This window comes from Bubalus kerabau, chromosome 21, assembly GCF_029407905.1.
Source record: "Bubalus kerabau isolate K-KA32 ecotype Philippines breed swamp buffalo chromosome 21, PCC_UOA_SB_1v2, whole genome shotgun sequence".
Classification (NCBI taxonomy): Eukaryota; Metazoa; Chordata; class Mammalia; order Artiodactyla; family Bovidae; genus Bubalus; species Bubalus kerabau.
In genome coordinates, this window is record NC_073644.1 from 60,216,179 (window position 1) to 60,746,207 (window position 530,029).

At 46.3% G+C, this 530,029-nt stretch overlaps 1 protein-coding gene, 5 long non-coding RNA genes, 1 other non-coding gene and 1 pseudogene across 19 annotated transcripts; 5 read left to right on the forward strand and 3 right to left on the reverse strand.

Annotated features, from left to right (window-relative positions):
• The first annotated feature begins 12,048 nt into the window (after positions 1-12,048).
• Positions 12,049-37,709, forward strand: LOC129635858 (uncharacterized). Its single transcript, XR_008706499.1, has 3 exons — positions 12,049-12,197; positions 19,532-19,742; positions 37,123-37,709. It is a non-coding gene; the product is annotated as an uncharacterized LOC129635858 (long non-coding RNA).
• LOC129635859 (uncharacterized) lies at positions 13,688-29,562 on the reverse strand. Its single transcript, XR_008706500.1, has 3 exons — positions 29,440-29,562; positions 14,295-14,457; positions 13,688-13,935 (listed from the first exon to the last, which is right to left on the reverse strand). It is a non-coding gene; the product is annotated as an uncharacterized LOC129635859 (long non-coding RNA).
• A 46,424-nt stretch (positions 37,710-84,133) lies between the features above and the next one.
• NEDD4L (NEDD4 like E3 ubiquitin protein ligase) lies at positions 84,134-463,870 on the forward strand. Of its 12 annotated transcripts, XM_055559372.1 has the most exons (32): positions 84,134-84,421; positions 209,963-210,036; positions 302,046-302,127; positions 304,844-304,882; positions 307,356-307,409; positions 377,414-377,464; positions 388,141-388,202; positions 388,364-388,466; positions 390,146-390,312; positions 395,694-395,826; positions 396,993-397,169; positions 399,349-399,423; positions 401,008-401,067; positions 406,217-406,348; positions 406,864-406,983; positions 408,035-408,232; positions 414,107-414,184; positions 415,606-415,660; positions 415,750-415,803; positions 422,719-422,777; positions 432,099-432,164; positions 434,067-434,296; positions 436,295-436,416; positions 438,403-438,473; positions 439,993-440,088; positions 450,151-450,224; positions 452,338-452,398; positions 454,281-454,340; positions 456,071-456,178; positions 457,490-457,586; positions 458,494-458,566; positions 463,339-463,870. In XM_055559372.1, exons 1-32 carry the CDS (start codon positions 84,374-84,376, stop codon positions 463,439-463,441), a joined length of 2,982 nt encoding a protein of 993 aa, XP_055415347.1. In that variant the 5' UTR covers positions 84,134-84,373; the 3' UTR covers positions 463,442-463,870. The 12 variants fall into 12 exon arrangements, with proteins under 12 accessions (XP_055415347.1, XP_055415348.1, XP_055415349.1 ...); XM_055559373.1 differs by lacking the exon at positions 415,750-415,803; XM_055559375.1 differs by lacking the exons at positions 84,134-84,421; positions 209,963-210,036 and adding an exon at positions 270,645-270,661.
• Positions 84,961-117,728, forward strand: LOC129636103 (uncharacterized). Of its 2 annotated transcripts, XR_008706645.1 has the most exons (5): positions 84,961-85,428; positions 86,325-86,368; positions 100,772-100,882; positions 109,126-109,196; positions 117,577-117,728. It is a non-coding gene; the product is annotated as an uncharacterized LOC129636103 (long non-coding RNA). The 2 variants fall into 2 exon arrangements; XR_008706644.1 differs by lacking the exon at positions 84,961-85,428 and having other exon boundaries at positions 86,154-86,368.
• On the reverse strand, positions 100,800-100,872 carry TRNAE-CUC (transfer RNA glutamic acid (anticodon CUC)). The gene has a single exon. It is a non-coding gene; the product is annotated as a tRNA-Glu (tRNA).
• On the reverse strand, positions 357,801-367,103 carry LOC129636106 (uncharacterized). The gene is made up of 3 exons (XR_008706651.1): positions 366,971-367,103; positions 358,696-358,900; positions 357,801-357,925 (listed from the first exon to the last, which is right to left on the reverse strand). It is a non-coding gene; the product is annotated as an uncharacterized LOC129636106 (long non-coding RNA).
• Positions 463,871-499,243: 35,373 nt separating the features above from the next.
• Positions 499,244-505,702, forward strand: LOC129636105 (uncharacterized). The gene is made up of 3 exons (XR_008706650.1): positions 499,244-499,986; positions 503,461-503,662; positions 505,154-505,702. It is a non-coding gene; the product is annotated as an uncharacterized LOC129636105 (long non-coding RNA).
• A 2,719-nt stretch (positions 505,703-508,421) lies between these two features.
• LOC129636043 (tripartite motif-containing protein 64-like) lies at positions 508,422-511,608 on the forward strand (annotated as a pseudogene).
• The last annotated feature ends 18,421 nt before the right edge of the window (positions 511,609-530,029 follow it).

Genomic DNA, 530,029 nt, shown 5'->3' on the forward strand with positions numbered 1-530,029 from the left:
AATTTATTAACAATATTGTGATGAGGGTCCTTGCATTCCCAGTACAATATAAGACAGTCCCACACCTAATTATCTTTTTCTTTTTCATTTTTTGTGGAAGAAGGCTATCTTTAGATAAATTTTTTTAATCTTTGTCATCAATCTATAAAAAGGTCGTGTCAGTTCAGTTCAGTTCAGTTGCTCAGTCGTGTCTGACTCTTTGCGACCCCATGAATCGCAGCACACCAGGCCTCCCTGTCCATCACCAACTCCCAGAGTTCACCCAGACTCACGTCCATCGAGTCAGTGATGCCATCCAGCCATCTCATCCTCTGTTGTCCCCTTCTCCTCCTGCCCCCAATCCCTCCCAGCATCAGAGTCGTTTCCAATGAGTCAACTCTTCCCATGAGGTGGCCAAAGTACTGGAGTTTCAGCTTTAGCATCATTCCTTCCAAAGAAATCCCAGGGTTGATCTCCTTCAGAATGGACTGGTTGGATCTCCTTGCAGTCCAAAGGACTCTCAAGAGTCTTCTCCAACACCACACTTCAAAAGCATCAATTCTTTGGCGCTCAGCCTTCTTCACAGTCCAACTCTCACATCCATACATGACCAGTGGAAAAACCATAGCCTTGACTAGACGGACCTTTGTTGGCAAAGTAATGTCTCTGCTTTTGAATATGCTATCTAGGTTAGTCATAACTTTCCTTCCAAGGAGTAAACGTCTTTTAATTTCATGGCTGCAGTCACCATCTGCAGTGATTTTGGAGCCCCCAAAAAGAAAGTCTGACACTGTTTCCACTGCTTCCCCATCTATTTCCCATGAAGTGATGGGACTGGATGCCATGATCTTCATTTTCTGAATGTTGAGCTTTAAGCCAACTTTTTCACTCTCCACTTTCACTTTCATCAAGAGGCTTTTTAGTTCCTCTTCACTTTCTGCCATAAGGGTGGTGTCATCTGCATATCTGAGGTGATTGATATTTCTCCCGGCAATCTTGATTCCAGCTTGTGCCTCTTCCAGCCCAGCGTTTCTCTTGATGTACTCTGCACATCAAGATTGTGTAACTGTATGTGTGTGTGTATATATATATATATGTATATATATATATATATATTTAAAGAATGGTAATGAATGTCTACAGTCTTACCTCTCAGATTAAATCGTAGAGTCATAATGCTTGTATCATTTAAACCCCCCCCTTTTGTGCCTCTCTGATGACATCCCCCCATTAGAGAAAAATATTTTTGTGAATCTTCCTTTAGTTTTCTTCATAATTTGACCAGTTATGTACATCTGACTAAACTATATATTGTCTAAATGTACATGAATTTGTCTTCTTCATGACTGGAGTTGTAACTTCTGTTTTTATTTTGTTTTATAGCTTGATTCTTTTTGTCAACATAAAATTTTTTTCTTTCCATACCACATGGCATATGGAACTTCACCGACCAGGGATCAAACACATGCCCTTTAGAGCGGAAGTGCTGAGTCTTAACCACTGCACCACCAGGAAAGTCCAACATTGTATTTTTGAGGTCCAATTATGCAACACTTGCAGCTATATGGTGTGATTCATTGCTGTTTCATGCAAGTCAGCAACCTACCTTGTCTTTTTAAAACTGGTATTCAACATTTAAAAAACAAATTGGAGTCAATTTTATCGTGACTGCTGGACCACATGTCTATGAGAAGAGTGTTGAGCAAATGCCCAACTTGTTGGAACAAGCGTGCAATCCACAAGGTGGCCGCTGGAAAGGGAGTTACAGACATTTAGATGTAAACAATTTGACGTGTGTGTTTAAAAAAAATCCATCTTATTATCTCCTGCTACATCTGTAGTTAATACTGCGAGATGATTGATAAAAGGACAAAGCATCATGTTGACAGTGATCATCCTCAGCTTTTAAGGAGACCTGCAGGACATGTGGGAGAAGGCAATGGCACCCCAATCCAGTACTCTTGCCTGGAAAATCCCATGGACAGAGGAGCCTGGTAGGCTGCAGTCCATAAGGTCACTAAGAGTCAGACACGACTGAGCGACTTCACTTTGACTTTTCACTTTCATGCATTGGAGAAGGAAATGGAGACCCACTCTGGTGTTCTTGCCTGGAGAATCCCAGGCACAGGGGAGCGTGGTGGGCTGCCGTCTGTGGGGCTGCACAGAGTCGGACACCACTGAAGCGACTTAGCAGCAGCAGCAGCAGCAGGACATGTGACTCGGTTGAATCGTTTCAGAATACGATTTGCTCAGTGCAGTTGAAAAATGCCTTATACCAAGCATAATGTCAGTGTCTGGGGACTGTTCTGCCTTAAGCTTGCTACTACACCAAGGATAACAGATTTGTTTTCTTTGGAGAAGACCTTTTTGTTTTGTCTTCATTTGTTTTTTATGTTGCCTCTGAATACCCTTCCTGGTTGGCAGTAATGTTACATGCATGCATGCTAAGTTGCTTCAGTTGTGTCTGACTCTTTGAGATGCCAGGGACTATAGCCCACCAGGCTCCTCTGTCCATGGGATTCTTCAGGCAAGAAGACTGGAGTGGGCTGCCATGCCCTCCTCCAGGGGAATCTTCCCGACCCAGGGATTGAACCCACATCCCTTATGTCTCCTGCATTGGCAGGCGGGTTCTTTACCACTGGCGCCACCTGGGAAGCCCAGGAAAGGAGTTACTGACTCCCCACCATGGGAGACGGAGAGTGACAGCCGGTCCCTCCTGTTGCTGCTGGTGACAAGGGTGTGGGCGTGGAGCCCAGGCTTAGCCAGTTGTGTTCTGGGGCCTGGGATGCTCACCCTCAAGGAGTAAAGCAGACATGCAGTGGAAGATGACTGCCAGGTGAGGCTGCAGGGCGGCCAGCAGCCCGTGGTGAATGTCCTGCATGCGGGGCCATATGGCAGTGGCATGTTCCCGGCTGGCCATCCCTCGCAGCAGAGTCTGGCAGTGTTCCCAGCTGCCAGTGCTCTTTTTTGTTCCAACCCATTTCCCAAGCCTTGCTTCTCAACATTCCCGTCAATTCTCTGGGTTACTCGTTATCCTTTCAATGCACTGTTTTTCCTTCTTAAGTTTGCCAGAGGTGATTTATTCTTGTTGTCACCACGAAATTCAGACTGTCCCACTTGTCAATTATGGTCTGGTGGGCTGCTGTCTCTGGGGTCGCACAGAGTTGGACACGACTGAAGCGACTTAGCAGCAGCAGCAGCAGTATAATTTAGTTTTTTTGTTGCACATCAGGCATTGATCAGGACCCTCATTTCTTGTTAAAACACTGTGTAATGGGGAAATGAGATCCACAGCATTTTTTGAACGACGATGTTAAAGCTGAAACTCCAGTACTTTGGCCATGTCATGCGCAGACTTGACTCATTGGAAAAGACTCTGATGATGGGAGGTATTGGGGGCAGGAGGAGAAGGGGCCGACAGAGGATGAGATGGCTGGATGGCATCACTGACTCGATGGACGTGAGTCTGAGTGAACTCCGGGAGTTGGTGATGAACAGGGAGGCCTGGTGTGCTGCGATTCATGGGGTCGCAAAGAGTCGGACACGACTGAGCGACTGAACTGAACTGAAGCCATCATTAACACAGCCTATTCATGAACTGGAAGTTCTCCGCTTCAATGCCCTTTATAAGTACAAAGTTCCATTCTGTTACTGTTGCCTTAGTGTCTTTTACACCGAGCTCATTTTGAGATTTATTCTTCATACACAAAAAAATCTACCTTCCTATCTTAGGCTTTGTGACCCCTCTGTGCCCACTTCCTTAGCTGAGAGCCCTGGCGTGTGTTTCCTAATTCTGCTGCCTGGACCCCGGGATGCTGACCATAGAATTTCTGTTTTTTTCCAGCTGTTGGTGATTTCTCTGTACCAATTTCCTCCTACTAACTGTCCCCCACCTCCAAGCCAGGTCCCAGGTCTGACCTACCTGGAGTGGACCAGAGTCCCCTGTGGCCAAGTGCTTATGAGTTTATTACCAGCCAAATATAGACATGTTATGAGTGCTCTTTCAGAAAAGGAGTGCATATCCAAACAATGAGTCATTGTTTTAATTATCAGATTGGCAAAGATAAAAAGGATTGATAACTAACAATGTTGGTGAAAGTGTGGGAAATAGACCTTCATTCACTTTTGGAGAGTGTTAGTAAAGTTATCCTGGGGAGGAATTTGGTGATAACTATCAGAAGATTAAGAGTCCATTGCTGGTAGAGTGAAAAAATGGTACAACCATTATGGAAACTAGCTACGCTCTTATAAAATTAAACATCTATCTACCCTATGACCCAACTATTCCACTCCTAGGTACCCAAGAGACATGAAAACCCAGGCTCACACAATGCCATGTACCAGACAATTCACAGCAATTACATTTGTTATAGCTCAAAATTGGAAACAACCCAAGGGTCTGTCAACAGGAAAACAGGCGCTACTAATGTGTGCAGCAACACGGGTGAATCATTCACTGCGCTGTCCTCCTTCACATTCCTTTTAGGGGCTAAGAGGGGGTTTTTTGAATGGGAAAAAATAAAGCCTAAGAGTCAGTTACCTGAGATGTGGCTTGTGAGTTGTAAACAGTCTGAATTTGATGAGAAAAGGATATGGGTTATAGCAGAAGGGTCTGGTACTTTTGGCAGATCCTCTGAGCCCAGAATATTACCTATGCCGCCTAAGGCCAGAGAGGAATTTATAATCCTAAATCAGTCTGCAAAAGCAGAGTCAAATCAGTTCAAGTCCAAAAATATTTCCACTGTGAATTCTTTGCTCAACTCTGGTTCATGTGCCCAGGCGCGGGGGTAGATGGAGGTGGGTGAGGAGCAAGTGTTATAAGTAAACAGTGATACAGCATTTTTTGAGGTGCTGAAATATAAATTATGGTAAAAAAAATTTTTTTTTCTAGAGAATACTTGAAGACAGGTCATAATCAAGCTTGAAATAGGGTGGGGAAAAAAATCTGAGCCCCAAAGGCAGTTGGAAAAGAATGAACTGGGATGAAATCAGGATTTGAGAGAGTGAAGGCAGAGCAACAAAACCAGCCAAATGAGAAGAAAGTAACGAATTATGAAAGCCACGTGACAGGCTTGGTTTGTTTTCCTAAATATCTTTCTTTGAATATTCTCGCAGTCCTTAGCAGTATGTCACTTATTTTTAGACGACTCAATCAATATTGATTGTAATGGCAGGAAATGTAATAAAGAACAGATGCCATTACGTTTAAGATACTGAACCTCACTTCCTAGCATCACCTGGAAAATTGCTGTGACAGAGTGAATTCCTCAACACCATCTAGACAGCTGGTACTTTGAAAGGTGCTGTTACCCAGCAGGTTCGCTTGCCCCGCTTGCCCTGCACGTGTGTTCCTGCATGCTCGGTTGTGTGTGACTCTTTGCAATCCCATGTACCATAGCCCGCCAGGCTCCTCTGTCTATGGGACTTTCTCAACAAGGATCCTGGAGTGGGTTCCCATTTCCTCTTCCAGGGGATCTTCCCGACTCAGGGATCAAATATGTCTCCTGCTTCTCCTTCATTGCAGGCAGATTCTTTACTACTGAGCCACTGGGGAAGCCCACAGCAAGCCAAACACTGAGATAAGGAGGTTTGCAGCAGAGAAAAGTTTTATGAGTCAGTCAAGCAAGGAGACAGGAGAAGAAATCTCAGAAATACTTCCCAGAAGGGAAGGGGCTCAGAGGTTTTGTGGGACAAGGAAGCAGGGTGGTCTGAGGCATGGGGAGCATGGGGAAAGGTGATTGGAAATAAAAAGGTGAGGTAATCATTCTGTGCAGGTTTGGCTAAACTACAGTCTTCTTCGAAGGACGCAGGTTCAGAAAATGGTGGCACTGGGATGGTCTGAGTGAGGAGGTTTTGGTCCTGTGTCATCAAGAGGTCACCAAGGGTACACTTGTGCATGACCAGTTGGAGAGTCAGTGGTCCTAACCTGTCTTAAGTGCCTGTTGGGCAAACGTCTTGTTTAGGCTCTGTGCTGCTTGGAAGGCAGGCAAGTTTTTGTCACAACAGTTAAAGAAAATGAGCTTGGTCTGTGAAAGCAGGTTATGGGAGGAATGGATCTAACAGATGATTATCCTCAGTTTCGAAGGCACCACCAAAAGGAGTAAACTTTCCTCCACGGTGCATCAGCTTCTTTTACATTTTAAAAGGCTCCTGTAGAAAATTTTCATGGGCTTCCAGTTATAAACTTGTAATTTTAACCATTTCCCATTAGTCTCTCTTTTTATTGTATCTAATGCAAAGTTCTGTGCATAACTATTTTTGTTCACATTAAAAATTTGACTGTAAAGTCAATTTTGATAAACTGAATCTTTCTTTTATTACTTTTTATAAAATTGGAGGAGCATTCCCTTGAAGAAATGCTTTCAATACTTAAATTAGCAAACTTTCTGTTCAGAATAATAAGCCAAAATGAGCATTTGAAATATAACATTGTATATCAACTATATATCAATAAAAATATTTTAAAAAGAAGTTAAGAAAATTGGCATTTAAATTTTTTATGATTTTTAAAATTATCCATGTAATTGTAGAAGGGTTGAAAAACATAGGAAATTATTTAAAAGAATAGTAAATAGTTGCAAAAATTATGAAAAGGAAAGTATACACCATGAAGGACATCCTCAGTGGTCCATGGTTAAGACTTCACCTTCCCATGCAGGGGGTATGGCTTCCCTGATTGGGAAGCTGAGATCCTACTTGCCTCATGGCCAAAAAATCAAAACATAAAACAGAAGCAATATTGTAACATTCAATAAAAGACTGTTTAAATGGTCTGCATTAAAAAAAAAAAAGTATACACTGTGAAATTACCCCAATCAAACTACAGTTGACCCTTGAAAAACATAGGAGTTAGTGGTGCCCACTCCTGTGCAGTGGATAACCCACATGTAACTTTTGATTCCCTCAAAATTAACTGCTAATAGCCTACTGTTTATCAGAAGCCTCCCCAGGAACAGAAATAGTTGATTCAGCAGGGAAGTCACTCATGTCATGATAAAGGAATGAAATTTGAGTATCTGTGTGGATTGTTTCACTTTCATCTTATGTCAAAGCACATGAAAATATTAACCAACATTCATGTTAGAATTACACTCATCCATCAATGATGTGAGCAACTCGTTCGCTGAATTGAGTGATAATCAAGCATTGAGCCATAGTCTGACTTCATGACATGGTTGTTGATGATAGAATTACTAAAACTGATGTGGACTTTGAAGAAACAGCAAGTCATGCTGATGCAGAGGTATCAACCGAAAAATAAGGTGAGTGTTTTAGTTTAAAATTAATTTCATTTCTAAAATTATATAAAGAAATTACTTACAAAGATTTTTCTATTAACCTCTATCATGACTTTTACTAGTATAACATTATTTTTCAGATTCCGATTCCTCGAATGCCAAATTGGCAAAGTAATCTTGTGGTGAAGCTGAGACTTCTGTTTAACGCGTGTAACTTATACCAGAGCAAGTTTGACGGTACACCCCCATGTCAGAATTAAGGATGATAAATTTATCGAAAAAATAGTGGATTGGAATGTAGCTCCACTTATCAAAAAATGGTTGGCTTACAACTGCAGGTAACTGTGAGTATAAGGATTTGGCAAAAAACAACAAAGACCTTTGTGAGACTCAGATGGCTATATGAAGTATATAATAAAGTATTGTATATGTTAGTATTATTTGTAAACTGGGTGCTACACATCCATTTTATCAGTAAAATTGACGAAACACAGAGACATGTATTTTTCTAGAGAGCGGTTGTTAAACGTGTACACCTGCTGCTCCTCACTCCCCAGCCCTGTGTTGGCTGCTCCTCCACCCAAAAGGTTAACTTTTCTGCGTGGAGCCCCTCTCCCCAGTTCTGATCATACGTAACAGGGCAGGCCCCTGCCTTCAGACAGTGCTCCAGGGTCAAGGCTGTCGTATTTGGCAGAGGCCATGTGCCTGCAATACAAGAGACCAGGATTCGATCCCTGGGTCAGGAAGATCCCCTGAAGAAGGAAATGGCAACCCACTCCAGTACTCTTGCCTGGAAAGTCCCACAGACACAGGAGCCTGGTAGCCTCCATGGGGTCCCAAAGAGTCGGACACGACTGAGCGACTTCACTTTGACTTTCATGCGCCTCTCTTGGTTCTGCACAGCATTCTTCCTGGGGTTGGACTGGACCCCAGTGTCCTCAGATCTCCAGTTCAATTCCTATCAGTGCAGAGAACTCTTCCAAGATTCAGTCAGTTCCCCCAAAATTTGGGATCTGAAATCCTTGATTAAATTTTAAAATAGTTACACGAATGTTATATCACATTTTTCCCAGAAAGCATTGCCAACTGCAGGTTCTCTAGCCTAAAAAATCCTTATGTTTGATGTTTTAACTTCTTCTTTTCACAGTGTTGCATTCTAAACAGTTTAGATGAAGTCGCTTTACTTGAGTGTTTGCGAAATGAAGCAGGGTCTACTGAGTCCACCTGTGCGTATATGTGCTGGTGTAAAATGATAAATCATAAGAACATTGCTTTTGCTGAGCCAAACAGGTTTGTTAACTTACTTTATCAGTGAAGACTCACAGGGTTTGGTAAGAGAGAACTTCTCAGGTGACCACAGTTGAGAAACTCTCAATAAATAAGGAAGGCCAGAATAATTACAGTCTTTATTTCACTAGCCTTTTCTTTGGTATTAAATTTAGCTAAGATCATTGCCTTGGGTGGCTCAGATGGTAAAGAATCTGCCTGCAATGCAGGCAAGCTGGGTTTAATCCCCGGGTTGGGAAGATCCCCTGGAGGAGGAAATGGCAACCTTCTCCAGTATTCTTGCCTGGAGAATTCCATGAACAGGGGAGCCTGGTGGGCTACATACAGCCCATAGGGTTGCAAAGAGTCGGACATGACTGAGCTTTCACTTTCTTCACACTTTCAAGATCATTGCCTTAGACAACTGTAAGTTCTTTATTTTATTCTTTTTATTCAGATTTATTTCCAGAATGGCGCATCCCCAGGGAAGCCCCAGAGAGCTGGTTATGTTAGTGTTTGCAGAGTGAATTTACGGGCCTCCAAGGGCACTCCTTTGCCCAGGTAACACAGAAACAGGCTGAGATTTTGTACCAGATGCTGTCTGGAACATAAAACAAAATGCTTGTGCTGCAAAACCAAACAAGATCTGAACAAAGAGACAACAAAGTGCTGCAAAATAAACAAGGTCTGAACCAAGAGAACAAACCCGTCATTTCACCATAAACACAGCATGTGGAGGAAGGAGCAGGCACTGGAGCAGAGTTCATCTAGTTTCTGGGCCATAAGCATTTGACATTTGTTTGAAATGGTTATATTATCTCAGAATCACTTAAGTTTTAAAAACAGCATGCATGAACCATCTTAGGCCTCAACTTGGAAGCATGTTGAAGTATTCTGAGTAAAAAAGTACACCTCTTAGAGATAGCTGTCAATAAAAATTCAGTACCTCTTGCTGCTCAATCTAAAATCTCATAGAGAATTTGAAAGACCGGGAGTATAAAGTGTTGCTGATTTTTTTCTGGTCTCAGTCATGGACTTAGGGTGAACAAAAGCTTGAAATAGATGACAAGCTCTGTAAAGATAAACCACCAGAAGAGTTTCAAAAAGGAAATTCTTGCAGCAGCTCCATTAAGAAAATTAGCCTGGTTGTAAATATTACCTATTGAATCTTTCCATCTGTAACTCTTTGTTAGTTCACACAAAGAGCTGCACATTCATATTCCGAAACTGAAAAGAGAAAACAACATATGGTTGACAGAAGACATGTACCCAGAGCAAGATTTTTTTCAGAGCATGTTCCCAGCAAACACAATGTCCTGATAGCAGTTCCAAAAGCCTTAAAATAACAGGTGCTACCAGGGCAGGGCCAAGCTGCAGAGGCAGGGCCTCCACTGCCCAGATTCTGGGGGGTGGCAAGAAGAGGGGGTTCTTCTTTCCCACCAGCTCTGAAGTTTCCCCTTTCCCCTCAAGACTCAGTTCTATTCAGGCCCACCTGACTCTAGTCAAATAAGTCTCTGCCTATTGATAAGCAATTGTGAGGGAGAACCTTATATTTATTGTTGGTAGGGGAAGTTAGTAAACCAGCAGGTGATAAACCTACTGATTGCGTACTAAAAATGAAGATTTATTATCTTCCCATTTCTTCTCAGGGCTTTCCAGGTGGCTCAGTGATAAAGAATATACCTGCCAGTGCAGGAGACACAAGAGACGCAAGTTTGATCCCTGGGTCAGGAAGATCCCCTGGAGGAGGAAATGACAACCCCCTCCAGTATCCTTGCCTGGAGAATCCCATGGATAGAGCCTGGCGGGCTACAGTCCACGGGGTCACAAAGAGTCAGACACAACCCAGCATGCACGCATGCACCATTTCTCATCATGTACTGACACTATGTAAGGGTATGTGAGAGCTTGGACACACAAACATAAAAACAGACACACTTGTGCATGTCTGGTGTCAGCAGATTGGGCTCTTTGCCACTTCTCTGCCTGTTACAAACTATAATCTAGAATACCTCCATCCATTTCAGACCTACGTGTCCTCTTTTGTAAAATGAGGGGGTGGGATTAGATGACGGCTGGGGACCCACTGGACTCTAACAACTCAATGACCAGAAGTGCACATCATACCTTTTAGAGAATTCATTGCAGGTGGGGGGGAGAGGAGCGGTAAAAACAATCCAAACATACAGCAGGTCTCTACAATGGGGACAATGAAAGACCTTGTTCCAGAACCCTAACCACCCACTGATCCAGCCTCACCATTCTGAGGCCAGCACACTGCCAGTGCTGGGAACTTTCTCCAGGCATTTTCATGTGTCACCTTCCTTTCCAGAGCACCTTTCTGCCCTCATTTAAATCTTTTGATTACTATCTAATTTCAATTCAAATAAAGCCACTAGCAGATAGTCACTGTAGAAGAAAGGCATGGAGATTTTCCGGGGAGAAATTTTAAGGGATGATTTAAGAGGCTGAAGCTTATGAAAATTAGAATTCTTACAAGAGGTACCAGAGGTACCTGAGGTACATGATTCCTATAGATGCCAGAAAGAAACTCACCAAGAAAAGAAGCCCAGCAACTTTTCTACCCAAATAAAGAACAACTCTTGCAAAAATAGATACATCCTCCTGTTCAGTTATCTATTGCTGCATAAAAAGCTAACCCAAATGTACTAGCTTGAAACAACATAATATTTCCCGAATATGTGTCAGGAATTCGAGCAGGGTGTGGCGGGGTGATTCTTCCATTTTCTGTGTTATCTGTAGAGGTCATTTAGTAATCACTGAAGAGGTATCTATCGGAGAAGGCAATTGCACCCCACTCCAGTACTCTTGCCTGGAAAATCCCGTGGACGGAGAGCCTGGTAGGCTGCAGTCCATGGGGTCGCTAAGAGTGGGACACGACTGAGCGACTTCACTTTCACTTTTCATTTTCATGCATTGGAAAAGGAAATGGCAACCCACTCCAATGTTCTTGCCTGGAGAATCCCAGGGACGGGGGAGCCTGGTGGGCTGCCGTCTATGGGGTCGTACAGAGTCGGACACAACTGAAGTGACTTAGCAGCAGCAGCAGCAGAAGAGGTATGGTGGGAATGGGGTTGAAGGGGTCCAAGATGGCTTTTCTTGCACATCTGTTGCCTTAGCAGAGATGGTTGAAAGGCTGGGTTCAGCTGGCACTGTTGAGGGGAGACCCACAGGAGACTTCTCCCATCATAGGAGTGACAGTGTTACTTGGGCCCGAGCTCGTTCTGCTTGCCGCAGGACAGGCCGGGACGTAGGGTGATGAGTTGCAAGAACAAGGAATAATGACTTTAATTGGAAGTCATTTTAGCTTTAGCTAAATTTAGCTTTAGTCATTTAGCTTTAATTGAAAGCTAGCTGACTGAGAAGACGGCAGACTAGCATCTCAGAAAATCACCTTCGTTCCGGCCAATTGGGCTCCTTTTATATACGAGGGAGGGGGCGGGGCCACTGTGGCACCGACCAATGGTGGAGCAGGACCACTAACGGTCGCTGGTTGACAGTTACTCACTAACGGTCACTTGCTTGGGGGAGGGGCGCACTGTGGCACCAACCAGTGATGGAGCAGGGCCACTACAGCTCCTGTTCACCTCCCTGCCACTGCACCTGGAGCAGAAAGGTGCGACTCCAGAAAGAGGCGGGTCTGAAGAAGTACCCAGCCGCCCCGGCATCCTTGTCCTTCCTCACAGGAGCGAGGTATGCAGGCAGTGGAGATCATGGTAGCCACATAGAGACCGTTGAAAGGTATCCCTGTCAGACGTCACAGGCGCCCTGGGCTCAGCCTGCCACTGGCCTTCCAAGCCAGCCCGTGACTGACGAGGTGGCCCCAGATCTGGCGCCCCAAGAGAGGCGTTCCCGCCTGCCTGCTTGGACAGCGGGTGGGTGGCAGGGGTGGGCCAGCCTGGTGGACTAGGCACGGCCCTGGGCAGAGAGGTGGGGGGAGCAGCCACTGGCTTAATGCAGGGTGGCACCACGGAGGGAAGGGCCCATCATGCCTCGGGTTGGGGCTGAGGAGGCCCCTGCTACAGCAGGATAGTTGGACTTCTCTCTCAGCTCCTCAGGGCTCCCTCAGAATTCTAAGAGACCTGGTGGAAACTAACTGCTGCTCATGATTTACACTCTGGAGGTTCCAGAACGTCACTTCCACTGCACTCTACTGAGGAAAGGGAAAGTGAAGTCACTCAGTCGTGTCCGACTCTTTGCCACCCCATGGACTGTAGCCTACCAGGCTCCTCTGTCCATGGGATTTTCCAGGCAATAGTACTGGAGTGGATTGCCATTTCCTTCTCCAGGGGATCTTCCCAACCCAGGGATTGAACCTGGGTCTCCTGCATTGTAGACAGACACTTTTCCGTCTGAGCCACCAGGGAGGTCCCTACTGAGGAAGGAAGACACAAAAAGCCAACCCAGGTTTAAGGGGTGATGAATTAAATTCCACTCCCTCAGCTGGAGGAGAAGCAAAGTATGTGCAACCATCTTGAATCTATCACAGCTACCCTGCCCCTAAGAATAACATTGCTCCTAGCAGGTCCAGTGGGTTTTCAGCTCATAAGATTTTCAGCCTCATAAATTTAGGTGCTTACTCGAAGTTTAGGTGCTTAATCAAGGACACAGGACTTTCTCCTTCATGCCCATAGCACCTGACTGAAATGCTAGTGACTTAACTCTAATGGCTAAATCCTGGGGTCTATTTTCTTCTTATCCCTTGACTGTCTATTCCTCACTCTTCTACTTTTTGTGCACGTGTGTGTGTGTGTTGTGTTCAGTCATGTCCAACTCTTTGCAACCAACTGGACTGTAGCCCACCAGGCTTCTCTATCTGTGGGATTTTCCAAGCAAGGATACTGCAGTGGGTTTCCATTTCCTTCTCCGGGGGATCTTCCCAACCCAGGGATCAAAGCCACTTCTCTTGCATCTCCTGCATTGGCAGGCAGATTCTTTACCACTGCACCATCTGGGAAGCCTCTACTTTTTGTATTGCTAAAAAAAACATGGTGTTTGTCTTAGTCCATTTGGGCTGCTCTGACAAATATAGCAGAGACTGAGTAGCCTAAACAACAAACATTTATTTCTCACAGCATAGAGGTTGGGAAGTCCAAGATCAAGACACTGGTGGATCTGGTTTCTAGTGAGGCTACACTTTCTGGTTTTCAGGAACCTGTCTTCTTTCTATGTCCTCAGGTGATGGAGAGAATTAGATCATTATCCCTCTGGTGTCTCTTCTTATAAGGGCATTCCTTGTATTTATAAGGGCTCCAGCCTCATGGCCTAATGATCTGCTAACAGCTCCACCTCCAAAAACCATCACATTGGGGGTTAGACTTCAGCATATGAATTTGGGGGGTGGGGCACAACCATTAGGTCTATAGTAGAATTCTTTTTCATCATGGAGTAACATATGCTCATTGTAGAAAATGTGGTACCATGCCAGAACCTGGAGAAAATCACAAGTAACATATCTTTCTTCTGTGCATGCATATTTATATTTGCAGTTTACATTACTGGGATCACATTATATAGAGTTCATATCTTGTCTTTTAAATAAACAATTCATGACCATTTTCTTAAGTGATCAAACACTTCTTGCATTATTTTTAATGCTCACATGCAGTTCTATCACATGGAGTGTCGTATTTTAACTATTTCCTATTTATAGTTCATTTAGGTTGTTTTTCCAATTTTGACTTTAATAAGTAGTACTCTGAACAGCCTCACATATCAAAATATTGTCCATGTTTTTAGTTATTTTAAGGGAGATTCTGAGAGGTGGAATTTTGGGGTCAAATCTCCTACCTTGAAATTATCCTTCCGTTGACTTCTGGGTCATTTTTCTCTTCAGGATCCCATTATGTTAAATAATTGGTCCTTAACAATCAGCCTTCATCTTTTCCTCTGCATATGGCTGGTTGTTAAAACCATGAGACCTGGTAAGAAAGGCCTAGGAGAGCTTAAAATCCTAGGAAAAGAAATAAAAAGATTATTTCAACTGGCAAAAATGCATTCCTAATATACCCAAAGAAGTCAACACAAACATTAGTAAGGACTACTTAAAAGTTCATTAATATGTCTGATTATGAGAGCCATCTCCAAACTTCAATATCAGATGTAAAAAGAAAATACAATTAAAATAGTCTAGTGCTCCTAAAATTAGGCAAAAATATAACCGAATCATCTAAGCAGTTGGGGCAAAACACCATGTTCTTTCAAGGAGGAGGAAATGCTGTAAAGATACTAATTCTCTCCAATTGTAAATCAGAGTTTTAACTCTATTTCAATTAAAATTCGAATTGCATATTTTTCAGAACCTCATATAATAAGTGTAAAATTCATCTGGGAAAATAAAGAGAATGCTTATAAAAGGAACAGTGAAAGAGAACAAATTTTACCTGAACATTGATTTTATTGTAACATGGAAAGAGTCAAAATAGAATCTTGGGGATTTATTCTGAAACGTAAGCCTAGACCAACAGAACAAAATAGAAATGGAATAGGTTCTGAAAGAAACATAAAATCTGGACTATGAAGAAATCAAACAAAACAATGAAGAGATATTCTTAAAATAATGATATCTGTGGGGCTAGAGATCAATAAGTAAAAAAACTAATTGAGCTCACACTTCAAATCAGGGATATTAAAGAAGCAAAAATTTAAAATTGTGAAGATTAACAAAAATAGAATACAGAAAGAGATGATTAAAGAAGTGGATGAACAAACATTTTTCAGGCTATAGAAGTATTTGCCCTCCTCAATAAAAGACAATTTAAACAAATTCTAGAAAATCCGAGGAGAAACCTAGGGAAGGCTATTCTATATGTCACTTTTATTTTTTTTTAATGTCACTTTTAAATGAGAGAATTTATTTCATGACCTGAAAAGTTCTAGAAATTATCATACCGCTGGGCCCTTATTTTCAGGAGAATGATATGTATGTGGAAGGGTTAAAACCTGCCTGCAGACCTTCCCCCTGGTAACAGAGAACCTGTCCAACTTCAGATGAAAGTGAAGTTGCTTAGTCGTGTCCGACTCTTTGTGACCCCGTGGACTGTAGCCCACCAGGCTCCTCCGTCCATGGGGTTCTCCAGGCAAGAGTACTGGAGCGGGTTGCCATTTCCTTCTCCAGCAGATCTTCCCAACCCAGGGATTGAACCCAGGTCTCCTGCATTGCAGGCAGACACTTTAACCTCTGAGCCACCAGGGAAGCCCCTAATTTCAGGTACTGACACAATTCTTGATGGTCAAGTTCATGTTCAGGGCTTTCATTTCCAAGATAAAGTGGCTACTACCCCCAGCAAAGTGCAGAGACCAGCACAGAGGTCTGTGGGGCCACATTTCTGAGGCAGTCAGGGAGCTAGAGGGCTTCCCAGGAGGCACTAGCAGTAAAGAATGAAGTTAAAGTTGCTTAGTCGTGTCCAACTCTTTGTGACCTCAGAGACTATACAGTCCATGGAGTTCTCCAGGCCAGAATACTGGAGTGAGTAGCCCTTCTCCAGGGGATCTTCCCAACCCAAGGATTGAACCTAGGTTTCCCGCATCACAGGTGGATTCTTTACCAGCTGAGCCACAAGGGAAGTGCATGCCTGCCAGTGCAGGAGATGAAAGAGATGGGAGTTCAATCCCTCGGAGGGGAAGATGTCCTGGAGGAGGGCATGGCAACCCACTCCATTGTTCTTGCCTGGAGAATCCCCTGGACAGGAGCCTGGCGGCCTACAGAGTATAGGGTGGCAAAGAATAGAACACAACTGAAGCGACAAAGCATGCATGCATGCAGGGAGTTAGAGAGCAATGGAGGACCCTGTCTGTGGATAACAGGGAGGGCCTTGGAGGAAAAGTATGCAACTGGGATTCAGGTTCAGATTGCTTCTATATCACGCTTCTGAGATTCCAGGGGTGACCATGAACTTCAGGGACAGCCTGGTAGAGAAGCTTTGTTGCGGAGAGGATCTGACCATCATTAACCAAGACTAGGAAGCCCTGTGCTGACTAGGTGTGCATCCTGGAGAGTTCAGGGTGGAGCTGTCAGCAGTTTGGGGAGCAGGGTGGATCACACTCAGGTTGATCCCAGCAGTAATTCTGTGCCTACCAGAAAGCAGGACATTAACCCTTTATCCATTTCTATTATACTTTGAAAAGGGGAGAGAGAAGTGGAAAAGATACCCTGTATCATTTCCCGTCTCCATGGGCCTCTTTAAAGATGCAACAGCTTTACCTCTAAGAAAAGCAAATATTTTAGGAAACCTGTTTATGTATCAGATATATCAGATACATTCTTAACACTGTGTGTTCTAAATTGGGATTCTATTTTAAATACACACAGTGGAGCCAATACTGCTACCCCATGGATTGTAACCCACCAGGCTCCTCTGTCCATGGGATTTTCCAATACTGAAGCGAGTTGCCATTTCCTCCTCCAGGGGATCTTCCTGACCCAGGGATTGAACCCTTGTTTTCTGTGTCTCCTGCGTTGCAGGAGGGTTCTTTACCCACTGAGCTATCAGGGAAGCCCAATATTATGAGACCCCTTTGGTAAAACTGTCTGTAAGCAAATAATCACTAAATAAATCTGCCTCTAGATCTGGATTTTCATATTCTAGATGGGAGTTGTCTGAAAGAAACGCTCTCTACAGATTTATCTTCTGTTCAAATTTGAATTCATCTGTATCCATGCAACCTTTAGAATATTACTTCTGTAACAAGTCCCCGGAGAAGGTGATGGCACCCCACTCCAGTACTCTTGCCTGGAAAACCCCATGGACGGAGAGCCTGGTAGGCTGCAGTCCATGGGGTCGCTAAGAGTCGGACACGACTGAGCGACTTCACTTTCACTTTTCACTTTCATGCATTGGAGAAGGAAATGGCAACCCACTCCAGTGTTCTTGCCTGGAGAATCCCAGGGACGAGGGAGCCTGGTGGGCTGCCGTCTATGGGGTCGCACAGAGTCGGACACGACTGAAGTGACTTAGCAGCAGCAGCAGCAGCAGCAAGTCCTCAAATGCGTATGCTATACCAGTCCAACTCCAACAACAACTTTAGCTCATTTTTTTGTCTTTCATCTATACTTGAGAAACTGTAGCTATCTTACTTTACAGAGGCATGTTCTGTTTCTTGGACAAGGCTTAGGGCTTTACACAAAGGATACACATGGTATTTCTCACATAAAAAGAAGCTCAGTCTCACTAGTAATCAGAGAAATGCAAATTAGTGTCCCCTGGACACCTGTCTCTTCCCTGTTTACATTCTGGGCTAGGCAGCTGACAGGTTTGTGAAGAGAGACCTCAGGGCACCTCTCTTTAAGCAGAGCTATGCTTATGCACCTTAATGGCAGACTGGGCCAACATTCAAAACCTGTTGAAACAAATGCTCAGTAGTTTTAATTTGTGGAAAGGAAATGTTATTTGGAAAAAATAAAGTTTTTAATGCTCTGAAATCTTTTTACACTGTGGCAGGGCTAGAGTGCTGGAGAAAGCACTTTGAGATCAGAAATCCAGCCACGTTATTAGTAATTCATTTGCTTTAGCACATATGGGAGATAATGCGTTCCTTGGCCTGTGGTCCAGGTGGTCAGCTCTGCCAGCAACAATTTGGAAGCACTTTTGAGCCAAGGGCCACGTGGCTGCCCTTCTGCTGCAGCTGCTAGAGCAGCTGGGTTGGAGGCTTCTGCTTTTGTCCTGGTTAAAGCAAATTTCCAAGTTTAGCTGACAATAGTGTACTCTGCAGCCAGACCCATTGCATGCATATGGGAATGCTCTTGGCCAGCCCTTCTTGGAGCAATGGCCCATTTTCATTTTCTACAGCCCACCCGACTGAACTCAGGTCTCACATTCTCTAAACATCACATGGCATCAGGGCCATAGGGTAGGGTAGGGCACAAGTTCAGTTCAGTTCAGTTGCTCAGTCATGTCTGACTCTTTGCAACCCCATGGACTGCAGCACGCCAGGCTTCCCTGTCCATCACCAACTCCTGGAGCTTGCTTAAACTCATGTTCATCTAGTCAGTGATACCATCCAAGCATCTCATCCTCTGTCGTCCCCTTCTCCTCCTGCCTTCTATCCTTCCCAGCATCAGGGCACAAGAACCACATATTAAAAACTAGAGTGGATTCCTTGCCTTTTCAGCATATTCTGTGCCAGGTTATAAACATGAGTCCACTAAAATAGGAGACAATAATGCTTAGTCAATTTACATGAAGCATAAATTTTACTTATTCATCTCAATTAGGCTAATCATGTAATCAATCTGCCAGACATTGATATTTACTCAGTGTATCTTCAGTTGTCAGTGGTAATGGAGGAGAGCAAGAATACCCAACACAGAGATAGCCAACAGATACTTGTCATTGATTAGTATACAAATTAGTGGTTGATCAAAGAAAATATTGGACCCATAGATTTTCAATAAGTACTTTTCACTGATTGAGTGTTATACATATTAGTGGCTGATTTAAAAAAAAGAGGAGAAGAAGAAAAACACCCACTAGTTCATCTGCAGACTTATTATCTCACGGTTGATGTGCCCTTCTTTTGTTTTGCTCAGGCTGGTATTGAAATAAGTTTGCGTTTTTTAGTATACACCAATTAATGCTACAGAGAAGCGGCCAGGAAGTGTGCTGTGTAAGAAGAAGAATTGAATTTGGAATTAGCATTGCCAGATGATTCAGTGGTAGAGAATCCTCCCACCAGTGCAGGAGACACAAGAGATGTGGGTTCAGTCCCTGGGTGGGAAAGATCCCCTGGAGTAGGAAATGGCAACCCATTCCAGTATTCTTGCCTGGAGAATCTCATGGACCAAGGAGGCTGGTGGGCTACAGTCCATGGAATGACAGAGAGTTGGACATGACAGACAGACTGAGCACACACACACACACACACACAGTGTTTTGCTGGAGAAGGGCAAAGGCAGCCGGTTTTTTCACCAATGCATAAACCTGCTTTGCTCATATGATCCTAGCATTCTGATGCCAATATGCAAAAAAAAAAAAAAAAAAGCCCTTCATAAAAGGGATAAAAGTCCCTTTTATCACTTCCCCTAACAGGGTAGTGAAAGCTATGATGTCACCATCAAGATGCCCTTGACGTGGTCATCGATGACTCAATCTATCAGGAACCAGTGCCATTCAAGTGCCCATCAAGTCATCCCTGTTGAAGGGCAGGATTGAAATCATTCTCGTCCAGAGTCTAGCTGGAGGAGAGGAGGGAAGAATCCAGACTCTAGACATGTCAACTCAAAAGTTCACCAGGATGGTGGTAAGTGCCTGCCCTTCCATGAAGCTTTGCTCAGCCATCTTGCCTCCCCAAAGTCCCTCTTCTGTGATCTCTCTCCACACCCATTACTTTGCACCCCCTCTTGACGTTTACTGCTGTGGAACATTATTCTGTACTGGTTTCATGAGTATTTATCTGTACTTATTCATTCAGTACTGGGAGAGATTGGATGGTCAGGCCTCTGAAGACATGATGCATACATATGTGCTAAGTCACTTCAGTTGTGTCTGACTCTGTGTGACCCTGCAGCCCGCCAGGCTCCTCTGTCCATGGGATTCTCCAGGCAAGAATATTGGAGTGGGTTGCCATGCCCTCCTCCGGGGGATCTTCCTGACCCAGGGATCGAACCCCGTCTCTTAAGTCTACCTGCATTGGCAGGCAGGCTAACTACCAGCACTACCTGCAAGGCCTGAAAACATGATTCTGGGCTCACATTTCAATGATGAATGCTGCCAGTTGGGTTGCAGACTGAGATTAGCAGACACAGTGTTGATGAGAGTGTGCTCTTGGGATGGACACCCATGGAATGGAATGGAAGGAAGCAGCACTGGGCGGCAGGGGGGTGGGGGGGGTGGGGGGGTGGGGGGCTGAGCCAGATGCAGTCCCACTGAAGGCCCCAGCCAACCCCACGGGGGACCCTGGGGCTGAGATGGCCTTTCAGAGCTGCCTTGAGTTGGGGTCAGGGAGGCAAGCCTTTGTGCCTCTGCATCCCATCAGTCATTAAATGCGGGCTGTTCCATAAAGGAAACATGACCCTGGGAGAGGCAGCTCCCTTTGGCCGAGGCAACTCCCAAAGGGGCTGACAGCTGAGGGCCATCTGCCGGAAACACTTTCGGCAGCTGGGGAAAAAGTCCTTCACTTCTGAAGAGGGATCTCAGCGGTATGAGACAGCATGCACAAGGATGAAATATAATACACGCAGGGAGCACTCCAGATGTAGGAAACAGCAAATACAACAGCCCAAGATGAGAGTTCTCTGGGTGCAGGCGTGCAGTGGGAAGGAGGCATACCAAGGCTTGAGAGAGAATGTGCTGGAAGACAAGGAGAGGCAGCCTCTGGCCTCTGAGTTTCACATTTGTTCCAGTAGCAATGGGAGCTATTTGAGGGCTGTAAGCAGGAGAGTAACAGGATTTATTTACTCTTTCAAAGATCACTCTGGCTGCAGCATGTTAGGTGGGGAAACAGTAGGCGCAATTGTAGCAGGAAGGGGTGGGACCCCAAAACCTGGATTAGGTATATGGCAGTGACGCTGGGAAGAAGCAGTCAAGTTTGGGGTTTAATCTTGGAGGCAGAGCCAGTGGGTCTTGTCGATCAGTTGGATATAGATCTGAGGTTAACAGCAGAACTCAGGATGGCTTCTAGGTTTGTAGGCTGTCCAGTGAGGGTGATGGTTGGAGCTTCAGGTGGGGAAAGACTAAGAAATATTCTGGGTGTGAGAATGTGTGAGTTGAGGACAGAGGGACAAAGGAGAGTTAAGAATCATTCTGATAGAGCCATTTGCAGCAACGTGGATGGACCGGGAGATCACCACACTGAGTGAAGCCAGACAGAGAAAGACAAATACCATATGAAATCACTTGTATGTGGAATCTAAAAGATGATACAAACGAACTCGTTTACAAAACAGAAATAAACTCACAGACACAGAAACTTATGGTTACCTAAGGGGAAAGGAGAGGGATCAATTAGGAGTTTGGAATTAGCAGACACTATTATATATCTAATAAACAAGGACCTACCTTATGGCACAGGAAACGGTATGCAAAGTACTGTAATTACCTGTCATGGGAAAGAATTGGAAAAACAATATGTATAAGAAGCAACCACTGCTGTGCACTCAAACTAGCACAGCATTGTAAATCAGCTCTACTTTGAATAAAAAAGAAAAGAAAGGAATTGTTTTGGACATGGTCAATTTGAGATTCTTGTCTTAGTCTTGCTTCCCCAGAAACAAGCATTGAGATAGGAGTCTGAATGCAGTAGTTTATTTGGGAATGAATCCAAGGAAACACAAGTAGGGAGATGGGCAAGTGAGATAAGGAAGAGAAGGGTGTCCTTTATCAAGCAAGTTACTAATGTATAGACAACCGGAGCTTAACATCCCCAGGGGCTCTGGAAGACAGTATGCGTCTCAGACGGGGCCTACCCAAAAGTAAGGTTGCTAGAACGTTTGTCAGCCACTCCTATGAGTGCTCCTGGAACCATTACCTCCTTGGCACTTCCAGCCTGCTGCAAGCTTGAGCAGAGCAGGCCCTGTTAGCTGGAGAGGGTCCTGCTACACAGAGGCAGCGGCTGGCAACCAGAAGTCAGGCTGGTAGGCATTGAAATGGTGTGAGCTGAGGGGATGCTGGTGGGAAGAAAGAAATTCAGAGTCAAGACCTAGTTAAGACCCCAGATAACATAAGGAGGCCTGGGGGTATTCAAAAGAGCCAAGTGCAAGGGCCGAACTCTTAGTTCAGTCTAGAGTCACAAAGAAAAGACCAGCAACTGCATGAGGCTGTGACTGGATCAGAGTGAAGCCCATGGGCAGAGCTGATTGCCACTGGCACATCTTTTGAAGGCACCAAGTCAATATGAATACTAACTCCCTATGGTTCCAGAATCTCAGTGGATTGATTGGAACTGAATGGATCATCAAAGGATGTCAGAGTTGCTTCTCTGGGGATCTTGCTGAAAGACTGAGTAGGTGACTTTCTCAAGGTCATCCATAGACCTGAGATTCTTTAAGTATCCCTCTTTTACAAATGCAGAAACTGCGATGTGGGAAAAATATTTTTCTTAGACTCTATACATTATAAAGTTTGCTGGCTCCTCTGCTAGAGAGCATGACACACACGAAAGCTCATCCAGTAATTTTTCCATGAAGGGGGCTTGAGTGTTTTATCAATATTCATAAAATATTAAGATAATAAGCTTGTCAAAACATCTCAAACACAAAAGCCACATTCTTCAGAATTCTTTTCTTCTGCTATCATGCTTTAATTCTGTGTCATGACAATCCAGATCCAGTTCCCCAGGCAATGGAATTACCATTACTCCGTTACTTAATTGAGGTCCTAATTGATTAGGATCTACTGTCAAATGCAATCATCTATTTATTTTCAATGGCCCTCTTTACTGAAGCCACAAGTACTGAATGGAAATGTTGGGATTTTCCTACAGGAATAGTTGAATTTAACCTCTCACTGTTCTCCTCTCCTAGCCTCAGGATCATTCTGTGTTTTAGAACCAGTAACTGTTTTCAAGGCGTGGGTCTTTCTTAAACCAAAAAAAGCAAAAGCATTGCAATTTAAATATAAACAGTGTCCAATTGAAGAGATACTCCTCAAGCATCTCCATGACACCCTGGGAGAGTTGCTATTTTCCTCTCAGCTTCAACTCCTGATTTTAGCAATTTCTACTTGGATCCTTTGTGTTTGGCTTAACTTTGCTCTTGAAAAGTGTTTATAATCCTGATCAAATAAACCCCACCCTTTAGGTTCTCATTAACACCCAGTCAGAGATTCTTAACCTGAAGGTCAAGCATAGCCCTTAGAATGTATTGGCTAAGAATTTATAGGTTGGTTTCAAGGATTCCATGGACAATTTGAAATTACAAAATCTGGTGCGGCTGTACATGTAGGCTTTTCCAGGATAGAGGTCTTTCCATAACCTAAAACAAAGCTAAATACCATTTTGTTTTTCTTGTGTTTGTGTGTTCAGTTGCATCAGTCGTGTCCCTACTCTTTGTGACCCCCCGGACTGTAGCCCACCAGGCTCCTCTGTCCATGGGATTTCCCAGACAAGAATATTGGAGTGGGTTGCCTTTTCATTCTCCAGGGGATCTTCCCAACCCAAGGATCAAACCCACGTCTCTTGTGTCTCCTGCACTGGCAGGCAGATTCTTTACCCCTATGCCACCGGGAAGCCCTTTGTTTTTCTTATCCCCATTTAAAAAGAGGTTTCGAAATCAACTCTCTCTAAAAGCAAGTTCCCTTACCAAGTGCTTGATTGACCTCTCTATCCAAAACTCCATTCCCTTTCTTTTCCCTCAGACCGCAATCCAGTTTAAAATAAACACTGATCAACCGGAGTCAGATAACTAAAGCTGCTGTAGTCGATAACATCATTAATGTAGTAGAATTGCTCTTATCTTAATAGATGTCATCATTAATGTGCAAACTCAGGTTGTTTCTCCAGGGCAAGATGAGATCCTGGATCCCCGGAGCCGTGGGCCATCTGGTCAGAGTCGTAAACCAGAGACACCCTCACTCCCAAAACTATGATTAAGAACCATGACAAAAACGGCACGAGATGACAATTGGCCCCAACCTCTTTGTTCTTTCTCTTTGAAAAACCCTTGGTTCAAAGACCAAGTTGGAATGAATCTGAAGCTTGTCTCCTACTCCCTTGCTCGGCGACCTGAAGTAAATCCCTACTTTGCAGCTAACTCCCGCTGTCAGAGCCAGGCTTTCTGCGCTGCAGGCACCCAAGTCCTTTGCTCGTTACAGTTTTATACAAATAATTTTCCTTTGTTCAGTATTTTCTCTTTAAAGCAGCTCTTCAGGGAATCAGTGGGCTGCTCTCCTTCATTGAACCATCCCAGACTAGCATCTATAAATCCTCCTTTTGCTTTCATACTGGGTAACTCACATTTAATCCTCCAAACCCATACTGTGAGGTGGAAAATCATTTCTCACCCTCTGACTCTTAAACATGTTTAATTTTTTTTTTTTTCCTGGAATGGATATCATTAAGGGTTTGTCTTTGTCCTCATTTCCTCAGACAGCATTTCCTTCTGTTATTAATGTAAGCAACAAAATGTAGGAGTCTCACCACCTTGTCACCAAGAAAAGTAAGATATTTTCAAATCATGTAACAATTGTTTCGGACATTTTGAAATTAGCTTGTGCACTCGTTACTACTTTTAAAATTAACAGTAATTACTAACTTACAGCTAGATTTTTTTTCTTTTTTTTAAGCACACATATAGCTGTCATTCAAGAACAAAATTCAGCTGAGTAAAATCTGAAGAGCTGATTGGCTTTGTTGAACCAGTCGTGAGTCGGCAGCATCCTGACTAGCAAATACAGGGAGGCTCCAAGGGGCGACAGAGACGGAACGTTTTTAGAGACAGTACAGGAAGCTTTAAATAGGAAAAAAAAAAAAAAAAAGGTTTTATTAGATCATCTCCCTTTTGGGAAAAAAGGGATCTTATAAGGTGGGATACCTCATCTTTCTTTGGGGGATGAAGAACGTCCATATGACCTCACTGGTGCTGACCAGAAAATTGCTAACTGATCAGCTAAGACTACATTTCTGGGGGAGACTGACACGTCAATTAGGTATTAAGTCTTGGTTTGGTGGCACGGCCTAGCATAACTGACTCCATTTCAGGCCTGTGGTTTTGTTTTTGTTTTTTTTTAATAATATATGACAAATATATTCCTTGATGTTTTGTTAATTGTATTTCAGCATAAATGTTTTCCTTTGTAATCCTATGTGTTTTATGTGTTTAAAAATTTTATTGAGAAAAGGGGTTCATGATACCAAAAAAGATAAGAACCTTTAATTGGAAAAATAGAAGTCCCAGAAAGAAACAAGATAGAAGAGAAATTTAAAGAAATGAAAGAATAAAAAAATTTTTCCAGAACTGAAGGACATTAAGTTTCAGATTGCAAGGGACCTCCATGTATTGAGACCAATAAATGAGGAATTCCACATCAAGATCTAGAATCACAAAGTTGCAAGAACCTATGTGATAAAAATCCCCAAATTCTTTCTTTTTTTTTTTTTTTTTTTTTTTTTTTTTTATTTTTTTTTTTTTAATTTTATTTTATTTTTAAACTTTACATAACTGTATTAGATTTGCCAAATATCAAAATGAATCCGCCACAGGTATACATGTGTTCCCCATCCTGAACCCTCCTCCCTCCTCCCTCCCCATTCCATCCCTCTGGGTCGTCCCAGTGCACCAGCCCCAAGCATCCAGTATCGTGCATCGAACCTGGACTGGCAACTCATTTCATACATGATATTTACATGTTTCAATGCCATTCTCCCAAATCTTCCCACCCTCTCCCTCTCCCACAGAGTCCATAAGACTGTTCTATACATCAGTGTCTCTTTTGCTGTCTCGTACACAGGGTTATTGTTACCATCTTTCTAAATTCCATATATATGCGTTAGTATACTGTATTGGTGTTTTTCTTTCTGGCTTACTTCACTCTGTATAATAGGCTCCAGTTTCATCCACCTCATTAGAACTGATTCAAATGTATTCTTTTTAATGGCTGAATAATACTCCATTGTGTATATGTACCACAGCTTTCTTATCCATTCATCTGCTGATGGACATCTAGGTTGCTTCCATGTCCTGGCTATTATAAACAGTGCTGCGATGAACATTGGGGTACTCGTGTCTCTTTCCCTTCTGGTTTTCTCAGTGTGTATGCCCAGCAGTGGGATTGCTGGATCATAAGGCATGTCTATTTCCAGTTTTTTAAGGAATCTCCACACTGTTCTCCATAGTGGCTGTACTAGTTTGCATTCCCACCAACAGTGTAAGAGGGTTCCCTTTTCTCCACACCCTCTCCAGCATTCATTACTTGCAGACCTTTGGATTGCAGCCATTCTGACTGGTGTGAAATGGTACCTCATAGTGGTTTTGATTTGCATTTCTCTGATAATGAGTGATGTTGAGCATCTTTTCATGTGTTTGTTAGCCATCTTTATGTCTTCTTTGGAGAAATGTCTATTTAGTTCTTTGGCCCATTTTTTGATTGGGTCATTTATTTTTCTGGAGTTGAGCTGTAGGAGTTGCTTGTATATTCTCGAGATTAGTTGTTTGTCAGTTGCTTCATTTGCTATTATCTTCTCCCATTCTGAAGGCTGTCTTTTCACCTTGCTAATAGTTTCCTTTGATGTGCAGAAGCTTTTAAGGTTAATTAGGTCCCATTTGTTTATTTTTGCTTTTATTTCCAATATTCTGGGAGGTGGGTCATAGAGGATCCTGCTGTGATGTATGTCAGAGAGTGTTTTGCCTATGTTCTCCTCTAGGAGTTTTATAGTTTCTGGTCTTACGTTTAGATCTTTAATCCATTTTGAGTTTATTTTTGTGTATGGTGTTAGAAAGTGTTCTAGTTTCATTCTTTTACAAGTGGTTGACCAGAGTTCCACAAAGAAGAAACAAAATAATATACAAAGAATTGGGAATAAGAATTCATCAGGTTTCTCATCTGCAGCACTGGAAGCCAGAAGACAATGGTGCAAAGCCTTCGATATTCTGAAGGAAAATCATTCCCAGTCCAGAACTTTACATACAACCAAATCATCCGTCTTAAATGATAGTGAGTGTAGACTGTGAAAGTTTTCAGACAATCCAGGAGTCAAGAAATTTGTCTCTTCCAAAAACACTGATGCTTCTGCTCCAGCAAAATGAAGGGAAAAATCACAAAAGCACAAGACATGGGACCCAGGAGGTTGGTGATGCAGCCCGGGGAGAAATGAAGCAAATTCCCCAGATCATAGTGAGATCATGCTTGCTCTGTAACCAGATCGTTAAACTGCACAGTCTGAGACCACAGCCCCCACAAGCCTCCCCTCCCTTCTGACACCAACTACAAGTTTGGGAGGTGCTCACAAAATCACCCTCAGATTTGATCATTCAATAGAGGGGCTCACAGAATTCACAGAAGACTGCTAGATTCATGGTTACAGTTTATTACAAGGAAATGATCCAAATTAAAGTCAGTGAAGGGAAGAGGCACGAAGGATAGGGCCCAGGAGGGGTCCAAATGCAAAGCTCTGGTCTCCCTGTGGAGTCACGGGCAGCATGGCCTCCTCCCAGCCACAATGTGTGGCAATTTACAGGGAGACTGCTGACCAAGGATGCCTGAGCTTTTGGTGTCCAGCATTCTACGGGGGCTCAAGCATCTCCTGCCCACATGACTGACCTTTAGTCTCCAGCCTTTGTGGAAGTTGGAGTAATGCCTTTAGCCTCTAGTTCCTCTCGGATCGGAGCACATGGCCCAAAGCCTCCATTAAGGATCACACCGTTAGACTGTCAGTGGCCAGTGAAGACATCCCATTGGGCAGGATGTACCAGAGGCTGGGAGATCACCTTCCAGGAAGCCAGGGTAAAGGCCAGTCCTCTCTTTTGGTGAAGTGAATTCTTCATTACACACTCCGCAATGCCAATGAGCTTCTCTGTCATTTCCTACCCTCCAGGTGAGCCTTAAGCCATGCTTAGGGATACACATTTCTCGCACAAACGGCACTGCTCTTCTCACCCCACCCATAAGCCCCTCGAGTGTCTTCTCTGTGTTGGTGGTGCGTGGGAGGCAGGGTCCGGTCATTGAAAGAGTAAATTCCAGGAACACAGTGATTAAGGCCTTGGGAGCTCTAGAGATGCCACGGTTGGAGGACATTTTTCTACATTTAGGCTATAAAATTCGGAATGGGAAATTTGACATGTCCAGAAAACAGATCGTTTATGTTTCCCTGCATACTTGAGGCTTCGTGAAGATGACCCACAAAGGACAGTAACAACCTTTGGTTGGGTCTGCATTCACAGGCTGCTTAATGGATGATGCAGCATCATGAGTAAATAGTATTAGAGACGTGCAGAGGCAGGAATATCTGTATTATTTCAGTAACAACAGGCTCTGAAGAGCCATAGCATTGTGAGTAATAGTCTTGTTACGTTTTCTTTCGTGATAAGAGAGATAAATTTAGCCAAGGATAGTGCTTTTGACAATAAAGAACAGGAAGGGACACCCAGGAATAAATCCCATGTGTAGTGTTTGAAGAGTCAGCATATAGTTAAATAACTTCTCTATCAGTTCATCTGAGCATTTAGTGATATATCCTATGTGTGATCATATAATGATAAATTCTATCTGTGCTTATGAATTTTGTGATTCATTTTCTAATCAAAAATTTTATATGGACAGAGAACGTGCAGGAATTGTTTTCCTGGCGTCCCACATACACAGGGGCAACCCTCCTCTTGACCTGTCTTATATCTAACCTGCTGCTGTCCCTGAAAAATCAGTCTTTTCTCCATGAAGCCTGTCTCATGGTACCTGAGACCAAGATCTAGGTATTAGTTGAGTCTGATGAAATTACAGCCTTGAACTTGGGAGTTATGGTTAACAGTGTCAGTCTTTTATCAGCCTTACCATCTGTAGTGGATAACTGTCCAACCCTCTATACTTTCTATTACTACCTCACCTCTCCTGAGGTGTCTCTATTGTGTATAAATATATATAGCTGTGGGAGTTGGTGATTATCGCTATGGAAATCAAAGGAGCCGTATGCCCCTTGTTACCTGAACAGAAGCACAGGACTTAGCCACAGCGTGCTTTCCCCTGGGAATGTGAATCTGGAGCAAGTACCACAGGCCGTTGATAGTTGGAGGTGACCCCAGAGACAGTTGTGTGCCGTGGAATTTCGCTTGGGTTCCTATTGTCTCACCCTCCTGAATTTCTTTTGCTTTTGACTGTCCCCAAGGTAATTTTCATCATCTCCCTGTTATTTTGTGAGCCTCCAGCATTCATGCGGTAAATATCTCTTTACAAATTTCATGTAAGATTGCCAGGATTGATTTTGCTTCTTAAGAAAAACAATAATACTGACTGAATCAGAATACTATTTATTTCTTTTTTCCCTTTTAAAAAAATATTTATTTTTTACTGACTTATTTGGCTGTGTTGGGTCTTCGTTGCGTCGTGTGGACCCTCGTGGTGCATCGGCTCTCTAGTTGCAGCCTGGAGGCTCAGCAGATGTGGCACTCGGGCTTAGTTGCTCCTCCGTGTGTAGATCTTACTTCCCCCACCAGGGAGCAAACTTGCTTCCCTGCACTGTAAGACAGATCTTAGCACTGGGCCACCAGGGAAATATGGACTCTATTTATTTCTGAGTTTGTTGTTGTTGTTGTTTTGGTATCAAGAAAAGTTTGTTAAGTTTTTACAAATGATAAAAATTTCACAACTTGTTTGCAATCTCAGGCTACACTTATGTAAAGTCTACCAGATGCCTGAGAGTAGAGGCGTAGGAAATTGCCACCTCAAACTCAAAGCTTGTAAAATATATAAGAACAAGTCATAATCCTTTTGGTGACTGTTTAATTTTGAATGTGTTAATAAACAGCTTTCTCAACCACTTATAATTTTTGCTGTTGGTAGAAAATACTTTCCAAATATAATATTGTGAAACATTCAGTGATATAAATAAGAAGAAACTCAAAAATCTCAGTGCTCATTCCTGACACTTATTTACTCAAAGTTTTAAAACAACTGATGATATTTTAAATTGCATATTAGGGATAAACGTCATTTCATTTTTATTCTTGGTACATTATTACATATTATTTACATAAGTATATTAATAAAGACACTGAGATCAGCATAAAACAGATTCCTCTTTTGGCACAGTTAACACATTGGCAGTCTCCATTATGTTTAAATTTGTTACTATCACATCAGAGTATATGTGAGTGTGTATTTTTACAGTTCTAAAACAATCGAGTTTTTTTCTTCCAGTTTTATTGAAATAAATTGACATATAGCACTGTGTAAATTTAAGGTACACAGCGTGATGGTTTGACTTACATCATGAAATAATGATTGCAAAAAGTTTAGTGAACATCCAGCATCTTGTAAAGATATAAAATTAAAGAAATAGAAAAAAGCATTTTTTCCCTGTGATGAGAACTCTTCAGATTTACTCTTAACAACTTTCAAATATAACACACAGCAGTGTTAATTATGCTTTATCATGTTGTTTATTATATCCCCAGTACTTATCTTATAACTGGAAGTTGCACCTTTTGACTTTTTTCATTTAATTTCCCCCTCTCACTTCCGTTGCTTCTGGAAATCACAAATCTGATCTGTTTCTCTGTGACTTTTTGGTGTATGAAGTATAACTGATCTATAAGAGTATGTTAGCTCCTATTATACAACGTAGTGCTTTGCTATTTCTGTACATTTCAAAATGATCACCATGATGAATCTAGTTATATGTCACCATACAAAGACATTACATAATTATTGACTATCTTCCCCACACTGTACCTTTCATACTCATGACTCATTTGTTTTGCAACCGGAAGTTTGTATCTCTTAATCTCGCTCACCTGTTTCCCTCAACTCCCAATCTCCTTCTTCTAACAACCTCCTGTTCTCCGTATCCATGACTCTGCTGCTGCTGCTGCTAAGTCACTTCAGTCGTGTCCGACTCTGTGCAACCCCATAGACAGCAGGGATTCTCCAGGCAAGAACACTGGAGTGGGTTGCCATTTCCTTCTCCAATGCATGAAAGTGAAAAGTGAAAGTGAAGTCACTCAGTCGTGTCCAACCCTCAGCGACCCCGTGGACTGCAGCCTACCAGGCTCCTCCATCCATGGGATTTTCCAGGCAAGAGTACTGGAGTGGGGTGCCATTGCCTTCTCCGATATCCATGACTCTGTTTCTGTTCTATTCTGTTTGTTCATTTGTTCTAGGTTTTAGATTCCACATATAAATGAAATCATTCAGTATTTGTCTTTATCTGACCTATTTCATTTAGCATAATGCCCTTTAGGTCCATTCCTATTGTTGCAAATGGCAACAGTTCATTCTTTTTATTAGCTGACTTATATTCCATTGCATGTGTGTGTGTGTGTGTGTGTATATATATATATTATATATACACACCAGTTCTTTATCCATTAGTCTATTGACAGGCACTTAGGTTGCTTTCATATCTTGGCTATTGTATAATTACAATTCTGCAATGAACACTGGGACACGTATTTTTCTGTACTCGTGTTTTCGCTTTCTTTGGCTGGATACCCAGGAGTAGAATTTCTTCACCGTACCCTAGTTCCATTTTCAGTTTTTTGAGGAACTTCCACAGTTTTTCATATTCGTTGCTCTAATTTACATCCCCACTAACAGTGCAGGAAGGTTCCCTTTTCTTCACATCCTCTTGTCAACTCTCGCTTGTTGTTTTTTTATACTGGCCATACTAAAGATGTGAGGGGATATCTCATTGTGATTTTGGTTTGCATTTCCCTGATGATTAGTGATGTTGAGCGTCTTTTCATGTCTTATGTCTTCTTTGGAAAACTGTCTTTTCAGATCTGCTGCCCATTTGTTAATCAAGTTGCTTGTTTTTTGATGTTGAATTATAGTTTTTTTTTAATATATATTTTGGATATTAGCATCTTGTAGGATGGATCTTTTGCAAATATCTTCTCCCATTCAACAGGCTGCCTTTTCAGTTTGTTGATAGTTTTCTTTGCTGTGCAAACACTTTTTAGTTCAACATAGTCTCATTTGTTTATTTCTGCTTTTGCTTCTCTTGCCTGAGGAGACATATCAAAAAAAAGAAAAATTACCAAGACTGATATCAAAGAATGCACTGCCTATGTTTTCTTCTAGAAGTTATGGTTTCAGGTCTTTAATCGATTTTGAATTTATTTTTCTATGTGATGTGAAAAAGTAGTATAATTTGATTTTTTTGCAGTTAGTTGTCTGGTTTTCCCAATACCATTTGTTTGTTTGTTAAAACTTCCTCCAAAATGTTTAAAATAAAATTTATTTTATTTATTTATTCATTGACTGCACTGCATGGCACATAGGATCTTAGTTCCCCAACCAGGGATTGAACACATGCCCCCTGCTTTGGAAGGGCAGAGTTTTAACCACTGGACCACTAGGGAAGTACACCCACAAACCCCAAAACAAATGCTGACACTCTTTTTTTATATTCTTTTCCATTATGATTCATCACGGGATATTGAATATAGTTCCCTGTGCTATACAGTAGGATATTGTTGTTTATCCTGATACTATTTGTTGAAGAGGTTGTCTTTTCCTTCATTGTATATTCTGGCCTCTTTTGTCATAGATTAATTGCCCATATACATGCTGGTTCACTTCTGGCCTCTCTTTTCTGTCCCCTTGGTCTATCTGTCTGTTTTTGTTCCAGTACCATACTGTTTTGATGACTATAGCTTTGTGGAATAGTTTGAAATCAGGGATCGTGATACCTCTAGTTTTGTTTTTTCTCAAGACCGTTTTACCTATTTGGGGTCGTCTGTGTTCCCATACAAATTCTAGAATTATTTGTTATAGTTCTATGAAAAATGCCATTGGTATTTTGATAGAAATTGCATTGAGTCTATAGACTGCTTTGGGTATTATGGTCATTTTAACAACATTAATTATTCTAAATCACGAGCATTAGCTATCTTTCCCTTTGCTTGTGTCATTTTCAATTTCTCTCATCAGTGTCCTATGTAGTTTTCCAAGTATACATCTTTTATCGTCCTAGTTAGATATCTTCTTCTGTATAAAATTTTAAATTGTACTTTTCTAGGCTCAGAGAAGGCAAGGGCACCCCACTCCAGTACTCTTGCCTGGAAAATCCCATGGACAGAGGAGCCTGGTGGGTTGCAGTCCATGGGGTTGCTAAGAGTTGGACACGACTGAGCGACTTCACTTTCACTTTTCACTTTCATGCATTGGAGAAGGAAATGGCAACCCACTCCGGTGTTCTTGCCTGGAGAATCCCAGGGACGGGGGAGCCTGGTGGGCTGCCATCTATGGGGTCCCACAGAGTTGGACACAACTGAAGTGACTTAGCAGCAGCAGCAGGCTTAGATAAAGTCCTGCTTCCTGATGACACTTTCCCTGTGTTCAGCACAAGGGGAGTCTCTCTTCCATGTACTTAAAGCAACTATGTCCCTTCCATGATAGAACAAGAGGCAAGATGGGGCTTTCCCTGACTGTTCACCATTTGGACTTGGGTGTTTTTATTTTATTTTATCTATTACGTATGTTCTGCTCCCACATGTGTTTTAAGCTCCTTATGGGTCTGAGCTAGTTCTTGCACAGAAGCTCTGTTTGTCACTCGATCAGTGTCAGACTCCACTTTTGCCTTCAGACCCATTTTTGTCCACTTACTGCAGTGTTCCCAATTCTGTCACCCACCACCTCTCCCACTTTGCCTCAACTTCATGCCACATGTGCTATTTTTATCAGAGATTTTTCTGCAAAGTCAATTTTTTTAATCTTAATTCATTTATTTTAAGAGCATTGGGAAGGAAATGCTTTTCTTTCTCACTGTGGGAGTCAGTGGGATTTAAGTTATCCACATCAACCAAGACCAGCTGGTGTCATGGGAGGCTGACACTCCCTGAGTTGAGAAACAGTAATATAAAGTGAGCGGTGTGTTCTTGCTTCCCCAACTCACTTGTGTAAACTTTTCTCCACTCTCTCTTTCATTTTACTGTAGACCTACTTCTCATCATTCTCTGGGCCTTACTTTCCTTATTTATAAAATAAGAGAAGTCTTGCTTGGAAAATCCCATGGATGGAGGAGCCTGGTAGGCTGCAGTCCATGGGTTCCACAGAGTCGGACACGACTGAAGCGACTTAGCAGCAGTAGCAACATTCCTTCTGGTTGCTTCCAGCTCTGACTTTAACCAAAGTCTATGATCACAGGAGTTCATGGCACCCCAGGCATGCGCTCCTTTTTACAATCACCACTCAGTGATGAACTGCTATTTGTCAATTGCCCAGCACAGGCTCACTCATCTTCACCACGGAGGAGGATGACGTCCACTATCCTCCCCCTTCTCGAAAGGCCCAAGTGAGGTAGACAGAGATCCTTTCACTTGCCCAAAGCGTTCAGGGAATATAAGAGGTATGAGCTTGGCTCTACCCGCTAGTTTCCATTGTTTCAATGATTACTGACTTTCTCACATTTTATTTCCATAAAGGGAAGAGAATCCTAGACATGCTAAATATATTTTAGCGTGTAATCCTAGTTTAAGTTAGCTAAAGGGCAACTGAGCTATAAAATCATGCTGAAACCACCCAGAAATCATATTTGTTTCAAAAACAGAATATGGGGGCCTAGTAGGGTTGATGGCAATCAGGATATGTGATTGAAAAACTGGTCCTCCTTTTTCCTGGCATCGTGAACTTCTGGAAGCCCCAGCTTTCCCATCCATTAGATGAGAGATTTACTATGTGAAGCTGCTCAGTCACATCTGACTCTTTGCGACCCCATAGACCATAGGCTACCAGGCTCCTCCATCCATGGGATTTTCCAGGCAAGAGTACTGGAGTGGGGTGCCATTTCCTTCTCCAGGAGATCTTCCCAACTCAGAGATTGAACCCAGGTCTCCCACATTGTAAGCAGATGCTTTACTGAGAGATTTGGGTTACACTAAATCATCTTCATTTTCTCTCCTACCAATCATCTTAAATATTTACCAAACCTCTTAGTTCTGAAAAAAAAAAGTTCAGGAATCAAATTTTTAATTGGTTCTAAAGCTACAAAACTTGAATCAGATTTAAGATTTGGAAATTGCCCTCATATAGTAGTTTAAAAAAAAAAAATCTTAGGTGAAAAAAATAAATGGAAATTCCTTATAAAGTGAGAGGAAATATACTTCTCCAACATGGTTCATATTAATATATAAAGTCATCCTTTCATCTAATGCTATTTCTGCAAAAGTACCTCATATTTCATTCTGAGCATTATTAATGATGAAAATATGTGCCTGCAAATATATTTGGGAAAACTATCGGCTATCTGCCCTATTGGCAACCCTCAACACTTAAACCTACAAGGCTGTTTGAGAATATGTCATATTTCAACACTAAATACTTGGGCCAACTCACCTGTCTAGTCATTTGCTGACAGCAAAGATACAGGGACAACTTGCTATCAGGTTAGCCAGGGTTACACTTAGAATTTAGAGAGCAAACTACTATAGGGGAAGAAAAAAACCTTTTCCTTCTACCCTTCTAGGTTATCAGCTGGGGCTCTGTAACAAAAGATGGATTAACAAGAGAAAAGCACACACAATTATTTAATATAGTTTTCTGTGACATTGAGCCTTCATAAGGAAATGAAGACTAAAAGAAATGGCTAAACCTGAGTGTCCATATACCAGGTTCTGTGAAAAAGCTGTGGGGAAATGTGATAGACAAATGGGTATGAGTGAAACAAAACGAGGGAAACTTAGCAAGGCCTATTCATTTGGATTTTCTTGGAGTCCCTCTTTATTGGAGATAAAGATGTTCGTTCCCTCTGAGGATAGGGAAGGCAGCTCTACACCGGGGTCTTCACCCTGCTTTAGGGAAAGGTCAGCGAGTCCCTGCCGCACGTACTGTTTCACGATTTCCTTCAGCTTGAAATACTCAACATGGTACCATATTTGCTCTGAACTCCGTCACTGCAAAGCTAATATGCTCATCATCCTAGGAACACTGGAATGGTTCTGCGAAAAGCAAGCCTCTGGGATTCTTTGGCATAAGTAAGTGATGAAGCTTGAGCCACTTCTACATTATGGAAAATGAGAGCCCAGGGTTTTATTACTCTCATGTTACAATCACTGCTGGGGAAGGAATGGATAATGAGCAGAGAGTATAATTTTCTCTAAGATCTGTCCCTGTGCAGGAGCAAGTTCAAAAACCATCTGCAGCATGAAATGGTCATTCTCTGATTTGTCTTGCACACCTAGCCTTCCCAATTAACTAGAGTTGAAAAACTGGTTTGAGTTATACATGCTTCTTCTCCACTTTAAGAAAAAACTTACCAAAATATATATAACCTCATTCACTCTGACTAGAGCTGGGTAGACATCTCTTTGACTTATCTATGCAAACAGGTTTTGCTAAGCAACCTAATTAGGTAAAAAGCACAGGGAAAGTTGTGCAGAGGAGGAGGGTGGGACTTTTCCTACTAGAGAGAAGTAACTTTTAATCCTGGTTGTTTTTTTTTTTTTTTGCCAGACCACACAGCTTGTGGGACCTTAATTCCCCCACCAGGGATCAAACCCAGGTCCCCCTGCAGAGGAAACTCAGAGTCCTAACTACTGGATCGCCAGGGATGTCCCGTAAAGCCCTTTTAAAAAGCATTGATTTCTTTTACAGCCCTTGGTGCACTGATTTGTTATTGTTGTCGTCGTTGTTCATTAAAGCAGATAAATTTGGGGATTACTATTCTAACTACCAAAGATTCATGCTGAATTCCTAGAAACATGACATGCAAGCGGAATTAATGTCTGAGCTGCTTACAAATGTATGAATCTAGTCTGGGTACTGAATGAAGGGCTTGTGCCTTTTAAGTGAGATGGCAAATTGTCCTAGGGGATTATGAAAAAGCTTCCAGAAATGATAAGATGCCTGGGATTTCCTTCAAAGTAACCTGGGAGAAGGGAGAAGAATGGGAAAATGGATGAAACAAGATTGGCCAAGTGTTGATCATTGTTGAACCTGGTGATGGCTACCTGAGTCTTCACTATGCTCGACTCCATACTTGTTTGAATGTGTCCAGGATAAAATATTTAAAAGTCTTTTTCTTTTTTTCTTTAAAGCTCACAGAGGAAACATGCTCAGGGAATTGAGGAGGATCAGCAAAGACACAGGCGACAAGGTGGCTGATGGGAAAGTAGGGCTGGAGGGAGAAAGCAGGCCAGCCGGGCAGGTGTGGGCAGAGACCTGCCTGCTGCTGCCACTTGCTTTTTGCCCCTGCTGGACGGTCAGGAGGGATCCCGAGAGGTGGGCCAGTGCCTGCTCCTGGGTCAGGCTGGGATGACAGCTGGAAACGCCTTCAGTGCCGCTTGAGACGCTCAGCCATGGACTCCCAGCCATTGTTCTGCAGGCCCACCTCCTTAACAAGTCCCACTCAGCGAATGTTCTAGCTCAGAATATTAACGTTTTAAAAAAACCGGAGCGGTGCTTTCCTTATTTGCATGTTTGTTCATGGCCTTCTCCCCGTGGGCCTGTCTGAACGTGCATGTGGAGGGGAGGCGGAGGGGGAATTCTAAGCAGTGAAGGGGGTGTTAGAACAGGGTGAAAAGAGAGAGTTTGTATTCAGCTTCTGGCATCTAAACATTTTTACCCACTTTGTTGAGAAATAAGATTTACATTTTCTTTTTATCTCTTCTGAGAAAAGAGATATCAAAAGCCTGGTCCCTGGCCCAAAGAGTTTTGGATTAGAGAGGTCCCAGTGGTACATACAGGGGAGAGGAGTAAAAACAGGCTTCCCACTCCAGCCCAGAGCAGGGAGAAGGAGATGGGGACAGAGGGGAAGGCAGAGGCTAAGATCCTCACTTCCTCTCCCTGCCCCCTCAAGGATTAGGTTGGGGGGCTTCCCAGGAGGTGCTAGTGGTAAAGAATTCACCTGCCAATACAGGAGATGCCAGAGACAGGGGTCTGATTCCCTGGGTTCGGAAGATCCCCTGGAGGAGGACATAGCAACCCATTCCAGTATTCTTGCCTGGAGAAGCCTAAGGACAGAGGAGCCTGGTGGGCTACAGTCCCTGGGGATGCAAAGAGGCAGACATGACTGAGCACACACGACAGCTTTAGGAATATTTAGAAAGGTCTTGAAATCTAGATGGCAGCGGGGCGTGGCTCCTGCTCCCTATTCTTGGCTCTAGGCTCCTGCTTGCACCAGTTTGCAGGCACTTCCTCCAAAGTGAACGCAGTCACGCAGTAGGGTTAAGCAGAGGGAGGATGGAGCTCCAGGTGGCACTCATGGAACCTGGAGGGTCCCACCAGTACGTGAGGCTGAGGGGGCATGCAGGAGACCGCTGAATGAGAGTTCAAGAGCCCCACAAACTCCCCACGCCTACCTCCAAGCCAAGGCCAGATGGAGAACAGAGCAGAGCTCCGCCAGATCCATGGTGAAAGGAAAAGCAGAAGTTAGGCTGGGCTGGAGTGTAGGGAGCAAGCCGCCAACCTGGACCAAGCTAGACCAGCAGCAACCGGGTACCCGAGGAGCATCACCACAGCAACCTGACCGTCCTTCCCCAGAATCTCGGGGGCTTATAGTCCAAACGTCAAGGTGCCATCTCAGAAGCAGATGGAGGATTTCTGAAGTGCTCACTGTTTTTATGTGAAGAAAGCTATTACCCTTATCACGTCATACTTAGATTACCTGATGACAGGGAAAGGTCATTCATTTCTTTGTTACCCAGTGAGCGGGAGCTCTTGAAGGCCTTACATTTTATCTGAACGCTCAGTGTAGCATCAGAGACATTGGGATCTTGCATTTTTTTCTGTGTATATTTTCTGTGAATTTTGTTTCAGTTGCTGCCCTTGTAGAAGTTGCGGTTGTTGTTCAGTCAACAACAGTTGTTCAGTCCCAGAGCTTGCTCAAACTCATGTCCATTGAGTCAATGATGCCATCCCACCATCTCATCCTCTGCTGTCCCTTGTAGGAGTACCAAGTTTATGACTGAGGAAGGAGAGGCTGTGGGCACAGGGGCCTAGGCACCTGTTCCTGCCAATCGCCTCTCCTGGTATGCTGAGTCCTGTGTCGCATACCTAGGGCCTTCCATGAATAGACTGTCCACCTCAAATGCCACTGATGTGACTTCAGTCCCCACCTTTGTCCAGACCATCCACTTGAACCTTCATCCTCAGTGGGTCTGAATGCTGACCCTTACAATGACAATAAGGACTATATTGTACTGACACAAAGTGCCAGGCCCTGGACCGAATGCTTTGCATCATCATCACTTTTAATCCTCAATGGTCACCTTATGAGATGGGTTCCAGTAATATCAACATTTTCCAAATGGGAACACAGAAGTTTAAGGAGTATAAATATCTCGATCCCAAACAGTAAGTGGCAGAGCTGGGTTTTGAGCCTTTAGCTCTGAACCACCACATGGCTTCCACTTAACCTAGAGAACACAAGTGATGAGCTTGCTGCATTGAGTGCAATGTCTTCCTAAGCTTGGACCTGGGTTTGGTCAGCATCCAGCCAGGTGTGCCCCGTTGCACCTCCCAGCTCCTCCCTCCTCCTATCGCCCTGGTTGTTGAGGTCCCTACATGTCTTGCAACCTTTGTGATGCTCCTCCACCTTCACCTCACACTCACCACTCAGACGCTAGAGTCACCTCCTGGTTTCTAGAGCCTTTTATGACTCCCTGTGGCAATGAGTTGTTCCCTCTTGTGTGTGTCCATAGCATCTGGCATCTGGACAGGATATCTCACACAGAAACATACTTACATAGCTATTAGACAATCACCCGAGGTGGACTGGAGGGTCCTCGGTGACCAATCAATACCGTATTCATTTCTGAGGCTCTAGCCCAGAGAGGGCATGGCATAGACTGTGGGCTGCCTTGCTTAAGCCTCTTCCAGTCCTCCACCAGAGAGCTGTGCTGTCTTCCAGCACAGCAGAGGCCAGAAAGCAGAAAAACGACGTTCAAAGCTAGGTTCCCATGATTAATTTAGGTCTTGCCAATCAAATGCTTTCATGCGGGACTGATTCAAGACTTCGCTATGTTTGGCAATAGGCAAGGGGCAGGGCACTCATTTTGCTGGAGAGGATTTTGGTTTTTAAATTGTGACAGCAGTTCCTCAAGTCTGACGGAGCCATGCAGTATGTCGTCCACGTATATCTGTCATGGGGGAAGAAAGAGTAAATTTAACAAAACTGCCCTCTTAAAGGTTGCCAACAACCTCAAAGAATCCATATCAGCCCCTTTTCACCAAATCTGTTAACCACGATTTTCTCACTTGCCTTTTCAAAGAAAGAGGGCTTTGTGTTATGTTTGATTCAGATCTATTAGAAATTCTGTTAAATTTGCATAGATTTGGGGCTTCCCTGGTAGTCCAGAGGTTAAGAGTGTGCCTGGCAATGCAGGGGACACGGGTTCTATCCCTGGTCCCGGAAGGCCCCACATGCCTTGGGGCAACAAAGTCCGTGTGCCACAACTGCTGAGCCCACGCTCCAGAGTCCCGTGCTCTGCAGCGAGACACACCACTGCAATGGGAGGCCTGAGCACCGCAGTGGAGAGCGGCCCCACTTGCTGCAGCTAGAGAAAGCCCTCGCACAGCAGCAAAGACCCAGCACAGCCAAAACTAAAAAAATGAAGTTTAAAAATTTTGCATAGATTCTAGGTGATGAGAAGAGAGTTGAAATAGTAACCCAGAAAGACAGGATAATCAAAAGGAAGGGTTACTGCTGGGCAGCAAAGTGGAGACGGGCTGGGACCTGAGACCCTTACTGGCAGTGCTTGCACCTGGACAAAAGTCTCTTTGAGCAAAAGAAGACAAAGAAACAATAAGGGACTAAAAATAACTGCACACATGTGCAGTTGGGGCAAAGTATGAACAATAAGACACAAAACGGCCAAAGCCCAACTGCCACTTCTGAGATGCCAGGAGAAAAAGCAGGGCACCATGCCTGATCCCTGCTCACAGCACCACTGAGCGGCTGGGCAGACCACCTACGCCACCCTTCCAGCCTGGCCCAGCAATCTGCTCCTACCCTGACCCCATTTAAGGCACCAGCTCACTGGCCCTTGCGACCAGGGAGTGAGCAAGGGAACGTGTTGCTTACTTTCTCTCCCTCGTGAGTCCCAACAAAGCCTCACCTGAATGCTCGGCTAGCTTCTTGCGCATGCTCAGTCGCTCAGCCATGTCTGACTCTTTGTGACCCCATGGACTGTGGCCCTCCAGGCTCCTCTGTCCAGAGAATTTCCCAGGCAAGAACACTAGGGTGTATTGCCATTTCCTTCTCCCAGGGGATTTTCCCAACCCAGGGATCGAACCCACGTCTCCTGCATCACCTGCATTGCAGGCAGATTCTTTACAGCTGAGCCACCATCTGGCCTCTTAAGCAATTTCTATTTAAGAGTCCAAGAATCCAGATCTGTAACAAAGTCAACAGATTCTGTTGAATCCCCCAAATCACTCCAAAGAGGCAGGAATCTCAGTTTCCATGCAGTGCTCAGTCTTAACTTTTCTTTGTGTAAGGTAGATTGTGTTTCCCTCCACCTCTAGGGTTCTGTGCTTCTATGACATCTGTGATGTACAGTAAACTATAAAGTGCACCAGAGAAAGCTCCTGGGGCGAGTGAGGACAGAGTGGAAAGTCCTGGCAGAGTTTTACCAGCCAGGCAAAGGAGAAGGAAGCTCAGGCGTTCACTGAAGATCCCAATGGGTTGGTAACCAAACCAGCTCTCTTTCTACCACACACCTTATAAAGCAGCCATATTTTCAATAAACTTCTTGGTAGGAGTTGAGAATGACCACAGCAGGCACCCCTAGAATTAAGAAGCCAAGCATCCTGAAATGCTTCCCGCCTCTGGTGCAGCCAGATGGGAAACAGACACCAGAGCATCAGCAGAGCCCCAGGGATTAGAGGCAGCGAGTCGTTCAACAACAAGGCCTTTGGCACATCCCCGTGGACAATGGCACCGGGGATGGGTGAATATTTGTAGGAATCTTCATTTAAGAACCATGCGGGCCAGAGCAGTTAGTCCTTTGCAGCTCTATAGTAGTAGTAGTTTAGTTGCTAAGTTGTGTCCAACTCTTGAGACCCCATGAGACCCCACCAGGGTCCTCTGGTGCTTGGAATTCTCCAGGCAAGAATATTGCAGTGGGTTGCCATTCCTTTCTCCAGGGTATCTTCCCAACCTAGGGATCAAACTGGGTCTCCTGCATTGCAGGCAGTCTCCCACGTTGCAGACAGCTTCTTTATCAACTGAGTCACCAGGCAAGCCTCAGGACTCTATACCCAATGATAAAAATAAAGTCTAGCTTTGAGGTGCTGCTGACAGTTTTCTGCATTGGTGTGCAGGGGCCTTCCTGCAGTGTGAATACTTACATCGTGTTTTCAGTACCACTGGCAGTTGGGGCCATAGCAAGCATCCATTTAGTGAGTGCCATTTAGTGAGTGTTTAAAGATAACAATGTACCCACGCTCGGTCCTTCCTTTAGTGCTAATGGATGGGAGCAAGCTGTATGGTTTCTTAAATAATACAGCAGCCTCCTGTGACCTCCCCCTTCTCAGGCAGCTCCTGCCACCAACTCAATTATTAACTTAGAGCTGCAAGGAACATTTCAGATGTTACTCAAGTATTCATCATCCACCCTACCCCCACAATGATATAAAAGGAAAACAATCAAAGACACTTAATAATCACAATTTTTTTAAAAAATATACATTAGAACAGGTTATTTTATTTTAAACTCTAGGTGGAAGTGGATTACTGTTTTCCTTAGAAAGCATTTGAGAATTTCAAATCAATTCAGTAGCTTGCCCCCCTGGTACTGAATCCTTGCCCCCCTGGTACTGCATCCTGATTTTTTAAACTTGGTCTCCACAGATTCATGCCTTCTCCAACTGCAGTCACTACCACAGGTCTGATCCTGGGTGACTGCTGCTGGACTAGGTAACCAGGATAGTCCTACCTCAATGTGCTGTTAACATCTGAGATCAAACCACTCTGTGATCCAGCTTCAGCGTGGGCTAATTTCTCTGGCCTAGAGATGTTTATTTTTTCATCCACCAAATTTCTAGTGAGCCCGTCTCTGAGGCAAGCACTGTATACTTCATGATTGAGATTCAGTCTCCGACCTGGGGTGGGATGGGGTGGGGTGGGGTTCATGGTCGCAGACCCAAACGTGCATGTTCACAAAAAGAAATAGTAGTTATTGAATTCCTAAAGTTCAAATGCAAATGAAACATGAATGCAAGATTCCATTGGCCACCCAGAGCATAGAATAGCTGGTTCTGCTGGATGGAGCCCCAGAAGGGTTTACATAGGAGGTGACAATTGAGAGAGGCTTTGACAAATGAGTTGATTTTTACCAAAATGAGCTGAAGAAGCTCATCCAGAGCCCGGAAGTGTCCGTGGGGCTTAAAGGCAGATCAGAGAGGGGTTGTGTTAGAGAAAGGACCGGCCACAGGACGCAGGGCCAGAAAAGGGAAAGAGTCTCTAGGGTCAGGAACTTCAGGCATTATTAATGTGACCGAGGGAAGCTGAGGCCCAAGGGGATTACAAAGGAGGCAAGCTGCTTACCTGCTCTGTGCAAAGACACATTTTGCCCCAACCCTGCTCAGTCCTCTCAAAGAACATTCTTTTCTTGTCAGGAGGAACAGGGAGAGAGTAAATAGCCCACACAAGTCTATGGCTCCTGTGGGAAAAATAACTAGATGATCTCCTACTGGTGTGGGTCACCAATGTCCTCTTCAGACGTCCACGACAAAGCACTGGTATTATCGTTTTTACCCCGCAGACTTGAAACCTGAAAGGCCAGAGGTTAACCCCGGCCATTATCCTGCTTGACCAGAGGATGATCTTGGCGCCAGCCTGGTAATACCTTTTAATACCTCCTCAAGGTTTACGTTCTTCTCTTCCTCCTTTTCAAAATCTGCTGGGGATTTTTTAAGACAAGCTTTTGTCCCTAGAGCCTGCCTTCCAACCACTATTTGGGGCCAAAATAGTCACAGTAAATGAGCTCTCTTCTGGTAAATTTTCACTGGCTCTCAACTGTTTTAACACTGAATCAATTATGTGTGTTATGGGAACCTTTGAGACCATTTCTTCTTGGAATGGAGATTGAGTCTATATTTCACGAATGACAGACCCATGGAACTCTCCCAGGGTCCTCATCATAGATTCCTGCCAATAGGATTGTGTTTGATGAATAAGAGCCCCAGTACTGGAAATCAATGCCTCCACTCCCCAGTCTTTCAGGATTCAACAGAAGGTGAAAGTGGGACTTGAACAAGATAAGATATGTGAGGAGATGAACTGGGCAATGCCAGAGACATCTGTCCTCCAACACCAGCATGTCTCCTACCTTTTGATCCTTTAAAGACGTTGAGCAGAAGTAAAGTTAAGAATTTTTGTGATTTAAGAGAGCTTTTCAAGTGTCAGGAGTTATGATACATATGGCCAATTGACTGAGATATAGCCAGTCCAATCTCTGACAAGCACAATCCCTACTTATTCAGCCAGTCACCTTTGCACCTAGATAAAATCGTCCTCTTCTGAGGACCCCCATGTTTAAAAAACAATAGGAAAAAAATAATGAGAAGGAGGTTTGCTTATCCCTAATAAATCAGTCACCTGGGTCAGCAGTCATACTGGGACACTGGGAATGTAGTGCTTGCTGACTCAGCATCAGAAGGGCTTTGTATTTAGCTGAGTTTTCAGCAAAGATCAGTCCCCAGTGATCCATCAGTCCATCCATATCCCTGTCCTAGGCTCCCATTTCTAGGTGAGCTCAGGACCCAGGACAAACTACATGGAGAGAGCCTATATGCACTTTTATGCTGATGAAATCAAGTTGATATAAAGGCTGAGAGATGCAGAAAGGAGAGGAATGGTCCCATATACATTTCTTTGGTGGTGGAGAAATTTCAAAACAAATGTGTGTGTATATATATAGGTAATCCTCAGGTGTTTTTTCAAAAGGTGACCCAAGAGATAACAATGAGCTTTTCTATTTTGAACTACTTTAACAGCTTTGGGATACTTTAGAGAATTAATTGTTAAACACCTGTACACCTTTAACCCAGCTGTCAGACCTTAACATTTTGCCATATGTAATTCGGATTCCCCTTCTTTTTAATAAGTAAAGTATAGCAGAAGATTTTTAGAGTAGTGAAACTACTCTGTTGATATTGTAGTGGTAGATATATGCCATTACACATTTGTGTAAGCCCATAGAATGTGTGGGCGGCTCATATGAATGAGTGACTGAACTGAACTGAATAGAATGTGCAGGCTTCCCTGATAGCTCAGATGGTAAAAAAAAATCCACTTGCAATGAAGGAGACCTGGGTTTGATCCCTGGGTTGGGAAAATCCCCTGGAGAAAGGAATGGCTACCTACTCCAGTATTCTTGCCTGGAGAACTCCATGGACAGAGGAGCTTGGTGGGCCACAGTTAATGGGGCACAAAGAGTCAAACACGACTGAAGTGACTAAGTACGAACACATAGAATGTGCAACACCGAAAGTTAACCCAAAGATAAACTATGCACTTTGGGTGATTATGAGGTGTCAGTATAGGTTTATTGATTATAACAAATGCAGCACTCTGGTAGGGATGTTGATCATGGAAGTGGTAATGGGGGTGTCTGGGTATACATGAGGGTAGAAGGTAAATGGGAAATCTCTATTCCTTCCTCTGTTTTACTATGAACCTAAAACTGCCTAAAGGAAATCAGTTCTGAATATTCATTGGAAGGACTGATGAGGAAGCTGAAACTTCAATACTTTGGCCACCTGATTCAAAGAACTGACTCACTGGAAAAGACCCTGATGCTGAGAAAGACTGAAGGCAGGAGGAGAAGGGGACGACAGAGGAGGAGACGGTTGGATGGCATCACCAACTCAATGGGCATGAGTTTGAGCAAGTTCTGGGAGTTGGTGATGGACAGGGAAGCCGGATGTGCTGTAGTCCATGGGGTCGCAAAGAGTTGGATACAACTGAGTGACTCAACTGAACCGAACTGAAAACCGCTACACCAACGTTTATATATATATGTATGGCTCGCCAGGTGGTGCTCCGGTACTGAATTAGACGCCGCTTCGATCCATGGGCTGGGAAGACTCCCCTGGAGGGGGAGTGGCAGCAGCGTCAGCGCTGTTAGTGCCCTTAGTGCACGACAGAGCCGTGCTGTGCGTTTATTCTCAGCGTTGTCCCGGGTACTTGATGGGCCTTTCAATCTGGAAATTCATATCCTTCACTTATGAGAAATTTTCTTTAGTTATTTCATAGATGATATCTTCTCTTTGTTTTTTCTGTTCTCTTTTCCTATGGACATTCTATACTAATTCTCCAATTTTATTATATTTCCTCCTCTTTTCATTTATTTTTGCTCTGCCACCTGAAAAATATTTCCAGCTACATTAATTTTCTAACCCTTTTATTGTTTTTAAATTGTCTTCATATTTTAAATTTTTAACAAAATATTTGTTCTCCAAATGTTCTCTTTTGATAGCATCATGTCGTTCAGTTTAGTTCAGTTGCTCAGTTGTGTCTGACTCTTTGTGACCCCATGAACCACAACACGCCAGGCCTTCCTGTCCATCACCAACTCCCAGAGTCCACTGAAACCCATGTCCATTGAGTTGGTGATGCCATCCAACCATCTCATCCTCTGTCATCCCCTTCTCCTCCTGCCCTCAATCTTTCCCAGCATCAGGGTCTTTTCCAATGAGTCAGTTCTTCACATCAGGTGGCCAAAGTATTGGAGTTTCAGCTTCAGCATCAGTCCTTCTAATGAACACCCAGGACTGATCTCCTTTAGGATGGACTGGTTGGATCTCCTTGCAGTCCAAGGGACTCTCAAGAGTCTTCTCCAACACCACAGTTCTAAAGCATCATTTCTTCGGCGCTCAGCTTTCTTTATAGTCCAACTCTCACATCCATACATGACCACTGAAAAACCATAGCCCTGACTAGACCGACCTTTGTTGGCAAAGTAATGTCTCTGCTTTTTAATATCTTGTCTAGATTGGTCATAATTTTTCTTCCAAGGAGTAAGCATCTTTTAATTTCATGGCTGCAGTCACCATCTGCAGTGATTTTGGAGCCCAAAAAAATAAAGTCTGACACTGTTTCCACTGTTTCCCCATCTATTTCCCATGAAGTGATGGGACCGGATGCCCTGATCTTCGTTTCATGTTTCGTGGTTGCAAGCTTTTCCTTATCTCTTAAGAATATCAATAAACCTTCCCTGGTGGCTCAGAGGGTAAAGTGTCTGCCCGCAACGCGGGAGACCTGGGTTCGATCCCTGGGTCAGGAAGATCACCTGAAGAAGGAAATGGCAACCCACTCCAATACTCTTGCCTGGAGAATCCCATGGATGGAGGAGCCTGGAGGGCTACAGTTCACAGGGTCGCAAAGAATCAGACACGACTGAGCCACTTCACAAAGCAAGTTTTCTTCTACCTGCAGTTTGTTTCCTCCAGGTTGCATTTTTCTATTTATTCACTTTGGCCTATCTTGTTTGAGACTTTACTTGGCAGGCAGTAGCCTTTGGTTGTTGATTCATACATAAGAACTGGAGACTAAAATATGCTTAGAAAGCTCTGGGAATGTGTTTAGCGTTTATTAACCTAATGAGCTGGCTGGACCATTATACTGGGAAGCCTAGTATTATCTGTGCCTTTAGGTGTTTCTTCTTCATCTGCAGATTCTTTACAGCAGACTCTTGTCTCCGGGGCAGGCTCTTCCAGTCTCCTGTCTGGAAGGTGCTGGTCTGGAGCCTGACTTTCTGGTATCGCAGAGGAGGTAAGCAAGGGGTGCCGAAGGCTTGCATTTACCTAACGCCCCACCCTTTACAAGACTCATGTTCTTCATCCAGAGATCACCTTCAGAGAAAACCTCTGAGTCTTCTGCCAAGGGGAGGGAATAATGAGGGAAGATCTGTGGATCTGACTGCTTTTTCGATAGACTCGGACAGGCCTCCTTAGCAATCGTTTTTTTCCCCTCAATTTCAAAAGTGCCTGCTGCTGCCAGTTTCCGGAGCTCTGAGGCATTCATTCTGCGTTATTAATCAGATTGGGTCTCTATTTTCCCCGCTGCCAGTTTCAAATTCAGCTTTCTTGGCTCTGCCAAGCAAGACCCTTCACCAGCCATTTCTCCAACTTCTGAAATCTGGTCGCTGCTGTCTCCTCTCCCAGGCTCCCCATTCTTCTGGGTTGTGTCTTTTCAAAAACCCCTCCACCGTCATTTTAGTGAGGTTTCAAGAGACACCAAAAGTAAAATGCATATAAGTCCCCCCTCCTTGTAGATGCCAGATGGAAACCAAGCTTCCCCTCTCCTCGTCCTCCCCTCAAAGCCAGCTAGCTCTGAAGTTCAGTGCCTTTAATTGCACAAACATTTATTGGGCAGATACTATGGGTCAGCCCTGGACTTGTCTCAGACTCGCACCATCCAAATGGATGGACTCTGAGCAAAGGCTCGCTGAGTTGCACTGCAGTGCTGTGTGCGTCACGTGTGACATGGACTTGGGCTGGCTGCCCGGGGCCCTCTGGCCTCTGAGTCTGTCCTGACTCTTGCCCACTCTCAGTGGGCTTACAGTAAGTTCCCTGCATACAAACCTTCAAGAGGCAAACTTTCAAAGGTGCAAACATGCATCTGGTTCCAGCAAGGAGCCGGAACCTGTGCCATCGATGTCCGGCCTGAGTTCAGCTGCAGCTCGCCCTGCGCCTGCTGTTGCTGAGGGCCCTTCAGCTCTGTCATCTCCGACCTTCTCTCCCTTCTCCAGTCAGCAACTCTTCCTGCCTACTCACGTGATGCCAGCCCCTGTATGCCAACTGTCATAGTGAACTACTGTACTTGTAAAAGTACTGTAAGGTTAAAAATGTTTTCTTTGTTTTTCATGTATTATTTGTGTGAAAAGTATTAAAAACTTTGTGCAATACAGTACCATATAGCCAACTGTGTTAGTTGAGTATGTAGGCTAACTTTGTTGGACTTAAAAGAGTTACTATGCTTTACTTTTCATGAGCAGCAACCTTTCTAAGTTTCCGGGCTCCTCAGGTTCAAACTGATTGGTCTTAAACCTTATTACCACTCTGCTCTGACTCAGCATTCAAATGAAAAAGAATAGGCTTTGAATTCTTGCTCCCTAAAAACACTTTGCACAAACAGCCCATGAAGGAAAAAGCAGAAGCAGCACAGGCTTCAGTTCAGTTCAGTCGCTCAGTCGTGTCTGACTCTTTGCGACCCCATGAACCACAGCACGCCAGGCCTCCCTGTCCATCACCAACTCCCGGAGTTCATTCAGACTTAACGTCCATCGCATCAGTGATGCCATCCAGCCATCTCATCCTCTGTCCTCCCCTTCTCCTCCTGCCCCCAGTCCCTCCCAGAGTCTTTTCCAATGAGTCAACTCTTCCCATGAGGTGGCCAAAGTACTGGAGTTTCAGCTTTAGCATCATTCTTTCCAAAGAAATCCCAGGGCTGATCTCCTTCAGAATGGACTGGTTGGACCTCCTTGCAGTCCAAGAGACTCTCAAGAGTCTTCTCCAATACCACACTTCAAAAGCATCAATTCTTTGGCGCTCAGCTTTCTTCACAGTCCAACTCTCACATCCATACATGACCACAGGAAAAACCATAGCCTTGACTAGATGGACCTTTGTTGGCAAAGTAATGTCTCTGCTTTTGAATATGCTATCTAGGTTGGTCATAACTTTCCTTTCAAGGAGTAAGCGTCTTTTAATTTCATGGCAGCAATCACCATCTGCAGTGATTTTGGAGCCCAAAAAAAGAAAGTCTGACACTGTTTCCCCATCTATTTCCCATGAAGTGATGGGACCAGATGCCATGATCTTCGTTTTCTGAATGTGGAGCTTTAAGCCAACTTTTCCACTCTCCTCTTTCACCTTCATCAAGAGGCTTTTTAGTTCCTCTTCACTTTCTGCCATAAGGGTGGTGTCATCTGCATATATGAGGTTATTGATGTTTCTCTCTGCAATCTTGATTCCAGCTTGTGCTTCTTCCAGCCCAGCGTTTCTCATGATGTACTCTGCATAGAAGTTAAATAAGCAGGGTGATAATATACAGTCTTGACATACTCCTTTTCATACCAGTCTATTGTGCCACTCTCATTAGTTACTCCAATTCCTTCTCATTTCTAACCTTACAGGATTGAAGTGCTTTGTTCTTTGCCAAGGTCACTCTGCTGCTGCTGCTGCTAAGTCACTTCAGTCGTGTCCGACTCTGTGCGACCCCATAGACGGCAGCCTACCAGGCTCCCTCGTCCCTGGGATTCTTCAGGCAAGAACACTGGAGTGGGTTGCCATTTCCTTCTCCAATGCATGAAAGTGAAAAGTGAAAGTGAAGTTGCTCAGTCGTGTCCGACTCTTCACGACCCCATGGACTGCAGCCTACCAAGCTCCTCCGTCCATGGGATTTTCCAGGCAAGAGTACTGGAGTGGGGTGCCATTGCCTTCTCCGGCCAAGGTCACTCACACAGTACTAAAGATTTATTGTATGTAATTAATATAAGCCCTGATGACTCATTGTTTAAATGACATAATCATTGTGACCTAAAACCTTAATAAGCCTAAACCCAGAGATATTGCTGCATATCTCAGGCCACTCTAAAAAGAGATGCTTTTTTTTTAATCTGAGGTGTATTTTTATATATTTCCCCATATGCCAGGTACTGTTCTAAGCACTTTACAAATATTGTATTACCTTATTCAATCCTTATAACAACGATATTACAGAGGTACCCTCAGTACCCTCTTTTTACAGCTGAGGAAACAAGCCCAGAAAGGTTAAGTAACTTGCTCAAGGTCACACAGCTAGTAAGAGAAAGAGAGGAGATTCAAAGCTTCGCAGTCAAATCACAGAGTCCATAAGGGTACAGACTGTGACGCAGTGCTCTAAGCCAGTGCAAATGGAATGTGCTGAGATCTTTAGTCGTCACCATTCCAGACGGCTGCTGCTAGCAGGAAGGGGTCAGAGGCCCGGGATGCTGTTAGATATCCCGTATTGCACAGGACAGCCTGCAACAAAGACACATCCAGGCCAAATGTCAGCAGTACTGGGGATGGGAAGCCTGCTGGTGTGCTATTCATGGATGCTCTTCACCCAGTTTTGTAACTTCTTTCCCCAGGCATATGATAGAATCTGCATTTCTTTATTGTTTTCTAATTGTATTGAAGTATAGTTGATTTACAGTGTTGTGTTAATTTCTGCTGTGCAGCCAAGTCACTCAGTTATGTGTATATACATATTCGTTTTCATATCCTTTTCCATTATGCTTATCTTTTCCATTGTTTTTTAAAGGCTGTTGACTACATTTGCCTGTGCTATACAGTAGGATCTTGCTATTTATAGAATTTGCATTTCTTTTTTAAAACATAAAGTAGCTATTTTTTTTTTATTTTTAGCTTTTCTTCATTTAGTTTTCACTGCTAATTTCTTGTCAGGACTTTATACCAGTAGTGTCTTTTTTTCTTTTTTTAAATTTAATTTTGTTTTTATTTGGAGGATAATTATTTTACAATATTTTGATGGTTTCTGCCATATATCAACATGAATCAGCCATGAGTACATGCTAAGTTGCTTCAGTCATGCCAACTTTGCGACCCCATGAACTGTAGCCCACCAGGCTCCTCTGTCCATGGGATTCTCCAGGCAAGAATACTGAAGTGGGTTGCTATGTCCTCCTCCAAGGGATCTTCCCAACCCAAGGATCGAACCCAGGTCTCCTGTGGCTCCTGCATTGCAGGTGGATTCTTTATTGCTGAGTCACTGGGGAAGCCTGGAATCATCCATAGCTATACCTATGTCCCCCCCTTCTTAAACTTTCCCCCAGTTCCCTCCTCATCCCACCCCTCTAGGTTGTCACAGAGCACCTGCTTCGGGTTCCCTGCATCATAGAAAATTCCCACTGGCTATGCATTTTACATATGGTCATGTGTATGTTTCAATACTACTCTCTCAAGTCATCCCACCTTCTCTCTCCCCAACTGTGACCCTGAGTCTGTTCTTTACATCTGCATCTCCTTTAGAATTTGCATTTCTTTAGGTTAAGTGGCCACATAACTGGCTCTGGCCAATGTAATGCCTCTGGAAGGAATACGGGTCGCTTCAAGGCAAAACGTACAAAGCCGGTGCATAAGGCCGTGTTTTCTTTTTACTACACTGGCCATCTGGGAAATCTTGGAAACACAAAGATGGAGCTGGCCTTGGCCTGTGTGCTCTTTCTTTTAGCATAAGGATAAAGCAGAATAGAGCACTTCAGGACAGATAAACGGTCTGAGTCACCAATAATACGTGGAATTTTAAGTTCCTGCGATTTGGTGTTTACACAGCGTAACTAGGTTACCCCGACTGATGTGTTGCCAACCTAGTGTAGATACAGTTCTTTCTTAGTATCCGCAGGAGTTTGGCTCCGGGACCTCTGGAGACACCAAAGTCCAAGGAGGCTCAACTTCCTTACATAAAATAACCTGTACAGTTGGCCCTCCTTACCCATGGGTTTGAATCCAAGGATGTGGTCTGTGGATACAAAGAGGCAGGACTGGCTGTCCATATCTCCCAGAAAGGAATGGCAACCCACTCCAGTATTCTTGCCTGGAGAATCCCTTGGACGGAGGATCCTTTCCATAGGGTCACACAGAGCTGGACACGACTGAGACTGAGCGTGCAGGCATGCATGTGTCGTGTAACCTGACTCAACTCCTTCTACTCAGTTTCCATGTTTCTCCCCAGATGAGTTGTCTCCTAATCTTGTGTCATGAGGCTCGGTCACTCTTCCTATATTAAGAATTTTGCTTTGTGACTGGGCTGAACGTATTTAGATTCCATGACGATGGTCCTGTTTCCCTTTTTATGTCATTGCAAACCTCTGACATAAGTTGTATAATATTTGTTGCCATAAAAACCATGCAACTCAGATGTTTCCAGTTAACAAACACATTTGCTATTCTCATTATACCTCAACCAGCCCTGGTGAGGTCAGAGTTATTAACATTATAGCACCCAGGATTACGTGAACTTTGTGTGGGCAGCCTCTAGTCGTGGTATTCAGCTTTATTCATGAGTCTCAGTGCTTAAGAAATCTGTGTGTTCTGGTTTTGCAACTGTAGACCTTAATTCATAATCAGGTTAATCTACACAGAGATGAACTGGAGTTTCATTGAGTTTGGGTTGGTATGGAATAATTTGGTGGCAGCCTCACAACAGGTTAATAAATAGCCCACACAATAATTAACAAGCATTGTTCCTGCAAATGAAAACTCTGGGTATTCAGTGGACAATATATCTAGATTATAGAGCTGGAACAAAGCACCTAAGTATGTGCTGTGAAATCCGGTAGTGAAGAAGCCATAGAAATTACCACCACTTCTCCCCAGAAGAGAGCTGACTGGAGCATTTCTTTAAGGTCCTTAAAAATGCCAGTCTTGGGGCTTCTCAGTGGTCCAGTGGTTAAGACTCTGTGCTTCCATCACAAGGGGAACAGGTTCCATCCCCGGTCGGGGAACTCAGATTCCATATGGTGCTCCTGCACAGCAAAAAAAAAAACAACAACCAAAACCCATACCACCATTCAGCTCCTTTTCTCTTCCCCATACCTCCATAATTTTGTCATGCTGGTGTCCAATTTGAAATGTCTTTCTGTCTCCTTTGCTCTCACCCAAATTCAACGGATTTCTTCCCAATGTTAAATTCAAGTTTCTCTTCTTCTCTGAAGTCTTCCAAGCCAATACTACTGTCTCTCCTCTCCTAGCATTTATAATTGGAGCCACACCTTTAGTACTGGTTTGTAAGTCCCTCAAGGGCAAAGATGCCGAACAGATCTTTACTTTCCATGCAGCAAAATAACTTATATCCATTTATTTACTCACTCACTCCACAGATTGAGCATCTTATATCCTGAGTTAGATCCAGAATTACAAATCCACTGACCTGGAGGAGCTTAGGCTTGGATCGAGGTTAATGGATATGGACATAGGTAAGTACATTACGTGAAATACATAGAGGCTGAGTTCTGTGGTCTATCTGAAACTTGTCTGTGCTCCAAGAATGATTCAGTTGGATCAAAGTAGAAATAATGTACAAAGTATGGGACATACACAAAAGTCTGCTGGAGTGATATCAATGTTCCACAGTCAGAAAGCAAGATCTGATGGATGTTCAATACCAAAAGGCTAGAGGCCATCATCAAAGTGATAGAAATGAAGAAACACACCAGGAAAGGCAGGTCAGGGTAAATGAGGAGCTGATCTGGGAAACTGTCTAAACCTGTCTTATTGCTTTGACTACATAACAAATTATTCCAAAATTTAGTGGCTTTAAACAAAAACAATTTAAATCTTGTTCATGAATCTACAGTTGGATGTGGCTCAGTGGGAAGAGCTTATCTCTGCTCTTCTTGGCCTCATCTGATGGGGCTCAAAGTCTAGGAACTGGAATCATCTGAAGGCCATTCACATGTCTACTGGTTGATGCTGCTGCTGCTGCTAAGTTGCTTCAGTCGTGTCCAACTCTGTGCGACCCCATAGACGGCAGCCCAGCAGGCTCCCCCGTCCCATAGATTCTCCAGGCAAGAACACTGGAGCGGGTTGCCATTTCCTTCTCCAATGCATGAAAGAGAAAAGTGAAAGTGAAGTCACTCAGTCGTGTCCGACTCTTAGTGACCCCCATGGACTGCAGCCTACCAGGCTCCTCCGTCCATAGGATTTTCCAGGCAACAGTACTGGAGTGGAGTGCCATTGCCTTCTCTGCTGGTTGATGCTGGGAGGACTCAAACAACTGAAGGCTGAAACAGCTGGGCTCCCTGGGATGCCTCTTCATCTCCATGTGATCTTTCCACGTGGCCTCCCCAGCAGGATGACCCATAGGTACCCAGCAAATTCCCACACACTTGGTGACTTAAACAGCATGTTTTTCTCACACTTTCTATGAGTCTGCATGGCTTAACTTGGTTCTCTGCTCAGGGTCTCCCAAGGCTGCAGTTAAAATGTTGGCTGGGCTGCACTCCCATCTGGAGACTCAACTGGGGGAAAACATGCTTATAAGCTCATTCGGGAAATTTCCCTGGTGGTCCATAGCTAAGACTCCACACTCCTAATGCAGGGGGCCAGAGTTTGATCCCTGGTTAGGGAACTAAATCCCACCAGCCACAACCAAGTGTTCACCTGCCACAGTGAAAGATCCCACAGACTACAGCAAAGATTGAAGGCTCCCAGTGGCGCAACTAAGACCCAGTGCAGCCAAATAAATAATAAATATATATATTAAAGAAAAGCTCGTTCAGATATTTGGCGGAATTCATTTCCTTGAGCTATAAGACTTAGAAGCCTGGCTTCTGCTGGTTGTCAGCTGGAGGGAATCCCGAGTTTCTGTCTAGATTCAGGGGGAAAGAACATAGACCTCACATTTGAATAGAAGGAATATGTGTTACATTTTGAAAAAAGCACATGGGAATGGGTATCTATTGGCGTGAACATCTTTAGAACTTAGAATCTGCCACTGTTTGCTCTCTGGCCACAATTCACAGACCTTCCATTTACAAAATATATTTATTTCTTCTCTCCTGGTCTTTGACATTCTTACCAAGCTATGGCACAAGCAAGCCCTGTCACATGTTAAGAGTCAAGTAGAAAAAATTTATAAGCATTGTCTGGGAGAAAACCTTTCAAATCAGATTAGATCAGTTGCTTAGTCGTGTCCGACTCTTTGCGACCCCATGAATCGCAGCATGCCAGGCCTCCCTGTCCATCACCAACTCCCGGAGTTCACCCAGACTCACGTTCATCGAGTCAGTGATGCCATCCAGCCATCTCATCCTCTGTCGTTCCCTTCTCCTCCCGCCCCCAATCCCTCCCAGCAACAGAGTCTTTTCCAATGAGTCAACTCTTCCCATGAGGTGGCCAAAGTACTGGAGTTTCAGTTTCAGCATCATTCCTTCCAAAGAAATCCCAGGGCTGATCTCCTTCAGAATGGACTGATTGGATCTCCTTGCAGTCCAAGAGACTCTCAAGAGTCTTCTCCAACGCCACACTTCAAAAGCATCAATTCTTTGGCGCTCAGCCTTCTTCACAGTCCAACTCTCACATCCATACATGACCAGTGGAAAAACCATAGCCTTGACTAGACGGACCTTTGTTGGCAAAGTAATGTCTCTGCTTTTGAATATGCTATCTAGGTTGGTCATAACTTTTCTTCCAAGGAGTAAGCGTCTTTTAATTTCATGGCTGCAGTCACCATCTGTAGTGATTTTGGAGCCCCCAAAAATAAAGTCTGACACTGTTTCCACTGTTTCCCCATCTATTTCCCATGAAGTGATGGGACCGGATGCCATGATCTTCGTTTTCTGAATGTTGAGCTTTAAGCCAACTTTTTCACTCTCCACTTTCACTTTCATCAAGAGGATTTTGAGTTCCTCTTCACTTTCTGCCATAAGGCTGGTGTCATCTGCATATCTGAGGTGATTGATATTTCTCCCGGCAATCTTGATTCCAGCTTGTGTTTCTTCCAGTCCAGCATTTCTCATGATGTACTCTGCATATAAGTTGAATAAGCAGGGTGACAATATACAGCCTTGACGAACTCCTTTTCCTATTTGGAACCAGTCTGTTGTTCCATGTCCAGTTCTAACTGTTGCTTCCTGACCTGCATACAGATTTCTCAAGAGGCAGGTCAGGTGGTCTGGTATTCCCATCTCTTGAAGAATTTTCCATAGTTTATTGTGATCCACACAGTCAAAGGTTTTGGCATAGTCAATAAAGCAGAAATATATGTTTTTCTGGAACTCTCTTGCTTTTTCCATGATCCAGAGGATGTTGGCAATTTGATCTCTGGTTCCTCTGCCTTTTCTACAACCAGCTTGAACATCAGGAAGTTCACGGTTCACATATTGCTGAAGCCTGGCTTGGAGAATTTTGAGCATTACTTTACTAGCATGTGAGATGAGTGCAATTGTGCGGTAGTTTGAGCATTCTTTGGCATTGCCTTTCTTTGGGATTGGAATGAAAACTGACCTTTTCCAGTCCTGTGGCCACTGCTGAGTTTTCCAAATTTGCTGGCATATGGAGTGCAGCACTTTCACAGCATCATCTTTCAGGATTTGGAATAGCTCAATTGGAATTCCATCACCTCCACTAGCTTTGTTTGTAGTGATGCTTTCTAAGGCCCACTTGACTTCACATTCCAGGATGTCTGGCCCTAGGTCAGTGATCACACCATTGTGATTATCTGGGTCGTGAAGATCTTTTTTGTACAGTTCTTCTGTGTATTCTTGCCATCTCTTCTTAATATCTTCTGCTTCTGTTAGGTCCATACCATTTCTGTCCTTTATTGAGCTCATCTTTGCATGAAATGTTCCTTTGGTATCTCTGATTTTCTTGAAGTGATCCCTAGTATTTCCCATTCTGTTACCTGAGCTGAATTTTGAAATGGAAATGGGTTAGTGTTATGTAGGAGCTTGTAAATGAATGATCAGAGATAGGAATACCAGACCACCCTAGCTGTCTCCTGGGAAACCTCTATGCAGGTCAAGGAGCAACAGTTAGAACCAGACATGGAACAATGGACTGGTTCAAAATCGGGAAAGGAGGATATAATACAAGACTGTATATTGTCACCCTGCTTATTTAACTTATATGCAGAGTATGTCATGTGAAATGCTAGGCTGGATGAATCACAAGCTGGAGTCAAGATTGCTGGGAGAAATATCAACAGCCTCAGATGTGCAGATGATACCACTCAAATGGCAGAAAGTGAAGAGGAACTAAAGAGCCTCTTGGAGAGGGTAAAAGAGGAGAGTGAAAAAGCTGGCTTAAAACTTGGCATTCAAAAAGTCAGATCATGGCGTCCGGTCCCATCACTTCATGGTAAATAGAATGGGGAAACAATGGAAACAGTGACAGACTTTATTTTCTTGGGCTCCAAAATTACTGAGCATGGTGACTGCAGCCATGGAATGAAAAGAGGCTTGTTTCTTGGAAGGAGAGCTATGACAAACCTAGGCCACATATTAAAAAGCAGAGACATCACTGCAAACAAAGGTCCATCTAGTCAAAGCTATGGTTTCCCAGTAGTCATGTGCAGATGTGAGAGTTGGACCATAAAGAAGGCTGAGCGCCAAAGAATTGATGCTTTTAAATTGTGGTGCTGTAGAAGACTCTTGAGAGTCCCTTGGACAGCAAGGAGATCAAACCAGTCAATCCTAAAGGAAATCAACCCTGAATATTCAGTGCAAGTGCTGATGCTGAAGCTGCAATACTTTGACCACCTGATAAAAAGAGCTGACTTATTAGAAAAGACCCTGATACTGGGAAAGATGAAGGCAAAAGGAGAAAGGGGTGGCAGAGGATGAGGTGGTTAGATAGCATCACCGACTCAATGGACATGAGTTTGAGCAAACTCTGGGAGATAGTGAAAGACAGGGACGCCTGGCATGCTGCAGTCCATGGGGTCGCAAAATATCTGACACAACTCAAAGACTGAACACCAGCAACAGTCTGGAGCGCGACCCTACTTTCTGCTTTAACTGTGTCTGTTTCATCTGCCCGACAAAACTATAAAGAGCATGGAGACATTGTCTTCTGTGTCTTCCGTGTCTATATTCCCTCAATAATTCGGGTCTCAATGGAGGGACTGGGCTCGTTCCTACTAAATACACAGATTCCTCAATTCTCCTGGGGCCCTCATGTGTAAATTATTGCCAAATCTTGGAAAAGTCTAATCTGAAAAGATGTTTACCTATCAGCCTCTCAGAAAGAACTGTGGATTAGGAGATAACAGACAAGCTATGTGGCATTGGGCAAGTGACTTCATCTAAATCTTGGTTTCATCATCTGCAGAATGATGGAATTGATGTTCTAAGTCCATACTTGAGGCTAATAATCCATATAATAAGTGGAAACAGTTATAAAGTTCTTGAACCTAGTTTTCCCTTCTCATCGGTCTTCCATCTTTATCTGCAATGAAGGAAGTGGGTCCCTGACCACAGCCTCTATCTTTAGGAATGGAGCAAGTATAAACTCCTGAAAAACAAAGAAAACAGCCTCTTACATCAAGAAACATTGTGTGATTTTGAGGAGGTGGCTGAAGGTCCAATGAAATGTCTTCCTTTTAGGAATCTATCTCGACAAAGAGTAGCAGGAGAAAAGGAAAGAGAAACACCCTAAGCCTTTGGCTGCGCTCACCTACACATAGACCTCCCTGTGGAAGGTTTAATCTCGAAAATTGTATCAAGGCTCTCCCCCTCTCTCCTCACCCACACGGGAAGTAGTTTGTGGTTGGATGAGTTGAGCTGGTGAGCTGGCTTCAAGAGCAGGTCCATTTCCTCATTCTATAGAATCATCTTTAAAGGGATGTTTTGATGCTGAGATACTGAAAAAAGATTTTTTAAAAATCAAAGCTAACCCTGAGCAGAACTTTGAGAAAAGTTTTTTTTTCTTTCCCCCAATGCATTTGACCTTTCCATTTGGGTTATTTTTTCCAAACTTACCTTGCCCCAGAAACATTACAAAATAGCATCCTAAATTTAACCACAGTTCTCTTCCCTTTTCTTCTTAAATAAATACAAAATGTAGTAAGGACAGAAATTGAAGTCTATTTACAGAAATGTGTGAATGACTGATAATTGCTCAAAGCTAGACTCTCAAACTTGACAGTGTCTGGGAATCACCGAGGAAGGTTGGTAAAACCCTGAGTCCCCACAATGAAAATAAATGCATAAAGAGTGCTGTCAGCAGCCTCCCAGTGGGCTTTTTCTTATCTCCACGTCTCAAGTTTGCCTGTGAGAACAGCACACAAAGAGTAGGACTAATTGATGAGGATCTTTCCTGCTTTAACATCTATGATTCTTTTAATTATCTCTGCCCACAATTCCCAAACGTTCATAGCCTCCCTGCAAGATTGGCTTTTTCTCTTGAAACCTACCCAGGCAAGCCACATATGTGTTCTAATTTCATAAGCTCTGTTCCCTTTGGAAATGCTTTTGATTAAACCCAATTCCCAGCTCAAATTAAAATTTAACCTTGGGGGTTAAAATACAAACTAAGGAGGATCCCTAATTTGCTACTTTTCCTTCCCTCTTGGAGTCCTTAGCAGCATTGTAGCTTTGCTAACAGCACCCTTACCTGACTCATTTTGCATCCGGGATCGAGTAGCTGAAAATGCCTTCCATCACCCCTCTGGCCAACAGCTTCTGTGCCTTTCTCTGTAGACCTGTGCTACTGTTCATTGGCAGTTTGGAACTTAGTGTTTCTGATGCTTTCTCATAGCCCTGTGGTGACTCACTCACTCACTCATTCATTCACTGCACCAAAAGTTCAAAGAAGGACGGAGGGAAGGATAGAACAAAAGGTACTTCCTTGTTCTTCAGGAGTTTGTACTTTCTCCATCCCTAAGGATGGAGGCTGTGATCAGGACCCTCTCTCTTCATCATGGGTAAAACCGGGGGACCCAAGAGAAGGCAAGACTAGGTCCAAGGATTTTATAACTGCTTCCATTTATTTTATTGGTCATTAGCACCAAAATGGACTTAGAGCATCAGCCCCCTCACTCTGCAGATGATGAAACTGAGACTCAGAGAGATGATGTCACTTGCCCAGGATCACATAACATGTTATTTTGTCTTCAAATGCACAAATTTTTCCGCTTCAGCAACAAGCAAACTGAGAGAAGCCAATACTTAGCTTATATTTTCCAGTCTTTGTCATTAAAATCTTCCTGGTTACTAAAATGGAAAAATAGTTCTCTTTATTAAAAATTTCTAGCACCTTTTTTTTTTTGAGTAGGCAAGCAAGGAAAAAAAGTGCTAATCATCACCACGGCTTCCCAGGTGGCTCAGTGGTAAAGAATCCGCCTGCCAATGCAGGAGATGCAGGAGAGGCAGATTTTATCCCTGAACTGGGAAGATCCCCTGGAGGAGGAAATGCAACCCACTTCAGTATTCTTGTCTGGAAAATCCCATGGACCAAGGAGCCTGGCGGGTTACAGTCCATAGGATCACAAAGAGTTGGACACGACTGAGCGACTGAGCACAAGGAATGACATTAAAGTGGAAATGGCTTAAGCATACTTTAAAAAAATCTCCCCAAGAAGATGGTCAATAAATGAATCCCTTAAACATTATCTCAAAACACAAGAGCCGGCAGCAGATTCAATACCTGATATAAGGTCCCAACTAGTTCAAAATCCATACATGATGAGATAGAAAAAGGCACCACGGATGCTGACAGTAAGGAGCCTGGGAGAGCAACGTAGAGCACATAGCCATCTACAACCTTGTTACTCAGTATGATCATGGACCAACAGCATGGCACCGCCAGGAGCAAGTTCATTACAAATGCAAATCTCAGGTCCTTGCTAGACTGACTGCTTCAAATCTTCAGTTTCGAAAGATCCCAAGGGAATTGCCACAGGTAAAATTTGAGAAGCACTGTTCTTCAGTGCTGTTTGTCCATTAACGAACAGAGCGGCGCGTGGCAGTAAGAGTTGTACAGCAGATGGGAAGCCTGGCAACCCAGAGCTCTACTGTTCCTTGCAGGACTCTTGCAAGGGTAACAAAACTTTTTTGAGGTTCAGCTTCCTCAAGTATAAACTGAGGTTTTGCTTGAAAAGGCTGTTGTAGTGAGCTTCTGGCAGAAAGCTTTTTTCAGTCCAGATTGTGTAGGATGGTTTGTGTGATGAGAGTTGAGTGACATGCGTATCCCACGTTTGGTGTGCATGATGAATGCTATTAATAAAGATGTGAATCACAAATTCTACTCCCATTTACTTCCCATCGCAGGGAAGAAACAGTCGGCATTGCACAATTCACTGAATTGGGCAGCTGAAGTCTGATTTTCCTTCTGGAAAAAAACCCAAGAGTCAGGCCAGTGTTGGCATCAGCAGGAATCCTGATTAAGATTTCCAAAGCAAAAGTGTTGCTGCTAAAAGTCCACATGTGATTTTTTTTTCTGTTTCCTCATTACATTGCTTTAGTTCCTCCCTGTCTGAAGCTTCTTTAATCTGCAGGCTTTCAGCTCCACCCTTAAAGTTTTGACTTGCATTATTGATCCCAAAGTAAACATTGACTAACGTGGTGGCAAAGTCAACATATTCTTTGAAAGGCAATTAATCTGGGTGTCGAATGAAGTCAGATGTCAGCAACCTAGATGTTAGGATTACAAATTCTATTATACAGTAGGGCTTTGAAGAATATCTTTCTCCAGGTAGTAACTACATCAGACCAGTTACTCTGGGTGAGGAATGGAATCTATGTTTGGCAAGGACTGAGGAATAATTCGACTTCATGAATCAATAACTATTCTCAAAGCCTCTATTGACCTCTGATCAGCAAGGAGAGGTTGTGGTAACTATGCCGCTGGTAAAAAGCAAGCCTGTTGGTTAAACATTTGCTGGAAGCCCTGGCCTCTGATAAAAGCACCCTCATTTGGCCACGTGTCCTTGCTGTTGTTCTGGGACTTCGGGAGATTTCGTTGTGTGATTCAACACATCCTGGCTGCCAGGGGAAGAGGGTGATCTGAGCCGGAAGTGTTGGGCAGAGAGAATTCTGTCTTCAGTTTCTCTTTTCCAGCACTGGGCCCCAGGTAATGGGATCTGTGTTGGGAGATTTTTAAATAATGACAGTCACATTCCTTGACCTTCCCCAAGAGCCTCAGAAAAATATTCTACTCAAGCTTGCTCCCACCTCCACACAAAGGATGCCAGACGTATTCCTTATGTGTGCTTGCTAAGTCAGTCAGTAGTGTCTGACTCTTTGTGACCCCATGGATTGTAGCCTGCCAGATCCTCAGTCCATGGGATTTTCCCAGCAAAAATACTGGAGTGGGTTGCTATTCTCTCTTCCAGGGGATCTTTCCGACTCATGGATTGAACTTGAATCTCTTATATTTCCTGTATTAGCAGACAGGTTCTTTACCACTGTGCCATCTGGTAGCTACTTAATAAATATTTTTAAAATTTTGATTAAATTTTTATTTTTAAAAACTTTTATTTTTTAAGCAGTTGTATGTTCACAGAAAAACTGAGAGGAAGGTACAATATCTGCCTCCCCCCTACCCCGACACACACACACATGGAAAGCCTCCCCCATTACAGTCCCCCCAGCAGAGTGGTATATTTGTTACACTCTCTGAACTTACATTGACACATCATTGGCATTTAAGTCCACAGTTTATATTAGATTCATTCTTAATGTTCTAGACTCTATGCATTTGAACAAATGTGCTTCCCCAGTGGCTCAGAGGTAAAGAATCTTCCTGCAATGCAGGAGACAGAAGAGACACAGAGTCAATCCTCAGGTCAGGAAGATCTCCTGGAGGAGGGCATGGCAAACCATTCCAGTATTCTTGTCTGGAGAATCCCATGGACAGAAGCCTGGCAGACTACAGTCCATGGGGTCGCAAAGAGTCAGACATGGCTGAATCAACTTTGCGAGCACACATGCATGCATAATGTAATCAGAAGATTATCAGACAGGGCATTTTCACTGCTTTAAAAATATTCTGCTCTGACAATACATCCCTTCCCACCCTCCAACACCCCCTGTTTTTTCCTGTTTCCATGGTTTTGCCTTTCCCAGAATATCATATAGTTTGAATCATACTGCATGTATACTTTTCAGATTGGCTTCTTTCACTTAGTAATATGCTTTTAAGTTTCTTACATGTTTTTTTCATGGCTTGATAGCTCCTTTAATTTTAGTGCTGAATAATATTCCATTGTCTGGGTGTAGCACAGTTTATCCATTTACCCACTGAAAGACATCTTGGTTGTTTCCAAGTTTGGGTAAAAGTAAATAAAGCTGCTGTAAATATCAATGTGCAAATAAATACTTTAAATAGAATACTTAAAAAAAATAAATTACTCTGTTGTGCTTCAACTATATATAATCATCTATTTGAGCACTTACCGTATTGAATTGCATTATTTATTTATATGTCTATTTCCCTTTCAGAGCTGCATCTTAAAAATAAAGTCTCTGTTTTATTCGTCAGTGTTTCTCCATCACTTGGTACCAAATCTATGGTCATAGGTTTCGCTCGTAGGTCACAGGTTTCTAGTTTCTGGGTAAGTAGGGTGGTGGCTGGAAGTAGGATAAACCCTCTTACGGATACCTTAGTGATGTTAACAAGCTCTTCTTTTAAAATGTAAATACAATAAGATCTCAACTAAAAGAGTAAGTTTAAGGCTGCTGCTGCTGCTGCTAAGTCGCTTCAGTCGTGTCCGACTCTGTGCGACCCCATAGACGGCAGCCCAACAGGCTCCCCTGTTCCTGGGATTCTCCAGGCAAGAATACTGGAGTGTGTTGCCATTTCCTTCTCCAATGTGTGAAAGTAAAGTCGCTCAGTCGTGTCGGACTCTTAGCGACCCCATGGACTGCAGCCTACCAGGCTCCTCCATCCATGGGATTTTCCAGGCAAGAGTACTGGAGTGGGGTGCCAAGTTTAAGGATTCCCCATAAAAAGAAAATTAGGAGATTAAGTACTCTGAGCTATCTGGTAAAAGAAGAATTGGATTCCAAAGTTTAAAGCAATTCTATGAAAGCCTTTATTAATATTTTCTGTGTTCACGGAAAGAAAATGAGCAGCCAAGAGCAACCTAAATAGGAAAATACTAGTGATGCATTCATTACACATCTTTAATTAGTACTAATGGGTGCTATGTAATTAATTCAATTCACCCTTCCTTCTTCAGTAGAAACATCTCTCTTCCCTGCGGGTTTCCAGGAGATGCTGTAAATTTGTCCTGATTCGTTGTAAATAAGATGCTTTCACTTCCTGATGCTGGTTCTCTGACATGCAAATGTTTGTTTTCTTTCTGATTTTATAGATAGGGGCTGACCTCTTGGCTCTTTTACCCGAGAATAGCCCAGATGATTAGAATATTTGACCTAGCTCAGAAGACCTTTCTCAAACCCCTTCCCTAAGATCCAGGACTGTGCAGACCTACTGTTATTCTTGCTAATTTCAACTTCCGAGGGACCCACTCCTTACCCAGATCTCAGCCTCTCCCTCCTGACACCAGAGTGGACTCCAGCCCCTGCTGTACTTTCCTTCAGTGTATTCAGCACCACAGCAACATGTCTGTTTATTTCCTACCTTTAATTCCCGTTCTGAGGGTTGTCAGCTATCTCAACCCTAATAATCTCTCTTTCATAACATTTCAAGTTGAGCCATTCACCATCATCCCTCATTCACTGAAACACATGTAATATAATGTGTCAGCTGATGAAATATCAAACTGCTCTTTTGATTATTGACTTCAGATAATGTACAAGGTCATGAACAGTGTTTATCTTTAGGATATGGAAGGTAAAGAAAATAGCTTACATGTTTCAGAATGCGGTGGTGGCCACTCTGCAAGTACCTATTCCACCAAGATGGAAAAGAAGATGAAATTCCCTTTCTACTCCAAGATGTATTCAGGAGGGCTGAGAAGAGAAAATAAACAGCTATGGAGGAAGACAATAGCAGAAGTCTGCATAAGGCAAAGTGCAGATCAAGGACAAAGTGGCTTTAATCAACCTCACATGAAACAAATAAATACAGCTATGTGTGTTTCTTAACAGCGTGACCTTTTCATTGCATATGGAGAAGGAAAGTCTGGAAATCTAACCTAAACAGAAATAATGAAAAAACTGATCTGATAACACTTTTTTCCTGGGAAAAGTCATTTTCGACATTACATGCAAAGAGGAAAACTTAAACCCATTATGCCAGGGCCAGGACTGTTCTTAGCCGTATAGTGCGTCTGTGGAAGGGCTTCCCAGGTGGCCCTAGTGTAAAGAACCCGGCTGCCAAGGCAGGAGAGTCAAGAGATTCAACCCGGGTTCAGTCCCTGGGTTGGGGAGATCCCCTGGAGGAAGGCATGGCGGCTCACTCTTTAGGATCCCAACGTTAGTTTTATTTAATTAACTCACTTATTAAACTAACAGTTTGTTTACAATATTGTGTAGTTTCAGGTGTACAGCTTCAGATTATTTTCCACTATAGGTTATTACAAGTTATTGAATATAGCTCCCTATGCTATACAGTAAATTCTTGTCATTTATCTATTTTATATATACTGGTATCCATTAACTCCATACTCCTAATGTACCCTTCCCACCCCCTTCTCCGTTTTAGTAATGGTAAGTTTGTTTCTACACCTGTCAGTTTGTTTCTATCTTTTACATAAGTTGATTTGTATTATTTTTTAGATACATATGAATGATATTGCATGATATTTGTCTTTGTCTGACTTACTTCACCTCGTATGATAATCTCTAGGACCGTCCATGTTGCTGCTAATCGCGTTATTTCATTCTTTTTTATGGCTGAGTAATAGGATCCCAACTTCACATGTGAAAAATCTCCTATTAGACTCCTGGGCTTTGACTTTTGTGGATCTTTATCCAAGAGGCCTTGACAGTGGAGTTTCAAGTTTGGAAAACACCCTCAATGAAAAAGCATCCTCAGAGGTCTACTTATTTATCTGGGTTTCTGCTTTTATTTGGATTTTAGCCTAATATTAATAGTTCTTTAATATTATGTGTGCGTGCTAAGTCACCTCAGTCATGTCTGACCCTTTGCAACCCCATGGACCAGAGCCTGCCAGGTTCCTCTGTCCATGGGATTTTCCAGGCAAGAATACTGGAGTGGGTTGCCATTTTCCTCCTTCAGGGGATCTTCCTGACCCAGGGATCAAACCTGTGTCTCCTGTGTCTCTTATATTGCCAGCGAATTCTTTACCTGCTGCGCCATCAGGGAAGCCCAACTCTGGTTAAGCACATTCTAGAATCCAGTCAGGGCTGAAGATTCTAACCTTCATATCTCAGTCTCCTTTTCTGTCAAAGAGAGATAATAACAGCACCTCCTTTGTGGCTTAAATAAAGCACTTAGTCCGGAGTCTAGCACTCTGGTATGAGCTCAGTAAAATGCTAGTTGCAAAAATTTCCACTATCTTTTCTTTCTTGCTTTATCTCTCTCTACTTTTTGTTACTCTCATGAAAAGAGTCCACTTCAAAAAAGCATAGGCTGAGAAAAAACAGGGTCCAGGGAGCATCTGGAGAGGTGGAGTCTGTCGATGTGATGCTTTTCTGCTTTCTGAAAACACGCGTGACACGGTGTTTGGATGAAAAGCAGGAAAGAGCTTTTCACCGTGCCTGTACTGTTATCCTTTTCATTCTCCAGGGTGTTACTATAGCACTTAGCTAGAGAAAATGTACACACATTTATAGAAAGAGCGCAGGGCTCCTCGCACTCCCATTGGGCTTCACCATTTGATTTACATTTAGTGAAATAAATTATAAACTTTTATGAAAGTCATCAGAGCAAAGTAATGGAGAGTTTTGAGGAACAGAAGAAAAGGAATCGATTTCTTAGGTGGGAAATACTTGCCTCCTGGGCCTGTGAGGAGTAAGACACAAGGCACTCCCGGTGCAGCTGGAAATGCTGTGGATGTTTTGGGTACCAGCCTTCAGACAGGTCTTGTAAACGTCCAAATCTAGGTTACAGTTGATTTCCATTTGTGAGGACCTCATTCATCATCATTTCAAGTGTTGCCATTACTATGTATTACCAGCTCCCATGAGGCTTATACATCCTATTTCCCAGCTCATGGAAGTTGCAAAAATGAGTTTGGTCCTCAGGTATATGTTGTAGGCCAGCTTTCTTATCTCATGTTCTAAAGCAAAAAGGAGAAATAATGTTACAAAATGAGTAACACATTATATTGAAGCTAGAGTGTGGTGGTTCTTTGAGCTGAAATAAGTGGCAACAAAGCCAGAAAAAAAATTAATGAAAACACGTTTTGTTCCTACTGGAATAATGGCCCTCTAAGCCCTGTCAGCCCGCAGTGGTAACTGCCAACTTGCTGTCAATCACAGCTGAAAGGAGGGGTAGCACCCTGGTGGTTATTTGCATAAGCTTTTAAAAAATGCTCATTTAAATGGAGGTATCATCGTATTCAAACTGAGTGAGAATGAAGCGTCCTTAAAAGTAACTGACAGCAGTGCTTTGAGCCGCACAATCGGCTAACCTGGGAGATCTTAAAACGTCCAGCTGCCTGGGCCCTACCCTTGACCAAAACAAACCAGTATTTTGGAGACAGGGCCCTGGTGGTGGTATTTTTCAAGGCTCCGTGGGTTATTGTAACGGGCTGCTGAGGCCGAGAACAGCTGACCGGGCCTCTTGTTATTAAGGAGATTATAGTCCTGGATCACCATCACCAGACCATCAAGGAACCGAAAAAAAGTGAGACTCATATCCTGAGTGCTCAGTCACTCAATCATGTCTGACTCTTTGCGACCCCTTGGACCATATAGCGCACCAGTCTTCTCTGTCCATGGGATTCTCCAGACAAGAATATTGGCATGGGTTGCCATTTTATCCTGAGTACACAAACCCAATCTTGAAGAGCTGGTAACCTCTCGACATTAAGATGCCAGTTGTGGGACTATACGCATCGTGTTACCCAGCCTCCTGCATGGACTTTTGGAGGGCGGGTGCCACCCTGGTGCTGCGGTATAAGCTCTGTGAGTTGTGGAGAAGGTGTGTGTCACTGAATGTAGTCACTCCTCTGTGTGGACATGGAGACAGAGACTTTCATGGCATAAACTGCACAGAAGTGGTGTTTAGTTGGACATACCTAGGCTCTAATCCTGGCTGTGTGAACTTGAGCTAGCTCTTAATTTCTCAGAGCCTCCACATCTTTATCTGTAAAATACTACATACCATATAGGATGGTTGCTGCTTCAGGGATTTTTTTTGAGATATACTATTTGATATTATAATATAATAATGTTACATTAGTTCCAAGTATATAACATAATGATTTGATACTGTATATATTGTGAAACAGAACCAAGTAAGTCTAGTTAACATCCATCACCACAGGTAGTTACAATGTTTTTCCTGTGATGAGAACTTTCAAGATCTTTAAACTTTAAAAAAAATATTTACTTGTTTATTTGGCCGTGTCAAATAATATGTAGTTGTTTACTTGGCTGTGTTGAGTCAGACTCTCTAGTTGGGGCACTTGGGCTTTGGGTTGGTCCGTGGCGTGTGGGATCTCAGTTCCCCAACCAGGGATTGAATGTGCGTCCCCTGCACTGCAAAGTGGATTCCTAACCACTAGAACACCTTGGAAGCCCTGCTTATTGGTTAATTTAATTAACCAGAGTGACAAAGAGTCAGACAGGACTGAGCACCCATGCACGCAAATTTTGAAACTGTTGAAGAATTCTTGATTGCAGATGTGGTCTCATGTCCTAAATTGGTGAAAAATGGGAGAGAAAGCAAGAAATATAATCAGAGCAAGGAGTCTGGTCATCTCCTTCAAGGGTCAGGAAACATGTATTGTGTCTTTGTGGCTGTCAGTTTGCGTGTGTGTGTGTGCATGCGTGCATGTGCAAGCGTGTGCTTCTTAAACTAGGATCCTTGAGATATTGATAAAATCCCTTCAAAATGAACTTCTAGCAGCCAAAATAAAAAAATTTTCAAGTCAAAAGCTGAAGGCCATAATTTCCAGGCATAACAGAGTACATTTTGGTTTTATTTTATTTTATAAAAATGATGACATCATAAATTTTACAATATTTTTCATTTTACTACCTCAAAACACACTTTATAATCATAAGCTAATTAATCTTAAAACTACCTCTATATGGCATTCTTATTATAATCTGTATTCTGTGCAGAAGAATGGAATGTAGAGTGATTACATGATCCATATATTTAAGTAGGAGCCAGGAGTCTTGGCTCTTAGTCTCCAATTTTTACCTAATCATTGGAACATTATTTGAGCTTAAAAAAAAGGCAAAAAAGCCTCTCAAATAACCTTTTTGGACCAATTATTTATTTCAGAACAGTTTGGTCTTAAAAAGAAATCTAGCATTTCCTTCTCTTTATTAAAAACTGTTGTCATGGAAATATTTCAGTTCCCTATGTCCTCTAATAGCCCACATCTGAACAGGTCATAAACAAGAAGATTGACTGAGGTCCAACAAAACCTTTTATGATGGAAGTGAGGTTTGTCACAGGCTGCATTACAGAACTTTTCTAAAGTCCATTTCCCAGGATAAGGTGATAATAAAAGAAATATTTAAGGTGTGATTATTCTGTATAACCATGGCTTCTTATCCTAGCCGTTTCAGCTCCTCCCTCCTTCTACACCAAATACACTAAATCCATTACTCTTTCCCATGCAGAAGTCTTGTATTTTGTTTTATTTTGATCAGCTAATAAAAATGAAGTTCTGTTTACTAAAAGTCCCATGGTGCCTCTTGGAGACAGTTTACCCTCAGCATTGGGAACTGATGATATTTTCCAGGGCGTTTGGGTTTGTTTTTTTCTTTTTAATCAAATGATTTCATTAACTGGTACAGTCATTCATTTCATTCTGGCTGGTGAATCTGATCAGTATATGATTTTATATTAACAACAAAAACACTGCCTCAGTATAGGAGCTAAACATCAGATTCTGTGAATTTGTTTAAACACAGTGGATGCAAGAGTGATCAGGGAATTCAGCTGGGAGCAGGAAGGTTCTACATCCCGAATGGATGAGATGAGAGAGATTGAAGGTGCCATCTTAATTCATGCCTGGATCCATGACACCTGCACCTTGCTTTATTTCTTTCTAATAACAAGTTCCTCCTGGATCCTGGGCTAATTTGGCACGTATCTTTTTGCAAAACTGGAGAAAATAAGAAAGGAATTTTGTTTTGAGATGTCCACACGCATCCTGGAACCGGATGACACGGGGCTGGGAGTGGGGTGGGATAAGCGTGGAAAGGACGAAATTGGCTTCTGAGACCATGAAGGTAGGAAATGCATCAGGGTGCTACCTATAGCCCCATGCTTATTTATGTGGGAAGAAATGATACTCCTACCTGCAGGCACACAGGTGTGTGTGCACAGAGCCGGTTCAGAGGCCCTGGAGCAAAATACGAAAAGGATTGTGTTTACGTTTTAAGAGAGAGAGACCGAGATGGTTTGTCTAGACTTGCAGCATTCATAATAACATGATAAATCATTCATAAAATGTCCTTTATAACGCTGGAGCTGAAGGGCAAGAACAAATAGCTTATCACGCTGCGTCAGATTGCTGCCAACCAAGCCCATATCCTGACAGTGCCTTGAGGGGGCTGTGTCATAGGACGCTGAAATTGACCTCCTGGTGTAAAATTCCAAAGGCTGATGGGCCTTGGTGAAGACAGCCCTCTTCCCAGAGGTTTGCTTTGCTGTGAAGATGGACTGTACGAGCCCTCCTTGAACCTGTCATCCACTGACTTAACCTTGTCTTGAATTCACTGTCCTTCTCAGGCTGTATCACTTCAGGGGCCAAACTTCCCAAGCTTGCTGCTCATGGTGTCAGGTCTAAAACCACCTCTGTTAAATTTCAGAGGGTGTTTTCTTGTCTGGGTGTTCCAGAATGTAATGGACAGGCTGGGCCTGCTGGAAAGGATCCAGTGGGTGAAAGAAGGGAGGGCGTGAGGTCCAGGCCCCGTGCGTGTGACTGATCCATACAATCAGAGCAGTGGCAGCAGGATGCAGCTGGGTTGGGGTGATGTCTCTAGGTGTGGTCGTGGGCCACATTTTGGATGGCTTCTGTTTTCTCCTAGAACCCGGAATCAAAGTCATCCACCGAAAGTGAGGGAGTGGAAGAGGCGTCAGGAATACGAAGGCACAGCTGAGCTGGAGACGATGAATTTACTCACAGTGGGCAGAAACTTGTGGGCTTCATTACTTTCGCCAGTGCTTTTCAGCTACCCAGGCGCTGGCTGGGATAAAACAGAAACCACAGAAGATGGGAAAACACAACTGGGGAGTAACTGCAAGAGCAGGACTGAAATGAGAGACTGGAATTTTTAAAAAATTTTATTTATTTTAATTGGAGGATAATTACAGTTCTGTGGTGTTTTTGCCATACATCGTCATGTATGCACAGGTGCACATGTCCCCCCCATCCTGAACCCCTCTCCCACCTCCTTCCACACCCCATCCCCCTGGGTTGTCCCAGAGCACTGGCTTTGAGTGCCCTGTTCATGCATCGAACTGGTCATCTATTTTACATATGGTAATATACATGTTTCAATGCTATTCTCTCAAATCATTCCACCCTCACCTTCTCCCACAGAGTCCAAAAGTCTGTTCTTTACATCTGTGGAAAGACTGGAATTTAAGTTAGACCAGGAGGGTGGTGCAATGACTCTCAAGAGGTCTCAGAAGACGGCAGAAAGGATAATGGTCTTGATTATGATGACAAAGGACATGGGAGACTTCCCATGGGGACATGGGGTGTGAGTCTGTGATCAGAGTTGGCCTTTAAACCACCCATTTTTGAGGTTGGAGCAGTTTGGATGTTGACAAGGTCTAGGAGAGAAGAGGAGAAGGCCGTTAGAAATGAGGAGGTCAAGTGCCTGAGAAGCCAGGCAGTTGGAGGGACATCACTGCATCTGTTTAGTGTATCCCAGGCATCGAGGTGGATGGAATAGTGGTGAAGCAGGCACCCAAGTCTTCACTCAGCGCAGGCATGTGGAGGGAGGGGTCAGACCCGAGGAAGCAGCAACAGGAAGGAAGGCGGCATGATGCCACAAGCCTCAGAGAAGTGCTGTACAGTATTAAATGGAAACTTTAATGGTAAGCTAAAGAATATAATGTATTCTTAATGTGTTGCTGTTTTAACATAGGGTAGACAATGCTATAAAATAGTAGAAGATTTCTGATTATTTTATAAAGAACTTGAGTTTACATGATTAGGAGAAAGTTCTGTTCTTGTAAGAGCATAGGAGTTTTGTTTGCTTTATATTAAGTGGAGTTGAGGCTTCACGGAGCAGATCCTGGGGATCAGGTGGAGTGAGTGGCCATTAGCTAGCAGCGCTTACTGGAACTATCTATCAGAAGGTAGCAAGGCCATTTCCCCAGGCTCTGTTTCAGCCACGAAAAGCAGAACATTCCTTCCCTGTGATCTAAAATATTTGGTTCTAGGAGAAAGGAAAAGGGAAGAAGAGAAATTATTTCTGTGACCTTTCATGAGTAGTTAGCAAGAATGATCTCAGAAGTCTTCCTGCTGAGACAGTTGGGGAGGGGTGGTTCAGATAATCTGAGTTTCTTCACCATCACCACCTTCGGATGCCCAGAAAGGTTGCTTTCACTTGGATGCCTCGCTCGTCTCGGTAAATGCTAAGACCGGGCAGGCAGCCAGCGTGTATGAGGCTTGCTGCTTGTCCCCAAGTGCTTCTGAGGTCATTAGCCTCCGTTCAATAAGTAACACCCGCCCTTCCCTCCCAGATTTCCATTACGGCTGGCCCAGGAGAATTCCACAGAGGCATCCACACTCTCTGGGGGCCAAGGGAGAGCTCTCTGGGTGTGAAACATAACACCCAAAGCTGTTTTGTCCTAGCACAGGCGTGAGTCCTGGTGATTTTATTCCACCTTTACAGTTCAGAATTCACCTTCCAAACTCCTGCTTTGTTGCCAGGTGACAGGCTTCAAACTCCCTGAAAAATCTAGCAGGTGAAGTGGAGAAACCAGAAGCAGACTATGGTGCAATCCAAACATGAATTCAATACATTGCCCTGAGTTCTTGGATGTGAAGTTTTAAGAAATGCTTTTACAGCTGATACCCCAGAGAAGAAGGCTTCCAATACCTACTGTCTTCCGCAGTTTGCAGAATTTTGAAATCTGGACATACTTTGAGACTGTCTCTTCCTGTTCTTAAAGATGTGTGGCCCTCTCTGTCATTGCACGTTCAATGACCGCATTTCATCTGGGCTCCTTCCCTGCTCTCATGCCATATGAGACGATGCTGTCGACTACTCCACTCCGTCCCCCACCTTGCACTGGGCTGGGACAGTGACTCAGGCTGGACCTACCCTGGTTTCACAGAACAGCTTGGGCTGCAGGCAGTCTTCACATTTATTATACAGAAAGAGCCAGGCTGCAGAATGAAGCCAAGTACAGACAAGCAGAATCAAGTGCCAGAACCCTTATGATATTCTCTGTACTTCTAGAGTCAAACATATTTTCCTATTTGCATCTAAATGGCATCCTAGGATAAACATGGTTCTGCACTTTGCTTTTTCTTTTAATTAAACAATATAACCTCAAGCTACTTCATATCTGTATACAGAGAGCATCCTCATTTATTTTTACAACTACATCATCCTTCATTGTGTGGATCAGTAATTGATTCCACCACTTCTCTATTGATGGACATCTGGGGTTATTTCCAACCTTCTGATATTTCAAATGCATTTCACTTCATATTTTGCCAATGCTGTCCGTCTTAGAAGTAGGCTGGATTAATGTTACCAGTGTAATTTTTGTCAGATACGAACACATTCTTCTCCACAGAGATTGTTTGGCATTCTCACCAGCAACATGGGAAAATTTTGCTTCTCCACAATCCTGCTCACAGAGTGTGTGGTCAAACCTTTGGTCTTTTTCTTTTCAGTATTTCAATCCTGTTCTCTCAAGTTTTGCCGTCCATGGCAAGCAAAGCAGCTGCTTACCAACATCCATTATATCGACTTGATAAAACTGGGAAACAGTCACTGGGATATATCCTAGAGATGCTGGTGAGTAGAATCCAGAGTAAGTGGAAGAGTCATCTGTTGGGGATTAAATGATGATATAACCAGTGACACCGAAAGAACAGGCCACAACACTGGAAGGAGGAGGGGTAGAGGTGGGAGAAGGGACGACAGCGAGCAGTCTGGGGGCTGCATTTGGAGGTGAGAAGTGGGAAAACTGAGAAAGCCTAGGATGATTACCCCCTGCTGTTAGCTGTGTGGGTTGGTTTGGTTTATCTCCATTGCTAACAAGTAAAGCGAAGCCACTAGTAATTCAAGAGGACTTCCAGTATGCGAAACCATCTTTCTCTTTTCCAATCTTTGAGGAATCATCCCAAGGCCCCCTCCCTGCCACTCCATCCCTTCCCTAGCACGCAGGTGAAAGTTCTCTCAACATTGCTAGGGAGGGGCTTCCCTGGTGGTCCAGTGTTTAAGAAACTGCCTGCCAATGCCAGGAATGCAGGTTTGATCCTCGGTCCAGGAAGACTCCACATGCCAGGGAGTAACTAAGCCTGTACACCACAACTGCGGAAGCCCTCGTGGCCTAGAGCCCGCGGCCGAGAGAAGCTCCCCCTTCCTGCAACCAGAGAAAGCCCGGGGGCAGCAAGAAGACCCAATTCAGCCAAAAATAAAGAAAGAGAGAAAAGAAACAAACCCTAGTGAGGCAAAGCTTTACAACTTAGTTGTTTACTGACTTTCCCATTTTTAATACAAATAATGAAAACAGAGAAAGTCATTTTAGAAGCATATTTTTAAAATTTATCAGTGGGGTAAAGGAGTTCCAAAAGGAAAAGACATATTTCACCCTTTAAGTAGAGAGTTTTCAGGTCACTTGGATTATTATTTATTAAAAAATCAATAAATGTGTCAAAATTGTTAATTAGAGCAGCTGTTTCAGAACTTTTAACACAGAGTAAAAAAGACATAATTTATTGCTTCTGGCAAATGAAAATGCAGTGTGATGAGGGGTAAAAAAAAAAATCACCCCCTTTCTACCAAAAAAAATGGACACAAATAATTGAGCATTTGTGGCGTCCAGAAAAAATGCAGACTGAAATTTACTACCACACTTCTTGTGGTTGGCTGAAAAATGGGTTTCAAAAATATCTAGGTCCTAATCCTTGGAACCTGTGATGTTACCTTACCCAGCAACAGAGTGTATACACATAATTAAATTAAAGATTTTAAGATGGGGCTTTCCTGGTGGCTCAGGTAGTAAAGAATCGGCCTTCAATATGGGAGACCCGGGTTCCATCCTTGGGTTGGGAAGAGCCTCTGGAGAAAGGAATGGCTACCCACTCCGTTACTCTTGCCTGGAGAATTTCATAGACAGAGGTGTCTGCCGGGATACAGTCCATGGGGTCCTGAAGAGTAGGGCACGACTGAGTAACGCTTTTTAATAATTATCCTGGACTATCCGGGTGGGACCTAAATGAGGTCACTACTGTCCTCATAAGAAGGGGGCATGGAGCGACTGGATAACAGGAAGAAGGAGGAGGTGGGGGAAGGGGAGGGAAAGTGAGGGGAGAAGAAGGTGATGTAATGACCACAAACAAGAGACACAGATCTGAAGACAGAGGGAAGGGCTGTGAGCAGAGAAATGTAAGGAATGTGGCTCTAGACGCCAACCCATTCCCCACCCTACTGGCCCCCACCTCTGGAGAGGGTGCCAACACGTTGATTTCAGCCCAGTGATGCTGATTCCAGACGTCTGGCCTCCAGAACTGTAAGAGAACACATTTCTATTGTTTTATGCCATCGAAATCTATTGTAGTGGCCATAGGAAAGTAATTAACACACTTCGAAACTTCTAGGAAAGAAGAATTTGGTGTTTGATTTTAAAGCTTACTAAGTCAATGGGAAGGGAATCAGAATGTAAAGGCATTATTTAAAAGAACAAATAGGACTCTGCCTCTTTTACGTAGAAAAACATAACAGCATTAACTTTCAAGTGCCTGTCTACTAAATAAGGTCATTAGAGCTTCCACAGCTAGCTTACAGGGTCTAATTACCCTGAAGGGTCTTCCTGCTGTAAATTATCTTGGCTTCTAAAATGTATTGTTAGACTTACAGTAAGTAACAAATTAAAGCCTGGAGGTTCCATATACCAGTCAGCCTTGGCTTTGATAATGATGTGTAGCAAAAATCTCAAAACTTCAGTGGCTAAAACAATAAATCTATCTCTAGTTCACGACACTGCATGTTGGCAGGTGTAAGTTGAGTGACCCCACTCCAGGCTGGAGGTCAAGTTCAGGTCTGTTTCTTGTGTGTCCTTATGGGACCCAGGCTAGAGGACCGACTGTTCCCATGGTGTAGCTCGGGAGCACATAAGGAGTGGCAGAATTTGCAAAACCTCTATGGTCTCTGTTTTGAACTGGTCACAGAACTACTTTGCTCATATTCTGTTGGAATAAGTAAGTAAGTTACATGGTCAAGTGCATTATCATTGGGGCAGGGGCATTTACTCCTTGTGAAGGTGAGGAAGTGAATATTCCCTGATCGGTAATTCAGTATTCCATGTCCCTCCATCCTGAAAAAGCTAGCTGAAACCAAAGAATAATGCAGTAGTTCAGTTCAGTTCAGTCGCTCAGTCGTGTCTGATTCTTTGCGACCCCATGAATCACAGCATGCCAGGCCTCCCTATCCATCACCAACTCCCGGAGTTCACTCAGACTCACGTCCATAGAGTCAGTGATGCCATCCAGCCATCTCATGCTCTGTCGTCCCCTTCTCCTCCTGCGACCAATCCCTCCCAGCATCAGAGTCTTTTCCAATGAGTCAACTCTTTGCATGAGGTGGCCAAAGTACTGGAGTTTCAGCTTTAGCATCATTCCTTCCAAAGAAATCCCAGGGCTGATCTCCTTCAGAATGGACTGGTTGGATCTTCTTGCAGTCCAAGAGACTCTCAAGAGTCTTCTCCAACACCACAGTTCAAAAGCATCAATTCTTCGGCACTCAGCCTTCTTCACAGTCCAACTCTCACATCCATACATGACTACAGGAAAAACCATAGCCTTGACTAGATGAACCTTGTTGGCAAAGTAATGTCTCTGCTTTTGAATATGCTATCTAGGTTGGTCATAACTTTCCTTCCAAGGAGTAAGCGTCTTTTAATTTCATGGCTGCAGTCACCATCCGCAGTGATTTTGGAGCCCAAAAAAAGAAAGTCTGACACTGTTTCCACTGTTTCCCCATCTATTTCCCATGAAGTGATGGGACCGGATGCCATGATCTTCATTTTTTGAATGTTGAGCTTTAAGCCAACTTTTTCACTCTCCACTTTCACTTTCATCAAGAGGCTTTTTAGTTCCTCCTCACTTTCTGCCATAAGGATGGTGTCATCTGCATATCTGAGGTTATTGATATTTCTCCCAGCAGTCTTGATTCCAGCTTGTGTTTCTTCCAGTCCAGCGTTTCTCATGATGTACTCTGCATAGAAGTTAAATAAGCAGGGTGACAATATACAGCCTTGACGGACTCCTTTTCCTAAAGTAGCAAGTAAATGCTGTTCAACGCTGCAATTGAGAGGAGACTAATTTAAGGGCCAGTGGGCGAATCTCAGACTTCTATATGAAACGAAAGCTCTCAAAAGGGTCTAGAGTGGTCCCAGGGTGGTAGCGTGCCCTTAGCAGAAACAAACACAAAACTACTTTGCATTTTCATAGAAAAAGATTAACCAAATAAAATCACAACCAAATGAATTCACCTTAAACACACATAGAATGAAGTCACAGTGAGCAAGAGTCAGGAGAAACCATGGAAGACATATTCCAAACTTTTAGATATTCCTTAGACAAATATAAAATAATTAGTTATGAGATATTCAGTTTAATGGAATAAAACTTGGAAACTCAAAATAAGAAACTATCAAGAATGAGGAGGCTGATTTAAAAAAAAACCTAAATAGAACTTCTGGACAGGAAAATTTTGATTGCTGAATAAAAAACTCAACTAATGGGTTCAACAGAAGATTAGACTCAATGAAACAGTTACTTAGCAAAGTGTAAGAGAGAGGGGAAGAAATCGGTCAGAGTGCAACACAAACAGACAAGGACATGGAGTATGTGATAGAGGTTAAGAGACATCCACGACAGAACGAGAAGGTCTACGTCGGATTACCTGGAGTCCCGGAAGGACAGACACAGAGGATGCAGAAAGGGCAGTGCTTGAAGAGATGATAAGGGAGCATTTTCCAGAAAGGACAGAAGATTTAAACCCACTGTGCAAAGTATAATTAGGCAGGATAAATAAAAAGAATGTCACATAGAGACAAATAATAGAAAATTTAGAATACCAAGAATAAAGAGCAGCTACTGGGTCAAGAAGAGCCCCTAGAGAAGGAAAGGGCAACCCCCTCCAGTATTCTTGCCTGGGAAATCCCAAGGACAGAGGAGCCTGGCAGACTACAGTCCATGGGGTCGCAAAGAGTCAGACATGATTGAGTGACTAAACAACAAAAGATGAGGCAGATGAGCTGCAAAGGAGCAATAATTACACTAACAGTTGCCCAATCATCGTTAACAAAGGAAGCCAGAAATCAGAAGAATAGTATCTTCAAAGTGCTGAGAATGAGACTACCATTTTTTTTTCTTGGATAAGCCTATTGAGTGGTTTTTCTTAAGGGTGGTTCCATCTGCTCAATAACCCCCAAATAAATTCATTTACAAACCGACACTTCAGAGTGGTAGGGATGGTAAACTCAGTTACATTAAGAATATTTACCTCCTTCTACATTTCACAGTGGTTTAGAGTCTGCTTCTAATTTATGTTTCACTATTTTGCATGAACAAGGGTAGACATTTTCAGATAAACAGAAACTAAGTTTATCACCGATGAGACTTTTACTAAAGGAATTTAAAAGGATATCCTTAAAGAAGAAAATAATCTCAGAGGAATGTCTAAGAAGCGAAAAAACCACAAAATATATTGGTAAAACTAAAAAAAAAATGTGTACAAAAATATCTAATGTGGTTAAAAAAATGAACAGAACAAAATTGGATAGTAATACCATGGAAAGAGTTGATGATCAAAAGCAGTGCCTTAAACTTTTTGTATTGTTCAGATAGGGGATTAAGATATTAGCTTTTGACTTGTCAAGCAAGGTATGTATGTAAGGTGTCCAAGGTAAACAGGAAAAGAACAGAATGGTAGTGATTAACATCCCAACTAGGAGAGGGAAACAATACCATAAAAAAACAAATAACAATAATAGCATAATTCAATAAAAAAGATGCATTAAAATGTAAAAAATAAACACAGTAAAATGTGGAAACAAATCAAATATTTTAGAAATATTAATAAATGGAAAAAGCCAGATAAAAAGCAGGTATATTGTCAGATTGGAGAAAATTGGAATCATGCTCTTCTACCTCAGAAATTTTATTATCTTTAGGGTGCTAGAATGAATAACATATAGGTATTCAAAATGTGTTTCTTAAAAAGCCTAGCTATTTGTAGAAAGTTTGAAGCATGTTTTATTATATAATCCTAAAAGCCTTAAATCTGTGAGATTCCTCTATATGTCAGTGAACATTGTTATGTCCCAAGATGACATCGGGTTTTACAGGTACAGGGCCATCTTCAAAATGTCTGCTTCATGACTTTTCTTTTTAAAGAAGACAAAATACCAAAAATTGAAGAGAAAAGAAATCCAGTGTTATTTACCTGAAACATGCAGATAAGTGACACTATCCAGCTTGGGGAACTTCCCAGACTTGATGGAGATACACATAGCTTGCTAAGCCAACTCAGTGATTTGTAAAGAGGCTTTGCATTAAAATGTTCCCTATTTGTGACTACCCATTGTACCTTGTACTTTAAATTGTTCTTGCTAATTTTTCATTTCTGATGATCCAAGTAAAGAGCATTCACCAAACACCCACAATATCACATCTAAGATGTTAAAGGCAGCCTCCGAAGGGAACAAAATAGAACAAATTCCAGAGAAGGATCTCCAAGTTTGCTTCTATATAATTGTTGGAAAGCGGAAAATAAAGTCGCTCAGTTGTTTCTGACTCTTTTTGACCCCATGAACCATATAACCCACCACGGTCCTCTGTCCATGGGATTTCTCAGGCAAGAGTACTGGAGTGGGTTGCCATTTCCTTCTCCAGGGGATCTTCCCGACCCAGCGATCGAACCCCGATCTCCCGCATTACAGGCAGAGGCTTTGCCGTCTGAGCCACCAGGGAAGCCATATAATTGTTGGGTAGACGTGAAATCGATTGAAGAATGCACGGCAGTTTCACTTCGGGAAAGACTGTGGACAAATTTCTCTTAAGGTTTGTGTGCTCTGAACTACCCTCCTGCAAGAAGCCGGATGCTAATCTGAGACTTCAGAGAGGTAGGGGGTGGGTAAAACTGCTCCATGATACTAGTCACACAAAGTACATTTGTTTACATCCACAAAAGATTTAAGTATGTTTTTAAAAAATGTAATTTTCTCTAAACTGAAAAAGAAAAGATCAGGATCATGGAAAACAGGTAAAGAGTATCAGTCTAAGCCAGAGATCTCTAGATGGTGCTGTGCTTTAATTAGAATCACCTGGGAGCTTCTAAAACTCCTGATGCACACTTAGTACCCCCGCATAACTAAACCAGAGTTTATGGGCGTGGAAGGTACACAGCAGTGGTTTTAGACATGTGCAGACAAGTTTGGGAACCACTGGCCCGGGCTGCCATTCTCAACCTTCAGTTCAGTCGCTCAGTCACGTCTGACTCTTTGCGACCCCATGGACTTCATCACTAACTCCTGGAGTTTACTCAAACTCATGTCCATTGAGTCGGTGATGCCATCCAACCATCTCATTCTCAACCTTACGGGGACATTAGCATCACCTGGAAAGCTCCTGAAACTACCACTGCTTGTACACCTACCCTGAACCAGGGAAACTGTGGTCTCTCAGGCCTGCCACTGGGTTCTTGATCATTTTAAAGCTCCTCAGATGATAACAATGTGTATCCGGGGTAGTGAACCACTATATTGGGGGAAAGCTGGTACATAATTACACAAGGGATCGATTTTGGTTTTTTATGGGTTCTTTTATGGCTCAGGGCTTCCCTGATACCTCAGTAAAGAATCCCCCTGCAATGCAGGAGACCCCAGTTTGGTTCCTGGGTTGGGAAGATCCGCTGGAGAAGGGAAAGGCTACTCACTCCAGTATTCTGGCCTGGAGAATTCCATGGACTGTATGGTCCATGAGGTCGCAAAGAGTTGGACATGACTGAATGACTTTCACTTTATGACTCAGGGCCATAAAATGAGTCCTGAGTTTCCTGGTAGCCAAAGTAACTAGAAAAACTACACTAGTTGAAATAATTCTTGTCTCCATCCATCCTGCAAAAGCTTACCAGTTCCCTGGAAGAAACCAGGCTTTTCCTCCTAGGTCTTAAATAAATAAATTGTTTGAGTCTTCTTACAGGAAACACTAAATGGTAAAGATCACAATTTTATCAACACCTCTACAGTACATGAGGTGAGGCAAGCTTCATGTTGTAGTTTCTCATAGTATGCCTTAGGGAAAGCCCAGGGCGTGACCCCAGAGTGCAGGCAGGTGCAGACTGTTGTGGTGGGGCATGGGCACAGAACCCTGGAGACAGGGCAGGGGGAGGAAGCAGGATACACCCCTGGAGTTCCCAGATGATAGAGCCTCACCTCGAGATAAAGTCCAGAACTGTATACTGCCTGCCAGTAAAGAGCCTGCCTGCAATGCGGGAGACCTGGGTTCCATACCTGCGTCAGGAAGATCCCCTGGAGAAGGGGATGGCAACCCACTCCAGTATTCTTGCCTGGGAAATCCCACGGACAGAGGAGCCTGGTGGGCTGCAGTCCACGGGGTTGCAAAGCATCGGAGGCGACTACCACTACAATACAAGGTGTGGGAAGGGTGTCCTGTGTAATTAGAAATTACAAGTTTCTATTTAAAATTTGAAAAAAGATTACCTTTCTCCTCATAGAAAAAACTGTACAAAACTTGACAAAGACCTGGCTAGCGAGGATAAAGGAACATTAACTCCTGTAGAAATCACAGGCTTGTTGAAGAGCACATGGGAATTGTGTGAACCTTTGTGTGTGTGTGTTTGCAAATCTTTATGAAAAGAAAAATAATGTAGATCTGAAAAGGTCAAAAAACTTTGGCCTGGACAGAAGGTACAGAGAATGGTCTTTTTAACTGTTCCTCCATAAATTGATTTTTTTTTTTTCTCGGTTGGGCTTCTGTGGCATCTCAGGCCTGTGATTTACTGGCTCACATGTGGGGAGAAGGCTTCTGAGCACGGTGTTGACGCCAAGGGGCTTTGTCTGGAAAGAAAATCCAGCGTTCGCACAACTTTAAGCCACAGCCATGTTGTCGGGAGGCAAAGGAAAGCTTCCATTAGGACGGGTGTTTCCCTTGGTTTGAAAACGAGCTAGATACTTAGAACAGGAGCAGCGGTCGGGCTCGGTTGCAGGGAGGCTTTGGGACCACGTGATTGCTTTCTGAAACAACTGACTTGAATGAAAATCCTAAAGGCACCCTGTGAATACCAAAGAGGGCACTTTGATGTTTTCTTTTCAAAGGCAAATAGCATGTTCTACTTTTGTTTCCTTTCTGAACCCACAACTGTACTTAACCACGAAATGTAAGGACAGGCTTCCCGAAAAAGTCGACTGACTAATTTCTCTCTTTAGTCTCTGGCGTTCCTATACATCTGATGGATTAAATGAACTGCTTGCTGGAGAAACAGTAGCCGGGACGTGGGGAGAACCCTACCGTGGCTAATACGACGTCTTAATAGCTTGCCTCTGCAGAGGATAACCTTAAACTTGAGTCCGCGATTTCACGTTGCGGATCACGAAAGAGTGGCCTTTGGCTCAAAGAGCCACGCTGTCGGTTTTCTAGGGGGTGGGCGTGTACTCAGAGCGGGCGCCGGGTCGGTTTTGTTCCAGGCAAGGTTGACGCAGGCAGTGGCGACTCGCGGCCACGCCGGGGCAGCCTCTCCCCGGCCGCGCGGCCCGGCTCCGGGGCGCCCACAAAGCCGCCAAGTTGGGCTTGCCGGGGTTTGCCAAGAATTTAAAGGTGTCCAGAAACATCCATCTTCTCGCCCCCAACCCCCTTTAACAATCACGGCGGGCCCAGGGTTCTTCGTAGAAAGACCTCGGGGAAGAGAAATGGGACTTTCTTGTAGAAAACGTCTCCAGCGCCCCCAAATGCCCAGCTCGCCCGCTCCCCCAAGCGGAGAGGAGGGTGGGTCTGGTCCCAGGGCCGAGCGCCCGCGCTCCTCGGAGACCCGCCCCGCGGCCGGGGGCGCCAGTGGGGAGCCGGGGTGGGCGTGGGGCGCCAACCCCGCCAGCCCCGCGGCCCGCCCCCCAGCCCGGCCTGTGATTGGCTTGGGGGGCGCGTGTGCCCGCCCCGGGGAGGCGGGGAGGGTCCCCTCCGGGCGCCGGGGCGGGAGGGGGCGGAGGAGGGGGCGGGGAGAGCGGGGGCCGGGAGGGAGCGGGTGCGGGGGCGGGCGCGCCGGCTTCCCAAGCCCGGAGAGCGGGCTGGGCGAGGGGCGGAGAGCGGCGGGCGCGCGGGAGGAGGGAAGCCCAGGGGCGCCGCGCCGCCGCCGCCGCCCGCTGCACGGCGCGCTCTCGGGAGCGCACGGTCCGCAGCCTTCCGGGAGGAAGCGGTGCAGGCAGCGGCCGAGGCGCGAGCGCTCGGGCCCCCTCACCTGCGGCGCCGGGCTGGCAGTCCCCAGAGGCGGCGGCGGAGGAGGGGAGACCCGGCCGCCCAGACGCGCCACAGCCCAGCCGCCCGGGAGCGCCTCCGATCCCGCGCGGGGCGCCGGCTCCATGGCGACCGGGCTCGGGGAGCCGGTCTACGGACTTTCGGAAGAAGAGGTGAGCGGCGCTCCCTTCCCCGCGGGACTCCCCGGGGAGTTCCCGCCCGGCGGCGGCCGGCGGTGGGCACTGGGACGACCCCCTTGGACGGTCGTCTCCCCCCCCCCCACACCCGCGCGCCTGCAGGGGCACCCCAAAGGCGGGCGCGTCCGGGGGCAGGGATCCCGGCAGGGTGCTTACAATCTTCCGCCCGGCGTCCCCTCCCCCCGGCGCAGCGCACTGTTGGTAAATAAAGCGGCGCGAGCTGGGGTTCCCTCGGCGCTCCCCGCCTTTGGGTGCGAGGGGGGCGCGTGCGGCTCTGCGCCCGCCGGTCCCTGTCCTCCGTGCCGCGTCTCCCGGGGCCGTGGGGCAACTTTCCGCCTCTCGCCCCTGCAGCCCTGGAGTCCATGATGGGTGTCGCGTTTGGAGAGACCCGCGCCGCGCGGGGGAGCCCGGGGCCGCGGCGGAAACCTGGATTGTCTCCCCCCCTGGAACTTTCTCATGATGGTGTCAGCAAGTGCTCTGCTGCGTGTGTGTGTGCTTGTTACGGTGGGAGCGGGTGAAACCTTGTGAGCCGTGCGTGTCCGACCCTCCGTCTTGCACAGTCTGAAGCCAGAGAGTGCATTTCGGAGTCTTTGGGGTGGGAGGGGGAGATCCCGCATGGTGGCAGGTGCTGCTGGAAACTTGGAGGACGCTTGCAGCCCTGCCATTTTTTCCCCCCTTCCTTAGGATCCAGCACCTCTGGGGTGGGTGGAAGGAGGAAGCTCCATTGATCTTTTTTATTGATGAAGCCAATTAAGTAAGCCACGCCCCCGAGGCTGTCGGCTTGCCTAGAAAGGGCTTTGTTTTTTTACCCTCACTCTCTCCTCGCGGGTTCCCACTCCCCCCTTTTGAGGCGATCCTGCTAACTCACTGCCCAGCCCTCTCGCGACCAGCCAGGCTCGGCCCTTATTGGTGTGTTGCGCTGCCAAAAAGAGGGGTGGGAGGCTGTCGCCGGCGCGGCGTGACGGGCAGGCTGGATGGAGCAGGTAGGAGGGGTTGGCCATCTGGCCGATGCGCTCTCAGGTCTGGCTCCCCTTTCGAGAGGTGAATTTACAACCCATGAGGCATTACTCAGCGGGGAGGTATTTCCTATCCTGGTTGTGCATTTCATGAAAAGTTAATGCCTGGAAATTCAAGGATTTCTGGGTTTCTCTTTTTTCCCTCTCCTTTCTTTTCGGAGATCCCCTTTTTCTCTGGTGATAGGGGTGGGGTTAATAGAGAGGCTCTTATCTGAGACTCGACAATGTTATGGCTTCTCTCCCGTCATCTTTCCTATCCTGGTTGTGTGTGTGTACGTGTGCGCGCGCGCGCGTTCCGTGTGTAATGGAATAGGTGTCTTAGGGTGGGGAAAGTGTCGGGGGTACGTTTCAACCCCTCCCTCCTTTAACGGTGCTTGGTAAAGCTTGCTGTGGTATTGATTTTATCAAAGAGTGATCGCAAAGCAAGTGATTGGCATTTCCGATCATTTTGCCATGCTGGACTTTTGTAAAATACCCCCCTTTCCGTGCAGTTAACCGAGGGCATGGATGAAAAGTAGCTTTGTTTCATTTACCCAGGGGGATCTCCTCTCCTCTGGTTTTGTCTTTGAGGAGCTTTCTCTTTCATTCTCTACTTCTCCGTTTAATTAGTAGCAGTAGAGGGCCGGCAGTGAGCTTTTAGAAAGGCAGTGAGATACACATTCCCAAACAAAGGGGCAGGAAGTATTGTGGGGGATAAAGACGGCTGCCTCTCATCTTAGGTCTTTTTTTTTTTTTTTTAATTACATGATGACTCTTACAATCCTGGAAAAAAAATGTTTTCTAAATGAGCATTTTGGGAAGTGCAAGTGGGTAAATGAATCACATGCATGTCAGTGTAGTTTGTGCTTTGTCTGCATTTACAGCTCGTGTCAGAATCGACCCAGAGCACCTTACCACTTTTGTCTAGGTGAGTTAATTCTGGTGATCTTGACTGGTGTCTAGGGTGAAACTGAAGGATGGAATGTAAACAGAATCGAGGTGTGTGTGTATGGGTGTGTATGTATGTGTATAGTATGATTGAATTCACTCCTTTATGTTGCTGGAGGGGGATTTGGGGCTGTATGGGGAATAGCAGGAGGTGATAGAGACATTATATTGATTGATTGAGCGATGGCCAAGTTGCTGGTACTGTTTTGTTCTACACACACTATATTCCAAAAGACAGGTCACAGCCATTTCAGCTTCTCCTACTAGGGGTGGGGAAGAAGTGCAAGGTGGTTCTGATGACTTCACGTGTGTGCTGTATTTGCTTTTTATGGGTGGTTTCATGCTGTCATGTCACCCTTCGGAAGATCAGGGATTGCCTTCATAGAATATTAACAAGAAATGGTTGAATTTGCACAGCTTGCTTTGTCTTCCTGAATTAGCCTGTGTTAGAAAACAAGGGAAAGATTTGAGCATCTAAGAGCACTTAAGAGCCCAGTGGAACAAACGTCTTCCAAAGGCATGCATTTCAGCTCATACGGCGTTCAGTGGCCATCATCGCCCAGGAAGATACTTTGATTGCCAGGTGGAAGAGTCACCTGATAAACCTCTTAGCAAAGTAGGCATTCGTCCCTAGCAAATTTCATGGACGTACGTTTGTGTGTTCATTGGAGGTTGATGAAAAGCGTTATTGTGTGCGTGGCGGGCACTGAGTTGTGCCCTGTCATGGACAGGCTTTAGCTGTAGGTAGCGCTGGTGATGAAGCACTGCATTAACCCAGAAAGCCGCGGGATGCCAAGACAGAGGGCATTGTTCCTAGGTCTGTCCAGCTTGTCGAATGAAAGGGATTAAGTGCGGGCTTTGCTTGTGTGAGCGCATGTGCTGTTTATTTTTTGTTGTGCCTTCCTGGCCAGGGTTCCTCTGGTAAATTATGGTTCATATTCACCAGATCCAAATTAGGTCCATTTAGGTAATCAAATTTGAAATTGCTATCAGATGAAGGACTTTGGTGTTGGAGGGGTTAGCAAATTCACCAAATTTCTGACTCAGGGCCCAGCATCAGATTTGGTTGGAGTCAGAACAGTTTGGACTAGTTTCTGCATTTGGCTTAGTTCCTTGGTAGTTTTTTGTTTTTGCTTTTTGTTTTTGTTTATTTTTTGGCAAGCTGCAGCACATTTTGGCACAGTCTACTCGTGAATATTGCTGTTAACCTTCTGGAATATTTTATTACAACATAAAAATGTATTCTTTATTTATGGGATTTTCTGCTGAGTGAAAGTTTGATAGCTTTTTCCTTAGGTATGGCATTAAATTTTTTTTTGATGGTTAGAATGAGGCAGACGGCATAGAGATGAAGGCCAGCCTGACATGGGATGGTACGTTGCCTTCCCTCTTTATTTCATACAAACAAGGATATTCTCTGTGGCACTGTGTTTTAGGCCTTTATATGCTTACTGTCTCATTTAGTCCTCATAAAAACCCAGTGAGGTCTGCTGTGATTTACAGTTGAGGAGTGGAGGCTCAGAGAGGTGAAGTGACCTGCATAAGGACTCACAGAGAATAAGTTGTAGAGCCAGGATTTGAACCTAGTTTGAGTCTACAACCCTCATTTTTTAACATGCTCCCTCTCTTCCAAGTATCCTGAAAAGTCTTCAGAGCTAAATTATTTAGGATAAAGTAAGATAGACATACGGAGAAGGCAATGACACCCCACTCCAGTACTCTTGCCTGGAAAATCCCATGGACGGAGGAGCCTGGAGGGCTGCAGTCCATGGGGGTCGCTGAGGGTCGGACACGACTGAACGACTTCACTTTCACGAGCTGGAGAAGGAAATGGCAACCCACTCCAGTGTTCTTGCCTGGAGAATCCCAGGGACGGGGGAGCCTGGTGGGCTGCGTCTATAGGGTTGCACAGAGTTGGACATGACTGAAGTGACTTAGCAGCAAGATAGACATAAATGTCAGGGGTTGTAAACTGATGGCTTCCAGGTCAAAATTGTCCAGGGACCCTGCTTAGTGTTGTCCGTGTCGTGTTTTAAAGCCCAGGAATTTTCATGGAAAATGGTAAAACTCGGACTCACTGGAGCCGCATTCTCACCCGGCGGCAGTTAGTGGACCTGAGTTGTGGCTCTTAGGATCATGGCAGCTGTGGTGTGCTTGCCACAGTCTCCTCTGCTCCCTGTTGGCTTAGTCATCTTGCTCATTTGTGTATTACCCGCTTCACAACGTATAAGCTTGACCTTTGACATGGATATTGTCTTTTCTTTACTCCAAGGTGCTATCAGTTTTAAGACGTACGGCTATTTCATGCACCACTACAAAAAGAAAATTGCTTTCAAGCTGTGATATACTGTTGATTTCATGAAGCAACATTATTTTAGAGGTGTAAAATATGAAAACAAGGGTGTTTTAGAGTTCCTGAATTACTCTAGTTGGAAGCCTGGGATAACCCTGGATCATCAATTTCAACATTCACCGCCCCTGCCCTGCCCTCCCCCGTCCCCCTTCAATCTGTGAACAGTTTTAAGTCAACTGCTAGTTAAATTTTTGCTCTTCTTTGAGAAAAGGGCTGGACTCAGAGGAAGGCTCTTAAGTGGGCATTAGCAGAGGAGAAACGGGAAGCCTGGGCCACCTGACTTAGCCAAGTGTGAGTAATTAAGAACTGTTAATCGATAGAAGGTGGTCCATGTGTGTTTTCAAGAGGTTGCTGAAAGACCGCACAGGCCATCTTTGCAGCTGTGCGGAAACGGGCACAAGATTGCTTTCAGAAATCAGTTTGGGTATACTGTCTGGATCTGAAGGATGTTGTGAGAGGCTGGGTCCCCAGGAATGTAAGCCTTGCCCTTCATCCCAACTCCAAGTGCCTGAGTCAGGCCTAGCCCTGCTGGTCGACGAGCTCTCTGCCCAGGACATGGGCTATCCTGTTTACACCTGTGTCCTTACTGCTGGCATTTGAGAAAGAAACCTGAAAAAAGAATGGGTTTTGTGGTGACATTTGAAAGCAATTTGAAAACATATATGTATATATAAAATTAAATATAATATTAAATATATATTCTTTAATATATTAAATAAATATTATATATATGAAATATAATATATTTTTGTTCAATATAACGCATTGTTTTAAATTCTCTCTGTAGGTTTTTCCTTGCTTCCAGGAGTCTGTAGAATTTGCAAGCAATTGACATTTTAATGTATATTCTGTTTTAGTTTTCTTGAATGTTTATTATGTCATCACTGAAAAGTAGTGTCCTTAAGGAATAACTTTTTTTGGTCAAAAGCATAAAGAGAAGGGTAAATGAGAGTCCTCAGATGATTGCAATTTCTTTTCCATGCAGAATGCAAATTTAATTTTATTTTAAAATTTTATTATGTATTTTTGGCCTTGCTACATGGCTTGCCGAATCTTAGTTCCCCGACCGTGGGTCGAACCTGTGTCCCCTGCAGTGGAAGCTTGGATCCTAGTTACTGGACCACCAGGAAATTCCCAGGATGCAACTTAAAGGAAGTGGTTGAACGGGGCCTGGCATCTTTGTTTTCAGTGCAGTGAGTGCCCACATCCCCAGGAACCTTCCTTGGAAAGCTGTTTGGGGATTCTGGGAGCATCAATATGTTTGATACACCTCAGGAAAAACATGAAATATCTCAAGGAAGAAATCCTTGATGTTAAGAATGGTTTTAGAACTGTATCACAGCGGTACTTTTGAGTTCCTGCTAAACTGCTTCTGCATGCCCCCGAAGGGAAGAACCTTCTTGTTCATTGCTAATTAATAACCTTTCTGTGTTATGCAGTTATTTATATCATGGTAAAATGGCACCCCACTCCAGTACTCTTGCCTGGAAAATCCCATGGATGGAGGAGCCTGGTAGGCTGCAGTCCATGGGGTCACGAAGAGTCGGACACGACTGAGCGACTTCACTTTCACTTTTCACTTTCACGCATTGGAGAAGGAAATGGCAACCCACTCCAGTATTCTTGCCTGGAGAATCCCAGGGACGGGGGAGCCTGGTGGGCTGCTGTCTATGGGGTTACACAGACTTGGACACGACTGAAGCGACTTAGCAGCAGCAGCAGCAAAAACATGATACTATGTGACTTATGGAAGAAACAAATTAATTCCTCTGTGGTAGATTGAGATCATATTAAATTTCTAATTTTGAGTTAAGACATTTAAGCCAGCTTTACTGCTGCTCTTAAATTTGGGGTCCTAGACAAGTAGCAGCAATCAAAAGAGACCCTAAGTTGAGTTTTTAAACTTTTTGATGCAATAGGTCTTTGCATAAGTGATTCTGTCTTACTGATACGTTTGTGAATTGGTAACAAAGCAGACTACACAGCCTTTTGACAGTCTATATAAAAGAGGATTAAAATAATGAATCAATCTTATAATAATGATAAGTGTCAGGGTCGTAGAATTAGTGCAGGGCATGAGAAGTGTGACAGTGTTACGTTCTGTTTTTATATTGTTTCTCTTCCAGGTCACAGTATAAGCAAATATATTTCATTTTCCAACTATAGGTGGCAATATTTGTACTGTTTCTGTTTAATGGTATTACTGTTGGCTTGGGAGTTGTTTGTTGGTGGAACATAGAAATGGGAGGATAAATTTAGAGATGAGGATAAAGAACCTAGGTTTAGAAAACAGTGTTTTCCCCAAAAGATCAGTTCTTTACTAAAAACAAAGTGATGTTTCTCACTGTGGGCAGTATCAGGAATCATCTGTTTTCTAGACTTTTCAAGGTTCCTCTTACCCAGAACATATTAACATTTGAGGGAAGCACAGGCGTTTGGATTTGGGGAAAAGCCCCCACAACATACGAATTGCACAGGAAAGATCTTTTGAGAGCCAGCCTCACATCCTTTCTTCTTGGGTGCATAAGGACTTCTGAATAATTCCATCTGAGTTGCACAGACCATTCCATAATGGCCATCACTGACTTTGAGAAGGAATTGATAATCGTCACGACTCCCGAGTATTGATTTGCTGGAGATATTCTTGGTTCCTGAGGCAAGAAGGAGGCTCAGGTTCTAGCAGAGAGAAAAGCAGTGAGTCAGGATCTGGGACATTTATTTCATGAAAAGGTAAGATATCGTTATAATCATAAAACTTTGTTCTGAACCCATGTGGCCTGAATACTAACTTTATTTTAATAGTTTTAGGTGAGAAAAGCCATATTACATAAGCGCGTCTGGGGTAACAAATTTAAATTTGACACTTTAGTCGACTTTTTGTCCCTAATTTCAAAATCCCATATTGATTCAGAACTGGCCGAGTTTAATGGCGAGGGTATCAGATTCCCTTGCTGTCGTCAGACTCACTGCTTGGTGGCTTCTTGGCAGGCAGGCAAGCATCCAGTGAGAGGCTTCGTATTCTTTTTCTGCCTCCTGCTCACTAGGAAGAAAGGGCCATTCAAAGGTGACTTCTTTTAGTGTAAAATGCTGCACGTGATGTGAGGTCTATCCTACGCAGAAGGACCTTGGCCGGGTTTGTAGGGTGGGTGGCCCCAAGAACGAAATGAACTTGCCCAGGGGACAGTCCCATTGCTGGTTAGGGTCGTGGCCCATCTCCTGGGACTCCTCAGGGCTTCCCAGATACACTGTTCTTCCTTTGGAAAAGACCCTGATGCTGGGAAAGGTTGAAGGCTAAAGGAGAAGGGGGCCGTAGAGGATGAGATGGTTGGATGGCATCACCGACTCAGTGAGCAAACTCTAGAGGATGGTGAAGGACAGGGGAGCCTGGCATGCTGCAGGCCATGGGGTCGCAAAGAGTCAGACTTAAGCGATTAAACAACCACCACCAAGGATACCCTGCTGTGAAGTTTTGGTGGATCCTTGAGTTGCTCAGGTCACCTCCGTGGCCACTCCTGTCTTCCAGGTGGAGACGGTGTGTTCCATCTTCTGTGTGACTCGGTCCCTGCGGACCAAGGGAGCAGACTCGGGAGGGGATCCTGTGGAACAGCCACAAGGGCCTGAGATGTGCCTCTGGTGAATCTTTCGTGTGTGTGTGTGTGCACCTCTGATTCTTGGTCTCGCCTCTGTTCATCCAGTTCCCATGGTTTAATTTTACTTCCCTGTTCAGCCTCATTCAAGGCACGGCTCCTCCTGGCCTCCTCGGTGCCGTTATGGGTCGCGCCTTGTGTCTTTTAAAGCACCTCATGAGGCTGGCCGTGCCCTTGTGGGTTGCTGTGGTGAGGAGGCGGCTGCAGTGAGAAAAGATGGACAGTGCACTCCCACCTGGCCAGAGGCCACTCGGAGTTGCCCCAGTTGAACATCTGTTTTAACGTTTTAAGCTTCAGAGTTAAACCGTTTCTTTGTGATCTGTGTTTCCAGTGTACATTTGGTCACCACATTAGATGTCATCAATGCGGGGACTCCGGGCAGATAGGCTTGGGTCCCAGGTAACCTGTGAGTGAGTGAAAGGCGTTCAGTCGTATCTGACCCTTTGCGACCCCTACAGTCCATGGGATTCTCCAGGCCAGAAGACCGGAGTGGGTAGCCTTTCCCTTCTCCAGGGAATCTTCCCAACCCAGGGATGGAACCCAGGTCTCCTGCATTGCGGGTGGATTCTTTACCAGCTGAGCCACCAGGGAAGTCCCCCCGCCAGGTAACATAGCAGAAGACAAACTCTCTACTAACTTTTCCTGTTGTTTAGCTGGAGATGTTTGCATCGAAAGTGTTAGTTTTATTTACATGTATTAAGTTTTGTTTTTTTTAGTGCTGGAAGACACTTCGGTTTTCCCAGAAAAATGAAAGCAAGCCTACACTGCTTAGAGACTTCTCGTGCTTTGTGAGCACTCACAAAGTGGGTGTGTGTGCATCCCGCTAAATTCAAAGCTCTGTGAGCTTACGACTCTCCCAGCTACCTTCAGCTCCAGAATGGGAATCAGTTAAGAATCGTGTGCTTTTTCTAAGCCTCCATTTTTTCTCTCTCAGTTCATCAGTGGTTTTATCTTCGGGTGTCATCAAAGCGCCAGCTTCAACTTAGGCAGTTTGGTTTGGAAACGGGAAGGAGTGTGGGTTTCTTTTCTTTCTTTTTTTTTTTTTTTTTAGGCAAAACTGAGAATCAGTTTGCTTCCTTTTATAGTTTCTTCTAATTCTTTTTGTGCTTTGTATGCTGTGTGTGATCATTGGAGGCGGCTGTGATTACAGTCAGTCAGGTGGTTTTTAAACTTTGAACTGGCTGTGTCTCCTCCTTGCCCGTTAACTCCTGAGGATAAATGAACGTGGTTCTTGGATGGAGCTGTAACCCAGAGGGAGCTGAACTCTGTGCGTTCTGGAGTATGTTTATGCTGATAATTAAGAAGTTGATATGGGCTGTGATGCCTGCCTTTGAAATAGGGGTCTTAATTGTCTGCGTGTTATTAGCAGAAGAGAACATTTAAGCTGGAGCTAAAAGCTTTTCCTTCTCTGCTGGGAGAAATGAGATGGAGAATGTTATTTATTGTGCAGCCACGAGGGTGGCAGAGGGGTGGGGAGAGACTGAAGAGTGTTTAATAACATGGAGATGTCAGTAATATAATAAGTGGAAAAAGTAGGTTACAGAACAGTGGGTGTGCTGTTTCTTCACAACAGTAGAATCCTATCGTGGTTTAAAGTGTTTATGCCGAGGAAACATGACCAGGAATGTAACCAACCCGTGATAGTGATGGCAGCTATCTGTGGGCAAAGGGATTGCCGTTACTTTTGGTTTTATTTCTTTGCTTGCTAAATGTTTTGTGTATTTCTACTACGAACTTTTTATCCCCCCCTTTAATGTAAGAGTGAGTCTGAAAATGAGGTAGAAAGAAACCTCCCAAATGTAGATACCTCAAGCTTTGGGTAGATGGATAGTGTCTGATGTGGACACTTCGAGCCTTGGGCAGCTGGGCAGTGTCTGATGTGGACACTTCGAGCTTGGGCAGCTGGGCAGTGTCTGATGTGGACACTTCGAGCTTGGGCAGCTGGGCAGTGTCTGATGTGGACACTTCGAGCTTGGGCAGCTGGGCAGTGTCTGATGTGGACACTTCGAGCCTGGGCAGCTGGGTGGTGCTTGCTGGGCCGGGCATGCTCTGTCCGCAGCCCCCTTCGGGCTTTGGATCCGAGGACATGGAGGTTGTTGCGCTGCCAGCGGCGCCTCCTAGGAGCCTCGCACGGTGGGAAGCGGAGGGGAGAGGTAGAAGGTTGGTTATTTTTTCAGGAAAAGTGGATGTTGCATCCGATTCTTTTTTTCACCCAGCAATTTGCAAACCAGGTGTTTCAGTTTCTCTTGCTATGGACGTGTACGGCTTGCATTTTCATCCTTCAGGGTCTTGTGGTTGCTCAGAAGTTGTCTGAATCTTTAGTAGTGTTCTAACTTTCTCCTGTGCGCACTGTGAAAAGTGTGGCCTGTGATCAAACTCAAATTTGTTTCTATTTTGTTTTCTTGGGTTTTGAGTGAGAGGTCTTGTTGTTACGTAATTGCTGCATTGAGGTGTTATCTAAATTGAGCATTTAGATATCAAAGTGATAACTACACATAGCCATAGTCTTAGGCAAAAATAATAGAGTGGCCGGAAGCTCTTCTCTGTTTGCCTTCAAGCTGAGTAACGTCCCTCAAGTGTCAGTGCTTCCCAGGATATGTTTCATGGTGGTTCCTTCCCGAACAGCAGGACGGGGTTGGCCAGTGCCATGTAACAGCGAACCTGGGATATGTCTTTATCCCCCCTCCCCATGAGGCCTTTAGTATTTCTGAAATAAGGATGCGTCTTCCAGTTGATAAGTGTGTTTCGTGTGGTAGTAGGTCCTTCACTAGCTTATCTCCCTTGCATCCCTCATCCTCTCCAAAGTCGAAGTTGGCCAACCTTGTGTGTGATAGTAGATTCTTGGTGGTTGTCAGGGCAACTGCAGCCTTAATCTCTCTTGTTCGGTTATGATGTGTCTGTTAAGAAGCTCCCACCTGGACCGAAGGACGCGTGCTGGCTCAGTGACTCGTCAGGGAATCAAGTCTGTTTTTCACTGCTCCTCTGGCTACAGTCTGGCCGGGTTCAGAGCCTTTGTTGGTCTGAGGTTGGCTGCCAGTGGCAGTTAGAGCTTTGTTCTCTTTTTCTACTTGCAGAGGGAAGATAATCACCTCCTGTGGCTTTCTGCTTAAGATTAAGAAAATCTCGTTCCCATAATCAGCCAGGAAATCTCCCGTTGTGTCTCCCTGGCCCACAGAAGCTGAGATCTGCGCATCCCTCAGCCAGCCAGTGGGAAGGAGGGGGTGGGATTACCTTTATTGCCTTACTGGTCCTGCCCTTGCCGTGATGGCCCACAGTGCACCTGTTGGATAGCATCCACCTTCAGAAATGTCCATGGCCTCATGGAATTGCACGCTCCCTTTCCCCAGAGAGGCGGCCCAAGTATTCATTTAAGTGTTGCGGAGATCCCTGGGTGATACCCTGCCACTTCTCTCCACCTGAAAGTTTTTGTTTTTTTTTTTAATGTCTAGTGACTCTGACGTAGTTGGTCACTAGATCCATCCAGCCTCCGCCAGCGAAGAAGGAACAAGATTTTACAATAAACCTCCCATTTGGAGAGGGAGCAAATAAGGAATCTCAGGGTATGGTTGCTGGTGGAACAGAAGTAGCAAGGAGCTCTTTCGTTGCTCAGCCAGTCCCGCCGCTTCCGGCTCTGCTGTTGTGTGTCCACTGTGAGGGTCTTCCTCGACCCCTATGTCCTGCAGCTGTACCTGGACGGATGGGAACCAGCAGAGCCCCCTCCTCTGGGGCCCTGCTTGGGTGTGCGCTTGGGACTTCAGAGTGGTATGTCTGGGGGTTCAACAGATGAAGGCTAGTATCAGTTGAGTGGAATACTTGGCAGTATTGCTCCCATGAAAACTTAGATTCCAGGTTTTTTTTTGTTTTTTTTTTTTTTTTGCTTCTAGTCGATTCCACGGGCTGGTAAATGACAGCCAGTGATCTTATCCAGATGAAGTCTATGCTTTGGGAATTTCTGTGTCTTAGTGACAGGTCTCTATGCCCTGCTCATCCCATCGCTTCTGCCTCGAGGTGATTTGAAAAATAGTCTTGAATGAAGAGGCACCAAGTTTGGGTAACAGAGAGCAGGGCACTTAAACTCACTTTGCTCAGAAAAACCTTCTCTGGACTGGGATCGTGGGACCCACAGGCCCTCTGCCTGCCCTGGCCCTCTTTGGACACCACGGGCCCTCTGCTGCCCTCTTTGGACACCACGGGCCCTCTGCTGCCCTCTGTGGATATTCCAGTTTTGTTCATAGTGCACTTTGTAGTTGGGGACGCTTGATTATAAGCAACAGCGACGCACTCTGATGAATTTGAGCAGAACGGGATTTACTGAAGGCGTTTTGCATAGCCCAGAAGTACCTGTCAAGCTGGAGAGTCAGGCCTGGGCAGTGGTCAAGGACGAAGGGAAGCTGGACACACAGAATCGCAGCCAGAGAGCCCACAGGGAGCATCCGACGGGGCCCCAGGGACCCTGGGCACTGCACGCCGCCTCCCACACTGTCCCCATCCCACTTGGCTGCTGCGTGGTGGGGCGCCTCTCGCTGTAACTGCCTCAGCCCTCCTGTTTCCTACTTGTGGTGGGCATCCTCCCAGCCACTCTCAGGCTCAGTGATTCCATAGGCAGAGTCCCAAGACCCGGAAATGGGTCCACTGACAACGTTAGAGTTGGTTGCAGCAAAAGGATAGGAAAGCGAAATCACTAAAGGAATAGAGGTGCCCGGAGTGACATCGGAGATCAGCCGGGAGCTTCCGGGAGGCCTCCTCCAGGGCGTCGGCAGGGCGTGCTCCATTCCTCTGGCCACTGCTGGGACCACGTGGAGGAGGTGCTGTCTCCCAGGGCGTTCGTTAGAGACCCAGTCAGTGCCCAAGCCTTTTGTTGGGAACGGATTGTCAGTGCCCCCTGCCTACTGCTACTGCTACATCACTTCAGTCGTGTCCGACTCTGTGCAACCCCATAGATGGCAGCCCACCAGGCTCCCCCGTCCCTGGGATTCTCCAGGCAAGAACACTGGAGTGGGTTGCCATTTCCTTCTCCAATGCATGAAAGTGAAAAGTCAAAGTGAAGTCGCTCAGTCGTATCTGACTCTTAGCGACCCCATGGACTGCAGCCTTCCAGGCTCCTCCGTCCATAGGATTTTCCAGGCAAGAGTTCTGGAGTGGGGTGCCATTGCCCCCTGCCTACTACCTACTAAAATTCTAGCTCCCGGGAGGAGGGCAGGTGTTGGCATAGACAGTCTGGGCACCCTTCACCACTGAGGGCACATTTGTGTTAGTGGACAGAGCTGTGTGCATTCAAGTTCCCAGAAGCCAGCCCACAGCCAGTCTTGCAGGCACACTTGGGAAGGACAGCAGCCTCAGGCCCGCTCCACTGCCTCTTTTCTGCCCACTCTGCCTTGTGTCTCTGGTGGGAAAACTCCAGCAGGAGCCTCTGATTGGGCTCACCACCTCACTGCTGGGGGGCCTGTTTCCTCCCTCTTAGACTTTTGGTTTCTGTTGTGGGGGATGGCCCCAGCTGGCCCCGGAACTTGCGCCGTGGGAATCCCCAAACACAGGAAGTGGTTTCTGATGCTGGGAAGTGCAGTGTTCCTCCTCCCAGAGTCAGAGCTTCGGTGGGGAGTGAGGCAGAGTGGCCTGAGCCTCTGCCATGTGGCCATGAGGGAGAAGCTCTGATGCGTTTTTGCAAATTTCATGTCCTTGAAGGGGGCAGAGTGCCCCCCCAACCCTGTGCCGTGGAGGGGTCCATGCTCGCCAAGAACCCACAGTACGACAGGGGTTCAGTGGAGACCTGAGTGAGGGGTTGATGGCTACTCAAGGTTTGGGGACAGAATATTCCAGACCAGGGAGACAGGATGGGTGGATAGCAGACACAGAGGCTTGAGGAGCAGAGAGAGAAGCAGGGTGCCTGGGGCATGTGGGGCGGGGGTGTAGACAGAGGCCACAGGGGCTGATTTGGGGGGCTGGGTTTTTCTCAGCAGAGTTGCAGAGCCATTGGAGGGTTTTAAGCAGAGGAGTAGCAGGATCTAATTTGTGAAGTGCCTCTAGGGAGAAAGGATTGTTGTGGGAAGGACATGAAAGAAAACAGGGAGACCAGTCCGGAAACTCCAGTACTGGTTGGCTGGTCGGGAGGTGATGGTTGGCTGGGGTGTGAGGAAGGGCATGGTGCTGTGTGGTGAGGTGGATGGGTTTGGTGTGTATTTTGGAGGAAGTGCCTGGGTCTTGATAGATGTATATGGAGTTACCACCCAGGGTTTTGGTGTGAGCAGTTAGGTGGTCAGTTACCTAATAATAAGGGGAAAAGGGGAGATCCAAAGGTGTGTTTTGATTAGGTTAAGAGTAATATAACTGCTCGGGCTTCCCTGGTGACTCAGTGGCAAAGAATCTGCCTGCCAGTGTAGGAGAAGCAGGAGGCAAGAGTTCGATTGCTGGGTCAGGAAGATCCCTTGGAGAAAGAAATGGCAACCTACTCCAGTATTCTTGCTTGAGAAATCCCAAGGGCAGAGGAACCTGGGCTGCTGCAGTCCATGGGGTCGCAAAGAGTCAGACATGACTGAGCACGCACGCACTCTAAGGGGATAAGACCAGAATGGACTCAATACACCAGCAATATCCTCCTGCCCAGAGAAAGCCAAATCATCGTGTGCCTGGTGATGCGAACAGAAGTTTCTGTCTGCAGTTGAAAAGGTGTTGGAGACATGAGTTGAGACATCAAATATGACGTAGCAGAGCTGCGTGGAACTCCAAGGAACCAGCTTGGTGGCAAGGAGCACCATTGGATGTAGACCTAGTTTTACACTTGCATTAATGAAATATCAACCGAAGAATTTGAGTCAGCAAAGAAAGGGGCTTTGAAAATGTTTTACCTTTTGAACTGAACATCAAGCGTGAGAAGTACTGTTCTGATGAGTTCACAGTTCATGTTTTTGGATTCTCAGACCTTATTTCTCCACTCGAAGCCCTTGTATAGTCTTAGATTTTGTATATTGTTCTTTCATAACAAGCACTTGTCTTGTTAGAGTGAGGCTGGTCTTAGGACACAAAAAGATTAATAATTGCAGGAAGGGGCAGGAGTGACCCATAATGGACAATTTGATGAATGGGATGAGGTGGGTTGGTAAGTCCCAATGTTGGTAATATCCTGTTGCTCCAGGGAGGAGGGACTTCCCAGGTTCCGAATCTTTTTTTTGTTTGTTTTTTTAAATAATTAAAAAAAACTGAAGTATAGGAAGTTCCCTGGCGGTCCAGTGGTCAGGATTCCACACTCTCACAGCTGAATGCCTGGGTCTAGTCCCTGGTCGGGGAACTAAGATCGCATATGCCACAAGTCCTGGGGTGCAGCCCAAAAAAAAATTGAAGTATAGTTAATTTACAATATTGTTAGTTTCAAGTGTACATCAAAAGTGATTTAGTTATACATACATATATATGTATGTATATATACTCTTTCGGATTTTTTTCAATTATAGTTTATTACAAGATATTGAGCATAGTTCCTTATGCTATACAGTAGGTCTTTGTTGTTTATCTATTTTATATCTAGTAATGTGTATCTGTTAATCCCAAACTCCTGCTTTATCTCAGTTTCCCAGTCTTGTGGTGATTTTAATACCTGGGCAACAGGACATTGTACTTCTTTGCCAGGTGACCTTAATTCTGCAAAGTGACGGTTTCAAGCAGATTTTCTGGTCTGGGCAATGGCGGTTTCAAGGATTCCTTTGGCCTTTAAGAAATCTGTGGAAAGTAAAAACCAGTGTAAAATGATCCAAAGTGCCCTTCTTCTTTGGAATGTATTTGTATTTTGAGGGGGCTTGGAGAAGCAGGAGATCTTTTCACTTGGAATTTTAGGGAAGGAGGATGGTTAAGAAGAAAATCTGAAGTAATGGTATAGACTAGGAAAAAGGAGGGGAGGTCTGTATGGCATGAACAAATAAGTGTTTTGTTTTTTTGGACTGGCTGATCTGATGAGATTGTCCAGTCTGAGGTTCTGGCTTGCATGGAGCGGACACGCACGAGACCTGATGTTGTGCTGGGGACCGAGATGGTCAGTGACACACAGCGCCCGCTCCGAGGGAGGGCCTGATGTACTTGAGACGGGCACGTCAGCAGCAGCCACTTGCGGTCAGCGCGGTAGTAGCGATAACTATATAGGAGGGCAGTTGAGTCTGGGCTATGAAGGCGGGTGGAAAAACTGGTGTAGGTTTTGAACAGTGACATCTAAGCTGAGTTTTAGATTAAAATAAGCCAGTAGTTAAAAGTTGGGAACTTTTCCTGTGCTGGGTGCTGATGCGTATATCTGACAAAAACTAACTTGCAAAATCTTCACAACAGCTCTTGAAGGTGGGTATTTTGTCAATTCTTTTTTTTTTTTTTTTTTTAATATTTACTTATTTATTTGGCCATGCAGGCTCTTAGGTGTGGCATGTGGGATCTAGTTCCCTGACCAGGGTTTGAACTTGGGCCCCCTACATTGAGAGTGCAGAATCCTAGCCACTGGACCACCAGGGAAGTCCTGGAGGTAGGTACTTTATCGCCATCTCACAGGTGGGCAAACTGAGGCACAGAGAGGTTAGCTAACTTGCTCGAGGGCCACAGAGCTAGGAAGCGGCAGAGCCAGGACTTGAACCGCGGCAGTCGGGCTCCAGAGCCTGTGGGTGGGACCAGCACCTGGCGGTGTCTCAGGGCAGGTCTCCAGGGAGTGGAGAGGGGCCACCCCCGAGGCCCGAGTGGCCAGAGTCACAGGAGGAGGTGGTGATCTGTGAACAGCCTTGTGGACCTTGTCAGGGAACCGGGACTTTATCCTGAGGCACCGTGCGAGCTTGTGTAGAGCTGTGCTTTGCTCATGCGCACCTCGCAGCCGGCAGAGAACGGACAGGGAGGTGGATCACGGTGGGCGGTCCCGTAGCTGGCTGGGCAGAGCCGGTGGCCGTGGCCTTGGGACTGACCACGCAGGGGTGCAGGAGGCAGAGAGTAAATGCCAGAGGCACATGGAAGGCAGAAGGCGCTGGATGTGGCTACTCACCAATTGGACTAGGAAAAGGGAAGACTCTAGAATAACCATCACCGCCCCCCCCCCCCCCCCCAGATTTGTTTCAGGTGATACTGGATGGGAGGGAGAAATCCTTTTTTAAATTATTTACTAAATACCAGGTACAGTGGTTTTAAACTGGGTGGTAAGCCCCCCTGACCCCCCAGAACCTTTGGCAGTACCTGGAGAGGCTTTTGGTGGTTAAAACTTGGGAGATGCTCCTGGCATCCATGGGTAAGGCCAGGGACGATGCTAAACATCCTACAAAGCACAGGAAGGCCCCCACGATAAAAACTTAGCAGGCCCCACGGCCAGTAGTGCCAGGTTGCAGAAACCCTGCTCCAGTGTGTACCAGTTTTACACGATTATCTAATTTAATCCATCCACCAAACACGTGGGCTTCCTAAATACTCTTTTTCATGTTTTTCAGACGAGATAAGCAAAGCTTAGCAAGCATGGGTGGCTTGACCAAAGCCCCAGGGCCTCGTGAGGGCCAGAGTCGGAATTTGAACCGGGGTCTTCGGCGTCCCGGCGGAGACGTGCCCTTTTCAGTTCGCCTGCGGTTTTGTTCCTCGCGAGGCTGTAGAGGAAGAGGCACACACTGAATTGTGGGGCTCTTTTTTTCTGTCGTGTTGGCTCCAGACTGGAGCAGGCAGGAAGGAAGGTGGTTATTTATACTCAGCTCTGCATAGGATCGAATTTTCCAGTCCTGAAGGTCTTACAGCGGGGAGTTCACAGGAGTTACTGTCTGGATGTTGGCTTTTCTCCTGCAGATATTCACATGCACCATGTTTGCCTTTTAAAAACACTGCTGTTAAATTCAGGTAAAATGGGAAAATGATAACTTCCCATTTATTTATAAATTCCTGTTTCTTCCCTGTGCATATTAACTATTGCAGCTTCTCAGTGATTTAATTATGTAGTATCCCTTGGAGGAGGAGTTGGGAGGGTCATTCATGACCACTTTGGGTTTAGAGGTAGCAGAACTATTAAAAACACCTTGATTTGCTAGAGGTAAGGAGGCCTTCTGAGAATCAGTCAGTTTTAGTGTGGTCTGAACTGACTAGAGGGCTTTCTGTAGTTCAGAGAGAGTGGCACTTCGATATCTGTCTGCTTTTTAATGGTGGCTCTCTGGTCTCCCGGCAGCCCTCCTTGGTGGCCTGAGATGATAGAGCCCCAGGGACAGAGTTTTCGCAGTCAAACTGTCTAACGCCAGGGCTTTTCAAGGTTGTGCATTTTAAGGTCTTTGGGTGGTGAGCTGAATGAGGCTGCCCTGCTGAGCCCAAGATAGATGTGTGTGGGCCTGATTCCTCCATGTGGACCCCAATCCTGTTAACATTTGTGTCCGGCCTCATAGCACCCAGTGCCTGAGCTGCCGGGCCCATCTGGTCAGTGTGCACTTTCTGTCCTGTATCCCTCGGAGCTGTTGTCCTGAAAGATGCTGGGGCTCCCGCATCTGGGCAGTGCTTCTCTGGGCGATACCTGTTTGCTGCACCTTCCACTCTGATGCCAGTGCTGCTGGAAAGTAACCGCTTAGGAGTTTGGTGAGCCAACAGCAGGATCTTTAGCTTTCTGTTAGGAGAGTTCATGTATACATAGAAAATCAGAAAAAAAAAAAAAAAAAAATGGAGAAAAGGAGGACTTCAAACTTTACAGTGTGCTGGTTGCTGGCCTGGTTTATACTGCATACAACACTGAACTTGAATGTGGTATTTCCTTTTCAGATTCCTTGTGTAGATTCATTCCTATAACACAGAAGTAGTCATAGAACATTTTGACAGAGAAATGGCAGGGGTAATCAATGAAAAGAGCACTTCTAAATTAAGCCCAGTATTGAAGAATAATCACAAAAATATCATGATATATTCACTGATTCAATGCAGTTCAGTCGCTCAGTCGTGTCTGACTCTTTGAGACCCCGTGGATTGCAGAATGCCAAGTTTCCCTGTCCATCACCAACTCCCAGAACTTACTCAAACTCATGTCTATCGAGTCGGTGATGCCATCCAACCATCTCATGCTCTGTCATCCCCTTCTCCTCCCGCCTTCAATCGTTCCCAGCATCAGGGTCTTTTCCAAGGAGTCAGTTCTTTGCATCAGGTGGTCAAAGTATTGGAATTTCAGCTTTAGCATCAGCCTTTCCAATGAATATTCAGGACTGATTTCCTTTAGGATGGACTGGTTTGATCTCCTTGCAGTCCAAGGGACTCGCAAGAGTCTTCTCCAACACCATAGTTCAAAAGCATCAATTCTTCAGCACTCAGCTTTCTTTATTGCCCAACTCTCACATCCGTACATGACTACTGGAAAAACCATCCATAGCTTTGACTAGACGGACCTTTGTTGATAAAGTAATGTCTCTGCTTTTTATATGCTGTCTAGGTTGCTTGTAGCTTTTCTTCCAAGGAGCAAGTGTCTTTTAATTTCATGGCTGCAGGCACCATCTGCAGTGAGTTTGGACCCCCCGCCCCCGTCAAATAAAAGTCTCTCACTGTTTCCATTGTTTCCCCATCTATTTGCCATGAAGTGATGGGACTGGATGCCATGATCTTAGTTTTTTGAATGTTGAGTTTTAAGCCAGCTTTTTCACTCTCCTCTTTCACTTATATTTCACTATATTAATGTTGCTGCTGCTGCTGCTGCTAAGTCGCTTCAGTCGCGTCTGACTCTGTGCGACCCCATAGACGGCAGCCCACCAGGCTCCCCCATCCCTGGGATTCTCCAGGCAAGAACACTGGAGCGGGTTGCCATTTCCTTCTCCAATGCATGAAAGTGAAAAGTGAAACTGATGTCGCTCAGTCGTGTCCGACTCTCAGTGACCCCATGGACTACAGCCTACCAGCCTCCTCCGTCCATGGGATTTTCCAGGCAAGAGTACTGGAGTGGGGTGCCATTGCCTTCTCCAATATTAATGTTACTGTTACTCATTGCTTACCTGATTTAGCTTAGGTGGTTTTTTTCCTGTTTCAAAATTTCCTGATGAGAAATACCTTATTCTAATATTGCTTGCCTTAGGCAGGACAGTTAATCATGGGTTTCCTTTTCTGCAGTGGGAAGACAGCAGGCAAAAATTATATAGTGTTTTTTTGTTTTTTTTTTTTTAGGCCTGAATAAAGTACACACTCCTGAGAGAGAGAACATCAGTGAGGATTTCATGGGTTGACTTAAATTATTTTTATTATAATGTTTCTTAAAATATATCCAAACATTAAAGGAGGAATGAACGTGTTTATAGTGCCTAAATCACCATAACTACCTGTAACCAACACACAGGTTCATTACAGATCCGATTCCCGACCTAATTCAATTGAGATTTTTGTTCAGTCACTAAGTCATGTCTGACTCTTTGCAACCCCATGGAGTGTAGCATGCCAGGCTCCTCTGTCCTTCACTATCTCCTGGGGTCTGCTCAAATTCATGTCCATTGAGTTGGAGATGCTGTCTAACCATCGCATTCTCTGCTGCCCACTTCTCCTTTGCCTTCAGTCTTTCCCAACATCAGGGTCTTTTCCAATGAGTTGGTTCTTTGCCTCAGGTGGCCAAAGTATTGGAGCTTCAGCATCTATCCTTCCAATGAGTATTCAGGGTTGATTTCCTTTAGGATGGACTGGTTTGATCCCCTGGCAGTCCAAGGGACTCTCAGGAGTCTTCAAATTAACTTCCTGATTTAAATTTTTTTTGTATTTTTTTGGCCACGCCACATGGCATGTGGTATCTTTAGGTCCCCAACCAGGGATGGAAGCCATGCCCCCTTGGGTGGACGTGCAGAGTGGTAGCCACTGGGCTGCCAGGGATGCCCTACTGCATGGTTTTGAAGGCAGCAGGTGGTGTTGACTTACTAAAGCCACAGCCGTCGTCTGTGGATGTCCTGGCTGCCGGACAGGTCTCCTCCTGACCCACCGTGTGCCGGGTGATGGTTACTCACTCTGTCTTCCTTTGTTCCCATTATTCAGACTTTTCTTGTACCATGTGCTGTTAGCACACAGGGACACCAGTGACCTGAAGTCTTGTTATCTGGAGACATAGAGGCATTACCGATGCCCTCTTGATTGTGAAGACAAGACTGGTTTTAGCCCCGGAAGTCATGGTGAGCCCTCCATTACTTAATGTGGCCATGTCGATGGTCTTGAATGTATTTGTATTAATACATTAAGATCGTCACGGCCTGAGGCTTCCTGGACCAGAAGTAGTCCTCACTCTTCACCCTGCAGGGATGGTTACTGTGGTGGGTGGTGGAGCCTCTTTGGACAGCCAGTGTATTTTGCCCGTCAGCTCTGCCATCAGACAACTGTGATGCATCAGGACACAGATGGTTCACACCTGGCCCAGTGACCACCCACACTGAGAACGTCGACTGTCCAACGCATCCAGTGCCGCGGTTGCTGTTTGGTCTCGCACCCATCTCGTCTTTAGCTTCGTACTGAACATTTCCCTGCTTAAAGAACACAAGTCAGTCAGGCTCTAATCTTTCCATTCCTTAGCAACCCGCTTTCCATTGCCACCATCAGATGATCGTGCTGATTTTCCGAGCAATAAATGCTTTTGTTGTCTTGTTTTCAGGGTGAACAAAACTTTTTTTTTTGGGGGGGGTGGGTTTCGAGTCCCTGACAAGGAAGGCAACACTTGGGGTTGACTCTGCTCCATGTTGAGTGGGTGCTCAGCGAAACACTGGTAGTTGTACTTCTCTAAAGTTGTACTTATACCTTAGGATTCTTGCCTTTAAAAAAATGCCTTTCTCCCTTTGGTTATTTTAGCCAGGGATGACAATAAAACAAGGAGCGACTTATTTGAACAGCGTTGGACATTGGCTGTCCAAATGAGCATTGCATTTCGAGGTGGTTTCTTGGGAGGCCTTGCCTCTACTCTTCATGAGGTAACTACGGATCCGTGAAATCCTTGGTAATCCTTTGAGTTGTTGTTCAGTCACTCAGTCATGTCCAACTCTTTGCGACCCTATGGACTGCAGCACACCAGGCTTTGCTGTCCTTCACCATCTCCCAGAGTTTGCTTAAACTCACGTCCATTGAGTTGGTGATGCCATCCAACCATCTTCTCCTATGTCATCCCCTTCTCCTCCTGCCTTCAATCTTTTCCAGCATCAGGGTCTTTTCTAATGAGTTGGCTCTTTGCATCAGGTGGCCAAAGTATTGGAGCTTCAGCATCAGTCCTTCCAATGAATATTGAGGGTTGATTTCCTTTAGGATGGAATGGTTGGATCTCCTTGCTGTCCAAGGGACTCTCAATAGTCTTCTCCAACACCACAGTTCGAAAGCATCAGTTCTTTGGTGCTCAGCCTTCTTTATAGTCTGACTCTCACATCGAAACATGACTACTGGATAAACCACAGCTTTGACTATATGGACCTTTGTTGGCAAAGTAATGTCTCTGCTTATTAATATGCTGTCTAGGTTGGTCACAATCCTTACTCTATCAAAACTGCCTTCTCAGCCAGGTTACTAGCCATCTCAGCCTCCTTACCTTGTAACAATACTTTATTTAAATAATCTTAACTGGCTTGAAGACTCATCTTAGTTAGGATGGCTGACTCTGAAGCTGTTTCTAGAAGTTAAGTTTGTCCTCTGGGAAGACACACTTACCAACCACTCAGGGTGTCGGATGTAATGGGCCTTGTGGGCCTCAGTGGCAGCTCCTCCCGTAGAGAACGTGGGACTCCAGGTGTGGACTGCTGACTGACTGTTGAATAGCGCTGAGGGCCCCACGGCGGCTGTGCCGGCATGCCACACTTCTTAGTGCCACAGCCAAAGAGCTGGCCATGTTCTTTCCCTGGTGGCTCAGACAGCAGAGAGTGTCCTCAGTGCGGGACACCCGGGTTTAGTCCCTGGGAAATGGCAACTCCAGTGTCCTTGCCTGGAAAATCCCACGGATGGAGGAGCCTAGCAGGCTACAGTCCACGGGGTTGCAAAGAGTCAGACACGACTGAGCGGCTTCACTTGCATTTATTATTTATACCTGTAGAATAAGAGTCAGGAGAGGAGCTTGGTAAATCTTACTCTCCATTAAGAAAAGTGAAAGAGGAGAAATTACTGGTGGGTTTTTATGCAGTAGAAATACATACACATTTTCTTAATGTTTTCCCTTTGTAGTCGCTTCGGTTACTTGTCCCTTTCCTGTTGCACCTGACATTTCTTGAAGCCTTTTGGGAATCCTTTTTCAGAGCCTCCATTTTCATAGAAGTTAGGAGGTTCTGGGTTTTACTTCTGACAGTGATTGCTAGATACTAGGCTGAGAGAGCGTTTTCTCCCCAAATGCTGCAGATTGTTTGGGGGTTGTGTTTATTTTGGGGGGCGGTTTGTGAACTTAGATCCCCTTTTACACACCCACAAGTGAGTGTGAAAGTACAAGGTGTAAGTCAGAGCCTGTCATCTTTAAATGCTTTTCTAACACGCTTATCAATTGAAACACTCAGGCCCATGCTCTGAAAGTGAATGCTCAAGTCTAAGTGCATTTTGGTTTCTGCCAAGAACGAACACGTGCAGATCCAGTGAGAAGCTGGCAGAACACAGCGTAGCTCCTGGGAAGCAGATTGATGGTGGCGGATGGTGCTGCTGGATTACGGTTCCTATCGGGCAGTGTGCATCCTCGTCTAAAACAGGCTGGGAGGAAGCCCGCATTTACATATCATACTTGCCAGTGTTTGGACCAGTTTTGGGGAGGTGTATATGTCTGAAATACCGTGCTGGCCTCAGGCTTTGAAGAGTGACAGTAACAGGAAATGATAAAGTGGGTGTGTGTATGTCTATGTATAAAGATAATTGCTCCCAAAGAAGGGTGTTATTTTTGTTGTTGGCCATGCTTTGTATGGGTTCTTAGTTCCCCAGCCAGGGATCAACCGTGTCACCCTGCGGTGGCAGTGTGGAGTCTTAGCCTCTGGACCTCTGCGGAAGTCCCCTGTCTTAATACCATGGCTTAGCCCTGTGATCCTCTTGTGCTGTTTGCATTGGAGGAGTTATCACAGGATGGTTTGACATGTTCTGGTTAAAGCAGTGACTTGGGGTGGGGTGGGGGGGAACCGCTGCAGGGTACACCTGGCTTACCCGGAACACCCAGCACGCCTGACGGTGGGGGGGCCCTGGAGCACCCAGGACGCCTGACTGGGGGCCCTGGAGCACCCAGCACGCCTGACTGGAGGCCCTGGAGCACCCAGCACGCCTGACTGGAGGCCCTGGAGCACCCAGCGCGCCTGACTGGGGGCCCTGGAGCACCCAGCGCGCCTGACTGGGGGCCCTGGAGCACCCAGCGCGCCTGACTGGGGGCCCTGGAGCACCCAGCGCGCCTGACTGGGGGCCCTGGAGCACCCAGCGCGCCTGACTGGGGGCCCTGGAGCACCCAGCGCGCCTGACTGGGGGCCCTGAAACACCCAGCGCGCCTGACTGGGGGCCCTGGAGCACCCAGGGCGCCTGACTGGGGGCCCTGGAGCACCCAGGACGCCTGACTGGGGGCCCTGGAGCACCCAGAGCGCCTGACTGGGGGCCCTGGAGCACCCAGCACGCCTGACACCTGGCTCACTTGGAGCACCCAGCACGCCTGACTGGAGGACCCTGGAGGTATCCCTGGATTACTTGTCGCACCTGTAGTTCCCATGGAATAGGGTCTTTAGCTAAGAAATGAAACTCTAGGTGAGGAAGTGAACGGAGGAGCTCTGCGGGAACTGAGCAAGGCTTCCAGGGCTCTCGTGACTGCCGCATGTTTTGTACTTTCTCATGTATCATTAGTGTCCCAGCAGAGCTATTTGAGGAGTGGAAGCTGGAGAAGGAGATGTCCTGCAGCGTCTGGCAGATGGAAGGTGAGGCGAGGCGACTTGGGAAGCTGGCACTTCTCAGCCTGCCTGGAATGCGAGCATCCCAGATGGCAGCTGGTGGAGGCAGCAGGGGATGCAGGTGGACTGTGTGAGGGTCAGGAGCTGAGCCCGGGGGTGGGATTTCCTGGAGGTGAAACAGGGCTACACCGTTTGGCACCAGGGCTGCAGAATTTTTAAACACAAAGGACAGAAGCATCTCACTGTTCTCAATCCCAATTTGTTTCTCGTCTCAGCGGAGAGGAAAATGTCCTAAGTCACTCAGTCATGTCTGACTCTTTGCGACCCTATGGACTGTAGCCTGCCAGGCTCTGAGGAGCCTCTCAGTCCATGGTGCCACCTGGTAAGAGGGGAAAATGATTACTTGTAAAGTGAGGGAGCTCGGTGAGGCAAGCGTGAATATGACCCTCGGGCCACTCAGGCCCATGTGAGCAGATTCTCTAAATGTTCTTGGGTTGGGTGTTATCTGTTGCCTCAGACTTGCTCTGCAGAAGCCTGATAGACCCACCAGGGGAAATGTCAGCATTCCCCACCTACTGTTTCTCTTCTCTTTTCCCATGACTCATGCAAGAAAGGGAGGAGCTTGAGGGACGTCCCTGAGGTGCGTGGTCACGGCCCAGGCTCGGCGCTCAAGTGATGCGGATGCATGCGGATAGTGGGGACAGAATGGGGCCTCGGCAGCCCTGGCTCCTTTAGTTCCCTTTTGAAAGGATGCATTCCCCATGCTCTTCTCTAGCATGGCTTCTTAGAAAAGATGACTGTCTCTTTATGCCCTTCCTCAGCAAGTATTAACGGTGGAGTAAGCACTCTTGTGAAAGCCTTTATTTCCACAGCTTTTCAAGTAGCTGAGTACCAGCGATGTTAAGGTTGAAAATGAGGCCATCTCACTGGGAACCAACTTTCAGATGTTGAAGTCAATATAGATTTTTAATAACGTGGGAGACTTATTACTAAAAGTACTCCGTATTTGAATCATTCTTCTCTCTTATTAGCTCAGTTTTAGGAAGCAGTCCTAGGGATTCCTGAGGAAGAAAGTTTGGCTGGATCTGAGGGCTGTGATTTGTTATGACCAGTGCATTTTCTTGGCAAAACTCTATTAGTCTTTGCCCTGCTTCATTCCGTATTCCAAGGCCAAATTTGCCTGTTACTCCAGGTGTTTGTTATGACCAGTGCAAGAAAACGCACTGGTCATAACAAACACCTTCTTCCAACAACACAAGGGAAGACTCTATACATGGACATCACCAGATGGTCAACACTGAAATCAGATTGATTATATTCTTTGCAGCCAAAGATGGAGAAACTCTATACAGTCAGCAAAAACAAGACCAGGAGCTGACTGTGGCTCAGACCATGAACTCCTTATTGCCAAATTCAGACTTAAATTGAAGAAAGTAGGGAGAACCACTAGACCATTCAGGTATGACCTAAATCAAATCCCTTATGATTATACAGTGGAACTGAGAAATAGATTAAAGGGCCTAGATCTGATAGATAGAGTGCCTAATGAACTATGGAATGAGGTTCGTGACATTGTACAGGAGACAGGGATCAAGACCATTCCCATAGAAAAGAAATGCAAAAAAGCAAAATGGCTGGGGAGGCCTTACAAATAGCTGTGAAAAGAAGAGAAGCGAAAAGGAAAGATATAAACATCTGAATGCAGGGTTCCAAAGAATAGCAAGAAGAGATAAGAAAGCCTTCTTCAGCGATCAATGCAAAGAAATAGAGGAAAACAACAGAATGGGAAAGACTAGGGATCTCTTCAAGAAAATCAGAGATACCAAAGGAACATTTCATGCAAAGATGAGCTCGATAAAGGACAGAAATGGTATGGACCTAACAGAAGCAGAAGATATTAAGAAGAGATGGCAAGAATACACAGAAGAACTGTACAAAAAAGATCTTCACGACCCAGATAATCACGATGGTGTGATCACTGACCTAGAGCCAGACATCGTGGAATGTGAAGTCAAGTGGGCCTTAGAAAGCATCACTATGAACAAAGCTAGTGGAGGTGATGGAATTCCAGTTGAGCTATTCCAAATCCTGAAAGATGATGCTGTGAAAGTGCTTCACTCAATATGCCAGCAAATTTGGAAAACTCAGCAGTGGCCACAGGACTGGAAAAGGTCGGTTTTCATTCCAATCCCAAAGAAAGGCAATGCCAAAGAATGCTCAAACTACTGCACAATTGCACTCATTTCACACGCTAGTAAAGTAATGCTCAAAATTCTCCAAGCCAGGCTTCAGCAATATGTGAACCGTGAACTTCCTGATGTTCAAGCTGGTTGTAGAAAAGGCAGAGGAACCAGAGATCAAATTGCCAACATCCTCTGGATCATGGAAAAAGCAAGAGAGTTCCAGAAAAGCATCTATTTCTGCTTTATTGACTATGCCAAAGCCTTTTACTGTGTGGATCACAATAAACTGTGGAAAATTCTTCAAGAGATGGGAATACCAGACCACCTGATCTGCCTCTTGAGAAATTTGTATGCAGGTCAGGAAGCAACAGTTAGAACTGGACATGGAACAACAGACTGGTTCCAAATAGGAAAAGGAGTTCGTCAAGGCTGTATATTGTCACCCTGCTTATTTAACTTATATGCAGAGTACATCACGAGAAACGCTGGACTGGAAGAAACACAAACTGGAATCAAGATTGCCGGGAGAAATATCAATCACCTCAGATATGCAGATGACACCACCCTTATGGCAGAAAGTGAAGAGGAACTCAAAAGCCTCTTGATGAAAGTGAAAGTGGAGAGTGAAAAAGTTGGCTTAAAGCTCCACATTCAGAAAACGAAGATCATGGCATCCGGTCCCATCACTTCATGGGAAATAGATGGGGAAACAGTGGAAACAGTGTCAGACTTTATTTTTCTGGGCTCCAAAATCACTGCAGATGGTGACTGCAGCCATGAAATTAAAAGACGCTTACTCCTTGGAAGGAAAGTTATGACCAACCTAGATAGCATATTCAAAAGCAGAGACATTACTTTGCCAACAAAGGTTCATCTAGTCAAGGCTATGGTTTTTCCACTGGTCATGTATGGATGTGAGAGTTGGACTGTGAAGAAGGCTGAGTGCCAAAGAATTGATGCTTTTGAACTGTGGTGTTGGAGAAGACTCTTGAGAGTCCCTTGGACTGCAAGGAGATCCAACCAGTCCATTCTGAAGGAGATCAGCCCTGGGATTTCTTTGGAAGGAATGATGCTAAAGCTGAAACTCCAGTACTTTGGCCACCTGATGCGAAGAGCTGACTCATTGGAAAAGACTCTGATGCTGGGAGGGATTGGGGGCAGGAGGAGAAGGGGACGACAGAGGATGAGATGGCTGGATGGCATCACTGACTCTATGGACGTGAGTCTGAGTGAACTCCGGGAGTTGGTGATGGATAGGGAGGCCTGGCGTGCTGCGATTCATGGGGTTGCAAAGAGTCGGACACGACTAAGCGACTGATCTGATCTGATCTGAGGGCTGTGATTGTGAATTTTCAGGATCTTTCTTGGGCATGCTTTTGGAGGAATACTGGTCTCAGAATACGACTACGAAGTGTTAACTCTGTATGCTGACTGACACAGGCATCCTGAGTTTAAAATGGTGGTTACCACCTCCCTAAAATTACACAGGAACCCAGATAAGGGAAAAAGCAAAAGTGTTAGTCACTTAGTCGTGTCTGACTCTTCTGTGACCCCATGAACTGTAGCCCACCAGGCTCCTCAGTCCATGGAATTCTCCAAGTAAGAATACTGGAGTGGGTTACCACTCCCTTCTCCAGGGATCTTCCCAACCCAGGATCGAACCCAGGTCTCCTGCACTGCAGACAGATTCTTTACCGTCTGAGTCACCAGGGAAGGGCCTCAGAATTCCACAACTGTAGAGTAAGGACTTCTGAAAGTCTACTCTGTTAAAGCAGTGAGAACACTGGCAAGACACATCAATATCAACTTTTCCAAAACTTTGGAAATTAAAGACTTAGAACAAAAAGAGTAATATTTGTTCAAGAACAGCTACGTGAGCTCAGCAGGAGCAGTGAGCTTTGTGTGGTGGTTTAACTTGTGTGGATCCCGTCCTCCTTGCCCCAGCTCCATGGAGGCTGTGAAAACCAGCAGTCTCGTAGCCACTGGGTGAGCGAGAACAAAGCTGGAGCTCCTCCAGAGGCCCACTTCTTTCTAGGAAAGTGTCACCCGTCTGACAGGCTGCGTGAATGCTCCATTCTTAGAGCTTGTCTTTATTTGATCAGACTGGAGCACACTTTGTGTAAGGGCCCCGCTCCACTGCACGTTGGTTGAGAATGGTCAGTTGCGATTGTTTCATCATGGCTGCCTGAGATGGTGTTGCTCTTTGGGGCCAACAATTAACTGATCAAAAAGTACTGAAAGAAAAACCTGGGGATGGAATGTCCAGCGGGAGCCTTATAAAGTTCCAACATATTTCTGGGAATCTACAAGGCTCTGCACATGCCCAGGGAATACTGGAGAAGGCCCTAAGTGCCCACCTGTGACTGGCCTTGAGGTTCTGCACAAGCAGAAAGTGAAGACTAAGAGTTACGGGCTACTCTGGTGGCTCAGATGGTGAAGAATCTGCCCGCAGTGCCGGAGGCCTGGCTGGATCCCTGGGTTGGGCAGATCTCGTGGAGGAGGGCACGGCGACCCACTCCAGTATTCTTGCCTGGAGAATTCCGTGGACAGAGGAGGCTGGCGGCTACAGTCCGTGGGGTCGCAAAGAGTCGGACACGACTGAGTGACCAACACAAGGCAGAGTTATGAACTGGCTGGCGAAGCCTGGAAACTGCCCCAGCACATGCACAGAAGCCCTTGGTAAGGGCTGGGAGATTCATCAGCTCAAAGCATTTAAGGACATCTCTGTTCAACTAATACTTAACCACTAAATCACTAATCAGAGATTTCGATGGCCACATATGAACCACAAATACAGACTTGATAGGCTCAGTCCAAGAAAAATACTACACAGCAACAGCAAACAACCCTGGGGTTCATAACAGTAAATCTGGATTCTGCTTCCCACACACTGACACATTATATTACTTTAAATGTCTCGTTTTCAACAGCAAATTGCAAGATACCCAAAGAAACAGGAAAACATGGCCCAAACACAGGAAGAAAACTGTCAACAGAAACTTTCCTTAAGGAAGCCTGGGTATTGGATATACTACACAAAACTTTAAATCTGCTTTGATAGATATGTATGAAACCACATCTAGAGACTTAAAGGGAAATATGAAATGCTGTATCATCAAATAGAAAATGTGAATAAAGAAGTAAAGATTATTAAAAAAAAATAGAGATTTAAAAAAAAATTCTGGGGTTGAAAAGTAGAGTAACTAAAAAGGAAACGTTGACAACATCATGATAGGTGAAAGAAGCCGGACACGAAAAGCCACGCTTTTATTTCAAGTGTTTAAAATAGACAAATCCAGAGAGAGAGAAGGTAGCCTAGTACTTGCTGTAGGCTGGTGGCAGGGAGGAATAGGGTATGCTGTAATGGGTATAAAGTTTCTTTTGGGGTGAGGAAAGATTTCTGGCATTATCTAATTAATGGTGATAGATGCACAGCTTTGTGACTATATTAAAAATCAGTGAATTGTATATTTGAAAAGGGCAAATTTTATGATATAGGAATTAAACCTCAATAAGTCGTGTCTGACTCTTGTGACCCCATGGACTGCAGCATGCCAGGCCTCCCTGTTCCCACAGTCTCCTGGAGTTTACTCAAACTTATGTCGATTGAGTTGGTGATGGCATCCAGCCATCTCATCCTCTGTCACCCCCTTGTCCTCCTGCCCTCCATCTTTCCCAGCATCAGGGTCTTTTCCAGTGAGTCGGCTCTTTGCGTCAGGTGGCCAAAGTGTTGGAGTTTCAGCTTCAGCATCAGTCCTTCCAATGAATATTCAGGACTGATTTCCTTAAGGATTGACTGGTTTGATCTCCTTGCAGTCCAAGGGACTCCCAAGAATCTTCTCCAACACCACAGTTTGAAGGCATCAATTCTTCTGCACTTAGCCTTCTTTATGGTCCAACTCTCACATCTGTACACGACTACTGGAAAAACTGTGTCTTTGACTATATGGACCTTTGTCGGCAAAGTGATATCTTTACTTTTTAATATGCTGTCCAGGTTTGTCATAGCTTTCCTTCCAAGGAGCAAACATTTTTTAATTTCGTGGCTGCAGTCACCATCCTCAGTGATTTTGGAGCCAAAGGAAAGAAAATCTCACTGCTTCTACTTTTCCCCCTTCTATTTGCCATGAAATGATGGGACCAGATGCCATATCTTCATTTTTTGAATGTTGAGTTTTAAGCCAACTTTTTTACTCTCCTCTTTCACCCTCATCAACAGGCTCTTTAGTTCCTCATCACTTTCTGCCATTAGAGTGGTATTATCTGCATATCTGAGGCTGTTGATATTTCTCCCAGCAGTCTTGATTCCAGCTTGTGATTCATCAGCCCAACATTTCACGTGATGTACTCTGTTAAATATAATATCTGGATAGGGGCATATCCAGGTGTATCTAGGGTGTTAAGATTGTGTCATAGGCTTCAGCATCTGGCTTGTGCAGACCTTGGGCATTTTGTGCCTTGGGTTGCATTCTTAACTCCGCATCTGATTTTGCCTATGAACCCTACTGCCCCTGGCAGGGTCAGCTTCTGTGGCACTGGATTGAGGGAGCAGCTTGGCAGTTGTTGCTCCATCCTGAGAGGCTAATGTGGGCTGTTCTGATTCTTGCAGGAGCTTCAGCTTTCTTTGATGTTGGATGTGTCAGTGTTTCTCCCCATTCTTGCTACTTGCACCTTGTCATTTTCCTCTCACCCTCCTAAGATGGTGCTAAGAAAAAAATAGCACAGTGAAGAGAAATGCCCTGGAGATGCTCTTGACCAGCTTGAGGCTATAAAAAGCATCTTCCTGAAGGGTGGTATGCAATTGCGAATTTGAACCAGTTGCTTACAAAGTAAGCGAGAATAAAGTTGAACTCTTGTCTTCTGCTAGTTAACTTGAGGGAAGAAATGATGCTGCATATTGAGACAAGGAGACAAAGCCCGAATGGTGGACACATAGAAGAGAGGACGCTAAGGCTTCAGCCAGCGTTGGCTGATGTTGCTGTGGATGATTGGCTTGTGAGAGGGTGCTGGAAACTATAAAAGAGATGGGACGGGGGTGGAGGGAAGGACGTCTCCAGAGCTGAAGAGTTGAACGGAGAAGCAGTTGTTTGGACAAAATAATAGCAACGATAACAAAACCTGCACATATCTCAGATACTTTCTGTAATGGATTCATCTCACCTATCCTCTTAGGAGGAAGGCATATATTTGCACAGATCCAATTTATAAAAAGTATTTGGGCCAGAGAATATCATAGTCACAAGGATTTCCTGTACTAGAGAGCAAAATGGAAGTAAAAAACAAGAGACTCCAGGAGGCAGTTTTAAGACCTTTATTTTTTTTTTTGGCCTGAGGTTGTTGGAGATTACGGATTTCATTACAGATTTTCCTCTGGTCTGGCCACACAAAGTAATCATTAGGCTGGCACAAAGCGCTGTGGAAAATAACCATTGCTGACATCAAGAGAAATGATCATGCCGTTTGGTAAACATAGAAAACTGGATTGCTAAGGAGCCTTTCCCTTGATGCCTTGGACTGTGGTTCAGTAGAAAAGCTACCTGTCAGTTTTTTGTGGTCAGGACTTTTTGATAAATTGAGAAGCCCACAAATATGTGAGCCTGGAGGTAATTGTATTTTGGATCAGAGCCAGACTGGCATGGCGCTAGTAATTCCAGTTGTGTGGGAGGCAGAGTGGGTGGCTAGTGTCACATGAAGAGCAAAGTCTTAACTTCTATTTTTTTTTTTTTAACTTTTATTCTTAATGTTTAACAGGACAATCTCCTTTCTGAAATTGGGCACATTCATATGGGCTTCCCTGGTGGCTCAGCTGATAAAGAATCTGCCTGCAGTACGGGAGACCTGGGCTCGATCCCTGGGTTGGGAAGATGCCCTGGAGAAGGGAAAGGCTACCCACTCCAGTATTCTGGCCTGGAGAATTCCGTGGGCTGTATAGTCCACGGGGTTGCAAAGAGTCAGACAGGACTGAGCAACTTGGCAACTACTATGAATTAAAGACCTGTCGAGAACTGTGCCTCAGGGTTGGGGATTAACACAGGAAAATAAAATGGACAAAATTAAGCCAGGTGGTCAGTTCTGTTTTATTTTGCTGGAATAACAAGATACAAAGCAAGAAGTAGCAGGGCCACAGAGGGAGGAAAGGGCTGGCGGACTCTTCTTGATCCTCTTTGAGGTTTGGCTCTGTTTTCCTGAACTCCTTCAGTAACTTTCGGCTCACTCCATAATAGGTAAAGTGAGACATCAAGATAAAGCTGGTGTCCTTCCACCAGGAGAAGAGTTGGACTCCCCCTTATTTCAGTGGTTTTCAAATCCTGATCCTAAGAAGTGTTCCAGTCCCCAACACCACCCTCCCCCCAACATTTTATTAAAAAAAATTTCAAGCCTATTGTTGTTCTTCAGTTCCTGAGTCATGTCCAACTCTTTGAGACCCCACGGACCACAGCCTGCCAGGCCTCCCTGTCCATCACCAACTCCCGGAGTTTACTCAAACTCACGTCCAATGAGTCAGTGATGCCATCCAACCATCTCATCCTCTGTCGTCGTCCTCCTCCTGCCTTCAGTCTTTCCCAGCATCAGGGTCAAGCCTATAGAAAAGTTGAAAGAACATCCAGTAAACATTCATCTACTCACCACATGGAGTCTACAATTAATATTCTGCTGTATTTGCTTTATCTTGTTTCCTCTTCCCATCTTATTGTTAGTTTTCAAAGTACACAACAGATATGAGTACAGTTCAATATTTGCTTATGAATCACTTGCAGGAATTACTTTCAAGGTTGAATTCCCAAGGGCCACCATGGAGCTTCTGAAGTAGAAGGGTGGGGGCCAGGCCCAGGAGCCTGGGCATTTTTTGGCTGTACTGCTGAGTGGCATGTGGGATCTTAATTCCCTAACTAGGGATTGAACCTGCACTCCTTGCACTGGAAGAATGGAGTCCTAACCACTGGACCACCACAGAAGTTCCCCTGTGCTTTGAACCTACCCCTCCCCCCTTGATAGGGCTGTTCTTCCCAAGATCTAATTTGACTCCATAGAGAATGGCTTTCCTGGCTCTTACTACTAATAAAATATTTCTAGTATTGCTCTGGCTAATTATTTACATTTTACTGATCTTCGGGAAAACAAGATGTAAAAACAGAGGGCTTGAAAAAAGGAGGGCAGAGAGCTCTTCTTGATGTGAGAATGGCAGGGTCAGCTGCGAGACACGGCTGGCGCTGGTCCTGCTGAAGAGGAGGAATACGAAAGTGAGAAGGGAGCGTAGGTCAGCCCATTCCTTGTTGGGTTGTTTTCAGCGATCTGAGACAATATGGTGGGAATAAAAAGACACTGGCTTAGGGGAAACTGGACTTCGTCTCTGGAAGGGTCTGCTCACTTCACCACTTCACATCTGCCGTTGCGGAAAGATAATACTTTATGATGGGTGGTGGATTAAATGAGACCATGGATGGAAGAGTGTTGATAAAGCCTCCTGTGTAGCCCCAGATGGTAGGAGCGCTCTGGGGCTGAGTGTGGCAAAGTGCTGAGACTCCTATACCTGTGAGGTGTATGTCAGACATAACCCAGGGCAAATACCTGCTGGTAATACTGCAAGGAATGCTGATGAGTCACCGTGGGAATCTTGACGCAGCTCTGGGGTTTAATTACAACATACCCTCGGGCAAGTTACGGAATGTCTCCTATCTTAATTTCGTTCATTTCTTTTTTTTTAATTCATTTTATTTTTTGGCGGCACCGTGTGGCATGTGGGCACTTAGTTCCCTGACCACGGGTGGGACCCAGGCCCCCTGCAGTGGAAGTATGGAGCCTTAACTACTGGACTGCCAGGGAAGTCCCTTATTTTCCTTCATTTCTTCATATCTGAACTGGGGATAACTTGACTGATCTTAAAGATCCATTCCTTGTTAGCATTCTTTGCTGTTGAATTCTGGAAGAAAGGCTTCTGGGAATGGGATGACAGTGATGAATGGGAAGCGTGCTGACAGGTGGGAGTGAGCATGCGCTTTCTCATTTACTTAACACGAAACAGTCACTGTGTTCCAGGTCCTGGCCTCAAGACTGTAATAATACTCATTTTTAAATTTTCAAAATACCCTATAAAGGTATAAATAGGTACTATTAATACTCTTATCTCCATGATGTAGACTAGGAAACCAAGGCTCAGAGAAGTTTGTGATTTACTCTTAATCACAGCTGGAAGACCTTAATGGCATGCAGGCAGTCTGCCTTTTGGGATCTTTACCACCTAGCCAGCTCCCCTGAGGGCTTTAGAAGGCTGCAGGGGAATCCTGGGAGGGGGGGCGGTGGGCGGGTCCCTGGAGTAGGGGGCACTTGTGAGCTTCAGGGATGAGAGTTGGGGGGTGTGTGTATGTGTAGAATTGAGGAGTTGTTTTGTTCTGGATTGGGTTATGGAAGTTATTTTTCTGTTTTAAACTGCTAGGCTTCCCTGGTGGCTCAGTGGTAAGGAATCCACCTGTAATGTAGAAGCCATGAGAAACACAGGTTTGATCCCTGGGTTGGAAAGATCCCCTGGAGGAGGGCATGGCAACCCACTCCAGTATTTTTGCCTGGAGAATCCCATGGACAGAGGCACTTGGAGGGCTACAGTCCATGGGGTCGCAAAGAGCTGGGCACGACTGAAGTGACTTAGCATGCACGCATGCATGCACGTATTTTAATACCCAGAGGATGGGTCGGTGGAGGGGAAGCAGGGGCAGTGCGGTGGTCCCCGGGTAAGGGGCAGGGCTGGGATCCAGTGCTCATGCAGGATTCCCTTTAGACGAGGAACACCCCCAGACACCTGGCTCCAGCAGGTGCATGGCTATCTCAAAGCAACCATAGTTGACTCAAGTTTCAGCATTCTGGTAAAGGCTTCCGGTTTGACCTCATAACCCTTGAGGTTTTTGGTTCTCACAACTTCGGAGACACTGAAGCGGGTATGGATAGTCAAGTGGGATTATTTCTGCCAGCTCGCCATATTGCCTTAGAGACCTTTCTGGTCCGGAAAGGTGAGAAGCTGTATATTCATTAGTTTGAGCCACCTCATGGGTGACTCGTGGAAGAAATAGCTCTTGTCAGGAAAACCTCTGTTGCTCTAGATCACAGAGCCAGGCAGGGGGATGTTCCTTATTCCTGTACCTGCTGCTTGCTTGCAAAGTATCCCCATGCGTTTGTGGGAGAAGCCACACTTGGATGCTATAAATACAGAACTTCCTTCACCTGTGTTGGACTTCTGGCCCAATAAACCTGTTGTAAGTTATATATATTGTAAAGTCGAAAATGCATTTAATACCCCTCCTGGACAGCATAGCGTAGCCCCATCCACCTTAAACGTACTCGGGACACTTCTGTCGGCCTGCACATGGGCAGGATCTCCCAGCACAAAGCCTCTTTTATGATGAAGTGTTGCCTGTCTCACGTGACTTGGTGAGGGTGGTACTGAAAGTGAAGAGCAGAGCGTTAGTCTGGATACAGGTAGGTTGAAAGGGTATCAGCTGTTCTCCTTTGCGATGGGGGCCGCTGGCTGGGCACATCATAGGAAGAGCATTCTGCATGTCACTGGGCCAGGGAGAGGTCGAAATTCAGAATCGAGGCTCTGTTCCTCCTGGGTGCCAATGACTTCGGCACTGTTGTAGAGCCGTGAAATTGTAAGCTGAATCACTGTACATTGAGGGGCTCTCTGTAGAGAGGGTTTCTGTTTGTTTATTTAATATATTTTTTTAAACTGTGACTTTAAATTTTTTCCCCCCATTTTTCCCTTATTTGCTGGCTGCATCGTGTGGCATGTGGGATCTTAGTTCCCTGACCCAGGATCGAACCTGTGCCCCCTTGCATTGAAAGTGTAGAATTTTAACCACCGCACCACCTTGGAAGTCCCTCTGCTGTTTAACAATCAAGTATAAGCAAGCAAGAAAGAAAAAGAGAAAAACAAAAGTCATTTACTAGCTGCCCAAGGAGCCTGGGCCCTGGGGGGCTGCCCCCCGGCTGCCTGGCTCCTGTGAGATGAGTCCATAAGTTCCCCGGGTATCTGGTGGGACCTGTGGGTGGAGGCCAAGGACAACTGTTCTTTTCTCTGCCCTTGCCTGACCTCAGCCAGGAAGGGAGAGCAGCAGTCCCCTAGAGCATTCTCTCAAGCTTCTTAGGATGAAAAAGCTGCTTCGGGGCTGGGGAGAGGCAGGGGCGGGCAGGGAGCAGCCCTGGTCTGAGAGACACATGCAGCCAGATGCCTCAGCATCAGAACTCCAGGAATGAAAGCTGTCCCGGCCTTTCAGCTCCTGTGTGATCGTTGGTATCACCAGGGCGTTGTCATCTGCTGCCATCCGTGAATATAAAGCCTGTGGTGTTTTAGCTACAGTGCAAGTAAAATCCCTGGATGTGGACTCGCTTTGGGAACTCATCTGCATTTAGGGATATGGATTCCAAATTTCAGATAACTAACTTCCGGATGAAATTTTTAAAGTCAGCCCGTGTTTTAAAGCAAGAGAGTTATTATTTGTGCAGAAGGACATCTGAAAACATGCAGAATGACCTGAGTCAAAACATGTAAATAAGCCATCGTATCTTCCTCTGCCCTGAGGTGAACTACACGCTTTGTTTATTTTCCTGTTCCCACTCTTACTTCTGAACCTCAGAGTACCTGCCTTAATTATTAAGATTAGAGAAGTAATTAAGAGTTGGCCAACTCTTCTGAACTTCCTGCTTTTCCCAGGCAATTTCTCTCTAGCAAATGTGTTTTGTACAGAATTCAAATTGCCCATTTCCCCAAGGATACCTTCCTTAGACCTGGCAGTAACTACCTAATCTAGAAAGCTCTGCCTGTATTTGACAGGCTATTTATATTTGAGCGTGAAATAATGTGTGTCTTTCACTGGAGAAAAGAATGCTTCAGAAAGGGATTGCAGCCCAGGACTAAATACGCAACACAAAGCCTCAGCTGTTTGTTTATCCGGACTTTGAAAAATGGCTTTAGCTTTCGCTCTGGACGTGTACTGTATTCCTAATTTATTGATTTCCTTATCTTGGTATCATACATGCTTTTATTCGTTCTTATTCCTCTACATTCGGCTTTTCTTACTTTCTGGCCGTGTTTGGTCTGTTACTTGGTGACGTGTTGTTGGGGGCAGAAGACTTTCCCAAGGGTTGGGAGTGCAAATCGATCTTTAAATCTTTGTAGTTTTACACTTAGTGAGGTATCAGGTGCTGTTTTCATGGAGAGGGAGTTTGGAACCTGGATTTTTTACCTGTTTCTAAGAGCACCTAACACAGAAGAGTAAGTGTTATGATTTTTCAAGATAAAGAATGAGCCTATAATGAATTTATTAAGTGTTTATATTAAAATGACATATGAATGTGAGAGTTGGACTATAAAGAATGCTGAGGGCCGAAGAATAGATGCTTTTGAACTGTGGTGTTGGAGAAGACTCTTGAGAGTCCCTTGGACTGCAAGGAGATCCAACCAGTCCATCCTAAAGGAAATAAGTCCTGAATATTCATTGGAAGAGCTGATGCTGAAGCTGAAACTCCAATACTTTGGCCACCTGATGTGAAGAACTGACTCATTTGAAAAGACCCTGATCCTGGGAATGATTGAAGGTGGGAGGAGAAGGGGATGACAGAGGATGAGATGGTTGGATGGCATCACCTACTCAATGGTCATGGGTTTGAGTAAGCTCCGGGAGTTGGTGATGGACAGGGTGCCTGGCGTGCTGCAGTCCATGGGGTCGGAAAGAGTCGGACATGACTGAGCGACTGAACTGAATAAGTGTCTATTAAGAATATGTAATAATTACTTAATAGTAGTTTATACAAAAGCATATGTGTTAGTTGCTCAGTCGTGTCTGACTCTTGCCACCCCAGGTTACTCTGTCCATGGGATTCTCCAGGCAAGAACACTGGAGTGGGTTGCCATTCCTTTTCCAGGGGATCTTCCTGACCCAGGGATCTAACCCTTTCTCCTGCATTGCAAGCCGATTCTTTACCATCTGAGCCAAGTAGTTTGTGCAAAATATGTGGGAAATGTAATGATTTAATTTGACATAATACCTGCCTTCAGGGAGCATACTGTAAGCATTTTTGAATCTTTCTACTGTGAAATACAACACATGCAAAAGTGCACAAACAAAAATATGCAGTTCGGGTGCAGCACAGTGAACCCCTGTGTCCACTGCCCCGCCCTGCTAGTGCTCCTCCCCTTGACCCCCTTGCTCCTAAGCGTTCAGATTCAAGTAGAAACTCCAGTTCTTAAATATGCCAGTGTTGTTAAGAGATATGTGTTCATAGGTGGAAATGTGACATGAAAAATAAAAATCTCAAGTAACCCAACCAGAGTCAACTGATGTTATTTTTTGATGATTGTAGTAGTTTTATAACCAATTTTCTTTTATGCATTAAGACGGTACCCTTTATGCATTTTACACTGCCTTTTTAATTTATAAAATAAACATTGCCTTTAAAAAACTGTTTAGTAAACTTTATTATAAATGATTATAAAGTATTCCATTATGTGGATGTTCCCTTATCACTTGTCTGTTACATATTCTTGAATTGTTTTCCCTCATGTTTCCCATGTTACAAGTTGCACTGGGAAGCGTTTTTATTCATCATGATCTTTCCTTTGATTTACTACTGTTTTCTCTTGATAAGTCAAAGAATGTATGCATTTTTAGGAGGAACTTAAATTCTAAGTCAAAAGTAAGTAGTGGCATACCCTGGATTAAGGTTTATAAGAGAAGAGAAGGTACCTGTTTTGTCAGCTGAGGACATGAGCTCTGCCTTGGTGCCTTCATATAGTAGATGCTCAATGAACGTTTATTGATCGAATGAATGAGCATAGAAAGGCAGTGATCATAAGGGGTTCAGTTAGTTGTATAAACAGCAAGTGCTACAGTGGTTCATAGTAATTAAGAAAGAAAGAAAGATAAGTCCCTCAGTCGTGGCCAACTCTTTGCGACCCCATGGACTGTAGCCTGCTAGGCTCCTCTGTCCATGGGATCCTCCAGGCAAGAGAACTGGAGTGGGGTGCCATTTCCTTCTCCAGGGGATCTTCCCAACCCAGGAATCGAAGCGGTTCTCTTGCACTGCAGGCAGACTCTCTACCATCTGAGCCACCCTAGTAATTAAGATAATAGCTAATGCTTGTTGTGTTAACAGTTTGACACCAGGCCTTCATCCTAGGTGATTTACATGAGGTCTTGGGTTTGGGAGAGGAAGGGAATCCACATCTAATGCTCACATTAGATTTAAGACTTTAAAATTAGGTGAGTTTAAAAATGGAAACAGCTCAAATGTCCATCTGCAGATGAATGGGTGAACAAAAACATACATTCCATCATTCAGCAAGAAAAAGGAGTAAAGTGCTGACATGTGTTGCTACATAGATGGACCTTAAAAACATGCAGTGAAAGAAGCCAGTCCCAAAAGGCCGAATATTAGTCTCTTTATGTGAGGTGCCTGGAATAGGTGCATCCATAGCTACAGAAAGATTAATGGTGGTTTAGGGCCGGGGGGGTGGGGGCGGAAGACGGGTATAGTTTTTCTTTTTTTTCAGGTGGTGACACTGTCCTAAAATTTGATAGTTATCTTGGTTGCTTCACTCTGAGTATATTAAAATCCATTGAATTGTACAATTCAGCCCACAACGGTGGTTACTAGTTTGAGATGAGGAACCCCTGTGTGTGGAGGCACAGGCATGGGCCACAGAGCTGGCAGATCTTTCTAGAGTCAAAGGATGGACCACGGTGGGAGGTGTGCATGGAAGTGTGCGCTGGGCCAGTCATGGAGGGCTGTGTGTGGCAGTCAGCGGTGTGGACTTGGTCTTCCAGGCAGTGCGGGGTCCTTGGGATCAGCTGATGGTGATGCAGTAGAAGCATCTTCCAGAAACTTAATCCAGGCTGCTCTGCTGGTGTGCTGCAGAGGCAAGAGGCCAGCAAGAGGGAGGGGAGTGTGCAAGATGGTGCGGCAAATGCGGGGGAGGGGAGTGTGCAAGATGGTGCGGCAAACGCGGGGAAAGTATAGGGGGCTGGAGGCCCGAGAGGCAGAGTTCAGATCTGAAACGTCGGAGATGACTTCAGAGTTTGGAACCTTGACGCTTGTCAGCGCAATAATGTGAACTAGGGAAATTAGGTAAGTGCAAATGCAGGTTCCAGTGTCTGTAAGTTCTGCGGATGTTGCTGATACTCGAGTGTGTTGTTCCAGTCAAAGCACAGCCTGCATAGTTTTCTTCCAAACTGAATCTTTGCAACCAGTCTTTCCCTAGTGAAAAAGGAATCTCAGTATACTCTCATGAAGCATAGATTCTCCTAAGAGACCCCTAAGGGAGTTTTCAGGAACCTGACTAGGGGTTGGATGGAGACAAGTGTATTTGTTAATCATTTGCATTAGTTTATGTTATACAGTTTAGCAGAGTTTACAGCTGGTTCCTTGGCAAGGGATGGTTAAGATTCCTACTGACTACTTGTGATTTTGAGTTATAACCTTCACAGCATGAGGGTAGACTCCCTGGTTTTGGAGAATTTTGCTTATAGATATTGAAGTTTGAGCTGTTGGATATCATACATTCTTTAGCTTTTAATCCTTTAAAACATTTGGGTCTAACTTTATTGAACACCATAGAGTATTCATCATCCAGACCGTCAGGATAAGACTCTTGTCAGAGACCCTTGAGTGGACGGCTCTCCAGGTAACTTAAAACTCTCTGCGGTGCAGAATGGTCTGTAAAATAAACCACCTGCTGGGTCAGGAGGGAGAAAATAAACTGAGATGTTAATATCTGTTTGTATCTGCAAAAAGAGCTTTGAAAGGATTGACAGGAAGCCTAGCAATACAGTGGCTGCCTGTGGTGCTTTGTCTGTGTGGTGGGGGGGTTGGGGGGGAGTGGGAAAGGGTTGGTGGAGAACAGGGAACCTGGCCGGATGAGGTCAGGGTGAGAGACGGATGCTTTTATATTGTATCAGCTTAAGGTATTTTTTTTAATGACATGAATGTATTATAATCCTACCTTGGTACCCACGGGAGATCAGATACCAAAATCCGTGGACGCTCAAGCCCCTTATATAAAATGACATGATATTTGCATTTAACTTAACCACATCCTGCTATGTACTCTAAATCATCTCTAGCTTACTTATAATAGCCAGTACAATGTAAGTGCTATGTAAATAGTTGTAAATACAATGTAAATGCTATGTAAACAGTAAAACTTTTTTGGGAATATTTTTAATCCATGGTTAGCTGACTCTGTGGATAAGGAACTGGTGGATACAGAGGGCCTATTGTACTTATTTAGGAAACAATTTCACTTTCTAAGAAAGTTAGGGAACAATTCTTGTCCTTGGTTTTCAGCCTCCCCTCCTTGTTCTGCCATATTATATAGGACATATGGTCACAAGCCTGATATATTTTAAGTATAATCAGATTTTCTGCAAACTGGCTGACTTTATTTTTTTATTAAAAATGAATTTTTAAATCCAAGGGAATTACTCTATGTTTGGGGGGGAAGTATATTACTAATTATACTAGTTTTCTACTGCTGAGTAACCTCAAAATTTAATCAGTTATTTTAAATTAAAAATTTTAAAGAATTACTATGTCATAGTCATGAAAGCTAGCCTTTGTTTTAACTGTGTAAATTTCTCAGCTTCTTGCCAAAAGAATTTTATTCTGTACTGTCTCTGTGCATTTCAGTCCAAGCTGTTGATTGTTCTTGCTAATATACTTCTTTTAAAAATGTTGTGGATGTCCTATGACTCTTATTGGGGGTTCACTTTATTAGACAGAAGTCATATCCTCTGATCTCTTCAAGATAAGCAGTTCTCTTCATTGGGCTTTTCCTGAGAGCACTGAGGGGCCACAGCCTGTCTTCATAGGAGCCTTTTTGTTGGTCTGCGTGATTCCGAGGAGGAGTTCTCAGTTCTTCATGCAGATTCTATCAGTGGCACCTTCAACACTCTGCCTGGACAGTTCCTTAGATCAGGCTGGCAGCAATGCTGCTGACCTTTCTTTCACTAAATAATAAGGATTCTTTTCATTACAACTTCTAATAGCATTTCCCTCATGGAACACCGTAAGTCCTAGTCCCCTGAAAGACGGTCAGCGTTGTACGAAGCTTTATCAGAATGCTGCAGGCTTGTCCTTTGAGTCCTTCCAACTTCTCCCCGCTGCCAGATTCCAAAACCACTCACACAGTTTGGGTTTCTCTCACAGCAGCACACCAGTTCCAGTTACCAAAATCTATACAAGTTATATATTGCTGCAGTACAAGTGAGTCCAAACTCAGTGGCTTCAAACAGCGAACATCATTCTTCCGTTTCTGCAGGTCAGGAGGTCCCGGAGTGGCTCCAGTGGGTGGTGACGGCTCAGGGTGTCTCTTGAGGTTGTCATCTGTACATTGGCCTTGGCTGGAGTCATCTGAAGGCTTGAATGGGGTTGGAGGACCTGCTCCCCAGCTGTCTCACGTATGCGCCTGGTAAATTAGCGCTTGTTACCAGGGAGCCAGCTTCTTGCTGTGTGGAACACCTTCACGGCATGGCAGCCGTCCTTCCTTAGCACGTGGTTCAGAAGAGAGGCACCAGCTGCCACGTGTTTTATGGTCTCATCTCCCCCGGTCACTTCCACGATGTCCTCTCGGTTTATGTCCTTGCTGTTTATTGTGGAGGGTGACCACACAAGGGTGTGCATTCAGGAGGTAGATTCACCTCCCCATCAGGATTGCCCCATGATGGGGGTCACCAGGGAGGCTGGCCAACACAGGTTCTGTGGAATTCAGCGAGATACCTCAGTTGATTATGGCTTGCCAATGAGAATGGTTTGCTTTAAAGACAGGCCATCTAATTTCTATTAATTAGATTGGCTTTTTTTTTTTTTTATTACCATTTGGCCCTTGTTTGCAAAACTCTGCCTAGAATGGGCCTCACCTGGCTGAAGTTTGCTGTTCCTTATATGCCCTCGCTATATTAATAGAGGCCACAAGAAAGAACCTTGAGGACTTCACTATTGCATTTTTGCATAAATGCAGCTGTGTGTGTTTATTACTCAATATCCATCTTATAACTTCTTAAATGTTTTCCTCCAGAAATCAATGTGAGAAGAAACTTGGTTTCTGTTGGTTCCTTGGCCAGGGAGAAGCTGAAATTGAAATTTGTTGAAGTATAGCAGTTAGGTTGATCCTGGCTTATTACTACTCTTATTACTTGATATTTTGCTATGAGATGTTCCAATGTATTTGTGAAAAGCCAGATCTTCTTGAATTCAACAAATGTTTATTGCACTCCTTGTTTGCTGGGCTTTGCTCCAGGTGCTGTGGATACAGAAGTGAAACATAGGCAGCCTCACTTTAGTTCAGCTCCCATCTAGTAGTAAGAAAATACATTAAGAAAATACATACACTTTGCTCCAGTCTGCAGGATTTGGCCTCAGAGAAAGCCTCGTTCATATACATTGCCTCCTCCTCCATTCAGGTTTCATCTCATAATTCTAGTTGGTTCATAGGAAAAACCTGAAGAAAATGTGACTAGTATGAGTTGTTGATTTAGGAGAGAAAGCTTTTATAAGTGGCTGATGGGCGCTGAATAAGATGGTATGATGTGTAAGATCATGAAATTGAAACCTTAGAAGGCCCCAGGTTCAGATGGTTTGAAATGCATCTCAGAAAGGTGAATGGGAGACATTGCATCCACTGAGAACAGGAGCTCCAAGTAAGAGCCGCCAGCCTTTTGGACAGAACTGTAGAACCCGCGGGTGTTCTTCAGGTCTTGGGTGGAACGCTGGCTATGCCCGCAGCATCACCTTTTATTCCTTCTCTTCCTTTGAGGCTGTGTTTGTACTTAGTGGTCATTGCCCAGAGCTCCCAAGACTGACTCACAAGTGAAACTGTATGTGAACAGTTGAGGGGCCTTATAAGGAGGTATTCCTCTAAGTGTAAATTATTCTGGGAGTGGGGGGCCTGAAAGTCCTTGTCACTGGATCACGAGGGGAGTGCAATGTGACAAGCTCCTAAGCTCCTGTGTACTTTGTGGGTTCCTTCTCTGTTCTTTGGTGAATGGCTCTGTCTCATCTTAGTGGTATTATCCAGAGAATATCTGATGGGTTTATCTTATTGCCCTTGCAACTTCCTTTCCTTTTTTAAAAAAATATTTATTTTTGGCTGTGCTGGGTCTTCATTGCTGCATGGGCTCTTCTCCAGTTGCAGAGATCGGGGGCTACTCTCTAGTTGGCGTGTGTGGGTTCCTTCTCTTGCTGCAGACCATGGGCTCTAGGGCGCGTGGGCTTCAGTCCTTCCAGCTGCTGGCTCTGGAGCACGAGCTCAGCAGCTGTGGTGCACGGGCTTCGTTGCTCTGTGGCGGGACCTTCCTGGGTTAGAGATGGAACCCATGTCTCCTGCGCTTGCAGGCAGACTCTTCACCACTGAGTCACCAGGGAAGCCCTGCTGTTGCAATCTCTGACTTTGTTGCTTGTTCTTTTTGTAGAATTTTTTTGTTTGTTTGTATAGAGGTGTATTGTTTAAAAAGCTTAGAAACAGCGACCTAAAACTCCATTGACTCGTGGACTTAAAGTCTGTATGAGAGCCTGAGTGGAGATGGTGTGGCCCAGCATCCAAGCAGGTAAACCTCTCTGTTCAGTGACTGTCTTGCTGATGCTTGTGTGTTGCTGCTGGCTGGGAGTCCGGTTCCTCCTGAAGCCCCTCATTCCAGACTTGGGATAGTAACATAGGAAAGTCTTCCTTCTTCTGAGGGGTGGTCATGGCCTGAATCACGTCAGCCCACGAATTCTTATCTTGAAGCCTTAATCCTCAGTTCTTGAGAACGTGACTTGGTGGAGATAGGGATGATTAAGCTAAAATGAGGCCTTTAGGGTGGGCTCTTGTCCAGACTGAGTGGTGTCCTGATAAGAAGGGGTCAGGAGATAGGAGGGAGGGCACTGTGAGGACACAGCGACCACGTGGCCATCTGCCAGCCCAGGAGGGAGACCTCCAGAGAAAGCGGCCGTGTGGACACCTTCATCGTGGACTTCTGACCTCCAGAACCATGAGGAATAAATTCCTGTCGTTTAAGGCACCCCGTGTGTGGTGTTTTGCTATGGCAGCCATGGTAGACTAGTACAGGAGGGATCAGCCTTCTTGTCAGTTCTACACACTCACCCTTATTCCATCACAGGAGCCGAGAGAGAGCCAGGCTGAGCCCATGTCCACATGACGACCTTCCCAGGTCCTTCCTGCCCACCTGTGGAACCCTTCCCACCAGAACCAGGCCCTCCACTGACTGGCTGCCAGTTTGCATCTCTCTTCATGTGTGGTGACCAGAATTTGGCACTGTGGAAGGTTCCAGAACCTTCCAGTGCAACAGAGTGGACAGTGCTCAGGGCTTGGAGTCCCTGAGATGTCGCGTTCACGTGCACTTCTCTATCCTTGGGCAAATTGTTGAACCTTCTGGGACTCCATAAAAGGATCCCTGGGTCCTCATTTATCAAAGGAGAAGTGAGATTGTATGTGTTGCTTGCCCAATAGGGACTGGTGTGTGGTTAGCACCCAGGGTAGGATGATCAACTGCTGTATCTCCGCCGTTCATCGATGCTTCCTCCGTACCAGGCACCGCTGCTCAGGGCTTGACAGGGATTTACATTTAATATGCAGTTAATCTTCATGTGAGACAGGAGTGTACGTATTAGCTTTATCCCCATTTTACAGATGAGCCATTGGCTTCTCGGAGACGGTTATGTAACTCGTCCATGCTCCTGCAGCCAGGAGGAGGAGGGGCCAGGGCTTCCATCCTAGCGGAGGCCTCCAGAAGCTGCCTTCTTAGCTGTTGGGCTTTGTTCTGCTAACACACAATGGCACGAGATTTTGTCTTCCTGTGAATAGGCCTGTAGGATTGTTGTGAACGTTGCCCAAGACCGCAGAAGCTCCCATACGACCACTTAGCACTGTGGGCTCTTAGAAAACCCAGGCCCCCTCTGCCCCGGGAGGGGGCATGGGACTGCTTCCCCGCAAATGCCTCCACACTGTTGCTCTTTGGCTCAGGTAGGGAAGGTCAGATCCACTTGTTCAGTGTCATCTCTGGAGCTCGTCATTCTGTCATTCCACAGACTAAGTGATCTTCGTAGCTTTGTGTCAGCTCCAAGCGTGGCAAACAAGCCTTCTAGGAACCAAGTTGAAGGTACGGGTGAGAGGTGAGATGAGAGGGGCTGGGGTCAGGGCAGGTGCCATGACTCGCCAGCAGCATCTTCCTCCCTGGCTTGAGATACTTCAACCAGCTGGAGGGTGTTGGCCACATGGGGTTAAAAATGTGGACACACCAGCTGGAGGTTTTGCACACGAGATAAATGATAGGATCGTGGGACCCAGATGATTCAGATCTGCTGGGAATTTAGAGGTTGGGATGAGGGGGAGGGTTTATGCGTAGAATGCAAAAGAGATTGCCGAGCATCTGTTATTTGGAATTGGGAAGTAGAAGCGGGTCTGGTGGGGCACCATGTGCCGAAAGTGAAAGTGTTGGTCGCTTAGTCATGTCCAGTTCTTTGGCACCCCATGGGCTGTAGCTCACCCGATTGCTCTGTCCATGGGACTCTCAGGGCCAGAATACTGGAGTGGGTAGCCATTCCCTTCTCCGGGGAATCTTCCTGACCCAGGGTTCCAACCCAGGTCTCCTGCACTGCAGGCAGATTCTTTACCATTTGAACGACCAAGGAAGCCCTGACTACATGCCAAGGCCCAGGTCTTATGAGGGGCATAGCAGAGATCACAGTGCTGAGCAGGACAGGTAGAGAGCAGTGGGCAAGACGATTCTGAGGGGACTGATTCAGGGGAAAGGCATGAGGTTCAGAGGTCGTTGAGGAATGCTGCTAGACTGCTTTGAGTAAGTGAAAGTGAGCAGGAATTGCTCTTTCTGGACTGACTCCATCAGCCACTTGGCACAGTGCTATCAAGTGTTATGGAGAGAAGGAGATAAGTGAGAGAAAATTCTTGATCCAGAAGAGCTTGCAGTTTGTTTAGCAGCACAAAAGCAATAGCATTTTAGGTAGGTGCAGTGCAAAGCGTCAACCTTTTGATTTATGTGGGATTTAAGAAGTCACGGATTTTGGTACCTCCCCTGGTGGCTCACGGAGAAGGCGATGGCACCCCACTCCAATACTCTTGCCTGGAAAATCCCATGGACAGAGGAGCCTGGTAGGCTGCAGTCCATGGGGTCGCTAAGAGTCGGACACAACTGAGCGACTTCCCTTTCACTTTTCGCTTTCATGCATTGGAGGAAATGGCAACCCACTCCAGTGTTCTTGCCTGGAGAATCCCAGGGACGGGGGAGCCTGATGGGCTGCCGTCTATGGGGTCTTACAGAGTCCGACATGACTGAAGCGACTTAGCAGCTGGTGGCTCAGTCGTAAAGAATCCGCCTACAATACAGAAGATGTGGGTTTGATCCCTGGGTCAGGAAGATCCCCTGGAGAAGGGAATGACAACCTACTCCAGTAATGTTGCCTGGAGAATTCCAAGACAGAGGAGCCTGGCGAGCTACAGTCCATGGGGTCACAAAGAGTCAGACATGACTGAGCAGCTAACACTTTCTTTTTCACTTCCCTAGTACCAGAGAGAAAAGATCCCATGCGTTCCCTGTTTTCAGTGGAGTGTCAGCAGCATGTGAACAGATTCTGTTTTAAGATACAGTCAGGGATTCCTGTTGTGAGTGTTGCTTAGATCGGAGGACATTTCCGTGAAGCAGAGATGGCTGTAGGTAGGTTCCTTCACAGGCTGTGAGCTCTCGGCAACGTGGGTTTTGCTGCAGATAGTGATTGTTATTAAATTCCACGCTGTCTAGCCTGGTGCTTTTTCACATAGGAATTTTTCAAGAAGTATTCATTCCACAGTGATCTTGAGTAATAGCAAGCTGTTTGGTGAGAAATGCATAAGGCATGGTGATGGGTACTTGTCGTGACTCAGCCTTCCAATCTTTCATAGCTGGTGAGTACTAACATTTCATAATTGTCCTTGTCCCTTAGACTAACTGGTATTGCAGCAGGTTTTTCTTGAAAAGCAGGAGTAACAAAATAGTTATCTCCAGGCTGGGTGAAAAAAAATAAAAAACTACCACCCCACCCCAAATGAAGCTGGATACCGCCAAGTCTTTTCCGTGGTAGGTATTTCACTGGAAGAAGCTTTGTCATATAAAGGCATGTGACACAGCTGGGGGCCCGCCCTCCTCTGGCCTGTCCTTTCGTATCATCTGCTGATACAACACAGAGGTCAAACATCCTATGATTTTCGCTGGGGGAGAATGCTCAGATCCACTGTCCAAACATAACCAGCGCTGACGCATTAAGCAAATGGTCTGCGTTGTGTAGACGAGTGGAATAGCAGGTCTGACGTCGGTTCCGATTGGAGGAATCCTACTGGATGTTGCCGGTGGGAGCCAGTCTTCACCGCTTGCTGCCCGCCTGTATGATGTTGGCGGGGGGTGTGCAGCCCCAGCCCGGGCGCTTCCGGAACAGTGGAGGCAGGCCTGTGGCACGGCTTCCTGAAGCCCGACGCCCCCCTCCCCTCGTCCCTTGGCGTTGTCACTGGGGCGGCCGGTGCCTGTCTCCATGTTGTGCAAAGTAAAGGCCCAGGTCTCTGGTGCAGCTTGCGAAAAGTCCTTCTCAGCTGCAGGGCGGCCTCACCTGGCCGCCCCGGCCCTCCTGGCCTGCCGCTCCTGTGTTACCTGGTGCTCTGGCTGCAGTGCACCCCGTCGCCCCTTGCTTCTCAGCTGATCACACTTCAGGGCCCAGCTGTCCCTGCTCCATGGACGCCACCCCTGCAGAGCTGGCTTTCCTCTCTGCCAGTGGGTCACATGGCCCAGGGGTGAACTGGATGGGGCGGTGGGATCCCGGGGGGCTTGGAGACCTGGCGGCTGGGGGTGTGGGGGTGAAGGCGGACCCCGTGCCTTTGGAGCTGTCTTAGTGACACATGAGAAGCGTGTAGGCTTGTAGTGCAGACTGTTGCCGCCACTTCTGTCACAAACACCTAGAAAGAAAATCTGAAAGAAAAATTCAAAGAGAATTTCCATGTTCACGGCCTGAAGTGAAAGGCTCTCAGTCGCGTCTGACTCTTTGCAACCCTATGGGCTATACAGTCCATGGAATGCTCCAGGCCAGAATAGTGGAGTGCAAAGCCTTTGCCTTCTCTAGGGGATCTTCCCAACCCAGGGATCGAACCCAGGTCTCCCGCATTGCGGGCAGATTTCTTTACCAGCTGAGCCACAGGGAAGCCTATTCGTGGCCTATGAGTTTAAAAACAAAGGCTTGGTGGTGGTTTTAAATTTAGGCAGCGTTGAGGCTCTCCCAACTGCTGGGCTGACCGCTTAGAAGGCTCTAGGTGTGTCCTGAAAATTTCAGATTGTCCACTGATTGTAAATATATATAGACTCAGACATCTTTCTAGATGTGGTACAGGTTAAGCTGTAGTTCAGGAGGTTTTTACTCCTCTTTGTTTTTTTTTAAATAGTTTTATGTATATATTTACTTTGGGCTGTGCTGGGTCTTCATTGCTGTGCGGGCTTTTCTCCAGTTGCGGTGAGCAGGGTTTACTCGAGTGGTGTGCGGCCTTCTTATTGTGGTGATTCCTCTGGTTGCACACAGCTTCAGTAGTTGAGGCTCGTGGGCTCAACAGTTGTGGGTCACGGACTCAGTTGCTCCACGGCAAGTAGGATCATCCCAGACCAGGGATCGAACCCATGTCCCCTGCATTGCAAAGTGGACTCAACCACTGGACCACTGGGGAAGCCCTTATTCCTCATTCTTTTCCTTCCTCCCAACGTGATGCCATTGATCTGAGTTCTTAGTCCCTGAGGGGCTGGTTGTCCACTGTTTATTAAGCTGCGCTTGGCTCCCAGGGCTTTGGAGCTGGGTGAGGAGGGCTACAGTTATCCAGGGGAGCCTTACTGAGGGCCTGGCTGCTTGGTGCTTACTGGGAAAGGGAGCAAAGACTGTATAGTGGCTGGTGCTGCAGGAGTGTGCCCTTAGGAGAGAAAACGTGCCCCTGCCCCCTCTCCTCCGCTCCCCTCCCCACTCACTCACCCCTCCCCTCACACCTGCTCACTCGCACACTCCCTGATTTATTTGCTCACTGGTTGCTTCACTCATTCTTGTGCACATCTGTGTTGTCCCAGAGCCCAGGGCAGCCTGCGGCCTGTGCTGTCCAGGAAAGGGGGCGGCTCTGTCCCTTCGGATGAGGCTGTGCTGTGAGCTGGCCTTGCAGGGTGGGCAGGCATTTGAAAGATGAGAAAATGGAGGTGGGGTGGGGATGAGGGGGTTAATCCCAGGCGGTGGGGGTAGCGTGGACACAGGGGTGAGGCTGGAAAGTACCAGGGTCCCTTCAGAGGATGTGGCATAATTGGATTTGCCCAGGGTGGGGGTCAGTGGGGTGAGGTAAGGTCTGGACAGGTGGGTGGGGCTAATTGCAGATCCCCCCTCACCCCCCTAGTCTGGCCTGAAGGGCAGAGGGACAGCCTTGGGAGGGCATCTGGCTGGAGGTGCCCACCCCCCAGCATCACACGGAACCCTCACCCACGTGGTTCCTGGATGCTGAGACAGTGGGGCTGCAAATCCTCAGTGGACTTTGAATGTCTCTGGGGGTTCCCTGTAATCATTTCCATATTTTCTTCTATTTCTCACTGGGGGCATTTTCTAGTGTTCTTATTTGAGCACAAAATAAGGCATGGCCTGGGACTTCCCTGGCAGTCCCAGTGGTTAAGACTCTGTGGTCAGATGGTAAATAATCTGCCTGTGATGCAAGAGACACGGGTTTGATCCCTGGGTCAGGAAGACTCCCTGGAAGAGGGCATGACAACCCACTTCAGTATTTTTGCCTGGAGAATCCCATGGACAGAGGAGCCTGGCAGACTGTGGGGTTGCAAAGAGTTGGGCATGACTGAGCAACTAACACACACACACACTCCAATGCAAGGGGCATGGGTTCAATCACTGGTAGGGAACTAAAATCCTACATGCCAGGTGAAAAACTAAGAGTTTTTGCAGGCAGAGTCCTTACCATCTGAACCACCAGGGAAGGAAGCCATGCCACGTGAAGTCTGACTGAAAAAACAAAGAAGCAAAGAAAACCACCCAAAACAAAAATAAAAAAACAAGGCATGCCAACACACTTTAAATTCTGTTAGAAAGCTTTGTCTCATTGGATCTAGACTTTTAGGCCTTAGGTTTTGGGAATGCCAAGTATTTACTACATTTGGGGGCTGCTTTTACTGGAATGAGCTGGTCTCTTCCCAGTGGAACTCCTTGGTAGAACCTATTGTTAGTGTCTGAGTCTTGTTATTTATGTTGTTTTCATCTCTGAAAGTGAGAAGTAAAAGTGTTAGTTGCTCAGTCATGTCTGACTCTTTGCAACCCCATGGACTTTGCAACCTCAGGACTGTAACCTGCCAGGCTCCTTTGTCCATGGAATTCTCCAGGCAAGAATACTGGAGTGGGTAGCCATTCTTTTTCCCTTCTCCAGGGGATCTTCCCAACCTAGGGGTTGAACCCCGGTCTCCTGCATTGCAGGCAGATTTATTTACCATCTGAGCCACCATCTCCAGGGGGTACTTTATCACCAATAGCTGTGTGAGGATTATGTTTGAATGCTGAATTGCCTTACAGTGAGGTTTGATGATAAAAGTCATTCTGTGGTTGTCTTTATCTGAAACTCCCTGCCCTGGCTTTTGTATAAAGCTACATTTCGCGTTGTGGTGAGTTTTGTTTAAAACAAGGAGCCTCGGTGCATTCAGAAGCCAGCTCTCTGCTTCTCCATGCTGTCATGAGTTACTCCTCTCACGGTGGAACTGTATGATCATCTGTCCTGATGTCCATCAATCACAGAATGTGTTTGTGTCCAGACATGAACTCTTCTCAGCCTTGCAAAATTGGTATCAGTGCAGCAAATTGGCATGTGGAAGAACAGCAGGTGGCAGTTAGAAGCTTGGGGTTCTTCTCCTCTACTGATTTAACATCAGCCATTTAAGGTTCTAATCTTCAGAGCACTAAGGTCAGTGCTTCATAAAATTGCAGATCAAACCATGACATCTCAAGTGGCAAACCATTTAGAAATCTTCCCCAAATTACCAAAAAAAAAAAAAAAAAAGGAAATAAAAAATAAGGTGAATGCATGATGGCTTGTTTTGTTCCCAAGACATAGGACATAACCCTCCAGCTCTGTGGCTTTTTATTCTGATGGGAGGGAAATGAGACTGTTGTAACTTACTGTCAGGGATGCTGCATTAGCGGTGCCAGCTCTGTGCTAAGTGATGTTTAGAACACAGAGCTGCTGAATCCTTGGCCAGAATTCATCTGGAGTCTGCAAGCAGGCTGTGAACGCATGGGCCATTCCAAGTGGGAGAAGCCTTCTGTTCCCACGAGGAGTAAAGGGAGAACACACAACTGACCTGTGTGGTTGAACGGATACAGCTCCAGGCCAAGTGCCCTGCTCTTTTATTCGCAAAGGATGTCGGAGACAAAAGTCAGAGCCCCAAGTGGCATCCTCAGCACAAAGGCAGGAATTCTCTGGTCTTTATCTGGTTGGGGTCAGTCAGGGAGTGTGTGACATGCTATCTAAAGTTAGGTTTAGTTGAGCCCAAGGACCTTCTCTTCTGAGTAGCACGTATGGGAGTCAGGTGTGCAGATGGTAATCAGAAGAGAGGAGTGGTCTCAGATACAGACCTGGGACAGTGCGCCAGACGAGGGTGACAGGTGTTTGGAGGTGTTCATGTTGTCGAGTCCAAGCTTGTGCTACTTCCTGCATGACAGGCCAGCATATCAAGAGGCGAGTTGCTGGGGCCAGGAACAGTGACTGTATTCAGGAAGCCAGCAGACTGAGAAGATGATGAACTAGGGTTCCAAAGAACCCACCTTATCTGAGATAGAATTCAGACTTCTTTTATGTGTAAAGGGAAGGCGGTGTCCTTGGCTGTGACAAACTTCTTACTGTCGGAATCCTTTGTTCTTGCATCTGTCCACCTAGGTCGAGTCATGACGTTCCTGTGATTCTCCAGGATTCATGTTATTCTTTGTTCTGCAGCTTCTTATCTCTATGTGAATGGAAAAGTGTTATATCCTTAAACGTTGGCCTGGGCGGTTGAAGTAGACCCAAAGAGGTGTGGTGTGGTCCTTGAGAGTGTTGAGATTGAGGGGTAGTTTGAGTGGCTACATTAGTGTCCATGCGCAATGCAGAAAAGCCCTTCAAGGACACCCAGCCTCAGGTCAGAGAGGTGATGTCCCACTTTTGGTTGTTTGGTACGCTACCTGCTGTAGAAAATGATGGGACAGCTTACAATAAAAGTGCAGGCCCAGTAAAATGAGAATGATTAACAGAACCAGGAAGGAAGGGCTAGGAAATGGATTTCAGGTAGTTCTCAGTTTCCTGGCAGCCAGAACAAGAAGAGCAATTGCTGGGGTGAGGCCTGCTCAGTTGAAGGAAGGCAGGCCCCACGTCCTCCTGGCAGCTGTGTGTTCACCGGAATAGATGCTGGAGTGTTTTGCCAGCCTGATGCTGGGGTAGGGGGGCAGGGTCTGGTTGGGGAAGCGGGGCCTGGCTAGGGGCGGAGTCGGGTGGGGGCGGAGTCTGGGTGGGAGTGGGTCTGGCTGGGAGTGGGTCTGGCTGGGGTCAGAGTCCCGAGGGGGCCGGAGTCTGGATGGGAAGAGGTCTGGCTGGGGGCGGGGTCTGGGGGCAGAGTCTGGCTGGGGGCGGGGTCTGGCTGGGGGGCGAGGTCTGGCTGGGGGTGACGTCTAGCAGGGGTTGCGTGGCGAAGGGCACATGCTTGCCTGGCAGAGTCATCCTGGTTGATTCGGAAATTTCTCTTGAAAGTTGAGGATTATGATGTTAGACAGTGGCTTCGGAAAGCCAGTTCTTCTGGAGGCCAGAGCAGTGACGAGTGTGGTGGGCATTTCCTGCACCTGCTCGTGAGGGTAGTTGGTGGGAAGGGCCTTCCTGTCCCGGGTGACACTTAGGCTACAGTGGACAGACCTATAAGGACAGGTCCTGTACCCCCTCTGCACCAGCACGTTACCCTAAACCCGGGTTTTGTGGGTGGGTGTGATCCACTCTTTGGGCGCCCCTCCCATACTGGAGACACTGCCCAGGCTAAGACTTGGCTAAAATATTCCTATTTCTCCACTGGGAGAGATTTTGACTCTTGTGTAAGCCATATTCTCTGGTGGGAGTAAACCCTGTGGATAGTGGCAAATATCTAAAAAACCTTATTTTTTGGCTTACTTTCTTTCCTCCCAGAACCATGAAGCCCCCTTTATTTTACTTATTTATTATTGAAGTATAGTTGAATTGTAATGTTATGTTAATTACTGCTGTACAGCAAAATGGCTCAGTTATACACACATAAACAGTTTTAAATATTCATTTCCATTATGGTTTATCACAGGTTTTTGAATATACTTTCCAATGCTACACAGTAAGACTTTGTTTATTCATTCTATACATAACAGTTTGCATGTATTAATCCCAAACTCTCAATCCAAAGGTAATTTGGCTTTTCGGAAAAAACCTAAGAAAAGACCTTCTTACCCACCTCTCTGTTACAGGAGTTAATGGAAATGGATGTTAGCGTATGACATTTCTTTTAGGGTGTTTAAAAAAAAATTGATTTTAAGTCTAAGAGGTTTCTCTGTAGCTTCAAAAATGCAAGCAGGGAACGCCTGTCTCATTCTCTTAGATGCAATGACAGTTTTCATCGTTATAGAGCCAAGCAGGAAAAGAAACCGATTAAAGAGAAAGATAAGTGGAACCCAACACTTCAGTTGTAAAAGAAGCATGGTTTCTGGGGATGTTGAGTGTGGCCCAGCTGTGTTTCTCCCGGGCTGTGTCCTCCTTAGGGCCCATGAATGGCTGAACTCAGAACAAGGCTTTTGCAATCTGCGCCTTCTGAATACGGGTTTTGTCCTGTTGGCTTAATTTGCATTTGGTGTCTGGGGTGCCTGCTCGTGGGAAGAGCTGATGCTTTGTTTTGGGTAATGAGGGCTGAGGTTTCAAATCAGTGCTTCTAGGTTTACTCAAGTGTCACTTAAGTAACAGGCCACCGTGTTTCCATCGCACTGAGGACCTGCGGGCCTCCGTGTGCAAATCAGGTATTTGTGTATCTGCACGTCAGCAGCCCACAGAATGGCATCGTGAGAGCGAGAACTGCATTCAAAATTCTGTTTCTAGTATATGAGTTTTTGTCGGAGGACAGACGCCTTTTTAAGCTTCTTCAGATGCTTGGTTCTGCCCTTGTCGATTATTTTGTAGCAAGTGTCGACAGTAAACCAGGAGAAGGGGAGGAGCCAGTGTAGAAGACTTTGTTCTGTTTAATTTGGTGCTTCTTGGAAAGTGGGTGAATTATTCATGATGAAATGAATGGGGATATTATCTTAAATTAGTCTAGAAGCAAGTGGTTAACCCTCTTACTGAGCTGCCCATGTCGATCTGCCTGCCAGGGAGCTTAACAACCATGAAGTCTGTGTATAGTGTTCCTTGATTGGTTGGTTATGTAGTGACTTCATCCCAAGCCCGATTTTATCCTTTTCTCTGTTTTTCTTTTCCTAAACATTTTTTTTCCAAGTTGCCAATAATTCATTTGGAAATAATGTTGGGTGTATAGTTTCCTTTCTCCTCTGGCTCCTCCTCCTCCCCCTCCCAACACTGTACCAGGATAACATATCCCTTGTGTCAGAGGTGGTACCGAGTGGAGGGTCAAGCGCTTGGAGAACTGAGCCCATGTGTCTGTCTACAGAAGTGTGGGTCCTGGGAAGTCTTTTTTTTTTTTTTTTCCTGGGAAGTCTTAAAAAAAAAAAAAAAGTTATTGTAATAGCTCATCAACCTGAACCTTAACTTGCCATTTTATAACCTGAAAATTTTGGCCTCTGCATATGTATGACAAAAATTCTGTAGAGTGAATGGTATGCATTTTTAGGGAATTCTTGCTCAGGGCCCTCTAGTAGGCCCAATGTTGAGGTCATTTTGTTTTCCTTCTAATAATATGTCTGGTCAAATAACGTAGATCATATACAAATGTAATATGGAAACGTTGAGCCCATGGCCGTTGCTGTTCCAGCTGCTCAGCTTTTGTTCCCGAGCCCCAAACCAGCCCGTGATCTGGTGTCTGAAGTCACAGGGGACGAGAAAGTTCAAAGATGCTCTTCATGAGGGTCGGGCTGAGCTGGCTTGTGCGCCCTGGGTGCTCAGTGACTGTGGGTCCAGAACCCACTGAGTGGGACGGAGCGCAGGCCCTGCATTTTGCGTACTGATTTCTCCAGTGACACTGAGTCACAGCAGTGCTGCTCATTCTCACGCTACTAACTGTACACGATCTGTGAACTGTGCATAAATGTGTGTAAATAAGCTTACATTACTGTGTTGTTGTTGTCCAGTTGCTAAGTCGTGTCCAACTCTTTTGCAGGCTCATGGACTGTAGCCCAGTAGGCTCCTCTGTCTGTGGGATTTTCCAGGCAAAAATACTGGAGTGGGTTGCCATTTCCCTTTCCAGGGGATCTTCTGGACCCAGGGATCGAACCCACATCTCCTATAGTGGCAGGCAGGTTCTTTACCACTGGGCCTCCTGGGAAAGCCCTTATATTACTGTATGCCCACGTGTACAGACATTCCTCACTTTGCACAGTTCTGGTGATACAGCAGTTTGTTGCTGCTGCTGCTGCTAGGTCGCTTCAGTCGTGTCCGACCCTGTGCGACCCCATAGACGGCAGCCCACTAGGCTCCTCTGTCCCTGGGATTCTCCAGGCAAGAATACTGGAGTGGGTTGCCATTTCCTTCTCCAATGCATGAAAGTGAAAAGTGAAAGTGAAGTCGCTCAATCGTGCCCCAATTCTTAGCGACCCCCTGGACTGGAGCCTACCAGGCTCTTCTGTCCATGGGATTTTCCAGGCAAGAGTACTGGAGTGGGGTGCCATTGCCTTCTCCCATGCATTAAATAATACCAGTCCCTTAACACAATTCAAATTTCAGTTATTCCAGTGTTAACTGAACTGTGAGTAATTGCATAAAGAACACTCAATTTAGTGCTCATGTTTCGGTTCACAAATTGCTATGGAAATAACAGACGTGCCTTGTGGTCAGTGACCAATCACACCACTTCCTGTAGTCTCTTGGTGATTGGTCATTGCACACGACACTCGGTTCATGCACAGACAGCAAAGTGTGTGTTAGGGTTTCTGCCTTGTCCTCCTGTGATAAACCAGTGTGACATGTTACAAAAACGTCAAAAATTGCGGGGGAATAGGCTAACTTAAGACCAGGGTGCAGCAAAGAAGTTAAACGTTGGAAGGGAAATTCAGGGTGGAGTAACTGCTTAATGGGTACAGGGTTTCCTGGAGTGATGAAAATGTTTCAAAACTAGATAGAGGTTGTGCTTATACAACATTGTGAATGTACTAAGTGCCTTTGAGTTGTTTGCTTCAAAACGTTTAATGTGAATTCAATTAAGAAATACAGTTGTGCCCCTGTATCTTCTAGGAATTGATTTGTTCCAGGACCCATGAGGATACCAAAATCCAGGCATGCTCAAGTCTCTTATATAAAATGGCATAAATTTGCATATAACCTCCATACATCTACCTATGTACACTTGAAACCATATGTAGATTACTTATAATACCTAATACAGTGTAATGCTATGTAAATTGTTGCCGGCACGCTGCAAATTCAAGTTTTGCATTTTGGAACCTTCTGGAATTTTTTTCAACCAAATGTTTTCAGCTGTGGTTGGCTGAATCGAGGATATTGAACCCTCGGATGTAAACGCCCGACTGTACAAGGCATCGGCAAGGTGCTTCCTTGTATTGTCAATTATGCTCTAAGAAGCTGGCATTTTTAAACTATTCATGATGTGTTTTTAACAAAGAAAACATTTCAGTGCTCAATGTTTCAAATGGTAGGAGTTTTACTGTTTTTAAAAACTTCCCCATGCACTTACAACCTGACAAGAGTTTTTAATATTTTAACAAGTTTTTAGAGGTCACGGAACAATTGAGGTTTTTTCCATTGATAAGACAACTTTGCAAGGTCATTTTCATGGTCTTGTACAGCGGTAGAAATCCAGGGCTCCTGTGCACATAAGTCACCATGTGCACACGTGGTGATTGATGTGCGCATCGTTGCTGTAACAACCACTCTGCCTGCGAGCATTCTGAGCCATGTCCTCCACAGCAGACAGGTGTGCTGAGCTGCTCGGAAAAGCAGAGAAAGCTCGAGGTGGGATAGTAACAGGAAAGTTGGTGGACCCTCATCTCCTTTTAGGAAAAGTGAAAGTGAAGTCACTCAGTCATGTCCGACTCTTTGCGACCCCATGGACTGTAGCCTACCAGGCTCCGCCGTCCATGGGATTTTCCAGGCAAGAGAACTGGAGTGGGGTGCCATTTCCTTCTCCAGGGGGATCTCCCCGACCCAGGGATCGAACCCTGGTCTCCTGCATTGTAGGCAGACGCTTTTTGTCTGAGCCAAAAGGGAAGGTCCAGATCAGCAGGCATTGTTGTTTAGTTGCTAAGTCGTGTCTTTTGCAACCCCATGGCCTGTAAGCCCACCAGGCTCCTCTGTCTGTGGGATTTCGCAGGCAAGAATACTGGAGTGGGTTGCCGTTTCCTTCTCCAGGGGATCTTCCTGACCCAGAGACTGAACCCAACCTGCACCCCCTGCATGTCCTGCACCTCCTGCACTGGCAGGCAGTTCTTTACCCTTGAGCCACCAGCGACGCCTCCAGCAGGCATTGGGAACTGATGAAAAGTCCTGGCTTACGGGGTGTGGATAGACATCAGCTAGCTGGGGGGAGAGGGGCGCGGAGGGGGCAGGCTGACAGCTGTGTGATTGGCAGCTGAAAGAAATGGTCGCCCCAGACGTGTCTTGGCTTCTGGAAATTTGGCAGCAAAGAGACCATAAGGTGAGACATCTGATGCCCAGGAATGCCACCACGAACCGTCATGATGCTGTATAGCATTCATTCATTTTGGAGTTGCTTTTGAGGATCCCTCCTCCCCATCTCATGCTTTCCCCACGTTACGGTACCGGCTATGCTTGGGTTACTATTGAGTTAGCACGTGACCTTTCCCAGCAGACCGAGACTTTTGAGGGTAGGGAGGTGTGTCTTATTCTTTCTTGAGGCTTCTGGACCTGGCGGTGCATAGTAGCAGCTTAATAAATACTTAGATCCCCTGGAGAAGGAAATGGCAGCCCACTGCAGTATTCTTGCCTGGAGAATTCCATGGACAGAGGAGCCTGGTGGGCTATAGTCCATGGGGTTGGAAAGAGTCGGACACGACTGAGTAACTGACATTTTCAAAGAATGTTACGGAAAATCAAGATTTCAGTCTAAATCTTTTAAATTAACAAAGGAATCTGTTTGTTTTGCTTGGGGATCATTGGTAATGTTTTCTGGCCCAAGTTGCTTTTTTTTCCCCTGGGCCATGTGTTTATTTTTTCACTTCTGTTTCTTATTTATATTATGAAAATAACTAAGAAAATAGGTGGTGCTGACCCTGGCCTTGTGTCACAGGTCAGTGTGACACCGTGAAGCTGACTCCAGCACATAACAGTCCAAGCCCTCTCACTACTTCTTAGTTTTAGTGAACCAAATTGAATGACTCCAGGGTTTTTGTTGTTGTGTTTTCAAATGGTGCTTTTTGGAAGAAAGAAATACAAAAGGTGACCCATGAGAAATGATCTGGTGGGGGTCATAGTCTGTGATGTTGACTGACTTAGCTTGTCAAGCACTCGTTTTGCATTTTCCAGGGGTCAGCCTTCCAGAGCCGTTAGATTTCAAGAACTGTCCTGAGAAAGGGATGTGCGAGAGGGGCCAGTGCTCGCTGCCTCGGCTCGCAGCACAGCGAAGGCCACGTTGCCCAGTAGTAAGAGCCGTCCTTAGGCTGGCTTTGGTTGTGTCCAGTGAGAGGAAAGGCCTGCCTTTTCCTGGAGACCCGGTCCAGGTGTCAGGGGGCACTCATGGGGATGACCTCCCCATGCGGGGGTGTCCGTGCCACAGGGGTGGCCTCGGGTTCTGAGATGCCATCCAGGTCAGTTTTCTGACAGGGACCTTGTGTCCAGAACTGTGGATGGAATTTATTCTGGGGTCATGGGAATTCTTTAGCTCTAGCTCAGGGTTTTAATATCTTAGCGGAAGCCCCATTTAGGTATTTAAGATAATTTGGAACCTGCCACTTTGGGGCAGTTACCAAAAATCTCCTAAAAGCTGCTGCTGTTGGAGAGGTTACAGGTGCCCAGTTGTTTAGTCTCCTGAGAACCAGGTGCTGGGGATTCAAGAGTTAGATGCAGACCTCGCCCTCTGGGTGGAGGAATCAGGGGCGGTGGTCACAGTCAGGGCCAGGCTGCCTGGCTAAGGGCCCCTTCTACTTCTCACACGTGAGTTTGGGCAAATCTTCTATAAAGCAGGCTAAGGAAGAACTCATGTCAGGGGTGTTACAAGGATTAAATAATTTTTCAAAATTGAAATATAGTTGATCTACAGTAATATGTGTTACAGGTGTACAATATAGTGATTCACAACTTTTAAAGGTTATATTCCATTTCTAGTTATGGTATTTGCTATATTGCCAGTGTTGTACAATATATTCTTGGACCTTATTTTATACCTAATGGTTTGTGCCACTTAATCCCATACCTCTCGTCTGCCCCTCCTCCTCCCCTCTCTCCACTGGCAACCGCTAGTTCTCTATATCTGTGGAGGATCCAATGAATTAATGTATGTAAAGTGTTGAGAGTAGTGCAGGGCAGATGGTAAGTTTTTTAAAACCATAGTTGTTATTATAGAAATAAAGTGCATTAACACTCTCCATCATGTTTAATTCTCAACAGTCGTGCACAGCGCGTGGTGTCCTGCCTGTTTTTTGTTGAGAATTTCAACCACTTTCCCCAAGTCACAGGGTAGAAAGGGGCTGAGACAGGATCTGAATATGTCCCCGAACCCTTCCCTCTCTGCGTCTTGGCTGACGTGGCCGGAGAATGATAAGGAAACATGTTAACCCTGTCTGTGCTGCCATGACAAGGTAGTACAGTTTGGGTGGGTTATATAACAGACGCTTATTTTCTCGCAGTTCTGGAGGCTGGAAGTCCAAAGTCAAGTTTGTCTGCAGCCTTGATTCCTTCTTTGGGCCCTCGCCTTGGCTTGTAGATGGTTGTCTTCTTTCTGTGTCTTCACATGGTCTTTCCTTCATGCAAGTTTCCTCCTATACAGACACCTGGCTTGATCCAACTGATGATGTTGGGTGAGTGCCTGCTCTGATGACTTCATGTGAACATAGTTACCTCTTTAAACAACCTCTGTCTAAATACAGTCTCCTTCTGAGGTTCTGGAAGTTAGGGTTCCAACCTGTGAATTTTCAGAAGAGACAGTTCAGTCTATAACAGGAAATGAAAGTGAAAGTGAAGTCGCTTAGTCGTGCCCGACTCTTTGCGACCCCATGGACTGTAGCCCACCAGGCTCCTCCATCCATGGGATTCTCCAGGCAAAAGTACTGGAGTGGGAGTGGGCTGCCATTTCCTTCTCCAGAGGATGTTCCTGACCCAGGGATCGAACGTGAGTCTCCCACATTGTAGGCAGACACTTTACTGTCTGAGCCACCATGAGTAATCCAAACCAGAGGAACTAAACACCCAGATATCAAAAATTGATATAAAGGCAGAATCAGGGAATGGTAGGCCCAATGGAGGCAGATTTTTGATACCAGACATGGTTTTCATAGTAGCCGGTCACAGACAAAGAGCTTTTTGTGTGATAAGAGGAGCATTGCCTGGATACGGTGATCTGGGATCAGCAGACCAGCTGTGGGATCAGCAGACACATGACTGGTTCAAGCTTGGTGCATTAGAAGAGGCACTGAGGGGACTTCCCTGCTGGTCAGTGGTTAAGACTCCACACTTCCAAGGCAGTGGGTTTGCTCTCTTGTTAGGGAACTAAGATCCCACATGCTGCATGGCATGCCCACCCCCACCTACCCCCACCCACCCCCCGCCAATAAAAAAGGTACTGGGTAGCTGTCTGTGGGTGATAGACAGCAGCCTGAGACACGGTGTGTTGTTTGGAAAGACATCAGAGTCCGTCATCAAGCAGCTGTTTACGGAGCAGGCACTGTGCTATGACAGACTGGGTCATAACAGTCTTACCAGAGGAGATTTTGAGTCCCAGTGCTGTCTGACTCCAAAGTTGTTGAGTTTCTGGTTGTAGAGAAACAGGTGATGTAAATTTTCTAAAATGAAAATTCCTAAGTATGCCTTGGTTTTCTTAATAATAAATGTTATTATTTTAATCACCAAATTGTGGAGTAGTGGAGCTTAAATTTGGAGGTAAGACCATCTGGGTTTAAATCTTGGCTTTGTCACTTACTTGCCTTGTCAGATTTATCATATGACACAAATTGGCAGAGCTTCAGTTTCCTCAGCTGTGAAAGTGGATAATTATACATATTTCAATGGGTTGGCAGAGTGTGTACATGTAGTAATATATGTGAATGTTCCAGTAGTGCTGTCTTTCCCGTGGGACACAGTCTTTACGATTATCCAAGGAGCTGGAGGGGGTTCCCTGCTGGTCCAGTGGTTAGGACTCTGTGCTTCCAAAGAAGCACAGCCTGGGTTCGATCCCCAGTCTGGGAACGAAGACCCTGCAAGCCACATGATACAGCCAAAAAAAAAAGGTGGAAAGTTGATGGAGGACATAGTTATGCAGATAAATTAGAGGCCTTAAAAAATTTTTTTTAATAAGAGAGGAAAAGAAATGTCAGCTTTGGATTAATATTCTCATTCATTCAATAACAGAAAAAAAGTCTGACACAAAAATTACCAGTACCAAAGAGAAAAGGGAGAAGGGATAAATTAGGAGTATGTGATGAACAGATACAAATTATACATAAAATAGATAAGCAACAAGTATTTATAACAAAGGGAATTTAGTATTTTGTAATAACCTGTAAAAAGCCTCTTGATGAAAGTGAAAGAGGAGAGTGAAAAAGTTGGCTTAAAGCTCAACATTCAGAAAATGAAGATCATGGCATTTGGTCCCATCACTTCATGGGAAATAGATGGGGAAACAGTGTCAGACTTTATTTTTGGGGGCTCCAAAAGCACTGCAGATGGTGATTGCAGCCATGAAATTAAAAGACGGTTACTCCTTGGAAGGAAAGTTATGACCAACCTAAATAGCATATTCAAAAGCAGAGACATTACTTTGCCAACAAAGGTCTGTCTAGTCAAGGCTATGGTTTTTCCAGTGGTCATGTATGGATGTGAGAGTTGGACTGTGAAAAAAGCTGAGCGCTGAAGAATTGATGCTTTTGAAATGTGGTGTTGGAGAAGACTCTTGCGAGTCCCTTGGACTTCAAGGAGATCCAACCAGTCCATTCTAAAGGAGATCAGCTCTGGGTGTTCTTTGGAAGGAATGATGCTAAAGCTGAAACTCTAGTACTTTGGCCACCTCATGTGAAGAGTTGACTCATTGGAAGACTCTGATGCTGGGAGGGATTGGGGGCAGGAAGAAAAGGGGATGACAGAGGATGAGATGGCTGGATGGCATCACCGACTCAATGAACGTGAGCTTGAGAGAACTCTGGGAGTTGGTGATGGACAGGGAGGCCTGGTGTGCTGCGATTCATGGGGTCGCAAAGAGTCGGACACGACTGAGCAACTGAACTGAACTGAACTGAATTGAATAACTTGTAAAGGAAAGTAATCTGGAAATATATATATAACTGAAAAAAAGAAAAGGTCTGAGAAACAGTCAGTGATTGGAAAAAGATAAGCCCCTGCCCTCAGCACGCTTCCAGGCCAGGTGAGGGGGACCAGGAGGGTGTGCTGAGCACTGCCCCCCAGGTTTGCTCGAGCTGCCCTGCAGGTATTAAAGAGGGCTGCTCTGAGAAAAAGGAGTTTTGCAGGAAGAGTTTCACAGGGGAGCAATCACTTGAATTAAAATCTGAATATTGGGGAGAAATCACCCAGAGTGGAAAATTTCTCAGACAGTAGTAATAGCGTGTCTGGAGATACAGGAGCGGGGGCATGGCGTGGTTGAAAAGCGGCAGTTTAGGGTGTCCGTGTGCCACATGGGGATAGAGGAGAGCAAGACCAGACGTGAAAGGGGGGCAGATCACGGGCAGTGCGAAGCCGCTGCGATGTTTTGATGGGGCAGCGATGATAGTAGCAGTTGAGAAAGACTCAGCTGCCGGTGTCACAGGATGGTTTGCAGCAGAGGCAAGATGCAGGCTGATGAAGAGCTTTCGAAAGACTTTGTGATGATCCAGATGAGACCACGGTCCTAAACTAGGGCAGCAGCTGCTGGAGTCTGGAGAAGAGGACCAGTTCCAGAGCTGTGGAGGGGGTTGATGTTTGGATGGATGTGGCTGGGGTGGAGATGACTCTGGGTTTCTGTGGATGGCTTGGGTGTCTAGGTGGATAATGGAGCCATTCATACAGAGGCTGGGGAGGAGGGGAGGGGAGCAGATACTGTGCTGATCGTTGATTGGATGACTTGGAGGTGCCTGGGGACAGTACAGGTCCTTCTTTCCCACAGGTAGCTGGCCAGTGCCTCGATCTGGAATTGTGTACCTATGGAAAGGATAGTGAATGCAAGTGCCTCTCTCTGGAGGGTTGGCCCCGAGGAATAGAGCTTGAGATTTGGTGTCTAGGGGTGTCAACATTGCTCACAAATATCTAGCTTTCCTCTTTAGGATCAGTTCAGTTCAGTCACTCAGTTGTGTCTGACTCTTTGCGACCCCATGGACCGCAGCATGCCAGGCTTCCCTGTCTGTCACCAACTCCCAAAGCTTGCTCAAACTCTGGTCCGTTGGATTGTGATGCCATCCAACCATCTCATCCTCTGGCTTCTCTTCCTGCCTTCAGTCTTTCTCAGCATCAGGATCTTTTCCAATGAGTCAGTTCTTCACATCAAGTGGCCAAAGTATTGGAACTTCAGCTTCAGCATCAGTCCTTCCAATGAATATTCAGGACTGATCTCCTTTACAATTGACTGGTTGGATCTCCTTGCAATCCACGGGACTCTCAAGGGTCTTCTCCAACACCCCAGTTCAAAAGCATCAATTCTTCTGCGCTCAGCTTTCTTTATAGTCCAACTTTCACATCCATACATGACCACTGGAAAAATCATAGCCTTGACTAGTTGGACCTTTGCTAGCAAAGTAATGTCTTTGCTTTTTCATATGCTGTCTAGGTTGGTCATAGCTTTTCTTCCAAGGAACGAGCATCTTTTAATTTCATGGCTGCAGTCACCATCTTCAGTGATTTTGGAGCCCCCCAAAATAAAGTCTTTTACTGTTTCCATTGTTTCCCCATCTGTTTGCCATGAAGTGATGGGACTGGATGCCATGATCTTAGTTTTCTAAATGTTGAGTTTTAAGCCAACTTTTTCACTCTTCAGGATAGATGGTGGAATTATATCTCCCTGCCCCACTGAGCCCAGGTGTGGTCACAAGACCACCTTTAATTAGAAACAGAACAGATGAGGCTCCAGGTAGATTTTGTGCCAAGGCAGGACTCACAGGAGTGATCTCTGCTGAGAGGCCTGGGGATGGTCCAGAGGGCAGCGCAGCTGTGCTGTGGGCCTGGGTCCTCGAGTGAGCTCAATCTCAGCACAGACCAGAGTCTTGTTTAAGTTGTGATGGACCTCCACTCATAGCTAAACCATTGTTTTAGGCTTTTAAGGTGATGTTGAAATATTAGTGATGGTTTTCTAGTATCTCTTGGTCCTTCCTAACTCAGGTTGTTTTATAAGAGGCTGAACCTTACTCATTTTCCTTTTCTAAGCTATAAATCCGTTTTGAACTTACTTTTTGTCATTATATGCCTATGGCTATGTGAGTGCAGGAACATGTAGGCAGATGTCGCTTTGACCAAGAACATTTCTTTTGTTACTGTTAGCCTTTAACTAGAAGTATATTTAATGAACTAAATGTTGTAACGCACTTGCCATTTTTTAAAAACAGCTGTATGGAGACAAAATGCCCAAACCATACAGCTCGCCCATTTAAAGTGTGCGGTCCGCTGGCTTCCTCGGTGTGCAGCTCACAGACTTGTGCAACTATCACCCCAGTTGTGAGGCATTTTTATTACCCGGAATGAAACCCCCTCTCCAGACCTCGCCTTCCCACACATCCCCTGCCCCACTGAGCCCAGGTGTGGTCACAAGACCACCTTTAATTAGAAACAGAACAGATGAGGCTCCAGGTAGATTTTGTGCCAAGGCAGGACTCACAGGAGTGATCTCTGCTGAGAGGCCTGGGGATGGTCCAGAGGGCAGCCTCTGGACCCTCCACACATCCCCTTCCCAGAAAAGAGACAGTTTCTAATTTGCCTTCTGTTTCTATGAGTTTGCCTGTTCTAGACATTTCCCAGAAATGGAGCCACACACTCTGTGGTCCTTTGTGACTGGCTTCCTACGCTCGGCATGTTCTTAAGGGTCATGCATGTTGTAGCCTGTGTCAGTATTTCATTTCCTTTTACTGTTGAATAATGTTTCATGGTGTGGAATATAGTCTGTAATATAACTATTACAACCCTGCTGTAAAACCGCTTTGTCGGTTAGACGTTTGGGGTGTTCTCACTTTTTTGAACTGTGGATAATGCTACTGTGAAACCCCTGTATATTCTTGTACGGTCTCATAGGAGCTATTCTGCAAACATGTTTGCATTTCTATTGAGCTTACACCTAGGAGTGGAATTGCTGGGCCATGTGCTGACTCTGTGTTTCAGTTCAGTCGCTCAGTCGTGTCCTACTCTTTGCGACCCCATGGACTGCAGCACGCCGGGCCTCCCTGTCCATCACCAACTCCCAGAGTTCACTCAAACTCATGTCCATTGAGTCGGTGATGCCATCCAGCCATCTCATCCTCTGTCGTCCCCTTCTCCTCCCTTCTTCAATCTCCCAGCATCAGGTTCTTTTCCAATGAGTCAGCTCTTTGCATCAGGTGGCCAAAATATTAGAGTTTCAGCTTCAGCATCAGTCCTTCCAATGAATATTCAGGACTGATTTCCTTTAGGATGGACTGGTTGGATCTCCTTGCAGTCCAAGGGACTCTCAAGAGCCTTCTCTAACACCACAGTTCAAAAGCGTCAATTCTTTGGTGCTCAGCTTTCTTTATAGTCCAACTCTCACATCCGTACATGACTACTGGAAAAACCATAGCCTTGAGTAGACGGACCTTTGTTTAATGCTTTGAAAAAACGGACAGTTTTTTTCCCAAAGCCACTGGAACATTCTGCATCCCCCCGCCCAGTGGTGTGTGAGTCCTCCATGTCCCTGCCGACACTTGTTTTAGTCCATCTTTGACTAGAGCCATCCCAGCCGGTGGCGCATGCTGCTTTAAGTCATTTAACAGGAAGCTTTGCTGTCCCGGTTCTGTTCTCCTGTCTCTGCACATCCTTTCTGTCGTTGGCAACTCATGCTGTTTCAACTGTGCAGATTTGTCAGGTTTCCAGCGGGTGGGTTTCATAGGAAAGTGCTTCCTTCCCAGTATTGGACTGACATTCTCAGTTTAAAATGTGATATTCTGCTCAGTGTTAGTTTCTTCAGCTTAACCAATTGGCAAGTCCAGTGGCTTTTCTTTGAGAAGCTTTCCAGTTTAAACAAGTTTAAATCGAAATGAGAATTAACTTGCTTTGCCACAAAAAATCCCACCCTGTCACTTTACTTAACTGAGAAACGTTGGTGGTGGTTCCTGTTTGTCTTCATTCTTTAAAAAAAAAATTTTTTTTTTGTATCTTTTGGCCATTCCACAAGGCATGTGGGATCTTAGTTCCCCAACCAGGGATTGAACCTGCGTCCCTTTCATTGAAAGCCTGGAATCTTAACCACTGGACCATCAGGGAAGTCCCTGTCTTCGTTCTTTAGCTGACTTCAGTTTGTGATGGGTAAAATGAAATAGGGTTTTCATTGTATACAGCTGAATATTTATTTTGTAAAACCACATAGTCTTTAGAGATAAGAACCTTCTGGAGTTCGTGTGTTGAGTGAACCTGCTTTACTGAATGACTAGTCTGCCATGGTGTTCAGATACGGTTTCTGTCTTCATGGAGAGTATCTTCTGGTTGGGGGCAGACCTTAAGGGAAAAAGGCAGATGGGGTTACAAAATAAAACAGGGCTGTCAAAGCAAATCTCTCTGCGGGAGCATGCTGGGCGCTTGCACGCTGGGTTTTGCTTTGTGTTTGGTGGGGGATGTGTTGGGAAGGACCTCTGTGAGGAAGTGACTCTTTAGCTGAGACCCAGAGGCAGGAGAGGGCTTTCTGAAGCTGGGAGGCTCTGGTGGGTTGGAGGACCTGAAATAGTATGTGGGGCACTGGGAAGAAAAAAGACCAAGGTAGCGGCCACATTGGGCGGTGCCTTATGGAGCTGCAGATAATTTGAACTTTATTCAAGATGGTATGAGATAGCACTGAAGGGTTGTAAGCAGGGAAGTGGCATCATCTGATTTAATAAAAAAGATCTCAAATGGATTACAGTGGGAGGAGGTCGGGGAGATGCGTGCAGGGACAAGTTACAGATTGAGGTAGGAAGGTCAGGGGTCAGATCTCCGTGCCGAGGAGCCCAGGTCGAGGTGTTCTCAGAGCTGAACCCCGGACTTGGGGCTTGAGCACTCTAGCTTTACTCTTCATTTTCTAAGAAGATGTGTATATGTACACTTCTAGACCTGAGGTAGGTCCCATCTCCTTATTTCTGTTGCAGGGAGATCCCTCCTTTAACGGGCTTCCCAGGTGTTGCTAGTGGTAAAGAACACGCGTGCCAATGCAAGAGACGCAAGAGATACAGGTTCGATCCCTGGGTCAGGAAGATCTGGTTGGGGGTTGGGGGAAATGGCAACTTTCTCCAGTCTTCTTGCCTGGAGAATTCCAGGGACAGAGGAGCCTCGTGGGCCACAGTCCATGGGGTTGCAAAGAGTCAGACATGAGTGAGCGACTGTCCACGCACACACACCTCCTCGAACATCTGCAGTAAACACACTGGCGAAGACGAGGCAGACGTGCCGTCTCTGAGCTTTCAGGGCCTTGCTATCTCTTAAGCAAATATTTGAGTGACCCTTCCATAATTAAAATTTATCAAGCATATTAGAAAATGTGTTTTCACAAGCTTCTTACACTTGGGCAGATTTGTTGTTATTTACACGGGGAGCTGAAGTATGGCTCCCAGTGACAGTTTTGCTGTTGGGCAGTGTTGGTAAGGTAAAGGCATTTTTTTTTTTTCCCTGTTGGAATCACTTGGAAGATTTTTCTAAAAGCCTTTATCTTTTTTCTCTTGCTTTTTCAAATCCAGTACGCCCTTTTGCCTGCTCGTGTGTGCTAAGTCACTTTCGTCATGCCTGACTCTTTGTGACCCTGTGGACTGCAGCCCGCCAGGCTCCTCCTTCCATGGGATTCTCCAGGCAAAAATATTGGAGTGGGTTGCCATGCTCTCCTCTGGGGGATCATCCTGACCCAGGGATCGAACCTGAGTCTCTTAGGTCTCCTGAATTGGCAGGTGGGTTCTTAACCATGAGCACCACCTGGGAAGCCCCCATGTCTTTTTGCCTAGCACTCACCATAGACCAGAAAAAGGAGCCATAGACCTCCTGTGGCGTTGAAGATGGGTTTTCCATGGTTAGTGTAGAAAATCAACACAAATTTGGTGGTTTCAAACAACATGAACTTCAGATCTCCTAGCTCTGTAGGTTAGCAGTCCCACGTGGGTCTCGCGGGGCTAAAATCAAGGTGTTGTCAAGGCTGTATTAAACCTGGGGCTCCAGGCCTGAGGCCCTTGCCCTTTCCAGCTTCCGTGGGAGACCTCCATCCACGGGCTCATGGCTTCGCTCTGCCGTGCTGAAAGCCAACCGTGTGGCCCTCCGACCAGCCCTCAGTCACAGGCATGCAGGGTCTTGGGTCCATGGTGTGGCCCATTGCACCGCGCTGCAGACTCTCGCCATGCCGCGTGGCCTCCGTGGTTGAGGCGCTGGCTCAGTCGCTCTGTGGCATGAGGGATCGGAGTCCCCCCCCCAGGGACAGAACTTGTGTCCCCTGCACCACAAGGCAGGTTCTTAACCCCTGAATCACCAGGGAAGCCCCTCCCTTTTCTATTCTGAAGAGCCCTTGTGATTACATTGTGCTCATCTGAATAATCCAGGATAACTCTATTTTAAGGTTGGTTGGTGACCCGGCTTGACTCCCCTTCTCTCTCTGGCTTGAGGTCATCTTGAGTCCCTGGGGTTAGGACGTGGCCATCTTTGGGGGTGTTATTCTGCCTGCCGTGGCAGGAGCCTTCATCTTTCTGACACTAGGAAATGGTTCTGGTGCTTGCTTTTTTGTCTTTTCACTTGATTCCTGTTGGTATCTACCTTAGATTCTCTCCTCCCCTCCCCAACCCTGCCATTCTGGGTACTCAGTAGGTGCTTTAAGACCACAGACTGGAAATACCTTCTGGAATGTGTCTGAGCTCACCCTGGAATTCATCGGTGGCTTGGGGAATGGTGGAGGTTTTTGAAGCCATGACTCAGAGAGATAGAATCTGCTTAGGTTTGGATTCTTCGTGAAGACTGGTTTGTTGCGGAAGCACGAAGGCTTACCTTGTGTTCTTCTCATGAATGCAGCATATTAAAGCAGGACAAGAGAGGCCCAGGAGTCCTCCTAAGATTAATGTAAAGGTTTTTCATGGCTGCAGAAGTTTTTGAAAAATAATCAGACTGTGATTTTCAGTGCTTGGGTTAGGGAGGGTGCTAACACCATCTTTAATGGAGAACCAGGAATTATGATATAATTTTAGGACCTTTGAAAGAATGACCTGGGACTTCCCGGGTGGTCCAGTGGTTAAGACTCCACACTCCCAATGCGGGGATTTGATCCCTGCTCAGGGCACCAGGATCCCACATGCCATGTGGTGTGGCCAGAAAAAAGAGAAGAATGACTTGTTTTCTTTGCCAGTTCAGTTGAATAGCTCCTTATTCTCTCTCTTATAGCTCTCTCCTTAGCGGAGAGAGCACACATCCTGGATGGACAGGGCGTAGGGCAGTGCAGGTGGGACCAAGGGGGCTTGAGTGTGGGTAAAGGAGCGCAGCCGGGAGGACCGTTCACACCGGGTTAGCTGTTACAGTGTCACATTTTGTGCAACCTTGACCGTCAGACCTTGGAACACAATTCTTTTGCTTCTGCTAAGAGACTAGAAAAATCAATGTGCTGTGTCTGTCTGGCAGGCCTGAGACAACACTCTGTCTTTGGAACTTCAGGTTTGGATTGGAGGTGGGAGGTTATCTGAGGGGAAATGCATTTAGACTGAAAGATTTTTAGATGACTCAGTCATACCCCGTACTGCCAAGTTTGCCCCCAGACTGCCGTGCCCCCTCTCGGCGGTCCCTGCCCCGTGTGAGGGCCTGGCATCGTCCGCGGCATGCCTCCTTGGGCCCTGAGTGACTTAGGCTGGTGTCCAGCTGGGCACAGTGATGAGCTGACGTGTCTGGTTATTTTAGCACGCTCAGAATTGCATTGCTCCCTTGTAGTTTTGTCCTGTGAGCATTGTCTATGGGTCACTAAATCGGCCATAAAATCATTTCACTTCCAGAAGTGGAAAATCAGAGTCGTTGTTAACATACTGGGTTTCTTAAGCTCAGAGGTAAAGAGCCTCGAACTTTCCCCAAGGCTTTCTCAAGGGTGGTTTTGGTTAAGCTGTGGTTGTCAGAGGTACAGTTTTCTGAGAGCTCCCTAGGCTTGCCGCGTCAGCATTTATGGGCCTAGGGTCAGGAATTTGCGTTTTAAACTGTCCTCTCCAGATGAGTCTTTGCACTCTAAATTTGGACACCGCGCTCCCTGCCCCCGCCCCAAGCCGTCTGCCCTGAGTAGCAGCAGCTAGCACTCAGGGGTCTGGAAAAGCGCCCCTCAGAGAAGCTGAGGAAGACTCTGTGGGGGAGGGGCTGGGGACAGAGGACCAGAGCGTCACCTTTACCTGTTCCAAAGCTTGACACAGGAGGACGTGGCTTCTGTGGCTGGGCCTGTGGACTTCATCACGTGGATCCAGGCAGACGTAACACCCCCACCCCACCCCCGCCATGCCCACCCCAGTGAGGACCAGCACGGGCCTGGGCCGCCTCACCAGCTGGGGGGGGGGGGGTCCCTCCTTGGACAGGTCTTTCTGTGGTGGGAAGGGTGGAACCAGAGGAAGGGGTTTGGCTTGACCCAGCCGGCTTCTTATCCAAACTCAAGTCAGGGTTGATGCTGCTTCTTGCCTTGCATGGAGGGTGTGGTTTGGCACTCTGTCCTTACCAGCATGGTGCAGTGGTAAAGAATCTACCTGCCAATGTAGCAGACCTGGGTTCAGTCCCTGGGTTGGGAAGATCTTTTGAGGAGGGCATGGCCACCCACTTGAGTATTCTTGCCTGGAGGATCCTATGGACAGAGGAGCCTGGTGGGCTATGGTCCATGGAGTTGTAAAGAGCTGGACATGACTGAGCCCACGCATGTGCACGCGCGCGCACACACACACACACACACACACATACTCTAGAAAGGAATTTGCGGGGTGGGAAAGAAGCATTGCTCAGCCCCGAATACCTAAGGGGAAATAAGTGCTTAGTAAATATTTGAGGTTTGAAGTAAGAGTTAGAACTGAGATTCCCCTAGTCCAGGGGTTTGTGACGCAGCCTCTTCCTTCGCTGCTTTGCATTTTTCCAGATGCCCGTGTAAGGCCATGCTTCCACACGCCGATTTAAATCGGCACATATATCATTGAAGATGGAGACCCTCTTTGCTTTGAGCAGGAAAAGCAGCCTCTCCCTATTACTGTCTAGAATAACTTATGTTCAAGATAATGTGTAGTCAGTTCATTCTTTATCATGTTCAAATGTGACTTAAGCACATGTTTGAGTCTGGCTGTCGGCCACGTCGCTCCTGCGCGTTAGTCTTTATTTATGAGGAAGCAGGCAACCATTTTTCACTCTTTACTGGGGAGCCAGATCCTAGTGGGAATGGTAAAATTATAAGCTAATGAGGCTGAGTCCCATAGGTATGAAAGATCACGCTTCTGAATGTGTTTCCTTTGAATTGTTTGAAATGGTAGTGAGTGTGGTTTTGGTTACCCCGATGCCTTTGCCTGTGACATAGGCAGAAAGTTTCCCTTCTTTACTGACACTGAGAGTCCCTTGGACTGCAAGGAGATCCAACCAGTCCATTCTGAAGATCAGCCCTGGGATTTCTTTGGAAGGGATGATGCTAAAGCTGAAACACCAGTACTTTGGCCACCTCATGCGAAGAGTTGACTCATTGGAAAAGACTCTGATGCTGGGAGGGATTGGGGGCAGGAGGAGAAGGGGACGACAGAGGATGAGATGGCTGGATGGCATTACTGACTCGATGGACGTGAGTCTGAGTGAACTCCGGGAGTTGGTGATGGACAGGGAGGCCTGACGTGCTGCGATTCATGGGGTCGCAAAGAGTCGGACACGACTGAGCGACTGATCTGCTCTGCTCTGATCTGAACCTCTGGTTAATGGCTGCCTCCCCTTTTATTCAGGTGTTTTCTCGCCCTTTAAACAAACAAAAAGACCAGCTGCTGCATACTTACTTCCCATGAGTGACAACCCCCAGGGAAGAGCGGACTCTGTGCTTGAGGCTCATTGCCCACAGTCCTTTGTGTCCTTCCAGCTTTAATAACGACTTCACTTCACTTCCTTTCTCATTCATGGCATATTTCCCAAAGCTCTAACAAGAATTACCAGAAAGTTCCAATAAATCTAAAACTTGACATGATGCACGGAACACATCTGCTCCGGTAAACGATTCCACACATTGCTTCATGGAACATACTGTTATCAACACAGACACACTCTTCTGTGTGCCGTGTGAGTCACTCAACATTTCCTGCATGTTTGTTTGTTTATTGGCCTTGCTGTGCAGCATGTGGGATCTTAGTTCCCCAACCAGGGATCGAACCTTTTCCCTGCAGTAGAAGCGTGGAGTCTTAACCACTGAACCACCAGCGAAGATCCATTGCCTGCATGTTAATCGTTGCTTTTTCAGGGGCCTGTGAGTGTTCACTGTCGAAAACATTTATGAATAGATCGGAACCGAGTTGGTGAAGGAAACTTGGGGCTTTACATAGTTTTTTTTTTGTCTCATTTACTTGTAGAACTAACAGTTCTGCTTCATCAATGTGCTAAATTTGTTAATAGTTAAAAAATCATTTTTTCTTGTTTTGACCAATTTAAATCTTCCCTCCCTCTGATTTAAAACAAAAAAACTCCCAAGTAACTAGTTCTAAGAACACAGCCACTTTCCAGGCCTGTTCACGACTCTAGGAACTCATATTCCTTCTCTTTGGTTTCATTGCTGTTTTCTGGCTGAGTCATCTTTTGCACCAGATCTTTCAAAGTTTCCCAAGAGAGTGACTGGGACCATTAAGGCTGAAGAGAGCCCTGTCTGATTTGCTCATTTTCCAACTGAATATTCATTGGAAGGACTGATGCTGAAGCTTTAATACTTTGGCTGACTCGTTGGAAAAGACCCTGATGCTGGGAAAGATTGAGGGCAGGAGGAGAAGGAGACGACAGGATGAGATGGTTGGATGGCATCACCGACTCGATGGACATGAGCTTGAGCAAGCTTCGGGAGTCGGTGAAGGACAGGGAAGCCTGATGTGCTGCAGTCCATGGGGTAGTGGAAAGTCGGACACGACTGACTAAGCGACTGAACAACAGCGGCTGAGGGAGCTGCTGCTCCTTCCCCTACGGTGACTGTGGCCCAGCATGTTGCTCCCTCCCTCCTTCCTGGGCAGGCTCCTCTTCCAGCTCCAGGGTGCAGATTCCAGATGATCTCTGGCCCCCAGTACAAGCAGGATATCTTATGAAGGTCCTGACCTCATCCCATCACGTACTTCCACTCTGCTGAGGTCATACCTCCACATTTCTTGGTTTCTATCCATACTCACGCCCTGTATCATCCTAAGGGTCTTAGATATCCCTGTGGATGGGCTTATCCACTGACCTTGACATTTCTTACTGCAGTAAATTCAATAGTATTTCTCTCTAATTCAGCCACAGCTTCCACTGAAGATGCTTGACCTCTATGCTCTTAGATTCTGCAGTCTTCTCTCTCTGACATTTCTTCTCTGCTTCATTTTCCTCCTGTCCACACCTCCTCCTCCTGTCCCAAGGGTCCCAGTGGTCTCAGAAACACCCGGGAGGACCAGAGCAGTGGGGATGTAGGGACACTCAGGTACATCTATGTGCTGACAAGGCATCCAGGCTGCTCTGACGCCCGCCTGCCCCCAGCCTGCTCCCTTCACCTCCCTGGATTCTCCCTGCCTGCCAGCTGTACTCGGGCCTCACCTCTGTATTCAGCATGATGTCCTGTATCAGCTGCAGCCACAGTGCCTTTGCACCCACTCCATACCCATTTACCCCTGACCCACTGACCTGCCCTGGAAGACCTTGCTGTGGTGTTCTTTCTGTTCCTCGCTGCATAAAACTGCTGGTGAAGGTCACCGAGCTGTGTACCTGTATGACACGTGCATACTCCTGACTTTGGCTGGACTTCTGAGAGTTTGCAGTCCTGCCTCCATACCCTTGATCCTGCCCAAGTTCAGCTCTCTTAGCTGTTGGTTTGGCTCAGTGCTTCTCAGTCCTGACCACACCTTAGTTTGAAGCTTTTATTGAGGCCCTGTTCATGCCCAGAGACCCCAATTTCACTGGTCCAGGGACAGGCAGGCCTGGGCACTGGTGTGTGTTTTTAAAAACTACACAGGTGAACCTTCGAAGCAGCTATGTTGAGAACCAAGATCTGTTCTTCTCTGTCCCCAGTCCTCCCTTAATCACACTCAGTGATTCAGTAATTACAGCACAGTGTTGGCCACTCTATCATCAGACACCTGACAGTCTTCCTTAACCTGCCTTGGAAGACCTTCCCTCTACCTGCCAGTCCTTTGAGGAAGAAACGCTCTTCTTGCCAGGGTCTGACCTGCCTGTCCCTGAATCCTCCCCTCACCTGCTCTCTTTAGGACCCAGGCCCATGAGGCGTCTTTCTGCCTCCACTGATGTCGGCTAAATTGGGCAACCCAGATAGACACGTCGGAATCTTGTGAAAGCCAGACAGCAAGGGCAGAGAGGGGCTGAGGATGGAATGGGATTCGTATCAGGAGACATAAAGAGAGAACGCTGTCTGATCCACTTGCCCAGGACTGAGGTTAGAGAAGGTATAGGTCCGTGTTTAAATCCTGACTCTGCTGTTTGCTGGCCAGCTGTGTTTCCCCTCCCTCTGTAGGGAAATTCTTGATAAAATAGACCTTCCTTGTTCATGTGGGATACCTTCCAAGAACCCTGTAGACACCTGAAACCGTGGGTAATATTAAACCCTGTACAGTTGACCCTTGAACTACACAGGTGTTAGGGGTGGCAACCCTCTGAACAGTCAGAAATCCATGAGTAATTTATAGTTATCCTTCTGTATCCATGGTTCCTCCATATCTCTGGGTTCAGCCAACCACAGATCGTGAAGACCTGGAGAAGTAGAGAATTGATGACCGAACACTAAATGCTAAAGGTTTAGTAGAGGATGGAGCACAGAGAGAATTCCCATGTCTTAGGATCTGGGATGAGAGTTGGCTGTTATTTCAATTCTGCCCCTATTATTTGACCAAGTTACTTAATCTCTGGGGGCCTTATTTTCCTTTGGAAAAGAATATAGCTTTAGATGTGATAAATTTTAGATCCTTGTTGAACACTGCTGTTTTGGAGTCTCTCTAGTTACTTTACTGCTTCCTAAGGTTTTGTTTAATGTGATAAATTTTGTATCTATATATTATATTGTCACAGTTTTAATGCATTTTTAAGTTATACAAAGCGTGTGTGAATGCACTGTTGAGAAACACGCATATGGACGGAAAAGTGAAAATGAGCCCTTTCTGGGTGCGCTTCCTTACTTTGCTAGAGGTGAACTACTGTTGACTAGGTTAGTGAAAAGTCTTTGAGACCTTTTTAAAAATTAATTTTTACTGGAGTATGCTTTCCTGGTGGCTCCGACGGTAAAGAATCCACCTGCAATGCGGGGGACCTGGGTTTGATCCCTGGATTGGGAAGATCCTCTGGAGGAGGACATAGAAACCCACTGCAGTATTCTTGCCTGGAGAATCCCCATGGACAGAGGAGCCTGGCGGGCTGCAGTCCGTGGAGTGGCACAGTCAGCGATGACTAAAGTGACTTAGCCTAGCATCGTTCCCTTACAGTGTTCTAAGTTTCTACTTTCCAGCAACGTGAATCAGCCATGCTCATACATCTGTGCCTTCCCTTTGGACTTCCTTCCCATCCGGGCCCCACAGTGCATTCAGAGTTCCCTGTGCTGTGCAGTTTGTCTTCACTAGTTAGTTATTTTATGCATAATATCAATAATATGTATGTGCCTGTCCCAGGCTCTCAGTTCCTCCCACCCTTGCCTTTCCCTCTTGGTATTCAGTGGACATGAACTTGGGCAAGCTCCGGGAGATGATAGTGAGGGACAGGGAGGCCTGGCGTGCTGCGGTCTGTGGGGTTGCAAGGAGTGGGCGACCATCCACACCTTTGTTCTTTATGTCTGTCTCTTTCTGTTTTGCAAATAGGGTCATTAAAACCTTTGAGACCTTTTTCTGTGCGTATCTGTACCCATGGCCTCTCTGTATTTTTCTAGTATTCCGTCTTCAAGATTGAAGTAACTGAATTATGAATGTGAGAGAAATGTCAATCAGTGTCTGCTGCTGCTTAGAGCTTTATCCAAGTCAGTGCCTGGGAGTTGCTCAAGTCTTGGGGCTGTGTCGCCCTCTAGTGGTGGCTGACTTTGGTGTCCTGCTGTAGGGCTGGAGTGGAGGTGACGGTTCTGTTCTTTTCTAACAAGCTGGTGACCAGCTTGGCTGTAGTCAGTCACTGACAAGTGTCGGAAATGTACTTTAGTGAACCCTGGGGCTGCCATCGCCTTTATACTTCTAGCCTGCCCTTCGTGAGAGGCTTGAAACGTGCGGTAACTTTGCAAATGGGGCGTGCTGGGGTACTGCTGAGTTAGGAGGCTACACCTGGCTGCTCTATTTTTCACCACCAGGTGAACCACCCATTACAAAGTAGGGCCACCCGCTACAATATAGGCATTGGCTACACCGTTCTTTCATGTTCCCCGCATTCTGAAAATGTTCCATCACCTCTTTGCTCTTGTGAAAACCTGGCTGCTTGTTCCTGCATCTTCTCAAGGAGTGGTTTTTCCTTATTGCCATTTCCAGCTGACCTCCCTTCCCCTCTTTTAAACTTCAGCTCCTGTTGAAACTTGTACCATCAGCTGTAGCTCCGCTTCCTCCCTCATTCTGTTCTGGTCTTCTGATCACCTCCTCCTCTGACGCCTTCCTCCCCAAGCTCAGTCTCCATCCACCATTGTCCGTGCATCCACCTGGCAACCTGGCCTCTCAATTCTTGACCTCCTCAGCTCCAGTGACCTTTCTGCCTCTCTTTGTATTGACCGTCTTTAGATCTTGTCTCTATTAACCTCTGGAATCGTGATTTAAGACATCCTGCTCTCAGATCTCCATGCCCGTCCTTCCCACGTGAGACTCTCCCTTCAGAATCCAGAGTTTGGTGGCTCTCTGGACCCCCACCTCCTTTTCATTAGTGGTCACCTCCACCTCTTGCCCTGAGATGGCAGCCTAGACTTTGTGGGCGCCTCTCAAGAACACCCAGACCACTTGGATCCTCTTATTCTGTTAGACTTCCTAAGGAGACCGCAACCAGCCCTGGTTAAGACTCCCCATTCTGGGTTAAACTCATTTTCCCAAGACTGTTAACTGGATCCATCGTATTTGTGACCTCACACCTCCCATGGGCATCTCTCAGGCATCTTACTACACTTTTTGGGTCATTTCACCAGCTGCAAGAAAACTTTCATAACTTTTGATCACTCATCAGTTCTCCCACACCCTCTTCCTCTTCTTAGCTGAGGACTTCGCTTCTTGTTCATTGAGAGAAGGGAGCCAGGGTGTCAGACTTCTTCCCTCCAGCTGTGTCGTCTTCCTGCTGCCTTGCTCCCCACAGGAGCTGAAGCCCGGCTGGCTCTTGTCTGAGGCCAGCCCTCCCCCCACAAGAAATCTTCTGTCACCTTCTCAAGGATGCCTCTCCTGAAGCTTGCTCTTTTTACCCCTGGATGACTCATTTCTTCCTTTCTTCTGGACTCTTCCAAATGGCATATAAACAGGCCTTGTAATGTTTCTCTCTGAAAATTTTCCTTAAAAATTCCGTGTTCCTCTCCAGCCATTGTCCTCTTGTGCTTCACTTGATAGGAGGTAATCCCTTCGAGAATAGATTCTGTTCGCTGCTGTCTACATTCTTACCTTTTTCCCAAGCTTGTCAGTATGTCTGTTCCTCCTCCAATGACGAGGGTGACCGGTGGCTGTGACCTGGGTGGGACACCAGCCTTTGCTGCCTGCCTGCGCCGTCCAGGTGCCGCGTGTGGTCTCTCCTGTCTTCCTCCTCCTTCAGCTGCATTTGAAACAGCTCTCTCTGCTCCTGGAAGGCCTCCCAGCTCCTCCGCTGGTCTTTTCTTCCCTTGTGTTATGAATCATTCCTTCTCAGCTGCCCTCTGGTTCCTCCTCTCCTTCCAGGCCTCCAGGCGCCCAGGGTCGCCCCCCACCCCCCTTTTTTCTTCTGTACTCTGTCCCATGGCGTTTCAAAGCTTTAAGCACACATCAGCAAGTGAGTTGATGTGTCTCAAACTGTATTACAAACCTGCACCCTTTGCCTCTGAACTCACACTTAGAGAGCCAGTTTCCCTCCTGACAGGTCCGTTTGATGGTCCATGGGAATCTCAAATGCAGCCTGGCCAAAAGCAAGAGTATTGGGTTGCCAAAAAAATTCTTCTGGATTTTTCCATCATATCTTATGGAAAAACACAAACGAACTTATTGGCCAACTCAGTATTTCCTTTCCAAGTCTGCCCCCTCCTCACCCAAAGTCTTGCCTCCCATCGCCTACTCAGTTTTTTAGTTAAAAACCCATTTTACCATCTTCTTTCATATTCCTCGTCCAGTGATCGTAATCACAGAACACCTATCGAGGGCTTCCTACGTGCCTTGCACTATTCTAAACACTGGACAAAGCGTGTCTTAAACTCCAGCAGAAGGCTGTTAGTATCCCGTTTTGCAGATGACAAAGCTCAGACACAGAGATTAAGTAGCTTGTCCTTAGTTACACATTCTCTAAGTGTTGGAATTAAGATTTGAGCCCAAGCACTGGGACTCTAATCCTGGGCTCCTAAGGTCTCTGGCCTCCGGCAGGAGGGGTAGCCGCTGAGCCTGTCTCCAGCCCGGCCTCCCCGCCTCCCTCCCCCACCTCCTGTCTGCAGCGATCTCTCCAAAGGAGAAATGAGATCCTGTCCCTTCCTCATCAGAGTTGGATCCAAAAGCTCGGGCCTGGCTCTCAGCCTCCTGTGATCGGCCCCCAAGCCCCCAGCCCCACCTCTCCACTCTCTGCCCTGCCCTGGTGCTGCCAAGAAAAGACAGTGTGAGCCACGAACGCAAGCTGCGTATGTACCCTGCTTTTTCTAGTGGTCCCCCTGCAAAGTCTTGTAAACAACAGATGATATGAATTTTAACGTTTTCATTAATCCATTCTATCAAAAATATTTCGGCGTGGACTCAGTACTCACAAAAAAATTGAGATCTTCTTTATACTTTTCTTTTATACCGGGTGTTTGGGATGTGGCGGGTATTTCGCAGTTGGAGCGTGTCTCACTTTGGGCTGGTCCCATTTCAGCAGCTGCGTGGGGGCACCCCCTTGCCCAGGGCTTGTCCCTCCTGCCAGCAGGCAGGGTAGGTGAGTTCCGGTCTTGGGGACTTGGCATCTGCTGTTCTTTTGCTTTGCACGCTCTTCCCCTCATCTTCACTAATTGCCCCCCTTTAGTCTGGGAAGGTCTGTTGCTTGGAGAGGCTGTCCCCCAAATTGCGAGTTTTTCCCGAGTCATTCCATCCTTTTTAGGCTTCCATGTAGCAGTTACCCAAGCTGATTAGCCCCTCTTGGGAATCTCATCCCCCTGGGGGCACTCGCTCACCCCACTCCAGCCCCTTAGAGGGGGGGTTCCTGCCCACCCAGCCTGTCCATCCTCCCTTGCTGGTGACTGTGAGTTTCTGTTTCCTTCCTGGGGTGGGTTAGTTAGGCCTGGTGACTGTTTTTGCTGCTCCCACTTATAACCTTTTCCTCTGCTCATCTCCTGATGCCATTGTGCTTTTTCTCTGATAACACTGTGTGTTCTGGCATCCTCTGCCACTTCCTGGGAATGGGCTGCACCTGCCAGTCAGGAAGCACTAGGCATGTGAGGCTAGTCAAGTTAAGATAATTAAAACTAAATGAAAGTTAAAACTTGCGTCTTCAGTTGGTGTTTGGCACATTTCAGATGCTCAGTACCTACATGTGACAGTTACCATGTAGGACATTCCCAGCATCATTAAAAGTTCTACGGGTGGTGCTGTTTTGATATTAGATAGTTACATGGCTGCATGAAATGGGCTTTCCTGGTGGCTCAGGTAGTAGTGTGGGAGACCTGGGTTTGATCCCTGGGTTGGGAAGATCCCCTGGAGAAGGGAATGGCTACCCACTCCAGTATTCTTGCCTGGAGAATCCCATGGACAGAGAGGAGCCTGGTGGGCTACAGTCCATGGGGTCAGAAGAGTCGGACATGACTGAGCAACTAACACAGTGTAACACATAACCATATGGCTGCACGAAAGTGCCAGATTCTTTGTACCTTTCTCATCATAATTCATTTATTCATTTCAACATCCTTGGTTGTAGTTGGTTGTAAAATTGTTCTTATCCCAGGAAACTTAACCAGGGGATGAGGGTGGGGGGGAAGAACCCATACTCTGAAATGGTTTCTATGGGGTGAATGGGAATTTATATGTCCAACTGCCTCTGAATACATAATACGGATGAGGCTCTGGACAACTGGGGTCCAAAATGATAGATTCCATTTTGAGTTAAAGACAGGTAGCTTCCGTCGCACAGAGAGAATGCAGGCAATGCCTGTTGCCGTTCCCTCTCGCACTGGGTCGCCTTTGTTCTGTCATCTGATTACCTGATGAATTGGTGCCAGAGACCCGGCCTGGCCTTTCCGGGTGTGCAGGTTTTTCCTTTTCCAATAGTGTTTGCTGTTATCACTGTGCAATGTTGGGATTCGGTGAACTAAAAACCTTCCTTGCTTAATGTTCTGTGGTTGAACAGCCCATTGAGATGCCTGGGTCGTAAAAACACAGCCTCTCTCATGGCCGTTGAGGGCAGCGATGCTTTTGTTTTTCCTGGCCGAGCCTGGCCTTTGGATTACTGGGCACTGGCTTTTACTGTACACAGTTAATGATTTCCCACCTACAGTAACCTGCTCGGCCACGAGCACCCGATACAGTTGCGGTTAGTTCCAAGCTATGAAGCGCCTGTCATGCGTGTACAAGGTTTTTCTTATTAGAAGAGGGGATCTGGCAGGGGGTAAGATTTTCTGGCATGTTTTCAGAATAGTAAAATGAAGAATCAGATGACCCAGGTGAGATTTAACAAATAGCCTTGTGCCTGATCGCCTTATTGAACATGTATATATTCATGCCGTTGGCTCAGTCCAGGTTGCTGATGGAGAATGTCCTGAGAAAGCCGTCTGGACAGTTGACGTGTTTTCTTACGTGGAGTCTAACTGAGAAGTTCATGTCCAGCCTGGGCCTCGTGCGTGTTCAGTTATCCACAGTGAGGGGAAACAGGACTTGATTCAGGGCAGCTGATTTCACTTGATTCAGAGCTCTCCACATCTGGCCTCCGCGTGTATGCCTATTGCCCTGGAATTGGTTATAGCTCTGTGTTCTAAGATCAGATAAAAGAAAGGCAACACCTAATGGATCCAGCTCATCCTTTTGCTTGGTCATCATCTGCCCATTGTTCTAGAAGCTTCTCCACTAAAATAGAAGACCCAACTAGGTCTCCACTTTTCTTTTCAGGCCTATCTCAGTTGGAGGGATTAAGTGTTAGAGTCTTAAGTCCCTTCCAGCTGGGGGGAGAGTGGACCCACAGATGATCTCATTAAGCTGTGTTTGTATGTGTTCTTCATAGAACTCTTGGAAGATGTGTCACAGACGAACCCAAATGTGGATCCTGTGACCCTCGCTGAACCGGATTTATCTCCGGGCCTCATTGTGACCTGCTTGGCTGACGGTCAGCAGAACTGCTGATGGAGCCGTGGCCTGATGCTTTTCACCAGGTCATGCTCTTTGCACTTGTGTTTTGTGTTATCTCACATACAGTGGCTTCTTCGACTCTTGGATTGAGGAGTTCTTGGATAGTTCTGGGAAGAGCTACTTAGAATTTTGGACCGGTTTCTCAACAAATTTGATTATATTGTTTGAGTTTTTTTTGTTTTTTTGAAGTATATATTTTTAAAGATTCTTTTTCTGTGAACCATTTAAAAAAAAACAACTTAATTGAATTTGCTACAATACTGCTTCCATTGTATGCCTGTTCTACACCTTGGCCTCTTGGCTCTGAGGCAGGTGGGATGTGAGCTCCCCAGCCAGGGATTGAACTCCTGCCCCTGCGTTGGAAGGTGAGGTCTTATCCACTGGATTGCCAGGAAGTCCCTGAGACGTGTTCTTATATAAATACATTCTGAAAAGGTGGGAGAGAGCATCCACTTTCTATTCTGAAACAGGCCTCCTTGCTTCTTGCTGCCAGCAGAACCCTGCATCGGCTCTGGGTCCTTGTCCGGCTCCCTCTCCTCATCTCTGGAGCAGAGGAGTGAAGCTGAAAGGACTCTGAAAGCTTCGGTTTTACCAGAGGAGATGGCAGTTCCTGACTCAGTGCTGGTTGGCCAAGTCTCTTAAGTTCTCTCCCTTTGCTAGGGTTAGGGTTAGGGTTAGCTAGTCATAGGTGTTCTAAAGCCTTTTAACCTTATCCTGAGTCTTACTGTCTCACCACCTAAAGTGTTGTTTCGCCACTCACTGAAAGGGAGAGAGAGACCTGTGGAACTTCCTTAGAGTGGATTATATGAATTATATGTGAGGCCGCCCCATGGGAATGAGTCCAAGGGATGCCGTATGTAAACGATTAGGTTATTTTGCAGATGGGAGCTAACTCTCGAGTATAGCACTGCCGTGGAGCCAGCGGTTTCCTGTTTGGTTGCTATATAACAAAGAGCACTTGAATAATTTAGGGTCTTTACTTTTGAACCCTCATCAGTCAGATTGGGTAATGGTAAGGTTATGTTGCTGAAAGTGGGGTCTGGTTCCTCAAAAGCTCAAAAGCCAATAAAGAGGCATGGAAAGTTTGCTTTATTTTGGATGCTGGTAGGGGTGGGTTTCACATCCAAGGCCGACTCCTCCCACCACCCCTGACAACCAGGGGGCCAGAGCTTTTGCAGATGGAAGGAGGGGGCTGCACACAGAACCACCGCAGTCAGCTCTGACAGTCCTCTTGAAATTGGTTATCGGGGGTCTGACCAGGGTCATCTTGATTGTCTTAGTACAGCTACTCTTCAGTTCCAGAGCTGGTTTGTTTGCATTCCTTGAAGGCCAGTTCTCGGAATTGTGGCAGCTTATGTCATGGCTGGGGCTTCCCTCGTAGCTCAGTCGGTAAAGAATCTGCCTGCAATGCAGGAGACCTGGGTTTGATCCCTGGGTGGGGAAGATCCTCTGGAGAAGGAAATGGCCACCTACTCCAGTATTCTCGCCTGGAGAATCCCATAGACAGAGGAGCCTGGTGGGCTATAGTCCGTGGGATGGCAAGAGCCGGACAGGACTTAATGGCTAAACCACATGTCCTGGCTACAGTCTGGTCATCATGTAGTTAACATCTTTCACCTGATGGAGGTTTCGGTACCTACAAGACAGCTCATGTGCTCTGACTCAGAATATTATCTGTAGCCCATGAAGAGGAACTGAAGGTCCTTGACTATGCTTACTGACCAAACTATTACTATTTAGTCTTCTTGGACTGTTATCCTTTGTTTCTGCATTCTCTCACTCCTCTGATTAAACTTGTTTTTTGGCTGAAGTTTTTCTGCAGACAAAAGGCAGGCAGAGGACATGGCAGGCCAAGGGCCATAGGGTTACCCTATGCTAGAATGCTCCTAGCAAGTTAATTAACTCACTGTACATTCCCCAGTTTCCTCATCCAGAAAGTGCCTTAATCATATAACTGAGAGCCATGAAATTTAAGGAATTAATAAGTATATTAATAAATATATGGTGCTTGGCATATGGCCAGCCCTCAAACTGATCCCAGATGCATTTCTGGGTGTCAGAAAGGTCTTGGTGTTACTCTCTGGTTTTTGTTTTGATTTGATTTGTTTCCTGAAGGTGATGAAAGTATCTGGATTTGCTTTTTTGGTTTAACGCTTTTGTTTGTGGACAATGTCAGAATTACAAGACAATTTGTGAAAAGTGACTCTAATATGTGTGGTAGGGTAGAGACTCGAGATCCTTAGTGAGATCAGACAGATTGATCAGGAAATCATTCAATTCGAATAGTGAATGTTGGTTAACTCATATTTGGGAGGTTAATAGTTTAATAGGGGTGTCAAAAACCATAGTGTGCTTGCCCAAACCAGGTGGAGGGGCCTCTCTTCTCTGCAGATTTCAGTGATCCGTGGTGCTCCTCTAGGCCTGGCAGGTAGTAGTCGGTGTACACTTGTCAAACGAAGCGTGGAAGGAGCAGGAGTGACAGCTGAGCGTTGGGTATCTTTTTGGATTTATTTGGGAGATCCTGTTTGACCCTCATGGAATTCTTACGGTTTTATACACTGAAATGTTACCTTTTTAAAAAGCTGTTTTGAAGTTTTGAGCAAAAGGGCTAGTTAGGAGAATGAGCTCCTCAAGTTTCTTGCCGAACCGTTTTCACTTCTGTTTGCAGAGCTGCAGGCCTCGCCAAGGGTTTTCCACGGCCCCACCTTGACTCTGGGAGAAGGCAATGGCACCCCATTCCAGTACTGTTGCCCGGAAAATCCCAGGGATGGAGGAGCCTGGTAGGCTGCAGTCCATGGGGTCGCTAAGAGTCAGACACAACTGAGCAACTTCACTTTCACTTTCCACTTTCATACACTGGAGAAGGAAATGGCAACCCACTCCAGTGTTCTTGCCTGGAGAATCCCATGGACGGAGAACCCTGGTAGGCTGCAGTCCATGGGGTCGCACAGAGTCGGACACAACTGAAGCGACTTAGCAGCAGCAGCAGCAACCTTGACTCTGGCCCAGGGGGTGGATGTCTCTTCCCTTTATAGATGAGGTCAGAGCTCGTGGAATGTAAAGGAACTTGTTCACAGACCATGTGCCAGATCAAGTGGTGGGTCAGGACTTGAACTCAAATCTTGTTACTTTGGATCAGGTGCTCTTAGCATTTACAAGTGTGTTTGTGTGTGTGTGTGTGTGTGTGTGTGTGTGTGTGTACCTTTGTGGGAAAAGGTATATGTATTTAAATAAGAAGCTAAACTCCTAAATTGCAAATTGATTTTTTCCTTAATACACTAATGTTCATAATGAATCAGAGGTACCCTTTCCCTTTCATCCACACGAAACTGCCTTATCTGGGTTTCACGTGATGGTGGAGAAGCCAGGGTGTTAGGCACACCCTCTGTGCTAGCCCACGTTCAGACCACTTTACAAGTAGAGTAGGAGCTCATGTAATCCTCATAACGAGTCTCGGAGAGAGGTATTAATTTGCATTCCCCTTTGGGGATGAGGTTGTGAGGTAGGGAGAGTCGAGCTTCATATTCTTAATTCTGCTCTCATGTGTCACACCAATCAAGCAGAGGAATTCCACTTCTTAAGTGGAATTTCGGAATTACTCCTTCTTCTTTCAGAACTGGTGTGGCTGTGAGGGGACTGTGCCCTTTGTACTCTCAATTCAAGGGTTTCACGTGTTGCTGGAATTGCCTGCTTCTGCATTTCTGTCTCCTTGAAAGCAATGACGGGCCATCTTATGCGTCTAATACCTAGACGCATAATACCATAGCCTCTGCTCTGACGCCCGTCCAGAGTAAAACCCCATTGCAGTGCCGTGAATAAGTGAAAGAAGGGGGAGGTGAATGTGGAGGAGAGGACAGATGACGTGGTGCATCTTCCCAGCATCGTGAGATCTGGGGTGATTCTGGCCTCACGTCGTAATGTTTATTGTTGAGTCGCTCAGTCATGTCCGACTCTCTGCAACCCCATGGACTGTAGCCCGCCAGGCTCCTCTGTCTGTGGGGTTCTCCAGGCAAGAGTCCTGGAGTGGGTTGCCGTGATGTTTCTCCTATTGAGGGAGTGTGCTTTTTAGGCTGTACATGAGTGTGTGAGCTCTTCTTAGAGGCAGGGCTGAGCTGCGTCTTTGATGTCTTTTTTGGTTTGCTCTTCTGATTCTAAATTCACTTTGAGATGGAGGCCATCTGACCTTGAACTGAGAGAGAAAAATCACCTTTTTTCTTTTTTTTCCCCTTGAACCTCTGTTGGTACAGATTGTAAAACTCCAAGTTGTGATCTCAAGCATTCTACAAAAACTAACCTTTGGCATACTTGGCTGCAGCCAGCCTCTTTCTAGTAAATTCCTCACTGGTTCTTGGCTTTTCTGGTGGAATTAACACATTGACAAAGTTTTCTTCATTCGTATTCCTGGTGCGTGGGCTTGAATATCCTTCACCCCTTGCTTTGTGAGATCTTTTTTGTTTGTCTTCGATGAGAGTTTTAATGAGAGAGAAGCCAGAAACCACACCTTGTGTGGGAAGAACAGGAGCATGTCTCCAGCAGAGAGACCACAGGTTATTCAGAGGGTCACTGCCTAGGGATTCCTGAAGAAGACACTGGATTTACATCGCGCTCACTGATGTAAACGCCCCTGGAGTGATTGGCCAGGAAGCTGAATGCCTGCTCCTCCTGGCGGCTGAACACTGTAGTCCCCACATCCACTTCGGGATCAAAGGAATCCGTGTAAACTCAGTTTGAAATGTTTGTGTCTTAGAGGTAAAGCTAGTAGATAATGAAGATAACTGCTCACAAGCTGAGGGTGTTTTCTGCGTTTGCTGCGGATGTTAGTAACAGTTTCGGCTCTCTGTGGGAAGCGGTTTTCTCACTTAATCAGTTGGCAGAGAAAGTGCTTCAGGGATGACTGTTCCGTGTGAGCAGAGAAAGTGGGGTCTCCTCCTGACCAGGCTACCTATAAAGGGGTTTTAATGACAAATAATGGTTTGCTTTCTCGGGGGGCTGGTGTGGTTGCTTGTTTGTTTCCTAAGTGCCCTCTCCCTTCCCAGGTTCATGCTGGGTTGGGGGTGAAGTAAGGGTTGTTGCAGGAAGGAGGACCCCTTCCAGGGCCCGAAACTGGGCTCTTGTCTAACACTCGGAAATGAATTGTCTGAGGAGACACATGTGCTGACAAAGCAAGAGATTTTATTGGGAAAAGGCACCCAGGTGGAGAGCAGGAGGGTAAGGAAACCCAGGAGAACAGCTCTACCACATGGCTGGCAGTCTCAGGTTTTATGGTGATGGGATTAGTTTCCGGGTTGTCTTTAGCCAATCATTCTGACTCAGAGTCCTTCCTAGTGGTGCACGCCTTGTTCAGCCAAGATGGATGCCAGAGAGAAGGAGTCTGGGAGGTGGTGGGACAGGTGGTGTCTCCCTTTGACCTTTCCTGACCTCTTCCGGTTGGTGGAGGCTTATTAGTTCCGGGTTCCTTACCCGGACCTCCTGTCGTAAAACAACTCACGCGAGTGGTTACTGCGGTGGCTGGCCACGTGGGCGGCTTCAGTCAGTGTGCTTCCCCTGACAGGGTGACCCAAAGAGGCCGAAGCTGGGAAATGGCGAATGAAGGGGTGGCAGTCTAGGAGCTCCTGACCAGGATACAGTGGTCCTTCAGGGATGGAGACTTTGATACGGTTTGAAACAGTGAGCGGGAAGGGTTAGGGAGTAAGAGGGGTTTGAGTAAACTCTTCAGGTTTAAGGTAGCTGGAAAGAGAAGGACCAGCAGCATTCTAGAAGGACCCAGAGAAGCCCATGGAATCGGGCATCGAGACATCAGGGATGTGAGGAGAGGCTGTTCCAGACCCAGCACTGCTTTCGTACCTTCCTGCGGGCGCGCTTCTCTGTCTCATCAACTCCCTCGAAATGTACAACCCCAAACGGAACAGGTTATCCCCAGGTAGCCAAGCTGAGAGTGTTTGCCACTAAAATGGAATCATAACCTGATTTCATTAATTCACAGGGAGGAGATAGAAGTCAAGAAATGGATGAGTTTTTTTTTTTTTTAAACAATTTCTCCCGTATTGTTTTTCTTAAATGTTTGCTATCTGCTATTGTGTATTTACGTTGAATTCAAGGTTAGAATGATGTCTGATCTGGCAAAAACAAGTGTCAGCAATATTTGTTACTGGATTGACGGAGTCCCCGGAAGACCTCCCGTAAAGCTGATGTGCTGGTACTTAACCTTGCACTTAGAATACTTGGCTGTCGAACAATGCAAATTCTGCTTGTGATTTTCTGTTTGAATGGCCAGAGGTTGTGTTTTGCAGTCTTTGTATGCCTGCTGCAGGTGTCCTAGGGCTGAGCTGGGAGGAGAGCGTGGTGATTCCTGTTTGTCTGCCCCACTGAGCGTGAGACCTTCAGTTACATGCCTCCCAGTATGCTTGGCTGTTGATTTTGTGGGAGAGAATCCTTCATGAACTGAAACTTTGGATGATGTAGGGAGGTGGGGCTGGTAGATTCAGTAGATATTCTGTTCTATTAATTTCATAATCAGAAAAGTATATTTAAACTCAAGCATATTTGGTTTTTTTAAAAAATGAAATACAGTGAAAAAAGTTTAAAAAAAAAAGTGAAAGTGAAAAGCCCTCTCTGTCTGTGGTTGTTAAGAATAGATTTAGGGGTCACAGAAGGGTGCCTTTTGTCTTTATTACTTGATAATAAGTCAGGTCGCTCTGCTTTCTGGTCGAGCCCTATAGGTCTGGCTGAGTAGGAACAGCTGTGTGGCGAGAACTCAACTTGAGAGCAGCTGTGCTCTTACATCTGCTTCCTTGCTAACCTCTAAAAGAGGGGGAAGTCTATGAGGGATGGTGGGGCTCCCCTCTCCAACCCACCCCACTCCAACCACATGTGGGGTGTGGGGGAGGAATGGAGAGAGCTGAGCTGGTGAGGTGAAGGTTGGGGCTTTGTGGGTCATCAGGGCCCCTGGAGCTGGGGGAGTTTTCCAAAGGGTGTTAGCATTATATTTATGTTTTGGTTCCGTCACTCTGGTTCGGGGCTTCCCTGGTGGCTCAGATGGTAAAGAATCTGTGTGCATTACAGGAGACCTGGGTTCAATCCCTGGGTCTGGGAGATCCCCTAGAGAAGGGAATGGCTACCCGCTCCAGTATTCTTGCCTGGAGAATCCCATGGGTAGAGGAACCTGGTGGGCTACAGTCCTTGGGGACTCAGAGTCGAACAGGACGGAGCAAATAAACAATGAGAGCGGCCTTGGTTCAGCCTTCACTGTGCTGGAAGAGGGCGAGGGCAGACAGGCAGGGACACAGTTAAGAGCTTGTCCAGTCATCGAGGCGAGAGATGCTGGTGGCCTGAACAAGGCTGCAGCATCCAAAGGGTGGATGGGTTGACAAGGTACCCACAGCTGGCCCCAGAGGGCCTCCGTGTGTTCGAGAACAGAGCCCCCCACCTGCAGTCCTACAGGGGACTATGTGCATGAAAAGTGAAGGCTGAAAATTAGTTGCACAGACCAAGGAACCCCTCGAGCTGGGGTTGGTGAAATTTTCTTCACTGGATTAGATCATAATTCCCAAGGCTTATAAAAGCCCACTGTTTGCCCCACAAAGGACCACGAGCATGAGGGAACACACAGTATGTTCCCGCATCATATTACAAAAATGCAGATCAGTGCCGCGTGCGGTCAAAACTCCAATCAGATTGGTTCCTTTGTCGAGTAATCAATGGATTCTTTTGTCCATTTTGGAGCACAGGATTCGAGCACACCACACACAGTGGTGTGTTTGAAGTGTTTTTCTCGGAGGAGGAATGCCTGCCTCGTGTAATCCATCCAGTCCGCCGCCCTCCTCCCCCTTGTAGCAAAGTTCTGATGAACGGAGCCTTTGTGCAGCCCTCGGTCACCGCGCGTCTCCGCTGGAGATAAAACAGGTGCAGTTGCCCTCGCTCGGAGCTGTCAGTTATTTTTCTGAGACTGTTGGAGGCCTCAGAGGCAGTGTTCAGAATTTCGTTATGCTGCAGACAACTGTTTGGTGGTCTGTGGTTCTGATGAGCGTGCCATGTGGAAGAGCGTGGGTTTGGTGGGCAGAGAGCCCTGGGTTTAATGGAGATCTGGCCCCCTCCAGCCTGAGCGCCACCCCTCCCACCTCAGTTTCATCCCGTGTTAGGAGAGAAACAGCGACACTTTCCCGATGGGCTGGTTGGGAAGGTGGTCTTGGCCGGGTGTCTCCCCGTCTCTGGCCTCTGAGGAAGGGCCGACGCTTTGCTGGTGCTGACCTGCGTGAGGAGGGCTCACCTGCAGATAAAGGGTGATGAGGGTGGTTACCTTACAGGGGACTTCGCAACGCGTTTTCAAAGCACCTTTTATTGTCTCTCAACCGTAAGGCTAGGAGAGAAAGCAATGTGAATTACTGATTAGCGAAAACAGGAACTGTTGCACAGTATTGTCACAGAGAGCAAGGTTGATTTGGGCAGGGGGGAGATGATGAAACGAGTAATCTTGAATTAGAGAATAAAATAAAATTTCCCTATAACATCAGGGGTGATGTGGAAACGAGGCAAAAAAGATTCCTCTTTTGTTGGATAGAGTCCAGCTACAGTCTTTTCTTTGAAAACCTTCAAGTGCTGCATTGCTTCATTTGGCGATGGTTTACGCTGGTTTCCTGATTGTGTGCAGAAATAATTGGAATTCATATGAAGAAATTCTGTTTCTCCCTCTAGATGAGTGTTATGAGTTTGTCATGTGTCTAGTGTTATGAGTAATACGTCCTTGTGTTTTATCTGTATATATCACTTAAGCTGAGTGTAGCTAATAAGAATATTGGGGAAATTTCCATCTCTTGTCCCCAGTTTCCAAATTAAAAATGTGAAATGGTCTTCGTCCCCATGCCAGTGGTTGGAAAGCGTGGCTGGGCTCTTACGTGCCCGGCTGCCGTCTGATGAAACGGGCTGTGAAGACAGCGCAGCCCTGATTTGTGAAAGCAAGTGCGAGGCTACGTCCTGGCGAACTTCACATAAATGTCGCACTGGCAGGCGTCTGGTCTGTTGTCTTCTCCGCCTCCCGAAACTTCTAATTGAATTTGAACCACCCATTTTACAAGTCTGATTCTAATGTAATGTCTGTGATTTTGTTTGGTTTTCCGAAGGAAGAATCTTGTGTCCTCCTGTTGGGGTGTTTAGGGAGCTCATATTGACCGATTCCTCTGACTTCTTACAGTCTCACAAATGGATCCCGATGTTGTAAACCTCAGAGGATGTCTGAATGGCAGAGTTTGAAACTCAAGCCGTCCAAAAGAGAGTTTGGGGAATCTTACCTTGTTCTCTGTTTTTTAGAGACAACTGCATTTAATAACATTTCTCATTACTGGCTCAACGGAGTCTGCATGTTCAGGAAAAGATCTTTCCACTTGCCATTTTAAAATGTCAGATATTTAAGGCATGTTGAGGCCCAGATAATGAGGACTCTTGAAATGAAAATTTAATTTCACATCTCCTTGGACAGGAACTTGAAAGGGGAACTTGAAAATGACAGGCCTCATCTTTTGTTATTTCTCTAGTATTTCTAACTCCATTTAAGAGTGTCCTCTAGCTCAGATGTTTACTGACTATCAAGCCATGAATATGTGGATGCTGGCAGAGTCTTTAGAAATGGAGGTTGGGAGAGGGGAGACCAGACTACATGATTGGGTCAGAGGTGCAAAGTGGGCAGGCACCCGGTTAGCGGTCAGGAGACCTGGCTCCCTGTTCCGAGTTGGAAATGACCGTGTTGCTATCCTCCTGTGTGCTTGGCACTGTCCTAGCTACTGCGTGTCTTATCAGCCATCCTAGCAACCCTCCCAGATAGAGGATTCTATTTCTATTCGCTGAGAGGGGAATTGAGGCTTCCTCATGTGTCCGAGGTCATGGAGCTGGAAGTGCCCCTCCTCTGTTGTGATGTCAGGTGACTCACGCTCACTGGATCCCAGCTGCCCCTTCTCTCCAAAGGGTTGGAATATGGCATCAGTATTATCTCTTGAACTACAAATTTCTGTACTTTTCATAATTGTTTTGGGAAAAGGGCAGTTTCCTTCCATATTTCTTATCAGCAGTGATGACAGTTGGCTCTGGGAAAGGTTCTAAGGGTCTCTGGGTTACGGTATTTCACAGACCCAGTGCCAGGGATGATGGGATACTGTTTGAAGGTCATCCAGTAAAGCTCCCCAGGGCGGAGGGGCAGGAGAATGTTAGTGCTCTGGGGACCCCCATGGGCCGGGCCGGCCTGTGTCCTGTGTTCGTGTCTTTGGAAACTGTGACGGACGGAGGCATCGTCAGGGAGTAGGATCAATCCTTGCTGCCAGTGGTCCTTATAAAGGGGCCATGGTGGTGGGTGTGTGGCAGGCAAGCCAAAGGATTTCTACAGCTGTCCAAGGACAGGAGGCTCGAGGGCCAGCTTTAGAATTTTGCAGATACCCAGGCCTAGTACCATAAGGCTCTGCGTTGTCTCCACTTGGGTACGAAGGGAATTAACTAACATTATCTGGAAATTGGCCTTTCCCTGTGCTTAGTAGGGACCTAAAACACTGCTTTGTTTTTGTTCAGTTGCTAAGTCGTTGTGTCTGACTCTTTGCGACCCCATGGACTGTAGCACTCCAGGCTTCTCTGTCTTTCACTGTCTCCCGGAGCTTGCTCGCTCTCATGTCCATTGAGTCAGTGATGCCATCCAACCATCTCATCCTCTGTTGTCCCCTTCTCCTCCTGCCTTCAGTCTTTCCTAGCATCAGGGTCTTTTCCGGTGAGTTGGCTTTTTGCTTCCGGTGGCCAAAGTATTGGAGCTTCAACATCAGTCCTTCCAATGAATATTCAGTTGATTTCCTTTAGGATTGACTGGTTTGATCTCCTTGCTGTCCAAGGGACTCTCACAAGTCTTTCCCAGCACCGCAATTCAAAAAGGCACTCAGCGTTCTTTATGGTCCAACTCTCACGTCCGTACATGACTACTGGAAAAACCATAGCTTTGACTATATGGACCTTTGTGGGCAAAGTGATGTCTCTGCTTTTTACTACACCATCTAGGTTTCTCATAGCTTTCCTTTAGGTATTAGTAAGTCACGGTTTTCCACCTGGAAATAGACTGAGTGCTTCTGTTGACGTTTTTGTTGTTGGAATTGTATCTGGGATGAATCTCTTAATTTTATTTTTTTGGGGGGACCAAAACAGAATATTCTGCCCCAAATATTATTTTATGACTATATATTGAGAGCAACATCTTTTTTATTTTCCAGTTTGTTCTTATTTACCAACCTCTTTGAAGCATTATGGCGTTCAGAGAAGATGGTAGGTTGTCTCAGTTCAATTCAGTTGTGTCCAACTCTTTGCAACCCCATGGACTGTAGCACGCCAGGCTTCCCTGTCCATCACCAACTCGCTTGCTCAAACTCATGTCCATCGAGTCGATGATGCCATCCAACCATCTCATCCTCTGCTGTCCCCTTCTCCTCCTGCCGTCAATCTTTCCCAGCATCAGGTTATCTACTTTATTTTAAAGTTATTTATTGGATGTCCTGATTATAAAAGTATTTGTTCACTGAAAAGAAGTCAGAAATCATAGGATAAAAAAGAAGGAAAAATGACCCACCATCTCACTGGACTGAGGTAGGAGCAGTCGCGGTTTTAGCATGCCTGGACCTCGCTCTCTGTACACCACCATCCTGGTTGGGAGGCAGCTGCTCTGAGGGCAGAGCTGAGCTCATCTGGGTGGTACTGAGCTCCCAGCGCCTGGCGGGGGGCCCGGTGCACGGAGCGAGCTCCAGAATGGAGTGTCGAGTCACACGTGCAGTGCTTCCAGTCAGCACCCAGCAGAGGGGCCCTCACCCTGGGAGCTGCCACACAGGGGTGGGAGCTAAAAGAACAACATATCTGCAGGAAAGAGGCACCACGCTCGGGCCCCGGGGACCCCAGGGCAGAACTGGAGTGGCCTGAACCCAGGACCATGGGCGGCCCAGCCAGGATGGCGCTGACCCCCGCTGAGGAAGTGCTCTCCACCTATGGCAGACACTGCGGGGCAGGGCGGGCGGACGCTGAAGGACCGGAAGAAGCTGGGTCTCTGGTGCTGCCAGGGCGGCACTGACCAAGGCAGGGCGGATGTCTCTCTCCTCTCGGCAGGAAGCTGGCCAGAAAGGGGGGCTGGGAAATGCAGTTTGTAGGATCCTGGTCCCAGCATCCCACGGCAGAGAAGGGAAAGGGTGGCTTTGGAGTCGTGGAGACAGCCAACAACCAGCACTGCCTGTCATTTTTAAGAATTCGATCTGGAATCCGGTTTTGCTCTGTGCTGCTGTGTGTGCTCAGTCATGTCTGACTCTTTGCGACCCCGTGGACTGCAGCCCACCAGGCTCCCCTGTCCATGGGATTCTCCATGCAAGAACACTGGAGTGGGTTGCCATGCCCTCTTCCAGGGCATCTTCCTGACCCAGGGATTAAACCCGCATCTCTTGTATCTCCTGCTTTGGCAGGAGGGTTCTTTACCACTTGCACCACCCAGGAGGCCCAGTTTTGCTCTGTTCTAATGAAATTTACATTTTTACTGCGAATAATACATCATGGGCATCTTTCTGTATCACTAGACACGGCTCTGCATGCTTTCTCTAGGGTCCTGATTCTGGAGTCAGATTCCAGCTGAACTGCTCATTAGCTGTATGACTGGTCAGTTTATTTAATGATTTAGGCCACATTTTCCTCATTTGTAAAATCTAACGAATTGTGAGGATTTAATGAGATTATGTCTCAAAATATGATCACTTTACCCAGGTGTGACAGTACTTGATGGCGATAATAAAAATAATAATGACAGTTATCCAGTCCTTCCCAGATGATGTTTAATGATTTTTTTTTTTGCCTTGATAAATATTCGTGTAACTACATCTTTGCCTATTTGTCTGGGTCTTCCTGCAAAAAGTGGACTGTTGGCATCAGAGTCTTTGCTGCTCGAAGCTAGGTTGGTCATATATCGATATTTTACCAGATTGCCTTCTAGAACTATTATATCAATTTTTAATCTGACTTCTAACAGTACCTGTCTCCTCTACACTCTCACGAGTCTGGATATGGTTATTCTTTTTGCTTTTTGTCAGTCTGCTTGATTGAAAATATATGCTTGTTTTTGTTTGCATTCTTTTGATTATTGGCAAGTTTGAAATTGTCTTTCCTAGGCTCAGGTGGCAACAGTTCTGCTTGTCATCAAGTACCTGGGGCCTGGACTGCTCACTGGCAAGTCCACCAAGATCAGTTTTCTCAAACCCACTCAGCATCGCTTTTCTTCCTGGAGAACAGGATTAGAGGAGTCATGCCCATCTCACGGGGTGACGGTGAGGGCTAAGAACGTACCAAAGTGTCAAATCAGTGCCAGACTTTGTGTAGCTACCCTTCTAGCTAATTTGTTAACTTCAGCTCTTCCTCCCATTGTTGGTCTGTTGATTTTAGAAAGGTGAGTTGGAGAGACCAGCAGCTTGAAGAGGGGGTTTTGAGAAACAGAGCATTTCTGGGTAGGGGTGAAGTCCAGCATGGCAGCGGGTAGCCAAGGTGGAGCGTGGGTGGAGATGCTTGTGGATCTCGTGCCCATTTGTGAACAGAGGTACCCATGGGCTTGGGCCCTGACATCAGGCAGGATCAAGGAGGATCTGAGCCAGGGAGGAAGGTTCCAGAGTCACCTCTGGAGAGGGGAAGGGATGGGGTGTTGGGTGGTTGGCCAGGTGGTCTGTGGATAGAATGGCAGAGTGAGCCCGTTGTGTCAGCAGGGGACTCAGTGGTGTGGAGGTGGGAAGCTCCAGTTTTGGCCCGCCCAGGGGCCTGTCCTCTGTGCTGAGCTATGCTTTCAGTGTGACACAGACACGGGGGGAACATTTGTAAAAGGATGAAGGTCAAGGCGGTGCTGATGGGCTGGCGCAGAGGTGGGGAGGGCCTGGAGTTGGTGCAGGGCTGCTATGGCCCCACAGGTCCCCACACTCCAGACTCGTTGCCAGCCCTGTGCTTGGTTTAATGCCCTTGAAATTTCACAGTCTTGAAAGTTTGGGACCAAGGGCCCATGTTTTCATTTTCCACTGGGCCCTGCAAATTGTGTAAGTTTCCAGAAAGGACGTGTGGAGCAGAGGTGGGCGGGCAAGTGGACCCAAGTGGGCGTGGTTGGAGGCAGAGACCCTGGAGGCTCCGTGCTGGAGGCTGAGGTTCGCTGTCTTGGGATCCAGGTGGAGCCCAGTGAGCTTAGGCTGGTGCCGGAGGCCCCAGGACTGGGAGGGTTTTCTTGGCGAGAAACAGGACGCTTTGCACTGCAGTGGATCCCTTCAAGAATGTGGTTGTACCGGCTCGGGTTCTAGAACAGGGCTTCTGCAGGCGGACACCATTGACCGTTGTGTGCTTGTTGTTCAGTTGTGTCCTGTCTCTTTGTGACCCCATGAACTCTAGCCCACCAGGCTCCTTGCTCCATGGGATTTCCCAGGCAAGAATATTGGAGTGGGTTGCCATTTCCTCCCCCAGAGGATCTTCCTGACCCAGGGATTGAACCCATGTCTCCTGCATTGCAGGCGGATTCTTTACCACTGAGCCATCAGGGACTGTTGGGCTGGGTGATTCTTTGTTGTTGGGGGCTGACTTGTAAGACTGGAGTGGGGCCCACCCCTCGTGGCCTATTTTAACTTAAACACCTCCATCTAGGCCTTATCTCCATACAGAGTCACATCCTCAGGGGCAGGGATTTGGGGCTTCAACATACGGATTTTGGGGTGGGAGTAGAGGAGAGGAGGGCCACACACAGTTCAGCCCATAGCACTGATCTAATTTTATGGCTTTGTGACAGTAGACCAGTGAGCAGCGTCTTCTTAGATCTTTTTTAGAAGAAAGCCATGTTTTGGCTGTCTGAAGATCTCATTATGAGATTGCTGTAAGAAGTTGCTAAGACTTTAAATGTCCCTTGACCTGATGATGCACTGCTCATGGTCTCACATGTACAAGGAGACGAACCTTTATCCTGAGTGCAACCACACAGATGCTTTCTGATAAACCTCCTTCCAGCTGTATCATTACAAAAATGGGAAGGGACAGAAAAGGAACACTTACTTGCACAGTGAAAAAAAATGACTTTAAAAGTGACATTTAAAGGACTTCCCAGGCGGTCCAGTTGTTAAGACTCCACTCTCCCACTGACATCTAGTCAAAGCTATGGTTTTTCCAGTAGTCATGTACAGATGTGCAAGCTGGACCATAAAGAAGGCTGAGTGCAGAAGAATTGATGCTTTCAAACTGTGTGCTTGGAGAAGTCTCTCGAGAGACCGTGGGACTGCAAGAAGATCAAACCAGTCAATCCTAAAGGAAATCAGTCCTGAATATTCATTGGAAAGGCTGATGCTAAAGCTGAAATTCCAATACTTTGACCACCTGATGCGAAGAACTGACTCACTGGAAAAGACCCTGATGCTGGGAAAGATTGAAGGCAGGAGGAGAAGGGGACGACAGAGGATGAGATGGTTGGATGGCATCACCGACTCAATGGACATGGGTTTGAGCAGGGTCCGAGAGTTGGTGATGGACAGGGAGGCCTGGCGTGCTGCAGTCCATGGGGTCGCAAAGAGTCTGACACAACTGAGCAACTGAACTGAATCGAATAGTTTACCAACTTGCCTTTCCTTTGAATCTACCAACTCACAGTCTAGGAGACATCCATGCCAAACTCTTCCTGCTTCTAGATGAGATCTTGTCCCCTGCAGAGACACATTTTATACCTTTTGCAAGGCCTCTGCTGTCCTTCAGGTCCATCTATAAAGAGCCTGTCCTGCTTATGAGGGTGATTTTAAAGTTCTTAAAATTGTTATCAAATGAGACGAACCAACCATCCATCCACAGGATGATAAAGCTCATGATACAACTGGTCCACTCAGAGGGACCCTGGAGCCAGACCCCTTCTACAGCCCGGACCGGCTCATTTCTCCTCCCCTCCCCGCAAATCCCTGAGGGTACAGAAAAGCATCAGCCACCTGCCCTTCAAGTGGCTGTTCAGGGCCACGAAATTCATGTGTTTCCCACACTGGACCTGTGTGCAGTCCCTGCAAGGTTCTATGCAGGAAGAGGTGCCGAGAAGCCACAGGGCTGGCATGGAGCATCTTCCTGGAGTACCAGTCCTTTGAAAAGTCTTGATGGACACAGCAGTGGTTCTCAGAGTGTGCACCCCCAACCACCCAGCATCACCTGGCCACTTGGTGCAAATGCCCGTTTTCAGGTGCCACTCAAACCCTCCAGAAACAGAATCCCTGGGGTTGGGATCCAGTGATTTGCACATACAAACTCCCAGGTGATTCTGAAGCTCCATGAAGTTTGAGAAAGAATATTCTATTAAAGCATCATGCAACCAAACGGGCAGTTTGCATCTGCTTTAAGACCTCCCATTTTCAGGGACAGGCTTAGTCCTCTTTGCCAGGGAAAACTTGGACAGAAAATGTGAGAGGTGCCAATGAAATTTCTAAATGCAGGGGGCCCCAGATCCGCATCTCCGACCCTAACCTCCCTTCCTCCCGAATCCCTGAGTCTCTCTCTCTCTCTGAGCCAGCAATGCGGGAAGAAAGACTGGGATCTGTACTCCAAACTGAACAGATTCTCAGTGTTCATCTCCTTCCTCTGTTCCAACACCTCAAAGCTTCGCAATAACTCTTACCAGGAATCACTGTGTGGGAGAAAGTGAAAGGAAGAAAGAAAGTGAAGTCACTCAGTTGTGTCCAAGTCTTTGTGACCCTATGAACTGCAGCCTGCCAGGGTCCTCTGTCCATGGGATTTTCCAGGCAAGAATACTGGAGTGGGATGCCATTTCCTTCTCGAGGGGATCTTCCCAACGCAGGGATCGAACTCCGGGTCTCCCACATTGCGGTCAGACACTTTACCATCTGAGCCAACAGAAACCCAAACACTTCGAACAGTTCCTCCAGCATGGCGAGCGGAGGGACTCTCTCACTTTGAGTGTAATTCATGTCCACCGTGCCTGAGTAGTTTAGCGTTTTTTAATTTCTCTGAAGAGCACTTATTAAACTTTTATAGTGAGAAACTGTTTTCATGAGGAGGTAGAAGCAGTTTATGCTTCCATAGATTGTTTTCTTTATGTCATCTCATATTTACCCAGTCTTGCTGATTGTATCCCATGGTATAGATGCTTTGATACTCAACTGCATCATATATATATATGAAAAATATATTTGAATCACCCCCCAACACTGCAGTATCTCATTCTCTTCCTGTGCTGATCCATCAGCCCTCAGACAGCCCTGGTCAGCATCAGGCCAGGGCTCTCTTGTGATCACGGTCCCCCACTCCACACTCTGCCATAGTGCTCTCTTTGCGCTCAGATTCCACAGGCTCATTTCAAAACTGAGTCAACTCCATTACTATTCACACTTGTCCCTGTGTGTCCAGTATGACTTAACATACTAATCACCACGTCCAGGCCACGCCCACTACCTATACACACATGTGCACGCACACACACGTACAATGGTGAGTGCCATCACCAGAGTACAGCCTTCTCTCTCACACCCATCCCATCAGTGACCATGCTTCAGTGACCGCTGTATTTTCACACTGATTCTGGACCTTCACATTTAGTGACCCTTCTTGGCGCTAGTGGTAAAGAATCTGCAGGAGACGCAAGAGATGCAGGTTTGATCCCTGGGTTGGGAAGATCCCCCGGAGGAGGAAATGGCAACCCATTCCAGTATTCTTGCCTGGAGAATCCCATGGACAGCAGAGCCTGGCGGCTACAGTCCACAGGGTCACAAAGAGTTGGACACAACTGAGCACGTGCGCGCGCGCACACACACACACACACTTGAGTACCTACTACGTGCCAGAAATTTACATTCTGAATTACTGCCACTCACCCCAGACCTCCTACAACAAACCATGATGCAGAAAAGTGCCAGAATGTTTGGAGGAAAAGCTGTGGAGCCTGAACGAACTCTGCGGAGAAAGAGGAAGAGAACAGGTGGGCCAGGTGGACGGGAGCCTGCAGAGGAGTTTTTCAGAGGGCTTCCCCCTCCCATGTTTCCTCTGCAGGAGCAGTCCCTTTCCCACAGCCCCGGTTCCAGCGGTGTGAACAGAAAGGCATGATTTTCGGAATCATTTTGGGAGAGCACACGAGGAATGCACATTTGGCAAAGAAAGGACTCCCCAAAGCCAAGGTCGTTAGTCACCAGAAAATGACACTCAGGAAAGTTATGAAGTCCCCTGCAGAGGTTTTTTTAAAAACGCAGATGAGATTCCAATCTCTGTGCCTGGTTGAGGTGGGGCCTCTGCTCTCTAACAGAGTCCTTTCATAGCCGGAGGAGTCCTTGTTTACACTCATTTACCTGGTGGAGGAGTGGGGAGGGGGCAGGGCAAGAGCCCAGCTGACAGGGAGTCACTCTGACCCCCACCCCACGGAACTACGGCCCCGTCTTGTGGAAACAGTGCCCTTGGCGTTGGCGCCTGCCATCTCTGGGCACCTCGCAGTGACGGCCGGCAGGTACAGGCAGGCCAGCTCACAAAATGTCAGTTACCTGAAGGAAGGGATGCCGGGCACCCATCTCAGAAAAAGCTGTCTGTGGCCCCGTCCTCTGCCCCTCAGTAAGCAAATACTCAGAGCCATCTAGCCATCTCAGGTCTAAAATGCATCTCATCAGCCAAATAATTGGTGCTCTTAATGGTCTCCTTCTAAGCGCTAGAATCAAAGGTTTCAAACAAGTACTTAAAATTTATCAGAACCTTAAAGGATAGTGGCACCAGCCAGCAGGGCAAATAACAGGTAAATGGATGTACTGACTGCAGAATTAGATGGCACCATCTCTTCACACAGGACGCTCTGCAGTTTGGCTATTTACATAGTGAAAGTGTTAGTCACTCAGTTTTGCCCAACTCTTGTCGATCCCATGGATGTTAGCCCTCCAGGCTCCTCTGTTAATGAGAATTTCCAGGCAAGAATACTGGAGTGGGTTGCCATTTCCTCCTCCAGGGGATCTTCTCAACCCAGGAATCCAACCCGGGTTTCCTGCATTGCAGGCGGATGTTTTACCATCTGAGCCACCAGAGAAGCCCTAGATTTACATTTAAATCCTCATTGACTCCTTTTAACAAGCAAATAATGAAGCATTGTAAAGTCTAAAAGAAAACTCATCTTTCTTGCAAAAAATGATCTAACACTTCTATTCAGTATTTAGTATCAGAAAGAATCTTAAGGCCCAGGGTGGGGAGCGGGTGGAGATGGACTGGAAATTCCAGGTTGGTAGATGCGAACTATTACATTTAGAATGGATAAACAACAAGGTCCTACTGTATAGAACAGGGAATTATATCTAATCTCCTGAGATAAACCATAATGGAGAAGAATATTTTTTAATGTATATATGAATATATATAATATATAATGTATATACATTATGTATACATTAATGTACACTTAATATACACAATTTTTTATTGTATATATGTGTATAACTGAGTCACTTTTGTACAACAGAGATTGGCACAGCGCTGTAAATCAACTGCGCTTCAATAAAAGAAAAAAAAAAAGAACTTTACCCAGATAAACTGCATAAATTACCATATCCAGTAAAGTTTCATGTCTTACTATAAAGTCTAAGAGAAACATTTACAGATGCCCATTTCTTTTTCCTTCAAGAAAACAAATTCACAATTTCCACAGTGTTCCTAAATTTTAAATCTGTGCATTTTTCTAAAATTTTTTTCCCCAAGCCAACATCTCTGTTTAAGAAAATCTATCAGGCCCATGTAGTGGCTCCTACCTGGAAGTTCACACCCCTGAGGTCTGAGCAGAATCCTCCCAGAAAGAAGTAAACTAGGGCAACCACATTAGCATTGAAATCCTAGCGGAAGAATCTCAGGGTCCTGTCAAACTGCTGTGACTCCAGATGAATCCACAGATTTAAAAATGCCCCAGAGGATAAAGCATCTACCTGCAATGCAGGAGACCCGAGTTCGATCCCTGGATTGGGAAGATCCCCTGGAGAAGGAAATGGCAACCCACTCCAGTATTCTTGCCTGGAGAATCCCATGGACAGAGGAGCCTGGTGGGCTACAGTCCATGGAGTTGCAGAGAGTCGGACACTGAGCGACTGACTTCACTTCACTTCACAAATGCCCCAGGAAGGTAAAACGCTCTCCCCCTGGAGGAAAGTCTTACCAAGAGGCATTAATGCCTTACGTGCAAGCCTTCTTTAAGGATTAGGCGAATATACTAAACATTAAAGGTGAGATAAAGCTGGAAACCTCAAGGGAACTGGTGGTTCTGGAAGTGCTGGCTGCCCTGAGGGTAACTTTCCGCTGGCTGGCAGGGAAGAGGAGAGTGGCTTTAGCTCACTCCCCGCAAAGTGCAGCCCAGGTGGGCCCCCTCAAAGGCCCCCTGGTGCCGCCTCCTGTCTCATCATGGCTGCTGCAGAACCTGCCCCCCAGACACTGCCTTTCAGACTCTCAGAGCCCCACACCTCACCTCTGCAAGGAGCATCATGACTGAGACCCAGAGAACTCCACAGTCAGCGCCCCTCCTGGGTAAATGCTTAGAGGAACACTGTCTTAAATGCTCCCCCCACCCTTTTTAAAACGTCCCCTGACCCAAGCATATAGTATATCTTAGTTCTCCAACCAGGGATCGAATTCCAGGCCCCCTGCACTGCGAGCTGTTCAGTCACTAAAGTCTTGTCTACTGGAAAAACCATAGCTTTGACTAGACGGACCTTTGTTGGCATAGTGATGTCTCTGCTTTGTAATATGCTGTCTAGGTTGCTCATAGCTTTTCTTCCAAGGAGCAAGCATCTTCTAATTTCATGGCTGCAGTCAACATGGCTGCAGTGACTTTGGAGCCCAAGAAAATAAAGTCTGTCACTGTTTCCATTGTTTCCCCATCTATTTGCCATAAACTGATGGGACTGGATGCCATGATCTTCGTTTTTTGAATGCTGAGTTTTAAGCCAGCTTTCTCACTCTCCTCTTTAACTTTCCTCCAGAGGCTCTTTAGTTCTTCACTTTCTGCCATAAGGGTGGTGTCATCTGCATATCTGAGGTTACTGATATTTTTCCCGGTAATCTTGATTCCAGCTTGTGCTTCATCCAGCCCGGCCTTTCGCATGATGTACTCTGCATACAAGTTAAATAAGCAGGGTGACAATATACAGCCTTGACATACTGGATCCCAATTTGGATCCAGTCTGTTGTTTCATGTCTGGTTCTAACTGTTGCTTCTTGACCTGCATACAGATTTCTCAAGAGGCAGGTCAAATGGTCTGGTATTCTCATCTCTTTCAGAATTTTCCACAGTTTATTGTGATCCACACAGTCAAAGGCTTTGGCATAGTCAGTAAAGGAGAAATAGATGTTTTTCTGAAATTCTCTTGCTTTTTCTTTCATCCAATAGATGTTGGCAATTTGATCTCTGGTTCCTCTGCCTTTTCTTAAATCCAGCTTGAACATCTGGAAGTTCATGGTTTATGTACTATTGAAGTCTGGCTTGGAGAATTTTGAGCATTACTTTACTAGCGTGTGAGATGAGTGCAATTGTGTGGTAGTTTGAGCATTCTTTGGCATTGCCCTTCTTTGGGATTGGAATGAAAACTGACCTTTTCCAGTCCTGTGGCCACTGCTGAGTTTTCCAACTCTGCTGGCATATTGAGTGCAGCACTTTCACAGCATCATCTTTTAGGATTTGAAAGAGCTCAAGTGGAATTCCATCACCTCCATTAGCTTTGTTCCTAGCGATGCTTCCTCAGGCCTGCTTGACTTTGCATTCCAGGATGTCTGTCTCTAGGTGAGTGATATATTGACTGTCAAACCAAGTGCAAGGTGCTTGGTGTTAAAATTAAATATTAATTTCAAGTATAGAAAGAAATAGCGTCAAATAGAAATAGATCAATCAAATGAATGAAATCTGTGCTCTGTGATGGGGTGGGGTGGGGTGGGGGCGGGGTGGGAGGAAGGGGACATAGGTATACTGATAGCTGATTCACGTTGTTGTAAAGCAGAAACTAACAACATTGTAAAGCAACTATCCAATTAAAAATTAAAAAAAAGAAAACTGTTAGAAAGAAATGGACCTGAGATACAGGCCTTAAGAAAGGCTTCAAGTCCAAGAAAAGTTCCCTAAAATGAAAATGTTGTATGCACATGGCCCTCGCCTTACCCATTTCCATGGAAACTGAGCTCATTTCCGTTTAGAGCGAGCCCTGCCTGTTTGTTTGATGGATTCGTTAGAGCCTTCTGCTGCTTTCAGACAAAACTCTGTTTCTGAGCCCGAGGATTGGGGATGAGGAGGAAAATAGGGGATTGTGTGTTGAAACCACAGGGCCTGAGCCAGGTGCCAATCACACCTCTTAACTTTTAGCACCTGCTGAGTCCCAGCTCCCAGTTGGGAACCAGGAAGCTGCAGTTTGCCAGATGTTCAGAAGCTGCTGCCAGTGTAACAGCCAAATATTATTCTCCATACCAGCTATCCATCAAATATTTATGAGGGCCTATGTTTCCGACGCTCTTCAGATACAGGGAGAGGCGTGAATGTGTACATTTGAAGGTAGAAAAACAAACGAAAGCAAGTTTGAACTTCATACTGAAATTTCTTCCTTCCTATATTATGTGAAATCCATATTAGGACCATTTGAAAGTAATCAAACTTCATAAAATATTACTGTAAAAGGAATAAATATTTTAAAATGTATTTCACATGGTGTTTCAGAGAACTAGCACCCTAACCGGAGAAGGCAATGGCACCCCACTCCAGTACTCTTGCCTGGAAAATCCCATGGACGGAGGAGCCTGGTGGGCTGCAGTCCATGGGGTCGCACAGAGTCGGACACGACTGAGCGATTTCACTTTCACTTTTCACTTTCATGCATTGGAGAAGGAAATGGCAACCCACTCCAGTGTTCTTGCCTGGAGAATCCCAGGGACGGGGAAGCCTGGTGGGCTGCTGTCTATGGGGTCGCACAGAGTCGGACACGACTGACGCGACTTAGCAGCAGCAGCAGTGCCCTACCACCACCTAGCCTCCTGCAGCTGTCTGAAAGACAGCTTCCTGAACCTTCTTATTTTCTTTTTCCTTTGAAAGCGCTGTGTTGGAAGTAACATGCATTTGTGATTTTCATTCTGGCATTACTTCGTTATCTCTTTTTTTCAAACAGCACAGACCCACGTGGTAGTTGAGATTATTTCGTAGTTTGAAAAAGCTAGAGAACTTGACTTTGATATCTTTAAAAAAAATCAAAGTTAGCACTGATTTAAAAATAATCTTATGTATTTTTAGGAGGAAACTGGAAAAAATAATTTAGCACAATTCTGATAAGCTCTGAAATAGCATTTTTCAGAGTCGCTATCTCATTAATGAGTTGCTGATATGAGTTATGTCCTTGTAATAAAGTGGCATTGCTGGGTAATGAGGCTCAGCTGAAATGTGAAATCTGATAACACACATTTGCACATTTTAAGGAAGCCCAGCTATTAGAAGCAGTGGTTCCGCCCCACATGAGATCAGTTCAGCCGGCATGCTTGTCTCCTTTTAAAAGTGAAGCTTCAGTGCCGCTGAAGGTGCTGTCTCAGGTGTCCTGGTTCCTCGTAGGTAAATTACAGGGGAGCATGCCTCGCAGTGTGGTGCTGGCTTTTAGCCTCAGATGATAGAAGGGGAGGGAGGCAGGAGGGATCGCCTTAGGCCCTGACAGTTACTCAAGTGCCGTCAACCCTGTAGCGCTCCAGGATCCCTTGGTTGATGCCTGCAGCTCTCCAAACTTTGTGGCACCGGGTCCCGTGGCTTCTTAGAGAGTTTCAGACTGGACAGCCTAGTTCTATGGGCAGCTTTTCCCTGGGCGAGATCTGCCTTGACTCTCCCTTTGCAGCTGGAGAGTTTCCTCCTCCTCGTTGTTTGAGTTCAGCTTTTCCTGCAGCATTCAAGTTAACTCTGGCTACTCTTTGAATCAGTGACCTCCTGCCCTCTTACCTGGCTTTTCTCATGTGTTAATTCTTGGAATGATTCTGAGACCAGCCTGTTGTAGAAGAAGTATTGCCATTCTTCATAAAGGGATTTTAAACATCACACATAGAGCCAGTTATAGCCGCCATCAATCCTTTGTGGAGTAAGAACAATAAACAGGACCCCCTCCCCCCAAAAAAAGACACTGTTTACAAATTCTCTTAGTTCATGTCTTTTTTCTTTAAATTTTCTTTATTATTTTTGCCTGTCCTGGGTCTTCCTTGCTGCACGTGGGCTCCCTCTAGTTGCGGTGGCGAGTGGGGGCTGCTCTCTCGTTACGGAGCACCCGCTCGAGAGCACAGGCTCAGGAGTTGTGGTGCAAGGGCTTAGTTGCTCCGTGGCATGTGGGATCTTCCCCAATCAGGGACGGAACCCGTGTCCCCTGTACTGGAAGGTGATTCTTAACCACTGGACCACCAGGGAAATCCTTCATTTATTTCTAATGGTTATTTCATTCATGATGTTTTGAGACTGGCTGAGAGTTAGGACGCATCCAGATGTATCAACAGTCTTGTGTTTCCCTGTGAGGTGGACGAGACTGTAATTCTTACTCCTGGGTTTTGTCTTAGAGAAGTTATACATCTACATGCTTCAGGTGGTGTGTGATCTTGCGTAAATCTCAGATGAGTTTTTGGCTCTCCGTATGCCAGTCTCAAATAGCCACGTCTCAGAGCTGGGAAGGGAAGCCGGGGACCGACTGCTTCCTTTGCGTCCTCCCTGGTGGTCCTTCTGGCAGCGGTCCCGTCTTCGCTCTCTCTCTGGCACTAACTGGCCAGCTCTCGGCCTTGGGAGGCCCCCTGCTCCGTATCTGACCAGCATTAATAGCCGGAAGTTCCTCCCTCATCGAGGCGCATCTGCCTTCCTGCAGCTTTCACTCCTGGGGTCAGAGTTTGTCCTCTGCAGCCTCATAATACAAGGACTTGGTTTCTGCCAACCCACCGCCTTCCTGAGCAAGAATCTGCCCCCCCCCCTCCTTTTTTTTTAAAGGGGGGTGGTCAAACATTTGTAAGTCTTCCTATGATGTTCGTTTATTAACTATCCTGGGTACTTAAAAATTTTTTGAGTTGTTAATATAGTGGTTTTAAATTAAAAGCGTAAAGAAGGCCGTGCAGTAAGATGTGTGTGTGTCTGTCCTGTTTACCTCTGTCCCTAACCATCTAATTTCTGTCCTCAGAGTCAGCCAGCGGCACCATCTTCTGATGTCCTTGCAGAGTTCATGACACACAGACGCACCGCTCACTTGTGCGCCCGCGCACGCGTCTTCTGTCCCCTTTCTCTGTAAAGAATGGCATTGCCCTGTGTGTTCTCCACTTAGTCGTTTCATGTGAGAGCACGTCTTGGATTTTCAAATCTGTACATAGAATGTATTTCCATTCTTACGGTTGTTCAGTGTTCTAGCACGTAGCTTTTGTCCTATTTACTTAATAAAAGAAACTAAGCAACCACCTCTGTCAAGTCATGCCTCTTGGGTTTGCATGTACCGCTGGCCCGGGGCACAGGGTGCGGACACTCCCTGCTCAGGACCTGGACTGATGCTTGTGGCTTACACTGTCCCAGAGGTGAGTCATACTGCGCTGAAGACAAAATAAGCCCCCCAGGACCCCCTACCTGCACTCGTGATGCTCTCCCATCCTGTTCCTTCCATCCTGCGCTCTGCATTGACTTAAGCAGCCAAGCACACACCGCACTCACCGCCGTAAAACTCCATCCTCAGCTTTGGCCTCATCACCCATTCTGATGAAATCTTTTGGATTCTGATCCTATCTTCTGACCTTTCATCTGGCTGTGTGTATCAGCTGCAAATTGGATTAGCCTGCTGTCAGTAACCTCCTCCAAATTTTCCTGGCTCACGATGTGGCCCAAAGTGGAGCTAATCATAAAAGCCCCCTGACATAAGCCCTGGGGGCCCCCTAGACTTTTCCAGTGATTAGGCTCTGGATAGGAGTTAGCAGCAGGATGCAACTCAGCCCCACCCTTACTTTAGCATCAGTTCACCTTCCCGTCATCATCTTGTCTAGAAGAATACAGAGTATTCTGGTTGAAGGCTGGCCAGGGTCCATGTTCACCAGTATGCAGTGTGCCCTTGAACTTTTTGCCTTCTCAGAAAAGGGAATAAGTGTGCATGTATCTTATATTCTTAGCAAACCTCCACTGGAGATTGTTCTTTTCTAAATGTCCAGAAAATATTTGGTGATTCACTCTAGAATTTCGGATAAATATCCCTGATTCATTCCCCCGGAAACATGGGGGATCCTCAGCTCTTTGCTAGAGTCTAGGAGGACAGTCCTGAGCAAGGGGAGAGGGTGGCTCGTGTCTCTCTGGCCTTGGGTGGCTGCCTGTGGACCATTCTTGTTACTTCCCAAGATCTGTCTAGCCTCTGCTCTGCAAGAGCATTGTCCTTGGCCATGATGTTGTTCAGTTGCTCAGCCATATCCGACTCTTTGTGACCTCATGGACTATAGCCTGCCAGGCTCCTCTGTCCTCCACTATCTTCTGGAGTTTGCTCATATTCATGTCCATAGAGTCAGTGATGCCATCTAACCATCTCATCCCTTGCTGCCCCATTCTCCTTTTGCCTTCAGTCTTTCCTGGCATTGGCCTTTATAGCTAATTTTAAAAAGCCAGCAACAAAAATGGTGAGAGGAGAAATGTAGGTCCTGTGGGAACTTATTGTAGGGGTGACTTACCGAGTCTTGGAGATCTGGAAGGACATGTTCAGAAAATGTGATGTTTAAGCTGACACCTAAAGACAATTGAGGAGGAGATCTGAGCAAAAATAGCATCAAATTGGTGGAGCTGGCGGAGGGAGGAACTGCCATCAGCCCAGTCTGTATAATTTATAATGTGATTCATAACTTCTTTCAACGCTGGGAACTTTGCCCGTCTCTGATTCTGTAATTTCTGAAATGACCAGAAGTTTCAGTTTCTCATGACGGATGGGGACTTGGTGGAACCAGTTTGTAGAGCCTGGATTTCCTTGTTGCCACCTCCACTCCTCTGTTTCGGACTCTGGGTCTCCTCGTTGTTTTCCAACACAGACAGGCTGACTCCATGTAGTCAGGAAGTGTTAGCACAAGAAGGCTTCTAATTGTAGCCCAAGAGTGGGCAATTATTTTTATTAAACTTTTCAGACTTCTCTAGGAATTAGGAATAGTTACCTTGTGAGGATTTATCTGGTAGTGAATAAAGTCTTTGTGGGACCAAACCAAGACATTATCTGCAAGTATGTGGCCAGAGAGATTGGGAACATCCACAGTTCCTGTGGCAGTGATTCGGGTGCTATCTCCTTGAGTCACAGCTGGGATTTGGTCGCCCGCCGTGGAGGGGAAACCTTCTGAGTTGTGTGTGGTCAGGGCAGCCTGGGGAGGGAAGTGGGGATGGGCCATCTGGAGCACAGGAGATAGAAGCCTGAAGGGGTTTCTGTTTGGGCTGCTCTTTGAAGGCCTGTCCTGGAGCTTGAGTACTTCAGAGGTAGTGGCAGGGTCACCCTGTTGCAGAGAAGAGCACAGTCCATGTTGGGATCTTCAAACTAAGCCCTTGTTCTGAGGTCACACTCATTATTCTCCAAGGTCACTTGACTAATTGTAGGCAAGAACTGATGCTTTCACACTGTAGTGCTGGAGAAGAAAGGATATCAAACCAGTCCATCTTAAAGGAAATCAACTCTATTCATTGGAAGGACTGATGCTGAAGCTGAAGCTCCACTGCTTTGGCCACCTGAGGCAAAGAGCTGACTCAATGGAGAAGACCCTGATGCTGGGAAAGATTGAAGGCAGGAGGAGAAGAGGGGCAATGGGGGATGAGATAGTTGGATGGCATCACCGACTCAATAGACTTGAGTCTGAGCAAACTCCTGGATCTAGTGAAGGACAGGGAAAGCTGGCATGCTGCAGTCTATTGGGTCTCAAAGAGTCAAACACGACTTAACAACTAAACAACAGCAAAGCAAGTTGAATAGATGCAAATTAGAGTCAAGATACCAGCCCTGTATCTTCAAATCCACGCAACAGGCCATTTTTTCACAATAAAACCTAACAGGCAACACCGGATTTTTTAAAATCAGCTTTGCTCCTATGTGCCCTTGTCAAGTTGCTGGGAGCTCTTGGGCTCTCCGACATGAGTCCTGCTTCCCACTGTACTTGGTGAGGGTCAGATATGGGGCCATGGGGTTCACCTGGGGATTGTCTTCTTCGGGATTCTTGGGAGTCTCTGCCTCCCAAAATCCAAACCTTCTGCCAGTTCCTCCTGGCCAAGCTACACACACCACGCAGAAATCCAGACTTTATTTTGAGAGGTCAGGTATGACTACCATGAAAAATAGAGAACTTTAGGGAATTTTCTGGTGGTCCCCGGGTTAGGGTTCATGCTCTCACTGCTGAGGTCGCAAGTTCAATATCTGATTGGGGAGCTAAGATCTTGCAAGCCATGTGGTGCAGCCAGAAAAAGTGTATAGAATTATTTTAAAAATATGTGTATTATGTTGTTCAGTTGCTCAATCATGTCCGACTCTCTGAGACCCCATAGACTGCAGCACGCCAGGTTTCCCTGTCTTCACCATCTCCTGGAGCTTGCTCAAACTCATTCCATTGAGTTTGTGATGCCATCCAACCATCTCATCCTTGGTTGTCCCCTTCTCTTGCCTTCAGTCTTTCCCAGCATCAGGGTCTTTTCTAATGAGTCGGTTCTTCGCATCAGGCAGCCAAAGTATTGGAGCTTCAGCACCAGTCCTTCCAGTGAATATTCAGGGTTGATTTCCTGTAGGATTGACTGGTTTGATCTCCCTGTAGTCCAAAGGACTCTCAAGAGTCTTCTCTAACACCACAGTTCAAAAGCATCAATTCTTCGGCACTCAGCCTTCTTTTTTTTTTTTTTTTAATACAAATATGTATATTATATATATAATTTTAGATTTGGAACTATGAGTTTTGGCTTTCAACAAAGTGCAATTGTTTATTAGCATTTTTAGAACTAGAACCACAAGATAATTCTTCTCTTAGCAATCTGGAAGGAATTTAAAAATGTTTCCTGTCTTATGATTAAGTTTGGAACAGAAAGACCATTGATAACTGGATTCTTTGAAGACCTTTTACATGGAGTTTTACCAAGTCTTTCTGGTAAAAAGAGAATTTTTAATTAGTGGAGGAGAGTGACTGCATCCTTTAAGTGGGACTCTCACCAGCACCTTCATCCCACGGATGCTGTTCACAGGCACCTTCCTCACCTCCCCCCTGTCATCACTGAATTACTGTGGATTCTTGGCATTTGAGGATTTAACCTTTCTAACTGAGAGCCAGTGTAAAAACCTATCCACAAGTTTGCATTCTTGCTGAGGCGTGCATTTGAGTCATGCTAGCTACGAGGCCCATGGAAATGCACATGTCACTAGGCCTGTCCCTGACCCTGGCTGCCGCCCACTGCTGCTGACTCCTCAGCCTAGCAGTGACCCCTGAGGCCATCTGCTCCCTCATCTCTTCTTCAGGGATGGATTTTCCAGGTGAAACGATGTGCAACGGTGATGACCGTAAAGGAACTTGGGGTGACCACTGGGAATGCCAGAAGCCACAGACATCCAGTGTTGTCACCAAATGAAACAAAGGGCATGATAGTCAAAACAGCATTTGCTGAGAGGGGTGGAAAGGAGAGCCTGAGACAGACCTGCATTTATCAAGCCATGCAGAGCTGGCTTCAAGAAGTGACAGAAATCGTATGCGTGCTCGAATGCCATTCTAGGGCAGTTTGTCTCCTGCGACAACGTTGCTTTTCTGGAGCAGGTGATATGGTTGCAGCCAGTCTGTCCAAATGTAACTGTTTCCAGACTTTCCTCCCATGGTCTTGCCATCTCCTTCGCCTGAAGGGCATCCTTGGGACCTGGTTTGGCTCCCTCTAGGGTGGTCGGCCACCCCGACTCCACCCACTGTTTTCAGTCCCAACCAGCCTTTTGTCTCTGTGTTCCAGGGTGTCCATAATTCCCTTAAAGGGACCGAGAAGCCCTGTTGAAGTTCTTCCTCTTTTCTTGCCTCCCAAATGCATTTTCTATGACTATTTTGCAAGACTTGCAACCTTGCTATGAGTCTGGCCTCATCAGCTAAAACTCCCAGATCTTGATCACACTGGCTATGAAATCACCATTGGTGCTATGCCTCTACGTGTATAACGATTGTTTAAATGTCTCGATGCAGAACGAGCATGCTCTACTCCATAATATTTGCTTTATTAGTCTTCATAGCTCTTAATTGATAAGCATGTAATTTGCGTGCTGGTCTTTCATCTTTCAAAAGAGACCTTGACCCTGGAATGTGTGATGACCATAATGCCTCTCTCATTTCCGGATAGCTGGGTCCCGTAGTTTAACTCTTCTGCTGTGTTCTAAGTTGTAATTAGGGTAAGAATAGTGGCCCCTTCCTCCCTCCCATCCTTCTTTCCTATCTTCCCTGTCACAGGACATTATTCAGATGCTGCTCCCTTCTTGCCCTATATTGGTGCCCTTAGAGCAGCACCGTCCCGAAGAACTTTCTGTGATTATGGAAACGTTCTCTGTGCTGTCCAGTACAGTAGCCACTAGGCATGTGGGACTGTCGAGCACTTAAAATGTGGCTAGTGTCGCCAAGAAACTGGATTCTAACTGATTTTAATTACATTTAAAATAGCTTTTTATAGCTAGTGGCAGCCATATTAGACAGTGCAGCCATGAGGTTTGGTTGAAAATATGACTAACAAGAAAAAAAAAAAGGCAACAGTGATATATGACTTATGGCAGTAGCCTTTACTTCTTTCTCTTGTATTGAGACATTGTCCCAATTACTGGAAAATCTCAGTTTAGCAAGGAGATTAATTAGACCCCCATTGTTGCGTGGGATTCTCCCTGCGTGTTAATTCTCTATTGCTGTGTAACAGATTATCTCCAAATTTAGCATCATAAAACAATAAGGATTATTAGCTCATAGTTTCTGTGCATCCAGAGATCAAAAGTGGCTTAGCTGGGTGCCTCTGACTCATGCCTTGCTGGCATATAAGATCTGTCATGAGCTTGCAGTCATGGTGTCAGCCAGGAAGGCTGTCATCACAGGGCTTAAGTGGGGCTGGAGGACCCCCTTCCAAGAAGGTTCATTCACGTGGCTGTCGGCAGGAGCCCTCCGTTCCTCCCTACAGGGACCTCTCCTCTCCTCAGGCTTCTTGAGGGTCCTCACCGCATGGCAGAGTGTGGTTTCCCCCGAATGAATGATCTCAGAGAGAGAGTGAGCCACAGTGCTTTTCATGATACAATCTTCAAAGTTACACACTGTTACCTCCCCCATGGTCTTATTACAAAGACGTGGCTAAGTCCAACCCCTTGCCAGGGAGAGAAATGAAGCCCTCCCTCTTCAAGGAATTTCAAGAATTTGTGGACCTATTTTAAAGCCACACAACATAATTTCTGAAAGTCAGTCACTTTGTGTGTTCAAATTGATGCTGCTCTGGAGGGCCATCCTTTTCACTTCTTCCTATTTGTTGGGTAGAAGAATGGCTGCAATCTAGTAGAAGTTAAGAAATTTAGATTGTGCAGGATCCAATGTTTCTGCAGCTTTTTCCACAACCGATATCCTTGGGACTTCGCTTGTTTCATGTATCATGTGTCGGGCTGACACTGGTGAACGGCTGCCGCGGATAGTCTTGTGGGCCAGGGCTGTTTGCTGTCATCTTTATCACTTGAGCTTGAGCTGGACGTGTAGTCTTGGTGTTGAGCTGCTCTTGTTTTCCGTCCTCCATCTTTGTTCTCATCACACACACCTCTCGCCTCTGTGTCAGCCCTGTATCCTAGGCGTATTTCAGTGTGTGTGTCTAACCCCCACAGTTGACTGCTAGGCCCCGAGCAGCAGAGAAGACTGTCTTGCTCAGTTTTGTGCTCCTCCTTTCTGCTAGCAAAATGAAGATGAATCACTCAACACATCGTTGTTGTTGAGTGTGTCATTAGGTCAAAGTGGAGAACGCACAGGGAGAGAGAGAGAAAAGTTACAGCGTTGTGAGATCAGGGAACCCCTCAAGAGAGTGAATAGGGGCACAGGTTTAGGGGACAGGAATTGGGGTAGAAAGGGGAGAAAGGAGGTAGAGAGGATAGGATATAGCAAGAGTTGGCGATGATGAGAATGTGGGGTGATGGGCCAGTGCAGGAGATTTTCAAAAATATCTGGAACACGATCTTGTCTCCTAGTTGGGGCAAGAGCCAGGTGGAAATGGAGAGATGAACGGTATCTTCCGGGTATCAGGTACTATGTGGACACTTCCCACATGTTGTCTTATTTTTTAAGGCAACTAAAGTTAGTTGATGTATATATAACTTAGATACTTGAGCGGCACAGAATTATCAGTTATCTCTTTTAATCTAGAGTGTTTACTGCAAGTGTTAATAATAACTAGATAATAACTAGAACTATAAATACACTGTAGAATATGGAAGGTAAAGACATAAATTAATTTAGGTACGAATCATCAATTATCTCTTTTAATCTAGAGTGTTTACTGCAAGTGTTAATAATAACTAGAACTACAAATATACTGTAGAATATGGAAGGTAAAGACATAAACTAATTTAGGGGAGAACAATTAAGAGGTACCCTGGCGCCAGACTTCCTTGTCCACATGGACAGCTGGTGTGTATGATATGTGGGGTCACAGTGGATCCCTGTGGAGTAAGACCACTATTTCAAAACCCAGATACCACCTTTTTGGGGTGGGAATCATTTGCCATTGTTAAGAATTGGGAATAAAATGTAATTGGAAATAAAGTATTAAAGTTCACCTTCTCAAGGCAGATTCATGGAGAAAAGGTCAACTCTAGTGTCTTGTGTTGAGTTGGACTTGAGATTTATTTTTACCAAAGGAACCACTTTGATAGATGATGTATTTAAGAGGTTTTGTGGGTGGGCATGGGAATCTGGTCACCATTTACACACAGTTTATATGAGCAGGCTACTGAGTCGTTCATGGCAAATAGATGGGGAGACAGTGGAAACAGTGGCTGACTTTATTTTTTTTGGCTCCAAAATCACTGCAGATGGTGACTGCAGCCATGAAATTAAAAGATGCTTACTCCTTGGAAGGAAAGTCATGACCAACTTAGACAGTATATTAAAAAGCAGAGACATTACTTTGCCAACAAAGGTCTGTCCAGTCAAAGGTATGGTTTTTCCAGTAGTCATGTACGGATGTGAGAGTTGGACTATAAAGAAAGCTGAGCCCTGAAGAATTGATGCTTTTGAACTGTGGTGTTGGAGAAGACTCTTGAGAGTCCCTTGGACTGCAAGGAGATCCAACCAGTCCATCCTAAAGGAGATCAGTCCTGGGTGTTCATTGGAAGGACTGATGCTGAAGCTGAAACTCCAGTACTTTGGCCACCTGATGCGAAAAGCTGACTCATTTGAAAAGACCCTGATGCTGGGAAACATTGAAGGCAGGAGGAGAAGGGGGCGACAGAATGAGATGGTTGGATGGCATCACTGACTCAATGGACATAAGTTTGGGTAAACTCTGGGAGTTGGTGATGGACAGGGAGGCCTGGCGTGCTGCGGTTCATGGGGTCACAAAGAGTTGGACACGCCTGAGCGACTGAACTGAACTGAATTGTAAACAACTGGCTTACAAAATGAGCCTTCAGAATACCATCCGTTTTATGGTTTGAGCGCCTTGTTTAATATCTCGATGAAGAATTAGAAAATTAAGTAGGAAGGAGAAATACATGTCAAATGCAGAGAATCCTTGTTACCAAATAACAATGCAGGACAGTTGATTAATAGAATGGGAGGAACCCTCAAAGTCATGGGATAGCCTGGGTTATCTGGCCTCACTTCTTCTCTGCCTCATACAATCCATCTCCAGATAATATTTTCATTGTCATAATCCACCTTAGTTAAATATTTGATTCTGGGGAGTCATAACCAGGGACTAAAATGTCATGCATAGATTTTATGAAAGTAATAAAATGCTTCAGAGAGTGTAGCTGCTCAGCGTGGGGCCCACTGCATCTGATAAATGAGTCATATACCTGGTCATGTGTTTCCTTGCAGAGTGGTGATGGCTGCTTATCTGTGTGCAACCTTGTTATTGAGAGGAAGCAAAGATAAGAAGTTTTTACTGAATGTCTGAAACCTGTGTGTAAAAAACTTTTTTTTTATTATTTTTTTTAACTTTATTTTATTTAACTTTACAATATTGTATTGGTTTTGCCACATATCAAAATGAATCTGCCACAGGTATACATGTGCTCCCCATCCTGAACCCTCCTCCCTCCTCCCTCCCCATACCATCCCTCTGGGTCGTCCCAGTGCACCAGCCCCAAGCATCCAGTATCGTGCATCGAACCTGGACTGGCGACTCGTTTCATATATGATATTATACATATTTCAATGCCATTCTCCCAAATCATCCCACCCTCTCCCTCTCCCACAGAGTCCAAAAGACTGTTCTATACATCAGTGTCTCTTTTGCTGTCTCATATACAGGGTTATTGCTACCAAGTTTCTAAATTCCATATATATGCGTTAGTATACTGTATTGGTGTTTTTCTTTCTGGCTTACTTCACTCTGTATAATAGGCTTCAGTTTCATCCACCTCATTAGAACTGATTCAAATGTATTCTTTTTAATGGCTGAGTAGTACTCCATTGTGTATATGTACCACAGCTTTCTTATCCATTCATCTGCTGATGGGCATCTAGGTTGCTTCCATGTCCTGGCTATTATAAACAGTGCTGCGATGAACATTGGGGTACACGTGTCTCTTTCAATTCTGGTTTCCTCAGTGTGTATGCCCAGCAGTGGGATTGCTGGATCATAAGGTGGTTCTATTTCCAGTTTTTTAAGGAATCTCCACATTGTTCTCCATAGTGGCTGTACTAGTTTGCATTCCTACCAACAGTGTAAGAGGGTTCCCTTTTCTCCACACCCTCTCCAGCATTTATTGCTTGTAGACTTTAGGATCGCAGCCATTCTGACTGGCGTGAAATGGTACCTCATAGTGGTTTTGATTTGCATTTCTCTGATAATGAGTGATGTTGAGCATCTTTTCATGTGTTTGTTAGCCATCTGTATGTCTTCTTTGGAGAAATGTCTATTTAATTCTTTGGCCCATTTTTTGATTGGGTCATTTATTTTTCTGGAATTGAGCTGTAGGAGTTACTTGTATATTTTCGAGATTAGTTGTTTGTTGCTTCATTTGCTATTATTTTCTCCCATTCTGAAGGCTGTCTTTTCACCTTGCTTATAGTTTCCTTTGTTGTGCAGAAGCTTTTAAGTTTAATTAGGTCCCATTTGTTTATTTTTGCTTTTATTTCCAATATTCTGGGAGGTGGGTCATAGAGGATCCTGCTGTGATATATGTCAGAGAGTGTTTTGCCTATGTTCTCCTCTAGGAGTTTTATAGTTTCTGGTCTTACGTTTAGATCTTTAATCCAAAAACTATTTTTTTTAAGAGTAGCATTTTCTTTCCTGCTCTCCTGCTCCTAACCTTCAGGGCGAAGTGAACTTCCCTGCAACCACAGCTTGTAAATAGGAAGTGCTCAATAAAGGCCCTCTCCCCTTTTATCTCCCAGCTATTAACTCCATATTACATGAGAACTCTTTTCTTGTCCTCCAAATAGACACCTCTGTGCCTTTGTGAGCTAGCTAAAATACAACATGTAGCTATGTTTTCTTGGGACAAAAGGTTTCTTCATTTCAGAAATATGGAAACCTGTATTCCTAAGCCTGTGATTTTAAATTTTCTGTTCTTCCCCCTTTAGTATTTTCTGAAGTTTCTACATAAATGTAGTTTCCAAACAAAAACACTTAATGTTTCAAAAGGAAAAAAGTGCAAATAAGCAAAAAGAAGTTATCCATTATCCAGAGATGATCATTCTTATCATCACCCTTTCTAGGGCTTTGCGTGTGCCTGAATATATCAGATCAGATCAGTTGCTCAGTCGTGTCCGACTCTTTGCGACCCCATGAATCGCAGCACGCCAGGCCTCCCTATCCATCACCAACTCCCGGAGTTCACTCAGACTCACGTCCATCGAGTCAGTGATGCCATCCAGCCATCTCATCCTCTGTCGTCCCCTTCTCCTCCTGCCCCCAATCCCTCCCAGCATCAGAGTCTTTTCCAATGAGTCAACTCTTCGCATGAGGTGGCCAAAGTACTGGAGTTTCAGCTTTAGCATCATTCCTTCCAAAGAAATCCCAGGGCTGATCTCCTTCAGAATGGACTGGTTGGATGTCCTTGCAGTCCAAGAGACTCTCAAGAGTCTTCTCCAACACCACAGTTCAAAAGCATCAATTCTTTGGCGCTCAGCCTTCTTCACAGTCCAACTCTCACATCCATACATGACCACAGGAAAAACCATAGCCTTGACTAGACGAACCTTTGTTGGTAAAGTAATGTCTCTGCTTTTGAATATGCTATCTAGGTTGGTCATAACTTTCCTTCCAAGGAGTAAGCGTCTTTTAATTTCATGGCTGCAGTCACCATCTGTAGTGATTTTGGAGCCCAGAAAAATAAAGTCTGACACTGTTTCCACTGTTTCCCCAGTTGATATTTATTTTAAAATGCGACTGTATTGTGAGGGCAGGTTAAAAGCTAAAGCAACCTGCAGCTTTCAGTGAGAGTAAGCTCTGCAAGTCTGTTTGCACTTCGCTGCCTGGGAAGGGTCGGTAAGGTGAAGGTGGAAGGGGCAGAGTGAGACAGGAGAGGCGCCCCCTTCTTGGCCTTCAGAATTTTCTGTTGGGCAGGGGAAGGGGGACAAGATTGGAGGTGGGTGAGTGGGAGGGTCTTACTGACCTTGTCTAGAAGATGCAGCCAGCATTTCTGCCCACGTCTCATTGGCCAGAACTTAGTCGCATGACTGCACCCAACTGCAAGGTGTGCTGGGAAATGTAGTCTCCTTGCCAGTCCTAGGCGAAAGGGGAAACAGCCTGTTCAGCAACGTGCTGGTCTCTAACTCCGTTGTATAAACCGTTTTGTAACGTTCTTTAAAAAAAAAAAGAAAGAAAGAAAGGAAAAACAAATAGTTTATTTTGAACATGATTTTGTGGGCAAAATCTGGTCCCCTCTCCATCTCCACCGTATGCGAAACCCCACCCTCTCTTTCCAGATCTCCTTATAATTGGTCTCCCTGCTCCTGGTCTTGGTCCCCTGAAGTGACCGTCCCCCAGCAACTGAAGGGGTCTTTTAAAAACTGAAGTCAAATGTTGTCACTGTCCTGCTTGAAACTTTTCAAAGATGGTTGCAGTTATGCCCCCCACCCCCACGAGGCTGGCCCGCGGCACTCGGACCCCACCGGCCATGCTGCCCCCGCCCCCGCAGCCTCTCCCCTTGGACTTGTCCTCTGAGGTGATGGGAGCTGCCAGCATCTCTGCCCGAGCCCCCTGCAGCCCAGCACCTGCTGTCCTCTACAGCTTTCAGCTCCGATGTCACCTCTCCAGCTACCAGGCATGGGTCTCCTCCCTCCCTCCACGTGGTTGCTTTTTTTTTCAATTGTGCTGTTGTAGTCGAGCCGTCACCACCATCAGAAATCACCTGGCTTGTTTGTTTGGATGTGCTTGCACCGCACCTCTCTGTTCGCTAGACTGTGGGTTCCTTTAAGTAGGGGGAGCTTCATTTTGCTCCCATCTGTATCCCGAGGTAACGAGTCCCGCCGCTGTGGCTGCTTAATACAAACTTGTGGGATGAATGAAGATCCTGACAGAGTGCACACATTTTTAATGACAGTACTATAGCCCACTGCATGGAATTGCCATGAATATTTAAATGTCTACTTTTGTGTCTTTTACAAAAATGCTTTGATGACTCTTATCTAGTTTTTTTGGGATTTTGGTACACGTATCTGTGTTTATTTTCTTAGGATTGATTCCTAGGTGAGAATTTGTTTACTGAATCAGTGTGTGTACAAAAGTTTAATGTGTTCAGAGCCTCTGGATTTGTTTCTCCATGTGGTTGAGCACACTCTCAGCACTAAAATGTGGGCAGGGTGGGGTAGAGGTTCTGTCTGTCTTCATGGCTGTATCCCTAAATCTTAGAACAGTTGTTCATGCTTACTGAATGAATATATCAGTTTTCATAAAAAATTCTAAGTATCCCTTAATTTAAACTTATTTTTATTCATTTATTTGTATAAATGTTCTCTGATTTTTAAAATGTATGTTTTTGCAGAGCAGGTCTGTCCAATGTAAGAACATCCACCCAATGTTAAACCCAAGGGCACTGTGTTAGCAGGGCTCATCTTATTCCTTAGAACCCAGTCAGGGTTCCCTTGAGCCCCCTGTGGAGTTGGTAGAAAGTCCAGGATTTTCCAAAACTCCAAAGGATATACAACAGGGGACTTCTAACCAGAACCTTTGTCTTCTCCTCTGTGCCTGGGACTGACTGTATCTTGGTTTCCATCACGCTGTCCCTTCTTTGTTGCCCCCACATCAGCCACAAGTGCATAACTAGGTGAGCTGCTCTGAGTTGGTCTTTGGAAGGAGTTACTGCTTTGCAGACCCTTCCTCCTCCTCCCCGCTTCTCACAGGTCCTTTTACCCTCCTGCTGCTACATCACACATCTGCTTCAGCCAGCATCCAGGACCAGCCTGGAGATGAAGTGCTTTCCTTTAATGGTATTCATCCTCTGGGGATTCCAGCCGACATCCCTTCTGTGCAGAGTGGTGTTGGGGAGAATTGCTGATTTGCAGGATCTGTTATTGGTAGAGGATGGCAGAGTTGAAATGGGGAGGCAAGGTGATAGAAAAAATATGTTCATCTCCTTGTCCTCATTTCTTCTTCTGAATGGGTCCTTATTTCCCCAAGTAAAGTCTTAACCTCTTTTCCTGGCAAACGAGGATTTCAATTTAACCTGTGGTTCTCAACTGTTATGCTATGGGTACTTCTGTGTGCATGAGTGCTCGGTCATGTCTGACTCTCTGTGACCCCATGGACTGTAGGGCGCTAGGCGCCTCTGTCCACGGGATTTTCCAGGTAAGAATACTGTCGTGGGTTACCATTTCCTTTTCCAGGGGATCTTCCTGACCCAGGGATCGAACCTACATCTCATGTATTGGCAGGCAGATTTTTTACCACTGAGCCACCTGGGAAGCCCATAGGCATTCGTAAGTGGGTCATAAACTCTTCCCAGGTGTACCAGGAACTCTCCACAGGTGTGTTGCCAAAGTTTGATCCACGTGTAAAAAATACTTAAACTGTGGCATTACTTGAGCTGAGTAGGCCAGAAAGTGAAGAAAGTTGCTTACTCGTGTCCAACTTTTTGTAACCCCGTGGACTGTAGCCTGCCAGGCTCTTCTGTCCATGAGATTCTCCAGGCAGAAATACTGAGGTGGGTTGCCATGCCCTCCTCTAGGGGATCTTCCAAACCCAGGGATTGAACCCAGGTATTCCACATTCCAGGCAGATTCTTTATTTACCATCTGAGCCACCAGGGAAGCCCCAAGAACACTGGAGTGGGTAGCCATTCTCTTCTTCAGCAAATCTTCCCAACCCAAGGATCAAACCTGGATCTCTGCACTGCAGGCAGATTCTTTGCCATCTGAGCTGGCCAGAGGACCTGTCAAATGATGGCTACAGGTACAGCTTGCTGTGAGAAATGGAAAGCCTTAGCCTAGAGAACATGCTAAGAAGGAATCCCTGATGATTGGTGGTGACCTGAGTGTGTAAGAGAAAGGGAAGCGTGCTCAGCACCTGCTTCAAGAACCAAGAGAAGGCTGTGTGACCTGGGAGCTTTAGTAGGTCTGGTAATATGGCCCCGTTTTAGTTATCTCTGACCTGGTTGAATCCTTTCGTGAAGGCTGAAGTGAAGTGATGTTGCTCAGTCGTGTCTGACTCTTTACCATCCCATGGACTGTAGCCTACCAGGCTCCTCCGTCCATGGAATTTTCCAGGCAAGGATACTGGAGTGGGTTGCCATTTCCTCCTCCAGGGGATCTTCCTGACCCATGGATCAAACCCAGATCTTCCACATTACAGGCAGACGCTTTGCCTCTGAGCCACCAGGGAAGCCCTTCATGAAGGCTGGAAAGCATTAAATCCTGTCCGACTTGAATGCAGGCCTCTGGAAAGGGAATAAGGAACACACACGTTTGTGTCCCTTGTTGTGTTTGCATGTGAGCAGCCTTCTGTTTGGAGTGATGATTGGAGGGGCACAGAATCCTGGAAAGGAAAGGTTCTCAAACATGTGTTCAATTGCATGTATGTGTCCTTGATCTGAGCGGCTAGTGGACAAGGGTTCAGCACCCTTTTCCCATTTTATTTCACCCTGCCTTCATCTCCTTTGACATGACAGAACCTACAGGTCACTCAAGGGTTTCTTTCCCTCACCTATGTCTTCTCTAAACACATTGGGTAGACAGATTTCACATTACTTCTCTCTTGCCCCTCTGCACATGGGGCTCCATCCAGAGCTATTTTTTGTTCTCACTCTTCTTGGATAACTTCTCACACATCTTGAGCTCTACCTGTCAACTCTACACTGAAAACTCCTAAGTATCTAGCCAAGACTAGGTGTCTCTCCTATGTATCTATTTAGTCATCTTCCCCCCCTCCCCATCTGGTTGTTTCATATGGCACCTGGAATTCAACTGAATCCTCTATTTCGATTTATGTTGAGACTTAGTGACTGAAACCAGAACCTGAGAGTCACCCTGGGTTTCTGTCTTCCCCTCCCTGTAAGCCATCTCGTCTGTCCCGAATGTCTTAGCCACAGACTAGACCTTCTCCTGCCGTGGCAGCATGGGCCTGTGCATCCCTCTCATGGACCATCAGCACTTTCAAGTCCAGGCTCCATGCGCACTGCCTCGGAGCTGCTTAGAAAACATTGGAATGAATGAATAAGCGGGCAGATGAATGAATGAATGGCTTCTGAGATAGTTTGGGGTCATTTCCATTTGGGATGATGCCTTTTCTTTTTTTTTTTTTTTTTTTTTTACTGGCACGAGACATTATTTTGCTTGCCAGCACTGACATTTTGAAACTGTAATTTTGAGAAGAGATTTTTACCATGCAATTCCTCTCTCAGCCCTCACACACATGTATATTAACTTCAAAGGAGGAATTATTTATGGAATTTATGGGATCTTGTTGCACTTGGGCATCATCTCAGTGGTTTCATGCGTACGGCTGTGTTCCTGCTACAGCTGGGAAATATTTCCTATCAATGGTAGAAATAATTGATCTGCACGACCTAGTTTGAATTAAACTTGTGCTTAATTAACTCAGTTGCTCTAAATGTCGAGGGTTGTAGGACATCCACTTGCTTATTCAATCTTTGCAGTATATTCTAAGGGTTGTAGGATTTCAGAGCAGGAATATTGCCTTTGGAATTTAGTCTAAGGAAGGATAGATCACCCATTGCTTTGTTCCAGATCCCACCACTAGACTGAAGAGGAATCATTGACTTTGTGTATTGGGTAAGAAAACGATGGATCAAAAGTCTGTTTTTTAATCTATTTTTTCCCCCTCTCCAACAGGGAGAGTCCCGTATTCTCAGAGTGAAGGTTGTTTCTGGAATTGATCTCGCCAAGAAGGACATCTTCGGAGCCAGGTATGTCTGCTTTGTTGTTGTGTAGGTTTCTGGAGTTTAAGCAAAAACTTTTCGAATTAGGCATCCATGGGAATCACCCGGAGGGAGGGGGGTGGCTTCCTAAAGCAGAGATTGCTGCCCGCCTCCACCAGTTTCTGACTGAGTAGGCGATGCAGATGCAACTGGTTCAGGGCCCACATTCTTGCAGGGGTATAGACCTTGTCTCAGCTAGGCTGGCTTGGCCTTCCCATGGGTTTAATGAGGAAATTAGATTCAGATGTTTCTGTTTTTCTGCAGCAGAAAAATAAGTTTGAGAATATGTTTGTGTTCATTTTAATATATTCCTGTTGGTGTGTGTGTGTGTGCTTTTTTAAATCAACTCTAGCTGAGGGAAACAAAGGATCATTTTGTTCCTGGGAGAACTGGGTATTTTTTGACATGTGTAATTTTGGAATTAAGAGATTTGGTGATTCCAATGGCACCCGACTCCAGTACTCTCACCTGGAAAATCCCATGGACAGAGAGCCTGGCGGGCTGCAGTCCATGGGGTCGCTAAGAGTCGGACATGACTGAGTGACTTCACTTTCACTTTTCACTTTCATGCATTGGAGAAGGAAATGGCAACCCACTCCAGTGTTCTTGCCTGGAGAATCCCAGGGACGGGGGAGCCTGGTGGGCTGCGTTTGTGGGGTCACACAGAGTTGGACACGATGGAAGCGACTTAGCAGCAGCAGCAGCAGCGGCATTTACAGAAGCACTGGCAGCCTGATCATTTGGGGTGTTTCAGCTTTTTAATTTGGGTGCTGCACCTGGTATTCCTGTATTTTTCAGTCAGCCCTATTGACTCTTGACAGTGTGTTGCCATAAGTTGTAAGACCTGGGAGCAGAGTAAGGATTAGAGCTGCTGGGAGCTAGAATTTGAACCAGATTTCAGAGAAGAAAGCCCTTTTGAACTTTTGGCCTAAAGGTTATAGCAGAAGTTGATCTAATTTATCTTCCCTGTTTAATGGAAACAGGAAAGGTTAATTCTTAAATCCTGAAGGGCTGCCAGTGGCCTGCCACATATGCAGTGGTGCGGAAACAGATCGCTGGCCCCTCTCAGGACACCCTCCTCACGTTGGGTGCCCCATGGGGTTGAACCACGAGGGCCATGCTGGCTGCTGGAATCACGTCGTCAAAACCCTGGCTCATCGTCTGTGTCCCCAGGATGGTGGCCCGTGGTGATGCTCTGGCCTCAGGGCCTCAGCCTGACCCTGGAGATGCTGCGTGACGAGGCTCATTCTGTCCAGCTCAGCTCGTCCTCCCACACCCCACTGAAGCCCCTGACTGCCGTTGGTCAGACCTCTTTTATATGCTGTGCTGTTACCAGGCCTGGTTTTTTTCTTTCAATACTTGTTTATCAGGCTGCTCTGGGTCTTAGTTGCGGAATGCAGGATCTTTTTTCAGTTGCAGTGTGGGGCCTTTAGTTGCGGCATGAGAACTCTTTAAATTGTGGCATGTGGAATCTAGTTCCCTGAACAGGGATCGAACCCAGGGCGCCCACACTGGGAGCATGGAGCTTAGCCACTGGATCCCCACGGAAGTCGCACCATGCCTGCTTTGAGTTTTATTTAGCAAAGAAATCACTAAGTTACTAATGACTTGCACCTGGCGAAATGACCAACAAGAAATCCAGGCATATCTCACTTTATTGCACTGCAGTGCAGGGGGTCGCTCAGAGTCGGACAGGACTGAGCGACTTCATTTTTACTTTTCACATTCATGCATTGGAGAAGGAAATGGCAACCCACTCTAGTATTCTTGCCTAGAGAATCCCAGGGACAGGGGAGCCTAGTGGGCTGCAGTCTATGGGGTCGCACAGAGTCGGACACGACTGAAGCCACTTAGCAGCAGCAGAGTACTGTTTTTTGTTTTTTTTTTTTAAACAAATGGAAAGTTTGTGGCAACTGTGTTGTCAGACGATGGTTGACATTATTTTTTAAGCAAGAACGTATTTTTAAATTAAGGTACTTACACTTTTAAAAAAAAAAATGCTATTGCACATCCAACAGACTATAAATAACTAATATATGGACTATTTATAACTATTGCACATCTAATAGACTAAAAGTAACTGTGTGATACGTCACGGGAAGCCCGAGATTATGTGGCTCAGTGTATGATGATATTTGCTCTATTGTGGGGCCCTGAAACTGATGCTGCAGTATCGCCTATAAATAAATAAAATTGATGCACATTCAATATCGGGGAAATATTTTTTAAAAAATCTCTCATGCTTCAGCGTGCCCAGATGACTGACGGAGGGTTAGCTTTCTGAGTCGTCTCACCAGGAAACGACGCGCTCTGGGGTGCTGCCGCCAGCCTGAGCTCCAGGTGCTGGGCGGGGGGACGCATCCACCTGCAGCTTCTTCCTCATGTGACTGCGAAGCCCCCTTACCACGCGCCTGAACCAATGCTCTAACGCTTCACTTTCCTCTTACTAAACGAGACATTTATTGGAGACAGAGGCTTCTTACTTTTCAGTATCTTGCTTTTCTACTACTTAACAGGCACCAGCATAAAGAACAGAACTGGGCCGGTTGGCTTTTCACATTCCGCATTTGCACACTGACGAGTAGATTGTGTTTTATGTCAAAAAAAAAAAAAAAAAAAATGCCTATCGTTCTCACTGACTCTGCATCAAATGTTAGGGTTTGGAAGGAAGGAGCTGGATTTGGAAAATTTCAGTCCCTTTTCCTTAAATTCATTTTCGTTTTGTTTTATCCAAAACTCTTCATAAAAAAAAAAATTGAAATGGATTCAGATTATGTTTTCAGCCTGTTCAGAAGATCTGAGGTTAAAATTGGAGCGGAATTGAGCTCCAAATCTTATAAGAGCCAAGCAGAGCTGAGCCTTGAATTGTTATCACTTATACAAGAAGAGAAGGGATCATTTCTTGGGGACAGATTAGAGAGGAGTTACAGATAATGCCTCAAGACGTTCAGTGGAAAGAAGCAATGTCGCGGCTTCACGGACTGGGTTCCAGAAAATGAGTCAGAAGCTCTGAATCTGGTTCTGCCTTCGCTGTCTCAGTTCAGTGAGTTCCGCACACACCTGCCTGCCCCCCTCCTTCCCTCTCTTCCTCTCTTAGGTGCGCCCGTTCTCCAAAGACCCGTTTGCCGGTGAGTGGGTGGCCCTGGGAGGGCTAGGGGACCGAGTGGGGCCACTCCACGCTGGCCCCTCCCAGGAGAAGGGTGCCGGCTCGTACCCTATCATTTGCCCAGTGACCTGAAGGTTCTTCCACGTTACCTGGAGCACCTCCTTTCAAGTCACCTCCAGTACATTAGCAGAAAGCAGGGAGCGAGGAGGGCAGTTTCCTGGGGTGAGAGAGAACCCCAGGGTGACTCTGGTCCACCAGTACCATTCATGTGTCCTAAGGGCGGCAGGGGTGCAGCTGTGAGCGTGGCCGATGTTGTAGTGTCTTCTGTGCTTCTCACTCCCCGGAGTGAGACCCTTTTCTCTGTGTCATCCTGAACCACAACCCGGCAGGCCCCCTTTTCCCCCCAGCCCGTCATTGAATGTCCCCTCCACCTCTGCACCTCACAGCAGCTGACCCCAGCGTTTTTGACATCAGGGGCCAGTATCGTGGAAGAGTTTTTCCATGGATGGTGGGGAGGCCATGAGGGGGTAGTTAGGGGATGATTCAAGTACATTGCATTTATTGAACACTTTATCTCTGTTATTAGTAGCAGTACATACGTCAGCCCACCTCAGTTCATCAGGCATTACATCCGGGAGGTTGGGGACCTCTTCCTTGCACGACCCAGTTCTCCCTTCACAGAAGGAGGGCTGGGTAGGAGCTGGGAACCCTGATGGATGGAGGAGGAAGGACAGTTTTCATCAGTGGCATTGTCGGAAACTTGGATTTGATAGAAATGATACAGGATTGGACGTGTTGGGATTTGGATTTATAGTCTGGAGTCAGAGAAGGCTGTCTGGGTCACTTGGCCTGAGGATGGGGGTCATGGTGGGTGGCAGGAGGGGCAGGTGTGTTGGTCGGAGTAGGTGATGCTGTTGGGGGCGACCAGTGCCCTGCCAGGTGGGCTCCCAGCCCCTCGGAGGCTGCTTGAGGCTGCAGCCCTGAGGACCAGTGTCCGGACCTGCCTCCGGGCTCGGGGAGCCGACGCAGCTGCACCTGAAATCCTCCCAATCCAGTGCCAAGGACACAGGGTCACTTTGCAGCTTCCGTCCAGCAGTCTCACTTGATTGAAAGGGCCTTTGTTGGAAGATGATAACTGAGCTCTTGCTCCCCTGGGACTTCTGAGCAGTTGGTCTGTGTGGAGAATGGCTGTAGTAGAGAAAGATGCCTCCTTTTGGGCCCAGCCTTCAGGGGAAGAAGGGCAGACCTATCATCTGTCATCTCAACAGGGACACCCTTGTGTGGAACAGTGCTGAATCAAATGGGACGTCAGGACCCGGGGTCCAGATGGAGACAGTAGTCTCCCAGGGCAGAGACACCCCGTCTTTATGGTCCGTGAGCTTTTTGAAAGGCTTTTTTTTTTTTTTTTAAGCGTGAGCAAAAGAAAATCGGACTCTAAAAAGTAGGCCATGTGTAAAATGCCAGTGACACATCCAAAGGGAAGTAAAGTCATGTTGAAAACACTGCATCCAGAGGGTTCCCGCTTCTGTTCTGGAAATGGGTGGTCTTTGTGGGACGGAGCACGGTGTTTCCAGGTCAAGGAGACTCCGCCCTCCAGGAGGTTCCCCGGACGCCGTGCCGCTGGACAGACTATTGCTACTTGCTTCCTCGAGTGACTCAGTGACTGCCACACCTCTCGCCCTCCAGCTTGCTGCAGAGCGTTTTGAGCTGAGGCGCAGACCTGGACAGGTAACTCTTCCTGTGTGGTTTGATCCGCCCTCACCTGTGGGCTGAAAACCCAGTTTTCTGTTAAGGTGGCGGTTTCCGGTCCCTTGGTAACGAGGTGTGCCAAGCCCTCACCGGTCAGCTTGCCGCCTGCTCGGGTCCCGCCCGGGCCGCCGCCTGCCTTTCGCCCCACGGCCCCCCTCTCACCTGCCAGCCACCCCGCTGGTCGTCACCTCCTCCGGTGCCCCCCAGTCCCCTAGCAGGTCACGTCCTTCCATAGGCCCTATGACCTGGAAGGACCACTGTGTGCATCATCGCTGTCATTTTCTAACTCTTTTTTTCTCCCAGACTACATTTTTAACTTCTGATAGGGAGGGTTTATTTTTACTTATTTTTGACTCCCCCTGCCTTACAGGGTACCAGCACATCGTGGATTCTCAAGAAGGGGTGAACAATGACCTCGTCTCTCCCCTCCCCTCCTTTTCCTGCCCCTTCATTGAAAGCCCACAGTCCTCTGAATGCCTGAAATGTGCTGCTTCTTGCCTTGGCGGGTGTTTCACCTCTGCCTGGGGTCTGCTCACATCCTTCCTGAGGCCATTCTCCCATCTCTCCAGCTCCAGTTCAGGTGGCAGCACCTCTGCCGGGCGGCTGTCCAGCCCAAGAGGAGGAAACAGCTCTCGTCCCTGGGCCATCCTGGCTCTGCCAGTTTCTGCCCCCCTGTCCCCCCACCTCCCCCCCCATCTCAGCACAGAGGCTGTAGCTCTTAGCCTCGTTAATAAGCCCAGAGATCTCGCACAGGGCAGTTGGCTTGGCGTGACTTCAGCAGTAGGGTCTGATGATGGTGGCAGTGGTGTGGGGTGGCCTGGCGTTCCTCCAGGGAGGCCCCCTTTCTCATTCTCAGGGCACTATTAGCTCATCAGGCATCGCCCTCACCCCCCAGTTCTGCCACTCAGGGCAGGTACTTTTTGTAATTTTCACGAAGAGTCTGTGTAGACCAGTGGAGGGAGCCTGCCTGGGAGCAAAATGAGTGAGGGGAGGGAGCACAAAGGCTGGTGTCAGAAGAGCATCTCGGGGTCCTGCAGGGTGGCCAGCGGAGGGTCTCCGTTTGATGTTGATGTCTTGGCAGAATCACCGCTCCCAAGCCCACAGCAGGGAACACACTTTCTTGTGGCAGTGGATCTAGAAACTTCTGTGTGGGGGGTCGTGAGGCTGAGCTGGGGCTGCGATGGAAGGTCAAGACCCTGACCTTGACCCTCAGTATTAGGGTCAGGATGGGGCAAAGGGAGTGAGTCATGGTTTGGGGAGCACATGGCCGTCCGTCCAGACAGGAGAAGTGGGACCGGTGAGCTGGGCTCTTCACCAGCAGTGACAGGTGGGACAGCTGACTTCCTGGGAAGCCTTTCAGGCATTTTCCCATCCAAGTACTAACCAGGCCCCATCCTGCTTAGCTTCTGAGATCAGACGGGACTGGGCGTGTTCAGGGTGGTCCGGCTGTAGACTTAGGCATTTCTGATGTGGCAGACTGAGCAAGTCCTGGTGTTTGGCCACAGTGATATGTGCAGTTGGGGGCCCATGCTTTCCCAAAGTGGGGTATGAGGAAGGCGGGGAGCGAGTCACGATGGCCTGTGTTTATTGATTGTGTCCTACGTGCCAGGCATGACCTGACCTATTTACACAGTCGGCTGGATTCTCCCTAAAGCCCTTATGCCTCAGGCCCTATTGGTCTTTCCAGTTTGCAGATAAGGAAAATGAGGCAAAAAAGATAAGCTGCAAAGTCTACATACCACCAGTATGTTTGAGAGCTCTGAGCTGAGCAAGTGTCTAGGCTCTAAACGTATGTTTTTCAGACTGTTTGGAGTGCTCCTGGAGTTGGCTGGCCCAGTGCGTGGGGTGTGATATGAAGTAATCAGAATCTGCCTAAAGTTTGTGAAGAGGGGATAATTGTCTCCATCTTTTGGGTGAGGAAATCGGGATTCACAGGCATTGTGATCAGCCCAAGATGAAACCACTCTAGTGAGTGGTTGGGACCAGTTGGGTCCAGATTTATCTGATTTCAGAGTTCTTTCCCATGGTAGGTTAATACTCATCTTGAGTGACAAAGGTTCAGCTTATTAGATGGGCCATTGGATTAGATGACTGTTAGATTTGATGACCAGACAGTTTTTAAAAAGCATATTTAAAGAACTAGCCAGTGTATGTGATGGCAGCTAACCAAGTTCCTAGAATTGTGTGTGAATATTATCAATAGGGGGCTTCCTGGGTGGCGCAGTGGTAGAGAATCCGTCTACTGGTACAGGAGACACAGGGTCGATTCCTGGGTTGGGAAGATCTCCAGGAGGAGGAAATGGCAACCCACTCCAGTATTCTTGCCTGGAGAATCCCATGGACAGAAGAGTCTGGCGGGTTACAGTCCATGGGGTTGCAAAGAGTCGGACGTGACTGAGCATGCAAGAGGAAGAAACACCATCAAGTATTAGATTTCAGATAGATGTACTTTGCTAAGTAAGATCTTTTAAGTTTGTTTTTAACTTAAAATATCTTTGGGGTTTCAAACTATTCTTTTTCAGTTAAGCTTGTATCTTGAGGCATTTAACCTTTAGTCATAGGCTTAAATGGTGACTGAATTAGGAACATTTAATGCAAGTTTTAGATCTACCCTCCCCCTTTTTCCTCCTTAATTATGATCAGAGTCTTTATTTGAGGTTAGGATGGGTGAAATGCTTTTGGGATCACAAAGCTGCTCCTCAAATTGAGCAGCTTTGGTGAAGACAAACCAGCTGTCAGTTCAGTTGCTCAGTTGTGTCCGACTCTTTGTGACCCCGTGGACCACAGGCCACCAGGCCTCCCTGTCCATCACCAACTCCTAAGAGTTTACCCAAACTCATGTCCATTGAGTCGGTGATGCCATCTAACCATCTCATCCTCTGTCGCCCCCTTCTCCTCCCGCCGTTAATCTTTCCCAGCATCAGGGTCTTTTCCAATGAGTTAGCTCTTCGCATCAGGTAGCCAAAATATTGGAGTTTCAGCTTCAGCATCAGTCCTTCCAATGAATATTCAGTACTGATTTCCTTTAGGATGGACTGGTTGGATTTCCTTGCAGTCCAAGGGACTCTCAAGAGTCTTCTCCAACACCACAGTTCAAAAGCATCAATTCCTTGGCGCTCAGCTTTCTTTATAGTCCAACTCTCACATCCCTACATGACTACTGGAAAACCTATAGCTTTGACTAGATGGGCCTTTGTTGGCAGAGTAATGTCTCTGCTTTTTAATATGCAGTCTAGATTGGTCATAGCTTTTCTTCCTAGGAGCAAGTGTCTTAATTTCATGGCTGCAGTCACCATCTGCAGTGATTTCGGAGCCCAAAAATATAAAGTCTCTCACTGATTCCATTGTTTCCCCATCTATTTGCCATGAAGTAATGGGACCGGATGCCATGATCTTAGTTTTCTGAATATTGAGTTTTAAGCCAACTTTTTCATTCTGCTCTTTCACTTTCGTCAAGAGGCTCTTCAGTTGTTCTTCACTTTCTCCCATAAGGATGGTGTCATCTGGTATCTGAGGTTAGTGAGAGAATTTTATAAACGTTTTTGTGTGGGAGGCTCCAAGACACATATTGTGGAGTTGCTTCTTTAGTACAGTTTCTTCTCCATTCTGTGTTGAGCTGGTTTAGCCTCACATTATACCTGTTTGAGTTGCTGTCATTTTTTTCTTTTGGCAGCTGGTGAAATTTAAAACATGTACGGACTTGGACATTGGAGAGAGTAGCCAAAGTCCTTCCATCTACTAGCAGCTGAGACTAATGGGGACTTAATGCCGTGTAATGATAGCTCGGTGGCACCAGCTCACCCCCATCCCCACGGTCTAGGGTTAAGTTGTTAACTCTTTGCCACATTGGCTGTGTCTGTTGCTTTTTTTCCTGAAGTATTCTAAAGTGAATTGTAGACAGCGTGACATTTAGCCCCTGAATACTTCAGCTTGTGTCTCTAGGAAAAAAAAGAAGGCAAGAACAAAAGCGAAGAACATATTCCTTTTAACCACCATGCGGTTTTCACAAAATTAACAGTAATTGCCTGATGGACTCTCTTACCTAGTCCATGATCTGAATTCCTCCAGATAAAAGGCCCTGAAATGCCTTTTACGATTGGGCTGTTTAACCCAGAATTCTGTTGAGAGTCATGTATTGCAGTTAGCTGTGAGGTCTTTTAAGACCCTGTTAATCTAGAACAGTCTTGTCTCCCCTTTTTGAACGACCTCGAGGGATCAGTACATTGTCTCTCTGACCACATTTGATTGCTTCCCATGGTATCAAATACTGTGCCCCTCTTTCTCCTGGGTTTCCTCTACATTAGGAGCTGGATCTGAAAGGTTGATCAAATCCAGTTTAGACCTGTAGCTCAGGAAAGGGGGGTGCTGTTTGATCAGGCAGGACCCAGCATCTGGTTGTCCTGTAACTCATGGAGCTAAAATCCATCCCTGGGTTAAAGTCTGTTCCCTCCACTGTCAAATTAAATCTGCCCTCAGGTAGCCAACAAGAAATGGGCGAGGGGACAGTTTGGCACTAGAGACATGTAAATTTTAAATTTTACTTTGCTTTTTCTTCCAAAAGGTCAGACGTTTTTGCCTTTGCCCCGTTTGGAAACCAGCAAACAAGAGAACTCTCCTCCTCTAACAGCTGGAGAAACCGCGAGGCCACCGGTGCCTTGAGGGGCCCTTTGCTAAACTGCCAGTGCTTCTAGGGTGCAATGAGGCCAGGGTTTGCATAGAGTCAGGGTTTGTTTAGTGGGGGTTCTATGCTGAACCCAGAAGTGCATCTGTTTGGTCTGCGGTAGATTAAAGTAAAAAGTGTTAGTCTCTCAGTCGTGTCTGACTCTTTGAGACTCCATGGACTATAGCCTGCCAAGCTCCTCTGTCCATGAAATTCTCCAGGCAAGAATACTGACATGGGTTGCCATGCCCTCCTCCAGAGGATCTTCCTGACTCAGGGATCAAACCCAGGTCTCCTGCATTGCAGGCAGATTCTTTACTGTCTGAGCCACCACGAGCCATGGTACACTAAAGAAATAAAAATTTTGAGCCAATGGCTTTGGGAAATTTCATATTAAAAAAACAGGTTCCTGGAAAAAAAAATCTCAGCAACCTAGACATCTTGGCTCATGTTCCTGTGAGGTGGAGTGGCTGGAGCTGGTGGACACCCTCTGGGTGGGACCTCAGGCCAACATGGACCCCACACCTCCTGCCATCTTTTGAGCAGCTCGCCATCTCCACTGACGGGGCCCTCAGGCCTCTGGAGGGATGGCCTGCATTTGGTGCTGACCTCTGCCCTGCGTGGTCTGCAGCGTGTAGAGCTGACCTGCCTGCAGCACAGTGCCCGCCTGGGCGCAAGCGGGGCCCCTCTGCTCCACTGAGGCTGTTTGTGGCCTGCCAGCTCCACACAAACCTGCCCCTCTCTCTGTGCAGGCCTGCTGGAGCGGCCTCAGCTATCTAGGGCATTGCTGGGCATCACAGCATCAACACTAATGGCCTGTGGGCCGAAAGTATTTGCTTAGAATCTGAGCTCTCACAATTAGTCATGTGGGAGCCCAGAGCACTCCACTCACAGGCTGTTCATTCTAATCGTACTCCCCTGACCCCCAAACCCTGAAAGGATGTTATGACACCCTTTCCTCCCAAATAAAGACATTTCCACAGCAGCCACACAACTTATTATTTTTATTCTATTCTATTTTATATTATGTTTTCTTTAAGTCCCTCGGTAGTGGGAGGGAGGCTCAGGAGGGAGGGGATATACGTACATTTATTGCTGATTCAAGTTGTCACACCGCAGAAACACAACACTGTAAAGCAGTTATTCTCCAATTTGAAAAAGATAAATAATCGCCATCCATCTAAAGAGTTTGATCAGATTTTCACATCAAGAGCTGCATCAGGATGACCTGGGGTGAAATGAGACAACTTATTACAAACGTGTGCTGATCTCCCAGTCTTTGTATGTATGAATAGACGCAGCATCCTTTTAAAATATGCCAGGCTTCATTTGCATGCCATTCAGGCCACCGGGTTTTCTAGACAGAAATGGGAGAAGTGACAGGTGGGTCAGTGCACGGGACCAGCATGTCTCTGTCCTGTGTTGGGCCCCAAGGGCTGTCCTAGAGCCAGTGCGGTAAGAACGGATGTTTAGAATGGTCTGGATTCCCTGGAGAGGCTGTGCTGGAAGGGGCACCGATTCAGAATGCAGGGACTATTAGATCAGTTTAAATATACAGTCCTGTAAACTGGCCTTTGTGTCTTTCCGGGTTTGGTAAATGAAGCAGTTGAAGGAGACAGGCCCCCTTTCTGTACCACCCCCACTGTTTCGTTCATGAGAAGCCTGCATTCACAGCCCCCTCCTTTGTCTTGACTCCAGACACACGAACGTGCTGGCATCTGTCATCTAAGGAACTTGGGCTCTGCCACCTGGCTTAACAGAGAGAGGAGGGAAAATTACAGGATGTCTCACCTTCACCTCCAGCAGTGATGAATGATGTTCTCTGGTTCCCGAGTCTCCAGGACAGAGAATTGGATGTGTTTTAGGAAGATGAGGGAGGGCTTCCCAGGTGTCTCAGTGGTAAAGAATCCACCTGCCAGTGTGGGAGAAGCACGTTCAATCCCTGATCCAGGAAGATCCCCTGGAGGAGGCAATGGCAACCCACCCCGGTATTCTTGCCTGGGAAGTCCCTTGGACAGAGGAGCCTGGTGGGCTACAGTCCATGGGGTCGCAAAAGCACTGGACATGACGTAGCGACAGAAATATGAAGGCACCCCGCACATAGTAGATGCTTAATAAATTTTGTTCATCTGACCAGGGTGGAGCCGGAGAAAATTTAAAAGCAGCTGAAGAGCTGTGGGCAGTATTTTAATCCCCTAGTGTAATTATTTACAAAGGGCACCAGTGAGAGCTGAAATCCACAATGCCTCTGGGGAGTGGCGGTGAAGTTTGGATCTTCTGCCCGACGTCACTCGTCCCTGGGACACGACGTCTTTCCTCCACCTCACCCCCTCCCTGGCCGCCTCCCGCCCCTCATTCCTGCCTCTCCTTCTTTGCTCAGCTGCCTGTGTCCACCACCTGCACCCCAACAATGCTTCTCTTGCTTTATTCTGTAATTTATTCTGTATTTGTCTCCCAGAGGTTTCCCTTTTTGGGGGGAGGTGGGGAAGGGTGTGAGGAACTAAAGTATGACAAGGAAGGGAATGTCGCCAGCTTGAGATGAGTCAGAAGTGAAAGCGTCTCGGAATGTGTAAGACAATGAAGACAATATTTATTTTGCAGAAACAGAGCTGACAACCCAGCCTCTAGGAACCCAGCCAGTAGGTATTGCAGGGAGGGAGGTCCAGCGTTCAGCTGGCGGGGCACTCACTGCTATAGTTACATCACCAGAGGGATAAGGGAGGCATCTCTCACTGTGAATGGTTCCCTGGGTGACGGCCACCCCATCAACCTGTTCTCAGTGAAGCCCCGGGGGGCCTTGACGATGTGCCCTCTCGGCTCCCTGTGCACCTGCATTGACAAAAATGGCATCATTCAAGGGAGAAAAATGGTTATATCTGAAAGTAACGCTTCTAAAACTGCACAGTCCAGGGACTTCTCCGGTGGCTAAGCCTTGTGCTCCCGAGGTAAGGGGCCCAAGTTCTATCCCTGGTCAGGAAACTCGATCCCCCATGCAACAACTAAGACCCAGCATAGCCAAGTAAATAAATATTAAAGAAAAAAAAAGCACAATCCAGAATCCATTTTGGATGCCTCTCTTTGTTCTTTAGTCACTCAGTCATGTCCAACTCTTTGTGACCCAATGGACTGCAGCACGCCAGGCCTCCCTGTCCATCACCAACTATCGGAGCTTACTCAAACACACGTCCATAGAATCAGTGATGCCATCCAACCATCTCATCCTCTGTCATCCCCTTCTCCTCCCACCTTCAATCTTTCCCAGCATCAGGGTCTTTTCAAATGAGTCAGCTCTTCACATCAGGTAGCCAGAGTATTGGAGTTTCAGCTTCAGCATCAGTCGTTCCAATGCATATTAGGGACTGATTTCCTTTAGAATGGACTGGTTGCATCTCCTTGCATCCAAGGGACTCTCAAGAGTCTTCTCCAACACCACAATTCAAAAGCATCAATTCTTCAGGGCTCAGCTTTCTTTATAGTCCAACTCTCACATCCATACATGACTACTGGAAAAACCATAGCTCTGACTATATGGACCTTTGTTGGCAGACTAATGTCTCTGCTTTTTAATATGCAGTCTAGGTTGGTCATAGCTTTTCTTCCAAGGAGCAAGTGTCTTTTAATTTCATGGCTGCAGTCACCATCTGCAGTGATTTTGGAGCCCCCAAAATAAAAGTCTCTCATTGTTTCCCCATCTGTTTGCCATAAAGTGATGGGACCGGATGACATGATCTTAGTTTTCTGAATGTTGAGTCTTAAGCCAACTTTTTCACTCTCCCCTTTCACTTTCATCAAGAGGCTCTTTAGTTCTTCTTCACTTTCTGCCATAAGGGTGGTATCATCTGCATATCTGAGGTTATTGATATTTCTCCTGGAAATCTTGATTCCAGCTTATGCTTCAGCCAGTCCAGTATTTCTGATGATGTACTCTGCATATAAGTTAAATAAGCAGGGTGACAATATACAGCCTTGATGTACTCTTTTCCCGATTTGGCACCAGTCTGTTATTCCATATCCAGTTCTAACTATTGCTTCTTGACCTGCATGCAGGTTTCTTAAGAGGCAGGTCAGGTGGTCTGGTATTTCCATCTCTTTAAGAATTTTCCACAGTTTGTTGTGATCCACACAAAGGCTTTGGCATAGTCAATAAAGCAGAAGTAGATGTTTTTCTGGAACACTCACTTTTTCAATGATCCAACGGATGTTGGCAATTTGATCTCTGGTTCCTCTGCGTTTTCTGTATCCAGTGTGTGAACATATATCCAGAATTGTGAACATCTGGAAGTTCACAATTCATGTACTGTTGAAGCCTGGCTTGGAGAATTTTGAGCATTACTTTGCTAGCATGTGAGATGAGTTCAATTGTGCGGTAGTTTGAGCATTCTTTGGCATTGCCTTTCTTTGGGATTGGAATGAAAACTGACCTTTTCCAGCCCTATCGCCACTGCTGAGTTTTCCAAATTTGCTGGCATACTGAGTGCAGCACTTTCACAGCATCATCTTTTAGGATTTAAAATAGCTCAAGTGGAATTCCATCACCTCCACTAGCTTTGTTCTTAGTGATGCTTCCTAAGGCCCACTTGATTTTGCATTCCTGGATGTCTGGCTCTAAGTTGGTGATCACACCATTGTGATTATCTGGGTCATGAAGATCTTTTTTGTACAGTTCTTCTGTGTATTCTTGCCACCTCTTCTTAATATCTTCTGCTTCTGTTAGGTCCATACCATTTCTGTCCTTTATTGTGCCCATCTTTGCATGAAATATTTGGGGCAGGAACGTGGAACATAAAGTTTTTAAGACTGCTTAGAAATTTCACCAATCTGGCAGGTTCTTCAGTGATAAATACAAGCTCTAAGTGCTATAGGCAGTCTGAATCAGGGGCCAGCAAACTCCTTTCAGTAAAGGGTCAGAGATTAACTAGTTGAGGCTTTGCAGGGCTTATGATTTCTCAAGATAGTACAAAAGCAGTCAGGACAGTAAATGAATGGGCGTGGCCATGTACCAGTGGCCTGTGGGCCATAGTTTGCTAGCCCTGGGAGCGCCCATATTATTTGGTCATGATTTCCAGATTAAACTATTTCGTTGAGCTGCTAGTTGATCAATGACAGACAGGAATTCATCCAGTATTGACTTTTGGGGCATGAAGGAGTCAGGTTCCTAGATATGGCAGTAGATTTTTTTCCTTTGCTCTCCAAAGCTTGTCAAACATTTTAGATAGGCATTGTGGATTTTAAAGTCTACAAATGAGTATAAAATGTTTTTATCTTAGAGAAAATGACTTCTCAGTGCTTTATACATTTGTAAGAAATAAAGTTTTATTTATACAAATCCCAGCAGATGCAGAACATAAAATACTGCTGCTTTTCTCTGCTGAGTATTTCTTAAACTTATGACCTTAGTACAAGTAATGTTTAATAAGGAATTTGCAATGTGTAACTCCTCAGTAAATTATTAAAAGAACTGGCACTCCTACTGTATAATATCAACACAAGTGATGCAAAAGTATGTTGTTGTGGTTCAGTTGCTCAGTCATGTCCAGCTTTTTGTGACCCCATGGACTACAGCACATCAGGCTTCCCTGTCCTTCACTATCTCCCGGAGTTTGCTCACACTCATGTCTATTGAGTCAGTGATTCCATCCAACCATCTTATCCTCTGTTGTCACCTTCTCCTCCTGCCCTCAATCTTTCCCAGCATCAGGGTCTTTTCCAATGAGTCGGTTCTTCACATTAGGTGGCCAGAGTATTGGAGATTCAACATCAGTCCTTCCAATGAATATTCAGGGTTGACTGCCTTTAGGATTGACTGGTCAGGTCTTCCTGTCCAAGGGGCTCTCAGGAGTCTTCTCCAGCACCACAGGTCAGAGCTTCAGTTCTTGGAGGCTCAGCCGTGCCTCAGTTAGTGGTGCTGACATTCCTTCGGCATGAATAAGCTGCAAGGTTTGTTTCCACTGTGTTTTTGGTTGCTTGTTGTGCTTCCCCTTTTGAACAACTGATTATTGTTTTAAAGTCTCTATTATTTTTAGTTGCTGGAAATTAGGCATTCATGGTGGGAAGGTAGAGAAGCATTCAAAAGAAATACTGCATTTCAAGTTTGTGGGCAACTTGTTGAGAAATCAGAATGGATGAATCATAACTTTATCACAGTTTCTTTTTCTTTTTGCTAGTGAGAAAATGACAGTGTTGCTTATATATTCTCTCTCTCTCACTCACTCGTAAACTCTTGGGAATTCTTTGCAAACAGTGGTTTAATTTTGTTGAAGTGATTTTCTATGTTATCTGCAGTCTGGACAGTAAAAGAAAAGATTGTAAAAGAAAAAATGTGCAAATTCCTTTCTTCCAGAATGGGTTACTGGCTCCCTGCAGCGTGATTTCATTTTCCCTCTGTTATTAAGTATGTAGTAGAACCAGCATGTGCTGGAAATGAGATTTGATTGAGCACGTACCTGAATCAGGCTCTTTTGTTTGCAACAACAACAAACCAGTATCTTGGCCTGAAATGTCAAAATATTTGTTCTTTCTCTGGACTAATCTTTCTCAGCCAACGGCTTCACTGTCTGTGTATCAGGCCTCCAGGTTAGGCACTGGGGCGTTGTCCTTGGCTGTCCCATCCCTCCAGCTCTTCCTGGTTTCTGCTTGTGCAGAGGGCTTCCTGAGCGGGGTTCACGTTTTCAGGTCGGTCCTCTTCCCCTGCCCCTCTGCACATGAAGAGAATGCGAAAGTTGCTCAGTCGTGTCCTACTCTTTGCGACCTCATGGACTATACAGTCCACGAGGATTCTCCAGGCCAGAATACTGGGGTGGGTAGCCTTTCCCTTCTCCCCGGGATCTTCCCAACCCAGAGCTGGAACCCAGGTCTCCCGCATTGCAGGCGGATGCTGATTCTTCACCAGCTGAGCCACCAGGGAAGCCCCATGAAGAGAATGCTCCCTCTCAAACAGACCACATTCCGCTCCTGGTGGGCCCTTCAGCCATCGCTCCTATAGTGGTCCTGACTTCGGCGCCCTCTGTCTGCGCCCTCTCTTTGGCCTCGGCTCCCTGCCCCCCAGAGCTGTTCTCAGATCCGTGCTTCTGGCGCCCCGGACGACCACCATCTCCCCTCTTGCACAGCCATCTCTTTCACCACGATGCCCAGGGAGATCGCCCGCAGGCGGCTTTCCCCACCTCCGCGCCCACCTGGCCCAGGTGTGGGGCAGCGCGTCGTCTGCTCAGCACGGTGCTGGGCGGTTACGCTGTGCGCATGCGCTTTCCGCACATTTCCCTCCCCCGCCCCACCCTGGTCAGTTTCCTTTTCGTTCTTTGGTCCTCCTTTCTTCAGTATATCCTCCGGTTTTCCTTACCTTCTTATCTCATAATTTCTTATTTTACTGTTCTGTATGTATTGTTAAGACCCTCATTCTTTACAATATTTAGGTTATACAGTTTAGTAACATAAAAAAGCCTCTACCAGCACATACCACATGACTTTTAGCTTCTTATGTTGAAGCTACCACAACTGCCTTTAATTTGAAGGAGAGCCTCACCCTTAACCCCTCTGACTTTGTAGAATTCGCTGGAGGAGAGGCATTGTGAAGCGTCCCTGACCATGAAGGTTTCTGAATCCTGTGTCCTGTGTATCTACACTCAGGAGTGTGGGGGATTATAGCTCCCTCTGGTGGCCAGACCATCAGGTGCATTTTCGTTCTGGACTATTGAAATAATTTTCATATCTAGTAATGCTTGGGAGTTCATTTTCAATTTTAAAAATTCAAATCTTGTTTGGCAGGTATTTGAATTATTCTCAAGTGACATACAGAGGAATGAAGATTTTACTTTAAGCGGTCCATACTTTCTACACAGTTGGTTTTAAAGTAGACAGTACATAGCATTAAGCGTTATTTCCTTCTTTTCCTTCCCTTTCTCTGCCAAGTAATTTCCTAGAGTTGTAGGTCATCACAATACAAAGCCATGAACTATAAAGGAATAAAGAAATATTGAGAAGAAATGAAAATTTTCAAATGAAGGTCCAGTATGGCCCAAAGACAAAATGAATTTAATGAATTTTCAGTTTCACGTTTTTATGGATCAGACCTTTAAAATGCATTTTTCCTTATGAAAGGAATTTCCAGACTGACATTCTTAATATAGAGAGATAGTAATATAAAGAGTTATGTATATCCATGCTCATGTGGGAGACAGGTGTGGATGGTTTCAAAAATATTTGTATTTGGCTTTGGAAATTAAAAAAATATAGTTTGCATATGCTTCTGTCTGAGGTTGTGGGAGTTTTTAGCACTATGGAGAAGTTAATGAAAGCAATCCATGACATGAAAAACAGACTTAGGAAAGACTAGAGAGTTTTAAAATTTTTCTCTTGTCATCTCTTCCCTGTAGGTAAGTTTTTAATGATGCATGTAGACAGCAGTGCTTTTCAGATTGATGACAGTGACCCTCGAAGAGCAATAGCAGCAGCAATTAACTGTTTTTTCTAATGAAAGCTTGGCTAATTTTCTCTCAGGTGTGCTTGGGGGTTTTTAAGATAACATTCTGTTGGTGGCTGGGAAGGGTGCATCTTTGTGGGCAACCTACTTGAGTGGGCAGGTTACAGCCCAGGGCTTATTTCAACAGAATAGGGGGTGGCTCCGATAGCCCCAGAAGAAAACAACACAGGTAATTTCTCTACTCATTTTGCTCGTTCTCTTCTCCCTGCACTGTTTTTTCATGTCTGTAAATACCGACAAGACACAATACCAGGAGGAAAGCCATAAAGGCTTTCAGTGGGACAAAAAAAAACTGGGAGGCACTGGGGAGAAAAATTAGGGAGAAAATTGTGTGTCCGTTTGCCATGGCATTATACTCGTTTATTTCCTTCTCAGTTGAAGACATTCCCGTTTATTAGGGCTGTCAGGAGGGCTCTTGTGAGCTGACGTTCACAGTCCCAGCAGGGCTGGGACGCGAGACAAGCACAGGGGCTGTTGTGTGTTTTCTCCAGACACCCCTGCCCTGGAAAAGGCCTTCCTCCAAAGCACGAGGACAGTCGTCACAGCGGCAACAAAGCTCTAAAACCGTCTCAGCTGAGAAGATGCCGCCTCAGTGGGACGGGACTTCCTTCCGGTGGAGAGGTCTGAGAGGTGGTGTGAGCTCCACGGACTGCAGACAGGCTCAGCCGTCCAGAGGGTGTTAACCCTTGTTGCAGGAGATGTGTTTTGTCACCCTAGGTCACAGCCTCACCCAGCTTCCCCTGCCTTTTGCCTCCCTCTGGCTTTATTTTATCCTCTTGAGCATTTGTGGTCCATCTGAGGCTTTCTTTACAGAGCAGACTAAGTAGAGAGTCCCTCATAACAGTGAGGATGGCAACAGAAATGTTGCCATGCCTGAGAGGCTTTTAAGTCATTTAAGCTGGGCTGGAAATTGGCTTCAAATAGTAAGAACAAACAGGTTAAAAAAAAAATTGGATAGAGGTGGCTCAATTCTGTTCCTTTTTTTTTTCTTCCCCCCAAAAGAAACCCCACAGTGCTAATGGGCAGTGCATCATAAATGGTTTTCCAGTTTAATAATGAGGAAGGCAGACCGGTGGGGGGGCGGGGGGTTGTTCTTGTTTAATTTCAAATTTACTTATTTAAGTGATACAGAAATTGGTGCCTGTTAATTGTGGAAATCTCAGTAGACACGTAAGAGACAGGAAATAAAAGCCCCTCTCTGCCTCGCTCCCAAGCTTACTGAGATAGATCCTTTGAACATACCCCCTACCCCCAGATCCGTGCGCGTGTGTGTGAGATTGGGGCAGGGCGGGGGCATGAGAGTCACACCCTACAATCCTGTGAACGTCTTTCAACTCCCCAGTACGCTGTGGCCGTTTCCAGCTCATCCCTCGTAAGTATCTTTGTCTTAGCCTTTTCTATGGCCAAGTAGTGTGTCTGAGAATGCTACAGAGTCAGTAGGTGGGGTGGCGGGTCACCGTCTCCTCGGATCCAGAGAAGCCTGGCCTTGGCTTAGAGATGGCCTTCTTGTTTGGCCAGAAGTGATGGCACAGGACCTTACTCTTGTTGTAGCCAGACTCTTGCGTTTTGTATCTTGATTTTTTTCCAGGTATGTTTTTGAGCCCCTGCAATGTTCCATGCACCGTGGAAGGCAGGGGCAGGAGGGGAACTTCGAGGCCCTGCCCGCTCAGAGCTTAAATTCCACACCCCTTTCGTCATCGAAGTCTTGGGCCAACTGCAGAGGAAACCACCTTGAAAGATGCCTGCCCCCCCACCCCCCGCCACTGGGAGTCCTGGTTAGAGGACTCTTGCTCCTCGGAATCTGGTTGCCACTGGTTATAAACAATGCTCCAGGTGGAGATCACCTGTTCAGCATCCTTCATCCTCAGTGCGAACATTTGCCCATTCAGGTGCGCTCATGTTGGGACTAAGTGAATCCTTAGCTGGCAGTCCAGTGATGCCATCCTCCAGTGAGCTCTCTAGGTCGGATGAACCATCACCTGAGCCACATCTCAGCCCGCCTTGCCTGCTCCTGGCTGAGAGCTCTTGCTGGAGCATCTCATCTAGCAGATTGAGTTGAGTATTGCCTGCAAAGCTCCTGACTGTACCCATAGGCTTCTTAGCTACAGCTGACTGTTTCTTGCCCTTGTGGGTATCACTTTAGCTTGCTTCTTTGTATGTGAATGACCGAAGTTTTACTTCAGCTCACTCTAAATTTGTGAAAACCCTTTTTAGCCTAAAAAAAAAATTTTTTTAAGAAATTTTCTTCCACCCTCTTCCTTTTTATAGTCTATTCATTTCAGTTTCTGATGTCAGAGGAGTTCCATGTTCATTTATAGAAAGAAAAAATCAGTTAAAGAGGAAAAAGCTACTGAAGGGAAGAAGGCTTGTGCTCTGCAGCCTCAGGATTGACTGTGTTGGTAGCAGGAACTTTCATGGTTAGGTGCGCCTGGCTTTGATGTCGCCATCTCTGGGGACGTGCCCTGCTGTGGTGTTGTCTTCTGTGCAAGGAAGGTTCTGGGGTCGGGTGGGGTTTACCCTCTCCCAGGGCTTCCTGACTCATGATTTCCTGCCAGCATCCTTCTGGACGGTTTTGAGAGTGGAGGTGAGGTCTTGCTGGGGATGCTCCCTGGACCATCCCAGAGGCCTTGAGGGGGCACGTGGGACCGTGGCTCACAGTTTTCTAAAGGAGCTGGGTCAATGTTTAAAGATGCTCTTCATGATTAGCATGGTGTCTTCCAGAAGGGTTTTTCAGAGTCTTGGTTTTTTGAGTCAAAGGCGTTCTTTTTCCAAGCCCCGCTCTTCCATCTCTGGCAACAGGAAACCACACCCTGTCAGCGGTCACTAATCGGTGATGCTAATTAGCGATGGTCCTTGGTTTCAAGGTACTCACAGGTGGTGCTAGTGGTAAAGAAACCGCCTGCCAGTGAGGAGATGCAAGAGACCTGGATTTGATCCCTGGGTCGAGAAGATCCCCTGGAGGAAAGCATGGCAACCCACTCCAGTCTTCTTGCCCGGAGAATCCCATGGACAGAGGAGCCTGGCGGGCTGCAGTCCATGGGGTCGCAAAGAGTCAGACACGACTGAACACACACACCTTGGTCTCGAGGCAGTTGTGCTGGAGGGCAGTGGGGAGTGCAGCTCAGCGGGGTGCACACGTTCACGCTGCTGCCACGGGAGTGATGGGGGGTCAATTGTGAAGGGACCCTGGGGTGAGGTTACTTGGGTCTGCAGTCTGAATATCGCTCACTTCCCTGGGCTTTTCTAATCTGGAGCTTGGAGTCAGCAAGAGTTGCTGGGGCAAGATTTCAAAAGGAAAGATCCCTTTCCCATAACACACAGTTTAAACCTAGCAATATCCACATATCTTTTTTTTTTTTTTTAAAGATATCCACAACGTTTTTTTTTTTTTTTTTTTAAAAGAGGCTCAAGTTGGTCACCTCAGTGACAACAAACGGTGAGAGACATTATGAATGAGCAGGCCAACTCTGTCTGAAGAGTGTGCATGGCCGAAAAGATGCCAGAAAGCTTAAAAAAGAGTGACTGGGAATAACCCTGCCAGTTTCTAAGAACATCGAAAGAGCGCGTTTTCTTCATAGAAAATGATGGCCTGCAAATCAAGGAAATGACCTATCACCTAATTGGAGAATGATCATCAGAGAGCACACATGGAATTCAGGGAAGAGGGAATCCCAGTGACGATCAAGAGCACGGAGACAGCAACCTTCACTTTCAGCAAGAGAAGGGACGGTTCAAGCTCTAGCGGAAAAGCTTTTTCAGCTCTCATGTTTTCAGAAAGGGAAAATTTTAATAGCAGTATGTTGATATGAGGGTGACGAAGTGGCTCCCCTTTAATCTGTTACTGGAGGGCGTTGAAGTGGGTGTAACCGCTAGCAAATGTTGATTAAAATGACAGGAGCCAGCCCTCCCAGTTCGGCTATTTTATTCAAAAGATGAACTTCATACCTGTGTGAAGTGAAGAGGTTACAAGAATGCACATTCCCTTGTTGATCTAATCAGAAAAGATTAGGAAGAACCAAAAGTGTATGTTAAAAAACGGCTGAATCCGGGGACTTCCCTGGTGGTCCAGTGGTTAAGATCCACCCTTCCAATGCAGGGGGCCCAGGTTCCAGCCCCTGGTCGGGGAAGTTCCATGTGTCATGGGGTGTGGCCATAATTAAATGCATTATTTTTTTTTAAAGGTTAGTGTTTTGTTTTGTTTTTAAACAAAGAAAGAAAAAAAACCCCAGCTGAATCCTGTGTTCTGACGTCAGCATCTGTTCTGCTGGCTCTCCTTTTCTCTGCTGGTTTTATTCTCAACCAGGTTTCTTTTCTCTCTTTAATGGCTGCTCTAGACTCCCATTCATGACAGAGGGTGGCTCTGGCAAAGTTTAGGACTTGCCTTCTGTTGGGTCACTCCCTGACCTGTGAGCAGGGGAATGGGGCATTCTTTAAAATGCCCTGTTGTGGAATAAATCACTCTTTTATATTAAGGAAAAAAGTCAAACCCGATGACTCACTCACCCTCCTGTCTTCACTTCCTCTTCGAGTTCCCAGGAGGGCTTTCTGTCCTTTGTTATCATTTATGGATGAAGCAACAGAGTCCAAGACCTGTATTTTGAAACATTGTGGTTTTATGCATTATAATTAGATCACCATCATGATATCAACCTTAGGAGATAGAAACTAGTCTTTGCGGGTTCCAGTGGAGAAAAGCCCAGGATCAGAAAGGTTAAGCCACTTGCCTAAAGTCTCAGTGGGGAGGTGGCAGAGCCAGCTTTGACTCCAGGGGGCATAGGCTCTGTTCTCATCCACAGTGCCTATGTAGCTCCTGGGGCACCCTGGCCCAGCCCCCAGCCAGTCTGATCCAGCTGGCCTGGGGTGAGATCTGGGCATTGGTGTTCACAGCGCCCCAGGGGTTTGGAATGAGCCGGGAAGCCCTGCTCTGTGCCACCAGCAAAGGCTGAAGGTCGCTGATGGTCTTGACATGGCAAAGGGCTCAGATCCCTGGTTCTCTACTTTCAGGAAGAGAACTCTGGCTCACACGGTCAGGCCTGTCCTTATGTGAGAAAGTCATCTTTGAAGTAAGTAATAGATGCTTGGAAAGATGTTAAGCGGCAGACAGTGGGCAGGACTGTTGTAGGCAGGAAGCACTGGGCATAGTGAGGGTTCTAGGAAAAAACTTGCTTTCCTGTCTCTGGATGGTGGTCTTCGATGGTCAGCCTTTATCAGCTTCCCATGAGATGACTGCAGACGGGCCAGGGGAACCCAGAGGAGCATTGTGATGACTTGACGTTTGTCCTCCTCGGGGCACTGCGTTTCTGCACTCATGCCTGGAAAAGTTACTCAGCCGCATTGGCAGGTGTGGCGTGGAGCTGGGGGACAGGAACCCGAGAAGGAAGCGCAGCTTCTGGATGGAAAATTCGATGCACAGGGTGGGGACTGGGGAAGAAAGGTTGTAAAGGGAAAAAAAGTATTTCCTTAGGGTTGTTGTCACCTGGAACACACGCGCACACATAACATGAGAGCTGTGAGTTTCAGTTTTATTGGGGAACTTACTGAGGTCGCTAGCCCGGGAGACAAGCTCTCAGATTGGTCTGAGCAACTGTTCTGGAGAGGTGAGGGTGGGTGGGGGGGTTATGCCAAAAGCTTCTCTTCTGTGTGCATGGGTGCTGAATCACATTTCAGAGACGAGAGTTTTGGGTGAAGTTAGAAAAGGATAGATTTATTACTTGCCAGGCAAAGGGAGACATAGCTGGTTCTTGCCTCAAAACTATGTATCCCAGCTTGGAGAGGATAGTGAGAGGTTTTACAGTAATGGTTCAAAGAGGGTGTGATCAGCTTGTGGACATTCTTCTGATGGGTTGGTGTTGACGTATGTAGGAGTCGGCATCATCGACCTTCATGCTCCAGCTGGTCTGGGGTCTACGTGCTTGTGGGCAGCATACCGTGTTAATTGTTAACTTCTCCCACCTGGAGAGGTTTCAGTATCTGCAGAATAGCTCAAAGATATTGTTGTGTGTATCCCTTAATGGGGAAACAGGACCTTGCCCCAAGGGTGCTTTTGATGGTTTCTCGTTGGTTTCCAATCTCCTCCCTTCCCTAATTAATAACCGTTTGGATCTGTCCGTTGGAACTTAGGGAAGGTCATGGAAGCTGATTGATGACTTTCCCTGTAATCAGAGAAATGGGGGACGCAGAAAGGCTTTGTGCCCAGGAGCCCCACTGGACCCTGCTCGGTATTGGGGGATTGTAATTTTGGCAAAGACTGCAAGGAGATCCAACCAGTCCATCCTAAAGGAAATCAACCCTCAATACTCACTGGGAGGGCTGATGCTGGAAACCCAATACTTTTGCCACCTGATGTGAAGAGCCAACTCGCTGGAAAAGACCCTGATGCTAAGAAAGATGGAGGGCAGGAGGAGAAGGGGGCAACAGAGGAAGAGATGGTTGGATGGAATCACCAACTTGATGGACATGAGTTCAGCAAACTCCAGGAGGTGGTGGACAGGGAAGGACAGGGAAGCCTGGTGTGCTGCAGTCCATGGGGTCACAAAGAGTTGGACACGACTTAATGACTGAGCAACAGCAACATGCAACCAGACGCACATCTCAGTAGAAGGCTTCTGCTAAGCCATGAAGAGCAGGTGTCTCCATGAATGATTTTAGTGCTTTTCTAGGCATGAGAAGATGGAAGAAATTGGGTTAATAAAATTTTCTCCTGAAGGCCTGTTCTGTTTTCTCAGAGCACAGAGTGCCCCGTCCCTGATCTCCACCCTGAGCCCCTGCCAGGGTGTGTGGAAGGCCAGGGACAGCACTAGCCAGCGACTTCATTCCTGTAGGACCAGCGAGTGATGGTCTTTCAGTTGTCCCTGTAAGCCAGGAAAGGAAAAAATGGAAGTTTAGGAAACTGCAATTGGGCTGTAAGTTCATTGAGCTTTATTATGCCCAGACGTTGCACTCGGTCCTTTCCATGAGTGATGTTCATAGAGGATGTGTGATCCCACATCTGACACACGTCATTTTCTCCTTTCCTCAGACAGGGCTTCACTAACCTGGGGAAGGAGAGATGTAAGGCAGAGTACATGTGTAGAACTTCAGAGCTGAAAGAGACCCTAGAGCCAGGAGTTCTCATGCCTGGCCCTGCCTTAGGGGAGCCTCAGAAACACACTGGTGTCAGGACTCCCTTGTGAGATTCATCTGTTTGTCCTGGAATCACAGCTAGAGGCAGGGTGAGGGCTTGGGCCCCCTGAGCGTGGCACAGTCTGTGCTCCAGTGACCAGGGCCAGCCCCAGGGCTCTCTCCAGGACCGTGTCCCTCAAGCCCTTCAGTCTCTGCTCTTGACCTTCCCAAGAGCATCCCACTCCTGGGAATGGACGGAAGTTGAGTAAATGCACACTTCAGTGCACGTGCCAACTCACTTCAGTTGTATCCAACTCTTTGCGACCCCGTGGACTGTAGCCCACCAGGCTTCTCTGTCCATGGGATTCTCCAGGCAAGAACGCTGGAGTGGGTTGCCATTTCCTCCACCGGGGGATCTTCCTGACACAGGGATCGAACCCCCATCTCCTGGGACTCCTACATTGCAGGCAGATTCTTTACCGCTGAGCCACTGGGAAAGCCCTGAGCACACAGGCACACCTAAGGAGAAGATGGTCTCTGCACAAGGGATCCAGATGTCTAGTCTGGCGGGTGGGTTCATTCATTCATTGTCTTTCTAATGAAAGTGGTTGCACAGCTTAATATTCTTCCAATCGGTATGTGTGGCAGGAAAGAAGTGGGGAGTCGGTTCTTTCTCTGCTCTGCTCTCCTGCATCAGTAAGGGAGCCCTGACCTTCTCTCCCAGGCCTCTTTGTTATGCAGCAGGGCGGGGAAAGAAAGACTTATCTTTCAGCCATCCAGGGCGCCAGGCAGAGGACAGGAAGCCAGACTAGGGCTTTGTACTCCCCCACCAGCTCTGAGAGTCTTTGTCTTCATCTGGTATTTACTCAGCACCTGTCACCTCCTGGGAATCTTTAAAATTGTTCTGGAAAGAAACCATTCTGCCTCAAGTGTCTATTTTTAGACTGTGTATAAAGCCCGCATTGGATTTCTGCTGCCTTTCTCTCTATTTGGTGTTTGAAAGGCAATGGGATCTTTTGTCTTTAAAAGTTCAGCACCTCTTACTGCTTTCCCACCTGAACCCCAAACCCCTGGGATGCTCTGGGGTTTAGCTCTTCTTCCCTCATTCTGACCAGAACTGAAACCACAGGCGATGACCTTTACATCAGAGCAGATGAAATAATACAAGTGGGGGAATGGAGGGAAGGAAGCTATTTCAATACATTGAGCCTGGAGTTTGAGTGAGTGTGAATCCGGCTGTCTGGATCTGCCCTGGGCATATTTATCCTGTTCAGCGAGACTGCTTTGAGCTTTGGACTCTGCAGAAGCTGTCCAAGTTCAGGATAGGTCTTTCTGACGGTTCCTAGCCGAAGGACTTAGCAGTGTGGATGAAGAATGTTGCCTGCCACATCCGTAAACAAAGAACCATGTGCCCATCAAGCCATCGGCCATTGCATCCACCCTCCGCTGTGCACCCAGAAGGGGAGAAAACCAGAACAGTGGCCTAAGAGTTAAGTGTTAGTTGCTCAGTCCTGTCCGACTCTGGGACCCCATGGACTGGAGCCCATCAGGCTCCTCCATCCATGGAATTCTCCAGGCAAGAATACTGGAGTGGGCTGCCATTCCCTCCTCCTGACCCAGGAATCGAACCTGTGTCTCCCGCTTGTGGGCAGATTGTTTACTGCCTGAACCACCAGGGAAGCCGGTGCTTAGAGAAGCACTGAACTCAATGACTTGATGAGCAGCAATCTTTCTGATGCTGACTGCCTGGTTTCCGTTGCAAACTTTGGTATATCCTGGCCCCTCCCTTCCTTCTTACAGTAGTCCTTAGAGCTATCTGAGAGGCTGCCTGGTGGGCTTAAAGGCTCCCCAATGAAACCTAGTTCCCAACTTTCAGGCTGTGCCTTGTTTTTAGTGGACAGCAGCTATCAAGTTCAGTGGTGAACTGCAAGAAAACAGGATTAAGGTGTTGAGGTGGGATTTTGGCCACATCCTGGTTAGCGAGGGGTGATTTGCTCTTCGGCCAGGGGTTTTGGCTTTTTCTGTTGACATGAAAGTCACTGTGTGGCCTGCAAGGCAGTGAGAATTCAGAGTGAAGCCTGCAACCCACGGGCGGTGGTGGGGGGCGGTTTTATATCTTCTCCTCTTTGCCTTTTCTTTCGTTTTGTACCTTTTTCCCGTCCTTGTCTTCTTCCTCCCTGTCTCCATAGGGAGAGAATTCAGTGTATTTTGTTTCTTTTTTGTTGTTGTAAACTTTTTTTTTTTTGCTATGCCAGGTGGCATGTGGAATCTTAGTTCCCTGACCAGGGATCGAACCCATACCCCTTCCACTGGAAGTGGACAGTCTTAACCACTGGACCACCAGGGAAGTGTCCCTATTTTGTATTTATTGAATAAAAATTTTATGATTCACATTAGTAAATTTAAAGTAAGGAAATTGAATATTTTATATGGAATTCTCTCCAGAAAGATAAAAACCAATAAAACCAAACTAAGTGTTCCTTTAGGCAAAAAAAAAAAAAAAAAAAAAATTTAATATATATGTATAGGAAAGACTAGAAAGAGTGCATAACAAAATCCCAACATCATATCGAGGTGGTAAGATTATCAGTTATTTTTGCTTTCTAAATTTTCTTCTATAAATATATTATTGTTATCAAACATAGAGAAAGAAAGACATGCATGCCTGATGATTAGCTAACATACTTGAATTTTAAGAGAATACTGAAGAAAGTCTTATATCCTTATATTTCAAAGGATGTGTGTGTGTATATATATATCTCCTTATATATCCAGGGGTTGAGTTTTAAGGATGAAGCATTGTTTACCATGAAGAAAGAGATAAAGCAACCTCAGTTCAGTTCAGTCGCTCAGGCATGTCCGACTCTTTATGACCCCATGAATCGCAGCACGCCAGGTCTCCCTGTCCATCACCAACTCCTGGAGTTCACTCAAACTCTTGTCCATCGAGTCAGTGATGCCATCCAGCCATCTCATCCTCTGTCGTCCCCTTCTCCTGCCCCCAATCCCTCCCAGCATCAGAGTCTTTTCCAATGAGTCAACTCTTCACATGAGGTGGCCAAAGTATTGGAGTTTCAGCTTTAGCATCAGTCCTTCCAAAGAACACCCAGGATTGATCTCCTTTAGAATGGATTGGTTGATCTCCTTTAGAATGGATTGGCTGTCCAAGGGACTCTCAAGAACTGGACATGGAACAACAGACTGGTTCCAAATAGGAAAAGGAGTACGTCAAGGCTGTATATTGTCACCCTGCTTATTTAACTTATATGCAGAGTACATCATGAGAAACGCTGGGCTGGAAGAAGCACAAGCTGGAATCAAGATTGCCGGGAGAAGTATCAATAACCCCAGATATGCAGATGACACCACCCTTATGGCAGAAAGTGAAGAGGAACTAAAAAGCCTCTTGATGAAAGTGAAAGAGGAGAGTGAAAAAGTTGGCTTAAAGCTCAACATTCAGAAAACGAAGATCATGGCATCTGGTCCCATCACTTCATGGGAAATAGTTGGGGAAACAGTGGAAACAGTGTCAGACTTTCTTTTTTGGGGCTCCAAAATCACTGCAGTTGGTGATTGCAGCCACGAAATTAAAAGACGCTTACTCCTTGGAAGGAAGGTTATGACCAACCTAGAAAGCATATTGAAAAGCAGAGACATTACTTTGCCAACAAAGGTCCGTCTAGTCAAGGCTATGGTTTTTCCAGTGGTCATGTATGGATGTGAAAGTTGGACTGTGAAGAAAGCTGAGTGCTGAAGAATTGATGCTTTTGAACTGTGGTGTTGGAGAAGACTCTTAAAGTAATTAAATTAGTTTAATTATGGTATATATCTTGGAATAGTATGAAGCCATAAAAAATGATGTTTCTGGTAAATATTTAGTGATAGGAAAACATTTTAGGAAAACACTAAGTGAAAAAGTAAGTTACAGATCATTTTGTATCATTTGATTCTGTTTCTTTTGTAAGAAATCTACACATGTAGAAATATAGAAGACAATCTAAAATATAAATCTGTAAATAATGCTCACAGGACAAGATTCCTGGGTCTTTATTGTCTTCCTTTGCCTGCGTGTATGTGTAGTTTTTCTGTTTAAAAAAAAAATCAACATTGCTCTTGTAGAAGTTGAAAAGGTTTATTTCAGTTTTAGAAAATTGCGTCTGAGTGAGAACCTGTTGATGTAAACTTGTAGTTGATCTTTTTCCCCTATAGTTAAACCCATCTTGTGCCTTCAAGAGAATTAAAACAGTGAGTTTATATTATTGTAAAGTAGATTTCTGATGACTGGATTATTGACAGTTATAATGGCTGAGATTTTTCATTGCCCTTGGTATCAATGAATAGTGTTTTTTTCTGGTGCATTTGGGTTTTTCTAGGAGAGGCAACGGAGAAGGCAATGGCACCCCACTCCAGTACTCTTGCCTGGAAAATCCCATGGATGGAGGAGCCTGGAAGGCTGCAGTCCATGGGGTCACTGAGGGTCGGACACGACTGAGCGACTTCATTTTTACTTTTCACTTTCACGCATTGGAGAAGGAAATGGCAATCCACTCCAGTGTTCTTGCCTGGAGAATCCCAGGGACGGGGGAGCCTGGTGGGCTGCTGTCTATGGGGTCGCACAGAGTCGGACACGACTGAAGCGACTTAGCAGCAGCAGGAGAGGCAACAGTGCTGTTTCTCCCACTTTCCTGCGGTTAGAAGCCTCATTTTTCTAATGGGAAGCTAAATAATGAAGCTTTTCCAGTGAAGCTCTGAGCCCGTGGGCCTGTCGATGATGCCTGTGATTTCAAAATTCAAACACCGTTTCCGTGTGTAGTGAGGTTTTGCAGCTAAGTTCCCTGGGCCAAGGCTGGCTCCAAGAAGGCTGGCTCCAAGATAATTGGTGAATTACTAAAGAAGACATTGGCCTTGCTGTGCAGCAGCTTAAAATTTTACTGGTGCGATAAGCTCATTACAAAGCAATTACATTAAGCTAGAAGTCAGTGCATAAACCCGTGGTAAATGGTATGCACAGATGACGTTTTTTATTTCAGAAAAATAAGTCCTGAATGGGCAGTGAGAGGTGGTCTCCGGCAGGCTTTTCTACCCCGGAAACCCCAGGGCCAGCATGGTACTCGGCTCAGGGCTGGAGCTTAAAACACAGCTGCTGATAAGCTGCTGACTGGGCTTTTCCAGCCTTTGCTCCTGGGTACACAGACCTGGGATCTGGCCACTCACTGCAGGATGAGAAGCTGTACCTTACAGACAGGCATTTCGAGAGGAAGATTCAATGGACATCCAGGGTCACAGATGGTTTCCGAGTCTCAGCACTGCCGACTGTGAGCCAGGGCACCACTGACTGGGCCCTAAGCGGAGACAGTGGCAGGCACGGCCCTTGATGACTTTCCTGGGAGGAGAGGCTTGCTGACTTGGGAAAGGTTAAGGTACTCAGCTGCCTTCTGTCAAGTGGAGACGGTCCTCAGTGGCCTCACTCGGGCTGGTTTTGGGTCTCCTGACTCGTGGCTTTTCCAATTTAATTTAGTGATTCCTAGCAGTCCTTTGACAGCTGACCACCCACCATACTGTCTTTTCGCTAGGCCACCTTGAAGAGCTTTGATGTGTCCACTGGGTCGTTTGCCCCCTGCGCAGCCCAGCACAAACTTCAGTGCTTATGCTGGGTTGCTTCGCATGGATGTAGCCCGTGGGTGCTCATAGCTGACTTTCCCTGGAGTTCCGCCAGCGTCTCTTCACGCTGAAAGGTGCTGTGCCGGGAGCCAGGAGAACACAGACCTGGGCCTGCGGGAACTTATCATCAGTTACTAATTTGAGCTCAGCCTGGAACAACATAGGCGGGGGTGGAGCGGGGGAGATCCCTTAGTGTATATAGAGTTGTGTTTCAGCCTGCTGGCCTAGCTTCTGGTGGTTTCAAAGAAGCGGTATCCAAGTCAGATATTCTTGTGTTCTGGCACGACACAGCAGCCTGTGTGACCGTGGTCAGCTTGAGTTGGTTGCAGAGGTTTTTCAAGTAAAGGGTCTAAGGAGAGAGCAAGGCCCGTGTATGTGGGTCGGGGGAGGACCTGTGTGGCCTCTATTTTTTTTTTGACACAAGCTATTTTATATATGAGCCACTTCCAAACATGTTTACATCTGATGGAAAGACAGGAGTGGGAGAGGGCCAAGGGGGAGGGCCTGTAGGCATACATTTAGCAGATTCACTTTGTTGTACAGCGAAACCAACACAACATCGTAAAGCAGTTATACTCCAATTTAAAGAAAAAGGAAAACGAGATCCAAAAAATGTTTAAAGGGCCGAACTCATTAAAAATACATTTTTTTTTGACTAAAGTAAAATTAAGCTAGAAACAAATGAGACAAATAGTCAAATCAGCTATAAGGAGGTAACTTTTCATGCAATAAAATGCATTTAAGAGTTAAAAAAAAGAAAACCTCTTTGAAAAATAAAATGTACCTCTTGAATGAGTCTAATTCTAATGAGTAGAATTGAACTAAATTGCAATCAGATACTTAATTTTATAGTTGTTGCAAATAATATCTTAGGGCAACCCGGGTGGAAAAGGCAGGGCGTTTTAAGTAGCATAAAGTCCCGAGAATTCTTCTGTTCTCTTGTGACTCAAAGAGGCATCATCTTCTGTTCTAAGCAGATGCTGCTGGTACATGGAGAGAACTTTGCCAGCTAAGGCACAGCTGGTCACCCAGGCCTTTTCATACAACCCCCGTGTGTTGCCTTCCCCCTCAGTTCTTGCTTAGAAATCGCTAGCAGCATTTTAGAGTGTATTCCAGCGACACCACTGAGCTATCAGTTTTCTCGTTTCTTCTTTCTCCGTGGCCCTCAGCTTCCTCCAGCACATTTCTTCCCAAGGTTGGCTTCTGCTCTCGGGGACCTGCTGGACTTAGATGTATTTACCCAAGACTGATGAAGGTTTTGGAGGAGGGAAGTAGTTACGAGTGATTTCTGGAAGTGCCACCTGCTGGGTAGTCCTTTGTTTGTGACCGGATTTCCAGCACACGCTCTCCTCTGGGATCCCACCCACGGCTGGCTGGCTCACTGGTCAGGGCTGTCTCTTCTTTGATACACCCTGGATCTTCAGCTGGTCTCTTCATTCGGTTGCAGAAGTCCTGCCTCCTAATTTTTTCATCAGGATTGGCTCTTGCCGCTGCTAGGTTTGCGGGGGCGGGGGGAGGGGAGCACCCTGGCTCTTTGCTTCTTTTTTTCCTGTCGGTCTCGGGAATTTCATTCTTGGTAACTTAATCACTGGGTGTTGGATGCGGGAATGAGGTGGTAGCAAGTGAGGGAGGTTGGGAAGATGAATTGGGTTGGGGAGAGCCAAGGTTGTCCTGAAGCCATCAAAGCACCAGGGGTTCAGATGGGCTGCCTCCTGGAGACTGGACTGGGGGTGGTACAGGGCTCACAACTGCAGTGTGCACAAGCCACCACCAGATGGCGATGGCAGTTTCTTGGCCCAGCAGAGCTCTGCGTGCCCCCACCCCCGCCAGGGTCTCTGAAAGCTGTAGCCTTGAACAGGGTACTCAAGCCATTGTCTTCTGCTCAGATTAAAGAGTGGTCTTAACAAGGAACCTGTGAGTCCCATTTTGAGAAATAACTGCCTTTTAAAGGGGAACATTAAAGGAAAAAGACCTTCTGGCTCAATTAAGAGCCTCTTCTCTTCCTGAACACTCCTTGCTCTCAAACATGGGTGTGCTCTTGAATTGGGAAGTTGGAGGGAATTGGGGGCAGAAACCTCCTGTAACTTGGGCTGCAGCTTGGTGTCCCTGGCAGGATTGGGGCTGAAAGGCCATGTGCTCTTTGACCATTGTGTGCAGAAATAATTTTTAATTGGACTCCCCGAGCCCACCCCCGAACCCCCGGTAACTTATTGGAGACATTGGTTTAAACTAGTAGAACCATCGTTTGCTGCTGGACCTGGGTGGAGTCAGTTTTCAGCTGAGGGAGGTGACAGGGTGGCTGTGGTTGACTTTGGACGTTACTTTTAGATCTTCTGTTGCTGAAGGTTGTCTGTCTGTCTCTCCATATGGGATGCCTCATAACAGTCCCTGAAGGAGGTTTCAAGGCTCCATTTCTATAGATGAGGAAGTGGGAGGCACTTTAGACCAAGAACTTTGCCTGATGACCCCCAGTTGATAAGGTGGTGGAGATGGAATCCAAAATTAATGTTCTCTGGAAATACATGCTCATTCCGAATATGTAATGACAATTGAGCAATTGCTTCAGCAGCAGTATCTAGAGGGCTTTCTTGTTTCCTGGAACACCCTTCCTCTCAATGCATCTAGAGGGGGAAAATAGCATTCATTTTCCAAACAAGACATTCGTGGTGTGCCTTGGGATTCTAAAGGCCCCAGAGTTACCTGGGGAGCGAGGGCGGGGGTGGGCAGGTATGCACCCTTCTTTCTGTGAGTTGGCTGTTAACTTCCCTGCTTTGCTGGGTCGGGGGCGGTATGTTGTAAGACGTGGTAGTCTCTGCCCTCTCCGAAGGAAGAGCCGCTTCCTTCTTCCCCACATCAGAATCCGCTCCGAATCTGAGCGAGGCAGGCTTCGGGAGCCGCTCCCAGCCCAGACAGGCTGCAGCGAGGGGCCCCGACCTGCCTGCTGGAGAGTCGGGGGCGGGCGGCTCCCGCGGGGCTCCACCTGGGCGGCGGCGGCGCCACGCCCTCCCCGGCCCCTCCCTCGGACGTGGCACGTCCTGCTCCAGGCTGCTGATCACCTGTCGGCGGGGCACCGGGCAGAGCAGGGGATTTCTGCTCGCTGCCGCCGTTGTTAAGGGAAACCGACAGCGTCTGCATCTCCACCAGCCTCGCTCTGTCCCCTTTAATGTGAGGTCTTCCTGCCTGGCATCGGGTAAGTGCCACAAAGGAGTCTGTTTTCCTTGGTTAACATTAACATCAGGAAAATGTTCTCTAATAGATCCTTTAGCTTTAATCTGAATGTGCCAGGACTGGGGACTTGTTTGGTCCTTCTTTCCTCATGTCTCGTTCTCTCCTTCCTCCTCCCGTCCCTCTCTTTCCTTCCTCTTTCTTTCTGTTCCTTTTTCTTTCTCTTTTTCCTCTCCCCCCACCTTTTTCATGTCCATAAAACGTTTTGTTTTGTTTTTTGCATGCTTCAGTAATCAAAAATTGTGTTTCCCCCGTCTCACCTTGTTGGAAACCTCTTCTCTGTGCACTGAAAAATTATAATACAGCTAGTGCTCCGGTGCCTCCCTCCCCCAGCGGCCCCTTTATGAATAAATTACTGCATTTGTCATCCCTGTGTGCCTGAAATGTCGAAAATAGACACAGTGGAAGGGATCTGTCATGCAGAGTTTGGAAATTTGGTACAAAACCCCAGGGGAAATGAGGACAGATCTTCTATTGATTTTTTTTTTTTTTTTTTACCTCATTGTGCATGAAGTTCAGTTTAAATCATAGCCGATGCTACTAGCGAGGTCGTGGTGGGACAGGTGTCCACCTCTTTATTCTAGATTTACCTCCTGGGGTATAAATGTCTTCCTAGTTTGTTTTATAACCTTTACAGGAAGTGCTGGAGGATGAGTCACATGACTCCTAACTTTAGTTTTTCACTTGTGTTCAGAGATTACACGGTTTTGCTCTTATATGGATGTATAATCAGTTATGAACTTTAAAAATTGTAAATGAGGTGCCAGATGATTAGATCATTGTTCATTGTCTTCTCCCCACGTTCCTCAGCCTCCAGACATAGAAACTTGTATTCCCTTTGAGAGAGAAGAAAACCAGCACTTACATTTTCTAGACTGTTCGAGCACTCACGTGACACCTCGGTTTGTACCCAGAAATTAATCTCCGAGAACCCATTGTCTTCCCAGGTGAGGTTAAGCTCACTAGCAGGAATTAATGTGGTTTGCCGTTTTGACACTTTAGACGCAAATAATGGCTCTGTGGCAAATATAGAATGGAGTTGGGTGATCCCGGGATGGAGAAACTAGGGCAGTGCTTGCTCTTTGGGGGCGAGTCCGTCCATAAACGCCGAGAAACTCAGGCTGCCGGAGACAAAGGGTGAGAGGGGGGCGGCCCTGATTTTTATGAGTCCCGAAGGGAAGAAGCCGGAGCGCGTGCAGCCGCTTGAGGCATGTCAGAAAGAACACTTGTCAGGAATCTTCACATCCCTGGCCCCTTGTTAGGCGAGAACTTGAACTTCTGATCCTGTGGGCTTGGTGGCGACCTCTTGTCCCTGAGAGCCGAGTGGCGTTGGGTCCCCGAAGGTGGGAGAAACAGCACTGCAGCAGCTCTGATGAAGACGGACCTGCCACCCTCTTGGTGTGGGACTTGCAACTGTAGAGTCGAAACAATCACCTTAAAAGGAGACGTTCCCCCGGAGAAGACGAGAAATAGCAGACACTGGACCCCCCCCAGCCCAGACTTTACCTGTTTACACTTCCTTCACTGCCCTCTCCCTTGCATGCTAAGGGACAGTTACACCTCCTAAGGGAGAAGGAAGAACAGGAAATAAACCCTAGAGACTTAGTGGCAGCTCTGGGTGAACAGCAGCAGTGGAAGGCAGGCCGGACCTGCCCCCTCCCTCCCAGGACGCCCCTGTGTGGGCGCCCCGGGGCCACTGCAGTGCCCTTCTCCCGAAATGACCCAAACCAGGTGTTTGGCAACAAAAGGCTGCAGCTTTATCTAAATGCGCCTTGCAGCTTGTGAACTCTCACCCCTGCCCAGGGGCCTGGGCGCCTGGTTAATGATCTTTGATGTAAGTGATTCTGTGCCATGATTAGCATCTAGCTTGGTGAGTGCCCCACGGGCTGACCTCTGTGGTTCTCTCTGCCCGCCATCTGCCCACCTGTAGGAGCTGGGCACGGCTGGTTTTCTCTTGAAGTGTGTGGTTTCCCTTGGTGGGGGGAGGTGGTGGAGGGGTTGGCGGAGCCAGAAGAGGTGGAACCAAAGATCTTCATCGGCAGAGCAGCCTGTGTGATGGAGCACTCCTGGGTGGCTTTGAGGCCCTGAGATCCAGGGCTGACCTGGTAAGCCCTTCCTCTGAGCCTGCTTTGGGGACCTCTGTCCAGGTGAGGGTGATGTTGGGTGATGGGCATCGCCCAGCCGCAGGTGTTGACTGCCTGGGTCTCTTTCAAGTCACCTTGGCAACCATCTGTGCTTCCCAGCTTCTTTCTGCTAAGACACCTGTTGGCGTGCTTCCACAAAGGAAAGAGGCATTCGGGTGGAGCTTACAGGGTGGAGAGTTAGCCCCTTTCTTCTGACCTAAGTAGGTTGTGGAGATGAATTCTACACGGTCACACTGACAGCTAAAATGAGCTAAAGTGGTTGAAATCAGCTTTCAACCTTTCCTCACAAAAAGGAGAAGTGACCTTTATAACGATAAGAAGGTATAAAACCAGGTTTTACATATCCAGTGGCAGCAACCCACAGTCTCTCAGGTTTCCCCTAAGAACTTACTCATCCTGTTTGGCTGTTGTTTATAAAATATTCCTCTCCACCCCACCCCTAGATTAAGCAGAGTGACATATCAAGAAACCTCAACACTTTCGCCGAAAGCATTTGTAAGGGAAGCGCCTCCTCCCACGGGATCTCCTCTCCCCGGCGTCATTGTCTTCTGGGGAGTGGGGTCTGAATGGTGGAGGGGTGGTGGCAGGACCACCCCTGGGCAGCACGCCCCGCGGTCCTCGGGGGCGGCGTGTGGGTGGGTTGGGTGGCACCCGGTGGTCACGAGCTGTCCATCTTGGCCTCTTTCCCAGGCCAGCTTCTGCCTTGTGCTAGTGTGGTTTGGCTGTGGGCTGTAGAGCCCTGGGACAGAGAGGGTGAAGGCCGGCTTCTGACCTTTGTTTCTAGGAAATCATCACGCCTATATATTTTTAATTTTTATTTTATATTTTTACTGTCTATTATATATTAAAAGTACTAACTCATAACAGTTGAGGGGGAGAACATGATTTTGCTTCTTTGGGCACCCACAGTGATGATACTTTCTGAGACAAATACTCGTCTGTAGGGTCTAATAAAATATTTTTTTAAGAAGTCATGTAATCCGTGTTGAGATCGTGCATTGCTATTGGGATCATATTATATTTATTAATATGCATCATGAATTGCTCCAAGGGCTTCTCAGCCAAGATTGACTTAGCCTCCTCTCCACCCCCGGGGATATTTAGCAACGTTTGGGGACATTTTTGATTGTCCTTCAGTGGGCACAGTCCAGTGGTGCCGCTCAACTTTTTGCAGTGAACAGGACAGCCCTCCAGCACAAAGAAATGTGCCCCCAGCCAGCCACAGTAGTGCCAAAGCTGCCAAACCTTGCCTTAAGGAATGTGCAGAATTAGAAATGCTGTGGAAAATCTGAACTCTCTGAGTAGCCTATTCATAAAGAGTAAAAGTTGGATTTTTGCAGGAGTGCTCCATTGGGCCAGGTTGAGTTACTCATGACAAATTAGTGGAGCATGTGAGTTATATAAGACAGCAGCAATACAAAGCATTTCTTTGCAGTTCATGTTATTGGCCAAGTGCCTTATTATAACATTATTTAGTAGTTATAAACCTGAACGGAGGATTCGCCTCTGTGGTCAGGCAGGAAAAGCACTGTCCATTTGTGGAGGAAATCGCTCCATGGCCGCTGGTGGGGAGAGGGGTCCGAGTGGTCCTGTTGTCTGAGTCCCTCTGTGACCGGGGACAGGACAGGGGTGCCTCTGCCATCAGCCTCACTGCGGAGACTGTAATCAGAGACGACTGTGGAATGTTAGATACAGAAGGAGACCTTAAGAGCCAGTTTAGCCTAACACTTTCTCTTTCAAGATAAACTCTGCTGCTGCTGCTGCTGCTGCTAAGTCGCTTCAGTCGTGTCTGACTCTGTGCGACCCCATAGACAGCAGCCCACCAGGCTCCCCCATCCCTGGGATTCTCCAGGCAAGAACACTGGAGTGGGTTGCCATTTCCTTCTCCAATGCATGAAAGTGAAAAGTGAAAGTGAAGTGGCTCAGTCGTGTCTGACTCCTAGCGACCCCATGGACTGCAGCCCACCAGGCCCCTCCATCCATGGGATTTTCCAGGCAAGAGTACTGGAATGGGTTGCCATTGCCTTCTCCGAAGATAAACTCTAGCCCAGAAAAATGAGCTTCCCTTCTCTGATCATTCTCATGGGGTTCCTCCCTCAATTTAGTTCTTGGGGAACTTTTATCCTTTTATTGAATTTACTTTCCGTGAGTCATGTGTTCATTTTTAACACCTTTGGTCATCACTCTGCCTTGCTCTTTGAAAACTTCGAGGTTAATAACTTTTTATGTGTTGACTTCTTGACGCCTTAATTAGACGAAACTAAGCCTGGGAATGGGATAGTGGCTCACACACCCAGACAGGTGTTCTGTGAGCTGCGGCCCCTGAAAGGCTATTTGTTGACCTGATTTAAATGATGCTCAGCTCAGCGTGAGTGTACCACTTCTGGTACCTAGAACTGACTTCCAGGTTGGTGTTTTCATGCAACAACTCAGTCTTCTTCATGGAAGTTCATTATATACTTAATAAATGTAGGTTCTCTTAAGATGGTGGGCGGTGGTGGTAAGTTTAGTTGCTAAGTCATGTCCGACTCTTGTGACCCCTTGGGCTGTAGCCTGCCCGGCTCCTCTGTCCACAGGTTTTCCCAGGCAAGAATACTGGAGTGGGTTACCATTTCCTTCTCCAGGGGATGTTTCTGACCCAGGGATGGAACCCCCGACTCCTGCATTGCAGAAGGATTCTTTATGGCTGAGCCACCAGGGAAGCCCTGAGATGTTACTGTAGCTATTGATCAGGGTTGGTCTTTTGAAGAGCTGAGTCTTGGTGGTGATTTCACGATTTTGCATTTTTCTTGGGCTTCGCATGCCTTGAGAAACATCATTTTAGTCTTTTATGCTTGTTACTTATTATATTTGCTTAAATAGCCTTCCTGTGGTTGACTTTAAAATCCAAGGAAAACAAAAATTGCATACTGGAACAGGAAAAGACAGTAGGGAAGAAAAGGATATAATGTAATAAGGTATAGACTTTACTTAATGATGATATATTAACCTTGATTCATTAATTATAACAAATGTACCAGGCTAATGTAACTTGTTAATGATAGGAGAAACCAGATACAGAATCCATGGTAACTCTGTGTACTATTTTTGCAATAATTCTCTAAGTCTGTTCTAAGGATAAACCTTTATCTTTAAAGACTTGCTGTCATTTTGTTAAAGGATATAGTAGTAAGTGTTATCGGAGAAGGCAATGGCACCCCACTCCAGTACTCTTGCCTGGAAAATCCCATGGACGGAGGAGCCTGATAGGCTGCAGTCCATGGGGTCACGAAGAGTCAGACACGACTGAGTGACTTCCCTTTCACTTTTCACTTTCATGCATTGGAGAAGGAAATGGCAACCCACTCCAGTATTCTTGCCTGGAGAATCCCAGTGGGGAGCCTGGTGGGCTGCCGTCCATGGGGTCACGCAGGGCTGGACACGACTGAAGCGCCTTAGCAGCAGCGGCAGTAAGTGTTACTGTTCTGTTTCTCTTTGCGGTAGGCTGCTGCTGCAAAGTTGAATTCCTTGTTTGCCTCTTAGCTTTTTTCTTAGGATAGTCAGAAGTGCCCCTTTCCAAAAATACACCCGAATCGGTAGGAACAATTTTTCAAGCCGTATCATGTGATTTTAATTTGCCTGCCATTGCAATGACTCACTTCTGGGTGATATAGTGAAAAGGCTAGACAGAATTTTCAGGTGAAAAAGTTACGGCCACAGAGAGTGTATTTGTAGGTGCCGGTTGAAACGCTGTAGGCTGGGAAGGCCCCCGGCAGTGTGCTTGTCGGACGGTGGGCCGTGGCCCCTTTTTGGTGTCGGGCCTCCAGAGGCATCTGGGAGACAGATGCCCTGACTCACTGCAGCATCCCAAAGCTCAGTGCCTCCCACAGTGGAGTAAGGAGCTGCAGGGCACACACGTGGCTCTGCTGTACTGCTTATTTGATGTCCCCAAACATGTTATTTTCGTGTGAAAACCGACATGGGTGTATTGTGGAGTAGATGAAAACTGGCATGATTTTTTAAAGTTTTGCTTGAAATCGGTGGCAGAGCTCTTAGGCCCAGAGCTGCCGCCCCAGGGCTCTGTCGTGTGGATCCCGAGGGGCCGTCCAAAAAGCACTGGGCGTGGAAATAGAAGAACTTGACGTTGGATCAGTTTGAGGCAGTTGCCTCAGCTATAAATGGGCATAATTGTCATCCTGCAATTTTGTTGTGAAAACGGAATGAGATAATATGAGATGTATTTGAATAATGTCAGATCTGTTCAGATGCTGAATACGTTATAGTAGGAGGCAGCCTCCCTTCCCACTGGCAGTTACATTAAGAACATTGACTTTCACCTTGGTGGACAATTATTAATACTTTGCCATTTTATTGCTTTTGAATGTAGTTTAATATTTCTTTGCAATTCTTTAAATATTAGCATTATATCCCATTAGGGATGTAAGATTAAAAATATATTTTAGGGCTTCCCCACTCGCTCAGGGGTAAAGAATCCACCTGCATGGAGAAGGAAATGGCAACCCACTCCAGTGTTCTTGCCTGGAGAATCCCAGGGACGTGGGAGCCTGGTGGGCTGCCGTCTATGGGGTCGCATAGAGTCGGACACGACTGAAGCGATTTAGGAGCCGCGGCAGCAGAGAGGAAAATATATATAAGCTGAATTGTATTAGTGGGTAATTGTGATTATCATTTTTATAAATAAAACTTTTCATTTTGCATTTATTTTAATGTGTGTTTTATATATTTATTTTTTGGTCATGCTGCACAGCTTGCAGGATTTTAGTTCCTCAATGAAAGATGGAACCCATGCCCTCAGCATTGGAAACACAGAGTCTTAATCCCTGGATCACCAGGGAAGTCCCCAAACTTTAGATTATTTTCCAAGTGTGGAGTAGTGAAAGTGTTAGTCGCTCAGTCATATCTGACTCTTGGGACCCCATGGGGTGTAGCCTCTGTCCATGGAATTCTCTAGGCAAGAATACTGAGTTGGTAGCCATTCCCTTCTCCAGGGGATCTTCCCAGGGACTGAATCCAGCTTTCCTACATTGCAGGCAGAATCTTTACCATCTGAGCCACCAGGAATTTCTCCTTTACAGTTTTGGTTAAGATGTTGCCATGTGGGGCCAATGTTTTGATGTAATAGACTCTGTGTATGTCTGTATATATACAATGGAGATAATGTTTTTGAAATATGCTCACAAATAGTACAATCTCTCTTTTAAACCAAAAAAAAAAAAAAAAAAAAAAAAAAGAATCCACCTGCAGGGCAGGAGATGCAGGTTTGATCCCTGGGTCAGGAAGATCCCCTGGAGAAGGAAATGGCTACACCCTGGAGTATTCTTGCCAGGATAATCCCACGGAGAGAGGAGCCTGGTGGCTACGGTTCAGGGGGTCGCAAAGAGTCAGACACGACTGACGCGACTGAGCACACATTTATACTGTGCTGTACTACCTCTAAATTGCCAAGATTGACTCAAAAAGTTAAAAAAAACTTTAAAAAAAAGTACATTTTAAAGGCAAGTAAAAAAAATATTTCTCTGTATGATTGCACCACCAGCTTGATAGATTATTTTATTTGTTCCACTTTGTTTTTTTTTTTTCTAAATTTACTTTTCTTTTTTAGTCGACCAAGTGATAACTAAAGGATTATTGTATTAAGGCAACCTTCCATCTCTGTCTCCCAACAGGTAACTGTTGTTTGTTAGATTTGAGGTTCTCCGTCCACTGGCCTTTTTGGAAATGTAGATTCAATATATGCATATATTTTGTATTCCTTCTTACTTATAGAGGAGCAGAACATATATCCTGTTCTGAACCCTGATTATTTATTTCTTCACTTAGGACTATGTCCTAGGGCTCACTCAGTATCATTATATAAGAATTTCCCGTGTCTTTTCCAGCTGTGTTAGTAGGACCTCATATGGAGGTCCCAGTTTATTCAGCCAGCCCTCTGCTGGTGGACATGCAGATTGTCCCCAGACTTGTCCATTGTTTGGCAGTAAATAGCCTTGTGTGCACGTCATTTTGTATTTTTATCTAAACATTCCAGCGGGGATAAGGGGACAAGACGAAAGAGGCAAGTCCTTGAGTTCCTCCTCTGTCGTCTTGTGGGAGCTTAGCTCTTCAGTAGCCCTTCCTTCCCTCCCGCGCTGGCCTCCCCTTTGACACCAGGTTGAAGAGGTGAAGCTCTTTAGGCTATAAACTCCCTCCCTGCTCTGCGTTTTTAAAGCTAGAGAGACTTGGGAGGTGGACCCATCTTCGTCCTCTTGCAGATGAAGAACCAGAGACCCAGAAAGTAAGGGGAGAGCCATGAACCCAGCGCTTCTGTGCCCCACCCAGCAGGTGAATGTCTTGGTTAAACTTCCCTCCTCCCTGCTGGCCAGGTGTCCTCCAAGGCAGTGTTAGTCCAGGTGTGGTCCACGGACCAGCAAGCATCACACCCGTGTCCCCTGGGTGGGCAGGCGGACTGTCCACCACTGGACCGACAGGGAAGTCCTCGGAGCCTCCTTTTAATTGGATTCCCAGATGACTCATGCACAGTCAAGTTTAAGAGCGGCTGCGTCAGACACAGCTGTGGTTTATCCACAAGGGTGGTGCAGGTCCCTTCCGACAGGTGGATGTGCACCCTCCTCCCGACCCACCTCCCGTCTGCCCATCCCTGCCGTGATCTGCCCCCCGCCCCCGCCCATAAGGGGTTCAGCACTGATCTCTTCAGGGGCAGAGTCTTTTCTGGTGAGTTCGGCCTCCATCCGCAGCCTTCATCCTCTGTCCTGTCGTGCTTCTCATGGCAGGCCAGCGCTCTTTTGTTTCGTGACTTTTCCTACATCTTCACATCATTGACGCCTGCTGTTGTGTACGAGTCCCTCCTTTTTATTGTTGTTACTATTATTGGTTCCATTGTTTTAGCACTACTACTGCTGTGTGATGTATCTGTATCCACACCTATAACGAGAACTGGTATTTGGCCTCAATGTATACTATTAACTTAATTGGAAATTACTCCCTAAATTGTCCACAAGCTGAATTGGCAGCTAAAATGACTGCTGCTGCTGCTGCTGCTGCTGCTGCTAAGTCGCTTCAGTCGTGTCCGACTCTGTGCGACCCCATAGATGGCAGCCCACCAGGCTCCGCCGTCCCTGGGATTCTCCAGGCAAGAACACTGGAGTGGGTTGCCATTTCCTTCTCCAATGCATGAAAGTGAAAAGTGCAAGTGAAGTGGCTCAGTCGTGTCAGACTCTTAGCGACCCCATGGACAGCAGCCTACCAGGCTCCTCCGTCCATGGGATTTTCCAGGCAAGAGTACTGGAGTGGGGTGCCATTGCCTTCTCCGAGCTAAAATGACTACAAGGGGTGAAATCATTGTCTTAATAAAAGCAAGATCCTTCTACTGTTGGATTAAGTGTTTCTAGTCTCTCTTACATTTCAGTTTTGGAAGGTCAATTTTTGGAAAGCAGAAGTAATAATTTATCTAGATTCATTGATTAGGTTTAGTACACTGGAGGGAAGATTTTAGTATAATAATATGCAGCGTTGGTAAATGTACAAGAATAAGAATTTTTTTAAAAGGCAGGCAGCTTTTTATGCTAAGAAACAGACAATCTTTTTTTTTTTTTTTCCCCTAAATGATGTTAGCGGCACTCAAATTAGTAAATGTTAAAATAACTGTGACTGGTAAAACATTTTTCAAATCCTTTTTGCTTTTTATATAATTAAATGAAATTCTCTGGTAGTTGATCTCTCAGATAAATTAAGTCTTGCTAGACTGTCTGAGGAGATAGTGAATCAGACCCTAAAAACTTGCAGCATTTGAAAAATAACAACCATGTGCTGCAATTATAGGGGCCCAAGTAATTAAAGAAAAAGTTTTGGTATTTTCAAATTTGTACTAGTAAATTTTATCCTGGTTTAGTTGAATCCAGTTGAAATCAACTGCTATGGGGGGGAAAAAAAGCCACAGACAATAATCAGTTCCAAAGAATGACTTCTAATTAAAAAAAAAATTCAACCTTTTTTGAAGGCCTGGAGTGGGGTGCCATTGCCTTCTCCGAGCTAAAATGACTACAAGGGGTGAAATCATTGTCTTAATAAAAGCAAGATCCTTCTACTGTTGGATTCAGTGTTTCTAGTCTCTCTTACATTTCAGTTTTGGAAGGTCAATTTTTGGAAAGCAGAAGTAATAATTTTTGGTGGCCTAACTGACCTTCCTAACATCTGCACTCCACTTTTTAGGTACTAATACATTCATAAAATATTCAGTAGTTCAAGGTGATAGTTTTTTTTTTCATAAGCATTTTTTTTTTTTTTTTTTTTTTGCTTTTGGTGTACATGTGACAGGTGACGGTCTGGAATACAAAGAGGATTAAGTCCTTTGACTTCTAGATACTTAGACTAATAGAAACCTTAAAATCTTCACTGGGCAGGGTATCTCGGTATCACTCCAACCAAGTGAATGAATAGGCCTCTAAATAGATGAAAGTTACTCTTATTACAGATATTTGACTTTATGTTGACTGACAGGTCATGCTATTTGGGAATTGCGTATGTTTTTGAGCTTTAGCTAGTGGTTTGAAAATTAGGTTAAGAATTCCCATAATGTTGATAGCGTTAAACATTCATCACATAAAAGGTTTCCTGAGTGTTATGTATCTTTGTGAGAGTCAGTCATGTAAAAGTTGAAGAAAGGAGGAAGGTATTAAAACACTAGAAAGGAGATCAAATTCAAATAGTCTGCAGATGACATGAAACTGTCCAACTGTAAAATCTGACAGAATACAATGAAGAAAGGATAGAAAAAATAGGTTAAAAAATAAAAAGGAAAGAGAAACTCAATGTTATTATCAAGGAGAATGTGTATCAGATGCAGATATCCAATAGCCCATGAGCTCTTTGATACAAGATATTTGGGTTGACAGTGAAACTATTTGAATAAATATTATGAGTAATCAGGAGACATTCTAAGATGTCTAAGATCAAGTATAGTAAGCATGTAGAATCACTGGTAGATATCCCTATTCACTGTGGCCCGTTTGTGCTTCTTACTAGTTAGATCATTATTTCTCTTAATTAATTGCTAATGAACTAAGGAGGGTTAGTGGTCACCAGCATCTAGCTAGTACTTAAAAACACTGAGGTAACTAACCCTCCTGGTAATCTCTTGTGTTCACAAAGGGCCAGAGGAATAACAGAGATTAAAGAAAGATAAATACAGTCACCTGGCAAAAATATTTGGCCTTGTTCAAAATGATGGGAGTTATATTTAGCAGAAGTGTTTCGGGTAAAAATATTTGAAAGTTTGTTTTATCATCAGAAGTAGCTTGGGTTGTTTTGCCTAGAGGAAGGGGTGTGTGTGAGGGAGGGAAGCGGGGAGAGAGAGAGAAGCAACTGATATAGGCTCCATGGCCTTTGAAAACTGGGAGAAGGAAATGAGATGATTAAGTTAATTGGTGTCGAATAAGAATAGAAAACATGTGGGAAGTAGACTCTTGAAATTTCAGGGCTTTCCATTAGTCATTGGTTGAAGACTTAGGAGAAAATAATGGAAACCACCAGCAATTAAGAAAAGAAAGAAAAGGGCTGCGAGAAAGGTCTCCTGCCCTCTTCCTGCTGTTGAGGTAGAGTGTAGTTCTGCATGCGTGCCTGCTTAGTCACTCGGTCACATCCAGCTCTTCTCGACCCTTTGGACCATAACCCGCCAGGCTCCTCTGTCCTTGAATATAGTTCTGGTCGAGCCCAATTCCCCTCTCACTTCCCTTTCCACTGCTCTGTTCCTGGCCAGTTGAACAGCCTGTGTTCCCTGTGTATGTCCTGAGTTTCTTTCCCAGCGTGCCATTCTTGGGGCTATGCCCCAGGTCCTCTGTCTCCTGTGTGTCTGAGCCCTGATCGTCTGATGAGCCCTTGTCCCCATACCAGCCTCTGCATGCAAGCCTCCTGAGTTCTTTTCATCCCATCTAATTGAAAGCGGGGCATCCTCAGAGGAATCCATGATGCTCCCCTATGCACTGAGTGTAGGATTCGTTGAAACTTGCAGCAGAAGTGTGGTTAGCTGAGTTTGGTGAACTCATTTTAAAGGTTACATCAAGTTTTCCACTTGGACCAAACCTCCTCCTGTTCCCAGACTTAAGTTCTTGGAGGAGGGGATGAATCCATCTCTGTCTAACACAGTAATTAGAGAGTAGAGAACCGGTGTTACGGTCTCAGATTTATGGCAGCAATAATATAAGAAAGCGGAGAGAGGGCAGTGAGAACGGAGGTGAGGGGACAGGCTATACCACTGGAGTGACACAGAGTTGCTGGCTGGTCTGGAGGCATTACAGGTGCTTAGGTTTGGGTAGGGGGCCGGGGTCCATCTCTCCTTGAGCTCTTTAGGCACATACAGCAGCACTAACAAGCTGGCTGGAAGCAATCCCATTCCCACCTGGGCACCTTGTACATCATCACCGTGGTACTCGCTGTGACGGGAAGATGGGGTGAGCTTTGGGTGTGATCCTCCCACCCCTCCCTGCACTTGAACAAGCCCCTCCGAGTGCCCTTCTTCCCTCTTGCCCTTTGCACTGTGAAAATACACTCCAGGTCTGCCATCTCCTCTCTTCATTTTTAGCTTTAGCATGTAATTGTTTGCTAAGAATAGAAACTGAAATATTTCCACCAGAAAGTGAAATTTTCAGTGCTTCAAAGGATAATAGGAGAATAGCTGGAAATTCCAACCAGCTTAACCAGATTATTCCTTGACCATGGCCAGCAGCTGATTGCCATTGAACTTTGGCAAACACAGGTGTCTCCCTTTCATCTTGACAGATGAAAACCAGAGTGGTGTGCAGAAAAAAAAAGACAGCCAACCAAAGACCTCATTTTAAAGATTTTCTTGCTGGAGAGTTGAAAACAATTGCTTGTTTATAGCCGATACTGGGACTTGAATATGAACCAGTGACTCATAGTTCTGGAGTAGCATCAGCCCGTGAAGACTGGGTTGAGGCAGGCAGGATTACGTGCATACAGGTGTATAGACTTGACAGCCTAGGGCCCCCAAGCCCTGCTGTACCTTTTTAGCGCATCTTAGACTTAGTAGCAGTGGCCCCCATGCCAACCCCTATGCCATGTTTCAGGGCTCCAGGCACAGCCTGACCTCGCCTCTGTGCTCACAGAGGCACCGCTGTCAGACATCTGACTGTTGATCAGGATACGCAGATCACCCAGACAGGGTGTGGTATGCAGTGAAGTTGTGGTCCTTCTCCCAGAAACAGTGCATATAGTCTAAAGGGAACTTCAGTTCAGTCACTCAGTCGTGTCCGACTCTTCGCGACCCCATGGACTGCAGCACGCCAGGCCTCCCTGTCCGTCACCATCTCCCGGAGCTTGCTCAAACTCATGTCCATTAAGTCGGATTTCCTCACTAGTTTTGGAGACCCTTGAGAACATTGTGTCCTATTATCAAAGACTTCCTATTATAATGAGGCTTTAATAATAATGTTTTATTTACTGGGATTCACTGGGGAAAACATTCAGGAACAGAGTGAGAAAAAAATTAAACATAGAACACGTTAAAAAAAAAAAACCTCCTTCTGGTTTCAGTTCTTACCAGGATGTAGGGTGGCAACCCATATAGAAGTGTGTGCTTTTAACCAACAGATAAATTATTAGCACATTGGTTGTTTACACATGAGTCAGAGCTTCTAAAATTTGTTCCCATAAGTAGGGTTAGCCTCCTTCTCCGCCTGTTGTCCTAGGGTCTAAAAATGGAAACGTGAGTCCGAACTCTTTCCAGATCATAAAAATAATCCTGAATTAGTAGAGTGTAAATGAAAGTGGTTTTCTTGGAGCTTTATCTTCAAGTTCCCCAGGCCAGATTGGGCCCTTGTAAGTCTTCTAAAGTTCCCTGTAGTGAGGACTAGGAAATAGTAGCAGCTTTGCTTCTGGCCTCAGACACTTGTCGAATTAGGTCAGAGCCTCTCACCCTGGGATCAGCAGACACTCTCTCTGTCCCTTCGGCGTCAATTTTTAAGAGTTGCCGTCTGAAGCAATCACACAGGAAAGGTTGCTTCTTACATTGCTGAACCTGGGCACAGAGTGGGTTCTGAATATTTACTTCTGATCACCTGAGAGTTTTGTATCAACTTGCCCTGAAGACGCAGCTCAAATGTGACAGGCCGCATTCTTGCATTAAGTTCACGATCATGACAAATTTTTGTTGACTCAGGCTCTTCTGGTGCCCTAGATTTAGAACATTGTTCTGACTACAGATAGACGTTTTAATATTAGGCTAAAGGTATACTGACGGCAACATCTATTCTGGTGGTGGTTAAAAAAGAAAAACCTATCTATGAATTAAATCACTTTTCCCAAAATGTGAAACTCAGGGTGAAAACCTGCCAGTGAGGGAGATGATAGGATTTTGTTTGAACTTGGCCTGTGTTAAGGGAATGATGATGACTCTTCCTCTTTCTTCCATTGGTTTATCCGTCCTCTGCTCATCGGATGTCAACTAGTGGACTAATTCCACTGCCTATTTGTATTGTGGCTCTTAAAATTGTCATCTTAGGTATTTTTCTTATTTTTCATGAATGTTCTAAACATTGCAGAACATATCACCTTCTGGGTAACTACCTTCATTATTTAAGAAGATGAAAAATACGAGAATTGAATATGCATTGTAAGACATTTAGGGGGAAAAAACCCAACTAAATAAAAAAGAAAGAACTAGGAAAAAGGAATTAAGAGATGACATGAAGATAAAAGTTAGAATTAACAAAACAGAAGATAACATTTTAAAGGATAAGTAAATCCAGTAGCTGCTTATTTGAAAGGACCAGTAAACTAAGCTCCCATCATCCTATCCGAGGTAAAGGGAAAGCAGAAATAGAGAATGCAGAAGAGAAGGGAGCCACCAGGGGCATTAACTGGCTTACGGGGAAGTGCTGCCTGCAGCCTCTGGAAGCACATTTGAAAATGTAAGGTTGATTCCTTAATAAAATACAAGTTACCAGAATGGATTCAAGAAGCTTAGAAACCTTGAAAAGACCAGTTAGTCTAGAAGAGGTAGGAAAAGTGGTTAAAAATGACTATTGAAAAAGGCATCAGCATTCCATTTTCTAGCTGAGTTTTATCTAAGCTTTAAAATCAGAAAATGTTATATCTATCAAAGCAAATGCAGAAATTCAAAATAACTTACTAACAGATCGACTCCTGAGTGGGTCAGAGGCACCATGATTAATAGTTTATTCCTGTAATGCTAGGGTGATGGTGTTAGGGATACTGATCACCATCACACACGTTTGTACCCCAGAGTATTAAAGGAGAAGAGCTTGTGCCCAGATCAGAGAAGAGGAGCCGTTTGATCATGTAAGCAGCCATCCCTAATATATTATTGGGTTGGTCAAGAAGTTCATTTAGGTTTTCCCATAACATGGTACAGAAGAACCTGAGTGGACTTTTGGCCAACCCAGTATAATCTAAAAAACCAATAAGGATGAAAGGAAATTACTTAAAGGCTATTTATTACTCTCCAAAACCAACTAACAGCAGACATGCCCCTAAAAGCCAAAACACTGTTTCTGTTGAAATGAGGAATTATAAAAAGATGTCTGCTTTTACAGTTTGATATTGTGTTAGAGGTTATAGTGAATGTCGTTAGTGAAATGTTTGCATGTCTAGAAAACACAAGAGCTATGTTGGGGAAAAAAATCTAAAATCAGTTGGAAAAATTATCATGATTGCTGGATAAAATAAGTATTTAAATATGATCACATCTCTGTTTTGGAAATGAGCACCTGGGAATGGAAGTTACGCATCTCTTTTCTCAACAGCAGCGAATAACCTAGGAAGAAACTGACCAAGAATGGCACCTCTGCTCTTTGTAGTGAAGGATGTAAAACAAAAGCATATACCATACACACATCAATTACCCTCAAATTAACACATTTATTGCTGTTGCCTTTAGAATTTCCAAGGCAGTCATTTCTTCCTGTTTTCCTTGTTTTAAACTAAATGAAATATTTCTAAAGTTTATATAGAAAAATAAATGCATAATACCTGTGAAGAGCACGTCCAAATATGGAGAGTAAAACCGGTGAACGGAGGGGACAAAGTTAGCTGAGAAGTGATCACAGTAGTGATCTTATTACTATGCTAATAAGAACGTCTTTGCAGTCAAATCAGTGTGGTGTCGATACAGGATTACATAAATGGTTCAGTGGAACAGAATAGAGCACCCAGGACTCTGTATCCTGAAGCAAGAGAAATTAACACATCATGAGATGAACAGCTCAGTTCTGTTGAGAAAAGAATACCTCATTTATTGGATGGTTCATCTATTTGATGGTATTGGCACAACCGTCTCTTTAGGAAGGAGGTGTGGGGGAGATGGACCTCTTTCTTCCATTATAATCAGAAATAAATTCCAGAATCTTCAGAAACTTAAATGTAAACCAGCAGTTCAAATGTGCAAGGAAATGTAAGAAGATACTTGCATAATCTTGGAGTGAAGGAGAATGTTTAAAGCAAGATCCAGTACCTGCAAGCCAGACAGTTGGGGAGAGGAGTGTATAACACGTATGACAGTCAAGGGGTTACTGTCTGTAACTTGTGAATTGACAAGACAAACACAGCTTGGGGAGAACGGACAAAAAATATAAACATGCAATTCCCAGAGAGCAAATGCAGAGAAGCCAGGAAACCTTTCAAAAAACAGTCGATATTTGCTAGGGAATTGCAGACTAAAACAGCAGTGAGACATTACTTTAAATTCATCAGACTGGCTTTAAAAAAAAAAAAAAGGAGAATAGCACTTCTTGCTAGCATGGATGTAATAGAAGTGTTATTTTCATAATACTGATGGAAATGTGAATCACCATGCTTTATTTGGAAAGCAGACTGGCAGTGCATATTAAAGTGAAACATTAATATTCCTTCTCCTAAGCAGCCTTACCTGTGTGTCTTCTAAACATGGAAGTGTCTGTACACAGAGGCATTTGTGAAAGGATGTTTATTGTAAGATTTTAGTGGCAAGATCCTGAAAATACCAATGCCTGTTGGTTGAAAAATGGACTATCCGTACTGTGTCGTATTATGCAACCATGGAAAGGGAAGGGTTAGCACTGTGTTAGCATCGGCTTCGAGGGGGTTTCTCTGAGAAACTGAGTGCAGGATAAGTAAGAAGTGGAAAAGCACAGAACACCCAAGCGCGAAGCAGACTCCGCTTCTCAGTGTTCGCCCGTGAACGTGGAGGAGATGAGAGCACGCGGTCTCCAGGTCAGGAGGGGCGGAGCAGAGGCTGGTGTGGATGATGGTAGGTCAGGAGGAAGCCGGGGGAAGACCCACCCGTGGTGAGGGTTAACCCCACGTCATGCGTGTGGAGCAAGCTGAACCGCGCTACAGCCTGAAGTTAAAAACCCTGGTTCCTCCTCTCAGACCTCGAATTCTGTTTCTTTCTCTTTCCAGCCTGTGCTTGTTTTGATGTCTGGAAACCCTATTGGATTTTGTCAGGATATTGATTATACATCTTTGCAGTTCTTTTTCCAAGTCTGTTTGCGCGCTCCCTTTCCAAGCTCGTGACCTGATATTACATGGCCTGGCTTTTCCACAGCCTGCTTTCCTCACACGTTTGACGATTCTTGGTTGTCTGCGGATCTTGGTGTCTGTGCCTCCCGTGGGCTCCGTTTGTACGCACGCTGGTGGGCGTCAGGTTGAGGCCCTGGCGGGGCTTGGTGGGAGGGCCGCGGGTAGCCTTCCACCTGTGGCTGCTGCGGGCCCCTCCTGCCCATCTTTAGCTCCTTGTGCATCCAGACTTAGGACCACCTTCCTGCTTTCACCTGCATGAAGAAGGCAGTGACCGGAGAAGCTAGAGGATGCAGAGTTTCACCATTAATCACCTTGACAGTTGCCCCAGGGTCTCTCCAGTCCCTTGTATCAACTGACTGCTGAATTTCTGGCACCCAGAGAATATGTCCACCTGTACTGCTCTCTCCTGCACGCTTGGAGGCTCTGGTTTGTTTTTCCATCCATCCAACTCGTCCTGTTTCTGTTCGACTGATAATAGTCTTTCCGGGGGACTGTCCTGGCGGTCCAGTGGTTAGGATGTAGTATGATGTTTATAGACACTGGGGAATTGCCCTCTCGAGTTTTACACTAGCTTCTCTGACTCCAGTAGTTATGAGAGTACCAGTTTTTCCATCCTCAACATTACTCCATGTTATCGATCTTTTAATCTTTCCCATTATGGAAAGTGCAATATTTTGTATCTTAAGTCAGTGAAGTCGAATAGCTCTTCATGTGTTTGTATTTTTATGTGGTGCTCATTTGCATTCTCTGTTTTTCCTTATGGTTGTTAAATTTTCATTGGTTTGTAAGAAATCTGTAGAATAGGAGGTTTGAGTCCTTGTCTGTGATATGTTACCACGGTTTTTCTCATTTGAATTATTGTATATCTTATCGAGAAGCTTTTCATTTTAACATGGTGCTTTTAAACGTGCCTTCTTTGTGTTTCCTTGAAAAGCTAACAACTGTTTGGGTAGCATTATTTCTTTATGTTAAAAGTAAGGAGTGTTCTCCCTGTAATTGTGAAAGTTACACATAACATTAGAAGGAAAAAAAATCTACCAACAGCAGAAGGAACATCACTCTTAGTATTTTGACATTTTCCTTTTGGTAGAGAATGTGTATTTTTACACATGTTGTATTCAGTTACTCAGTCATGTCAGACTCCTCGTGACCACATGGACTGCAGCACACCAGGCTTGCATAATTAACCTCAGAATGTAAGTAGCCTTTCATAGCCTGTTTTTTTTGTCACTTAAAATTCCCACATGTGATATACAGCATTCCATTTTTCTCAGAGTACAGTGTCTTAATCATTTCAGTCCTGTTCTCATATAAGAAAGAAAAGGTGCAGTGAATATCTGTGCAAGAAATTTTAAGTTGTATTAAGTTCTGTACCTCCCTGGAAATGGAAGTACTGAATTAAAAAAATATCAGGATTTAAATCCTTTGGAACATGTTACTAGTTTGCTTTCCCAAATTGTGGTGCCAGTTGATGCTCCCTTCAGCATAAAAGCTCTGATCTCAATCAGTAGACAAGAGCCCGCCCCACGATCTGGGGGAGAGCATTCAGAAGGAGGCACAGCCAGTGGGTGCAAGAGCTCATGCAGACCTGAGTGTTTTCCGAGATCGATGGAGATGGATATGGCCAGTGGGGCTTCTGAAAGGAGTAAGCAGACAGGAGTCGCGGCTCTTGAAGGCTGTGAGGGCCACCATGAAGAATTTGCATTTTATGCCTAAGATTGCAGAAAGCTGGCAGAGAGAGCTGCCAGCCAGCCAGGGCAGTGGCCTGGTGTGACCACTGTTGCAGGTGAGAGTGGCCCTCCCTCAAGGCCAGTTTGGAGGGTGTTGGCAGTAGCCTGTGTTTTGCAAGACGACAGTTTGAACACCTGGGCGGTAACTAACATCAGGATGGAGAGAAGGGGATGGCTGGTTTGGTTTTGTTTTGTTTTGGTCACTAAGTCTGTAGGGCCTCCTGATGGACTGGATGTGTGAGGGATACAGAGAAGAACAGAGTCCAGAAAGTTCCAGCTTGAGGAACTGGCCAGCTGGCGACCACTGAGATGTGAGGGTTAGCTGGGAATAGATGTGGAGGCAGAATCAGCAGCTCATGGGTCTCTTCGGCCTCCACATGAACACTTGAAGGAGATGATGGTAAATGAGAATGGAGCTCAAGAGAGAGACCAGGGTTGGATAGGCCTTGGGGGAGTCATTTGCATTAAGATGGTCTTTACATCAAAGGACTATCGCCAAGAACAAGGTATTTCTTCCATGTGAAAATGTGTTCGGGTTCTTTGAGTAGCTGCCCTGTTCCTTGAGGGAACACAAGAGCTTCATAACTTGGGCAGCCGTGTCTGTGAGCTTGTCAGGTTATAAATGCTTGGAGGGTACCAACCACTGGGTCCTGGCCGATGCTTTGAGCAGCGTAAATGCAGGATATGATGTTTACTGAGTGATGATTAACGATTCAAGAGACCTTTCCCCCTCTTTGATGAGACAGTTTTCTTTTCAGATGTTTCGATAAAGTCACTGGTGACTTCATTGCATTAACTACTGGGAAGCATGGCAATCCCACCTCATCATTTTTTGTAAGGCTTTTTTGGAAGAAAAGGCTAACCCAAGTGAGGAGGATTCGATTTAAGACCTTGTGAGGAAATTCACGACCGTGTTACAGTCACCAAACCTTGCCTGTGTTATGTAAAGGTTTCTGCCTGTGTCATGTCATCCTTGTTTGGTTCAATTTATTCCTCCCCCTCCAAGTGTCCCAGTTTCTCTTCTAACTGTGGCTGGATTTGAACAGAACAGACACTTGGTATTTTTTTTTCTCCCCCAGCATGTGGATTCTTCATTTGTTACTCATTCTTTATAAATAAGTGATAGTATATTCTTAGCAATTTTTAAATAATTCTTTTTTCCTAAGTATAAAGGAAGTAGACATCGGAAAAGATTAAGTATAAAGCAAAATTCACCTGTAATCTGAACAGCCAGAGAGAGGTTGTTGGCTACAATTTTATTTCCTTCCTTTGCTGTATTTTTTATATGTATATGGAAGCAGTTTATATATTTGGGATAATGCTATACTGTTGTTTAGAATCAAGCTTTTTAACAAATATTTTATGATAAACATTTTTAATGTATTTATTTTTATTGGAGGATAGTTGCCTTACGGTGGTAAACATTTGATGAAAACGTGTAATATTATTTTTAGAAGTGTATTTTTAAAGACTAAAGAGTATGGGTGTGTTCACACTGGCTTTTAAGGGGAAAAAAAAAAAATCTCTCTGATCTTGGTGATTGACAAATCTTGCTAAGATTAAAACCAAAAGCAAGTAAAATAGAAACACCAAAAAGTCTTTGGAATGCTACCCTGAAGTTCCAGTTTTCTGTTCTTAGTAAGATTTTGTTTTGAAGGAAGTCAGCTTCCATACTTTTAAAAAATTCCTTTTGTTCATATGAACTTATTTAGTTACTTTTTACGTATGAAGTGGCATTGCTTGGTTGTGTCCGACTCTTTGCCACCCCATGGACTGTAGCCTGCCAGGCTTCTCTGTCCATGGGATTTTCCAGGCAAGAATACTGGAGTGGGTTGCCATTTCAAGTTCATCCAGGTTTTCCCATACAGAGTATATATCAAAAGTATTACTAGGAGCCATATGAAGGTTGTGCATTTAATTGTGTGAATAATAGAGAATTAAAGAATTGCCATGAAGTTTTTAATATATTTAAAATTTAAATATAGAGGAATAAACCCCAAGGATAGAAGCAGCAAAGCAGCATTTCCTCTTGGCAGACTTCTGGTCGACCCACACCTGCTCATTCACAGGTGTGTCTCCTGCGGCCTCCTTGCGCCAGTAGGGACTCTGGGGAATTCCAAGGACGGCTACTGTTTCTTCCACCCCCTTTGCTAACTGCATGCTGCCAACATTATGAAACTCATGTATCCATCTTAAGACACCAGCACCTTCCTTTTCACCCAGTCCAGGGAGGCCTGAATTTGCTCAGCACACTCCTTTTCCACCATTACATAGCCCTTGACTCTGGTGTCTCTGGGCTCTGGGACACCTCCTTTCCTCTCTAATCACTCCTTCTGTTGTGCTAGCTTCTCCAGGACAGTCACCCTCTTTTCTTATGGGTTTTTTTTTTTGTTTTTTTTTTTTTTTTGACCTTGGAAATCTCATAACGACTGCTGTTGCCTTAGTAGAGACTGACTCGGGTGCTTTAAAAGTGTATACCTGTAAATATGTACAATTTCTAAATTGGGCTATGTCATGTATAGTTTTATAGCTTACATTTTTAAACATTATATGGTGAGTGTTTTCCCATGTTTTAAAATATTCCTTGAGCATGTGAGCCTGTAGAAAGCTGTGATTTATTTTCTCTATGATTGGACATTAAGGTTGCTCAGTTTTTTGTTTATTTTTGTAATGAACTTCTTGATGCTCAACTTACACACCTGATTGTTCCCTTGGAAAAGATTCCTTGGATTGGAATCAAGTCAGAGGGTATGGATATTTAGCCCTCTGGATTGTCAACAGGCTCTTTCTTTCCTTCTCTGGGATATCTCCTTCTTTAGGCTTTCTTCACCTTTTATTTACTTTATTGCAACAGATTCTAGCGTGTTTCCTTGTTTTTAGCATCAGTGACTAGGCTGATCTGCGCTACCGCTGACCATAGTGACCTTGGAAGCTGCAGCACGTCTTTGGTGCTGTGTCTGTACGCCTTGAGGAGCTCCAATTACATCCACCCAACCAGCCTCCCCACCCCCTTCCCGGACCCTCCGACTTGCAGGAGGAACCTGCGAGTTTTGTGCTTGCTGGGGCCACTCTGTTTATGGTCTTTCTTTCCTGAGACGTCTTTGACTCATCTCTGCTCTGTTTCTGCTCTCCTGTGGCCCCAGCCTTGGATATTCCTGACTCCCTGTCTGATCTCTTCACCCTATGACCCTCTTCACCCTATGACCCTATGACCTACTTCTGTTTTGCAACAGACCCTCAGTTGGGGAAATTGCTACTCAGTGCCTTCCCTCTGCCTTGATCCTGGCTCATCTCCCACAGCATCCATCCTTTTTTCTTCTGTATCCCCTCAGAAGCTACTTGCCCCTGCTTCTCCAGTGCCACCAACTTCTTTGCTCTGCATGGAATTCTGTCCTTTGATTTATTTAAAAAATATTTTGGCCACACCGCTGGGCACGTGGAATCTTATTTCCTCAACCACAGATAGCCCCTTGCATTGGAAGCATAGCGTCCGGACCACTGGACCTCCAAGGAAGTCCTAGTTCTGTCCTTTTAAGCCAGCAGTTCTCAACTAGGGATGTTGTTTTGCCTCCCAGGGGACACTTGGCCATATCTGGAGCTGTTTTTGGCTCTCACACCTGGAGAGAACTTTTGTCTAGTGGTAGAGGGCAAGGATGCTGTTAAGCATCCTACAACGCACAGGGCAGCATTCCACGACAGAGAATGACCTGACCCCAAATGGTGGTGGAGCCCAGGTTAAGAAAGCCTGTAGACTTAGTCCCTGACCTCAGCCATACTCCACCCATCATCCAGTGTCTGTATCTTCGTCTCTTTACTGCAGCTGCTCCATGGAGCAGCAGGTTTTCTTTGTGAGATTGGAGAGATTTGATCATTTCAGGCCATCATTTACTAGTGTAGCAGGAGCAGGGCTGGTAACTACTGGATTAGGACTGTGTGTCAGGGTTGAATCTGCTTTAGCATTTAGTTCTGAGATCCTGATGGTCTTCTGCGTGGGTCCTAATTTCCTTCTCTAGACCGAGGGACTTGAACTAAGAAGACCTCTAGCGTTTCCTCCACTGTTAACAGTTCTTAGTTGAGTGCTAAGACCGTCACTTACGAGGTTTGGATGCACTTTTAGCGGAGGTTGGGCAGAAGGTGATTTTCAGTTGGGGAGTAAGATGTGGATTGAGACCCCTTGCTCAGTCAGCCTGACTGTAAATGGAGGTGGCAGAAGTGGACTTGGCAAGGTTTGTAGGCATTTTACTCTCTTCTTCCAGGATAAGGTTTTTCTCATGCGTTTTTTTCAAGGCAGCACCTCAATGGACAAGGAGGGAGTAAACACTCAAAGGAAGAATTTGGGAGAGAATGGCTGTTAATCAGAAATCTGAATTCTGTCTTCATTTTTTGGTATTAATACTTGGAATGAAATCATCATTTAACTAGAATATTAGTTTGCTCAGGCTGCCATAAGAAAGTGCCATAGACTGAGTGGCTTAAACAACAGAAATTCCTTGTCTCACCATTCCAGTGGCTAAAAGCCTGAGCTCAGAGTGTCAGCAGGTCAGTTTCCCCTGAGGTCTGTCCCCTTGGCTTGCAGACGGCCACCCTGTCTCCTCCCTTCCCTTCACGTTGTCTTCTTGCTGTGCCTGTCCGTCCAAATTTCCTCTTAGAAGGGCGCCAGTCACGCTGGATCAGCAACTTCTTGCTAGCTCCGTTGTCTTTTCACAGCTCCGACCCCAAACAGTCACTTTGGGAGGAACTGGGGTTAGGGCTTGAACATTAGCATTTGGGGAGGGACTGCGACACAGCCCGTAACAGCTGGATAATATTTCATCTAAGGGAGTTTATGTGCCTTTTGTCTTTAAGCCATCAGACAAATAGTTACTCAGCTCGTTTCAGTATAATTTCATGTAGTATGTTGTGTTTTTTTTTTTTTAACCTTCCAGTCATTGTGTGAATGTGAAACAGTTTTAATTTTTTTGAACTTTTTGTTTTGTCCCGGGGTATAGCGGATTAACCATGGTCTAATAGTTTCAGGTGAACAGTGAAGGGACTCAGCCACACACATACATGTATCCGTTCTTTCACAAACCCCTCTCATCCTCTGCCACGTAACATCGAGCAGGGTTCCATGTGCTATACAGTAGGTCCTTGTTGGTTATCCATTTTAAATACAGCAGCGTGTCCCTGTCCATCCCAAACTCTCTAACTATCCCTTACCCCCCAGCAGCCATGAGTTTGTTCTCTAAATGTGTCTCTTTCTGTAAAACAGTTTAATTTTATAATTGCAGATACCATTAAGAAGATGGAATTCCTGCTGTTTAGCATTTGTGTGTCTTCACATGCTCAGTACTGAAAATTTGGGGGCTATTTCTCTTCTTGTTTAGAAAGCAGAAGGTGCTGCCTGTCAGTCTGCCTCTCTGAGGGTGTTTGGGGCCCGGGCTTCTGGTAGTAACCCAGTGTGGACTTCCTCCTGCAAGCCTTCAGTGATCCTCCTCCTGCAAGCCTTCAGCGATCCTCCCAGCCACTAGAGGGCACCGGCTCCCCTGGTGACCAGTTCTGTTGACCCGGCACCTGTGGGAAACGTGAAGGTCTAGGTTATAGTTTCTCAGCTGACATACCAGGAACATTTGAGTTCACGTGGAAGGCTAGCTTTTTGCTACAAGTGGGGGCACTTCCTGTCGCAGCTGCCCCCTGCTGGGGTTGTTGACGTGCTTCAAGCAAGAGCAAAGAGGTGTCATTGGGTGCCAGTCACAAGCCAAAGTAGGAAATGGCAGCCCACTCCAGTATCCTTGCCTGGAAAATGCCAAGGGCAGACAAGCCTGGTGGGCTCTACAGTCCATGGGGCCACAAAGAGTGAGACGTGACTGAGCACACGAGCCAAGGGAAGAGCACGTGTCTTCCCTGGCCGTGGGAGCTCAGTGAAGGGTGGGCAGGTGGGCGACCTGTGCCTGCTGCTTACACAGCACGCAGTGCTGGAGAGCACCCAGCTGGGCTCTGCCGGCCCCACTCACTGCCCTTGACCTATATCGAGGGGCACCCCATGGGTTCCCCCACAGCAGGCTTGCACACCAGGGACGGTGGGCCTGAAGAGCGAGGGTGTGTCTCTCGTGACACCAGCCCGTCAGTTCTGTTTGGTGCTGTAGTTCGTACCACGTGTGTGTTAGCTGCTCAGTCGTGTCTGACTCTTCGCGACCCCACGAACTGTAGCCCACCAGGCTCCTCTGTCCATGGGATTCTCCAGGCAGGAAGACTGGAGTGGGCTGCCATTTCCTTCTCCAGGGGTCTTCCTGACCCAGGAATTGAACCCAGGCCTGCTGCATTGCAGGGAGGTTCTTCGCCCTCTGAGCCACCAGGGAAGCTCCATAGTCTGTGTCATAGTTGTGTTGACTCTGCCTTCTCACCATGTCAAGACTCGGTTAAGCTCTCTGGGGGAGACCCACAGATTGCGCTGTCAGCCCGCCTCATATGATGGGGCTTCCCACACAGAAACAGAGTAGACGCAAAGTTCACTGTAAAAAGGTGAAGGACAGGGACTTCCCTGGTGGTCCAGTGGCTAAGACTCCATGCTTCCAATGCAGGCAGTGTGGGTTCAATCCCTGGTCAGGGAACTAAGATCCCCCATGCTGTGCCGCATGGCAGAAAAGTAAAAATAAAATTTAAAAAAGAAAATGTTTTAAAAAACAAACAACAGCGAGGGACAGACCTGTATGCCTGTCTGCTCAGAAAACTTGGATACGGCTTTAAATGAGCAGGCAGCCCAGCCCAGATTACAGTTATTCACAGAACCGTGTGTTCGCTGGCTATCACCCATCCTGTTTGGTGAGCCCTGCGTTGTCTCCCTACCCGCTGAGGACTGCCAGTGGGAGCATCGATGCTGCTGGCAGCTTCACGTTGTGGAACCGAGTGGCTGCTTAGGCTAATTGCTGGGCTGGGTGGAGTTACTTAATCCTTACGGTAGGGGTGGAGTTGACTCGACTCGTTTTCCACCAACAAGCATTTCTGTCTAGCTGTCATTGAAGTGAATCATCGGTATAAGTAGCCAGCTCGGGGCATTCTTCCTCAGTTGTGTTAAAACCTTGCCCGTGGTCCCCAAGGATCAGCAGAGGTGTGAGGACAAGGGGAGCTGAGGCTAGGAGCCCAGGGGTCGTTGAGGCGGACTCCCAGCTGGGTGACTGCAGAGGCAGCCCCAGCAGACGCTTGCCGGCAGGAGAGTTGGCTTATTTTCAGGAACCTTGAGGACAATTACAGGTAAGAACAAAGACACCACTGTCTGCTTTCATTATGTGAATGCATAGCATCCACTGTTGGCATGGAGCTCACGTTTGGTATAGCACTTTTTACAACAGTAGTTCTAGCATCAAGATTTCCCTTTGTAAATTATTGTGTGTGCTTTTCAGAGTTCCTCGTAGTTGATCAGTTTTGTTCTATGTCTGCATAGACAGGATGATGGCAAAAAACGAAACTTGAATTGGGGGCTGAATAGTCCTGATTCTCTGCTCTTGGCTTTCTTATCTCTGTCTTGGCTGTTTAGAAAACTGTACATTTTTTATTCCGAAGATGAGAACACAATGGATACCCTTATTTTTTTTCCTCAGGAAATAATGAAAAGTGTCGATCATCGGAGTTCTGTGAATGTTGTTCTCTGATTTAGAAATCACTGGTTGGGGAGGAAACAGTTATGTTTTTCTTCCTGTTGTGTTTTGGATCTGTGTTTTCTCTGAGTATTTCTGGTTTAGGAAACTCACTGGGAAGAGGGGGCCACTGCACTTGGCCTCAGATGAAATAACATCTCAGGTTGTAAAACGGCTTGCTTAGGAAATGATTTATGGTTTATACCTGAAGTTTTGGTTGGTAATGATAGAAATCTTTCTTCTCACTAGTATTTAACTTGCATGACTTATCTTAATGCATTTATTATTATTATTCTTGTTATTATTGGTTGGAGAGAGCAAACAGTTAAACCTGGAACATACTCAGCTAGTTTTTCCTTGAGGTTTTGTTATCATTTTCCCACCACTGCTGCTCATACGTACGGATGTGTATTATGATTAACACGTGAGTTTTGGTCTTTACTGTCTCGTTTGATGATGATTCATAAACTGTTAGCCAGCTCGTGTATGTCGTCGGTATGTTGGATTTATTGGAGTGCAGCTTGCACCTTTTTATTAACGAGCCAGGTAACTTTCAAAAAAGTGTACCTAATATTAAAAGTTGTTTAAGATGATAGAAAGGTACCAGCAAATGAAATAGCCAAGCCAGTAGCCAAAGCTGAGTTATTGGTTAGTTCACATTGTGGAGTATGATGTTTACATATGTTTGAGTTAGACGGTGCCCATCAAAAAAAAAAAAAAAAGCAAAGAACTGAAACTGTGAGAGGGAATTTAAAGAATTTGTGTCGTGGTGCCTCCCCCCATCCCCTTTAAATATTTGTGAGGAGGAAAAGGTGAACTTTCATTCCCATGGGAATTTGAGAAAGACGATGGTGAAATTAAGAAGAGAGAAAAAGGAAATGCTTTCTCTTTGGACCAGAGAAAAGCAGGGGGAATGATTCTCATGTACAGTGTTTTTTTGTGTTTTGTTTTAAAGGTGGTTTTGTTTTGTTTTTGTTTTACATTTTTTGGAGTCTTGTACTGCAACTAAATGTTGAGTTTTTTTCTTTTCTATTTTCGTTTTATTTTTATTTTTTAATTGAAAGATAATTGCTTTACAGAATTTTGTTGTTTTCTGTCAAACTGTACATGAATCAGCCATAGGTATACATATATACCTATGTTAAAAAACACTGTTAGGACGTTCTTTTATTACCATGGAGTATAATGAAAAGATATCAAACGAAGGCAGGAGCAGAATGGTAGGGCTTTGCTACTTGAGGCATATAAGAATTTTATTCTAAAGTGGTTTGTTTGGTGGGTGTGGGGAGCCCTGTGTCCTTACTGACAGGATCTTAGAGGCGGTTGATAAGACTTTGGGTTATGGCTGTTGCCCTGGGGTGGGAGGGATGTTTTGTATTTCTGAATTTTTTCCAGACAGTGTTTGTACCTCTGAGGGCTTTTCCGAATCGATTTTCAGGTGAAGTCACTCCCCTCACCTGGGCGGAAGCCTGGTCCTCCCTGTGGTTGCTTCCCTCGTGGGTGTTGAGTTGGTGATTTCACGCGCTGCCCACGTCCAGGACTTCTGGTTCTCCAGGTGGACTGGTCTCTCCCCTCGGATCCCAGGGCCTCCTGAGGTCATTCGCCTCCAGGGTGATGCCCAAAGCCCAGCTTCTCAGGTGTTTTCAGCGGCTCCAAATTCCGCAGAGGGTCAGCTGACACACCTGCGGCCCGTGTGTGTGCTCCCCAGCGTGGCCTGGCTTCCTCAGCGTCCAGCGTGGGCGCGGGTCGCAGGCGCCATCACACCCGCCGGCCAGGACTCGGGGCTCAGGCCTGCCTGACCGGGCCCCCCGCTGCCCGCCTGGAGTCAAAGATGGCTTCGTGTCGAGGCCCGAGGTCTAGACCTGGAGAAACTCCCTCCTGCTTTAGTGTTGTCACGAAAACCATCACGAGATCTTCCCAGGTAAACCACCAGCTGCACTCTCAGCTCAGACCCATGTGAGCCGCTTACTCATCTTAGAAGCAGGTACTGGGGAAAAGGGAAAATTCCAGCTCCCCGTCGACATCAGCCCCGAAGACAACTCCTGGAAAACAGAGGTGTCCGTGGAAATGTTTGGAATGGCACGTGGACATGTGACGGGGCATCTCCTCCCAGAGGCAGGTAGCGGTTGTCGCTCCAGACTAAGTGGCAACTCAGGATAGATTCTAGTAGGGTAACTGGGGTTGAATAGAAACACATTTAAAAATCACAACTTGCAGTGACGTAAGCTGTCCTGCTCACTTCACTGTTACTCATCTGCCCGCTGCGGGTGATGGGATCACATGTGATTATAAAGTACCTCTGACTCAGGCCAGTGACTGGAAACCTCGTCACATTACAGAGGGCATCTGGTCACAGATTCCGGAGCAGAGGTCAGGCGTGGCCCTGGGGCTGGGACCTTTGGGAACGTTTTCCAGGGCAGGGATTTGATTTGAATGTGCAGCTCAATTAACAGGCTTGGCGAGTTGATTTTTGGCCAAGATCTGCCACGCTGTGTAGACAAGCTTGAGACTCAAGAAAGTCTCCAGCTTTGTTAGAGGAAAGAGTGTGGTGGGCTCTAAGGAATTTTAATGCCTCCCACTTTTTCTTTCTTGCCCTGTTGTGTTGAGGTTTTCAAGGGCATGATTGCATGTGAGGTTCGTGAGTGGTGTGTCTGAAGGACACTGACCTGTCTGGTAATACATTCGTGTGGCTATCTTAACTCATTGACAAGGCTATTGAGTATCCTTGTTCATTCCTTTAAAATAACTTGTCTTCTTATTTGAGTCTGTCCCTGACCAAATATTTATTAAGTGTCTTTGTGCTGGAGACCTCTTTTTCACTTACATTTTGCAGTTTTTGTGGAGCTCAGATTCTTTTTAAAAGACTGTTTCTTCCCCTGTCTCATTCTTGTTTTCACTGGGTTGATTTTCTTAAATGCATACTTTAGCCGCCCTAAAGCATGGAGCTGAGTGGGGATGGCCATCAAAGACAATTAACATTTAATTGATTGGTGAGAGTAAGCAGACTGGAAAAATATGTTTTCCGATTTCATTAGCCAGTTAAAAATTGTTTTTCAATTCTTTGTTCATTCACAGGGAGTCCACACAGTGATTTTTTCCTGTGTATGCGTGCATGTGCGTGCCAGAGGAGCCCTGTTTCTGAAGGAAATAAAGAATTTAACGGCTAGGATGATTACATCAGCTAAAAACTATGCCTGTCAGACAGAGAGAGAATGAGAGTGAGACCGAAACGGGGCCCAGTCACTTCCGGGGACCCGCAGACCCCAGGAGATGGGGCATCACCCGCTGCAGGGATATTACAGGGAAAATGAGATTTGGAGCATGACACAGCACAGAAAGCTTTGATGACGAAGCCAACATCTTAGTTAGGCAATAAGCTGCTTAAGGCTGAGACCCACAGTGAGACTCAGAGGCCCGCTGGCTGGCGGCTGGGGCGCCGCCTGCCCCTCCCTGGCCCAGAGCTGCAGACCTCCTGCACTTGCCCAGCCTAGGTGTCCCCTGCGTCATCCTGAGGTCGCCCTCTTGCTATGCTCTGTATCTGGCTTGGCTGCTGCTTTTTTAGGGGAGGGGAGAAGTGTGGGCAGAGAACGAAAGAAAAAGCAGTTGGTGAGTTCCGGGTGAAAAGCGCGCCATGTCTCTAAGTGGCTTCCCAGTCTTGAGGTGAGGCTCAGTTTATTCAACAAGTGTGCATGGAGCCCCTGGGGGCCACTCAGGAGCCGGGGAGGCCCGGGGCAGCAGGAGGAGCCAGGTGTGTGCTGGTACCTGGGCCGTGGGCCACTCGGCATCCGAAGGGAGCTCCAGCCGACAGTCACCAAGGCAACGTGTCAGTGTGATAACCAAGCAAGGGAACAACAATGGCATGGCTGGACAAGCCTTTCTTTTTTTTTCCTCTGTCGCTGTCTCTCGAGGCAGCTTCTAACATTTTCCAGTACGACTGTCATTTGGTTCATTTGGAAGTTGTGGCCGACACTGGAATAGTGGTCAGAAAACCTGCTTTAAAAAGGCTCTACCAACTCCTCCCCGTAGAAGGCTACAGGTTATTGTGCTCAGAAGGGACAATGCTGCCATTTATCTTCTAGACCAGAATGCAAAGATGTTTCCTGGAAAAAAATATTTCCACTCACCTAGCATGCTTATCTTTTCTTGCCAATGTTGGAAGCCAGGGACAGGTACATCTATGGAGTAGTCCAGAATGGATGAGTTATTCTACCGTCTCAGACGTGTGGCAGCCTGGATACAGAGGCAGAGGGCCGGCCTCGTGGCCGCTCCGCTGACATGACACGAGTTTTGTTGTTTGCCAAGTGGAGCCCTGTCGAGTGACGTCCAACACTGAACTCTCATTTTTAAGTCAGAATTTATTTTACCATTTTATAGAACCAAGCCTTGTAAACTACTGCTATTTTGAAAGTACAGGATTGGAAAGCCCCCCTTACCATTTGGTGAGGTTCAGTTCAGTTCAGTTCATTTGCTCAGTTGTGTCCAACTCTTTGTGACCCCACAGACTGCAGCAAGCCAAGCCTCTCTGTCCATCACCAACTCCCAGAGTTTACTCAAACTCATGTCCATCGAGTCAGTGATGCCATCCAACCATCTCATCCTCTGTCGTTCCCTTCTCCTCCTGCCCTCAATGTTTCCCAGCATCAGGGTCTTTTCAAATGAGTCAGCTCTTCGCATCAGGTGGCCAAAGTATTGGAGTTTCAGTTTCAACATCAGTCCTTCCAATAAACACCCAGGACTGATCTCCTTTAGAATGGACTGGTTGGATCTCCTTGCAGTCCAAGGGACTCTCAAGAGTCTTCTCCAACACCACAGTTCAAAAGCATCAATTCTTCGGTGCTCAGCTTTCTTTATAGTCCAACTCTCATATCCATACATGACCACTGGAAAAACCATAGCTTTGACTAGATGGACCTTTGTTGGCAAAGTAATGTCTCTGCTTTTTAATATGCTGTCTAGGTTGGTCATAGCTTTCCTTCCAAGGAGTAAGCGTCTTTTAATTTCATGGCTGCAGTCACCATCTGCAGTGATTTTGGAGTCCAAAAAAGTAAAGTCTGACACTGTTTCCACTGTTTCCCCATCTATTTCCCATGAAGTGATGGGACCAGATGCCATGATCTTAGTTTTCTGAATATTGAGTTTTAAGCCAGCTTTTTCACTCTCCTCTTGGTGAGATCAGTGGATTGCAATCATGACATCCGAGTATTTCCAGGTGTGGGTGGCAGATCTAGAAAACAAACCTGGTGTCTGACTCCAGGGCACCTGCCCTCAGTTACGTTGCTGCTGCTGCTGCTGTTTAGTCGTTTCAGTTGTGTCTGACTCTGTGCAACCGTACGAACAGCCGCCCACCGGGCTCCTCTGTCCATGGGATTCTCTAGGCAAGAAGACTGGACTGGGTTGTGATGCCCTCCTCCAGGGGCTCCAGGGATCACACCGGGGCCTCCTGCCTTGTAGACCGAGTCTTCATCCCTGAGCCACTAGGGAAGGCCCCATAATTGTTGCTGCTGCTGCTGCTAAGTCTCTTCAGTCGTGTCCAACTCTGTGCGACCCCATAGACGGCAGCCCACCAGGCTCCGCCGTCCCTGGGATTCTCCAGGCAAGAACACTGGAGTGGGTTGCTATTTCCTCCAATGCATGAAAGTGAAAAGTAAAAGTGAAGTCGCTCAGTCGTGTCCGACTCTTCGCCACCCCATGGACTGCAGCTAGGTTGCCTTAAATCAACTAAACCAGGACAGCCATTAAAGAAAGAGAAAAAAAAAAAAACAAACTATCTTTGTCAAATGTGCAATTGTTAAATTTTGTGAGGGTCTTCCACTTAATAATTTGTCATTTTCTTCAAGTTATTAAAAAATCAGACAGCTTCCGGGACCATCCAGTTGAACAACAACCCGTGCCTGCCTCCACCTCCCAATGTCGGTGCTCTTTGCCTGCTGTGTGTCTTTTAAAAAAATTATTCATTTGTTTGGCTGTGCCCAGTCTTAGTTGTAGCACGTGGGATCTTTGACCTTTAGCTGTGGCATTCGAACTCTTAGTTGTGGCATGTAACATCTAGTTCCCTGACTAGGAATCCAACCTGGGCCCCCGGCATGGGGAGCGCAGAGTCGTAGCCCCTGGACCACCAGGGAAGTCACTGCGTTTCTTATCTCCTTAGTGTTTGTTGTTTGTGTGCTTACCACCTGTCTCCCCTTGCTGGAGGGTGAAGTTCACAAAGAAATCGTTTCTTCCCCGGTGAATCGCAGGTGCCTAGACCAATGCCTGAGGCATAGTAGGTGGTCAGTGAATGGGCTGAGAGAAGGAGCAGAGAGGAAACCAGACGCTCCAGCCTTTGGATGGGCTGTGAAGGGAGCCTCTGGGTGTCCTTGGGGTCCTGACTCAGTCGTCCGGAGGCTGTGATTTCTTCTGAGTTGTCAGTACCTAGAGGTGAGTTGTCTGGAGCTCGCCTCGCACCACCTTGAGGCATCAGCAGAATGGACTTGGCTGGGTGGCTCTCGTGACTCTGGTGGTCTCATCACTGGCCTTTCCCACAGGCTTTTCCCACGGATCAGGGTCGAGCTCCCCGCTTCTGTTACACGGAGATCTCTGGTCCCCCGGGGACGAGCTCCATGGCGCTCCTAACAAGCTGTTCACTGACGTGAAGAATGTTTTACCTCCTGTGGGTTTTCCCTGCCTAATTGCCACTCTGGTTTTCAGCCTTCAGCATGCTGCGGTCGCATGCTCCACTGTGATTTTACTTAACCTGAATCCTTTATTAATTGCCTCCTGTTCAAACCCCCTCAGAGCAGGTATTCTTCACTTTCAGCTTCTGCTCCATTACTGTTGGATTTCTTTGTTTCAGTCATGGCATGAGGAAAAAAAGAAAACAGAGAAATTGTGAGCGAGGCTGTTCTATTTCCATCCGATGTGCCCCAGTTTGGGCAGTATCATACTTTCATAGAGATGGCTGTTGCCCAGCGCGTGAAGTCTCCGTGCTCCGTGTCCATGTGGTGACGCTTTAGGTTCTGCTGACGACAGAGTCCAAGGTGTCCCGCCCTCTCGCCTCACCCTCCACGCCCAATCTGCCTTTGGGTCGTCACTGAGCCCTCTAAGGCAGACCTACTGTGCGACAGGAATGTCATATATGCGAGTGACCAAGACATGGCCCTGTTTGCAAGAAGCTCCTAGACCCGTCCCATTAACAGTCACACAAGTAAGCCATGGCTATACTGGTTGTCTTCTGCCAGCAGGCGTGGGTTTGGCATTAAAAAAACCTTCTCAAAGACAGCTGAGCTGGTCTTTCAGGTTGAGTGAGGGTCGGTGCAGGCATGGTGGAATCAGGACATTTCTAGGAGAGGAGGAAAAGCATAGTGTTTGCTAAATGTGCAAGGCACACGGAAGATGACCTCCGAGGGGCAGGCAGAAGCCAGAGCCGGGCTGAATGCGGGAGCCATGTTCGTTTGGACTTTATCTCGGAGGTTACCAAGAACCATGTTCCCATGGGTGTGGCTTGGGCGATCCGGTTGTCATTCGGCTGTATAAAGAAGATGTGAACTGGAAGAGGTGAGGCTTGCGGCAGATTTCCTCTGTGAGGCGCATCACCACTGGGCTGGGATGGCCAGAAGGTTCCTTTGTTTGCTTTGGTGCTCAAGCTCTAGATACCAGCTCCAGTCGACTTGGCCACCCCTTAGCTGTTAATAGTCTTGGAGAAGAAGGGGGTGTGAGCCCACCCAGCGAGCGCTGTAGAGTGAAAAGAAGTTGAAGATGAAATGGGGGGGACACCAGCATATAACATGTTTTTCTCCAGCCTGGGTGTCCTGGTCTGAGCTCTTTATATGAGACCCATGCGCTTGTCCACACCTGTAGTTCACTCCTGAGTGCTGTGTTCTAATCACCCTTAGAGCCTTGCTACACCCACCAGCAGTATCGCCTGGGAGCTTGTTAGAAATGCAGATCATCAGGGCTCACCTCACACTTCCGTAAGCACTGAGCATTAACACAGAGTCCTCAGGTGAATGCTTTGCCTGGCAGAGTGCTCGAAGCCCTTCTGTAGAACTTCTTTGCCAATCACGTAAAAGCAGAGGGCTTGTTTCTTCTTCTGTGTTCTCTGTAGGACCTCATTGCTTTTTCAAGTTTTCTCAAAATTGCAGACTATAGAATATACGGAGTGTAAATCTAATCAGCCGCTAATAATCGGCACTTGGCTAGGATGCAGAGCTGTTTCTCGCGTTCAGATCACAGTCTGGGTAGGGCATTCAGATCACAGTCTGGGTAGGGCATTCAGATCACAGTCTGGGTAGGACTTGACTGTCATTTGTAAGGAGGACCGTGCTACCTGCACGCTCACCTTGCTTGGGTTCATCTAACCCACTTTCCCCCCAGTGACCCAGCGAAGAGAGAGAGCGCATCTCACTTTCGTGGTGACTCCAGCCGCAGCCACAGGTGGCTTATATTTGATGCGACTGTGATCACTGTTGGATGATACCATCCATGTCAGCTGCATGGAAATTATATTAAATATCTGGTAATAACCTATAATGGAAAAGCATCTGCAAAAGAATACACACACACACACACACACAGCCAAAACGTTGGTTCAGGTTTTTCTGTAACACCTCGTGAAACAAACTTTCTGGCCAACCCAGTACATTATATAACTGCATGGCTTTGTTCTACACCTGAAACTAACACAATATCATAAATCAGCTGCACTACAATAAAAATTTTGAGGCTAATTACAATGAATGCTTTCTCAATTATGTGCTTTTATTAAAGGCTGTTTAAGAGTTTGGGGTGTGAAAATTCACATCCATGTTGAGGTTTACACATCTTTATTTTGAAAGGAAACCTTTTCAGGCTTGGGGAAAAGATCAGCAGCAGACAACAAAAGCATGGGAAAAAAATACCAAGAACTTGTACAGTTGGAATAAAAATTTCATAATGGTGCATAATGAGCTAGTGATACATGTTAAAAATATGAACTCTCCAGTTTATAACTGCTTATCAACAGTGTAATCAGGGTGTCTGGAATTAACTGTTATCGTCTCCCTCAGTTAGTCCCCAGCCATTAATATTTTTTGTGTCCTTTAGGTTTGAATGTTTAACTTTCTCATACAAGAGTGTGTCAGTTGCATGATTCATTTGTTAAAAGTTTTTGCTTTTGTTAATCAAAGGTGAGTCATACTGTTAGTTTGGCATTCGTGAAGTCACTCAGTCCAACTCTTTGTGACCCGCCCCACTGCCCCCTGCCAGTAGCCCTCCAGGCTCCTCCGTCCGTGGAATTCTCCAGGCAAGAATACTGGAGTGGGTTGCCATTTCTTTCTCCAGAAGATCTTCCCCACCCAGGGATCGAACCCGGGTCTCCCGCACTGCAGGCAGACTCTTTACCCTCTGAGCCACCAGGGAAGCCCCACTACTGTTAGTTTGGGGTATTAGGTCGTTTTATTGCTGAAAATGAGGTTCACTGTGAGATTTTTTTTGTTTTGTTTTCTTATTTCTTTGAGTTTGAGCTTATAACTCAGGACAATGTAGGAAAGGACCCTGTGGCTCCCACATTGTGGAAAAGTGAAGAAAATAAAGGAAGTTTAATTAAAGGAAATTTTGCATGGAAAACACATCATGTGTCTAGTTGATCAGTATCAGGTATGTGATGAGAATTCCATGTTTTGGCAGCTGAGGCAAGAAAACCTTTGACCCTGGGGAGAAGTTACCCTGTCATATGATGAGTAGGAAGTCAAGGAAGGAAGGAATACTTACTGAGGGCACGTTCTCTGCAAGGTCTGATGGAAAATGCAGTCTAGCCTAAGAAGTAGATATTGGCCATAAGAGACGTGCACCTAATTCAAGAGTGTTAAGATTTACACACTTGAAAAAGGACAATCAATACAGAAAGGCATGTAAGTCACCACAGAGGAGTGGCCTCCACAGCCACGACCATCGGAATGCAGAGCACAGAGAGGCTGGTTATTACAGGGCGTTGTTCTAGGAAGATGAGGAAGGGTACTGGCTGCTTGAAGCCTGGAAAGATCAAGCATTTCCACAGGAGGAAGGGGAGGAGAGAGAAAGGATCTCCCATCAGCGAGTAGGCACCAGGCGTGAGTGGGCTAACTTTGAAGGTGGTAGATTGGTGTATCTGGGGAATCAAACACATGTAGCTGTTACTGACAAGGTAGTTTAATTGGATTCTGCACTTATTGCCTAATAGAAATTCTTAACTCATTACTGACGTGTCCTGTTTTGCAGAAACTAGTGCTTATGGCCAGCAATTTGTTATGTAGGTGAGTACTGAAACGTCTCTGGTCAATAACGTTCAGGCAACAAAAGATGTATTAAGACGTCTCTCATCAGTGATGGATTAAGCATGGGGCAAAAGTGAAACAAGTTTCAGTATACCAGAGATCTGACCTCCGTAGTTATTCTGGGAAAGTTGCGTTTTATTCTACGTAGATTGTCGTAATCTGTCCTTGGTGCCCTTAGCCCATGATGATTTGGTACTTTCTCCTTTAGGGTCACGGGGACAGGGAGAAACACATATATCCATAAAGCAAAGTCTTCTTGTAGCATAAGCTATAACACCCTGACAAGGTGGGCGTGGTGTGGGTACGAAACACAGCTTCTGTAATTCTAGAACCTACCCCAGGCTCTCTTTAGAGATCCTTTGGTATCTAGTCTCATCCAACATGGTACCTGAAAGGAAGATTTTAAAATACCTGAATGCAGGGAAAAATCTCCTTGTTCATCCTGCTTTGAAAATGTACTGTTCATGCTGGTGAGGAGATCAGTCAAGATTTTTACTGCTGATGAAGACTTCAGTTCTTCTATAAATTCTCTTCTTGACAACACATGGGCCCTGGAGGCCCAAATGTGAGGACCTGCCATGTATCTGTCTGGGTAACTGGAAACATGTGCTGCGTGGCGCTCATCTTCCTGCCGTTGGGGCGGGGCTTTGTCATAAGCTAGCCCTCCTTCAGTTGACTGTAGCTTTTCCTTCTGGTCATAAGGCTGTGAAGCAAATTGCTTTTGCTGTTCTTCTCAAATTCTCTTCTAAAAAGCCTTATGGTGATGATGTGCAGGACTCACCGTCATGGAAAGGTCAAGTCTCCGGTGGTTTGTTTGTGTGTTTAATAGCCTTGAAGACAGAACTTTAAATATTTGGCCAATATATTTGAGAGTTAGGGAAGTGTTTTTTGTTTGCCGGAGCAATTCTAGGATTCCATAGGCAGTTCTTTGTGCTTTGGAGGGCAGTCTGAATGTGGTGGGCAAGGTGGCATCAACATATTTTAAGTGTTGTTCTACAGCTTAGTGTGTATATGTGCTCAGTCGCTTAGTCGTGTCCACCTCTTTGAGACCCCATGGACTGTAGCCCACCAGGCTCCTCTGTCCATGGAATTTTCCAGGCAAGAATGCTGGAGTGGGTTGCCATGCTCTCCTCCAGGGGATAGTCCTGACCCAGGAATTGAACTTAGTACAGGTCCATAATCCCATGCAGTTCAAAGATCCAAAAAGCCCTGGAAAGAAAACGTTGTTGTAGGTTTGTAGGAAACTCATTTGGTGACAAAACCTGACCTCAATGGACTTGAGAGTATTTCTGGTTTTATGTAAAACACATAATACAAGTATTTATACATATTTGGCTATGGGTCCTGCCCCCAGACCCCCACTGGGGATGTTATGCAGTAACTGGAATAGTCAGGACCATCTAAAATGAGAAAGAAGTTCTGGAACACAGTTGGCCCCTGGGGTTTCCAGTAAAGGATACCTTGTTTCCTAAAGCTGCCAGGGTGAAGTGCCACAAACAGGGTGGCTTACAACCGAACTGTATTGTCTCAGTTCCGGAGGCTGCAGATCCGAAATCAGAGCCATGCTGTCCCCAAGGTTACGGAGAACTTCCTCGAGTTTCTCTCCTCTGGTGTTGGAGGCGGTCCTTGTTAGCATCCTTCTGCTTACATGGCCATCGTCTCCCTTGTGTCTTCATTCCAGTGTGTGCATCTGCCCAGGTTTTCCCGGCTTCTGAGAGTACGGTCAGACTGGATTAGAGTCCGACCCAAGGAGTTCCCCTTCACTTGACTATCTCTATAAAGACCCTTTTTTCTCATAAAGTCACATTCTGAGGCTCTGGGATTAGGATCTCACACCATTTTGAGGGGACCCAATGGAGCCCGTAACCCGGGGAATGGTTTCACGGGTCCATTCTTGCTGCATTTGGGCTGGTGCCAGTTTCAAGACCTTGGCCTCCTGACTCTCTGGTAGCCCGGCAGCTGCTTCGCTGAGTGGCTGGCACCTGGGGCCTCCTCTGCGGCAGGAATGCCTTCTTCTCAGAGAACTCTTGCCCGGGAGAAGACAGACAGAGTCTTACAGTGAAATCTGAACTGGGCTCAGGGTCCGCCCGAGGTACCTCTGGTACCACTATCACTCCCATCCCTGAGAAGTCGAGAATGTTCCTAGCTACATGAAAGGAAGGAGCGTACAGAAAGTCTAGGACAGTGCTTGGCACGTAGTGAACGCTTGGGTGAGAGCTCAACACTTCTGTGTGTAGGAGCTAGTGAGCTGTCCTTGGACTCCTCCTCCTCTCACCACGTGCCCTGCCTGCCCAGGAAAGTGGGCCCCTGTCGGCCCAGTTGTTCACTCATCTGCATGGCAGCTCTTTTTTGGAGACCTTTGTGGCTGAGCACCCAGCACCAGGGGTCTCAGCAGTGTCTGTCTCGGATGTCCAGGGGTCCCGAGACCCTCCCGGCACCCAGAGCAGACGTCAAACACAGTCTGTGCTCTGAGAACCCAGGGCTCTTCCACAGTTAATTAAAAGTATCTTTTTCTCCCTGTGTAGTTAATAAAGGCTGAATTCCCTGAGTAGTCGTCTGCCTTAGAATTCGCCCTCTTTTCTAGTTCCACGCAGCTCAGTGTTGGGTCCACTTTGGCATCGAGTTCAAAGTCCTTCTGCTGGAACAACATTGCTTCTTTACATCCTGAGGGCACAGGTGAAGTGAACCAAGGGATGGACTTCAGAGTCAGAGTGGTGACTTGGGGAGTCCTTGGTGATTTAGTGTGATTTGGTGTCTGCTTACCTGTTGTTTTGGCTACTGACTTTATAAATTGGGAGAGTGGAGGGAGATAGTTTACTTTTTTTTTTAAAAGGAATATAATTAAGAGCAATTATGAATGTCTCTTGTGTGTGTGTGTGTGTGTGTGTGTGGTGCTTCACATGGGGTCTAGTTCCCTGACCAGGGATCCAAGCTGAGCCTTCTGCATTGGAAGCTCAGAGTCTTCACCACTGGACCACCAGGAACGTCCCACGAATGTATCTTTGCAAGAAGTTTGAGTTGGTTTGACTTTTAAATGAGTGGGTATCACTGTCCACCAGACTCAGAACAAACTGATGAGGGGTCACGCCTCAGAATTTGTCCCCTTGCCTCATTTCCTTTATTTTTAAAAAGCATGTATTTATTTACTGTTAGCTGTGCTGGGTCTCCGATGCTGCACGCGGGCTTTCTCTACTTGTGGTGAGTGGGGGCCGCTCTCTAGTTGCAGAGCACAGGCTTCTCACTGCAGGGGTTTTCTTGTTGCAGAGCACAGGCTTTAGGGTGTAGTTGCAGCTGGAAGGCTGTAGAGTGAGGGCTCAGTAGTTGTGGCGCTCAGGCTTAGTTGCCCCAAGGCATGTGGGATCCTCCTGGAGCAGGAATCGAACCCATGTCCCCGGCATTGGCAGGCGGATTCCCAACCACTGGATTGCAAGGGAGGTCCACCCTGTTTCCTTTAGAATGGAGTTCCTGATGGGCTGTTATAATTACAGGGTACTTGCAACTGTCCTCTTATTACAAGGTGGTGGTTCTTAAAAATGGACAAGAACTGACTTGCCTTTACTCAGCTCCCACCCCCACCCCCCCACGTCCAACAGAACAAAACAACGCAGCGCCGACTGTAAACTGTAATTACAGGTCAGCCTTGTGAGCTGCCCTTCCTGTGATTCCAGGAAGTGTGGGCAGTGGCCAGGGGAAGCCCAGCAGGACGGGCAGAGCCCTCGATGCCCAGCTGAGAGGAGGCTGTCTTTCCACTCCGCCCGTCTTCTCAGGAATGGAGGCCTGGAGGCTGGCAGAAGTACTGAGTTCAATGGGCTCCTTGCGCTGGGTCCTGGAGAAGGAAGGAAGACAAGGCAGAACCTCTGTGCTTCCCAAACTGGGGTGCCAGGTGAGCAGGTTTTTAGAAACGCAGGTTATCAGGTCGAGCCTCAGATCCGCATCAGAAACTCTGGGCTTGGGCCCAGCCCGCCAGGCAGCCCTGACGCGTGCACGCGGTGAGAACCTCCTCACAGGAATTCCTCACGTCCGCAGGCCTTCTACAGGCAGCCCGGCCGCTGTGGTGATGCTGGGCGCTGGCAGCCACACGACTGCATCGTAGCGGAGGCCTTGTCTGAGTGCACATATGACAGGGAGGGTATGCCGAGGTGTTCCAGATTGTTCTAGTTAATCATTACTGTGAGCAAACACCACCAGAGTGTAGGTCCTGCCAAGTGAGCATAAGAATGAATAAGCCTTCCACAGGTCCCTGGCAAAGGTGAGCAGGAGACTGTTCTAAGAAGGGGGAGGAGGCACTTATGGGGAATATTTGAATGTTTCAATGATACAGATCTGTGGTTACCGAAGGGTGGGTTGTGGAGGGATGGACTGGGAGTTGGGGATTAACAGAGGCAAACTGTTGTATGTTTTATAAATGAATCCCTTTGCCATACACCAGAAATTAAAACAACATTATAAGGCAACTATTATTGTTGTTGTTTAGCTGCTAAGTCTTGTCTGAGTCTTTGCGACCCCCTGGACTGTAATCCACCAGGCTTCTCTGTCCATGGGATCTCCCAGGCAAGAAGACTGGAGTGGATTGTTATCATTTCCTCCTCCAGGGGATCTTCCCGACCCAGGGACAGAACCCGCATCTCCTGCATTAGCAAGCGGCTTCTTTACTTGTGAGCCACCAGGAAAGCCCCAAAACTATACTTGAATTTAAAGAAACGTTTCCATGATAAATCTCAGCAACCTCCTCATTTGTCATAGGATTCACATTCTTTGCGACGCAAGACTTCTTATGTGGTGGTTCTCCCTGTGCCCTGCATGGACTGCCTTCTCTGGCCTGGACAGTCACCAGGTTGAGCACATTTCCTCTCTGTTCCTGCTAGAGTATAGAGCACATGTTGCTTATGGTGTGCTCAGATGCTCAGTCGTGTCCGACTCTGTGTGATCCCATGGACTGCGGCCCGCCAGGCTCCTCTGTCCATGGGATTCTCCAGGCAAGAACACTGGAGTGGGTTGCCATGCCCTCCTCCAGGGGATCTTCCCAACCCAGGGATCAAACCCGAGTCTCTTAGGTTTCCTGCATTGGCAGGCGGATTTTTTTTTACCACTGGTGCCACCTGGGAAGCCCAACGTACTGCTTAAATAGTAGGATCGGACTCTGGTTTTCAAAGATCTTTGGGGAAGATTGAGCATTTAGGTCCCACAGTTCTTTAGGACCCATAGGACCCCTTAGATTCAAGCCTACTACCATCCAGCCCAGGATTCTGGGGCAGGGGCCCAAAGGCAGGGGATGAGGCGCTCCTCTCTGATGGAGACATGGGAGAGTCCTGCATGGTGAACTCTTCCTTAGACTCATTTATGCTTCTGTTACTAACGTGTTTGCCCCACCTGTAGAGTTCCTGCCTGAACAGCCTCTTGGGATTCCTGCCCCCTTCACTTCTGCTACAAGTTTATTACCCTTGGTGCTAAACACTTCACATGAATATTTTCCAGCTGGTAACACTTCTCTAGGCAGGAATTAATTCTGCAGAGCATTTGGTAAGGGAATTTACAATTATATTAGGCATAACTTGGTCTTTGAAAACTTACAGCTTTAGGGTTATGTTAATTATTCCAGTTACATAAATAAGTAGGATACCTACATAAATATTTAACATCAGTGAAAGCTGAAAATGAAATATGAATTTAGTTGTATGGTAAATTTGAAAACAGGCATATATTATGCTGATTCTGTATTGTCCTGTGAGTATATTTATTTCCCATTGGACATTTTTCTGGGACCTTTTTTTAATGAATTAAAGACACACAAATAATTTATTGACAAAGACCAAATGCTCTTTTAAGTAACAATAGTACGACTTCTTTTACATTGTGTGTGTTTAAAATCACTTTTTTTTTTTTTTACAAATGTCTGTTCATGAAACAGTGTCTGTGGGGTTGTGATAAGAGATAATGAGGAAATGATTCATATATAGACTTTTGTTCAGCCAGAGCCTTTAAGTACTATTTAAAGTTTATATAAAGTGAACTTGAGCTCTCTATATTTTTGGTCTGAATACAAGTACCTACTCCTTTGGTTATAGTTTTGTACACATTCCTATGGTTATAGTTTCCACAGTCCTTGAGGTAAGGGTCTTAGGGGTTCAGGTTATTACCTACCACTTTATGCTGGTCTAGTTGTGGGAAGGTAACAAACATGACCATTCATATAAAAGTTGAAGAAAGTGATTAAAAGTACCTCTGAACTGTCATATGGGAGTTTGAAATTAATGGCATGTGTAATTGTAGTATTTGAAATAGTGATCTCATTTGGCCAAAGATTTCCATGATGTCTGTAATGTTTATTGCATATTAAGAGACGGGACTACTATATGCCATGAGAAAATGATCCAAAGTGGTTTTAACTTTCTTGTACCATTTCTAATTTGAGAAATCCACATTTACAACATCTCTTCATGGATCACTCCTTTTGGCCATTCACTCATAAGCACTCAAGTGGTTGAATAATTGCTGTATGTGTGCTTGTGGTTTGAGGATGTGCATGTGCTGTGACATATTTCTGAACTACATTTTCAGAAGATATGCTTTCGTGCAGTCTCTTCTAACCAGTTTGGAAAATGGATCATTTCTCTTATAAATGAATGATTTGAATTGCTCCCCCCTCCAAATGTTCATGGGGCAGAACACTTTGGGGCCGCCTTTGGCAGAGTGGATTTTTAAAAACCCCTAAAGGGATGATGAAGGAGATGCTGTGTTGACATGGTAACTAAACATCACTTCAGTGGCCCCACAAATAGACCCTATTGCAGTGGCGATGAAGCGTATTTCACCCACAGGATACGTAACAGGGATGCTAAGGAAGGGCGTTTGTTTTTACTCCACTTGGTGTTTATATACCTTTCTTTAAAGGCTCTTTGAGATGTCTTTGCTCTGTTACTTAAAAAGGAAGGGGATTGTTCACTTAGAGGTTGATGTTAAAGTTGGAAGTGTTTTCTACCCCTCCCTACTATATTGACATAAGTATGATATGTGTCACTTGAGTTTTCTGGTTGCTGCTGTTTTGGGGGACCACTTGCAGTGGGAGTTCACTGGGGCAGGGAGAGGCTGGCCATGGGACTAGCTGTATCACCTCGCTGCCTCAGCATTCCAGTCTAAATAGTGACCATCCCCATCATTTGCAGTATAGAGAGATATGAAAGGAAGAAAAAAAAAAATCACTCATGGTCTTGTAAATGCAGCAATAAACACTATTTTATAGTTTGATATGTTTATAATGCAGTAAGCTTGCTTGCTTTTATAGTTTAATTTTATTTGCTAATATAGGTTGATTATATTTTTAAAATTTCCTTTGTAAACAGAGCGCAGGCAACTACATCAAGTATTTCATCAATCCCATTGTAACGGCTCCATGGCATTTCACGTGTGCACATATGTATGAGGACATCATCCTTTCTTCATCCGTGAAACAGGGATTACTAACATCCTGCTTTGTTGTCGTTGTTCAGTCGCTAAGTTGTGTCTGACTCTTTGAGACCGCGTGGACTGCAGCACACCAGGCTCCCCTGTCCTTCACTGTCTCCCAGAGTTTGCTCAGATTCATATCCATTGAGTCAGTGATGCTATCTAATCATCTCATCCTCTACTGCCCACTTCTTTTGCCTTCAGTCCTTCCCAGCATCAGGGTCTTTTCCAATGAGTCAGCTTTTTGCATCAGGTGGCCAACGTACTGGAGCTTCCACATCAATATTCAGGTTTGATTTCCTTTAGGATTGACTAGTTTGATCTCCTAGCAGTCCAAGAGACTCTCAAGAGTCTGCTCCAGCACCACAGTTCGAAAGCATCAGTTCTTTGTAGCTCAGCCTTCATTGTGGTCCAACTCTCAAATCTGTGCACGACTCCTGGAAAAACCATAGCTTTGACTAAACGGACCTTTGTCGGCAAAGTGACGCTTCTGCATTTTAACACACTGTCTAAGTTTGTCATAGGTTTCCTTCCAAGGAGCAAGCATCTTTTAATTTCATGGCTGCTTATTACCAGGTCATTCTGAGGACTCGAGATGATGTATACATAAGGCACCAAGCACAATACTCTGCAGTTAGAAAGCACTTAATAAATAACACTGCAAGTTGCTGTTTGTATTCATAAGATTTTCCCTGCATTTCAGATCATCTGAGAAAAATCATAAAAATTTATGACTTTTTGAATTCTTAATATGTCTGCCTAGCCAACTTTCATAAAGGTGACCTCTGCATTACACGCATTCACTCTTGTCTGACTTGGGTTTCTCTGGAGCAGGGGTAGACAGCTTCCTTGAGGGCAGAGTCTATATTTACCTCGCCGCCCCCCATTTCTTTGACCTTCCCCCTTGGTGCCTACCACAGTCCTTTGTAATGATGGACACTCTATTTGAGGGATTAGTTACTGAACAATTTCTGATAAGGGAGCAGTTTCTGGGTGCCTTATTTCCTTAGGACTTTGTGAGTTGCTATCTCTCTTGGCTCTATTAAGCTATTACTAGCATAACAGAACGGAGAAGGCGATGGCACCCCCTCCAGTGCTCCTGCCTGGAGAGTCCCAGGGACGGGGGAGCCTGGAGGGCTGCAGTCCATGGGGTCGCTGAGGGTCGGACACGACTGAGCGACTTCACTTTCACTCTTCACTTTCATGCATTGGCGAAGGCAATGGCAACCCACTCCAGTGCTCCTGCCTGGAGAGTCCCAGGGACGGGGAAGCCTGGAGGGCTGCAGTCCATGGGGTCGCACAGAGTCGGACACGACTGAAGCGACTTAGCAGCAGCAGCAGCATAAAAGAAAAGTGTTTTCTTAATCTCTTGTGATTGCACATACATGGGAAAAACACATAAGAGAAAATGCTGGAGATAAAGGCACATCACAACTGTCAACCTCCTTTGACGGCTGCCTGGACATGAATGAATGATATTTATACCACTGAACGATATTTATACTACCAGAAGATAAGAATACATTGGTTTTAATTAAAATTGTTTAAAAAAGCAAACTCTTTTAGCTTAAATATTTTCATGAGCTGGTGCATATCTACATAGACATAAACAGAACTGTGTATATATGTGTCAGAGATAAGCAGTTCACTTACAGTACTCCCATCTCCCCACCCCGCCCTGCTCCCCGTGGGTCCCTGGGATCCAGGGTTGGGACCACTGAGTAACCTTGTTTTAGATGGCAAGGGATGAGGAGAGGGTTCATCCTGACCAGCCATTTCAAGCCTTGGGTGACGGGGAAAGCGCTGGGATGAAGTAAACCACCAACTGCTCCGGACAACAGAATCATTCCTGAGATATCCAAAAGTGTGTTTTTCAGCAGCTTCTCAGAATATGCCTAAACTGTAGTTTTGTTTTGTTTTTTAAGTCAAAATATAGTTGATATACAGTGTTGCGTTAGCTTCTGGTGTCAGGTGATTCAGTTATACGCATACATTCTTTTTCATATTCTTCTACATCATGGTTTATCACAGAATACTGAGTATAGCTCACTGGGCTATACAGTGGTGGTGATGGTGGTTTTGTCAGTAAGTCGTGTCCGACTCTTGCGACCACATGGAATGTAACCTGCCGGGCTCCTCTGTCCATGGGCTTTCCCAGACAAGAACACTGGAACGGGTTGCCATTTCCTTCTCCAGGGGATCTTCCCAACTCAGGGAGCCAACCCACATCTCCTGCATTACAAACAGATTCTTTACCACTGAGCCACCAGGGAAGCCATGCTATGCAATAGGCCCTTGTTATCCATTCTATGTAGAATGGTTTGCGTCTGCTAATTTGCCCCTCCTCTACCCACCCTCCCCTTTGTTAACCATGCTTGTTTTTTATGTCTATAGGTCTGTTCTGTCAATAGGTTCACTTGTGTCATATTTTAGATTCCACAGATAAGTGATATCATACGGTATTTGTCTTTCTCCTTCTGACTTCACTGAGTAGGATAACCTCTAAGTTCATCCATGTTGCTGCAAATGGCATTACTTCATTCTTGTCTGAGCGGTATTCCGTGTGTGTATGCACCACATCTTCTTTATCCATTTGTCTGTTCCGTATTTGTCTTTCTCCTTCTGTCTTCACTTAGTAGGATGACCTCTAAGTTCATCCATGTTGCTGCAAGCGGCATTACTTCATTCTTGTCTGAGCGGTATTCCGTGTGTGTGTACTACATCTTCTTTATCCATTCGTCTGTTGCTGGACGTTTACATTGTTTCTGTAACTTGACTATTGTAAATAGTGCTGCTATGAACTTTGTGGTACAGAAATCTTTTCAAATTATAGTTTTCTCTTTAATATATACCCAGGAGTAGGGTTGCAGGATCAATATGGCAACTCTATTTTTAGTTTTTTAAAAACTGGCTCCACAGTGGCCACACCAATTTACATTCCCACCAACAGAGTGGGAGGGTTCCCTTTTCTCCATACCCTCTCCAGCTTTTGTTATTTGTAGACTTTTTAATGCTGGCCATTCTGACTGGTGTGAGGTAATATCTCATTGTAGTTTTGATTTGCTTTTCTCTAATAATCAGTGATGCTGTGCATCTTTTCATGTGCCTGTTGGTCATCTGTATGTCTTCTTTGGAGAAATGTCTATTTAGATCTTCTGCTTATTTTTTGTTATTGTTTTTTTTAATTATTGAGTTGTATGAGCTGCTTGTATATTTTGGGAGTTAAGCCCTTGTCAGTCGCATCATTTGCAACTATTTTGTTCCAGTCCGGAGGTTGTTGTTTTGTTTATGGTTTCCTTTGCTGTGCAAAAGTGTGTAAGTTTGATTAGGTCCCATATGTTTGTTTTTGTTTTTATTTCTATTGCATTAGGAGACTGACCCAAGAAAACATTGCTACAATTTATGTCAGAGAATGTTTTGCCTATGTGCTCTTCTAGGAGTTTTACGGTGTCACATCTCTTAAGTCTTTAAGCCATTTTGAGTTCATTTTTGTGTGTAGTGTGAGGGTGAGTTCCAACTTCGTTAATTTACATGCGACTGTCCAGCTTTCCCAGGACTGCTTGCAAAGAGCCTGTCTTTTCCCCATCGTAGATTCTCTCTTCCTTTGGTGAAGGCTGGTTGCCCAGAGGTGTGTGGGTTTATTTCTGGGCTCTCTGTTCTGTTCCAGGGATCCACACGTCTGTTTTTGTGCCAGTACCATGCTGTTTTGATTATGGTGGCTTTCAAGTCTGGAAGGATTATTCCTCCACCTAAGCTATAATATAAAGTTCTAATGCCTCTTGAGCTCCCTTGGACAAAACTAAAAATGCATTTGTCTGTAGTAGACCCATTCCTTTCTGGCATTTGTTGAAAGGTCATACATATTTAAGAGCAACTTACTGTCAGTGTTGGTGACAAGTGACGTATTTCAGAGTGTAATTCATGCCTTTCAGTAAATATCAAGGGTTGGAAGGTATGTGCATATTTCTTTCAAAAATCTTCAGTAGTCACCCATTTAAGGCAATTTTCTGGGTAGGAAAAAACATCTGAAGCTCTTTGGGTTTTTTTTATTAAGGTGTAGGCTAACTTTGAAATTACAAGGTTTCATGCCTTGCTGAAGAGTATATTATAGTTGAAGCACATATGTAACTATTATTGTTATTTTCATAATTTTTGTACTTATCAAAGTAGTACTTGCTCACAGTAGAAAATCTAGCAAAAATAAAAACCACAAAGAGGAAAATAAACATAATTCATAAAGTTGTCATCTAGAGAGAAGGACTAACTTTAGCTCCGTTTTTCTCAATTACTTTTGCCGGTTTTAGACCATGCTTATTCCTTAATGTTATACTATGATTATTTTTTCCCAATGAAAAATATTCTTTGAAATGACGATTTTCTGGTTTATAATATTCTAGCAGATGATTGCACCATAATTTATTTAATCACTTCTTTCTTGGACTGGAAAGTTGCTTCTAATTTTTTCTTATATATGATGCTGTAATGAGTATCTTTTGCAGATAAATATTTGCCTACATCTCTGATTATTTCTTTGGCATTAATCCTTAGAAATAGATTTGTTGAATCAAAGGCACCAATTCTTTGAATGTTTGATACCTCCTGCCATATTGCTTTCTAGAAAAACTTGTGATAATTATTTTTGCAGTAGTAGAGTATTAATATGTCTTCCTCTTTTTAGAAAGTGTTAGCTTTTTGGAATCCATGACCCCTTGTTAGATGAAAACTTCATTTTTATATGATCGCCTATATTCATGTGATTTATTATCTCACGGTTTCTAGCTAACGTTTTTCCTTATTGGTTTGTGAGTGTCTTGCATTATTTCTTTATTACAGATACTAGTAACTTATGTAACACTGACTATGATAGTGAAAGTGGAAAGGTATGCAGAAACCTTCAGCAATGCAGGTTTTCCAATGAAATTTTCCCTGGGTTACCTAAGTTTTAGTGTATCATACATCAGGTAGTCAAAATAAATTTGATCTACAGTGTTATGTAATATGCTAAGTTAGACTCAGCTCTTTGCTCACAGGGAACAAAGACGGGATGTTTTTACAGACTGTCCTGGCAGCATATTAAGCAACTTCATTTTATGGGAAAGAATGATTGCTTCCTTCAGGTGATGGTGGAGTGCTCCCACAGGAGGCATGGTTGAAAAACGAAGCCTGTTCTCACTGTTCTCGTAATAGCCCAGCCTCTCGGAAGGAGAGGTTTCTAGCTGGCGGACACGGCACCGCCATTCTGGCCTGGTGGCGCAGCCTGAACCTAACCCCCAGAGCTCTTTGCCAGTGGAGGCAGCCCCCCCCCCCCCCTGCTTCCCCGCTCCCCCCGCTCCCCTGCCTCCTTGAAAAGAGTACCTAGGTCTCATCAAAGACCAGTCTGCGAAAAATGAGCAAGTAATCGGTGCAACAGGACTCGCCTTTCCACTCTGCGGTTTATCATAGAGCACTTGGGTGACTCAGATGGAGGGGGGTCACCCCTTTAGGGACACATCAGGCCTAACTGTCCTTGTTCAGTGTGGCCCGGGAGGTTGAGCAACGGGGAACCCAGCAAGTCTTATTTCCACCTCTGCCCGAGAAATGACCTCACGTGTGCTGTTTTTGCTTAGTGGCCGCAAAGGCAGAATGAGACCCGTCTCTGAATTCTTGGCGCCTGGTTAAGATCAGAGCAGGCCTGTAGCCCTGCAGTCTTTTATATTAGAAGTGTCGAGTGCCAGAGTACTTGGCACATTGTGTGCCAGGTTCTGTGCCCCATTCAGATGGGCCAGTGTCTTCTATCTGTGATGCCCGTGTCCTTGTCTGGAATACAGCAAGTACTCAGTTACTGTGTTGTTGTTTATTCGATGTCATGTCGGACTGTGTTGCAACCCCACGGACTGTAGCCTACCAGTCTCCTCTCTCCATGGGATTTGCCAGGCAAGAATACTGGAGTGGGTTGCCATTTCCTTCTCCAGGGGGTCTTCGTGCCCCAGCGATTGAACCAGCATCTCCTGCATTGCAGGCAGATTCTTTACTGCTGAGCCACCAGGGAAGCCCTACTCAGTTAGTACTAGGGTGCTGTTTGAATCCTAATATCAGTTTGTCTCCTTGGAAGGGCTGAAAAGAAAGAAGGTAATACCTCAATAGCCTCAGCATGCAGCAGAGAAAACAAAAGGTTTGACAAAGAGAATGTCTTCTCTAATCCACACAGCATCGAGCTTCTAAGGAATGTTAATGCCAGGCCCGAGTTGTACTGCACACCAGTAACTGGTTGTCAAGAGTAAATTGCAATGAGCTTTGTTGTAAATAAGACGACCAGTTTGCTCATCTCCACCAGATCCCCTTAGGGCTTCCACAAGCATGAATCACGAGGAGGCACGGAATACTTAAGGTGCTATGTTTGGCTGCCACCAATTTATACTGTGAGGTAATCGGTGTCAGGTCAGATCCGCCATCACCTCAGGAGCAGGGGGCTTTGAAGGAGCAACAGAGAACCTCAGAAGTCTTGAAAGAGGGAAAAACAGAATCACAGTTACAGCTGCCATTTATGGGGCACTTATACTGCGTGTTGATGATGAAGTGGGCACGAATATTAGTACATAATATCCTCTGACCCTTACAGTGATACTCTGAGTTAGGAATTGTTCCCATTTCATTGACAAACCACCTGCAGTTAAGAGTGGTTAAGTGACTGTCTGAAGGTCACTTAGAGAGTTGGTGAAGTTGGGACTGGAGACTCCGGTGGAGATGCTCACGGGCACCGATGAAGAAGCACCAGTGGAGGAGACCCGCGGTCGTCTTGCCTACTTCCCTCCAGGAACTTCCAGATTTTTTTTTTTTTTTTTACTAATTATAAAAGTATTATGTATTAATGGTTAATAACAGCAACAAAAATGTTCAGTATATAGGCAGTAACATGAAAAAACCAGAACCCTCTACCCTTACAGCTGTACCCTATATCTACTCCCCATAAGAGAAGGTGCAGACACGCTTCTTTATGTGTCTTTCCTAGACCTTCTGGTGTTCTCGGCGAGGGGGAGGGAAGCCTCGAGCATAACCTACCATCAGCCTCGGGATTTGGCTGACCTTTAGTAGTACAGGTGTGGAGACAGTCAGGGTCTGATAAGTACCCTTCAGAGGGCAGTAGGTTCTTCCGGAACTGCCACCTTTATCGGGGGGCCTCTGTGGATCAGTGTGAAGAAGTCTCTGGGAGCTGGAGTCTTCCTCCCACCCCTCCCGCAGAACATCACCTTCAGATGAAGGTCATCGGAGGTGAAGACAGTGAACGAGCAGCGGAAAAGAAGCTGGTGACGAGGCTTACTGTTCCTCGGCCTGGCCCCAGGCACACCCACACCTCGTGCCTTTGTTTTGCTTGTTGCCCCGGTGATGTGTTCTCGATACCTGGTACGTAAGGTGTTAGAAGCGGGTAACATGTATAAAATATCACCCCAGTGATGACCAACCCAGACAGCATATTCAAAAGCAGAGACATAACTTTGCCAACAAAGGTCCGTCTAGTCAAGGCTATGGTTCTTCCAGTGGTCATGTATGGATGTGAGAGCTGGACTATAAGGAAAGCTGAGCACCAAAGAATTGATGCTTTTGAACTGTGGTGTTGGAGAAGACTCTTGAGAGTCCCTTGGACTGCAAGGAGATCCAACCAGTCCATCCTACAGGAAATCGGTCCTGAATGTTCACTGGAAAGACTGATGCTGAAGCTTAAACTCCAGTACTTTGGCCACCTGCTGTGAAGAACTGACTCATTTGAAAAGACCCTGATGCTGGGAACGATTGAAGGTGGGAGGAGAAGGGGATAACAGAATGAGATGGTTGGATGGCATCACCGACTTGATGGACATGAGTTTGAGTAAACTCCTGGAGTTGGTGATGGACAGGGAGGCCTGGGGTACTATAGTCCATGGGGTTGCAAAGAGTCAAACACGACTGAGGGACTGGACTGAACTGAAGTGATGATCAGGAGTGGTTTCTTATACTCACTGCCGTGGACTTCACCTTTCATGCCCTGATGGAGAGAGTAGAGTTTTATTCTCTCTTCCTAGTTTATCTTCAGGAAGTCAGTCCATATTTTCTTAAAATGGGCTGGACTATTGTTACTATGAAAGAAGAGAAGTAAGTTCTAATTGTTCTGAGGTTCAGAATATTCTAACCAGTCTAGTGGCTTTAATTTTTTAAGTTATAGAACCCCAGCCAAAAAAATTCTAATATGAAAAACCAATGTATAAGACAGATTAAGGTGCAAATTCTAACCTGTAGTTATCCTGAGATAGTTGCACAGAACTAGGGCTCTGCTGCGTCTGTCGTATGAAAACCACTGATTTAGTCCAAGCCTCTTGATTTGGGAGATAGGAAATCAAAGTTCAGAGCACTCAAGTGACTTGTTCAAGGTCACACAGCTGGTTATTTGGAGTGTTGAGGAGGAGATAAGATCTCAAAAGTGTGATCTTCCTTAAAGGTAAAGACACCGCCCAAGTCTGGTTGTTCCCCCAACCAGAGTTGGACAAGAAAATAAGATAAGCTAGCTAAAATAGCCCCCTGGTGGTCCAGTGGCTAAGACTCTGAGCTCCCAAAGCAGAGGGCTTGGGGTCGATCCCTGTTTAGGGAAATAGATTTCAGGTGCCCCAACCAAGAGTTAGAATGCTGTAACTCAAGATCCTGCATGCTGCAACTCGGACCTGGTGCAGCCAAATGAATAAATAAGTAAGATACAGATTAGCTCATAATGGCAGTTACAGCTCACAATGTTTTCCAACTCAGCAGAATTTTGAGAACTCCTGCCCCTCGACATTTCTTCAGGCAGCTCTGTTGGTGGTCAGCGTAGCATATTGCGGGAAGGCTGGATCCATGCACTCAGAGGGTTGGATTCTGGAGCAAAGATGCCTGTGTTCCTTCCCATCTCCTCCCTTCCTTTTTAACCATGGACAAGCTGCTTGATTTTTCTCATTTTCTCATCTGAAACATGTGCCAGCTTCAGAAGCTTATGGTGAGAGTGGAGTGAGATGCTACATACGAGTACTGGCCAGGTGCAGATGGATGCTTGACGGCGGCTGGGTGCTGGGCTGGTGGTAGCGGTAATGCTGGTTCCAGCTGTGCTCGTAGTTGAGGCGGATTTGATGGCTGCTCAGGCTGCGCTGGCATCTCCCTGCAATTCTCTGATGCTTGATGCCCTGTCCGTATCGCACCTTTCTGCTCCAGCCTTCCCCTTGGTGAAATGGGAAAGTGCTATCCTCACTCAGCTGAGCTAAGGGCCATTCATGAATGTCTTCTTTTTTTTTTAAACTATCTTTTAAAAAAGTTTTAGTTTTTTAATTGAAGTAGTATTCTTGCCTGGAGAATCCCATGGACAGAGGAGCCTGGCATGGGGTCGCAAGAGTAGGACACGACTTGGCAACTAAACCACCACCACCATAGTTGGTTTATAATGTGTTAAGTGTTGCTGTACAACAAAGTGACTCAATTATATACGTGTGTGTGTATTGTTGTTGTTCAGTCACTCAGTCATGTCCAACTCTTTGTGACCCCATAGACTGCAGCACACCAGGCTTCCCTGTTCTCCACCATTTCCTAGAGTTTGCCCAAGTTCATGTCCATTTAATCGGTGATGCCATCCAACCATCTCATCCTCTTTGCCCTCTTCTTCTTCGGCCTTCAATCTTTCCCAGCATCAGGGTCTTTTTCCAATGAGTTAGCTGTTTGTATCAGGGAACCAAAGTATTTGAGCTTCAGCTTCAGCATCAGTCCTCATAAATATTCAGGGTTGATCTCCTTTAGGATAGACAGGTTTGATCTCCTTGCTGTCAAAGGAACTCTCAAAGAGTCTTATCCAGCATCACCGTTCAAAAGCATCAATTCTTCGGTGCTCTGCCTTCTTTATGGTCCCACTCTCACATCCATACATGACAACTAGAATAGATATATATGTACCTTCTTTGTCATATTTTCCCTCCTGGTTTATCACAGAATGTTGAATATGGTTCCTATATTCTATAGGAATACAGGTGTATAGGAATATAGGTTCTATAGGAATATATGTGCACCTATAGGTGCTACACAGTGGGACCTTGTTTCTCCATCCTGGATGCGCCACTTTGCGCCTGCTAATCCCAAGCTCCCAGTCCACCCCTCGCCACCCCCACCCCTTGGCAGCCACCGGTCTATTCTCTACGTCGCTGACTGTGTTTCATAGCTTAGATTCCACATATACGTGGTAGCATATGGTATTTGTCCTTCTTTTTTTGACTTCATTTGGTATGATAATCTCTAGCTGCATCCATGCTGGCTGCAGATGGCATCATTTCATTCTTTTTTTTATGGCCGAGCAGTATTCCATTGTGTATATGTGCCATATCTTCTTTATGCCTGAATGTCCATGTTGACCTTTGATGATTCAGTCCTCGCTGTTGCCCACTGGTTCCCCCAGCTCACTAGCACTAGCGTGCCAGCAGTGTGGTCTCTCTGTAGACACGTGTTGATGGCGGTGGTGCAGCTGTGCCATCAGAAAGGGAGAGCCCCCTGGGCAGGGCTCCCCTCCCACACCCCCAGCGCTCTTGGACCCCCTGTCCTTTCACCAGCCTGCCCAAGCCCTGTGCTCCATCCCCTTGAACGTGTACCCTACTCTCCTTTCTCCAGCTCCCACACCTTGGCCTTTGGTTCTCTGTTCACCCTGAATTCTCTTCCAGGAAGTTTCCTGGTCAGACCTTCAGGTAGTCACCCAGCACCTGCCTCTACCTGGATGCACACTCAAGACAGACGCAGACAAGCCTTCCCCATCATGGCTAGGGGACACTGTCCCAGACTCCGAGGCCACACCTTCAATTGCATGTGTCACTCACTGTGAATTCTTCAAGGGGGCATAAACTGAGGTCAGGAGGTGATTAGAGGAAGAAGGTGGATGCCCCATCAAAGTGAGTGCCTGGCTCTTTAGAGCAGTTATGTAACAGGCAGCAATCATGAAAGCCAAGGGGCATGGAGGGAAGAGACAGCAGTCAGCAGAGGTCGTGGTCTTCTCCATAACGTGGGATTGTGTGTGTGTATGAGCGTGTGTGCACCTCTGTGGCAGACTGGGAGCTGTTCTTGACATAACAGAGATAGCAGGCCGTGAGCTCTTTTTAGCAATAACTTGGTGGCTGGAAATAGAAAATTGGTGTCTATAGCTGGAAAATACTCTTTTCAGATACCATGTGGAGCAGTAGTTCTCAGAGTGTGATTCCTGAATCCCGAGCAGTAGCATCACTGGGTGTTTGTTTGAGATGCAAGTTCTTTGATCCCACCCCAGACCTACTAGACCTTTGTGGGGGTCTTTGGGTTGGAGCCCAAGCAATGTTATGTTTTAACTATCCCTTTTCCCCAGCAATTCTGATATGCTAAAGCCAGAGAAACACTGACCCTAGAAATAATCTCCTGATCATCACCCAGACCATCGCTCTGATTAGGAAGGTGGTCTCGGGGTCTTTAAACCTAGATTACATCCTGGCTCTTGATTCGTCTTTATTCTGAGGCTGAGTGTGTCCAGATCAGAAGGAGTAGGTGTGTCTGGTCAGATGTCCTTTAGTGAAAAAGTATCTATGGTTTATGGATAAGTGACAGAGGGTTAACTAATACTTTTTTCTAAACCAGAATGTTAAAATATATATATATATATATATATATATATATATATATATATATATATATATATATATATATCTCTCTACTCAGAATATAACAGAGCAAATTCTATTGTGGGTTTTTTTTGTGTTTAAGAAGATGTGTTGTAGCTTCCACTAAGATGCGTTTTATGAATAATAAATACTTTGGGTGTACACCAACGGTATTTTTCACTGACTCTTGATTTCTGTCTTTCGGATATCAAGTACAGTTCTGTTAGTACTAAACTTTGCGTTTTGTCACTTTCTCTTTCCTCACGGCCTATTTATTGACCTATAGAATAAAAACCAATGTTTAAGCATTTTACGATGCTCCATATAATCTTTAGAAATACCTTGGATGTTGCAAAATAAGAGTTAATAGTCATGGTGTATAACTGCTGCTGCTGCTGCTGCTAAGTCGCTTCAGTCGTGTCCGACTCTGTGCGACCCCATAGACGGCAGCCCACCAGGCTTCCCGTCCCTGGGATTCTCCAGGCAAGAACACTGGAGTGGGTTGCCATTTCCTTCTCCAATGCATGAAAGTGAAAAGTGAAAGTGAAGTCGCTCAGTTGTGTCCGACTCTAGCGACCCCATGGACTGCAGCCCACCAGGCTCCTCCGTCCACGGGATTTTCCAGGCAAAAGTACTGGAGTGGGGTGCCATTGCCTTCTCCATGGTGTATAACTACTAAAGGATAATTCTCAAATTGGAAGAAAATAAATTATCGGCTATAGATAATTAGATGTGTGAAAATTTGGGGATTGAATACATGAAGGCCCTTTCTATGATTTTAAGGATTCCAAGTGTGAAACAGAAGACCCTGGACCCCAGATTATTTTAGCTTAACTAGATTTGAGCTATCCTAGTATGAGCAACTCTAGAACATACGATGAGTGGATTTACCAAGTTCTAAGTAGATAATCCACATTAAGTATCCTTTCAGTATACTTTCTGGCTAAAAGTTTTTAGTTTCCCAAGGAAATGATTAGAACTCTGGAACTTATAGTCAGGAAACCTGAAATTTAATCAAGACTTTACTACAAATAAATAAAATTTTTAAAAAAAAGAAAGTTAACTGGAAAAAAAAAAAAGACTTTACTGGAGTCTGTAACTTTGGGCAACTCTCTTATTGATTTACTGGGCTTTAATTTTTTATATATGTGTCTGTCTTTTACTCTATAAGGTGATACTTGTTGCTTTAGATAAACAATGCCTGTTTTACCTCCACTGAAAGAAAAATAATTTTTACCAACATAATGGAAATCAGAATAAAAATAGGATGCAAACTAAATTTTTGAGCTAGATTTTGCTAATCTGGACAAATTTTAAATGCCTTTTAATAATTTTTATTATAATTTTTCCAGAATCTGAATGTGCTTAGAAAAAAGAAACTACAGCAAATTAATTCTTTTGAATTAATAATAGAGAAGGTGATCTTTAAAGTTAGAATACGAGTTTCATGTTAGTTTTGGTTTTAAATAAACATCCTTGGTCAGGAACTTTTCTCAGTATATTTCCCTGGTAAGCATGCTGAAAATGTTACTGCTTAGTTTGTAACATTTACATAAACTGGGTCACTAACTGATATTTTTGCATTTTCAGTTAGGTTATGGCTACTTTCTTTTTTGTATTCTTAAAATGAAAAGTATAATCCTGTTTTTTCTTACAGTGATCCGTATGTGAAACTTTCATTGTACGTAGCGGATGAGAATAGGGAACTTGCTTTGGTACAAACAAAAACAATTAAAAAGGTAAGTGTCCATCCTTATTTAAACATCATTTAAGTCATAATTTAATCTGATTTAATTATGTCTTTGAGCTTTGTAGATGTTTTTGTTTTAAGCTGGCAGTATTTTTATTTTAAACCTCTCTTAGTATGAAATCTATAAATTTAGCAGAGATCAAACTTTTCAATATTAATCTAAGACACTGGTTTTGACTTTTAGTTAAGTGCATGCACGGTCAGTCGTGTCTGATTCTTTACGACCCCATGGACTCTGTAGCCCGCCAAGCTTCTCTGTCCATGGAGATTCTCCAGGCAAGAATACTGGAGTGGGTTGCCATTTCCTCCTCCAGGGGATCTTCCCAACCTAGGGATCACACCCAGGTCTCCTATATCTCCTGGATTGGCAGATGGATTTTTTACTATAAAAGCAGTATTCAAAGAAGCATTGTTACCAGTAGCAGTTTTTTTCCCTGCAAAGAATAAAGCAAAACATGGATTTGTTCTTGTTGACTTGTTAGTTTATGAAAAGAAATTTAAAGCCATTTAAAATATATTTAATGAAATGGAGTGGCTTGTGGATTTGGTAGGAACAACGGGAATGGTTTAGCTTAAAACAGGTATTACCAAAGGAAGCAAAATACTTGCTTAGCTACATGAAAACAAATAAAAAATATTAACAATAAAACTGTATGTGTATGTGTGTATGTATGCTTCACTTTTCTAAATTTTACATGCATGATCTCATTAGATTTGTTTCCATAATTATACCTTAATTCATATTTCCATGTTTTTATATGCATCTATAAAATACATTAGAACATAGATTTATATCTATACTTATATCTTAATACATCTACTCCATGTTTTTATATATATCTGTTAAATCATATATTTACCCCCAAATAAATAAATACCCCAAAATATTCGGGGCATTTATTGAAGGTGCATGTTTTCTGCCAAAAGTACTGTTCTTATCTGTGCTTCAGTAGTATTTATGGATCCCCGTTATTTTTCCTTTCCTATCTTTGTGGGGTAAACAATCTAATACACCCAGTGATAAGCAATTCCTGGAGTGCGCGAGGGCTTTTAAAAAATGGTAACTCTTCCTGCTATTGTGCAGACGCCCGGGGTCTGTTGCCAGGTCATTTTGTGAAAGGAAGAGACAGCAGTCTAGCGTGTCTCCCACCTGGCATTCCGACTGGCCCTGAAAATCTGGAGAGTTTGGAGAGCAGGGGCCGGTATTTTGATGGGTGGGGAGGATTCCTGAGAAGGACGGAGGCCATTGTTCCCTGTTGGGCGCTGTCGCTGGGCGGGGGAGGCAGCCGGGGACCTGGTTGCCGGCGGGACGCAGAAGGAGCGGAGAACCGGAGCCGCGATCGGGGGGCACTGAACCGCGTTTCCTTCCGAGGCGAGGGCCCCCTCCTCCGCCCCACGGGAGAGCCCGGCTCGGTTAGTATTTCTGTACGGCGAGAGGTGTTGAAGAACCGTTTGCATCATCCTCTGCTCCTCGTGGGCGGGTGCCTGGCACTGCACGCGTTCTGTGGCCTCACCTGTCTGCTCCCGACCCCACCTGTCCTCTGCCTCTCCCCCTCCGCGTCTCCCCGAAGTGGGTTTCCTGGCCCTCTGCAGCCCCCGCAGCCCCGGCTTGCTAGCACCTCTCCCCTTCCTCCCTCCTGCTGGTGTTCACTCATTTCCATCCCAGGCTCCATCCAGAACTAGAAGCGTGAGCCCCTTTTATTTAGGGTTAGATTTCCCCCTTGAGCTGTGGGTGGGGAAATTGCTGACTCTTTTTTTCTTTAATGCCATTTCAGTGTTGTATACATCCTATGCTTGTTTTTTTATGATGCTTTGTGTTGTTATTATTTTGCTGTTTCTTGCACTAGTTTTTACAGAAAGATAGATAAATAAAGGCAAATATCATTCTAACTTAAAAATCTCTGTAGTCCTTGGTGAGGGGGTGATTTTTCAGTCTCATTTTTACATACAGTTTTTGAGAGATGTGTTCATTTCAGAGCATAATGCTTGTCCAAATGCACAAACACATGTGTATATGTAGTCTTCCAGAGGATGTATGTTTATGTAGATTGCTATGCAGATGGATGCGTGGATGGATGGATGGGTGGATGGATGGATGGGTGTGGATGGACAGAGAAGAGGATTGAAGTACATCGGTAGGTGAATATTTGTAAACCTAGTCATTTAGGGAGAAAGAGTTCACTTTTGGTTTATAACTGGCAGTTGTTGCATGTTATATAATCTGATCATCAATATTGTTCTTTATAAAATAATCTTTAGATTTCAGTATTTGTGTAATTAGTGAATACTGTCACCCTTCTGCCACCTGCTTCATGATTCTCCAAAACAGATTTGTAGCAGGTTGAGGGAAGTGAAAAAAGTCCATTTCTTCTTTATAGAATAATTATATTAATGTTAATTTCTTGAAGAATATCTTGACTTTCATGGTGATGGCTCTTTGTAGGCCTCTGACATTACTCTTATCTGGTTGATGGCATGAAATTTATGGTTTCTTATACGTTTCATACATACATCCCCTCCCCATCTAGTTTGGTGTATAGAATAGTCTCAGATAACTTAAATGCTTCTTTAATTGCCATTTTGAAAATCTCTTAGCTATGTTTTTAGTGAAAAAAAAAGTTTAAGCAAATATGTGGACTGCACTGTACCAGTAACTGTTAACGTTCCAAAGACTGTAAAAAATTACAAGATGATTTCTCTTCCAGACGCTGAACCCAAAGTGGAATGAAGAATTTTATTTTAGAGTAAGTTTTTCTTTTCTTGGGGTGAGGGATCATAATTGTTATTGATAACTAGATTGATATATTATCTCAACAGACTCACTGAGTTACAGCTATTAAATTTTTATTGAGATTCCTTTTAAGATGAGAAAAGGTTGGGTAGCTTTCTAGTGTATCCCAAATTTTTAAAAGCTATAACTAGTGGTAACAAAATCTGGACTTGTTTCATTTGGGGATCTTTGAGGGAAACAAAAAGAAAGGTATCCAAATAGCAAAGTTTAGCTTTCCTATGCAAATTTTTCTTTAAAAAATAAGTAAAATTAAAACAGTAGCTTAATTGTTTCAGTGAGGTATAAGCTCAATAGAAGCAGCATGATTAAAAAGAACCTGAAATTTACTAATCATGTTCCAATTTGGAAAGAAAATTTTTACAATTCAGATATTAAGTGTGAGCATATGTGTGTAATATAAAACTACATCTGAAGTTTAAATATCACCAAATTAGGTAAAATTTCCTCAACCTTTTATATTTAATATCTAGAAGAGCTACATGTAGAAATGACTGAATTCTGTAAATTAATGGAAATAACTTTTCAGTGAGTTTATGTGGTCATTGCTTTTTTTTTTGGTATTAAAATTTTGAAACTATTAAGCTGCTCAGTTATTTAATGGAAAGTATGTTTTTTTCTCTTCAAGATGAGTTAATTTTAATTGTCTGAATAGCTGTGTTATTAAAAACTACTCTACCTCCAGAAGTATTCTAGATAAGATCTTCTGAGTGGTATAGATTCCCAAAGCACAATATTGCCATTAGACTGATGATAATGGTCCTGATTTCTTCCTTTCAGTCACAACAGTATTTTATATATTTTATGAGCTCCGAACATAGATCACTATATATGACATCTGTTTTCTATTATGTTCAGAGCTAAAATATTGCACTGATATTTGAGTACTTGGTGAGCTCCTATGTCTAGCCTCTACTGAAACTGAGGGGCACACAGGCTTGCACACGGTTCCACTACCAGATGTATTTTTAAATTACTTTGTGAAAGACCGAAAATGTAATGGCGGCAGATAGGTGTTATTGGCCCGTAACTCACTCTCAGATACAGCTTTCCACTTGTAATACTCCAAACTACTTAGACGTCTTTCAGTTTGAGGGAAACAAAAATTAATTAAACACCTTGGCCAAATTTTATAAATTTTAGTACATTCAAGATATTTTTCAAGTTATGTTAGTCCTAAAGATACGTAAACTTGATTGGGCAGGGGGGAGGGGGGCGCATTTAAAAATTTCTTTGTCCCGTTCATTGAACAAATCTTTATTGAGTGCCTACTGCATCCCAGCCCCTGTCACGGCGTGTGGACTCACTGGTCCACAGTACAGCCCTTCACTGAGCTTTCAAACACATTACCCACCCTCCGCCCCGCCCCCGGCCAACCTGCTTGCTCCATCACCAGGTTAAGAGCAAGCCAAGGGGTCAGGAGCACAAGCCGTGTTCTTTCCTTCGCTTCTCCCTTCTGAGACAGCTGAGGCTTAGTGATGGGAGACCTGGGTCCCATCCCCAGCTCTCCCACTGACAGCCCTTCTGACCCTGGAGAAGCCATCCGAGGACTCACACTCCCCAAGGGCTCTGCTAGTGAGAGAGGAGTCCTTCCTTAGGAAGGTTGTTTTCCAGGATTTATGTACAGTGATAGAAATGAGAACGCGTTGCACCTGACACTTGGGTCTGAAGGACGATTCCTACTATTTCAGTGAGGTTTGGGGAAAGAGACAGAAAGAAGCAAAAAGACACCAAAAGCGCAGGGGCTCTGACGCTGACCCTGCCATTGCTGGGAGAGGGGCCATCTTTTATTTCTCTCTTCTCTAATGGCTCCAAGCGTGGGCTCTGTAGATGCTTGGGCTGGGCCTGGTGGAGCTCCTGGTTGCCCTGCATCCTAGCTGTGGGCTCTTGGGCAAGTTACTTTACCCTCCTGGCCTCAAGTTCTCTTTTGTGAAATGGGAGCAACAGTTGTATACATCATAGGGGTGCTTTGGGAATAGATGGGACATACGTTTTGCTATTTAATAAGGAGATGGTGCCTAAAAAGTGTGCACACAGTGGTGAATACTGCCTTCTGCTATTTTCTTCATGACTTTTGATCGTTGCCTAAGAAATTTTCTCAGGCGTAGACCTTTATGAGGGTGTAGCCTTGGTGTACAGGCATGAGGGTGCCGTTTTAGGAGAGGTTTAGGAACTGTTAAAAACCATTTAGAAGTATCCTTTCTTATGTTAGAAAAGCAGCACTTAAAACCATTTATCTTCTGATATGTCTAAATATTAGGCATGGAATAATATAGAAGTCAATAATAGAAAACCTAGATGGAAGAGCAGGTTGTTTACACTGTACAATTGATTTGAGTGCATCAAGTATTTTATTCTTTCAGTCCCTTACTTCATTCCTTGGAATTATTTCTGCCCATTTAAAACATATTATTTCTGTCCCTTATTAGGTAAATCCATCTAATCACAGACTCCTGTTTGAAGTATTTGATGAAAACAGACTGGTAAGTGGGTCCTAATTTTTAATTTTGGCTTCATTTTTTTTTTTTAACTGAATATTTTAGAGCACCGTGCTTCAGAAATCTGTATTTATGTTGTACTTCTGTCAGTATACATGTCCCTCAAAAAGACCATTTTGTCCCATTACTAGCTTAATATTCATAATGATCAAGGCCATTACTCATGTAAATGACCCTTCCAGTGTTTTTATCTATAAGTCAAACTATGTGATTGTGACACGTTCAGTATTGAATCTCTTTGGGAAAACAAAAATCTAATTAACAGTATACAGCAAAAAGGTAATACATTTAACAGGTAAAGTTAAAAAGTATTTTAATTGAAAGTACCTTCAAAGAACTAGAGATATGCCTGAGGCATCAATTTGCTGCAAATAACGTTTTATATAGATTGATGGTAGGTAGCTGTATATTTTGTGTGCGTGCATGTGCGTGCACATGTATGTAACTGATACAACTTAGATTTCATTTTAGAAATGCAATTTCAGAAGCAAATCTGGCTTAAAGTACTTTGCCAAAATTAACTCCCTAGAATGTATACAGCAAGTACTCACAAGGCAAGGTTTGCAACTATGAAAATGAATATTATCATGATACATACAAACTTTTAATGTACTCTCAGAACTGGTATTGAATTGACCATAAAGTTTGTTTAGGTTTTCCTGTAAGATGTTATGGAAAAACCTGAACAAACTTTTTGGTGAACCTTACATTATAAGTGAGTGTAGTTGTACTCAAATCTGCTTTTGAGTTCCTGAGCTCAGTGTCCTGAAACTTAATGTCCACTCATCCCTCAGTCTCCATGGGGAGCCTGGTACCATGACTCCTGCAGATACCAAAATCCAAAGACCCTGAAGTCTCTAATATAAAGTGGTGTAATATTTGCAGATAACCTAAATGCATTCTCCTGTATGCTTGAAATTTATCTCTACATTACTTACGATACCCCAATACAGTGTAAATGCTATGTAAATAGTTGCCTATATGAGGCAAATTCAAGTTTTAGTTTTTGGAACTTTTTGGAATTACTCCCTTTCCTCAATATTTTTGATTCACGGTTGGTTGAATCCATGCATGTAGAACACAGATATAGAGGTTTAACCATATTTATTTGCTTAAAATAAACGTCCTTATGAACCCTTCTTTTTGCAGAATTCAACTGGAACTACTTGAATAGCTTGAGTTTTATAGAATATTTGATCTGAAGGAGACTTATAATATCTCATTTAATGTCCTGTCCTTGCAAATGAGAGCACTGAAGTCTAGAGCCCTTATGTAATTATGTAACTGCTAGTCTCTTAAGTCTCAGGCCAGTGGTGGTGAATTTGTCGTTGTTCAGTTGCCAAGTCGTATCCATCTCTTTTGCAGCCCCATGAACTATAGCCTGCTAGGCTCTTCTGTCCATGGGATTTCTCAGGCACGAATACTGGAGTGGGTTGCCATTTCCTTCTCCAGGGGATCTTCTCAACCCAGGGGTCAAACCCACATCTCCTACATTGGCAGGCAGAGTCTCTACCGCTGAGCCACCAGGGAAGCCAGTGGTGGAGAACAGCCAAGCCTTAACCCTTAGCATGGAACTTGGGAGCATATTTGATCTCCTATGCCTGGTATCACTCTCCAAATTAGAAAATCAACAGATGTTGGCCCACCATCCTGATAGCTTTTTCTATTAAAATATGTGGATTTTCAGTGGCTTTGCATCGATCTTGACATTTTATACCTTAGGTGACACTTAGTAGTACTGAATGGCTAAATCACTTCTGCTCTGTGTATGAAGTTATTTTCTTGTTAAATCCAGTGAGAAATTCTGCTTGAGAGTACAGTTCTTGGCACTTCATCTCTTATCCAGAAAACACTGAATTCGGCAAACGTTCAGTGAGTAACAGTAAGTCCCTGGAGATATACATGCAGCCACAGACTAATTCTTCCTTTCTCATTTATCGAGTATAATAACACTTGAAGGTGAAGAAAGGGTCAACACTGTGGAAAAATTGCCTCCTGTCAGATGGATTTTAACTCATTATTTTTCTTCTACTAAAAGAAATATACTGTAAAAATTTTTGTTTTCCATTTCCATTATCTAAAAGAATGACTGTGGAGATGGCCTTGCCATGAGCCCTAAACTAGAGTTTCAAGCCCAAAAGGGCTTTGAGTGAATGCCAAGCTCTAAGAAATCCCATGTGAATGCAAACTTTATCTGAGAGATTGTGCTTTGTGTACCGAGCTTTGCCCCAGGCCCTCGGCAGTGTTGTTACTGTGCAGTGAACGCTGCTGCTGGTGGCTTTTTCTTTGTTGGCTGTTAATCCAGCTAAGACAGTACGTGACTGTAGAGGTGCTTGGCAGTTTTCGAGTTAAACAAACTGGCTTCCATTTCTCTCATAGAGATCATTTTTGGCATTTAAAACCCATACCTTTAGAAAACAGGTTTGAATGCATGTAAACACAGGATTAATCCTCCACACCCTGGACTCCAGAGCTGTTGACAGAGCCATGCTTTGCGGACTTTAAAATAAACTTTTTGTCACTCTTTGCAGCTTGGTATTCCCCCTTTGCCCCCTATCATTTTTTTTTATTCCCTCCTAAATAAACCTCTTTTTTAAAATAACTGATGTTTCTGGCTCACGGAAAAGAGTATGTTTAAAGCACACAGAATATATCCAAATTAGCTACAAGTCCGATGACAGTTTTTTGAACATGGACTTTCACTTTTATTACTTAGGTCCTTTCTGGCCCTTCAAAAGTAACAAGAGTCTCTGTTTGTAACCCAACTGGGGTGATACTGCTGACTTCTTACTGGAAAACAGTCAGCTCCAGGCAGACTTTTTTTCTGCATGGTATTTAAGTTAATTTATTACAAAAGCCACAAGCAACACGCTTCTTCAACTGTCTTTCCCTTTTTTTTTTTTTTTTTTTTTTTGAGTGGGGGGATGTTGTTTTTTCTCCTATCTGACATACAGGGAGGAATGTCTTCTCCAGCTGGGTTCCTTTCCTCTGGCACTGCCGTATCTGAGAATCATATTATGTGTGAGATTGTGTCCCCCGCCCTCCCCATCTTTCAAATAAAAAACATGTGGTGGTAGCCAGAGGCAGACCCCAACTGGCAGTAAGTTGTTCGCCCCCCTCCCTCCACTCAGCTATTTTGTTACTTGTAGATCATGGTCTAATTATTTAACGTTAAAGGGACACGCATTCTGTGGGGTGTGTAATCGTATTTATAGTACGTTTTATTAGTTTGCATTCCATCGTGGTAGTGTGGTGATATCATATGTAAGAGGGGCACGTAACATCCGATTGCTCCCGAGAGGGCTTTCCTGCAGCCCCTGCAATTTCACTTGTCACTGTTGGGTTCGATGGAAAGGGGGTTCCTCTGTGTGCTTCTGCCTTGGGTGCCAGTTCTCTCGCATCGGTGAGACAGCGCCCGGGTGCCCAGCTCGGTTTGGAAAGAACTGTCCGGTGAGCGCGCTGCGCTGAGATTTATAGCCGCATGGCTCGGACTGTGTTTGCTGCCTTAGTCAGCTGTGAGAGCTCCCTGCTGGGGCCACTCCTGTCTGATGGAAAAGCAGCAGCTGGGAAGGTGCTGTTTCAGGCTCTTGCTGTTTAAAAAAAAAAAAAAATGAGAGCGAGAGGGGGAAGAAAACTCCACTAAGTCCAGAAGCTGGCATTGGAGAGGGAGACCGCGGTCATGTGGTTCCGGCCACCCTACCCTCTGTCACAGTGCGGATGAGAGCTTTCTGCTCTTATCCAATCATGCCTGGAATGCCGCTTGCCACTTGGGTTATTTCTGCTATCTGCCGCCCTTGGTGCCGCAGTGCTCACGCTTTGGCAGATGGAACGCTTTTCCTTGGAGTTCGTGTCTTTGGGGTTTGACTGCTGGCGGCGCTGGGCCTGCTGTTGCCGCTCGCCCTGTCCCTTCCTGGCCCTCTGGGCACCATGGCCCATCGGCTTCGGTTTCATTTTGGCTCCTGCCGCAGCAACACAGCCCCCGAGTCGGAGATCCTAGACCAGGAGGGAGAAGACGACTTTTTCATGGCATTCCACACGCTCCCGCGGCGGGGCGGCGCGGTCGCGCTGGCCCCGAGCGGAGCGCAGGACGCGGGCCTGCGGGGAGGCGTGGGCGCGCTCAAGCGCAGCACATCCATGTTCATCCCGCAGCTGCTGGGCCCCGTGGACTCGCGGCCCACGCGGAGCTCGTCCGTGCAGATCTCGCTGCAGCGCAAGGCGGCTGACGGCGCCCCTGACGACGGCGACGCGGGCACGGAGCCGCCGGGGGAGCCCCTGGAGGCCAAGAGCCTCGACGACGGCGGTGGCGGCGGCGATGGTTCCCCTACCGGGGAGCCCGGGGCTCCAGGCCCGCAGCTCAACGGCACGTGTGGCCGCCGCCGAGCGCCGGGCCCCGACGGCCGCGAGGAGGCCGAGCTGCCGGCCGTGCGTGTCCAACACCGCGCGTCTAGCGCCGATGTGCGCCCGGTGAAGTTGATGCCCTCGGGAGCCGAGGGCCAGGCTGGGCCCGCAGCGGCGGCGCCCGAGCCCAGGCGCTGGTCCCTGCAGCATGTTCCAGATGCTTCTGGAAGCTCCGGGAAGCGCTGCTTTGTCTTCCAGCTGCAGCAGCCGCCAGCCAGTGGTGGCGGGCCTGCGCCGAGCGGCGACTTCAACTTCGGCTTCACCGGCACCAAGGGGGACAGGTTGGTGAGGTATCCCCGAATCCGGCTGGAGAGGAGCAGCTCGTACCCCACGCAGCCCCGGGCTGAGCGCGGGAGTCCCCCGGAGGAGCGCGGCCACCCAGACCCGGAGGCGCCCCTGCGGGGCCGCAGGGTGGCTCCCGATGCCCACAGGACCGAGGCGGTGGCCGAGAGGTCACCACAGGGCCAGGGCTGCACGTTTAAGATCAGGCAGGATCAAAACGCGGGGCAGCAGCACTTCAGAATCCTCGTGACTCGGGGGCCCGAGGAAGCCCCCCAGAGTCCCGAGGAGGACGCCGCAGCGGCCGGCCCGGCTTCCACGGGAGCCGGCGCCCCGGTAAGTGAGCCTGCGATGCCGTATGTCCCCACGAGGAAGGGGCCAATTCTAGCCCAGCAGGCGTATTCTGCAGCGGAATTAAAATAAACAACATCCTCCTCCCTTCTGGGACTTTCCCTGCTTTGGGCCAGAGTAACTTGGTGTGTTTGGCCGGGTTCTGGGTCCACGATTTGTGGTCCCGCCTTTGGTAGAAGTCCATGAAACTAGTTAGCCGATTTTAGAAAATATCGTAGCCTTAGGTCTTCAAAGTCTCTTAACTCTGTTTTGAAAAATCCAGACAACCCTTTCCCCCTTTTCCCTCCCTCCTCAATAAAAGACTTTTTAAGATGTCATTACTTTTTGAGTTAATGTGCAGTGCCCCAGTGTGTTGACGTTGGAAATGCGTTAAAAAGCTGCTTGCAGATACAAGCTGTGAGGACACTCGCGTTTAAAAAATAATCCTTTCTAATCCAGGTGAGAGAATCTCAGGTTAAATGTGTCTGGTTGCTTCATAATTAAGCATATGTCAAGTTGGACCCATTCTTCCTCATGGCCTTTTAGCTGTACAGGGCCGGCCCTGGTTGTATAATGTATTGTCTTTTTGTGGGTGTGTTGGGGTTTTTTTTTTGGTCCCATTAAGTTATAGTGAACAAAGGTAGCCACAGTTGTGGGCCGGGAGGAAATGTGTTTTTGAAGCAGATTGGCCTGTGAGGCCAAGATGAGGGGAAACTGCTGGGGAACTTGTTAATGGTCAGATTGCGCACCCCTGCAATTTAACACTGCCCACTTGAGTGTCTAAGCTGGGCTGCTGTTTATAGAATAGTTAAGTGCCCAGCCTCCAGCTGTGGAAACAGAAGTCCAGCAACAGATTTTGGCCTTCATTGCTCCTGTGTTCTTGCTCTCTCCCTTTCAGTGAAATGGAGTACAGACAGACAGCTGCCAACTCCACCAGGCAAATGCTGACTCGGCAGCTTTCCTAGCTGGTCGTGGGATGCAAAGTTTCACCAGCTAGCTTTCTTTTACTACTAATCACTAGCCACGTGCTTTATTTTTTTTCAAAGGACAAGCTCCTTGCATCTGAATTGGGGTGGTTTTCCTTGAATTTCCTCTGACGGCTGCATTTCAGATGGCAGTGAAATGTCTGGGAGACTTTGTGTTTGGTTTCAGTTGTGAATTGCGACTTTTCAAAGCGAATGACTGAGTTTGGCTGTGGAACCGTATCATCTTTTATTATTTTGTGTCGAGAAATAGTTTTGGCCGTATGAGTAAGTTTTATCACTGATCCATTGTTGTCTTTCACTATTTTGAAGGCATATAATCAGGTGCTAAATGTCAATATATTTTTCTTGTTAATATAACTTTATAACTGTTAATGTAACCGTTTCTTCTTCTTTTCCCTTTTATACCCCTTTTTCTTTTATTATCTCTAGCCCTTTCATTAGGAAATGCTGTATTTTTGGTCTGAACCAATACTGTTTTTATACAGTGGTACAGATTTCAACAAAATTCTGATAATAGCATCTAACCTTCATCCCAAGAAAGTCCTATCACAACAGGTGTAGACTTCTTTGGACAGCATATTTTTGTGCTGAATTTGGACCACCTACCACATGAATATTGACAACACGCATATCCTGAGTTTTGACAACTTATCAGACTTTTAAATCGTTTTGCAGTTAGGTGTTGAGGACAAATGGATTTTTATAATTACAGTCTCATTTGGCTTGACGTTTCTCCCGGGATTGAAAAAACAAGTGGAACATACCAAACACTGTGTGTAATTTACATGCAAGGGCCATTCTAACTCTCAAGGGCTGTTAGGGTGGAAAATAAAATTTCTTCACATTTGGAAATGTAAGTTCTAGAATAAAGAGCTTTTTGTGGAAAGTAAGTTCCATCTAAAGCATAGTAGTATTTATTTTCGAATTTGTATTTTTGTACACTTCTATAAATTTGTGAAGGGTTGGTAGGAAGCTGGCTTTTTCTTTTAAGTGAAAACTTGCTTCTTCGAGAAGCAAAAACAAAACTTGTCTCATAACAAAACTGTCGGCTCCATTCAACACTTTGTACGTGTTTCAAATGGGCAGGGGTGTTAAGTGTAGGCAGCAGCTGCCACGGCCTTATTTATCTTGAGAGAAAACATTCACTTGGGCGTCTACAGTCTGGCCGCCACCAAGCTCTTTTGACGTTTCAAATATCTGCTGCTTTGGACAGAAGGGCATTTCATTATTAGTTTACATGAAAAATCGATTACAGTCAGGTCTTTTGAATGATGTCAAAAATCTTTCTTGATGGGGAAAACCTTTCAAGATTCTTTTTGCGAATGTGCTCAGATGTCACGATCCATGCCTTAGACCTTATTACAAGGCTATTTTGTTGAGAACTTTGCTCAGTGCCTCCCAGACATCCTGTCATGACTGTCACGAATAAATTTAAAATGCAACATGATTGTAAAAAAAAAATGCTAATCAGATTCCAGGGACCTCTTGTGAGCCTTGATTTTATTTTTCTACCCAGTCTGTGAAGTAAGACAGAATTGATTTTTTAGAGTTATTAGTTACCATGTTACAATATTTCAAAATGCTGATACCTTACCAGTTTACTTTGTACATTTTAATGGTTATTTAGTGAATAATTTAGTTACTTTCTTAGATTAGTGTTTTGGGTTCCTCCTAACTGCATGATAGTGACTCTGAGGCAGAGGGATCCTGTTTATCAGGGTTTCTGTGCCCTTGCTCGATGCCTTCATGCACAGCAACTGCTTGGCTCTGCATCCTACAAGTTTCAGGAGCCGGTTTTCTAATCCCGTTAATAATGTCATTACGTGTTTAAGGTCCACCGTGTATATAACATCACACTGAGTCCTTGGAAAGTTTCTGGGACTCTGTGTTTCTTGCTGACACAGAATTCAAAATGTAAACAGAGATCAGAGGGCCGGGGGGCGGGGGAGAACACTTCTTCTGACACCCACTCCACATGCTACAGGGAAAGAGCGTGCTTCCTCTCCTTCTTCCTGGGTTCTCTGAATTTCCCCCCGTGCCCTTCCCATGGATACACGTGTCACAGAAGCGGCATGGCAATCTTCTGTGATTCCCAGTTCCTTTTACTGAATGGCAGAGGAATATCCCAGCTCTTTTTGTTTGGGGAGAATTTAGTTTAGGTCTCTTTTAGACAGGGCGATTCGACTCGACAGAACATTTTTGACTTTAGTATTAGTTGGTGTCTCCTTTTTACCTTAAAAGATTAATTCTAGGAAAATATGTACAAGCGTTAGTCCTTCAGTCGTGTCTGACTCTCTGCAACCCCATGGACTGTAGCCTGCCAGGCGCCTCTGTCCATGGAATTCTTCAGGCAAGAATCCTGGAGTGGGTAGCCATTCCCTTCTCCAGGGGATCTTCCCAACCCAAAGATCAAACCCAGGTCTCCTGCAATGCAGGTACATTCTTTCTTTATTTAAAAGCACCACCACCACAGTGTAGTGGTTTAAAAAATAGCTGGTAGTCCTTTCACTGACTTGGTCTCTGATCGGATTCTGTGAATTTTTCTTTTCAGAGGTCTCTCTCAACCTGGTTGTATACAGCCATGTTCCAATATTATGTAACTTGAAATTTCACCTTAGAGGGATTAGTGAAAAGTGTACGTGATAATGTGTAGGTGTGTACACCACGGAAACACAAAGGGCTTGCGGGTGACACTCACATCTCTGTAGCATTTCACAATTGGATCAGTGCCGGCCTTTATTTCACTTAATATGACCATCCGACTGCCCCGCTCAGCTTTTCTGACCACCATGTGGTAAAACTGTTGTTTTACTGTTTCCAGTGAAGGTATGTGAAACTGTCATTAGGTGTGATAACTAATGACACACACCTAATGACAGTGTCACATTCTGTCTACCATTTTTTGTATCTATGTAGAATGGGAATCTATGGGGGTTGCACAGAGTCGGACACGACTGAAGCGACTTAGCAGCAGCAGCAGCAGAATGGGAATTAAAAAAATTATGTTTATATCTTTGCACATAAAAAACCTATGTAGCAGCTCAGTGCTTTCTGTGATGTGACGTTTTAATGCTGAAGATTTTGGAGATGGCGGCTTCGATGGGTGCCTTGGAGCACTGGCCTAGTGGACTGAGCTCTGCAATTTCCTGACATGCCCCAGGAGCTGAGACTCCCTCTCTGAGCCTTCTCCCTTTTCAGTGAAAAAGGAGGCTAAAAACACCCAACTCATGGGCTTATGGTGAGGTTTCAATGAGGTGTTGTGTTGGTCTTTTCCTTTGTTACCCACTTCTCTGTAAGGTACAAATTGTTCCCCAAGGGAGGTAATTCGGTTGCTGTGAACAGTCGGTTTTTGATCACAGGGCGTTAGACACAGGGCCACAGAGATTTAAGGAATACCTGGAATCGTTTGCTTTGGTAACTGGCTTTGATCTCCTGTGTACTGTCATCTCAGCCTTCCCTAGTGTTTGCCCCTCGGATAATCAGCGTCACAAGGCCTAACGGTGCCCTGCGGTGACACAGGCCTTGAGGAGACTGCAGTTCGATTGTCAGCTCTGCCTCGGACAACAGGACCTTTAATTGTGTTTGCATGATTGAATTTTGAAACTTAAACGTAGTTATATCTGCTGGCATTTCAGACATGTTGGTTTGCAGTGTCATTTTGGCTATATATATGTGTGTATCTATCTATCTATCTATATATATATATATTTTTTTTTTTTTTTAAACCAGGCCATGTTTCCAGTTGTTTGTCTTTCCTTCTTATTGGCTGTGGCTTTTGAGCAGGAATCTAATGTTATCTGTACAAAATTTCCACGTTGTGTGGTTTACAGATGAGGGCAGTATTTGGGAATAGGCCTTATTGGATACTGCCTTTTAGAGGGTTTTCATAAACGCTGCAGCTGCTTCTCTTGGCTAAGCTTGGAGGCAGAGTTCTTCCGCATTGAACTAAAACTACAATTTTATAATACATGCTAATAAAAAAATTGTTATCTCTACACAAAACTTCACAATACTGGAAGATATTTACTCCATGTAAGAATTACCTTAAATTTAATCAACGTTACGTGTCTCTGTATAGTTGATAGTTTAAAATTAATTGAGGCTAATCTAAATAGTCACTTCCCTATAGCTCAGATGGTAAAAAATCTGAATAGGAGTCTGTGGAATTTGATCAAGCAGATTTTTTTTAATAAAAGTAATCAACTGCATTAATGCTGAAATGGATCAATGCCAGAAATACATTGTCCTTTTTTAACTCTAAGACATTTGCAAAAAATGAGGAAAAAGCAGGAATTCATGGAAGGTGTTGAAACTGTTGCTTGAATGCTCGAATACCAGAATATCTAAGTTTCCATTCTGAATGCCAAAAGCAGCTCAGGAAGCCCACTCCACAATTGGCTGGTGATTACTGAGAGGCTTGGTAACCTGTCTGCAATCATCTAGTTCCCTTGATTCATACCAGGCAGCCTAACAGTCCATGTCCTCCACAAGAGAGGACACCTGTCTACCCACGATGTACAGCCGGCTCCAGTTTAAGGTGAAAAAGGCCTGAGAGGACAGAGTGTTAAAAATATGCACTAAAATGTGTCGTTTAGGAGCTTGGTGATTTTTTCTGGGCAGATGGAGATGGTGGAAAGATTTTCAGAAATAATCTCGGCACAGCACGCATCACGGATGCATGATGTTTCCAATGGATTTTCCTTTTTAAAATCTCTTGTTTTTATTTATTTCGCTATCCTTCCTTGGGCAAGAGGGAATGGCAGTGAAATAGTGGGCTGCATGGGTGGGCCTGAGTGAAATGGTCAGTGTCTTGCCTGTTTTGTGCTGTGTCCTGAATGGACACGTCAGGGGTCTCCAGGCATCACCACATCTTAACAGGTAGTGTAGTCTTCAGGCTGCAGGATGAAGTAGATTGAATTTCACCAAGCCTGCTTTTTATACCCTGATCATTTTAGAACCAAGCGCTGTTCTGACACCTTGGACTAGACTGCTTCAAGGGAAGAAGAAGGTCATGGAAGTATCATCAGTTGAGTTGAAAGGGACCCTGCTTTCTCTGGTTTGACTGTTGTGGACACACTTGTGGTTTAGTCGCTAAGCCTTGACCAACTCTTGTGACCCCAGGGACTATAGCCCTCCAGGCTCCTCTCTCCATGGGATTTCCCAGGCAAGAATACTGGAGTGGGTTGCCATTTCCTTCTCCAGGGGACCTGCCAGACCTAGGAACTGAACTCGGGTCTCCTGCATTGCAGGCCGATTCTTTACCAACTGAGCTACAAGGGAAGCCCCCTGTGGGCAGACTTAGTGTTCAAATACTTGGTTTTGATTCCTTCAGGTGTCTGCCCCAACTATCTGTTCTTTGAAACAACTTGTTTATTTTCGTACTGAATATTTTGAGCTATACATGGTAAGCAGAAAGTCCCTCCAGGCGGGAAAAGACCAGCGTTTCCCCAGGTGAATTTGCCTTTCAGAATTTACATAGCCTTCTTTTGGGGCTTCATTTTTATACATCAGGGCAAGTTAGGTGGCATTTACATCTCTCATCTAATAACTCTGAGGAATCTGCTTTTTAATCCGTGATCTTTTGTTGCTTACCTTTTTCTGGGAGGTTCAGACAGGGTAAGGATGTCATTATATTAGGTATGTGAGGATTCAAATAGTTTGATAGATGTATAGTTTTTTATTCTTACTCTCTGTGGGATAATCCAGAACTGACAAACTTTTAAAATATATTTAATGACCCACATATGTCATAACTCATCCAGTTCCTTGAGTGACGTTTTAAAGCTTCATTATCATACTTGTTGAGGGTTTTTTTTTTCCGTTTTCTTTTAAAATACCCAGCTAGGTATTTGACTGTTCAAGGAGGACAGAAAAGCTGCTGTGGTCCGATTGTTTAAAAACTGAGCTGAGTAGAAAAGTCAAGATGGAGTAGAAAAACCGAAACACGTGTCCTGAGCTCCAGCCGAAGAACCTAGCGCATCTTCAAAGCAGAGAGGTTTTCAGGCTAGAAGGTCCGCTGTGGGACTCTTCACTTTCCTAAGGAGTTGGGCTGGGTTGAACACTGCATACTAACAGCCTCGTTCTGGGTTTTTTAAAGTATCTTTCTCAAGAGTAAAAGCACCTTAAGCTTAGTATCTATTCAGTGTGCACTTAGTGATCATGCTTTTCCACTTGAAAAAAAGATGCTTAATTGTAGTATAACTTTAAAACTTTAATGTAATTTCAGTATTTAAGATTGTTAACCTCTTGTCTCAAATGGTAGAGAATCTGCCTGCAATGCAGGGGACCCAGCTTCAATCCCTGGGTCAGGAAGATCCCCTGGAGAAGGACATGGCAACCCACTCCAGTGTTCTTGCCTGGAGAATTCCGTGGACAGAGGAGCCTGGTGGGCTTCAGTCCACAAGGTCGCAAAGAGTCGGACATGACTGAGTGACTAATTTTCAGTTTTTCACTTTCAGTCTCTTATGGTAGAAGCCATGTTTTGTTGTTTTCTTTTTAAAATCCTGATATAATAATCTACACGTTCACATATATATTATGAGGATACCCAGATGCTGTAGCAAAGGACAAAGTGCGGAAAATCGTTTTATATAAACAGTGTGCTTAAGGGCCTGCCTACACCCTTGGTTGAAATTATATTAGCAAGAGATGCTCCTGTATTCTGCAGTCTGGCGCTCTCCTTTGATGGGTATATGCAGCAAGGGTCGTGTTTTGTTTTGTGTTTATCAACTTAGAGATGTGAGTTTCCTTAAGAATTATGTAGACCCTAACCCTTCCAGTTTAAAGATGAGGAAACTGAGGGTGTTATTTTCACACTTGAGAATATTCTGTGTCTCACAAGCGTGCAGTAATTATCTTTGAACGTGCAGCGTGCGAAGCTCTGTGAGCAGTCTGTCGCCCGCTGCCTGTGGCGGGTACCAGCGCTTGCTTTGTGTGGGGTCTCCTGAGTCAGTGCTTCTGCTGGGCACACGTGCCTCATCTGAGCTGTCCTATCCGCTGAACAGAAAGTTCTACAGACCAGTCTTCCCAGCCTCTTAGAATCCAACCATTAAGGCGTGCTTACACACAGGACAGGACACTGTGGGTCATGATGGACAGAAGTGATGTCACGGAAGGGGAAGATAGGAACCAGATCTAGAAAGATGACTGGGATTTGTCTCAGTGGGTCAGCGGGAGGAGCCATGTTTTGAAAGACTGAAGGTAGAAACCACCTGTGATGTGATTTCTGTATTTGCCCAAGAATTTTAATTCCTTGATCACAGTTAGCAAGTTTCAACCTGTTGTTTCTTAATGTCAACGGTTGTTGAAGAATTGGCAGGTGGGGGGCGGGGGGGGGGGGGCGCGGGGTGATCAGCATGAATAATTCCTCTCTTGCCATCAAATGTGGAGTTGAGTGAATCCCTTCCTTTCCTACCTGCCTGCCTTCCACAGACCTATTCTGCCAGCACCTGGCTGGAGGTAGGAGGATGGGTGTGGAGGTGAACAGGGCTGAAGCGGGTGCAGAGGGACAGGGTGTCCAGGCCTCGAAGCCCATGGTGGTGGAGTGGGTGTCCTACGGAGGGAGGAGGCTGCTGACGGCAGGTGCGATCCTGTTTACATCCTCAGGGCCTGCACCGGCTCCTGGACGGGGGCTGCAGGCGGAAAGAGGGAGGCCTCAGAGCTGCGCCTGTCCCCTTAGAGGGTGGGCAGAGCCCGGGCCTTGGCTGTGTGGCCTCTTCCAGAACCTCGGAACAGTCGTGCGTTTTCTCAGGCTGGTTAGTCTAGCCTCGGTTCTCAGACCATCAGACCTGAGTACCGGGGACGCCCCTGTGCTGGCGCAGGGCCTGGCAGTGGGAAGCGTTTATTCTCCTTAAGCGAGTGTTCCTTCAGGAGGCTTTCTGCTGCCTGTGTCACAGCAGGATGTGGCTGGGTTTATTTTTTGCACTTTTGCACCAGGCAGTCTGCTCCTGATTTGCAGATTGCATTTATTGTCAGGCATATTGTCCATTGATGAATAATGTGTGGGCTGCAGAGCAGATCCGCAGCGTTTAAAATAGCTCGTTTAGCCTGCAGGCCTCACCCCCAGAGAGAGGCAGGCCTTTCAGAAGTCGTGTCCGGGAGCAGGGCTTGCTGCATCTGTTTTCCCCGGTTTCTGAGGTCATTGTTTTTGTCCTCTGGTTCATCGTGTGCTTCCTTGACAGATGGAGGCCTTGAAACACGGTCACAGCCTCGGTGCAGGGAGAAGACGTGAGCCCGGGAGAGCATTCTTAAGTCGCTGCTAAGGAAATTGATGCTCCTTTGTCTCAGCAACAGTTTCTCTGATAACATGGGTTGAAACAAAGGGAAATACCAAGCCCCAGTGTTTTGTGCTGATGTCCTGCCTAAGGCATCAGAAAGTGGCTCCTCATTTCTCGGAACCGACCTCCTCAGGCCTGCGCAGAGGTTCTGGGTTTGCAGAAGCCGACGGAGGCCTTGGAGAGTGGAAAGTTCCATTAGAGAGAGTGGGCCTGGGAACAGTGTCTCAGCCTCGCGACCAGGAAAGGGGCAGGGGCAGGGTACCAAGTGGTTCGGAGGTGCCTCCCTTAGGGAGCAGAGCCCTGCAGTCCGCTGATCTGTGCTCCCAGAACCCTCCGGGCAGATAGTTTTTCCTTTTGAGCAGGTTTCTTATTTTGCCACATGAATGTGTTGCAACCTTGTCTCGGTGGCCAGGTGGCCTGTGTTGGAATGCTGGTGTGTGTTGCCAAGCAAAACAGATGCGGGAAGACTTCCCTGAAGCGGGGGTTGGGGCGGGGGGGTGGGGGTGGAGGGGCAAGGAAGGTCGGTCGTGTTGGGGGCGGGATAGGACTAAATGGTCTTTATCTACAGGATAGCAGCTTAAAAAGCCATTGCTTCACAACTCAGAAAATCATCCTAGGTTCTCACAAGCATTTCCAGGCCTACTGAGGGCCTCTTTTTTTTTTTTTTTTTCTTTCTCTCCACACCCTGCATTCAGAATGGGGTTTGAATAGTTCAACACAGCAGGAAGAATTAAGTATTAACATTAACCTCTGTCCGGCACAAGCCACTGGTCATCAGATTTTTCAATTTTCTTTTAATGTATTGCTCTTTCTGCCTATTCATAGGCAGACTCCTAACAGAATGAAATCTGCCAAGGATGATTCCGATTTGGTAAGGAGAATCTCATTGACTCTGATTATCCAGCTCATTAAAGGACCCCATGGCCAGGTGTGGGTGATTGTGGGGGGGGATGGCACCCAGGTGACTCTGACGTGCAGCCAGGGCTGAAAACAACTAGTTTAAGAAGTTAATACTAGTGACCACCTTAACCTCGGCTTGGAGTCAGTCGCCCCTGGTGTGAACACTGCTGCAGTGCGTTTTTTCTTACACGCTCTCTCCTCATCGCCCCCAAATATGCGCTTGTCTGTGTGGCGGCTCATCCTGGAAGTGGGGTGTCCTTTTGTGGCTTAGTCCACAAGATAAATTTCCTTTCCAAGGAGGCTTATGTGTTAAGAGCAACAGTGTGTTACAGTTGGATATTTGCAACTTACATGGAGAAAAATTTCTCTCCCCAAATTGTTTCGAAAGGAAAGCAATAATTTTCTTTTCCATTTCCAACCGCAACGAGCAGGTGAAAGTGGGGTCCCGGTTCTAGACAGGCAAGACCGGTCTGCCCTGTTAGATCTTACCTGCAGATGTGACTGTTCTCCAGGGAACGAAAGTTACCTTCCTTCTGTAAATATTAACAGAGTGCATTTTTGTGGTTTTGAAAACTCCACTTCTTGGAAGTGTTGACAAGGCGTCAAGCCTTCATGAATTTCAGAGAAGTGGTAATAGGTGCTTTCTTCCCTGTAATGTTTAAAAGCAGAATATTAAAAATGCAAAAGGATTTTGTAGGTTAGCTGCACCAGTGTCTCGTTTTTTAAACAAGCAAGCGTATGGCTTGTCCAAAGGCACACAGGGAGAGGGTCGCAGAGCTTTGATGCCAGGAGGCCTGATGCCCAAACCACTGCTGTTCCTGCTACGCCCAGTGCGTGCATGTGTGTCCAGTCGTGTCCGACAGTTTGTGACCCCATGGACCGTAGCCCACCAGGCTCTTCTATCCATGGAGTTTTCCAGGCAGGAATTCTGGAGTGGGTCTTACTGCAGGGAATCTTCCCAACCCAGGGATCAAACCGGTGTCTCTTGAGTCTCCTGCATTGGCAGGCGGACTCTCTACTACTTGGGCCACGTGGGAAGCCCAGCACCCAGCACAGGGAGTGTTTACTCCAGCCGCATCTGGGGGTCTTACAGGTGAGCTCTCCAAGGATAGTTCACACGCTTCTGCACTCCTTTTCACGCTGTCTTAAGTTGAACATTCCAAGCATATCTCTATGTTTTGTTTTGTTTTGTTTGTTTTTGACTGTTACCCTCACAGCAAAGGATTATTGTATAATGTAGTCATTCTTTATGCAAGTTTTTCTTAATGATGCCATCAGGGCTTAATAAGATATACAATACATTTTCCATCATCATTAAAGCTTTCAAGACGCCCATGATCTTTGGGACGAGCTTGCTGCTGATGTTGATTTCCTGTCTTTCTTGCTCGTCAGTTACCACTTTTTATAGCCATCAGTATCGGAGAAGGCGATGGCACCCCCTCCAGTGCTCTTACCTGGAGAATCCCATGGACGGGGGAGCCTGGCGGGCTGTAGTCCATGGGGTCGGGAAGAGTCGGACATGACTGAGCGACTTCCCTTTCACTTTCATGCATTGGAGAAGGCGATGGCACCCCACTCCAGTGCTCTTGCCTGGAGAATCCCATGGATAGAGGAGCCTGGTAGGCTGTAGTCCATGGGATCGGGAAGAGTCGGACACAACTGAGCGACTTCCCTTTGACTTTCATGCATTGGAGAAGGCGATGGCACCCCACTCCAGTATTCTTGCCTGGAGAATCCCAGGGACGGGGGAGCCTGGTGGGCTGCCGTCTCTGGGGTCGCACAGAGTCGGACACGACTGAAGCGACTCAGCAGCGGCCCCAGCAGCCGTCAGTAGAGTAACCTGCCTTCCTTTTACCGGCTAAGGACTCAGCAGGTGTTTAGGCGAGCTTGTTAGGATTGTTTATAGAGTGAGGCTGTAAATAGGCTGAGAGTAAGGATTTGAGTCGTTCTTTTTGAATAAAGCATGTGATCTGCCTTTTGTCTTTCCAGTCCCTTTGCCTATTTTATTGTTTTTCCTTGGAGCATGTCTGGAATCAGATTATTTTAAGATTTTAGAATTCAGTGGGATAGAATCTATGCCAGCTGTTTAGCACAGTTCTTGGCACATATAGTGTATTAGTGCTTAATCAGTGTGAGTTCTTTTTACAATTATTCCGTCTGAAGGAGATGTAAGTTCTTCCCAGGTGTTTAGGGATTGGGGGCCCAGCAAACCTGTCATCTGCTTTTATGTTCGTGCACACATTTGTGGTTCATCTTAATTTTTATTGCTGTCTGGGTTTTGTGCTTATCCTTTTAGGGTTAATGAATTTTCTACTGGACTGTATGGAAGAACCATGAAAAAAATCAATGAAAAGTTTTCTTAGAAAAGATTTTATGAGTCACTAAACTACCAGGTGTCAGCAACTTCAGACTTTAAGGACTTTCAAGGGTTTGATGGTTTATTCTCCTTTTTTTTTTTTTTAAATTGAACTATAGTTAATTTACAATGTTGTGTTAGTTTTTGGTGTGTAGCAAAAATGATTTATTCTCTTTTTTAAAGGCCAAACGAAGATCACTTTATAATAGTGGCTGCCTTTCCCCTAGATGTATTTCTGGGAAAGTTCTTTCTGATTTTCATTAAATCCAAAGGGTTGTCAAAACTTAAAAGTCACCCTTTAGCTCTGTAAAGTATGAAAACCAAATTATAAACCATGATGTACAGTTGATTATATCAAGTAATTTTATCAACAGTTATGTAATTGCACATATAATGTCTTTTGCTGTTGAATAGGATAAAAATGTAGGAATTGAGTTAACCTCATTAATTATGTTTATCTGATAATAATTGTATTAAAGTGAGCCTTTATTTTTCTTTTTGTATGTTTTCCCTACTTCACACTGAGTGTGCTTCTCTCTTATCTCTGAATTTCAGGAGTCTATTAATAAAGTATGTGTAAAGAATTAGTTGCTAATTTTGGATGTGCTTGAAATGAGATTGTCAGCAAATTACAACTTCAAACATAGGACTGCAGTTTGTTATAGATGGGACATCATCCCTGGTATAGACGATAATTTCCAGTGTATGAAAACTATAAAGACTTGATTACTTCTGATTTTTTCATATATTTCATATATTTTTTCATATATATGATTTTTTCATATATTTCATCAATCATTCATATGATTTTTCATATATTTCATTCATTATATATGAATATATTCATATATTCATAAATCTTCATATATTTCATTCATTTTTTTCGTATATTAAAGGCATATTCTTATATACCTTTAAGATACTTAAAATGTAATATAAGATCAGGGATAGTTTTTTACCCCAGACAAATCTTTGTGTTAAGATTTTGCAGTGTTAAATTTATTGGAAATTAGGAGTCTAGAAAACAAATCTTTAACTGATTAAATAGTGACTATTTACTAAACCCAAGTCTCTAGGTAACAGCTGTGGAATAAGCTATAATTCAGTGGTAAAGCTGGCAGGAAATTAATATTATTTAATGCAACTTCCTCCCTTTAACAAAAAAAATTAATTAACTCCAGAGAGGTTTGCGGTGTGCTTGCTGCCTCCTTTATGCACCTGAAGGTCAGGGAGGGTCGTGGCCCTTCTTCCAGATGCAGCTCTGGAGGTGCAAGTGTTCTGCAAGAGGGACGTGGCCACCGCCCTTGGGAGGCTTATGTTCCAGTTACTCTAGTTATGCTAGTAGTAAAAAGATACAACTAAATGAAGTGAGCATTTATGTAAATACGCCAAAGGAGGTAAACAGGAGGCTGAGACAGAGAGAGTGGTGGGGAGGCCTGTGTGAAGAAGGGTGGCCAGGGGAAGCCCTCTCAGTGGCTGAGTGTGGCCGGGTCTGACGAGTGAGCTGTGAGGCTGGAAGAGCGCGGGCAGAAGAAACCTGCTCTCCTGCCTGCAGAGGTCCTGCGAAGGGAGCTGGGGGAGCGAAGGGAGATCACAGAGACACTGAGCGCAGAGAGGGAAGCAGGGGATGGTCCTCGGGCCGTTGAAGATGAGCCCGGACCCCAGCGCCTTCATGTCAGAGGCTGTGTCCTGTCCATAGGTCATGTGGAAGCACCTTGGTAGATTAAAAAAGCCAAACTTCTATCCAGCTTCTCTGGAGCCTAGGGGAAAAAAAGTAGCTGTTTTTAAAAGTACAGGTCATCTGACTTTCTGGAGAAAGAGCACTTAGCACCTGATGCCACCTTTGAGATGTGTAAAGGGTTCCTCACTCCAGTTGTGCCTCTACAAACCATCTAGGTGTCATTTCGGGGGCTCTGAAGAGCCTCCAGTACCGTGGTCCTTTATGTCTCAGCGCAGAAAAGAATTCAGCCAGAGGCAAAGTGAGAGATGGGAAGTGATTTGTTAGAATAGGACGCTTGTGAGGCTCACAGGCAGGTGGGCACGAGGGTGCCAGGCCCCAAGATCACTCACGGGGATACAGTTTATAATCGAAGGAGAAGGGGGAAGGGGGAGAAGAACGCCTTCCTCTTTCTTGAGTGGACGTCATGCGTCCATCACCAGCTCCTCCTCCAGGTTGAGCAGGGGAGTTTTACTATCCCTACGTGGTCAAGCCAGGTCCAAAAATTACTGTCTTTTATGTCTGCAGAGAGCATGTCCTAGGGATCCCTAACTTGCTGAGCTCGCTGGCAGGATGCGTGTCTCGTGTCTCCATTGTTTTATTGTCTGGGGGCATGTCCTGTGCGTCTGTGGCATGGTTTTGTTGATAAGCAAGCCTGTTTGGGCTTATGGTTAAGCAAAGCTGCTCTCTTGAGTAACCATTCATTTACAGGGGTCTCCCATATTTTTTTACTTACAGTCCCCTAGTGGGATGAACTATTTAATTACATACTTTGTCCCTTTATTAACCATTTAATTACACACTTTATCCGTTTACACTGTCCCTATTGCTCTTAAAAATGATCGTTCAGTTCAATCGCTGAGTCGTGTCCAACTCTTTGTGACCCCGTGAATCGCAGCACGCCAGGCCTCCCTGTCCATCACCACCTCCCAGAGTTCACTTAGACTCACGTCCCTCAAGTCAGTGATGCCATCCAGCCATCTCATCCTCTGTTGTCCTCTTCTCCTCCTGCCCCCAATCCCTCCCAGCATCAGAGTCTTTTCCAATCAGTCAGCTCTTCGCATCAGGTGGCCAAAGTACTGGAGTTTCAGCTTTAGCATCATTCCTTCCAATGAACACCCAGGGTTGATCTCCCTTAGAATGGACTGGTTGGATCTCCTTGCAGTCCAAGGGACTCTCAAGAGTCTTCTCCAACACCACAGTTCAAAAGCATCAATTCTTCAGCGTTCAGCTTTCTTCACAGTCCAACTCTCACATCCATACATGACCAGTGGAAAAACCATAGCCTTGACTAGACGGACCCTTGTTGGCAAAGTAATGTCTCTGCTTTTGAATATGCTATCTAGGTTAGTCATAACTTTTCTTCCAAGGAGTAAACGTCTTTTAATTTCATGGCAGCAATCACCATCTGCAGTGATTTTGAAGCCCCCAAAAAGAACGTCTGACACTGTTTCCGCTGTTTCCCCATCTATTTCCCATGAAGTGATGGGACCGGATGCCATGATCTTCATTTTCTGAATGTTGAGCTTTAAGCCAACTTTTTCACTCTCCTCTTTCACTTTCATCAAGAGGCTTTTGAGTTCCTCTTCACTTTCTGCCATAAGGGTCATGTCATCTGCATATCTGAGGTTATTGATATTTCTCCCGGCAATCTTGATTCCAGCTTGTGCTTCTTCCAGCCCAGCGTTTCTCATGATGTACTCTGCATAGAAGTTAAATAAGCAGGGTGACAATATACAGCCTTGACGTACTCCTTTTCCTATTTGGAACCAGTCTGTTGTTCCATGTCCAGTTCCAACTGTTGCTTCCTGACCTGCATATAGGTTTCTCAAGAGGCAGGTCAGGTGGTCTGGTATTCCCATCTCTTTCAGAAGTTTCCACAGTTTATTGTGATCCACACAGTCAAAGGCTTTGGCATAGTCAATAAAGCAGAAATAGATGTTTTTCTGGAACTCTCTTGCTTTTTCGATGATCCAGCGGATGCTGGAAACTTGATCTTTGGTTTCTCTGCCTTTTCTAAAACCAGCGTGAACATCTGGAAGTTCACGGTTCACGTATTGCTGAAGCCTGGCTTGGAGAATTTTGAGCATTACTTTACTAGCGTGTGAGATGAGTGCAATTGTGCGGTAGTTTGAGCATTCTTTGGCATTGCCTTTCTTTGGGATTGGAATGAAAACTGACCTTTTCCAGTCCTGTGGCCACTGTGGAGTTTTCCAAATTTGCTGGCATATTGAGTGCAGCACTTATGCAGCATCATCTTTCAGGATTTGAAAGAGCTCAACTGGAATTCCATCACCTCCACTAGCTTTGTTCGTAGTGATGCTTTCTAAGGCCCACTTGACTTCACATTCCAGAATGTCTGGCTCTAGGTCAGTAATCACACCATCGTGATTATCTGGGTCGTGAAGATCTTTTTTGTACAGTTCTTCTGTGTATTCTTGCCACCTCTTCTTAATATCTTCTGCCTCTGTTAGGTCCATACCATTTCTGTCCTTTATTGAGCCCATCTTTGCATGAAATGTTCCCTTGGCATCTTGAATTTTCTTGAAGAGATCTCTAGTCTTTCGCATTCTGTTGTTTTCCTCTATTTCTTTGCATTGATCGCTGAGGAAGGCTTTCTCATCTCTTCTTGCTATTCTTTGGAACTCTGCATTCAGATGCTTATATCTTTCATTTTCTCCTTTGCTTTTTGCTTCTCTTCTTTTCACAGCTATTTGTAAGGCCTCCCCAGACAGCCATTTTGCTTTTTTGCATTTCTTTTCCATGGGGATGGTCTTGATCTCTGTCTCCTGTACAATGTCACGAACCTCCGTCCATAGTTCATCAGGCACTCTATCAGATCTAGTCCCTTAAATCTATTTCTCACTTCCACTGTATAATCATAAGGGATTTAATTTAGGTCATACCTGAATGGTCTAGTGGTTTTCCCTACTTTCTTCAATTTCAGTCTGAATTTGGCAATAAGGAGCTCATGATCTGAGCCACAGTCAGCTCCCGGTCTTGTTTTTGCTGACTGTATAGAGCTTCTCCATCTTTGGCTGCAAAGAATATAATCAATCTGATTTCGGTGTTGACCATCTGGTGATGTCCATGTATAGAGTCTTCTCTTGTGTTGTTGGAAGAGGGTGTTTGCTATGACCAGTGCATTCTCTTGGCAAAATTCTATTAGCCTTTGCCCTGCTTCATTCCATATTCTAAGGCCAAATTTGCCTGTTACTCCAGGTGTTTCTTGACTTCCTACTTTTGCATTCCAGTCCCCTATAATGAAAAGGGCATCTTTTTGGGGTGTTAGTTCTAAAGGGTCTTGTAGGTCTTCATAGAACCGTTCAACTTCAGCTTCTTCAGCATTACTGGTTGGGGCATAGACTTGGATTACTGTGATATTGAATGGTTTGCCTTGGAAACGAACAGAGATCATTCTGTCGTTTTTGAGATTGCATCCAAGTACTGCATTTCGGACTCTTTTGTTGACCATGATGGCTACTCTGTTTCTTCTAAGGAATTCCTGCCCACAGTAGTAGATATAATGGTGATCTGAGTTAAATTCACCCATTCCAGTTCATTTCAGTTCGCTGATTCCTAGAATGTCAACGTTCACTCTTGCCATCTCGTTTGACCACTTCCAATTTGCCTTGATTCATGGACCTGACATTCCAGGTTTCTATGCAATATTGCTCTTTACAGCATCGGACCTTGCTTCCATCACCAGTCACATCCACAACTGGGTATTGTTTTTGCTTTGGCTCCATCCCTTCATTCTTTCTGGAGTTATTTCTCCACTGATCTCTAGTAGCATATTGGGCACCTACCGACCTGGGGAGTTCCTCTTTCAGTATCCTATCATTTTGCCTTTTCATACTGTTCATGGGGTCTCAAGGCAAGAATACTGAAGTGGTTTGCCATTCCCTTCTCCAGTGGACCACATTCTGTTAGACCTCTCCACCATGACCCGCCCATCTTGGGTGGCCCCATGGGCATGGCTTAGTTTCATTGAGTTAGACAAGGCTACGGTCCTAGTGTGATTAGATTGGCTAGTTTTCTGTGATTATGGTTTCAGTGTGTCTGCCCTCTGATGCCCTCTTGCAACAGCTACTGACTTACTTGGGTTTCTCTTACCTTGGACGTGGGGTATCTCTTCACGGCTGCTCCAGTAAAGCAGAGCCGCTGCTTCTTACCTTGGACGAGGGGTATCTCATCATCGCCGCCCCTCCTGACCTTGAACGTGGAGTTGCTCCTCTAGGCCCTCCTGCGCCCGCGTAGCCACAGCTCCTTGGAAGTGGGGTAGCTCATCCCAGCCGCCGCCCCTGGCCTCGGACGTGGGGTAGCTTCTCTCGGCTGTTCCTGCTCTGTCGCAGCCTGGCACTCTCAGCTGCCCTCCCTGACCTCGGACGCGGGGTAGCTCCTCTTGGCCACCACCACTTGGGCATGGGGTCCTCCCGGCTTCTGCCCCTGACCTTGGACGCGGGGTAGCTCCTCTTGGCCATCGCCCCTCGGGCATGGGGTCCTCCCGGCTTCCGCCCCTGACCTCGGACGTGGGGTAGCTCCTCTTGGCCGCCACCCCTCGGGCATGGGGTCCTCCCGGCTTCCGCCCCTGACCTCAGACGTCGGGTAGCTCCTTTCGGCAGCGCTTAGTGCGGTCGCAGCCGCCCGCGCTTGTGATAAAAATGATAGGGAGGCGCCTAAAATTTTTCTGTTTATTGAATTAGAGTTAATCTAGAGTGTTGTGTTAATTACTACTGTACAGTAAGTGATTTGGTTATATATGTATTTACATTCTTTTTCATATAGTTTTTCCTTATGGTTTATCATGGGATATTGAAAATAGTTCCCTGTGCTAATACAGTAAGATCTTGTTGATAATCCATCATAGGATATGTACTGTGTGTCTGCTAATCTCAAACTCCCTTTCCCCCTAAAAGGCAGTTCTTTTTTCCTTTCCTAAATTCTGTGTCGCATATTTAGCCTCTGCTGAGATCCCTAAAGACAGGACATATAGGAATGTGTGAGGTCATAAAGATTTCCTTACGTGTCTTTAGATTCCATCTTCACTTTTGAAATATCGGGCAGAGAAGCGTAAGCTGGTCTTGTTTGTTTTCCATTTGCGTGACCCTGTATGGTTGTTGACAGTTGGGTATTGTAGATAGGGCTTTATGACCTCGTAACGAGTTGGGCTAATGTATCTATCCATTCAGTAAGTTCCAGTTGGCAACGTGCTCCGTTTTTGGACCACAATGGTAGTTGGCTGTTTGACCTTCAGTGCAGATTTCATTCTGACCCTGGTTAAATCCAGGAGATTGTAGGCACACATCCTTCTTTGAGAAAACATGAGAAGACCGCGTGGAAGATAAGGGTGGCTGCCGGGATCACCACCCCTGCTCATCACGAGGCGATCTGTCTCCCCTCCCCTGGCATTGGCCAGCACTGTGAATGCAGAGGCAGGGACACTGGGCTCCCTCAACATTTAGTCTTTAAAAGACCTGGCAGCTTCTGCTTCCTGCCTTTGGGGAGTGTGTGCCTCTAGGATCTGGCTGCCATGTGAAGAAGCCCACATGGAGAAAAGTTCCAGCCTTCCATCATCCCCACCAAAGTGCCCGACAGTTGAATGAAGCCTGGATGGACCATCTAAACGGCTCTGGTGGTTTTAAGCCCCTAAACTTCTGGGTGGATTTTTTTTTTTTTTTTTTTTTTTTTTTGCGACAGATAAGCTCCCTTAACATGCAGCCGTGGGGAGTTTAACCCTTGCTTGTCATCAGAGCCGCCTCATGTAGGTGAGCCCCGCGGGCTGTGGGGTGAAGGGCTCGGACAGCTGCTCTTCCCGGAAGCTGGAGGAGGGCCGCCGTGCTCAGGATGGGCTGCCCACATGGCTCAGGGATACACTGGCTCAGACAGCTGAGCGGCAACTGCAGCGGGCCCGACGAGCCGAGCGAGTGGGCGTCTCGCTGTCGGGAATGGAGTTGTTCAACTCGACGGGGGACGAGAAATGTGTAGTTTAAGGAAATTCATCATGCTGTCAGAAGTGGCACTGAGAGAAGCGGTCTTTACCTAGGCCTTGCCCCAAGATGCAGTTTTTAAAATCCAGTTTAGTAAGTGGTGGTGAAGGACCTCTTCCAAATAATAAAAAAATGGCTTGATATAGGATGATGGTCTTCATTTTCTCCTCTCTGAATTGCTAGTGAATTTCAGGGTCCAGTAAAATGTCATGGACCTTGGCCCATAGGCCCTTGTAGCCATAGCAGTTGGTAAAGTATGTCTTGTCTTGTCTTGTTTTTTTTAGTAGGTGCTCAGTGAGTGGAATCAGTTTAGTTTCCCCAGTCATTCGATTCGTGTTACATGCCACTTACCTAAAGTTTGCTCTAAAGCAAAATCTGTTAACGTTTAAAATCACAGCAAATGATGTCAGCCACAAGCACACCTGCGTACTTCGGTGGATTTTCTTCATGCCATATGATTAACCACTGCACACACACACACACAAACACCCCCCAAAGACAGGTTTGACATGAAAGGAATTTCATGTTTCTTGAGTAACTTGCAAAGATACAAAGCCCTGGTTGCACATCTTGCACACAAAGCTGTGCGAGCGCTCATTTTAGGGGAAACCGCCGTCTGGCACCCGTGTCAGCCGGTCCTCTGGCCGAGGCTGGAACCACCTCCACATCGTGGGGCCGCTCCGGGAGCTGGGCATGGACAGGGAGGCCTGGCATGCTGCGGTCCCTGGGGTCGCAGAGAGGCGGACACGGCTGAGTGGCTGACCTGAACGGAGGAGCACCAGCCTTTCTGCCACTGCTGCCTCGGAGCCACACCCCCCGCCCGCGCCCTGACCTCGCCTGGAGAAGAGTGGGACTACCCTACGAAGCAGAGGCCCCCACCCCACTGCACCCTGCGATCACCTGGGGGCCGCTGCTGTCCCCGGTGACAAGGCTCAGCCGCCTGTCGTCGCCGTGGTGTATGTGGGCCCCCCCTCCCACCCCGGGAGCAACTGGTTAGGTTAACTCTCTGGCCTCTTTTGACACTTTTTCACGCTAATGTTTTGTTAAAGATTCTTGTTCAAGTCCAGTAGCAAGGGAAAAAAAAAAATCTGGCCTTGTGTTGAGGTTTTGCTTGCAGTTTTAAAAATAGCCCTGCTGGAGTGTTTTAAATAAATAGAGCACTCGATTTAAGGCCCTTTGTCTCTGCTGGCAGTTTCTGTGACCCTTGGTCACGTTGCTTTTCTGAGTCCACTTCCTTATTTGTTAAGTGACAGCACGTGCGTTCGAGTTTCTGTAAGAAATAAATGAGATCGCTTTAAGAGCTCTGGCGATGCTAACGTGCTGTACAAGTGTTGTTGATTATGCTGTTATTCCTGAGGAAATGCTTACTAGAGAAAGTGTAACAGTCCATCCACACACCACCACCACCCCACCCCACCCCCAACCTCCCAGATGATGGCTTAAGAAAGATTTCAGGCTTAAGTGATTAAGGAAGACTCCAGGATATAAGGACCCACCTCTTTGGTCTGAGCTGTGCCTAAGGTGGGCCCTGCCTGTGAAATCGTCAGGATGCGTTGGATGTCCACGCTCACCACTTCTGACACCCTTGCGCGTAGGCCCTTTGCTGGGGTAGACCATGTCCTGCTGCTTGTTTCTGTCTAAAGAGAGTTGGTTTTCTTCCCTGGAGAGTATTTATTTCTTAGTGCCAGGCTCCAGGTTGGCTGTCCTACCCTTGGCTTTTTGCTTGGCAGATGGGCAGCCAGGTCATAAGGGGGAATTTATGGCAGGTCTGGGTAAGAGCGCTGGACAAGGAGGAGAAAGGGGACTTGGCTGTTGAAAGGGAGGCACGTTAGCCTTGGCATTGCTGAGCCCACTTGCCCTGGGGGCTAAGGTTTGAATTCTGGATGGTGTGGGTTCCCTCCTGGGGGAGGGGAGAGAGCATTAAGAAGGGGAAAGGGGGAAAAAATGCTTTGGTGAAAATAGAAGCAACAGATAAAATAGAGGATGGTAATTCTGACACAATCCCTGACGCAGCAGAGAAAAGCCGGCTCTAGGCTGAGGGTCCTGGGGGTGGGGAGCTTGTGGCTGGGGTCGTTTGCTCTGGGCATGTCGGGTTGGTTCGGGAAGCCTGGCAGCAGTGAAAAGAAGGGCTGGGCACCAGGCCTCTTGTTCACATGGTAGATCTCGACTTGTTAGTGACAATTGTCGTCATCCAGTAGTAATTGCTAGATACTGAGTGTTGGCCAGCTCATTGGTTACGTTTGCATTTTTGGCTTGTTTCTCAGTGGGTTTTATAAAGGAGGTAATTCAACCCTGTGGCTTTTAAATTTTGCTCCCAAAGCTGCTTCTGAGACTGCCAACAGTTGCCTTTACTTAACTACTTCTCAATGATTGTTGTATCTTCATTGGTTAAATTGGCTACGTGTAGGTTAAGGTCAAAAACTTCAGTGTTTATAAGCATCACGGGTGATGCCCATGCAGGTGGTCCATGACCCGCTTCGAGAAATCTTAGGCTGAGATGTTGAACGATGCCTCACTCAAAACTGAAAACCTGGGAATATTTTCTCCCTAGCTTAGTTATTTTCAGCTACAAAGCCGTTGTTGGAGAAACATCAAGTATGCTTTCTTTTTCATAACCAAAAAAAATGCAGTGTGTCCACAATCCTGTCTACTTCTTTGAAAGCATTGACGCTCAGGTGTGCCCATGAGATTCAGAGAGGCAGTCTCTCCATTACACAGGTTGGAAATCTGTGTGTTTTGCAACTCACAGTACATGATGCAGTTTGGTCTGGAGCTGGGGTCTGACCTCTCAGTATGGCCAAAGCCACTGGAAGATCAGAAACTTTGCAGGCCCCTTGTGCTCCACCCACACCCACCCAGTGGTCGGGCCTGCCCCTGCTGCCCGTGCAGGGCCCCTCCCGACTCGCCCCCACCACTGCTGTGGCCAGTCTCTCATTCAGGACGGTAGTGACCTGACTGGTCAGGCTGTTAAGCGTCTCCAGACCGACTCTCCTAATCCATCGTCCTCATCGCTGCCCCAAAGTGCTATCCTGGGAGCTTCAGATCTTCCCCTCTCACGTTCTGCTAACCCCCAGTGCCTCTCATATACTGAGGGGCATCTCTCACCTTATGCGTCTCTTGAATCCATCTGCCCATCGCCCGGCAAACAATCCCTGGTCCCGTGCCCTTGTCTAGACCCTGATCCCTGTGGCTCAGCCAGGACACCCTCCGCCCCCTCCCTGCCAGGCCCTCGCTGACCCGTCTTCTACCCCCTCCCTCCGTCTCTGCCATCAAACCTCTCTGTGTCCACATATCTGTCTCTTCTCAAGTGAAGCTGAAAAATTTGGAATTCAGAGACATAATTTCAGAATCAACTGTTCACACAGCAAGTATATACTTGGGCTTCTTTTACTTTAAAAATGTTCATTAGTTCAGGTGAGGGAGTTCAGAGTCGTCTGGCACCTGCCTTCAGGGAGCTTCCAGTATGGGGAGAGGTGGAAAAGATCTGAAAGTGGAAAATGTATGGAAAAGATGCATGCAAGGCAGTGGGTACCAGTTATGGAGGTAAGAGTTCAAGAGGGAGACAGAGATGGGTGAAAAGCCCCAGCTCTCACCATCGAGATTGCCTGAAGGCTGCAAAAGAACAGAGGAGGGAGTGGAATCTTGAAAAATATGTGGGCCGAAGGCAGAGAGGGTCCTTCCAGTAGGAGGCCTTGGAGGAGGAGAGAAACATCTCAGGTGAATCGGCCTGTGTAGGTCGTTAGGTGTGTGGGTGAACAGAGAACTAGGGCTGGAGGGGTGCGTGAAGCAGGCGTGTAGATGCTGTTCGCTAGGGTGTCAGCAGGCTTTTTCGTCAGTGCAGGTTCTGGCAGAATGTGGACCACGATACGTGACACGGTTGACTCTGCTTGATTTAGTAAGAGTTTGTTTTATGCTCTCTACCAGGAGTCAGCAGATTTTTCTTGTAAAGGGCCAGGTGGTATGTACGTCAGAGCCTGTTTAGAGGAGATCACATTGTATACACTGTAAGTTGTGAAATGCACAGGTTTCGAGTGGAGAGAAAGCCTCTGAATTTCTCGGTCTTTCCTCTAAGCTGGGCCGAGTGTTCTTGGCAAGACTCCACAGCCTCCATCCGTGAAGCAGGCTCTGAGAACAGGCCTCCCTTCCAGCGGCGTCTGCAGGGCGCTGGGTGTGCCTCTGTGCTTACAGTGCCATTGTTTGCCTGGCCTCGTGTGTGATGAAAAGAGGACCCGTGAGGCCGGCTGGGTTAGGGAGGCTTTCTTAGCAGGGGCCGTGGAAAGGGTACCAGGTAGAGAAAGGGGGAAAGTCTGAGCTGGGCTGTAGCCTTAATAGTTTAATCTGAATAAACAAAGAGGAGCTGGCGGGCACTCCAGAGAGGCAATTTAGGGGGACCAGATGTGGGAAGGACTTAGGAGGAACAAATAGGCCTAGGCCTGTTGTGTTCAGTCGCTCAGTCGTGTCCGACCCTTTGCAACCGCATGGACTGCAGCACGCCAGGCTTCCCTGTCCATCACTATCTTCCAGAGTTTGCTCAAACTCATGTCCATTGAGTTGCTGATGCCATCTAACCATCTTGTCCTCTGCCACCCTCTTTTCCTCCTGCCCTCAATCTTTCTCAGCCTCAGGGTCTTTTCCAGTGAGTCACCTGTTCACATTAGGTGATCAGAGTATTGGAGCTTCAGCATCAGTCCTTCCAATGATTATTCAGGATTGATCTCCTTTAGAATTGACTGATTTGATATCCCCACAGTCAAAGGAACTCTCAAGAGTCTTCTCCAGCACCACAATTTGAAAGCATCAGTTCCTCAGCACTCAGCCTTCTTTATGGTCCAATCTTCACATCCATACATGACTCCTGGAAAAACCATAGCTTTGACTAGATGGACCTTTGTCAGCAAAGTGATGTCTTTGCTTTTTAATACGTTGTCTAGGTTTGTCGTGGATCACAGCCTTCTGATGACGATGGAGCTTGCATAATTCAATGAAGCTGTGAGCCTTGCCTTGCAGGGCCACCCAGATCAGACGGGTCATAGTGAAGAGCTCTGACAAATCCCACTAGAGGAGGGAGTGGCAGACCACTCTAGTATTCTTGCCACAAAAACCTCATGAACATGAACAGTTTAAAAAGGCAGAGATCTCTGGGGGCTGAAAAATTGTGTAAGACAGGCTGACTTCCTGAAGCTTTTCTAGAAAGCTGCTGGTGTGTTTTCACTAGTAACTCACAGTGGGAAGGTGATGGGTGGTGGGGGTGAGGGGAGAGGCAGAGGGAATTGAAAATGAGGACAAAGCTGAGAAATAGTCCTTTCACATTATTTTCTCATTTTTTCCCTCATTCAACCACAATTAATATATATTAATCGTGGGAAAATTCACAAGTAAAAACAAACAAACCAACCAGAATTCCTTGAAGTCCCATCCCCCAGAGATAATCACTTTGTATTTTCTGCTACATATGTGAGAAGCATCGAAAAGATGAGCAGTGAAATTTGGTGTTAAAGGCTAATCAAAAAATGACTTACCTCATAATTAACTACTTTCCATTTACGTGCCACTTCCTGAACTCTGCTATAATTCAGTTTTTTTTTTTTTTTCTTCTTCTTTAATCTGGACGGAATGGCCCTGGTGCCAGTGGTGGGACCTCCAGTGAAATATATCAGCTTGACTTTGCTGTGGGGAGTCCTGAAACCTTCTCAAGTGCTTTTGCTTCTCATTCTGTGACCCCGGTCACTCTGTGGCACGTTTCTCATCGTGTTTTCCTCTCAACTTCTACATGAGGTTTTTCCCTTACTCATCTCATACCATCTCTTTTCATCTTTAGGGAATGAGTCCCCCTCCTGCTCTCCAGGCCTACAAACAATGTTGTGAAAAGCCACATTTCATAAACAAGGCAATAAAAGTTTCCCCTAACCTTTGCAAAATTGTTTTAAAGGTGGGAGTGTCTGGTGAGGGGGAAGGCCTTTTCCCCCCTTAGTATATTACAGCTGACCTATTGAAGCAATTTTAAAAGTAAGAATTTTAAGAAACACAAAGTTGATGGACATGTCCATTTTACAATTTCAGCAGTAAGTACATCCATGTGAGCAGTAGTTTCTACTTCTTTTTCCATCTGATCTTCTCATTTCTGGCAACAAGGAGTGTTTTCTAACCTGGTTAAAGTGCTGTCTGTCTGCTGGTAAATCCAGTTCTGCCCTTCAGAGAGGGGAGGCAGGGACTCTTAGAAAGGAGGGTTGAACTACTTCTCATTATCTTAGGTGGCTCATTATTCATCAATCTGATTTTAGAATGCCCCTGAAATTTACACTCCAGGAAATTTAAACAGTTATTCAGTGCAAAATAAAAGGTTTGGGAAATACTATCAATAATTGCAATGATTGAAATTAAATAAAAGATCACTCAGTTCATTTTGCCTCAGTCCAGTGGATTTAAATTAAAAAGTTGCACCCACCGCAAGGTTGAATGCATGAATAAGTGACTTTGCTCTGAGCTGCTAGGGACTGGATCTGTATAGCTCTCTGGCAGGCTTTGATGTCTCCGTTGAGTTTGAATGCTCTCAGTGGGTGGGGCCCTGTGGCTCAGACTGGTGTAGCTTTCTGCATTTAGGCCTGTTACTTTATATGGGCTTTCCCTCCCCTGGTTACATATAAAAAAGAGAAACCCAAAGGACTGCGGAGAGCATGAACTCAAAGTAGGGAATTCCCGTCTGTCTCAAGTTTGGTTGTGTTGCAGCAACATAGTCTCCATGGCTTAGACTATGAAGATCGATTGATTTGTTTTGCTCGGGATAGATGTCCAGCATCTGTTAGCAGGGGAGCAAGGCTCGGTGTGGTCACCGAGGTCCCCCGGGTGTCAGCACATAGGGGTGCTGCGCTTCCTCCATCCCTGCCATGGGGGCGAGGAGCGTGGCGGATGGCGCGCTGCTGGCAAAGGCACACAGCCCATCATCGGCTACGTCAGGCCACGTGGCGACTTCAGACAGAAGCAAGGCATGCCTGCCATTGCCCAGAAGGCGGCGAGGTGGGATACTGGAGAAGAGCCTGTAGGACTCAGACGCTGCCCTTTTATCCACCTTAATCGTCACAAGGCTTGGGGGCAATAACATGGTCCTCCCTGTTACAGGGGTCCCCACGCTCAGCGCCCCAGCCACACACTGTTCGCCTGACTTGGGAGAAGCCCCTTCTGAGAAAGCAGCTCCCCTGCCCATTTCACCATTACTAATTGTTATGGGTTGAACTGTGTCCCCCCAAAGAGAGATGTTGAGGTCCTTACTCCAGGAACAAAAAATGTGACCTCATTCGGAAATAGGGTCTTGGCAGACACAGTTAAGGTGAGATCGTTCGGATCGGTCCTGATTCAGTAAGCCTGGTGTCTCTATAACAAAGGGAAAATACGGATATAAACCCAAGGGAGAAATGCCATGTGAGGATGAAGGTGGAGGTCAGGGTGATGCAGCAGAAGCCGTGGAGCACCAAAGATGGTCAGCAGACTACCTGAAGCTTGGGGGAGAGGCCTGAAATGGATTCTCCTTCACCGCCCACAAAAGGGGCCCACCCTGCTGACACCTTGACCTGGGACTTCCAGCCTCTATGACTGTGAAAGTGAAGATCGCTCAGTCGTGTCCAACTCTTTGTGACCCCATGGACTATACAGTCCGTGGAATTCTCCAGGCCAGAATACTGGAGGGGGGAGCCTTCCCCTTCTCCAGGGGATCTTCCCAACCCAGGGATTGAACCCAGGTCTCCCACATTATGGGCGGATTCTTTACCAGCTGAGCCGCCGGGGAAGCCCTACAACTATGAGACAATACATTTCTGTTGGGTAAGCCACCCAGTTTGTGGTTGGTTGTTGTCGCTCAGTCGTGTCCGACTCTTTGCAACCTCATGCACACTGGGCTTCCCTGTCCTTCACCATCTTGTGGAGCTTGCCCAAACTCCTGTCTGTCGAGTCCGTGATGCCATCCAACCATCTCATCCTCTGTCGCCCCCTTCTCCTCCTGCCTTATTAACAGACTAATTCACACATCAGTATACGTTTAAAACATTTCTTCCTGGGCCTGACAAGCAAACCTACTGGGGAGAGCAAAACACAGGCCACTTTGGGAAGGTCTGATGAAGCCTCGCCAAGATGACCCTGGCGCCGCGTGCCTGGAGGTTTCTGCAGACATTTCTTGTGTCTCAGTCCTGGAAGCAAAGAGTAAGATAAATTCGCAGGAACTCTGTATTAGTAAGAAGAGAGATTTAGGGATGATAATAGTGATATGAATAATCTATCTTTATGACACCATTGCACATGGTTATCAATACAGGAAAAGGTTGTGTGGGATAAAATGCTTTGGGGGCTGGAGTTACTTTAGTCAGCCATGGGGGAAGGGAGGGTTGTCCATCCACAGACATGCTAGGCGCTTCCATCAGTGCTTATCTCCATTGTTGGGGCAACATCTGGTCTTCTGGGCAGGCTGATTTTGCATCATCTTGTTATTCTCAGTAGAGATGATTTGTCTAATACTTAATTTTATTGCTCTGAAAAGCCTGTATGTAATTGATGCTTCCCGTTTAAACTAGTTTGCTAAACCTTGTGTCTGGATATTCTATTTAATTGTGAACCTGCTTTTTCCACTGTTGTCATAGAGAATAATGCTGTGGGCACTGGTGAGTTACGGGTAACCGATGGGTGATTGGTAATGCTCCTTGGCTGGGCACCCGGCTGGCACTTCTAGGTGCTGGTGACCTGCTGTTTCTCCGTGCATGTGTGTTGTCGCGGGGAATTCTTGTGCTTGCTCCCCGCTCTGTACATGCATCACATACATACATACACACACACGCTAATACATTTCAGGGTCAAGAGCTGTATAATTTTAAAAATTCCAAGTAGATGCTTTAAGCAAAGGATTTAATAGATCAGTGCTGAAAAGAAGGTGCTGGATGGTTACCCAGTTATCCTTTTTGCAGGGTTCCCCTTCGTACACTGTGTGAATCTCCAATTTTGTGTTTCTGCTTACCACATTCTTCTGGTGCTGAGGCCTGTGGATGGGTGTTAAAGTGATTTCTGTCTCCAGTAGACAGACTCATTCAGAGAGCCCCTCAGAAGCCAGCAGACCAGGGAAATGATGTACTCAGGCATATTTCGAAACACAAAAAATCCACGTGACTCTAATGCAGTCTTGATGCCCTTTTATGCCCAGAATGGTTGTGTTGTGAAATTCTGAAATTTCAGCATGGTAGAATTCATAGTCAAGTCCATACATGTTCTAATGATGTCTTGTTTTTTTGTAAAGATTTGTGTTGTTTTATTGGATCTTTTTTAAAAAAAAAAAAAGGCAAGTCATATCTGTTTGTTTGCATAATCACCAAAATAAATGCTTCATGAAGTTAGTAAATACTTTTCTGTTTGTAAATCCTTTAACTGTTTTAAATTTAGTAGATTAAAGTTAGTAAATTGTAGTCTTTTTGGTGGGTACATGAGTTATCCTGAAATTATATGTGGCCCAAACTCTTGTTGAAATACTCAGTTCTAATTGACCAGATACTTCAGAGTTTCCTTATAGTCACCAAAGAAATGAATATAAACAAAGAATACTTTTTGAACAAGTTTTTTATTCAAGGGTTAAATGCTGCAGTTGGTTCATCTTTTGCTGAAGAGAAGTAATAACAGAATTTGAACTCGCTGGAAGAGAACATTGTAGGCAAACATATTTATCCTGCTTTTGAGATTTAATTGCAAAGCATCTCTTGGTTTTAATGTGGCAAAAATTGACTTAAAAATTCAGTTCAAAAGTCAAAGTGGCAAATCGAGAGCTGGAAAGAATCAGTGAGCTGTTCCTTTGTAATTTAAGATCATCTTTCAGAGTTTCTCTTGAAAGCTAATATGAAAATTGATCTGCAGATTGGTCTATGGCAAGATGATTTTCAACACAAAATTTCAGCGGAAGGACCATTCTACCCCTGACTTACTCAGGGAATAGTGAGTGACATAATCACCTTAGGGTCAGGGAAAGTGGAAAAGGGTATTTAGTTCAGGGATTCTGAAACCTGTTTGCTTTGAGAAATAAGGAACGTGATGTTCTTACCCCGTTGCAGCATTTCCTTTGGATAGTGTAGTGTTGTTTGGGATTGTATTTAAACCGTCTGCACTTGGCATCATGGCTGCCCCTCCCCCAGGCACGAGGTCCATGGTCCTAGTAAGTCATCCTCTCTGTTTACCATGAACTTGGACTGTTGTCCTGATGCCACTGTGTTGGTTTGCAGGGGGGCCCTGCCTCTGTCTCACGTATCTCCAGTGGATTATCATACACCAAGGACAGTAGAATGTTTTCTCTTCTTTAACCAGATGACTTCTTGAGTTGATTGCTGACATGCGTTTCCGTTTTCGCTCTGTTCCGATTGTACAGACGATCAGTAGAACCATTAGCTGCTCTGCTCAAGTAGCCCTGTACATACTCCCGGGTGAAGCCCTTCATTCCTGTCATAAATGAGCAGGTCTTCATCAGCCTTCTTGCTTCACTCTTTTTTTTTTTTTTTTTTTTATTTTATTTTTAAACTTTACATAACTGTATTAGTTTTGCCAAATATCAAAATGAATCCACCACAGGTATACATGTGTTCCCCATCCTGAACCCTCCTCCCTCCTCCCTCCCCATTCCATCCCTCTGGGTCGTCCCAGTGCACCAGCCCCAAGCATCCAGTATCGTGCATCAAACCTGGACTGGCAACTCATTTCATACATGATATTTTACATGTTTCAATGCCATTCTCCCAAATCTTCCCACCCTCTCCCTCTCCCACAGATTCCATAAGACTGTTCTATACATTAGTGTCTCTTTTGCTGTCTCGTACACAGGGTTATTGTTACCATCTTTCTAAATTCCATATATATGTGTTAGTATACTGTATCGGTGTTTTTCTTTCTGGCTTACTTCACTCTGTATAATAGGCTCCAGTTTCATCCACCTCATTAGAACTGATTCAAATGTATTCTTTTTAATGGCTGAATAATACTCCATTGTGTATATGTACCACAGCTTTCTTGCTTCACTCTTGATGCTGATTCAAACAACTGTGATGTGTTGCTTCAGTTTTTCTTTCTATATAAATTATCACTTCACTTTTGTTTAGAATTTCCCTGAATTGGCTTGGGTAGCTGTATAGTAAGGGAAGCAAAACATGAAACTTAAGTCATTGGAAGGACTGTTTTGGACACAATAGCTTTTAGCTTTGAGTGGCTTGCTGCATTTTTCATATCAGAGGGGTCATTAGCAATTTCTAAACATCCTTCCATATGTCTGGCTCTGCTAATGGCTGTGATGAGGGGAATTTAAGTTGAATACATGGCCTCTGCAATCAGGATATGCACATGGTGTTTGAAAAGATAAGACTTACATACCAAATGTTTGATAGTACGTCTTTGTTCTTGGAATTTTATTAAATGAAGGCTGAATATATGTATATACCTATGCTGAAAAATAGTAGGTTAAGACATATCCTGAAAATGTTTTGCCTCAATGATAAAGGGTAAATTAATGCTCTTGAATCTAGTCTCAAGCTTCTTGTTTAAAGTGAAGTCGCTCAGTCATATCCGATTCTTCGTGACCCCATGGACTGTAGCCCACCAGGCTCCTCCATCGATGGAATTTTCCAGGCAAAAATACTGGAGTGGGTTGCCATTTCCTTCTCCAGGGGATCTTCCCGACCCAGGGATCGAATCCGGGTCTCCAGCCTTGCTGGCAGACACTTTACCATCTGAGCCACCAGGGAAGCCCAACTCAGACAGAAGCTCAGACACACTCAACTTGGGACCTCAGCACAGTGAGTTTTTTTTTCTTTTTTTGGCTGTGGGATGTTAGTTCCCCCAGCAGGAACTGAACTAGGGCCCATGGCAGTGAAAACGTCTAGTCCTAACCACTGGACTGCCAGGGAATTCCCCAAGCTTCTTGTTTACTTACATACAGAAGAAATACAGAAACTCAATTTACAGTATGATAAATTACCAAAACTTTATACACAGCTATCCTGACAGCTGTAGGTTTTTGGTTTTTTGAGTTTATACTGGTTTATTATGTTTTCCCTTTCCAATAAGCCTGTGAACATTTCTTTACAATCTGATTCATTATAACAGAGTTCCTCTGCAATTTTTGGTCACATACAGAAAGATTCTCAAGACAATATCCTTGTATGGTTGGCCTGTTGATGTATTAAATCCCCACCCACCTGTAGTTTTTCTCCCATTAATTTCTGGTCTTTAGAAAAAGTCCAGGAGAAGTCATAAGAGGGCAGTTATGTGAGGCTCCTTGAATTAATTTCTAGTTACCTGAATTTTTTTTGCCAACTTCCTTTCTTACTCCCTGGATAACAGCTTTCAGGCGCATCAGATTTCTTTAGATTCATCTTAATTTTGTACTGATTCTTAGTAGTGTTACTTTTTCTTTTCCATCTAATTCTGCTGCTGCTGCTGCTGCTAAGTCGCTTCAGTTGTGTCTGACTCTGTGACCTTATAGACGGCAGCCCACCAGGTTCCCCCATCCCTGGGATTCTCCAGGCAAGAACACTGGAGTGGGTTGCCATTTCCTTCTCCAGTGCATGAAAGGGAAAAGTGAAAGTGAAGTCGCTCAGTTGTGTCTGACCCTCAGTGACCCCATGGACTGCAGCCTTCTAGGCTCCTCCGCCCATGGGATTTTCCAGGCAAGAGTACTGGAGTGGGGTGCCATTGCCTTCTCTGATCTAATTCTGGGCCCCTTTAAATCTCCTTAATCCAGCCATGATCACATTACTAGATATGGCAGAGTCATTTTGGTGAACTTCAGTTCCTTTCTTCTTATTGGAAACTTGGACGTGTTTCTGTTTCCATTGTTCAGCCCACACCTTGAAAGAGGGCTTCCCAGCTGGCACTGGTGATAAGAACCCGCCTGCTAATGCAAGACATGTAAGAGATGCGGGTTCAATCCCTGGGTTGGGAAGATCCCCTGGAGAGGGCCGTGGCAAGCCACTCCAGTATTCTTACCTGGAGAATCCCAGGGGCAGAGGAGTCTGGCTACAGTCCATAGGGTCACAAAGGGTCAGACATGACTGAAGCTTCTTAGCACGTATGCACCTTGAAAGAAATTTAGCAAGGGTGTTTGTGAAGATGCCTGGTAACTTTCTGGGTTATATGTTGGTACTTTTTTGCCTTTTCTTTGCCTCATTTTCACTGATTTGCTCAGAATTAATATCACTTACCACCTAGTATTATGTATTGAAGATAATAGACAATAAATTCATATTGTCTAAATGAGTTAAATATGCCTAAAGTACTTAATAGAAAAACTTATTATTTGTCAGTTCCAGGGAAAGTGGCCTTTTATGTTATCAAGTTCTTCTGTGAATGCCTAAATAAGGCAATGGCACCCCACTCCAGTACTCTTGCCTGGAAAATCCCATGGACGGAGGAGCCTGGTAGGCTGCAGTCCATGGGGTTGCTAAGAGTTGGACACGACTGAGTGACTTCACTTTCACTTTTCACTTTCATGCATTGGAGAAGGAAATGGCAACCCACTCCAGTATTCTTGCCTAGAGAATCCCAGGGACGGGGGAGCCTGGTGGGCTGACATCTATGGGGTCGCGCAGAGTCGGACACAACGGAAGTGACTTAGCAGTAGCAGAGGACTTAATATAAGTTGTTACTGTTTTGTTTTCAGGCAGATCAGGAGTCAGTCTACCTCCTTGGCTAGATGGTGTTCAGTAATCTGAGTTGTCTGTTGGGAATGTTTGGACAATCATAATTGTCCAGATTGTTAAGATAAAAGTTCACTAGGTAAATTTCCATGTTTTGCCTTCTAGATTTTTCTAACATATGGTTACTTCCTACCTTTTCAATGAGGCCTTTATCTGAGACGAGGCTCAATTAAGATAGCAGTTAATAATAGCTTACCTGTAAAATTGATAGAATGGCCAGCTTTTGTTCATACCAGGTATTTCTAACTCCTATTTAAGAGACATTCTAGATTCTAGTCTAGTTTGTTCTAGACATGGGGAAGTCAGTTTTACAGATATTGAGACCTGTCCTCCTCTTACAAATGATTCTTTGTAAGAATCAAACTTTTTAATCAAGCGATTTTATGAAAGCAGAATGTAGAAATTAAATGTTAGATGAACTAGATTTCTGTTGGGTTCGTTCCTCATTCTTTTAGCATCTTACCCCCATCCCTACCTCCCGGCCCAGCTATGCCACTCGGCATACACAGTCTTCGTTCCCTGACCAGGGATCGAATCCGGGACCCCACATTGAAAAGCCAGGTCCTAACCACTGGACTGCCAGGGAATTCCCTGCCCTTTCAGTCTTACTCAAACAGCATGTTTTAATAAGCTCTTATCCTGCTTACACAGTAAATAGTAAAGTCGCTCAGTCGTGTCTGACTCTTTGTGACCCCATGGACTGTAGCCTACCAGGCTTCTCCGTCCATGGGATTTTCCAGGCAAGAGTACTGGAGTGGGTTGCCATTTCCTTCTCCAGGAGATCTTCCCAACCCAGGGATTGAACCCGGGTCTCCCACATTGTAGGCAGACGCTTTACCGTCTGAGCCACCAGGGAAGCCCTACACAGTAAATAGGACATTATTTATTAAGGTGCAGTCTCCACACCTATGAAAAAAGTTAACTTCTTTTATAAGTAACTGTACACAATTTCCATACCTTAAAGTTCTTAATTATCTATACAGTGTTCCAGAAATATTGGAGCATTTCGCATGTGGATGCACGTTGTTAGGCACACAGCATCAGTGTTTTCAGTCACCACAGGTATATTTAAGTATAGGGTAGAACAGAGGTTGTATTCATTAGAACTTTTATATAGACAATTCTGAACTTCTAAAAGACTATATACATCATAATGTAGGCCCATATAATAAACTCGATGAACATTTGCTGAGTCTGTGCCTAGACAAGTGCTGTGTTGTGTCGAATGTAAGGAGATACCACCCTGGTTTTCAGTGTTCCACAGTATGGGCAATATTCCAGTAAATGTGCCATGTTTGACGCATTAATTTGGCATCTGCAAAAAGTGCTGTCCTTTTTATATAAAGTACCTAAAAACTACTTTATATAATATATGGTGTTCTTTTCAGCTTTGTTCATGTGTTTGCGTTTAACTCGGTCACAAACTCCGTCAGTGGACGGTGTCTTAAAGAGAAGGGCACCTTATGAAAATAAGGCACAGTCCTTACACAGCCCATACTCTTTATCTTGTGGATATAGTGACAATAGAAAACAAACTCTTTCGGTATGTGGAAGAGTGAAGCCTAGCACACTGAGGATTTCCTGAAGGTACTGATAATCCCAGCAGCTTGGAATGTTGACCTGATTGCTGATGCAGCCCACGGTACTGCTAATTCAGACGGGTCAGTTTGGGTAAACAGTCCAATGCAGGACACCACTGGGGCTTTGCTGGACATCGGAGCTGCGGTGATGACAGCGTGAGCTGTTGTTCATGTGCATCGCCTGCGTTTGGAAATTTCTGTGATTCAGAGGTCATGTATGGTGGCCAATAGAGATTTTCCCAAAAGGCCAAGCATGTATGAGAATATTGTTCTGTGACCTTAATGATAATAACCTTTTTATCGACCCAGAATGAACACCTGGAGGCTAACATTTACACAGAAGGAATTCAGTGTGCTGATAATATTTAATTGAAGAACTTAAAAGAGCTATTTTAAGACATTTTCTTCTTTGACTTTTTTTACTGGACACTTCTAGTTTGACATTGTTCAAGTTTGTATAACTACGTCCTCATTTAACTTTCTCCTGTACAAATAATAAGGAGCTTAATAAAGGTCTATATGATCAAAAAGGCAGCTCTTAAGCCGGCCTGACATTCCAGTCTCATTTATTTTTGTTTGCCTTCGGCCAAAGAATTCAGACAACTGCATGCTTGACTTACAAATAGAGGACAAGGCTTTGGTCAGTAATTGTGTTTAAAATATGGAGTGGAAATAAGTTTATGTAAAATAAATCCATAAGAAGAAAGTGGAATCTACATATCTCCTGTAGTATGTGCTTCCTGCCCACGGAGTCCACAGAGTGAGACTGTGGGCAAGGGTCCTACAGGGATCCTGAAGGGTGAATTTGCCCTCATGATCATGACTTCATGTCTATACTACGTTTCTGAATAAATTGAAGTAATTGAGTCCTGACTTTACATAGCAGAATCTAAACCTCTGTTCATTCACACCGCTTTTCATGTTCTCTGGCTGTTCATAAATCTTTGCTATATAGAGTGTTGCAAAATGAGGTCTAAAAAGAGTTTCATAGCGCAAACTTCCATTTGCTTCCTTATGCGTTACGTTTGGTCAAATAGAAAACCCTGGGCTTGGTAGACGACCGAGTCCCTGGGTTAGGGTTTCTGCTCAGTGTCCTTTCATCAGCTGTGTGCGTGCGCGGGCCTGTGTTTTACTTGGAAGAGCGAGGAATAAGCTCAGGGCACAGCCCGCCTGCTCTGCCTAACACAGATAGTGGGGCGAGTCCTCTGACAGCCATTAACAAAACAAAACAAGAAGAAGTCATGTGCCTATCATGTGCCTAGTTCGTACTCCAGCTTCATTTACAGCTGAGCATGATCTCAAATATTACAAGAAAATAAGCTTTAAAGTCAAATTACCGTAGAGCTTTGGTCATCCATGCCTAATTTGCCCACCCAGTAGTTCTCACTGAAATCTTGCTGTTCTTCTACCAACTTTGAGAAAAATTTAGTAGTGGGCCGTGGAGAAGGCTCATGTTACCTCTTATCTCAGGGTTCACTGTGGAAAATGTAGTGACATACCTTAAGGTTTCATAACTAAAAGAGAACACATCTGTGTGCCAAACCGTCAAGAGACAGAAAGCATCGGCTTCTATTCTATTTTCTTCCTCACTTTTAATTGTAGGACTTTTTTTTAGTACACAGAACAGAAACATGAATAATTATAAGTAGTCTCCTAGTTTAAGAGACTACAACCATAAAATTTCATATTGTACAGTAAAATTTTTAAAGCACTAAACTGTGGAGACAAGTATCAGAAAGTTTATGTAAGGCTGTGAGGTGGGTATTGACATGATTTAGTAAGAGTTTTATTACAGAATTTTATTTTATGAGGGAAGAAGGAAAACTTAGGGGTTTAACTGTGTTTTACAGTTTAGTGTATTGTCTTCTTAAGACCTCCCTTTTGCTGTTGGCAAAATAAAGTAAGTTTCGGTTAAATATTGACTTTTATTTTCAAGGCCCAGCAACAGATGCTGACCAAATATATACCAACAGCACCACTGAGGGTGCTTTTAATACTGAGGTCCCAGTGAAAATGTGTTTAAACGTCGAACATCCATTATATCACTTTCTCTGCAGTCTAGATAAATATTACTAACTTGCTCCCTAAAAACTGAGCAGCTCAGCGAACTAACCAGTTTGTACTGGGTCCAGTTAGAAAAACTGAAGTATCAGGCATTCGATTTTCCTGTTATGCTGTGTTCTCAGTGTAAATTCAGCATGATTCCTTGTACTACGCATCCAGAGGTACAAATATACGTACCCTGACAAAAGAACAGGCCCATAATTAGGCACCATATCCTGGGTTTAGGTATGGTTATAATCAGAATTGCTATTTTATTCTGTCAGTTGAAACTTTCCTGCTGCAGTACTACTGAGTCAGTCTGCATATTCCTTTGTCTAGATTAGTTGTAAAAATAAATTAATGAGTGACCCACGTTGCTGCAGGGATGAGAGCCCTATCCATTGTGAATGTTTTTCCCACGTAAATGTGATAACACATGGCTAGTGTTCACGGGTGATTGCTTTGTGAATAAACTAGCTCAGATTCAAGGCTCTGGCCCTGGTCTCCTCACGCTGAGTTGCACCTGGGAAGGCTCTGCTGGGAGGGGCTGAGGAGCCGAGGGAGGAGGGAGCAGCTTCTGTCTCAGGAACTGCTGATTGTGTGCAAGGCCAACGAGATGTCAGGTCTGGGTTGGAAAAAGGTTGAGCCTGACTGTTCCGTTTATGGAATTCTTAGCATTTTGAAGACTATAATCTGCTCTTCAGGGTGCTTTTAAAATAAGATTGTGAGCAGACCAAAGTGTGTCTTGCATGCCGTCTGCCAAGCACGCGCCTCTCGGGGTGAGTCAGCCGTGCACAGTCAGAGCCCGTCCTCCTGCTCTGGCAGCTGCTGATGGCGACGGGACCCGAAGCAAGAGATGCCCTCGGCGACGCGGGGAGGAGGCCTCCACTGGACACTCATCACCACCACGTCCCCATCGAGTGTCTTCGGTGTCCGAGGCAGGAGAATGTCTTCTGTGGATTTTGCGTGTCTTAGGGTTGTTGTTGCTGTTTAGTTGCTAAGTCACCTCTTTTGCGACATCTGTAGCCCACCAGGCTCCTCTGTCTGTAGGATTCTCCAGGCAAGAACACTGGGGCAGATTGCCATTTCCTGCTCCAGGGAATCTTCCCAACAGGGATCAAACCCGAGTCTCCTACATTAGCAGGCAGATTCTTTGCCACTGAACCACCAGGGAAGCATCGTAGGGTTACCAGAGTTATACAGTCCTTTGAAATCTCTCTGTGCTAAGTGTGAATAACTATATAGCTCTTGGCAGATTTTCAGGTTCTCCTGTAAATTAACTGAATTTGCTCTCATGAACCTGAGGTCTTGCTCTATCCCACTGATACTCAGAATTTCCTTAATTAATCGACTTTCAGGAACTTCATTCTTTATTTAATAATCTCGCATGTCGCAATTAAAAGTGGCACATTTAATAAGCATCTCTCTGTACTATTAGAGCAAAATATCGACAACTGCTAGGTATCCAGTGTTCAGATAGATGTTTTAATAAATTAATATTATAAACCCATAGGTTGGCGTTCAATTCTGGATGCTTGGAGCCTGTTACGTGCTTGAAACAAAGCAGGCACGAAACAAATATTTGTTGAATGAATGAATGAAAATGCAAAGAAATGACTAACAGACCAACCATTTATCACACAGTTTAGTAATCAGGAAGTTTAGTGGGGAAGTACACTGGCCAGATTTCTTTTGCTAATCTTTATTAGTGCAAAGGATTTGTTATTAAAAATAGTTCCCCCTTCATTGTTTGACTGGATAGTCTAAAATAGATCCAAACCCATTGTTCGACTGGGCTTCATAAACGCAGGATAAAATAGATTAAACTTCCCGTCATCTGCATGATGTATTGCTATTGCTGACGAAATCTCACCCCTGACAAATGTGAAATAATAACCAGCATGAAAGCTTGGAGTTTCCTCCAAATGTATATAAACAACCTTGGCCAGACTCAGAGTGGGTAGAGCATCTAAAAATAGCCAGATAATCCCTTATCTTGTTGCATATGAAAATAGTGTTTGTATAAGGCTGCATTATTAGAAATGATGTGTAAGAAAAGAATCCTAGCAATGTCTTTTACAATTTAGAGTGAGAACATGTATTACTGTGACTTTGAAGCACAGGGTTAGTACTGCTGGAATGTGGACCGAAACTGTAGCCAGTTTCTCTTTGATGAAAAGGAGCTGTTTGTTTATGCAGATGTGTAATATTCTGTCTCATGGAGATTTGTCCTCTGCCCACAAAGCGGAACCCTATTTGTCTACTGTATGTCCACTGAGGGACGCGCCGGCAGTGATGGCCTTTGAGAAAGAGAGGTCTGTTAGGGTGTCCCCAGATCTTACTGGCTTGACACCAAAACTTTCTCTCTTGCTTGTGCCGCATGCCAGGGTGGGTCAGCAGGCAGTGCCCATCCATGTGGTCACACAGAGACCCAGATGGAGCAAAGGTCGCACAGGAGCCCAATTAGGAGATGCCACTTGTCCCCTCTTCCCTGTGGCCCTGCCTGCCTGCCAGGAGGCCAGGAAGTGGAGACGTCTGTGTCTAGGGAGAAGAGAGAACAGTTTTTGCGACTGGTGAGTGACGTTCTCATGTTAAAATCAGTCAGTGAGTTTGTGGTGTGATGAAGCTAGCACCATGTTTTTCAGATTTAAATGGACTAACTGAATCTGTCCAAGTCCATGTCAAGTGGCTATTTTCTGAGCCCTGAGAATGATGGAGTCTGCTTCATTTTCCCACTGTACCAGCTTATTGGCATACAATGAATGGAATTTGGCCTGTGGCGTGGAATCTTTGCTTAAGAGAGGCAGCATGCATTTTTGTTTGGTATTCTCCAGTAAGCTGACTTCATATATCAGTTTTTAAAGCTAAAGCATAGTTGGGTGAAACTAAGCGCAAAGCAAAAATTGCCGCAAATAATTGTTAAAAAGTGAATCAAAAATTTTCAGGGTTCCCCTGCCCCACCATGAATATAGTGAACGTTTGCCAGCAGCTTTCTAGCACTTAGTTTACACACACACACACACACACACACACACACACACACTCCTTATTTAAAAAGAAGCAACCCAGGTTGTCTTCTCTTACCAGAGAGTGGCAATGTGCTCAGTCACGTCTGACTGTTTGTGACCCCATGGACTGTAGCCCGCAAGGCTCCTCTGTCCATGGGAATTTTCAGGCAAGAATATTGGAGTGGGTTGCCATTTGCTCCTCCAGGGGATCTTCCTAATCCAGGGATTGAACTAGCATCTCCTGTGTCTCCTGCATTGCAGGCAGATTCTTTACCTGCTGAGCCATCAGGGAAACCACACTCTTACTTGGGATATAACCAGCAGAGACATTACTTTGCCAACAAAGGTCCGTCTAGTCAAGGCTATGGTTTTTCCAGTGGTCATATATGGACATGAGAGTCGGACTGTGAAGAAAGCTGAGCGCTGAAGAGTTGATGCTTTTGGACTGTGGTGTTGGAGAAGACTCTTGAGAGTCCCTTGGACTCCAAGGAGATCCAACCAGTCCATTCTAAAGGAGATCAGCCCTGGGTGTTCTTTGGAAGGACTGATGCTAAAGCCGAAACTCCAATACTTTGGCCACCTCATGCAAAGAGTTGACTCATTGGAAAAGACTCTGATGCTGGGAGGGATTGGGGGCAGGAGGAGAAGGGGACCACAGAGGATGAGATGGCTGGATGGCATCACCGACTTGATGGATGTGAGTTTGAGTGAACTCCGGGAGTTGGTGATGGACAGGGAGGCCTGGCGTGCTGCGATTCATGGGGTCGCAAAGAGTCGGACACAACTGAGCGACTGAACTGAGCCAGTTTAAGAAGCTAGATTGAATAAGCCATGTGGCCATTAGTTGCCTGTCATCCTGAAGTGCAGAAAGTAACGTGAAAGGTCACAGGCCTGCAGGGTCTCCAGAGGCACCGCGGTTCACACCTTGACAGCAGGACGGGAACCTGAACACCTCGCTGTTGGGTGTCGGCCGGTGGGTGCCGGCGGCCTCGCGGTGAAGGCACACGGAGCGCATCCCTGTGAGCTGAGTGGCTGCAGGGACTCCGCAGACCAGCTGCCCTTGAGCGGCTCCCCCTGAGCCTCGTCCTGCACGCGCCCCACTGCCTCTGTGGTTCCCTGTCCCCCTCTAGGTGGACTCCGGATGCCCCAGGTGCCGCTGGCCTTGCTGCCCCAGGCCTGCGTGTCAGGGTGGCCCTCCACCGCGGCTCTCCTGGTCTCCCCGTTCTGCCGAACCTCCCCTGGCTCAGCCTGACTGGCGCCTCCTGCTGTCCTCTGCCCTTGGCCTGGGCCCCTCCGCCCAGTCCCTCCTCCCATCCCAGGGGTCCCCTCACCACCACCCCCCAACCCCCGTGTGGCCATCCCACCCAAGTCAGAGCTTTATTCTTGCCTTAGCTCATGACTCACATTACATCCTATCTTATATTCACAGATGATTCTGTACATGTGTCTCCGTCTACATCCCTTTCTCTAAGCGCTTATGAGGTCAGGGGGTTTTCTTCCTTTTACTCATATTGTCTAGTAACTAAATACTTTGTGTGCTAAGTCACTTCAGTCATGTCCGACTCTTTGTGACGCTATGGACTGTAGCCCACCAGGCTCCTCTGTCCATGGAATTCTCCTGGCAAGAATACTAGAGTGGATAGCCATTCCCTTCTCCAGGGGATCTTCCCAACCCAGGGACTGAACCCAGGTCTCTTAAGTCTCCTGCATGGGTAGACGATTTCTTTACCAACTAGTGCCACGTTATATGTGATTGCTCAGCTCAGTTGCTAAGTCGTGTCTGACTCTTTGCAACCCCATGGACTGTAGCCCAGTAGGCTCAGTCTTTGTCCATGGGATTTCCTAGACAAGAATACTGGAGTAGGTTGCCATTTCCTTCTCCATTATATGTGATTAATGCTCATTAATTACTCAATGAATTTATTATATGTTCATTTTAGTACAAATAGGTATATGGAATGTTAGCTCCCCAGTATTAATCTTTGGATTACAATACAATGGTAATAAGTAAGTGAATGCCTATGAAATAAGATTTAATCTGAAAAGGGAGATCTTTTGATTCATAGAATATTTATCTTAAAAACAAATGAATTGACCCTATGTAATTTTTTACTCTCTTTATAAGTTTGGTCTATTGGAAGCCTGAAATATACTAATGCTGACTTTGGAGGAGGGTATACCTAAAGGAATATTGTTTTCCCAAATCATTTTGCTAGATTGTATCATATCCAGCTGGGTGACATCCCAGAATTTGAGACTAGTGGCCCAGAGAATCTTGTCAGAAAGAAAAGAAAAAAAAAGAGAAAACTCAGTTGGTGGCTACCTAGTACACTCTGTGCACAGGTTTGTTTTTCATTTGGGGGATAAGTGCATTTTTGGATTCTTCCTTAACAGTCGAATCATGTTTCTTAATAAAATAATTTTATGAAGCTAAGATGAGAAATGGCTTGTTCTGTTCCTGGCAAAATCAGCGCCAGTGAAGTTAATGCACCAGGCTAGCTGGGTTTTAATTTAAAGAACAGATCACCTTTTTAAAAAGTAATAAATCCCCTTTTGGAATAGCAAGAAAACGTCAGCTTTTGGATATGGGGTAATTGTTGTGTGCTTCAATGTGACTAGAAAGCACAGTAATTTTAATAACCCAAGCTGTGTACAATAAAGCTCTTGCTTCTAAATGGTGCATCAGCATATGTATGTGTGCTATAATGTGTAATAATAAGCTGTTTATTTAATGCTAGGTTTTTTTTTTAAGTTTTAGTTAACATAACCTAGTCTTTGCAAAACATCTTACTGCTTTTGACTCATGTATTCTCTGCCGTGTAATAATGAGTTCTCATCATTTGTTTATAAGATCTCTTTACCCTGAGTAAGGGTTTGGGTATTAGGAAATATTTCAGCACTATTTGTCTTCAGTGACATGCATTCCCATTTTATACCAGCCTTCACATTAGCACTTGGGGAATCTGATCATGAATCAGTATCATGGAAATGCACACCCCACCTTCTGCTTTTTCCCAAAATAAAGTGAAGGATTCTCCTTCCTGCCACCTTCTGGTAATATTTTCTTCTTTAATTTAAATAACCAAGGTGATTAGGAAGTTTTAGAAAGTCTTGGTGGGGTGTCTTATCAAGCCTGTTGAATTTGGATTGACGTAGATTCATTCTGGTTTCCCCTCCTTTTTTTTAAGAACAAGTTGCATCTGGGATTGAGGGGGAAGCACTTTCACTGAATGGCTCCAAATTCAATCTTTTTTTGTTTTTAATCTCTCTGCTTTTTATTTTTTTTTTAAAGTTGAAGTGTAATTGTTAAGTCTTTTGTTTTCCAACCAAGCAGCTGTTGACACAGATTTCTTAGGAAGTGGCTAAATAAAAATACGGCAGTACTGAAATGAGCAGAAATGGTTGCTCTGTCAAAAACAAGAGCTGCCAGTGTGTGCGATTTCTGTGCCACAAGTACCGGTTTTTCTTGGATATTCTCACAGCAAGACATCTGATGAAGCGCCAGACCAGCCTCATTCTTCCTTGCAACTTTTGAGGTCAGAGGTAAAAGCAGTTGAGTGATTTCACATTGTGCATTTATCTTCCGTTTTAAACTATTAAATGGTTTTAAAACAATAGCAGTAAAACAGCACCCACAACAAACCTTCACGTATTCGAATGGCCAGTGGGGCTTTATTTTAAAGGAAATCATAGTTCAAATAAAACTTAAGTACTTTAGTAGTACTTAAATATCTCAGTTGATCAGGGCCTCAGAAACCACAGTTTAATGAGCTCAGAATCTGAAGGGATATTAATGTATTTTGCTTTGTGCTTTTGTATAACATTGCAAAGAAAGATGATTGCACTGGGCTTCCCGGGTGGTAAAGAACCCCTATGCAGGACACGTAGAGATTCAGGTTCAATCCCTGAGTTGGGAAGATCCCTTGGAGGAGGGCATGGCAGTCCACTCCAGTACTCTTGCCTGCAGAATCCCATGGACAGAGGAGCCTGGCGGGCTGCAATCCATGGGGTCGCAAAGAGTCGAACACGACTGAAGGGACTTAGCACGCACTTCATGTACGTAGGACAGTCAGCCATAGCTCTGCCTGGGCTCTCAGGGCAGGCAAATAAAAATGGAGGAGGACTTCGGATGTTGAAAGAGGAAATTACCTGCAGGTAATAGAGATTCCCTTCTGAATCCTCTATGTTTTGTGGGGGAAAATAGTTGTTCTAAGCAGACTTTTGAAGGGGTTTGGAATAGATAGGTATTTCCTTTTTTGCCTGTCTTGTCTTTGTGTTTCCGGAAAGAAAGTGCCTCCCAGCGCGTGTGCACAGACCAGAAGCACTGGGCAGGGCAGGAAGAATGCACGGTGTGTGCGTGTAAACCTGAGGGATGTGTTCTTGGGGAGATAATATCGGGGGCACACCTTCAGGTGGCCTGATCACTCCCACAGAATTGGAGTTTGACCCATAATAGCATTTTTATTTCTGGTGGTGCCCAGGATAAAGGTTTGAATGGCGTCTCCTATCACTGTTGGTCGGGATGTTCTCTGGTTTCAACAGGATTCCCCTGGCAGTTCAGTCCCTGCTGGATTCACAAAGAACATCCCTATGGGTCCGAGGACAAGACCTCTCCCAGCCCTCCAGTTCTCCTCTTCCTAAAACAGTATCAGTTTCCTGTGGCAGTGGCAACAGCTTACTTACAGACTTGGCCTCAAAACACAGAAATGAATTCTCTCATAATTCTGGAGGCCAGAAATTCAAGATCAGAATCGCTGGACTGGAATTAGGATGTCACAGGTCTGTGCTCCTCCGGAGGCTCGGGAGAATCAGTCCCTTGCTGCCTCTAGGTTCTTGGCTGCCAGCATCCCTTCAATTGTGGCCACGTCACTCCAGTCTCTGCCTCCTGTGTCTCATTGCCGCCTCCTCCTCGGTCTTTAGTCACCTCCTATACTTCTCCTATAAGTGAAATATTGAAAGTGTTACTCAGTTGTGTCTGACTATTTGCAACTTCATGGACTGTGGCCCACCAGGCTCCTCTGTCCATGGAATTCTCCAGGCAAGAATACTGGAGTGGGTAGCCATTCTCTCCTCCAGGGGATCGTCCCAACCCAGGAATCGAACCCCAGTCTCCTGCATTGCAGGCAGATTCTTTACCCTCTGAGCCACCAGGGAACCCCGCTTCTCCTATAAAGACACCTGCAATTTCATTTAATGCCCACTTGTATGATCCAGGATAATCTGTCTCAAGATCCCTAATTTAGTCACATCCGCAAAAACCATTTTTTTAGATAAGCTGATATCTACCAGTTCCAGGAATTAGGACCTGATGTCTTTGTGGATCATTATTCAGCTTCCTGTACCCCATTTTCAATACCCGGGATGGCTTACAGAGACAGCCAAAGGCTTTAGATTCTGTCCTACAGGAGTTGTTCTGTTCTTGAAATTAAATCAAGTGGTTATTGAAAATGTACCACGTGTTGCCTAGGCACAGTGGGAGACAGAAAGATATATAAAACTGTGTCTGCCCTGGGATTGTTTGTGATTTTGCTGGAAGGGAAGATGTGCATGTAAAATGAATCCTGAGAAAAGGGTCACATTAGACCCCAAGAGCCAGGGAGTGGTACCGACAGTGGTTGCTCGAGCCCCTGCCTATGTGCTGGGTGAGGATGGCTCTGTGAGCGTGAGCGCTTGACCCGGGAGAGACTCAGACGACCGTGTCCACTCACCACTTGGCTGTTCCCCATTGCGTTGTTTTCCGCTGCCTCCAGGTCTTTTCCCAAAAGCCGCCTCTTGCAGGAATGCCTTCTTGGATGTCGTCTTCTTTCCTGTTGGACTTTGATGCTGCGAGTGTCTATTCTTCAGTATCTTTCTCCAGTAATATAACAATTCAGTTTCTTGAATTTGCCTCTGTGCCAGCAAGCACAATCACTTCTGTAGACCAGTGATACAGAATAAGAATAAAATTTAAGAAATATAAGTTTACAGTAGAATCCATCTATTACAATATTAGGTTCTATCACTTGGGGAACTTGGAATTTACATGAGTGTCACATATCTCAGTGAAAACATCATAATATCCCTTTAAAAAATGATGATCTTTTCTGTATATACTTTAAGAGAAACTACATGTCTCTGAGTTGCAGTGCATGATTTTGATAAGAGTCCAGGGCTGTCTGCTGTTGAGTTTTACTCCAGGACCCTGGTTGTCTTCAGTAGATTCACAGAGACAACATGAAAAGATGAGACAAGTCTGAGTTTAAATCCTGGGCCCATCACCATTTAGATCCTGGCTGTGCTGACTGGATGGTGTGAGCAGGTCACTGAACTTTTTCTAAAGCACAATTCTCACATCTTCAAAAGGGGGCTAATAATGCTACCTCCCTCCGGGTTATTAGGATGGTTAAATGAGATAATGAGAAAGTCATGAGAAACGCTGGGCTGGAAGAAGTACAAGCTGGAATCAAGATTTCCAGGAGAAATATCAATAACCTCAGATATGCAGATGATACCACCCTTATGGCAGAAAGTGAAGAAGAACTAAAGAGCCTCTTGATGAAAGTGAAAGAGGAGAGTGAAAAAGTTGGCTTAAAGCTCAACATTCAGAAAACTAACATCATGGCATCTGGTCCCATCACTTCATGGCAGTACATGGGGAATCAGTGGAAACAGTAGCTGACTTTATTTTGGGGGGCTCCAAAGTCACTGCACATGGTGACTGCAGCTGTGAAATTAAAAGATGCTTACTCCTTGGAAGGAAAGCTATGACCAACCTAGATAGCATATTCAAAAGCAGAGACATTACTTTGTCAACAAAGGTCTGGATAGTCAAGGCTATGGTTTTTCCAGTAGTCATGTATGGATGTGAAAGTTGGACTGTGAAGAAAGCTGAGCGCCGAAGAATTGATGCTTCTAAACTGTGGTGTTGGAGAAGACTCTTAATAGTCCCTGGGACTGCAAGGAGATCCGACCAATCCATCCTAAAGGAGATCAGTCCTGGGTGTTCATTGGAAGGACGGATGTTGAAGCTGAAACTCCAATACTTTGGCCACCTGATGCAAAGAGCTGACTCATTTGAAAAGACCCTGATGCTGGGAAAGATTGAAGGTGGGAGGAGAAGGGGACGACAGAGGATGAGATGGTTGGATGGCATCACCGACTCAATGGTCATGGGTTTGGGTGGACTCCAGGAGTTGGTGATGGACAGGGAGGCCTGGCATGCTGCGGTTCATGGGGTCGCAGAGAGTTGGACACAACTGAGCAACTGAACTGAAATGAGATAATACATATAAAGTGCTTAGAACATGGCCTTAAATTTTATCTTTTCCTTCTCTCTCCCCTTTTTTCCTTTCAAAAAAAAAAAAAATACAAACAAACGTCTGTGGGCTGGGTGGGTTTATTGGCCCTGATTAGCAACCACCCTAAGTAATCAAATACTTAGGTCCCTTCAAATACTGCCTGGTCCCTTCTGACAAGGACATGATGACAAATGCGACCTTTCTTGGGATACTGTTTCACCTTGGATATCAACCAAGCTTCTGAATTTCATTTTATATGACAACATCTTCTCATTCTTTTGTTTCCTGGGCTTCTTAAATTGCAGCGTAGTGTGTTTTTTCCAGTAAAAATCAAAATTAAATCAACAAATAGCTCCTTTGCAGCCTGTGTCTAGGAGTGACTTGTACCTGGACTGGGGATTGAGTAGCCATCACAGTTAACGATGACAGTGGAATACAGTCGTAACCATTATCTTTAATCACGTCTCCAAAAGGTGTGCATATACTATTGCTGCTAGACCATAACGTGCATGCACACGCGCCCCTCTGTGCACGATCAGGCTGACCAAGGCATGTGGCGGCCCATCTTGGTTTGAACAACAGTCATCCTGGAGTTGATGATTCTCTTAAAGCTCTGAATTTTAAGAATGAAAAGATTCCTCCCACGCGGAGGCGCTAATGGCTCACACAGTGTGTGCACCCAGCACAGTAAACGACAGGGGAAGGCGCCACATCAGAGCTTTTGTCCACGAGCCATCTTCTGTCCGCTTCACAGGGAGAGAGCCATGGACTGATACGAAAAGCTGTTAGATTTCTTGACTGCAAGATACCAAGGTGTTTTTGTTTTGTTTTGTTTTGGGCACATTGATGCCTAAAAAGAGAAATGGAATAGTGTGCACTAATGAATCAAAAACATTTTTCAGTGCCTTTGTATAAATGGGATATATTTTGGTTTCTTTTTGAAAATTTCACTTTGACGCTAATCTCCATTACTGTGACTTTGAAATGCCCCTGATTGTTTTCTCTGGATAGGTAGGGAAAAACATGGACAGCTTTTACAGATAAGGCCTGAGACAGATATCATCAGGTTATACATAGGTCATAAATGCATTGCTTAGAAAAGCCATCTCCTCCCCTATGCTGCTGGCCTGTCTTAGAGATGGATTGGGATGAGGGTGGTGGAGAGTTTAGAAAAGACCTCTGGCCTTCATACGGTTTTAAGAGTCATGAGTAACTCTTCTCAGTTTTTCTCAGAATGGCATCCAAAGCAGGGCTCAGCTTTGTAATTTATTCTCAACATGTAATTGTGGTCCCCTTATGCTCTGACGCATAATCCACAGACTGGCTCCTGAAGGAATGGGTGAGGGTGAGCTAGCACCGGGCTAAGAAGACTTTATCCAGCGAAAAGCGAAAGGACACAAGACTCGGTTATACCGTGACTCTTCAGAGAGCGTGCGTGCTGGGTGAGAGCTCACACCTGGGCTCCTTGCCGGCCCTCTGACCTTGCACAGACTGCTTAGCCTTTCCCGGGCTTCGGTCTGCATGCCCATAACGTGCTTGTCAGGAGGACTGAGGGAGATAAGTGACGTGAAGCACTTAGAATGTGCTGGGCCCAGGGTGAGTGTCCCATACATACTAATTGTAATTGTTGGTTTGTTGCTTCAGATGAATTGTGTCATGCAGACATCCGGGAGGGTTACTACCCTCAGCCTCAGTAGAAGTGTTTGCTGCACTTTGTGCCTGAGAAACATATTTAGTTGAATACTCCCTCCCATCTGCTGGCCCTGGCACACCTAACGCGCTCCCGCTTCTTCGGTACGAGAGGTTCCGTGCATCCTCACGCCACCTCTCAGCGCTGCTGTTGTCGTCTTCCGCTTGCCGATGAGTAAACTTAGATTAAGTAACTGCATCCAGTCACCATCAAAATATGGTCAGGGCTGGGAGCAGAATGAAAGTCAGACAGAGCCACCGCTCCCTCTCTCAGTACTGCTGTGCACAGGGTCTGATCCTCAGCGGCTTCCCAGAAGGAGAAAGCAATGCAGTCTGTGGAAGTCATGCTTTGCACATGGTAATCAAAACAGCCCCTGCTCCACTCGGTTTAGTAAATATGATTGGATTCCAGTGTATTCCGGACTCTGCTGTGTGTGAGGGGCTCCACTGTGATTAAGTGTGATCCAGGGAGCAGAGTTGGGCAGTACACCACCCTGTCTCCTGTTCTAGGTTTTTCTTTCAGTTTCAGATTTAAAAAGTGGTGCATACTGCTTGATTTACAGACTGCTGTTGAAATTTCTGAGTTAATATTTGTGTCCAAAATTGACACGAAGGGCAAGAGAAACTGGTACAGTTAGTTTATCTCTTAAGTTCTGGGAACTGTACACATTTAAGAAGCTTAGAATTACTGTATTTTATAATGGAGGTGATAAGACACAGAAATCTAAGAATTCTCCATGGAATCTTAGATTCCATGGTAAGTTAGGGCCCCAGGTAACTCCTTTACTTCTTCCTTTCAGCTATGTGGGAAAACTCAATGAGAGAACAGATAAAAGCATGCCAGTTTAAAGCTCATTTAAGTGTTTACTTCATATCTGGTTACCTGAGAGTATTCAGTTCCTGGGGCCATTCCTGTAGATTGATACCCACTTCCATGTTCCAGTAATTAATGTTTTAGCCCAGGAATGCAGTCACTGGATGTTTAATTTTGGTGAAATCCAAAGCTTTGACCCATGAGAAGGTTAGGAATTACATGGGAATGTAGCTATATTTTTATGTGCCTTTTTTTTATATATCTCCGTACAGTTTATGGCTGTGAACACACAGACCAGCTCGTAGACACTCTCCAATCCATGCCTCTTTCTGGGGAGGGAGGTCCCCTGTAGAGTAACAGTGATTTAAGGCGCTTGTCAGGCATCTCGTTCATCCAGTGTGCTGCTAGTTTTGCACATGGCGTTTCATGCTGATAGTTAAGGAGCTCACTCAAGGTCAGAGGGAGAGCACTGCTCAACAATTTTGCCAGGGTCCCTGCAACTGCTGATGGGATGCCTGTGCTTTCCAAGCTGGTATCTGCAGATCCCAAGCGGAAAGCAGGAGCATTCCTTCAACCTCAGTTTCACTGAAAGATCTTTGTGGGAAAATCGTAACTCCTATTAAAATAAGCCATGGAACTACCGTGGTGGGTAATATGCAGAGTTCTCATTAACATTTAGAATGACCACCTCTTCTGTGAGAGTCGTTAACCCTTGCCCTGCCAGTCCCTGCAGGAGACTTAGTGAAGTGCCCAGCGGTGTGCATTTGGAAAGGCGGCAGGGTGGTGATGTCGGTAGGGGCTCATCCTGGCCCCTCGTGGCCCCAGCTAGTGGGAGGTGTTGGCTGAGAAGCTGGGGGTGGCGTCAGAGGATAACGGAAGGGGGTTAGTGTTGCTTCTTGCTGCAGTTACTTCATAGATGTCCTAAGCCTTCGTTGTGTAGTCTAGGGATTACTGCTGATGATAGTTTTCTTTAGGATTATGGGTTTAATGTTCTGAACAACCAACACACATAAACAGACTCTTCTCTGTGACTTCTTTATAAGTTGATGAATAGCCTCATTGCAGATTGTCTTTATATTTAAAAAAAAAATCATTTCTAAGCTTAGACTAAGCTTTTTAATTCTTATTTAGCTTTCCTTCAGTCCTTGACATTACATTTCTTTTTCATATGTTTATTTTTTAATGGATAATTAGCTTTACCACGGTCCATTGTATTTTTAAAGCTCTTTCCTCTCTACTCCCCTTTGGATGGAATGGGGTTTCTCAGACTGTCTGTGCTGAGCTCTTTGAAATGCAAGTTTTTTGACTGGAGACCAGACGAGTTTCTAAAAATACCATTTGTTTATCATTGGCTGATTATTGGCAGGGAAACCCCCCAAACTCCTCCCATTTCTCAACTTTCAAAATATAAGGCAGTTTAAGCCCATTCTATAATAACCCGCACAAGCCTTCCACACACGCTGACATTGGAAGTGTGTGATGGTTTATGAAGCAGGAAGTAACAAGTGGTCATCACCCACTGTCCAGATGAGAAAACTGGTCCAGGGAAAGCTTAGAGCCCGAGGTCACACTAGTTCCCGAGGAGCCGGCCTCTGGGCCTCTGAGGGTTCTTTTCCCTGGTGCACCATGCCCGTAATTTAAAACCTGTGCATCGAAGCTGTGTGCTTCTCAAAGACAGTACCTCCCTGGGCTTCCCAGGTGGTGCTTGTGGTAAAGAACCCACCTGCCATTGCAGGAGACACAAGAGACTCGAGTTTGATCCCTTTTTCAGGAAGATCCCCAGAAGGAGGACATGGCAATTCACTTCAGTATCTTTGCCTGGAGAGTCCCATGGACAGAGCCTAGCGGACTACCATCCATAGGGTCAGGGTCACAAAGAGTCGGACATGACTGGGCAACTTAGCATGCACACACGCACACTTCCTTTGAGCCGTCGGTTCAGGGCCTACAGTGCAACAAGGTGGGTTTCAGGGCCAGGAGTAAGGTGAAGCAGGAGAGGCATCTAGGGTTCAGAATTCATTACTTTTAGAATATTTATTTATCTGGCTGTGCCAGGTCTTAGTTGCGGCACTCAGGATCTTCGATCTTCGTTGGCATGCGGGATCTATTCCCCTGACCAGGGATCAGACCCGGGTCCTCTGCATTGGGAGCACGGAGTCTTAGCCACTGGACTACCAGGGAAGTCCTATAGAGGGCAGATTTTAAGTAAACACTTAAATCAGCATGAGCAGCCTCGCTAGTCTCTTCCTGGCTCTGGGGCTAATAGGTTTTACAAATGACGTGGGTTGCGTCCACTTCTGGCACAGCATGGCAAGCCCTTGAGTGTTCATCCCCTGTGATTCTTAGGAAAGTCACAGCCTTCCTCCAGGCTTCCCTTGTGTTGTGAGGCATCAGTAGACTGAAGGCCTGGCGCCCAGGATGCTGCTTCTGCCTTTCATGGTCTGAGGGATCCAGACTTTTGATGTGACGTTGAAGGGCATGTTGGGGGCATTTTTCTCCCCTGTGGTTTTTAACCTAAGGTACACGCACACTCTCTCCCCCATGTTTCTGGGCCTTCCTGGCTTGGACGCCAGCCCCACTGTGTCCTCTGAGTTTGGGCTCTTTACAACATGCTTCCTTGTCTGGAAACATTTCTGGCCCAGAGCTTCAGTTCCTTCCTGTTAACGGTGTAGCTTCTGCTGTTGATCTTAAGCACAGCTCACTCAGGCAAGGAGCTCAGCCTTCAATCTCCGCTTCCTGGGGATTTTCCTGGCAGCCACATAGTGACCTCTGTCCCCCTCTCTGCTTTACCCATTAATTTGGAAATAGTCCTGTGCATGAAGCTTTGCTAGCAGATCTGTCATTTGAAATTCCTCGGGTTGGAGGGAGGGAGGTGAGGGAAATCAGCTAGAACTGATGAGGATGGAACTTTTCTTCAAATAAGTGATGAAGCCATCCCATCCCCATGTCCAGAGTTAGCTGGCCCCTAAGAAGTGCCATGTCGAAACAAAGGAAAGTACTGAAGTCAGAGTAAACTCGTGTTCAGATCTCAGCTTTGCCACTTTCTTGGTATAGAAAGTTAAACTTCTTTCTTCCCTGTTGCTTCAAGGGGGAGGGAGTTGAAAAATGAACACCAGATCATAAGAACCTTCCTACAGAATTACCCAAAAGATACCATGAGCTCCTGCGGAATGAGTACAGGGGAGGGAAGTGGACTTGCACAGCGGTTCTCAACTAGGGGCACTTTTGCCATCCACCCCCACCCCAAGACATGACCAATTGTGGAATCATTTCTGATGGTCATGACTCGGGGGCTGAGGTTGCTTCTGTGTGTTATGGATGTTGTGGGTAAAAGCCAGGTGTTTCTGAAACCCTGTAATGCATAGAATAGAGACACTCCCTCCCCAACAAAGTATTATATAGCCCCAAATGCCAGTGATGCTGAGGGTGAAAAGTCCTAGGTTATTGAATCTAATTGTCCCATCTAATACCCAGTGACTATGCAAAATACAGTCATTACTATCCATGGTTTACAGATGAGAAGATCGACCTTTGTTGTTAAGAAACTTGCCTTTGGCTATTCAGCAGTTTCTAGATACACATGGGACATTAGGTATACGTGGGTCCAAAGTCTTCAGCCAACCCAGTGAGCTTCTAATCCCTGATGATGTTCAAAACCAGGCAGGGTGAGCAGCCACTTGAGGGATGGACAGAGAGGTAAGTCTCAGATACTTTTCAGTAAATGACTTTTGAGGTCCCTCCCAAAAGGAGGGATCCCAGATCACTTTCTCCGATTCTGTTTTGAAATGGGACTTGTCTTTTTAGCCCCAGCATTAGAATGCCGAGCAGATAGCCCTTGGCCCTGACCAGCGAGACCTCTGTGCTTTGTCCGAGCACCCGTGGGTCTTGCTCCTGTTACTATCCCAGCCCTATCAGCAGAGGGTTCCATCCAGGGGCGGCCAGAAACCCACCCCCACCCCATCTCATCCACATTCTGGGCCCAGGCATGTGTAAATCAATCCAGTTGGTTCTCATCTAGGAGCACAGCAGAGGCACAAAGGAAGGGAGGCTGCCATTTATTATCAGTTTGCTAATCAGTGTAATTCTACCAGTGTCAAGGGAATCATAGTTGCTCTTTTGAGAAGAAGGAGAACCAAGAGATTTACTTACCGGTTGTCAGCCCGGGCCTCAAATAAGCGTGAGCTGAGAGCTTTTAAAACTCACCTGGGTTGGGGCCTCTCTGCTTGAAATGCAGTTGTCTCAGGTGAGGCCTGGGGAGCAGGGATTCAAGAGCCTCCCAGGAGATGGTAACATCCAACCAGGCCAGGAGCCCCTGGTCAACTCCACTCCTGCTCAGGGGGTGCTTCACTCAGGTACCTGTGGCTGGTACTCTGTCCTGAAGAGACGACCAGGAGGAGGTGGTGGCGTTAGGCCTTGCTTTCCAGGATGTCCTTCCAGGTTATAGCGAGAAGAGGACCCCCTCTCTGGTCTTAAATTCACACCTACTGGGATCTTAAATGGACATTTCTCCTCATCCTTCCAATTCCTTATTTTAAATGGTATAATGTAAACGTACAAGTAAACATTTGCTTTATTTTTTCACAAAGCTTTGAAGGTTTCCTCTCCAGGCTATTGTTCTCAACAGTGTAGTGTGCAAAGGAGAAGCTTTTTCATTTTTATGGCTGCATTCCTGTGCCCTGGAGGAGGAAGCTTTAGATACTTAGATACTTAATGAGGGAAACTTTTTAAATAACCACCTAGTTAATGGCCTGACTTTATAATCAACTGTATGCTTTAAACTCTAGTCTCCAAACGTTTTTTGCTCAGTAAACCTTAATAAATAATTTTGAAGAACTGTTTCGGACACATGTTTTAAGATGACATCTATTATTTATCAGTAACTCAATAAGTTATTAGACAAGTAGTTGCAAAAGATGTAATTTTTAGTATATGAAGTACTGTGTGCGAGCTTTAAATATATTTCATAACATATCCAGTATTTTGGTTTTCTCATCTTGTGATCACAGACCCAGCTCTTTTTATGGAAAATAGCTGCCATAAAACTGAATTAACCAAATCAGAGCTTATTGCTAAACCTGAGCCAGCCATATCAGGCTTATTTCCTGTCACTTAAACATCTGATTTCATCTCTTAAACAAGAGAATTAGTCGGATGGATTGTAAACGTGCAAGACATTGTCATTCTGTGGGCCCCTCTTCCAGGGAAGGTAGAAGTCTCTCTCCTGTGCCCTCAGCTTGGGAGCTGTGCGTTTTCAAATTGTCCTTCATTTTGGTTTCAGAGGTTTTTATACCCAGCAAACTGCGCCCTGGTGGGATTAGGAAGGGTGAGAAGCACACCTCTCTTTGGAAAGCAGGAGAAGGGAGTTGAGATTTAGGAAGGACAAGGCAGCAGGAGACAGAGGCTGTTTTCAGGCAGATTGAGTGTAGGGAATGGCACCCCACTCCAGTACTCTTGCCTGGAAAATCCCATGGACGGAGGAGCCTGGTAGGCTGCAGTTCATGGGGTCGCTAAGAGTCAGACACGACTGAGCGACTTCACTTTCACTTTTCACTTTCCTCCATTGGAGAAGGAAATGGCAACCCACTCCAGTATTCTTGCCTGGAGAATCCCAGGGATGAGGGAGCCTGGTGGGCTGCCATCTATGGGGTCGCACAGAGTTGGACACAACTGAAGCGACTTAGCAGCAGCAGCAGAGTGTAGGGAAAAGGCCATTTGGAGGGGTTGAGAAAATGATTTCTCTAAAACTGTCCCCACCTGGGTCCTCTGGAAAGTCTTCATTTATCTTCAGGAGTCTGCCTGCTGCAGTCTGAAGAGATCGGCTTTGGGGCAGAGGGAAGGGATTAGTAAAAGAATGAGGAGTAGTAGTCAGCTCCTTGCCATTTCTCTTCCAAACGTATAGTTTACTCATTTCACTTTCATTTTAAAATACAGGTAAAGAGAGAAGAATGCATATAAGAACATGAACATGACAGTGTTTCTAGAGTATGTTCCTTGGGAGTTTACAGATTGCAGGGACTGTATCTGGCAAATGTAAGCTGAGAGGGTTTGGAGTTGGGGTCTGCAACACATCAAACTGAGGCCTTCTGGGGGTGGGGAAGCCTGCATGGAGTGTGAGGCTAGCCCTGTGCCGCTGGTGACAGCATGGGCCCCGGAGCCAGCCTGCCCGGGTTCGCCTTCTGGCTGCTACTTTACTAGATCAGTGGCCTGGGGCAGGTTTCTCAACCTGCCAAAAACAGTTTCTGACACATGATTGATGAGCTGCATGTAAGCTTATTATTCTCTGCAGTCTTGAAGTTCTTACTGCGGGAACTCTCCCCAAGGCAGTCTTTGATGGAGTCCATTGGCCAGAGATGGGATTTCAGCCAAAATGCAGCCAATGCAGAAAGAGACTTATCAGGACTACCTGGGATGCCAAAGCTCCAGGGAAGTCAGTCAGTGTCCTGTGTAAGCCTGTTTATCTCTCTTTCAGAGTCATCACTCAATAAAATTCCAAGAAAGATACCACACTGCACTTATGTTCCATGTGATCTGTTTTTGCTTAAGGACAATATTCCACAGGCCAAACTGCTGTCGGCCAAGCAAGGAGACAGACTGCTGGTTCCAAATGCCTCGAAGTATGAGGAAGAACTTTAACCAGTAAACTTGCTAATGAAATGAAACTATAGAAATGGCATTGAACCCATGGTGTCCCTAGGTGCACTTTCTTCCATCACTTGACCATTCTTTTACCCTGCATCCTGGTTACTGAAGGTACCTGTGAATCAGATAATTAAATCAGTTTATTGGTAGCTAAGTTCACAGATAAAAGTACAGAATCCAGAATTATCTTTACTTTCTCTTGTTCTTTATGCATTTAATCTGTCGTTAAAACTGCTTGCAGAAAAACTGATTTTTAAACTTCTCCAGAGAAGGAATGAGACCCTTACCCTGCGAAGAATCACTATATCCTGAAATCTTGAGAAATGAAAACAGCTTTGCATGATCAGATCAGAAGCACAAAGTGAAACAGTATCGTGTCATTAAATGAACCCAGTGACACATTTTCCTTTTAACTTTGAAGTTTAATGTCAGGTCAGTTTGCTCTGTAACAGGTAGAATATATGTGAATGTTTATCTTATTGCAGCAGGTCATAGTCATTAAAAATTGATACTTTATTCAGCAAATTTACCATTCCTTTCACAAGGAATGACAGTGATGCCCACGATTTTCTTCAGGGGCATTTTTGACAGAGATCAGTTAGCCTTATAGGAACCCGTCAGGGCCGTTGGTGGGGAGCTGTTGTGCAGCTGGGCAGCTCTGAGGCACATGTGAGAGAGCACCAGGCCAGGCCCCAGGCCATGGAGGGGTGTCTGGCCGTGGCCACCTCCCTTCTCTGAAATGACACACACCTGTAGACCTCAGCCTGTGTTACCAAGCACGTCTGGGCTGGAGGGGCGCTGTGGGGCTGATGCCCCCACACCCCATAGGCAGCCCTTCTGCCCTGGGTGGGAGGCACCCCCAAGCCCAGCCATGCCTCTCCCCATCCCTGGCCTTTGCCTCCACTGAGTTCAGGATTGCCTTCGTCACGTCCCAGCCATTGCTCTCCCTGTGGCCGTGTACTGACCGTGACAGTGGCTCCCGCGGGCACAGCGGTCAGAACCTCACAGGATCACAGTACTTGCTCCCCGGTCACACGGTGAACAGCCTCCAAGCTGTCCAGGAGCATCCGGGAGAGGGATGCTGTGAACCAGCAGCCCCACCCTCGGACCCCAACATGGTCCAGCCCCTCGCCTGGTCTCATCTGAACAACTCAGCTATTCCTGAACACCTCCCTCAGAGTCCTCTCCTCCAGTCAGTTCGCCCTCCCGCTGTCCGGGGACCTTTCTAAACGCAGTCCTCGCCAGTTTTTCCCTCCCTCACGTCTTCATGTGTCCTCTAGCCCCAGGGTGCTGTGCTCCCCATCACCGCGTGGGGCCGCATCACCTCCCCTCCGCCCCCAGGCCCCCCTTACCCTGGTCTTCTCTTCAGGCCCCCGAGCCTCTCCCCAGATCCAGCTTCTCAGCATCCTCTTTCCACCCCAATCTGTCCCCGTGTCAGCCTCCTGCTTCTGACCCCGAGTGAAGATGTCCTCCTTTGTGAGGTCACGCCTGCCCTTGACCCTGGATAGAATCAGTCACTTCCGGGCCCCCTGCCCTGCCCCCATCCCTGCTGCCGTCCATTCGTATCTCTGAGGTGTGGTCGCCATGGCCGCCGTATGTGGCTACAGAGCACTTGAAACCCAGATGGTCCAGAGCGAGGTGTGCTGTAGGCAAGAAACCTAGGCCAGATTTCAAAGTCTTCGTCAATGGTCTTTATGTTGATTATGTGTTGAGATGATAATATTTTGAATATCTTGGGTCAACTAAAAATACATCCTTAGAATTAATTCTTCCTGTTTATTTTTCTCAAATGGGACTTAAAAGTTTTCACGTTCTAGGTGTGGCTCCCATTACGTTTCTCGAGCTTAGGGCCGATTAGCTTCCATCCCTAGGTGGTGAGGGCACCAACTCTGTGCCTTTCAGGCCGGGCACAGTGGAGTGACCCCCTGCTTGAAGTGACCTCAGCAGAGCTGCTCACATTTCATGCGTCTGGTTCCCAAGTCTCTTCCCCAGTGTTTGTACTCCCCGAGTTTATTGGACCCTAAGTTCAGAGTATCAGGTTTGGCAGAAGTCTGTAATTCCTGTGGCCCTCAGCTGAACCCTGGCCTGGAAGATGCTCACCCTTGGAGGGGGGAGAGGACTGGACTGTGCCCTTGAGCTTCCTCCATCATCACCACCCCTCCCCCAGAGGGAGGGGAGACGTCAAGCCCATCTCACCCCTCGTGTGGAAGCAGGAGACCCCTGGAGAAGCAGGGAGCCCCGGAGCCTCCATAGCTCTGGCTTCTCAGCCCAGTTTGCCTTGATCTGGTCATGCTCCTCGTTGAAGCCAGGCCGTTTCTGCTCAGCGGGTGTAGTCTTTGCCAGCGGGATGGTTCTTTGCTCTCTCCCCACCTCTGTTCTTGAATTCTGAATTTCAAGCAGTGTGTCCCTTAAAATAGAGGCGCTCATGACCATGCATCCAGCCAGCAAGATTTGGTTCTGCTCGCCTACCCAGCGTGAGTTTACGGGAGCCTATAAAAGTCCTGCGAGTTTGCTCTGACATCTTGTTGATGGGGAGGTCTTGTTTGTTGTTAGAAATAAGAGCCTGCGTTTCCAGGACACACCCTGTTCTGTTTTAGTGAATGGGAGGTTTCAGCCCTGACCTTTAAAAACTAAATGGCAGAGAGGCTGGTGGGGTGAAAACGGTATGCAAAAAAAATCCCTTTTGTCTGGATTTTGTGTTCTGGTGCATGTCGAGTGGATTTTGGTAAGAGCACGTGTGTTCAGGGGGTGTCATCACTCTACCTTTTTATTTATTTTTTTAGTGGAATGCCACCTGGCTGTTTGATTAAGGTAACTCTGACCATGTATTTTGAAACAATTCAAAGTCAGAAAGGCTTGGAAGTCAGAGGCACCAGGTGGTAAAATGTTGGACCTTGTGGTGCGTGGAACGAAACTCATGCTCTCTTCCTAAACTGCGGCAGCTGTGCTCTCAGAGGACAGACGCTGGAGTGCATGGAGGATGTGTAAGAAAGGATATTCCTCCATCCTTTCGGACATGACGGCAAAGGCGTCTCATGCTCCCTTGAGGAATGAGACAGCACCGAAAACTCAGTACATCTCCACTTCCAGGTGACTCTCCAGACAGTAGACTGTTGAGAGTCACTACATTTGTGACGTTTTATCTAAAAGCTTTTGCAAAAGTTTGCCAAGCCATTCATTATTTAAATAATTCAAAGTACATGCTTCAGAAGTCACTCTAAAAATAGAAGCTGTTTCCCTGTCTGGTCGTAGCTGTGTGCCTCACCAGGAAGCAGTGTTTACTGGTTTAGCAGCAAAACAAAGGTTGTTTTTCTGTCTCGCTATTAAGAGCTGGGAGGTTTACCTTGATTTATAATATATGAAGATCTAATCTTTCCATAAGGCTTCCCTGGTTGCTCAGTGGTAAAGAATACGCCTGTCAAGACAGGAGACTCAGGTTGGATCCCTGGGTCAGAAAAGGTCCCCTGGAGCAGGAAGTGGCAACCCACTCCAGTATTCTTGCCTGGGAAATCCCATGAACAGAGGAGCCTGGCGGGGCTATAGTTTATGGGATCGCAAAAGAGTTGGACATGACTTAGCAACTAAACAACAATCTTTCCATGTCTTTACTCTTAAATTCCTTTTCTGTGGCTGATGCCTGGTTCCTCTCTACTTCTCTTGCATTTGTCTTGAGAAATTCTCAGTGTAGTTTTCTTATCACTCCTTCGTGATTTCTGTGACATTGGTAGCACTGGATGGTTTTCACTGGCCAACACTGAGTAGCTTTCAAACTTGTGACTGTGGCAGGGCATAAGAAATGAATTTTACAAAACAGTTTAGGACATGCATTCATGTATGTATGTAACTGAAACAGATTACTTGAAACAGTACTTATATTTCCTGTGAGACTCTTTAATATTTTCTATTCCATTACACTGATGCTTCTTATGAATTACTAGTGGGATTGCAACTCACAATTAAAAACAAAAACATTGCCTTCACGTATAGCTCCTGTGTTACTTGCAGGTCATTCTGCCTTCTGAGAATCACCGGTCCTTTCTGATACAGCCTTTCCTGAAAAGCCTTCCTGCTGACCCAAGCTTTTCCTGCCAGCACCCCTCACTTGCAGGGCTCTTCTCCCCACAGAGTCCCCCTGCTCCCCTGCAGCCTGCATGTGAAACGCACAGCCCTAGCCTAGCGCTTGCATGGTGACCTCTGGTCATCAGTACATAGTAAGATTCAGATCACATCCTTCAAGTGCAGTGCCAACCTGAAGACCAGCCGTCTGTGTTGTTTCTTGAATGGGTGTTTTCTTTGAGAAACTGACGCTCATTTATTTTGTGAGGACAGCTAATCCTGGTGTCCAGTTCTAGGCTGGGAGCTCCCGCCCAGTGTGCACCAGAAGAAATGTCTGAGGGCTGCATTGGGGTTTCCCTGGAGCTGCTGTGATGGTCCCCAGGCTTCGGGGCCCAGTGACAGTCCCACACACCTCTCCATGGACATGGCACCCTTGTCTGTTCTTATTTAAAAAGGAACAGTTATTTTAAAGGGGCATGGGGGAGAGTGGGCCTATATGTAGTTAATCATCATTTGGAGCACAAACTCTGAGTTAGTGTCTGGTATATTTGACTTTTCTAGTGATGGAATATAGATTTTTGTTTCCCCTTACGCGACACATCTCAAGGGCTCCAGTTTGCGTTGTCATTACATTGGGAAAATATTTGATGGCTTGTCAGAAGGGAACATTTATAATTGTGTTTCTAGCCTGCACATTTTCAGCCTCTGGAACAGCATGACAGGTAACTGAGGTTGAAATCGACAGCATTTACCACTTTAAAATGAGCACAAGAAATGCCGGTGTGCACTGTGTGAAGTGGAAACTACTTTGGTTTTTGTACTTCCGTCTACGGGGTCCACAGAGTCGGACACGACTGAAGCGACTTAGCAGCAGCAGCAGCAGGGTTAACAGGGGAACTTCCCAGGTGGCTCAGCAGTAGAGAACCCACCTGCCAATGCAGGAGAGGCACGTTCAATCCCTGGGTGGGGACGATGCCTTGGAGAAGGAAATGGCAACCCACTCCAGTGTTCTTGCCTGGGAAATCCCATGGACAGAGGAGCCTGGCGGGCTACAGTCCATGGGATCACTAAAGAGTTGCACACGACTGAATAAATAAGAACAAGGGCTAACATGATGCTTGGTGGAGGTCATTTTGTAACGGGAACTATTTCAACGCTTTGAATATTGTGTTCCATAACATCGGCGCAGGTCATCTTGTGGCAGTGCTGGCCTCAGGATGTTGTGATGGCCTCACCCTGGCTCCCCAGGGCCCGCAGGTGGGCCCGCTGCATCAGCACGCCCTGGCGTCCTGGAAACAGCCCTGCTTCTCATTTTGGTGCAGAGGCCACGCATTTTGACTCTCGGGTCACTCCTAGCACTCCTCAATAGTGATATTGGAGGCACGTTTTATCATTGGTGTAGTGTTACTAATCTAAATATTCTACATTGCTTGAAATGTCTGTAGTTCTGGCAACAGTGGGATGTTTTGAAACCTAGATCTCACCAGCATGTTCCAGTGACCAGTGAATCACTTGTTTAAGCCAATTCCTCCCAACCATGTGTTGTTCTATACACTTGATCCCCATTTTATTTTTAAAATGATTTTATTACCATTATCCTTGATGTAAACCAGAAAAGAAGAGCCTTGTGTTTAATGGTGAGGTTGCCTCATCGTCTTCTGTTACAGGAATTGTTGTGTTTCTTTTTTTTTTTTTTTAATGTAATGAGAAAGATTGTTAAGGTACAAGTGAAGCCATCTAGCTTTGCAGCGAGTACCGTGGGGATCCATTAAACTGCTCCTTTGAGGCATGGAGCCGAGTTGGAACAAGAGGTTTTGTTAAAGATAACATGCCAGATGGGCATTTTAGGCAGAACCGTCCTCCCCAAAGCCTCATATACTGTGCTGTAATCCAAGTCCTTTCTCATCCACACTGTTGAGAGCCAGCATCCTGATGAGAAGGCCAAGGCTGGTGCCCAGCCGAGTTGTCCTGCTGTTACCGAGATGTGGGACAAAGTATTGGTTAAGAGCCGAGACTCTGGAACCAGTCTACCCAGCTAGGAACCTCTGTGGTCTCTAGGTTCCCCATCTGTAAAATGGGCATAGTGAGCGTGCCCCTCCACTACAGCTGCTCACCGAGGACTCGGCGCGCCTGACGCAGCACCTGCTTTGCTACTGTGGCCCTCAGGGGCCAGCGCCTGCCTCCAGGTCAGGCGGTGAGCTCATCTGACGGGTTCAGAAGTCTAACATCTCCCTCGGAAAACAGCGCAGGCATGTGGATGTTTTGTGAATTTTTGTGACAATGTACTTCAAGTTAACAATTGATAGGGTAGCCAAAGAGAGCAGATTATGAAACAGAGCTCCGGGATCAAACTGCCTCCTTCTGATGGTGGCCTTTTCCTTCATAGCACCAGCACCAGTAGCCGGCCAGGAGAGGGACAAGCGTAGAACCTCATCACTCTCATTAGGTAGACACACAGTCTATAGTCAGGAGGCAGACAGCTCTGAGTTTCTATTAGTGGAATTAACTGACATGTACACAATGAAATCAGCCACATTCAGAATGGGACTGCTCCCTAGCTGTCTGGACAGTGAAGATGTGTGTGCTGACTGTCGCTTGTTAAGAGGCACATCTTTGGCGCCACCCGGCCTTGTGCATGGTGGGTGGAGGCAGATGCATCTGAGGAGATAAGAGAAAGCAGAGCCTCATCAGAAGGGTGGGGACTCTTCCCGGGCTTTGGCACACTCAGCCGGTGGTGACGTTGATCTTTCGTTACCCTTCACGTAATCTAGAGGAGATAGACAGCTTTCTAGTCAATCAGATTTTTTAAATTACTTAAAAGGACATTCTAAGTATGGAGCAAATCATTGCAGTAAATCTCGTTCACATTTACCTGCTGCCACTTTTTAAATGCAAGAGAATTTTTTTCAAGGGCATTTGAAAAGTTCATTTTATAAATTAGAAAATTTCACAGTAAAGACTGACAATAAGAGCCCAGAGTTTGGAATTTGGAACTCTGGATTCTCTCTTGGGCTCCTCCTCAAGCTGGTAGTAGGACAAGTCTGATGGTGTCTGTGAAGAACTTTCTATCATAGGTGTTTGCACGTGGGCGTTTTTGTGGTTTTTTTGATGAGGTTGACGAGGGTGGCGGACGTCGTCGTCACGTTTCTTCCGATTCACATCGCGGCCCATCTGGGAATCGGGCTGTGACACATGCCCCTAAAGCAGGACATTGTGTCCGATGGCCTGTTGGACACCCCAGGGTCCAGGCCAGGGCCCCTGACCCCGACTTTAAGACTTGCCATGACTCCCAGAGTCTGAAAGGGCACATGTGAGCTTATCCACATAAATTTTCATTGAGGCCTGTGCAGTAGATGTAGATAGGAAGAAGTACCATGTGTCCAAAATTACAACCAGTAGATAATCCACGAACTTAGATTGTGAAGCAGTATAATTACTAGGTTGAAAGTTCAGGGCCATTTTTTTAATAAGTAATGTACAAGATGTATTAGTAACTGGCTTCTATACTCCTTCCCAAGACTCAGCTCTCAAGGAGCTCCTTCATTTATTACACTTTATAAATATTCATGAAAATTGGCCCCAACGTTTCTTTACCGACTTCTCTTTAAACTGGGCCAGCTGTGCCCCCAGGCCCTCTGGAATCCCAGGTATCCCTTCCCTGGCTGACTGCCTGCTCCCCAAGTCCAAGAGAGGCTCTGTCTCCAGTCTGTTGGGTGATCAATGCCCTGCAGGATGTCTGCCAGCTGAAGATCAGGTGTGTGAGGCCTTGGGCTCACCCATCTCCAAGGCAACAACCATCTGTGGCTCACCTGGGCCTCTACCTTCAACCCATCCCCACCACTCTCCCAGGTCAGACCCTGGACCTTTCTCTATTTGTAAAGAAACACGTTTAAGAACGTTGACACTCACTCAATAGATGAAAACACTAATTATTTTCTCTCTTCTTAACAGACACGGGACGACTTCCTGGGACAGGTGGACATACCCCTTAGTCATCTCCCGGTAAGAACGGTTGTCTGCTTTATAACACGTGCAGTGAACGGCAGTTTCTGTCTGCAATTCAGGGGTATTTTCAGGGCAGTATTTCCTCCACACTGTGGAGAAGGCTGAAATGAAACACAGATACTGTGAGCCTGACCCCTTCTAGAAGGTGGTCCTTTCAAGAGGCTAGGAGATCACTTTAATTGTAAAAACCAGGTGTCCTTGAACCATCTACAGATACCTATCAGCGTCGCCAGCTACTTTCTTATCTCGTCTTCCTTTGTCACGTCATACAAAACAGCTGCCTGCTTCTGCCAAACCCCTTCTCCTTGTCACTGGAATGTCCTTGCTTTCAAGTTCATCCTTCGGCTCTAGTCACGTGTGTGTTCCCTTTGTCTGGAATTGTACACGCTGTTTCTCCTGCACTTCATCTGCACAGACTGTGTTTCCATGACTTTGGTTATGGCTTTCTTGGTTGGCACAGAGACAGAAGAAAAGATGCTCTTGCTCCTAAGTGAACTTGTCAGCTGGAAAGACTCTGGTTTCAGAAACGATACTGGGTCAGCAAGTGTGCTGTCGCTAGTAAGCCTCTGCTGAAACGTGTAGCAAAAGGACGGGGGCCGTTGACCGTGACTGAGCTGAAGGGTGACTCCCGCGTGTTCCAGTACCTACCGAATGGGGGCCCAGGCCTCCCTGGCGAAAGTAAACGGCCTTGTGCTCCGGCTCTCCTCCCCCTGCCACGGGGCATCATGAAGTGCCCTCAGTAGCACCTTCTCATTGTGCCCAGTCGTGTCTCACTCTCTGAGACCCCATGGACTGGAGCCCGCCAGGCTCCTCTGTCCATGGAATTCTCCAGGCAAGAATATGGGATTGGGTAGCCATTCCCTTCTCCAGGGGAATCTTCCCAACCCAGGGATCAAACCTAGGTCTCCTGCATTGCAAGCAGATTCTTTACCATCTGAGCCACCAAGGAAACCCCCACAATAGCAGCTACGAGAGACTGAGTCAAATGTTTCTGCCTTCCAAGGGCATTATTAAAAATTGCTCAATGTGAGCAAACAGCATAAATCGTCTATAAACTCAAGCGGCCCATACCACCTAGTGCGAGCCTGCCACTGTGTTGAGGCTGCAGCTGCCACCCTCTGTTAGAGACCAAGAAAGGCCGTCTTACCCAGGAAGCTCTTGGAGGGCTGGTGTGAAGGACTGTGACGGCAAGCACTTTACTCCTGTTTACTCAGCGGAGCTATTAGGGACGAAAGGTTTGAAGCTCGTTCCCTTCCTGAAGATTGGAAACAGCAGTAGTGACATTAGAATATCTTTGTTTATTTCTGCATAAAAACCTGAAGCTTCAAGATGCTTGCAGAAAGTGGTCGTATGCACAAGACGGATTCCGTGAGCCCTCAGAGCGCTGATTGTCCTTTCACGGTCCCACTGAGAGTGTAGGGATGTCCCCACCTTGTGCAGAAAGATTGTTCATGTGTTTCTACGTCAGTGGGTCTTCTCTCCATGCTCTTCAGGCTGAAGCTGTAATCACCTCACATTTTTAGACAGTGTTGGTTGGTTGGCCACTTCTTCCATGGGTGTCCCCAACCACCCTTTTCCCTAACATAAAAACCGCATTACAGGGACTTTGCTGGTAGTCCAGTGGCTAAGACTCCATGCTCCCAAAGCAGGGCGCCCAGGTTCAATCCCAGGGAACTAGATCCCACATGCCATAAGTAAGACCCAGCACAGCCAAATAAGTAAATATCAAAACACACACATACATCATAGTCAAGGCAAATTATGTACTGATATTCTCTTAACAGGTGCAGCTGGAATTTTTGAACAACCTGCTCCAGCAGTTCCTTGTTTTGAGAGAACGGGCATGGGTTGGTTTTGAAAGGTTGAGGGGAGCTCTCAGAGGATAGAAGAGTGTTTCTCTTCAGAGACAAGTCAGTAGAGAGAATATTTTTACCTTTGGAGTTGGGTGGAGGCAAGAGTGAGCTTTCAGAGAAGGAAAGGCTCCAGGCCAGAATAGAAACCAACCGGTTCAAGAGTGGAGCAGCAAGCGCTCAGAGAGGGCTGAGGCCTTGAGCGTGAGCTGAGCCAGCTGAGTGTGGAGACCGGTGTTGGGTCTCCAGGATGAGTGTGCCCTGGAGCACCATGTCTCCTCCTTAAGACTGACTGGCTTTGTGGAGCCCAGGACAGTCCTCAGGATGGGTCACACGGGACGCAAAAGGAGAGGCGAAGGTGCATTCTTCATCCTCTAAGCGGAAGTGGAACCCAGCCGGCGTGTTCTCAGTGGACACGGCTTTGACCCCAGGATTTGAGGTGTTCTCAAGTGTATGTTCGATCCTTTGTGTAGGACCCTCATGGGGAAGTTGCACAGTTAATGTTGTATGATAACACAGGTGTGAGTATGTGAAATGGATGCTAGCATTTGAATATATTTTGTGGGTAGATAATGGATTCTCTTTTCTTAATAGCTACATGACCACTGTCAAGGCTATATGGCCTGTGGATTCAGTGATGTTTAATATCAAATTTTAGGTAAAAGAATTTAGGAAAGTTGTCTCACTGGTCATGAGGGAAGGTAGTGCAGAGCGGTCCTGTGGTAGTGAGGTGCTGCCTGGGCCTCCTCAGACTCTGAGGAATCAGATTGGGCATCTGGTTATTAATTAATTCCAGACAGCCCCATTCCCTGATAGAGGATTTATTCCTTTCACAGATGTTTGCTGATACAGACATGATTCTAATCTCTGAGGAGAAATCAGTGACGCAAGTTCCTCCCTCACGTGTCTCAGCAGGGCCACCATCACCATAAACACGTGTTAGTCGAGCATTTGAAATGTGGCTATGTGACTAGAGAATGGAATTTATCATTTTATTTCAAGTCATTAAAGTTTACATTTAGAAGCTACATGTGGCAATATGGCCCCCTCTTTCAGACCAGATTCCCCCAGCTTAGGTGAAAACTGTATGGTTCTGAATTCCGTTTTCCTGAGCTGATAATTCTGCCTGTTGGAGAGAGCTGGGGGTGGAGGGGTTCTCACACCCAAGTTTTACGTGTGCGTACTATCGCTTCTGTCGTGTCCACCTCTTTGCAACCCCATGGACTGTAGCCCCCGACCAGGCTCCTCTGTCCCTGGGATAGTCTAGGCAAGAATACTGGAGTGGGTTATGATGGCCTCCTCCAAAGGATCTTCCCAGTCTGGGGCTCAAACCCATGTCTCTTTCATCTCCTCATTGGCAAGTGAATTCTTTACCACTAGCCAGAATTATCGGTCAGGATTCAGTTTTTTTCCCCCTACCTGAATACAGCTGCTGGTGGATACTGGCATTGCAGTGTAGAACCGTGCTCTTAAGTCCTTAGGAACGTCTCTCCTAAGCTGTCCTCACACCTGTAAATTCCCCGACCTCGAGAAGCCTACCAGGAAAACCAGAGGGTCAGGGCAAGCCTACTTCCGGTTTATTCTGGTTTAGGAGCAGACCCATCCGTAGACACACGAGCCAAGTTATATGCACTTGAGCATCTCACAGCACTCGCAGCAGTGCTCCTCAGCCCACTGCCCACTGTTGGTTCCCTGGATAATTAACTGTGTGCGCTCCTGGGCCTTGGGGGCCATTGGGACGGTCCGGCTTGGAGTTCTTCTGCCAGGGAGACAAGCAGAGGAGGCCCCTGGAAACAGAGAGACCAGGCCGGGAGGGCCGTGTGAAGCCGAGATGCACTCTGCGTGTTAAAGCGTCAGTACTCCCGTCAGTGACCACAGTGGCCCTGGAGGCTGGTGTTGGCTCCATGTTTGCCCTTAAACAGGAAGGAGTAAAGAGACATAATGAGAAGGAAAAGTCGCATCTTTCCCCCCTTTTATTATGAATTCCCCAGTGCTTTATCAAATGCTTCCAGATGAGAGAAAATGATTTTGACTTGTCACTCATTTTCATTCTTGGCTCTCGGGCCAGTTCTGCCAGTTTTATTTGTGGAAGGGGGAAAAAATAGGATAGGAAATAGACCCAGGGAGTTTAAAATGGTAGGGACCTCTGTTTCCTTGGCTTCTGTTCCAAATATGCCACTCATCTTTAATATTTTTTTTTTCCGTTTTACTTACTATTGAGTGTGCATGCATGCTAAATCGCTTTAGTTGTGTCCAGTTCTTTGCAACCCTATGGACCTTAGCCCCTCCCCCCCATGGCATTCTCCAGACAAGAACACTGGAGTGGGTTGCCGTGCTCCCTCCAGGAGATCTTCCGGACCCAGGGATCCAACCAGCATCTCCTGCATTGGCAGGCAGGTTCTTTACCACTAGCGCCATCTGGGAAGCCCACTGTTGAGGTTGGGAGTGAGTAAAAGAGAGGGAACAGGGAGAGTAAATGAGGTTAGTCGTCTGACCTTTTATGCAGATCTGAAAATTAAGAAAACATAGATTCCTATTCACAGAAGTCTCCAAATGTCAAGCTTTAAAAGATCTCTCAGGAATAGTTGACTTGGAGCCTGGAGATGGGTAGGTTGCCTTGGTAGCCTTAATAAGTTAGTAATCCTTTATGGGACTCTTGTTTGTCTCACCTATAAGATGAGAGTATTCATGTAGATGATGCCAGGTTTCCATCCAGCTCTGTGAAAATGCGTCTTCGCTGCCCATGGCACTAGCTGGCATTAGCTGTCCGTGGCGCTCACTAAGCAGAGGCACTGCGACCATGACGACGTGTGTGTTGCCTGGGAGACTTGGGCAGCACAACACACGTGGTGGAGGTAGAGGCTGTGCTCTCCTGATGTCTGTACTGCAGCTGAAACAAAGCTCCTCTATTTTATTTCTCCAGTGCATCACCAAAAGTGACCTTAGCTATAACTATCCTATTCTGACCTTTTTTTAAGAAACAGTATCATTTTTTGCATGTTAATTAAATTCTGTGTGTCATTCCCCAAAAGTTCAGACAATATTTTATGACTTCTCCTTAATAATTACTTAGAAGACAAAAATAGCTCCAAGACTTGTATTAACAACAGAATGACATTTCTGGCAGGTGTTTGCCATTTACACCTCTGAAACTTGTCTTGATTCTTCTATCAGTGTCTTCCCTGTCCTTTGAGCCCTTTCCCATCACCCCTCCTAGACGCAAAATCTCTATCTGTGGAAAACACACTGAGGTAGAGAGAGCTGTTTCAAAACACGAATTTCTCTTATATTAGTCAGGTGCCACTCCAGGCAACCAGGGCTACCTTGAATTTCTAGCTTTCCTACAGTGAGGCAGCGTCGGGATGGCAGCACTATTTGTCATCTTAATTGTACTGGAAGGGACTCAAATGATGAACACCCCTCTTATAATTCCAGCTGGTACCAGGGTGATGGTTCTGTCTCACGTGTACAGAATTCAGTATTCAGAGCTTAGAGGGACTTGAGAGACCATTTGTCCATTCCCTGTATTTTACGGGTGGGGACCCCTGGGCGCACAGAGGTCGGTGACTTGCACAGTGATCTGCAGGCTGACCAGACCAGAGGTCTCCAACATTGATCTGTGGTGCAGTCAGGGGGGCAGAGGGGCTCAGTCTGAGGCTTGGGTGCTTTTAGCTATTGCATCCCTCTTTTGAGTCTAGGGTCCTGATAAGGCCATTCCCTTCCACTTGCCCACAAAGTTATTTTTCACATTTACATATATGTCAAGTAACTGCAGTTCTGTTTAAAGCAATAAATCTTTATAAGGTGAAATTGCTGTGTAACCAAAAGCTTTTTTTGAATGCTCGCGGCCTGGGGTGGGGGTAGAGGAGGCATCTATTTTGGCCACTGGCGCTGTTAGCATCAAGCTGTGTGAGGTGGCTTTCTCCCAGCAACACTCTCAGGGAGTCTTCCCTGGGCGTTTCTCCAGGGACTGGGATCCAGCAGGAACTGAATAGTGCCAGGAAGAATCCTGTTGTCAGAGATGACCATCTTGTTCATGCTGGAGAATTTCCATGGAGGTGAATTCTCATCTTCTAATGCCCTGTCTTTATTGCAGAGCACTGAATTGATAGTGTTCACAAGTGACATGAAAATGTGGAATTGACTGATGATGATAACAGCTGACGTTTGATAAGTGTGCCAGGAACCCTTGTGAGGACTTTTTATGGACCAGCTCAGTTGATCGATTTAATTGTGACAATTCTATAAGCTCCTGTTACCGCCCCACTCCGTGGATGAGGGCGCTGAGGCACAGAGAAGTCAAGACTTTGCCCTTGGCCACGTGGCTTTGTAGGTAGCAGAGCCAGAGCACAGACCTAGGATGTCTACTGCTTGAGTCTGTGTGGTGTTTGTCATTTAAACTGTGTAGTGTATGGACAGTTCTGTTTTTAGAGTCCCTGTAAGCTCTGACTTTGTGTGTGTGTGTGTGTGTGTCTAACTTCAGAAAAAAGTCTTGAGAATATAGCTAACTCTGCTTAGTGAGGGTGGATTTTTGTGGCCTTAGCAGTTTACTGGAGATCAGGTGAATTAATCAGCTACTTCGTGCTTCCTTTGTGCCAGACAGTGCTCTTGGCACCAAGAATACAGTGGCAGGCAAATCCAAGTCTCTGATCTTACAAGGTAATATTCTGTAGGTGATAAGATGATAAACTGGTAGATACATAAATAAGCATAAATACATAAAATAGCGGAATTAAATCGGGACAGTTGAAGATGAGAAAGGGAGGCTGTGATGGTGACTTAGGATGCGAAGTCTGAGGATGTGACTTGGGATTCTGGACTTGGATGGCAAAGTAGAGACCGCCGTGGCCGTCTGAAGTCAGGGATGTCCAGCAGAAGGACCGGTGAGGGAGGAGTTAGACGACATGCACGCAGGACAGATGAGGTCAGGAGGGGTGGTGATGGTTCAGTCGCTCAGTCATGTCCGACTCTGTGACCCCAGGGACTGCACCACAGGCTTCCCTGTCCTTCACCGTCTCCCAGTGGAGTCGGGGGTGAATGCAGAGACTGGTTCCCAATGAGATGAGAGATAGTGAAGAACCAGACCACGTTTAACCTCGTAGGTCCATAAGGAAGAATTTTCAGCCTATTATAAGCAGACTAGGAAGCATTGAAAGTTTAAAGCAGAGAATGATATAAAAGATAATATTACAAATATAAATGCACACATATGCCCTTCTGATTTATAATAAATCATTTTGCTGTGGTGTGTCCCTCTTGCTGCAAAGATATTTTAAATTGTGTTTAATTAAGGAGCCTAGGTATTTGAAGTTTTACTGCATGTAATATTTTTATTTTTTTGAAATAATATTATTATATTTATTTCAATAAAAATATTAGTTTTATTCCTACTGATAATAGTTGCTATGTTTGAACATACCAGTCACTGTGGATTTACATACATTGACTCACTCAAGCGTCACAAAATTCTAATAATAAGCATGAACATTTCCATTTTATAGACAAAGAAACTGAAGTTAAAAGAGAGTAAGCAACAGCGTTATTAGCACTATAACCAGGCTTTGAACCTAGATCTGTCCCTGCTCTTACACACAATTACATCCAACTCAGGCTGCAAGGTATATAAAAGTCTACATAGTAATTCTAGAAAATATTATAACTTGTGGTCTACCCTTACTACATAATTTTTTAATTAGTTTATTTTAATTGGAGGCTAATTACGTTACAACATTGTGGTGGTTTCTGCCATACATCAACACGAATCAGCCACAGGTGCACATGTGTCCCCCATCCGGAACCCCCTCCCTCCTCCCTCCTCACCCGGTCCCCCTGGGTTGTTCCAGAGCACTGGCTTTGAGTGTCCTGCTTCATGCATCAAACTTGGACTGGTCATCTGTTTTACATATCGTAATATACATGTTTCGATGCTATTCTCTCAAATCATCCTACCCTCGCCTTCCCCCACATAGTCAAAAACTCTCTATTCTTTACATCTGTGTCTCTTTTGCTGCCTTTCATATAGGATTGTCGTTAGCATCTTTACAAGTTTCATATATATGTGTTAATATACTCTACTGGTGTTTCTCTTTCTGGCTTACTTCACTGTGTATAATAGGCTCCAGTTTCATCCACCTCATTGGAACTGACTGGAAGGTGTTGTTTTTTTGGCTGAGTGACACCGTTGTGTGCGTGTACCACAGCCTGCTCATCCATCCGTCTGCCGGTGGGCATCCAGGCTGTCTCCTTGCCCGACCATTGTAAACAGTGCTGCAGCGAGCACCGGGGTGTATGTGTCTCTTTCAATTCTTGTTTCCTTGGGGTGTGTGCAGTGTGTATTTCCTCAGTTGTATGGGAGTTCTATTTCCAGTTTTTTAAGGAATCTCCACCTTGTTCTCCATAGTGGATATCCCAGTTTGCATTCCCACCAACAGTGTAAGAGGGTTCCCTTTCCTCCACATCCTCTCCAGCCTTTATTATCTGTAGACCTTTTGATGACGACCATTCTGACCAGCGTGAGATGATCCTTCATTGTGGTTTTGATTTGCATTTTTCTAATAATGAGCAATGTTGGGCATCTTTCATGTGTTTGTTAGCCATCTGTATGTCTTCTTTGGAGAAATGCGTGTTTAGTTCTTTGGCCCACATTCTGATTGGGTTGTTTGTTTTTCTGGTATTGAGCTGCTTGTATATTTTGGAGTTTAATTCTTTGTTAGTTGTTTCAGTTGCTATTATTTTCTCCCATTCTGAAGGCTGCCTTTTCACCTTGCTTCTAGTTTCCTTTGTTGTGCATAAATTTTTAAGTTTAATTAGGTTCCATTTGTTTATTTTTGTTTTTATTTCCCATTACTCTGGGAGGTGGGTCATAGAGCATCCTGCTGTGATTTATGTCAGAGAGTGTTCTGCCTATATTTTCCTCTTAAGAGTTTTATAGTTTCTGGTCTTATATTTAGATCTTTAACCCATTTTGAGTTTTTGTATATGGCGTTAGAAAATTTTTAGTTTCATTCTTTTACACGTGATTGACCAGTTTTCCCAGCACCACTTGTCAAAGAGGTTGTCGTTTCTCCACTGTCTATTTTTGCCTCCTTTGTCAAAGATGAGGTGTCCATAACAGCGTGGATTGATCTCTGGGCGTCCTTATTTTGTTTCGTTGGTCTGCATTTCTCTTTGTGCCAGTACCATGCTGTCTTGATGACAGTAGCATTGTCGTACAGTCTGAAGTCAGAAAGCTTGATTCCTCCAGTTCCGTTCTTTCTCAAGGTTACTTTGGCTATTTGAAGTTTTTTGTGTTTCCATACAAATTGTGAAATTATTTGTTCTAGTTCTGTGAAAAATACCATTGGTAGCTTGATAGGGATTGCATTGAATCTATAGATTGCTTTGGGTAGTATACAATTTTCACTATATTGATTCTTCCGATCCACGAACATGCTACATTTCCCCGTCTATTTGTGTCCTCTTTTATTTCTTTCATCAGTGTTTTATAGTTTTCTATATATAGGTCTTTTGTTTCTTTAGGTAAATTTATTCCTAAGTATTTTATTCTTTTCATTTCAGTGGCGAATGGGATTGTTTCCTTAATTTCTCTTTCTGTTTTTTCATTGTTGGTGTATAAGAATGCAAGGGATTTCTGTGTATTAATTTTATAACCTGCAACTTCAGTATATTCGTTGATTAGCTCTAGTAATTTTCTGGTGGTGTCTTTAGGGTTTTCTATGTAGAGGATCATGTCATCTGCAAACAGTTCTACTTCTGCTTTTCCAATCTGGATTTCTTTTCTTTCTTTTTCTTCTCTGATTGCTGTGGCTACAACTTCCAAAATTATGTTGCATAGTAGTGGTAAGAGTGGGCAGCCTTGCCTTATTCCTGATTTTAGAGGAAATGCTTTCAATTTTTTGCCATTGAGGGTAATGTTTGCTGTGGGTTTGTCATATATGGCTTTTATTATGTTGAGGTATGGTCCTTCTGTGCCTGGTTTCTGTAGAGTTTTTATCATAAATGGGTGTTGAATTTTGTCAAAGGCTTTCTCTGCATCTATTGAGATAATCATATGGTTTTTATCTTTCAGTTTGTTAATGTGCTGTATCACTTTGATTGATTTGTGAATACTGAAGAATCCTTGCATCCCTGGAATAAAGCCCACTTGGTGTATTTTTAAATTAATGAGATAGGAACATTTCTTTTCCTACTTGGCTTTGACCTCTGATTTTGTACAACAAAATACTGATTTCTATTTTAAATGAATAAATACCACAATTACGTTCATAGCATCTTGAAATAAGCACCAGCAAAAGGCTGATGGATGATGCTACCTAGGACAGTCTCTGTGGAGGAGATGCTCTTTCAGTTTTCTGAGGCTGAGGACATATTTTAATGTTAAAGTAAAATAAAATTGCATTCACAGATTGATCTTGCATATTTTCCTGTTAACCTCACTCTTAGATTTCTTGAATCACAAGGGACAGGCAGGCAGGCACCAGTGACCCCTGGTTCTCCAGAGTTAATCAGCAGCATGAGATTGAGGCCTGCACCCAGCAGTTAGAAATTACACTTGGCAGTAACAGCTATAATTTTGCAAATTTGTGGAAGGCTGGGGTTGGCTCCTAAAAAATGGGTGTTGATAGTGACATCTAGCGGGTCTTAAGGAGATAAAGTTCTGTGACCTATGAAGTGTGTGATTAATTGTCAGCACTGTCTGAGGAGCCAGCTCTGTCTTTGCCGAGCGCGTTCTAAAGCATGCAGGTGTGTTCTCGGTAGTCCGGGTGGGTGGATGCGACATACGAGACCCTCGGGAGCATCGAAACTTACTTTTTCTTCCTTTAGACAGAAGACCCAACCATGGAGCGACCCTACACATTTAAGGACTTTCTCCTCCGGCCAAGAAGGTGAGGCTTTTAGGCTGCAAGTCATTCTTTATGCTTTGGCCTTGGTTTTCTCTGAGGAAGATTTCAACATATTAACTGATTACGTCTGTTTAAAGCATCATAAATACGAAGTGTCAAACCAAGTCACATCCTTTGTAACAAATTTTTCTTCCATCATGCAGTCATAAATCTCGGGTTAAGGGATTTTTGCGATTGAAAATGGCCTACATGCCCAAAAACGGAGGCCAAGATGAAGAGAACAGTGAGCAGCGGGATGAGATGGAGGTAAGCTAGGCACTCCTGGCCGTGGTTTGTTTTCCTTCCCTAAGAGCATGTGGATATTTTACATGAAGGTTTTATAATTTAAGGAACTAAATGTTTATAAATATGAAGGAACTTAAATGTGTTCATGAGTCTGCATCTTCCACGGATCTACCAATGTGTTTGCTTTTACCAAAAAAAAAAAAAAAAAAAGTTAAGCTTTTCATTTTACCTTATAACACTAATCATTGAAGAGGTGCCTTTTTATGAACTGCTCTAACCCCTGTTCTATTAACAGCCCCACCACTGTGTGAAATTCTCCCCCACATATTTAATTTTCTTATTTCTTTGGACTTTCAGTGCTTAGTAAATTCCCTGTAGCACTTGGAATTGCTTCAAAGTGGGTGAATGATGTAGAGGCTGTTCCAAGTCTCTCACTTGCTTGGCCTGCAGGTGAGCGCATGCATTAGAAACGCTCTCCTCTAGATAGGCCATTCCGCAGTTAGCTGTTCAGGGGAAGTTTCTTTTGTTCCCTCTTGGCAATTTAAAATAGAAAACACCACCTTTTAACTTTGCTGTCACACAGGTCTACCGTGGGTCCTATCGGACCTTCGCAGCACAGGCTCCAGACGGTGCTGCTTCATTAGACACATTCTCGTGTTGTTCCAAGAATGTCTGTTCACGAGACCTCTCTGTGGCCTATTCGCACATCTGTTTGCAGCTGTTGCATATACATGGTGTGCGAATAATGCATTATGGGCAAGTAACTGCACCCGCCCCCCCAGACCCAGAGGTCATATTTCCAAGCACTATTTCATGTGCAGGCTTCATCTGTCTCTGGGAGAAGGACTGAAGTGGGTGGTAGGTAGTCTTGACTGTTAAGATTTCATAAGCACATCCACACATTTTTATCTCGAATCCAAGGAATTTTTTTTTAACACTCCTCCAGCCTTCCAACTGTGAATTAGTTAATTTTCCAGTGACTTTACTAGGGGATGTCAGGAAGGAATACTTAATGCCGAAAATATGTGTTGCAAAAAGTACCTCTGACTCGGGGACTGTGAAGGCTGCTGACACGGCGGCAGCAGGTGGGGAATGGCCAAGTAGGAAGAGGCAGCTTCCAGGCTGTTCTTGGCCGCCGTGCGTGCTCGTCCTCCCTAGAGGGGCATCAGGGAGCTCCCCCTCCTCCAGGGGCCACCTTCCCGTGGTCCTCCCTGGGGAGCAAGAGCACCCCAGGCCTCCTGGTGGCCCGCCCATGGCATCTGCAAGAACGCACGTGCTGTGAGGCTCCTCTTCCCAGCTCCCTCCTACCTTCCGGAGGTGTTGAAAGGAGGACAGCTGTAGCATGACCCATATGACCGGCATGGCTTTGTACAGCCCCAGAGGCCATCAGGTCAAAATAACAAACACGAACTATGAAAGAGCGTAACGGGACTTGGGTAACGTGAGGGGCTGCTTGGATCCCCGTCCATGTCACGACCCTCACCACCATCCTTGGGGAGGGCAGTGCAGTTCGTTGGCCATGGCTCAGAGCGTTTTTGTGACTCTCTTCGAATTGACATTTTTTCCGCCTTGTTTTGAGAATTGCTTGAAACATGGCGCACGAAGCCACTGCTGGAGCCCACGGGAGCCAGGACGCAGGGCACGGATGCCCTGGAACCAGCGAACCAGCCTGACGCCCCTCCCTCTCTTCTGCCCCACAGCCCGGGTGGGAAGTCGTTGACTCCAATGACTCGGCTTCTCAGCACCAGGAGGAGCTGCCCCCGCCTCCGCTGCCCCCCGGGTGGGAAGAAAAGGTGGACAACCTGGGCCGCACGTACTACGTGAACCACAACAACCGGACCACCCAGTGGCACCGGCCCAGCCTCATGTGAGTGCCGACCATGGTCTCGAGCACGTCCCCACGCTCTGCAGACAGGTGCCCACACAGCAGCTCTGTGGGACAAAGCTGGGAGGCACGTCTTCCTCCAGTGGAAGCCCGTGATTGTGCATTGCGGCGGGAATCCTCTTGGTGTAGTTAGAGGGTGTGAGAACTTACCAAAACCTATCAGGTTATAAAGAAGCTCTGGCCTCCATATCATGGTCTCCTGCTGTGAATATGCACTAATTTATTTTGCATGTCATCTTTATGTAGATTTATGAGATGTAAAACCAAGGTCATTTTTCTTAGGTTTAGCTTAATGCATGGTGATTACATCTCTGCTCCCTTCTTCAGTTTCAGCAAACATACTGACTGTACCATTTCCTCTTTAACTTTTGGAGTTTTATTCCATAATTATTTGATTTAGAAACCCTCTCAAAACTTTTTTTTTTTCCTTTTTGAGAAATTTATAGATCACCCCTGTGATATCATTAGAAGCAGGTGGGAGGGTTGCTAACTCACAGTTTGTAATACTCCTCGTTCTAGTCCCTTGCCAGCCTCAGGGACACAGTGAATTGATTATTATTTTTTTCACTGGACAATTTTTGGCTTAATAATAGCAAACACTAATTAAACCTCATGACTGTAAAAAAGGATTTGAAGCAGCTTGTTTTTAAATGATAGTATAGAGCAAGACCTAAAACTATTAATATACAATAAAAGACAAAAACAGGTACTAAAAATGTAAAAGGAAAAGGCTATCCTAAAAAAGGTGAGCTCCCCGGCAGACAAGACAAGGAAGTAATTATCAGTAAATTGTATAATTTTCAGTATACAGGCAAGTATATCAGGTGAGATAATTTTCTCTTTAACCCAGACTCTGAAGGAAATTTGCTGATGATGGTTTTTGAACAAGTGTTAGCGAGGTGATGGATGGTGTTGTCAATAACCCTTTTGTCTTTAGAAATGGCAATGGTAGTCTGCATAAGACTAGGGGGTGGGAAGGGTTGCCAAGAAGTCTAGTCTAGGTGGTGTTTGATTTAGAGGAAAAGCTTGCAGAACCCGCAACAGTGAAGGCCAGTCCTTCCTAAGCCCCTGAGTGGGTTCTCGTTAATGTCAGGCACCCGTGGTCAGCTTTGGATCACCCAGCATGAGCACCAGCTCATTGCTGCCGGGACAGCATAGTATCCCAACATCCAGATGATGTCAAACTCTTCTTTGTAATAATTTTTTCCATATAGAAATATAAATGGAAATGGTTTCGTTGGATTTTTAATTAATTTATTTGTTTTTACTATTTCCCTTTAATCAATGACCAAAGCTGTTAAAACTGTTTTAAGTCATTTGACTATTCTAGTTATTTGTAGTTTAAGAAAAAAAGTAACCACCTTGGACTTGGTTACATGTAGTGATCAAGATTCTTGGTAGCAACACCCTGAGCAAAGTACCTTTATCTACCTTTGTTAAAGATCAGTATCTGAAAATAACACTTTATGGGGACCCTAGTGTCATGTGATCTCTGTAAAAAAGAAAAAAGTGACCACTAGGAGCTCACAGAGACTAGTAACCAAGATATATAGAGAGAAATGTTTACTGTCATGAATAATTATGCAAACCAAAGTCTCTGGGGGGTAAGTGGGAACAGTTTTTACTTTCTCTGCCTCAGAGAGTGGTGAAACTAATGGAGAAATCCCTAAGGAACACTTCATACGTTTTTTTAAACACACCACCTTCAGTATCCTGTAGAACTGAACCAAAACAGAAGCTGTAACTTATGTAAATGCTGGCTCCTCAGGAGTCCAGAAACAAATTGGGAAACTGTGGTTCTTCCAAGTTCAGGTTCATGTGTAGTTTAGGGAGATGTCAGTGACGTGATGGTCTGCACAGCTGGCTCACCAGAAGGGACATTTGCAGAGCTCTGGGTCCAACTTACCGGCTGCCTCTTTCCCATCAGGAACGACGTCTAGAAAGCAAGAGAAAACGCAGATGAGGGAAAAGGGTCGGTTTCCATGATAACCTCCTGTTGAACCATTTGAGAATTTGAGGTTCTTTGTCCTTAACTTGATTTGGCTTGACCAGAGCCCTCAAGCCCTCCAGATGATTTTAAAGTGCTGTTTTAATTGAAAAATGATTTTTTTTTCATAAATCAGTTTTCACAGAATCCTACAAGCATTCCAGGGATGGGGGCGGGGGCGGGTATTAGCAAGTGTCTTTATTCAAAGGCTATATCTGACCTGAGGAAGTCAGATAATGAAGTGATGGTTGCATTTTACAGAGAATGGTGGCCCTCTTGGGGAGTCTCAGTGCTTACCGTTTGCTTACCCAGACTTCAGGCCCTACCAAGTCCTCCTCAGCACCCCGGTGCCCTCAGACTGTTCTCACAGGGTTCTGCCCTCCCTGCCTCTTGCCGCCCACGGTCATCAACACAGAGCCTCTGACCATGCAGGCTGCCCTTGAGGACTTTCTCTCCTGAGCCCTGTGGGTCTGCTGCCTCTCAGTCCCCTCCAAAAACACAAAACCAGAATGTGCCTCTCCCCCCAGCAACCTTCAGATGCCAGCCTCCTGTCCCTTCCTCTGGGAGAGCCAGGCCTCTCTGTCCCAGTCTGTCTGAAAGCTAGACGCTTTCCCAAGAGGACACAGAGCACATAATTCTCTTACTGCCTGTGTGAGCAGGGACTGTGGTTTCCTCTTCACAGATCAACCCCTAGCACCTGACACAAAGTAGGAGCTTTTAACTGAATGAGTGACTGCAGATGAGTCGTTTCTGAAAGTGGGTATAGACGCGTGGTTTAGTGAACTGTCAGGTACTGGATGCAGAGATTAGGACAGAAGGTGACCACGGAACACTCCCCCAGGCCTCTCAGGTCAGATGGTGGCTTTTTAAAACACCTTTAATTTTAGATTTGTCCTTGTCCTATTTAAATGTAAACTATAAACTTTTTACTGTTAAAAGCAGAAGTTCAAAAACATGATGAAGGAATCGTATTAAGACTATAAATGAAGATGAACTTGTGAAACACTCATTTTAACTCTTTTTAGTACTTCTTTCTAAACCACTTTACTTCTCCCATCTTAGCAATCATTTAATCATCTCTTGATGACTCAGGTTATCATTTGTCACTGACAGTCACTGATAGGATGTAAATGATCCGATACACTGATCTTAACTGGCACTGAATTTGATAAATGTATGGTTTTTCTTGTCTTTATTAATTTGTATATTTCCTGTGACAGTCAAATGAAAAATATATATGTGAAATTAATGAATGAAGAAAATTGAAAGAGCCACTCCTTAAGTTTTTTTTCCCTGCCCCCAGTAAAATCATGTTTCTGTTTTGTCAGCTCAGACCTATTTTTAAATGTTCATTTTCCCATTAGTGACCATTTAAACTTCCTGTCAGTTTCATCAACCCTCTCATTCAATTGCTTAATTAAGGGCCAAAGGCCTCCCTTGTATGAATATTTTCATTTCGTCACTAAAGACCATAAAAAAGCCCAGACTTGGAATTTCAGAATCAGAGGTGTCTTTCTTCTTTATGCTTTTTAGTTGTTTCTAGTTCACACTGATTACTAATTATTTGAGCATGTTGGATAAGGAGGATTAACATAATTGATTTTAAACACCCCTTAAAAAAAAAAAAAAGCCTTTTTAGAATAATAGAATTTTATATACTTCTCAGAGAGAAAATGCAGATACAGTAATATTAAACCTTATTCTCCTCAATGTCTCCGAAATCCCTGTAACAATTCAAGTGTTACAACCCAGAACACGCATGTGCTGTTGACTGACAACTGATATTTCAAGTGAAGATATAAAATTTTCATAAAACTTTTATATATAGTGCTTTTAAATAAAGCCATTATAAAGTGAAATTGAATTGAATATCCTGTAAAAATCACTGTAGCCATGTAAAATCCTAAAGATAATATTATGTTCTCGAACATATCTAAGAGAGTGTTATTTTTTTATCATTCTGTTTTGATAGTTTCATAAATTGTATTAGTATACTTGTGTGTCCCTTGATTTTAATTAGCTTCTTTGTGGCCTTAATTATGTCATTTTTTTCAGATATAGTTTAATACAGCTATAAAATATGCAAAATAGGTATTTCTGAGAGGTTTTAAGAATTTATGTATCGGTTGTGTACACACAGCAAAACGTCATTTAGATCTTTATTAAGAGTTATTGATTTAATATAGATTAAATAGAAGCCAACCTCTTACTGTCATTTTACCAGTAAAGCTAAAACTTGTGAAGATTTTTGGTGGAACTATTCAGACTCTTAGAAGCTGGTGATAAAGAGTCACCTATTTATTTGCAAATAGTGCTGCTTATCGCAGGCTGTTCACTATTACAGGGCCCAGTAGGCTCTTTTGGGGGAATAGCATGTCTGAGACTGCATTAGAATGTCTTAAAACCTGTGTTTGAAGGAGAATCTATAATGAGGGCCTTTGATTAATACTGGATTTCAGTTAATCTGAAATAATGTTTTCAGCTACTGTGAAATATTAATTTGCAACATCATGGTGTCTTATTGAAAGAGTCTGTAAGCGTTTTCTCTGAAAAACATTTTGACATTTAAACCTCTACTTTAAAAGCCTCCAAGTAATATTTCTCCCAAAGGAGAATTGCCTGTAATTTACTGCAGAAGTTTTAAAGATGGAATCAGTGCTTTTCAAATCCTAAATTAAGAGTTACATGACAAAAAAAAAAAAGACTATGAAGTTACAGTGTTCTTCAGATCCTAGTTGATTTGGGAGGTAATTGCCTGATGTTTGTGTGAATTTTAAAATAGAGTTTAATGGGAGTTTAAAAGTGAGTTTAAAAAGTGTCATGATTGTGAGGTTCTGTCAAGATGAAACCCGCAGTGGCTGAAAAAGTTCATGTTGAATCCGGAATGTGTCCTCCAGACCCCAGCTTTGAATTTACACTGTACTTACTGGTTGATTGCTGATGACCAAAAGTTGGGGCCTTGTCATTGCTGGACTCCTTGAGGGGTCGCCACTGGCCACGAGGGTGAGCTCGCCTGTCATTCTCCTTCAGAAAGCCTCGCTTCTCATGGGGCAGCTGGATGGAGGACTTTGATTTCTCATCTTTCTTAAACACCATAAAGTACATGCTACAGTATATCCCTGAAAGATACTCAAAAATACTGTGGCAGAGGCATTTAAAAACTGTGTTTATTTCAATGAAGCCGACCTGGAAGTATACTCCAGCCAAGAGATGTTGGCAGGTTCTCCTTTGAGTGGCCAGCTGATTCTCAGGGTTGAACGGGAGAGCACTGACGCTGTGTTCCATGTCGGGCCCTGGGTGAGTGTCGGGCTTGGGTTGAAGGGCCAGGTATCAACACCGGTTCTCTGTCTCGCCCCCTCGCTCCATGTGCGCCCAGGGACGTGTCGTCCGAGTCCGACAGCAACATCCGGCAGATCAACCAGGAGGCCGCGCATCGCCGCTTCCGCTCGCGCAGACATATCAGCGAGGACCTGGAGCCGGAGCCCAGCGAGGGAGGGGAGGGCCCCGAGGTGCGGCCCCGCCTGCTCACTCCCTGCAGACCCCCGCCTGCTTACCCCCCGACAGCACCCCCTGTCCGCGGGCTCCAGGGCGGGGCGGGCCGCGAGGTGCGGCCCCGCCTGCTCACCCCTATAGCACCCCCTGTCTGTGGGCTCCCGGTGTTGTCTCAGTAAAGGCTGTCTGAAGGAAAAGAGCACAGTCGGCTAGTTAGTTGAGGACCATTGGGGTATTTACTAACTTAGAAAGGGCTTCTAGAGGCCATCTTCGAGCACGCATAATTTACATCACTACGAAAGTGCATGACATTTTTTAGCACTTAATTAATCTTAATGTATTTTCACTTTATACTTTTATTTTTCCCCAGAGTCTAAGCATATCTTATTAAACAGCAACATGGTAATCATCTTTGAGCAGTTGATGGAACCCTGCCCTGTAACTTCTTTGGGTACCAAATATAATTTTGAGTAGTTTTGACATGGTGAAATAGGTTATTACCAAGAAAATACAAATTGGGGTGAACATAAATGTTCATAAGTTCACCCTTAAATGCTTATGACAAATCTCTGGGGAAAATATGTCTAAATTGAACAACAAATTAGTAATTGCCGTAACTTCAGTACTGCCTTAACAACTCGGTTTACTTATTGGAAATCCATTCTTATGTTAGGCAGATCATTCACAAAATGTTCCAGTGATCAAAACTGGAAAAGCAAAATGAATGATGCCGTATTAAATTCACGAAAAGTTACTTGATACCAGTGCTTACTAACAGTTTATAGCATCTCTGCTATTTTCATTGTGAATCCTCAATGGTTAGAGTAAAAGAAAATTCATGAAAATGGTAAATTCCTGAGGATATTTTTTAACCTGTGCAGGTAGTATCGAGTCTAGAAGCAAGCCACTGCTCAGAGAGGTGCTGTTACAAACGGGTTGAGAGCACAGCCCCTTGAGCCAGGCCTGCTTGGATCACTGTCCCCTGGCACCAGTTACTCCCTCGGCCTCAGTTTCCTCATCTGTTAATCAGGCTAGGAGCCTTATCTTCCTTAAGGATGCTGGGAAGACCGAGTGCCTCCTTAGCACTCAGTAAATGTGAACGATAGTTAGGATGGTTATTACCATGGCGGGGACAAGAGGGTCCCTCGTTCCAGCACTCACCACAGCGTCTCTTCCCCGGCAGCCTTGGGAGACCATTTCAGAGGAAGTGAACATGAGCGGAGATTCGCTCAGCCTGGCGCTGCCCCCGCCACCAGCCTCGCCCGTGTCCCGGACGAGCCCCCAGGAGCTGTCCGAGGAGCTGAGCAGAAGGCTGCAGGTCACTCCCGACTCCAACGGCGAGCAGTTTGGGTCTTTGATTGTAAGTCATGGTCTTGTTTGAGAAGTTGAGCGAATGTATTTATCATTTTTTGTTGTTGTCACTTTTCAGAGAATCTTGTTTGTGAATAATGACCAAGGTCTCCTAGCCCCCAAATAATTCTGACATTTTCCAAGTTCCTTCTTCCATGGGAGAAGCAAAACTATACCAAACATAGCCCAAGCAGGTGAAGCGCTTTCTTGATTCATAGATAACTCGTCTATGACTTCTGTATTATTAAACATTAATCTCATAGAATTTCTTTTCCCAGCAAAAGAGTCCTGAAACAGTACCTTCATCACAAGTTGGTATTTCGCAGTGGGACCTGAGAGCCATTGGGCCTCCACATTGATCTCATACATCATACTCTGCGTGCTTTATCATTCTCATTTCACAGGTGAAGGCATGATGGTTAAGTGATCCATCCAAGACAGGTTAGGATGGGAGACAGAAGACATCTTGTAAGTCCCAGAGAGAGGCTGTGAAATTGTGACACGGCCACTAGCGTAGCATTTGAACTTGAGTTCTCAGCTGTCAAGCAGATTCGTTCTAGACACTTGAGGTGGGGCCAAGCCCCATTGAGAGTCAGCAGAATCAGCCATGAAGACCTGTGTTTGACAACACAAAACTGCAGGAAAAGCCCATAGAAAATTCTTGCTTGCACATAAAATTGAGAAGCAGTGCAGTCTCAGTGTTTCTCGAGAAGCTGAGCCAGCAGATTCACTGCAGTAAAGGATGGTAGTCCCTCAGCTGAAAATGGCGTCCTAGAAGAAGAATCTTCATTACAGCCGCATCACGTGTAAACGAACAGGAGGGCTGCATAAAATGTAAAAGTTAGTAGGTACTCACTAGACTGTCACTCCTTCAGCTGTGTGTTTTTGTTTTAAAAGATACCATTGGCCCCATCAGGAGTTACAGGGACTACTCAGTTAATGTGCTTTTGTATTAAAATTCTATGAGTATCTTTCAGAAAGAGAAATAACTCTGAGATGTAAATGTAGTACTAAAGGGACAGGGGGAAACAAAGAGTTTGCATACATGGGGTATTTGAACTGATAAAACTGTTGCTGTGGAAACAGCATAAGCATGGAAGTCATGTATTTAAAACCTTGTAAAAGGGAATAAGTGCTGCCAGAACCATAACAATGGTATCCCTTTAGTCTACCAAGTGAAAACCATCATTTCAGTTACTTGTAATAGGGAACTTCTTCATTCTAGGTTCATAAAATATCTTTAAGATGGAAGTATAAGTGACAGAATTATTTTGTGTTGAGTCCAGTTCAACTATTAAGTATTTAGGAAAGAGGAGATTCGTCTCCAGTTTTGCTTGTCAGAATCACTCTGTATTCAAGGACAACAGCATGAACTTTTACTAAAGAACGAATCCTTCATGCTAACCATGTGGAAAGACTTGAAAAGCCTCCTATTTACCACCAGAGCCTGTCTTGGACCTTACCCCGTTTTCCTCACTGGGAAATATTATAAGTGAGGAGATGCGGCAGACTTGTCCCATGTGCAGACCTGTTGCTCATTTGACCCCTGACTTGTGTGTGTGACCTGCTGCTGATCTGTTAGTCTGTTTTTTGTAAAGCCATATAGACCTATGCAAGTAAGTGAGAGGAACATATTATACATTATGCTCTAGATTGTTTTTTAGCTTAACCTCACCTATTTTCCTTCATTCCTGTTCTGAACAACTTCATCTCCATTCAGAAGCTGAAAGTATTAATACCTAGCCCTTCAGAAGAAGCCTAAGATTATATGTGAGTTCCCCTAGAAATAGAATCCAACGGCTTCTTTGTCAGTGATAAGAATAGTCAATAAATGTTTAATAACTATTAGGTTAGTATCGTTTCCTTTATTCCTGTTCCACTGGAATTTACCCAGAGGTTGCTTCTCAAAGCTTCTTTTTCCATCAATGGAGCAGCATTACCTGTGGCATCCCCTTTCATGTTTTGGCCTCTTATTTTTGGCTGTTATGCTCGAGACACTTGAGAATGACAATGAAAGATACTTGATGACTTAAAGGATTATGTTCATTACTCCAAAAATATGGTGTTTCATTGAATTACCTTCTAATATTAAAGAGCAGTCAGTAGGCTTGGGCGGTCAGGTTTTTAACCAGGGAAGCTTGTTTCTCGGCGTGTGTGTTCCTGATGCTCTGTGCGCTTTCCTCCTGCAGCAGCGAGAGCCGTCCTCCCGGCTGAGGTCCTGCAGTGTCACTGATGCAGTTGCGGAGCAGGCTCATCTCCCGCCGGTAACCCACACTCGTTTCCAGCCACCAGTTGGCTCTCTCGGCTTTTATTTAAAATCATCTGAGCTACCAAGGAAGAGTTTTTCCTGTGCAAAATCTACTTACCATACACATGAGACATTAAAATGTCCTAGCAGATTGCCCAAGGAGAGTGGATTTCCAATACAGAGAGTGGTCACTGCCACCAAAGTCTCTGAAATGCTAAAAACTCCGTTGCTTTGCTTTTCCATCCAAGTGAATGCCAATTCTGATATGCCTACTTGATCTAAACATTAGCAGTTCCTTTTTTAAAAACTTAATTTGGTCCCCAAAGCTGTATTCAAGTGACCTGTATCTCCTGAACATAGGAAAAACTCTTCTGGGTGGGCAGAAAGGAGCCCTTTCCATTACTAACAGGCTTAATAACTCTTAACCCACTGAGCTTCTGTAGCTTCTCTTTAAAGACAGCTCCCTTGACTCAAGACCTGGCTATAATTTGTTTCCACTTTCCCACTAGTTTTCATAGCTAGCAGCAAATATGGACATGTAAAGGGTGTTAATAATTATATAGGACTTAAAATGAATGTTCTGATTGGGAGGCAGACCAGAATTGCCTGGAGAGGTATTAGTATACACGTTAAAAATAAATTTTATGTAAATTTGTTTCTTGTTTTGGAGGAAAAAATGTTATGTGATTTTAGCATGCTCAACTTAATGTTTGACCTTGACCAATTTTTATTATTATGACAAATCCTTGATCATCATTAGCACTAATACTTATTGCATCTGAAATTGAAGGGAAAGAAAGATTGCACTTAACAGTTTTTGCAATCATGGCATCTTCCCTGTTGTATACATTTCTGCTCAACTTCACAGGATGTGTTTTGCCTAGATTTTAAGTCTTTTATGTTTACAGAATGAATTAATAAATACCTTAGTCAACTGATGAACAGATTAGATTCAGTTGTGGCCTACATGGAAAGGGCTGGTAGGTCAGAAGCTTGACAAGAGTATCCTTTTTGGGATGCAGCGCAGGCCTCCCCCCAAAACGGAACAATCAGCTGTGGTGGGCCAGTGGGATCCTCTTCAGATGATTCTGTGATTGTCCTTGATGAATTAATGGCGCTTTCTTTCCTTTTCAAAAATCACTGTCAGTTGTATCGGCCAAAAGAGCCATTGATTCTTCCCTCTTTCTTTGTGTCTGTGAAACTGTGAACTCACTGATCACCAGCGGCCTCTTGAATTTTGAGTTTGGCAGATTCTTTAAATTAGCAGATTTAAGAATCTGCTAATTGTTTAACAGTGGGGGCACGATTGTGGTGCTTTCTTTATTTTTTCATAAGATATCTCACATTGTTGAGGTTGTCAGTTCATTGTTTACCCAGATCAGGGCTGCAACCTGAGCCTTCTCTGGATGGGCGGGTGATCCTGTACCTCTTTTCCTTCTGGTCATCAGTGGTTGCTCCACTTTGTTTGGCCCTGGTGGATTGCCGAGATTCTGATTCATGTCACCTGCCTTGCTAGCTGCACCAGCTCTGATCCCTGATTCAGTAAGCAGTGGGCGGCCTCCCAGAATGCATTTCACTGATGTAAATTATCATTTAACAGCCCAGTGCCCCAGCTGGGAGAGCACGTTCATCAACTGTCACCGGTGGTGAGGCGCCAACGGTAATGACAACCTCGTTCAGACATTCTTGGCAAAACTGTGGGTCGGTTTTAATATTTGGGTAACAGTAAACATACAGTTTTTTCTCTTTGTTTTGATAAGAGCAGCTTCTGATGTGCCACGGAGCTGCACATTTCTTATTTTAATAAAACCTCACTTTCACATTCCTTGAAGGTACTGGGTAAAACAAAATGATTTTTAGTCCCATGTAGTTCTAAGAGCTGTCAAGCTTTAAGTTTTAATCTGAACCTTTTAGAGTCTGTTTCTGCCTTTTAGTGTTTGTACTCCTGATAAGTTTCCCCCATGTGTTTAGAAGACATGGGTAAAATATTTTGGTTGGAGGAAAATCAAGGAAGCCCCAGAGATTGCACACACTTGTACATGTGAATTTTCAGTGATGCATTCCCAGTGCCGCATTTCAAAGGCTGACTCAGATGTTCTGTATCACGAGCAGGAACCAGTGACCTTTCTCTGTTGCCAGGGCCCCCAACTCACAGGTTCAAAGGTATGAACAATGGATATTCAGGAGGAGAATATATGAATATAATTCAGGAGGAGAGAGAAAGTATAATTAAGAAATTGAAAGGATCTAGGAAAAAACGGTGCTTTTAAGCCAAATGCTTTTAAGCCAGGTGTACTCTTCATTTTAAATAATCCCTGCTATTCATGCTTGTGGGTAGCGCATGACTGTGTGCTTCGCCAGTTTTCTCCTTGATCCCTAAACACAGGCTACCTTATAGTTTAAGGTTGGTGCTGCTGTGGCTGTTAGAAGAATTTTCCTTGTTGTTTCACCTTTGTATGTTTGTTATAGCTGCTTATTACTCGAGAACACCTTTAAATACATACACGATTGCTGATTTTCTGCAGGGTATTGATTTAAAGGAGCAATCTAGTTACATTGTTAGAATTGACAGCTCAGCGTGGTACCCTGGAAAATTGAAGTGGCAGTCAGCAAAAATCAGGCTAGTTTAAGGTGTCCAGCTGCAGTGATTGATGTGAAGAGCGCCTGTTGGGTGGGCCAGGCTCACCATCCAGGAGAACTGAAGAAATTCCAGATGACCTAGAGAGCTTCCTATTGTGCACTAGTCATTTCCATGGGGGTAGAGCTGCGAGGTAGATGAGATCACTTCATGAAATGGTTTTAACAGGAAGCGGGGCCAGTGAGCATCTACCCCGTCATGCGCTTCATTGGCCTCGGGACCTGCTGTGAGTGTCCTGATAGCTGATGGTGTCCAGTGACAGGATGGACTGAGCTAGGATCGTCCCGGGCCAGGCACCTGGCAGGGCAGGGTGACCCATCCAGTGGGGTCCTCGTGGCCCCGCCGCGACACTTCTCGCCTGTGCTCTCCCCTCCCCCCAGCAGTGAGCTAAAAATAGCAGTTTGGTCTTTGTTTCTTATCTTTAAAGAGCGGGTAGATAAGTGTTTTATCTACTCAGGCTTTCTGCATACCTGGTGATCTTTTGGGTCAAGTAAGCCAACCTCCTTTGTGACTACATGAGAAACAGTCACGTCTGGGTTGTTTTTTTTCCCACCCTCACCAGCCCTTGTCACCAATAGCCTTTGCTTTTCCAATTCTGTCTCCTCCATGGATTTTCCCCTCTTTTATACCTCCTCCCTGTCCACCCCAACACCCAAGTGTGCCGTGTCAGCCTGGAGCGACCCTGGGACTCCCCACCCCTCCATCCTCTGTGCTCTCACAGATGTACCTGTGGGTGCATGCACACACACACAGGGGGAAAACGGAGAGCTCGTATACATATTACTTAATCGACTTGATACTCACTTGGGTCATTTCCCTGGGACATACTGGTTATTACGTAATACTGGTTACATTGTGATGCTGGGATGTGAACGCACCAGAGTACTGTGTCTCCCGCAAAGATGAGCCCTCGGCCGCCGCCCCTCGGCAGCTGCTCGTCCCGTGGCCTTACCCGTCCTGGCGTTGCTCTCTCTGCATGCAGGGCTTTCACGTCTCTGTTACAATCAGCACGCCCCAATTCTCACCTGCGGACCCACAGCTCTGACATGCGACAAGTGAATACACGGTGGTGTCACTGTCCAGCTGGCTGAGCCAGAGTCCACTCTGTGAGAGGAAGTGAAAAGGGATAGCACAGTGTGGGAGGGGTTGCTGTATATCCCCTTAATATCCCACTGAGGTTAGCGTGTGGCAGGGTTTGAGCAAATGCTGAGGATGCGCGATAGCACCAAGCTGTTATCATCTTTAAAAGCGTTTTGAAACCTTTACAGCTTCAGCATTATTGAGCGCTTCATTTTAATGAACTCAGTGGAGCCACCCAGAAGCTGTGGTCACATGGCTCCTTGACATTGTGAAAGACAATGGTAGATGCAGACGGAGTGCTGTGAAATTCTGCATTCAGCTGACCAGCTGTGTTTCAGTTGTCTCCCCATTATTGTTTCTTGAGGTGGCACGGGATGCACGTGTGCAGGAGCAGTACAGATGCCTGCACACGTGCACACACACAAATGCACACACACATGCACACGTGCATGCATGCACACATACTCCCACACACCACAGCGTGCACACACACAACGTACACACACGCGTGCACACACACCGCAGGAAAAGTCTGACGTTGGCTGCAGGCTGGGCCACTGCCACGGTCTCTTCATGGAAGCTGAGCCCCGCTTCTCCCCAGCTGCGGGAGGCGTTGTTTTCAGTCACAGATGGAGTTGTCTGCACAGGTTGTTCTTCAGGGCCATTTGGAAAGAAACCTATAAAGAACCATTTTAATAACACCATCTTGCATCAGTGGAACTAGATTATAGGTTGCCAAGTCATTTCTCCATAGAAGGTAGAATGCACCTTTGACTCAAATGCCGTGTTCTCTATGGCACTCCTACTTTTCCATAAACTGATTAGTTCTGTTAACTGTGGCTCTATGAAAGTAACCTGGTTGCTAGACGACTCTGCTGGAAGTCTCCCAGCCTTAGACCTCAGTCCTGAGAGATGATCCATGACACATCCCAGTTATTTTTGTTTATTAGCCTCCCCATAAACATCCTTTCCAGGGATACCATAACTGTAAAACTATCCTTAAGGTTTCCAGAATGGAGTTTTCCGAAGGCTTATCTAATTGCCTCTCCCCAAAAAATAACTCGAGGAGGAGGAAAGCAGCAAATTACACTTGGTATTCCATTCAGCCAAAACACACTTGGTCCTCGTGTAAACAACAGTAGGTCAGGGCTTGATAGCGTGTATTTAGCCAAAAATACTAATTGGCCACTAACTTTTAGGTTGCAACTCGGGTTCCACCTTAGGTCAGCAGAGTCCATTGCCATACCGCCCAGATAAAAAGTAGCCTGGAAGTAGCTCCTTTATGTTGGTGCCACAGTGAGAGGAGGAGGGCGGAAAGAGCTTTCAGCCATAGACAGGTTCATCTGTCTTTAATACAGAAGGATCAAGCCTGCGTGCTGGTATTCCTTCCACTTTTGTTGTATCCCTGCACCTCAGTTCAGGATACTACGTTGTCAGAGTCTTGAAATTACCATTATGGGACCTTGGGGACTTTATCTGGAATAATGTCAAGAAATAGTTGCTGAGGTTTTAGCACAAAGTTGTCGTGCAGATATGCTTGCCCTGCTGGGTTAATGTGTTTTAGAAATAAGTATTAAGGCAGCCGCTTCATGGTCTCAGTTTTTGGTGTTCTGTGGTTTTTTTTTTTTGGAATGTTCTGTTGAACTCATGAGGTGGAGTATTAAGCCTCTTTGCCTGCAGTCCCCAGCTTCCACAGCAGCCTCCCTGATCATGCTTTTCAGTTTGAGGTCTCGCAGTGGACTGGGGTACCCTCTTTGCCAGGGGGCACTGTTGGTAGTGAAGACGAAAGATGGGATGGACACGGGGAGAAGCCGGGCTGAGAGGTTAACATCATCAACCTCATCAAGAAAATACACCATATGTATGCCCGTGGCTGGTTCATGTTAATGTTTGGCAGAAGCCAACGGGATTTCTGCAAAGCAATTATCCTTCAATTAAAAAAGTATATTTTAAACAAACAAAAAGAAAATATACCTGGTGAAACATCTGGAGGTTCAGAAGATCCTAATTAGGGAAGATGGGCCCTAAAGGAAGTGGCTCACTTTTGTAACCACACGTAAGAGATTACTCCTGAATTTAGGCCTCTTGTTTCTTTTACACTCTGTCAAGAGCCATGTCTGCCAAGGCTTCTTGTTCCTGAGCAGCACCCCTACCCCAGTTGCAGATCTTGTATGCAGCATCCGTACCTGCAGGACTTACTGGGCAGCACCGACCTTAAACATCCTTCTCTTGGCCTCCATGAGTCATGGAGACGTCCTGCTTTCCCAGTATCTCTCCACCCCGCCTGCATTTTCAGACTGCTTCTTACAAGCCAAAAGCTCACAGGACTCCTTTAGCGATCTCCTTTGGCGTGTCCAAATCTAGTCCCTCAGTGCTGGACGTTCTCTCTCAGCCCGGAAGCTGCCTGCCTTCCATTCACCCTCTAAAGAAACAAATCCCACATGGGAAGATGGGGAAAAATATAGCCTCACCGTCAGGTTCCTTGGGAGTTCTGGCCTGCCTCCTCCTGGGTCGGGGGCAGCTGAGATGTTCTGGTCGGTCACTAGTGTAAAAGGGGGTCTCATAGAAAACAGACTCTATGTCTCACCCACTCCCCGACCCTGAAAGTTACATAGTATAAGGGCCCTAAGGTGTTGAAGAATTTAGGGATAAGCTAGGAGAACATTCCTGTGGCAGCTAGATTGAGGAAGAGATACTCAGAGCATCCCTCTCAGAGATGATAACGTTTGACAGTTTGAAACATCTTTTAAGCTCTACGTGGCTTGAAGTAAAATTTGGTAGCCAAACCAAACTGGCATCGTCTTCTCCTTCCATATGATCACACTGGCAGCAGCCCTCTACGTTGGAGGCTGCGTGGCCTGGAATTGGGTCCTGTGAGGTTTTGACCCTGTAGCTTGGGTGGGGGTTCATTTCACACTCGGTTTAAAGCTGTTGGAAACCTATTGCTGTTTTCCGGACACTCATGTTTCCGGTACCACTAGAATTAACTCACTGTGTCTAGCAGAGCTAATCCTCGGGGTATGTATGACTTTATGAAGCTGATAAAAGCAAATGCAGGACACTCAGTAATGATGATTTCTTACACAAACAGCCATCAGTGGCCTATGTACACACCACGCCGGGCCTGCCCTCGGGCTGGGAAGAGAGGAAAGATGCTAAGGGACGCACATACTATGTCAATCATAACAATCGAACCACAACTTGGACTCGGCCTATCATGCAGGTATGCGGTTTGCCCTGCAGCTTCCGTCACAGGCGCTCAGAAGCCAAGACGTCCTCGACCCCTGCGTTCCCGAGTTTTAGGTACCGTTCTGCGGAACCCATGTCAAAAGAAGATCTTTTCTTGCAAATGCATTACTTTAAACATAATATTTGCCTAAGAAAGAATTCAGTCCCTGACTCAGTCTCTCCCTAGAGGGTCCATTTTATAAAAAAAAAAAAAAATATATATATATATATATATATATATATGACCCGAAAGAGATTTTCAACGGAAGAGCCTGTTGATCCCAGCGGGTAGCGCCCCTCCAGCCCCCCTTTTCTCTGAGGCTGGTTTTTCTGCCGGCTTGTGATGCACTTACTTCCCTGGAGTGTGTTTCCCCATCCCTCGCCCGCCCCCGTTGCTCCTCCACGCTTCCCACAGGCGCCCTCCCGTGACGGCTGGCGCTGCTGTCACTGGTCCACACCCGCGCAGGGAGCGCCTCGCACGCCGCTAACTTGTGTTTGCCTCCAACGTAGCTCGCAGAAGACGGCGCGTCCGGATCCGCCACAAACAGTAACAACCACCTAATCGAGCCTCAGATCCGCCGGCCTCGTAGCCTCAGCTCGCCAACAGTAACTTTATCCGCCCCGCTGGAGGTGAGACGGCTACTCGGCTCCCCTGACCCCTCCTCACCCCCTCTTCTCTCTCCGCCGGGGGCGCGGGGCGGCCGCCCCCCTCTCTGGCCGTCGCTGTGTTCGTGGTGAGGGGTGTCCTCGTGCGGCCTCACTCCATGCTTCCCATCCCTGGACTCGCACTGATTCTCACTGTCACGGGGCCGCGGCCACGGCGAGCCTCTGCTGGACGTGGGCTCCTCTCTTCCGAACTCGCTCCATTCTTGTGTTCCACTCCTCACTGCCTGTTACCTCATGAGACGCGCACAGCAGCTCTTTCCAATCCCAGTGCTTCCGCTGAGTTTACACACAGCTGTCGCTTCGATCATTCTTCCTTCCTCCCTACTGTAGGGTCTTCCATCGTGTGGGCCTCGTGTTTCTGACGCGTGTCTGCATCTCTGAGTCACCGCTGGGCATCCGCTTTGCGCCCTCCCGTTTGTGTGGTCTTAGCAACATCCCTTAATATCACAAAGGCCGGAGACCAAACCTTTGACGCTGTAAACGTGACGGGCATCTTAAAGATGGCTGCGGGCTGCCCTGTGCCCGGGTTTAGGAGGTTGATGAGTGGCAAGGGGAGATGCCTCCTCCAGGCTGCGATGTGGGTGTCCTGGTTAACAACTGTGCCATCCCAGGTGCTGGTCTCCATTGATAGAGCTTTATCTTTTTCTGCTCCAGAAATTGCCAGTCCGTCTCCATTAGACTGTGAGCTCATTAAGAGCAGGGCCACGTTTTTCTCCACCTTCTGTAAAATCCCCATCCATAATGGTTACTACCGAAAAGTATCTGGGGTTATGTACCGAGCAGCTATCAAAGGAGGGTGGTTATACTTACTTAATATTGTTGTGTATTGAACCAATAGGAAAACATCACAGTTAGATTGTTTTTTAAAGGAAGCAGATGACAGAAGCAGGTTTTTTTTAGGCGTTTCCCCCTGGTCCCATTTCAGAGAGAGGAGCGTTCCCTGACCCCCGGGGACGTGTTGACCCCTCTGAACCAGCGCGTGACGAGAGTTCTAACACTCATTATTATTCCTTAGGGCGCCAAGGACTCACCCGTACGTCGGGCTGTGAAAGATACCCTTTCCAATCCACAGTCCCCACAGCCATCACCTTACAACTCCCCCAAACCACAACACAAAGTCACACAGAGCTTCCTGCCGCCCGGCTGGGAGATGAGGATAGCGCCCAACGGCCGGCCCTTCTTCATTGACCACAACACAAAGACCACGACGTGGGTAAGGCCGCTGCTTTGTCTAGCTCCACTTTCACCCCGAGGTCTGGCATCTGTCCCTGACTCGGTACCCATGGTGCTTGCTGAGAAATTTCCTGGCACTGTAGCATATCCCCTGAGGGTCTCCTGAGCCTTCGCCCCGACTCCTCATGTAGGGGCTGGTGGGAGTGGGTGATTTACAGGCACGGACTCACGGCCACCCTGGGTATTGATGCCTTTTCCTCGAGCACTCACGGGAAGCTCCAGTGTTGACCGTTTACCGTAGTTTGGGAAAAAAGGTAGTGCTCCATATTGCTGGAATTTTGATGTTGCTGCTTCCTGTCTTAGGATGCTGTAACTTTATTAGGAATTCCAATCTTTTTACAAAGAATTTTTCTGCGTCACCTTTTTTTTGCATCTGTGTTGCCATTACCCATCTTTATTTTTATTTGATGTGTCCTTTTAGTGTTTACAGTTTGCATCAGATAAGTATTTTACACTCCAGTGCTACATTACACTCTTTTAATCGTGGGTTAGGAGACTTGGTAAATTTGATACCTCTTTTTTGTGATCATCTTGTCGCAGTTTTTTTCCCTTAATAACAGTGTTCATCCTTGTACCCCTGAATCATGCAGGAGGGAGAGTATGTGTGTTTGTATTAACTTTGAGGAAAATGAGATTAATGAAAAGGCCGTATGCGCATATTTCCATTCCTCTGTCCGCTCTTCTCTCTTCAGGGCGGTCAGTGGTGGCTCACTGAAGTAGCATCGAGCTCTTTTTAAAGTCAGTGCTGATTTTCTGCTGTTTCATCTCTAGGCCAGTAGCTAACCTGAAGTGGGTCCTCCGGTTTCTGACTGTTTCTGATGCTCCCGAAGGTTTGTTTTCCTTCCTGCCCTGATATCCCCAGCTGACTATCCAGGTGTGGAGCTGGGCTCGCTCTTTGTATGTACTGCACTGCTGTTTAGAACCAGTGATTACATGAAATCCAGTTGAGTTTTGGTGGTTGTCACTGGCCCTGGCTCTTTGGTCTTGGACCAAGAGTCAACACATGCTTTAAATTCCCACTTCTAGTGAAGACACCAAATATACCCAGTTGCTAGAACAGCAGTATCATGTGAAGGAAGAGACCTGGACCCAAGTGACCTGGACTGTCATTTACACTCTGCCCATGGCACGATGGTAATTCAGTCCCTTGAGAATTGGATTAGGTTCTCTCAGATCTCACGGATCATGGTACAGTGTGTCTTCACGAGGACATTCTTAGCACTCGGGGCAGGACTGTGCTTGTAACTGCAGGACATTTAACATCCTTGGCCCCTGCTGCCGAACCCTAATAGCCACTGCCCCCTTCCCCACCCATCATACTGAAAACCTCTGAAGCCCCCAGGCGTTCCCCAGCACCCCTTGGTGAGAACCACTCCAATTTTGAAGTAAAGGAATAACCTGCAGAGAGAATTTAAAATTCAGATTTGGTAGCATTTGTTTGGTAAACTCATCACTACTTCTCAGACGTATAATAAATAACAGTTTCATCTGAAGATAAGATTACGGGTTTGTGGCAACAGGAGAGTAATAGCTAGGAAACTCCTTGGAAAATAGAGTGATAGAGATTGGTTTTAAAGTCTTTCCCCCCCGCCCCGCCCCAGGGATGTAGAACCTGTAAGCAGTCCCGCTACTGAACCCATTTCTACTTGCTGCAGCGTTGCTGGGATTTCAGTTCCTCAGCCAGAAATGGGAGCTCCAGAAATAGGGGGTAAATATTGTAAAAGTAGATGGATTAGTATATGGAGCCACTGTGGCTTGCCAACATAAGCTATGATTTTAGTAATTTGAACTAGCTTAGTAATCAAATCCCCTAACCTTTTCACAGCCTTTCACGCCACGACTGCAGTGTAATCGCAGCTCGGCAGGTTTCCTTTTAAATAGCACCCTCTTTATTTATTGCCTGCGTTGTTGCTGAATGAAACCCAGTGTGAATTTCCCATTGCCCCTTTCAACCAGATACTCGTGACTCACTGATTTTCAAATTTCAATTTGTTAAAACAATGTTTTGTCACGGCTGCTGTCATGAAAATCCTGAAGGTAGCAACAGAGAGTTCCACCAGCCGTCACCAGCCTTCCCCACTCAGCGCGGATGTCCTGACATGGCTGCGATATCCCTGCTAAACAAAGGCCCATCTGCAGCGCTGAGTGTGGACCACACGCTCTGAATACGTGTTTATTCTGACAAAAGGCGGAGGGATGGGCAGAAACGGGAAGATAATTTTCAGCTTAAAACCTGTGTTGAGTTACTTTGGGGGTTGCTTTGTTTTTGTTTTTGTTTTTAAAGAGAGAACAACTGTTCTTAGATTTGAGCATTATCATAAAAGAAAGAAAAACTGGTCAGACAGGTTGAGAGGGATGAAAACGGATGTCTTCCCTCTGCACCCCGTGTGCTCTCGAGTCCTGCACGAACCAGAAGCTTCTCCTTTGTATACGTTGATAGAGGAACCTTCCCTTTGCTTCCCCAGGCTGGTACTAGTGGTAAAGAACCCACCTGCCAATGCAGGAGATGCGGGTTCGATCGCTGGGTCGGGAAGATCCCCTGGAGAAGGAAATGGCAACTGGCCCCAGTATTCTTGCCTGGAGAATCCCATGGACTGAGGAGCCTGGTGGGCTACAGTCCACAGGGTCGCAGAGTCGGACACACACACACGCGCACACACACACTCTTTGAGTCTATTTATAAAACACGGCCTCTTGCACTCAAGAATCACGGAGGCAGGGTGCCAGCCTGCTGTCGGCAATCAAGTCAGATATGTCAAATGCTCATCTCTTAGTCCCCACCGGGGTGGGGGGCTGTGGATCTCGGGGAGACCCCTAGGGAGGTGAGAAGAGATTACACGGGGCTTCAGTGTGTCTGTTTCTTCTGCTGAAGAAGCAGCTCAAAGCATGTGTGTAAGAACACATTTATGTCTTTTACAGGACAAAGCATTGGCTTATTTCCGTAATGAGAAAGGTTATACCTTAATTAAGTTTTAGGCTTGTTTTCTTTTCTACCCAGGTCCAAACCAATAAAAGTCACTGTAGTCCAGGCCTGGTGGTTGCTCCCTTCCAGGCTGGAAAAAGCACCACTGTCTTTTCAACCAGTCAGCATGCCCTTACTTTATCTGTTTTTAATAAGTCCACTAAGAAATTGCGGGTAGGGGAGACATGTGGGATCTTAGTTCCCTAACCAGGGATCGAACCCGTGCCCCCTGCCTTGGAAGGCGAAGCCTTAACCACTGGACTGCTAGGGAACTCCCCGAAACCTTTTTTTTCTTTTTTTTTTTTTTAATGTTGATTTTTGCCTTCTGTTTCAAGGCCCTTTCAACTGTATCTGAGGGAAGCAGTTGTGAAATACTGATGTGACTGTGAAGGCGGGCTCCTCCTGTGCCGAGGCAACGCAGAACAGCCCAGTCCTTGTCGTGGGTTTCACTCTTTCGTATTCACCTCGTGCGGGACCTCGCTAGGATTCCGGCTGACTCGTCCCTCCGGTTGTCCCGGCTCACACGGGGCCTGGCTGTTTTCCTGCCCTGCCAGCTGCGCCCTCTGTCGGTCGGGAGTCCATGGGAGGGCGGCTCCACAGGCCCCTAGGCTGAGCCCGCAGAGCCTGATGGATGGCAGCTGCTGCCAGTGTTTTGATTTTTGTTAGCATAATAGAATCACGTGACCCGCCCCCCACACTCAGGTGCCTCCAGCCCTCACATTCTCAGAGTTCCAGGTTCTGTGCCGGGCCATTTTAGCAGACCTGGGAAACAGAATTTACTTTATTCTTCATGCTTCTTCCCCATCCCCGGTTGGTCACTTTTGTTTAATTGCAGTTGTTTTTTTGTTTGTCTATTTATCTTCTTTCAATCAGCAGCTCTTTACCAGAAGAGCTGGGTGTCTTTCATAGTAGCCTGCATGTGTAATTCCAAGCATGGAGCATCCAGAAGCCCCAGCCTTGTGATCCCAGCCTCAGACTTGCTCTGAATCCAGCATCATCCAGGGCTGTGGGGGGCCCGGGGTTCCCCATGGTGGGGACATTACCTGGGCCAGCTCACAGTTAGCCTTGTGAGCTGTTTGGTGGAATTCACCATTCTAAGGTTTTCCTCTTTGCATGATAAAACAGTCACAGATGTTTACCAGATGATCAGCTTTTTGGACCTTCTAAATCCCAAAGCTACTTGTATATCTACTTAAACTGTAGGTGTTCCAGTATGCTATAGAATACTAGAGTTTTTTTAGGCCTCTAATTATCCCTTTAAAAGGTTCAAGCTCAATTTCCATCAAAAACTGCTAATATGATCTATTGCTTCTATTAACAGTTTGCTTATGGCTGACAGAAAGCACAGGTTGATTTGTGTATGTGTGATTTTTGTTGTCGTTGTTCTTGCCAGCCCCCTAAATCTGTCACTTTGTTATTACCTGGTGATACTAAGGGTTTATACTGTTCATTTGGGAGAAACATTTTTAAAGCTTTGTCGAGGTATAATGCACATCCCATACAATTCACCCATTTAAAACATACCTCAGAATGATGTTTAGAGTATCACACACATGTGCACCCATCACCATCATCAGTTGTAGGACATTTCCATCCCCCCAAAGGAAACCCCATGCCCATTAGCAGTCACACTCCATAATCCAGGAGATGTTTAATACAGTCTTGGTATATAATCATATGTAACTTCATATCTCCAGCAAAAAGTGAGGTTTATTATTTTCCCAGTTTTTTACCAACTATTTCATTTTCTTGCTGACTTGGGAACATGCTGAGGCAGAAAACCTTTTAGTAATTTTAAGAGCAACAAAGGCTTTAACATTAATGAAATACAGGATTGTTTTGTTTTTTTTTTTTAAGATTTTAGGATGACTTTTTGTTTTTCTATTAGGCTTATTTGGTTAATAATGTTATCGTTTTGTTTTCTAGTCTTTTGAGTTTAAAAGATTATCATTTTGTTTGTTTTCGACTCTTTTGAGTTTAAAATAGGGATTCCCTAGCTTGCCCTGCATTTTTAATTGGGTCTGTATAAGTGAAGGGGCAGCTGCTAGACTCAAAACCAGAACCTCTGGGCAGGTTCTTGTTCTCTGAGACTGTTTCCTTGTCTAAGGGAGCAGAGATTATGTGCCCAACCTCCTAGCAAGGTGGCTGCAGGATCGTACATCTGACTGCTCTTGGTAAATTACAAAGCATGACCCAAGATGTCAGGGCGTGTATTTTTCTTTCAGTGGTTCTGTGTGGTATCTGATAAAGTGTATCCCTTAAGAAAAGTATTTTGTGAACTTTTAAGATCTAATTTGTAGAACTTGGTCAAGAATCCCAGTGAAGTTCTTTCACAGGGATGTGACTTGATAAGATGTTGCCAACTAACCTGGGGCAGGACATGCCTGGGCTGTCAGACAAGATTTCAGACTTTCAGCTTTAGCTGAAGAGAGGGTGGAAGGGAGCAACAGCAGACTCAAGTGCTGATGGAGAGGCTCTTGCTAACAGGCTAGCTGTGCTCACGCCAGGGCTCAGGGTCCATAGGGAGCTCCTCCCTGTGGACTAGGGCCTCGTCTTCACCAGCATCCTCCACTCTGGTTTCCATGGTAACATCACTGCTGGAACCCTCTCCCTCTTCATCTGCTCTGCATCTTGGGAAAACCTTTTACTTAAACATACTTACTCTCCTCCTTTCATCGAGGACAAGGAGGAAGAGTGGAATCGTTTAGGAGAGCTGGGGTGTCAGGCTTCCTACACTGAGGTGGGATCCTCCCCTCCCCCACGCAGCAGGAGTGCATCCCCGCGTACAGGCAACCTGGTTGCTGTGGAGCACACACCTCCCAAAGGGGAGGACCAGTACTGCTCACAGTCAGTCACTCCTAACATCTTCTGCCTTTTGCATTTCTCTTTTAGGAAGATCCACGCCTGAAATTTCCAGTACACATGCGGTCAAAGGCATCCTTAAACCCCAATGACCTTGGCCCTCTTCCTGTGAGTACACTGGAGACCTGCAGACCAGTCTGAAAGTGTTTACTGAGTCACGGGCTCGGTACTGATAGGGAAGCCCTGTGATCTTCTCCTCCTCCGGGTGTTTTGAGTCCCTTTGGTCTGTAAGTTCTTAATAGAGTCAGTTTTCACAGTTCACACCGCACATAGCTCTTCTGAGAGAGGTGTCGGGATGGCTGCCCTCTTGCTAGTGGAAGGTATACCTTGCTGCTGGGATGTTCGAGGCTTTCTCTGCAGGTGACGAGTTAAGCAGCACACATTTATTTTGTAACTTAGCAACCATTGATTTCCATCCATACTGCTGATTTAGTCATAGGAATAAAAATATTAAAAACTGTGGGAGAAAAAGGCATAAGTAATCGCAGAAGGTTTCTCTAAGTCATTTATCCTGCGGATATTTTAAGTTTTTCTCCCTTGTCGATGACTGTTTATAAATCTAATTTTTTATCAGTTCTCTTTTGGGGCCTGAATGAGAAACGAGCTATTCATTCCAAGTTAAATTTTGAATGAAACCTTCTCCATGCTTTCTTCTTGACCCACCCCCCACTCTCCCATTTTTTAAAAACCCTTACAGAGGCTGAAAGGTGGGGAGTGGTGCCCACTCCAAGACTACTTTAAAGTGGAAAGATGCTGGGAATTTTTTTGGTAATTGTTTCCCAAGAACCTTTCTATTGCCTGCTGTATGGTATTATATATACAGCCAAATTTGAAGCTCGAAAGATCAGGGTGAAGTCTTTATTCATCGGGTTATACAAATGTCCCACACTCCTCAGATGTTGGGTTCCGGGGTTTAGATGGAAAGAGCCCAGAGGAGAGACTGGAGAGAGGGTTTAGAAGGTGAAAGGTGGCAGGCTGTCTGCTGGATTCTAGACTTCAGTAGCATGTGGGCACAGTCCAGATAATGAAAGCACACCAGACTGACCTCGGAAAAATTATCCAGATCTGTTGGTTCCTGAGTCCTGAGTAGTGAGAGTTCACAACAGAGAATTACCACATTAGATTGTTCAACCACCTGATGACATGGACATAGCCTCCATCTCTCACATCTTATATCAACCTTCCCCCTCCCTTTAGTACTCAGTAAATATACATTTAATTAAATGAACTATTCAACCCCAGGCTCAACTGTCTCAGAGTGTGCCGGAGTTTCCCTTTGAAGCTTTTGAAATAAGAACCCCTGTTCCCTGTTCATCATCCAGCGAGTGCAGCTGAGACTGTAGAATGTGTGCCAAAGTGTGTTGCTGGCTGTTGTCACCAGTTCATTTGAAATGTTTCCATTTCATTTATTCTTTATGGCAAAATGTATCCCCTGGGGAGAAGGTGCCAGTAGGGTCTCTAAATTTTGCCTTTGATTTTGGAACTGCTGGCTATTGTTTGTCTTCTCTGTCTCTCTTCCCTGATACCAGCCTGGCTGGGAAGAAAGGATCCACTTGGATGGCCGGACGTTTTACATTGACCACAGTAAGTAGGCGCTGTTACGGGCACGTAGGTGGGGACGAGGGTAACTCAGATGTGGCTGTGAAAGCTGTATCATCTTACTCTTCGTCTAGGCAGCCAGGTGTTATGTGGCGAGGACGATGCCAGAGACTCAGTGCCCTCGTACGGTACTGTCCATGCCCGGCCTTCGCTTGAAGCAGCCATCCCAGTTTGACCTTGTGACCTATTAACTTTTTTTTTTTTTTTAGTTGCAAAATTTTTTTTTCTGATTGACGACCCCTTGACTTTTGCGCTTTTAATAAATATACTCTGGTAATAGAAAATAAGATGAGAAGTGATGATCAGGTCAGAAATCTATGGAATGAGGAGTGCTTGAAGCAGCCGTCACGTTTTTTAAAACTCTGCCTTCAGGGGTCTCGTGGCAAGACGCCCGCTCTGACTTATTTTCTATTCACAGCATGTTTCCCTGCACCCAGCACACTAATACGTACACAGTTCTTTTCTTGAACTTGTAGTACATTTGCTGCGGACATTTGCTCCAGCTCCTATGAATAAACGTGTGGTGTCTTGTGCCAACTAAAAGTTAAACTAATAAAGGTTTGCTTTTAGGCATTAGTTTTGTGGGGTTTTTTTTCCTCCCCCTATTGGAGTGTTTCTCCATGGGATCATATTAGTATATCCCTTAAACCTTCTGAAAAATGTATGTTAAAAAGAAGTCTTCAAGTAGATTTAAAGTTCATGTACATGTGTGATCTGATAGTATTTTGATCTTTGTTTTCATTTGGTTCATAAATGTGAGCATTAAGTCTACACCAGGTTGCCTAGCCTCACATTTTCTTCAGCTCAGTCACTCAGTCGTGTCTGACTATTTGTGACCCCAGGGACTGTAGCATGCCAGGCTTTCCTGTCCATCACCAACTCCTGGAGCTTGCTCAAACTCATGTCCATCAAGTCGGTGATGCCATCCAACCATCTCATCCTCTGTTGTCCCCTTCTCCTCCTGCCTTCAATCTTTCCCAGCATCAGGGTCTTTTCCAATGAGTCAGCTGTTTGCATCAGGTGGCCAAAGTATTGGTGTTTCAGCTTTAGCATCAGTCCTTCTGATGAATATTCAGTGTTGGTTTCCTTTAGGATTGACTGGTTGGATTTCCTTGCAGTCCAAGGGACTCTCAAGTGTCTTCTCCAACACCACAGTTCAAAAGCATCAATTCTTCGATGCTCAGCTTTCTTTATAGTCCAACTCTCACATCCATACATGACTACTGGAAAAACCACAGCCTTGACTAGACAGCCCTTTATCGGCAAAGTAATGTTTCTGCTTTTTAATATGCTGTCTAGGTTGGTCATAGCTTTTCTTCCAAGGAGCAAGCATCTTTTAATTGCAGGCTTGAAATTGCAGTGAATCTGCAGTGATTTTTGAGCCCAAGAAAATGAAAGTCTGTCATTGTTTCCCCATCTATTTGCCATAAAGTGATTGGACTGGATGCCATGATCTTAGTTTTCTGACTGTTGAGTTTTAAGCCAGCTTTTTCACTCTCCTCTTTCACTTTCATCAAGTTTCTCACATTTTCTGACCTCACTGCACTGGTCAGCTAAGCGCCTTGCTGAGCTGACCGGGAGGTCTGGCCCGGGTCCCTCTGCGGGTGGAGCCTGTCGCTGCCTCAAATCCCAGGTCCTCTCCCTGGGTTCCTAAGCCACCCGTGCACCGTAGAGAGAACTTTGTTTGAGGCACAGGAGTTTGACGGGTTTTTATCAATCCAATTAAACAAGAAGCCCAGCAATTCAGAATTCAATCAGAATAGTAGAAGTCCTGGATATGTTTAGGGCTGTGTGTTACCCTTGGTTAACATTAGGTAGTTGAAGGCACATAGGCCTCATCTTTGTCTTTGGCCAGTAGTGATGCTGGCTTTTGCCTGCTCCCAGAGCTCTGGTGAGCTTGAAATTGCTGCCGTAAGTGCTTTAGGATGTGTGTGTCCTCCCACTTTCCCCTTAATATTCTATTTATAATTCTGCTGTTTCTTAGCATCATTTGCTTAAAATAGTCACACGCCTTTTTCCCACTAAAAACAAAAGACAGCCTTGTTTGCTGTTTTATCATGCATTACCATTTCACTTTTCAAAGAGAGGTACTAGTAATAATGACCATTTTATTAAAACAAAGGCTTAACCGATCACACAGCCTTGGTCTTTTGCTCAGAAAGGACCTCACACAGCATTGCAGCCGTGTTCCAACTGGCGATCTGATGCCAGGTCAACCTGAAAAGAGCTTGTCCTGATGTCCTGCGAGGCCCCAGGAACAAGAACAGCACAGTTGCAAAGTGCTGTACTGGGATACATTAGAAATATGAAAACTCATGGCCTGGGTTTCTGGCGGCGTGATGAAGTAAATGCTTGACAAGTGTGACTCGGCCAGTGGTGCCAGTGCTGCTGGGAAGTTGATGCCCGTGGTTAGAAAGTGGAGAGAGCTTGGCTTGAGAGGCAGCAGCAAAACAGTGCCTCCACCCTGAGGCCTGCCCCCTGCTCCTGTCTGGAGAGCGTGAGGTGAGGTCACTCAGTCGTGTCCAACTCTTTGCGACCCCATGGACTGTAGCCCACCAGACTCCTCCATCCATGGGATTTTCCAGGCAAGGATACTGGAGTGGGTTGCCATTTCCTTCTCCAAGGGATCTTCCCGACTCAGGAATCAAACCTGGGTTTCCTGCATTGCAGGCAGATGCTTTACTGGCTGAGCCACCAGGGAAGCCCCTGGTTTGGAGAGGGTAGTCCCTTGCTAAATGCCTGGGCAGTTCCTAATTCTTAATCAGTCCCTCCAAGCTCCACTCCAACATTCCTGGTTCCTCTCCAGACCACACAGCACTTGGGAGCCTCCTCCTCTTAACTGCCGGGACTCAGGTGATAGGATCTAGACCACAGGCGGAGCCTGGCTGGCCTGAGCTGTGCCGTGTGCTATTTGCGGCACTAGGGTAAAGAACCGACCTGCCAGTGCTGGAGATGCAAGAGGCGGGGCGCGATCCCTGGGTTGGGAAGATCCTCTGGAGTAGGAAATGGCAACCCACTCCAGTATTCTTGCCTGGAGAATTCCATGGACAAAGGAGCCTGGCGGGCTACAGTCCATGGGCTTACAAAAGGTCGGCACAACTGAAGCGACTTGGCACGCACACATGTTAGCTGGTAATGTAACATTTCTGCCATTTCTCCCTAATTTGTCAAGGTTTATTCAATGGGAAGTAATAAAGAGGTACATATCAATTAAACAGAGCTCCATTCATTGCCTTTCTGGAAAAAATAAAACTAAGTCTAATCTGAAAAATGCAGCATACCTATTTTTCTTTTATGACACTTGATCAGGTACAAAGAACCAAAATGGGTTGAATTACCTGGAATTACCTTACCTTCCAAATCAGTTTCTACTTCTAAACACTTTTCCCGAATCTTAGTTGCAGCAAAATTTAGCATCTCACTTTGTTCTGCTGCTGCCCGCAGGACAGAGACCAGACCATGCCCACCGCGCTGCGTGGCTGTGAGAGCGGGCATCTTGTGAGGGGCTCAGAGTCACCTGTCTTCTGCTTTGCTGGGGCTCGTGACTGTGCACTGACTGTAGGAGATGGCAGTGCACTTGTCTGCTGATTCATTAGGGTTTTTATTTTCAGCTTCATAAATTCTTGAGAAATGAGACATATTTAAGATTAAAAATCTTAAAGATTTAATTTCAGAAGAGCGTGAATGCTCAATACTAATGTCTTCAGAGTCCTTGATTGATTTGGCTGACATTTATCAGTTTGGACTTCCCAGGCGGCTCAGATAGTGAAGAATCTGCCTGCAATGCAGGAGACCTGGGTTCAATCCCTGGGTCAGGAAGATCCTCTGGAGAAGGGAATGGCTACCCACTCCAGTATTCTTGCCAGGAGAACTCCATGGACAGAGGGGCTCTGGCGGGCTACACCGTCCGTGGGGTCACAAAGAGTTGGACATGACTGAGGAACTAAGGTTTTTACTTTATCAGATAGTTTGTATGTTTCAAGCCTGGTGTAAAAGGTTAAGGGAAGGTCTTGAACTGAGCCCTACGTCTCTCAGGAATTGTACAGTTCTTCTTAAAGACCTGAGGTGCCCAGGTGCTGAGGAGGTGGCCGCCGGCAGCTTGTATATCAACACAGAGCTAGAAAGTAAGACTCCAGGGGTGCTCTCGATCTCGTTTCAGTCATACCACACCCGGTGGTGGTGGTGGTGGTGGTGGTGGTGGTTTAGTCAGTAAGTCGTGTCTGATTCTTGTGACCCCATAGGCTGTAGCCTGCCAGGCTCCTCTGTCCATGAGATTCTCCAGGCAAGAATACTGGAGTAGATTGCCATTCCCTTCTCCCGGGTGGGTATCTTCCTGACCCAGGGATCGAACCCAGGTCTCCTGCATTGCAGGCAGATTCTTTACCATCTAGACCACCAGGGAAGCCGTACCAAACCCATTAATGATATCTAAATGGACTAAGTCTCATTCTTCTACTTCATTCTTGCCCCTTGATTTGAAATATTATGGCTCAAAGACAAAAAGCAAGTTTAGGTTCAAATGTTTCAGGACCGAGTGGGTAACTAGCCACCAACATTCTTATGTTGATAATTCCTAAGTGCAAAATTGATGATTACGATAACCATACAGAACCGTGTGTGGTTCTGAAAGCTTAGACTGTTTTAAAAAGGAGTTTGTTTTCACCATCCACTTCATTTGGTCATTTAAAAAACCCCAAGCTCCTGCTGCGTGCTGGGAAATGCATTCAGCGGTGGAGAGGGAGCTGCAGAGATGAGCAGCACGCGGACCCTGTCCGCCTTGGGCTCAGCTCGAGTAGGTCGGGAGTGCCAGGAGGTATTTAAGTGCTGCCTTAGGGGAGTGAGCCTGTTCTTCTGTCCAAGTGCTGGGCTCCAGTGGGGGAGGGAGGCTGCAAGAGAAGGACCTTGTGGAATGGGTGACTTTTCCAGTGGATCCAAAATAATGAGTGCGGTTTAGTCGGGCACGCCCAAAAAAGAGAGGTTTCAGGAGGGAGAAAGTGGGTGGCACCATGATTAGAGAAGCACAGTGGGCTTGCAAGCCGCCGGCGTGCAACGAGCCAGCCTGACACAGGGTCAAGTTCAGCAGGAGCCTGCCAGGTGTGGGGACTCGGATCCCTTCCGCAGCCAGACCGGAGCACCGGAGGGACTATCCAGAAGGGACTGATGTGGTCAAATTTGTTCTCTAGAAAGAGTCTCTTGGCAAAACTGTAAAGGAAGTTCTGAACAGAGGTGAGTGAGCCTGAGGCCAGGGAAACCTCGAGAGAAGTGCACGGAGAGGCAAGTGCTCCACAGAGAAGCCTTTTCAGCGAGAGGTGGGAACAGTGGTGACCACCGTGGTGAAAGGTTGAGGGGAGGACAGAGGGGTGGCAGGTTCGGATTTGCACCAGGAATGGATCATGATGCTGTTAGCAAGGAAGACAAGGTTCTGTGAACCGCTTTGGTGTTGGAAGATTATGGCTTCAACTCTGGCAGAGTTGGGTTTGAGGTGTTTCCCATGGGAAATGCAGATGCAGGTGTCAAGGGTGACAGCTCAGCGTTCCCATCTGGACAGAGCGGGAGTTGTCATATGTAGGTAGCAGTTCATTATTTTCTGCTTTGCTAATGGTGCCCAGTCTATATATGGTCCCAGGCAGTTTTTACTCAGCTGTATTTCTCCTTTGTTTGGTTTTCTTTTTTCTTGTTCTGCATCACAGTAGCACCTCTTACTTTCTGAAAACTTCTGTTTTCAAAGTAAGGAACCCAAAAATGCCTTTTACTTCCATCAGCATTCTCTAAAACATTTAAATATTTCATGTAACTTTCCTACCAAATTGTTAGAATCTGCAATTGTCATGTGCTTTGGTAGTTTTATTTTAATACTTTACCACTGCTCTGGTTACCATACTAGACTTCAAAAAATTCCTGGGATAGTCATTAAAACCAAATATTTTAGTTATTCTTATCGGTCCACTTACTAAGTATACCAGAAATAGAATATTCTTCTCAAACCAGTAATTTCCTTTTTTTAAAGCCAACTTAGATTTCCTAAAACTCCCCTGGCTCCCCTCCCCATATCCTTCATGTGAGTCCATCCCTGCCTGCCCCCCCAACACACACAGCAATCCATAAAGTCATTTTAGTTAATATTTGCTAAGTCGCCTCAGTCGTGTCCGACTCTGCAACCCCGTGGACCGTAGTGCGCTGAGAGGCTCCTCTGTTCATGGGATTCTCCAGGTGAGAATAGTGCAGTGAGTTGCCATCTCCTTCTCCAATGAATCTCCACCCCACCCCCCACCCCCCCCCACCCCCCAGGGATTGAACCCGGGCCTCCTGCACTGCAGACAGCTTCTTTACCAACTGAGCCAAATGCACCGTCACAAATCCCGAGTGACTGGGTAGCTGTTTGTTTCCCCCTTTACCACTGAAACGCTGGTGTAGGTGCCATCGACTAGTCTCGCTGACACTGACTCATTTGGGAGAAAGAACCTCTTCTCTCCATCTTGGCCAGAAGGGAATCTTTTCTCTGGCATCCTCCTCTGCTGTATTTAATTCTCATTTTTTCAGCTTGCCTTAGCTGTTTTGATTTTTTTGTGCATCGGAGTGAAACATGTAATGGATTATTCATTTGTTCAGGATTTCTCATCAAAAGCCAGTGTGCAGCACCATAAATAAAGGGAATAGAGAAAAAATCATGTCTCCATGTTAACTTTGGGGGGACTAAGAATTTTTATCCTTTTTAAAAATTAAATGAAAATCAAGATCAAGTTATAAATCCTTGAAGAAACAGGGGTTTATAATTGAAATTCCAGCAGATTGTTTGCCAGAAAGTGTGAATAAATGGTTGTACTTTAGTTGTGCATCTTTGATTGGTTGTTTTTAACTAGCCAGTATCAGAGGCGCCTCCTGTTCTGTTCTAACCCTGAAATACTAAGCTGTTTATTTCTGGGGGTCAGGATGGGGAACTGGGCAGCTTTTGGAAAATCCAGAAATAATTCTTTCTAAAACATTTTTTAACATGAAATAGATTTGAACTAATAAGCCTTTTTATTTCTTTTCAATATTTTCAGATAGCAAAATTACTCAGTGGGAAGACCCAAGACTGCAGAACCCAGCTATTACTGGTCCGGTCAGTATTCTAAAGTTCTGACTCTTCAGTATATTTTGGTTGCATCTAAGCACACATTTCTTGTATATTCCTGCCTCCTTTGGTACCAAGGGCCTGACTGGTGTCCTTGGGAAATTTAACATCACTCCCATCTCCTCCTTCCTGGAATTTCTGGGTGAGACATTGATTGCTGCATTTGCCTGTTCATAGAGCTTTCAATATAAAGGAAGAGAACATGACTTACTAGCGGTAACAAAACTAAGCATTCTCTTTTGTGTTTTATAAGAGAGTAGATTAAAATACAACAACCAAAATGTCCTCCCTTCCTTTTTATATGAAGCAAAACCTGGTCCTGGATTTGTAGAGTTTTGACATTTCTTGAGGCCACAGGTAGTATATGCATGCTAACAAATTTAAATTGGATTCTGAATCTCTTCCGGCTCTAAAAATCTGCAGAGGTTTGGGTTAGATTGTAGCTGAGCTCCAGAGCTGGTAGAGTTAAGAATCCTTGCCTCTGCTGACCCACTAATAGCCCCCTCACGTATGTTCATCAGGCAGATAGTCTGCCTGTCAGTCAGCAATTAAAAAGTACCTGGTTTCAGACACCTGGGCGGAGTCTGGAATAGGCCACAATGGTCACAGAGAATGCACCAGTCTTCTGTCAGTGGTTACATAAGCACAAGGAGAGACTCGTGAAATTGCAGGAACCGTGCTGGAGTCAGCAGAAGATTACAAACTGGGGGATCTTTTAAAAACCAGAGGAGCTAAAGGAAGTAAAGATTGTTACATTGAGTGCTGAGCTAAGAGACCAATAGGTGTATTTCAAATACCAGTTTTGAGGACGTCACTGGTGGCCAGTTGTTTAAGGGTTCGCCTTCAGTACGGAGGGTGCAGGGTCAGCCCGTGGTTGAGGAGCTGAGATCCCATGTGGCTTCAAGACCAAACAACCAAAACATATAACAAATTCAATAAAAACTTTTTAAATGGTCCACATCAAAAAAATCTTTTTAATACTAATTTTGTGACTTTAATCTGATTCATTCCAAATCACATTTTGAATTCTGTGTCCGTTTGAAAACTTAGATGATAATCCAGGGCAAATGCACCTTGATACCTGACTTCCCTTTAGCTACTTGTTGGATTTGTTCAGCTGCTTTGCTGCTGGTTAATGCAAAATGCCTAATAATACCTGTGTCAAAACAGACATTAGCTACTCTTCATGTAGCTTAACAAATACCTGCCTTACTGCCATGGGTTCCTTTTGATATATTCACAGTCACAATAAGTCAGAGTAGTATTTTCCCTTCTCCATCATGAGAAACAAGGAAAATTCAAGAAACGGTGCTGTTTTTCAAGCAGCAGAGGACTTCTGAATAATTCTGAAGCCTTTTCAAGTATCTGTCAATTACTGATCATCTGTCTTCATGCAACTTTGTTAGTTTTTATTCATTACTATTGGAAATTATTTAGCATCATAAATCCAGATAGATTTACTATGAGGGAAGATCTTTGTTTCTTTATTTTCTAATAAAAGAGATTTGTTTATTCTTTAATTATAGGTAGTGGTATCTCTCCCAGTGAGAGCATGTTTTTTTAGGTAATTATCACCTTAGGGTAGATAAGTGATTTTTGTTTTAATTCAGTTCTAAATTTTTGGGAATTTCCACAATGATTTCTTTCTGTCCTTAGCTTATAAATTATTTAGAATAAACTTTTTAGTTTCTAAGAGTTTGGGAGGGTTTTTACCTCTTTCTTACTAATTATGGTCAGAGAATATTGTCTGGGGAATATTGTTAGATATCTGAAACTTCTTTGGAGGCTTGACCATTTTTTGTTACTGCTCTTTTTGTATTTCAAAAGAATGTATATTCTGTCTTTCCTGGGTATAAAGTTCTTTATATGCCTGTTAGATCAAGTTGGTGGTGTTCAAAGCATCCATTTCCATCATGACTTTTTTCCTGGCTTTTCAAGTGTAATCGAGTCAGTTGGGTCAGAATCTCTCATGACGATTGTGGCTTTCTCAGTCACTATGTTCACTCTGCTTCTCTAGTATTTGCTTAATATATCTTTTCTGTCTCTTAACTTCTCTGTCTCTTGTTACTTTCTGCTGGACTGATAGAATAGTCTTTATTTTCTTTCATTTTCTATACTTGGAAGTTATATTCTCTATTTCTGTTCTTTTGGTGCTCACATTAAAACTTTTAACCAACATACTTGACTTAATGTCAAAATTAATCACTCTCTCTTCCTGGATAATATACAACTCTGGGGAACTTTCGTGCTGTTCTCCTAAAAAGAAATAATCCAAATGAACTTACTTACAAAACAAAAACAGACTCACAGACTTAGCGAACAAACTAAGATATAGTTAGGGAGCTTGGAATGGACATATACACACTGCTGTATTTAAAATGAATAACCAACTCGGACCTACTATATAACTCAGGGAACTGCTCAGTGTTTTGTGGCAGACTGAAAGGGAGGAGAGGTTGGGGGGAAGTGGATTCTTGTATATGTATGGCTGAGCCCCTGTGCTATTCACCTAAAACTATCAAAGCATTGTTAATAAGCTATACCTTAATATAAAATAAAATATAAAATAAAATACAAAATTAAAAAAAATTTTAAAGTGCTGTTCTTCTCAGTCCCACTTTCCATTGTTCAAAGGAATTTTAAAACTACTTTATCTTTAAACTTGCCAAATGACAGTGAAAATCACTCAGTCTGTCCAACTTTTTGTGACCCCATGCAGTCCATGGAATTCTCCAGGCCAGAATACTGGAGTGGGTTGCCTTTCCCTTCTCCAGGAGATCTTCCCAACCCAGGGATCAAACCCAGGTGTCCCGCATTGCAGGCACATTCTTTACCAGCTGAGCTACCAGGGAAGCACCAAAAACTTGCCAAATAATCATTAACATTTTCTTTTTCTTTTTTTTTAACTGTCAATGTTTGTTTAATTTACTTATATGTAATCAAATTTCTTTGTCTACCCTTGGTTCTTGCATTTACTTTTTTCCAGGTTAAGTTTTCTCCTTAATGAAGTTTAACTTCTAGTTCATGATTCTAAAACTGTAACCTATAGATCAACAGAGTCAGAACCATTCAGAAACTTATTAGAAATGCACATTTTGAGGTCCTAACCCAGACCTACTGAAAATCAGCAATTTTGGTGTGGTCCCTGCAGTCTGTATTTTAACCCCACCCCACCCCCCCCCCAAGGATTCTGTTGCCCTCCCAAGTTTGAGAACCTCTGCTCTGTCAGCAATTTCAGTGAGTGTGAGAGAGAAGGGGCTTACCTACCTGTCTGTCAAAGATAGTTTAGCTGACTGCAGGATTCTTGCTCAACAATTGCTTTCCTTCAATACTTTGAAGTTGTTTTTTTCCTCTTCCAGCCTCCATAACTGATGATGAGAAGTTTGTTGTCAATCTGATTGTCATTTTTTGATGAGTAAATCTCTCTTTTCTCCAGTGGTTTTTAATTTTTCTCTGTCTTTAACTTTCTACAGTTTTACTATCATGAATGTAAGTGTAGGTTTCTTTTTATTTATTCTACTTTGGATTTATCATGATTCTTCCTCGTGGGGATTGCATCTTTCCTTTATCTGGGAAAGTTCCCCACAGTTATTCCTTTGCACATTGTACCTGTTCCATTTTTATTATCTGTGTCAGTAACTCATACTAGGTATTTGATTCAATTTCATATTCCGTCTTATTTCTGAGCTTGCCTATCTTCTGTCTGTCTTACTGCCATACTGCAGGCTCAGTTCTCCCAGTTAATTACCTTTTAAGCTCTTTATCATCTACTCTCTATCAGTTCATTATGTCTATTATTTCAGTGACTGAGTTTAATTACTCAAAGTTCTCTTTGATCTTGTAAAATTTGCTTGGCCTTTTTAGTTACTGTTATTCTGTCCTGTTCTTTGCTTTTATTTCTTTTTCTACCCATACTTGCAGCTTTTAAATCATTCTTGAATACTTATTTCATAGCCTCTTTTATATTTATTGTTATCTCTGGTCTTAGTGGTATTAAATCTCCCACTTGTCATGTCTGTAAACTCTCCTCAGTGGTAGGTGATTGTCTAGTTCAGTGTATAATTTTTGTTTTTAAGTACGTATGTACTCTTTTTTTTTTATCTTATCGGTCTTTCATAGGTCCTGAACTGTACTGACTGTTAACTATTTCGTTTATATTGATGCACCCTTAGTTACTATAACTGTGGGCCTCACACTCACTCTGGTGTATAGGCTTGGAGTCTGAGTTTATTAGAGGTCTGGATTTGTTTATTATTTTTCTCCCAGTTATGATCCCGGACGGAAGGTAAGCTTCCTTGCAACTTCCCCAGGCCTGTGGGTAGAATTTTCTTGTATGCTTCTCAGATGAGGGTCTTGTGCAGGGAGCCGTGTTCTGATCCCCTGGGTCATACAGACTGTAGGCCATGTTCCATGTGCCCATGTGAGGATTAAAAACTCAAGCCCAAGCACGAAGGCTGGGTCCAAACCCCAGTTCTATAATTTTGAGTCTTTCTGCCTATCTGGTACCTAGAGTTTCTCTCTTTTTCCCAGGTTTTAAAAATGTCTACATACTGGGGGAGAAGGGACCCTTCTGTGACATTACTGTGATTCAGTATGCTCTTGGTATGCCAGGCGTCACCATTAAAGGCCCTGGAAACGTGAAGTGCTGTTCATACTTGCTTCTCTTAAGAACACTATCTCATGCTTGTGTAACGCTTTGTACCTGTTCAAGAACTTTATATAACCAACTGCTTTGAAACTCACAGCAATCCCCTCAGGATGGTAGGGAAGTAGTTGTGATTCCCAGTTTTTCAGAAGCTACTTGTGTGGCTGAAAGTTAAAGTCCGCGTCAGAATCCAGGCCGGAGCCTCAGCTCTCCTGGCCCTACCGACGTCTCTGTGTCAGGCCCGGGCCCTTCTCTGCCAGGAGCTCCAGGGTCAGTAGTGGACAATGATGCATGCAAATACTGAGAACCCCCTTACACAGTGTCAGATTTTCGTTTTCTTCAAAAAAGAAAGCTTATTTAATAGAGGGTAGCTTTAATCAACAGATACCTTCATTTTTTAAATAGGCTTATGTAAAAGTTATGTTGTGGATAAGAAAATAAGATGCCAGATTTTCACGAGAGAATAAATAATTTGGCCTGTCCGATACAAGAAATGTCATTCTCTTCAGAGGCTGCAGTTAATGGATGTCTTTATCCTGGTACGTTGTTGGAATCTTTTTAAGAGAAGGATATAAAAAGCCATTATAAGAACGAGCCCTAGAGAGAAAATACGAGTATTAGAGGAGGAGGAAGATTTCTTAGCTTTCATGCATCATCTCCTCAGAAGAAGAAAGGCCAGAAATATCTCAGCACTGATTTCCACCCACAGCTAGTCAGCAGCTAGCAGATTATAAGCCAGACAGGGGCAGAGGTACCATGCATGGGCTGGGGGCAGCACTTTGAAATGCATTCCTTGGGAAACTTGTCATTTAAGACACTGTCGGACTTGCATGCACAGTGATGAATGCTCAAGCCTTTTTTCAGTGTTTGCAGATGAGGAAACAAAAAATAATTACTGGGAATGGCATATTTGGGGAAATGGAAGAGCCTTAAAATTTGACTAGTTGAGTCCTTCGACCTCACTGAGCAAGCATTCGAGAGTAGAGAGGTCATGTGACAGAGCTTGCTGGCAGGGGGTCTGTCCTACAAATCTGGGCTTCTGAAGCTGGCCGAAAAGCATAAAAGGAAATCATTTTTTTTTTTTTCCCGGCTTAATTTTCTTCTATCACAGCTGATCATACCTGAGAACCTCAGACAAATACTTTTCCTTTTGACACTTCACTGTCATGGTTTGTTCTCTCCTATCACTCTCGTTTCTGCTCAGGTTTCTCTTTCCCAGAGCCACCTTCCCCAACCACCTCATGTAAGAGGAGTTCTATCATTTGCCTGCCTTGCATTTACTTAGGTATTCATATAGCTTTTATTGCCCGTTGCTCACAGTAGCTTCTAAAAAAGCTACAGAGCAAAAAGCATGATAATGTCTTTATTGGCTTATGTCAGACCATTGTATCCATTTCCTTATGTTGGTGGTTGTCCAGATGGTGATAAAATCTCTACCTTTTCTGGAATCAAAATTCATACGTTATTTCATCAGACTAAACACCGTCCAAAATAAATATGATATATAGTCAAGTCTGACGTTCAGTGGAGAAGTAAACAAAGACTGGCTTAAAAACTAAAAATGAAGAACAAACCATAGGTGGTATAGGTTGTCTTTTTTTTTTTATTTGAAGTAGGTCGATCTGCAGTATTGTGCCAGTCTCCACCGTACAGCAGTGACTCAGTTACACGCTGAGTGTATGTATAGATATGTATATATAGTTACATATATAAACTATGTATGATTTATACCAGAATATTGAATATAGTTCCCATGCTTGTTGTTTATCGTTTCTAGGCATAACAGTTTGCATCTCCCAACCCCAACCTCTAGTCTGTCTCTCTGCCTCTCCCCCTCGGCAGCCAGTTGTCTTCAAAATGCTCTTAAGACACATAAATGTAATGTCTTTTGCTCTTGAATTACAAGGCAGAATACTGACATGATCGTGGTTTTCTGTGACAGCAGTTACGTATTTTTGTTTTGGTCTAGTTATTGTCTGTGTGGTCATGTCTGTAGGCAGTACGAAGGGAAGAAACTCTTGCTCTTCATTTTCGCTTTTTCTGGTCAGGAATAAGTGTGGCCAAGGCATAAGGTTTGGAGTCTGGAAACCCTTTGCAAAAGATCAGTATATTTCATTAATGCAGTCCAAAATGATACCAGCAGAAGTATTCTTGCCCAGACTCACACTCTGCTCCAGAAAGCAATGAGTTGTTCTGAGTGTCAGGCTGTCCCGTTTTGTCTGTGTGTATGCAAAAGCCAATCCTTTCTGCTTCAGAAAAAGAATTGTAAGCCTTTTCAACAGCTTGAAGTCAGGGCTCTCAGATACTACAAGCTACCTGACAATGTAACAAGTAGGGAATATTTGAATGACGATATAGAAATGTTACTGCTTTACCTGAAGAGATCCCAGAATGAATAACGTTAGCTCAGTTACCGAGCTCACTTCTGTGTATCATCCCTCTGCTCCATAGATATAGCCTTCCAGATCTAAGGATATCCTTGCCCACAACCACTAAATAATCAGCTCCTAAAATGAGGACGTTTCCAGCATGCTGTCTACTCAGTTTTTTATTCCTTGACAAGAGAATCAGTTCACTTGCCTTTCTGCTGTTAACTTTTTCTCCCAAATATTGTTAAAGCACAGTTAGTCTTTTCTGAATGACAGTGCAGCTCATTTGGAGTTGTGTGTTAAAATATATGGTAGCCAATAACGTATCTAAACTACAATCCATAAAAAGATTACAATGCACCTTGATGCACATTCAGACAAAAGTCACATGGAAAGTCTATTTAGTTTATGTATAATATCTCTCAGACGTGGGGTTGCTCCTCCCAGCCGCCACCTCTGACCTTGGGCATGGGTTAGGTAAGTTAGGATAATCATGATGGTGTGATCACTCACCTAGCCAGACATCCTGGAATGTGAAGTCAAGTGGGCCTTAGAAAGCATCACTACAAACAAAGCTAGTGGAAGTGATGGAATTCCAGTTGAGCTATTTCAAATCCCAAAAGATGATGCTGTGAAAGTGCTGCACTCAATATGCCAGCAAATTTGGAAAACTCAGCAGTGGCCACAGGACTGGAAAAGGTCAGTTTTTTCCAATCCCAAAGAAAGGCAATGCCAAAGAATGCTCAAACTACCGCACAATTGCACTCATCTCACACGCTAGTAAAGTAATGCTCAAAATTCTCCAAGCCAGGCTTCAGCAATACGTGAACCATAAACTTCCTGATGTTCAAGCTGGTTTTAGAAAAGGCAGAGGAACCAGAGATCAAATTGCCAACATCTGCTGGATCATGGAAAAAGCAAGAGAGTTCCAGAAAAACATCTGTTTCTGCTTTATTAACTATGCCAAAGCCTTTGACTGTGTGGATCACAATAAACTGTGGAAACTTCTGAAAGAGATGGGATGGATCACAATAAACTGTGGAAACTTCTGAAAGAGATGGGAATACCAGACCACCTGACCTGCCTCTTGAGAAACCTATATGCAGGTCAGAAAGCAACAGTTAGAACTGGACATGGAACAACAGACTGGTTCCAAATAGGAAAAGGAGTACATCAAGGCTGTATATTGTCGCTCTGCTTAACTTCTATGCAGAGTACATCATGAGAAACGCTGGGCTGGAAGAAGCACAAGCTGGAATCAAGATTGCCGGGAAGAATATCAGTAACCTCAGATATGCAGATGACACCACCCTTATGGCAGAAAGTGAAGAGGAACTAAAAAGCCTCTTGATGAAAGTGAGAGTGGAGAGTGAAAAAGTTGGCTTAAAGCTCAACATTCAGAAAACTAAGATCATGGCATCTGGTCACATCACTTCATGGGAAATAGATGGGGAAACAGTGGAAACAGTGTCAGACTTTGTTTTTGGGGGCTCCAAAATCACTGCAGATAGTGATTGCAGCCATGAAATTAAAAGACGCTTACTCCTTGGAAGGAAAGCAGAGACATTACTTTGCCAACAAAAGTCTGTCTAGTCAAGGCTATGGTTTTTCCAGTGGTCATGTATGGCTGTGAGAGTTGGACTGTGAAGAAAGCTGAACTCCGAAGAATTGATGCTTTTGAACTGTGGTGTTGGAGAAGACTCTTGAGAGTCCCTTGGACTGCAAGGAGATCCCACCAGTCCATTCTAAAGGAGATCAGCCCTGGGATTTCTTTGGAAGGAATGATGCTAAAGCTGAAACTCCAGTACTTTGGCCACCTCGTGCGAAGAGTTGACTCATTGGAAAAGACTCTGATGCTGGGAGGGATTGGGGGCAGGAGGAGAAGGGGACGACAGAGGATGAGATGGCTGGATGGCATCACCGACTCAATGGACATGAGTTTGAGTGAATTCTGGGAGTTGGTGATGGACAGGGAGGCCTGGCGTGCTGCAATTCATGGGGTCGTGAAGAGTCGGACACGACTAAGCGACTGAACTGAACTGATAATATCTCTGAGTGATTTCTTGAACATCCATATTGTTTTCAGGGATGAAAGCCTCATTCAGTGCTGAATGATCTTAATCATTTCTAGAACTTCCCATATGGTGTGTAGACATTATGTAAATTTCAATGATTATATGAAGAGTGACAATTTTAAGGTTCATGATTCATGAAATTTTCTGAATGTTGGCTTCGTGTACATAAAATTTCAACTGTATTGTTCATATTGTCTATATTTATACATTTGTCTTCCAGGCTGTTCCTTACTCCAGAGAATTTAAGCAGAAATATGACTACTTTAGAAAGAAATTAAAGAAACCTGTGAGTACATGTCTTCCAAAAATGTTGCCTTAGTCATTTGTAAGTTACCAAAATTACTTCAGTGAGAACTTGTTTCTTTCTTTTATGTCTATACCAAAAATGCTACTTTCCTTTTTTCACTGCACTTTAATCCACCTGGATCGCCGATCTGAATTTCCTTTTTAACAGAAATGGTAAGTGAATATTAACTTAGTATTATTGGGCTGGCCAAAAAGTTCCTTTGGGTGTTTCCATATCATCTTTCAGAAAAACATTTTGGCCAACTCAAAACATATTAAATCACCTGAAGGTAATTTCTTATGTAATACATAAAAAGATAGAAATGATTTTATGAGATATACAATAATTCAGGACCAAGTGAAAAAATTTGGAGAAGCCTATGCAGTTGCTTACGGTTACCCTATTTAATAAAACCTTGGTTTTATTAAATATAAATTATAAATTATAAATGTTCAATTTATAATTATAAAAATGTTCAAGTCTGTCCCTTTAAATTCCAATATGTACAACATAAATATAATTTATAATATTCTGGCATATTAAGACCAAATGTCATTTTCAGAGTAAAAATTCTCACTGGGAAACCCATTAAGATTCTGGCAAAACCAAGAAATCTTGTAAGGCTTTTTGCAGGCAGTGTTTTAAATTACAATATTATATTTTCTACTGACATATCTCCCCAGATCCTTTAACACTGCATTTTCTGTTTCACTTTGGTTTCACCTGTCTGGTGAGGATTTTCCCAGTCTTCTCCTCAGTTTGTGCCTTCGCTCTTTCTGGGGTGTTTTCGCACAGGTCACTGTTGATTGGCTTTGGCTCACTGGGAAAAGGGGTGTGTCTCCCACAGCTCAGATCTCCCTGTCTGCCTGTGCTTCCCACCCGCCTGCCCCAGCCCGCTCCACTCCCTCAGTTATGCCCTCTCCCCAGTCTGCTGTGGGTTAGACACTGGGGATGCCTGGAACCCAGCCTCCGCCTCAGGGAGCTCCCCCTAAGGGTTTTGTTCTCTTTTCCATCACCCCGAATCAAGGAGCTCCTGGAAAAAAAAAATAAAAAACAAACAAAAAAAGGAGCTCCTGGGTGCCTCCATTTCAGAATGACTCAGATTTGAACCCGTGGAATTCCCGTGTTTCTTCGTGAGTCGCCTGCATTTCTTCTGAGGATAAGTGATGACTCTGAGGGCCTCACCCTGTCTCACTCTAGCACTTATACTCACGGTACCTTCTGCCTGGAAACCGACTCTGCAAATCCATCATCATAACAGATCCGACCCTGGGCCTGCTTAGCCAGGAAGCAGTTATTCACAACTTCAGTCAAGTGCCTTTTAATTTTCACATTTATCGTTAAATAGCTGTGGCCTTTGGCCTGATCATCAGAGTCTGCCCACCCCTACCCTGGCAATAGAATTAGCTTCTAAGCATCATGGACCCACGCCTGCAGCCGGAGCCCCTGCCAGGGCTCAGAGTCATCCCAGCCTGGCTAGGTGGGGATTGTCTATGGGTTTTAATCATCTGGACTGAAGTCCCTTTCTTTGACTGAAACAATATAGAGCGCTGACCATGTTTCGGTTGTCAGTGGGTGGATAAGGGCCCCTCAGTTGCTCATAAAAGCAGGACAGGATGATTCGTCTCTACTCAGCGTAGTTTGCTCTGCAGCACGTGTTGCTGACTCAGTGGGTGACAGCCGCTGATCGGTGCTGTGTGTCTCCTCCTGACGTAGGAGGCGTTCTGTCTGTGAAGAAAAATCTAGAAAGGGCAGAGTCCCAGTTGGAGCCATTTGTCCCTGATTGTTTATTCGAAGGCTGCCATTATTTCTGCTCTTTGTTGTTTTTCTGGTAGGAAGTCAGTGTATATTTACTCTCTGACTTGTGTCCGTTTTTTTGGTTTTTGTTTTCCTTTAATTTAGGCGGATATTCCAAATAGGTTTGAAATGAAACTTCACAGAAATAACATATTTGAAGAGTCCTATCGGAGAATCATGTCTGTGAAAAGACCAGATGTCCTGAAAGCTAGGCTGTGGATTGAGTTTGAATCGGAGAAAGGTCTGGACTATGGGGGCGTGGCCAGAGAGTGGTTCTTCCTACTGTCCAAGGAGATGTTCAACCCTTACTACGGCCTCTTCGAGTACTCGGCAACGTAAGTGTCTGGAGTGCATTCAGAATGTGTCCCCCCCGAGACAGGTTTATTCCTCCTGAGTAAACGAGATGAGATGAGATGATGAGGGAGTGGGCTTCACTGGTAGCTCAGCTGGTAAAGGATCTGCCTGCAATGCAGGAGAACCCGGTTTGATTCCTGGGTCAGGAAACCTCCCCTGGAGATGGAATAGGCTACCCACTCCAGTATTTTTGGGCTTCCCTGGTGGCTCAGACAGTAAAGAATCTGCTTGCAATGCGGGAGACCTGGGTTCAGTCCCTTGGTTGGGAAGATCCCCTGCAGGAGGGCATGGCAACCCACTCCAGTATTCTTGCCTGGAGAATCCTCATGAACAGAGGAGCCTGGTGGGCTACCGTTCATGGGGTTGTGAAGAGTCAGACATAACTGAGCAACAAAGCACATGATGCGAGAGGAAGCCGCTTGCTCTTTTGAGGTGAATGAACACTGCTGACCTCAGCCCCGCCCACCCTCCTCCCCAGCCGTCTGGAACGGACTCTGGCTCCACATGGTGAAATACCGTACAATGTGAACGCCCAAAAATAATGTCTGTTGGGTTCATGTAATTGAAATTGAAAACGTGTCGGGTACGAATCGTAAAGAACAGCTCTGTGCACTTGTTGTGCTAATTTGGGGCATCTGTCACTGCCACAGTTCAGAAGGTCATTGTCTCATGACCAGGAATAGCTTTCTGACATTATACTACTTAAAGGGAAACTGAGGATCCGTCCTTTAGGACCCAGAGGACTGTCCTGGGCCTGTGAGGTGAGGCCCTGCCTTCCCCTTGCATTAGGGTTTCACCACTGCCGGGCGTGAAGACTGAGGCTTTCTTGGGAATCAAGCCATGGCTGCGTCCAAGGCCACCCGTCTCGTCCTCCAGGCTGTGGCTTCTCCAAAGCCTCAGGCTGGGCCCAGTCCCTCAGTAGGAGAGTCGTCGACCTTGAGAAGCAGCCTGTGCTCTTTGGGGCCAAGACTTCTCCCACGTCTTCCCCCTGGTGCCAGTCTCCTGAGGGCTGTTTGGAAAGAGCAGCCTCGGTATTCTTCTCAGTGCTCTGGCCAAGAATTTCCCATTTTGTAAAATTGATAAAAGCCATGAAAAAGGAGAGGATCAGAGGCCACACCTACACCTCACCCACATCCCAAAGTGGCCTCCAGAGGAGTCTGGCCGCAGACTCTCTTCCTTACCTAAGCACTCCTGTGGTGGGGAGTCCCTGTCGAGCCCCTTCCAGAGGAGTCTGGCCGCAGACTCTTCCTTACCTAAGCACTCATGTGGCGGGGAGTCCCTGTCGAACCCCTCCAGAGGAGTCTGGCTGCAGACTCTCTTCCTTACATAAGCACTCCTGTTGCGGGGAGTCCCTGTCTAACCCCTGTGGTCTGTGCTGTTTCTCATCTTCCAAAGGTACTTGGCCGAACCGTACAAAACTGACGTTTTTGTCAGTCAGCACAGTCAGGTATCTGCAGTCCCTTAGGTTTACCTTAACAGGGCATGCGCACCAGCTCCAGTAGATCTCCGTCCTTGGTCATGGAAAGAGGCTAACCTCTAAATAAACCCTGTTCTCTAGCTTTTTTGCCTCATCTGTCAGGTACAGGGTGTTACAGGCACACTATGAAAGCCTGTTGATAGGCAGAGATAGAAAATTCAGATGCTTGCATTTCTTTTGCTGTTGTTCTGTCGCTAAATCGTGTCCAACTCCTTGCAACCTCATGGACAGGCTCCTGTGTCCTTCACCGCCTCCCGGAGTTTGCTCAAATTCACGTCCATTGAGTCGGTGATGCTGTCTTAACTGTCTCATCCTCTGTCACCTGCTTCTCCTTTTGGCTTCAATCTTTCCCGTCATCAGAGTCTTTTCCACTCAGTTGGCTCTTTGCATCAGGTGGTCACAGTATTGGAGCATCAGTCCTTCCAGTGACTATTCAGGCTTGATTTCCTTTAGGACTGGTTGATTTGATTACATTTCTTTTTTCTCTCTTCCTCCCCAAAAGGGACAACTACACACTTCAGATCAACCCCAATTCAGGCCTCTGTAATGAGGACCATCTGTCCTATTTCACCTTCATTGGAAGAGTTGCCGGGCTGGCAGTATTTCATGGGAAACTTCTAGATGGTGAGTTGCCGGGGTCCAGCCCCGGCTGATTCAGGGTATTCGAAGCGGGGACGGCGTCGGCGACCTATTTATATTTATTTATTCATCAAAGATTCAAAGAGTAATAAAATAAGGATAGCTCAGTGAGGAAATTCAGTGGAGAAAAGCGGCTGAAATAAAGATAGCTCAGTAGGAAAATTCAGTGGAGAAAAGAAGCTGAGTGGCTTGGTTTACGCGGAAAATCAATATAACCCGTGACACCAGGTTAGCTCTGACCACGGAGGCCGCAGGCGCCCTCTCGAATAGCGGAAGGTGCCCCACCTTAGACACCTTCTCGAGTGGGTCTTAGAAGCCCAGGCAAATAAATGGTCGCAGAGGACATCCACGCTCCAGATGGACGCTCAGCCGGAAGTTAAAGGGAAGAATGACATGGGGAGACCAAGTTTCAGTGAACAAGGCCCGCACTTTATTTTCCAAAGTAGTTTTTATACCTTAAGTTATGCATAGAGGATAATGGGGGAAGGGGTAGAGTCATGCAGCAAGCCAGGCTTTTTTCCTGTAAACTTATCATATGCAAAAGTTCAGGTGATAGACATCATCGTCTGGCCCGGAGGCCTGTTAACATTTTAAGAAACTTATCTTTCTCTAAAGGTGATTATTCCAAAGTCAGGCGCCAGCCTTCCAAAAAGCATTGGACAAAGCTGCATTTTACATTTCTATACACCCATTATATCAATCAATACACTGCCAAGGACACAGTAGGTAAGGAGTATGGAGACTTAGCAGCAAACATTGGCCCAACAAGTGAAAAACCCTTCACCAATACAATTTCTAATCAATCTTTTAACTACTCAAAGCAATCTGTGTTTAGACAGTTTAGAACATCTCCTGCCTCTCACAGTTGGGAGGCTCTGAACAATCACATGTGGCCGGAAAAACCTATTCAGGCAGGCTAGAGGATTTCCAAAGGAGTTTGTAGGTTAAACACTGTCACACCCAGGAATTATTAACTGGAGCTGTGAGCTAACTCTTTTTTCAGAGAGAGGTAGTGGGGGACAGCCCCCCGTAAAGTCAGAGGTGTAGGTGAAAGCACAAAGCAGAAAGTAGGCAGACTCTGGTTTTGGGGGTAGATGCTCGAGAATTTCCAGGGGGACTCCTGAGGCTCGATCCCGCCTTTGCGTATGCCGAGCCTCCTTCCTCATGACCTTTGTCATGGGCGGAGTGCCTCACGCTGGCTCCCGGCAGTGATAGAATTCCAGTTGAGCTATTACAGATCCTCACTCAATATGCAATATGCACTCAATATGCAATATGCCGGCTCCCGGCAGTGAGTTATTTTAAAAAGTGTTGAAGGTAATAAGACAGTGTTCTCTGTGGTCTATCATGAGGTATCTTACTCACATCATAGGTTTTAAGCAGAAGAGCCTCACTGGTTCTCTGTAAATCAATGGATTCTTTTCTTAATGCTTTGCCCATAACGAAGGTGCTCCCTAAAACCGTGACTGCCCTTGGAGGCAGAGCAGAGACGCAGCATGTCAGTGTCGGCCCCCTAGCCCCGTCTGGGGCCTCACCTTCTTCCCTCCCCAGACACCAGCGGGGTTTGAGCCTCGTCTTAGGGCTACACTGAGCCCGAGGGGGCAGGAGCTGCTGCGGACAGTGGGTGCCTGGGGAGACCTGGGGTGGGCTGAGGATGGGGGTCGAAGGTGGAGGAGGGGGACCAAGGTTCCCGTGTCCTGTTGAGAGGCGTGCGGCGCAGGCCGGCCTGGCACGGGTGTAGGGGGGCCCCTGTGGAACCACGGTGGGTGTTCCTCACCGCCTTCACCCTGCTCAGGCCCCCTCCTCCCCCGGAAGGCCGCACAGCCTCCTCCACGGTCTCCTGCGCTCCCTTCTCACCCCGTCCCCGCTCCCCACCGCGGCGCCAGCGATGACACTTGACACGCAGACGGGATTCCCTCCTGGCGTGTCAGTGACCCCTGGAAAACTAACCCAGTTTCCCCCACGTTTTAGGTTTCTTCATTCGACCGTTTTATAAAATGATGCTGGGAAAGCAGATAACTCTGAATGACATGGAATCTGTGGTGAGTAAACACGGGTTATTCCAGTGGACATCGTGAGCCGCTTGTGCTTTATAGAAAGGGAGTTGAGGCCATGTGCTAGTCACAGCGATTTTTACGGGCTCCCTCATTCAGTATGAGCACCAGGGAACATTTAGTTGTTCAAGAGGTTAATTGATCTCCATAACTTTTTTTTTTTCCCGTAACTTTTTAAATAAGCAAATCATTGTTCACATTTCCTAGAGTCATGGTATTTCCGGTGGACACACACACAACTCAGTTACCTCTGCTTACCCAGGACTAGGTAGACCAAATTAAACCCAAGGGTCATCTAGAAACCTCATCATTGCCCATTTTTTCTATTGAAATTGCTAATACCAAACAGGTTACAGGCTCGTCTGTCATCCCTTTGTTTTCCAACCTAAAAAAATGGCAGGGGACCAGGCCAAACAGTAGATAAGGGAAGAATATTTGAAGTCATCCTAGACATGGAAGAAGGGTAAATGACCACTACATTGTAGGAGAAGAATGAAAAATCAGACAGTAGTTGCTGACTTTTGATTTGGGTTTTCATGTTGCATTTAACTTACTCATTTTTAATCTAGGCTGACCCTTTCAAAGCTGAAAGGATTTTCTGTAAAAGCAAAATCCGATGCTCTTTTCCCAGTATCCTTTGCTTCTGTTTTTCTTTTAATTTACCCGTGACCCCACCGTTCACCTCCACAGGGGTGGGAGCCAGGGAGTGTTTCCCTGGGGCCATCAGGAAGCATCTTCTTCCCTCAGCCTTGCCGCTACACTGCCTGCTCGTGTTGTGGAGTTGGGTCCATGAGCCGTGTACTCGTGGCTCACGGCGCAGCCTCTGGGTGTGGAAGGAGGGCAGAAGGCCAGCGTGCATGCGAGGCCACTCAGCTGGTTTTTCTGTGGGCCCTTAGCTCTGCGTATCCACCTTACCCATCTCAAGCTTCTCTTCAGCTCTCACCTTTAACTTAAGCTTTATGCTTTTGTTACTGTGCAATGAGGAAGCTAGGAATACAGAAGTTTCTCTTCAAGTCTAAATTAATTTTATCCCCCATGGGGATAGTAGGCACCCACATTCTCTTTTTCCTTCTTGGAGCCCAGGCTCTGGGGCCCGTGTTCTGAATTTTGCTCACAGTGACTTGCAGAGAGTGATAGAAGCCCAAGAAGTGGCACGGCTTGAAACCACCGGCGTTTAATTAGGGCTTTCTCTGTCCTTCCTACTTCCCTCTGATATTTTCACTCTTAAGAGACAGGGAGTGTACTGAGCTCTACAGGCTCAGTTGTATGATTTCCTGACTGCCTTGCGGAGCAGGCCACTTCCCCTTCTCAGAGGATGGGATCCAACTACAACCCTCAGCAGGGGAGAGTAGGGTGGGGGAGAGCTGGAAACAAGATATCAGTAACTAATGCATTTCTTGAGATTCTGAATGGAATTACACTGGAAGAACATAATCATTTAAAGAAGTCAAATGAATGTTTGTTTTGAAAAAAATACTTTATTTTAATTTTTGTGTCAATTTTATAGGATAGCGAATATTACAACTCTTTGAAATGGATCTTAGAAAATGACCCAACTGAACTGGACCTTATGTTCTGCATTGATGAAGAGAACTTTGGGCAGGTATGTGTTGTAGGCGGCCACCCACACTCGCCCTTGACTTTCAGAGTCTTTGCTTCTGCACAGGCTGTACCACAACTTTGCTGGACAGTTAAAAACCACCACCAGGAGCTTCAGGTGTTCATCATCATCTCATTGTATCATCAGCGCCTTAGTGTCATGCCAGGAAGCTAATCCCAATTACAGCTGCCTCTCTTCCTGCAAAACAGAAGTTGCTCAGTCGTGTCGAACTCTTTGCGACACCATGGACTATAGCCTACCAGGCTCCTCTGTCCATGAGCTTCTCCAGGCAAGAGTACTGGAGTGGGTTGCCACACCCTCCTCCACGGGATCTTCCCAACCCAGGGATCAAACCCAGGTCTCCCGCATTGCAGGCAGATGCTTTACTGTCAGAACCACCAGGGAAGCCACAGAATTTCTCTTCCTGCAAAGTCAGAGAAATTCTAAGGCCTCTGGGGCATGAAGTAGTACCTGCTTCTCAGCTAAAGTAGATCTGAATGTGAATGTTGGCTCCCTGGTTTTAAAATTTAGGTACAGTGTCAATGTTTGCTTAGTGATGTAAATATGTGACCGGGAAGAGGTGATGTCTGGGGACCTTGACTTGGTTCCCTCTGCTTTGATAGTCCCCTTGTCATGGTGAAACTTGCCTTTGGGGCTCAGCAGGCTCAGGCTTTTCTGACCTCCTTGCTTGGCGCCTGTACCGTCCTGTGGTTCAGTTAGGTTCATGTCCGACTCTCTGCGACCCCATGCATGCAGCACGCCAGGCCTCCCTGTCCATCACCAGCTCCCGGAGCTTGCTCAGACTCGTGTCCATGAAGTCGGTGATGCCATCCAACCATCCCATCCTCTGTCATCCCCTTCTCCTCCTGCCTTCAATCTTTCCCGGCATCAGGGTCTTTTCAAATGAGTCAGTTCTTCGCATCAGGTGGCCAAAGCATTGGAGTTTCAGCTTCAGGATCAGTCCTTCCTATGAACATTCAGGACTGATTTCTTTCAGGATGGACTAGTTGGATCTCCTTGTAGTCCAAGGAACTCTCAAGAGTCTTCTCCAACACTATAGTTTAAAAGCACCAATTCTTTGGCTCTCTGCCTTCTTTATGGTCCAACTGTTATATCCGTACAGGACTACTGAAAAAACCATAGCTCAGGCTATGTTAACTTTAAAGATTACTTTCAAAGATGAAAATTGCCTGCTTGGAATTCTCGTCATCACCCTGACGTTGTCTAGGGGGTGTGTTACCTTTGATTCATTTGTCCCCAATGATAACACTGCTTGCGGGGGCAGGGAGGGTCTTCTCAAGATGTTGTCCAGCCCCGGCTCCTGTCCTTTCACAAAAGCACAGAGAGAGTTCCATCTCCCAGACCAGACCTCATAGCCTTGACGTTCATGAGGTCAGGGAGCCCATTTTAAGGGTTAACTATGGAAGATGATGTTGGTTTGTTCTTTATTGCATCAGAGATTACTGAAAGCATCCTCCACTGCCCCAAAAGTGTGTTCACATCTCTGTCTATTCATGATGCTGGGCTCAGTTTTATAAGTGAGGTGGGGAAATCAGGTCCCTGCCCTCTTGGGTTCATAGTCTAGAAAAAAGAAGCTGATGCCGCTGGATAAAAGGAGTTTCTGACAAAGAGGGGTGGGGGCAAAAACTATTTGGTGATAAGGTGATCCCGTAGATACCAGGATTAATGTTACATATGAGCCAAGAGCACTCACGAGTGTGAGCCTGGGGGTGGGCGGGACTTGGGGAATCTGTGTTTCCTTTCCTTCTTGGCTGGCAGAGTTGAGGCTCATAAAATTTCAAACGCCAGGGATGAGAAAGACCTTGTGATAAATGTAAACGATCAATGAATTCCTTTAAGAATATCGTTTGCCCTCCCATCCTTTTTTTGCTGCATATTGTGCTTTGTGACCAAAACTCTTCACAGACAGTGGACGCCACCTGTCCTGTGGGGGTCTTGTTGTGGGGAAGGGGGAGGGAGACCTTTTCTGCACACCCGCCCCCCACTAAGATGTCCCATCCAGATTAGCAGTAGCCCCCCAAGGACTAAATATAAATGGGTTCCTGCCCTTAATCTGCTTCCTTCTTCTGCTCCCCCTTCCCTTGAGCCCCTCCAAGTCACCCCTCCCCTCCCCCGTCACCCTGGCCCATTCACCCCTCACCCTCCCTCGAGCCCCTCCCCCTCCCCCGTCACCCCTCTCCCCTTCACCCTTCCAGCTCTTCCCAGTCCCGCTGCTTCTGTCAGCCCTACAACGTGGTTGCTCCTCTGCCTGCGTCTTTTCTCCTCCTGACCCCAGCTCTCACCCACCATGTGGTTCGGGTTCCACCCATCTCCGCACTGCTTACCCCCCAGTCTGTTATCTCCGGTCCACACCCCTCCTCTCGTGTCCAGATTCCCCCAGGTCTCCTGAACCCCTCCTCCCTCCAGAAAGACCCACAGATCCCCAGACTGAACCAGAGCCACTTCCTCCTCCCAGCCCCGCCCCCTGCCTCCGTCTGATCAGTGGCCCCACCCCCTCCACCTCAGCCTCTTCCCTCTTTCCTCCCACGTCCCGACCCTGCGTGCAGCTGGTCACCACGTCCTCGTCGCTTCCCTCATCCACACCTCCCCTCGCTCAGGCCCCTGGTCCCCACGTCATGCCCTCTCCAGTCCTCTCCCTGATGCCCCCACACGTGTGCTCCAGATGTGGTCACTGTGGGAAGCACACCTGGATCCGGAACCATTCTGCTCAGCATCTCCTCCACTGGCCGTCCCATGCCCTTCAGTGTGAACCACGGCCTGCCCTGCACAGCGCACCTTTACCTTCCCTCCTGACACCTCCTTCCCCCCACCTTCACAGCCATGGGCGCCTGCTGTGCTGCCCCCAAGATGCCCTGTGCCCTCCGCAGTCTACGTGGCACTGTCTCCTTGCAGCACCCCCCCCCACCCCTGTGGCCCTCCCCACATTGACCTCCAGCCGCCACTGACCGGCTGCCTCCCCTGAGCCCTCGAGGCTCCTGGGTTTCTCCAGGGCCCAGCGTGTAGTGATGCCTGCTGCATGCTTAGTGAGCAAAGGACTGAACCGCACTGATCTCGTTTTTTTTTAATGTTACAAGTAATGGAAGCTCCAAGTGTGAGAAAACAAAATGTAATTGGAATTGTGGTGACTTTTTATTAAGCTGGACCTTTTTTTTAAGGGTCTTGACTGCCAATTTTCAAAGGGTAATACATGGCTCAGAGAAGGCAATGGCACCCCACTCCAGTACTCTTGCCTGGAAAATCCCATGGACGGAGGAGCCTGGTGGGCTGCAGTCCATGGGGTCACCAAGAGTCAGACACGACTGAGTGACTTCACTTTCACGTTTCACTTTCATGCATTGGAGAAGGAAATGGCAGCCCACTCCAGTGTTCTTGCCTGGAGAATGCCAGGGACGGGGGAGCCTGGTGGGCTGCCGTCTATGGGGTCACACAGAGTCGGACACGACTGAAGCGACTTAGCAGCAGCAGCAGCAACACATGGCTAATCATCCTGGAACTATGTCTTCTTTGTGTTTTTAACACATGGAGGGAGACGTAAAGAGCCAAGAAGACTTAAAATCAGTCTTGGGCTGTCAAATGCAAAAAGAAGGGTCTCATGTATATCCACTTACAGAGCTCCATCCATGCTCAGTCCAGTCCCTCTGTCTTGTCTGACTCTGCAACCCTTTGGACTGTAGCCCGCCAGGCTCCTCTGTCCATGGGATTCTCCAGGCAAGAACACTGGAGTGGGTTGCCATTTCCTTCTCCAGGTCATCTTCCCAACCCAGGGATCGAACCCATGTCTCCTCCATCCTCCGTCTCTTGCTTTACAGGCGATTCTTCACTGCTGAGCCATCAGGGAAGCCCATAGGACTCCATATGACTAACTTAAATAACACAGTTCAGAAGGCATTACTGATGCCATGATTCGATGCAGACGCCCTGAGAGACCTTCCTCAGTTACAGTTAAATGTAACTGTTTCTACCTAACAAGTACAAACCAAACAGAAAATGTTTGCATTTTTAAGTAGACTTCTGATAAAGATTTTGATGATCGTCATAATTCATGTCAATTATTCATTACAAACAATTCTCAAGTAAGAGTAAGATGATGATTAGGAGCCTGTTTGTGAAAGTACTGTCTTTCTTTTTGAGAGAGCCAGGCCTGATTAACAAGAAACTAGCATATCTGTTTTGTATTCTGGAAAAAATACAGTGAATTAAGCAGCTGCACCTAGCTCTCATCTCCCACATTCAGTCCCTCACCAGGCCTTGTTCATTTTTACTCGCTGCTGTTTGTCAGTTCTCTCTGTTCTCCCTGTCTGCCCCCTCACGAATACCTGAGGGTAAGCTACCATATACATATTATACGGCTTCCCTTCTGGCTCAGCTAGTAAAGAATCCTCCTGCAATGCGGGAGGCCTGGGTTTGATGCCTGGGTTGGAAAGATCCCCTGGAGAAGGGAAAGGTGACCCACTCCAGTATTCTGGCCTGGAGAATTCCATGGACTATATAGTCCATGGGGTCACATATATTATATAGTGATATCTATTATACACATATATATATAAAACTTTATTCATTTCTCGGCTGAGCTGAGTCTCTGTCGCTGCTCGGGCTTTCTCTGGCCGCAGCGAGCAGGGCTGCCCTGTAGTTGTGGGGCGCGGGCTTCTTGTCGCCGTGCCTCCTCTTGTTGTGGAGCACAGGTTCTAGGGCCCATGCGCTCAGCAGCTGCAGTCCCCGGACTCTGGAGCACAAGCCCAGTAGCTGTAGCACACAGGCTTAGTTGCTCCACAGCATCATGGGATCTTCGCTCTTCCTGGATCAGGAATCGAACTCGTGTCTCCTGCGTTGGCAGGCGGATTCTTCCCCATGGAGCCCCCCGCTTGTAGACGTCTAACTGGTCTTTTATATCCACCTTGACCTCCTACAGTGGCAGAGCGGTCTTGGCAGAATGTGAGATGACATGTCATTCCTCTGCTGAAAGCACACAGAGAATTCCCATTCTGTCACTGTCGAGATAAAGCCCCAAACCCTGTATGTGCCCCGTGACGTCCTGCGTGGCCGGGCCCGGCGTACTTGTCTCAGCTGCACTTTGCATCATTGCTGCCTCTCATACTTTCTGGGTCTGCTCCCACGAGACCTCTTGCACACACCAAGCTCCTTCTTGCCTCAGGACCTTTGCACGTTCCATTCCTTCAGTGGGGAACACACTCCCAGCCTCGGTTTGGACAGCCAGCTCTGACCCCAGACCCCAGTCCTTCAGAGGGTCTCTCATGTCTCCCTGTGGCAGGTACCATAAGTGCCTTTCCACTCGTTTGTACGGTTGCGTGCTCTGCATCTGTCTCACCTGGTACAGTTGCGTGTTCAGCATCTGCCTCGCCCGTTGGCTCAGCCCGGTGGTGGCTGTCCTGGGGCTGCCTGTCACTCACCGCTGTGCACTTACCAGCTCACAGTGCCCACTGCAAGGCCGGTGCTCAGAACAGAGTTGTTGAGCCCAAAACGTGGACATCAGCAAGAGGCTTGCGCAGGCGTCGCCCTCTCCAGCCCTTTGCAAAGCTGCCGTTTTGTTTTTCTGATACTGAGCTGCACGAACTGCTTATATATTTTGGAGATTAATTCTATGTCAGTTGCTTCATTTGCAGTTATTTTCTTCCATGTTGAATGTTGTCTTTTCCCCTTGTTGATGGTTTCCTTGGCTCTGCAGTGCATTGCAATTTTTCTAACCCAAAAGGGAGCCCACACCTCCTTGTACCAAAAAGTAAAGTCATTCCTTCAGTGGAGTGAAGTTCCCACAGAAGCGAGATGTGCATGCGGTCAGCCTTCCTCGGTGCTCTGAGCTTTTTCTCCTTCTGTAATTAGAAATTTCAGCCCGCGAAGGTTAGTGGTGGCTGTCACTTCGTATAATGGAACTGCAGCTGTTGCCATGTTTTTCTGGTTTGTTTTCTTTCTGGTTGGCGAGAATCTGGAGCTGCTGGGTGGGGGGCCTATTCAAAATGTTTCAAGTGAACAAATTTCAGTATTTAACAATCTTCATACACCAACCAGAGATGTAAACCGTGCGCTCATGTACACCCCACACACACGTGCCCCACTGGGAGGAGACATGCTTTCAGAGCTGTGACATGCAGAAACTCTGGACTGCAGGGCCAGCAAAGCAGCGCCTGATGGGTGAGAGGCGCCCGCCGCGGGGACTTGTGAGAAGCTGTGCGGTGGGACGGGGCAGAGACTGGGTGGCAGCCGCACGGGAGGCTCTTGGGGCCTGGCCTGAGCTGGGCGAAGGCGCACGTTCCAGTTGGGGTGACGGTGCTCCTTTGAGGGCAAAAGCCGTTCTTAGAGGACGAGGTCTCAGCCATCACGATGCTTGTGTCCTCCACGGGGCACAGAACACACTGCTAGTCCCATAGGCATCTTTGGTAAGATTGCACAAGAGGAATGGGGCAGTTGAAGGGGGGTGGCATCTAAAAAGGCTCCTCGGGGGGTGCTGACTGGGGAAAAGGGCTGAGAAGCACTGGGTGGGGAGAGCAAACGGGGGAAAGACAGACGCTGGGAACAGGAGGGGAGAGAGAGGAGAGGCCAGACCAAGAACCCAGGGAGGAGGCGGCTCCTCCAAGATGGGGTCAGGAAGGTGGGCAGGGGCAGCTGCAGGGAGCGTGAAGGTGGGAAGAGGCACTGATCGCCGGGGGAGCCTGGGGAGGACGGGGACAGCGGCCCCCAGGAGCGGGAGGAGAAGCAGCAAGACCTTCCTCTGACCAGGTCCGGCATGCCCGATTGGACCCAGTGTCTCTGCGGACTTCTCAGACCTTTGTCCTAAAGCGTCTGCCAGAAGATCGGGGAGACCTGTGTGAGTGCCAAGTTGTTACTTAGCAAAGAAGTGGGGTCCAGTTCTGTGAGAGCCTCATCCCAAAGGTTCTGCTGGTCTTCGTGGTCTTGTTTTACAAAGATGAGAGAGGAGTTCGTATTTGGGCCAAGAGACTTCAGGAAAGAAGTTTTCTTCCATAAGCACTGTTGACCCCCCTGTGTGCCAGGCGCTGCGTTAGTATGTTAGTGTTGGGTCCTTAAGGAAGGAGTTCAGACACAAGACGACAACTGTTTTTAAAAAGTGGAATTTTTAAAGACCCTGGTGCCCGGAAAGATGGAGGGCAGCAGGAGAAGGGGCAGTAGAGGATGGCTGGATGGCATCACTGACTCAAGGGCCGTGAGTTTCTAATGGAGTCTGAATAGCAGCTGCTCCTGCCCACAGGGTGGTGTGAGGCCAGGGAGGGGGCAGCGGAGGCTCTGGGAGGACTTACCTTCTCCAGGGAAGGGCCTGCAGCCCCCGAGCCCCCATCACTGCCTCCCGGAGACACTGCGGCCCTGATCAGCCATGTGACCCAGAGTTGCCCTGGCCAGCAATTCCTTCCCTCGCACAGATAGGACAGTCTGCCTTTTTTTTTTTTTTTTTTTACTTTCAAAAATAATTTCATATATCTGATTACAAAAATAATAATAAAATATTGATCTTTGTAATAAAGTCGGTACAATAAACACATATTAAAATCACCCTTTACTCCTACCACCTAGAGAAAAATTACCATTAAATTTTGGTTTGTATCTTCCTGAATTATTCTTTGTAAACACACAAGGTATTTTTATTTATTAATTACAGGAGTGGAATTGTAGAGTGTGCACAGTTTTAACTTAATAAATCCTAAGTGGCTTTCCATGTCAGTAAATACCATTTTTTAATAGCTACGCTGGATTTCATTCCATAGACCAAACATCTTTTTTTAATAACTTTTATTTATTTGTGGCTGCACAGGGCCTGTGTTGCTCTGCGGGAACTCTTCTCTGGTCGTGGTGAGCGGAGAGCGTCTCTTTGTCTTGGTGTCCCGGCTGCTCACCACGGTGGCCTCTCTGGGCACGCGGGCTCCAGAGCACAGGCTCAACAGTTACAGACTTGGTTGCTCCACCGCATGTGTGGTGTCTCCTGCGCTGGCAGGCCAATTCCTTACTGCTGAGCCACCAAGGAAGCCCTGTAGACCATCCAGTTTTTAGCCACGCCCTAGTGGTCAGCATCTAGGCTATGTCAGTATCTCACCATATAAAAAGTATGAGGCCTGTAATCCTGAAATACACATTTTTGTACCAATATCTTACCATTGGTATAAATCCTAAAAGAGAAGTAACTATAAGAAGGGATTTGCACCTTAAAATCTTGATGCCTGTTGCCATCCCACTTCCTAAGCAGAACTGTTCAGTATCCTCAAGAAGTGCTGGGACGTACACGGGACGGAAGCGACTGGACAGGCTGGAAGACGGTGGTGGAAGGGAGCCCGGTGGGAAGGAAGGATTTGAAGAAATATAAAAATACAGTAGCAGTTAAGTCCATACTGGGGACAGGAAAGCATCGTTTTGACGTTGTAGAAAGTGGGGTTCAGTCATGTGGGAGAGAAGCTAGGCCCCTTCCCAGATAATGAAGAAAAGGAGGAAGAAGAACATGGGAAGGTCCAAGACCGAGGATCCGTATGCTTGGATTGAATAAGCCGCCTCCACGTGAAAAAGAACAACAGTCAAGCACACATCAGAGGAAATGCTGATAGGAAGAGGATCTGATGGGCACGCCAGAGACATCCGGTCTGCTCCTGGGTGCGTGTGCAAGGCTGAGGCACTCTGTGGTACTGTTCAGTTGCTAAGGAGTGTCCGCAGCAGGCTTCCCTGTCCTTGACTATCTCCCAAGTTTGCTCAAACTCCTGTCCATGGAGTCGGTGGTGCCATCCAACCATCTCATCCTCTGCTGCCCCCTTCTCCTGGCTTTAGTCTTTCCCAGCATCAGGGTCTTTTCCAGTGAGTCAGCTCTACATCTGGTGGCCAGAGTATTGGAGCTGGGGTGGGGTGGCTGAAAGTGGACCTGTGTCAGAGCAGGGGTCTGTTACAGGGGTCTGTGACTGTATCCCGCATGAGGGATGTGACCTGGACGTTTACTCTGGAGAACCCGCTCCCTCAGGCTTGGCCTCCTCCTGGACGTAGCCGGATGCATGTGGGGAAAAGACTGCGAGGACTCCCAGCAGAATATAAAAGTGGTTATCCGTGAATAGGGGAGCTGTGGGTGGTATTTTTTTCCTCTTTATTTCCCCGGAACTTCCACGAGAGTAAACACTTTACTGTTAGATCAGTAGACTCTTCCTTCCCTTCTGCTACTTACTGCTTTGTCCACTCGGATGTTAAGCCAGGGCTAGCAGAGGAGGAGACTCTGCCTTGGGTTTGGCGTCTTTGCTTTCTACGCTCCTAGCGGCTCTGACGGAGGCGGGGACGTTCTGGGACAGGGAGTGGGAGGTGGTGTCGTGTGCCTGCTAAGTCCCTTCAGTCGTGTCCTACCCTTTGTGACCCCGTGGACTGTAGCCCGCTAGGCTCCTCCATCCATGGGATTCTCCAGACAAGAACACTGGAGTGGGTTGCCAAGCCCTCCTCCAGGGATCTTCCCGACCCAGGGCTCAAACCTGCGTCTTCTGCACTGCAGGCAGATTCTTTTATCGCTGAGCCACCGGGGGATGCCCGAGGTGGTGTCTGATGCACAGAAAGGCGGGGGTTCTCCGGGGGCAGGTGGGTCCATCCCTCACTTGACTTCCTCAGCTTCTCTCTTGTAAGTCCCTGTGTTTTGCCCCTTTGAAAGAAATTCCACGTATTTTTTTTATGGCTATAAAATCTAATTTTCAGCAACAAATTGGGATCTCTGCAATCTTGATGGATGTACCCTGTCTTTTCTGTGAAACATAATTAAATTTCTTGGTAAGTCAATAGCAGATGAAAAAAAGTGTTGTTCTCCACTGTTGCTAATGTATGAAGGATAATTAAAACTCATAAATAACCATAAAATCATTCGCCTTCGATGATAACATCTTTAAGCGTGTAACATCTTAACAATTTACAGGCCTCATTAGACGCTCCCTTGGACACAGAGCCCATTTTCTGGGAAAGAGTTCTGAATAAATTTTACTTACGTTCCTCTGATAGTGAGACGTTATTACTCAGTGATAATATGCTAGATAGCTCATGATGGTGATCGTTGTTTTATCTTTGTAATTGCAGACATATCAAGTGGATCTGAAGCCCAACGGGTCAGAAATAATGGTAACAAACGAAAACAAGAGAGAGTACATCGAGTACGTACGCACACAGCCCTTTCTTTTATCAAATCGAAGCGGCGTGTTTGGTGGGCAGCCCTCGCCAGAACGCCTTGTGCATGCCGTGGATGTCCTCTTAACAGCCGGGGTTCCTTTCTGGCTTGGGCTCATTGGATGCTGAATTACGGGATGGAAAGTGTGACTTGTGTCATGACTTCTTGGAGCTGCCAGACAGAGGAGCAGTGGGAGGAGAGAGGGGTCCTTGTTGAGTAACATAGCAGATACTCTGGGAGCCAGTGGGTGTCCTGTCTAAAACTGAGAATTACAGCGATGGAACACAGTGTCAAAAGCCAGTTGGGGTAAAATTAGAGACAACCAAAGAGAAGATACTGCCTCTCTCTCCTGACTTCTCTTCCGTGATGAAAGCATAGGAAAAGAGTTAAAATGGATAGGGAGAATTCAGCAGGTGCTGAAACATCGTTCCTGATGTGTGTAATTTTCTTTACTCAACCTCAGCCTCCATTGGTGGAACAAAATGTTGAGTCCTTTGGAAATCTAGGACATCTGTAGAGGGTAGAAGGTCCTTCTCTGTTGGGCAGCTTACGTTTTCCTCTTTGGTGTATATGTATGCCTCAAGCACACAGTTCTGGTATCCTCCAAGGATTGCCGGGTTGCCCTCGCTAACCTTGGGCAGGTCAGCGTAACAGTGGCTGGCTCCCAGGGTCTTAGTTTCTGCTCATCTAGTGAGTTATAGCTATGGCCTGAACTCGTTTGCATTCAGAACATCATCTCAACAAGCCAGGTTGCCTCCTCTCTCATTATAATGGATCACAGGACTTGAGAGAACTGGCCGAGGATCTTAGCATCCTTCCTTAGCATCTGCAGAGAAAAGCCTACTGTCTTTTCTAATTAGGAAGAAGGGAAGAGTGTCGAGTCCCTAGACACCCTGACAAAGGATGGACTTCTCTACTCACAAGTTTGAAAACTTACTACTCTTAGTCAAAGACTAGAAGTAAGATACTACAGTCCTTGCCTGTGCACGTTAATTGGCACTTGCGCTGAACTTGGACAGTTTCTGCGAGTAGATGGTGTTCTAGCAGACACCGTTGTCTTCGTTCAGAAGCACAGACTTGGAATCGATTTTTAACAGCCCTCCACCGCAGGGTGACTAGGGTCAGAAGTCAGAGGGTTGGGACCTTGTGATACATGTTGTGTGTCTTTCTTTGCAGTTAATTCTTTCGGGTTTCAGGTCCGGGTCGGGGGCAGGGCCTTAGGCAGCATCTCCACTGGCTTCACCGCCAGAAGTCGGGTTGAACTCCCAGCTTCTCTGTGCCCCCTGCACCCCCGGTGCAGGAGGAGGCTGTTGGGCTGGTGATCGCAGCACAGCCAGGGAGCCCCCAAAATGCTGAGCAGTGGGCGGGCGGCAGGCTGGTCCCCGGGTGCCGTTGCCATGGCAGCCCCCCACCCCCATAAGTGAGAGCCCTTGGTGACAAGGTCCCCGTGCTATTTCACGACAGAGCGCCTTAGGTGGACTCCAAAGCGGATTTGCCTGGCAGTAAATGCTGCTGTGCACTAAACGTTGTCACAGGGAGCATGGTTTCAGTGGATTTCTGTGACTCAAAGAGGTTTTTTTTACCACTAGTCCTCCAAATGTTGCTATTAAAGTATTAATGTTAGTGGTAAAATGCTGATAAATTGTATGTCTTCCTTGAAAACCAGCACATTGGATACTAGAACGAAATATCATATGATCACATATGTTGTGCTGGGTATTCCCCTGGAAAATATGTTTATGGTTGTACGTAAGTGTGGGTGTGTATGTGCCATTATGCCCAGTTATGTTTGTATTCAAAGCCCACTTTCCCTTTTCTCTGGACAGTCACATTTATAAAGCAGCTTTGGTAAACTGAGGCTTGGTGGAGGGGAGAGGGGAGAACCAGTCTTACTTTTTTTAAATCCTCAATGAGACTCGAGGCTCCACGTGTGCCCCTGTTCTGGAAAGCGTCCAGGACGCAGCAGCAGCAGCCCCGCCCTCCCCTTGGCCCGCTTCGGGCCCTGCTCCTCCCCTGCCGACGAGAAGCTGCTGCGGTTGTGCAGGAAGGAATGAACGCGGGGTGAGGGCTGGTTAACTGCTGTCCCTTTCCTCCTGCAGCCTCGTTATCCAGTGGAGGTTCGTGAACAGAGTCCAGAAGCAGATGAATGCCTTCCTGGAGGTGAGCTGGGCTCACTGGGAGCCGGGCCTGCGCCCTGAGGTTGGGAGGGGACTACCCTCCTCCTGGGGGTGGGCACGAGGCAGGGGATCATCACACGCCCCCACACGGGCGCAGGTGTGGGGACCCCACTCCCACCGCCTCCAGCTCCAGGACAGGAGTGAGAGCCTCGGCCCTGCTGCCCTTCCGTTTGTTTGCTTTGGAAATGGCACCCCACTCCAGTACTCTTCCCTGGAAAATCCCGTGGGCAGAGGCACCTGGTCGGCTACAGTCCATGGGGTCTCGAGGAGTCAGACATGACTGAGCAACTTCACGTTCACTTTCACTTTTCTAGCTTTGCTGCTCTTAGTTTTTAATTCACTGTAACTGTTTTTTAAAGAGAAACTTTTACAGACCTGATCCAGAGGGCAGGCTCCCCCCACAGAGGCTAGAACCGTCATCCTGCAGGTCTCAGTGGTGCCCGGGAAGGCTGGGAGCATCTCAGCCTTTTGCTGCGGTGACCGCAGGTTCTGAGAGATGGGAGGACCTGGGCAGCTTCCATTCATACCATCCCTCCCCAGGAGCGGTACCTTCCCCTTCATCGGTCGGACATTGTTTTTTTTTTTAATCCCCTGCTCTTTCTTCGTGGCTGGCTGAACAATTCCTCACCCTATTAAAGTGTGAAGCGGCTACTTCTCAGACCCGGGTAGTTAACGTCAGTGATGCCACAAGGCCCCTGAGGAGAGGCCCGTCACAGAGAACAGGGTCCGTCATTTCTTTAAATGGCTCACTGTGACCCAAAGTGCAGTTTCTTTTTAAGTCCTAATAGTTGCTCCAGTTACTTAAAGAGAACGAACCCCAGGTGTCCACTCCAGGCTTCTGTTCTCACTGAACCGATGCCGGGTTCTCGTTGGCTGATGCTCTCAAGCTCATCCCTCACCTGCTTACCTGCTCACGGTGAATTAAGCACCAGCCCAGGCAGGTGGGCTGCCGTCTATGGAGTCACACAGAGTCAGACACGACTGACGTGACCTACAACAGCAGCAGCAGCAGCAGGCAGGGCACTCGGAAAAATTCTGGGACCTTGGGTATAACGTGAATTGAACGCACTTGAGAACCGCAGGTTTCATACCTTATTTACACAAGAAACCCAGCTGGCCTCGCTCCAGGTGATCTCACTTGGAGAAATGGGCCAGCAGCGCGCAGCCTCCATCCTGGATCAGTGCAGTAGTTAGTGAAAGTGCTAGTCGCCGAGTCGTGTCTGACTCTTTGCAACCCCATGGACTGTAACCCGCTAGGCTCCTCTGTCCATGGGATTCTCCAGGCAAGAATACTGGAGTGGGTTGCCATTTGCTCCTCCAGGGGATCTTACTGACCCAGGAATCAAACCCACATCTGCATTGCAGGTGGATTCTTTACCGTCTGAGCCATCAGTTAGTGATAACTAACCAACTAAGCTGGGAACTGGGCTGGTTCTCTGTACTCCCTGTCTCCTCTCTGCTGATCACACGGCGCCTCTGGGGTTTCATCTCCGCCTTTGGTACCTTATTTGTAAGCGGTCCACTTGCACGCCTGTGGCCTGTGTCTGAGGGCGCCCTGACTCCCAGCAGTGTGTCATAAATGGCTTTTGGAATCCGCCCCTGCCTACAGCAACTCGTATTTTCATAGTGTTTCAGGAATTACTCAAGTACCTGAATCCTCTGGAGTCTGCCACTCTTTAAATCTTTTATATTGTGATTATGCTGTTTTTATCGGAACTAAAATCACTGAGTACTGTCACTGAGAGCTATAAATCTTCAGGGAACAATGTGTTTTTTCCTAGCCAACCACACAAAGCTGGTTGGCCCTGTAAAATTTGTCTCTTTCAGAGAGAAAGGTATTGAGAGTGATTTATTTTTTCTTTCAGGGATTCACGGAACTGCTCCCTATTGATTTGATTAAAATCTTTGATGAAAATGAACTGGAGGTTTGTAAACATTTTACATAAAGGAGATTTTATTTAAGTTGCTTCACTGCTGACATTGTAATATTCTCTCATCCGCAGTGTCCTAGCGGGTAAGCTTAGGTCAGTTCTAGCACAGGTCTCTCTGGGGCCTGTTTGCCGACTGGGGAGCAGGGAACAGCAGCCGTCACCTGTGTGTTCCTTCCTGGGAGAGGGCAGGTCCGGGATGCGGCAGACAGAGGCCTGCCGCGCTGAGCTGGTTCACCGCCGGGCCTGGCTTGGCGGGGAAACTGCTGCTTCCGGTAGAGCTGGGGTGGCAGCAGCCAGGGGAGGGGTCACCACCCTGCTCCCCGGGTGGGGGCCAGCTGAGGACTCGGGTTTTCTGCACACCCACCATGACAGCTGAGGGGGGCTCGGCCCAGAGGTGAGCCTGAGCGTCTATGAGGGCTCCTAGAGCAGAGGTCGCCGTGAACTTGAAGGGGTCGTGTTGAGGGAGGAAGCACACCAGAAAGCAGCAAGGTGGTGGTAGCAGGAGATAGCTTCATAACAGGTTGTGCCAGCTTCTTGGAGTGATGTAGAGAGCAGAGCGTCTGCAGAGCAGAGGGACCTCTTCACCTTTGTGTCAAGGGAAGCAGGACAAGGCAGGCTGTGTCTGTGCAGAGGCTGCTGACGGGACTCAGGGGCTCTCGTCCAGTGAAGCGGCTCCTGGGGACTGGCTTTCCGTTCTCCTACCTTCAAATGGAAATGTGTGGGTAGATGATGTCATAGAAAGCATGTCGAGGAAGCCCTTCGTTTGAAAGGTGGGGAAACTGAGGCCGGGAGAGGCTAATGACCTCACAGGTTTATCCAGCAGGTTCTGAGCACATTCAGGCCTACGAGCCCACCTTTCAGGCCTCTGGTTTAGTTGTTTTTCCATTTTATGCTGGTGCCTCTGTGGGAATATCACTCATCTGTCCACAGGAAACTGCCCTGCAGAGGGTTGGTGATGGTGGTTTAGTTGCTAAGTCATATCCGACTCTTTGCAACCCCATAGACTATAGACTGCGAGGCTCCTCTGTCCATGGAATCCAGGCAAGAATACTGGAGTGGGTAGTCATTTCCTTCTCTCCAGGATCTTCCCGACCCAGGTATTGAACCCATGTCTCCAGGTTGGCAGGCGGATTCTTTACTGCTGAGCCACCTGGGAAGCAGAGGGTTAGGTAGTAAGGAAAGTGGGCCCAGGCCCGGTGAGGCAGAGAAGCAATCACAGCCTCAGGACAGGTCTGCTCGCCAGGAGGTGAGGTGATGCCCTGAGCTGGTGGATCCGTCTGGGGAAGACACGTTCTTGCTATCATAAAGTACAAATTCTGTTGTGGGTGGAGAGGTATTTTCACATGCTGAGACAGATAACCTCTCAGAAGAGCAGCCAGCCAGCGTCACGAGCAGATGTAAACAGAGCATAATCAAATCCGTGAGCACTGAGCTGAGATCAGAGAGGCCAGGAGGGCGATCAGTTTGGACTTTTCATTTCCAGTATGAGACGTGGTGGTCCGTCCAGGCATTGGAATCAGGGCCCCTCGTTACCTCTCCATCTCTGACCCGAGGCGGCAGGTAGAGTGTGGCACACGTGTTCCCCTTCAGTTGTTCTTACAGTTCACTGGATCGTCTGGCTCTGTACGGGACGCAATGCTGGCATTGAGAGAAGGCCTTTTCTCCATGTGTATTTCTTCAGCTTTCACGATACACCCTGTTCACCTCTGGTCTGTCTCCTCCAGTTGCTGATGTGCGGCCTTGGCGATGTGGATGTGAACGACTGGCGACAACATTCTATTTACAAGAATGGCTACTGCCCGAACCACCCCGTGATCCAGTGGTTCTGGAAGGTAAGCCCGGGGCCCGGGGCCTGTGCTGCCTTCCGAGGTCCGCCGCTGGGTTTGGGGCTCCGCGGCCTGCTGGGGAGGGAAGAGGCCTGCTGAGCCAGACGGAGCCCTTCCCGCTGCTCTCTGTGGCCGTGGTGGATGCCTGTCCTCACTGGTCCTGAGAAAGCCACGCTGTCTTCCTAGGCCACCTACTCAGGTGCTTTTGTCTGAGGAAACCGGTGAGTAGGGTGACCCTAAAAAGCAGACAGCTGGATTCGAGAACTGGAACGAGTCCTCCAGAGTGTGGATAAGAGCGAAAGGCTTCTCGGGACAAATACATGCTTTGGGGCTGGCTTTTCCAAGATGCCATTTTGGTTTAAAAAAACATTTTCTCAACTGTTTTTGTGAATTCCAACAACCATTTTGATCTTTACATCTTTCAATCAGAGATGCGAATGAAATCTGATTTACTCTCTAAAGGCCAGTGATTTTACTCTCTAAAATCCTGTTCATTTTAGGAGAGAAGTGAAATAGTGAGCAGGTCTGAAGAGAGTGTAAACTGACTTGGAAAGAACAATTCCAGGGGTGGGGGGGAGGCACTGGTTATTTACTTATAGAAATGAGAAATCTATTTGAATTATCTTAATTTCTAAATATCTGTTACTAATAAGATTTCAAGTGCGGCAGATAAGTAGAGAGAAAAGGAAGAAAGCAGAATCATCAAATCCTAAAATCTTAGTCCAGGTCTCACTCAGCTTTGATTTTGGATTTTTTTTTTTTTTTTTAATATCAGTTCAAGTGACTTTACTAGCGAAGCCAACTAGATTCTTAGAATAATTCAGATAAGTAAGATACACCGGTTATTTCAGAGGCCTAGCCTGGCTTCCGTTTTTCTTTTTCTAAAATGTTATCTTTAGAGAATTTCTCTACAGTCAGATATCCTGCCTCATAACCTGGGTTCCCCTGAAGCTGACACTTTTCAAACTGTGTGTGTTTCCTAATGGCTCGAGAGGACCATGTGTGTTTTTGATTGGCTTGAGAGGACCGGCAAGCCTCACAGAAACATGAGCTCAGTGCCATCGACGAGTTCGCCTTTTTTTTAACCACTTATTTTTGACCAATGGGCACATGAAGAAAGGGACATTGTGATCCCTCGGTCTCTGATATTAGAAGCCCGTGTTGTGGCCATTAAAAAAAAAATGCTTCCCGGCCTTACCCCGTCCGGGTGGAAGACCGTCTAGGACTTCCGCCGCAGAGCACGCAGGATGAAGGTTTGCCGGTCCGCGCTGCACGTCCGGTGGCGCGTGTTGACCTCCGCCCCCGCCCCGTCCGCAGGCTGTGCTGCTGATGGACGCCGAGAGGCGCATCCGGTTACTGCAGTTTGTCACAGGGACGTCCCGAGTACCTATGAATGGATTTGCCGAGCTTTATGGTGAGCAGGATACCAGGGGTCTTGCCCTCCCCTCACCCCTTGAGTGTTTACCGGGTATCAGCTGTGGCTCCAGAAGACTTCCCCCAGGCCTCTAGCCGAGTGGGTTTTGCCTGGACCCATAGACACTCCACATGAAGGGTGCGGCCGCATGCTGTATCCTCAGCTGTTTGTGTTGCTGTGGTCGCTCAGTCGCGTCCGACTCTGCGACCCCATGGACCGCAGCACACCAGGCCTCCCTGTCCATCACCAACTCCTGGAGTTCATCCAAACTCATGTCCTTGGTCAGTGATGCCATCCAGCCATCTCATCCTCTGTTTGTGTAGTTACCTCTGTATAAAAGCAGGGGACTGTTTTTACTTTTTGTACAGAGAACCATAAGTTTGGTCTTCTCTTTCTTTTGTTTTGTTTTTTTGGTATATCTTCCAAAACAACTAGATTTTGCAGAATCATCCATGTCGTTGTAAGCTGAACATTAAACTTACTGCACCCCTCCACAAGGCAGAATTCTTCAGTGCTTCCTGTAGATTAAAAAAATCACTTTCTGCTCTGCATATTAAAGGTCATGATATTTCATGTCCCCACCGGCCCCCTGCCCAGAAGTAGTTTTAAATTTAAGCTTGCAGGGCTGGGCTGAAAGGCTGTAGCTTCCTCCCGTCCATATGTTGTCGTGTCTGCTCTGTTCAGCTTGGCGCAGTTCCGTCCTGATGGTGACGTGAGTTGAGGTCTGAGGTGGTGCAGAACCGTGGCTGCCCCTCTTTTACACACTGTGACGTCACAGCTGCAGAGCGGGTCCCGGGCTCCCCCAGGCACGCCTTGCCCGCCCCTCCCCTTCTTTCCTTCAGCCCCTCCTTGTCTCGCTCCGCGGCCTTGAGCACTCAGCACTTTGTTTTCTCTTTCTTTTGTCCAGGTTCCAATGGTCCTCAGCTGTTTACAATAGAGCAATGGGGAAGTCCTGAAAAACTGCCCAGAGCTCACACGTGGTGAGTGACGGAAAACCACCCAGCTGTCGACAGACAGACTTGTTTTTCAAAGCTTAGCCGTGGATAATACTGGGTGAGAGGGTCACATGCCGTGCTCCCCGCCCATTGAGCATTTAGAGTGGGAAATGTCAGTGATGCGGGTCAAAGTGTAATCATACTGGTGCTGATGGAGTTCAACCAGGAGCTGAAAGGACCAGTCTGTTTGACAATGAAGGGTTAAATCCCCCCTTCCTGCTTCCCCTGGGGCGCTCCTCCTCTGGTCCCCCTCTTTCCTTAAATATTCTGGGCAGCAGAGACTTCACTGCATCATCTCCCCATGTGGCTGTGACGACACCCAGCCCCTGAGCCGCTGAGTTCCTACTCCAGCCTTGAATCGGTTTAGAACCATGAATGAGATTTCTTGGAGCAACAGGGTCTTTAAAAGACTTTCCATGGCTATCCAGAACCCATGAGTCTCCGGGATTTAGTAATGTGATTGTGACGGGGAGGTGGGGGTCACAGGTCCGGCCAAGGACTCCTGCCCAGGGAGGCTTAGCACAGTGGCGCTCAGAAGGCCTCCAGGGGACAGGGGGAGAGGAGGAGGGTCTCTGGGACCCCCGAGGACTTTCCTGAGACCCACAGAGAGGACCTCAGGAGCTTTCAGTCTGGCTCCTAGGTCCCCCGGGTTGGTTTCCCCCATGGAGGCTTTGGTTTCTTATTCATAGAAAGCAGGTGGAGGGGGTCCTGTGGATGGTCAGCCCCCCAGCCTCCTTCCCCACGAGAAGCTTAGGCTGCCAGAGTCGCTGGGCCATCCCGCACTGCCCGGAACAGCTCAGAGGAAGGTCTCATTCAGGTGCATTTGTAGGAAATGGGCTGTGCAAGGTTTTATTGCTTCTCTTCGATTCCGTCGCCTTGCCAGAAAGCACATTTTCCCCGCCGTTTGTACCATTCCGAGAACTCTGAGCAGAATGGATGTGGTCCCTGCCCGTCGGTGCCAGAAGAGTAGGCTGAGTCTTGCTAAAACTGCCCGATCACCGGAGCAGTCGGTGTCCCTGACCGTCTGCCTTTATTCTCGGGGGGACAATGTTTTGGCCTTTTGGAGCTTTTATTCCAGTTTCAGAATGCAGTGTGGTTTTCTGGGCTTAGTAGCCTTCCTCTGAAAGGCTGCCAGCGCCGAGCTGAGCCCCAGGATGGTCGGGATGGGGACCGAGCTCCCAAAGAGGAGTCACAGCGGCGTCACTGGGCGCAGCCATCTCGTGTGGGGCAGGCCCTGCACCTAGACAGCAGTGTCCCTGTGGGTTCTTGGGAATCTTGTGGTCTGAATTCACAGGCTCCCGAATCTCAGAACTTGAAGTCAGGTCTGCCCGAATTAGAATCTCCACCCTGACAGCTACAGTTAAGCTGCTGCCACGGGAATATGGTTCCCTTTCTTTCCAGACTCTTTGAAGACAACCAAGTAATTGAGCGCTCGTCCCACATCCTACTGTTGACCCACAGGCAGACATCTTGCCGTTGAGCGCTGCTTCTGCCTCTGAGCCCGCGTGCTGAGCTGCCACTGAAACACAGGGCCGCCCAGACAAGCCCTGACTCGGTGTCTCTCGACCTTGGCTGGACATTGGAACCCCCCAGAAAGCATTTAATACAAACACTGGCCCTGGGGTCCCACTCACGGAGGTTTGGACCCAGTTGGTCTGGTATGACCAGGGCCGTGGGATTGCAGAGCCACCCGGGTGGTTGGCAAGGACAGGCAGGGTTCAGAATCACTGCTCATCTTCTGGAAGGACAGAGGCCAACCCCAGGAGGAAGGCAGCCCCACTGCTCGTCGAGTATCCCAGGAGGAGAGCGTCCGGGGCCTTCTCCCAGGGCCACTCTCCCCAGGCCCCGAGGAGGGCACTAGATCCGCTGACGACCCAGGGCTGGCAGCGTGGGATTTCCTCTTTTTTCTCTGCTGTGGCTCTCCTCCCATCCAGCCCCGGCTTCTGCTGAAACATAGAAACACAACGACCATGCTTCATTCTTGGTTCGCTGTGAACAAACTTCCCCACGACGACCATAGATGTGGCTAAATAAAATCTAGCCATATGTGTGTTTAAGCTCTTCCGTGTTTGATGAAAATATAAAATACACAATGAAGCTTCAAGATTAAAATCTGATTTCCTAGGAGAGCGAGGGCTTAGCGGAGCTGGTTCTTCCGCATATGATTGTGGAGTGTCTAGCATGAAGCGGCTTCATTCCTTTGTTCTATCAAAGGTCACTGCTCATGGATTTAAAATTCCTCTTTACTAAGCAGCACAGACCCACCTAAAAATAATCTCCTTCAGCCCACACATCTTCCACACAACAAGGCTTACCCCCTGAGGATAAGAAGGTCACGCAGCTGGTTGGTGGCAGGCCAGAGCCAGACCCGTGTCTCCTGACATGAGAAGGAATGGTAACGCAAGCACTTCCTGTGTCCCAGGCGTCGCCCTAACAAGCGCTGCCTGTGCTAACCTGTGTCATGGTCACAGCGGTTCTAAGAGGTGGGTCCTGTGAGTCCCCTCTTAGCAGTGGAGGAACTGACACCCCGAGAGCTGACAACATCCCAAACCTCAGCTCTTCACACTCCCCAACTTGCTTCTCTCTCCACCCCCGCCATCATTCCAGTATTTCTCAAGCTTGAATAATCTATGGACCTTCTTTAAAATGGCCACAGACTCTTGAAGTCCCTCAGGATTGCAGGCCCTGGACTGTGAAATACCAGCTTAAAATCAAGACAACAGCCACCTCCTGGGAAAAGGCTTTTTTAAGTGTAGCTGCAGAGTGGGGTTCAGTCTTTGTCGCTGGTGAAATGACACTTGAGGTTGTTACCATGGTGAAAACCAAACAGTGAAAACTTCTTTTCGTCTTAATCCTTCAGGATTCCTGAGTTTTTGAGAACTCTGGTTTGAGAAGCACAGTGTTCTGCTCTGCTGTGTATTTTGATGTTAAAAAATCTCAGAGCTCAGTGTGTCTTTATCAGACACTCAGCAGTTGTTAAAGGGCCCACCCTGCTCATGTGCCCAGGTCTTACTGCTGCTGACAATCATTGGCTTTAAAACACAGGAAGATGCTCTGCTCATCCTCGGAAACCTATGCCAGTGCCGAGCGTGCACACTTCTAGACGCTGAGGCAGCCCGACGGTCTCCGGGCCTTGGAGCCAGCTTGGGGCTGAATCTGGGCTCTGCCACTTACTGGGTGGTTTTGGGCAAGTTCCCTAACCTCTCTGTGCCTTGGATTCCTCTATAAGTAGGGATCCAGCATCACCTGCCTTACAGGTGGATGCTAGGATTCGCTGAGGTAATCAAGGAATAGCACCCTGGTGGCTCCACCTGCAACACAGGAGACCCAGGTTCAGTTCCTGGGCGGGGAAGATCCGCTGGAGAAGGGATAGGCTACCCACTCCAGTGCTCTTGGGCTTCCCTGGTGGCTCAGCTGGTAAAGAATCCGCATCCACCTGCAATGCAGGAGACCTGGGTTTGATCCCTGGGTTGGGAAGATCTCCTGGAGAAGGGAAAGGCAACCCACTCCAGTATTCTGGCCTGGAGAATCCCATGGACTGTATAGTCCGTGGGGTCACAGAGAGTCAGACACAGCTGAGCAGCTTGCGCTCGCTCACCACTCATAGTGCTGGGGCGGGGCGAATGCTCCACGAATGTTAGTTACGAAAGCACAACGAGCTCAGGCGTGCACGTGTGTGTGCACGCGCACGTACACACGCGAGACAAGCCACACACATGTGTGGCCATCGTCACAACAGAGGCCTGCCAGCAGCCCGCCTCCCTGGTCTGTGGGGCTCCAGGTCCTTGTGCCTGGGGTGTGGCGGGGGCAGGGACCAGTGAGTGAGTGGTGAAGTGGCGGCTGCCCGTGGGCGCTCGCTGTGTGCCAGGCCCCTTTATATGTGTGATTGGACCCTCTCAGCACCTGATCCTGCAGCAGTCTCCCCATTTCACAGAAGAGCCAACAGAGGGAAGTGTCTCACCTGCGGTCACACAGCTGCAGGTGGCGGAGACAGGATTTGAACTCAATCCTGTGAACACGTGTGATCGTTGCTCACAGAGGCCACGTGTGTCTGGAGGTCTCACTGTCACCAGGGTGACTTGTACCTCCCCAGCCAAGGCCTCCAGCTGTGTAGGGGCTTTGTGTAAAGGCAGCTCTTCACGCCACACGCCAGTGACTTGCCTGACTCTGGGTTGAGGGCCGCTCCGCGTCGGGGCCCCAGAGCTGCGGGGGCCTGGGTTCCAGCTCAGGTCTGTGGTGCTGTCAGGGCTGAGGCTGGGACATGGCCACCTGCCGCCCGGCTGCAGGGCCCGCATCTGCAAAACAGGGAAACATGACCTGCTCAAAGGGGCTGTGCTGAGAACAGGCGCTGCGTGCAGAAGCACTGACTTCCTAAAATAGCGTCAGATGGGGGAGAGCATCAGACAGCCTCTGTTTGTCCTGCTGCGAAAAGTCCTTGGGTTTCCACAGTTTGGAAGCCTCGGCGTGTGCGCCAGTTACCTTGCCTGTTCTTTGTCCCTTCCCAGCATGGGTTTCTAGGATCCACGCCCAACTGTAGTAGAGAGGTTTCACAAACGATTCGAGATCCTTTTCTCACCCCCTGCAGGTGTGCGGTGTGGGCAGGTCATCACTGGATTATGATTTTTGTGCTGAGGCTTCTGCAATCAATCCTCTTGCTCAAACAGCAAGTGTGCTCTTAAGCCAAATCGGGGAGGCCCGGGTGTAGCTCACGGGCAGAAATGCTGGCGTTTACCTCTGCTTTGTTGTTACTTTTGCAGCTTTAATCGCCTTGACTTACCTCCGTATGAAACCTTCGAAGATTTACGAGAGAAGCTCCTCATGGCTGTGGAAAACGCCCAAGGCTTCGAGGGGGTGGATTAGGCACACCTGCCTCGCGGCGGCTGTTCTTCAAGCAAGTCCTGCTCGCGCTTTTCCATTTGCCTGACAGACTCTGCAGAGACGCTGGCAGAGCAGCGCGGCGAGGGGTCCCGGAGCGGAGCCCCTGCCCCCGCCTTGCCCACGGCCGACAGGGAGGCCCCGTCCCGGGTCGCGTTCCTGCATTTCCCACCACCAATTTCCAACTGGTTGATGTGTATACTGATTACATTTCAGGAGGACTTATTCTATTTATGTTGTGCCTCTGTAGGCCAAGCCCTTAATAAATATTTTCCATACTTTATAATGACAGCGAATGGAATTAATCACTCTACAGGTATAGTATTACAACTCACGTTTACTTTTTAAAATGATTTAAACCGATTTGCAGATCTTATTTCACTACAATTAAAGATGTCTCATGTACTTGGAAAAGTGAGCATATTTTTTTTTTTTTGTATTTGAATTTCATATCAGGTTTAATGTCAGTGATGTTTTTATTTTTAAAGTACTTGGAAAGCCCTACCCCCTACCGGATTAGCTATGGAAGACTGACTTCTGTCCAAAATCCTTCTGCAGACAAATACTCTTAACAGTAGGCATCATGACAGTTTTTTCCATGCTCAGAATGAAAACTGGATATTACATTTTTTTTGTTGTTCAAATTTAGCATAATAGCTGCAGACTGAGAGAATTGTAACATAGCATGACAAAATCTGTGTTGACTTGAAGGAATCATGCCATTATTCCTTAGACGTAACTGCGTGTGCTGGAGACATTTGAGGCAGGGTTGGACTGTCGCTTCTCGTAAGAGAGGCTCCGTAACCCTTCCCGGTGCTGCACAGTCCTCCCCTCGTGTTCCCCTCCTTGCTGCTGTAGCAGAGACACTCGAATGAAACTTGGCGCCGCGTGACGGGGAGCTGCGGAAAGCAGGCCTGTGCGGTCTCCCGACGGTGCGTGTTTGCCAACGGCAGCTGAACACGCAGCTTCTGTTCTAACCGCACCAGTTCTGAAGGCACTTTATGTACCACATGGAGGTCATACCTGGCTTTGTTTTGGTTTTGTTTTTTAATCAGCATTGAATGTGATTTCTTCTCTCGGCACACGCCTTTCCGGTGCAGTATCTATCGGTTGTGAATCTGGCTGCTGGTGTCCACACCCTGGCTGTAAAGCTGAGCCTAGAGACCTGCCCTCACCAAGCGTTTTGTGATTTCTACTCCACTGCAAAGATTACTAGACATTTAATCTAACCGGGTTTTGTTCCCGATGACCTGTTGCATGCTTCCATACCATGTTCTGCCCAAGCTGTGTCCGTCACGTGCTAGATTAAAAGGGCAGAGAGACTTGATTTGACGCCCTGACATCTGGCTCTCCAGCTGACCCTGCTGGGGGTGGAGAGTTCTGCAGGATTCAGGTTCTTGGCCACTCTTGAGTCCTCGTTGCAGAATTGTGTTTTGAGAGAACGCCTGAGGCAGGGCGAGGGGGTCTAGCAAACCCTTCGGTCCTTCTTAACCTGTGTTGTCCTAAACCCTGTGGCGGCTGTCCAGGGAAACTGGATATATTGCTTGCCAGTCGTAGATGAGACCAAAAGAATTGTGGTTTCAGGGCCTCCATTTAGGATCTTCCGGGTGGCTTGTGGGACACCACGAATGTTTGAGGTTGAGTTGGGGCTACAGAGCCCTTGGCATCTAAAAGAAGGTGGAGTTCTACAGAGCCGAGGGTTCCCTTCTCACATTGATTTTTAAAAATCCAATAGTGATCAGAAAACCTAGGTATTGAGTAATTAGGGGAAAAAAACCATATTGCTCATTATTTTTACCTCTTGGTGGGATTTTCTCCCTTCAATTGATGTAACAAGTGTCTTCTTCTCTTAGCCCCTCAGCTTCCTTTTTATGATTCATGTCAAAGCCTGGGAGAGCAGTGTGCTGGGATGGATTTTGTAAGTGTGTAATTATAGGGAAGAAATCCAACAATCCTTGTCGAAGAACTGGGATTCTTCTGTCATTTCATAAATTCTTAAATCAGAATGTTCACTGAATGCAAATTAGGCAAAGTACTGAAAATACGAAAGAAAACCCATTCTAAGATCATTTCTGTGCCAAGAACAGATAAGAATTACCGAAATAGACCCCCGTGAATACTTGGAAGGCGGTAATTGTGAATGACAGTTTGGTTCATCTCTCCCTTATTATCTGATTTCAGTGACAGCTCGAAAGTGCTGGGTTTAGAGTTTGTTTGGGGGTTTTGGCTTCCTTGAATCCAAATAAGCTTCCCCAGTTCTCAGCAACTCTCAGCGTTTCACTCTTTGTCTAAGAGGGCCACGTACCCTGCTTTCTCTCCATCCTGACGCCCGCTGTCCGCCACCTTCACGCTGTAGCCTCAGGCGGCGGCAAGGGAGAGGCACAGCGGGCAGAGCAAAGGCCTCTGTCCACCCCGCTCAGCAGGCCTGGGGGCAGAGGATGGCATCGCCACCCCAGATCACTCTAACAGTGATGCCTTCCTAGAAATGACCGGGATCCAGCTTCTCTAGTCCCCTGGAAAAGAGCCATTATGGGCCATTTTGCCATGAGATTAAGAAGTCAGTTCCAGAATTTGCATATTGCATGTGGTTGAAAGGTTTTTAAACATCAGCTAACCCAGTCACCTGTAAAAGTCCTGCATGTTTCTAGCCCCCTCTCTTGTCGGCCTAACAGTGAATTTGGGGAGTCCTGCCCGGTAGGGATTGGCTCCAGGCAGGGTCTGCTCGTCTACCTGCCGCCTCTGCGACAGGGAGTGATGAGGCGTGGGTCTCAGCACTCTTTTCCTTTCTCCTGAAACACATCCCTTTACTTACCAAGGCGCTTTGGTAGCTCCCACCTGATACTCCCTAAGGCCATATGACAAATGCTTCAAGCAACCTGACATGGTTTGTTCCTCCCACATAATGATGCAGGGACAGATTCTGAGGATGGTTCACAAAATATTTGAACCACTCTCTGCATCTCACACCATTCAATGGACAGCATGGACCATTGCCGTGTGACCTTGCCAGGTCCAAACTGGCTCCCTTGAAAACTGAGCTCGTGTGCCGCAAGTACTAACTGTCCTCACAGTTACTAATTGTTTCTCACGCGACTCCGCTGTTTTCTAAGTCTTGTATCTCGCCTCTGAAATGTCAGGATCCATAGAGAGAGCACCTGGGTTAACCAGTCGTCAAGCCCTCGCCCAGCCATGCACTGGGCCCCTCTTGCCTCCTTACCCTGACTCCGCAGCCCTGGCGGATCCCAGTGTCGTCTCCTGCCCTGCCGGCAGGGGGCGAAGCCGTGCAGGGGACCCCCCTCCGGCCCCCAGGAGGTCCTGCACTACCTCTGTCTTATTCAGACTTTGGGGTACACCCTGGTAAGTCAAAACTGCCAATTTTAGGTCCAAGATGTGTTTTTTAAAATAATCCTTAATAAACTCCACTTTGTACTTTCGATTTTAAAACTGGGAAGAAAAATGTGATACACTTTGGACCACTTTTCTTTTTTTTTTAATTTATCAAAGCCTTAACGAACAGTGTATATACATCTGCATTCACACACCCCCGCCCCAGTCCCCAGAGTGTTTTCAGCGCATCAGAGACAAAGCTGTAGCGTTAGGATGTGGGCTTTTATGTTTTATAGGAAAGGAGAGCTTTCTGTTGGTACAGAATCGTCCAAGAAAACCTCTCGTTTAGACCCCTCCCCTTCGTTAAAGGTGTTACCTGCAGAGCAACGCATGTTTAGGACGCATGTCTGTTCGTCCGTCGGTTTTGTGTTTGTACGAGTGACGGTAGAGTCTCACGGCGTTGGTGACAGGCCTCTGTGTGCTACCTTCGTGACGTGTATCAGTGCATCGTAAGCCTCATGACCATGACCCTGTGTCCACAGACAGAATCTGCGTTCCTACAGAAACCACTTTGCCCATCTCCCTCAGACTGATTTCACCTGGATTGTCACGGTTGCCTTCATGTTAACTTTGCGTAACTGTTGCTCCTTCCCTACTATGTGTAATATATACACCAACATCTGCTGTCCAAGTATACCTGTATATATTTGTGTAGCGTTTACACCTACCTTGAGGAATCTGGTTTTGAAAGGGAGTGAGGTTAGTCCCTGCTGCCGTTTTCTCCGAGCTGTGTCCTGAGAATTCTGACTCTCAGAGAACCCGAGGGAGACGATGATAGAATATGCTGTCATCTCTTAATTCAGCATCTATTATCAAACGAAACATGAAAAAAACAGTGACTTTTAAGGTGAACAGTTTCAAGCATTCCAAATGAATTCTCAATGTTTCATAACTTTTTATTATAACCTCACCTCCTGATAAAAGCCAAGTACTATTTGATACGGTGATTAAAAACCAAACAACTTGGAAATTTTTTAAAAGACATCGTCTGGCTAAATGCTCATTTTCACAATCAGAATAGCTTTAAAATATAGTTGAATTTGATACACGTAGAAAACGTTTTGTTGAAGAACAAATTCCTTTTGCTTTTCGTTTTTCTTGAGAGACCTAAAGAGAAATTGTGGATTGTTTTCCTGACTTAACAAAAGAGTAATGTGACAAAATGAAGTCATTGTAAAGACGTGATGCAACTTGTCAAATATTTAATAAAGGATTGTGGAAGCTGGAACTTTTTCTACATCAAGTATTACAGGTTGTCTGTTTTAAAGCTTCTTCATGAATGCATCGTCTTAATTGTTTGGGGGGCGATATTCAAATGCCTGCAACTTTGTAGATAATATGCTCATTAGAAGCATCTCCCTAGAAGTTCCCCATCTTTTAAAACATCATTAAAGACTTCCCTGAACACATGGGTTGAGCTTAATGGGATGTACCTCTATTCTTATCCATCTGTCTTTTATTTAAGAATTAATGACTTGATGGATTACCCAAGTTGGTAGTATAAAGTCCATGACTGGAAAGGCATATTTCATCTCTGGTTTTCGTCCAACTCACCCTCAATTTATGTTTGTTAATGAGACTCAGTACTGAAGCCTAAGATGGTTCTCAGAAAGAAAATCCAGCTATCATGTCAATTCCCTGATAAAACAGGAGGACTCCTCACATTTCGTTCCTCTTTCTTACCTCTTGCTGGCCTTAACTTGTGCCCTCAGAGACTGCCGGGAGGTAGCGTCCGAGCAGGATGTAATTTCGTCCTGGCCTCTTGCTCCCTGTCTCTCTCAGTTAGCAGTAGACCATGTCCTGCTGGAAAGCTGGCAGTAGACTTCTGCATTCCTGCAGCCTCCTCCAGCCTCACAGGAACACACAAGGGAGATGTTGGCGGATAGAGCTGCCCTGAACTCGTGTGTGGCCATCCTCAGAAACACACATGATGAGTTTATATGAAACAGAGAAATAAATCATACATCAGTTACATGGTTGCTGGGTTAGTAAACGCTTACCCTGCTCGGAACTCCAAAGGTGACCTAGGCAGTCCTGAAACTCCAAAGCCTCCTGGTAAAAGCTGGTGGTAAGCGTGGGCATCCAGGAATTCTCATCACTGTGGCTGGTCCTGGGTACCACATCCAGAGGGGCCCCTGGACGTATGAGGGCAGATTCCACTTCCCATCCCCTTGGTGCATCCCCATCCGGAAGACGGCACCTCTCAACACCGCTCCCAGAGAACCCGGGCCATGGGGTGTCTAAGCGAGTGTTTGTAGGACTTGGACTGGACAGGAGAACAAAACGATGGTGGCTTTTATTGACCCAGACGGATTCCTTCATCAGGGGACTAGGGGATCCCGGCCCCACCTGGGGGACACCTGCTGGTGGGGGCTGAGGAAGTGCAGAACCAAGGCTCCCTTTGTAGGACTGACCGCAGGCCAGCCTGGGGAACAGGGCTAGTGGCCCAATCAGCCTGTCCCCTTCCTGCAACCCCAGGCAGCGCCTCCTTCCCCTTCCCAACCAAGTCCAAGTCCATCCTGGCAGCAAGTCACAGAGTCAGCTTGACCAGAAAGCAGTGGAGAGGCTGCCCCCTGCCTCCGAGCGAAGTGGCATCTCCCCTCAGCTGGGCCTCGGGAGCGAGGCCCCCTCGACACCCGGGGCTTCAGAGAGCAGGTCAGAGGCTGCCCTCGAGTCCCAGCCCAGCCCCGGCCCCTGCGCTCAACAGCAGCAGATCCTGGCCCCTCTGGGTCCGCCTGCTGCACTTTATCTTGAAGCTTGAGCTACCTGTTCTATCTGAATCCCCTCCTTGGCCGGATATCCGGCCCACTTACCCCTTCTGTGCCTCTCACATCCACGGGGCACCATTGCCTGCAGCTCTGCAGCCTCGGGGCCTCACTGGCTGTAGGAACAGACACAGCCTCGGAGAGAGGGGACCTGATGGTAGGAGGGGAGGGCACATGTTTCCTCCCCAAGCCCTTGCGCTCACCTCCCCCAGTGCTCGGGGAAAGCCGCCTTTTCTCTGCGGGAGAAGTTCGCCTACAGATAGGCCCATTTGGAAGGGGCGTAGGGTTATGTGGGAAGGAAACCCCCAGCTGCACACAAGATGCTGGAGTGACAGCCGACAGGCAGGTCTCGCTGTGATTAAAGGGAAATCATACGTTCTGGCAACTTCTAAGCAGTCCCGCACCGTGGGATTTTACATACACTTCCCAGAGTGAAGTTACCAGTTTTCAACCCTGCGTGGCCTTGTTCAGACTGAGGAGCAAGACCAGCTAAAGGCAGACCGTTCCGCACTGCTACGTGCCTGGAGCTCACCACGCTTTAATCACACAACTGCCAAATGTTCGATCCAGAAGGACCTTGGCCGCGTGAGTCCCCAGTTCTTGCCCTCGCTTCCTCCCCAGGTGCCCAGTGCAGTCGACCTCACTTGTTGCTCTCAGGGGCGGCCCTGCAGAGACCCAGGATGATGGCCGTGGGAACCGAAGACCCCAGGGAGGGACCGATCAGCTTCTCGCACTGCCCCCGTGGGTCCCTGGGGGCTGGTGTGACCTCTCTGACCCCGTCTCTTCCCTCCAGCAGCTTGTCTGCTGCAGAGGGGCTGCTTGCCACCAGGCCCGGGGGAGAGAGGAGGGCCACCAACAGCCTAGCTGGAAGCGGGCAGCCGCCCTCAGCCTCGAGGCCACCTCTGGCGAGGTCAGGCCCAGGGTCGAGGTCAGACCCTCAGCATCCTGCTTCAGGCGGGGAACCTGGGTTGTCAAGGGAACCTTGCAAACACATTGAGCTGGTCTCATTCTCTTAAACCCCTCCTGGTGGAGCAGAGTGCAGGGTGGTTCGTGGCGGGGCAGAGGACCAGAGCACAGATGGGTACCAGGGGCACCCCAGGCAGCCTCCCGCCTCTGAGCCGGGTCACCAGGATGGTGTAAAAAGCTTCAGTCTCCCTCACGAAGTCTCATCCCAGCCAGGAAGAGGTCATGGTCAACATACTCAGGGAACCGTCTCTTGCTGGCAGGGGCCAGAGCCCACCGCCACTCCAGGTGTCCCCACACCCTCCTCAAAACGCAGGAGGAGCCCTCGAGCAGGGTAAGGGCCCCACAGCACTGGGCGCAGAAGCTGTTTGTGGGAATCGGGGCTGCTGCACAATTGTGGGCTTCCCGGGCGGCTCAGTGGTGAAGAATCCACCTGCCAAAGCAGGAGCAGCCCTGATCTGGGAGGATCCCCCGGAGGAGGACACTCCAGTGTCCTTACCTGGGGAATCCCGGGGACAGAGCAGCCTGGCGGGCTGCAGGCGAGGGGGCCGCAGAGAGTCAGACGCAGCTGAGCAACTAAGCTCAGCCACCACCCCAGTGCACGCCCTATTGTCTGCATGGTAAACTACAGGCTGGGAGGTGAGGGGCTGCTCCCAGACGCCCCTCCACCATCCCCTGTCTCAGGACCCTCTGCAGCCCCCAGGCAGGGGGAGGGGCGGCCCGTGTAAGGTTGTGCAAGAGGACGAGGACCAGAGGGACAGACACCCCCCACCCCCCCAGCCGCACGGCCACAGCTAACCGCAAAGGAGGCTGGGAAGCGGAGTTCAGGCAGCCTTCAGCACCTCTTTGCAGAATGAATCTCCCTTTGGAGAGTGCCCTTCCTGCCATTTGCCGAGCTTCCATAGTCTATGATTCCTCTCTCGGGATAGTAGTACTATTGCTTACCATAAATCTCAGTCTAATAAGGTAGATACTGTCCCCGCCAACTTACACACGAGGACTCGGACCAGGAGGCCCAGAGTCTTATAGAGGAGAGATCTGAACCCAGGTGGTTTGGCTCAAAGCCTCCCGTCAGCCACTCACTCTGGCCCACCCTCCACCCTCTGCACCAAACCTCCTCTCCGAGGGAAGAGCCCAGGCACTCGTTCACACTAAGACGCACATGACTGATCACACCAAATGCATGACCCGTTCTAGATGTTTTTACAGACTCCAAAGGTGAGGCTTAGACTTAAACCAACAGGAGTAAAGACTGACCTGATGGCATCTGAGTGAAAGTCGCTCAGTCGTATCCGACTCTTTGCGACCCCTTGGACCCATGGAATTCTCCAGGCCAGAATACCGGAGTGGGTAGCCTTTCCCTTCTCCAGGGCATCTTGCCAACCCAGGGATTGAACTGGGGTCTCCTGCATTGCAGGCGGATTCTTTACCAACTGAGCTCTCAGGAAGCCTGCAGCAAACTGAGTGGAAGAGGGCTTTTGAGGGTAAAGGCCCTGCTTCAAGCCACAATGTCCAGCAGACACAGAGATGTTGTGGATTAGTCACTCAGTCGTGTCCGACTCTTTGCGACCCCACAGACTGTAGTCCGCCAGGCTCCTCTGCCCATGGGGTTCTCCAAGCAAGAAGACTGGAGTGGGTTGCCATTGCCTTCTCCAGGGGATCTTCCTGACCCAGGGATGGCTCTAACCCGTGTCTCCTGCATCTTCTGCACTGGCAGGCGGATTCTTCACCCCTGAGCCACCTGGGAAGCCCCACACAAGGAACCCCTACCTGCAAAGACAGCCTGCTCCAGGGAAGCCCCAGGACCACACTGCCTCTCTGCCCTAGGACAGAGCTCTCTCCACCTTCGAAAGCAAGGGCCCTACATTTTCCAGACCCAGGGGCAACACCAACATCCCTTAGTCCAACAGAGATGACGGGCCGTAGAGACCTGGAGACCGGGTGGCTGGGTTCTCTACCCTCGGGAACTATCTGATGGAGCACCAGGATGTACCTTTTTTTTAAAATGTTTCTGTTGGATAAACATAAGCTAATTGCTAAAATCCTTTAATACTCTTTGTGCTGGAGAGTTTGGGATTTGTCTTTCGAATTCTAGTTGTTCAGCTCTCTTACAAATTAGAAGAGTGCCTCTGGCAGCGGGGTCCTCTCCCCTCCAACCCCCAGCCTCTCCCCACTCTGGCCCGCCTCCGTCCTGTCTCTGTGCAGCCTATGTTTACTCAGAAGATCCTTGCTTGTTCATCAGGTGAGGTTATCAAGGGACATGCCCTCCCCATCCGAAGGCGTAGTCAAACAAAAGTCAGGCCTTTGAACCCCAGGCTCCAGTTAAAAAGTAACAGGCTGGGTATTGGGTCAATAAGAGGCAAATATTAGCTGTAGAGGCCGGAGCACCGTGACCTTGAGAAATGGGCTGTTGCTCTTCCTGTGTCACCAGCAACGGCCGTCTGTCCCGGAGGTCCGAGACACTTACGGACCCGGGTGACCTGGAGCCAGATCTTTCTTTTTGCTCTGCAAGTTGAACGTGGAAGCCATCAGCCCTTAAAATTTTCTCCAAGACCACTCCACTGGCCTGGATGGTTGCCATAGCAAGGCACGTGTCCACTTCTCTCTCTCCCTTTCCCAGCTGCCCGACATGCTGGCCAGCCCCACTCCAGCCCAGCTCTGATCACACCGCCAGGCTGGTCAATCACTGTGTCCACAACTTACCCATCAGCCCCTGTGTCCACGACTCGCCCGTCAGCGCCTGTGTGGTGCTCAGGGCCGTGCAGGGCACCTGGGCGGCAGGACAGGCCTCCAGGGGGTCGCCCCCAACACCGCCTTCCCCGTCGGCAGCCTGCAGTGTTGCCAACCGCTTCTGCTTCCTTGAAGCTCGAGCCTGGTCTCCATGACATATTCCTCTCCTGGTTGTTCTCTCCTTCTCAAGCCACTCTCCTCATGCAGGTGTTTCCCAATAATTCATCCCTGGTGTCCTCTGTCTCGCTCTCTCTCGCTCTCCCCACCTCCCCTGTGGCTTAAAGTCATCACCACCACACGAGCAGTGACCAGATCTGCCTCTACCCACCATCTCTCCCGGCGCCCTCAACCCTTCCCTCCAGCACCCCCAGACCTCCTCATGAGATCCCCCGGTCACTCAGACTCACACAGCCCCAGGCTAAGCGCCCTCTGCTTCCAGACTTCTGTTTCTAAGTGTCTTTAGGGTTCTGCTCTGGTGTCTTCCAAGCATCCACCCTGGGGCTTTAACTGTGACCTCTGGCAAGGCCTTGCTCCCCAGGTCCCTTTCCACTCACTCATCTATCCATAAACATGCCACCATGTGCCACACGCTTATAGCAACTGGAAATATAACCATTCAGAACAAATATCCTTCCCTCCAACAAATATACATTCCAGTGGAGGCAGACAATCAATGCATAAATAAGTAAATAGTGCACCGCATTAAATGTTGGTGAAACCAAAGAAGGCAAACAGAAGGAGGAGATGGCGTGGGAGGACGCAAATCTGGACAGAACGGACTTCCCTGGTGGTCCAGGGGCTAGGACTTTGCACTTCTACCGCAGGGGGCAGTTTCCATCCCTGGTCAGAGAACTAAGATGCTTCATGCCACGCAGAGAGGCCAAAAAATAAATTAGTCACAGTGGCTCAGGATAAAGATCTCAAGGAGGTGAGGGTGAGTCTTGTGGCTACTTGGGGAAGACCAGGTGCAAACAGAGGCGCACCAAACACAAAGGCCCTAAGAAAGGCAGGGATGCAGGGGCAAGGCCCTTTTGGAATATGCTAACGCTGAGTCAGCTGTTGGATATTCCAGCTGAGCAAGGCAAGCACAAAGTTGAACGCAGAAGCTCGGGGAGACGTCTAGGCTGAAGATACCAACTTCAGCGCCATCAGCCGGTGGATGGAATTTCAAGCTGAGACTGAGGAGGTGGGATTCCCGGACTGGAGGCTGAGACAGTCACGAGAGGAGGAGCGGCAGGGAGGCGGGAACAAAGCAGGGCCCGTGTGGTCTTGGCGGTGGGGAAGACGGCTTGAGGACGGCGGGGAGGCACGTGTCAGGCACTGCCAGCAGGTCTCAAATAGGAGGACCTAAGTGATTACGAGCTGGCGACGGGGGACTGACCGGGGACCTCAGAAAGGGAGGTCTGGGTGGGACTGGGGAGCAGAGGCCCGACCAGCGGGGGTTCCGCAGAGGGGGCGGGGCTGGGGCGCGCGTGCGTGCTTCCCCGGCGGCTTGCTCGCCTCCAGGCCACCCCGCGCCTTACCGCCTAGGGAGCTTTTGCCCAAGTCGTCCTCCTGAGCACACTCCCCCGCCCTGCCCTTCTCCCCTCCCTCCGTGCAGTGTGCGCGCAGCTCTGAGAGCCCAGCTCTCATCATCGCCCTCCACGGCGGAAATCCATCAAGGCTGCCAGTGTCAGCTCATGAACGTCTAAGCCCCCGAGCCAAGCACTCCGGGCCAAGGGTGAGCAGGTCCCTGACTCAGTTTCCCTCCCTGCCCCTCTCTTCCCTCAAACACACAAGCCCCCGATACGGAGCCCATCCAATCCTTCCTTCTTGCCTTTGCTCACGCAGTTCTCTCTCCTGGGAATGACCTCCCCCTGTCCAAATCTACCTAAAATTCAGAGTCCATCTCAGATGTCCCTTCCTCCAGGGAGCCTTTCCTGATTCCCTCCAACCCAATGAAATTTCATCTCACTTCTGAACCTACAGCACTCTGCCCCTTTCTGCCTCTGGCTGTGGTTCACTGTATAATGACTGTCTTCCTCCTCATCACCGTGAGCACCCTGAAAGCATAGGGTGCATCAATGTTCTCTGTCCCTTGGGTGCTCAGTAAGGCTGGGTCAGAGGGAACTGGTTAGGTGCCTGGGGAAGCAGGGTGATGCTGCAGGTTCCCGAGTGCTTGGAGGTCATCTGTGGGCTTCAGCTGGGATGACCCTCACTGTTCCCCGCCTTGGTCCACTCCTGAGTAATAATCAAACTGGTCGGGCGAACAAGCATCTTCCACTTCACAACCCTGGCGAGGGACCCCAGACCCAGCTGACTGTGAGAAAGTCATCTGGGGCTCCTGGTGGAAGAACAAGACAGGGGACAAGCTGACGGTCAGCAAAAGACCCAAAACTGCAGAAGGGACCTGCTCAGTCGTGCCGCCTCGGCCCGGGTGCTTTGGTGCCTGCCGACTCTCTTTGCGGCCTAAAGAAATAGCAAATGAACACAGTGCCTTTTTCACTCTGCTTTTCATCCTTCTCAGGGTTTTCAAGCCTCATAGATCAGCAACACTTTAGTTCAAGAGATGCCAGTTTCCCTGGAGACCTTCAGGTGCCTGAGCCACGTGTGGCCGTCTAAGCAAAGACACAGGGGCAGATGATTCCTGAAGGCGGCCCAGCTGTGTCCTTTAGGGGCTGGTGCATGGCGTGGGAGGAGACCTCTGCATTTGGAAAAGGAAGTGACCCAGCGGAGGTGAGGGAGAGAGAATCTGCAAACGAGAATTCTATATATATAGATATCATACCTATGTAATGAGCTTCCCAGGTGACTCAGTGGTAAAGAATCTGCCTGCCAGTGCAGGAGATGCAGGAGACTCAGGTTTGATCCCTGGGTCAGGAAGATCCCCTAGAGAAGGAAATGGCTACCCACTCCAGTGTTCTTGCCTGGAAAATCCCATGGACAGAGGAGCCTGGTGGGCTACAGTCCACGGGGTCGCAAAGAGTCAGACGCTAGTTAGCAACTAAACAACAACCACCACCCTTATGTGATGCCGCCGGTAGGGGTAGGGTCACACACTGTCACCCGTCGACATTCCTACAGCCAAGCGTGTGAGCGCACACACCGGATGGGATAAACAAGCACTATAAATAGCCCCAAGTCAGGTCGGGTCAGGTTTTTGCCATCTGACAAGGTTTTTGTCCCAGATGGGATTGCTTCACCTTTATAAAAAATGAATTTGAAATGGCAGATAAGGGCTTGTGACTCAGAGGTCAGTGTCTGTCAAAAATTCAGGTAAGGATCTACAGATTCGGTGCAAGCTGTATCAAAATTCCAGTGGCATATTTCATAGAACTAGAATAAATAATTATAAAATGTATATATAGAGAAATAAGCCAAAGGTCCTGAACAGCCAAAACAATCTTGAGAAAGAAGAACCAAGCTGGAAATATCAGAGTCCCTGATTTCAAACACGAAGCTACAGTAACCAAAGCAGTATGGCCCTGGCCCCACAAACACTGGAGCCCACACTTCTGTGGGCAGTTAACCTACAGTGAAGGTGGCGGGAATGTGCCCTGGAGAAAGAACAGGCACCACGGACCCCAGTAAATGGTGCCGGGAAAGTGGGCAGCCCATGCCAAAGAATGAACTTAGACCTCTTATGCCACACAAATCACCTCAAAGTGGAATAAAGACTTGAATGGAAGACCTGAAACCATGAAAGCCCTAGAATAAAACAGGCATGCTCTTTGACATCCATCTTAGCAATAATTCTCTGGCTATGTCTCCTCAGGCAAGGGAAACACAAGCAAAAATAAAGAGAACTAAAAAATAAATAAATAAAACACATCCATACAGCAAAGAAAACTATCACCCAAAAGAGAGGTGACCCCCTGAATGGGAGAAGATATTTTCAAGTCGTATATCTGACCAGGGGTGAATATCCAAAGTATATAAAGAAATCATACAACTCACCAAAACACCAGACAATCCAATTTTTAAAATGGGCATAGGATTTGAATACACATTTTCCCACAGAAGATATGCGCATGGCCAGTAGACACATGAAAACATATTCAGCACCGCCAGCCGTTGCTGCTGCTGCTGCTGAGTCGCTTCAGTCGTGTCCGACTCTGTGCGACCCCATAGACAGCAGCCCATCAGGCTCCCCCATCCCTGGGATTCTCCAGGCAAGAACACTGGAGTGGGTTGCCATTTCCTTCTCCAATGCATGAAAGTGAAAAGTGAAAGTGAAGTCGCTCAGTCGTGTCCGACTCTTGGCGACCCCATGGACTGCAGCCCACCAGGCTCCTCCGTCCGTGGGATTTTCCAGACAAGAGTACTGGAGTGGGGTGCCATTGCCTTCTCCGCCAGCAGCTGTTAGGAAAATGCAAATCAGAACCACAATGGGGCATGGCCTTAGACTCGTTAGAATGGCTTTTATCAAAGAGATAAAAAGCAGCAAGTGTTGGAGAAGATGTGGAGAAAAGGGGACCCTTGTCCTCTGCTGCAATTATAAACTGGTGTGGCCACTTTGGAAACAGTATGGAGATTCCTCCAAAGGCTAAGAATAGAACCACCATCTCATCCACCTATCTACTTCTGGGTATTTATCCAAAGAATTTGAAAACACTAATTCAAAAAGACGCTTGTGCCACTGTGCTCACTGCAGCTTTATTTACAATAGCCAAGATGTGGAACAAACCTAAATGTTCACTGATGGGTGGATGAATAAAGGAAGCCTGGTGTATGCTTACAATGGAATATTATTCAGCCCTGAAAAGTGGGATCTTGCCATCTGTAATCATGTGGAGGGACCTTGAGAGTATTATGCTAAATAAAACACCCTAGGATTTCACTCATATGTGGAATCTAAAACAGGCACAAAAAAACATGAACAAAATAGAAAACCCTTATAGATAAGAAGAAAGATTAGTGGTTACCAGAGGACAGAGGACTAGGCGATGGGTGACAGGGGTGACGGGAGTCAATGGCATGGCAGTGGGTGCTAACTTGACTTCTGAGACTAACACTGTGTAAGCTATAGATGTCAAACTACAATGCTGTACACATTAAAAAAAAAAAAAAAAAAGAATTTTTCCTGGAAGAACGATCACTTGAACTGAACTCAAAAGATCAGCTGGTGCAGAGGGAGACTTTCATAGCACCCAGACACGCCACCTGCAAAGCCTCGAGCAGCCCCCAGAGCAGCTAGAGCCAGTGCCAAGGGAAGGGGCTCCTACTGCCCAGGCAGGAGAGGCGGGCGCAGCAGGGACCAGGCACCGATGCCCACCTGCCTCCGATTCACCCAGGGCCAGGTACCGAAAATAAAAACCCTGGGCTCTCACCCGAAGCCCTCAGAAAATGGAGCCCTGTAATTGCCACTCATAAGTTCTCCTGGAGATTCTCATTTATGCAGAAGTTTCAGAACCTCTGATTCAGTTGAAACACCTGATGTGCCAGGGAGGTGTTCTAAGCTGCTTTAGAATCATGAACACATTTGATCCTCCAAATACCCTCACTAGGTAAGTTATTATTACCATTTTGCAGGTGGGGAAATCAAGGTACACAGAAGATTAAAAAAAAAAGAAAACCCTCATCCAAGATCATGGAGCCAATAAGGCACAGACCAGGTGGTCTGGTTTCAGAGTTGGTGCTTTAATACCACGCTGTCTTTGCATTGATTTGGGCATCTCTGCTCCATCTGCAGTCACAACAAATCTGGGGCTCTGGGCAACTTGGAGCACGGATGACACGTCCCTGAAGTGGCCCTGTGCCCCGCTGGGGACAGACCACGCACGCAGCTGTGTCAGGGGAGGAGAAGAGCTGTGGTCTTTCACCCCTGGGGGCTGGAAACCACAGAGAGAGGCTGACCAGTTTGCAATGAGCCTTTTGGCCCCGGGGTTCAAAGCCCATGTTCCTCTTCTTTTTTATCTGTGTTGTCGATACCTGTTTCAATAGCTTCTGTTTGAGGACATGGAGCCAGAGAGCTGGAATCAGGGCTTGGAGCAGCCTGACCGGATGGTCAAGCCTGCCGAGCGATCCGCCCTCTCCTTGTGTCAATTCCAAAAGGCAGGGTTTGGAAATCAAGTCAACAGAGAGCTTCTCTTCATGTCCACACAAACAGCCGTCCCGCGGTGTTTGGAGAGTGTTGGGCAATGCCGGACCGAGCAGGGTCAGGGGAAAAGTCAATTTTTTCTTTAAATCTCTAAAGCCAGGTTCTGCTTTCCACCCTTCCATCACACGCCTACAGCTCACATCAGAAAGCAAACTCTCCAGGCTTGTACGTATGCCCCTCCCCGATCCACCCACCTACGAACTACCGTGGGCATCAGAGAATGTCCTGGAACATTCTGCCTTTCCCCTCACGCTGAGCAGAAAGTCTCGCTGCACAGACCGTCACCAGGCAACCTCTATTTGATGGCCCCAGAGTTCTTGTTCAAGGACAACTGCTCTCTAGCTTAAGCCAGTAAAGAAAGCACTGGAATCAAACACAAAGCGAGAGAAATGGCCAAATGCCACGGGTTGGCATAGCAACCGTCTACTCAGAGGAGTTTAGAAATGGAACAATAGGAAGTGCTTTACAGGTGAGGAAACAAAGGCTTATAGAGGGGAGGTGTCTTGCCCGAAGCACCCAGCTCACAAGGGGAACACACCCGAGCCCACTTACCCAGCACAGCCCTTCACTGGCCTCCCGTCATTTGTCTTCAGAACTTCCCAGTTCACATTTTTAGGCATCCATTCAGCCTTTTATTTCTTCTCTGGGGCTAGTGAGGGTGTAGACCCTGGAGATGAACCAATAACATGGGCTCCAGGAAGAATTCTTTGTGGTTTCCCCTCCCTTCCGCCCTCGTCCCTTCAGAAATGGTGCTGGGGGGACGTCCCCGGTGGTCCATTGGCTAAGATCCCACACTCCCAATGCAGGAGGCCCCAGGTTCGATCCCTGGTCAGGGAATGAGATCCCACATGCCACAACTGAGACCCAGCACAGCCAAATACATATTTCTTTTAACAAAGAAATTTGAAGGCACAATTTAAAAAAGAAAACAGAAGAAACAGCGCTGCCCTGGTGCCGCCCTTCACCCATGACCGCAGCAGCTCTGGGGCTGAGCTCCGCACGGGGGGCGTGAAAAGTCACCCCTCAGGAATCAAATTCTGTGGCCCAAGTTGAGAAGCAACACTTGAGTCGCAGGCCCCGATTCTGCTGCGGCTCCCGGGAGTCTCGTTCCTGGGAACGAGAGTGGGGGTGTCCGAGCATCGTCAAAGCTGCCACTCCCCACCCCGCCACCTGCTCCAAAGGAGGCCGGTGCCACCTTCCAGCCAAAGACTCCCCAGGGCCTGAGGCCACTGAAGCAAGAAGCCTTCCTCCAGAGCTAGCTGCGGACGGTGGGCACAGAAACCAGCAGGCGGCAACAGCCACAGCCACCCAAAACGCGCACCAGCACGGCAGGGCCAGCTCGCGGGAGCTGCTCTTCCCTCCAAGGGACTTGACCCATGAGCTCACGGGGGGCCCAGCTGCAGCTCTGCGTAATTGATCCGGGATGTGTGTGCAACGGGCGGTCGGAAAGCTGCAGGCCGCTTCCCACAGGATCATCGAGAAGGTTCACCGGAGTCAAAGTTAGGAAATAAACTAGGGAAGGAGTGGGGTTCTGTAAGAGCCTTGCTCTTCCTCTGAACGCAATCTGTCACTCCAAATGACTCACACACCAACGGGAAGACTAAAAATATTCGAGCCCAACATTTGCATCTATTAAATCATCATTTTGTTGCACATGGCTGGAAACTGGGTTTTCTAAATGTTACTGCGAATTGTCCGTCTCTGCTGCTGGGTATCTGTGGGCTTCAAAATCAGCTCCAAGGCAGGGGATGATCCTGCCCTGAGAGGCTCAGAGGGCGTCAGCACCAAGGCATCCCTGTTGTTTGTTAGCAGCAGCAGTAAGACTCCAGGGTTTCTGACCAGCGAGGGCAGAGTGCCTGGTGATGGGGCCTGCCCTTAGCTGCCGCGGCCCAGCGGCCGGTAGAGCCACTGTGTTCCAAGCTCTGGAAAGCAACCGACTTCTCCTTGCTTCTCTTAAATGGTCATCGGGTTTTCTTCTAGGCATTCAAGGTGATACAGGTATGGCTGTGGCTTCTCAGATGGTGTCACCCAGGACAGATCAGTGAATTCAGAGGCCCTCATCCTGTAAGTTACACCCTGGTCCATGTCACAAGCAAACGCATGGTCCTGCCTGGCCACCCACCCTCTGCTCAGCAGCGTGGCACAGAGGAGCCCAGACAACCTCAAAGGGCACCAGCAGGAGCATTTCTGCCCCACAGACGCAGAGGGAGAGGACATGGCTAAAGAGCCAGCAGTGGGAAGAAGTGCTCTGTGTGGAAGACTCAGTCCTCCTTGCAGAAATGGACACAATGAAAGGAAACCCCACCCTACCCCCCCACCTCCCTCCGCGCACACACACATGCCCCCAGGCTGAGCCGGCCACATTCAGATCATCAGCAAGGGGAAACCCCTGGGTCTGGGACACGCAGCTTCTGGCTGCCAAAGGGCTTGATTCTAAGTCAGGACGACGGTCCAAGAGGCAGAGGCTGCGTTCAGAGATGTGCTCTGAATGTTCACAGATGTGAATTTACCCAGAGCAGCTTCCCAGGAGGTGCTAGTGGTAAAGAATCCACCTGCCAATACAGGAGACAGAAAAGACTTGCATTCCATCCCTGGGTCAGGAAGATCCCCTGGAGAAGGGCGTGGCAACCCACTCCAGTATTCCTGCCTGGAGAATCCCATAGACAGAGGAGCCTGGTGGGCTACAGTCCATGGGGTCACACAAGTCAGATCTGACTCTTAGCACGGCGCTGTAACTCAAACCAGACACAGCTCAAGGAGGATAAAGGGACTTGGTGGCAGCATAGTTTGAAAAGATGAATGAATCTGGGGAACATTTTAGACAAGTTCCATGCACTCTTACAAGGGACACACAGAGACGGAAGGAGTTGATCGAGAACTCAGGTCATGGAGTGTCGACATAACGTTTCTCTTCTTCCCCCACCAAGTCTCTGCTTTCACCCAGCCTATGCATAATCTCCCTTCTGTTGTTCAGTCGCTAAGTCACGTCTGGCTCTTTGTGACCCCATGGACTGCAGCACACCAGGCTTCCCTGGCCTCCACCATCTCCTGGAGTTTGCTCAAAGGCATGTCCGTTGAGTCGGGGGGGCTCTCTTTGCCATCCCTTTATGCTGGCTTGGGCAGGCTTTGCAACTCTCTGTTTTTGCCTGTGCGCTGTTCCCTGTGAAACTCCAACCTCTTTAATGTCTCAGGCCCCCTCCCTCCACCCCCAAGAGTGGGGCCGTGAGGCCTCTCCTGGCATCCCTCCTCCCCTCGGTGTTCTAGTTTAAGGGCTGGAGGAGCAGCAGCTGGCAGAGTCCTCTCATTCCCTGACAACTAGTTAGTGGCCGGGGTCCCTGGTCTCTGCTCCACTGGGGGAGGGGTCTCTGGAGATCCTGGTGGTCTCTGAGTGCTGGTGAGTGTGGCTTTCAGGGCAGTGGGGTTCAGCCTCACCCCGGGCCCCTGGCGCTTGGGCTGTGCCAGGGAGGGGTGCCTAGTCTCCTGCTGGCCTGGACTGGAGGGTGCACACCCCCCAGCCCCTCCCTGGGCACAGCGGGGCCCCGCCCCACGTCTCCTGGTCTGAGCCTCATGGCGAGGTTCAGGAAAAGCTCAGGTGGATCCTCTTGGAGCACTGAGGCCTGGGGAACTGGGAAGGTGAGGCTGTCCTCCCTTCCTGCCCAGACACGGCCCCTCCACCCTGTGGGGCCCTGACTCCCAACGCCTTTCCACAAGCTGCCAGAGGGCTTGTCAAGCGGTCCGGCTCTCTCTTGGGAGCTGTCTGTCCTATGGCTCAACGAGCACCAGGCTGGTCAACCAGCAGGCCCCCTCCCCTCAGCAAGCCCTCTTTGATGCTTCCTGGGGTGGTTCTCCCAGTCCACCCACTTGGCCTGGGGTGGGGGGTGGGCGGTGGGTGGGACGCACAGGGTGGGGTAGCAAGTATGACTTCTCCCCAAGTACAGTGTGCAGCTCCAAGCTGGCCCCTTGCCTCCTTCCAGCCCCAGGGCTCGCCCCACACAGGTCAGGGTTGGGGGAGTGGGGGTGAGGGGTGGTTCCTCTGAGGAGGTGCCAGGAAGCCGATGGGACCTCCCATTCGAACACCTGGATCCCTGGCATTGGTCATCGACAGCTCTGGGCCTTGGTTGCAATTACAGAGCAATAGGAAAAGTTCCACATAGCATCCTATTACTCAGCCAAGGAAAGAGGCTCTGTGTGTACCGATACTGAGTGATCTTAAAGACATGCTGTGAGATGAAAAAGCAAGGTTCAGAATAATTTGGCCCCAACTTGTATTTTAAAGATGGTTATGATGCACACACGTGTGACCATGTTCACAGTCCATACAAGAAACAACAATGGTTGCCTTTGGGTCAGGGGCTGGGGTCTCACTTTTCACTGAAGGTTCCATGAATGGATCAGAGCAGGCATTCAATAGAGGTTACCCCCTGCCCTAGGCCGAGAAGGGAGAGAGAAGACCCAGTTAAACGTGCCGTCACATCCATTTAGCAAAAGTAAGAAATGAGCAAAATAGAGCAGCGCTGGGTATCGCCAGTGCGTGGTGCATGCCAAAGAGAAAGCAGCATAGATACAGCAAAGGGAAAGCCACATGTTACTTTCACAAAAATAAATCTGCTGGTCATGCATCACCAGTTTCTAAAGAGGAGGAGAGGCAGCTTCCAATAAAAGATGCTGGTAATTAAACATCAAGAGAAAGAGGAAAAAAGAACAAGAGGCAACATAGTGGAGACATGGAGAAATGACTCTATCCAGAACTTCGGGCACAGGTCTTTTTTTTTTTCATTGAGGTAACACGGGTTTAAAACATTGGGTTTCACATGTGCAGCATTGTATTTCTACCTCTGATGCGCTGGGGTGTGCTCTCCTGTGGATGGAAAACCTGTGTTTCCACCCATCGCTGCATAGCGGCCCCCCTTGTCCATTTCACCCTTTCCCATCCTGCTCCACCCCTCTTGTAACCACTACTCTGGTCTCTGTATCTCTCTCGGTTTTTGTTCGGTTTGGCTTGTTCATTCATTTTGTATTTTGCTTTTTATGTTCCGTATTTGATTGATGTCATGGAGGGTTTGTTTTTCTCCATCTGACTTACCGTGTTTCCCTGGTGGCTCAATGGTAAAGACTCTGCCTACCGATATAGAAGATTCAGGTTCGATCTCTGGATTGGGAAGATCCCCTGGAGAAAGAAATGGCAATCCACTACAGTATCCTTGCCTGGGAAATCCCGTGGACAGAGGAGCCTAGTGGGTTACCGTCCATGGGGTTACAGGAGCATGAGACACGACTTAGCAAGTATAAACAACAACATCTGTCTTATTTCTCTTAGCATAATACCCTCAAGGTCCAGCCATGGTTTTGCAAATGACAAGATTCCATCTTTTCATGGCTGAGTAGTATTCCATTGTACAGATATGCCACACTTTTTTTCTCCATTCATCTGTCAACAGACACTTAGGTTGTTCCCATGTCTCAGCTAATGTAAATAAGGGTGCATAGTGTCTTTTAGAATGAGTGTTTTCACATCCTTTGGACAAACACTCAGGAGTGGCATAGCTGGGTCACATGGCAGTTCTATTTTCATATTTTGAGGAACCTCCATACTGTTTTCCCCAATGGCTGGACCAGTGTACATTCCCACCAAGAGTGTATGAGGCCTCCCTTCTCTCCACATCCTCTCCAGCACTTGTTATTTCCTGTCTCTTTTACAATAGCCGTTCTAACAAGTTGAAGTGATTTCACTGTAGCTTTGAGACTCTTGAAAGTCCCTTGGACTGCAAGGAGATCCAACCAGTCCATCTGGAAGGAAATCAATCCTGAATGCTCATTGGAAGGACTGATGCTGAAGCTGAAGCTCCAATACTTTGGCCACCTGATGTGAAGAGCCTACTCATTTGAAAAAACCCTGATGCTGAGAAAGATCGAAGGCAGGAGAGGGGGATGGCAGAGGATGACATGGTTGGATGGCCTCACTGCCTCAATGAACATGAGTTTGAGCAAGTTCCAGGAGACGGCAAAGGACAGAGAAGCCTGGCGTGCTGCAGTTCATGGGGTCACAAAGAGCTGGACATGACTGAGTGACTGAACGACAACAATAATTAGTGATGTTGAGTATTTTTTCATGTGCCTGTTGGCCACCTGCCCACCTTCTTAGAAAAAATGTCTATTCAGCTCCTCTCCCCATTTTTTTACTCTGGTAGTTTTCACTGTTGAGTAGGGCACAGGCTTTGCTCTGATACTCATGTACAGGTTAGTTGGTTGTATGATGTCTCATTTAAACATCACAGCTATTGGGCTGGGGGTGCTATTATTACTCCAGCCCCACTTTGCAGACATGGACACCTGCGTCAGAAAGCTGCCTTGCCAGGTCATACAACCTGTCGTGGCAGAGGGGCCCAGACCCAATTTTTCTCATATTCTGAGTGATTCTTTCTTCTACACACATTTCCAGAAACTCCAGACCCTGAAGGGAACCATAACAGTACTATCAAAACTGCCATTTATCAATGCCACACACTGTGAGGACCCCCTCCCCAGCACGCACTAGGTCTGTGCTCTCACCAGCTGCTGTGCGCCTTTTTATTATTTCAATGTCGAACCTTGTGGATAGAACAGCAGCGCCAGAAAGGGTGAGATCTTACTACTGTCTGATCCTTTTCCTTTCTGTTTCTGGCTGAGACTATGATCAACTAGTCTACACTGAAGTGCTAGTGGATGAATGGGCTACCCTCTCAGCCAAGATGTTGAACTTTATCGGGGGCTTTGGAGACGAAGTCTTAGCTCAGAGGTCTCTACCGCTCAGACCACAAGGCACCATTTGCCTTCCCCTGGCAACCATCGCGAGCAGTTGCTAAGACATCCTTCTAGACAAACACGGACACAGTTCACCCCTGCCCTGTGTGTACTGAAATGGAAATAGGCCACACGCACTGTGGGGTATACTGCTCCCTTTACTTTGTAAAACTGTAAGATTGTTCTAAGAGTTTTTTTAAGAATAGATCTTTGAAATTGTTTTATCAGTTTTGTTTAAAAAAAAAACAAACCCCACACACTTCTCAAGATTTTGATGGCTCTAGAACATTTTGCTCTGTAAATATATCCTGTTAATTTGATATTTCTAATAGAAATATGTTTGATATGTTCTAGTACCTTGCTATATAAACAACACTGCAATTTTGCACACTGTAGGATAAATTCCTGAAAGTGGAATTGTGTGTCAAAAACTATGCGCATTTGTAATTTTGATAGATATTTCCAAACTGCCTTGTGATTTGGAGTGACCTGCACTCTCACCGGGGTTTCCCTGGTGGCTCATTGGTAAAGAATCCACCTGAAATGCAGGAGACACGGGTCTGATCCCTGGGTCAGGAGGATGCCCTGGAGAAGGGAATGGCAAGCCACTCCAATATTCTTGCCTGGAGGATCCCATGGACAGAGGAGCCCGGCAGGCTATGCTTCCTGGGGTGACAAAGAGCTGGCTATGACTGAAGCACCTGAGCAGGACACGGCTGCCGTACGGTTTTCAGTCTGCTTTCCAGTTTTTTGATCTTACAAATAGTGCTGCACTGAATACTTTTATGCACATGTCTTAGTGTTCTTTTGTGACTGTGTTTATAGATTCCCGGTAATAGGATTACTGCACCGAGGGGTGTACTTCCAATTTGAATTCACTGTCAAATTATCCTTTAAAAAGTAGACCAGTAACACTTCCAGCGACAGCATTTGAGAATGGCATCTTGCCCACAGCCTGACCAATACTGGATATTGACCAGCTTTTTAATTTTGACCTATGAACTCACTGAGAATTGATCTCTCGTCAGCATTTCTATAATGATGAATGAAGCTAACCATGTTTTCCTGTGTTTACTTTTCTGTAAATTCCATGTTCATATTCTTCCCTTTCTTCATTTTCGTCTTGAATTAATCAGTTTTTATTTATATGAATGTTTTCTAAACTGAGGAAATGTGGCTGTGGTCTGGATTGCTAATATTTTTCCCTGGATCTTTTTTTCTTTTGACTTTATTAATTATCTAATGTTAGAAAGTCTGGATTTGAGGCTCTGTGGGCTGCTTAAGAATGCCTACTCTGGCCCAAAATTACACGTATTTTGATCAGTTTTAAGTGTAGTCCCTCAGCTGTGTCCGACTCTTTGTGACCCCATGGACTGTAGCCCACCAGGCTCCTCTGTCCATGGGATTCTCTAGGCAAGAATACTGGAGTGGATTGCCATCTCCTTCTCCAAGGGATCTTCCTGACCAAGGGATCAAAGCTGGGTCTCTCGCATTGCAGGCAGATTCTTTACCGTCTGAGCCCCCAGGGAAAGAAAGAAAGAAAGAAAGATGCTCAGTTGTGTCCGACTCTTTGTGACCCCATGGACTGTAGCCTACCAGGCTCTTCCGTCCATGGGATTGCTTCCATCTGTCCTAAAGATTCATCTGGTGCCTGTTGTTCCTCAGTCCCCTTGAGACATCAGTTTAACAAAACGCTGAAGGTTGACCCTTTTGAGACGGTCCTAGCTGAGATCTTCCCCAATTCACAAATTCAGCCAAAATAACCAATATGCTTGAGGTTAATTTGATTTTTTTTCCTGGTTCCAAACTGTTGTCTGGGTTATTGATTATTTTCAAATGTCCTTTATACAGCCCTGATTGAATAAGCCATCCCATAAAATCTGGCCTAATTAAAGTCCTGCCCTTAAAACACAAGAATCTACTTGAATGCTTTTCCTGAAGCTTTTGGGGAAGAGGACTTCCTCCTTGGTCTTCTGTGTGCCCGCACCTTCAGCTAAACCATCCCTGAGAGTAGCTGGGACTTTTCGGAGGGCCTGCAGGGCAGCTTTGCGTGTGTGGAGGGGAAGGGGTTAATGATGGTGAGCCGCACAGATACTGGTAGACAAGATCACAGAAGTACAACCTGGGGGAAAGTCAGTATTTCTAAAGCTCTGGCCTCACGGGACTTTACCCCCCGAGTTTTAGCTCACAATGTTTTTGGAGTTTGTAAACCTTTTCATGGAAATCAGCCCACTGCTGTTTTACACAGCAACCCAGGGAGAGTCATAACACTGTTCTTAATATTTTTATGTAGGAAAATGGAAGTCCTGTGAGATGAAGCTAACACAGTGGGAAGGGCTGAGCTGGGACACAAGTCTCTTTCTTAGTACTCTGAGTCTTCTTGTCCTTCCCCAGTTCTCCCTGCCCTTCCTGGTTACATCAGCTTCCACGCAACAGAATAGCTAGGCTTAAATACAAACGCTTTTTAGCAATTGGGATATAATTGCTGTGTAATGTCATGCTGGTTCCTGCTCTACAGCTGTGTGAATCAGCTCTATATATGCGTGTATACCCTACCCTCATCCCACCCGTCTAAGTCATCACAGAGCCGGAGCTGAGCTCCTCATGCTGAACAGCGGCTTCCCACTGTCTGTCTGTTTTACACACGTGGCAGTGTTTATGTCAAGCCTCATCTCCCGGGTCCCCCGCCCCCTCCTCCGCTGTGTCTGTACGTCTGGGCTCTGTGTCTGCATCTCCATTCCTGCCCTGGAGCTGGGTTCATCTGCAGCACTTAATGAAATAATCACCTCTGTGCTCAAGGAATGACGTAACTCTAAGGATGCTGACCTTCGACCTCCAAAAATAACTGAGCCAGGTCAGTAGATTAAGTAACACAGGATCCTGAGGCTCCTGGGATACGTTTAGATAGGGCTGCCATATAAAATATAGCTGCTGCTGCTGCTGCTAAGTCGCTTCAGTCGTGTCCGACTCTGTGCGACCCCATAGATGGCAGCCCACCAGGCTCCCCCATCCCTGGGATTCTCCAGGCAAGAACACTGGAGTGGGTTGCATTTCCTTCTCCAATGCATGAAAGTGAAAAGTGAAAGTGAAGTTGCTGAGTCTTGTCTGACTCTTAGCGATCCCATGGACTGCGGCCCACCAGGCTCCTCCATCCATGGGATTTTCCAGGCAAGAGTACTGGAGTGGGGTGCCATTGCCTTCTCGGATAAAATACAGCATCCCTAGTTAAACTCACATTTCAGATAAACAATGAATAATTTTTAGTATGAGAAAGCCCCAAATATTGCATGGGACATATGTACCCTAAAAATATATATATTTGAAGTTAAAATTTAACTGGACATTCTGTGTTTGTAGTTTCTAAATCTGACAAGTCTAATAGAGGAGAGACAGTTTCTTGATACATGTAACAAGATTTATGATATTCTTGGTCTGAGGAGGTATTAGCTGAGTTGCAGCAGTGACTTCCTAACATAGAAACTAATATAGAAATATAGAAAGGTCAGCTTGTAACACTTTAAATCTCATAGACAAGAAATACTTGTGCTCATTTTTCTTGGTATCAAACTAAAAAGTTAATCAAGCATTAAGTATCAAAGTCTTAGCAATTACAGAGGATGTGTGCATTTATCTTTAAATGTGGTCTTTGCATCATTATCAACAATTCTGAATAAAAAAGGAAACACCACCTTACTTCAAAATACAGTTTTGGTGAACAATAAGTTCAGTCAATGGAACACAATGAAAGAAAATGGTATCCAAAATTATTTTTAAGAGTGTTGATATAGATATTGACATGGAAGTGTGTTGAGGATAGAATATTGAATAGAAATACCAGCTGCTGAAGTATCGTATTTTTGCAAAACAACTGTCTTTTGTCCATTAAAGTGTAACATCCCTGCTCATGCTTCAGCATCTCTGAAATTAGGACGCCTGTAGGATTTATTGCCATTATCAGTGCTGTTGGGCAGCCAGCAGACGATGTCCCTGTCATCGATGAGAACTCAGTGATGGCTGACCATGGTGTCAGCTCACTGCGTTATCTGCATTGTTGGCACAACATAGTTAGAGTTTGCCATTGAAAATGTCCTCCAGGATTACACTGTGATTCAGCATTGAAACAAAGCTATTTTCTGTGCAGAAGCTTGAAAACGAAGTAGAGGGGACTAAATTAGATTTCAGTGAAACAAATTTTCTTTTTTATCTTGGAGAAATAATCACAGTTCTATATTGTCTTGCAGAGCAGCATGTGCTTAACAGAACCCAAGAAAGAAAGAGACTCACAAGTAGATGAAGGGATGTTGTCTTTTGTTTCTGAGAAATGTACAGGATTGCCAATGACAAGCCAAGGAAAGCAACATAAGACAGCTCATGTATTTCTGGGCCTGTGAGCCAGGGCCAGGGAGGGCTGAGGCGGAGCTAGGGTAGGCAGCCCAGCCAGCAGCTGGGGACTCTGGCTGCCTGGTCTGTCCTGTTGGCTTCTGGTCCAGCCTAGGCTGGGCTCTCGGCAGCTAAAGCCAAAGGCAGGGAGAGGTTGAGGAGGCTCCACATGGTGCCTGGAATTCCCCTGCTGACCCTCCCCAGGGCCAAAGCAGCTATCTGAGCAATAGGAGAAGGAATGGTTTTGGGCGAGAGGGTACGGACAGACAGGGATAATGCTACCCCTTAATTTGCATTTTATCTGTTATCTGGAACTTACCCTGGTCACTTGGGAGCCTCAGGCAGAGGGAAATCCTTAGGACTCAGACCAATGGCCAGATTTGCCCTCGGAGCTGGCCCCAAACCTCTGACCCAAGGATCCTTCTTCCCCAGCAAAGCGAGGAAGGGAATTCATAGCCACTGGAGTCTATGGTCCAAGATACAAAGAGAGCAGGAGCCACGAAGGACTAGGCCTGTGGTCTCCCAGGATAAACCATCTCATGCCCCTACCAACAGCCAGTTGAATGTCTTTTCTCTCAATATTTTCTCCATCATATCTCCCTAACAATAGTAATAATAATGCTAATTGAGTGCTTACTATGTGCCAGCCACTGTCCTAAGTATTTTATAAATATCATCGCATTTAATCCTCAGGCTTCCCAGGTGACTCCGTGGTAAAGAATCCTCCTGCCAATGCAGGAGATGCGGATTCAATCCCTGAGTCAGGAAAATCCTCTGGAGGAGGAAATGGCAACCCACTCCAGATTCTTGCCTAGAAAATCCCATGGATGGAGGAGCCTAGCAGGTTACAGTCCATGAGGTCGCAAGAGTCAGACACGACTGAGCACATATGCATTTAATCCTCACCATAGTCTGGGAAGGTAGGTGTTATTTTCTGAATTTTACAGAATAGCAAATTTAGGTTCAAGTCCACCCAATAAGTGCAGGAACAGGACTCAAACTTCAGGTTCTCTGGCTGCAAATCCCCTGCTCTTAAGCACTACCTGCAGAACATCTCTCTGAACGAAGACCCCTGACCGGAGCCGTCCTCTCCAGACTAATCCCACCGCCGCTGTTTTACTCCTGCTCCTTGGAGCTGCTTCCTCTCTCTGCTTCCCACCTACACACCAAGCAACGAGCAGAGCCAGCCCACACTCTGTCACCATCCCCTGCACCCTCAGTGGGCGCTTGGTCCTCGGTAACTCCCAGGATCCCTTGTGCCTCCAGCCCGGAACTCAGCTATGTGAGCCTCCCATGATCCTTGGTGCCCCCCATAATCCCCTGTGCCCCACAGCCTGGCTCTCAGCCTTCTGTGCCTCCCCCAATCCCCCTGTGCCTCCTACAATCCTCTGTGCCTCCCACAATCCTCCGAGCCTCCCACAATGTCCTGTACCCGCAGCCTTGATCTCAGCCTTCTGTGCCTCCCCCAATCCCCCTGTGCCTCCCATAATCCTCTGTGCCACCAGCCTTGATCTCAGCCTTCTGTGCCTCCCTCAATCCCTCTGTGCCTCCCATGATCCTTTCTGCCTCCCATGATCCTCTGTGCCTCCCACAATCCTCTGTGCCCCACAGCTTGGATCTCAGCCTTGGGTGCCTCCCCCAACCCCTCTGTGCCCAAAATTAGCAGATACTGTCTCCTAAATACCACTTTGGGCCTGCTGGCTCCCCGTGACTGGCTGAATTAAAGACACCCTTCTGAGCCTGACCACTGAGGTAGGCTGGGACCTCTGTATTCACAGGGCCTGGCCCAAGCCCAGATTCAGCTTTCTAAAGTGCCCCTCCCACAGAAGGCTGGCTGGGGCCAGGTCTGAGACTCCTGCTCTGACCAGAGTCCTATCTCTACAGTCCACTACGGGGCCATGCATGTAATCGCAATCCAGTTAGTAATTCTAAAGCCAAGTCTCTTCAATTCCATCATGAGCTCCTTGAGGCCTCGCTCATCACGTGACACACGCAGTGGGCAGCAGTCTCTGTGCTCGAGGGTCCACCGCCAGGCCAGGATGGGGCCCTGCAGAAGCACTCCTGCACTGGATGTGGGTCCTAACCACAGTCATCCCCCAGGCTGACACTTGGACCCCAAGAGGTGGTAAGGGAGAGCAGGCTGGGACCACGGCAGGAGAGGCACGAGGGGACAGCCTGACACGCCTCGGGGCTCCAGCTCTGACCGTAAGACCACTGACCAAAGAACTAGTCTGGCTTCTGACTCAGTGGCTTCTGGAGTCAGTGGCTCTGGAATAGAAAATAAACAAGTGCCGACTCCATTCTTTGCCCAACTCAAAAAGAAAAGTGAAATAAAAGTAGCTGCAGCCAGGACAGAAAGCAAATGAACTAACTTGATTTTTAAAGGCTTCTTTCCATTGAACGTTGTTTTATTTATTTTTTTTTATTTTTTATTTTTTTTGTTTTGTTTCATTCACAAAGTTTATTATGACCTTTTATTGCTGCTAAGTCGCTTCAGTCGTGTCCGACTCTATGTGACCCCATAGACGGCAGCCCATCAGGCTCCCCCGTCCCTGGGATTCTCCAGGCAAGAACACTGGAGTGGGTTGCCATTTCCTTCTCCTATTTTTTTTTAGTTTTTGTTTATTTTTTTAAGCTATTTTTTTTTTTTTTTTGGCCACTCTACGAGGCATGTAGGATCTTAGTTCCCTGACCAGGGATTGAACCCGTGCCCCCTGCATTGGCAGCATGGAGGCTTAACCACTGGACCACCAGGGAAGTCCCTGAACATTGTTTTAATTCAGAGTAATTCTTGGGTTGATTCTACTGAGACCTAAGTGTGCCAGGAAGTGGGGGCAGAAAAGGAAACAAGAGTAGAGAAAGTTTTGTTGGGAGGTGCTGGTGGATAGAATTCAGGGGAGACCCAGGGTTGGAGGTCAATGTCTGTGAATACCTCCCTATGCAACAGGGAAAGGCCACGGGGCAGGGAGCAAGGAGAGAAGGGGGAGTGATGACCTACACAAAATGGAGAGCTCTCCGTGACAGTGGGGTCTAAGAGAAATGCTCGAGGAGGGTACGAGGGGATTACGTATTATTATTTATTATATTATATTTAATATATTAATATTTTATTTTAAATAAAGAGGGGAACACACCCAGAACTTGCATCCCAACTGCTCAGCCCAAAACAGATCTAAAGGGAAATGGAAAGAGAAGGCACATTATGACGATTCTGTAAGTAGCTCTGAATTTCCTCCCAAGTTTCTATTTCAAGGATTCCACACGAGGATGTGTGTTGTAAACTAGTCCACACAGGCCTTGGCCTTCAAGGAAATTATAGCAGAGACTGCCAACCTGGGGTGCATTTGAGATTGTCCAGAGTATGTGATTGAGATTGGGCCACCAATCACATCGTGTGGAGTTTTCACACCACCAAGCAATTCTCATGGAGAAGGCAATGGCAACCCACTCCAGTACTCTTGCCTGGAAAATCCCATGGACGGAGGAGCCTGGTAGGCTGCAGTCCATGGGGTCGCTAAGAGTCGGACACGACTGAGCAACTTCACTTTCACTTTTCACTTTCATGCATTGGAGGAGGAAATGGCAACCCACTCCAATGTTCTTGCCTGGAGAATCCTGGGGACGGCGGGGCCTGGTGGGCTGCAGTCTATGGGGTCGCACAGAGTTGGACATGACTGAAGCGACTTAGCAGCAGCAGCAGCAAGCAATTCTCGGACACCAGCTGGGTGTGCTACAATTCCATTCTGACCCTATCTACCTGGAGACAGCATCAGACCCCACAGGTTAAGGGCTCAGCCCCACAAGATGCACCCTCCACCTCACTTCACACCCCAGTTGCAAGTCCAGGTTGTCATCTGTGCTTCTGAGCAATCAGAAGTTCGCAGAACCCGCTCCTAGGGTGGCATTAATTTGCTAGATTGGTTCATGAAACTCTGAGAAACATTTTACTTACTAGATACCTGTTTCTTATTTAAAAAAAAAAAAAGATAAAGCTCAGGAACAGTCCGACAGAAGGAATCTGCAGGGCAAGGGGCTGGAAAAGAGCGCAGAGCATCCGTGTCTTCCTCCCACCAGCCACTCTTCCCAAACCTCTGACATGCACACAACCCAGAAGCCCTTTGAACCCCACCCTTTGGAATTTTTATGCAAGCTTCACTACATAGCATGACTGGTTAAATCATTGGCTATTGGCTATTGATCTGACCCTTCTCTCCAGAGGTCCAGGGGTGACCCTAAAAGTTCCACTCTGTAATCATGTGGTTGGGGCCTCTGGCAACCAGCCCTCCTCTTTTAGTTACCTAGGTTCCAAAAGTCACTCCATTAATGTAACAAAAGGCATCTTTAGAGCTCTTACCACTTAGGAAATTTCAAGAGTTGTAGGAGCTCTGTGCCAGACTTGGGGATGAAGACCAAATATGTATTTATTTTTAAACATATCACAATCACATCACAATAGTCATTCACTCTGTTCCTTTAACCCTTAGACATCTAGATGACTTTGGGATTACACTTAGGAGCTTCACGGTGTTTGTGGGAAGGTGGGATGGAGGGGAGATGATTCTGTGATGCCAACCCAAGTCCAAGTAGAGAGCTACCTAGGATAGACCATGAACAAGTGAACAAACGCATCAGCTAAACCTTGTCTTCATGTGGCATTTCATGAAATGACTTGGCTTCTTTCATATGAAGTCTCTGGTGATGGGAGAAGATGGTGCCATCAGAATTTCTTAAAAGTCACCAAGGGCAAGAGGAAGAGCTAGATTGGCCCCTCAAGCCTGAGGATCTGTGTCTGTGACTCAGCGTTTGGCCTGGGCGTTGGGTTCCCTTGCAGGAAGGGACAACCACTACTCCCTTCAAGAAAGGAGGCCAGGAGCTTCCTGGCTGCTGAGATCCATTCTCAGGGAGCCCCGTTGAGCCCCAGCAGGGGCTCGCTCTGTCCTTCCACATTCTCGTGCTCATCAGTGTAGAAACGCTCAAGGTGACAGGTTAGTGGGTTGTAAAACACGACGGAGCACCTGGACAGAGGTCATGGACCAGGGCACAAACAGTGTGACGCACAAGAGTTTGTCCCCAGTGCCCAGAATTGAGCTACTCTTGGAAAAACAAAGTCACGGGTATTGAAACTCAGCTTCCTTAGGTAGGAAAGCTGAGGAGAACAGCAGAGTTGCCTTCTTAAAAGTTGAGCTTCAAGTCCCTGCCTTGACCTGTATTAGCTATGTCTCTGATGATTCTTCTTTCCATTTTAAAATCAGGAAATAGCTCAAAGATGTTCTAAGAATTTAATAACAACAACACTTAACAGGGCTTACTTATTTACCCTGTGCCAGGCACTGTTCTAAGCACTTTATGCATATTAATTCACTAAGTCCTCACCGTGACCTTATGAAACAGGTACTGTTATTCAGACAAATTCATCAATGAGAAAAGGGAAGCCCAGAGCAATCCGGTGCCTCTCTGAAGATCACGCAGCTGGAAGGTGGGAGGGCTGGAGGCTAAACCCAGGCAGCTTAACCTCAGGGTCGATAACGACACTATGTAAGAACATGAGCAAACATAAAGAGGCAGAGAGGAAAAGGTACTCAGATGACTGCATTTCACTGTTTTTAAAAGACAGTTTCCCCCACACTTTACCATCTTGAAAGTCTTCTGTGTTCATATCTGAAAAATTGCTAGATTCAATTAATTAGGAAATGACCTTGAGGTGGAACTAATTTCTGAATAATTCTTCCAATTCCAAGTTGTCTCTTTGTTACTGTAATAAACGTAGTTAAAATGAAGCATTTATTGTCCGCCTACTGTGGATAGTGGCTAGCCAAGCCCACGCTGGAGCTCTAAACACCAGATGAGCATCAGCCACACGACCTCATCTTCCACCCCCGACCCAGCGCCCCCACACTGGCTGCACAGGCCTCCTTCCCTTTTTGAGACACAGTTGAGCGTGTAGGTCCCTCTGCCTGGAAATCCTCTTCCTTACAGCTCCCTCTTAATTTCTGTGTGTTCTCTGTTCAAATGGTGGGGCCCTGGCCATCACTCTTTCAACCTGGGTCCTTCCTCAAACTCACTACCCGCTTCTGACTTCATTTTGATTATGGCTCACCTCCTTTTGGATGTAAACTCCATGGGAGAGGCCAGTTCAGCCTGATTTTCTTGGTTGGTTGAGTAGGCTTTGCTTCTGCACACCCAGTATCTAGAATAATGCCATGGACATTGTGGCTTTCTACAAATACTTCTTGAATGAATGAATGGGTGAGGACTCATTGAAGATTCTTGTTCAGTGTTGAAGGAAGATTTACTCTGAGAGTATCTGCTTATCTTCAGAGCAGGGAGGCCGTGAGGAGAGGCCAGGCAGAAGGTTAAAGGGCCTGCATTCTACACCTTGTCTCATTAGCAGTCCCAGAGGAGTGGCTAACCTTCAGAAGAACTGGGATGAAACAGAACACTTTGGCAGAGTGCTAGACAGCATCTCGATTAATTTTGTGATTTAGAAAAGTAAGGAAAGAACCACCAAATGCAAGGCATCAATCTTGCCTGGATCATAGCTTTTAAAAAGAAAGAAAAGAGCTCTAAAAGAGATTTTGGAGATAATTGGGAAATTTTGAAAATGAGCTAAATATTAGATGCTATGGGAAATCCCATGGACTGAGAAGCCTGGCAGGCTATAAGTCCATGGGGTCGCAAAGTGTCAGACATGACTGAGCAACGAAACAACAATTAGGGAATTCTGTTAATGTAGCTCTGATCATGGTACTCAGGTTAAGCAGAAAACTCCTATTCCCAGGGACATGTGCTGAAATGTTTAGCTCAGAAGTAGCATAAGTTCTGCAACTAGCTTGTAACTGCACTCTGGGAGCACGTACTGCTCACTCAAATGATGGCCATCCGCTTTGACCCCTCAGGAGTCAGGTCCCTGCCACCACCATGCCGAATGGTGTTCTGAGCCCACTTTCACCCATAAGAGCAGGGGCTTCAGTGGGAGAAGGGGCTGGTGTGGGACCACAGTGATAGAATCAGGACTGTCAACATTCTGGCTTTCCACCTGGGTCCTGGATTAGGACATTGGTTTGAAAGTAGCTTTGATTCTCTTTCCTTCACATGGTAAATTCAACTCCCTGGGCCTCTTTTTCTTTACCAGCCCAATACGCAAACAGTGAGGCAATGCAGTTCAAGACCTTGGTAGTTTCTCGGTATCCATCTTTGTTTTGCTTCTCTTCATTAATAAAGATGAATTCACCTCCTAGGTCACCTAAGTTTTCAGAGCAAATGACAAGCTAGTATCCTCAGCTTTGCTACACGGAGAGGAAACTCAGAAATATGAAGTGTGTTTTTCAAAGGCAAAACTTTGAATGGTAAAGAATCTCGAATGAGACCCAGGATTTCCAGTTCTCAAACTTCAGCCTTTTTCATGGCAAGAGTTTAGCATTCTTCATTGGAACTGATTACTTTCTTTTCCATTTCAAAAAGCCTGCAGTCCAGGCAGGAAAAGACCAGTCACTCACCCACAGGGGGCGGGGCCTGCTTCCAGCGGCACCGGTGGAAAGTTACCTGATTTTGTTTTTCTCTGTTTTGCAGCCTGTACCTGAGTGCAAATATCAGGGATTTCAGACATGCCACACTGAACTTCAACCTTGCAGGATTCAAATCCATTTTATCTTAAAAGAATGCATCCCCTTTAATTTAAAAAAGGAAAAAAAAAGATCATTTTAAAGCAGCCAAGGCAGAGATTCTGTGATTTGCAGGAAGAAGTTTATAAATTTATAAACTTATAAATTTATAAATAGGATTATAAATAGGGCAAAGTGTACCCTTTCTCTGAAATTCAAAATCCTTGCAAGTACCATGGCTGGGAATTTAAAGGAAGTCATCTAAAAGTCGAACGTTTGTCTTCATCATGGTTTTCCAAACAAAATGAAAACTGTCGGCAAAAACACACCAACTTTCAGAGACCGAGAGAAGCTGGTGAAAGGGACCTGGGTATCCCTGCGGTGAGGCCTGGGAGTCGGGGGGCCTTTCCTGCTGTTTGAAAGAATATCTATACAGGGAGACTGAGATTTCATCTCACTGACAAGGTGAAAAGTCAACAGTAATTCTGAAAAAACTATATATATATATTTCCTGAAACCAGGAGAAGCAGCTTTTGAAAGTACAAAGCAAGTTTCTACAGGCGGGCTGGTGAGGCCTCACAGTGAGGCCAGAGCCGGCGAACGAAGCCGGAGCCTGGGCGACCCCTCTGGGCCCGCTGCGGTGCTTTTCCCATTTCAGGGTGAACCTGGGGCTTCTGCCATGTGAATGTGCCAGCCCCCACGGGGCCCCAGCCCTCCTGGAGCCCCTGGTCTCTCCTAGGAGCGAGCGCTCAGTTTGACCTCAAGTGGTTGGAGGGAAGGGACCCGAAAAGAGAGGCAACCTCAGGGCTCATTTCTTGAGATCAGCTCTCAGGAAAGAAAAAGAAAAGCCAGAGCACATTTTTGCTTGCCCTCCGACTTTTACCTGAGATGTAACACGATAACCATACATAGGCGTAAGAAAAATGGCAACATACCGGCTAGTGAAGGCTGCCTCCACTTCTCAGAGGTTCGTGAGCTTTGACCAGGAGAACCAGACCTCACTTCAGACGGCATTTATCACTAGAGAGTGACAAACAGCTTGCTCTCACAGGGTAGGAGGGCAAAACAACAAAGTGGGCTGAGGAGGGAAAGAAATGATCAGAAACATTAACAAGTAGCAGCTGCGGACCCCCTGCAGCAGGGGTTGGGGAGGGGAGCAGCCCTGCTGATGTTATTAGTTTTGCATGTCTCTTTTTATCTATCTTTAAAGAAAAATACAGAATGTGAACTCCGTTTGTGTTGCTCACTGTTGTGATACCAGAGCTGAGCAGATAAGGAGGCGCTTAATAATTGTTGGCGAGAACAAATAAGTAGATTGTAAGTACGTCAGAAACGATTGGTTCAAGAGGAGAGTCAGACTGGCTTCCAAATGTTGATCAAGAGCTGGAAGTAGGATGAGCCAAGGGTATGCTTAATAGGCTCCTAGGATCAGGTGACTTTTCTAGAGCTAGAATTCTGAGGAGGTGGCAAGGTAATAGACTGCAGTCTTCCTGAGAAGAAAGAGTTAAACAGGTTGAAGCCTGCGTGTCTGAGGGGAATGTGTTCGGCAGGGGTAAGGGCCTTCAGCCCGGCTTAGCGAGCTTGACCAAAGGTGACGATGGCTAAGGGCTAAGGTTGTGGCCTCCCTCCCTCCCTCCAAATCGATCCTTCAATGTGACTTATCAGAAAGAGAAAGAAACTTGTTTACTTTAAACCCCTGGATCCCATAAAGGGAGTGGGGAAAGGCTTAAAACCCACAGAGGCTCAGGGCTGGCGCCCACAGCTGCCCCCACACAGCCCGCAGAAGGCACATCCCACTGGCAGAGAAGGGGCCCGGGGCGGAGAGACGCCCGCGCGGACTGGAAGGTAAGTGCGTCCCCTCACACTTGTCCGCGTCTTCCAATGCCTCTGTGCAATTCGGGCTGTTCCTTTGCGGGGGGAACACTGACTTTGAGAAGTGGGGGTGAGGTGCGACCCAGGTGTTTAAAAAAACCCCCTGAGCAATGTGTCAGGTTACACACACCACATTTTAATTCATCTGCCATGATTATTCTGTGTCTTCAGAAAGCCTAAGAAAACCAGAGACTTTCCTAAAGATGCTTCTGCCCACCCAGTGGAGGGAGAGAAGATCCTTCCCAGGTGGCTTTAGTGGTAAAAACCCGCCTGTCCGTACAGGAGATGTGAGAGACGCGGGCTGGATCCCAGGGCTGGGAAGATGCCCTGGAGGAGGGCGTGGCAACCCACTCCAGTATTCCTGCCTGGAGAATCCCATGGACAGAGGAGCCTGGCAGGCTACTGTTTATGGGATCACAAAGAGCAGGACACGACTGAAGTGACTCTGCACACGTGGAGGGGTCGTGGACTTTTATTTCTGGCCTTGGGGTGGCTATATATGAAGCCAATTTCTATTTTATGATGGTCTGATTTATCAATAACGTAAAGGCCTTTGAACGAGAGTCTACCAATAGGAGACTAGCATTCGGACGTTTATTTGACCAGAAACCCTCCCTTCTTTCAGAGCAAGCATGGCTGCAAGGCTCCCTATATTTTGTCCTTCTACTTCTAAAACTCCAACATTGGAATTCTTCCTCTGTCCAACTAGGATTGTTCCCTGGACAGCACTGGAATCAGCTGGGCACCTGCATAGAAATGACACTGGTTCCTAGGAATCCCCAGACTTCAGCAGTTCTCTTTAAAGAGCGTCTACTGAGGGACTTCCCCAGCGGCCCAGCGGCTAAGACTCCGAGCTCCCAGTGCAGGGGACTAGGGTTCGATCCCTGGTCAGGGAACTAGATCCCACATGCTGCCTCTGAGACCCGGTGCAGCCAAACAATATTAAAAAAAAAAAAAAAAAGTCTACTGAGACTCCCAACTTGGTTGAGAATTTGCCCGATGATTCTTGTTCTTCACCTCTGGTGATAGCAGGTACAATAGATACATGCATAAGCTTTCCAGATTCCCCTGATTTCAGGCAGGAGAGGGCAGGAGGAGAAGGGGGTGACAGAGGACCAGATGGCTGGATGGCATCACCGACCCAGTGGACTTGAGTTTCAACAAACTCTGGGAGATGGTGAAGGACAGGGAAGCCTGGCGTGCTGCAGTCCATGGGGTTGCCAAGAGTCAGACACGACTGAACAACTGAACAAAAGGTAGATTTCAGTGAAAAAAGAAATACTTCCTTGCCCTCTATTGAAAAGAACATTCTATTTTTAAATTTCCATGTGCTTTCAGAATGACAAGACTCAGGCATATGTTATGGACTTCTTTTGTCTTCTAGACTATAATAGCCTACAAGACTCAAATTGATGTGTTTAACACATCTATTTGAAATGACAGGAAATGCGAATGTGGAATTTTAAAAAGCGCATCTCCGTGTTTCACTTGCTTCTTAAGAATCTTTTTTAGGTGCTGAAGGGGTAGGTTTGCTGCAAACTAACGCTGTGTGGTCCCCAAAGCACTCTTTCCTCAGCCCTCGGGAGTTGGCCCTGCAAGGTTCTCAGACCCTGGGGCATGACACGTGGAAGCAGGCCAGGCTGCCCACGCCCCGATCTGACCCGAGGAAGCACAGGGAGCTTTGTGATATTCTGGGTGCTTGTAAATCCAAGACATCTTTCAGGGAGCTGTGATGCCCACAGAATACTTACAGGCTGGTAGATTCACTAGAGGATTTGTGAAGGCCTTCTCCTCAACAAACTCCCCCTTTCTGCCTATTCCCCACTTAAGAAAACAAACCCTTGACTTTCTTTTTTTTCTTCTTTTTTCTTTTTTTAAACCCTTGACTTTAAAAGAGGAGCAAAATCCAGTCTCTCCCGATTTTCATACCCGCAAGCTCAATAGGAAAACGGCAATCTGAATTGACCACGGCAACTAGAAACATCTAGAGATTCTGTCCAGGTTGGGAAGGTGAGGGAGGGGAGCCCAGGACATGGCTCAGAAATTTCATTTTAATGAACAGCTGTTTAGGAATGCCTGGGACTCAGCTTCTCTCAGGAAATCTCAGGAAGTAAGGCTCAAGGAGAGATGGTGGGAGATTTATGGAGCTGAGATCAGAGGAGAGAAATTTAACAAGATCCCCCAAGGCCTTTACTAGCTGTGAAAAGACTGCTGGCGTGTGGATGCATCATGCTGAATTAATTTCCAACCCCTTTGCCTTTAAGGATTCATTTTTTCCATAGGAAATAGCAGGTGTAATGATTTCCCAACCAGCTTATAAACTACTTTCAGTTTTTCATTAACTGGTGCTATTTAAGTTCAGGGGTTAAATTTGAAAATATGAAAGTTTTTTTTTTAAACCTGCAGAATGAGAAGTGACTACGTAAATTTTAAAAACTATATCCAAGTAGATCCTGGCATTAACCACTTGCAATTTTTTTATTGGTGACATATGATTGGATGGCATTTGAAAAAAAAAAATGAGAACATTTGACTTGCCCATTTAAACTACTTTGCAGGTGGACAGAATTCAACCACTCTTGCAGAAGCAAAGGAGTAATAAAAGATGATGGCCATTATAATTTAAAATTGTTCACAAGGCCAAGAACATAATAGGCACTCAATAAATGTGTTTGATTGATGCCATAATACCATAAAATAGTTATACTGTATAATAAAGCATTCTGCTAATAATTGCTAGGAAACTAGCCTGCAGCTCCGTCTCTCAGCACAGCGCTAACTTCTCATGCTTGTTGGCAAGCAGGGTAGAAGAGGGTGAGTTCTAACCTCCCAATTTTCAGGGGAGTGTTTTGCAATAAGGAATTTTTATTAGGGAATCCACGCCCCAAAAAAAGGTTCTTAAAGATGTTTACATTCTAATTATTTTTCTCATTACAAAAGCATTACATTCATTGCAGAATGAATAAATGCAGAGACCCAAAAGAAGAAAAAAACCACACTGTAATTCCACCACTCTGACATAGCCAGGGTTAATAGTTGATGTGTTTGCCCCAGGCACATATACCAGTTTTCACAGAAAGGGCATTTGAAATGGTTTTACAAACTACTTCTTCACTGAATCTCTTTCCAAGTCAACAACCATTTTTCTATAACATCACCTCAAATGACTAGGATGTATTGTAAATATGTCATACTTCTCTTATAATTGGACAGTTGCTTGCAGTTTTTACTGTTATAAACGGTGCCCCTGTGGACAACCTGATAGGTAAACCTTTCTACAAATGGGTAGAAAAGAAAATCTTTTCTACAAACTTGAGGACTTTTTCCTGGCCATGAATTTCCTGGACCGAAGAAGTCGAGGTTTGTTTAGAGGAGGCGACACCATTAACACATTCACTGCCTCCTCTCTCTTTTCCCTGTTTACGCTTCTACCTTCTGTCTTTGCAGGTTAATGAAAGACTGACCCACACGGGGCTCACCTGGAGACGGGGAGTGAGGTCAGACATTGCTGGGAGGCTCTAAGAAGTGAAATGACCTCAGGAGTCTGTCTGGCAGAAAACCCTCCAAGCGTGTCCTACCAGGACCTTTGTCACTAGTGAATGATTCTTTCCAACTGAGCTAAGATTTCTGCAGCCTCTCAGCATGATAGGTACATCCCTGGAGTGACCAGGAAGAGGGGTTTCTGTTCTATGTCCCTCAGGCAAAGACAAAGCAGATGAACCTGGCTAAGTCATCAGGAGAGGGGAAAAACCAGAGATGGTTCATCACATGAGCAGCTGCACCCAGCATGCCAGGGCTTTGCGGTAGCAATCGGGGTCAGCTGGAACTCTAGAGCCCGTCTGCAGTGGGAGTCCTGGGAGTAGTGCCCAGGGGAAGAATTCCCCCTGAAGAGAGCAGACCTCACATGGGCTGGGTGGGACTCTGCTGACGCTCTGCACCCTGTAAAGGTGATCCAGGGTCTCAGACAGGAACCAAAGGAGGTCAGTCCTTAATGGAAAGATGAGCACATGAACACAGTTAAAAAAAAAAAAAAAAAAAACAGAACAAACAAACAAAAAAACGCTGATGTTGTACACCTAAAATGAATATGTTTTACATTTCAATAAAACTAGAAAGGAAAAAAAGAGGCAGGGATCAACATTCTGACCGTAGAAGCTGAGTGACTTTCATGGTATGCTCACAACCACACAGCCCAGGCTGAAGAGGGCTGTTGCAAGGCCTGCCTGTGAATAAGGGCCATTTTTACTGGGGGGGGAAAAAAAATGCAGAAGCGTTCATTTTCAAGTTATTAAGAATGGGTTGATTTTATGCCCAAAGCAAGGCTCTGGTTAACAACTCAGTTATCCTGGGGGAAAGAGTAAACTGGCCTCTACCCTTTTCCATTTCCAGCATTTGGGAGAAAGAAAGGATTAGATAAAATGCTTTATTTTCTCTCATGCTACATTGTGGGCAGGAGTGCATATATTAGGCAGAAACCATTTTCAACAGGAAATCAAGTAAACCAGGAGGATTTATTCACAGGAGGCTCCCTTTGGCTAGAAAAGGAGAATTATTAACAACAATGGAATAGTTCTCTCTTTCCATGTTCCTCCTCTTCCCCCCCGCCCCCGGCCCCCACCACCACCTCCCACTCGCTACTGTGAGGGGAAACCACCGCGGTGAGATTCGACATCTGAGCCCCTGTAAACGCCTCTGTATCCAACAGCCATACTGAGAGTGGATCACAGCTTGTCTGAACGCTAGGTCCCCATGCAGCATAACTGTTCTCAGACTGCAAGGCTGACCCCAGTTACTGATGCTGGACTGGGGTAGATAGTGAGGAAGAGAGTCAGGGAGGATCCATTACTCCAGTCGTGTTATTACCGTTTATGATGTTGTCTTCCACTAAGTATTTGTTTTCTAAAATCAGTTCCCACTAGGGATTCTTTTTCTCTCTTTGCCCTTTCAGAAAATTGATGCAACCAGATTTCCCATCCATTTCTGCAGGAAGTCTTCCTTCCCCTTGCAGGTGGCCGCAGATCACAGGCAACAGATCCCTTTATTAGCGTGTCTGTTGCAGCACACGCAAGTCCAGCGTCTTTCTTTCTCTCCATTGCTCAAGATGCTCCCAACCGGTTATCCCTCTTTTCTCTTTGCTCAGGTCTCTCCGTGAAACTGACGCGATTCTCTGATGGTGCTCAGAGACTGGTGGAAGGTGCAAGTGAAGTTAACACTTCCACGGCTACTGGCTTCCCTTAGCAGAGCTGTGGAGTGTGACAATGGTGTTTGTGTCCAAACTATCAAACGCCATCATCACACTAAACAGCTACTGTTAGGCACCCCTGCTGCTCCCTGAAGGTGTTGGCATCTGCTCCGTATGGGCAGGAAAGTTCATCTCATAGCAGGGCTCCCAGTCCTGTGTCATTGCTGAGGAAATTCTGGTCCTTTTGCTCATAACCAACATGTCATCTGAATGTTGCCTCTTCTCATGCTGTTGTTTTAAATAATTTAATTGATTTTGAGTCTTTGTGTTTTCCCAAGTCAATAAAACGATTGCACCGTGCCCCAGAGCACCCAAGCAGCAGGTTAGTCTCGTGGTAATTGTTCAACCCACGCTTACTGAGCTGAAATGGAGAGGAAGATGGTAGATGCGGAAAACTAAAGCTGGTTTAAATCTAGGGTTTGTAAACCACATGCTTGTAGGTAACAAATGAAGATATGTGGATCTTCTACTTGTCATCATGAAGACGACTTTCCAATAAACGTGTACGTGGCCTAAATGAGCTTTCAGAAATTCTAGAACGTGTTTGATTCCTACTGATTTTGATCAGTCACCAGGCTGACTGCTGAATTTGTATGCTAGGTCCTGATGGGTTTCCATCAGGAAATTACATGAACTACATATGGGCTGTCATAGCGAATCTGAACATTTTAAGCCCAGTGTAGCACCTGGGACACTTGGCCAACTGGGTGGTCTGGTTTGAAACACGTTCTTTCTCTGAGAAGTTTAAAGTAAGAGGTAGGTTCTGTCTATGCTGGGTTAACACTTCTCTCCTGCAACTTGGCTATATGAACACTTATATGTTTAATCAGGAGCTTCCCTAGTGACTCAGTGGTAAAGAATCTATGCCTGCAGTATAGGAGATGTGGGTTTGATCCTTGAGTCGGGAAGAAACCCTGGAGAAGGAAATGGCAACCCGCTCCAGTGCCAGGCCCTAGGAAATCCCACAAACAGAGGAGTCTGGTGGGCTAGAGTCCATGGGGTCGCAAGAGTCAGACATGACTTAGCAACTAAGCCACCACCAGGTTTAACCAAGTTGAAAGGGGCTGGAGTGACCATCAGAGGCCAGTTCTGATTTATTTATTTATTTACCCCTCATTTATCAAGTAAACATGTATTGAGTGGCTACGTTGGGCCAGGCACTGCCCTAGGCGCTGGGCAAGCTTTTAAATTAGTGGGCGTTCACTGCCTCACCATGTGTCTGAGACTATTCTAATTGTTCCAGTTACCTGGTGGTGGCAGCGGGGTTGGGGGGGGGGGTGGGGTGGGGTGGGGGGGAGGGGCGGGGGGCGGGAATCAAATGAACAAAACTTCGCAAAAGTGTTCCAAGTTCCTTGCTGGAAAGGACCACGTGAGTCCAGTCCACCTGCCTATGTACACAGCACAGGTCCTGAGGGACTTCCACCTGGAGAATAGGAGAGTCCTTTCCTGTCTGACCCCCAGCTCCTTCCCCTCCCATATTTCCTCCCTCCTGACATTGTCCATGCTCAAGAGGGGAGCCAGACCCCCCTGAAATAATTCACACACTGATACTTCTTTTTTGGGTTTTTCTGGAGGGCATGCTAATTGAAGGAGAGTAGGCAGAGAGCGCGACTTTGCACGAATCACCCTGTGCACAATATTTCACTTGACCAGACAGCGCAGAACAAAGCTGCCAGGATTGGAATCCACAGAGACTCAGCATCCACTGAGACCGGGCGTGGTTCTGGAATGGTCTGGTCACACGAGTACAGCTCACGCAGAGCTCCTGAATCTAAGGTTCTGTCCCTTAGCTATTATCCTTCCTTGACCTGGTTATTCCACAAAGCCTCATGCTTCACCACTGAGGCTCCGTGGAAGCTGGGTTAACATCCTGGTACTGGATCCATATTCTCGGCCCCCATCTGCTTTCTCGGGGATCTGTGGGAAGCCCCTAGGATAGGAGAGGGGTAAGTCATAGGACGATCTTTCCCTATGAGTTCTTCAGATGCAGAGAAAGCCAAATACCATGAAACTCTGAAACCGGGAAGTCAAAGATAAGGGTAGAAAAGGAACATCTAAGCAGTAGTTTGGGATCAGGAAGCAGGTGGCCAAACTATTCGGACACAGACCAGCAAACTTAGGGACCCAGCCAACCTCGAGGCACTGCCTGCCCCAGAGTGCGTCCACAGGCTCAGCAACAGTCCCAGGCTGCCCTCTCGTCCCTCTTCACTCGCACTCACCCTGAGGTTTTGCTTGTGCATGCGTGCTATGTCACTTCAGTTGTATCTGACCCTTGGCAAAGCTATGGACTGCAGCCCGCCAGGCTCCTCTGTCCATGGGATCCTTCAGGCAAGAACACTGGAGTGGATTGTCATTTCCTCCTCCAGGGGATCCTCCCCACCCAGGGATGGAACCCGTGTCCCTTATGTGTGTCGGCAGGTGGGCTCTATACCACTAGAGCCACCTGGGAAGCTCGAGATTATGCCCAGATGGAATTAAACAGGGGGCCCCAAAAAAGGACAACCTGCGTCCTTTCCGCCAGGTTGGCTCACATAACAGCTCGCTGCAATTCCTGCCTGAGTTTGCGCCGCATTCAGGGCTGGGGACCCGCTCTTCCTGCAGGTCTGTGGGGAGCACACGTAGTGAGGCCACGTCTCCTCCAGCCCGACACCCACATCTCTAATCACAGCCTCCTTCGCCAGCCCAGCTTGCATCTCTCCAGCTCCCACTGGGATGATTACTGCTAGTTGCCTGCAAAAAGCATCCCAGGGACACTTACTGACTCCGAATGTCATTTGCAAGATGAAAGGGTTCCCTTGGAAGTGCTGTTAAAATCCCACGTGGGCAGACAGCCCAGGCAGCCACATTAAGACGTCTCCTTCCCACAGGAGATAGGCTGCACTTTGCGAGGCAAATCCTTTCACCTTAGAACAGTGGGTACCTGGAACGTGCCTGTTGCCACTGAGGGCCTGCCCAGTGTTCCATCTAGCCCCAAGGAGGGCCTGTGAGGTGGCATAACAGTTACCATATATAGATAGCTATTCTACCCTTGTTTTTTCAATGCTTCTTAAATCTATGTTTTCTGCTTGGTTACTTCCTTGAATCAGAAGACAGTATATTGTTAGAACTAGAAACCCATTTCCTCTTTGTTTCCATGAGGAAATGGAAGCCCAGAAGGTTAAGGAATATGCTCAGGCCATCATCCCATCTGTCTGTGGCCGAGGTGGACGCTGGCCTGGCCGCTTCATCCCTGTGGTGGTCTGTTGAGTATCACCCGCCAAGAGTGGGCACGAATGAGAGTCAAGCAGCGCTTGCTGAGTCTCGAGACGCCATGTCAAGTCCCCCACTCTTTTGTTCATCTGAGAACTGTCTTCCTCAGGCTTTAAGGAAACCCCCGCCCGACCCCCGCGCCCCCGGCCCCAGTTTGGTATTCTAGACTTCGGAGGACAGTCTGTGATGACGCGCTTTCTCTGCATCCTTCCCATTCCCTGGACAGACAAGGCTTGTGTGGTGACTGTGTCTGGTATTGTCCCGGACTCTGGGGACACAGGGAAAAAGACCCCGTCCCTTTCCCCAGCTGCTCTCCATCCAGGAGTTGTTGGGTCGTCACCCAAATGAAGACACAGAGGCCTCGGGGCACTAGATACCATCACGGAGCCTCAGACAGGGCACCACAGGCTTTAGCTATGCCCTCCATGTCTTTTCAGATGGAGAAACCCTGAATGTTTGAGGTTATACATTTTTTTTTTTTAAGTTACTGTTGGGAAAATAATCACTCATGTATTTTGACGAGGCAGCTTGCCAACAGGTTGTAAGTCCAGGGCTGTTTGTCGGGTTGGGTGGCAGGGCTGTGAGGGAAAGATCTAGCTCTTTTTACTTCTCCACTCACCAGCTTCAGGGGCAGCTCGGGATCTGCTGAGGGGCCCGAGGAGGAGTTGGGGGCTGGATTCGAGTGCTCTTCAGTTACGCGCGTGAAGAACAGTCCTCACAGGAGCTCGGTGAGCTGTGAGTTGGTTCTTTCACGATGCAGCCGGGGTCCCTGTCACAGCACCCCTGCCTCTTTCCCTGTCGTGAAGAGCCAGCCCGAGGCCAGCAGTCAAACGTCCGTCTGCCCATCCATTCCCCCTCCTTTGGCAGGGGCTCAAGGAAGCCACTGGGGGCAAAGGCATGGCGGGCGCCACTAGGGCCTGTGGGGAGGAAGGCCGGTAGGGGCATCCACTTTCTTCCCTTGAATATTCAATTTCCTTCTGGCTTTCTGTTAGAATATTTAAACACTCTGCATGGGATTCCAAGATGAAGACATTCATTCAGCCAACATCAACCGCGTGTTCCTACTACATGCCAGGTGCCAAGCTGGTCACTGAATGCAGAGCTGAGGTGGTCTCCCAGAATTTATGTATGGACTACGCAGTCTAGTGAGGATGTAGGCAAATGAGGGCAGAGCTGAACAGCAGATTCTGTGAAGGAAAGAGAAGGGATACGGGGGGCGGGGGAGGAAGAAGGATGAATCGCCATCCGTGGTGTGAGAGAAAGGCATGAATAAGGGAAAGACACAGCACTCGGGGGCTTCAGGCGGCCACCCGATTAAAGAGAAATTCAGTCGTGACCTTGACGAGTGAAGTGTAGAAGTTTTCAGCTCGACAGAGGTTGGGTTACCTCTTGTCTCCCAAACGTTTCCCGGCAGTTCCCCAGAAAGCAGTGGAACTCCGAACCTGGGAGTTCATATCTGGTGGGGCGCTCCCCTCTCAAAAGTACAGCCAAACAGCCTCAGAAACAAGACCGCCTTTTAAGTGAAAGAAACACGTTTTACTATTTGGCAGGGGTGTGTGTGTCTGTGTGCACACACATGCGTGCTCGTGTATGTGTATTTGTAGTGCATGTGTATGTGAAGAATTTTAAATTTCGCCAAGGAGCTAGGTAAAATTCCTTTAAAATCTCATTCAACTGGGACTTTCCCTTCCTTTCTAGAACGCCAGTGCTAAGACCTCCAACTAAAGCGCTCGGGCGCGAGTCCCGTTCCCAGCGCTCTGAGCCCGGGACCGCTCGCTTCTTGCAATACTGCCCCCTACAGGCAGGACTTGTCCCTGCCCATTACAACCTTTGCGGTTGGCAAGGATTTCATTACCCGAGTATTCCAAATTAATTCATTAGGAGCTGCCTCAGAAGGGAGTCACCTGCTCCATCTGCATGAACTACTTCCTGGACCCCGTCTCCATAAACGGTGGGCACAACTTCTGCCGTCCCTGTCTGAGCCTTTGGCTGGCAGGCCAGAGCTGACCATGACCCCAGCTCTGAGGAGCAGCTCTGTGTGACACACCAAAGGCCTCTTCTGTGAGGCTGACCAGACCCTGCTCTGTGGGCCTGCTCCTAACACCCCGAGCACGCAGCTCACAGCCACAGGCCGATACACAGGGCTGCTGAGGAATCCCAGGAGAAACTTCTGGAGAGAATTGGCTCTTTATGGAAAATGAGAGAAGAATGCAAATTCTAAACCAGGAAGCTGAAAAAATTCAGTCATTTAAGGAATATGTGGCCTTAAGGAAGCTCTTGATTACAGCTTAGTACCAGAGGATATACATTTTGCTCCAGGAGGAGGAGCAGCTGCATCTGCAGGCCCTGAAGAAAGAGGCCAAGGACATTCGTCTACAGCTCAAGGAGAGCGTGTTCAGAATGACTCAACAGAGAGAAAGGCTGAAAGAAATGTACGGAGAGCTAATGGGATGTGCCTCAAACTGGACACGGAGCCGCTCCAGGGCTTGGAAAATGTGCTGGAAACTGATTTGGCACAGATGCAGAAGCCTCAGCCCGTGAACCCAGAGCTCCCTTCCTGGCCTGTCTCTGCATTCCTACACATGCAGAACAACTTCAGCGTCAACAATGTTCTGAGTCGGACAGCGACCGTTCACCATGCGATCCTCGATGATGCAAGTGTGATGTCTGAGGATGACCACCCCACGCGTCCAGACAGTCCCGGGGGGGCGGGGATGGGCGGGGCGTGTGCCATATCCTGCCTGGGGAGCTCGGGCCTTCACCTCCGGGAGGCATTGCTGGGAGCTGGACGTGGCCCAGTCCTCCAGCTGGGTTCTGGGGGCTGTAAAAGCATCTTCACAAGTGATGCCAGTATCAGTACTGGTGCTGAAGAAGCATTTTTTCTGTGTTCGACAAAGGTGAACAGTCAGTATGTTCTCTCCACCACCTCCCCACCCTTAGTTCAGTTTGTGAAAAGGCTTCCAGGTAGGATTGGAGTGTTTCTGGATTATGATAATGGAGCTGTGAGCTTCTCTGATGTTTCCGGAAGTTCCCTCATATATAGTTCCCTTCCTTCCGCCTTCTCCTCCCCTCTGATACCATTCCTTTGCCTTAAATCTCCATGAATTGTCCATTTCTCAGGCCATTTATTGGAGCTTCTTCTCTGGGGATATTGCTGCCCTTCACTTCACGTGAGGCCACAGGATACCTGACTGTGTCCAAGTGCGCTGTTATTTAAATGTAGCATAGTGATGCATAGGAGCAGGCGATGGCACCCGCTCCAGTGCTCTCGCCTGGAGAATCCCATGGACGGAGGAGCCTGGTGGGCTGCAGTCCATAGGGTTGCGAAGAGTCGGACACGACTGAGTGGCTTCACTTTCACTTCTCACTTTCATGCACTGGAGAAGGAAATGGCAACCCACTCCAGTGTTCTTGCCTGGAGAATCCCAGGGACGGGGGAGCCTGGTGGGCTGCCGTCTATGGGGTCGCACAGAATCGGACACAACTGAAGTGACTTAGCAGCAGCAGCAGACAGCAGAATCTAGCTTTAATTTTGATAAAATGAGTTTTCAAAGGCTTGCGGCAGAGAGGGAGAGGAGTGGAAGAGCTTGTTCGATTGAGTGTCTGCTGACCCATTAAACATGCCAGATGAGAACTAATCTTGTTCCACCTGGAGAACCAGTCTCTTCACTTTCCTGGCACATTTAGCCCAGTTAAGAGCCAATTAAAGTCCTTCTCATTTCTTAAGGCTGCCTATCTTCCAGACAGCATATTCTGTCTCCCACTTGGCTCTCAATAGCTGCTGGATACAAAGAAGTGAGAGATTGTCACCCACCCTTTGGATGGGCAGCTGCTGTATTTAGGGTCCCCCTCCCAGCACCCTACCAACTTGTACTGGAGATTTTTTCTGGGCTCCCCAGGTGGCTCAGTGGTAAAGAATCTGCCTGCCAATGCAGGAGATGCAAGAGACCCAGGTACGATCCCTGGGTTAGGAAATCCCCTGGAGAAAGAAATGGCAACTCGCTCCAGTATTCTTGCCTGGGAAATCTCAGGGCAAAGGAGCCTAGTGGGCTGCAGTCCATGGGGTCGCAAAGAATCAGACACGACTGAGTGACTGAGCCCACACACACCCGTGTCTCTCCATGAGCTCAGGCTCTTCCAGATAGGATCCTTTGCTCAGCAATTACAGCGATCGATGTGCTGAACTGTGGAAGACATGGCAAGAGTCCTATATTCATCCCCAAGAAAGTGGATACAAATCATGAGCTCAGAATGTAAGTGGTGTGGTAGGAAGTTTTGATTGCAGGAAGCAGTTTTTTCTAAGATTGTCTCAAGTGATGAGATCCTTACACATTTCACATCACACACATACCTACTACGTGTAAGGTGCTGAGCTGGGGAGAGCTTTTTTGGAAGGGGTTACATGGCAGCCAGAGGACAGGAATCACACGGAAGCCCCCAAACAGTCATAAGGCAAGGCCTTGCAGAGAGTGGAAAGATAGTCAGGACTCAAGGGCACCCCAGAGCCTGGAGAGTCTGGTCGCCCCGCAGGCTGTAGCTGTGAGTCAAGCCTCAGCCATGGCAACGGCTGCTCCTCCTGCCGCCTTTTCCGCTTCCATCCTTGCCTCCAGCTTCTGCTCAACTGTGACTACTGCTTACGCCTATGTTCTGCTTCTTTGGGGCCTCATGGCCCTACCACTTCATGGTTTCTGCTTGCCTGCCTCCATGGGGCATCTTTTCAATTTCTTCTTATGCTACCAAATGACTTCTCCTTCCCCGTATCGCAGTTTGGATTCCTAAGCCAGAGAACTGGTTGTATTCCCGCTGGAGTGTCTTTCACTCCAGGCCAGGACATAGGCTGCTGGTCAACCTTGGGGCAGAAAAAACAAACGGCGTGTGTATGAGAAAGTCTAAAGCAGAGAGTAACATGTAACTCTCACTCTGAGCAGGAGCTAGTCCTTCTCCAGATGAAAAGGTAGGGGAAGAATTCTCAGGAAAAGGGGACAGCACGTGTCAAGTCTTCAAGCAGAATGGAGTCTGGAACACACAAAGACCCTGAAGCCAGCTGGTGCAGCAGGAACACAGGGACCTGCAGGGGATGGGGCTAGAGAGGTGGGCAGGGGCTGGGATCCCTGGCGGCCCGATGGAGGGGGACACAGAAGGGCAGGTGTGCATGGTCGTGCCTGTCACTGATGGGTCCTCAAGGCCAGGGGTTGCCAGCCTACAGCCTGTGGGTCAAACGCAGACTGTTTTTGTGTGAGCGAAACACAGCTTTTATGTTTTTTTAAGTATTGGGGAAAAGATTAAAAGAATATTATTTCATGATATGTAAAATATACACAGAATGCAAATTTCAGCATTCACAAAGGTTTCTTGGAATTCGCCAACCATCCCCACTTGCCCACATTATCTCAGCTGAGCTAGGAAAGAGGCGACTCTTAGATTCCAGAAAACCCATCTGTCCCAGGCAGGTTGGGATGGCTCGTCCCCTAGAACATAGCCAGGGTCATTCATTTATCAGCTGTAATGGCTGTTCTCAAGCTCCAAAGGCAGAGTGGAGTAAGATGGCAGAGGCCATATGGTCCACAAAGCCTAAAATATTTACTATCTGACCATTTACAGAAAAAGTTTGCTGACCCCACATCAAGATCGAGGAAGAGTGAATAACTTATCTGATAAAGCAAGAGAATATGACTGTTATTAATATTATCATGAGAATGTTGACCACTCCCATTCACTTTCTCCACTGGCGCTCAATTAATTTTAAAAACCTAAATGAGATTGTGTTACTTCCCTGCTCATGATCCTTTAATGGCTTCTCATCCCACTGAGAACAAAACCCAAGGATCCCATACCTCCCTCACAGACAGACCTCATCTCCTGCTCTTCCTCTTGCTCGCTCCATGGCACACCCACCATACCTCCCTTGCAGACAGACCTCATCTCCTGTTCTTCCTCTTGCTCGCTCCATGGCACACCCACCAGCTTGCTGAGCCTCAAATGTGCCAAGTGTGCTTCTGTCCCAGGACATCTGCACCTGCTGCTTCTTGTCCAGAACCTGCCCCCCGACATGTGCGCACTTCACTCCTTCACCTATTCTTGTAGCTGCTCAAAGCTGTCATTTCAGTGAAGCCTTCCCCCCCTTGTTCTAACGCTCTTCACCACCTGACATGACTTGTTTATTTTCCGTGTCCAGCCTGGAAGGTCGGGCACAAAGAAACCTTGCTGTATCCTCAGCTCACACACAGTGGGTTTGTGTTAAATATTTGTTGGCTACATAAATGATTGGTAAAGCCAAGAATTGCATGCCTGACTCCAGGGACCTGTTCCCACTCACTGGACCATATAATTGCTAATCAATATTTCATTTTGGCCAATATCCATACTGTTACAATTATGCAGCTGCCTGTCTCTCTCATCCACTGGCTTCTTTTCCTGCCAAACACCTTGTCTTTAATCATCTGAACATCTGCTCTGTGGTTATTTCTTGCCAGATGCCAGCCTGAAATGCTGGCATTTCTCTGGTCCTGAGGATGGATGCATTAAATCCCAAGTCCAGGGATGCAACTAGGGTGATCCTCCAACCCCTCGAAGCTGACAATGACCTTTTATGCATCGAAGCACTTTCCTAGGGTAAGGGTCCAGAGCTGTCATCCAACCGTCATGAGGGTCCTTGACCCTCTGAGGGCTAAGGAGCTCTGACTTGAAGCAATAGTCATTCGCCTAAGCATACACCAAGGCCTCTAGTCTGCGTTTCAGGCCCTCCTGTGGGCAGCCTTCTGCTCTCCAGTATCTTGTGATAGACACATGTGTTCTTAGTGCTTAGCTGGTTCCATTGGGACGTTCTCTTTGCATCTCTGGAAGGATCCTACCTTCTACACTACATTCTGAAATCTTGGAGACAAACCACAGCCTCCTCTGAGGCCCCTGGGCCCCCGGGGCCGGCCCCACAGAGGCTGATTTCTTCCGGGTGTCGAGGAGCGCTGCTCTGAGCACCACACACCGCGTCGTGGGTCAGGAGAAGCTCGTCTGAAAAGAGCTGCCAGCCAGGATCCAGCAAACAGCTTCAGGGCACTTCTTCGTGAGCTCGGCCCACCCAGGATCCATTTCCTGCCAGGGTTCCTGTCCGTTTCCCAGAGCCACTGAGCCAAGGCCTTGCAGCGATGGGGGCAGAGGCTTCGGTTCCCGAGGGCGCCCAGGTACGGTCCTCCCTGAGACCGTCTTGCCAGTTCCTCGGCTCTGTGAGGCTTCTCCTTCCTAGCAGCTCTCCTACAAAGACGGCGCTGTCCCTCTGTCTCTGAGGTACGGCCGGAGGCTCCAGCTCCGCTCAGCTGCCCCTGAGCCCAGGAGGGCCTGCCTCGTGCACCGCAGGCCTCAGCTCAGAATGACTCTTAGCCGTCATCACCACCATCACCAGCTTGAGGATTCTCAGCTGTGCTGGTGCTGGAGACCCCTTCAGCCCACCCCCAGGAGCTGTTGTGTTACAGATTGACCGGCACTAACCAACCCACCCAGCGCTCTGGGCCAAGGGCAGAGGGGCCTCTCCACTCCCAGGGAGGCCTTAGGGGGAAGGGTCTCTCAGCCTCGCACTACTGAGTTTGGGCCAGAGGATTCTCTGTCGTTGGTAACTGTCGGAAGGATGGAGGACATTGAGCCGCATCCCTGGCTTGGACCCAGTAGAGGCTGGTAGAGCCTCCCAGGTGTGACAACCAGAAATATCTCCAGAGGTGGACAGAGCCCCCGATGGGGGGAAAAATCACCCCCAGGTGAGCACCACTGTTCTGAGCAACAACTCCGGGATCAGGAACTTCAGAACAAGAGGTAGAAAGGGCAGGAGGCTTGGGGTGCCACCAAGACAACTTCTGCCGAGCAAAATAACACCGACAGTCCCCAAAGCAAAGTGTGGAGGGTGAGGAAGACAGAGACCAGGGCAGTTAAGTCACTCAGTCACATCCAACTCTTTGCAACCCAATGGACTGCAGCACGCCAGGCCTCCCTGTCCATCACCAACTCCCAGAGTTTGCTCAAACTCATGTCCATTGAGTCACTGATGCCATCCAACCATCTCATCCTCTGTTGTCCCCTTCTCCTCCTGCCCTCAATCTTTCCCAGCATCAGTCTTTTCCAATGAGTCAGCTTTTTGCATCGGGTGGCCAAAGTATTGGAGCTTCAGCCGAATCTCAGGCATAGAGAGAGAAAGCGTTGTTTCTGTCTTAGGAGAAAATGGATTCAACAAGGCAACTGCACTCAAGTGCAAAGAGACAGAGGGACCAAGGCCTCTGGGAGCACAGACGTGGGGGCTGAAAGGAAGACTTCCTGAAGGAGGTGACCTCTGAGTGGAAACTTGGAAGACAGTGAAGGTTTTTTCAGACAGAGGAGGGAAGGGTCTTGGCCTAAGCTTCTAGGGTGGTACTGCCTAAAAGTCCTTTCTGAGGGAGCAAGCTAATGTTCTGCTTTACAAGGAGGGCACAAGAGTAGAGCAAAGCCATACGTTCGGGGCCCAGAGGGGTGGCAGAGCAGGAAGGGCCTGGGGATGAAAAACAGATACCTGGTTTTGTTGCTCTGGCCCCTCACTACCACATCGGCATCCTGGGAGCTTGTTAGAAATGCAGATTCTCCGGCCAACCCCAGGCCCAGTAAAGCCAAAGCCCTGGGCGCGCGGCCAGCAACCTGCGCTTTAATTAGCCCAGCAGGTGACGCTGATAAGCCTCCGGGCTACGGACACGGTCCACCACGGTGCCCATTAGTGTCTAATGAGAGCAGCAGAAGGAATCAATTAACCAGTTATTCTTGCCTTGGAAACTAGAACAGCAGGGTTTTGGGGCCCGCAGCTGCACATCATAATCACCCTGAGAGCTTTAAAAATCCTACTGCCTAAGGCTCTGCCCCAGACCGACTTACCTAAGGATCTCTGAGGGGGACCCAGGCACCGACGTTTTTAAAGCACACCAGGTGACGATGCAGAGGCAGAGCCGAGCAGCTCTGCGGCTGTTAAACAAGATGTTCTGTTTGCAATGACTTTGAGAGCTTTATTTTTTAAGAGAAACATCTTATATAAAAGGATGTATCAAGTAAGAATTCATTTAGGCAAAAATGAAGATTTTTTTCCCTCTCTCCTTTAGTTAAAAATCAGGAGGTAAGGCGCCCGGGGCTGGTGCAGCAGGGTTGTAGTATCTTCAGCAATTTATGTCTTTCTGGGTGTCCGTCCTGTTCTGTCCTCATGGTTGCAACAGGATTACGAGAGCTCCAGCTATCAAGTTCACGTTCCAGGAGGGAACATCTTACAGGAGGAAGGGCCCAGAGTGCAGCTGCTCTCTAACTGAACCCTCGTTAAAGAAAGTCCCTGGAAGCCCCACCTCAGTGAGAACTTAGGCCTCACTGGTCAGAACTGTGAGCCAGACTGTGCTCCACTGCAAGGGAGTCTGGGAAACAGTATTTTAACTAAGCACTTTTCCGCTCTGAACAAAATTAGATCTTGATTCTAGAGAAGAGGTAAAGAATCCACCTGCAATGGGGGAGACCCGGGTTCGATCCCTGGGTTGGGAAGATCCCCTGGAGGAGGGCATGGCAACCCATTCCAGTATTCGTGCCTGGAGAATCCCATGGACAGAGGAGCCTGCCGGGCTAATGTCCATGGGGTCAGAGAGTCGGACACAACTCAGCAACCAACACACTTTTCTAAAGGAGAAGAGGGAACAGATAGAGGGTACTTTCTCTTTTCTCTCTTCCCCGAATGGGCTGTCCTGGGAGTGGGAGGCAGATGTGATGCAGCCTCGAGGAGAAACGGATCACTATGCTAGGAATAGGAAACGAAGGCAAAATGAAAGTACAGTTTTTAACGCTTTTCCCCAAACAGGCCTTTTAGACTCAAAGGGAAAGGCAGGCCAGTTTTCTTCTCCCACCCAGGGAGGAGGGAGAGGGAGGGTCATCGGGCTGGGAGCAGCACGGGGAATGGGGAGGGGAAGGGTGAGGGTGGGCCGGGGTTGCTGGGTGGACTGGACTTGGGCAGGGGCGTACCACGGGGCGCCCCTGGAGGCTGAGCCCACAGCGCTGCACTTGCGACCATTTCAAGAGTTACAGGAGCTGTTTACTGGTCGTGCGGAGTGACAGTTCCATGACAGCTACCTGCTCAGGCCCCGGAGTGTCCGGGAGAGGCTGTCGAGACGCCCATCTATGCCTGAGGCTGGCTGGGCCCCTCCCCAAGTGCCGCCTGTGGACACACCCCAGCCCTTCCAGGGGCTACTGGGACAGTAACCTTCCCAGACAGAAGGGTGAGCCCCGGAGCTGCAGCGGGTGCGTAGGACGTGACGCCCGGGCTCTGGAGGGTGGCGGAAGCCCCCACCCAAATCCCAGCCTAGACCAAGTATCAGGGGAGTCTGGTGGTCAGAACCAGCATCCTGGTCTTTACGAAACCCGGGAAGGGATGACTCACGACTTGGGGAGAAAGCAGAGTGACCTGAGAACCGCCCGCTCACGTGCTGTGCGTTTAGGACTATTTACTGTGTATCTAGAAATGGTGTAAACACATGCGTGTATTTGCACAAACTGTGGCCATTCTTTTGCACTGTGACGGGATACAGATAGAAAAATAAAAATGGAACAGACTAAAGTTATTTGCTGAAGCATCTTGTAAGCACCCTGAGAAGTTAATGCTGACAAGTGGAGTGGCCCAGCCAGGAGGTGTTTCTGTCTCAGGAAACGTGCCGGAAGCACCGAGGCCTGAGACCCTAGGCCAGCTTGGGGCAGTGATAGCGGGACCCCGGCACTGAGGCCTGAGACCCTAGGCCAGCTTGGGGCGGTGATAGCGGGACCGCAGCACCGAGGCCTGAGACCCTAGGCCAGCTTGGGGCGGTGATAGCGGGGCCCCAGCAGAGTGGAGTGAAGGGCAGCCAAGCTGGGCCGGGGGCCCCTTCTGCTTTCCCTTTGCTTCGGTATTCCTCCTGGAGGTTGCTGGGGCTCAGCTCAGCGAGGTCTTTAGGGCTTTTCTTGGGGTATACAGGGGTATACAGAGAGCAGGGTGGTAGTTACTAAGGGGAAGAAGGTGGGGGAGGGTGAAATGGGCAAAGCGGCTCAAGTGTATGGTTGGAAACTGGACATGATGGTGAGCACACTGCAGTGTACACAGAAGGCAGACTCATGGTGGACACAGGGAACCTGGAGAAGGGGATGGCGGTCCACCCCAGGATTCTCGCCCAGGAGATTCCGTGGACAGAGGAGCCTGAGTAGCCTCGTGGCTACAGTCCATGGGGTTGTGTGAGTCAGACACGACTGAGTGACCAGCATGTGAAACTTACGTTATAGACCAACGTCACCACAATTTTAAAAAGATTGCCGGCTCAGGTGCTGAGCCCCGGTAACTCACCGAACATCTCCTCCACATTCAGTTTCCTTCTCGAGAAAAGGGGGATCCGGACGCCGGACGACTCTCCTCCTAGATTGTCATCAGGCATTAATGATGTCACCCACCCTTCGAAGACATCAACAGTGCTACGCAGAGGGTGGCATCATTCCATCCCATTGCCAGACTCCCTTCCAGCTTCCTACGCAAAGAGATGACATGAGTGATCCTCCCTGACAACCTATCTGCATTGTATCTCGAGAGGCAACATTCTCACCGGAAGATTGACTTCCTGGGTGCGAAACGAAAGATGAAGAAAGTGTTTTGTGACATAAGAACCTGTGGGTCTCCCGACCTCAGGTCACGTGGGCAGAGGCTCAGCGCCCCCGCGATCAGGGCTGGACCCGTAAGGAGCACAGCTCCTCACTTTTAGAAACTGGTGCTTACGTTTCTCAGCACCACTTGCAATTTGGTAGAACTGGAAGTTGCAGAAGCAGCTGCCTTCCTTTTCCAAAACTCTCCACCTGGAGTGCCCCCTTGATCTGGCCAAGTGCCTAAGGGGAGGCGCTCCGAGAGGCCCCTGAGTGTGCTGTACAGGCCTCGTGTGCCCTATATCTCAGGCACAGGGGATGGTTCTCCTGTGAAGCTTTGTCCATAGCTCTGTGCAACTTTGTGACATTGCGGCTTATACAAAGTATATATTTCATCTTTGTCCCCATTCCTGGCACAGAGCTTCTAAAACCCTTTTTAGCATTTCCCTAAGCATTGAGAACTATAAAGGTGTCTTCTGTTATGTTAGCGAAGTGACTTTGGAAAGTTCTTAGGTAACCTAAGGATGGGGTTGGAGAAGGCAATGGCACCCCACTCCAGTACTCTTGCCTGGAAAATCCCATGGGCGGAGGAGCCTGGTGGGCTGCAGTCCATGGGGTTGCAAAGAGTCGGACATGACTGAACGACTTAAGTTTCACTTTTCACTTTCATGCATTGGAGAAGGCAATGGCATCCCACTCCAGTGTTCTTGCCTGGAGAATCCCAGGGATGGGGGAGCCTGGTGGGCTGCCGTCTATGGGGTTGCACAGAGTCAGACACGACTGAAGCGACTTAGCAGCAGTAGCAGTAGCAGAAGGATGGGGTTGGGTTGCCAGGGGTTCTACTCTGTGATTAGGTGAGAATGCTCAGCACCCCTCCACGCAATCTCTGGGGTGGGAAGAGAGGTAGAGAGTTGGAGATAAAGTTTAATCACCAATGGTCTTTGACATAACCAATCATGCCTATGTGATAAAGCCTCCATAAAGGTCCCTTCAAAGGAAAGCATCAAATCTATCAAAGTAATTAAAAGTCAGTCCAAAAGTCCCACTGCCCACAGTATACCCCGGACCAGTTCAGTCAGAAGCTCTGGGGTAGGACCTAGAAAGTGAAAGTCGCTCAGTTGTGTCCAACTCTTTGCGACCTCATGGACTGTACAGTCCATGGAATTCTCCAGGCCAGAATACTGGAGTAGGTAGCCTTTCCCTTCTCCAGGGGATCTTCCCAACCCAGGGATCAAACCCAGGTCTCCCGCATTGCAGGCGGATTCTTTACCAGCTGAGCCACAAGGGAAGCCCGGGACCTGGAAAGCATCAATGTTTTCTGAAGCTTTCTGGTATTCCCAGGCACAGTCAAGACTGAAAACGCCTGGCTCAGTGGGTTGGGGGGCCGGGGGGATGCCCTGAGAGGGTGAATTCTGAGTAGAGATCTCAAATCAGGTGTGAAGGAGAGCGGCAACAGAAGTGGTGTGAGGGGAAGCTGCTAGTGAAAGGTGAAAACCGAGGGAATTATTCCAGTGACCGCGAAGGCCTCATGTGCCTCCTAACAGTCATTATTCTTTAGGAAACACTGGCCTTAAGTATCTAAGATAATGCCCATGTCCCCAGACATGAAAGCATCCGGAACTTCAAAATTCCAATCAACTACAAAGATTCTTTGTTTTTTTTTTAAGAAAGAGCTTTCTACTTCGGCAATGGCACCCCACTCCAGTGCTCTCGCCTGGAGAATCCCGTGGACAGAGGAGCCTGGTGTGCTGCAGTCCATGGGGTCGTGAAGAGTCAAACACAACTGAGCGACTTCTCTTTCCACTTTCATGCATTAGAGAAGGAAATGGCAACCCACTCCAGTGTTCTTGCCTGGAGAATCCCAGGGATGGCAGAGCCTGGTGGGCTGCCGTCTATGGGGTCGCACAGAGTTGGACACGACTGAAGCGACTTAGCAGCAGCAGCAGCAGGATACTTAAAATTGGACTTGATGAAAGAGAATTTTGCTTGATTGGGGTTTTGGGGACCCCATGTGCTGCATAAAGGGACTGTCTGGCAGAATGGAACTCTAGAGCGGACACAGTGAGTGCAGATGGCAGGAAACAGAAGCCCTTGGCTCAGTTCAGTGCATCCTCGGGGGTAGAGGTGGGTTTTCGTGTTTATCGAAAGCGCATCCCTGGGAAGGAGCGTGGAGGAAGATGACTCATGGGCACAGGACCACATCTAATTCACACCCTCGGGTTGCTGCAGCGAGGGCGCTTTTCTTTCCCTGTTTATGACTTTTTTGGAAAGTGAGGGGATGGAAGCAGTGAGGGGCTTGATTTACTGGCTCCTGGTAACGCAGATCTGGAAACAACAGCAGAGGCCGCGCCGATCTTCATGACTGCATCCCGAGACTCTGAGGACGATGTGGATACAGACACAGTGACAGCAGAGCACGGCCTCTGGGAAGCCACGGCAGTACCGAGTCAGTCGGTTATCGAGGGTGAGCTTTCCCATGGTCTGTCGATTCTGAGACACACACTGAGCTCCCCGCAAACAGCAGCTGCCTCTAATGAACTGCAGTTGCCAGGATCTTCCCACCTCAGCCAGTCGCCGTCCTTCCAGGTGGAGGAGGCCTGTGTGCTGGGCTGACCCCTGCCCTGCAGAACCCTGGGAAGAGCTGCGTTGAGAGGGAAGTTTCCAGGTGCTGAAATGGGACTGCCTGTTGGGCTTCTGCCTTGCCCTCACGTCTCCTTTCCATCTCTGGGCCCCTCCAGGCTGCCCATGGCTTGCTTCTGAGCCCCTTAGGATGCCGTGTCTTTCTGGTTTCCGGGTCCCCTCCCGGCTGCTTGTTGGCCCAGAGATGCTTCATGTGGCAGGGTGCCCACCCCTCTGCTCCTCCAGCCTGCCTCCTTCCTGGGCAAGCACGACCTTCTCCATATTCTAGCCGCTCAAGATGTATCTGTGCTAAGCCTCCAGCAACACGTAGAGCCACAAAAACAAGCCAATCTCTGACTGGTCAGCAAAGGCCCTCCTCCGCTCCATCATGCCCCCCGAGACCGCAGCTTTTCTCTCCCTATTCAGTGGAAGCCCCCTGCGTTTCCAGGCAGATTTGCTTGCTGTCATCCAAGGATGCTCTTCTGCTTGCTTCCGAACCCTGGCTCTTGAGATTCTCCCCACGGGACTGCCTTCCTTTCTCCTCTGTTCACCTGTCACTTCCTTTTATGCTCTGTTCAAAATTCACTTCCTCCAGAAAAAAAGGAAGATGAAAGGGAACTGGTGGTTGGAAGGGCTTTGATCAAAGCTGGGCTTATCAAAAAAAAAACAGCAGGAAGATAATGCAGCTGGGTTGTCAGCAATTTCTGGACCAATTTTTTTAGGCAGCAAAGGCTCCTTGATGCTTGAAATTGAGGATTTTTAAGAGACATGCAGAAAATTATTAAGACTTGGATTGCTCAGTCCCCTCAGTAGTAGGGCTGTGTAGCCCACAATCAATAAAAGACCATGGTGAAATGACTTGAAAAGTGATCTCTAAACAAAATACACATGACATGATTTCTTCTCATTTTTCTCTTTTCTCAATAAGAAAAAAATAGAATTTTTATTACAGTTGTAGGTCATTCTAGGTGCTGTTTGATTGTATTGTTTTCCCCTAGTAAAGAGTACAATGATTCACGAAACTCATTCCTCTATTACGACTAAGATACAGATATTTATCAATAACTTCAAGCTGAAAAGTATGTCGAAGCTTGGAAGTTGCAGTGATGCTTTGAATGTATTGACTGCCAGCCTGTGTCAGTTATCTTTCTATGTAAATTGATTCTCACGTCCTTGCAAGTTAGACGTCATTCTCATTTTGTCACCAAGAGGGCCCTGCTGTGCCCTCTGCCTCTCGTCTGTGGAAAGACCTTAGCCTCCAAGGCCCTCCCTGAGTTCCAAAGAGCAAATTTAATCAGAAAAGTGAGGAAACCCAGGAATAAAAGAAAAGAGTGAATCAGGACAAACTAAGAGCTTAGCCATAAAGCAAAGTCAAGGACCTTCAGTTCCTCTTCAAGGGCTATAGATGATATTCTGAACCATATCCTCGGGTTGTTTAGCAGAGTCGGAAATCCCCCCCAGGTGGAAGAAATCAGCTGCGTGCTGACCCCAAGCGTGCAGACCCCAAGCGTGCAGACCCTGGAGGGGTTGGAGCCAGAAAGCTGATGTTGACGCTCGATCACCTCACCAGCCAATAAGCAAACCATTCCTGGGCTGCTTGTCCCTCCCTCGCTCTGAAATCCATCAGGGGTTCAGGCCTTTCCAGCACGAGCTGCCTGTGCTCGTTGCTTGGCCTTGCAAGGCAAGCTGCACTTTCCTCCACCACAACCCAGTATCAGGAGATTGGCTTTATTTCAGGAGGGTGAGGGGACCCAAGTTTGCTTCAGTAACAACTTATCTGTGAGGGAGTCTGGTTCAGAGAGGTTAAGTCATTCTTTAAAGCTCACACAGCTGGTAAGTGTTAGAAGCCAAACTGGAACCCCCAGTCTCTGGAGGGGCAGAGACTGGATGCCACATTGCTCACCATGCTGCCTTCCTGCTTTAGAAGGTTTTCAGACCTAACAGTCTCACGCCAAGGTGTCAAGGGAAGTTAGATTTGTCTTATCACATTGACATAGGTAAAAATGCCTTAGGGGGACTTCCCTGGTGGTCCAGTGCTTAAGAATCCACCTTGCAGTGCAGGGGAGCAGGTTTGATCCCACATGCCTCAGAGCAATTAAGCCCACACAGCGACTACTGAGCCCAACGCAGCCAGATAAATAAATTTTGTTAATGCCTTATTTCTCCATCAGAGGAGAACATCAGATGGTGGGTCAGAGGTGTTCGTTCTGTGAACAAATCTTTATATCACAGGGTCTTCTCTGTGCCAGCAATCTGGCATAGGTCTTGGGATGCAGCCGTGAATAAAGCAGAAAAGAAAAATCCTTCCCTCAGGGAACTTACAGTCTGATGCAAAGGGGAATAGACAATTGTAAAACAAGTAAAATCTATGTCACCTGGTGGTAAAAGTTAGAGATACAAAGCTCCCAGGGGAATAAGGGGAAGCAGGAAGGGGGCTTGCAAGTTAGACTCTGGTCAGGAAGGACTCCCTGAGAAGATGACTTTCAGCAAAAACTTTAAAGAGGTGGCAGATTACTGGAGAGCAACATTTTAGATGGAGAAATAGGAAGTGCAAAGGCCCTGGGTCAGGAGTGTTCAGAGAATGACCCGAGTGAGCAAGTATGAGATGAGGTAAGAGGCATCTGGGGGACAGGGTGGGGTCTTGTCGGCCTTTGTAGTGGATTTGGCCTTTACTCTGCGGGAGCAGAGATGCTGTAAGAGTGTTGGACATTTCTAAGACAAGCAGCATCTTACTCCCATTTTTGGTTTTGACAGAGCACTCTGGCTGCTCTGCTGAAGTAGGCTGAAGTGGGAACAAGGCCAGAATTCAGGAGACGAGGTAGGAAGCTTCTGCCGAAAGTCAGGTGGGTGGTGGCGGTGCCTTGGCCCCAGGAGGGAGGGACAGAGGTGATCGTGGGTGTGCACAAAGGGAAGGAATAGGACTGGACGGTGCCCTGGACGTGGTTCCTGGTGGCAAGAGAAGAGACAAGAATAACTGCTGGGTTTGGGGCTTGACGAGCTGGAGGGATAGAGCTGCCATTTTTTGAGATGAGGAAGACGGTGGAGAAACAGATCTGGGGAAAGTCACGAGCATAGTGCTGTGTAGACCAGGTTTGAGGCTCCAGCCGGAAATTCAGATGGAGATGCTGATGAGGCTATGACATAGGAGGGTCTGGAACTCAGAGATACACTAATCTGGGAGTCTGAGTATAAACATGCTTGGGTATGACAAGCCTCACGTTCACAGCCCATCCGCTGCAGAACGAAAGGGCAGCATCCCGTTTCTTGTGCGTGAAGAATGAGGACATGCTCTGGGTTCAACTGTCCCTGCAAAGACTCACATGGCTATGTCCTAACCCCCAGGGACCTCGGCATGTGACTTGATTTGGAGACAGGGTCCATGCAGAGGTAGTCATGCTAAAATGAGGATTTGATCAGGAAGCACCCTGAGCCAGTGGCACGGGTGTCCTTGTAATAAAAAGGGGAAATGCAGACCCAGACGCGCACCTGGGGAGAAGACCACACTCCTGCGGCCACAGGTCGAGGAACTCCCAGAACTGAGGAGGGGCCTGAGTAGGGCCTCCTCCAGGACCGTGGCAGGGAGCAGGGCCCCACCAAGACGACCTCGAGCCAGGGTCTTCAGCCTCCAGGACCGTGAGCCCAGCGAGCCGGGGTCTTCAGCCTCCAGGACCGTGAGCCCGTCGAGCCGGGGTCTTCAGCCTCCAGGACCGTGAGCCCAGCGAGCCAGGGTCTTCAGCTTCCAGGACCGTGAGCCTGGCGACTTCTGTGGTCTCAGCCTCCCCGTTTGTGGTGCCCTGTTGCAGCAGCCCCGGGAAATGACTATAGAGGAAGGATCGTGGACAAGTTACCTCTGGGAAGCAGCCAAACCTTACCATCCATGTAGAGGTGAGTGAAGAAAGAGAAGGGATGGGCTGGGGAAGCAGACAGAGTGGAGTCGTCCCATCAGAACTGCTTCCGGTGCTAAAACAGAAGTCTGTGCCCCTGAAATCGATTCTGACCAACTTGCTCTTTGCAATCATATCTGATCAAGACTGTGTGGTTTTCAAGACATGGAAGCAACCTAAATGTCCATCAAGGGAGGAATGGGTAAAGGAGATGTGGTATGTGTATACACGGGAATAATTACTCAGCCATGAAAAAGAATGAAACTAACATTTCCAGCAATGTGGATGGACCTAGAGATTATTGTACTAAGTCAAAGAAAGACATATTGTATGACATCTCTTATATGTGGAATCTAAGAGAAACGTTACAAATGAACTTACAAATCAGAAATGGACTCACAGACTTGGAGAACAAACTTACACAGTGTGTGGGGAGGGATGAGGGAAAAGGATAGTTGGGGAGTTGGGGCGGACATGTAATCACTGTTACATGTAAAATGGATAGCCAACAAGGATCTCCCGTATAGCACATGGAACTTTGCTCCATGTTGGTGGTGGGCCGGATGGGAGGGGACTTTGGGGGAGAATGGATACATGTATATGCATGGCTGAGTCCCTTTGCTGTTCACCTGAAACCGTCACACCATTGTTAATCGGCTACACCTCAATACAAAATAAAAGGTTTTTTTTAATATGTGGTTTTTGAAAAAAAGTCTGAAATGATTTCTACCTGGGTCCATGTGGGCCTCGTATAAATAATGGATTTTTAAAAATTCTCGATCTAGTGGTACAATTTGCTCTTCAGTCGCTCTGTCCTGTCCGACTCTGCAGGTACCATTGGACTTTAAGTATTTGTTCGTTGCATCTGCCAGGGTGAAGTCTGCTCACGTGACCACACAGATGAACCGGGGTCCTTCTTGCCTTTTCGCTTTTACAGGAGGGTTGAGAACAAGCGGGTTTTCAGAGGATTTAGGAGCTGCCACTGCAGGGAGCTGGAAAGCAGAGAGGTTTTTGTGTCTCTGGCTTTTCAGAGCTCTAAGCCCAAGCGGCATCTGCAGATCTAACTGGAGGAGAAGCGCCCATCTGTTCCCTTTTGCACACGCTGGGCCGGCAGAGCAGAGCGTAGACAAAGGAAGCCAGCCAGGATGGGGCCAGGCCAGCGCCTCCTGTCTGCAAACACTTGGACACTTGCCCACACACACAGAACAGGATGCATATTTAGAAGGGAGAACATTTTATAATTAGAAAATAATTGTTACTTCTTTGGGTATTCTTCTTATTAAGGATCTATTAAGACCCTTTGCTATTAAGAGGCTCATCAGAAGCATGGTCGGGGAGGCGCTGCTACAAGACGCTGTGAGATATTCACACGGGCTGGGCAGCCCTGCGTCCCAAACCATACGTCGCCAGGACAGGACGCCAGGGGCAGCAAGTCCTCATCTGTCCGCCATCCACATGAAACCAGCCGTTGAAAGCACAAGCGTGTTTGAATGAGGTGCTGCTCATTTATTGTCATCTGTCCACCCATCACGGAGCTCCACTGCAGAGCCCTTTAGGAAAAGGAGATGCTTCCACGTGTATGACCACCCTGTGGGCCTCAGGCACAAAATCCCCAGCTGGACCAACCAGGCTGTCCCAGCTGGGTCCTGGGTTGAGCATTCATTGGGTTTATAGACCTAACAGCTCACACTTCCGGAGACAAATGGGAAAAAACAGAACTGGATGTGATGCAGAATAAGCTAGAATAATGGCAACGGGCGGGGTATTTCTGAGACCTTGGACCGACCAAGAGCTCATGGCACACACACCCTGTTATTTGACTGTGCGAGGAAAACGGCCTTTCATCGCAGAACAGAAGGTTAGGGTCTGGGTGGCTGGACAGATGGCCACAGAGCCCCATAAAGGCCATCCCCGGGCGCGCTGGCTGGGACAAACCCCACTGCGGGCACCCCTTCTGTCCCTGGTCCTCCAAATGTTTATAGACAGACGAAATCAGATTCCAACAAACAACAAAGGCACTTTGAAAAATAATCTGAGCATCCATAAAAGGAGACAGGGACAGCTCCATCCAAGCCTCCCTGTGGCCTGCCTGCAAAATGCCAAATCTGGGAGGAAATCCTTTCCCTTCAACTGTCTCCAAGTCCAAATTCAAAGCCAGCTGGAGGGCAGGAGGGTTACTGGATGACCTCAGCTTTTCAGTTTGCACCTTTCCAGAGTTTTCTTGAACCCTTGTGTTGATATATTTTTTTTAATATTTATTTTGTGGCTGTTTCAGGTCTCAGTGGCATCGTGTGAGATCTCTGCTTGGGGTGCACAGACTCTCTAGCTGTGGCGCAGGGCTTAGCTGCTCTGAGGCATGTAGGATCTCAGTTCCCCGGCCAGGGATCAAACCCACATCCTTGGTATGGCAGGGCAGATTCTTAACCACTAGACCATCAGGGAAGTCCCAGTACTGATCTTTTTATAGTTACAAATTACCAAAGAGAAGGTCCTTAGGTCACACACTGAAGTACATGCACTAACTTCAATCAAAATGTGTCCTGTGCCCTATTACCATGGAACATTCTAGAACTTCAATGCCAAATACATCCGCAGGATCTCCATGGGGAGAGCAGGCTGCAGGCAGCCTCATAGAAAAATGAGTGTTTTGCAGTCTGTAGCTGAGGGAATCACATGAGAAGAAGAGCTGGAGATAGCAGATTTTCTGAAAAGAGGAGCTGCGGCTAGCTGCAGTGTTTGCTCCTTCAAATCCTTTTTCAAAACAATCCAAGGAGCTGGGGGCCTCCTCCAGCCCCGGCCTGGGGAACTGTAGGTCTCGTTGCTCCCCTCACCATTTCAGGATCCTCCTCCCTGTGATCTAGAACCTCCCCCCACCCGCTGCAAGCGTGGTCCCCACCGGCACGCAGATTCCCAGGGAAGGTGATGGAAATGCAGCCCCCAGCGTCAGAGCCCGCATTTCCACAAGACCCCAGGGCGTGTCCGCTTTCAGTTTGAGGAGCCTCCTCAGAGGAGGAGGCCTAACCATCCTGCCAGATACAGTCAGGGAGTGGCTGAATCATCTTACACCACAGCCAGTTATCTGAAAAGGATAACATCCTGTAGGGCTCCTCCTATGTGACCTTCCGGAAAAAGCAAAAGTACGGAGATAGTAAAACCACCAGCGGCTCCCAGGAGCCGGGGCTCGAGGGAAGGAGGCAGGAACGGGCGGAGTGCAGAGGATGTTCGGGGCAGTGAAGCGACCCTGGGTGTGCTGCACCCATGTCATCGTGTGTGTGCCCAAACCCAGAGAGTGTGAGCACCAAGCGTGGATGGAAGTGTAAAGTATGCACTTGAATGAGTTGTCACGAATCAATATCGGTTCCTCAGTTATAACAAAGGTATCACACGCATGTTA

Excerpts from the sequence above, each read along its gene's own strand:
- NEDD4L (XM_055559364.1), top strand. The coding sequence starts at position 311,352 with ATGGCCCATCGGCTTCGGTTTCATTTTGGCTCCTGCCGCAGCAACACA. Across the intron at positions 440,089-450,150 it reads ATGAAGAGAACTTTGGGCAG|ACATATCAAGTGGATCTGAA; the intron begins GTATGTGTTGTA and ends TTGTAATTGCAG. Across the intron at positions 457,587-458,493 it reads TGGATTTGCCGAGCTTTATG|GTTCCAATGGTCCTCAGCTG; the intron begins GTGAGCAGGATA and ends TCTTTTGTCCAG.